At 44.6% G+C, this 405,170-nt stretch overlaps 3 protein-coding genes, 1 long non-coding RNA gene, 1 other non-coding gene and 1 pseudogene across 13 annotated transcripts; 4 read left to right on the top strand and 2 right to left on the bottom strand.

The window, feature by feature from the left end:
* The first annotated feature begins 32,842 nt into the window (after window positions 1-32,842).
* smim7 (small integral membrane protein 7) lies at window positions 32,843-74,355 on the top strand. The gene is made up of 5 exons (XM_070860062.1): window positions 32,843-32,953; window positions 43,293-43,334; window positions 49,004-49,056; window positions 66,673-66,763; window positions 69,647-74,355. The coding sequence occupies exons 1-5, from the start codon at window positions 32,928-32,930 to the stop codon at window positions 69,660-69,662; spliced, it is 228 nt and encodes a 75-aa protein (XP_070716163.1). The 5' UTR covers window positions 32,843-32,927; the 3' UTR covers window positions 69,663-74,355.
* A 40,409-nt stretch (window positions 74,356-114,764) lies between these two features.
* Window positions 114,765-269,727, top strand: crsp7 (cofactor required for Sp1 transcriptional activation, subunit 7). Of its 6 annotated transcripts, none has more exons than XM_070860060.1 (3): window positions 114,765-114,808; window positions 241,384-241,458; window positions 266,653-269,727. In XM_070860060.1, exons 2-3 carry the CDS (start codon window positions 241,393-241,395, stop codon window positions 268,462-268,464), a joined length of 1,878 nt encoding a protein of 625 aa, XP_070716161.1. In that variant the 5' UTR covers window positions 114,765-114,808; window positions 241,384-241,392; the 3' UTR covers window positions 268,465-269,727. The 6 variants fall into 6 exon arrangements, with proteins under 6 accessions (XP_070716161.1, XP_070716160.1, XP_070716155.1 ...); XM_070860059.1 differs by having other exon boundaries at window positions 114,803-114,813; XM_070860054.1 differs by lacking the exon at window positions 114,765-114,808 and adding an exon at window positions 114,838-115,224.
* On the bottom strand, window positions 147,433-147,631 carry LOC139229507 (U2 spliceosomal RNA). The gene has a single exon (XR_011587727.1). It is a non-coding gene; the product is annotated as a U2 spliceosomal RNA (small nuclear RNA).
* Window positions 190,295-297,504, bottom strand: LOC139228745 (uncharacterized). Of its 3 annotated transcripts, none has more exons than XR_011587612.1 (5): window positions 297,440-297,504; window positions 296,949-296,994; window positions 296,780-296,854; window positions 194,615-194,704; window positions 190,295-190,873 (listed from the first exon to the last, which is right to left on the bottom strand). It is a non-coding gene; the product is annotated as an uncharacterized lncRNA (long non-coding RNA). The 3 variants fall into 3 exon arrangements; XR_011587610.1 differs by having other exon boundaries at window positions 194,576-194,704; XR_011587611.1 differs by lacking the exon at window positions 194,615-194,704.
* Window positions 191,868-192,046, top strand: LOC139229404 (U2 spliceosomal RNA; annotated as a pseudogene).
* A 6,099-nt stretch (window positions 297,505-303,603) lies between the features above and the next one.
* slc35e1 (solute carrier family 35 member E1) lies at window positions 303,604-384,382 on the top strand. Of its 2 annotated transcripts, XR_011587613.1 has the most exons (7): window positions 303,604-303,946; window positions 357,905-357,975; window positions 359,193-359,330; window positions 368,984-369,109; window positions 377,868-378,113; window positions 378,655-379,059; window positions 383,271-384,382. XR_011587613.1 is itself a non-coding variant. In XM_070860063.1 (6 exons), the coding sequence occupies exons 1-6, from the start codon at window positions 303,616-303,618 to the stop codon at window positions 378,898-378,900; spliced, it is 1,158 nt and encodes a 385-aa protein (XP_070716164.1). In that variant the 5' UTR covers window positions 303,604-303,615; the 3' UTR covers window positions 378,901-384,382. The 2 variants fall into 2 exon arrangements, 1 of the variants encoding a protein (XP_070716164.1); XM_070860063.1 differs by having other exon boundaries at window positions 378,655-384,382.
* Window positions 384,383-405,170: the final 20,788 nt, after the last annotated feature.

A 405,170-nucleotide genomic window follows, 5' to 3' on the forward strand; every position in this document is an offset into this window, starting at 1 on the left:
TTCAATCCCATCAATTTCCCCAACACAATTTACCGACTAATAAAGATTTCCCTCAGTTCCTCCTCCTTACTAGACCCTCTGACCCCTTTTATATCCGGAAGGTTGTTTGTGTCCTCCTTAGTGAATACTGAACCAAAGTACTTGTTCAATTGGTCTGCCATTTCTTTGTTCCCCGTTATAACTTCCCCTGATTCTGACTGCAGGGGACCTACGTTTGTCTTTACTAACCTTTTTCTCTTTACATACCTATCGATACTTTTGCAATCCGCCTTAATGTTCCCTGCAAGCTTCTTCTCGTACTCCATTTTCCCTGCCCTAATCAAACCCTTTGTCCTCTTCTGCTGAGTTCTAAATTTCTCCCAGTCCCCAGGTTCGCTGCTATTTCTGGCCAATTTGTATGCCATTTCCTTGGCTTTAATACTATCCCTGATTTCCCTAGATAGCCACGGTTGAGCCACCTTCCCTTTTTTATTTTTACGCCAGACAGGAATGTACAATTGTTGTAATTCATCCATGCGGTCTCTAAATGTCTGCCATTGCCAATCCACAGTCAACCCCTTAAGTATCATTCGCCAATCTATCTTAGCCAATTCACGCCTCATACCTTCAAAGTTACACTTCTTTAAGTTCTGGACCATGGTCTCTGAATTAACTGTTTCATTCTCCATCCTAATGCAGAATTCCACCATATTATGGTCACTCTTCCCCAAGGGGCCTCGCACAATGAGATTGCTAATTAATCCTCTCTCATTACACAATACCCAGTCTAAGATGACCTCCCCCCTAGTTGGTTCCTCGACATATTGGTCTAGAAAACCATCCCTTATGCACTCCAGGAAATCCTCCTCCACCGTATTGCTTCCAGTTTGGCTAGCCCAATCTATGTGCATATTAAAGTCACCCATTATAACTGCTGCACCTTTATTGCATGCACTCCTAATTTCCTGTTTGATGCCCTCCCCAACATCACTACTACTGTTTGGAGGTCTGTACACAACTCCCACTAACGTTTTTTGCCCTTTGGTGTTCTGCAGCTCTACCCATATAGATTCCACATCATCCAAGCTAATGTCTTTCCTAACTATTGCATTAATCTCCTCTTTAACCAGCAATGCTACCCACCTCCTTTTCCTTTTATTCTATCCTTCCTGAATGTTGAATACCCCTGGATGTTGAGTTCCCAGCCCTGATCATCCTGGAGCCACGTCTCCGTAATTCCAATCACATCATATTTGTTAACATCTATTTGCACAGTTAATTCATCCACCTTATTGCGGATACTCCTTGCATTAAGACACAAAGCCTTCAGGCTTGTTTTTTTAACACCCTTTATCCTTTTAGAATTTTGCTGTACAGTGGCCCTTTTTGTTCTTTGCCTTGGGTTTCTCTGCCCTCCACTTTTCCTCATCTCCTTTCTGTCTTTTGCTTTTGCCTCCTTTTTGTCTCCCTCTGTCTCCCTGCATAGGTTCCCATCCCCCTGCAATATTAGTTTAACTCCTCCCCAACAGCACTAGCAAACACTCCCCCTAGGACATTGGTTCCGGTCCTGCCCAGGTGCAGACCGTCCGGTTTGTACTGGTCCCACCTCCCCCAGAACCGGTTCCAATGCCCCAGGAATTTGAATCCCTCCCTGGTGCACCACTGCTCAAGCCACGTATTCATCTGCGCTATCCTGCGATTCCTACTCTGACTAGCACGTGGCACTGGTAGCAATCCCGAGATTACTACTTTTGAGGTCCTACTTTTTAATTTAGCTCCTAGCTCCTTAAATTCTTTTCGTAGGACCTCATCCCTTTTTTTACCTATGTCGTTGGTACCAATGTGCACCACGACAACTGGCTGTTCTCCCTCCCATTTCAGAATGTCCTGCACCCGCTCCGAGACATCCTTGACCCTTGCACCAGGGAGGCAACATACCATCCTGGAGTCTCGGTTGCGGCTGCAGAAACGCCTATCTATTCCCCTCACCATCGAATCCCCTATCACTATCGCGCTCCCAATCTTTTTCCTGCCCTCCTGTGCAGCAGAGCCAGCCACGGTGCCATGAGCTTGGTTCCATATATGATGCGGGAGAAAGTCGAGATCGAACTGGACACACTTCAACGAGAGGGAATTATATCGCCAGTCGAGTTCAACGAGTGGGCCAGTCCAATTGTTCCGGTGCTGAAAAGCAATGGCACAGTAAGAATCTGCGGAGACTACAAAGTGATCAACCGGGTTACAGGACCAGTACCCACTACCCAAAGCGGAGGACCTGTTCGTAGCGTTAGCAGGGGGAAGTCGTTCACCAAGCTGGATCTTTCCTCTGCTTACCTGACACAGGAGCTGGCTGAATCTTTGAAAAGATTGACAAAGGATTGTTCATTTACCATAGATACCCTTTTGGGATTCGTTCGGCTGCTGCCATCATCCAGAGGAACATGGAGAGTCTGCTGAAATCGGTTCTGCGCACCGTTGTGTTCCAAGACGACATCCTGATCACTGGTCGTGACACCACCGAACACTTGCACAACCTGGAAGAGGTTCTAAAGCGACTGGACAGAGTGGGACTCAGGCTGAAATGCTCCAAGTGTGCTTTCCTGGTGCCAGTGGTTGAATTTTTTGGGAGAAAGATTGCGGCAGATGGCATCAGACCCACGGACTCTAAGACAGAGGCCATCAAGAATGCACCCAGACCACAGGATGTGACGGAGCTGCGTTTGTTCCTGAGACTCCTCAACTATTTTAGTAACTTTCTATCCGGGTTGAGCACTTTGCTGGAACCTTTGCATTTATTGCTACGTAAGGGTGACGACTGGGTTTGGGGTAAATCTCAAGGGACAGCCTTCGATAAGGCCCGAAACATGCTGTGTTCTAACAAGTTACTTGTATTGTATGACCCGTGTAAATGTTTAGTACGAGCTTGTGATGCAGCTTCATACGGGGTCGGTTGTATGTTACAACAAGCCAATGTGTCAGGCAAACTGCAACCGGTTGCATATGCGTCCAGAAGTCTATCTAAGGCTGAAAGAGCCTACAGTATGGTTGAGAAAGAAGCATTAGCATGCGTATACGGGGTTAAGAAAATGCACCAATACCTATTTGGACTCCAGTTTGAGCTCGAAACCGACCACAAACCGCTCACTTCGCTGTTTTCAGAAAACAAAGGTATTAACACCAATGCTTCGTCCCACATCCAAAAATGGGCACTAACATTATCTGCGTATGACTATGTAATCTGCCACAGACCAGGCACTGAGAACTGTGCTGATGCCCTCAGTCGGCTACCATTGCCCACCACCGGGGTGGAAATGGCGCAACCCGCAGACTTGCTTCTTGTAATGGATGCTTTTGAGAGCGAGGGGTCACCTGTCACAGCTCGCCAGATCAGGACCTGGATTAGCCAGGACCCTGTAGTATTACTAGTAAAAAACTGCGTCCTTAATGGGAGCTGGTCGGCTGTTCCCGGGGAAATGCAAGACGAAATTAAGCCGTTTTACCGATGCAAGGATGAAATGTCCATCCAATCGGATTGTCTCCTATGGGAGAATTGCGTGGTTTTGCCAAAAAAAGACAGGGAAACGTTTATACGCGACCTACACAGTACCCACCCAGGCATAGTCATAATGAAGGCTATCGCCAGGTTTGGTGGTCCGGCATTGACTCAGAATTGGAGTCATGCGTACACCAATGTAACACTTGCTCACAGTTGACCAATGCACCAAGGGAAGCCCCACTGAGTCTGTGGTCATGGCCCTCCAAACCGTGGTCCAGGGTCCACGTAGATTTCGCTAGCCCCCTTCTAGGAAAGATGTTCCTAGTAGCAGTGGACGCTTACTCTAAATGGATTGAATGTGTAATAATGTCTTCATGTACATCCACTACCACCATTGAAAGCCTCTGGGCAATGTTCGCCACCCATGGTTTGCCCGACATCCTTGTTAGTGACAATGGACCATGTTTCACCAGCTCGGAATTCAACGAGTTCATGACCCGCAATGGCATCAAACATGTCAGGTCTGCCCCGTTTAAGCTCGCATCCAATGGTCAAGCGAAACGGACAATCCAAACTATCAAGGAGAGCTTGAAACGCTTGACAGACGGTTCCCTGCAGGCCTGGTTATCTCGGGTTCTGCTCAGCTACCGGACACGATCCCACTCGCTTACCGGGGTTCCCCCGGCAGAATTGTTAATGAAGAGAGCACTCAAAACCAGACTCTCCTTAGTCCACCCAGATCTCAGTGATCATGTAGAAATCCGGCGTCACCGGCGTAAAGGTGCAGCAGTTATAATGGGTGACTTTAATATGCACATAGATTGGGCGAGCCAAACTGGAAGCAATACGGTGGAGGAGGATTTCCTGGAGTGCATAAGGGATGGTTTTCTAGACCAATATGTTGAGGAACCAACTAAGGGGGAGGCCTTCTTAGACTGGGTGTTGTGTAATGAGAGAGGATTAATTAGCAATCTCATTGTGCGAGGCCCCTTGGGGAAGAGTGACCATAATATGGTGGAATTCTGCATTAGGATGGAGAATGAAACAGGTAATTCAGAGACCATGGTCCAGAACTTAAAGAAAGGTAACTTTGAAGGTATGAGGCGTGAATTGGCTAGGATAGATTGGCGAATGATACTTAAGGGGTTGAATGTGGATGGGCAATGGCAGACATTTAGAGACCGCATGGATGAATTACAACAATTGTACATTCCTGTCTGGCGTAAAAATAAAAAAGGGAAGGTGGCTCAACCGTGGCTATCAAGGGAAATCAGGGATAGTATTAAAGCCAAGGAAGTGGCATACAAATTGGCCAGAAATAGCAGTGAACCCGGGGACTGGGAGAAATTTAGAACTCAGCAGAGGAGGACAAAGGGTTTGATTAGGGCAGGGAAAATGGAATACGAGAAGAAGCTTGCAGGGAACATTAAGGCGGATTGCGGATCTATAGGTATGTAAAGAGAAAAAGGTTAGTAAAGACAAACGTAGGTCCCCTGCAGTCATAATCAGGGGAAGTCATAACTGGGAACAAAGAAATGGCAGACCAATTGAACAAGTACTTTGGTTCGGTATTCACTAAGGAGGACACCAACAACCTTCCGGATATAAAAGGGGTCAGAGGGTCTAGTAAGGAGGAGGAACTGAGGGAAATCTTTATTAGTCGGGAAATTGTGTTGGGGAAATTGATGGGATTGAAGGCCGATAAATCCCCAGGGCCTGATGGACTGCATCCCAGAGTACTTAAGGAGGTGGCCTTGGAAATAGCAGATGCATTGACAGTCATTTTCCAACATTCCATTGACTCTGGATCAGTTCCTATCGAGTGGAGGGTAGCCAATGTAACCCCACTTTTTAAAAAAGGAGGGAGAGAGAAAGCAGGGAATTATAGACCGGTCAGCCTGACCTCAGTAGTGGGTAAAATGATGGAATCAATTATTAAGGATGTCATAGCAGTGCATTTGGAAAATGGTGACATGATAGGTCCAAGTCAGCATGGATTTGTGAAAGAGAAATCATGCTTGACAAACCTTCTGGAATTTTTTGAGGATGTTTCCAGGAAAGTGGACAAGGGAGAACCAGTTGATGTGGTATATTTGGACTTTCAGAAGGCTTTCGACAAGGTCCCACACAGGAGATTAATGTGCAAAGTTAAAGCACATGGGATTGGGGGTAGTGTGCTGACGTGGATTGAGAACTGGTTGTCAGACAGGAAGCAAAGAGTAGGAGTAAATGGGTACTTTTCAGAATGGCAGGCAGTGACTAGTGGGGTACCGCAAGGTTCTGTGCTGGGGCCCCAGCTGTTTACATTGTACATTAATGATTTAGACGAGGGGATTAAATGTAGTATCTCCAAATTTGTGGATGACACTAAGTTGGGTGGCAGTGTGAGCTGCGCGGAGGATGCTATGAGGCTGCAGAGTGACTTGGATAGGTTAGGTGAGTGGGCAAATGCATGGCAGATGAAGTATAATGTGGATAAATGTGAGGTTATCCACTTTGGTGGTAAAAACAGAGAGACAGACTATTATCTGAATGGTGACAGATTAGGAAAAGGGGAGGTGCAACGAGACCTGGGTGTCATGGTACATCAGTCATTGAAGGTTGGCATGCAGGTACAGCAGGCGGTTAAGAAAGCAAATGGCATGTTGGCCTTCATAGCGAGGGGATTTGAGTACAGGGGCAGGAAGGTGTTGCTACAGTTGTACAGGGCCTTGGTGAGGCCACACCTGGAGTATTGTGTACAGTTTTGGTCTCCTAACTTGAGGAAGGACATTCTTGCTATTGAGGGAGTGCAGCGAAGATTCACCAGACTGATTCCCGGGATGGTGGGACTGACCTATCAAGAAAGACTGGATCAACTGGGCTTGTATTCACTGGAGTTCAGAAGAATGAGAGGGGACCTCATAGAAATGTTTAAAATTCTGACGGGTTTAGACAGGTTAGATGCAGGAAGAATGTTCCCAATGTTGGGGAAGTCCAGAACCAGGGGTCACAGTCTAAGGATAAGGGGTAAGCCATTTAGGACCGAGATGAGGAGAGGCTTCTTCACCCAGAGAGTGGTGAACCTGTGGAATTCTCTACCACAGAAAGTAGGTGAGGCCAATTCATTAAATATATTCAAAAGGGAGTTAGATGAAGTCCTTACTACTCGGGGGATCAAGGGGTATGGCGAGAAAGCAGGAAGGGGGTACTGAAGTGCATGTTCAGCCATGAACTCATTGAATGGCGGTGCAGGCTAGAGGGGCTGAATGACCTACTCCTGCACCTATTTTCTATGTTTCTATGTTTCTATAACATGTACCACGATCACGCGGCTGTACCATGTAACATTGAGGTTAATGAACCTGTGTTTGTTCTTAATTATGGTCATGGTCCCAAATGAGTTGCTGCCACTGTTTTAGCCAAGAAGGTGAATAGTGTTTGTTGTCAAACTTCTGAATGGACAAACGCGCAGAAAGCATTTGGATCAGACCAAACTGCGATTCACTGACAACCACGAATAGTTTGAAGAGGACATTACCATCATTGATCCACCAACACACACCCAAGCAGCAATCGACCCCGCTGTCAATCACGAGGATGAACCCACCATGTCCGACAGTCCGATCAGACCAGCCGCGCTGCAGTGCAGCAATGATCCGACCGACTCATCCAGGCCAGGACTTCAACTCAGGCAATCACCCGGGAACGTAGAGCCCCTGATCGCCTCAACTTGTAAATAACTTGTATTTAAGACTTTGGGGCGGGGGGGGGGGGGCGTGGGGGTGTGGGGGGGCGGGGGCGGCGGGGGGGGGAGGTGCAGTGATGTTATGTATGTAAACTTTGTATTAGTGTAAGACTTGCCACCTGTTGGAGACCCAAGGGTCACCTGCACATCTCATGCAAACACGTATAAAAGGTTGTCTGCCATGCTGCTGTTGCACTCTGGAATTTGATTAAAGAGACTGAGGTCACATCAGTTTGAGCTTACAACATACAGTCTTGTTGAGTTATTCTGAACATAACATTCTCTATCTACCCTATCCACTCTTTTAAACACCTCAGTTAGATCACCCCTTAATCATCTATACTCAAGGGAATACAAGCCCAGCCTCATAATTTAACCCTTTTAGTCCTGGCATCCTTCTGGTAAATCTGCGCTGCACCCCCTCCAAGGCCAATATATGCTTCCTGAAGCCCAGTGCCCAGAACTGAATGTAGTTACTCTAAATGGGGTCTAACCAGAGCTTTATATAACTGTAACATAACTTCCGCCCCTTTCTATTCCAACCCCCTTGAATTAACCTTTCATTCAAACATTCCATTAACCTTTTTAATTTTTTGTACCTGTCCGCTAGCTTTTACTGATTTCTGTACTTGTACAGAATGTGATCTTTTACATCCACCTGAGAGGGCAAACAAGGCCTCGTATAATGTCTCATCCAAAAGACAGCATCTCTGACAGTGCAATACTGCCTCATTATTGCCCAAAGTGTCAGTCTATATGTTCAAGTCTCGAGAGGGGCTTCAACCCATCATCTTCTGATTCAGAAGCAAGAGTGCTACCACTGAGCCACTTATACATCTGTACGTACTTCTTGTCTACAAAATGTTACTTCCAGTTGTATGTTTTTGAGTCAATTTTTTCTCTGTACACTTTATATAATGGAAAGTGCCTATGTAAAGCTGACACAATGTAATTAGATCCTCCCGCCATCCATGGGCATTGTAGCACCTCAGTTTTGCACTTCCCAGTTCCTCAGGGCCATGGGATCTTTTACGTCCACAGTGCTGCACTTCCTCAATACTACGCTGAAATGTCAGCCTACATAGTTATGCTCAAGTCTCTGGAGTGAAACTTGAATCCACAACCTTCTGACTCCAAGGCAAACAAGCACTGAGCCATGGCTTACATTCAAAGTCATGTTTGATAAACTGAGTAAAGTTTTTTTTGAAGAAGTGACCACTTTGGTAGATAAAGGGAATGCAGTTGATATTGCATATATGGATTTTCAGGAGACATTCAATAAATTGTTTCACAGGAAGTTTGTTTGAAAAATTCAAGCATATGGTATGAGAGGAAATGCAGCAGTATCAATAGAAAGTTGGTTGAACATAGGAACAGAAGTAGACCATTTAGCCCTCGAGCCTGTTCCACCATTCACGACATCATGGCTGAACTGTGACCTAACTCCCGCCTTTTCCCCATATCCCTTAATACCTTTGGTTAACGAAAATCTATCAATCTCAGATTTAAAATAAACAATTGATTCCAGCATCAATTGCCAATTGAGGAAGAGAGTTCCAAACTCCTACAACCCTTTGCATGTTGAAGTGTTTCCCAATTTCACTCCTGAAAAGGTCTGGCTTTAATTTTTAGACTATGCCCCCTAGTTTTAGACTCCCCAACCAGTGGGAATAGTTTCTCTCTATCTACCCAATTAGTTCCGCTTAATATTTTAAAAACTTCAATCAACTCTTAACCTTCTAAATTCCAGGGAATACAACCCTAGTTTGTGTAATCTCTCCTCGTAATTTATCCCTTAGAGTCCAGGTATCAAAGGTAGTAATCTCCGGATTACTCCCAGTGCCACGAGCTAGTGAATACAGAAATAGGAGGATAGAGCAGATGAATACGTGGCTGGAGAAATGATGCAGGCGGGAGGGCTTTAGTTTCCTGAGGCATTGGGACCGCTTCTGGGGGAGGTAGGACCTGTACAAGCCGGACGTGTTGCACCTCAACAGAGCCGGGACCAATATCCTCCCAGGGGGCTTTGCTAGTGCTGTTGGGGAGGGTTTAAACTAGCTTGGCAGGGGGATGGGAACCTGAAAATAGATTCAGTAGGGAGGGGAGTAAAGCTGGAATTAGCAAGCAAAAATAAAGAAAGTGAGTTTGAAGGAGAGAGGAAGCAAGCAGGAAAAAAAGGTAAAAAAAAACAAACTGAAAGGCACTTTGTCTAAATGCACCTAGCATTTGTAACAAAATAGATGAGTTGACAGCACAAATTGAGACAAACGGGTATGATCTAATAGCCATTACAGAGACGTGGTTGCAAAGTGACCAGGACTGGGAATTAAATATTCAGAGGTACTTGACAATCCAGAAGGACAGACAGAAAGGAAAAGGAGGTGGGGTAGCTCTATTGATAAAAGATTGGAATCACTGCAATAGTAAGAAACGATATTGGCTCAAATGACAAGGGTGTTGAAACAGTTTGGGTGGAGATAAGGAACAATAAGGGGGGAAAAAATCACTGGTGGGTGTAGTCTATAGGCCCCCTAACAGTAGCAACTCTGTTGGTCGGAGCATAAACCAGGAAATAGTGGGGGCTTGTAAAAAGGGCACAGCAATAATCAAGGGTGATTTTAACCTCTATATTGATTGGACAAATCAAATTGGTCGGGGTAGCCTTGAGGAGAAGTTCATAGAGTACATAAGGGATGGGTTCCTTGAGCAGTCTGTAACGGAACCAATCAGAGAGCAGGCTATCTTAGATCTGGTCCTGTGTAATGAGACAGGATTAATAAACAATCTCCTGGTAAAGGATCCCTTCGGATTGAGTGATCATAGCATGATTGAATTTCAAATTCAGATGGAGGATGAGAAAGTTGGATCTCTAACCAGCGTACTAAGCTTAAATAAAGGAGACTATGAAGGTATATGGGCAGAGTTGGGTAAATAAAATCGTCAAATAAAAAGAGTCAATAAAATCGTCCCAATCATCACCAACACAGTACCTCTCATCTGTGCTGCTAGTGGCCATGCTCACGTGGTTTAAATCCCAGTTTCTCGTCACCAATAATATGTCCTTACTATACAGTACAAATGCACACGAGGCCCATACTAGAGAGAAGGTCACTCTGTGACCAGTAACCTTTATTAGCCAGCACTGAAGTGATGAACGTGGGTGGAGCTTCCCCTTTTATACCTGAAAGTCCAGGTTAGGAGTGTTTCCCACAAGTTCACCACCTAGTGGTCAGTGTTCTCACGGTGCACAACTTAGGTCAGTTTATACATGGATTACAATGGCAGTTGAATACATGACAACAACACTCTCCCCCAAAGTCAATAGTGTAACTATTTACAATGTGAGTTGATCTGGGGCCTTCCTTTCCCTGGTTGATCGTCTCGATGCCAATGCTGGTGTTGGTGAGTCGTTTGTTGGGCCTTCGCTGGGCTGCTAGGGGTGGTGGGTTCTGCTTTGTGGTCAGCCGCTGGGTCGGTAGCCATTTGTGTGTGTGTTGGGGGGGTCGAAAAAGGTAGAGTCTGTTGTGGGTTGTTCTGGATAGTCCGTAAATCTGAGTTTGGTTTGGTCCAAGTGTTTTCTGCAGGTGAGTCCATTTGCGAGTTTGACCACAAACACCCTACTCCCCTCTTTGGCCACAACAGTGCCAGCAATCCACTTGGGACCTTGTCCATAGTTCAACACAAATATAGGATCATTTACTTCAATTTCGCATGACACATTTGCGAGATCATGATATGAATTCTGTTGAAGCCGTCTGCTCTCTAGCTGTTCGTGTAGATCAGGGTGGACTAACAAGAGCCTTGTCTTAAGTGCCCTTTTCATGAGCAGTTCAGCGGGAGGGGTCTTGTGCGGTAACTAAGCAGGACTCGGGATAAGTGAGTCTGCACTGAGCCTTCAGTTATCCTTTTCAAGCTCTGCTTGATTGTTTGAACTGCTCATTCTGCCTGACCGTCAGACACTAGCTTAACCGGGACAGATGTGACATATTTGACCTCACTGCGGGTCATGAACGCCTTGAATTTGGCACTGGTAAAGCACGGCCCATTGTCACTTACAAGGACATCTGACAGGCCGTGCGTGGCAAACATGGCCCGTAGGCTTTCAATGGTGGCAGCGGACGTGCTTGCTGACATTATCACACATTCAATCTATTTGGAGTACAATCACTAAAGACATTTTTCCAAAGAATGGGCCTGCATAGTCGACATGAACCCTAGACCACAGTTTGGAGGGCCAGGATCATAAACTTAGTGGCGCCTCCCTGGGTGCATTGCTTAACTGGGAACATGTATTACATTTGTGCACACAGGACTCTTAAGTCTGCATCAATATCGGGCCACCACACGTGGGATCTGGCTATTGCTTTCATCATTACAATGCCTGGGTGGGTACTGTGGAGAGGAGGACGCTCGCGGTTGACAGTGTCAAAGGCCTTTGTAAGGTCGAAGAAGGCCATGTATAAGGGCTGGCGCTGTTCCCTGCACTTTTCTCCAGCTGTCGCACTGCAAAAATCAAGTCTGTTGTGCCCCGGAGGGGATGAAATCCGCATTGTGACTCCGGGAGGAGCTCCTCGGCCACGGGGAGAAGTTGGTTGAGGAGAACTCTTGCAACGGCTTTCCCAGTGGTTGATAGCAGGGAGATTCCTCTGTAGATGCCGCAGTCGGACTTGTCCCCTTTTTTAAAGATGGTCACGATCACTGCATCTCTAAGATCTCCCGGCATGCTCTCCTCCCTCCAGATGAGTGAGATGAGGTTGTGTATTCGTGTCAGTAGTGCCTCTCCGCCATACTTCAGTGCCTCAGCAGCGATTCCATCCGTTCCCATAGCCTTGTTGTTTTTGAGCTGTCTTATGGCCTTTTCTAGCAACCTCTGTCGTCAAGCTAAAGTAAGCGGATGACGCCTGCGTCTGTGCACACAGAAAGGCTGAACTCCAGGACATAGTCGATATATTTACCGAGGCGTATGAAAGCATGGGTCTTACGCTAAACATTAGTAAGACAAAGGTCCTCCATCAGCCTGTCCTCGCCGCACAGCACTGCCCCCCCAGACATCAAGATCCATGGCGTGGCCCGAGATTCCGTGGACCACTTCCCCTATCTCGGGAGCCTCCTATCAACAAGAGCAGGCATTGACGACGACATCCAACACCGCCTCCAATGCGCCAGTGCAGCCTTCGGCCGCCTGAGGAAAAGAGTGTTTGAAGACCAGTCCCTCATAACTGTCACCAAGCTCATGGTCGACACGGCGGTAGTAATACCCGCCCTCCTGTATGGCTCAGAGACATGGATCATGTACAGCAGATACCTCAAGTCGCTGGAGAAATATCACCAGCAATGTCTCCGCAAGATCCTGTCTATCCCCTGGGAGGACAGATGCACAAACATTAGCGTCCTCGTCCAGGCCAACATCCCCAGCATTGAAGCACTGACCACACTTGATCAGCTCCGCTGGGCAGGCCACATTGTTCGCATGCCAGACACGAGACTCCCAAAGCAACGCTCTACTCTGAACTCGTCCATGGCAAACGAGCCAAAGGTGGGCAGAGGAAACGTTACAAGGACACCCTCAAAGCCTCACTGATAAAGTGCGACATCCCCACTGACATCGGGGAGTCCCTGGCCATAGACCGCCCTAAGTGGAGGAAGTGCATCCGGGAGGGCGCTGAGCTCCTTGAGTATCGTCGCCAAGAGCGTACAGAAATCAAGCGCAGGCAGCGCTAGGAGCATGCGGCAAACCAGGCTCCCTGCCCACCCTTTCCTTCAACGGCTATCTGTCTCACCTGTGACAGAGACTGTGGTTCTCGTATTGGACTGTACAGCTACCTAAGAACTCATGCTAGGAATGGAAGCAAGCCTTCCTCGATTCCGAGGGACTGCCTATGATGATGATGACTGTGGAGATCACTAATGAAAGTGCCCCTGCCCTTTTTTGGCACAGCTACCCGATTACCCCATAGGAGGCAGTCTGCCTGTATAGACATTTCATCTTTGCGACGCTGGTACGGCTTTATTTCTTCCTGCATCTCCAACGGGACACTAGACCAACTCCCGTGGAGCACACAGTTTTTTACTAAGGACAGTAAGGGGTCCTGGCTCATCCAGGTTCTAATCTGTCGGGCGGTAACAGGTGATTGCTCACTCTCGAATGCTTCCATTACCATAACTAAGCCTGCAGGCTGTGCCATCTCCACCCCGGTGGTGAGCAATGGCAGCCTACTGAGAGCATCGGCAGTTTACTGTGCCTGGCCTGTGGCGGATGGCGTAGTTGTATGTGGACAACGTGAGTGCCCATCTCTGGATGCGGGCCAATGCATTCGTATTTATCCCCTTATTTTCAGAAAAGAGGGATATAAGCGGCTTATGGTCGGTTTCCAATTCAAATTTGAGCCCGAACAGATATTGATGCATTTTCTTTACCCCGTAAGCACACGCTAACGCTTCTTTTTCGATCATACTGTAAGTCCTCTTGGTCTTAGACAGACTTCTGGATGCATAAGCAACCGGTTGCAATTTCCCAAATTCATTAGCTTGTTGCAATACACACCCGACCCTGTACAACGACGCTTCACATGCTAGTATCAAACGTTTACATGGATCATACAACATAAGCAATTTGTTTGAACATAACAGCTTCCTAGCTTTCTCAAAGGCATTTTCTTGGCTTTTACTCCATACCCATTCATCTCCTTTATGCAGTAAAGAGTGCAGGGGTTCTAACAGTGTGCTAAGACCCGGTAAGAAGTTACCAAAATAGTTCAGGAGTCCTAGAAACGACTGCAACTCTGTCACGTTCTGTGGTCTCGGTGTGTTCTTGATTGCCTCCGTCTTCGAATCGGTGGGCCTGATGCCGTCCGCCGTGAATCTTCTCCCCAGGAACACCACTTCAGGCGCCAGAAAATGCACTTTGAGCATTTTAGCCTGAGCCCCTCACGATTAAGCCGGCTGAGAACCTCCTCCAGGTTCTGCAGGTGCTCGACGGTGTCCCGACCTGTAACCAAGATGTCACCCTGGAAGACCACGGTGCGCGGGACCGACTTCAGCAAGCTTCCCATGTCCCTCTGGAATATCGCCGTGGCCGATCGAATCCCAAACGGGCATCTGTTGGAAACGAAGAAGCATTTGTGCATGTTGATGCAGGTGTGGCCTTTCGAAGATTCCTCCAGCTCCTGCGTCATGTAGGCCGAGGTCAAGTCCAGCTTCGTGAACTTTTTCCCTCCCGCCAGCATCGCAAATAGGTCGTTTGCCTTTGGTAGTGGGTATTGATCCTGCAGTGAGAAACGATTGATAGTTACTTTGTTATCACCACAAATTCTGATGGTGCCGTCTTCCTCGAGGAATTTGATTGGCAAAATGATGCCCTCTCGTTGCAGCCTGTCCAGCTCGATCTCCACCCTCTCATCATGTAAGGTATCGCTCTCGCCTTGTGATGGATGCGTCGCGCCCCCGGAATCAAATGGATCTGCACTTTTGCTCCTTGGAACTTCCCGATGCCTGTTTCAAACAGCGAGGGGAACTTGCTTAGGACCTGGGCACATGAAGTGTCGTCGACAGACGAAAGCGCTCGGACGTCGTCCCAGTTCGAGCCTATCTTTCCCAGCCAGCTCCTGCCGAACAGTGTGGGGCCATCGCCCGATACCACTCAGAGTGGTAACTCATGCACCGTTCCATCGTAGGAAACCTTTACGGTAGCACTGCCAATTACGGGAATCAATTCCTTTGTGTATGTTCTAAGTTTGGTACGAATGGGAGTCAGGACTGGCCTTGAAGCCTTGTTGCACCACAACTTATCGAAAGTCTTTTTGCTCATTATGGACTGGCTTACGCCCGTGTCCAACTCCATGGACATGGGAAATCCATTTAATTCAACCTTCAGCATTATCGGGGGACACTTTGTGGTAAATGTGTGCACCCCATATACCTCTGCCTCCTCGGTCTGAGGCTGTGACTCCAGGTGCTGATGCAACTTGGCATGATATAATGTGAAACAACCGATCTGCCTCCAAGGAAGGGTAAGAAGGATTAACCATATTCTGAATGGTGTCCATGACATTCCTCACATCCTTTCCATCATGCTCCCTTCTTGTCTTGTCCAAGACAACGCAAGATCTTGTTGACATTTTATGACCAGCCATCTCTTGACATTCTCTGCTTATAGCAGCCCTCTCATGCTGTGACAAGGTCCATCTTTGTACAGCTCCCTTGCTGAGAGTAAATCCTGTCAAACCTCCCTTTGTCTTGGAATTGCGGTTTGCTGTCTGTTCTATAACTTGATCACATGCATTCTGAGAGAAGCCATATTCCTGTTGTCTCTGGACAACAAACTGTCCTGCTTGTAGCTCTGCATTGATATCGGGATGACTCTCTTTCAAGCTGCATATCTTGTGCAAATAATCTACCTGGAATAGTTGACCCAGTCATATGGGAAGAAGCATGGCATCATGGAGCGAATACTTGACAGATGAAGATCCCAGCTGGCTACTCTGGTTGCTCTGATAAATAGCAGCAATTTTTCAATCATACTGATGTAACTGCTCCAGAACTGAAATGTTAGGTTGTTTTTGTTGTTACTAACAAAGTTCTTGAAGCTACTGATGAGTGTCTGGAATCTCTCAGAGTTGAGAATGTCATCGAAATAATCATTGGGGAAAGCAGTCTGAAGATCAACTGCAAGATTGTAAGCAAGGTCTTGTTCCTCTTCTGGTAGAGTGTCTGTGTAAGCCTGCCATCTCAATCTCTGTAGAGCTTCACACACTATCTTGTGAGATCTCACACCCCTGTTGTAATGATTGCCGCTTCATCATGGGCGGTCCCTCGACCGAGGATGACTTGCTTCCACATGAGTTCATAGATGTCTCAATGAAGGACCCGATGTTCCAATCGAGGGGGTGGAAGATGCCTGTGCGTGGATTTTCTTAATGTGTGGTGACCGTTGCACATCAGCCACCACACGGGCTTGACAGAGCTAGGCCTTTATCCAGTGGCAAGGGTTAACCAGGATGACTGAAGACCTGCTCTGCTGCACGGACCTAGTGCGCACACATATCGCAGTGTGGGCTGGCCCGTGCTGCCCCTGGGCCCTTGGCTTTTCTGGGCTCCGTACCCTCATTTGCCGCACCTCCGCCATGATCTCTCACCGCTCCTCCGCCACAAAACACTCGCCACACCTCCGCACCAAACATTCGCCGAACCTCCGCCACGATCATCCACCGAATCTCAGCCACGATCCCTCATTGTTCCTCTGACTCGATCAATCGCCGCACCTCCGCCACGACCTTCCCGCTCCTCTGCTGTACTTGGGCCCTGCCGATGTCCCTGCCCACGCTCCAAACAGCGACTTGGGTCCTGATGATGTCACCCAGTCGCCCACCTCGAAGCCGTAACAGACTTGGAGTAGCTCACGCTGGAAGTTGTAGTGGCACGCTCCAGCTCTCTTTATAGCCGCTTACAACACTGTTATGTATAAATAAAGAGTCTGACTGGATACTGTGAGCTCAAAGTAAAGTGTGACCTTAGTCGTTTATTGCAGGTCTCCAGAGTGCCTCTCCAGCCTGTGAGGCCTCCTTAAGTATAGGTGCTCCCAAGGGATTGTGGGATCCCTTGGGACTCCAGTGGCTGAGCCCTCTGGTAGCTACACAAGGTATTTACAGGTTTATATATATAACAACACTCCTCCCCAAAATCAATGGTGTAACTATTTACAAGGTGAGTCGATCTGGGGTCTTTCTTTCCCTGGTTGATCGTCTCGGTGCAAATGCTGGTTTTGGTGAGTCATTTGTTGGGCCCTCGCTGGGCTGCTGTGCAGCTGGCCTTGCTGGGCTGCCTGATGTGATGAGTCCTGCTGGGCTGCTGCGGGTGATGGGTTCTGCTTTGTGGTCAACCGCTGTATCGGTTGCCACTGGTGTGTGTGTTGGGGGGTCAAAAAAGGTAGGGTCCAATGTGGGTTGCTCTGGATAGTCCGTGAATCTGAGTTTGATTTGGTCCAAATGTTTCCGGTGGATGAGTCCATTTGAAATTTGACCCGAAACACCCCTTTTTGGCCACAATAGTGCCGGGAAGCCACTTGGGATCTTGTCCATAGTTCAACACAAATAGAGGATCATTGATTTCAATTTCGTGTGACACATTTGCGCTATCATGATATGTATTTTGTTCAAGCCGCCTGCTCTCTACCTGTTCATGTAGATCAGGGTGGACTAACGAGAGCCTTGTCTTAAGTGCCCTTTTCATGAGCAGTTCAGCGGGTGGAATCCCCATGAGCAAATGGGGTCTTGTGCGGTAACTAAGCAGGACTCGGGATAGGTGAGTCTGCAGTGAGCCTTCAGTTACCCTCTTCAAGTTCTGCTTGATAGTTTGCACTGCTCTCTCTGCCTGACCATTGGATGCTGGTTTGAACGGGGCAGATGTAACATGTTTGATCCCATTACGGGTCATGAACTCTTTGAACTCGGCACAGGTGAAGCATGGTCCGTTGTCGCTCACAAGGACATCGGGCAGTCCGTGCATGGAAAACATGGCCCTCAGGTTTTCAGTGGTGGCAGCGGATGTGCTTGCCGACATTATCTCACATTCAATCCATTTGGAGTACGCATCTACAACCACTAGGAACATTATACCCCAAAATGGGCCTGCATATTCGACATGGACCCTGGACCATAGTTTGGAGGGCCAAGACCATAAACTTAGTGGCGCCTCCCTGGGTGCATTGCTTAACTGTGAACATGTATTACATTTGTGCGCGCAGGATTCTAAGTCTGCATCGATACCGGGCCACCACACGTGGGATCTGGCTATCGCTTTCATCATTACAATGCCTGGGTGAGTACTGTGGAGATCACCGATGAAAGTGTCCCTGCCCTTCTTGGGGACCATTACCCAATTGCCCCACAAAAGGCAGTCTGCCTGTATAGACATTTAATCTTTGCACCGCTGGTATGGCTTTATCTCTTCCTCCATTTCCAATATGACACTGGACCAGCTCCCATGAAGCACACAATTTTTTACTCGGGACAGTAAAGGGTCCTGGCTCGTCCAGGTTCTAATCTGTCGGGCTGTGACAGGTGATTGCTCACTCTCGAATGCTTCCATTACCATGACTAAATCTGCGGGCTGTGTCATTTCCACCCCCATGGAGGGCAATGGCAGCCTACTGAGAGCATTGGCACAATTTTCTGTGCCTGGCCTGTGGCGGATGGCGTAGTTGTATGCGGACAATGTGAGCGCCCATCTCAGGATGCGGGCCGATGCATTCGTATTTATCCCCTTACTTTCAGAAAAGAGGGATATCAGTGACTTATGGTCAGTTTCTAATTCAAATTTGAGCCCAAACAAATATTGATGCATTTTCTTTACGCCATAAACACATGCTAACGCTTCTTTTTCAATCATGCTGTAGACTCTCTCAGCCTCAGCCTTCTGGATGTTTAGGCACCCGGTTGCAATTTCCCAGATTCATTAACTTGTTACAATACACACCCGACCCCATATGACGACGCATCACATGCTAGTACCAAACGCTTACATGGATCATACAACACAAGCAATTTGTTTGAGCATAACAATTTTCTAGTTTTTACAAAGGCATTTTCTTGGCTTTTACCCCATACCCATTTGCCTCCTTTACGCAGTAAGATGTGCAGTGGTTCTAGCAGTGTGCTGAGACCCGGTAAGAAGTTGCCAAAGTAGTTCAGGAGTCCTAGAAACGACCGCAGCTCCGTCACGTTCTGTGGCCTTGGTGCGTTCTCGATTGCCTCCATCTTCGAATCGGTGGGCCTGATGCCATCCAGCGCGATTCTTCTCCCCAGGAACTCCAATTCAGACGCCAGGAAAACGCACTTCGAACATTTGAACCTGAGCCCCACGTGGTTGAGTCGACTAAGAACCTCCTCCAGGTTCTGCAGATGCTCGACTGTGTCTCGACCTGTAACCAAGATGTCGTCCTGGAAGATCACCGTGCGCGAGACCGACTTCAGTAAGCTTTCCATGTTTCTCTGGAATATCGCCGCGGCAGATCGAATCCCAAACGGGCATCTGTTGTAAATGAAGAGACCTTTGTGCGTGTTGATGCAGGTGAGGCCCTTCGATGATTTCTCCAGCTCCTGCGTCATGTAGGTTGAGGACAAGTCCAGCTTCATGAACGTCTTTCCTCCCGCCAGCCTCGCAAAAAGGTGGTAGTGGGTATTGATCCTACAGGGAGAAACAATTGATAGTTACTTTGTAATCACCACAGATTCTGACGGTACCGTCTCCCTTGAGGACTGGAACAATTGGACTAGCCCACTCGTTGAATTCGATCGGCGAAATGCTGCCCTCTCGTTGCAGCCGGTCCAGCTCGATCTCCACCTCTCTCTCATCATGTACGGTACTGTTCTCACCTTATGATGGATGGGTCGCATCCCTGGAATTGTGGATCTACACTTTTGCTCCTTGGAACTTCCCGATGCCTGGTTCGAACGGCGAGGGTAACTTGTTTAAGACCTGGGCACACGAAGTGTCGTCAACGGACGAGAGCGCTCGGACGTCATCCCAGTTCCAGCGTATCTTTGCCAGTCAGCTCGTGGGACCATCGGCCGGTACCACCCAGAGTGGTAGCTTGTGCACCGCTCCATCGTAGGAGACCTTTATGGTAGCACTGCCGATTACGGGAATCAATTTCTTTGTGTACGTTCTCAGTTTGGTGCGAATGGGAGTCAGGACTCGCCTTCAGGCCTTGCTGCACCATAATTTAGCAAAAGTCTTTTTACTCATAATGGACTGGCTCGCGCCCCTGTCCAGCTCCATGGACACCAGGAGTCCATTTAATTCAACCTTCAGCATTATCGGGGGACACTTTGTGGTAAATGTGTGCACCCCATATACCTCTGCCTCCTCGGTCTGAGGCTCTGGTTCGTCGTGATCCGCCGTGGATCTGTCCTCCTCTGTAACATGGTGGTTTGCAGGAATAGCAGGGTTTGCAGCTCACTTGCACATATGTTGGCAGTGTCCCACTGTTCCACAGCCCTTGCAAACTCTTTGAAGTGGCATGAATGGAAACGATGATCACCCCCGCAGCGCCAACAAGGTGTTAATGGCCTTGCATTCATCACCCTTGATGGTGGACTCTGAGACATCTGCGGATGTGCAGCTGCAGGCATGTGGGGCCTGCCTGTAGATTGCAATTTGAAAACAACATCACTTTGTTCGCAGTACTTGTAGCAGCACTCGTGTGCTGAGATTTGCTTGGTATTGTCACTGGTGGCAATGAACGTCTGGGCTATCGCTATGGCTTTACTCAAGGTTGGTCTCTACAGTCAAAAGTTTGCGAAGTATCACTTCATGGCCAATGCCAAGTACAAAGAAGTCCCTGAGCATGTGCTCCAAATGTCCTTCAAATTCGCAATGTCCTGCAAGGCGTCTTAGCTCGGTGACATAGCTCGCCACTTACTGGCCTTCAGACCTTTTGTAGGTGTAGAACCGGTACCACGCCATCAGAACACTTTCCTTCGGGTGCAGATGCTCCCGGACCAGTGTGCACAGATCATCGTATGATTTCTCTGTGGGTTTCGCTGGAGCGAGCAGATTTTTCATGAGGCCATGCGTTGGTGCCCCGCAAACGGTGAGGATAAATCGCCCTTCATTTGGCAGCATTCGCTTCTCCTTTCAGCTCGTTGGCCACGAAGTCAAGTCGCTCCATGAAGGTTTCCCAATCATCTCCCTCCGAAAATTTCTCCAGGATGCCCACTGTTCTCTGCATCGTTGGGTTCGTCATCTATATGTCATCGCCAGTTGTTACGTATAAATAAAGAATCTGACTCGATACTTTGAGCTCAAAGTAAAGTGTGACCTTCATCTTTTATTGCAGGTCTCCAGAGTGCCTCTCCAGCCTGTGAGGCCTCCTTAAGTACAGGTGCTCCCAAGGGATTGTGGGATCCTTAGGACTCCAGAGGCTGAGCCCTCTGGTGGCTACACCAGGTATTTACAGATTTACATATATAACAACCACCATTGACAGAACCATTCCACAACTAGTTCAGATTCATAAGAGAACATAAGAAATAGGAACAGAAGTAGGCCATACGGACCCTCGGGCCTGCTCCGCCATTCAATAAGATCATGGCTGATCTGATCATGGACTCAGCTCCACTTCCCCGCCCGTTTCCCATAACCCCTTATTCCCTTATCGTTTAAGATTCGATGACAATGTTTTGAAGACCGGCATCAGCGAATTTTTTCCCAATGCAAGCTATGAATGCCATTGCAATATGAAACTTCCCCATGCGAAGAATAAGTCTCTGCATGAAGAGGGCATTCGTCCAATGAATCTCCTGGACTTTTGCGAAAATTGCCTGGTCCATTACCACGACAATCTTATCCAGACCAAGCTTGTCTGCAATATCAACACTTTGTTGCAAGATTGTGTACACTGTACTAAGCTCATTAAGGCTGGCGTCGATGACTGGAAGGTAGCCAATGTTTGACTTGGATGGGATTGAAGTTTTCTGTAGCAGGGTATTGAAATCCTGGCAAGACATCATCGTTCATCTCTGGCAACTTGCTGAGGAAGTACGCACTATCCAAGCTGCGTGCATCTTCTAGGATATGCATGTGATTTTCAAGCTCCAATCGTACTCCCTCACTGAACAACTGTGGGCCTATCCTTTGACCTCCGCTATACAGATTGTATCATGGGGCCTGGTTGTAGGGATCTTTTTATCATTTTCTTCATGACAGGTAGTTCTGGTTGTTGCGTTGCAGTTGACTCATCCCGCTGAATTAGTGCGTCATTTGTATTGTGAGTTGTGCCTTTTCCTGACAATGTCTCCTCTCCGAAATCGTTGTTGTCCCAAACCAGTGTTCTATGTACGCTGGGGGTGATATTGGGTGGGATTTACTGCTCACCTCATTGAATCTGAAGCTCAGCCAGTGCCGTGTCATGTTCTAGTATTGAGAATTTGAAGAGCCGTGCCCAAGACCATTCAGAAGGCCGATCCACTGCTGAGCCAGTCATGTGTCTGACAGGCATGGCCAACGCGGAGTGTTTTGGCATGAGCCTCCTCCCTTTCAATCCTAGATTCATGCTGTCTGGACAAACAGAAATAATCTTGCGGCTGTCTTGTGAGTGGTCTACCGGAAGCTCATTGGTGATTCCCGTTGTCCATGCCAGGAAATTAAAAAGCTCATCTGGTACCAAATTCTTTGCCGCATCCAGAGTTAATTCCTTGATGGTTGGTGGCCAGCTCAGCGGAGGGACGACACCAGACTTCTCTCTCATTAATGCTCCAGTGCCAGAGCAGCACGGTGCAAGGGTCTGCAATCAGGTCTTAAATCCAATCCTCTGACAGGAACTTTGGCTCCAGGATCAATGCTGGTTTAAATGTCTGTATCGGTCTCACTTGTGCTTGTCTCTGAAAGCAAATCTCTGACTGCCTCCTCAACAACTTCTTCTACAAATACAACATCACTCTCATTACTGTGTGATGATCTGACAAATTTCAGGAAAGGATAAGATTTCTGCATTCTACGTTTAAGATTATATGTTTTATAAGAAGAAGCGTCAATACTCTCTTTCTCAAAAATGCATTTCTTAAACAAACTGTTCAGCTTTGTCATTTTAACAACGTCACGGTTCTGCCCTCTATCACTGTATCACAGAAGTGCCTGTATCCTGTCTGGTAGAGGTTGCCTTCTGGAATGTCTTCCTGCTCCTTTCTAGTCAGAAATCTGGTGCAGCTCTGGTAGCAGCTAAGATGATACCTTGCTACAAGGGCAACAAGATCTTGTCCACGGATATGCAACAGGATTGCCTCATCCTTGCGGGTTTCTGATGCACAGAGCAGCTTACTTACAGTTTTAGTCTCACATTGTACCAGCCTCTCTTTTTGTCTCTTTTGGCTGTGTCTCTCCACAATGTTCTTGTCTTTCTTGCAGAAAAGATGCTGCACTGGAAGAAGATGGGAAGCCCTTGCGCGTACCCTGGGGTCTGTCATCTTTGAGCGAATCAGTCGAATCTCGGTGGTGGCTTCACTCCTCTCCTCTTTCTGTACTGGTTCTTCAATGGCTGCGAATGAATGATAAAATGGATATTCTAATCAGCCCCACTGACAATGACCCTTGGTCAAAAAAAATGTTTTTTGCAGTGTTTGTGCGTGTTATGCCCAGAGTGACAAGTTAAGAGGCAGTCAGTCTGGACAGAAATAAGTATATGGGGCTGAAGCAGGCCCACGAAATGGAATGTTCAAACGGCATAACCATTGAACTAAGGAACGAAAGTTGGATATAAACATTTGTAGACTGACACAGTTTCATAGGAAATATTGTAAAAGCATGTGTACTCACGTTCATAGTTCTGATTTTCCTTTTCTTGTTTCTTCTTGGTTCTTGGAATTTGGATTTATCAGTGAAATGCATGTATCACTGCCGATGATATTCAATTGAATGTGGGATTGTTGCGAGTCTTTCTGGTGCATTAGCCAGCTCCAGATCTAAACTTTCGATAGCATTCTCTGCAATTTTAGCTTCTCTAGTTCCAGTAAATTTCCACTGATGAACACTCGTGAAAAATTTTATCCAGCTAGAGTCCGAAAAAGAAATTATGTTGCCTTTGGCTCCTGCAACTACGTGCATGCAGCACATCAAGTGGTTCCTGTAGTGTATGGAGAAAGAGTCAAACTGAACACTGTGAGCTCAAAGTAAATTGTGACCTTAGTCTTTTATTGCAGGTCTCCAGAGTGCCTCTCCAACCTGTGAAACCTCCTTAAATACCTGTGCTCCCAAGGGATTATGGGATCCCTTGGAACTCCGGGGAATGAGCCCTCTGGTGGCTGTACAGAGTATATACAAGTCCAGATACATAACAACATTCCCCCCTAAAGTCAATAGTGTAACTATTTACAATGTGAGTCGATCTGGGGCCCTTCTTGCCCTGGTTGATCGTCTCGGTGTGAAGGCTGGTGCTGTTGAGTCATTTGTTGGGCCCTCGCTGGGCTGCTGAGCTTTACTGGGTTGCCTGGTGTGTTGGGCCCTGCAGGGCTGCTGTGGATGATGGGTTCTGCTTCGTGGTCAACCATGGTGTCGGTTGCCACTGGTGTGTGTGTTGGGGGATCAAAAAAGGTAGGGTCTAAGGTGGGTTGCTCAGGGTAGTCCGTGAATCTGAGTTTGATTTGGTCCAAGTGTTTCCGGTGAATGAGTCCATTTGAAAGTTTGACCCGAAACACCCTGCTGCCCTCTTTGGCCATGGCAGTGCCAGGAAGCCACTTGGGACCTTGTCCATAATTTAATACAAATATAGGATCATTGATTTCAATCTCGCGTGACACATTTGCGCTTTCATGGTATGCACTTTGTTGAAGCCACCTGCTCTCTACCTGTTCATGTAGATCAGGATGAACTAACGAGAGCCTTGTCTTAAGTGCTCTTTTCATGAGTAGTTCAGCAGGTGGGATCTCAGTGAGTGAGTGTGGTCTCGTACGGTAGCTAAGCAGGACTCGGGATAGGCGAGTCTGCAGTGAGCCTTCAGTTACCCTCTTCAAGCCTTGCTTGATGGTTTGCACTGCTCTTTCTGCCTGACCATTGGATGCTGGTTTAAACAGGGCAGATGTGACATGTTTGATCCCGTTACGGGTCATAAATTCTTTGAACTCAGCACTGGTAAAACATGGCCCGTTATTGCTCACCAGGACATCGGGTAAGCCATGTGTGGTAAACATGGCCCGCAGACTTTCAGTGGTGGCAGCAGACATGCTAACCGACATTATCTCACATTCAATCCACTTGGAGTACGCGTCTACAACCACAAGGAACATTTTACAAGAACGGGCCTGCATAGTCGATGTGTACCCGAGGCCACGGTTTGAAGGGCCAAGACCATAAACTTAGCGGTGCCTCCCTGAGTACATTGCTTAACTGCGAGCATGTATTACATCTGTGAACGCAGGACTATAAGTCCACATCGATGCCGGGCCACCACATATGGGATCTGGCTATCGCTTTCATCATTACAATGCCTAGGTGGGTACTGTGGAGGTCACTGATGAAGGTGTCTCTGCCTTCTTGGGGATCACTACTCGATTGCCCCTCAGAAGGCCGTCTGCCTGTATAGACATTTCATCTTTGCGCCACTGGAACGGCTTTATCTCTTCCTGCATTTCCACTGGGTCACTGGACCAGCTCCCGTGAAGCACACAGCTTTTGATTAGAGATAATAAGGGGTCCTGGCTTGTCCAGGTTTTGATCTGCTGGGCAGTGACGGGTGATTGCTCACTCTCAAATGCTTCCATAACCATGGCTAGATCTGCGGGTTGCGCCATTTCCACCCCCGTAGTGGGCAATGGCAGCCTACTGAGAGCATCGGCGCAGTTTTCTGTGCCTGGCCTGTGGCGGATGGCGTAGTTGTAGAGGGACAACGTGAGCGCCCATCTCCGGATACGGACTGATGCGTTGGTATTTATCCCTTTGCTCTCGGAATACAGGGTTATAAGTGGCTTATGGTTAGTTTCCAATTCAAATTTTAACACAAACAGGTATTGATGCATTTTCTTTACCCCATAGACACACGCTAACACTTCTTTTTCAATCTTGCTATAGGCTCTCTCGGCCTTAGACAGACTCCTGGATGCATAAGCAACCGGTTGCAGTTTCCCGAAATCATTGGCTTGTTGCAATGCACACCCGACGCAATATGGCGACGCATCACATGCTAGTACCAAACGCTTACATGGATCATACAACACAAGCAATTTGTTTGAGCACAACAATTTTGTTGCTTTTACAAAGGCTTTTTCTTGGCTTTTGCCCCAGACCCATTCGCCCCCTTTTCATAGTAAGACATGTAGTGGTTCTAGCAGGGTGCTGAGACCCAGTAAGAAGTTACCAAAGTAGTTCAAGAGTCCCAGGAACGACCGCAGTTCCGTCACGTTCTGTGGCCTCGGTGCATTCTTGATTGCCTCCGTCTTCGCGTTGGTGGACCTGATGCCGACCGCCGCAATCCTCCTTCCCAAGAACTCCACTTCAGGCGCCAGGAAAACACACTTCGAGCGTTTTAACCTGAGCCCCACGCGGTTGAGCCGACTAAGAACCTCCTCCGGGTTCTGCAGATGCTCGACTGTGTTCCAACCTGTGACCATGATGTCGTCCTGGAAGACCACGGTGTGCGGGACTGACTTCAGTAAACTTTCCATGTTTCTCTGGAATATCGCCGCCGCTGATCGGATTCCAAACAGGCATCTGTTATAAACAAAAAGACCTGTGTGCGTGTTGATGCAGGTGAGGGCCTTCGATGATTCCTCCAGTTCCTGCGTCATGTAGGCTGAAGTCAGATCCAGCTTCGTGAACGTCTTATCTCCCGCCAGCGTTGCAAAGAGGTCGTCGGCTTTTGGAAGTGGGTATTGGTCCTGCAGGGAGAAATGATTGATAGTTACTTTGTAATCGCCACAGATTCTGACGGTGCCGTCTCCCTTGAGGACTGGGACAATACGACTGGCCCACTCGCTGAACTCGATCGGTGAGTTGATGCCCCCTCTTTGTAGCTGGTCGAGCTCAACTTCTACCCTTTCTCTCATCATGTACGGTACTGCCCTCGCCTTGTGATGGATGGGTTGCACCCCCGGAATTAGGTGGATCTGCACTTTTGCTCCTTGGAATTTCCCGATGCCTGGTTCGAACAGCGAAGGAAATTTGTTTAAGACAAGTGCACACAAAGTGTCGTCAGTGGGCGATAGCGCTCGGATGACGTCCATTTCCAGCGTATCTTTCCCAGCCAGCTCCTGCCGAGCAGCGTGGGACCATCGCCCGGTACCACCTATGCACCGCTCCATCATAGGAGACCTTTACTGTCGATTACAGGAATCAGTTCTTTCGTGTAAGTTCTTAGTTTCGTGCGAATTGGAGTTAAGACTGGCCTTAAGGCCTTGTTGCACCGCAACCTTTCGAAAGTCTTTTTGTCCATGATGGACTGGCTCACGCCCGTGTCCAGCTCCATTGACACCAGGAGTCCATTTAGTTCAACATTCAACATTATCGGGGGACAATTCATGGTGAATGTGTGCACCCCATGTACCTCTGCCTCCTTTATCAGAGGTTCTGTTTCGTCATGATCCCCCGTGGATCTGTCCTCCTCTGCAACGTGGTGGTTTGCAGGTTTAGCAGGCCTAGCAGCTCGCCTGCACACTCATTGGAGGTGTTCCATTGTCCCACAGCCCTTGCAAATGTATCTTTTGAATCGGCATGAATGGAAACGATGATCACGCCAGCAACGCCAACAAGGTGTTAATGGTCTTGCATTCATCACCCTTGATGGTGGACTCGGAGACATCTGCAGACGTGTAGCTGCAGGTATGTGTGACCTGCCCTGTCCATTACGATTCGAAAACAACATCACTTTGTTCACAGTACTTGTAGAAGCACTTGTGTGCTGAGAGATTTGCTTAGTATTGTCACTGGTGGCAATGAACGCCTCAAGGTTGGGGTCTCTACAGTCAAAAGTTTGCGAAGTATGGTTTTGTGGTCAATGCCAAGTATGAAAAAGTCTCTGAGCATGTGCTCCAAATTTGCAATGTCCTGCAAGGCGTCTTAGCTCGGCGACATAACTCGCCACTTCCTGGCCTTCAGATCTTTTGTAGGTACAGAACCAGTACCTCGCCATCAGAACGCTTTCCTTTGGGTTCAAATGGTCTCGGACCAGTGTGCACAAATCATCGTACGATTTCTCCATGGGCTTCGCTGGAGTGAGCAGATTCTTCATGAGGCCATACGTTGATGCCCCACAGATGTGAGGATCGTTCTATGTTTGGCAGCGCTCTCTTCCCCATCTAGCTCGTTGGCAACAAAGTATTGGTTGAGTCGCTCCACAATCATTTCCCAATCATCTCCCTCTGAGAATTTCTCCAGGATGCCCACTGTTTTCACCATCTTTGGGTTCGCTATCTGTATCTCGTCGCCAGTTGTAGTGTATGGAGAAAGAGTCAGACTGAACACTGTGAGCTCAAAGTAACGTGTAACCTTAGTCTTTTATTGCAGATCTCCAGAGTGCCTCTCCAACCTGTGAAGCACTCTTAAATACCTGTGCTCCCAAGGGATTATGAGATCCCTTGGGACTCCAGGGAATGAGCCCTCTGGTGGCTGTACAGAGTATATACAAGTCCAGATACATAACAGTTCCTAAACTAATTTTGGTGTGAATATGAAGTACTTCCACAGAGGGGACTACGGAAAAGCAGTTTTTTGAGACTCAGCCCACAGTCTAAATTATTCAACGTGTCCACCATTTCCTTATTATCATTGATAATATCACTGATATCAGTTTTTAAGGGGCCAATCTTGCTCCTGTCTACCTTCTCTTTCCTAATATAATTATATAATTGATATCCTTTGCAAGTTTCCTTTCATAATCTCTTTTTGTAGTCTTACTGTCTGCTTTGTGACCCTTTGCTGTTCTTTATATCTTTCCCATTCGCCAGGATCTGTGCTATTTTTTGCATTTTTGAATGCTTTTTCTTTTGGTTTTATACTGTCCCTTACCTCTTTTATTTGGCAAGCAGAGCTCTTGGCCCTCAGGGGTATAAACTGGTGCTGTACCACATTAAATCCTTTTTTGAACACCTCCCACTGATCTATTGTTATCCATTAGCATATTTGCCCAGTTTACTGTGTAGAGTCTCTGTCTTATCGCTTTGAAGTCAGCCTTACCCAAATCTTAGCTGTTTCGTGTTTCTCCCTTTCAAACACTACGTTAATTTATAAAACCAAAAGAAAAAGCATTCAAAAATGCAAAAACTAGCACAGGTCCTGGCGAATGGGAAAGATACAAAGAACAGCAAAGGAATACCAAGGGGCACAAAACGCTAATGGGAGTTGTGTACAGACCACCAAACAGTAGTAGTAAGGTTGGGGACAGCATCAAACAAGAAATTAGGGATGCATGCAATAAAGGTACAGCAGTTATCATGGGTGACTTTAATCTACATATTGATTGGGCTAACCAAACTGGTAGCAATGTGGTGGAGGAGAATTTCTTGGAGTGTATTAGGGATGGTTTTCTAGACCAATATGTCGCGGAACCAACTAGGGAGCTGGCCATCCTAGACTGGGTGATGTGTAATGAGAAATGACTAATTAGCAATATTGTTGTGCGAGGCCCCTTGGGGAAGAGTGACCATAACATGGTAGAATTCTTTATTAAGATGGAGAGTGACACAGTTAATTCAGGAACTAGGGTCCTGAACTTAAGGAAAGGTAACTTCGATGGCTTGAGGCGTGAATTGGCTAGAATAGACTGGCAAATAATACTTAAAGAGTTGATGGTAGATAGGCAATGGCAAACAATGGCAATTGTACATCCCTGACTGGAGTAAAAATAAAACGGGGAAGGTGGCTCAACCGTGGCTAACAAGGGAAATTAAGGATAGTGTCAAATCCAAGGAAGAGGCATATAAATTGGCCAGAAAAAGCAACAAACCTGAGGAATGGGAGAAATTTAGAATTCAGCAGAGGAGGACAAAGGTTTTAATTAAGAGGGGGAAATAGAGTACGAGAAGAAGCTTGCCGGGAACATAAAAACTTACTGCAAAAGCTTCTATAGATATGTGAAGAGAAAAAGATTAGTGAAGACAAACGTAGGTCCCTTGCAGTCGAATTCAGGTGAATTTATAATGGGGAACAAAGAAATGGCAGACCAATTGAACAAATACTTTGGTTCTGTCTTCACGAAAGAAGACACAAATAACCTTCTGGAAGTACTAGGGGACCGAGTGTCTAGTGAGAAGGAGGAACTGAAGGATATCCTTATTAGGCGGGAAATTGTGTTAGGAAAATTTATGGGATTGAAGGCCGATAAATCCCCGGGGCCTGATAGTCTGCATCCCAGAGTACTTAAGGAAGTGGCCCTAGAAATAGTGAATGCATTGGTGATCATTTTCCAACTGTCTATCGACTCTGGATCAGTTCCTATGGACTGGAGGGTAGCTAATGTAACACCACTTTTTAAAAAGGGAGTGAGAGAGAAAGCGGGCAATTATAGACCGGTTAGCCTGACATCAGTAGTTGGGGGAAAATGTTGGAATCAATTATTAAGGATGAAATAGCAGCGCATTTGGAAAGCAGTTACAGGATCGGTCCAAGTCAGCATGGATTTATGAAGGGGAAATCATGCTAGACAAATCTTCTGGAATTTTTTGAGGATGTAACTAGTAGAGTGGACAAGGGAGAACCAGTGGATGTTGTGTATTTGGACTTTCAAAAGGCTTTTGACAAGGTCCCACACAAGAGATTGGTGTGCAAAATCAAAGCACATGGTATTGGGGGTAATATACTGACGTGGACAGAGAACTGGTTGGCAGACAGGAAGCAGAGAGTTGGGATAAACGGGTCCTTTTCAAAATGGCAGGCAGTGACTAGTGGAGTGCCGCAGGGCTCAGTGTTGGGACCCCAGCTCTTTACAATATACATCAATGATTTGGATGAAGAAATTGAGTGTAACATCTCCAAGTTTGCAGATGACACTAAACTGGGTGGCGGTGTGAGCTGTGAGGGGGACGCTAGGAGGCTGCAGGGTGACTTGGACAGGTTAGGTGAGTGGGCAAATGCATGGCAGATGCAGTATAATGTGGATAAATGTGAGATTATCCACTTTGGGGCAAAAACGCGAAGACAGAATATTATCTGAATGGTGGCAGATTCGGAAAAGGGGAGGTGCAACGAGACCTGGGTTCATCGGTCATTGAAAGTTGGCACACAGGTACAGAAGGCGGTGAAGAAGGCAAATAGTATGTTGGCCTTCATAGCTAGGGGATTTGAGTATAGGAGCAGGGAAGTCTTACTGCAGTTGTACAGGGCCTTGGTGAGGCCTCACCTGGAATATTGTGTTCAGTTTTGGTCTCCTAATCTGAGGAAGGACGTTCTTGCTATTGAGGAAGTGCAGCGAAGGTTCACCAGACTGATTCCCAGGATGGCAGGACTGTCATATGAGGAGAGACTGGATCAACTGGGCCTTTATATATTGGAGTTTAGAAGGATGAGAGGGGATCTCATAGAAACATATAAGATCCATGACGGGACGGGACAGGTTAGACGTGGGTAGAATGTTCCCGATGTTGGAGAAGTTCAGAACCAGGGGTCACAAGCTAAGGATAAGGGGTAGGCCATTTAGGACTGAGATGAGGAGAAACTTCTTCACTCAGAGAGTTGTTAACCTGTGGAATTCCCTGCCGCAGAAAGTTGTTGATGCCAGTTCATTGGATATATTCAAGAGGGAGTTAGATGTAGCTCTTACGGCTAAAGGGATCAAGGGGTATGGAGAGAAAGCGGGAAAGGGGTACTGAGGGAATGATCAGCCATGATCTTCTTGAATGGTGGTGCAGGCTCGAAGGGCTGAATGGCCTACTCCTGCACCTATTTTCTATGTTTCTATATAACTCGATCATGTTATGATCGTTATTGGATAAATGTTCACGCACTGTTAGGTTGTTAACTAAATCTGGCTCATTACTCATAACTAAATTTAATATGGCTTGCCCCCTTGTTACCTCTAGGACATTTTGCTGTCGAAAACTATTCCGGACACACTCAAGAAATTCACTACCTTTCTGACAGGTGCTGGTCTGCTTATCCCAAACTATATGAAAATTAAAATCCCCCATTAAAACCACTCTGCCTTTACTACACGCTTGTCTAATTTCTGCATTTATACAATCTAGCACTTCACAGCTGCTACCAGGAGGCCGATACATAATTCCCACTAGTCTTAGATCTTTTCCTATTTCTTAATCCTACCCATAAACTCTCCACTGCCTGCTTACCTCTCGTTATATCATTGAAGTGATTTCATCGTTAATCACTGAGGGTACTCCCCCCTCTGCCATTTTCCCCATCTTTCCTGTAAACTTTATAACCTGGTAGATTTAGTTCTCAGCCCTGACCATCTTGCAGCCATGTCTCAGACCCATCATCATCGTCACAGGCATGGCTACCATGTCATACCCTCCAATTTGAATTTGCGCCCAAAGTTCATTCAATTTATTCCTTATACTCTGTGAGTTTGTATAAAGAATTTTATTTGAGACTCACACCCCAGCTTGTCCTTTGGCTCTAATGCTTTCTCCTTTTTTCCCCAGTGCCCCCTATAAAAGGGAAGGGGACACTAAAAACACCGGCAATTAAAACAAATTAAACTTTAAAACGTAAAATCAAATTAAAATTTGGTTGCCGGGCGTGATGATGCACTCCAGTCCCTCCGGTGCCCACCTCTCGCGGAAGGCCGCGAGCGTACCGGTGGACACCACGTGCTCCATCTCCAGGGACACCCTGGCGCGGATGTAACCGCGGAAGAGAGGCAGGCAGTCAGGCTGAACGACCCCCTCGACCGCCCGCTGCCTGGACCGGCTGATGGCACCCTTGGCCGTGCCCAGGAGCAGTCCTACGAGGAGGCCCTCGGACCTCTAATGCTTTCTCACTTGTTTAATAGTTGTCTCACCTGATTTAATCGTTTTACATCTTTACACGCACCCCCAGGAAACCCCGCCCCCAGGACACTGAGACCCGGACCACGCCCCTCCCCCGGGCGGTGCGTTTTGATTGGAGGTCCGTGCGAATCTGACGTCACAATGCCCAGCCTGCCGGCCAACCGCCCATGCTGTTTAGAGCCCCGCTTCCTGCCGCTCCATTAGCAGTGTCGCACGGAGCTCGCGCTGTGATCTGTGATTGGCTGGCGGCCGGTGTCAGGTTGCGTTGCGCCGAGTGGTGAGCTGGAGCCCGGTGACGATGATCGGAGACTTGCTGCTGTTCGGGTAATGGCGGCAGGGCAGGGCAGGGGAGAGAGCCCGGGGACGAGGGCCCTGGGAATAGGGAACTGCGGCCCGGGGGAGAGGGCCCGGGGAATCGGGTAACTTGCTGCTGTTCGGGTAATGGCGGGGCGGGGCAGGGGAGAGGGCCCTGGGAATAGGGGACTGGGGGGCAGGGGGAGAGGGCCTGGAGGGTGCAAGGGGAGGGGGGAATGGGCCCTGAGAATAGGAGGCCTGGGGGGCTGAGATAGGAACTGGGCCCGGGAAATGGGGGAGCAGAGCCCGGGGAATAGGGGAACTTGCTGTTCGGGTAATGGCTGCGGGCCTGGGATGGGGACTGGGAATAACTTCCGTCACGGTGCTCCCTGCCCGCTACTCGGGGACCGTGTGACGGGCATCAGGTTCCAAGTAACCCGGCCTCGACAGCGTTATTCGGTTGGAGAGTTAGTTGTGGGTGGGTGTAATAGTGGTTTGCTGTTGAACTTGTGGTCATAGGTTTGTGCCAGTGACTTGAGTCTTGTGTTGAGGAAGAATAATCTTGCCACCTTTACACACACAACATGAAGTTTGAGGTGGTAACTGTTGTAAGATTGCACAGTGCATTGTAGATCATAGTATCATAGAAATTTACAGCACGGAAGGAGGTCATTTTGGCCCATCGTGTCCGCACTGGCCGACCAAGCGCTATCCAGCCTAATCCCACTTTCCAGCTCTTGGTCCGTAGCCCTGTAGGTTATGGCACTTTAAGTGCACATCCAAGCACTTTTTAAATGTGGTGAGGATTTCTGCCTCTACCTCCCTTTCAGGCAGTGTGTTCCAGACTCCCACATATCACCTCTAAACCTCCCCCCCCAATTACTTTAAATCTATGGCCCCTGGTTGTTGATCCCTCTGTGAAGGGAAATAGGTCAGTCCTATCTACTCTACTATGCCTCTTATAAATTTTATACACCTCAATAAGGTTCCCCCTCAGCCTCCTCTGTTCCAAAGAAAACCAACTCACTTATCCAATCTTTATAGCTAAATAGCTTTATAGCCACATAGCTAAAGTGTTCCAGTCCAGGCAATAGCCTTGTGAATCTCCTCTGTACCCTCTCTAGTGCAATCATGTCTTTCCTGTAATGTGATCAGAACTGAATGCAGTACTCTAGCTGTGGCTTAACTAGAGTTTTATACAGTTTGAGCAAACCTCCCTACTCTTGTATTCTATTACTCATCTAATAAAGGCAAGTATTCCATATGCCTCCTTAATCACCTTATCTACTTGGCCTACTACCTTCAGGGATCTGTGGACATGCACTCCAAGATCCCTTTGTTTCTCTACACTTCAGTGTCCTACCATTTAATGTGTATATTCCCTTGCCTTGTTAGCCCTCCCCAAATGCAGTACATCACACTTCTCTGGATTGAATTCAGTTTGCCACTGTTCTGCCACCTGACCAGTTCATTGATATCTTCCTGCAGTCTACAGCTTTCTTCATTATCAATCACACAGCCAATTTGAGTTTAATCTGCAAACTTCTTAATCATATCCCCTACATTCAAGTCTAAAACAAAAAGCAAAGTACCCAGTACTGAGCCCTGCAGGACGCAGGACTGAGCCCTGCAGAACCCCACTGGAAACAGCCTTCCAGTATCAAACACTCATCAACCATTACTTTTTGTAATTTTATTACCGATATATCTTCACTGCTTTCCTCCCTCAGCCTCTGCACTGAACAACTTCTAATCCTCGGTGATTTCAACCTCCATTTCAATTCATCATGCTCTCTCAACTCTTTGAGTTCACTAGCCTCCTATCCTCCCTTAATCTCCATGTAAACTCCCCAACCCATATTTACAGCCACCCCCTCGACCTTGCCATCTCTCTTGGCCTCGCTGCACCCATCATGTCAATCGCAGATAAGGCCACCTCTGACCACTTCCTCGCATTGCTCTTCACCCACATCCCACTTCCACCACCACCTCCCCTGTCCCCAACCCTACCTCCTGTGTCCACCCCTGGAAAAAAAACTCTCCCGCTCTCTTACAACTGCACGTATGAACTCCCAACTGTCCAGCCTTTGGCCCTCAATCCTCCATGACATTTCTGCAGCTACCAATCTGCTCAACCACACCCTCACCACCACTTATGATGCCCTAGTCCCTGTTAAAACAATTACTCTCACCTTGGCCATTCTCCCTGGTGCAGCCCTCGTCTTTGCTCCCTTAAGTCCAAGGGACGCAGACTTGAACGGATATGTCGGGACGACTGGTTTAGCCATTCACCAGCAGATCTGGCTGGACCGCATAAAGCATTATCAGTTCCTGCTCTTGTCTGCCAAAATTGCTCACTATTCCTGCTGTCGTCTGCCAAATCATTCTGGAATGTAAGGATAAACCCCAGCTTCTATTCTCCACTGCTAACCGTCTTCTTAAACCCATCTCTCCAATCTCCACCCTCACCTCCTAAGTGTGAGGAGTTCATGAACTTTGTCTCTAAGATTGAGACTTTCTGCTCAGCTGCCTCTTCCCTTCCTTCCCCTAGCCCACTGGGCCAAACATCCTCGAAGGATTCCCCCCTTGCCCTAGACCTAGCCCTGACCTTGCATCTTTCTCCAGTTTCTCTCTGATCTCCCCTCATGATCTCTCAGCTTATCTTGTCCATGAGAACATAAAATAGGAGTAGGTCATATGGCCCCTCGAGTCTGCTCCACCATTCAATAAGATCATGGCTGATCATCGACTTCAACTGCACTTTCCTGCCCAATCTCCATATCTTTTGATTCCCCTAGACTTCAAAGTTTTATCTATCTCAGCCTTCAATATATTCAGAGACTCAGCATCCACAGAACTCTGGGGCAGAGAATTCCAAAGATTCACAACCCTCTGAGTGAAGAAATTCCTCCTCATCTCTGTCTTAAATGACCTACCCAATATCTTGAGACTGTGCCTCCTAGTTCTCGACACTCCAGTCAGGGGAAACAACCTCTTGGCATTTACCCTGTCAATCCCCTTCAGAATTTTGTATGTTTCAATGAGATCACCTCTAATTCCTCTAAACTTCAGAGAATATAGGCCCATTCTACACAATCTCTCCTCATAAGATGCCCTCTCATCCTAGGAATCAATCTAGTGAACTTTGATTGCACTACCTCCAAGGCAAGTATATCCTTCCTTAGATAAGGAGACCAAAACTGTGCATGGTACTCCAGATATGGCCTCGCCAAAGCCCTGCACAATTGTAGCAAGACTTCCTTACTCTTATACTCCAACCCCCTTACAATAAAGGACAGCATGCCATTTGCCTTATTGTTTGCTGTACCTGCATGCTAGCTTTCTGTGCGTCTTGCACAAGGACACCCAAATCTCTCTGAACACCAACATTTGAAAGTTTCTCACCATTTTAAAAAGATATTCTGTTTTTCTATTCTTCTTACCAAAGTGAATAACCTCACATTTCCCTACATTTTACTCCATCTGCCACCTTACTTAGTCTATCTATATCCCTTTGCAGATGCTTTGTGAACGCCTCACAGGTTACTGTCCAACCGAGCTTTGTATCGTCAGCAAACTTGGATTTGGTCCCTTCATCTAGGCCATTAATATAGATTGTAAATAGCTGAGGCCCCAGCACTGATCCTTGTGGCATCCCACTTGTTACAGCCTGCCAACCTGCAAAAGACCCGTTTATCCCTACTCTCTGTTTTCTGTTTGTTAAACAATCCTCTATCCATGCTTGTACATTACTTCCAATGCCATGAGCCCATTTCTTGTGTAACAACCTTTTATATAGAAACATAGAAAATGGGTGCAGGAGTAGGCCATTCGGTCCTTCGAGCCTGTACCACCATTCAATGAGATCATGGCTGATCATTCCTTCAGTACCCCTTTCCTGCTTTCTCTCCATACCCCTTGATCCCTTTAGCTGTAAGGGCCATATCTAAACTCCCTCTTGAATATATCCAATGAACTGGCATCAACAACTCTCTGCGGCAGGGAATTCCACAGGTTAACAATTCTCTGAGTGAAGTTTCTCCTCATCTCAATCCGAAATGGCCTGCCCCTTATCCTAAGACTGTCTCTCCTGGTTCTGGACTTCCCCAACATCGGGAACATTCTTCCCGATCTAACCTGTCCAGCCCCGTCAGAACTGTATGTTTCTATGAGATCCCCACTCATCCTTCTAAACTCCAGTGTATAAAGGCCCAGTTGATCCAGTCTCTCCTCATATGTCAGTCCAGCCATCCCTGGAATCAGTCTGGTGAACCTTTGCTGCACACCCTCAATAGCAAGAATGTCCTTCCTCAGATTAGGAGACCAAAACGGAACACAATATTCCAGGTGAGACCTCACCAAGGCCCTGTACAACTGCAGTAAGACTTCCCTGCTCCTATACTCAAATCCCCTAGCTATGAAAGCCAACATACCATTTGCCGCCTTCGCCTGCTGTACCTGCATGCCAACTTTTAAGGACTGATGAACCATGACACCCAGGTCTCACTGCACCTCCCCTTTTCCTAATCTGCCGCCATTCAGATAATATTCTGCCTTTGTTGTTTTTGCCCCCAAAGTGGATAACCTCACATTTATCCACATTATACTGCATCTGCCATGTATTTGCCCACTCGCCTAACCTGTCCAAGTCACCCTGCAGCCTCTTAGCGTCCTCCTCACCGCTCACACCGCCACCCAGTTTAGTGTCATCTGCAAACTGCTTTGTGTGCTGTTGAGGGGGATGACTCATCAGGGGAGAGCAGCAGCACCGTGGCTGGCTCTGCTGCACAGGAGGACAGGAAAAAAAGTGGGAGAGTGATAGGGGAATAGATAGGCAGTTCTGCGGCCACAACCGAGACTCCAGGATGGTATGTTGCCTCCCTGGTGCAAGGGTCAAGGATGTCTCCGAGCGGGTGCAGGACATTCTGAAAAGGGAGGGTGAACAGCCAGTTGTCGTGGTGCATAAAGGTACCAATGATATAGGTAAAAAAACGGGATGAAGTCGTACGAGATGAATTTGGGGAGCTAGGAGTTCAACTAAAAAGTAGGACCTCAAAAGTAGTAATCTATGGATTGCTACCAGTGCCACGTGCTAGTCAGCGTAGGAATCGCAGGATAGCTCAGATGAATATGTGGCTTGAGCAGTGATGCAGAAGGGAGGGTTTCAAATTCCTGGGACATTGGAACCGGTTCTGGGGGAGGTGGGACCAGTACAAACCGGATGGTCTACACCCGGGCAGGACCGGAACCAATGTCCTAGGGGGAGTGTTTGCTAGTGCTGTTGGGAGGAGTTAAACTAATATGGCAGGGAGACAGAGGGAAATAAAATGGAGTCAGAAGCAAAAGATAGAAAGGAGAATAGTAAAAGTGGAGGGCAGAGAAACCCAAGGCAAAAAACAAAAAGGGCCACATTACAGCAAAATTCTAAAGGGGCAGTGTGTTAGAAAGATAAGCCTGAAGGCTCTGTGCCTCAATGTGAGGAGTATTCGGAATAAGGTGGACGAATTATCTGCGCAGATAGCATATGATTGGCATCACGAAGACATGGCTCCAGTGTGACCAAGGCTGGGAACTCAACATCCAAGGGTATTCAGCATTTAGGAAGGATAGACAGAAAGGAGGCGGGGTGGCGTTGCTGGTTAAAGAGGAAATTAACGCAATAGTAAGGAAGGACATTAGCTTGGATGATGTGGAATCTGTATAGGTGGAGCTACGGAATACCAAAGGGCAGAAAACGCTAGTGAGAGTTGTGTACAGGCCACCAAATAGTGAGGTTGGGGACAGCATCAAACAAGAAATAAGGGATGTGTGCAATAAAGGTACGGCAGTAATTGTGGGCGACTTTAATCTACATATTGATTGGGCTAACCTAACTGGTAGCAATGCGGTGGAGGAAGATTTCGTGGAGTGTATTAGGGATGGTTTTCTCGACCAATATGTCGAGGAACCAACCGGAGAGCTGGCCATCCTAGACTGAGTGATATGCAATGCGAAGGGACTAATTAGCAATCTTGTTGTGCGAGGCTCCTTGGGGAAGAGTGACCATAATATGGTAGAATTCTTTATTAAGATGGAGAGTGACACAGTTAATTCAGAAACTAGGGTCCTGAACTTAAGGAAAAGTAACTTTGACGGTATGAGGCGCGAATTGGCTAGATTAGACTGGCAAATGATACTTAAAGGGTTGATGGTGGATAGGCAATAGCATTTTATCGAATGTCTTTTGGAAATCCAAATATACTACATCCATTGAGCCCACTTCCTGCTTCCTTGACCCTATTTCCACCAAACTGCTGACCACCAACTTCCTTTTCTGGCTGCCATGTTAGCTGACATTGTTAACGGTTCTCTCTCCTCCGGTACTGTCTCCTACTCCCTCAAATCTGCCGCCATCTCCCCTCTCCTCAAAAAAAAAACAACCCTTGACCCCTCTGTCCTTGCAAACTACCGCCCCATCTCCAACCTCCCTTTCCTTTCAAGTCCTTGAACTTGTTGTCGCCTCCCAAATCCATGCCCATCTTTCTCACAACTCCATGTTTGAATCCCTTCAATTTGGTTTCTGCGCCTGCCACAGTACTGAAATGGCTCATCAGTCACAAATGACATCCTTTGTAACTGTAACAAAGGCAAACTATCCCTTCTCGTCCTTCTTGACTTGTCTGCAGCCGTTGACACAGTTGAGCACTCCAGTTTTCTCCAACGCCTCTCCACTGTCATCCAGCTGGGTGGGACTGCACTCACCTGGTTCCATTCTTATCTATCTAATCGTAGCCAGAGAATCACCTGCAATGGCTTCTCTTCCCACTCCCGCATCGTTACCTCTGGTGTCCCCCAAGAATCTATCCTTGGTCCCCTCCTATTTCTCATCTACATGTTGCCCCCTGATGATATCATCTGAAAACACAGCATCCATTTCCACATGTATGCAGGTGACACCCAGCTCTACCTCACTACCACTTCTCTCAACCTCTCCATGATCTCTAAATTGCCAGACATCTTGTCCGACATCCAGTTAAGGATGGCCAAAAATTTTCTCCAATTAAATAGTGGGAAGACCGAAGCCATTGTTTTCGGTCCCTGCCACAAACTCCGGGTTTCCTAGCCACTGACTCCATCCCTCTCCCCAACCTGTGTCTGAGGCTGAACCACACTGTTTGCAACTTTGGTGTCATATTTGACCCTCATGAGCTTTCAATCACATATCTAACTAAGACCGCCTATTTCCACCTCCATAAACATCGCCCGTCTCCACCCTTGTCTCAGCTCATCTGCTGCTAAAACCCTCATCCATGCCTTTGTTACCTCTAGACTCGATCATTACAATGCACTCCTGGCTGGCCCCCCACATTCTACCCTATGTAAACTTGAGGTGATCCAAAACTTGGCTGCCCATGTCCTAACTCGCACTAAGTCTTGCTCACCTGTCATCCCTGTGCTCTCTCTAATCTCCTTCAGCCCCACAATCCCCTGAGATATCTCTGCTCCTCTAATTCTGCCCTCTTGAGCATCCCTGATTATAATCGCTCAACCATTGGTGGCCGTGCCTTCTGTTGTCTAGGCCTTAAGCTCTGGAATTCCCTGCCTAAACCTCTCTACCTCTCCTCCTTGAAGACTCTTTAAAACATATCTCTTTGACCAAGCTTTTGATCACTGGCCTTAATTTCTCCGTGTGGCTCGATGTCAAATTTTTTGTCTCGTAATACTCCTGTGAAGCGCCTTGGGACATTTTACTATGTTAAAGGTGCTATATAAATACAAGTTGTTAATGGAGCTTACTTCATGTCTGTTAACTTGGCTTGCTGACCGCTTAGGCCATCCAATAACATTTGCCACCGCTGCCATGAGCATATATCTTCAACTAACGATGGAAAAGTTGGGTCACAATCTCTGTTGCCAATATGACTTTTCCATTATGGCATGGACAATATTACAGTTGCTTTAAAGTCACATTCATGAATTGTGAGCAGCTGCACTTGTATAAGAGAGTAAGAGCAGAACTGACATGGACCGATCCTTATTTAACATCTGGTCCTTAAACAGAAACCTGAATACGCTGTGCCTTTAAAATGTGTACAACAGTCGGAGGGTTTTGTGAGTTCCATTTGTTGCTGAAAGTACCCCTCGATTAATTTACAGCTTCCTTTTTGGTTTTCTGAAGCAGAATTTTTGTGTGGAATTTGATCGCCATGTATATAAAACACACTAGTTTAGATCTGATAGAATCAGATGCTAATCAAACTTGCTTTATTACTTCAAAGTCTGGACCAGTTTGGAACGCCTAGTCTGAGTTTATCAATAACCTCCCAAGCAAAGAATAAGCTTTTTCAACGTCAAAACAACCATTTTAAAAATGCATCTGCAGAAGTTTCTCTGTACCTTTCAAGGCATTCATAAAAGTTGTTTCATTTTATAAACTTCCTTTTTTTAAAAAAAAATAAAGTTTGCTTTCGTCATGCCAGAACTGTCCTCCAATTACACAGGAGGCCAAAGGGCAGGAAATGTTCCAATCAGTGATTTAAAAAAAAAATGTACTTTTTAAATAAAAAAACAACATACATTGCATAATTGCAGTGATCTGCACTTGTATGACTGCCTTTTGCTCCCAGATCAGTTAGCCTTGCCTTGTGTTGTCCAACCTCAATACATGACCTGATGCTATGAAGGCTGTTTTCTTTTTCCTCCCTTCCACCTTGCCCAAAATGCCAGTAAATGCACAATTCTCTACAAAGTTTCTTTTCACTTTTTTAGCAGAAATTTACGGCACAGTCGGAGGCCATTTTAACAAAATTCCAAAAATTTAATTTTGAAAGAAGGGTAAGCACGAGATTGTCGGACATTTTGCCATGGATGATTCCAGGTGTCTGATGGATGTGGTTGGTTGATTGATCTGTTCAGTCTGTAGGTAAAAAGGAACGTGCCTTTATCCTACGTTAGTGTTCGTGAGTCCAGGAATTGCAGACAAACACACAATGTCGGATTAACCATGAAGACATTTATTTGTATATCCAAAGTTAAATCTCTCTGAGGCAATGATTATACTCAGCACAACATAAACAAAGTAAATAGCTAAGGGTTCTCTTTTTATGCTACCCAGACTCAAGTGCTGGTCAGGCCTACCTTGTCTTGGGTAACCCCACCTTCGTGACTAACCAAGGGCTCCTTGACTGCAGTAACAGTTCTTGCCCTCATGTATCCTAAATTACTGTGGCTGCAACCAAATGGTCTAATCTCGCTTGATCAGTGGCCCCTCGACCGAGACGACTGCTTGTTTGTGTTACAGAACTCTCAAGGCATTAATCTTCCTCTTTTCCCCACCCCCCCCCCACAGCAGTTGTCAGGGGTGTTGTGGCCTTGCATCAAAGCTCTTATCTTTTGCTTTTCTAAGCACTTTTTGTTATAGCAGCCATCTTGCAGTCCATCGTTAATGCAGCTTTTGCCACAAGAATCATTGCCCCAAGTGTTAGTTGTGGCTCTGAGTAGCACTCTTGCCTCTGAGTCACAAGGTTGTGGGTTTAAGTCCCACTCCAGAGTCTTGATCACATAATCTAGGCTGACGCTCCAGTGTGGTACTTGGGGAGGGCTGCACTGTTGGAGGTGCCGCCTTTTGGATGAGACATTAAACTGTGACCCCCTCTTTCCCCTCGAGTGGATGTAAAAGATCCCATGACATTATTTCGAAGAAGAGCAGGGGAATTATCCCCGGTGTCCTGACCAATATTTATCCCTCGACCAACACCACTAAAAATAGATGACCTGATCATTGTCACATGTGGGAGCTTGCTGTGTGCAATTGGCTGCAGTGTTTCTTACATGTCAACAGTGACTACACTTAAAGTGCTTCACTGGCTGTAAAATGCTTTGTGCATTCTGAGGTCGTCAAAGGCGCTATAGAAATGCAAGTCTTTCAAGAAACCATGCATATGAGAGATTTAAATTTTCATTGATTATTTTTCATGAAAAATGATACCTCATTGAATTTTTTATATTTAAGTAATTTTTAGCCTGAATGAATTACGTCAAAACAAATCCTTGAGCTGTGTGCCAGCAAAGCCTTCCATGTCATTCCCTGCTGCTCACGGATTGCAATCTCCGTGGGGACCAAACCAAAGAAATGTATTTGGGGTGAGGGAGTTTTTTTATATTTAACTGCAACATAAAATTTCCTAAACTAACCGCTCACTGCTTCTCTGGAGATGTGGCTCAGTTTTCAGTCAGAAGAAACTCACTGTGAAAGTAGACGGTTGGGTAGAAAGGAGCGCAGAAATGTGTCCCCAACAAATAAACTGCAATACAAAAGGAAACCAGCAAGGGTGGGGCATTACAACATTAAAATATTTCTTGTGTGTTCACTTTGTTTAATCTCTTGCAGCACCTTGCTGATGAATGCAGGAGCTGTGCTGAACTTCAAACTGTGAGTATGCAAACCTCTGGACACTGATGGGACCAGGCATCTGTTGGCTGTAAAATGTGTACTTGTCTTATTCACAGCAACAAGTATTTTATATAGCGCCTTTAATGTGAAACGTCCCAAGGCGCTTCACAGGAGTATTATGCGATTTAAAAAATTCGATATCGAGCCACATAAGTAGAAATTAACGCAGGTGACCAAAAGCTTGGTCAAAGAGGTAAGTTTTAAGGAGCATCTTGAAGGAGGAAAGAGAGGTAACGAGGCGGAGAGGTTTAGGCAGCGAGTTCGAGCTTGGGGCTTAGGCAACAGAAGGCACGGCCACCAATGGTTGAACAATTATAATCAGGGATGCTCAAGAAGGCAGAATTAGAGGAGCGCAGACATCCGGAGGGATTTGAAAATAGGGATGAGAATTTTGACATACCGGCGGAGTTCTTCCTGAATCTGTCCGATTTGGGCAATTGTTAGAGAATTTTACCACCTGATTTTTGTGGTGGTGGTGAGAAAAGCCTTTTGTTTTGCATAGAAAATTTGAATATAGGATTGAAAGTCCATCTGGTGTGGTGTCTAATTGAGGATCTGGTTCTGTTGAGCCAGAAGGTTGAGGGTTGAAGCCCTGCTCTGAGTGTGAGCATGTCATCCAGGTGACATTTTAATGTAGTACTGAGCAAGTGCTGCATTGTCAGAGGTCCCATCCCTTGGATCAGATGTTAAGGCACTGTTCGAAGAAGAGCACGGTAGTTCTTCTGGCATCCTGTCCAGCATTCCTTTATCAAACGACACAGCCAAGAAACAGATTATCTGATCATTTGTTTGTTTGATGCTAGTGAAATATAACTCTACACAAATTGGCCTTTAGTGTGACTGCATTGCAACGGTAATCCAATGATTGTATAAGGCCTCTACGGTAGATTTGATAGAAGTGTTCAAAATCTTGGGTCTGAACAGAGTAGATGGAGAGAGACTGTCCCCATTGGTGGAAGGGTCGAGAACCAGAGGACACAAATTTATGATTGGCAAAAGAACCAAAGACGACATAAGAAAAAACTTTTTTTTACACAGCGAGTGGTTAGGATCTGGAATGCATTGCCTGAAAGGCAGACTCGATCGCTGCTTTCAAAAGAGAGTTGGATAAGTACCTGAAAGAAAAACATTTACAGGGCTATGGGGAAAGGGTGGGGGAGTGGGACTAGTTGAAGCACTCCTGCAGAGAGCTGGCACGGGCTCAACAGGCCAAATGGCTCCCTTCTGTGCTGTAACCATTCTATGATTCTACGGAAAGAGCACGGGAGTGGAATTCATTGGATAGCTCTACCAAAGAGCGGCACAAGCACGATGGGCCGAATGGCCTCCTGTGCTTTATCATTCCATGATATTCTATCTCTACAAATGTAGAGTCCTGCATTTAGCGCATGTCCATCCACTTCAAGCATTGCACAGTGGCCTAGAAATTGCGGTCGGAGGCATACCTCCGGAGTACACCTCTGAGCTGTGAAACAATTCCGAAAGTATCTCCCGGCGCCCAGGCTGCGAAAAGTTGTGGTCTCGTGCCTCGAGGCGGAAAGCAGCTTAATGACCCACGGATCCCAGGGACGCAGGAGAATTCCATTTCACTCATTTACGAAGGGAATCCCCAAATTTGCTGGAGTTCTTTGAAGATATAACGAACAGGGTGGATAAAGGGGAGCCAGTGGATGTGGTGTATTTGGACTTCCAGAAGGCATTTGACAAAAGGTTATTGCACAAGATAAAAGTTCATGGGGTTGGGGGTAATATATTACCATGGATAGAGGATTAGCTAACTAACAGAGTTGGGATAAATGGTTCATTCTCTTGTTGGCAACCAGTAACTAGTAGGGTGTCGCAGTGCTGGGACCCCAACTATTTACAATCTATATTAACACCTTGGAAGAAGGGACTGAGTGTAACGTAGCCAAGTTTGCTGACTATACAAAGATAGGAGGAAAAGCAATGTGTGAGGAGGACACACAAAATCTGCAAAAGGACATACAGGCTAAGTGAGTGGGTAAAAATTTTGCAGATGGAGTATAATGTTGGAAAGTGTGAGTTCATGCACTTTGGCAAAAAAAAAATCAAAGAACAAGTTATTATTTAAATGGAGAAAGATTGCAAAGTGCTGCAGTACAGTGGGACCTGGGGGTATTTGTGCATGAAACACAAGGTTAGTATGCAGGTACAGCAAGTGATCAGGAAGGCCAATGGTATCTTGGCCTTTATTGCAAGGGGGATGGAGTATAAAAGCAGGGTAGTCTTGCTACAGCTATACAAGGTATTAGTGAGGCCACACCTGGAATACTGCATGCAGTTTTGGTTTTCATATTTACGAAAGGATATACTTGCTTTGGAGGCAAGTTCCTGATGTTGGGGAAGTCCAGAACCAGGGGACATAGTCGAAGGATAAAAGGTGAGCCATGTAGGACTGATGAGGAGAAACTTCTTCACTTAGTTGTTAACCTGTGGAATTCCCTACTGCAGAGAGTTGTTGATGCCAGTTCATTGGATATATTCAAGAGGGAGTTAGATATGACCCTTACGGCTAAAAGGAACAAGGGGTATGGAGAGAAAGCAGGAAAGGGATACTGAGGTGAATGATCAGCCATGATCTTATTGAATGGTGGTGCAGGCTTGAAGGGCCAGTTAGCCTAACATCTGTGGTTGGGAAAATGTTGGAGTCCATTATTAAAGAAGCAGTCGTAGGACATTTGGAAAAACATAATTCAGTCAGGCAGAGTCAGCATGGATTTATGAAGAGGAAGTAATGTTTGACAAATTTGCTGTAATTCTTTGAGGATGTAACAAACGGGGTGGATAAAGGGGAACCAGTGGATGTGGTGTATTTGGACTTCTGGAAGGCATTTGACAAGCTGCCACATAAACGGTTACTGCACAAGATAAAAGTTCACGGGGTTGGGGGTAATATATTAGCATGGATGGAGGATTGGCTAACAGCAAACAAAGAGTCGGGATAAATGGTTCATTCTCGGGTTGGCAATCAGTAACTAATGGGGTGCCGCAGGGATCAGTGCTGGGACCCCAACTATTTACAATCTATATTAACGACTTGGATAAAGGGACTGAATTTGCTGACTACACAAAGATGGGAGGAAAAGCAATACGTGAGGAGGACATGCAAAACCTGCAAAAGGACATACAGGCTAAGTGAATGGACAAAAATTTGGGAGATGGAGTATAATGTTGGAAAGTGTGAGGTGATGCACTTTTGGCAGAAAAAAATCGAACAGCAAGTTATTATTTAAATGGAGAAAAATTGCAAAGTGCTGCAATACAGCGGGATCGGGGGGTCCTGGTGCATGAAACACAAAAGGCTAGTATGCAGGTACAACAAGAGATCAGGAAGACCAATGGAATCTTGGCCTTTATTGCAAAGGGGATGGAGTATAAAAACAGGGAAATCTTGATAGTTATACAGGGTATTGGTGAGGCCACACTTGGAATACTGCATACAGTTTTCGTTTCCATATTTAAGAAAGGATATACTTTGGAGGCGGTTCAGAGAAGGTTCACTAGGTTGATTCTGGAGATGAGAGGGTTGACTTATGAGGAAAGGTTGAGTAGGTTGGGTCTCTATTCATTGGAATTCAGAAGAATGAGAGGTGATTGAAACACAAGATTATGAGGGGGCTTGACGTGGTGGATGCAGAGAGGATGTTTACATTGATCGGGGAGACTAGAACTAGGGGGCATAATCTTAGAATAAGGGGTCGCCCATTTAAAACTGAGATGAGGAGGAATTTCTTCTTGGAAGGTTGTAAATCTGTGGAATTCGCTGCCTCCCAGAGCTGTGGAAGCTGGGACATTGAATAATTTTAAGACCGAGATAGACAGTTTCTCAGGAAGTGGACCTGAGTCCATGATCGGATCAGCCATGATCGTATTAAATGGCGGAGCAGGCTCGAGGGGCCGTATGGCCGCCTCCTCCTATTATGTTCCTATGACCCCTCCAAAACATCCTCTCTCTCCAGCATTGCAACATTCTCCTTAACCGATACTGCCACCTCACCTCCTTTATTTCCTTCCCTGTCTTTCCTGAAGCCGTATATCCAGGAATATTTATTACTTAATCCTGCCCTTTGAGCCAGGTGTCCCATTATTGCCACATCATATTCCCATGTGGCTGTTTGCACCTGCAGCTCACCAACCTTGTTTACTATGCTTCGTGCGTTCACGTACATACACTGTAAACCTACCTTAGACCATCCTGTGTTCTCTGTCTGACCCCACTTTGTATCTTACTTTTTATTATTTTAGTGCTATCCATCTCCCAGTCCTTTGTGCCCTTTATTTCTCCTTTCTAATGTTACATCCTGGTGCCCATCCCCCTGCCAACTTAGTTTAAACCCTCTCCAACAGCACTAGCAAACCTCCCTGCGAGGATATTGGTTCCGGCTCTGTTGAAGTGCAACCCGTCCGGCCTGTACATGTCCCACCTCTCAGAACTGGCCCCAAAGCCCCAGGAATCTGAGACCCTCCCTCCTGCACCATTTCTCCAACCACGCATTCATCTGCTCTATTCTCCTATTTCTATACTCGCTCGCGCAGGGCGCTGCCAGTAATCCAGAGATTACTACCTTTTGAGGTACTGCTTTTTAATCTCTTAGTTCCCTAAAATCTGCCTGCAGGACCTCATTCCTCTTTCTTCCTATGTCGTCGGTACCGATATGGACAATGACCTCTGGCTGTTCACACTCCCCCCTCAATGTTCTGCAGCGCTCAGTGACATCCTTGGAATCACGTCTATGGCCACAGAAACGCCTGTCGCTTCCCCTAATTATCAAATCCCCTACCACTATTGCCTTCTCTATCCCTTTCTCCTCCCCCAAACAACCACGAGCCACCTGTGGTACTGTGGGCTTTGGTTTGGCTGTACTCCCCAGAGGAACCATTGCCCTGGTTGGAGAGCGAGCGAGATGCACTCAGGGGATTCTTGCAATACCTGCCTGGTCCTTCTTGTCTGTCTGGCAGTCACCCATTCCCTCTCCCTGCGCACTCTTTAGCTGCAGGGTGAACACCTCCTGAAACTTGCTATCCACATTGCTCTCAGCCTCACTGATGCACTGCAGTGATGCCAGCTGCTGCTCAAGCTCCAAAACCCAGAGCTTGAGCTCCTCCAGCCGACGCCACTTCCTGCACATACGGTTGTCCAGGATATGGGCAGCGTCCTGGATTGCCCACATGGCACAGGATGTGCATTCCGTGGGACTGAGCTGCCCTGCCATGCCTCTATTTAATAGACTATTAACTAACTTACAAAAATAAACTTAAGACTAAGGGTCGTAAAAGTCGGGCTTTATCTCCAGCCGCTTTACTCGCTCTCAAAGTCTTGATTCACACAATTATTTATAAGTTATATTAATTAGTTTATCTAGTTACGTTCAAGAGAATAAAACGCTAAAACTCACCCACCAATCACCTACCTGCAGTCTTGTGACTCTTTGTGGTGGCCTGATTTGGATCAGAGGGGCCATGTGTGGGGGAATCTACAGCACATGTTGTGCACAGCATGTTGTGCACACCTCTGGTGCCACTGCCTACCCTCCAAGGTTTTCTTTAAAGATGATATATTTTAGATGGGTTTATTGACACTGATCTCGCTTGACTGTAGCTGATTGGTTTTCCTCTTTGTATTTCAGGAAGAGAAAAGAACTGCAAGGTTTTGGAGACGATGGCCGTGAGCTGACTACTGGTAATTAAAAAAAGTTTAAAATTCTGTCAAGACCTCCGAGTTCAGAGTTTCCTTGTGCAATCTGGTTCTCCCAGAATGTGTCACGGGCTAATACCTGGTTACTCTAATTGTAGCCTGTACTTTTCCCATTTGCATTTGTATGTGCACTTTGGCTGCCGCTCCGGACTTGAGCCACTCAATACTTGTCCACTTTTTAACCCCTTTCCTTTTCTCTCAGAATCATAGAAATTTACAGCACGGAAGGAGGCCATTTCGGCCCATTGTGTCCGTGCCGGCCAACAAAAGAGCTATCCAGCCGAATCCCATTTTCCAGACTTGGTCGGTAACCCTGTAGGTTACGGCACTTCAAGTGCACATCCAAGTACTTTTTAAATGTGGTGAGGGTTTCTGCCTCTACCACCCTTTTAGGCAATGAGTTCCAGACCTCCTCCACCCTTTGGGTGAAGAAATTTCCCTTCAAATCTCCTCTAAACCTTCTACCAATTACTTTAAATCTATGCCCCCTGGTTTTTGCCCCCTCTGCTAAGGGAAATAGGCACTTTCTATCCACTATATCTAGGCCCCTCATAATTTTATACACCTCAATGAGGTCTCCCCTCAACCTCCTCTGTTCCAAACCCCCCCCCCGCCCCCCTGCTCTTATATTCTATGTCTTGGCTAATAAAGGCAAGCATTTGGTATGCTGCCTTAACCACATTATCTAGCTGGCCTGTTACCTTCAGGGATCTGTGGACCTGCACTCCAAGGTCCCTTTGTTCCTCTACACTTCTGAGTCCTACCATTTAATGTGTATTCTCTTTCCTTGTTGGCCCTCCCCAAATGCATTACCTCACACTTTTCCAGATTGAATTCCATTTGCCACTGTTCTGCCCATCTGACCAGTTTATTGATATCTTCCTGCAGTCTACAGCTTTTTTCTTCTTTATCAACCACGCAGCCGATTTTAGTATTATCTGCATACTTTTTAACCCCCTATATTCAAGTCTAAATCATTGATGTACACCACAAAAAGCAAGGGACCTAGTATGAGCCCTGCAGAACCCCACTGGAAACAGCCTTCCAGTCACAAAAACACCCATCAACTTTACCCTCTGCTTTCTGCCTCTGAGCCAATTTTGGATCCAATTTGCCACTTTGCCCTGGATCCACGGGCTTTTACTTTCGTGACCAGTCTGCCATGTGGAACCTTATCAAAAGCCTTGCTAAAATCCATATACACTCCATCAAACACACTATCCCCATCTATCCTCCTTGTTACCACCTCAAAAAAATCAATCAAATTTGTTAGACACGACCTTCCCTTAACAAATCCGTGCTGACTATCCTTGATTAATCCGTGTCTTTCCAAATGAAGATTTATTCTGTCCCTCGGAATTCTTTCCAATAATTTTCCCACCACTGAGGTTAGGCTGACTGGCCTGTAATTACTCGGTCTTTCTCCCTTTTTAAACAAAGGTACCACATTAGCAGTCCTCCGGCACCACACCTGAAGCCAGAGAGGATTAGAAAATGATGGTCAGAGCCTCTACTATTTCCTCTTGCTTCTCATCAGCCTGGGATACATTTCATCCGGGCCTGGGGATTTACCCACTTTCAAAGCTGATAAGCACATTAACGATTTAGATGAAGGAATTGAGTGTAACATCTCCAAGTTTGCAGATGACACTAAACTAGGTGGTGGTGTGAGCAGTGAGGAGGACGCTAAGAGGCTGCAGGGTGACTTGGACAGGTTAGGTGAGTGGGCAAATGCATGGCAGATGCAGTATAATGTGAGGTTATCCATTTTGGGGGCAAAAACACGAAGGCAGAATATTATCTGGATGGTGGCAGATTAGGAAAAGGGGAGGTGCAACGAGACCTGGGTGTCATGGTTTATCAGTCATTGAAAGTTGACATACAGGTACAGCAGGTGGTGAAGAAGGCAAATGGTATGTTGGCCTTCATAGCTAGGGGATTTGAGTATAGGAGCAGGGAGGTCTTACTGCAGTTGTACAGGGCCTTGGTGAGGCCTCACCTGGAATATTGTGTTCCTAATCTGAGGAAGGACATTCTTGCTATTGAGGGAGTGCAGCGAAGGTTCACCAGACTGATTCCAGGGATGGCTGGGCTGTCATATGAGGAGAGACTGGATCAACTGGGCCTTTATTCACTGGAGTTTAGAAGGATGAGAGGGGATCTCATAGAAACGTATAAGATTCTGACTGGACTGGACAGGTTAGATGCAGGAAGAATGTTCCTGATGTTGGGGAAGTCCAGAACCAGGGGACATAGCCTTAGGATAAGGGGTAGGTCATTTAGGACTGATGAGGAGAAACTTCTTCACTGAGTTGTTAACCTATGGAATTCCCTGCCGCAGAGAATTGTTGATGCCAGTTCATTGGATATATTCAAGAAGGAGTTAGATATGACCCTTATGGCTAAGGGGATCAAGGAAAGGGGTACTGAGGGAATGATCAGCCACGATCTTATTGAATGGCGGTGCAGGCTCGAAGGGCCGAATGGCCTACTCCTGCATCTATTTTCTATGTTTCTAATACTTTCTGTTTATTTCATCTAATATTTCACACTCCTACCTGATAGCTATGTCTGCTTCGCCCCTCTCCTTTGTGAAAACAGATGCAACATATTCATTAAGAACCCTACTGACACCTCCTGCCTCCATGCACAGATTACTCTCGATCTCTACCCTTTCTTTAGTTATCCTGTTACTCTTAATGTATTTATAAAACATCTTTGGATTTTTCTTGATTTTACTTGCCAAAAATTTTTCATGCTCTCTTTGATTTCCTAACATCCTTTTTAATTGCACCTCTGCACTTCCTATACTCAAGATTCTGCAGTATTTAGCCGTCGGTATCTGTCATAAGCTTCCCTTTTTTTCTTTATCCTACTCTGTATGTCCCTAGACATCCAGGGGGCTCTAGATTTGTTAGTCCCTCCCTGACCGTTCTCTCCTGTCATTATGCCTCCTTTCATCACTCCTCTATGCTGCTTAAAACCTACCTCTTTGACCAAGCTTTTGGTTACCTGTCCTAATTTCTCCTTATGTGGCTCGGTGTCAAATTTTTTGGCTCTTAATACTCCTGTGAAGCAACTTGGGACGTTTCACTACGTTAAAAGGTGCTATATAAATACAAATTGTTGTATATTGGATTCCATGTGAGGGAGGGTTTTCACTGGTAGAATCCCTTCACTGCGCTCATGTCATCTCCGGTTACCTGTTCCCTTCTTGCACTCACTTACCCCCCACGTGCTGCTTGTGAGGTGGGGGGAGGGGGTTGATAGTGCTGTTGGGGAGGGTTTAAACTAGCTTGGCAGGGGGATGAACCTGAAAATAGATTCAGTAGGGCGCAGAGTAAAACTGGAATTAGAAAGCAAAAATAAAGAAACTGAATTTGAAGGAGAGGAAACCAGCAGGAAAAAAAGGGTAAAAAAAAAAACACATTTAAAGGCACTTTGTCTAAATGCATGTAGCATTCGTAACAAAATAGATGAGTTCATGGCATAAATAGATACAAATGGGTATGATCTGATAGCCATTACAGAGACGTGGTTGCAAGGTGACCAGGACTGGGAATTAAATATTATGGGGTATTTGACAATCCAGAAAGACACAGACAGAAAGGAAAAGGTGGGGTAGCTCTATTGATAAAGGATGGAATCACTGCAATCGTAAGAAATTATATTGGCTCAAATGATTAGGGTGTTGAAACAGTTTGGGTGGAGACAAAGAATAAGGGGAAAAAGTCATGGGTGGGAGTCGTCTCTCGGCCCCCTGTTGGACAGAGTATAAACCAGGAAATAGTGGGGGCTTATAAAATAATCATGGGTGATTTTAACCTCCATATTGATTGGACAAATCAAATTGGTCAGGGTAGCCCTGAGGAAGAGTTCATAGAGTACATAAGGGATGGGTTCCTTGAGCAGTATGTAACAGAACCAATCAGGGGGCAGGCTACCTTGGATCTGGTCCTGTGTAATGAGACAGGATTAATGAACAAACTCCTCGTAAAGGATCCCCTCGGAATGAGTGATCATGGCATGGTTGAATTTCAAATTCAGATGGAGGGTGAGAAAGTTGGATCTCAACCCAGCGTACTATGAAGATATGAGGGCAGAGTTGGCTAAAGTAGACTGGGAAAATAGATTACAGTGTAGGACGGTTGATGAACAGTGGCGTACATTTTAAGGAGATATTTCACAACTCAAGAAAAATATATTCCAGCGAGGAGGAAAGGGTGTAAAAGAATAGATAGCCATCCGTGGCTAACTAAAGAAATAAAGGACGATATCCAATTTAAAGTGCATTCAAAGTGGCCAAAACTAGTGGGAGGACAGAAGATTGGGAAGCTTTTAAAAGCCAGCAAAGAATGATTAAGAAAGGAAAGATAGACTATGAAAATAAACTAGCATAAAACATAAAAACAGATAGCAAGAGTTTCTATAGGTATATAAAAAGGAAAAGAGTGGCTAAAGTAAATGTTGGTCCCTTAGAGGACGAGACTGGGGAATTAGTAATGGGGAACATGGAGATGGCAAATTCTGAACAAATATTTTGTATCAGGCTTTACGGTAGAGGACACAAACACAATTTCAACAGTGGATAGTCAAGGGGTAGTGGGGGCGGGGGGAGGGGGGAAGGAACTTAACACAATCACAATCACTTAGGAGGTGGTACTCAGTAAGATAATGGGACTAAAGGCAGATAAATCCCCTGGACCTGCATCCTAGGGTCTTAAGAGAAGTAGCGGCAGGGATAATGGATGAATTGGTTGTAATTTAGCAAAATTCCCTGGATTTTGGGGAGGTCCCAGCAGATTGGCAAACTGCAAATGTAATGCCCCTATTTTTAAAAAAGAGACAGCCAAAAAGCAGGAAACGATAGACCAGTTAGCCTAACATTTGTGGTTGGGAAAATGTTGGAGTCCATTATTAAAGAGAAACAGTAGCAGGATATTTGGAAAAGCATAATTTGGTCAGGCAGAGTCAGCATGGATTTATGAAGGAGAAGTCATGTTTGACAAATTTGCTGTAATTCTTTGAGGATGTAACGAACAGGGTGGATAAAGAGGAACCAGAGGATGCGGTGTATTTGGACTTCCAGAAGACATTTGACATGGTGCCATGTAAAAGGTTACTGCACAAGATAAAAGTTCAAGGGGTTGGGGGTAATATATTAGCATGGATAGAGGATTGGCTAGCTAACAGATAAGAGAGTCGGGGTAAATGGAAACCAATAATTAGTGGGGTGCCGCAGGGATCAGTGCTGGGACCCCAACTATTTACAATCTATATTAACATCTTGGGAGAAGGGACTGAGTGTAACAGCCAAGTTTACTGACAATACAAAGATGGGAGGAAAAGCAATGTGTGAGGAGGACACAAAATCTGCTAAAGGAAATAGACAGGCTAAGTGGGCAAAAATTTGGCAGAAGGAGTGCAATGTTGGAAAGTGTGAGGTCATGCACTTTGGCAGAAAAAAAATCAAAGAGCAAGTTATTATTTAAATGGAGAAAAATTGCAAAGTGCTGCAGTACAGCAGGACCTGGGGGTACTTGTGTATGAAACACAAAAGGTTAGTATGCAGGTACAGCAAGTGATCAGGAAGGCAAATGGAATCTTGGCCTTTATTGCAAAGGGGATGGAGTATAAAAGCAGGGAAGTCTTGCTACAGTTATACAGGGTATTGGTGAGGCCACACCTGGAATACTGCGTGCAGTTTTGGCTTCCATATTTACGAAAGGATATACTTGTTTTGGAGGCAGTTCAGAGAAAGTTCACTCGGTTGATTCCGGAGATGAGGTGGTTAACTTATGAGGAAAGGCTGAGTAGGTTGGGCCTCTAGTCATTGGAATTCAGAAGAATGAGAGGTGATCTTATCAAAGTATAAGATTATGAGGGAGCTTGACGCGGTGGATGCAAAGGGGATATTTCCACTGATAGGGGAGACTAGAACTAGGAGGCATAATCTTAGAATAAGGGGCCACCTATTTAAAACTGATGAGGAGGAATTTCTTCTGAGGGTTGTAAATCTGTGGAATTTGCTGCCTCAGAGCTGTGGAATCTGGGTCATTGAATAAATTTAAGACCGAGATAGTTTCTTAACTGATAAAGGATTAAGGAGTTATGGGGAGTGGGCAGGGAAGTGGAGCTGAGTCAATGATCGTATTAAATGGCGGAGCAGGCTCGAGGGGCCGTATGGCCTACACCTCCTATTATGTTGTATCTGTGTCGCACAGGTTTGCAGAATTGCTGTCTTTCTGGTTTGGGCAGTTCTGAACTCCTGAGCACTGTTTCAGATGTATGTTGTGCAGTTTGCTTTGGAATAAGGCTTTCAGCAGAATCACTGCTGAATTTTCTACTTTTTTTGAGGAAAACCTTTTCAATGGGAAGTCAAAAATGTACAACGCAGAGCTCTTTATCGGAGAGCAAAATTAGTGGATCATTTTAAAAATGGGAAATTCAATGGTTGGAAATTCACAATTATGTAAAGCAGGAACTATTATCTCAAAACAAGAATAGTAAATGCTTTGAGTACAGGCAAATATTTGATGAGGGGAATAAATAGAGATGTAAATTCTTTCTGAAACCTTCAGTGTTAGAAATGTTAGAATGGAGTGGCATCAAGTACAGAGCGAATGGTGCACATCCAGTACCAAGCCACCAGGTGGCAGGTCTGGCTGTGTTTCAGAAGCTCTTGCTGCCCCCATTCCTCGTTACTGCACAGCCAAGCTTCCCATCAGAGGCCAAAATCCAAGTGGCTTTGTCCAAGCTCCCTGATTGGAGCTCTCTGGTCGAAACCTCAGAATTCACACTGACCCAATTTACTGTGATGCTGCATTATCGGATTAAAAGTTTTTTTTTTAAAAGCATAACATGAGAATGTGTAATTTGAGGGGGCAGGAAAGTCTAGGTGGAGTACTTTTCATTCAAAGCACACTCTGTTCTTCTTGAACAAAATGATAGTCTTGCTAAGTGTGTGTGTTTATTTTTAAAGAATGCCCATTTGTTCCTGACACGGAGATCCTTTGAAGAGGTCCCAGTTTACAGGGTTCCTAGTTTGATGTGCCAGGGTTTAATGGTTGTGCGGGGTGTCTCGGGTGGATTTAAAGTTACGTTTCTGCATTTTGTAGTGAATCCACTTTGGAGTACATGGGGCTAATTCCAGTGGCCCGAACGCTATGGCAGTGAGGGTGGACTTGGTCACCAGTCTCTGGGACAGTGGGAACACTGATGTTTGCTTTTAAAATTTACAAATATCTGGTTTATTTCTTCTATAGAAAAAAGGTATAGTTTGAGCAATAAACATACTCCCTAGAAGCAGAGCTGCACTGTCGGAGATTCCCTCTTTCAGATGAGACGTTAAACCGAGGCCCTGTCTGCTCCCTCAGGTGAACTCAAAGCATCCCATGGCACTATTTCAAGGAAGAGCAGGGGAGTTATCCCTGGTGTCCTGTGGCCAATATTCATCCCTCAACCAACACCTAAAATAGATCTGGTTATTATCACATTTGTGGGATCTTGCTGTGCACAAATGGTCAGCAGCGCTTCCCTACATTATAACATTGACTGAACTTCAAAAGTACTTTATTGGCTGCAGAGCTTTGGGATGTCCTGAGGTTGTGAAATTCGCTGTCGAAATGAAAGGTTCTTCTCCTTTTGCTCGTTCCATTCTCTCTCTCTCGTCTTTCTTTCTCCCTCATGCACACCCTCGCATGTCCTCCCTTGTCTGCCCCCTCTCCCCTAATTTGGTGGCACCGGCAAATATTAAATGGGGTAGAATAAGAGGGGTACAGATACATAAATAACAAAGTAGTGATGCAGAGTTAATAAGGCCAGAGAGTAGGGGTAAATGGTAGCTATTCACAGTGGCAGAGCTGGGAAGTGTTCCACAAAAATCAGTGCTGGGACCACTGTTGTTCACAATTTACATTAACAATTTAGACTTTGGAATCAAAAATGCAATTTTTAAATTTGCATATGGCACCAAATTGGTGATAGCCAATACTGAGGAGGACTGCAACAAATTACAGGAAGATATTAATAAACTTGCAGAATAGGTGTATAATTGGCAAACCTTGTTCAACACAGATAAATGTGAGGTATTACATTTTGGAAGGAAGAATTGTAGGGTGAGTCTCTAGGTGGGGTAGAGGAGCAAAGGGATTTCTGAATATGAATACACAAATCACTAAAAACAAGGCCATAAGAAAGCCAACTAAGCAATAGGGTTTATTTCTACAGGGATATAACTGAAAAGTAGTGAAGTTATGATAAACTTATATGGAACACTTGGAGTACTGCGTACAATTCTGGTCGCCATATTACAAAAAAGGGATCGAGGCACTAGAGAGGGTGCAGAGAAGATTTACAAGGATGATACAAGAAATGCGAGGGTATACCCATTAGGAAAGGATGAACAGGCAGGCTGAGGGGTGACCTAATAGAGGTCTTTAAAATGATGATAGGTTTTGATAGAATAGATACAGAGAGAGTATTTCCACTTGTGGGGAAGAGCATAACTGGAGGCCATCAATATAAGATCGTCACCAAGAAATCAAATGGAATTCGGAAGGAACTTTTTTACCCAGAGAGTGATGAGAATGTGGAACTTGCTACCACGGAGTAGTTGAAGCGAATATTATAGATGCATTTAAGGGGAGGCTTGACAAGCATATGAGGAAGAAGGGAATAGAGGGGTATGCTGATGGTTAGATGAGGAAAGACAGGAGGCAGCTCGAGTGGAACATAAATGCCGGCATGGACTGGTTAGGCCGAATGGCCTGTTTCCGTGCCGTATATCCTATGTTTAAAAAAAAAAGCAAACCGCACTGGGGTTCATTGCTAGAGAGATAAGAACATAAGAAATAGGAGCAGGAGTAGGCCACCTGGCCCCTCGAGCCTGCTCCGCCATTTAATAAGATCATGGCTTATCTGATCATTGACTCTGCTCCACTTCCCTGCCCGCTCCCCATAACCCTTTATTCCCTTATCGCTCAAAAATCTGTATCTCCGCCTTAAATATATTCAATGATCCAGCTCTCTGGGGCAGAGAATTCCATAGATTTACAATCCTCCGAGGGAATTCCTCCTAATCTCAGTTTTAAATGGGCGGTCCCCTTATTCTGTCCTCTGGTTTTAGTTTCCCTTGTAAGTGGATATATCCTCTCTGCATCCACCTTATCGAGCCCCTGCATTATCTTGTATGTTTCAATAAGATCACCTCTCATTCTTCTGAACTCCAATGTGTATAGGCCCAACCTATCTTCATAAGTCAACCCCCTCATCTCTGGAATCAACCGAGTGAACCTTCTCTGCAAATATATCCTTCCTTGGATATGGAGACCAAAACTGTACGCAGTACTCGAGGTGTGGCCTTACCAATACCCTGTACAGTTGTAGCAGGACCTCTCTGCTTTTATACTCTATCCCCCTTGCAATAAAGGCCAACATTCCATTTGCCTTCCTGATTACTTGCTGTACCTGCATACTAACTTTTTGTGTTTCATGCACAAGGACCCCAGGTCCCTCTGTACTGCAGCACTTTGCAATTTTTCTCCATTTAAATTATAATTTGCTTTTCTATTAATTCTGCCAAAGTGGATAACCCCACATTTTCCCACATTACACTCCATCTGCCAAATTTTTGCCCAATCACTTAGCCTGTCTGAAAAGCCGAGAAGTTATGTTAAGCTCGTATAGAATCTTGGTTAGACCACATGGAGTACTGTGGACAGTTCTGGTCTCCATAATGTAAAAAGGATATAGAGACACTGGAGAAGGTGCAGAAAAAACATTTACTACAATGATATCAGAACTGAGAGATTATACCCATCAAGGAAGATTGAACAGACTAGGATCTTTTCTCTGGAAAGTAGAAAACTGAGGGATGACATGATGGAGGTCTTTCAGATTATGAAAGGGTAGACGTGGAGAAGATGTTTCCACTTGTGGTGGGGGGGGCAATAAATATAAGATTGTCACTAATAAATCCACTAGGGAATTCAGGAGAAACTTCTTTACCCAGAGAGGTTAGAATGTGGAACTTGCTACCACAGGGAGTGGTTGAGGTGACTAGCATAGATGCATTTAAGCGGAAGTTAGATAGCCATATGAGAGAGAAAGGAATAGAAGGATATGTTGATTGGGTTAGATTAATTAGGATAGGAGAAGGCTCTTGGTGAGCATAAACACCAGCACGGTCCTTTAGGCTGAATGGCCTGTTTCTCTACTGTAAATACTATGAAATACACCACAACCTTGGCTGATGGATTTGCATTGCTGAATAATTGTGCAAACGTTATGATACTTAATGTTCGCCTTAAAACGTGTGTGTGTGTGGCATCTTGGTTTGTAACTGTCAGCAGGTGTATCCTGTTCATGCTTCATTCCTATATTAATTTGCCTGTCTCTCCATCTCTCAATGTATGCTCCATTAATCACAGATCGAAGTGGTTGTATCAATGGTTGGGAACTGCCAATTGTTCAGTGCTGTTTTCTCTGCTCTCCCCTGACTGCTCTGATACCTTGAGAAAAATCCCTTCCCTGTGGCATTCCTGAACAGAGACCCAGGTCCATCCTGGTCGTCACGTAATACAACAATAACGGAGTTGCTTACTCCTAGCAATCTATTTCTCAGTCTACAACAGACCCAGACACAAGGCGAGGAAAACCCCCAGTGGTGTAGAGCTTTGGAAACCACAGGTCCAAAGTCCCCTGTTCCTCCCAAGCTTGCTACACTTGCCTCGCATCATGTCTCAAATTGCTCATGTAAAGTGAAGAAATTTGTCGCCCCAGTCCAGACTGAAGCAGAAGCCCAAGGGATGGGATTTTTCACGGCTGGTGTGGTCGATCTCTCTGAATCCATGCATTTTATCCGAACACTAGATTTCAGCTTTATTCTCTTTAATTTCTTTTTAACACAGTTTAAAAATAAGCTTACTTCCTAGTAGCTGCCCCCTTTCTTTCTCCCTTATTTTATATTTCTATAAATCTTTCTTTCTCTCTCCTGCTTCTTTCCTTCTCCTGCATCTCCTGAGACCTGCGGGAGAGTCTGTGCTCCAGCTGCTACCTTGGTTGCACATTGAACAGGAGGGGATGGGGAAGAGGGAATAATTTACCTGAAATCTGATTCTCTGGTGGCTGCTTCACATCAACAAGGGGAGCATTTTCAGGCTGTCTGATGTCTCCATTTGGATTTTGTTGTTTTGTCTTTAGCCATGTGATCAATGATGCAGCTTCCTTAACTTGTGTTAGTGAAATTGAGTAGCTCTTCTGTTCCTGCTCTTTATTGGCATAGCACCTTGCATGAACCTTTAGTTATCTGATCAGTGCTTCTCGACTAAATCGCTCTGTCTCTAATCTATCTCCCTCAGAAACCCACCAAGAACCTGCGCTTGCCCCCCCCCTCCCCAACATCTCGCCCTGCCTCGCTATGCATTATAAACATTCATTCATTGTTGGATTCCTTTTCTTCCTGTTACTTCTTAACTATATACACTTCCTGGTTTAACATCCCCATATATTGTCTGATAGAGGTTTACTTCCTTGTTCTAGTTCACTTCAAAGTTCTGAGTTCCTGTGTGTGCTTTCAACATTCCCCACGGGACACTGGACAGGAGGAACAGCACTGTCCTGGCAGTTGCTGAGTTTTGATGTGTGGATGTCCCCTGATTGGCCTGCAGGATTAGCCCAGGTGCACATCCAATGTCCATGGAAACTGTTTGGGCAGTCCTCTTTGCCAGGCTGACATGGGAGATCTGGAGTGAGCAAACCCAGAAATATATGTTTCATGTACAGTGTGTACTTTCTGTACATTTCACACTTAAAAGAAACAAAGACTTTCACGGCCTTGGGAGTAATTTTTTGTAGTGTAGCCATTGTTGTAACGGCAGCCAATTTGTGCACCAGATCCCACAAACAGCAACGTGATGATGACCAGATAATCTGTTTGATGTTGGTTGAGGGATAAATATTGGTCAGAACACTGGGGAGAACTCCCCTGCTCCACTTTGAAATAGTGCCATGGGGATCTGTTATATCCACCTGAGAGGGGAGATGGGCCCTCTGTTTAACGTCTCACTAGGAAGACGGCAGCTATCCCTCAGTACTGCACTGGAGAGTCAGAGAATGGAATCGTGGAAACATAGAATAGTTACAGCACAGAAGGAGGCCATTCGGCCCGTCGAGCCGGTGCCTCCCTAGATTATGTGCTCAAATCCCTGGACTGGGACTTTGACCCATGACCTTCTGACTCAGACGACAGTGCTACCGTTGAGCTACAGGCTGCATACATTCATTCACATACATGCAGCAGCTGGAGGGAGAATTAAACATAAGTGCCTGACAATGGAGGCAGCTTGAGCCTGGAGCTATTACAGATCCTGTCAAGGACAATGAGAAATAAAAAGTAACAATGATGACATCACAAGGATGTAGAACAGTGGTTCTTCCAGATCAATTGAATCACTGGATAGGGAATGAATCTTAAAGGCAACTAATAACTGATTTAATTTCCTTCAATTGCTGATTTTCTCATTTTAACAATTTATAATTATGGTATATATTTTTTAATTTTGTTTAATTATAATTAATCTTGTACTGATTTTACTATTGTACACTCCTTTTTGTATTATTTACAATGTAATTTGAATATTTTTTAATAGTTTTTTCGCCTGTGTCTATCTGCGTGCACATTTTGGCTGCCGTTCGGACCCGAGTCTTTAACCTCTTTTTACACGTCCTTCTCACGCTTTTTCTCTCTCTCCTTCAATGGTCAATATCTAACGTGGTGTAAAATTGTTGTGAAGCTCCTTGGGATGTTTTACTATGTTAAAGACACTATATAAATTTGTTGTTATTATTCTTGGACAACAACAACAACTTGCATTTATATAGCGCTATTAATGTAGTAAAATGGCCCAAAGAACTTCACCGAAGTGATTATCAAACATAACTTGACACTGAGCCGCATAAGGAGATATTTGGACAGGTGACCAAAAGCTTACGAAACATGAAAAATTACGGAAGGGTAAAGACCATCTGGTCCATCGAGCCTGTCCCACACAATTGCGATACCTTGTGTATCACAACATATACACTCCACCCCACCCCAAACCATATGATCTCCTGGGAGAGGAAAAAAACAGATTTAAAAGCCCAGTCCAATTTGGGGGGGGGGGGGGGGGGGGGGGAAATCTGAGAAATAACTCTCCGACCCATCTAGGTGATCAAAACTAGTCCAAAAGATCACTCTGGCCATTAAATTCCCTGCAGTACCTCCCTTCTGTAAGAGGTCATCTCTGCTGCAGCTAGAAATAAATACAGCTTTTGCTTGAAGGAATTCAGTGAGTCTACATCCATCACATGAAACGGCAGCTTGTTCCAGAGGTCTACTATTCTCTGGGAAAAGAAACCACCTCCTGACATCTAGCCTTATACATCTTAAAGGGGAGGATCTCAATGTCCCTGACTGACAGAATTATAAACTTATAGCACAGCAGGTGGCCATTCAGCCTGTCATGCCAGTGCTCCCTTCCTGCAAGTGCAGTCGTGCTTGGTCCCACATCCCTGGATTTTGTCCGTAACCCTGTTAAATTCCTCACCCTCGAGCACCTGTCCAACTCCCTTTTTATAATTATTTATGGAATCGGCTTCTACCACCTTTTCAGGTAGAACGTTCCGGATCCTGATAACTGAGTGAAACATTTCCTCCACATCTCCCCTCTAGATCTTTTGAAAATTATTTTTTAATCTATGGCCTCTAGTTATTGACCATATTTACTCTTGTCAAAACCTCTCATCATCATAAATCTCTATATGGTCACCTCTTGACCTTCTCTGTTCCAAGGAGAACAGTACTCTCCTCATAACTGAAGTACAGGTGTCTCATCCCTGAAAAGCCACCTCTGTACCCTTTCTAAGGCGTTGACAGCTTTCCTGAAATGTGGTGCCCAGAATTGTCCATCATGCTCCAGCTGTGGCCTAACCAGTGATTTATAAAGTTCTAGCATGATCTCTTCACTTTTATATTCTATGTCTATATAAGTAACCCATATGCTTTTCAAACCACCTTATCAACTTGCCCTGCTACCTTTGAGGATTTGTGTATATGCACACCAAGGTATCTCTGCTCATCTACACTTTTCAAAATTGTGCCATTTATAGTATACAGTCTTTCCATATTAGCCCTCCCAAAGTGCATCACCTCACTTCTTCACATTGAACTCCATCTGCCATGCTTCTGCCCATTTGTTTCTGAGAGGGGATCTCATAGAAACATATAAAATTCTGATGGGATTGGACAGGTTAGATGCAGGAAGAATGTTCCTGATGTTGGGGAAGTCCAGAACCAGAGGCCACAGTCTAAGGATAAGGGGTAAGCCATTTAGGACTGCGATGAGGAGAAACTTCTTCACTCAGAATTGTGAACCTGTGGAATTCTCTACCACAGAAAGTTGTTGAGGCCAGTTCGTTAGATATATTCAAAAGAAAGTTAGATGTGGCCCTTTACAGCTAAAGGGGTATGGAGAGAAAGCAGCAATGGGGGTACTAAAGTTGCATGATCAGCCATGATATTGAATGGTGGTGCAGGCTCGAAGGGCCGAACGGCCTACTCCTGCACCTATTTTCTATGTTTCACCATCCTGTCTGTCATCCTGAGCCTGTAACTATCCTCCTCACAATCCTCTACTTTGCCATGTTTTGTGTCCTCTGCAAACTTTATAATGCCCCCTGCACCTGAGTCTAGGTCGTATATAAAAATTACAAATGGATCCAAAACTGACCCTTGGGGAACACTGCTGCAAACCTCCTCCCAGTCTGAAACAAACATCCATCCACCATCACCCTTTACTACCTGTCATTGAGCCAATTTTACATCTATACCGTCACTTTCCCCTTAAATTCCATTGGCTTCCATCTTAAGCCTGTGTGATACTTTGTCAAATGACTTCCGAAAGTCCATACGTACAACATCTACTGCCCTACCTTGATCAATCTTCTCTCTCACCTCATCAAAGAATTCAATCAAGTTCGTCAGACACAATTTACCTTTAACAAATCCATGCTAGCTCTTCTTGATTAACCCATTCCTTTCCGAATGAAAGTTTATTTTGTCCCTGATGATGGTTTCCAATAACTTCCCCACCACTGATGTTGGGCTGACTGGCCTGTATTTTCCTGGTTTATCCCTCTCCCCTTGAACAGTGGTATAACATTTGCAACCCTCCAGTCCTCTGGCACAGCTCCTGGATCCAATGAGGATCGAAAGATTGGGACCAATGCTTCTGCTATTTCTACATTTGCTTCTTTCAGCAACCTGGGATGCATTCCATCTGGACCAGGTGACTTACCAACTTTTAGTAATGCTCATCTTTATAGTACTACTTCTCTATTATAATCCTGTCCATAACTTCCCCCATCTCTTTTAGTGTAACCTTCACAACATCCACTTCCTTTGTGAAGACAGATACAAAGTAGACATTTAATACTCTAACCATGTCCTCTGCCTCTACAGGAAGATTTCCCTTTGGGTCCTTAATTGGCCCAACATTTTCCCTAGCAAACTTCTTACAATTTATTTGTTTATAAAATGTTTTAGGGTTCAATTTAATGTTGCTTGCTGATCTTTTCTTGTAACCTCTTTGCCTCGTATTAACTTTTTCAATACCCTCCTGTACTTCCCATAATCTTCCTGGTTTTTAACAGAATCTTGCTTCTGACATTTTTCATAAGCCTCCTTTTTCTATTTTATTTGAACTTTTATTGCATTTTTCATCCAGGGTGCTTTTGCTTTGGATACTCTATCTTTTCCCTTCAAAAGAATATGTCTAGTTTGCACCTGAACTATCTCTTCCCTGAATGCCCTCCATTACTCTTATTGCTTTATCCTGCAATCGCCTTTTCCAATCTACCTGTGCTAGGTTCCTTCTTAATCACTGAAATTAGCCCGTACGCAGTTGAGCATTTTTATCTTTGATATTCTCTGGTTTCTTTCCATAATTACTTTAAACTAAATTATGTTGTGGTCACTGTTATCAAGATGATCTACTGTAACACACTCCACTTGCTCTTTGTTTATCCAGTCATTGTTGTGACTATGATTCTTTTCTCCTCCTTTTGTACTTTTTAACGATTTTGAATTTTCTTCTCATTTTCATTACCATTTGTCAAGTTCCAAGTTCCATCGTGAAGATGATCACATCCTGTATTGTTTTTGTATTGCGCTGTCGGTACTGCCAGTACGCACTACACACCCTCAACCCTTGAGGCTGGAAACTCTTGCAGCATCATTATCTCTCCCTCCAACATTCCAGGGCAGACTGTTGCAATGGATGATGTGACAACCAAACAAACCAAAAGCTAACAATTGATTCTAATCTGACTGGGATGGTATATTTAGACATCATGTTATGCAGCTGTGCTTTGAAAGCTGTGCAGACTCTTCACTTTGTATCCTGTAGTTTTCCTGCCTAGCACTTGGTGCATGTCCTTCAAGAGGTGTTATTTATATATTTTTCAGTAGTTCTAATTAAGTTGATATACTGTCCAGGGGATCCAGAGTTAAGCACGTTGTCGTTTCATCTCCAGGACCTAGGTTGAAAGACAGATGCAAGAAATAAAAAAAATTGCATTTGTATAGTGCCATTCATGACTGTGGAATGTCCCAAAGTGCTTTACAGCCAATAAGTATTTTTGAAGTGTAGTCACTGTTGTAATATAGGAAACGCAGCAGCCAATGTCTGTACAGCAAGATCCCACAACAATGACTGGATAAACTTTTTAGTGATGCTGGCTGAGGGATGAATATTGACCAGGAAACTGGGGAGAACACTCTCTTCTTTCTCCATTAGTGCCATGGGATATTTTACATCCACCTGAGAGGGAAGACAGGATGTCTTGTCCGAGAGGTGGCACCTCTGACAGTACAGCACTCCCTCAGTACTGCACTGGAGTATCAGCCTAGATTATGTGCTCAGGTTTCTGGGTTGGGACTTAAACCTACAGCCTTCTGACGCAGAGGCGAGAGGGCTACCAACTGAGCCACGGCTCATACCTCTGTAAAGGTTCCCCCTAGGTGTTCAACGGCAGTAGGAAACAAATCGCTGGCTTCACTCACAGAGCACCAGCATGGCTGTTGTGGAAAATAAAAAAAATCACATTGGCCCAACAGCAGCATCCTTCTGAAGTAGGAGTAATGGAGCCTTCCACAACATCCACCCTATGTTATATGTAACGGTGGGTACATGCAGACACTGAGTGCAAGATGTGGACCAAAGCAGATTGATTGCCTTCCCCAGTGATCAGGTAACCTATTTGATGTTCAACCTTGAAAGTGAAGTTAAGATTGCTTGAGGCAAGTGGGGACATGTTTTGTTTCCAGCGCTGCTATCCTCATTTAAGTCGGCGTGAAAAGACCCAGGCTGAATAATTCTTGAGGGACAATGTATTGGAATTGTTCCCAAATCCCAGTGTTGAGACAAGTCTTTCTGTTGCTTAGGAGTTGGGGAGGGGAGGGGAGGGGAAGGGCGGGGCTATGGCAGCAGCGGGGAGGCGGACTATACAATCGAACCACTGAGGCAATGGTGGCCTCACCATTATTGGTTTGTTTCTCAGGTGATAACGTCAGAGAGTTCCTGCTGAGTCTGCGATACTTCCGCATCTTCATCGCACTGTGGAATATCTTCATGATGTTCTGTATGATTGTGTAAGTCCAGAAACTGTGCCATCTCTCTGTGAAATGTTTGTTTAAAAAAAAATCAAAACAGAAAATGCTGGAAATACTCAGCAGGTCAGGCAGCATCTGAGAGCAAGAGTTAACATTTCAGGTCTGACAAAAGGTCATTGACCTGAAATGAAGAGCAGATTTCCGGCATGTTCTGTTTTTATTTCAGATTTACATTATCCGCAGTATTTTGCTTTTATGTTTGTTTAAAAAAGCTGTTTTAGGCTGAAATATTTAAACAGCGTTATAGGATTCTGCTTCAAGCCTCTCTGCAATGGATTAGCAGTAAACTAATAAAACAACCTGCACCATGTCAACTGACCCTGAATCTTGTTTGGCTTTCACTTATTAAAAGTTGTGTTAAATTATCTTCAAATCCAACAGAGCAGCGTGTGCTATACTGCTGGGTGTCTGTTGTAGAAAGTTACTGATCTCGGTCTTACTGCTGTATCTGATGGGATAGCCGGGTCCCATGTTCCTACAGCTGGGAGGGAGACTCGTAGTGTCTTCTTCCATTGGCGGCCGTGCCTTCAGCTGTCTAGGCCTTGAGCTCTGGAATTCCTTCCCTAAACCTCTCCGCCTCTCTACTTCTCTCTCCTCCTTTTAAGATGTTCCTTAAAACCTACCTCTTTGACCAACCTCTTTGGTTACCTGTTCTAATATCATCTTATGTGGCTCAGTGTTAAATTTTGTTAATGCGCCTATTAGGTTTTATGTGAGGGGGGCCTTGGGGCATTTTACTACATTAAAGGTGGTGTATAAATGTAAGTTGTTGTGGTTCTGAGATAATCCCACAGCCCGAGTCGGTACCCACTATCCTCCGCGTGCCCAGTCCCTAATCCCAACTACGATGAGGCGCAGAGCAGAGAACGCGTCTTCCAGCGTCTGATTCAGAGTACTGTTAGCAGAAGCTCAGCCAAGGGATCAAGTCTGCTGCGGAGAGACCCGAGGAGAGATGGGGGGATGGGGGGGGGGGGGTGAATACCTGGGGCCGCATTTCACCCACAACCTGCAAAAGATAGTTGGAATTCTACCAAATACAAATATTTATCAGTTCAGTCCAAGCTGAGCCCAAATAACACAGGCTGTGGGTTAAAGACTTACAGATTATTTGACTTGGGTTATAGAGTGGGAGTGTTCATTGTGACCTTGTGTGTCCAACCACTGAGTGAGATGTGTGACATTCTGCCCTGACTCACTGTCCAGTTCCTACCTTGTCCTATGGATGTTCAAAATAAGGCTCCGCTTAAAAATCGGTGGTTTGCGACATGCCATGACCAATGGTCTTTAGATGCCTTATCAATCAAAGATCCCTGTCGCTTTTCGGTGCTTCCCCTGCTAATCGGGCCTGTCCTGCACATCCAGTACTTGGCTCTTTTTGCTTAGCTTTTTAATGCCCCAAATAATTTCACAGTGCAAATATCCAGATTGTTATCTGACAACATGGATGCAGACTGGCTGCTTGGGTGTGGAGCAGGGAGAGGTGTAAAGTTGCTGCTGTTTGTTGCAGAAAAGGAACAGTTCATAACCCCTGCCTCCTCCCATCAAACTTAAGTTTGGTATTGACTGCAATAATTGTACTGCGGTGAATTAATGCTGCTTTCAAATGGAACCCTTTCCTTACATCCATCACTTGTGGAGAATTACTTTCAGTATAATCTGTGGGTTAGGCATCACCAGAGAGGAGATAGTTAGTGTTGCTTTCTAACTTTCCACTTCCTCTTCCCATAATTGTGCAGTGTTTTGCTGCAGGTTTTTAAAATTCATTCTCCGGATGTGGGCGCGCTGACGAGGCTGGCATTTATTGCCCTGAGAAGGTGGTGGTGGGCTGGTAGAGCTTTGATGCAACTGTAGCAGCGACTTGGCACATAGCAAGATCCCACAATTGACAATGACGCTAATGACCAGATCATCTGGGGCTTACCAGGCCACTTCACAGGGCAGTTAAGAATCAACATAGTTGTGGGACTAGAATCACATCAAGGCCATACCAGGTAAGGACAGCAGGTTTCTTTTCCTAAAGGCTTCCTGGCCTCTCCCTCTAGCCAGCCATAAGGGGGTGGATGGGAGCTGACTGTCCTGCAGACGTGGCTGTCACCATGACCTCCATTCAACCCTGATTCTATGGGTCGATTGTAACCTTGTCATTTGGAGCTCCATGGGTGTGCACTGTTACTCTGCTACTTATATTGGAGGTGTCTGCCTTGGATCAGGAATAGCACTCTTACCTGAGTCAGATTGTCTCCACTTGAGACTTGAGCCCACAATGCAGGCTGACATTTCCGTGCAGCCCCGAGGGAGTGCTGTCTTTTGGATGAGACATTAATCCGAGCTTCAGTCTGCCCCCTCAAGTGGACATAAAAGATCCTATGGTACTATTTGAAGTAGAGTATGGGAATTCTCCCAGTATCCTGGAATGAGGAATGGGGTACTGAAGTTTCATGTTCAGCCATGAACTCATTGAATGGCGGTGCAGGCTCGAAGGACCGAATGGCCTACTCCTGCACCTATTTTCTATTTCTATGTTTCTAACACTTCCTCAACCAACATTATCTGGTCATTTGTCATTTCTGGTTGTGGGATATTGCTGTGTGCCAATTGCCTGCTATGTTTGGCAGCATTATGGTAGTGTCTACACTTCAAAACAAGCCATCTAGGCTGTGAAGTGTTTTGAGACATCCTGAGGTCATGAAAGGTGCTTATGAATGCAAGTTCTTTTTTTCTCTGCCTTGCAGAGAAAGGTATGTGAGCCCACATATCACCAGGGCGCCTTGAGTTATGTAAGATTGTTCTCGTCAAGCCAAGTTGTTTAAAAGTGGTCAACTTTGTCAAAAAATGGCTGATCAATTTTTTTTTTGTTTCCAGGCTATTTGGATCATGAGACCTATCGATGCTGTGGAAATTTGGGACCACCCTTGGACTTGGATTCTTAGCAGACTCTTTCCCTTCTTCATTATAATTTCTACATTTATTCAGCTATGAGGGTCAGGCATGTGTTTTTCCATACTTACAATTGCACATGTCCAAAGTCTTCTGGTTCTGTAACAGCAGCTACAGAGGAGCTAGCAGCCGTCCAGTCTAACTATCCCAGAATTTACCCCACACTCCTTGGACAGATCATGTGTTCAGGAAGTTTTCCACACACCTTAGCACTGCACAGTTGGAAGCGCTGGGTCGCTAGTACTTATCCACATAGTTCTACTTTACTTCACTCCAGGTAAAAACTGATCCTGATCTAAAACTTCTGGCTCTTTGACATGTTGCAGCAATCCCCCAGTATAAAAACACTTTTCGAATATTAAAATTATGTTGAATACATGACCAGGTTGCTGCTATCTTAACAAATTTATTCTGCATTTGGAGAATTCTTAAACAGGACAATTGTGTTTGATATTGTGTTTTTGTACAGCTAGCTGGTACTGACCGCTCAAACTGCTATCCCAGGAGACCTCCCGGTCACAAGAGCTGTACGAAACATAAAAATCTAAGTTTGGAAAGCACTGGTCCTGGCTAGCATAGAAATAACAGCTAATTAACCCACGGCATTTGGTAGACTCCAGAGATGGTGAGGTTCTTCTGTGCCGAAGTCTATGCTGATCAGTAACTTGCACTCTCTTTTAATGTAGATTTTTTTTTTAAGGTAACAATGTGACATTGTATGCCATGAGAGTGGGAGAGAAAACACAGTAAAAGTGATTGATGAAACTGCAACACACAAAATTGATCCTGTTGAATTCTCGCGAATAGAAATTTGTTTAAATTTAGTCTAATGGCCTGTCTGTAACCATTAATCTGCCGCACGCACACATACTAATCATGGTCGACCGCCCTTTGTACATATTCTATCGGGAGGTATATAGACAAAGTGGGACAGTACCCCAAGGGTCAATTCTGATTAGACTGAAACTTGCTACCAGTACTTGTCCTCTAACCTGGAGCTTTTTTAACCAGATTTAGCCGACATGAGTTAGTGAAATGAACACTTCAGTCACATTGAAACTATAGCCCACCGAAGTGTTTATCACTCACTCAATACTGTTCCCTACAATAAAACAATGAGAACAGTGAAAAGATTCACGACCTATGCCTGTGTATTTTTGTTTGTTCTATACCCAGCCCCTGTTCAGCTGCTACATTCAGGATTAGTGTCTATCCATTGCCTGTTTGGATTCTCATTAGTGATGAAAGTTTTCCATTTTTAAGTACATTTAAGCTACAATACTATCCTCTGGTTGACCAGTGATCTGTGCAGCAGTGGTGTTCACAGGCCTTTGCTGGAAATAGTGCCTATTTGGGCACTCGTAATCCTCGGCAATAGTCTACATCCAGTGAATATTTATAGAGTAATGAGTAATATTACCATTTGTCGAAAGGATAATGGCTACACTATGATGGTATCTGAATATGAAGTATTGGGTGCACCTTGCTCTACAGTTAGGGGAATGGTAAAATAAGTTAGAGACGCAGCCTCTCTCAGGTGCTCAGAGTGGGCACCATCATGCCTTTAGTACAGGAATCAGTAAGTTGCTCACCTGCCCTCTTATCCGGGCCAGGGTGTGAATGGAGAGAAAGTGAAATATTATAAATTGGAGATGGGTGCAACAAGCTATAAATATGGCTTTGTCACCGTGACATTTGCAGCATTCTCCATAAATGTGTTGCCATTTATGCCACTAAACTGTGTCCCAATGAAACTCAACTTGAAGCTGTAAACTTCTATAGTGAATACAAATTGCAATACAACAAACCTATCAACTTGATTTTAAAATCTCTAGTTCCAAGAAAGCTGCTGAAATCAGTGAGTATAATCTTGCTATCTATTTGTCTGCAGGTTGGTTCTGATTTCTTTTGTGTGTAACTCCACTAATAATGAGATGGTGAAGACTGGGCATGTGGCTCGTGGAGCACAGTGCATCCGATACTTCATGTCCAGACACCAACGCAGTGCACCATAGTTGTATCACACAAACTAAACCTAAAGCAAAAGTGGTTTCTCAGTGAAATGTTTTTTTTTAAACTGCACTTGTATGTTGTGTCTCGATGCAAATGTTAACACTATTTGTATTTAAACTACTTGTAACTTGCCTCCATTTTTGAATTCTTGCGTATGTTGATGAATTGTTTGCCATCTGTATTAACTTTTAGACATCACAATTTTTTGTGGAATGGGGGAGAGAAGTAAAATTGGGAAATTGAAATACATTGGTTTGCACGCTTGAATGGAGCATAAATGTCCAGGCCCTATTTAGAGACTGAGCTTGCAGTACAAAAGACCACAGCAGCATCCCTGTATTTCTTGTGCCAGTGGTTTCATTTGTACTGTGATGCCTGTTTTTTTTTCTCATTGGATATTTTTTCTGCATCTCTTGCCTCTCTACATGGACTCCCTCATTTCTGTCAAACCTCTGTGCTGTTTAGCAATGGCCAGAGGGAAAGCTGCAGCCAATCCAGTCTCTGGACAGCCGTCTGGGCCAACCAGGATTGCAGTTTTAGCATTTGGTGGTTTGACTATAAATCTCGGTGTGGATAATTGGGATTCAGTTCTGTTCAATGTGTGAAGTGGCAGTTACTGTTTCCTTCAACGTAGACATGCTTGCACGGCATTCCTTCCTAATATCTGCTGAAGTATTGCAAGTAGAATGTGGCAACTTTGAATGCTTGGATTTGAACTGTATAATGTGAGACTATGGAGGAGCCCTGGATTGTACTTGACCCATGTTACACTTGGTCTAATAATGCTTACTGGAACAACTGGCTGTGTAAAGTGTAATTGGAATGAATTGGGTTTCTATACCAGAATAGTGGGCAGAGGGAGAGATGATATCCATGTGTTTCAAGCTGTTCAAAAATCCTTATTTCAACATAGAAATCACTTGCATATTTATTATCATTGCCATTAACAGGTACTTTTACACTACAGGGGTGCAACTGACTGCAAATATGCAGTTCTTTCATCATCAGCTGCATCCCATATTTAAATGATCTGATGTTTGGGGAAGCATGACAGTGAGTGTTATTGGCTTGGGGCTAATAGGTTTTGTTAAAATAAATGCAGGGAGATGGTCCACAGCCAGACTGCTGGGTAGATCGATTCCTCCTACAGCTGCAAGGCTCCAATGTAAAGTGAATTTCAGCTGTTTCCTAACCTGCACTGTACCAGTCCTGGGAGTGCTTAATGTTAACACTGTCCAAAGTAGAAAGATATTTCATAAATTAAACACAACTGTTTCACTTTAATGTAGCAAATAATAGTTAGAATCTTCAATAGTGTGTGTGTGTAAGGAATGTGGCAGTTCAGTGCTGATTAATGCCTGCTTGTTACTCCGGGTAGTTTGATTATGCAGTGTAAACACCAGAAACTAAGTTGTTTCATTTACCTTTTGCTTAGTGACAAGTAAATCATTCACACATCCAATTTATACCAAACTCTTCACACTAACTCCTCATCCATTTTTTTTCTTTAAAGATATCTTTTTTGGGTTCTGTTTATGATGGGAAGTTTAACTGGATAGTTGGCTGTTTTTATTGTGCTACCTCCATGCTATCTGCAGCCATTCCCTGCATGAAGCTTCTCTTCCCTCCCTCCCCCCCCCCCCCCCCCAAATGAGTATACAGTGTGTTGGGGCTGACTATTGGCAAGGGGTGAGATTTTGGCAGCTGCCTGGTAGCTATGGCCTTCAGTTGCCTATGTAAATGGTAGATACCTTTGTGATCATTAGTGTGTGTCAGTATGGGCAAGGTACTGCCTAAAACCACTGCTGCATAAATTCTCGTAATGCTGTTTGTCTCAATCTACATAGCCAAATGTCATACTGTAAGTAGGGTGCGTGAAGCAGATTGAGCTTTTGTTGTTTTTACTTTCTAAAAATCAATGGCCTAAACTAGAAACATGATGTTCGAATAATTGTTCGACCAGACCTTTCATCTGAAAATGCATTGTTTCATTTTTGTGTGTGCATAAAGCAAAATTAGGCACTGAGCTTTTGTGTGGAATGACCTGAGGAACTAGATGTAATCTGGTTGATTGTGCTATCTGCTGTGGCTCAGTGGGTCGTATTCTCTCCTCTGAGTCAGAAGTTTGTGGTTTCAAGTCCCACTCCAGAGACTTAAGCCCAAAAATCTAGGCTGATACTCCAGTGCACTCAGAGGTGCCATCTTTTGGATGAGACATTAAACCTGCCTCTTTAAGGTGCACGTAAAAGATCCCATGGCACTATTTAGACGAGCAGCAAGGGAGTTATCCCCAGTATATTGGCCAATATTTATATCTCAATCAACATCACAGATTCTCTGGTTATTATCACATTGTTGTTTGTGGGTGCTTGCTGTGCGCAAATTGGCTGCAAAGAGCTTTGGGATGTCCTGAGGTTGTGAAAGGCGTTATATAAATGCAAGTCTTTCTTTAAACCAGCTGTACCTCTCAGTTACAGGTTTATGTTGAGATCTGCTATGCAGTAATTTTTCTATACTTTTCAAAATTGTATTGTTATTTGGCTGAAACAGACCTGTGGAACAGTCAACTGTAAAACTGGATCAGTTCAATTCAAAACTAACCATTAAATATTATAAACAAATTGTTGCAATAGTGAGTACGAGTGAGTACTAGTGGTTTTAAGGACCCCAGTGTATTGCAGAATTAATATGACTTGTTGGGGTGTGGGTTTGTACTTGTGATTTGGGAGACAGTGTTTCTGGTCATTGCCATGCACCATCGGGTAGTACTACATGAAGACAAGAAACTGGGTTCCTCCTGAATAATCCCACCTTTTTAAATGGGAGCACTCGGTCGGCAAAAACTGCAAGGAGATCCAGAGGGATAATGTATAAATTGCATGGAAGTATTGGGGGTGGGGGGGGAAATTATATAACTAATGCCCATGGTGGTGAGTATGAGGGCTAACTTCACTTGGTGAAATATTTGGGTAACCATTAATTGCTGAACTGGGAACGAAGGTTTATTGTTGTCGCTTGTATAATTTATGTATCAAATATTTTATAAATGGTTATAACAAGAACAAAAGTATCTTTCGTCTAATTGAGAAATGGTGCTCATATTGCTTACCAGTGACTACTTCGTGGTTGACCATTGAACTCTGGCAGCGCATCTAATTTTTATCTAAGGAATGGATAATGCGCACACGTAAAATATCAGTGGATCTCCTGTGGTGTTTCCCAGGCCAAGTCAGAGGATACTTTGCTTTATAAGGACGAGTGCATTTTTCCATGTAGTATTCTGCTGCTTTGGTGTAGATCTGGCCCCTCCCTTTAAGGATCTAATTACTGGGGTCAGTTGGAAGCCAGATGTTCTTGGGCACCTCCTGAGGTCAGCTGAAGGCTGTTTTTCTTCCTGCAGCAGCAAGAATGAGTGACTGGTTTTCTTGTTTTTTTTTATTAAAAAAAAGTGAAAGATTGTTTTTTTTGTCAAAGTGTGACACTTTGAAGTGTGACAGATCTTTATATACTAGACCTGTGAAATTTCTCATGGTGAGTTGGAGGTTACTGTTGCAAGGAGCTGATGGGTCTTTGATGCATGTAACTCCTGCCAGTTACCGCTAATAAAGGCCATGCTTGTTTTGACATTTCATAAACAAAAAAAGGTCTGTTGCCTTCACTGCAACTCATGGTTTCCCTGGCTGGTGCTGTCAGTCCTGCAGAAGGGGAGGAGCAATGCTTACAAACAGCAATTTCTGTGAATTATGTCTTAAAAAAAATAAACTGTTCCTGGTGTGTTGTGGACCCAGGGGCGGATTAACTGCGGGGCGGATGGGGCTGCAGTCCCAGGCCCACCGAAGAACATAAGCCCACCAAATAAATGTAGGATAAAAAAAATAGGCCGAATAGAATTCACATGTTGAGAGAAATTTGCATATATGTATAGAAATCTAGTATTGCAATGTTACCAGAACCAGAATATATATCTTTTCTTTCATTGTTGAATATACTGGTCTATGCTTTCAGAATCAGAATCGTATATGTAATGTCATGAACATGAACAAACGTATGTCATCGCTGTGCATTTGGAAAGAGGTAATATGATAGGTCCAAGTCAGCATGGATTTGTGAAAGGGAAATCATGCTTGACAAATCTTCTGGAATTTTTTGAGGATGTTTCCAGTAGAGTGGACAAGGGAGAACCAGTTGATGTGGTATATTTGGACTTTCAGAAGGCTTTCGACAAAGTCCCACACAAGAGATTAATGTGCAAAGTTAAAGCACATGGGATTGGGGGTAGTGTGCTGACATGGATTGAGAACTGGTTGTCAGACAGGAAGCAAAGAGTAGGAGTAAATGGGGACTTTTCAGAATGGCAGGCAGTGACTAGTGGGGTACCGCAAGGTTCTGTGCTGGGGCCCCAGCTGTTTACACTGTACATTAATGATTTAGACGAGGGGATTAAATGTAGTATCTCCAAATTTGCGGATGACACTAAGTTGGGTGGCAGTGTGAGCTACAAGGAGGATTCTATGAGGCTGCAGAGCGACTTGGATAGGTTAGGTGAGTGGGCAAATGCATGGCAGATGAAGTATAATGTGGATAAATGTGAGGTTATCCACTTTGGTGGTTAAAAACAGAGAGACAGACTATTATCTGAATGGTGACAGATTAGGAAAAGGGCAGGTGCAAAGAGACCTGGGTGTCATGGTACATCAGTCATTGAAGGTTGGCATGCAGGTACAGCAGGCAGTTAAGAAAGCAAATGGCATGTTGGCCTTCATAGCGAGGGGATTTGAGTACAAGGGCAGGGAGGTGTTGCTACAATTGTACAGGGCCTTGGTGAGGCCACACCTGGAGTATTGTGTACAGTTTTGGTCTCCTAACCTGAGGAAGGACATTCTTGCTATTGAGGGAGTGCAGCGAAGGTTCACCAGACTGATTCCCGGGATGGCGGGACTGACCTATCAAGAAAGACTGGATCAACTGGGCTTGTATTCACTGGAGTTCAGAAGAATGAGGGGACCTCATAGAAACGTTTAAAATTCTGACGGGGTTAGACAGGTTAGATGCAGGAAGAATATTCCCAATGTTGGGGAAGTCCAGAACCAGGGGACACAGTCTAAGGATAAGGGGGAAGCCATTTAGGACCGAGATGAGGAGGAATTTCTTCACCCGAGAGTGATGAACCTGTGGAATTCTCTACCACAGAAAGTTGTTGAGGCCAATTCACTAAATATATTCAAAAAGGAGTTAGATGAAGTCCTTACTACTAGGGGAATCAAGGGGTATGGTGAGAAAGCAGGAATGGGGTACTGAAGTTTCATGTTCAGCCATGAACTCATTGAATGGCGGTGCAGGCTAGAAGGGCTGAATGGCCTACTCCTGCACCTATTTTCTATGTTTCTATGTTTCTAAACATAACTATAGGCCCATTTGGATCAGTTTGCCCCAGGCCCATCAGATCCTTAATCCAGCCCTGCGTGGACCCTATTCTTGGCCTCAAAGTGGAGATCGCTTGACTTGGACGAGAAGATGGTCTTAAGCTGCATGGGGATTTGCCTTGATTGACCGAGCTCGCTGCTAATTTGGAGGAACCAAGGCGGCAGCAGATAAACAAAGCCCAACTCAATAATTAAAGTTCCAGGCAAGTGCTCTAAATTCTGACACCGAAGTAGCCTTCCTGCAAGTAAGCAATTTGCAGCGCTGTAACAGCCAGTTCTGAGTAAAATAAGTGTTTTACTCTGAATTGTTAAACTTGTGTTAAATGTTACTCATGGGTATATTTACAGGAAGCTGAAAAATCAGGATGGTGGCTCAACTCTTTATTTTGAGTGATTTGATTTTTTGCTATTTCAGCATTGACAGCTTTCAAGAGAGAAAACACCAAATTGACTCCAGTTTTCACCAGTACTTAGTGACTAGATCAAACTTCTTTTTGATTCATTTGAGTTTAGTCATTCGGATATTTGGCTGAAATGAACACTTGTTAAAATACCACTCATTTTTCACCTATGCCCCCATGAGCATACTTTCAGGTATGACATCTTTGAAAGGTACAATACGATGGATGTGTATTACAAAAACATTTCGATAGGTAGTATTCCATAGCACAAATACATAGGTAGTCTTCTTAGGCAGGCCCGCGGAGCGGGAGATAACTGGAGCAGCCCAATCAGCATCAACTGACCTGGGAGGGTAAGAAGTAAAAAGAATAAATGTGTGATATCACAGGAAAGCAGGGAAGTGATTGGTCAGTATTTCTCTCTTTCTTGGACATTGGTTTAAATTAAGAGCCGGGATTAAAAAATAAACATTCGTAACTTAAAAACTTAACTCTAATACATTAGAGATGGCAGGGGAGGCAATGTGTTACTGCTGCTGCATGTGGGAGCTGGTGGACACCATTGAGGTCCACAGCGACCACATCTGCAGTGTGCCAGTGCAGCCTTTGTTCACCTGAGGAAAAGAGTGTTTGTTTGAAGACCAGGACCTCAAACCTGGCAGCAAGCTCATGGGCTACAGAGCAGTAGTGATACCCGTCCTCCAATATGCTTCAGAGACATGGACTATGTACAGCTGGCCCCTCAGCACTGGAGAAGTACCACCAACACTGCCTCCGCAAGATCCTGTAAATCCATTGGCAGGATAGGTCCACCAACGTCAGCATTCTTGCTCCGGCCAGCATTGAAGCACTGACCACGCTCGCTGTTGGGCGGGCCACACCTCGAGTCTCTACGCCAGGAGCAAGTTGAAGCCAAGCGGAAGGAGCGCACGGCAACCCAAGCACCCCACCTACCCATTCCTTTAATCGCCATCTGCCCCACCTGTGAGTCTGTAGATCCTGCATCTGTGAACTAATTTTTAGTCAACTCCGAGGGAGTGCCTAAGAAGTGGTGTCCGCTGCTCAAGGAACTTCAGCTCCATGTTGATGTGTGTAGTTTCAAACACTGCAAAAGATCAGGGAGGGGGAGGGTTAACTGGATCCTGTGTTCCAGCAGAGAGTCACACCCCTTAAGTTAAATAATTCAAATTTGGTCAGGGACCGGAGTGTGGGGCAGGTATGGGGACCCGGAATGTTGTGATGGAGGCACCTCAACGCTTGCTCTTGTCCAACAGGTACGAGATTCTTGCTCAGTGTGGACTGCAAGGAGGATGAGCAAACTGACCACAGCTCCGTGGTACCGGGGGGCCATTGGAGTGGAAGTGGGGTTGGGGGGGGGGGGGGGGGGAGTAAAAAGAAATATTGCCATGGTAGGGGACAGTATAGTTAAGGGGATAGATACTGTTCTCTAGCCAAGAGCGTGAGTCCCGAAGGCTGTGTTCCCTGCCCAGTGCCAGGGTTAAGGACATCTCCTCTGGGTTGGAGAGGAACTTGGAGTGGGAGGGGGAAAGATCCATATAGGTACCAACGACATAGGTAGGACAAACAGAGGTTCTGCTGAGGGAGTATGAGCAGCTAGGAACTAAATTAAAAAGCAGAACCACAAAGGTAATAAATCTCTGGATTACTACCTGAGCCATAAGCAAATTTACATAAGGTAAATAAGATCACAGCGATGAACACGTGGCTCAAAGATTGGTGTGGGAGGAATGGGTTTCAATTCATGGGGCACTGGCATCAGTACTGGGCTTGGAGGGAGCAGTTCCGTCAGGAAGGACTTCACTTGAACCAGGCTGGGGCCAATGTCCTGGTGAATCGAATAACTAGGGCTGTAGATAAGGCTTTAAATGAAATAGTGGGGTGGGGGGAGGGATCCAGTGAGCGGAAATTAAAGTCAAAGCGAAAGAAGGCAAAAGTACAAGGTAGCGATGGGGGAAATGATAACCAGAGTGTGACAGGAAAGGACAAAGTGTAGACACACAAGACAAAATTAAAAGCTCTATATCTGAACGCACAAAGCATTCGTAACAAGATAGATGAGTTGATGGCACAAATGGGTATGATCTGATTGCCACTCCAGAGAAGTGGTTGCAAGGTGACCAAGGCTGGGAACTAAATATTCAGGGGTATTTGCCATTTGTAAGGATAGGCAGAAAGGAAAAGGAGGTGGGGTAGCTCTGTTAATAAAGGATGAGGTCAGTGCAGTAATGAGATGATATTGGCTCAGAAGATCAAGATGTAGAATCAGTTTGGATGGAGATGAGAAATAATAAGGGAAAGAAGTCTGATGGGAGTGGTCTGCAGGTCCCCCAAACAGTAGCCACACTAGCAGAGAGTATAAATCAAGAAATAATGGAGGCTTGTAAGAAAGGTACAGCAATAATCATGGGCAATTTTAATCATCATATTGATTGGACAAATCAAATTGGCAAAGGTAGCTTTGAGGAAGAGTTCATAGAGCAGATGCAGAATGGTTTCTTGGAACAATATATTGTGGAACCAACCAGGAAGCAGACTATTTTAGATCTGGTAATGTGTAACGAGTCTGGATTAATGAATGATCTTGTAGCGAAGGATCCTTTTGGGAAGAGTGATCATAGCATGGTAGAATTTCAAATTCAATTTGAGGGTGAGAAAGCTGGGTCTCAAACTAGTGTCCTGAACTTAAATAAACGTAATTACAAAGGTATGAAGGCAGAGTTGGTTAAAGTGGACTGAGAAAATATATTAAAAGGTAAGACTAGAAAAGCAGTGGCAAATATTTAAGGAGATATTTCAAAACTCTCAGCAAAGATTTATTCCAGTGAGAAAGAAAGACTGAGAAGGATGAATCATCTGTGGGCTAACTAAGGAAGGAAAGGATGGTATCAAATAGGAAAAAAAAAGGTATACAATGTTGCAAAGAACAGTGGAAGGTTAGAGGATTTGGGAAATTTTTAGAAACCATCAAAGGATGACTAAAAAAATGTTAGAGAAGATAGCATAGAGTAAACTAGCAAGAAATATAAAAACAGACAGTAAGAGCTTCTACAGGTATATAAAAAGGAAGAGAATAGCTAAGGCAAACGTTCATCCCTTCAAGGATGAGACTGGGGAAGTAAGGGGGAACAGGGAAATGGCAGAGACTTTGAACAAATATTTTGTATCAGTCTTCACGGTAGAAAGCACTAAAAACATCCCAATAATTGATAATCAAGGAGCTATTGATGCAGGGGGAGGTGGGGGCAGGGGGTGAACTTAAAACAATCACTAGAGATAAAGTACTAGGCAGACTAAAGGACAAATCCCCTGGACCTAATGGCCTGCATCCTAGGGTCTTAAAAGAAGTGGCTGCAGGGATAGTGGATGCATTGAATGTAATCTACCAAAACTACCTGAATTCCGAAACATAGAAAATAAGTGCAGGAGTAGGCCATTCGGCCCTTTGAGCCTGCACCACCATTCAATATGATCATGGCTGATCATGCAACTTCAGTACCCCATTCCTGCTTTCTCTCCATACCCCTTGATCTCTTTAGCTATAAGGGCCACATCTAACTCCCTTTTGAACATATCTAACGAACTGGCCTCAACAACTTTCTGTGGTAGAGAATTCCACAGGTTCACAATTCTGAGTGAAGTTTCTCCTCATCTTGGTCTTAAATGGCTTACCCCTTATCCTTAGATTGTGACCCCTGGTTCTGGACTTCCCCACCATCGGGAACATTCTTCCTGCATCTAACCTGTCCAATCCTATCAGAATTTTACATGTTTTTATGAGATCCCCTCTCATCTAAATTCCAGTGAATATAAGCCTAGTCGATCCAGTCTTTCTTCATGTCAGTCCTGCCATCCCGGGAGTCAGTCTGGTGAACCTTTGCTGCACTCCCTCAATAGCAAGTATGTCCTTCCTCAGATTAGGAGATCAGATCTGTACACAATATTCAAGGTGTGGTCTCACCAAGCCCCTGTAAAACTGCAGTAAGACCTCCCTGCTCCTGTACTCAAATCCTCTCGCTATGAAGGCCAACATGCCATTTGCCACCTTCACCGCCTGCTGTACCTGCATGCCAACTTTAAATGACTGATGTACCATGACACCCAGGTCTCATTGCACCTCCCCTTTTCCTAATTTGTCACCATTCAGATAATATTTTGCCTTCCTGTTTTTGCCACCAAAGTTATCTACATTATACTGCATCTGCCATGCATTTGCCCACTCACCTAACCTGTCCAAGTCACCCTGCAGCCTCTTAGCATCCTCCTCAAGCTCACACTGCCACCCAGCTTAGTGTCATCTGCAAACGGAGATATTACATTCAATTCCTTCGTCCAAATCATTGATATATATTGTAAATAGCTGGGGTCCCAGCACTGAACCTTGCAGTACCCCACTAGTCACTGCCTGCCATTCTGAAAAGGACCCATTTATTCCTACTCTTTGCTTCCTATCTGCTAACCAGTTCTCTATCCATGTCAATAATTACCCCCAATACCATGTGCTTTAATTTTGCACACTAATCTCTTGTGTGGGACCTTGTCAAAAGCCTTTTGAAAGTCCAAATACACCACATCCACTGGTTCTCCCTTGTCCACTCTACTAGTTACATCCTCAAAAAATTCTAGAAGATTTGTCGAGCATGATTTCCCTTTCATAAATCCATGCTGACTTGGACTGATCCTGTCACTGCTTTCCAAATGCGCTGCTATTACATCTTTAATAATTGATTGCAACATTTTCCCCACTACTGATGTCAGGCTAACCGGTCTATAATTCCCTGTTTTCTCTCCCTCCTTTTTTAAAAAAGTGGGGTTACATTAGCTACCCTCCAATCCTTAGGAACTGATCCAGAGTCTATAGAATGTTGGAAAATGACTACCAATGCATCCACTATATCCTTAAGTACTCTGGGATGCAGACGATCAGGCCCTGGGGATTTATCAGCCTTCAATCCCATCAATTTCCCTAACAATTTCATGACTAATAAGGATTTCCTTCAGTTCCTCCTCCTCGCTAGATCCTTGATCTCTTAGTATTTCCGGAAGGTTATTTGTGTCTTCCTTAGTGAAAACCGAACCAAAGTATTTGTTCAATTGATCTGCCATTTCTTTGTTCCCCATTATAAATTCACCTGATTCTGACTGCAAGGGAGCTACATTTGTCTTTACTAATCTTTTTCTCTTCACATATCTATAGAAGCTTTTGCAGTCAGTTTTTTTTTGTTCCCTGCAAGCTTCCTCTCATACTCTATTTCCCCCCTCCTAATTAAACCCTTTGTCCCCCCCTGCTGAATTCTAAATTTCTCCCAGTCCTCCGGTTTGCTGCTTTTTCTGGCCAATTTATATGCCTCTTCCTTGGTTTTAACACTATCCCTAATTTCCCTTGTTAGCCACGGTTGAGCCACCTTCCCCGTTTTATTTTTACACCAAACAGGGATGTACAATTGTTGAAGTTCATCCATGTGATCTTTAAATGTCTGCCATTGCCTATCCACCGTCAACCCTTTAAGTATAATTTGGCAGTCTATCCTAGCCAATTCATGTCTCATACCATCGAAATTACCTTTCTTTAAGTTCAGGACCCTAATTGCAGAGGTCCGAGCGGACTGAAAAACCACAAATGTAAAACCCCTATTTAAGGAAGGAGGGAGACAGAAAGCTGGAAACTATAGACCAGTTAGCTTAACATTTGTCATTGGGAAAATGCTGTATTCCATCATTAAGGTTAGTAGTAGCAGGATATTTAGAAAATCATAATGCAGTCAAGCAGAGTCAGCATGGTTTTATGAAAGGGAAATCATGTTGAATTTGCTGGAGTTCTGAGGATGTAACGAGCAGAGTGGATAAAGGGGAATCTGTAGATGTGTATTTGGATTTCCAGAAAGCATTCGATAAGGTGCCACATAAAAGGTTACTGCACAAGATAAGAGCTCACGGGATTGGGGGTAATATATTAGCGTGGATAGAGGATTAGCTAACAGAAAACAGAGTCGGGATAAATGTATCATTTTCAGGTCATTGGCAGATGGAGTATAACATGGGAAAATGTGAGGTTATCCACTTTGGTAGGAAAAATAAGAAAGCAAATTATTAAATGGGGAGTGATTACAAAATGCTGCAGTACAGAGTGATCTGGGGGTTCTTGTACATGAAACACGAAAAGTTAGCATGCAGGTACAGCAAGTAATCAGGAAGGCAAATGGAATGTAATAAGAACATAAATAGCAGCAGGAGTAGGCCATTTGGCCCCTCGAGCCTGCTCCACCATTCAATAAGATCATGGCTGATCTGATCATGGACTCAGCTCCACTTCCCTGCCCACTGCCCATAACCCTTTAGTCCCTTATCTCTCAAAAATCTGTCTATCTCATCCTTAAATATATTCAATGACCCAGCCTCAACAGCTCTCTGGGGCAGAGAATTCCACAGATTTACAACCCTCATCTCAGTTTTAAATGGGCAGCCCCTTATTCTGAGACTGTCCCCTAGTTTTAGTTTCCCTTATGAGTGGAAATATCCCCTCTGCATCCACCTTGTCGAGCTTCCTCATTATCTTATATGTTTCATTAAGATCACCTCTCATTCTTCTGAACTCCAATGTGTATAGGCCCAACCTACACAACCGATCTTCATAAGTCAAATCCCTCATCTCCGGAATCAACTTAGTGAACCTTCTCTGCACAGCCTCCAATGCAAGTATATCCTTCCTTTAAATACGGAGACTAAAACTGCACGCAGTACTCCAGATGTGGCCTTACCAATACCCTTTACAGTTGTAGCAGGACTTCTCTGCTTTTAGACTCTCTTCCCCCTTACAATAAAGGCCAACATTCCATTTGCCTTCCTGATTACTTGCTGTATCAGCATACTAACTTTTTGTATTTCATGCACAAGGACCCCCAGGTCCCTCTGTAATGTAGCACTTTGCAATTTTTCTCCATTTAAATTATTTGCTTTTCTATTATTTCTGCCAAAGTGGATAACCTCACAGTTTCCCAAATTATACTCCCATCTGCTAAATTTTTGCCCACTCATTTAGCCTGTTTATATCCCTTTGCAGATTTTTTTGTGTCCTCAATTTGCTTTCCCACCCATCTTTGTATCATCAGCAAACTTGGCTACATTACACTTGGTCCCTTCATCCAAGTCATTAATATAGATTGAAAATAGTTGAGGGCCCAGCACCGATCCTGCAAAACCCCACTAGTCACTGTTTGTCAACTGGAAAATTACCCATTTATCCCAACTCTCTGTTTTCTGTTAGTTAACCAATCCTCTATCCATGTTAATATATTACCCCCAATCCAGTGAGCTTTTATCTTGTGCAGTAACCTCTTGTGGCACCTTATCTAATTTCTTCTGGAAATCTAAATGCACCACATCCATTGGTTTCCCCCTTATCTACCCTGCTCGTTACATTCTCAAAGAACTCCAGCAAAGCATGTTGGCCTTTATTGCAAGGGGGATGGAGTATAAAAATAGGGAAGTCCTACATGGTGTTGGTAAGACCACAACTGGAGTACTGTGTACAGTTTTGGTCTCATTTAAGGAAGGATATACTTGCATTGGAAGCAGTTCAGAGAAGGTTCACGAGGTTGATTGCTGATATGATAGGGTTGTCTTATGAAGAAAGGTTGAGCCTGTACTCATTAGAGTTTAGAAGAATGAGAGGTGATCTTATTGAAAAATATAAGCTTCTGAGGGGGCTTGACAGGGTATATGCAGAGAGGATGTTTCCCCTTGTGGGGGAATCTAGAACTAAAGGCCACAGTTTCAGAATAAGGGGTTGCCCATTTAAAACAAATGAGGAATTTCTTCTGAGGGTCGTGAATCTTTGGAATTCTCTACCCCAAAGAGCTGTGGAGGCTGGGTCTTTGAATATATTTAAGGTGGAGATAGACAGATTTTTGAATGATAAGGGAGTCGAGAGTTATGGGGAGTGGGCGGGGAAGTGGAGTTGAGGCCAGGATCAGATTAGCCATGATCTTATTGAACGGTGGAGCAGGCTTGAAGGGCCAAATGGCTGACTCCTGCTCCTATTTCTTCTTTTCATATGTTCCACAGGTGACTGAATTCTCGGGTGACTCATGGTGCACTTTTTCAAGGAGGCTTTGACTGTGTCCTTGAAGCATTTCCTCTACCCACCTGGGACTCGCTTGCGACTCTGCTGTACAGATATAGCTCATTGTACCTTTACCATTCTAAATGATGTGGTTAATTTCTAACCTGACAACACATTGTCACAAAAGCAAAATACTGCAGATGCTGGAAATCTGAAATAAAAACAGTGTTGGAAATACTTAGCAGATCAGGCAGTATCTGTGGAGAGAGAAACAGTTAACGTTTCAGGTTGATGCCCTTTCATCAGAACTCAAAAAAGTTAGAGATGTTACAGATTTTCTGAAATGTTGAATTCAGTGTTGAGCCCAGAAGGCTGTAAGGTGCCTAACTAAAAGATAAGACACTGTTCCTCGAGCTTGAATTGAGCTTCATTGGAACTGTTGGGATGATCCACTGCAGCTGTGTACAGCATGTGGCTTGTCGATTGCTGCTGAATCATAAACTCAATGCTTGAACTAAACTGCAATATACCAACGATGGAGCATGTTTCCTTAATCTCATGAGAATGTGTGCTGATAGTATTCATGAAACTTTAAATTTAAACACTGAATAATTTGTTTCTGCAGTGCAATGCTTATATTTTATTCTGGAATGAATGCATGTACTGTCTTGTCCTTTTTGAAATGCCGAGCTCCAATCCCAAAATATAATCTATTGTTTAGGGATTGGGATTAATCACAGGTGACCATGACTAATTTTACAATGTGAATCGCAATACTCCTTTCCTAATTGTTCAAGGTCCACAAGGAAGTGCCCATAAGAAACTAACCACTTGTATGTATATAGCACCTTTTAATGTAGTAAAGCTTCCCAATGGACATAAGAACATAAGAATTAGGAACAGGAGTAGGCCATCAAGCCCCTTGAGCCTGCTCCGCCATTCAATAAGATCATGGCTGATCTGGTGGTGGACTCAGCTCCACTTACCCGCCCTCTCCCCGTAACCCTTAATTCCCTTATTGGTTATAAATCTATCTGAATGTTTTCAAGTCAAAGATAATGAGCTAGCCTCAACTGCTTCCTTGGGCAGAGAATTCCACAGATTCACAACCCTCTGGGAGAAGAAATTCTTTCTCAACTCGGTTTAAAATTGGCTCCTCCCTATTGTGAGGCTGTGCCCCCTTGTTCTAGACTCCCCTACCAGTGGAAACAACCTCTCTGCCTCTATCTTGTCTATCCCTTTCATGATGTTAAATGTTTCTATAAGATCACCCCTCATCCTTCTGAACTCCAACGAGTAAAGACCGAGTCTACTCAATCTATCATCATAAGGTAACCCCCTCATTTCTGGAATCAGCCTAGTGAATCGTCTCTGTACCCCTTCCAAAGCTAGTATATCCTTCCTTAAGTAAGGTGACCAAAACTGCACGCAGTACTCCAGGTGCGGCCTCACCAATACCCTGTACAGTTGCAGCAACACCTCCCTGCTTTTGTACTTCATCCCTCTCGCCATGAAGGCCAACATTCCATTTGCCTTCCTGATTACCTGCTGTACCTGCAAACTAACCTTTTGGGATTCATGCATAAGGACCCCCAGGTCCCTCTGCACCACAGCATATTGTAATTTCTCCCCATTCAAATAATATTCCCTTTTACTGTTTTTTTTCCCCCAAGGTGGATGACCTCACACTTTCCGACATTGTATTCCATCTGCCAAACCTTAGTCCATTTGCTTAACCTATCCAAATCTCCTTGCAGCCTCTGAGTCCTCTACACAACCCGCTTTCCCACTAATCTTAGTGTCATCTGCAAATTTTGTTGCACTACACTCTGTCCCCTCTTCTAGGTCATCTATGTATATTGTAAACAGTTGTGGTCCCAGCACTGATCCCTGTGGCACACCACTAATTACTGATTTCCAACCGGAAAAGGACCCATTTATCCCGACTCTCTGCTTTCTGTTCGCCAGCCAATTCTCTATCCATGCTAATACATTTCCTCTGACTCCGCGTACCTTTATCTTCTGCAGTAACCTTTTGTGTGGAACCTTATCGAATGCCTTTTGGAAATCTAAATACACCACATCCATCGGTATACCTCTATCCACCATGCTCGTTATATCCTCAAAGAATTCCAGTAAGTTAGTTAAACATGATTTCCCTTTCATGAATCCATGCTGCGTCTGCTTGATTGCACTATTCCTATCTAGATGCCCTGCTATTTCTTCCTTAATGATAGTTTCAAGCATTTTCCCCACTACAGATGTTAAACTAACCGGCCTATAGTTACCTGCCTTTTGCCTACCCCTTTTTTAAACAGAGGCGTTACATTAGCTGCTTTCCAATCCGCTGGTACCTCCCCAGAGTCCAGAGAATTTTGGTAGATTATAACGAATGCATCTGCTATAACTTCCGCCATCTCTCTTAATACCCTGGGATGCATTTCATCAGGACCAGGGGACTTGTCTACCTTCAGTCCCATTAGCCTGTCCAGCACTACCCTCCTAGTGATAGTGATTGTCTCAAGGTCCTCCCTTCCCACATTCCTGTGGCCTGCAAATTTTGGCATGGTTTTTGTGTCTTCCACTGTGAAGACTGAAGCAAAATAATTGTTTAAGGTCTCAGCCATTTCCACATTTCCCATTATTAAATCCCCCTTTTCATCTTCTAAGGGACCAACATTTACTTTAGTCACACTTTTCTGTTTTATATATCTGTAAAAGCTTTTACTATCTGTTTTTATGTTTTGCGCAAGTTTACCTTCGTAATCTATCTTTCCTTTCTTTATTGCTTTTTTAGTCATTCTTTGCTGTTGCTTAAAATTTTCCCAATCCTCTAGTTTCCCACTAACCTTGGCCACCTTATATGCATTGGTCTTTGATTTGATACTTTCCTTTATTTCCTTGGTTATCCACGGCTGGTTATCCCTTCTCTTGCCGCCCTTTTTCATTGGAATATATTTTTGTTGCGCACTATGAAAGAGCTCCTTAAAAATCCTCCACTGTTCCTCAATTGTGCCACTGTTTTTAGTCTTTGTTTCCAGTCTACTTTAGCCAACTCTGCCCTCATCCCACTGTAGTCCCCTTTGTTTAAGCATAGTACGCTTGTTTGTGACACAACTTCCTCATCCTCAATCTGTATTACAAATTCAACTATACTGTGATCACTCATTCCGAGGACCTTTTACTAGGAGATCGTTTATTTTTCCTGTCTCATTACACAGGACCAGATCTAAGATGGCTTGCTCCCTTGTAGGTTCTGTTACATACTGTTCTAAGAAACAATCCCGTATGCATTCTATGAATTCCTCTTCCAGGCTATCCCGTGCGATTTGATTTGACCAATCGATATGTAGGTTAAAATCCCCCATGACTACTGCCGTTCCTTTTTCACATGCCTCCATTATTCCCTTGATTATTGCCCGCCCCACTGTGAAGTTATTATTTGGGGGCCTATAAACTATGCTGACCAGTGACTTTTTCCCCTTACTATCTCTAATCTCCACCCACAATGATTCAACATTTTGTTCATTAGAGCCAATATCATCCCTCAATTAGTCAGTATATCAACAAAGTGTACCATGAAGTAAACTACCATGTTGGTGTAGCAATAGAAACATAGAGCCTGCACCGCCATTCATGAGTTCATGGCTGAACATGCAACTTCAGTACCCCATTCCTGCTTTCTCGCCATACCCCTTGATCCCCCGAGTAGTAAGGACTACATCTAACTCCTTTTTGAATATATTTAGTGAATTGGCCTCAACACTTTCTGTGGTAGAGAATTCCACAGGTTCACCACACTCTGGGTGAAGAAGTTTCTTCTCATCTCGGTCCTAAATGGCTTACCCCTTATCCTTAGACTGTGACCCCTGGTTCTGGACTTCCCCAATATTGGGAACATTCTTCCTGCATTTAACCTGTCTAAACCTGTCAGAATTTTAAACGTTTCTGAGATCCCCTCTCATTCTTCTGAACTCCAGTGAATACAAGCCCAGTTGATCCAGTCTTTCTTGATATGTCAGTCCCGCCATCCCGGGAATCAGTCTGGTGAACCTTCGTTATACGTACTCAATAGCAAGAATGTCCTTCCTCAAGTTAGGAGACCAAAACTGTACACAATACTCCAGGTGTGGCCTCACCAAGGCCCGAAGAAATAGTGGTATTTCTGAGTTTGCTCCTGCTATTCTATTGCCACAAGTTAATTAAGTCAATTGATCCATCAGATGCCCCAAGGAAGAGAGTCATGTGACAAGCTAATTCAGCTTGCTCTCAATCAATTTCCAGTCGACAATTCTAGCAGAGGTGGGGGAATAGGCCACCGCATATCACTAAGCAACAGAAAATTATAAACACTTGGCTCCTGTAAGTCAGACTTACAGTTTGAGACTTGGTGTTTGTCATGCAGTGACTATTGTGTAAGCCTCCAAACCAAGTAATTCAGTGTACATGAGCACTTGGAGAAATATGAGAGATGTGATAAAGTGCTAGGCTTTGTTTTTAAACCCTTTGAATAGATGAGGATAGAAGCAATTTAGAGTAGTAATGAAGAGGATCAGTGTCCATGTAAACACTAATCAATACAGTACACAGACTCTAGTGCCATTGAGGAAAAGGTGAAAGGTTTTTCTTGAAATTGAACACATTTGATATAACAACCCTACTGGACATTTTATAAACAGTCTTTCTGAACTAATTTATATAATTGTCTGCATTACATGCATTAATATTACAAGCTCATTTTTTCCTTCCATATAAAATGGACTTCCTAGCCTGGTGTTGTATTACAACCCAATTCGACAAGAGATCCCAGGTTAGATTTTGCTGTATCAGTTTCTCAGCAGTTGAGTAGTTACAGTTCATCTTGCAGCTGATGAGTGGGTTAAATCAGCACTGGTTCCTATTTCTGATTGTTATCTGCTACTGAAGAATAAGTGGTTAAGAACATAACATAAAAATAGGAGTCGTCGGCCATTCAGCCCCTCAAGCCTGCTCCATGATTCAATAAGATCATGGCTGATCTTTTACCTCAACTCCACTTTCCTGCACTATCCTCATATCTGTTGATTCCCTTAATATCCAAAAATTAGGTTACGTGAGAATAGTATCAAGATCATTGCCAAATAGCCTGATGCTCACTGTTCATGCCTACATTTGAGGAATGGCCACCTGCGTGAATAACTAAAGAGCCGTTGGAACCCAACAAGGATCTGCACCTTCAGGAGAAGAATGAGGGTAAGATACTTGGTGGCTGGTTTTCTGCCAGGCTGATTTATAAAACAGACCAGTAAGGGTCTGTTTGATGTGCTTTGTTTGTGTTGAGTTGGCCATTTAAACCTAGGAAGTGGTAGGGCATCACCAATGACTTCAGCCTCCTTCAACCAAGGGGAAAGAAAAAAGCTGCCAATCCAACTCCTGATCATTATCCAGTGATTGCTGTTGGAGAATGAGTGTGTGTATCTCTGTGTACCTCAGATGGTACAGCGGACTATATTATTGAGTGATGCCGGCTAAACCATTTAAAATTTGTTTTTTTGTTGCCTATTCCTCCCAAGTCAAAATGGATATTGAACATGTAGTAGCTCAAGCGGTAGAACACATTTGTTTGGTGAGATGTTTATCAGCTGACATCCCATGACTGCTAGTCAAATTACTGAATTGGGTACAGTAACAGTTATGTTACTGGACTAGTAATCCAGAGGTCTGGACTAATAATCTGGTGATGTGACTTTGTGAATTTTAATTCAGTTAATGAATCAGTAATGGTGACCATGAAGCCATCAGAATGTCGTTAAACCCCAACTGGTTCATTAATGTCCTTTAGGGCAGGAAACCTGCCTCCTTACCTGGTCTAGCCTATATGTGACTCCAGAACTACAGCAATGTGGTTGACTCAAGTCCCCTCTGAAATAGCCTAGCAAGCCACTCCGATATATCAAATTGTTGCAAAAAAGTACAAGAAGATTAAAACTGGTCGGACCACTCATCGACCTAGGCATTGAATTCTGACACGTCATAGGCACACCAACCCAGACAACCCTGAAAAATCCTCCTCATTATCAGCCAAATGTCCCAGACTCCTCCATCACCATCCCTGGGTATGTCCTGTCCCACCGGCAGGACAGACCTAGCAGAGGTGGCAGCACAGTGGTACACAATCAGGAGGGAGTGGCCCTGGGCATCCTCGACATTGACTCCGGACCCCATGCAGTCTCATGGCATCAGTTACAACATGGGCACGGCAACCATCTGTTGATTACCACCTACTGCTCTCCCTCAGCTGATGAATTAGTACTTCTCCATGTTGAACACCACTTGGAAGAAGCACTGAAGGTAGCAAGGGCACAGAACATACTCTCGGTGGGGGACTTCAATGTCCATCACCAAGAGTGGCTGACTACTGACTGAGCTGGCTGAGTCCTGAAGGACATAGCTGCCAGACTGGGCTTGCAGCAGGTGGTTAGAGAACCAGCATAAGGGAGAAAAGTACTTGACCTTCTCTTCACCAATCTACCTGTCACAGATAAATCTGTTCATGACAGTATTGGTAGGATTGACCACTGATCAGTCCCTGTGGAGGTGAAGTCTCAACTTCACACTGAGAACACCCTCCACTGCCCTAAATAGGATAGATTCAAAACCGATTTAGCAGCTCAAAATTGGAAATCCATGAGGCCCTGTGAGCCATCAGAAATGCATTCCATCACAATCTGTAATCTCATGTTTGGGTTCCGCCAGGATCACTTGACTCCAGACCTTGGTCAAAACATGGACAAAAGACCTGAATTCCAGAGGCAAGGTGAGGATGACTGCCCTTGACCTTGACATCAGTGGAGTGTGACATCAAGGAGCCCTAGTAAAACTGAAGTCGATGGAAATCGGGGGTGAGGGGGAGGGAGAACGGGACTCTCCAGGCCGGAGTCAATCCTAGCACAAAGGTGGTTATTGTTGTTGGAAGCCAATCTTCTCAGGCCAGTGTCCTAGGCTCAACCATCTTCAACTGCTTCATCAATGATCTTCCCTCCATCATAAGGTCAGAAGTGGGGATCTTTGCTGATGATTCAGTGTTCAGTTCCATTTGCAATTCCTCAGATAATGAAGCAGTCCACCCCTGGATGCAGCAAGAGCGGGACAACATCCAGGTTTGGGCTGATAAGTGGCAAGTAACATTTGTGCCAGGCAAGACCATCTCCGAGAAAGTCTAACCACTTCCCCATGACATTCAATGGCATTATGAATCCTGAGGATGACTTTGACCAGAAACTTAACTGAACCAGTCACATAAATAGTGTGGCTACAGATTAGGTTAGACGCTGGTATTCCATGTCGAGTGACTTAACTCCTGATTCCTAAAACATTTCCTCCATCTACAAGGTACAAGTCAGGAGTGTGATGGAATACTCTTCACTTGCCTGGATGAGTGTAGCTTCAACAACACTCAAGAAGCTCAAATCAATCCAGGACAAAGCACCCCATCCACCTTAAACAGTCACTCCCTCCTACACCAGTGCAACATGGCTGCAGTGTGTACCATCTACACGTTGCCCTGCAACAACCTGACAAGGCTTCTTCGACAGCACCTCCCAAACCCACGACTTTTGCCACCTAGAAGGACAAGAGTAGCAGGCCTCCTCCAAGTCACACACCATCGTCACTTGGAAGTATATCGCCATTCCTTAATTGTCGCTGTGTCAAAAGTCTGGAACGCCCTATCTAACAGCACTGTGGGAGTATCTTCACCACATGGACTGCAATAGTTCAAGAAGGTGGCTCACCACCATTTTCTCGAGGCCAATTAGGGATGGGCAATAAATCCTGGGCTCGCTTTCGACATCCCGTAAATGAATAAATAGATAAATCAGGCCTATGCTGGTAACAAAGCAGCATTAACGTGGCTGTAGTGAGCTGTGTAATAATGGTGGTTGACCTTCTTCAGCCCCTTTCCCCCTCAAAAAAGGAGTGATGTATTGGAACATGAACATTTTTAAAATTTCTATTTTAGTCCCTTCCCTTCTCTGATGCCAGTGTCGTACCTCATCCAAAGGGACAGTGTTTGATGCGTGAGCCCAAGTTGTAAATGACTAACGAACACTCAACTGTGAGTTGTGTCATAGCCAAACCTCATTCGCTTCCAGGAGTTACTGAATAGCGTGCGTATCGCTGGCTGATGTGTTTCTTCATTTTTCCGAATTCAAAGTCAGATCATCTGTAGACCTCTTCTTTCCCAGCCCACTAGCTCAGACCAGTTAACTCAACACAGAGCAGTGATCAATCCATGCCAACTTCTTAATAAATAGCTATTCCAGAAACTTTTCATGAACTGTCACGAGTCAGCAGAGGAAGTACAGAGATTGAGTGAGCTGGAATGTAACATTGTGCGTCCTTTAAGTGTATGAGTTTGCAACATTCCAAAATTCGCCACCATTTTGTTAGTTAATCAATTTAAACTCCACCATTGCTTAGAATACCTTAGCACCATGTGCCACTGAAGGATATTTTACTGGAGTGATGTGTTGCAATTAAAATGTTTCCTTCTTGAAGTTGAAGCTAAGGCACATCGTAGGGCATAATTTACTCCAAATCATACCTGCCCTGGGATTGTTTCATGTTGACACTGGGGACCTGATACTGGCATCCCTAACCTCCAGGAGCACGAAAAGAATACTTGAATATCGTGAAACTAAGCAATGAAATAGCAATGGAGAGTATCTACATCAGTGGCTTTACTCTATTACTGGTCTTTTTGGCAGGAGGTGAATGTGAGTGCCAAAATAATTGGCATTTTGAGTCACAGTACTGTCCCAATTAGCATTACAAAGTCCAATCAATGGGAAATGTCAAACAGTTAAAATAATATTTGGAGACCTGTTGCTCAGTGGAGCTCGCACTCTTGTGGCTCAAAGGTCTGCAGTCCAGCATTAATGCCATTGAAGGACTGTTAATGAATCCCTGAGGTGCAGTTTCTGTTGCAAACAGAAGGGAAACTGTCAGGACCTGAGTAACTGAACCTTTTAATATAAGCTTTTGTGTTGACCTCAAGACACTTTTTTTTCCTTGGGGAAGAATTTGCTTGCGAACAATATTTAACATGAGATTCTTGTTGATTTTCAGCACTGACTTTTTAGCAGGGAACATTTAGTGCATTTATGTTGCAGAACCGCTTCCTGAAGAGATTCTGCAAGACTGGGTCTGGGTCTTGGCTCTTGGATGCTGCAGAAATTATCCATTTGCATTGCAGGGTGCTTTTTAAACCTGAATTTACATTTCAGATTCCAGGAACCTGGTGTACATGAGCCAGTTCCCTAGGTAGTCCCTCGAAATAAGGATGACTTGCTTCCACACCGAAAAGGGATGAGTTCACAGGTGTTTAAATGAAGGACCTAATATTCCAGATCCAGAACTACAGGTTATACTGTGCCACCGGATAGCAATCATGCTTGGGAATCACTGAGATTTTATACTTCCTAGCCGAGTGATGCTGAGGCTAACTGTAGCAACCCCATTACCGAACGGACTGAAATCAGCACAGGCTGCAATTTGAACCTTGGCCTTTCCAGCTGTACCACACCACATGGGGCACTGACTGAATGAGGCAGCAGGGGAGCTTGAGATTTTTTTCTCCTCTTTTGAAGGCATTAACTTATTGCTGAGGTCCAGTTTAAAGGGCACTGGTCACATTTTGGTGGACATTCTGAGCCTTGACAATGACTGTTAGCAAGCTTCTGCCCTCCCTCAATGTTGATACATGTGTTCTTCCAGTAGAGGCTTTTGGTTATACTAATACTAGGGACATATCAAAAAAGTTTACAGGACTGGAAACATGTGTTGAAGGAAAATTGTGATGTAGGTTAAATCAAGAGATTGACTCATTGATTAAAATACCTGTGTATAGAACCTACAGAAGGGATAAATACAACAAAGCAGATGTTACCACAACTGGGGCGAGGGCCCGGGGCAGCCCTGCGATATGTGTATGTACTAGGTCCGTGCAGCAGAGCTGGTCTCCAATCGTCATGGTTAATCCTTGCCACTGGATCAAGACCTAGCTCTGTCAAGACCGTGTGGTGGCTGGTGTGCAACGGCCACCACATGTTAATAAAAATCCACGCACGGGCATCTTCCACCCTTCAAGATTGCGTTTGGGACTTGGAATATTAGGTCTTTCATTGAACACCTGTGAACTTTTTGGCGTGGAAGCAAGTCACCCTCGATTCGAGGGATTACCTATGATGACCACAACTATCTTCCTTTGTGCTAGGTATGACTCTAGCCAGTGGAGAGTTTCCCCCCGATTCCCATTCACTTCAATTTTATTAGGGCTATGCCTCTGTTCTTGGTATGTGTATAAAACATAATGATTTGGACTTGCACATAGGGAGCACAATATTAAAATTTGCTTATAAGAAAATTTGGGGTGGGGGGGGGGAATTTGGAAAATAGTGAATTAGACTGTACTATATTTCAAAAAGAAAGACAGTTTGGCAAAATGGGCACACAGGTGGCATATCAATTTAATTTGGAGGAGTGTGAAAACAAGGAATGAGAAGATACACAATCGAAGGACCCTAAAGGATGTGGATGAACATAGAGACCCTAGAATTCAAATCCGTAATTCTCGGAGTACAGGTAGATAAAGACAAAGACCAATAGGATTTGGGGTTTTATAAATAGGACCACAAGAACATGAGCAACAAAGCAATGCTAAATTTGTACAGGGCCGTAGCTGGAATACCGTGTGCAAATTAGGGCACCCCATTTTCGAAAGGACATTGAAACCCATTGGCCAGGGTGATGATCTGGACTAGTTTTGATCGCCTGGATGGGTCGGAGAGGAATTTTCCCAGATTTTTTTTCCCCAATTGGCTTGGGTTTTTCTTTTTGTGCCTCTCCCAGGCGATCGCATGGCTCTGGTTGGGGTGGAGTGTCGAATATTGTGGTGCAGGGGATTAGGTGTCGCAATTGTGTGAGGCGGACTGATTGGGCCGGATGCTCTTTACCTTTCCGCCATTATTCATTGTTCATAGGTTTATATGTAACCTTCAGGGCTGCTGACCAAGGGCCGTGTGGCTCTTTGTCAGCTGACGCGGACACAATGGGCCAAAGTGGCCTCCTTTGCGCTGTAGATTTCTATGTTTCTAGTATAGGAGCAGGGAGGGCTTGCTGCAGTTGTATAGAGGCTTGGTGAGACCACACCTTGGGTATTGTGTGCAGTTTTGGTCGCCTAATCTGAGGAAGGACATTTTTGCTATTGAGGGAGTGCAGTGAAGGTTTACCAGACTGATTCCTGGGATGACAGGACTGACATATGAAAGACTGGATCGACTAGGCTTATAGTCACTGGAATTTAAAAGAATGAGAGGGAATCTCAGAAACATATAAAATTCTGATGGGATTGGACAAGTTAGATGCAGGAAGAATGTTCCCGATGTTGGGGAAGTCCAGAACCAGGGGTCACATGCTTAAGGATAAGGAGTAAGCCATATAGGACCGAGATGAAGAGAAACTTTTTCATCCAGAAAATTGTGAACCTGTGGAATTCTCTACCACAGAAAGTTGTTGAGTCCAGTTCGTTGGATATATTCAAAAAGGGAGTTAGATGTGGCCCTCACGGCTAAAGGGATCAGGGGGTATGGGGAGAAGGCAGGAGTGGGGTACTGAAGTTGCATGATCAGCCATGATCATATTGAATGGTGGTGCAGGCTCGAAGGGCCGAATGGCCTGCTCCTGCACCGATTTTCTATGTTTCTATGTATACAGTGTAGGTTCATCAGAATAGTATCAAGAAAGGCAAGCTGTAGTTATGAGGAGACTTGAGATATTGTGACTATTTCCATTGGAGCAGAGAAAGCTGGAGAGATTTAATAAAGGTTTTCAAAGTTCTGAAGGGGTTTGAGAGGGTGAAAAAGTAAAGATTATTCTATCTAGAATGAAGTGATAAATTATAATTGTCACCTAAAGAGAGAAGTTAGAAGAATTTATTTTTAGTATTGAGTTGTAGAAGCGTGGAATGATACAATCTATTTACTATTTACAATCTATATTAACGACTTGGGACTGAGTGTAACGTAGCCAAGTTTGCTAATGATACATAAGAACATAAGAATTTCCTAATTGTTCAAGGTCCACAAGGAAGTGCCCATAAGAAACTAACCACTTGTATGTATATAGCACCTTTTAATGTAGTAAAGCTTCCCAATGGACATAAGAACATAAGAATTAGGAACAGGAGTAGGCCATCTAGCCCCTTGAGCCTGCTCCGCCATTCAATAAGATCATGGCTGATCTGGTCGTGGACTCAGCTCCACTTACCCGCCCTCTCCCCGTAACCCTTAATTCCCTTATTGGTTATAAATCTATCTATCTTTGACTTGAAAACATTCAATGAGCTAGCCTCAACTGCTTCCTTGGGCAGAGAATTCCACATATTCACAACCCTCTGGGAGAAGAAATTCTTTCTCAACTCGGTTTTAAATTGGCTCCTCATTTTTGAGGCTGTGCCCCCTAGTTCTAGTTTCCCTTACCAGTGGAAACAACCTCTCTGCCTCTATCTTGTCTATCCCTTTCATGATTTTAAATATAAGATCACCCCTCATCCTTCTGAACTCCGAGTAAAGACCCAGTCTACTCAACCTATCATCATAAGGTAACCCCCTCATTTCTGGAATCAGCCTAGTGAAACGTCTCTGTACCCCTTCCAAAGCTAGTATATCTTTCCTTAAGTAAGGTGACCAAAACTGCACGCAGTACTCCAGGTGCGGCCTTACCAATACCTTATACAGTTGCAGCAACACCTCCCTGCTTTTGTACTCCATCCCTCTCGCAATGAAGGCCAACATTCCATTCGCCTTCCTGATTACCTGCTGTACCTGCAAACTAACCTTTTGGGATTCATGCACAAGTTCAGCCATGAACTCATTGAATGGCGGTGCAGGCTAGAAGGGCCGAATGGCCTACTCCTGCACCTATTTTCTATGTTTCTATGACCCCCAGGTCCCTCTGCACCACAGCATGTTGTAATTTCTCCCCATTCAAATAATAATCCCTTTTACTGTTTTTTTTTTCCCCCCAAGGTGAATGACCTCACACTTTCCGACATTGTATTCCACCTGCCAAACCTTAGCCCATTCGCTTAACCTATCCAAATCTCTGAGTCCTCTACACAACCCGCTTTCCCACTAATCTTAGTGTCATCTGCAAATTTTGTTGCACTACACTCTGTCCCCTCTTCTCGGTCATCTATGTATATTGTAAACAGTTGTGGTCCCAGCACTGATCCCTGTGGCACATCACTAACTACTGATTTCCAACCGGAAAAGGACCCATTTATCCCGACTTTCTGCTTTCTGTTCGCCAGCCAATTTTCTATCCATGCTAATACATTTCCACTGACTCCGTGTACCTTTACCTTCTGCAGTAACCTTTTGTGTGGCACCTTATCGAATGCCTTTTGGAAATCTAAATACACCACATCCATCGGTACACCTCTATCCACCATGATCGTTATATCCTCAAAGAATTCCAGTAAGTTAGTTAAACATGATTTCCCTTTCATGAATCCATGCTGCGTCTGCTTGATTGCACTATTCCTATCTAGATGTCCCGCTATTTCTTCCTTAATAGTTTCAAGCATTTTCCCCACTACAGATGTTAAACGAACCGGCCTATAGTTACCTGCCTTTTGCCTGCCCCCTTTTTTAAACAGAGGCGTTACATTAGCTGCTTTCCAATCCGCTGGTATCTCCCAAAGAGTCCAGAGAATTTTGGTAGATTATAACGAATGCATCTGCTATAACTTCCGCCATCTCTCTTAATACCCTGGGATGCATTTCATCAGGACCAGGGGACTTGTCTACCTTCAGTCCCATTAGCCTGTCCAGCACTACCCCCCTAGGTGATAGTGATTGTCTCAAGGTCCTCCCTTCCCACATTCCTGTGGCCTGCAAATTTTGGCATGGTTTTTGTGTCTTCCACTGTGAAGACGGAAGCAAAATAATTGTTTAAGGTCTCAGCCATTTCCACATTTCCCATTATTAAATCCCCCTTTTCATCTTCTAAGGGACCAACATTTACTTTAGTCACACTTTTCTGTTTTATATATCTGTAAAAGCTTTTACTATCTGTTTTTATGTTTTGCGCAAGTTTACCTTTGTAATCTATCTTTCCTTTCTTTATTGCTTTTTTAGTCATTCTTTGCTGTTGCTTAAAATTTTCCCAATCCTCTAGTTTCCCACCAACCTTGGCCACCTTATATGCATTGGTCTTTGATTTGATACTTTCCTTTATTTCCTTGGTTATCCACGGCTGGTTATCCCTTCTCTTGCCGCCCTTCTTTTTCACTGGAATATATTTTTGTTGCGCACTATGAAAGAGCTCTTTAAAAGTCCTCCACTGTTCCTCAATTGTGCCACCGTTTAGTCCTTGTTTCCAGTCTACTTTAGCCAACTCTGCCCTCATCCCACTGTAGTCCCCTTTGTTTAAGCATAGTACGCTCGTTTCTGACACAACTTCCTCATCCTCAATCTGTATTACAAATTCAACCATATTGTGATCACTCATTCCGAGAGGATCTTTTACTAGGAGATCGTTTATTTTTCCTGTCTCATTACACAGGACCAGATCTAAGATGGCTTGCTCCCTTGTAGGTTCTGTTACATACTGTTCTAAGAAACAATCCCGTATGCATTCTATGAATTCCTCCTCCAGGCTATCCCGTGCGATTTGATTTGACCAATCGATATGTAGGTTAAAATCCCCCATGACTACTGCCGTTCCTTTTTCACATGCCTCCATTATTCCCTTGATTATTGCCCGCCCCACCGTGAAGTTATTATTTGGGGGCCTATAAACTACGCCCACCAGTGACTTTTTCCCCTTACTATCTCTAATCTCCACCCACAATGATTCAACATTTTGTTCATTAGAGCCAATATCATCCCTCACAACTGCCCTGATATCATCTTTTATTAAGAGCTACCACACCTCCTTTCCCTTCTTGCCTATCTTTCTGAATCGTCAGATACCCCTGTATGTTTAATTCCGAGTCTTGGCCACCTTGCAACCATGTTTCTGTAATGGCCACCAAATCATACCCATTTGTAATGATTTGTGCCGTCAACTCATTTACTTTATTTCGAATGCTGCGTGCATTTAGGTAGTGTTTTCATCCTAGTTTTTAAACCATGATTTTTAGTTTTGACCCCTCCTGCAGCCCTTTTATATTCAGTGGCCCTTTTTGTTTCTTGCCTTTGGCTTCTCTGCTCTCCACTTTTACTCATCTCTTTTCTGTCTTTTGTTTTTGTCTCCTTTTTGTTTCCCTCTGTCTCCCTGTATTGGTTCCCATCCTCCTGCCATATTAGTTTAACTCCTCCCCAACAGCACTAGCAAACACTCCCCCTAGGACATTGGTTCCAGTCCTGCCCAAGTGCAGACCGTCCAGTTTGTACTGGTCCCACCTCCCCCAGAACCTGTTCCAATGCCCCACGAATTTGAAGCCTCCCTGCTGCACCACTGCTCAAGCCACGTATTCATCTGTGCTATCCTGCGATTCCTACTCTGACTAGCACGTGGCACTGGTAGCAATCCTGAGATTACTACTTTTGAGGTTCTACTTTTTAATTTAGCTCCTAGCTCCTTAAATTCGTCTCATAGGACCTCATCCCTTTTTTTTTTTTACCTATGTCGTTGGTACCAATGTGTACCACGACAACTGTCTGTTCTCCCTCCCTTTTTAGAATGTCCTGCACTCGCTCGGAGACATCCTTGACCCTTGCACCAGGGAGGCAACATACCATCCTGGAGTCTCGGTTGCGGCCGCAGAAACGCCTATCTATTCCCCTTATGATTGAATCCCCTATCACCATCACTCTCCCACTCTTTTTCATGCCCTCCTGTACATCAGAGCCAGCCACGGTGCCATGAACTTGGCTGCTGCTGCTCTCCCCTGATGAGTCATCTCCCTCAACAGCACTCAAAGCAGTGTATCTGTTTTGCAGGGGGATGACCAGATGGGACCCCTGCACTACCTTCTTTGTACTACTCTTCCTGTTGGTCTTCCATTCCCTAGCTGGCTGTGGATCCTTCTCATGCGGTAAGACCAACTCACTACACGTGCCACTTATGTCATTCTCAGCATCGTGGATGCTCCAGAGTGAATGCACCCTCAGCTCCAAGTCCGCAATGCGGTCCGTCAGGAGATGGAGGCGGATACACTTCTCACACACGACGTCGTCAGGGACACCAGAAGTGTTCCTGAGTTCCCACATGGTACAGGAGGAGCATAACACGTGACCAAGCTTTCCTGCCATGCCTTAACCCTTAGATACCCTTAAATTGGTAACAGCAATGTTACAGTTTACTTACTGATATAAAAAAGAAAAAGAAAAGCTACTCGCCAATCACTTACCCCCTTGGCTGTGATGTCACCTTTTGATTCCTTTCTACTTCTTTTTTGCCTTCTCTCCCTGGATCCCACCGGTAAGGCCCAAATATACCCTTGTGGAAACCAGTACACTTCCATTCACTCAACATATCACATAATTGCTACTCCCAGTCCCACTGGAGCTGAGGAGTAGGACGTTCCAGTTTATGGACTGCCTGCTCCTGACTCCACTCCTTGCTTGTCATTTGCCTTATTAAGGGCAGATGAAAATTTACCCCCTACCCCACAAGCCATTACAGAAACTCCCAGAAACTTGGAGAAACTGAAACTGGGTCTCTATGTTCCTAACTGGGTCTCCGCTGTTTTCATGGGGTTTTGCCGGTGTGGAGTTGAGTTTTTTGGGCGCCCATTATAGAAAGGACATTAAAGCCATAGCGAGCTTATAGGCTTATGAGAGAAATGGGAAACTTGATGAGAGAGAGAAGCCACTCACATGTTTTACATGGATGTAAGGATGTGTATATTGCCTACAATGTAAAAGAACTGCAGATAAATCTGAAATTTACCCAAATAGTGAAATAAAAGCAGAATCTTGATTGTGTCAGTCTTCTGATAGGACCAGAGGAATTTCTGAGCCTATATTTTCATATTAGATTATATCCAGTAAGCAGACTGCAAATGGGGTAATTGTTAGTCCTCATGAAGTATAGGAAAGGGTTCAGCTTCTCAATAGTTGTGGACTAAGGTCTGTTTATGGGAACAGCTATTGGACCATTGGAAGACAAGATGTACTAACACCTCCAAAAGTGTAACGAGGAGATGCACAAGATAAGCCTGAGCAAAAATTGGTAAAAATTATTGTATTTTCATCAACAAAGTTAAAATGAGGCCTATATTTTTAATAAGGAACAGGACAAGATGAGACTAAAACTAAAGTTCCTCCGAGAAATTAAACCGTAACCATCCCAATAATTCACAGACTTTGAGCAAATGTCAGAAATAAAAAGAGAAAGCCTAACTATCATTTAAGCACCAGTTTATTATTTCTCAACATTTCCTGTAGCTTGGTGAGTTGGGTAAAACATTCTCAAAGATTAGAATAAAAATATGGAAAGCAAAAATGAAATCTATGGCTAAATTTTATTCCAAGTCTAAAATTAGAATAAAATGTGGAAACAAAAGTCTAAACGTTGCTGTTTTGGAGTCAAAATACTTTGTCATCCTCCTTCCCCTCTGCAGGGGTAGAAAAGTCTTCAGCCATCACAGCATTGCACTTGGGTATTCTCTACCAAAATCCCTCTGCTGTATCTCCGCTCTCCCCACTTTTAAATGCCTTCTTGAAACCTATCTTTCGAACGTGCTTTTGGTAACCTTCTGAAACTGCTCCCAATTTCTGCTTAGTGTCAGATCAGTCCCTCTGTGAAGCACCTTGGGAGTTCTGCTACATAAAAGGTGCTATTAGTGGAATCCATGGCTCAGTGGTAGTCTCTTGTCTCTGAGGCAGCAGGTTGTAGGTTTAAATCCGACCCCAGAAACTTGAGCACATAATCTAGGCTGACACTCCAGTGCAGTACTGAGGACGTGTTGCATTGTAGGAGGTTCTGTCTTTCAGATGAGATGTTAAACTGGTCGTAAACAATCCCATGGCACTATTTCAAAGAAAAACAGCGAAGTTCTCCCCAGAGTCCAGGTTGATATTTATCCCTCAACCAACATCACTTTTATTAAAAAAAACAGATTATTTATCATCAATCACATTGCTGTTTCTGGGAGCTTGCTGTGTGCAAAATGGCTGCCCCGTTTTTTACATTACAACAGTGACTACATTTCAAAAGTACTTCACTGGCTGTAAAGTGCTTTGGGATATCCTGAGGTCGTGAAAGTTGCTTTATCAATGCAAGTTATTTCTTTACAATTGTATGTGGCTGTTGCTGTGAAAGTAATATAAAACTGAAATTTGAAATAGAAGAAAACGGAATTATTGCTGAGACTAAACAAACGCCAGTGGTGAAGCATGAATATGAATAGCTTACCACAGAAATATGGCTGAAGTTGAAAAATCAGGGGAGCGGGGGGAGGTTGAATCTGCCGCCACTCCCGTAACACCTTCTAATAAAAGAATTTCTATTTATATATTGCGCCCTTCGCATCCTCAGGATGTCCAAAGCGCTTTAGAGCCAATTAATTACTTTTGAAGTATAATTGTTGTTGTTTTGTAGGCAAACCGAGCAAGGTCCCACATAAAAGCAATGAGATAAATGATTGTTATGTCTAGTGTGTTACTTTCATGGGTTGTAAAAGGTATTTCATTAAATTATGCACTGTGTCACTCGAGGACACTGAGCTCTATTTAAAGCTTTGTATGTGACCTGCCTAAGAAGTAGGGTTTGCATCAGTTTGTAATCGTGCCAATTTAGAAAAGAAACCAATGTTTGCAGATCTGCGTTGGATCTCTTAATTATAAAATAATTAAAGAAACACTACAAAATAGTGACAAGTTGAGAGTTAAAACCACAAATACCATCCATAAGCAACAGAGCTACTGTTAATTCATTGAGAATGAATTTTTAATTTCATCCTGAGAATTGACAGAATTCGTAAAGTGCAATGGATTATGTCACATCTTAGTTTCCGCTTATCAGCACAGTTCGAATGGAGAGGCAAAAGTTTTTTTAGAATTTCCTAACCAGCAATAAAAACAATGAAATCAGTCAGGAATCCTGACTCACAAGCTGCCCTCTGTTCTATAATCAGACTGTACTACACCACACAGCACTACTAAGTATACACCGGTTGAATTATTGATGTGCAGATGGCTGCATACCCAGTTAGATACAATGAATATCTTAGTAGTAATATTCAAAGACGGGCAATGATTCCAGAGAAAACAACATATTCTCTGGATATTGGAGACCCAAGTTTTGGATCATGATTACTGGAATAAGTTTGAACGCTGGGATCCTGGTGTAATAATTTAAAGTATTTAGAATCATAGAATGGTTATAGCATGGAAGGCAATTCAGCCCGTTGAGCCCGTGTCGGCTCTCTGCAACAGCACCTCAGCTATTCCCACTTCCCCCATTCTTTTCCCGTAGCCCTGCAATTTTTTTTCTTTTTTTACCGGATCTTATCAGCTCAAAGTTGGGGACTTAATTTGGAAAAGACATGCTGGTCAGATTCTGGATCGATCAAGAACATTTCCCAGGAATACTGCCTTATTATCCATCAAGGTGGGCCACTTCAGAATCATCGGGAAAGCCAATCAGTACCAGTCCATGTCTTGGATAATTCAGTAGACATAGGAACAGGAGGAGGCCATTGAGCCCCTCGAGCCTGCTCTGCCATTCAATGAAATCATGGATGATCTCGACCTAGCTCCATATCCCTATGCCCCATATCCCTGTATACCTTTGGTTAACAAAAATCTATCAATCTCAGATTTAAAATTATCAATTAACCAGAAGAGAGTTCCAAACATCTACAACCCTTTGTGTGTAGAAGTGTTTCCTAACTTCACTCCTGAAAGGTCTGGCTCTAATTTTTAGACTATGCCTCCTAGTCCTAGAATCCGTAACCAGCGGAAATAATTTCTCTCCATCTACCCTATCTGTTCCCCTTAACATCTTGAAAACTTCGATCAAATCACCCCATAGCCTTCTAAATTTTAGGGAATACAAACCTAAATTTGTGTAAACTTGCCTTGTAACTTAACCCTTGCTGTCCGGGTATCATTCTAGTAAACCGACACTGCACTCCCTCAAAGGCCAATATATGCTTGCTAAGGTGGGGTACCCAGAACTGCTCACACTACTCCAGAGCTTTGTATAGCTGTAGCATAACTTCTACCCCCTTTTTTTCTAGTCCTCTAGATATTCCATCAGCTTTCTTGATTATTTTCTGTACCAGTTCATGACATTTTAATGATCTATGTACCTGGATGGATCCCCCCCCCCCCCCCCCCCCCCCAAGTCTCTTTGGACCTCAACTGTTTTTAGCTTTTTACCATTTAGAAAGTTACCTGTTCTTTCCTTTTTAGGTCCAAAGTGGATAACCTCACATTTGCCGACATTGAAATCCATTTGCCACAATTTTGTCCGTTCACCTATCGACATCTCTTTGTAATTTTATGCTTTCATCTACAATGCCGCCTATCTTTGTGTCATCAGCAAATTTGGATATGTGGCTTTCTATGCCATCATCTAAGTCGTAATAAATATGGTGAATAGCTGAGGCCTCAACAGAGAACACTGCTGGACACCACTTGTCACATCCTGCCAATTAGAGTACCTGTCCATTGTCCCTACTCTCTGTCACCTGCCGCTCAGCCAATTTCCTAACCAGGTCAATAATTTGCCTTCAATTCCATGGGCTTCTACCTTAGTTAACAGTCTCTTATGTGGGACTTTATCAAATGCCTTCAGGAAGTCCACATAAATAACATCCATAGACATTCCCCTGTCCACGACTTTAGTCACCTCCTCACAAAATTCAATCAGGTTGGTCAGGCATAACCAACCTTTCACAAATCCATACTGGCTCTCTCTGATCAGCTGAAAATTTTCGAGGTGTTCAGTGACCCTATCCTTAATTATAGACTCCAGTAATTTCCCAACAACAGATGTTAGGCTAACTGGTCTATTATTCTCTGGTTTCCCTCTCACGCCATTCTTAAATAGCGGAGTGACACATGCAATTTTCCAATCAAAAGTAACAGTTCCTGAATCGAGAGAACTTTGGAAGATTATAGTTCAGGCTTCTGCAATGTGCTCACCTACTTCCTTTAAACCCTGGGATGGAATCTATCTGGTCCTGGGGATGGGTCACTCTTTAGTGCCATTAGTTTCTTCATTATGTTATTTTACTTATGTTCATTTTATTAAGTCCCTGATCCAATATTCGTTTCCTTGGGATTTCCAGCACCGCAAATACTGATGCAAAGTAATTATTCAACATGTCCACCATGTCCTTATTATCATTGACATTATCACCAATATCAGTTTTCAAGAGGCCAACATTGCTCCCTTCTAACCTCATTTTTCTAATATAATTGTAAAAATTCTTTGTGTTGGTTTTGATATCCCTTGCAAGTTTTTTTTAATACTCCCTTTTTCCAGCTCTTACTGTCTACTTTGTGACCCTTTGCTGTTCTTTGTATCTTTCCCAGTCACCAGGATCTGTGCTATTTTTTGTACTTTTGTATGATTTTTCTTTTGGTTTTATGCTGTCCTTTACCTCTTTAGTTGTCCGTGGCTATTCTTTTAGCAAGTAGAGCTCTCGCCCCTCAGGGATATAAACTGGTTTTGTATCACCTTAAATTATTTTTTTAACATCTCCTATTGATCTTCCGTCATTTTACCCTTTAACAGATTTGCCCAATTTACTGTGAACGGTCTCTGTCTCATCCCGTTGAAGTCGGCCATACCAAAATCTAGAATGTTTAGCGTTTCTCCCTTTCCAACACTACGTTAAAATCGATCATGTTATAATCACTATTAGATAAATGTTCATGCGCTGTTAGGCTGTTAACTAAATCTAAATCTGGATAGAAAAAGGACAAGGCCACCACTGAAGAAAGTCTGATGAATTATCAAAACCAATTGTAGAATCAGTGTAAATTGTGGTGATACTCAGAGTTCTAGCTAAGCTCCATAAATGTAGCTACCTCCTGGGGATTCCTTTGACTGGTGTGACATTATGACCATGTCATCTGCTGCAAAAAACAATGTAGGTGCCTTTGAAAAGTTTTAAATGATTTCAAACTTTATCCCCAGGGACAACCCAATGAGATTTGTTTTTTAAATTTAACTTTTATTTTTCTTGGCCTTAGTGAACATTACCCTTTGGTCCCAAAATGTAGAAATTTACTCTGAACCCACCAGGTGCTGGGTTAAGCAGTTGGGGCCAGAGATGTATTCAATCTGCCACTGATCATGTTTACCCATCATTTTTAGTACTGCTGTGAAGTGGATACAAAAAAAAGCTCCTCATTCTGCTCGACTAATCTGCAGCCTTTGACACGGTTGGCCACAGCATAGACATAGATACATAGAAAATAGGTGCAGGAGTAGGCCATTCGGCCCTTCGAGCCTACACCACCATTCAATGAGATCATGACTGATCATTCACCTCAGTACCCCTTTCCTGCTATCTCTCCATACCCCTTGATCCCTTTAGTCGTAAGGGCCATATCTAACTCCCTCTTGATGCCAGTTCATTGGATATATTCAACAACTCTCTGGTAGGTAATTCCACAGGTTAACAACTCTGAGTGAAGAAGTTTCTCCTCATCTCAGTCCTCAATAGCTTACCCCTTATCCTTAGACTTTGTCCCCTGGTTCTGGACTTCCCCAACATCGGGAACATTCTTCCTGCATCTAACCTGTCCAGTCTCGTCAGAATTTTATATGTTTCTATGAGATCCCCTCCAGTGAATACAGGCCCAGTCGAACAAGTCTCTCCTCATATGTCAATCCTGTCATCCCAGGAATCAAGACTGGTGAACCTTTGCTGCACTCCCTCAATAGGAAGAACGTCGTTCCTCAGATTAGGAGACCAAACTGAACACAATATTCCAGGTGAGGCCTCACCAAGGCCTTGTACAACGGCAGTAAGACCTCCCTGCTCCTATACTCAAAACCCCAAGCTATGAAGGCCAACATACCATTTGCCTCCTTCACCACCTGTTGTACCTGCATGCCAACTTTCAATGACATGACACCCAGGTCTTGTTGCACCTCCCCTTTTCCTAATCTGCCGCCATTCAGATAATATTCTGCCTTTGTGTTTTTGCCCCCAAAGTGGATAACCTCACGTTTATCCACATTATACTGCATCTGCCATGCATTTACCCACTCACCTAACCTGTCCAAGTCACCCTGCTGCCTCTTAGTGTCCTCCTCACAGCTCTTTACAATATACATTAACGATTTGGATGAAGGAATAGAGTGTAATATTTCCAAATTTGCAGATGACACTAAACTGGGTGGCGGTGTGAGCTGTGAGGAGGACGCTAAGAGGCTGCAGGATGACTTGGACAGGTTAGATGAGTGGGCAAATGCATGGCAGATGCAGTATAATGTGGATAAATGTGAGGTTATCCATTTTGGGGGCAAAAACACGAAGGCAGAATATTATCTGAATGGCGGCAGACTCGGAAAAGGGGAGGTGCAATGAGACCTGGGTGTCATGGTTCATCAGTCACTGAAAGTGGGCACGCAGGTACAGCAGGCGGTAAAGAAGGCAAATGGTATGTTGGCCTTCATAGCTAGAGGATTTGAATATAGAAGCAGGGAGGTCTTACTGCCGTTGTACAGAGCCTTAGTGAGGCCTCACTGAGAATATTGTGTTCAGTTTTGGTCTCCTAATGTGAGGAAGGATGTTCTTGCTATTGAGGGAGTGCAGCGAAGGTTCACCAGACTAATTCCAGGGATGGCTGGGCTGTCATATGAGAGACTGGATCAACTGGGCCTTTATACACTGGAGTTTAGAAGGATGAGAGGGGATCTCATAGAAACATGTAAGATTCTGACAGGACTGGACAGGTTAGATGCGGGAAGTATGTTCCCGATGTTGGGGAAGTCCAGAACCAGGGGACATAGTCTTAGGATAAGGGATAGGCCATTTAGGACTGAGATGAGGAGAAACTTCTTCACTCAGAGTTGTTAACCTGTGGAATTCCCTGCCGCAGAGAGTTGTTGATGCCAGTTCACTGGATATATTCAAGAGGGAGTTAGATATGGCTCTTACAGTTAAGGAGATCAAGGGGTATAGAGAGAAAGCAGGAAAGGGGTACTGAAGGAATGATCAGCCATGATCTTATTGAATGGCGGTGCAGACTCAAAGGGCCGAACGGCCTACTCCTGCACCTATTTTTCTATGTTTCTCACAGCTCACACCGCCACCCAGTTTAGTGTCATCTGCAAACTTGGAGATATTACACTCAATTCCTGCATCTAAATCATTAATGTATATTGTAAATAGCTGGGGTCCCAGCACTGAGCCCTGCGGCATCCCACTCGTCACTGCCTGCCATTCTGAAAAGGACCCGTTTATCCCGACTCTCTGCTTCCTGTCTGCCAATCAGTTCTCGATCCACGTCAATACATTACCCCCAATACGACGTGCTTTAATTTTGCATACCAATCTCTTGTGTGGGACCTTGTCAAAAGCCTTTTGAAAGTCCAAATACACCACATCCACTGGTTCACCCTTTTCCACTCTACTAGTTACATCCTCAAAAAATTCCAGAAGATTTGTCAAGCATGATTTCCCTTTCATAAATCCATGCTGACTTGGACTGATCCTGTCACTGCTTTCCAAATGTGCTGCTATTTCATCTTTAATAATTGATTCCAACATTTTCCCCAACACTGATGTCAGGCTAACCGGTCTATAATTACCCGTTTTCTCTCTCCCTCCTTTTTTAAAAAGTGGTGTTACATTATCGACCCTCCAGTCCATAGGAACTGATCCAGAGTCGATAGACCGTTAGAAAATGATCACCAATGCATCCGCTATTTGTAGGGCCTCTTCCTTAAGTACGCTGGGATGCAGACTATCTGGCCCCGGGGATTTATCGGCCTTCAATCCCATCAATTTCCCTAACACAATTTCTCGCCTAATGAGGATTTCCTTCAGTTCCTCCTTCTCACTCGACCCTCAGTCCCCTAATATTTCCGGAAGGTTATTTGTGTCTTCCTTCATGAAGACAGAACCAAAGTATTTGTTCAACTGGTCTACCATTTTTTTGTTCCCCATTATAAATTCACCTGAATCTGACTGCTTGGGACCTACGTTTGTCTTCACTAATCTTTTTCTCTTCACATATCTCTCGAAGCTTTTGCAGTCAGTTTTTATGTTCCCAGCAAGCTTCCTCTCATACTCTATTTTCCCCCTCCTAATTAAACCCTTTGTACTCCTCTGCTGAATTCTAAATTTTGCCCCGTCCTCAGGTTTGCTGCTTTTTCTGGCCAATTTATATGCCTCTTCCTTGGATTTAACACTATCCTTAATTTCCCTTGTTAACCATGGTTGAGCCACCTTCCCCGTTTTATTTTTACTCCAGACGGGGATGTATAATTGTTGAAGTTCATCCATGTGACCTTTAAATGTTTTCCATTGCCTATCCACAGTCAACCCTTTAAGCATCCTCCTCCAAAGCCTCTCTTTCGTTGTCCACCTGAGTGAGACTGCCCACGCCTGGCTCCATTCTTATCTATCCAGTCATAGCTCACTGGCCTACATTGGCTCCCTATCCACCAATACCTCAAATTTAAAATCTTCATCCTTGTGTTCAACCCCTTCTTAACCTCACCCTTCCCTACTCTAACCTCCTTCAGCCCTATAACCCTCCGAGAACTCTGTGGTCCTCCAATTCTAGCCTCTTGTGCACCCCAGACTTACATTGCCCCCCTCACCCCCCATTGGTTGCTGTGCCTTCAGCTATCTAGGCCTTAAGCTCTGGAATTCCCTCCATAAACCTCTACCACTCTCACCTCCTTTTAAGATGCTTTTTAAAACCTATCTCTGAAACTAAGCTGTTGGTCATCTGACCTAATGTCCCCTCTAGCTTGGTGTAAATTTTTGTCTGATTACACTCCAGTGAAGCGCCTTGGGACATTTTACTGTTAAAGGCGCATTATGAATGCAAGTTCTTGTTTCAAAGCCAGTGTGAAAATGAACCATTCGGGACAAGTTTTGTGCCTTTGGAGTGGGAGATGGATGGAGTGTAGTCACTGTTGTATTGCTGAAGTCTGGAAAATAAACTGCTATTTGGAGAGCTTGTTGTTTTGGTTGACTTCTCACTAAAATCTAAAAGTATTATATAAAGATAAGGAAAGAATGTACAATTCTAAATTGGGGAACAAATTATTTATGCACACCCTGGTCCAATTATCTTCTAAATCTGCCTCACCTAAAGAGTACATTTGGTTTTGCCCTGTTTGTAATGCCAGAGGAGATCAACTAGTAATAATGCAAAAATCTTACATCTCTGCTCACTTCCTGATTACAAAACATTACTCTGATTATCACATTTTTATCACTATTTTTCCATTATGAGGTATTATTTTTATGCAGCAAGTTGTTATGATCTGGACTGCACTGCTTAAAAGGGAGGTGGATGCAAATTCAATAATAACTTTCAATGGGAATTGGATAAATAATTGAAGGGGGGAAATTTGCAGGGCTATAAAGAGACTTACATTTATATAGCATTCTTCACGACCACTGGACATCTCACAGCGCTTTATAAGAACATAAGAATTAGGAACAGGAGTAGGCCATCTAGCCCCTCGAGCCTGCTCCGCCATTCAACAAGATCATGGCTGATCTGGCCGTGGACTCAGCTCCACTTACCCGCCCGCTCCCCATAACCCTTAATTCCCTTATTGGTTAAAAATCTATCTATCTGTGACTTGAATACATTCAATGAGCTAGCCTCAACTGCTTCCTTGGGCAGAGAATTCCACAGATTCACAACCCTCTGGGAGAAGAAATTCTTTCTCAACTCTGTTTTAAATTGGCTCCCCCGTATTTTGAGGCTGTGCCCCCTAGTTCTAGTCTCCCCGACCAGCGGAAACAACCTCTCTGCCTCTATCTTGTCTATCCCTTTCATGATTTTAAATGTTTCGATAAGATCACCCCTCATCCTTCTGAACTCCAACGAGTAAAGACCCAGTCTACTCAATCTATCATAAGGTAACCCCCTCATCTCCGGAATCAGCCTAGTGAATCGTCTCTGTACCCCCTCCGAAGCTAGTATATCCTTCTTTAAGTAAGGTGACCAAAACTGCACGCAGTACTCCAGGTGCGGCCTCACCAATACCCTGTACCTCCCTGCTTTTGTACTCCATCCCTCTCGCAATGAAGGCCAACATTCCATTCGCCTTCCTGATTACCTGCTGCACTTGCAAACTAACTTTCATGCACAAGGACCCCCAGGTCCCTATGCACCGCAGCATGTTGTAATTTCTCCCCATTCAAATAATATTCCCTTTTACTGTTCCACCCCCCCCCCCCCCCCCCCCAAGGTGGATGACCTCACATGTTCCGACATTGTATTCCATCTGCCAAACCTTAGCTCATTCGTTGAATCTATCTAAATCTCTTTGCAGCCTCTCTGTGTCCTCTTAAAAAAAAAACCCACTTTCCCGCTAATCTTTGTGTCATCTGCAAATTTTATTACACTACACTCTGTCCCCTCTTCCAGGTCATCTATGTATATTGTAAACTGTTGTGGTCCCAGCACCGATCCCTGTGGCACACCACTAACCACCGATTTCCAACCCGAAAAGGACCCATTTATCCCGACTCTCTGCTTTCTGTTAGCCAGCCAATTCTCGATCCATGCTAATACATTTCCACTGACTCCGCGTACCTTTATCTTCTGCAGTAACCTTTTGTGTGGCACCTTATCGAATGCCTTTTGAAAATCTAAATACACCACATCCATCGGTACACCTCTATCCACCATGCTCGTTATATCCTCAAAGAATTCCAGTAAATTAGTTAAACATGATTTCCCCTTCATGAATCCATGCTGTGTCTGCTTGATTGCACTATACAGCCAATTAAGTACTTTTGGAGTGCAGTCACTGTTGTAATGTGGAAAATGTGGCAGCCAATTTGCACATAGCAACTCCCACAAATAGCAATGTGATAATGACCAGATAAACTGTTTTTGTTATGTTGGTTGAGGGATAAATATTGGCCAGCCTGTGGGGAAAGAGCTGGGGAATGGGACTAATTGGTTAGCTCTTTCATGGGCGGAATGGCTATCTGAAGTGCTGCATTATTCAATGATTATAACACATGGAACCTGCCTATGTAAACTTGTTACTGTAATGGCACCATCCGACCGGTGATGGCGCTGCAGTGTCACGGCTCCTAGGCCTACACTCATAAATTCTAACCAACTCTACTTTACACATTGCCGTTAAGCTTTGCTGTTGGACTATAAATAATAAAATCCAAGTATTATAAACAAATAAGAAAAGAATATGTGAGCTTAAAATGGTTTCTGAATTATATTTATGCGCCCTCTCACCCTGTTTCCACTTGGTCTTGACGCCCCGCGGGCAATCGTCCGGCCTGTACTACAGGGAGAGCGGAATTGATGATTGCGGAATCGCTGTTATCAAAAGAAATATCACCTCATAAACCTTTGGCAGCTCTTCTCTTTTCTCGCTCCCCAGCTCCAGACTCGGCGCGGCGCAGTCCTGGGGAACAGTTTTAATATCAATCTCCCCCAAGCAGTTGGTTACCATGGTAACCGGCAGGCCGATGGCGCGCATGCGGCATTCAGCCTCTGTCTCTCTCCGCGTGCCGCTCAGCTCAGGGATATAAACCGGTTCAGTGTCGCATTAAATTATTAAAAAAAAAAATATCTGCCACTGATCATCTGCCATTTTACCCATGAACAGATTTTCCCAGTTTACTTCGGCCAGTCTCGGTCTCATGCCGTCGAAGTCTGCTTTACCTAAATCTAGAACCTTCGTCGCTTCAGAGCCGCATCTGAGCGACGTTGTGACGTCGGTACGCACAAGCGCGCGGACGCGATCTCGACGATCGGGATGCGTGCGCGTGCTTGGGGGGTGTATTTTTTTTGAAAGTGCGCGGACCGGTGCACGCCGTTATTTTTGTTTGTACGCGCACGCAAGCCGGCGTGCTCCCCCGGGTGCTGGTGACGCGCTCGCGCGTAGATTGTGATGCGCGAGGAGCCGGAGCGCCGGATTCCCAGGGTGCAGCGCGCGGCACGGCTCGGCTCTCCAGTCAGGCTCGGTTGAGTTGAGTTGAGTTGAGTGTTAGCTTGGCTTGGGTCTGGGCTGTTCGGGCCGGCCTGGGGCGTGCGGTGCGGTGCAGTGCGGCTTCGGCTTCGGCTTCAGGCGGCAGTGACAGACAGACAGACAGCTGGCCGGCCGGCCGGAGAGAGCAAGGCGCACCACCGGACACACGGAGCCACCCGACAGCGCTGCGGCGGAATATGACGGTTCCGACCGGCCCTGCTGCAGCCGCCGCTCTTCGCAGCCACTTCCTCAGACTCTGCGCCTCTTGTTAGCGGGGCCTTCCCTCTCCCTCCCCCTCCCCTAGCTCCCCGTCCCTTTCCTCACCCCCCCCCCCCCCTTCCCCACCCTCCCCACCGCCGCCAAATGACACCCACCCCGCAGCAGATCAAGGACCAGCTGCTCCAGGCCATAGACAAGGATGCCAATGTAAGAACCAGGCCGTGTGCCTGCACGCAGGCCCCGGGCTCGGGCCCTTGGTGGCCCGGGGTCTGTCTGTGTGAGAGAGAGCGTGTGTATGTGTGTGTGTGTGTGTGTGTGTGAGAGAGAGATAGAGAGAGAGTGCGCGGCCTAGCGGGACAGGCTTTGACCCCAGACCCACGATGAGTGAGTGTTCCGAGGAATGGAGTGAGGCTGCTCGGATGGGAATAACCCGAGATCTATTGCGCTTTTTGCAGGACTCGGGGTGAATCTCCCAGCGTGGAGCAGCAGCAGGATTCCTCTAAACCATAGCAGCTCCCAGCTTTACCAGGGCTTCACAGCACACTCTGCTTGTTTTTAAACTTATCACAAATCACACGCACAATAATTCGTCCCAAAAATATATAAAGTTTTAAACAACTATTAATGTTTCTGGATTTCTAAATCGTTGGGCAGTTTCTTCTATTAAAATGGTGACCAACTGTTGTACTCCTTACTGCCATCTTTTTTAAGTTAACTGTACACAGTCCTTATGAGATGGCAGTGAACATATTTACCTGAAGCGTGAAGTTGATTTGTGATATTTAGTACATCAATCTGGTAAACCACATAGTACACATTTCGTTAAAATTGGAAGATGAAAAGAGAAGGTGCAAAATGAATATTTTCTCTCTGCAAATCCCCCTCCTAAAATGAAAGTGGGAGTTGCAGTGAATCCGTGTTGTGATTAATGTTAGTCCTGGGGATTGAATTTCACGTTTTGGTGTTGAAGTAATTGTTTTAGGGTTAGTTAAGCACATACGGGAGAGCAAATAAACCTGACAAACAGGAAGTGGCTACTGGAATGATGGGTAACTTGAGGCACCCGAGTAACATTAAGAACAGGAATAAATCTGATATGGAAACACTGAATTTGAGGATAATTCTATAAACTTATGAGAATAACTAACAATTTTTACAAATGAATCTTGCTGGGTTGCATAAATCTTGATTTCTGGTATTTTAGATGGTGAAGTTGTAGCTGCATTATGAAGTAGAGGAATTCTGCTGCTTTATATTTGGTGAATGTTTTATATGGTTGGTTTCAATGTGTTTCCAAGTTGTTACTGCATAAAAATACAATGCTGTATTCCTAGCTAACCTATGTAGGCTAGTGCTAACAACTAAATGATAATGTTCACCCAGAGAACTTGTTCAGAAAATATGTACTAGCATCTTAATTCTTTTGAAAATAAATTGTTGAATTTCAGAGTAACAGCAATTGCAAAGTGTTCAGTTACACGCTCAAATTTCATACTATTCTTTGCATAAAGGAAAGTAAAACTTAAATAATAGTGCTAATTTTTTTATGGATAGACACTATTTGCAGTTTATCTCAAATTCAAATTTGCTGAGGAAGATTTTTAATGTAACTTGCTTTGTCTAGTATGGTGAAAGGGATCTGTGTCTGGTAGTTCCCCTCCAGTTCTTCTACAGCTTGCATCTTCTACATACAGCTTGAGTGATCTAGCACCGGAGGATGTTCTGGCAAAATTATGCAAGGGTGACCTCCTTTCAAGACGTCTTGATGTCCGTATCCCTGTTGGCTGAATACATCCCTGTGCCACCTTCGAGTGTTTGTTTTTACCAATGCAAGAAAATTATTGCCTGTCCACAAGTATTTCATTGGTTTTAACTCTTAATGTTGTGGTATGGGACTCTTCAAATAAGTAATCTTTTCCTATTTACATATATATATATATATATTTGAATTTATCAAATTTCTTTAGATGTTCCTTTTTTTAAAAAAAAGTTTGAAGTTTAAAAAAAAATCTTCAATCTTTTATTCTGGCCATCGTTCATCTCTAAGCTTCAACACGGCTTTGTGTTCTTTTTCCTTTATTAAATCCATTGAAATCCTGAAATATGTCCTGATCACTTTTTTACTCCATACCAAATGATGGCTAAAAATTCAAATCCAGTAGTAAATAGCTACATCCAGGAACCATCTGACATCATTATTGTAATGTTGGAACTTTCAGCCCCAGGTATACTGGGTCAAACCTGACACTAAATCCACAAAAAGACAGTCAGCTGCCAACACTCTGAAAACTACTGACCAGGCCCGTGACTGCATCCACAAGGGACAAGATGGGCTTCAAGAATTAAGCCCAATGGTGTTTGAAGAAGTAGTACCCATCAAGAACATGGCACCAACAAAAACTACATTTGCCACCATTGTCTGGTCTTCCGATATGGATTGAAGCTAATTTCACCAGCATGATAGATCTCTGTATACGTCGTACTCTCCCCTGACTGACAACAATGGCCAGATTTGATGCCACATGCTGTCCTTTTTGTTTTGACTGCAGCATTGAGAGCCACCCAGTACCTAACATTTAAAGAAAAGTCCTCTTTTGGTACCGAGGGATTATTGTTGCTGATTTGTGCTGAGGGGGTGGCTCCTCCAAAAGTCAATGATGTATGTTTGTCAATCCTCCTTCACTCTAGCATAGCTTGTTGTCATCAACTTCAGACAGTATGGATATTGTTTTGGGATACTAGAAGCCATTGGTATATTACAGTGCAAAGCATCAGACATATATTTGGGTGCCATTTATTTAGAGGATGTGCTCTGTATTGTATTGGCAAATATAAACCAACAAGTAACCATTGCATGTAGCTATTTTGCATCTGTCTTGGTGTACGCTGTAATTCCTGGGCATTGTCATAATTTTTGGGGTTATCTACTGTTGAGGAATGTGCAAGGACAGCTACCTTCTCTGTGTGGTAAGAAGTTGTCACTTTGACACCGTCATGTCTTCCATCCAGGGTCTCATTGGCAGAGCCAGTAGTTGCAAACTAAGCAATCGGGGCTCTCCTCCCCAACCTTGCTGGTTGTGGCTGCAGAAGTGGTCATGTGAACCATTCCACTTCCTGTAGGTGACATTAAGTTAGGATCTGGATGAGAGGAAGAGTGGGAGAATTAGAATGCTGTCTTTTGCTGAGCCAGCACCTCTGAATGGCACATTGAGGTTGTTTTACTCCACGGTGGTGCACAGTCTGAATGTATCAGCTCTGGAATTCTTGTCCAGGGATTGAACCATTAACCCCCATATTTAGATTTTGGAGGAGGTTTGTCCTGCCTATCTCTCCGAATCACGATCTAGAGATTCTACAGATGTGCAGAAGTGGCCCCTGGTTATGAATGTAACTTAGTGGTCTAACCTCCTTTGCTACATGCCCAGCCAAATTCAGATTCCATGGCTGTGTTTCAGCTGATGAGCATCTGAAGATAAAAGCCCAACTGGGGCTCAGACCTTGTTACTGTTGATGAAGAGTCCAAGGCTATAAGCAGCAACTGCACGTTGGCTGCACTGGCACCCACTGTGGAATCAACTGTCCACAGATCTCGGCAGTGACTACGGGAGCTGTCCTATATTTTTGGCCAGAGTTCCTGAATAGCCTGCCATGGAACTTGTTTTCCTTGTTTAAGGCCAGGACTGTGGTTCTTGATATTCTATTACTCCAGGATAATATTCCTCACCTAGAGCAGCTGATGCTTAACTAGTAGAGTGGACAAGGGAGAACCAGCGGATGTGGTGCATTTGGACTTTCAAAAGGCCTTTGATAAGGTCCCTCGTGAGAGATTGGTGTGCAAAATCAAAGCACATGGTATTGGGGGTAATGTACTGGCATGGATAGAGAATTGGTTGGCAGACAGGAAGCAGAGAGTCGGGATAAACGGGTCCTTTTTGGAATGGGAGGCAATGACTAGTGGAATGCCGCAGGGCTCAGTGCTGGGACCCCAGCTCTTTACAATATACGTTAATGAATTGGATGAAGGAATTGAATGTAATATCTCCAAGTTTGCAGATGACACTAAACTGGGTGGCGGTGTGAGCTGTGAGGAGGATGCCAAGAGGCTGCAGGGTGATTTGGACACGTTAGGTGAGTGGGCAAATGCATGGCAGATGCAGTATAATGTGGATAAATGTGAGGTTATCCACTTTGGTGGCAAAAACACGAAGGCAGAATATTATCTGAATGGCGGCAGATTAGGAAAAGGGGAGGTGCAACGAGACCTGGATGTCATCAGTCATTGAAAGTTACATGCAGGTACAGCAGGCGGTGAAGAAGGCAAATGGCATGTTGGCCTTCATAGCTAGGGGATTTGAGTATAGGAGCAGGGAGGTCTTACTGCAGTTGTACAGGGCCTTGGTGAGGCCTCACCTGGAATATTGTGTTCAGTTTTGGTCTCTTAATCTGAGGAAGGACATTCTTGCTATTGAGGGAGTACAGCGAAGGTTCACCAGACTGATTTCAGGGATGGCTAGACTGACATATGAGGAGAGACTGGATCAACTGGGCCTTTATACACTGGAGTTTAGAAGGATGAGAGGGGATCTCATAGAAACGTATAAGATTCTGACGGGACTGGACAGGTTAGATGGGGGAAGAATGTTCCTGATATTGGGGAAGTCCAGAACCAGGGGACACAGTCTTAGGATAAGTGGTAGGCCATTTAGGACTGAGATGAGAAACTTCTTCAGTCAGAGAGTTGTTAACCTGTGGAATTCCCTGCCGCAGAGAGTTGTTGATGCCAGTTCATTGGATATATTCAAGAGGGAGTTAGCTTGGATGATGTGGAATCGGTATGGAGCTACGGAATACCAAAGGGCAGAAAACGCTAGTGGGAGTTGTGTACAGGCCACCAAATAGTAGTAGTGAGGTTGGGGACAGCATCAAACAAGGAATAAGGGATGTGTGCAATAAAGGTACAGCAGTAATCATGGGAGACTTTAATCTACATATTGATTGAGCTAACCTAACTGGTAGCAATGCGGTAGAGGAGGATTTTCTAGACCAATATATCGAGGAACCAACCAGAGAGCTGGCCATCCTAGACTGGGTGATATGTAACGAGAAGGGACTAATTAGCAATCTTGTTGTGCAAGGCCCCTTGGGGAAGAGTGACCATAATATGGTAGAATTCTTTATTAAGGTGGAGAGTGACGAGGTTAATTCAGAAACTAGGGTCCTGAACTTAAGGAAAGATAACTTTGATGGTATGAGGCGCGAATTGGCTAGATTAGACTGGCAAATGATAGGCAATGGCAAATCTTTAAAGATCATATGGACGAACTTCAACAATTGTACATCCCTGTCTGGAGTAAAAATAAAACGGGGAAGGTGGCTCAACCGTGGCAAACAAGGGAAATTAAGGATAGTGTTAAATCCAAGGAAGAGGCATACAAATTCGCCAGAAAAAGCAGCAAACTGGAGGATTGGGAGAAATTTAGAATTCAGCAGAGGAGGACAAAGGGTTTAATTAAGAAGGGGAAAATAGAGTACGAGAGGAAGCTTGTCAAACATAAAAACTGACTGCAAAAGCTTCTATAGATATGTGAATAGAAAAAGATTAGTGAAGACAAACGTAGATTCCTTGCAGTCGGATTCGGGTGAATTTATAATGGGGAACAAAGAAATGGCAGACCAATTGAACGAGTACTTTGGTTCTGTCTTCACAAAGGAAGAGATAAATAACCTTCCGGATGTACTAGGGGACCGAGGGTCTAGTGAGAAGGAGGAACTGAAGGATATCCTTAGGCGGAAAATGGTGTTGGGGAAATTGACGGGATTGAAGGCCGATAAATCCCCAGGGCCTGATAGTCTACATCCCAGAGTACTTAAGGAAATGGCCCTAGAAATAGTGGATGCATTGGTGATAATTTTCCAGCAGTCTATCGACTCTGAATCAGTTCCTATGGACTGGAGGGTTGCTAATGGAACACCACTTTTTAAAAAAAAAAGGCAGGAGAGAAAAAACGGGTAATTATAGACCGGTTAGCCTGACATCAGTAGTGGGGAATATGTTGGAATCAATCATTAAGGATGAAATAGCAGCGCATTTGGAAAGCAGTGATAGGATTGGTCCAAGTCAGCATGGATTTATGAAAGGGAAATCATGCTTGACAAATCTTCTGGAACTTTTTGAGGATGTAACTAGTAGAGTGGACAAGGGAGAACCAGAGAATATGGTGTATTTGGACTTTCAAAAGGCTTTTGACAAGGTCCCACACGAGATTGGTGTGCAAAATCAAAGCACATGGTATTGGGGGTGATGTACTGATGTGGATAGAGAACTGGCTGGCAGACAGGATGCAGAGAGTCGGGATAAACTGGTCCTTTTCAGAATGGCAAGCAGTGACTAGTGGAGTGCCGCAGGGCTCGGTCCTGGGACCCCAGCTCTTTACAATATATATTAATGATTTAGATGAAGGAATTGAATGTAATATCTCCAAGTTTGCAGATGACACTAAACTGGGTGGCAGTGTGAGCTGTGAGGAGGATGCTAAGAGGCTGCAGGGTGACCTGGACAGGTTAGGCGATAGGGCAAATACATGGCAGATGCAGTATAGTGTGGATAAATGTGAGATTATCCACTTTGGGGGCAAAAACACGAAGGCAGAATATTATCTGAATGGCGGCAGATTAGGAAAAGGGGAGGTGCAACGAGACCTGGGTGTCATGTGGTTCATCAGTCCTTGAAAGTTGGCATGCAGGTACAGCAGGCGGTGAAGAAGGCAAATGGTATGTTGGCCTTCATAGCAAGGGGATTTGAGTATAGGAGCAGGGAAATCTCACTGCAGTTGTACAGGGCCTTGGTGAGGCCCCACCTGTATTATTGTGTTCAGTTTTGGTCTCCTAATCTGAGGAAGGATGTTCTTGTTATTGAGGGAGTGCAGCGAAGGTTCAGCAGACTGATTCCAGGGATGGCTGGACTGACATATGAGGAGAGACTGGATCAACTGGGCCTTTATACACTGGAGTTCAGAAGAATGAGAGGGGATCTCATAGAAACACATAAGATTCTGACGGGACTGGACAGGTTAGATGCGGGAAGAATGTTCCCGATATTGGGAAAGTCCAGAACCAGGGGATAAGGGGTAGGCCATTTAGGACTGAGATGAGGAGAAACTTCTTCACTGAGTTGTTAACCTGTGTAATTCCCTGCCGCAGGGAGTTGTTGATGCCAGTTCATTGGATATATTCAAGAGGGAGTTAGATATGGCCCTTATGGCTAAAGGGATCAAGGGGTATGGAGAGAAAGCAGGAAAGGGGTACTGAAGGAATGATCAGCCATGATCTTATGGAATGGTGGTGCAGGCTCGAAGGGCCGAATGGCCTACTCCTGCACCTATTTTCTATGTTTCTATCACTCCCGCTCCATGCAGCCAGCATTGACTCTATTTTACTCTATTTTCAAACTGTGATTTTATGGTCAGATCATTCTTTTGAGGGATCTTCACTAGGTGGTCTTCTATCATCTGCAACAATTGAACAAATTCATGTAGATTTCAAAAAGATTGTTTTTTATTCATAATATTTTGTGCCCCTCAACTATCCCAATCTTGGACAGATTCCAGCTCGAGCAAAAGCTCGGAGGGTAAACTTGTCCCAGATCATTGAATAAGAATCTCCACACAGGAAACTGCCATTCAGCTATGTCGTCAGTAGTATCTCATTCAACTTTTGAGTCACAGCTGCTCATACACAGTGCTCCCATTTGCACAAAATGTTTATCTATTCCTGTTAGCACTGCTCAATGTGGTTCTTGCAACTTTATCCATACTTTGATGGACTGGCTTGTGAGAGTGCAATGACCAAGCTTTTGGTCATCTGCCGTAATTTCTTCTTGTATGGCTCGGTGTCAAATTTATTTGTTTTGTCTTATAACGCCTTGGGACGTTTTACTATGTTAAAGGTGCTATATAAATAAAAGTTGTACCTTGTGGAGAAATTGCTTCAACAGCTGTTCTGTAGGTACTACCATGTAGTCCAGGAACTCAGCTTATTTGTCTCATCTGACAAAAAAAACAAGAAATAGAAGCTTGTATGTGGCTTATTTCCATCGCCTTGGGCAGTGTTTTCTTGCCTCCTGGCCAGTCTGTAGTCTAGTGAGAGATCAAAAATGAATGAATAGTACATGTTTATTCCTTGGTGGCATTCATTTTTGTTCCAAATGGAATCTGTGGTCTTCCTGAAAATCACCATTATATTAGCTAGTAGATTTTGACTAAAGTTTGACTCTGGGTCTGAAGTGGTGGCCTCTGGAGCACCAGGTTCTTGGCTTCAGTCAACACCCTTCAGCTGATGCTGATGGCTCCACAGTGATGCACAGTCTGAATATATCGGCTCTGGAATTCTTGTCCAGGGATTGAACCATTAACCCCCATATTTTGATTTTTGAGGAGGCAGTCAACATCCTGCAGCTGATGCTGTTCCCTTAATCTCCCTCTCCATGTAAACTCCCCAACCCATATTCATGGCCACCCCCTCGTGGCCTCGCTACTCCCATCGTGTCAATCGCATATAAGGCCATCTCTGACCACTTCCTCGTATCATTCTCCACCCACATCCCCCTTCCACCCCTCCCCCAACCCTACCTCCTTCTGTGTCTGTCCCTGGTTAAATTCTCCCAACTCTCTAACAACTGCACTTATTAACTCCCAACTGTCCAGCCTTTGGTCCTCCATTCATTTCTCCATGACATTTCTGTAGCTACCGATCTGCTCAATCACGCCCTCGCCTTTGATGCCCCAGTCCCTATCAAAAAAATTGTTCTCTCTGACCCCTTGTACATCCATGATCTTCGCTCCCTTAAGTCCAAGGGACGCTGACTTGAACGGATAGGGCGGACAACTGGTTTAGTCATTCACCGGCCGATCTGGCTGGACCACATGAAACCATTATTTTAGGTCCCCACCGTTCCTTAGACACTGACTGTGTCCCTCTCCCCAACATCTGTCTGAGGCTGAACCAGACTGTTCGCAACCTTGGTGTCATATTTGACCCTGAAATTAGGTTTTGGTCACATATCCGCAGCATAACTAAGACTGCCTATTTCCACCTCCGTAACATCGTTTGTCTCTGCCCTTGCCTCAGCTCATCCGCTGCTGAAGCCTTTGTTATCTCTAGACTTGACTACTCCTGACTGGCCTCCCACATTCTACCCTACGTAAACTAGAGGTGAGCCAAAACTCCTCTGCTCGTGTCCTAACTCTCATCAAGGCCCGCCCGTCCATCACCCCTGTGCTCACTGGCCTACATTGGCTCCCGGTTAAGCTACGCCTTGATTTCAAAATTCTCACCCATGTTTTCAAATCCCAACATGGCCTCGCCCTTCCCTATCTCTCATTTCCTCCAGCCCCCCGCCCCCCTGCCCCGAGATGTCTGCGCTCCTCTAATTCTGCCCTCTTGAGCATCCCTGATTATAATCACTCAACCATTGGTGCCCGTGCCTTCTGTTGCCTAGGCCCTAAGGTCTGGATTTCCCTGCCTAAACCCCTCTACCTCTCTTTCCTCCTTCAAGACGCTCCTTAAAACCTACTCTTTGACCAAGCCCTGTCCTAATTTCTCCTTGGATGGCTGTGTTCAATTTTTTAAATCTCATACTATTCTTGTGAAGCGCCTTGGGACGTTTCATTATGTTAAAGGCGCTATATAAATACAAGTTGTTGTTGATGGCTCCCTTCTCTGGGAGGAGGTGGGTACATTACTTTTGTGATAGTTGGGCCCACAGGTGAACTGCAGATGAGTCTGCTTGGGAATATAACAAACAGTATGTCTAGTTCTTGATCTTTTCAGACTGGTGAAGGGTGCCGGTGCATCTGTGGACATGTTAATTATCCACAAACAAGGTAGGACCTGCACTTACCTTTTTATCAAGGGCAGGGTGTGGGACGAGTGAACTGCTCTTGCAGAGAGATGACACAGGCTTGATTGGCCAAATGGCCGTAACCATTCAAAGATGTGATGAGCCTTACTTGAGCTGCATAAACCACAGTGAATCAGTTGGCTGTTATGACAGTGATGTCTTAAGTTGCATGGCAGACCATCTGTGAGTGGAAGATCTGCATTGAAGTAGTGCAAACCGTGCTCTGAACCTGACATTACCTATTGATAGATCTCCTTGGTACTGGGCAGTTGCCATTTCTTGACCTGCTCAAAAGCCAAGGACTTGTGAACCTGGAGGGAGCATTTTTTTAAATATCAGAAACACATTTTTGTACTTCTTGGCTCAATTTGCCTCATCCTAGGGATATTAGAGAAGATCAAAGCAGTGGAAGAGAATTTTTTCCTGATAACCTTATTAGCCTCACAACTACTGTTCTTGGAAATCCTGATGTTGAACAGTACTTGGTCTTGCTGTGCCACAAGAGAATCTCTCGACTGTTAGGCTCGGTTCAGCATCCGAGCCCAGCATTCTTACTGTTTGTATAAGAGAAAAATTATCAGACCAAGCTGGGTAGAATTTTCTTTCTGAAAATCATTTACTGAGTGGAGTTATTTTTTAATGTAAGCACCTTTTAACATAATTATTCATCTATTGTGTTGTAATATCTATTCTTCTAAATCATCTTGATCTAGGGCAGAAATCATGTCCATCGTGTTGGTGACTGCCATCTCCGTTTTTGATTCTTTTGCTCTGGTTTCATTTAGAGAATGTTCTCTGATGATGTCTGAGTTTGCAAGGTTTGTCTGGAATTTGAATTCACATCTGGTACAAAACTCTTCAAATCTCTGTCTCTTAGCACTGCTGATTTGAAATATCTTTCCTGGAAAACTGGCATTATTGGTGCTGGTTTCTGCACCTCATATGAGGTCCAGTTGATGGACATCGATTAGTCTTGCCTGATTTGTTCATACAGTGGGTTACCAGAGGCTCTTGCCAAAGTTTGCATCACCTTTTGGATCAAGAAATATCACTGATTTTTATCCTCATAAATCAGAGGTTTAATCACTAAAATAAGGCTTGGCTGATAGTTTGGCAGAAAGTGCAAAGCCTCTGTGAAATATATATAAAGCCACTACCTGGAATAACCACATGCCTTCACTAAATGTTTGGAAACTGCAGATGCTTTTCTTGGCCAGCTTGTACTAATGGCTGGATTTTCATCCATAAGGACCTGCCTTATCGTTGTTCTGAGGTTAATGGCTAGTGGTATTTGAAGAAAGACTGTATATTGGAGGATTTTGTTCTTTTGAGGAGCATCCTCCATATTCTAGAATTCCACCTGACTGTAGCCTCAGGTCTTGCAGGAAGTGGAATAGTTTGGGGGCAAAAATAAATTGATGCTCCAGGAGAGGCCTTGTACACTGTACTGTGGCACTGTTGGTCACCTAAGAGCACCTCTGCCGTCACAAAATACCTTTAAGGAAGATTGTCCCCTGATGCGATTTCCCCCAGAAAAACATGTTGTGGTGCTAGATCAATTTCAGCAGTTTGTCCAGGATGCTGCTTAGAAAAATGAAGACTTTGCAAGGTAGGTAATCTTACTTACTCAATACTTTTAAGCTCCTGCTCTGTGCCTTTACTGCAACATTTTCATCATTGTATTATGCTTGTATAGTTTCTTCAATTTATTGACTCTGATTTATAGTGATTTAGGATGCCTATCTATAACATTTCCCATTGATGTTGAGTTTAAGTATAGGAATGTATGTGAATTTATTTTTTATTTTTATGAATATGATTAGGACTAATATTGTGTTGACCTCTGGGTGATCTGTAATGCTCTTAAACATTGAGAGTTGATACAACATGGAAATAGTTCTGTGTGTAAACAAATAGTGGAATAATTGCATCTTTCTATTGTGACACTCTTTGCGGGGTGGTGGGGGATAGAAATACCAAACTATTACTTAACTGATCTAATGGTTTGATTGCCCACACACACCCAAATTTGTTCTTGATTGGATCCTAATAGCTACAATCAAAAACAACTTTTGTCTGTGGACATTTAATGTGTTTTGTTGAGGAATCTGGGTTGCAATACTGGTTTCTTCTGTTATGTGGAAGCAGCCAGGGAGTGGAGAGAGGGTGCTGCTGTTGTTAGACCTTGTCTGTTTTTGCACCAATAGAATATAGTTATGAAACCCGCCGTGAGAAGGAGTGGGTTAGTGAGACTTAATGAAGTTTCATCGTAATTATGCAGGTTTAAAAACATAACACACAATTCTGTGTAGCTAGTGATTTTAAAATTGTAATTTCTGGCAGTGTAGTGTGACACTGCTGGGAGAGATGTATGGACTGAGGGATTTAAATGTGTATCTGGTTGTGTAGGTTGGGAGTACAGAATCCCTCGCTCATTTCTTCTCCGTGTCTAATTACATTTGAGGAATATAGCTGACTGGGCTGGCTGTGAGAAGTGGAATATTTCTCATCCTGTTGTTTACAAGTGATGCTGAAGTCAGGTGATCTGGTAAATAGATAAGTGATAGAGGACAAACAGTCCGGTTCATGTTTTTTTATCTCCTGGGCAATATTTATGTTAAAAGCTTGATCACCAAGCTCTTAATGGTTTATTCCAACAGTCTTTTGCTGCAAAATTTTGAAATCTTATTTTAATAATTTTGTTTGTGAAGGTACTTTTTTTGGTAAAAGACTTGCGTTTATATAGCGCCTTTCATGACCACCGGATGTCTCAAAGCGCTTTACAGCCAGTGAAGTACTTTTGGAGTGTCGTCACTTGTAATGTGGGAAACGCAGCAGCCAACTTGTGCACAGCAAACTCCCACAAACAGCAATGTGATAATGACCAGATAATGTTTTTTTGTTATGTTGATAGTATTCCTATTGTGCCAAAAATAAGGAAAGAGGCATATCCTCAGACTGGCAGTGTAAGGACTCAATGAAATGTCTTTCTCACCTAAAAGCTTTTCATCACAGACACAAATGTTCCAAGTTACAAAAGTTACTGCAGAGAACTGCAAGACTTAATTGTTATGGAACAGTTTTAAAGGACGGGTGAGAAATACCTAATTGATTCTACTGACCCAGTAATAGTTTTTAGCCTTAGTTGTATGACCTCCTGGTTTTAGAGTGATCAGGAGTTACTTGCCAAGAGAAAAAGTATTCTGACTGCCCTGGGCAGATTACATGCTAGATACTTTTCCAAACAGGTCATAGTTGTCATCCAAGGGAGCACAGGCTGACTTTTATTTGAGTGTGCGTAGAATGCATCAAGATGAAGCTCAGTTCATCATTATCACGCAAGTCACCTATTGGAAGTAATGCCGTGTTTATTTATTGGGAGATGCCAAGTTATTACTCAGTTTATTAGACTACTCTGCTGGTAATATTTGTCTCAAAGCCTATTTTAAAGCTTTAGACCTTTTTAAAAACGCCTTTTTTTTAACGTGACCTGCTGCATTATCGCAAAACATGGAACAATGTTCAATGAAACTATCAAAAACTTTATTCATCTTTGATATTTGGAGATTAAATGCTGGAATAACTGAATCAGGAATCCATTCGATTGCATTAACCTGTAGTATCAGATGCAGCATCTGTCCAAATATATGGAAATGAGCTCCATTAAGGGTTTGTATCAGTCTATTAATTAGCTGTTTTTGCAGGATGATCAGGGCAGAAGTGAAATCCAGTGTTTGTTTTTTCCCCCTCTGTGAAGTAGGACAAACTAATATTTGTTGTTGGACATTTAGTGTGCCAAATTTGCTTCTTCTCGCCCCTCTCTTTCCCCCCACCCAAAAAAAATAACTATGGTCACCATGGTATTTAATTTTGGTGTTTTATTGTGCATTACCTAGCAAGTGTGGAATTCTAAAGGAAGGGAAATTAAATGTGTAGTGATGAGATTGGGCCTAAATTGCAGGCGATTACCGTTGAGAGTTATGCAAGTTTATTATTTTCCATGTATGTTCGATCATTTGTAGAAGTAGATTATTACTGTAATTCCCGTATTGGACTGTTCAGTCACCTAGGAACTGACTTTGAGTGGAAGCCAGTTCCTCAATTTCGAGGGACTGCACTGCCTGTGATGATGATGGTTATCAATGCTCTCTGGAGCCTGAAGTCACTCCGTGTTAGTGCTTTCATTTGCACCAAGGATTGTGAGTAGGGATAAAAGGTAGCAGAAAGGCACGAACAAGTAATGCCGGGAAGAGATGTTTGATTTAGAATGTGACCAATTTCTGCCCCACTATTGATGGGAATGGTGTTCAATTTTGTCACTTTAAAATCAAGATTGTGGCAGAAAATTGAGGTATGCTTGGGGTGTAGGGAAACATAGTGTGGTGTGGTCCAGTTCGGAGCAACTTTAGCAGTGTGTGGCGTCGTAACAGCCTAACCTGGCTTGAGAGGCATTGTGGGCTTCCCCATCCTTGACCGTTACTTGACTGGTGTGTTCCAAAAGAGCAAATTTAGACTTTGCAATTGTCCCCAAATGTTATAAGGTAATGAAAGTTTTATATTTACAGCTGAGCATCCTTCATTCTCAGTGCTAATTTCCTTGGAATTTTTCCCTTTTTTATTTAAAACTTTCAGACTAAAGACAAAGGAGGAATGAATAATCTAAATGAAAATCAGGAAGGGGTGAGTTCAGTACTGCAACAAAAGAATGCTCTGTAGTAACACGTACATTTTGAAAAGGTACCTCCTGAAATTTAGGTGCATGTTTTCTTGTGGTTTATAATGTGAAATAGTTATACTGGGCAAAAGAAATGGCCAGAAAATGCAGCTGTCAGTAGCTTTCGGGCTCCCTTCCCTAATGTTCTTGTGAAGATTTGCCATCGCTTATCTGTATGGAGGTTCCCAGTCACTAGAGAACTTGGAATGAAAAATATTTGTTTGATTCATTTCTATTGGCAGATTATGTGTGTTTTTATGCTGTGTGCCAGTAACTCCTGTTAGGATGTGATTCTGAAACCTTAATCATCAATTTTGTGAGATGCTTTCCAACACCTGCAGCATCCCATAAAACAGGCAGTTTAACTGCAGTAGGACTCAACATTTTTCTGTACGCTTTGACTACTTTTTACTGTGTACCAGTTACCAACCCATTAGCCTTAATACTGTTTAACCACTGGTGTGTTGTGGACAATTTAATTTGTCCAAACGCGAAGGCTCTGAGCTACGATGACATTTACTAGTCTTGGGCCACCTTTCCTCTTGTGAAACATGTTTCTTGCTGGATGTTGATTTGGTTGCATCCCTGCAAACATGCCAAGCTTAAGTGCTTTGAATTTTTGATTGACCGGAGGAAAAAAATCAAAACTTGTTCAAACTAACCAAGCTACAGAAATTGAATTGGAGAGCAGTACAATTGCAGTTCCACCTAATAAAGTTGCTTACACATTTCCTGACATAATTGAATTAGTTTCCCATATTACTACTTCATCAAGTTGACAAATTTATACAACTTTATGTGGGATATATGGTAGTGAGTTGTCAATTTGGCGTTTTAAAAAAAAAAATGCTATGGTAGTGATTCAGGTGAGTGTGACATCATTCTTTTTTGGTTACAGTATAACCCAATTTGTCTATGGCTGTACACTTGGTGCAATTCTTTTAGTTCTGTGCTGTTTAAAACCTAGCAAAGCTTATTTCTACATTTTCAGTCAGAAGATGTAGAGGGTTCTGTAGTTAATTGTAAAGGCAGAAGGAAGAGACCATACAGGATGGGTATTAAATATTTAACCCATATGTCCTCTTTTACACTTGAACATCCGAAGACTAATTTTAAAAGGGAATTAGATGCTTGAAAAAGAGGAATATTAGAGTATGGGAAGCAAGCAGGTGAATACATAGCCTACAGCACAGAAACGGGTCATTCGGCCCAACTGGTCAATGCTGGAATTTATGCTCCACATGACCCAAGGGGAGTGGAGAATGCTGGATTAGACACGGAGAAAATCACAGGCACATACTTGATGGGCTGAATGGCCTGTTTCTGTGTTGTACTGATGAATTGATTTCACTGAGCTACAAAACTGCTTTGTGTGTGTTTAGCACAATCAGATGCAAAGCAAGGTCCATGGCTGGAGATATAACCAAATTAATGGGTATATTCCTATTATAGCTGCGGTACATTTTCGCAAAACATTGTCCAGTTTCACTTGCTTATTACAATCTGGAGACCTTTCGGGTTACCAGAGTTTGAGCTGTCCTGACTAGATCTCTCGCAGGATCCAGGGGAAGAGGTTGCAGTACAGTAAAATAGCTAAAATTGAAGGATTAAGGCATTTATAAATAGCTGCTTGGGCTTCATGGGCTGCATTTGGCTGTAGTTTAGACATGCCAAATCCAGTAGTTAAGTAGCTTCCTTTAATAAAAAATGTATCTGGATTCTTTCTGCATATTAGTTGGTCTTGTGTTCTACGCGGAGTTAAAATCAAGTGTAATCTTTAGCTGAAGTTGAGTTAGAGGATAATTAGATTAGAGTGTGCAGTTGTAATTTAGTTCCTGTTTTAAAGCGATGCAATCTGTCCTTATATTTATATTTCAGTTAGAAATGTGGATGGAGGAATTCACAGTAGGAAAACTTGACAGCCCATGCAGATGCAAAATTTTTAATATAGATTACTTTATGGTATTTGTATTATAGCTACTGTTTCCACCTTGGTACGATAGTGGAAATGTTTAGGAAAGAAAGGTTTATAAATTGCCATGAGGTAATGAGGATGCAAATAATGTTGCAACTCTACTGAAATTCTGATCCCAGTCTTGCTGCTATGGCGGGCCAGGCGGGGAATTGGCGGGCGTATTACCTTTAGGCCACTGTTGTGCCATTCCTTGCATCAGTGGAGTAGGTGGAAGCTTTGGTTCATGTGTCTTAGTTACATGTGTGGACTCGAGAACAGAAGTTTGGAGAGAGGCAGAGATGGAAGAAAAGAAAATTGGACGGTAATATACCTTTTGAAAATAGAAAGCTGATTTTATAGTTACTTGAATTGATAGTATGTGCTTATTTTAACCTAGTCAAAACTTCAGTTTTCATTTTTATTTTCATTTTTTGTCTCTTTTCATTCTGCTGTTCTTGGACCTTGATCCCAGTTTTTTGTTCTGATTGTCCTGCACTTGACACCATGGAATAAAACTGATTTTAGCTCATTGGGTACAATGCTTTCTGTTGAGACATTCTCCCCCTTTTTAATTCCCCTGTGTTCTTTTTTTGTGCTTGAGTCACACTGAACTACATATAACTAGCCTTCAATTCTTCCACTTTTTTCACTACAATATTGCAATCGAAAGTATCAGACATCGGCCTCTTACTGGGTCGGCATAGTTGATCTTTGCATACACACATGCAAAACGGTCAGTATTTGAAGGGGGACTGGATGGTTAGGTTGCCTTGATCCTTGGGACTCTGGTTAAAATCCAGCTCTGGCAGATGAAATTAAAGTTCCTATGTTCACTGGCAGGGTTCTAAAGATCCTATGTGAAATGAGTTTGGCTGTCTAAATCCATTTACTAGTGTGTATGAACCTCCTAATTTGGAACTAATCAGCATTAAATTGGTAATCTTGGGAACGGAGAAATTGGGAAAAAATGCTACAGTTGTGCAATTTGAAGAGCGTAGAGTGAGATTTACCCGCAATCTCACCTGTTATACCTGACCTGGGAGTGTTTGATGCTTTCTGAAATGGAAAGTGTTCTATTCTCCAGCAGTAACATATTTCCCATTCACAATAATTTACACGTTAAATTTTAATGAAAAAAAGTATTCATAGCATTTTATTCAATATAAAATCTTTAGTGCAGAACTAGCTAATTTATTACTCAACAGCTACGTGGGACAGTAGGCAGTTGTTAAGCAAGAAGTTAACGACTTAAACCTCCGCAAACCATTTCTTCTAGATGCTGAGGCAATATTTTTTTTAAAATAAACTTTCGCCCCCTTCCAGTCTCTCTTTTTCATTTCATCTCACCTGAAAGTGGTGACATATTGAGCAGGGTTCCACCGTAGCTGCCAGCCTCCTGCACTTTACTGAATGACTGCACATGAATGAGTTTGTACAGTGAATGTTGGCAGGCTCCTCAATGTTGGGGGCAACACAGCCAAGCTCAATTCTAATCTCCCCTAAATCCCTATACTTGCATACTTCACAGAATAGATCTTTGAATGTTTTTCTCTCTCGCCCAGGTGAGCAGTGACCCACTGTAATGATTCCAGGAACCTAGGAACAGGAGTAGCACGCTTGGCCCCTCGTGCCTGTTCCGCCATTCAATAAGATAATGGCTGATCTGTATCTCGACTCCAGTCACCCGCTGTTGATACTCCATATCCCTTGATACCCTTGCCTAACAAAAATCGCAATTTAAACCACTTAGCTTAAAACTCGGTATCAACTGAGTCCTAAACGTTTTTTTAAAACAAGAGTAGGATTTTGGTGCGTTGGTGTAATGTGCACTTTTTAAGACTCCCATCTGTTTCTTCATCCTTCCAAGCACTGACTGGCTGAGATGGTTGATGGCTCTTCCAGTTCATTGCTGTTGCGTTGGGATACCCCGGAGATGAGTGTCTTCTATTTGGTGCATCTTTACAATGAGGTGGTTGAGATTGAAAATTTGGCAAAGTAAAGGATCATATTTGCTCCCAGCTGTTTTGTGGTGCAGCATAGAGTTTTCAGGAATTTAAGTTGTTTAGTTGAACTCAGTCATTAATCATTAAAAGTTGTATTTTACATTAAGCAATTGTGTGTCTTGCACATCAATCCTGATTAAGTTTTCCCTATAAATCCAGCACTTTGCCTTCTACTTGCAGCATATTGCACCTTGTATGCTCTGAGAAGTTTAGGCACAGAGTCGGGGAAGAGCAAAGTTTACAAACCTCTCAATATTTTTTTTAGGTCGCCTGCTAAATATGTAACTGCATAATGAGTATGCACCCCACAGCAAAGAGTGTAATAGAAGATATCATTGGTAACTTCCAAAACTGCCACTGCTTATCTATCTGCATAGTTAAGCAAGATCATCAATATGATTGAGCAGTGTGGTTGAGGAAATGCTTTAAGTATATTGCATTGAGCAAGTGTAGCTCATCATCATCATAATAGGCAGTCCCTCGAAACGAAGATGACTTGCTTCCACGCCAAAAAAGGATGAGTTCACAGGTGTTTCAATGAAGGACCTAATATTCCAGGTCCCGGACTACATCCTGAAGGGTGGAAGATGCCTGTGCGTGGATTTTTTTAACGTGTGGTGGCCATTGCACACCAGCCACCACACAGGCTTGACAGAGCTAGGTCTTGATCCAGTGGCGAGGATTACCCAAGACAACTGGAGACCTGCTCTGCTGCACGGACCTAGTGCGCGCACACATCGCAGTGTGGGCTGGCCCGTGCTGCCCCTGGGTCCCTGGCCCCATATGGGCACTGGTGGATGTATTTTGTTCTAACATGGGGTATTTTTCAATAATCTGTGCAGGCATTTCGTGTTGTTTTGTATGCTTTTGAGGATCCTTCTATGGGAGGGTGAGGCTCAGTAACTACTGCAATGAGTTGTTATGAGCAAACTTCTGTGGGCATTGGCCTGAATTTATGGCGATGGTATTGCCCCTTACTACCCAATGATCAAGTAGAAAAACCGAGATTGGATGTAAACAAATTCAAGATCTGTATAAGGAGGGGAGGAGCAACAGACTTGATTAAAATTATTTGAGGAGTTGATTGGTGGAAATAAAGATATTGGTAGCTGGCATGCAGAATGATGGATAAGTGCTCTGAGAAGTTTACTGTGACTCGATAGGTATAACATTTTGGATGGTTCGCAATTTCCTTTCATGTGTATGCAAAAACTTGCTCCTTTCCCCAAAACAATTGAAATATTTGCTTGTAATGAGCACAGAACCCATATTAAATATGCACACTGCTGAAAAAGCATATTTGTTTGGGTCCCTGACTTGCACTCAAAACTTGCGCATGACTGAGATTGGTTTTGCTGATTTGAATCTTGCATTCATGGATTTGCTTATGGTCCTCAGCACTAGTGAAATGTCTATAACTACATACAGAAATTTTATGAGAACCGATGCATTACAGCACTGCCTACCCAACACACTATCACTGTGGTATCTCCTCTGGTGAGTCTATCCTGCGGAGGGAGGAGGGGCGCAGGACATATCGATGGCATATAACTGAATGCGACTATATCAGATTGTTGCTTGACTGTTCTGTAGGGCAGCTGTGCCAGCTTGAACATCATTTCCCAAATGTTGATGAGCACTTTGCAGGATCAGCGGAGTTGCAACTCCCCAAGTCTTATTTTGATTACATACTTTGGTTGTCATCCACAAGTCGGTCCAATATTTATCCTTATTCTGTTTTTAAGTGATTTATTTATAACCGAGTGGTTTGCTGTAGGCAGGATGAGGTAGGAATGGCATTAGTGAGCCAGCTGGATTCTTAAGACAACCCTGCTGCTAGTCCATAAATCACCAGATTTATTGAACTAATTTTCACAACCTGCCATGGCAGGATTTGAAGTCACAATCTCTGGATTTCTAGTCTAGTACTATAAACACTACCGTTGCCATTGGGTTAAAATCTTTCAATTGCATTTTTTTCTTCCAGAATAATCTTTGGAGTTCTTCTCCATTTTCTTGCGCTCACTCCTAAATTTTAATTTTTCAATTATATATGCTGCTGTTTCTCTAAGGCTGAACATAAGGTCATTGTCCTTGTGTGTGATGTGTTAACCTGGAAAGGAATATTTGTGTGCACAACCATCCTAACTTTGCAATGTAGATGTTATTTTTAACCTAGCTCTGTGGGGTCTGAACTATATTTTCAAACTAACCTTCCAATTTCCCCAAACTTCTGAAATGGTGCTTCTCTTCATTAAATACTGGATATATGTAACTCAAACAGTAGTTCACTTCTAACTTTCTGTTTGATCAGTCGGATATATTACCAAGGTGGGAGGAACCTTAGTTTATCTACAAGTTAAAATACCCCATTACCATCACAGCAAACCTTTGGCTTTATCAAAGGTTTAGTTTGCATGGAATTGTTAATTTGGGAGTAATCATATTGAAATTAAAAACTTAAACAGTTAAACATGATTTGGATGTTTATTGTTTGAACTGTCTGTCTTTAGTGGTAACTTTGTAGGCGTAATTTACTTGTTCAGAACAGTTGCTATTTAGCCTGTGTTAAAGGATCTCAACATAAATTGTCACTGGCCCATATCAAGTTGTTTCACCAGTGGATTGTACAGGTTCAATTCCATTTAGTGGATTGAATAAAGGTGTGGTATTCTTGCATAAACTTGTCCCTATGTGCCACTAAAGTGTGCCACAAATTTGTTTTTTAGAACTTGGCAATTCATAATATTTACCAGTAATCTTTTTCCCCATTTCTCCTGAAGTTTGTGATTCATGCTCGATTTCCAATAATTTCCCCAAATGGCCACTCTTCATATGCAAGCCAAGACTGAGGGTGTCACAACCATGTATGACCCTTTTGTCTCCTAACACCCATAAACTTGGGAGTTTCTGGTAGAGGTCACTGGATAGTGATCTGGAGCAGGGTTCCTGGTTTTGTCCCTATCGCCCTGGGATGTTGAGACCAATTGCTGTGTTCCCATCACTATCTTGGTTGAGATTAGTTATCATTATAGGCAGTCCCTTGAAATCAAGGAAGACATGCTTCCACACAAAGTGAGTCCAATGCAGGAATTACAGTCTCTAACAGGTGGGGACAGTAGTTGAAGGAAAGGGTGGGTGGAGAGCCTGGTTTGCCGCACGCTCCTTCTGCTTTCTGCTCTTGGTTTCTGCATGCTCTCGGCGACGAGACTCGAGGTGTTCAGTACCCTCCCGGATGCTCTTCCTCCACTTTGGGCGGACTTGGGCCAGGGATTCCCAGGTGCCGGTGGGGATGTGACACTTTATCAAGGAGGCTTTGAGGGTGTCCTTGAAGCGTTTCCTCTGCGCACTTGGGGCTCGCTTGCCACGTAGGCGTTCCGAGTAGAACACTTGCTTAGGGAGTCTCATGTCGGGCATGCAGACGATGTGGCCTGTCCAATGGAGCTGGTTCAAGTGTGGTCAGTGCTCCGATGCTGGGGATGTTGGCTTAAGCAAGAATACTGACGTTGGTGCATCTATCCTCCCAGTGGATTTGCAGGATCTTGCAGAGACAGTGCTGGTGGTACTTCTCCACGCTTTGAGGTGTCTGCTGTATATAGTCCACATCTCTGAGCCATATAGGAGGGCAGGTATCATTACTGTGAGATCAGTTAACCCAGTTGGTCTTGGCATCAAACGTTAAACTTTTTTTTGTCTTTGTAATTAAGTCGATTTGTTTGCCCATTCAGACATTAGGGGAAGCCAAAAATTACCTTTCAGACATAAGTTTAGGGTTTTTTTATGTTAAGAGCAGGAAATGGGCATTCCTATAAAAGTTTCTTTTATGTATATATTCTACCATTAGGATTAAGAGATTAGATGCTGTTGCTTATGATTTTCTTGAAATTATTGTTTCTTGCTGGGAAGCTATTTTGCTGAGGGAAAGATACAGGTATTTCATCTGAGGTGAAATATTGGATTACATTATACAAAGATTTGAAAGCAGATGGAATATCTCTTTTAACATAACGTGTAAGACATGAGGTTGTATGCAGAGTTCAAAATTATTGCTTAATGGAATAGTGAGATTGGAGAGACAAAAGGAGAGAATTGCATTTATATCACATCTTTCAAATGTAATGAAGTGCTTCACATAGTGAATTACTTTCAATTGCAGTGGCTTATGTAGGCGCACATGGCAGTGAGTTTGTGGGACAGCAATATCCTACAAACCGACCGAACCTAGTGACTCAATTAATGCAGACTGATGACAAACTGTCCAATGTACAGCATGTCCAATTTACTTGTTGAAAAAGCAGTGGTTTATACTGCGGAAGATAAATTTTTATCAATTACTGGTTGGATTCTGCAGCTTAAAACTCAAATGCGTGAGCATTAACACTTTGCATTCTGACCTACAGAGTATTTAAAACTTCTGTACTATCAAAATAATTAAGTGACTTTTCTTTCAAATTAGTTTTAGGACACACAATGTCCTCTTGTTCCATATTTAATTTGTATAATTTTCATTTGCATTTCTAAAGAAAATAGAGATCATTATAAAAAGCAGTTAAAGTTGCTTAAATAGTATAAGCAAGGATTGGATAAGAGGACAGTGGAAGATAGGAATAGTGGTGACATTTTTAGTTGTCCGGAGACAACAAGCAATGCAAAGACAAATGAGAAATAAAAGTAAGAAACTAGTTAATGAATTAAACTGGTATTTTGTATTTGTTTTCATTTCCAGAGGCAATGGATCAATCATAGATTTACAGGGTAGTTGCTGAAACTAATACAGGTAGTAACATCAGACATTGATTTATTGGCATTACAGTTAATGGATGTAAGGTTGATAGTGTTGCAGGACCCAATTCAGTTTATTCCAGAGTGGAAGATCATGTGTGAGGTGCTGGTTGGTATTCAGCTCTTTACAGCCAAGGATGGTTCCTGATGATTAGCAGATAGCTCATGGTCTAGTTAGTGTTTTTTAAAATTGGACTGTGGAAATTTTAGGTTGTGAGCTTAATTTCTGTCGTGGGAAGATATTGGAAAATATTATGTGAAAGAAAGCAGAAAACTTAGAGTACAGCAGTTAGTGGAAACTCAACATAACCTGCATAACATTCACTGCATTTCAAAATACTACCTTGTCTGCAAAGTATTTTGAGATATGATGAGATGCTTATCATGGCTCTGCTACATTTTTTTTACTGTCTATACTTCTGTTAACTATTTTGAGAAGGGCATAAACAAATACTCAATTTGCAGATTAGATAAAAATGTTTACAAGGGTTGGCAGTAAGGAGGATATAAATAGGTTGAAAGCTGATTTAGGTAAACTAAGCGGGCTTGTAAATGGCAGATATAATTTAATATGAAGACTTGCTGTGTTCTCCACATGGGATCAGACAACTCATCGCCTATCTAGTCCATGCAGGGTGCCCAATAAAAGAACGAAAAGGAACTTGGGGGAGGGGATGCCAATTACCAGTCACTAAATGTTCAATCAATTTGAATAGCTTTAGGAAAAGCCTTTCTAGCAAGTTAGCCGATAAAACCAATAACATTATACTTGGGTTATTAAATGCTTTGGTATGTCTTCACTTATTGTCTTTATTGCTGGAGATATGCATATTGAGGCTCGAGTGCGTGCTGAGGAGGGCAACTTGGATGAACCTTTAGTTAAAAGGATAGGCTCAGAGATTTAAAATGTATTTACTGTAAAAATGGGGAAATATTAATTAGGTTTATTATGACAATATTGGATGTAGTGAGGTTGAATAAGATATCAAAATATAAAGAATTACAAGGTGCGGATGTAAAAAATATGTAGTTAGAATCTGGAATAGGCTACTAAAGGATGTGATAAGTATGGATACCTTCCGGTCCTCGTCAGGGGACTTGACAAATTATTGCATGAGGAGGAGATTGTAGCTTTTAGGGAGTATGCAGATTAATAGGTTTACCTGAAGATGTATTGTGGCTAACCATTGTTTCCTGGAACTTACTTGATTGCCTTAGAGTCAGTGAGAAACTTCCTGATTTTCCTTGAAATTAATGGTGAGCGTCTTTTTTTCTCTTCGCCACACCCAATCGTTAGTGTTGGGGGCATATTGGGTTACATTGTCCAGTGAATGGGTAGGCACTAATGACCTAGGCAGTCTTTTTGCTTGTCACCCTTTTCACAGGTAAGCATAGGAAATGGGGCTTAAGATTGTGATCTAAACTTCTAAACTATTTAAGCAGCCTGTATGCTTGAACTTTTGGGAGGATAATGGCCTACACATCTGCGAAATCTTAGAACGTATTTTCGTCATGTTACTGTGACATGTCCTGAGTCTCATTCACATAATGGCTCCCTCAGTGCATATTTACTAGAGTCTCGTCTTGCACAATCACTGTGGTCTTGCACCAATATGATGCCATCAGTGCCTGTTGAAGGCCCCTGACTTGCATAAGAGCCGATTTCAGGGAGATTGAGCAGCTGGGACCAGAGAGGAGGAAAGTCTAGTTATATTTCAGTCTTTGATGTAATAATACTCTTGCTGTTATGCTTGATATCTAAACTAACCTATGTTGGCATTGAGAGAACCCATTCTAATAGGATGTTTTGCTTTTAAAATAACCTCTAAACACACAAGAAAAAAGAGAAGCAAGATTATAACCTTCTGTAACAGTAAGGGCATTTATTCTTGTCGACAAAATGATCCACCTTTTGAATCTATGGAGTGTGACACACATGTAAGAGAAATAACACAGAAGCAGAGAGATGCATTACTAAATTGAATAAAGATGGGAGGTGATGACCGGTCAGCAGGGAGAGAACAAAGCAAGAAAATGGAAACAATTACTGGGAGATGAGCAAAGACAATTACAGGAAGATGGGCATTTAAACATTTCATTGAGCGTTGCCACAGGAGGTCAGCGTGTTGTACTTTTTTTCTATGCACTGTCCGCCTCCAGCAACCTTCACAATGAATGGGAGGGGCGATGCTCCCTCTACAGTGGTGAGTGATTGGGCTGTGCTGCTGATTGAAGTTGTTGCCTTCGATTTTGTAAAATTTCTGAGTTGTGTTTGATATCATTAGGTTACAGTTATCCCAATAAGTCTGAGTTGGGAGATGTTTCCATTGGTATTTTAGTCAATAGCTTCTTCAGTAATTTTCAGGCCTGACTTGAATCTGAAAAGTAAACTGTACTTTCAGTAAGTGGAGTAACAAGGAAAAGTTCAGAGGCTGATGAGTTGAAATTTCGATCTATTTTGATTGAGAAATGTCTATTTAAAAATCTTTTAGTTGGAATTCTGCCAAGTCTTATTTTTATACAAAGGTGTGAATTAATACATTGTTGTAAGAAGACGCTAGTTCAGTGTGTGTGGAAGGAGACATGGTCATTCAGTGAGAGTCTGGATGTGCCTATGTTTAAAAAAAAATGTTGCTTCCATCTGTCCCTGGAGCTCTTTACAGCAGTAATGTGCAAATATTTTGAACATGCATTTATAGAACGCTTTTCAGGATGTCTCAGTACTTCACAGCCAATGAAGTACTTTTGTAATGTAGGAAATGTGGCAGCCAATTTGTGCACAGCAAGCTCCCACAAACAGCAATGTGATAAATGACCCAATATTCTGCTTTAGTGATACTAGTTAGTTGAGGGATAAGTATTGGCTGGAACTCCCCAGCTGGCACTCCAAATAATGCTGTGGGATCTATTCTGTCCACCTGCGTGAGTAGACAGGGCCTTGGTTTACTGTCTCATCCGAAAGATGTGTAGCACTGGAGTGTCAGTCTAGATTTTTGCTCAAGTCTCTGGAGTAGGACGTGAACCCACAATCTTCAAACTCAATGAATTTCTTTAGAAAAATATATTGTCTTGACATTTTTCACTGCATATCTCATTATCTGAACAGTGTGAAGGTTAGTCAACAGACCCTGATTTTACCATTCATTTACCTCCCTTGATGAAATTCAGCTACTTTTGCTGGGGTGGAGTTACATGGAGATCAGAAGGGACCAATCAGTTTGAAAGCTGCTACAGAACAGCAAGGATACAAAGTAAAATACTGCAGATGCTGGAAATCTGAAACAAAAATGGGATGCTGGAAATACAGATCAAGTCCGTCAGCATCTGTTGAGGAACTGAAAAGTTAACCTGTACAGTTTCTGTACTCGTAGATTTTGAGCTCTACATTTGTTGTCCACATAATTTGTTGGAAATTAATACTGCTGCACCATTATCATTTGCCCTTGTAACCAGTTAATAAGTGGATTTGTTTTCAGTTCTGCCTTTTGTGCCTGCAATACACAGGCATGCTCTGTGAAGGTTTTATAATATTATTTGTTGTACACTACTGTTATCAAACCGATTACTGTAAAGAGATTCTTTTTTCCTGCAGTACAGCAGTGACTACGCTTCAGAAGTACTTCACTGGCTGTGAAAAGCTTTTGGATCTCTTGAGGCCCTGAAAGACGCTGTATAAAATGCTAGTTCTTTACACCATGACTTTTTGTACAGAAGCAGTTCTTTTTGACTCGGTTGCTCTTGCTGTGGATGTATGCCATTTGCAATGCAGAAACAAATTTATGAAAGGTAAATCATGTTTGACAAATCTAGTAGAATAGATAAGGGGGAATCAGTGGATGTGGTGCATTTGGATTTCCAGAAGGCATTTGATAAGGTGCCACACAAGAGGTTATTAAACAAAATTAGGACTTATGGAATTGGGGGTAATGGATTGAGGATTGGTTAACGGACAGAAAACAGAATAGGAATAAGCGGGTCATTTTTGGGTTGGCTGGCTGTAACTAGTGGGGTGCCACAAGGATCTGCACTTTCTATCCAGGCTCGTACCTGAACATTGTCCATTTGAGCAACATGGAATCATACCCTGCGTGAGGCACTATCTTAATAAAATGCTTCAGTCTGAGTTACTGTGACAGAACATTATTTGAAACTACAACTTGTAAGATTGTGATATCACCACCCAGCAATTATGTAGAGCTATTATTTAACAAAGTTACAGTGTTTGTGAAATATTTTGGCCACATTTTCAAGAATCTTGCCCCTTCAAAAAATAGGTAATTATTTTTTAGTCATCTCTCACTTTCTTCAATGATTTTGAGCAAAAAATGAAGTTCTTATTTTAAGAGGCAATAATCATATTGCAGATCAGTGATCCTTTGGCCATATTGCTTTTTTAGTGGTCTTAAACACACCTGATTAAAGTGAGTTACAATTGTTATGCAGTTATGGACTGGAGGGTAGCTAATGTAAGCCCACTTTTTAAAAAAGGAGGGAGAGTGCAAACAGGGAATTATAGACCGGTCAGCCTGACATCGGTGGTGGGGAAAATGTTGGAACCAATTATTAAAGATGTAATAGCAGCGCATTTGGAAAGCAGTGACCGGATCGGTCCAAGTCAGCATGGATTTATGAAGGGGAAATCATGCTTGACAAATCTTCTAGAATTTTTTGAGGATGTAACTAGTAGAGTGGACAAGGGAGAGCCAGTGGATGTGGTGAATTTAGACTTTCAAAAGGCTTTTGACAAAACAAAAGGCTTTTTAGTGTGCAAAATTACTTTAGTACATGATATTGGGGGTAATGTACTCACATGGAGAGAGCACTGGTTGGCAGACAGGAAGCAAAGAGTAGGAATAAACGGGTCCTTTTCAGAATGGCAGGCTAGTGGGGTACCACAAGGTTCAGTGCTGGAACCCCAGCTATTTACAATATACATGAATGATTTAGACGAAGGAATTGAATGTAATATCTCCAAGTTTGCAGATGACACTAAGCTGGGTGGCAGTGTGAGCTGTGAGGAGGATGCTAAGAGGCTGCAGGGTGACTTGGACAGGTTAGGTGAGTGGGAAAATACATGGCAGATGCAGTATAATTTAGATAAATGTGAGGTTATCCACTTTAGTGGTAAAAACAGGAAGGCAGATTATCTGAATGGTGACAGATTAGGAAAAGGGGAGGTGCAACGAGACCTGGGTGTCATGGTTCATCAGTCATTGAAAGTTGGCATACTGGTACAACAGGCAGTGAAGAAAGCAAATGGCATGTTGGTCTTCATAGCGAGAGGATTTGAGTATAGAAATGTAGAAAATAGGTGCAGGAGTAGGCCATTCGAGCCTTCGAGTATAGGAGCAGTGGGAGGTCTTAATGCAGTTGTACAGGGCCTTGATAACGCCACACCTTGAATATTGTGTACAGTTTTGGTCTCTTAATCTGAGGAAGGACATTCTTGTTATTGAGAGAGTGCAGCGAAGATTCACCAGACTGATGCTCGGGATGGCAGGACTGACGTGAAGAAAGACTGAATTGACTAGGCTTATATTCAATGGAATTTAGAAGAATGAGAGGGGATCTCAGAGAAACATATAACATTCTGATGGGACTGGAGAGGTTAGATGCAGGAAGAATATTCCTGATGTTGGGAAAATCCAGAACCAGGAGTCACAGTCTAAGGATAAGGGGTAAGCCATTTAGGACTGAGATGAGGAGAAATTTCTTCACTCAGAGAATTGTGAGCATGTGGAATTCTCTATCATAGAAAGTTATTGAGGCCAGTTCGTTCGATATATTCAAAAGGAATCAAGGGTTATGGAGAGAAAGCAGGAATGGGGTACTGAAATGCATGATCAGCCATCACATTGGATGGTAGTGCAGGCTCCGAGGGCCGAATGGCCTGTTCCTGCACCTATTGTCTAATGTTTCTAAACACCATTTCAGATTTATTGTGGATTTTTGAGTATTGGATGTTCATTATGACGAATGATCACTAATTTTTGTTCATGCTTGGGCCCTTTAATTGGCTGCGCGGCCCATTCAAACTTTTGCACACGTGCGGTTATTCTCATTGAAAAGCCAGTGAGCAGCCTGCGTGAGACCTCCAGACCGCTGCGCAGTTTATCAGGAACTTTGATTGTGACTAACATCCCTCCTGTGAACTCTTATCTAGTTTATTGTCTCAGATCCCACTTCGTATTTATATAGCGCCTTTAACACAGTAAAACGTCCCAAGACACTTCACAGGAATTTGACACTGAGCTACATGAGATATTCGAATGGGTGACCAAAAGCTTCGTCAAAAAGGTAGGTTTTAAGAAGGGTAGAGAAATGGAGAGGTTTAGGGAGGGAATGCCAGAGCTTGGGGCCTAGGCAGCTGGAGGCGTAGTTGCCAATAGTGGAGCGAAGAAAATTGCGATTGCGCAAGAAGTCAGAATTGAAGGAACGCAGAGATCTCAAAGGATTGTAGGGTTGGTGGAGGTTAGAGATAGGGAGGGACGAGGCCACGGAGGTATTTGAAAACAAGGTTGAGAATTTTAAAATAGAAGCATTGTCTGGGAGCCAATGTAGGCCAGTGTGTACAGGTGAAGTGAATGGGACTTGTTGCGAGTTAGGATATGAGCAACAGAGTTTTGGCTGAGCTCAAGTTTACGGGGGTGGGGGGGGGGTGGGGTGGGGTGTGGCCGGCTAAGAGAACATTGGAATAGTTGAGTCTAGGAAGTAAAATCCTGGTGATTTTTACTTGCTCCATTTGAAGAAAGAGCTTGCATTTATATAGGGGCTTTCATGGCCTTCAGCTGTCCCAAAGCGCTTTATAGCCAATGAAGCACTTCTGAAATGTAGTCATTGTTGTACTGTAGAAAATGCGGCAGCCAATTTGCGCGCAGCAGGTTTCCCAAATAGCAATGAGGTAATGACCAGATCATCAATTTGTGATGTTCGTTGAAGGATAACTTTTGACCAGGACACTAGGGAGAACTCCCCTGCTCTTCCTCTGACAAGTGCTGTAAGATTTTTTGCATCCACCTAAGAGGGAAGACGTCTGATCCGAAAGGAATCACCTCTGACAGTGCAACACTCCCTCAGTACTGAACTCTGGAGTACCAGCCTAGATTATGCATTCAAATCTCTGGAGTGGGTCTTGGACCCACAACCTTCTGGCATAGAGTCAAGAGTGCTACCACTGAGCCACGGCTGGCTGACTATGGAGATAGGTTAACTGCTAGTTCCTTACTACTTTCGTCTGATCACCATGCTTCTTTAAGAAATTTTTATATTATGAAAATGCAGCCGACAGCTTGAATGCTGTTCACCTATTGGCCACTCTGCAAGGTACAAAAGCAATGTCCTGTCTTATTGCCTCCGTGTTGGACAACAGCGTTGCTTCTACTCTGCGTCTGATAGAAAATGCTGCTGAGTGGGAATGTAAAAGAAGGGAACGTGGTGCCAGGAGGTTGAACTAGTATTTGTCCTGAAATCAGAACTGTAAAATATTTGCTCCTTTTGTTAGCTTCTTGAGCTTCCAGTACTTCTGTTTTCCTAATAAAAGTTATGAATTATTCTGTGTAAATTCTGCTCCAGTTACTTTTACTCAATTAGAATGCCATACAGTACACCATTCAATAGCATTGATTCAAAATGTGAATGGGAAGTAAGGAGTTTAATGCTATAAAAGGTATGAAGGGCAAATTAATTGCACCTAATGGTTATCTGCTCAGAAGATAAATAAATAAACTGCAAATTCTCTGCACTTGTTAGAGCAATTGTGGGTTGAGAGATTTGGTTCCTTCAGATATCTTCAAATTAAATAATATATTTGACGGAATCTCTTAACCTAATATGTTTAACACATTAGGCAGTATTCATTTTGACTGGAGTAGCATGAAAAAAGCAGCTTACATGAAGGGAAACAGCTTTTAATATTACCATCTTAAGCTTCATATTGCTGCCTCTGGAAGTGTCAGGGATTTACCCTATTCAGATGGTTCTTGGCACCTCTCGAGGCAGTAGCATGACTTAATTAACTTTTACAGCACTACTGACAGGTTGGATGTAAATGGAGCAAAGTGTCAAATTGTCTTGGTTGGTAGCACTTGTCTGAGCCAGAAGATTATAGGACTTGAGCCCATGGTGCAGGCTGACACTTCAGTACCATACACATAATCATTGCATGTGGTGTCTTTCAGATAAGAAATTAAACTGAAGTCCTGTTTGCTTATTCAGGTGATGGTAGAAGATCCTATGGTGCTATTCGAAGCAGAGCATTCTGGTATACTGGCTAGCATTTCCCTCAAAACCAACACTACCAAAAACAGATGAACTATTCATCCGGCTCATTTGTTGTTGATGGGACTGTGCTGTGTGCAAATTGGCCAGCACATTTGCCTACTTAACCGTTATGGTCCTTCAGAAGCAATTTATTAGTTATGAACGCCTTTGGAATGTCCAGAAGACACAATGAGACAGTACATGACTGCTTTTCTTTTTATCTTAGCTGGTGTTAAGTGATTTCAATTAACCTGAGGTGGTGATGGAAACCTTTGATGGAAAAAGAATCTTTGTGGATATGGTAATTGAGTTGGCCTGTGATGCTCCCAATGGTTGAATAGCTTGCCAGCACTTGGTTTTAAGTTCAAACATGAAGAATGGGGATTTGCTCAAAGTACCTGGCTGCTGGCAAAAGTGGGACCGTACCCCAACATAAGTTGTTGCCTTTGAGTGGAAGGAAGCTGAAGGGAAAACAATTGAAAAATAAATGCTGCTTTTTCACCTTGGTGGTGCTTGAGTTCAAAACCAACTCAGATTGGGAAGAAAGGCTTTCGTTTACTTTTTATGGACCTTAATTCAAATACCCGATGGTCTGGAAGTTGTTAATTTTTTTTTAAAAAATTTCGTAGCCAATCTTTCCAATTCTTTGTCAGATCACAAACGCCAGAGGTCACCTTGCACACATCAAGGATCACTCTGCGCCAATGCTCTTAGCCAAAAGGCCGAGAGCCACTGCACCGTTCCTGGAAGTACTGCAATACCAGGTACGTGCCATGGAGGTGGATGGGTCAGGCCCCCCCACACACCTCCGTGGAGGTGGATGGGTCAGGCCCCCCCACACACCTCCGTGGAGGTGGATGGGTCAAGCCACCCCACCCACCTCCTATTTCCAAAAAAGCAAGCATATACCTTCCTGATCCAGGGAGAACCACCTTGGGGTTATGGTGGTTACTCCCCTGTCAGGTCAGCTACGCATGATCTTAGCCAAAAGGCCGAGAAGCGAGTTGTTAATTTTTTTTTTTTTTTGAAATTCGTAGCCAATCGTTCCAATTCTTTGTCAAATCACAAACGCCAGAGGTCACCTTGCACACGCCAAGGATCACTCTGCGCCAATGCTCTTAGCCAAAAGGCCTAGAGCCACTGCACCGTTCCTGGAAGTACTGCAATACCAGGTTCGTGCCATGGAGGTGGATGGGTCAGGTCCCCCACACACCTCCATGGAGGTGGATGGGTCAAGCCACCCCACCCACCTCCTGTTTCCAAAAAAGCAAGCATATACCTTCCTGATCCAGGGAGAACCACCCGGAGGTCATGGTGGCTACTCCCCTGTCATAGAAACATAGAAAATAGGTGCAGGAGTAGGCCATTCGGCCCTTCTAGCCTGCACCGCCATTCAATGAGTTCATGGCTGAACATTCAACTTCAGTACCCCATTCCTGCTTTCTCGCCATACCCCTTGATCCCCCTAGCAGTAAGGACCTCATCTAACTCCTTTTTGAATATATTTAGTGAATTGGCCTCAACAACTTTCTGTGGTAGAGAATTCCACAGGTTCACCACTCTCTGGGTGAAGAAGTTCCTCCGCATCTCGGTCCTAAATGGCTTACCCCTTATCCTTAGACTGTGACCCCTGGTTCTGGACTTCCCCAACATTGGGAACATTCTTCCTGCATCTAACCTGTCTAACCCCGTCAGAATTTTATATGTTTCTATGAGGTCCCCTCTCATTCTTCTGAACTCCAGTGAATACAAGCCCAGTTGATCCAGTCTTTCTTGATAGGTCAGTCCCGCCATCCCGGGAATCAGTCTGGTGAACCTTCGCTGCACTCCCTCAATAGCAAGAATGTCCTTCCTCAGGTTAGGAGACCAAAACTGTACACAATACTCCAGGTGTGGCCTCACCAATGCCCTGTACAACTGTAGCAACACCTCCCTGCCCCTGTACTCAAATCCCCTTGCTATGAAGGCCAACATGCCATTTGCTTTCTTAACCGCCTGCTGCACCTGCATGCCAACCTTCAATGACTGATGTACCATGACACCCAGGTCTCTTTGCACCTCCCCTTTTCCTAATCTGTCACCATTCAGATAATAGTCTGTCTCTCTGTTTTTACCACCAAAGTGGATAACCTCACATTTATCCACATTATACTTCATCTGTCAGTTACGCATAATTTGACACTAAATTGGTAGCTTTCCTGACACTGGGATGTCATGATCACAGAACACTACTTGACTGTCAACGGTTAGCTTGAACACACCACTGGAAAACAAATCCTAGAACTTCAATTAAACTACGACTAATATAATGCACAGCCAAGTAGGTGACACTTTTATAAGCATATAAAAATTAAAAGAATAATTGGAAATGGTAGAACTGCTTGGGAGTAAAGGAGGATGTCTCATTTTGAAGGATGAAGGTATTAAATATTTACATCAGCTTTTGCAAATGATAATGGAACTAGAGGAGGATGTGGAACAATTATTAGAGATAGCTATAGAAAAGGAATAGGATCTTTTTAAGAAAAAATAAACAGAAGAACTCAATACCTGATCCTAGGTTGCATCCTAGGCTTTTACAAGAAGTCGAGAGAGGGAATAGAGGCTCTAGCCACAATTCTCAAATATGTAAATTTTGATGGGGACTGGAGAGTAGCCATTGCTACCACCTTTGTTCAAGGAGGAGAGAATGATAAACGATAATTATAGACCAGTTAGTCCAATATCCGTTGTGGCCAAACTCTTAGAATCCATCATTATAGATAAAATTTAGTGGGTATCTGTATTTGTATTTGGAAATGCATTGGTTAATCAAGGAAATGCTAGCATGCATTTGTTAAAAGCAGGTTGTATTTGACAAAAGTAATAGAATTTTTTGAAGAAATGGTTGGGAACATTCAAACATATAATGGACTGAAAAGGAGCAGTTGGTTTACTGAGCCTGTTCTGTTCCAGCATGCTACAATTTCCACACACCATTCCTCTTCTCCCCAACGCAGTCGTATAATCTCTAGGGACACAGAAAAAGAGAAATAAAACCATGGATCAATTTAGAAAACACTGAGAATTATTCTCTGACCCCTAAAATTGCTCAAGCAAATTCCAGGATATCACAGTGATTGGGTGACACTACGCCCAAATAATCCACCCATCTTCCATTTGCATCTTGGAGAAACTTGTCCAGCTCCCTTTTTGAATGCTCGCAGGAAATCTGCACTCTGTGCAGCACATGATGGCAGCTTATTTGACAGGTTGACGACTCTGCAAAATGAAGCATTGCTTCAAATCTAGTTCTATGATTTTGTAAATTATACCGGTATCCTTTAGTCATTCCCTAACTAACCATCTCAAACAGTCTATCCACTTGGACTGAGTTTAGTCCTTCATTATTTTAAGGACCTCAATTATATCTCTGCAAAGTCTACAATTTTCCAAAATAAAATGCCCAGCTCACTGAGCCTGTCTTGGTAATTAAAGGGCCATGAATTGGGTATCAATCCAGTGGCCCTCCTGTGAACCTTTTCCAGAACCTCAATATGCCTCACCATGTGAGGGTACCAAAACTGGGCACAGTATTCTAGATGTGGCCTGATTAAGGCCTTCTACAAAGATAGAATGCTGTTTCTTGTTTCATATTTAATTGTTTTGGCAATGTATCCTAACATTCTATTCATTTTCACAATAGTTTTGCGGCACTGGTCGTGGACCTTCTGTGAATCGTGCACTCTAATGCCAGCCCCTTAACAGCCTTGAGCACAAAACCCTGCATGCTTGTGTGTGTGTGAGACGGGCTTTAATAGAACAAATAGGGAAAGACCATTTCCTCTGAAATGTGATAAATATTTGAAGCTGAGGAAGATACAGGTACACACGATAGGCCTAGTGATGTTGTCCTGAGTGGGTGTGTATAACATTAGCAGTTGGTATATTCTAGGCACGTTTTTTTGGAGACTTGCTATGCAAGTGTTTTTTTAAAAACTCGTTACTAAGTGTTTCAATTGAGTTTGATCAATTTGCTGACCACTTGCACTGTCACACATTGGATTGGCACCAATTGCACTGTAAAATCAACTTTAGGTTGTGCATTAAAACAATCCGATACCTGTCAACTATATTAATCATTTCAAAGTTGTAAAATATTTATTTATAGCAACATCCCATTAAACACATTCTGCCGTGAGCTTTTATCTATCAAAAAGTTGAAAGTATACCAGTGATGTATAAGGCACTTTATAGCCTTCTCTTGAGTTCAACAATTTCAGACCATAACCTCTACCCCCATTTTTTCGGACAGCAGTTGCTGATGATTCTCGTATTCCCATTTACACCTCTAGACCTATCTTTTGTTTCTGTACTTGTCCCATTACCATCTTCTTCTGCCCCTTTTGCCATTTAATCTCTCCTGCCTTCCACCCTATCACAGATCTTCCCTTTTGTTCTTTCCTCTCCTCCCCCTTTCCCTGCCTCTGCTTGCTTAAAACCTGTTGCATCCCTAACCGTTTGCAGTTCTGATGAAAGATCATCAACCTGAAATGTTAACTCTGTTTCTCACTCCACCAATGTTGCCTGACCTGCTGAGTATTTTCAGCATTTTCTGTTATTTAAGTAGCAAGTTGGATCCAAAATTGGCTCAGAGGCAGGAAGCAAAGGGTAATGGTTGATGACTGGAAGGATGTTCCAGTGGGGTTCCGCAGGGTTCAGTACTAGGCCCCTTGCCTTTTCTGATATACATCAATGATCTAGACTTGAATATAGGGGGTATGATTAAGAAGTTTGTAGATGTTACTAAAATTGGCTGTGTGGTTGATAATGAAGAAAGCTGCGGACTGCAGGAAGATATCAATCAATTGGTCAGGTGGGCAGAACAGTGGTAAATGGAATTTAATCCAGAGAAATGTGAGGTAATGCATTTGGGGATGGCTAACAGGGAAAGGGAATACACATTAAATGGTGGGATACTGAGAAGTGTAGAGGAACAAAAAGGGACCTGGGAGTGCATATCCACAGATCCTGGAAAGTAACAGGCTGTGTAAATAAGGTCGTTAAGAAGGCATACGGAATGCTTGCCTTTATTAGCCGAGGCATAGAATACAAGAGCAGGGGGGTTATGCTTGAACTGTAAAATACTGGTGTTCTGGTCACCGCATTACAGGAAGAATGTGATTGCACTGGAAACGGTACACAGGAGATTTATGAGGATGTTGCCGGGAGTAGAGAATTGTAGCTATGAGGACAGATTGGATAAGCTGGGTTTGTTTTCCTGGGAACTGAGGTGGTTGAGGGGAGACCTCATTGACACTCAACACATTTAAAAAGCATTTGGATGGGCACTTGAAGTGCCGTAACCTGCAGGGTTACGGATCTAGAGCTGGAAAGTGGGATTAGGCTGGATAGCCTCTTGTTGGCCGGCATGAACACACTGGTCCGAAGTAGTTGGTGTGAGAAATGGAAAAATGTCCACTGCTGCAGTAGATGTGGTGTTGGGGCAGGGGGACTCCACATCTGGATCACTGGTGTGGTAATGCTGGGTACAATCAGTGGATCTTCAGGGTGTAAGGGCTGCTCCAATCTTGAGCACTGACCATCCTTAACAAACATAAATTTAAAAAAAAATCTACATTTCTAAATGATGGCCTAGTCTGAGACAAAGCTCAAAAACTGACAAGGTTTTACAGGCACATATATAAAGTTATATCTCTTTAAACTTGCAATTTGGGCTGTTGGCAGTCAAATTCTCTTGAAGTGAACACATTTTCTATTGTGTTCAATAAATACAAATTAAAATAGGTCTGCAGCGGTTGAACCTCCCTTATCCAGAACTCCCTTATCTAGAACCATCCCTCGTCCAGATCCACTGGCCACCAGGTGACACATGCACAGAACTCCGACATGAACAAATTGAAGTCCTTCCTCGCCTCTGACTCCCACAATCGCTGAGCTAACCCCGCGATCCACCCATGATCTTCTGCTGCACTCCCAGCCCCAAGCCACCCAGTCCTGATATCCCCTTGCTTAGTACCTATTCCCATCCAATTTAACGTGACCACCCCTCATCTGGAAAAATCCCGTATCCAGAATAGGCCAGGTCCCGAGGGTTCTGGATAAGGGAGGTTCAACCTGTATTAACATGCAGTGGTTTGAATTGCAGCAAATGTTATTTTCTGACACTTATCAATAGTTCTTATGATTTGTATCGGTGAATATATTTTACCAAAATACTTTTTACAAAACTGGTCTGTTGGTATTGCTTTAGTTAAGTTCTTGGTTAATTAAGTTAAAATGCATTCTTTTCCATTTTATTATCTAGTTGAATTGTATGACCTCCCCCCACTCTCCTCCCGGCTCAATCCGTGCCTGGGCCTTGCACAGATAAGTGAGATTCAAAGACCGGTGATTTTTATTTTTGGCATTGAAATGCTGGAATGGTCCTCCCTGTACATTTAATATCTCCAATCTCCTGTGTGTACATTACAAAGTTGTTCTCTCCTCTCTTTCCCCCCCCCCCCCACCCCCCGGCTCTAAATGCACAACTCTTGCTGGGTTACTCTTTGGTACCTCATCTGTTCTTCACATGTGAACCTTTGATTATCTATGCTTCCATTCTGGGGCAGTGTATGGTACAATCCTCAACTGGCACATCAGTTTTATGTGCACTGATTGAAAGGTATCCGTTTGTAGTTTTTATTAGGTCTGCGCAGATCCTGATTTCACCATCTCATGGGGCATGCAGGACCTAAAACTCATGTTGATTTTGTCTATTTTAGCAATGTTTGTGGCCTTCTGTAGAACAAGGATTCAACTCCACAGATTCCTACCTAAGGTACTAATTGCGTTGGCTGTATTTCTTGAGGCCATCATCTATCGGCTCCAAAAGGATTAAAGTTCCAACCTGTAGTCATTTTAATCAGTTTGTCTTTAATGGAGAGACCAGAGCTGTATTAGCCAATTGCAATAATTTTCTTCTATCTGTAAATATGAACTGGATTATCATTGAATAAACACTGCATGATAGCAACAAATTCTTAAAGATGTGAGCGTATCTTTCACAGAGATTTTTTTCCTGGAGAAAAGAAATTGATATGAAATAAAAATACCAACTATTGGAAAATCACAGCAAGTCGATCAGCATCTGTGAAGAGAAATGACAGCTTATATTTTGGATATGTACCTTTTATCATTGTGCTTTGGTCTCATTCATTGTGTGGAGACATAGCTTAGAAACATTGAAAATAGATGCAGGAGTAGGCCATTCGGCCCTTCGAGCCTGCACCACCATTCAATATGATCATGGCTGATCATGCAACTTTAGTACCCCATTGCTGCTTTCTCTCCATACCCCTTGATCCCTTTAGCCGTAAGAGCCACATCTAACTCCCTTTTGAATATATCTAATGAACTGGCCTCAACAACTTTCTGTGGTAGAGAATTCCACAGGTTCACAATTCTCTGAGTGAAGAAGTTTCTCCTTATCTCGGTCCTAAATGGCTTACCCCTTATCCTTAGACTGTGACCCCTGTTTCTGGACTTCCCCAACATCGGGAACATTCTACCTGCATCTAACCTGTCCAATCCCGACAGAATTTTATATGTTTCTATGAGATCCCCCCTCATTCTTCTAAATTCTAATGAGTATAAGCCTAATCGATCCAGTCTTTCTTCATATGTCAGTCCTGCCATCCTGGGGATCAGTCTGGTGAACCTTTGCTGCATTCCCTCAATAGCAAGAATGTCCTTCCTCAGATTAGGAGACCAAAACTGCACACAATATTCAAGGTGTGGCCTCACCTGTACAACTGCAGTAAGACCTCCCTGCTCCTATACTCAAATCCTCTTGCTATGAAGGCCAACATGTCATTTGCCGCCTTCACCGCCTGCTGTACCTGTATGCCAACTTTCAATGACTGATGTACCATGTCACCCAGGTCTCGTTGCACCTCCCCTTTTCCTAATCTGTCACCATTCAGATAATCTGCCTTCCTGTTTTTGCCATCAAAGTGGGTAACCTCACATTTATCTACATTATACTGCATCTGCCATGCATTTTCCCACTCGCCTAACCTGTCCAAGTCACCCTGCAGCCTCTTAGCATCCTCCTCACCGCTCACAACGCCACCCAGCTTAGTGTCATCTGCAAACTTGGAGATATTACATTCAATTCCTTCGTCTAAATCATTCATGTATATTGTAAATAGTTGGGGTCCCAGCACTGAACATTGCGGTACCCCACTAGTCAGTGCCTGTCATTCTGAAAAGAACCCGTTTATTCCTACTCTTTGCTTCTTGTCTGCCAACCAGTTCTCTATCCACTTGGTACATCACTAAACAATAGTTGTTTTATATTGGAATCATTTAAAGATGCTTCACAATGTCTGAAATGGCTTGATATTTGGGAAAACTCAGGTACTTCTGATTTCTGAAGATTAAGTGAAGGCCAGAAGTTCTGTGTGTGTGTGTATGCGAATAAGTTAAATAACATTTACAGGTAAAAATAGTTTTCAGTATTCAAAACAGTTTAACTAGCTGTTTTAAAATGCCCTTATAGCATGCAGGCAATTCAAAATGCAAAAGAATGCATCCACTAACAAAAACAATATAAAGCTGAGATGTCCTTGCTCTGCAGTTATGATGTGGAGGTACTTTTAGTGAAATGAACTGCTGGCTTCAGCAGTCAACATGCTACGGTGCACAACCTCATTTACTGTGTGCTTCTATGTGGAGAAAGCCAGCGTGCGTGCTTTGGGTTACAGTCCTTCGTCAAAGATAACCACTCCGTGGCTCAACGTAATGCCTGAAGGGTCATAAGCAGAGGGCACAGATTTAAGGTGATTGGTAAAAGGACCAGAGGCGATGAGAGGAAATGCTTTCTTATGCAACAAGTGGTTATGATTTGGAATGCAATGTCTGATGGATGGTGGAAAAAGATTCAATAGTAGCTTTTAAAATGGAATTGGATAAGTCCTTGAAGGTGAAAAAATTGCAGGGATATTGGGAAAGAGCCGGGTTGTGGCAATAACTCTTACTCTTTTGAAAGAGCTAGCACAGACTTGATGGGCTGAATGGCCTCTTTCTGTGCTGCACCATTCTATTCTACAAAATCGACTGGGAAGATTCCAAAAAATGTATGTCACTACAGCTTTAAATGTCAGTTGAGTTAGACTAGCCTTATTTTTCTATCTCTATGATCAGCATCTTTGATATAAGGAGATATGGGCTAGGAGAATTTTTGTATGTACCTATATAAAAGTAGGGAAGGAAATGATGCAACTGAGCACATACTGAATTGTTCCGTGTGAATATCAAAGTGCAAATGAAGTAGAGGTAGAACATCCGAAATCCGGAGTTCTAAAAACCGGAATTGTCCGAAAACCGGACATTGTGCAGATTGCAAGAGTCGTTTTCCGGAAATATTTCCCGAAAACCGGATTTTTAAGCTGCACATACCTTTTTTCCAAACACTAATCCAAAAAAATATGCAAACCGGCGTGACCCGGCCCAGCCTCAAGGTTTCCGGATTCGGGCCATTGGATGTAATGCTCCGAAATCCGGAAATTCGCGAAACTTGTCCCAAGGGTTTCCGGATGCGGGACGTCGGATTGTCTCTGAAATCTGGAAATACCCGAAAAGCGTCCACGAGGTTTCTGGATTCGGAATGTCTGATTTCTTCTCCAAAATCCAAAAATTCCTGAAACTTGGAATGATTTTGGTCCCAAGATTTCCAGTTTTGGGACGTTCTACCTGTATAAGCTGGTTAGGGGTGAAGTGCATGAATTTGTTTGCTGTGTAAGCAGAGGACGTAATTATGCCATAGTATTGACTTTTTTAAACATTTACATGATGCATTTAGTGGTTTAAAGTTCCAGTCCCTATTGTCTTTAAATGTAATTTGCATACTGTTCGCATCCACAGTAGAGTGTGTGGTTTGACATCTGCCATGGAATGGTTGGCTGTGGATTTCTGCTGCTCCCCCACAGTTGAGCAATACAGTAAGGTTTGTTTATGCTGCCGTTTTAAAGTCGCAAAGCCTGAGTTGCAGAATAAGTCGAGTTGAGGCTTGACCTGACATTGGAGAGAAGTGGTGTGAGATCCCCGGACCCTCGAGACATTATTAAAGCTACCTCTAACTAAAACATTTGTAGGACACACTTACCATTGCTCTCTAAACATTTAAGTTTTAATTGCTGAGCGGGGAGCTCTGCACGTGTGAGAGAGCTGGCATGCACAGAGTTCTCTCGTGGGCAGAAAAACTGCAGTTGGAGTCGGGTACTATAAACATGGTACTGCCTGACTGAAAGTGATACTGCAGCCACTGTTCTCAATGAATGTACCATTAATGCTTGGTCTCAACTGCTAGGGAGATACTTTCCCGAAGAAGTGAGATGTGACGACAAGGAGTGATGGTGGATAAGTTGTTGGAGGGAGGTCAAGATGTCAGAAGAGACAAAAATAGGGTGGCGGAAATTGGAATATCGGAGCTCTTGTACTGCAAGATCTACAGTTATGATACGGTCACTGCAGGATTATTGAAGAAATATGCATATGAATATTGTGAAATTTTGCAAACTGTATTAACATTTTAATACAACGGTGCAGTTTTTGTAATCTTGCAGGTCACTAGCTCCATAACCTGGCCATTGTGTTTGTGTTCCTTGTGTCTGGTTCACCAAAGCTGTGTACAAGCATTCTGACAATTGCAAGCTAATATTTGCACTCAGACTTGTTCACAAAGTGACCCTTCCTTCTTGAAAATGATGTGTGAAATATTGTCTCCCCCAGCTATTCATGGACTATTCTTTACTATATTTTCAGTTTCTAGATGTTTTTCTATTACGTTTTTGAGTAAAGATTCCATTTATTTTTCCTACCACAGCCACTAAGCTAACTGATCTATAGTTCCCTGGACTTGTTCCATCTCCCTTTTTAAATATAGGAACCACATTAGCTCTCTGCCAGTCCTCTGGTACTATTCCCTTTCCGGTTGATTTTTATATGTATTAGTGCCTCTGCTATCTCTTACCTAGCTTTTTTTTAAATGTGTGGATGCAATCCATCTGGACCATGGTTTTATCCGCTCTAAGTTTGGTTAGTTTATCAATTCTCTCCGCACTTTCTATCTTGTGTCATTGACTCTTAACTATGTCAGCAATAGTACCTGCCTTGAAGTCACCTCTTGCCTCTGTTAATTTAGCTTTAAACACCTTTAGCTATGTGTTGGTTTTATTCTATCTAAATATCCATTCATATATAGAGATGGATTTTCCTTTGGGATGACTAAATTTGATAATGAGAAATGTTATATTACCAGTTTTCTCTCTCAGGATGCCATTGATTTATTTTTAGATGTATTAATACAAGGGTGAGGTGTAAATGAATTCGTGAGGAATACTATAAAATACCAGCAGTACAAGGGAAACTAAAAATAAATCGAAGGCAGGAAGTTTATAAAAAGTAGTGGAGAAAATAATGGGACTTAAGGTTGCTTAATCTCCAGGACTAGCTTAACCTGACATTAAAATAAAGAAATAAGGGAATTACGGAGGCGTTCAGTCATAATTTTCCAAAGCTCTTGATTCTGGAATTTCTACTGTTGACTTGCAAAATTGCAGCTGTTACTCCATTATTTAAAGAGGGAGGGAGCCAGAAACTAGGTAACTACAGACCTGCAAGTCGAAAGTCAGTTGTGGGAAATTTACTAGAATCTCATCAAGGGCAGAGTGACTGAGCATTTCAATAAGTAAGAGCTGATCAGAGAATCAGCATGGCAAGTCAAGACTAATCTAGTTGATTTTTTTTGAAGAGGTCGCGAATATGGTGGATAAAGGAATGTCTATGGATGTTATCTATATGGACTTCCAGACGTTTGGAATAATTTTTTTTTAAATGCCCAGTCACTGTCCCAGATTCCATTAACTTAAAATTAAAAGCTAGCTCCTCCTTGAATAACGGAGTAACATTTGCAAGCCAACAGCATAATTCCTGAATCAAGAACATTTGGCTAAGGTTCAGTATAAGAGGTTATCAGCAAAAGTGAAAGCGCATGGAATTGAAGGCAACTTTGTGACATGGGTTGGCAATTAGTTGGGAGGTAGGAGATAGAGTAAGGAAAATGGGAACATACTCTGGTTGGAGGAAGTGAGAAGATGTGTTCCCCAGGGATCTATGCTGAGGCCTCAGTTTTTCACCATGTTTATCAATGACTTGGATGAAGGAATTGAGTTGTAAATCTAAATGTACAGATAACACTAAGTTAGGAGATGTCAAGTAATGTGTGCAGATGGAACCAGGAAGTTACAAAGACAGACATAGACCGATTAAGTGGGCAAAATTGTAACAAACAGAGTTCAATGTGTGGAAGTGTGAGGTCATCCACTTTGGATCCAAGAAAGACAAATCAGAAGTAGTTTCTCACCATTCAGAAAACATCAACTATGAGGATCAGAGGTTTTGGTGTCCATTTACACAAATCACTAAACGCTAGTGGACAGGTACAAAAAATAATTACAGGCGAATGGAATGTTGGCCTTTATTTCAAAGGGGCTGGAATACAAAGTGGAGGAAGTGATGCTTCAGTTGTACAGCACCTTAGCCAGACCCCCAACTCGAGTACTGTGTTCCGCTCTTGCCACCACAGCTCAGGAAGGATGTATCGGCCTTGAAAGGGGTACAGTGCCGATTCACCAGAATGATACGGCTAAGAGGGTTAGTTTAAGGACAGGCTGCATTAGCTTGGCTTGTATTCCCCTGAATTTAGATGGTTGAGGGGTAATCTAATTGAGGTGTTAAAATGATGAAAAGATTTGGTAGGGAAGATATTATGGACTCAAAATTGGCTCACCCGTTTTTTTTTGGCACACTCATCAGAGATCTGCCGACTTTGTAGGCTGAAAACGGTGCCGAAAAGATGTCTCTGGATTCTGGCCATTCTGTGACCTCTCCCATGGCTTGGTGCGGCGTGGTCTGTCGATTTAGGGGGCGGAGCTAGGGCCCTGCGTGAAAAACAGTGGCAGCAGCTCAACGCCTGCGCACTGGAGGTTTCGCAAATGCGCAGTAGCTCCTGCCCCCAGCCGTGCTGCAATGTGGGACCCGATGCGCCACGCCCCATCCCAGGCCGAGTGGCTTCACGACGTGCTGGAATAGTCAGAGAGAGTCAGATCGATGGAATAGTCAGAGAGTCAGATTGCTCGAACAGTCGGTCAGAGAGAGCGAGCGAGAGTGTCGGTCTGAGAGAGAGCGAGCGAGAGTGTCGGTCTGAGAGAGAGCGAGCGAGAGTGTCGTTCTGAGAGAGAGCGAGCGAGAGTGTCGTTCTGAGAGAGAGCGAGCGAGAGTGTCGTTCTGAGAGAGAGCGAGCGAGAGTGTCGTTCTGAGAGAGAGCGAGCGAGAGTGTCGTTCTGAGAGAGAGCGAGCGAGAGTGTCGTTCTGAGAGAGAGCGAGCGAGAGTGTCGTTCTGAGAGAGAGCGAGCGAGAGTGTCGTTCTGAGAGAGAGCGAGCGAGAGTGTCGTTCTGAGAGAGAGCGAGCGAGAGTGTCGTTCTGAGAGAGAGCGAGCGAGAGTGTCGGTCTGAGAGAGAGCGAGCGAGAGTGTCGGTCAGAGAGAGCGAGCGAGAGTGTCGGTCTGAGAGAGAGCGAGCGAGAGTGTCGGTCTGAGAGAGAGCGAGCGAGAGTGTCGGTCTGAGAGAGAGCGAGCGAGAATGTCGGTCGGACCGAGAGGGGGAGCGAGAGTGTCGGTCGGACCGAGAGGGGGAGCGAGAGTGTCGGTCGGACCGAGAGGGGGAGCGAGAGTGTCGGTCGGACCGAGAGGGGGAGCGAGAGTGTCGGTCGGACCGAGGGGGGGAGCGAGAGTGTCGGTCGGACCGAGGGGGGGAGCGAGAGTGTCGGTCGGACCGAGAGGGGGAGCGAGAGTGTCGGTCGGACCGAGAGGGTGAGCGAGAGTGTCGGTCGGACCGAGAGGGGGAGCGAGAGTGTCGGTCGGACCGAGAGGGGGAGCGAGAGTGTCGGTCGGACCGAGAGGGGGAGCGAGAGTGTCGGTCGGACCGAGAGGGGGAGCGAGAGTGTCGGTCGGACCGAGAGGGGGAGCGAGAGTGTCGGTCGGACCGAGAGGGGGAGCGAGAGTGTCGGTCGGACCGAGAGGGGGAGCGAGAGTGTCGGTCGGACCGAGAGGGGGAGCGAGAGTGTCGGTCGGACCGAGAGGGGGAGCGAGAGTGTCGGTCGGACCGAGAGGGGGAGCGAGAGTGTCGGTCGGACCGAGAGGGGGAGCGAGAGTGTCGGTCGGACCGAGAGGGGGAGCGAGAGTGTCGGTCGGACCGAGAGGGGGAGCGAGAGTGTCGGTCGGACCGAGAGGGGGAGCGAGAGTGTCGGTCGGACCGAGAGGGGGAGCGAGAGTGTCGGTCGGACCGAGAGGGGGAGCGAGAGTGTCGGTCGGACCGAGAGGGGGAGCGAGAGTGTCGGTCAAATACCCAGGAAGTAGAGGTTTCATGTCTCCGTTGGCAGTTTATCTTAGTCATTTACTGCTTGGATGTCGGCGGCCTGTGCTCTGCCCGTCGTCCCGCACCTAATCCCGCCCCAGTGGCCTCCTACACCGGCTGGCCCGCTGACTTCTCGGGCCGAGTTTTGATCGGAAGATAGGGCTTAGTTTTATCTTTTATTCTTGAATGTTTTTATGCTTCTTGAATGTTGTTGTGCTTTGTTTAGGGTGGGGGCGGGGGGAGAAAGAGTCGGGTCGGGTCCAGTCCGGGGGATCGGGTTGGGTCGGGTCGCGTCCGGGGGGTGGGGTGGGGGAGTAGTCGGGTCGGTGTCTGGTCCGGTCGGGAGGAAGCAGGAGCTGGTCGTGGGAGGAGCCTTATTCACGCAGCCCCAGTGAGGCCATTCGGCCAGGGATAGGGGCTGCGTGCTTCGGCCCCTCCCACACAGTTTTGGGCGCCTGAAGCTACTGCACATGCGCGCCCACTGTAGCGCGCATGTGCAGAGGTCCCGGCACTGTTTTCAGCGCAGGGACCTGGCTCCGCCCCCTACAGCTCGTGCTGCGCTGCGCCGCGCCGAGCTGCAAACGACCTGCAGGGAGCTGGAGAATCTGGAAGTTTTATTTAGGCGCACTTTGTGGCGCGAAAAACGGGCGTCCAGGTCGGGACTGCGCCGTTCTAGACGCAGCTTGAAACTTGGGCCCAATGAGTGGGCAAAAATCTGGCAGATGGAGTATAATGTGGGAAAATGTGAGGTTATCCACTTTGGCAGAGAAAATAAAAAAGCAAATTATAATTTAAATAGAAAAAAAAATTGCAAAGTGCTGCAGTACAGAGGGACCTGGGGGTCCTTGTGCATGAACCACAAAAAGTTAATATGCAGGTACAGCAAGTAATCAGGAAGGCAAATGGAATGTTGGCCTTTATTGCAGGGGGGTGGAGTATAAAAGCAGAGGTCCTGCTACAACAGCAGGACCTCTGCTTTTATACTCCACCCCCCTGCAATAAAGGCCAACATTCCATTTGCCTTCCTGATTACTTGCTGTACCTGCATACTGTGCAGGGTATTGGTGAGGCCACACCTGGAGTACTGCATACAGTTTTAGTCTCCGTATTTAAGGAAGGATATACTTGCATTGGAGGCTGTTCAGAAAAGGTTCACTAGGTTGATTCCGGAGATGAGGGTGTTGACTTATGAAGATAGGTTGAGTAGGTTGAGCATATACACATTGGAGTTCAGAAGAATGAAAGGTGATCTTATTGAAACATATAAGATAATGAGGGGGGTCGACATGGTGGACGCAGAGAGGATATTTCCTCATAGAGGAAACTAAAACTTGGGAGCATAGTTTCAGAATAAGGGGCCACCCATTTAAAACTGAGATGAGGAGCAATTTCTTCTCTCTGGTTGTAAATCTGTGGAATTCTCTGCCCCAGAGAGCTGTGGAGGCTGGGTCATTGAATATGCTTAAGGTGGCGATGGACAGATTTTTGAGCGATAAGGGAATAAAGAGTAATGGGGAGTGGAGCTGTCCATGATCAGATCAGCCATGATATTAAATGGCGGAGCAGGCTCGAGGGGTCAAATGACCTACTCCTGCTCCTAGTTCTTATGTTGGTAGATACCTATACTTTACTGCCATTACTCCAGATATTTTGGTGACTGTATTTAAGACTACTCTTGTTGGTTGGTCTTCTGCTCTGCCTCAAAATGATCTTCACTGTTCCTTGTATGTAGGTTAAATTTTTAAGGTGTGCCCAGGTTAACGAACGTAATCTTTCTTCAGATTTCTTTGATGCCTCCGCAGAATTCTTGCATCTTCAAAAGCAACAGAGAAATATTAACATTATTTTACTATTTAACTGCCAATCAAATGTTATTGAATAGTAGATGAATAAGCAAGTAAATAACAGTAAAATATGTATATTTACAATAGCTGTTAGACTATGCTAACTTGAAAAAAGGAAAATAAATGTTCGTGATTTCTATATTAAGCTAATAATTTTTTCATTAACTTTTATATATGTGTAGTTCTTATAGTACTAACTACCTATCTAGTCTGACTAATTTGTCTCTTTGAAGTGCTAGACTAATTGTCCCTGATTTGAACAGTCTAAGCTAATTAAAACCTCCCTTTATGATAAACTCTGGACTGCTAAAAAGCTCATGGATTGCCCTCCAGCAGGCCATGCTCCTCCGTAAGTATTGGGATGCTTGTTGTGTCTGTAATGCTGCTGGATTTTAATCTGTGCTGTTTCCTCATTGGATCACAGCAAGTTCAAGTGGAGTGAGATATACCATGAGTCGAAGGCTTTCTTTAAATCTGCAATTCAAGTAGAGGCCAGTTTGTCACAGTGAGGCCTTACTGAATTGAGTACTATGAGGAATGGTTAAAGAAATTGTTTTAAACAAAAAGTGGATGCTGAAAATTCTCAGGTCAGTCAACATCTATGGAGAGAACAAACAAGTTAACGTTTCAAATGTGTACTCTGTAGGAACTGGAGGAAGGTCAGAGGGATCCACATCTGAAACGCTAACCTGTCTGTTCTCGCTACGATGCTGACTGACATGAATGTTTCCAACATTTGCTGTGTTGCTTAAGTAAACCGTTTGGACTCCTTGAAAAATGCGATTTCAGTTAGATGCGATAGTAGTGCATGAAATTCTCATCCTATGTTCAGTTGCAAACACTATGCCTTTCCAAATTTGGTTTGTCTGCAGAGAACATTTTGAGCTATGTAACACTGGATAAAGTACTAGCAGTTGTAGGTATGTTATTGTTGGTTGTAACTTGAGTTAAGAAACATATTGGTTGAAATGTGGTTTTTTGGCATTTTATTTTTATAGGCGAGATAGTGGGAGGGGAGGGGAGAGCAAGAATGCACCAAATGGTTTAGGGGGATTCCAGAGTTGCTTGCTTCTGCTGATGGTTGATGTTTTTGTTAAGCTTTTTTGTTGTCTTACATTGTAAACAAAATGGGACTCTTCATTTCTATGGGGTTGAAATTATTTAGTGCTTCTCTCAACAAATCAGTTTCTGATGGGACAATAATAAAGTTAAGGTCAAGATTCTCCTACAATTGGGAAATGTCTGTTATAAGACATATCCCTCCTCACAGCTGGGTCTGTTTTGTGCCAATATTGATGTGGAATTTTGCTCATAGTGGGAAATGGGAGAGTTGCTTCTTTCTCCTACCTTGCCTGAATAAATCTGCTCATTGACTATAAATATAGCATAGGGTGATTTCTTGACCATTTAATATATTAACTCACTTTGCCTCGAATTGAAAATGTGAAGGTTGAAACACTGAGCTAGGAAGAATTGAAGGGAATTAAAAGTTTTAAAGGCACTTATTCAGTAAAATATTCCATCGGCAGTAGGCGTGTGGTATATCCAAGAAACAAAAGGATACAAACTTCATGGCTGATGGTGTTCAGGTGCCAACTTTGCCTGGGTTTGAAGAGCATTCATTGAAGGTATCACAAACTGTGGGACCCTCCAACAAGCACAATTATGCGCTGGTGAAGTAAAAACGGGAGAGCAACACTTGCAGCTCATGGGTTAGCACTTGAGTGCTGCTCTTCTGACAGCCCAGTGTTAACCGAAAAGTACATTGAGACTTGACTTTTTGATCTTCGACCCGAAAAAGGGATTCCCAAATTAACGTTCAACCCGATTTTGACCCACCACCCTATCGTCTTTCTGCAGTTCTGACGTGATGCATACAAATGTGTTCCCTTTTTGGCAGGGAGAGCATTTCATCACTCTACCGATAGGCAGCAACCACATAAAGTACATTTCAGTTGCCTGCATAATGAACAAATGTCAAACCGAGTTCTATGGGACAAGATATCTGCAAGGTGCAGCTAATGGCCCACATTAGTTCCTTTTAACATAGCTTAAGCTGAAGTATTTCGTTTCTTAAAGGATACTTAAAGGGTTGATGGTGGATAAGCAATGGCAAACATTTAAAGATCACATGGATGAACTTTAGCAATTGTACATCCCTGTCTGGAGTAAAAATAAAACTGGGAAGGTGGCTCAATCGTGGCTAACAAGGGAAATTAAGGATAGTGTTAAAACCAAGGAAGAGGCATATACATTGGCTAGAAAAAGCAACAAACCTGAGGACTGGGAGAAATTTAGAATTCAACAGAGGAGGACTAAGGGTTTAATTAAGAGGGGGAGAAAGAGTACGCGAGGAAGCTTGCAGGGAACATAAAAACTGACTGAAAAAGCTTCTATAAATATGTGAAGAGAAAAAGATTAGTGAAGACAAATGTAGGTCCCTTGCAGTCGGATTCAGGTGAATTTATAATGGGGAACAAAGAAATGGCAGACCAATTGAACAAATACTTCGGTTCTGTCTTCACAAAGGAAGACACAAATAACAAATGTAACAATTGGGGGAAATAAAATCAGTAAAAGGGAATATTATTTGAATGGGGAGAAATTACAACATGCTGCGGTGCAGAGGGATCTGGGGGTCCTTGTGCATGAAACTTGAATGGGGAGAAATTACAACATGCTGCGGTGCAGAGGGATCTGGGGGTCCTTGTGCATGAATCCCAAAAAGTTAGTTTGCAGGTGCAGCAAGTAATCAGGAAGGCGAATGCAATGTTGGCCTTCATTGCGAGAGGGATGGAGTACAAAAGCAGGGAGGTCTGCTGCAACTGTACAGGGTATTGGTGAGGCCGCACCTGGAGTACTGCGTGTAATTTTGGTCACCTTACTTAAGGAAGGATATACTAGCTTTGGAGGAGGTACAGAGACGATTCACTAGGCTGATTCCGGAGATGAGGGGGTTACCTTATGATGATAGATTGATTAGACTGGGTCTTTACTCGTTGGAGTTCAGAAGGATGAGGGGTGATCTTTTAGAAACATTTAAAATAATGAAAGGGATAGACAAGATAGAGGCAGAAAGATTGTTTCCACTGGTCGGGGAGACTAGAACTAGGGGGCACAGCCTCAAAATACGAGGGAGCCAATTTAAAACCAAGTTGAGAAGGAATTTCTTCTCCCAAAGGGTTGTGAATCTGTGGAATTCTCTGCCCAGGGAAGCAGTTGAGGCTAACTCATTGAATGTATTCAAATCACAGATAGATTTTTAACCAATAAGGGAATTAAGGGTTATGGGGAGCGGGCGGGTAAGTGGAGCTGAGTCCACGGCCAGATCAGCCATGATCTTGTTGAGTGGCGGAGCAGGCGCGAGGGGCTAGATGGCCTACTCCTGTTCCTAATTCTTATGTTCTTATGTTCTAACCTTCCGAATGTACTAGGGGGCAGTGGGTCTAGTGAGAAGGAGGAACTGAAGGATATCCTTATTAGGCGGGAAATTGTGTTCGGGAAATTGATGGGATTGAAGGCCGATAAATCCCTGGGGCCTGATAGTCTGCATCCCAGAGTACTTAAGGAAGTGGCCCTAGAAATAGTGGATGCATTGGTGATCATTTACCAACAGTCTATCGATTCTGGATCAGTTCCTTTGGACTGGAGGGTAGCTAATGTAAAACCACTTTAAAAAAAAAAAAGAGGGAGAGACACAACAGGTAATTATAGACCGGTTAGCTTGACATCAATGGGGAAAATGTTGGAATCAATCATTAAAGATGAAATAGCAGCGCATTTGGAAAGCAGTGATAGGATCGGTCCAAGTCAGCATGGATTTATGAAAGGGAAATCATGCTTGACGAATCTTCTGGAATTTTTTGAGGATGTAACTAGCAGAGTGGACAAGGGAGAACCAGTGGATGTGGTGTATTTGGACTTTCAAAAGGCTTTTGACAAGGTCCCACACGAGATTGGTGTGCAATATCAAAGCGCATGGTATTGGGGGTAATGTACTGATGTGGATAGAGAACTGGTTGGCAGACAGGAAGCAGAGTCGGGATAAACGGGTCCTTTTCAGAATGGCATGCAGTGACTAGTGGTGCACCGCAGGGCTCAGTGCTGAGACCCCAGCTCTTTACAGTATACATTAATGATTTTGGTGAAGGAATTGAGTGTAATATCTCCAAGTTTGCAGATGACACTAAACTGGGTGGCGGTGTGAGCTGTGAGGAGGACGCTAAGAGGCTGCAGGGTGACTAGGACAGGTTAGGTGAGTGGACAAGTGCATGGCAGATGCAGTATAATGTGGATAAATGTGAGGTTATCCATTTTGGGGACAAAAACATGAAGGCACAATATTATCTGAATGGCGGCAGATTAGGAAAAGGGGAGGTGCAACGAGACCTGGGTGTCATGGTTCATCGGTCCTTGAAAGTTGGCATGCAGGTACAGCAGGTGGTGAAGAAGGCAAATGGTATGTTGGCCTTCATAGCTAGGGGATTTGAGTATAGGAGCAGGGAGGTCTTACTGCAGTTGTACAGGGCCTTAGTGAGGCCTCATCTGGAATATTGTGTTCAGTTTTGGTCTCCTAATCTGAGGAAGGACATTCTTGCTATTGAGGGAGTGCAGCGAAGGTTCACCAGACTGATTCCAGGGCTGGCATGGATATGAGGAGAGACTGGATCAACTGGGCCTTTATTCACTGGAGTTTGGAAGGATCTCATAGAAACGTATAAGATTCTGATGGGACTGGACAGGTTAGATGCGGGAAGAATGTTCCCGATGTTGGGGAAGTCCAGAACCAGGGGACATAGTCTTAGGATAAGGGGTAGGCCATTTAGGACTGAGATGAGGAGAAACTTCTCCACTCAGAGTTGTTAACCTGTGGAATTCCCTGCCACACAGAGTTCTTGATGCCAGTTCATTGGATATATTCAAGAGAGAGTTAGGTATGGCCCTTACGGCTAAGGGGATCAAGGGGTATGGAGAAAAAGCAGGAAAGGGGTACTGAGGGAATGATCAGCCATGATCTTATTGAATGGTGGTGCAGGCTTGAAGGGCCGAATGGCCTACTCCTGCACCTATTTTCTATGTTTCTTTCAAAATTATTTTGCTGAGTAAGTCTGAGGTTTTGTTTAATTATAAATTCTTATTTTTGACCTGCAAAAACCATTTAATTATAACTGATTTCACAACCTTTTTTTAACCAGAATTCGTATCAAATCCAGAAATCACCAAGTCTATTTAACATGTACCCAGTTATGCAGTGTATAATGTCCCTTTTTGAAGTTACAATGAAGTAGGCTTCAGTATATTACTTTTTGACATCAAGCAATTCAGTTTCTTACAAGCTTTTCATTTACGTAAACAATTTACATATACATGTAAATCGATTTTTATCACTTAAAAGCTGCACAGACTTGGATCTCACTTTAAACTCAATCTTCAACATTCTTATGTTGGTCATTCCCCAAGTTCCTGATGGTGACAAGAGAGTTAATGAAGATTAGACACAGCCTCACAAAGGGGTGGTTGGATCTGAGAAATTGGCTTTCAGAATAAATGGGAGGTCTGATTTATTTAGAAGTGATTTTTCACTTTATAGTGAATGTAGCTGTAATTACTGTTGCATGCCTAGTATCTGTTATACATAGTGGTACCTGCAGAGAATATTGAGCTCCCATTCGGTCTGTGCCTTGTGACTCATTCCTGCTCATGGTGCTGCATAGAATCTCCCTAGAGCATGCTTTAGTTTTCCATTTTGGAACATCTAACTGTGTGGGCACCCTGTGTGCCATTGAAATTTTGACAGGAAAGTCCCGTGGCATTCCTTATTCAAAGAAAAGAAGCAGATTATTCAATAAATCTGATTTTAGTTAGAAACTACATTGCAAAAGACCTGAACAGTACTAAAGCTGTTTGCCATTTGTTGTGTTCAACTTCTACGTGAGTGCTGTGAGGTGTTTCAGATGTTCTTTGCGTGTGAGATACTGTATGAAATCAACTGGGAAATATGTTGGTTGTGTCCCAAGTTTTCCAACTGGAAAAATTGCAGAAATGCATTTGTTAATTCAGCCACTTAGGACTTGCATTGTGCCCCTCCTCCCCAGGCACGCATTACTAGAACTGAAATTGACTACTGTTCAACCACAGCACTTGCGCAATAAATTAATCTCAAAGTTAATCAATTTATTAGAGCTACACTTTTGTTCTACAGTGTATTTAATGCATAAATGAAGTTTGAATATTTGAAGGAAATAGACATAGTGAGAGAGATACTGAGCTTTTCATTCTCATTTTACAGAATGCTTTTCTGAATTATCATTTATTTTGAAAATACGCTGTTTTCTTGCAAGTTCCAGTACCCAATGATTTAGATGAAGGAATTGAGTGTAATATCTCCAAGTTTGCAAATTACACTAAGCTGGGTGGAGGTTTGAGCTATGAGGAGGATGCTAAGAGGCTGCAGGGTGACTTGGACAGGTTAGGTGAGTGGGCAAATGCAAGGCAGATGCAGTATATTGTGGATAAATGTGAGGTTATCCACTTTGGTGGCAAAAACACGAAGGCAGTGTATTATCTGAATGGCGGCAGATTAGGAAAAGGGGAGGTGCAACGAGACCTGGTGTCATGGTACATCAGTCATTAAAAGTTGGCATGCTGGTACAGCAGGGCAGTAAAGAAGGCAAATGGCATGTTGGCCTTCATAGCTAGGGGATTTGAGTATAGGAGCAGGGAGGTCTTACTGCAGTTGTACAAGGCCTGAGTGAGGCCTCACCTGGAATATTGTGTTCAGTTTTGGTCTCCTAATCTGAGGAAGGACATTCTTGCTATTGAGAGAGTGCAGCGAAGGTTCACCAGACTGATTCCCGGATGGCAGGATTGACGTATGAGGAAACACTGGATCAAGTGGATCATTATACATTGGAGTTTCGAAGGATGAGAGGGGATCTCTAGAAACATATAAAATTCTGACAGGACTAGACAGGTTAGATGCAGGAAGAAAATTCCTAATGTTGGGGAAGTCCAGAACCAGGGATCACAGTCTAAGGATAAGGGGTAAGCCATTTAGGACCGAGATGAGGAGAAACTTCTTTACTCAGAGTTGTTAACCTGTGGAATTCTCTGCCTCAGAAAGTTGTTGAGTCCAGTTCGTTGGACATATTCAAAAGGGAGTTAAATGTGGCCCTTACGGCTAAAGGGATCAGGGGGTATGGTGAGAAGGCTGGGGTGGGATACGGAGGTTGAATGATCAGCCATGATCATATTGAATGGCGGTGCAGGCTCGAAGGGCCGAATGGCCTGCTCCTGCACCTATTTTCTATGTTTCTATGTTTCTATCCGAAACTCTGGTGTTTGTAGATGTAGAATTGTAATTTATAATGCAGTGTTAACTGGAGCTGAAGTTGGAAATTAGGTGGGTAAATAATTGTAAACCAAAATCTAAACTAGGTAGTATGGTTTTAATTATAAGAGAAAGTCAATCCATGATTGATTTGTAATATTGAAGTTACACCATTAATTCTGCAGTTAGCAGGAATATAACTGCAGTTTAAATAGGGCAGAGCTGTGTTTCGGTGGAGTTCACTGACAACGGTCTGAGAGCTTGAAGTCGACATTTTAACATGGAAATGCCTCTGCCACTTTTAATAACGTTCTCACTTTTTCCTTGTAGTGGACAGTTATGTCTCCTGCTATCAACAGCATTGACCAATGAAAAGGATGTAAAATCTGGAATTCCAATGGATTGTGACCCCAGATTTTCCTGTTGTTAGATGTGGGATTAAGCGCCTCCTGTCTTTTGTCGCTAAAACGAGTCCCGATGTGAAGCAAATGCAATGTGCAGTATTAGATTTCTGGGAAATCCCTTACCCGAGTAGCTCAGATGAGGGCAGGGGTCTATTTTTGTGGGGAATTAGTAGTTAACAGTACTCTGAGCTGCTACAGCATCTTTGGGTGTTAGACTTCAATACAGATCTGAGTGAGGAGACCATTGGATCCATGACCCCGTACCTGCCTATTACTGTTTGTATCAATGAATGAGAGCAAGAGTTGATTTGGGTTGACCTTGTATGTGCTGCAGTTAACATCAATGTAATCTCCATACCAAATCTTAGAATCTCAGTATTGACTGTGCATCAAATCTGATGACCATGGTTGTTCCCATTCTGCAGCCAAATCATCCTGTTGGGCTTCGGCCATTCTGCAAAACAAGTACAAATTCCTTTGCACCACCACAAACAAGTTCACTTCCAATATCAAATGTGAAAAGCTCATGGACTTTTGTTTCCAACGTTTTTGGGTATTTGTTCAGTGATATCTGCCTCCTCACCCACTCCTCCCCCTGGCGCCTCGCCTGCTGCTGCCCCGCCCCCCAGGACGTCTCGCCCACTGCCCCCGGATGCCTTGCCCGCTGCTTCCCCACCCGACACCTCGTCCACTCCCAACGCCATTATATATTACTGGTGATTTTTAGCTACTGAGGGAAAATTTGGGCTATTGTGTCCTTCTCATTGAAGCGCTTTCTAGAATTTGTTTACCACAGAAGCGTTTTTTTTTTAGCTGACAGAATTGCATGTGCTATTGTTAAGCATAACTACTAACCTGAAATCCCGCCTTGTTACACTTGTAATTCTCTGAGGTTAACTCTAGCTAATCTGTATGTGTATGGCAGTTTTACTTTGAGCTGTATGAAACATTTCTTGTCACCTTGTGAAAGAGGAATAGAAAGAAAATAGCCTCATTTTATATAAATGAATATGTTTCTTTTTGTCACATTGACTAAAGGGAAATCATTTGCATTGTGTGAAACTGAAGAATGAGATGTGGCAAACAACTATTTGCACGTGTGGACCAACACATCTGGCCACTTAATGGAGTTTAAAATGGAATATACTGAAAGATGATTTTGTCAGTATTAAAAATTCCACTTGTTCAGTTTAAGCAGCTAGCTTGTCATACAAGTGGAGTTTAATCTCTTCAGACATTGCAACCCTTTCACTGATTAAACCATTTTTGTTCATAAACTACATAATTGGTTAGTAAGGAATAGTGCCAAAATTCTCCTTTGGAATTGAGTATAAATTTGTTACCTGTGTACCAGAATTCACTTGCTGCAATTTGTGGCCCAGCAAAGACTCCAAGAGGCCAAATTACAGTTACATAGTGAATTATTGCCGTAGCAAGTGAGAACGAGTATGAAAGTGCAGACAAGTGGAACATCTAGATTTATAGCATTAGACATTTCTTTACTGTTGTATTTGGTATGCAACACGGTTACAAAAGCTTATAGTATTCTAAAGTTATTTAATCTGCAGTCACATGATGCGATCCACGTACTTTGAGGTCCTAGGTCACAATCTGCATTATTGCCCTTTCAGCTACATTGTCACATCAACCACTCCGCAGTTCTCTGTATAATTCAGTGAAAAACTTGTAACATAGATCACAAATAACTGAGGTTAAAACTGGATTTCACTTTTTGGGGAGTTTCTAGACGTGTTTAAATACAGTGACTCTGTTGACTTCCTTTGTATGTGTTTGATGTAGATCATAACTGTCACAGAATTATAAGTCTTTCCATCTGTTAAGTGCATTGGAAGTTATAAAGGGTTAAGTGCATCAGCAAGCTCCTGTATAGTGAGGTTTGGCTGGTTGGCAGCTGGCAAAGAAGTTGTGTTGACTTGATTTTGAATAGTTCACCTAAATTTACAACATGTGCCAAACAATAATAAGCCAAGAACCCTGACCTATTCCCAATAAAATGGGAGCCACTTGCAGTGCACATTTTTTGTAGAACATAAGGATCAATTATGGACATCACTTGAGAAAGTATGTCTAATGGACACTTGCTGCTCTGAGTTCGCTAATACTGGTTTTCAGTAACTGTAAAGCTTGGGTTTTCCAACTGTAGGGCACAAGAGGATTCCAGCAAATTTGAGAGGTCATCAGGCTTCTGTCAGTGATACCAGATTTGTGCATTCTTTTGTGTGTGAGCATGTGTGTTGCTGTATGCTAATCATAGAACATGGAAAATTACATCACAGAAGGAGGCCATTTGGCCCATTGTGTCCGTGCTGGTATTTTTTGTAATGCTACTGTTTTTCTTTGTATAACTGGTTGTCTTTGAGATGTAAGGATGGGAGGTCAATGGGAGTGTGTACTTATAAGGCACTCCCACACATGAAATAAACTACTGATGTCAAGGAGATAAGTAGTCTGCTCATATAGATCAGTATCCCATTTGCATGGCAGCTCCAAATTGGGTTTGTATTGAAATAGTAATTAGCAGTACAGTGGTAGCCCCATCAAAATGAAATAGTAGGAAACTAAGTATGCTCTGGTGATTAACTAGAGATCCTGAACTTAGTTATATTAATCTGTGGAGGCCAGGCATTTGGAATGAGGCTTAAAACCTTTTAGTTCTGGGACTAGTATGGCCATAAGGAGAGGAGGATAAAAATGCATATAAAAATGGCATTGAAGTATTGGCTAGTGTTCAAAGTTGATGCTGTTTTTAAATTGTTGCCTACTCTGCAGTAACTTTACCACCTGAGTACCTGTTTGTTATAGAGGGTTGGTTGTTAGGCCATGGAGTTCCCTACCAGAAACAGTGGTGGAAGTAGAATCCATAATAGTTTTTAAGAAGGGAATTGGATAAATATTTGAAAAATAAAGTGTTAAGTGGTTATATGGCAGTAGCAGAGTAATGGGACTAAGTGGTTAGCTTTTCCAGAGAGTCAATGGAGGTATGATGCACTCCAGAACAAAATGGGTTGATGCTTTCTGCTAGTGTACCATTGTTTACCCTACTCCTCCATCCCTGTTCCTAGCAAAACATCTTGGATTTACATCGTGCCTTTAACGTAGTAAACGTTCCAAGGCACTTCAGAGGAGTGTAAGGAGATATTAGGGCAGATACCAAAAGCTTGGTCAAAGAGAGAGGTTTTAAGGGGCGTCTTAAATGCAGATAGAGAGACGGAGAGTTTTAGGGAAGGAATTCCAGAGCTTTGGGCCATGGCAGCTGAAAGCATAGCCACCAGTGGTAGTGTGCTTAAAATTGGGGATGGCCAAGAGGCCTGAATTGGAGGAGCGCAGATATCTTGGCGGGTTGGTTGTAGGGCTGGAGGAGATTAGAGATAAGAGGTTCAGTTTTGGCCAGGAGTTGCTCCGTAATTTTTTTTGGAGTAACTTGGTTTTTCTGGCGTAACTTAAAAATTCCCATTTTCCACGATCAGTTTGCACCAGTGTAAGTGAGTTAGTTACGATTTTTTAAAGGTTTTTTTTCTCTCAAAAGGGGGCATTACCAGCCACCTACGCCAGTTCTGCCCATTTAGGCAAATTTAGCCAGCTAATAGTTACTCCAAATCTACTTAGGCCAGCGTATGTGGCAACTTCAGAAAACCCTTGCGGAGAGTTAAGAAATTGGCGCAGGTAGGTACATCAGAGGCCATTTGGCCTGGGATAGGGGTGGGAAGGGAAGCGGAGAGGACCTGCACCTAAAGCGCCAAGACTTACAAAGCATTAAACCTTGGAAACAAAAAGTAATAAGCATTCAATAACAAGTAAAAAATTGAAGTACGTCCTACCTTCATCTTAAAACTTGGGCCGGCCGGTACGGGAGGTCACTCGGCCTAGGCTAAGGGTGGGCAGGAGAACTGATAGTGCTCCTGCCTGGATGATTTCTATCAGTTCTCCTATCCGTCCGCCCGCCCCTAGCCCTGGCCGAGTGGCCTCTTGGTGGGATTTCTAAGAGATTAATGTGCAAAGTTAAAGCACATGGGATTGGGGGTAGTGTGCTGACATGGATTGAGAACTGGTTGTCAGACAGGAAGCAAAGAGTAGGAGTAAATGGGTACTTTTCAGAATGACAGGCAGTGACTAGTAGGGTACCGCAAGGTTCTGTGCTGGGGCCCCAGCTGTTTACATTGCACGTTAATGATTTAGACGGGGGGATTAAATGTAGTATCTACAAATTTGAGGATTACACTAAGTTGGGTGACAGTGTGAGCTGCGAGGAGGATGCTATGAGGCTGCAGAGTGACTTGGTTAGGTGAGTGGGCAAATGCATGGCAGATGAAGTATAATGTGGATAAAAACAGAGAGACAGACTATTATCTGAATGGTGACAGATTAGGAAAAGGGGAGGTGCAACGAGACCTGGGTGTCATGGTACATCAGTCATTGAAGGTTGGCATGTAGGTACAGCAGGCGGTTAAGAAAGCAAATGGCATGTTGGCCTTCATAGCGAGGGGATTTGAGTACGGGGCAGGGAGGTGTTACTACAGTTGTACAGGGCCTTGGTGAGGCCACACCTGGAGTATTGTGTACAGTTTTGGTCTCCTAACTTGAGGAAGGACATTCTTGCTATTGAGGGAGTGCAGCGAAGGTTCACCAGACTGATTCCCGGGATGGCGGGACTGACATATCAAGAAAGATTGGATCAACTGGGCTTGTATTCACTGGAGTTCAGAAGAATAAGAGGGGATCTCATAGAAACGTTTAAAATTCTGACAGGTTTAGACAGGTTAGATACAGGAAGAATGTTCCCAATGTTGGGGAAGTCCAGAACCAGGGGTCACAGTCTAAGGATAAGGGGTAAACCATTTAGAACCGAGATGAGGAGAAATTTCTTCACCCAGATAGTGGTGAACCTGTGGAATTCTCTACCACAGAAAGTTGTTGAGGCCAATTCACTAAATATATTCAAAAAGGAGTTAGATGTAGTCCTTACTACTAGGGGGATCAAGGGGTATGGCGAGAAAGCAGGAATGGGGTACTGAAGTTGCATGTTCAGCCATGAACTCATTGAATGGCGGTGCAGGCTCGAAGGGCTGAATGGCTCACTCCTGCAACTATTTTCTATGTTTCTTTCAATCGGACCGGGAGGCCACTCGGCCAAGGGCAGGCGGGCAGGAGAACTTAGAAATCATCCAGGCAGGAACACTATGTTCTCCTGCCTGCCTGCCTGTAGCCCTGGCCGAGTGGCCTCCCAGTGCGATTTCTGAGATTAAAGTGATTAAGCTTCAAATCAAATGGAACTAAGCAGTCCGTGCAATTGCCACTCCATACCCCTACTCAACATTTGGCCGGCATCGGGTTCCACACACCGGCTGCAGCAAGACACGGAGAGGCTGGGGGCGAGGAGCTACTGCGCATGCGCGGTCACTCCACTCCGCATGTGCAGATGTCTTGACACTGTTTTCGGCGCAGTACGCTGGCTCCACCCACGACTCGACTGGCCACGCTGTGCGACCACAGGGAGGAGGCCGGACAGCGGCCAAAGTGGGAAGGAAATTTTTTGATGCATTTCTGAACGGAGAAAACCGGCGTGTATCCGGTAAGTGTGCCGAAAAACGGGCTGGGCCAAAATTGAGCCCAAGGAGTGGTGAGGCCATGGAGGGATTTGCAAACGAGGATGAGAATTTTAAAATCGAGGCGTTGCTTATCCGGGAGCCAGTGTCGGTCAGCAAGCACAGGGGTGATGGGTGAATGGGACTTGGTGTGAGTTAAGATACGAGTAGCAGAATTTTGGATGATCTCAAGTTTACATAGGATAGCATGTGGGAGGCCAGCCAGGAGTAGTCAAGTCTAGAGGTAACACAGACATGGATGTGGGTTTCAGCCGCAGATGAGCTGAGGCAAGGGTGGAGTCGGGCGATGTTAGAGGTGGAAAATAAGTGATTTAATAGTTTAATGTAATGTATTTTGAGGTGACGATGTTCCATCTCTTGGTTTACGCAGTGTGGCCCAAGCAGGCAGTTAACTGATGATTTCTAGCCACGAAGTGCATTGTTGCTCACAGCAGAAGAATTAGTTTTGCATCAAATGTCTGTAAATGATCTATGATGTAAGCGGGGCCGAGATTTTACTTTATTTTGTGACCAGTTTATTTTCGGTTTATTTCACCCTGATACCGCCTGAATAAGGATTCCTTCAGTTTTTGAGAGTACACTTAGCTTCTCTTTGCCTCCTGTTGAAGGTGCTACAGGTCTCACCACACAGTTGATGGACTTGGCATTAGCAGCAAAGCTGGCATTTAGGGCAACCAAATATCAAATTAATCAACTAGTTAAACAAAATTTTCAGAAGGAACTCTGAGGTGTCTCACAGGCGGTTTGTCCCCTGGGAGGACAGACGCACCAACATTAGCGTCCTCGACCAGGCCAACATCCCCAGCATTGATACACTGACCACACACGATCAGCTCCGCTGGGCAGGCCACATAGTTCGCATGCCAGATACGAGACTCCCAAAGCAAGCGCTCTGCTCGGAACTCCTTCACGGCAAACGAGCCAAAAGTGGACAGAGGAAACGTTACAAGGACACCTTCCAAGCCTCCCTGACAAAGTGCAACATCCCCACTGACACCTGGGAGTCCCTGGCCAAAGACTGCCCTAAGTGAAGGAAGTGCATCCGGGAGGGCGCTGAGCACCTCGAGTCTCATCGCCGAGAGCATGCAGAAATCACACGCAGGCAGCGGAAAGAGCATGCGGCAAATCTGTTCCACCCACCCTTTTCCTCAACGACTATCTTTCCCACCCGTGACGGACTGTGGCTCTCGTCTTGGAATGTTGAGCCACTTAAGGACTCATTTTAAGAGTGGAAGCAAGTTTTTCTCGATTCCGAGGGACTGCCTATGATGATGATGTTACAAGAGTTCAGGTATATGGTATGAGGAAATATAGTTGCATGGTTAGAGAGTAGGTTGATAAGAAACAGAGTTCAGGTAAATACTTGTTGCTCAGATTAGAGGAGGGTTGGAAGTGATATACCCCAGGGGTCAGTGCTGGGCCACTTTTGTTGTCGGTATATGCAGCTGATTTGGACACTGGTATGGAGAGCAGGATATTAAAATGTGTTGGTGACACAAAAGTAGGTTGTTTGGCAAACAGCAAGGTGGGTTGTGCAAAGCTTAGAGTGTACAGTTAAATTAGTAGAATGAGCAGACGCAATTTACTATGGAGAAATGTAAGAGAATAGGTTTTGGGAGAAAAAATGTGGAATGGGAGTATCCATTCAATAAAAAAGCATTGAAGCGTGTGGATGAGTGACCCAAGAGATCAAATAAATAATTCCCTGAGAGTAGAGCCATGACACACACAAATTGAGGTGCAAAGTAAAGAAGCAATACATTTGAACAAGGTGATAGTTAGGTCACAGGTAGAGTTGTGTGTGCAGTTCTGGATACTCCATTATGGAAAAGACATTGAAATTGTAGAGTATGTACAGTGTAGTTTCACCAGGATGATACCCGTGGTGGGGAACTTTAGTTATGATCCCTGTATAGTGGCCATTTCTGACCCCTGACAATATTTTGAGTTAAATATTGATAAATGCATAATTAGTTAAATTTTACATTGCTATGAAATTCATGAAACTGCATATAAGACATTAATTTGTAAAATTGGAAACTACTTTCATGCCCTCATTTTGAAATACAGGTACAATAATTTGGTCCAAATTGTGGAAGTATAAATGAGTTATTTCAGCAGGAGGACGTAATCCATCTTAGTTTTATTGCGCTCTTGTGTGTCTTTTTAAAATGTTGCCAATTTTAAAAAAATCTGTTGAAGTGCAAAAAAATAACCAAGCATTGAGTGATGTCACAAACCATTTAAACATACTAACAGTAGAAATATTACATTTTAATTGTCAGCCCACAAGTGATAATTGGTATTTCTTCGCCATTTAATTCTGTCGTTGAGCCTGAATTAAATTATGATACTGTTCTATAAAAATAGGAACAAGATGTCACTGTGCAGTCTTGAAAATGCAACAGACTAGTATTCTGACATGAACATTAGGCAACAGATGGATTGTACTTGGAAAAAATAAAAAGATAAAACTACGAATGTGGAATATCATAAAAACAGAAAATACACCTGAAGAGAGAGAAAATTTACGAGCAGTGACTGTTCCTAGGTAGGATCTCCTTGGGTTGAAATGGCTCCAAGATGATGTGTCTGGCCATACAAGATTGGAAGCAAGCCAGCACTAATGCCTGAGGCAGGCAGGTCTGCATTGCCACAAAGAACTATATATTGACAGCCATGCCTGGCTCATTCATGGGCATGGAGGGGTGGACTTGATTTTTACAGTGCCATATGATGCATCTCAAATGTACCAAAGTGCTTTACATACAATGATGCAATGAATTGCAGTCACAAGATAAAATGTGACAACCATTTTGTGCACAGCAAGAACCCACAAATAGCAATGAACTGTGACTGACTGGTTAAACTGTTTTGGAGGTAATGGTTGAGAGAAGGACAACTAGAAGTATCAAACTAGTTTGAGGGCTCAAATTGTAGAGTGGGGCTTGAGCCAACAACCTTCTCACTCGAAGGTGAGTGTACTACTGAGTCAAGCTGGCACTTGTGGATGGTATGAGGGGAGGGTACTAGAGGGGGTAAGCTTTGATGGGCTGAATAATCTTTTTGCATCCTTGACTTTTTCTAGTGTGACCACATTTTGGTGTGGGCTGTTTTTCAGGACCCAAAAGTGGGAGAGCCCCTTTACAAAGCTGAAACAAGTGGGGTGAGGGGGAAGAGAGTTATCATCATGTGGGGTGAGGGGGAAGAGAGTAACAGGTGATGGATATGCTGATTCCTAACCGAACAAAGCAGTTATTGAGCTTGGTGGCCTGTGAACGACTGTTTTTTAAATGGCAACGTTTGCAAAATGCAACATTCATGACAACTTGGGCAGTAAAGAGCCATTGAAAAGATAGAGGGTAAAGACATTTCTGCAATGGAAGGGAATTGTGAAAGGTGGAAGGGAAAAGCTGAAGTGACAGCCAACTGTCTGCAGTTGGTTGATCGTTAGAGGGTGCAACGGCTTCAGTTTCTGCTGGGTTGCTTGGAACAGTGTGAGAGGTTCAAGATAGAAATTTTGGTGTGAGAATGTGACCGGGAGCTAAAGGGTCAAACCATAGGGAGATCAGGGTTATACCTGTGCTTTGAGATTTGAACAGAGAAATTTGACACGACTTTCATTCCTTTTGCCTATTAACTCTTCTGTGGTGGGTTTGCTATACCTGTCTTTTGATTTTTACATATTCTTGTCATTTTTTTCAGCTCCATATAAAAGGAGCTTTGCTCCTATTTTCAAAATTGTGATAAGTCTAACATCTGATTATATGAATCCATCTTTTTTCTTTCTTTCTATTTCCAGCATTTATTGTTTGGAATTATGAAAATCTTGGTGGGTGTGGAATTTACATGGATCACAATAATTGAATTGCATCTGATCTATATTGGGACTATTAGAAGCTATGCAGTATTTTAAAATAAAGACTAAATTGAATACAGCTATAAAAGTGTCCTGCAGTTGGCCCTTACTTGGAAGGCCCTGGGAAGGAAGGGGTTAGTCCATTACAGAGTTGAGGCTTGTGCGCTGTTTCATCCCTAAGGGCCGTCAAAGAAAAAGGCAGCAATCAGCGGTGCCATCAATATCATCATATACTCAGTGGTAATTCAGTAAATACCTGATGAGTGATTAGCCTGCTAATTGAATGATAGAAACTTTTCAGATTCCACCCATTTTACAGAGATGTAGTTCCTATTTCACAAAGGTTTCAGTTACACCTTAAATGGTTATTTTCTCAGTGCTCAACAATGTTGCCACTAGACTTCTTTTAGCATACTGGTGCCAATACATAATTAAAAAAATGCACTGAAACCATTAAATTTTCAGTATGATGCTTTTAATTCATCACCATCGATTTTGCATCTAAGTATTGTATAGCTCAAAATGCTGTATCAACACACTCCACACTTGGAAGGACAAAATGTGTAATTGGCTGCTATGTACACAGTTCAAGTGGACATGGTATGAACATTTTACACACCCATAATTGAGCTTTACTGACATCCCAGTAGCAGCACTGCACCGTTGCTGCATTTGGTTAGTTATGCACAAATAGACTGTGTATTGTGCCCTATGTGGATACTGCTATAAATTTATTTTCTCACTAAAATGCTGCAAATGAATCAATCCTGTGTTCTATGCTTTGTATGTATAGCATCCTGGACTTAAGTGAACATTCAAAAGAACAACATTACAGTTTTACATGGGAAATAAACTGTATATTTAGTTTAATTTCATCACTTGGCTGTTTATGCCCACAAGAATATGGATTAAAATTGTTTTGCTGATAAATGTTTTAAAGCTCTGGAGTTTTGCCAGACCCCTGTCAACGTTTAATGATTTCTGTCCAGAAATAAACATGACTAATTCTCCAGCCATTTGACCAGCCCCTTTCACTGTGTGCACTTATATTTAACCAACTGCAACTAGTTCTGGTCAAGTCTAGAACAAACCACACCATACTGGGCATAATGTGACAACCTTTGGTATCGGGCATTGGGGCACCATTTAGGGTTAGGTGCTACGAAGCAAGTGTGATGCAGATCCGTTGGCAGCAATATTAGTTACTACTGTGGAGCAGATGTGAGGATCTGCTTGCTTTGTGTCAATCCTTGCCTACTTTAGTGTTGCAGTAAATGTATGTGTACGGGACTCTGAAGGAACAGCAAAAGATCAATTTTCTATCTTTTTTTAATATAAATTTAAAGGAAATAGTGCAAGGAAGTGAGCTGTTCATTGCCACTGCTGTGGAATTTCCTCCCCAAAACTAGAAGGGATTCCGCAGCCTCTTACCCACATAAAGATTGATAACCATTTCAGCCAGCTTGGCTCTGAGCTGCAAGCTTGTGGGATGAAGCCCACTCCAGGACCCAATCTTGACTCACACTGAAGTGCAATACTGGTGGAGGTGCTGCATTGTTGGAAGTGCCACCCTCAGGCTGAGATGCAAGGCCCTTCTGTTCTAGTAGAACAGAATCGTGACACTATTTGAAGAAATGTAGGAAGCTGTCTGGTTTCTTGGCCAACGTTGGTTTCTTAAACAACTGTTCGTGGAATCTTGCTACACATTTGCATACGAAACAGTCGTTGCATTTAAAAGTAATTTGTTGTATGTGAAGTGCTTTGAGATCTTTGACGGATCAGAAATAGGACTGTATAATGTCAACCTGCTATTTCGATCTGGCAAAATGACATGATTACGAGCAAGACTGATATCCATTGAATATCAAACACGTGTTGCAGCTCCAATCTAATATGCTCCCCTGCTGTTTTCTGTTGGCTATGCTATGTCTGGCTGCAGTCTCATGATCTCATTGCTGTTGTAATTTTGGTGATTGCTGATTTTGATGGCTGCACTGTCATGTGGAATCTGACTGAATGTAATGGGATGGATTCCAAAGCATTTTTAGAGAACTGTGACCACCTCCTGTTGTATAGAAGGGGTTAAGAATGTGTGACTGCAAAGAGAAAAAATATATTTTGCTAAAATCTTTTAACATTTTGAAGAGTATAGCATTAATATAAGGAATGAGCTGTTGGGTTTGGAGTGTTTTCGTATCACGTCCGTGCGTTGTGTTTTACATTTCACTGTGAACCTTTGTCCACAACTGCAGTATGCTAAAGCTAAAGTATGTCAACGTATTTACTGAGGCGTACGAAAGCATGGGCTTTACGCTAAACATCCTTCACCAGCCTGTCCTCGCTGCACAGCACTGCCCCCTAGTCTTTATCAGTAAGTAACATTTAGCATTGTTGCCAATTTAAGTTAATCTAGGGGTTAAGTCATGGCAGGAGAGCTCGGACACGTGTTATGCTCCTCCTGTACTATGTGGGAAGTCAGGGACGCTTCCGGTATCCCTGACGACTACGTGTGCGGGAAGTGTATCCGCCTGCAGCTCCTGACTGACCGCATTGCGGCACTGGAGCTGCGGGTGGATTCACTCGAGCATCCACGATGCTGCGAATGACGTGAATAGCACGTTTAACGAGTTGGTCTTACTGCAGGTAAAAGGTACACAGCCAGATAGGGGATGGGTGACCAACAGGAAGAGCAGTACAGGGGTCCCTTGCGGTCATCCCCCTGCAAAACAGATACACCGCTTTGGGTACTGTTGAGGGGGATGACTCATAAGGGGAGAGCAGCAGCAGCCAAGTTCATGGCACCGTGGGTGGCTCTGCTGCACAGGAGGGCAGGAAAAAGAGTGGGAGAGCTATAGTGATAGGGGATTCGATTGTAAGGGGAATAGATAGGCATTTCTGTGGTCGCAACAGAGACTCCAGGATGGTATGTTGCCTCCCTGGTGCAAGGATCAAGGATGTCTCGGAGCGGGTGCAGGACATTCTGAAAAGGGAGGGTGAACAGCCAGTTGTCGTGATGCATATAGGTACCAACGATATAGGTAAAAAACGGGATGAGGTCCTACGAGACGAATTTAGGCAGCTAGGAGCTAAATTTAAAAAATAGGACCTCAAAGTAATAATCTCAAGATTGCTACCAGTGCCACATGCTAGTCAGAGTAGGAATCGCAGGATAGCTCAGAGGAATACGTGGCCTGAGGAGTGGTGCAGCAGGGAGGGATTCAAATTCCTGGAACATTGGAACCGGTTCTGGGGGAGGTGGGACCAGTACAAACCGGACGGTCTGCACCTGGGCAGGACCGGAACCAATGTCCTAGGGGGAGTGTTTGCTAGTGCAGTTGGGGAGGAGTTAAACTAACATGGCAGGGGAATGGGAACCTATGCAGGGAGACAGAGGGAAATAAAATGGAGGCAGAAGCAAAAGATAGAAGAATAGTAAAAGTGGAGGGCAGAGAAATCCAAGGCAAAAAACAAAAAGGGCCATATTACAGCAAAATACTAAAGGAGCAAAGTGTTTAAAAACACAAGCCTGAAGGCTTTGTGCCTCAATGCGAGGTGTATTTGGAATAAGGTGGATGAATTAACTGCGCAGATAGCAAACGTAGGTCCCTTGCAGTCGGATTCAGGTGAATTTATAATGGTGAGCAAAGAAATGGCAGACCAATTGAACAAATACTTCGGTTCTGTCTTCACGAAGGAAGACAGAAATAACCTTCCGGATGTACTAGGGGACAGTGGGTCTCGTGAGGAGGAGGAACTGAAGGATATCCTTATTAGGTGGGAAATTGTGTTGGGGAAATTGATGGGATTGAAGGCCAATAAATCCCTGGGGCCTGATAGTCTGCATCCCAGAATACTTAAAGAAGCGGCCAGAGAAATAGTGGATGCATTGGTGATCATTTTCCAACAGTCTATCGACTCTGGATCAGTTCCTATGGACTGGAGGGTAGCTAATATAACACCACTTTTTAAAAAAAGGAGGGAGAGACAAAACAGGTAATTATAGACCGGTTAGCCTGACGTCAGTAGTGGTGAAAATGTTGGAATCAATTATTAAGGATGAAATAGCAGCGTATTTTGAAAGCAGTGACAGGATCGGTCCAAGTCAGCATGGATTTATGAAAGGGAAATCGTGCTTGACGAATCTTCTGGATTTTTTTGAGGATGTAACTAGCAGTGTGGACAAGGGAGAACCAGTGAATTAGACTTTCAAAAGGCTTTTGACAAAGTCCCGCACAAGAGATTGGTGTGCAAAATCAAAGCACATGGTATTGGGGATAATGTACTGACATGGATAGAGAACTGGTTGGCAGACAGAAAGCAGAGAGTAGGGATAAACGGATCCTTTTCAGAATGGCAGGCAGTGACTCGTGGAGTGCCGCAGGGCTCAGTGCTGGGACCCCAGCTCTTTACAATATACATTAACGATTTAGATGAAGGAATTGAGTGTAATATCTCCAAGTTTGCAGACGACACTAAACTGGGTGGCGGTGTGAGGAGGACGCTAAGAGGCTGTAGGGTGACTTGGACGGTTAGGTGAGTGGGCAAATGCATGGCAGATGCAGTATGATGTGGATAAACGTGAGGTTATCCATTTTGGGGGCAAAAACACGAAGGCGGAATATTATCTGAATGGCGGCAGATTAGGAAAAGGGGAGGTGCAAGGGGAGGGGAGGTTCATCAGTCATCAGTCATTGAAAGTTGGCATGCAGGTACAGCAGGCGGTGAAGAAGGCAAAATGATTTGTTGGCCTTCATAGCTAGGGGATTTGAGTATAGGAGCAGGGAGGTCTTACTGCAGTTGTACAGGGCCTTGGTGAGGCCTCACCTGGAATATTGTATTCAGTTTTGATCTGCCAATCTGAGGAAGGACATTCTTGCTATTGAGGGAGTGCAGCGAAAGTTCAGCAGACTGATTCCAGGGATGGCTGAACTGACATATGAGGAGAGACTGGATCAACTGGGCCTTTATTCATTGGAGTTTAGAAGGATGAGAGGGGATCTCATAGAAACGTATAAGATTCTGACGGGACTGGACAGGTTAGATGCGGGAAGAATGTTCCCGATGTTGGGGAAGTCCAGAACCAGGGGACATAGTCTTAGGATAAGGGGTAGGCCATTTAGGACTGAGATGAGGAGAAACTTCTCCACTCAGAGTTGTTAACCTGTGGAATTCCCTGCCACACACAGTTGTTGATGCCAGTTCATTGGATATATTCAAGAGGGAGTTAGATATGGCCCTTACGGCTAAAGAGATGAAGGGATATGGAGAGAAAGTAGGAAAGGGGTACTGAGGGAATGATCAGCCATGATCCTGTTGAAGGCTCAAAAGGCGGAATGGCCTACTCCTGCACCTATTTTCTATGTTTTTATGTTTCATCAAGATCAATGGCACGGCCCTGGAGAAGTGGACCATTTCACATACCTCGGGAGCCTCATCGAGAGCAGACATTGGCGACGAGATTCAACACCGCCTCCAGTGCGCCAGTGCAATCTTCGGCCGCCTGAGGAAAAGTGTGTTTGAAGACCAGGCCCTCAAATCTACCACCAAGCTCATGGTCTATAGGGCTGTAGTAATACCCGCCCTCCTATATGGCTCAGAGACATGGACCATGTACAGTAGACACCTCAAGTCAATGAAGAAATACCACCAACGATGGTCTCCACAAGATCTTACAAATCCCCTGTGAGGACAGACCCACCAACGTTAGCGTCCTCGACCAGGCCAACATGCCCAGCATTGAAGCACTGACCACATTTCATTAGCTCCGCTGGGCAGGCCACATTGTTCGCATGCCAGACACGAGACTCCTAAAGCAAGTGTTCCACTTGGAACTCCTACACGGCAAACGAGCCAAAGGTGGGCAGAGGAAACGTTACAAGGACACCCTCAAAGCCTCCCTGATAAAGTGCAACATCCCCACTGACACCTCGGAGTCCCTGGCCAAAGACCGCCCTAAGTGGAGGAAGTGCATCCGGAAGGGCGCTGAGCACCTCGAGTCTCGTCGCTGAGAGCATGCAGAAATCAAGCACAGGCAGCGGAAGGAGCGTCCGGCAAACCAGTCCCATCCACCCTTTCCCCCAACGACTATCTGTCCTACCTGTGACAGGGACTGTGGTTCTTGTATTGGACTGTTTAGCCACCTAAGGACTCATTTTTAGAGTGGAAGCAAGTCTTCCTCGATTCCGAGGGACTGGCAGTGATGATTATGATGCTAAAGTTGATTGTGGCAATCATGCGTTTATCAGGAAACCTGGTATAAACTTTTGACCGCCTTGACTCTAGTTGTATTTGTGCATATCTTGCATATGAAACTCAGGTTAGGAACATTTTTAAATAAATAGTTTGTATTTCAGGAACAAATTGTGGTGAAAAAGCACTGGCAATGTGAACAGAAGGACATCCTTGGGTGGTAACAGCTGCACTTATAGCCCAGGCAAAATGTGTCCAGCTTACTTGTGCTTTTCTTGTGCCACCACAGCACTGTTTAGGAGTAAGTGACACTGTGCCAGCTTTCTGTGTGTTTTCAGAGAGTTCTTGCCCTTTACATTGATATTTTGAGCAGTGTAGTGAGATGCCAAATGTAACAAATATTGGCTGTATTGCTGGAGTATGTGCTTTTGGGTTATGGTGTAAATGTACAACGTACTGTCATTTTTCTTTCTGGATTTAGTTTCTAAGCATGAAACTAGCGTTTATTTGTTATTTATGTACACAGGTCTGGTGACTGTTTGTGTGTGTGTGTATATATGTGTTTTGGTGGTGCTGGGGAATGTTCTAGAATATTCTTCAATAGGAGATCCAAATTTTGTGTCTTTGTGAGCCGCTCTGGTGTATACCACGGAGCCTTGAGAGCTACCTATATGGTTTTACAAAAGCAAAATACTGTGGATGCTGGAATCTGAAATAAAAACAGAAAATACTGGAAATCTCAGCGGGTCAGGCAGCATCAGTGGAGAGAAAAGCAGTTAACATTTCGGGTCAACGACCCACAGATGCTGCCTGACCCGCTGAGATTTCCAGCATTTCTGTTTTTATGTGGTTTTACATCCATGTTATCATTAGTCTGCATCTGTCTCTAACAGATCTTGGTGTTTAGAATTTATCCACCAGTCAACATCATTAAAAACAGCCTTCCCAAATTTCCAGGCCCATAAAATTCAAGCGTTGAAAACTAACCATTAAGCAGCTCAAGTACAAATAAGAACTGAGTTGCTCAGGTTGAGTGGTTATGGCTGGAACTCTCAGTCCACAATATGGACATTCCTGTTCTACAACCCACAGAATGTTCTCAAATTACTTGTGGCAAACCATACTGCAATTTCACATTACACACCTACAGTTGCTGTGTTCCCCCTTGCTAATTTTATATTCCAATATGGCATCATCATCATAAGAAGGAGATCCGGAAGGCTCAGGCCAAACATGTGTCCTTAAAGAAAAAGGTTGGGAAAAAATAATTCTAGAGCCCCCTGGAGGTCTAGGGACTTACAGGGGAGGATTAAGAAAAAAAGGGACACTTATGTCATATATCAACGGCTAAATACTATAGAATCTTTAGAGGAATATAGAAAGTTAAGAGGCAAAATTAAAAAGTATATTAGGAACGCTAAGAGAAAGCATGAGAAAGTCTTGGCCAGTAAAATTAAGGAAAACTCGAAGATGTTCTTTAAATATATTAAGAGTAAGAGGGTAACTAAAGAAAGGGTAGGGCCTATTAGAGACCATGAGGGTAATCTTTGTTGGGAGGGTTCTTAACGAATACTTTGCATCTGTTTTCACAAAGGAAAGGGGCAATGCAGATACTGCTATCGAGGAAGAGTGTGATATTCTGGATGCAATAAATATAATAGAGGAACTATTCAGGGGTTTAGCAGCTTTGAAAGTAGATAAGTCCCTGGGCCCGAATGAAATGTATCCCAGGTTGTTGATTGAAGTAAAAGAGGAAATAGAAGAGGCCTTGACCATCATTTTCCAGTCCTCTTTGGATCTGGGCATGGTGCCGGAGGATTGGAGGACTGTTAATGTAATACTCTTGTTTAAGAAGGGAGAAAGGGATAGGCTGAGTAATTACAGGCCTGTCAGCCAAACCTCAATGGTGGGAAAATTATTGGAAAAAGTCCTGAAAGACATGATAAATCTGCAATTGGAAAGGCAGGGATTAATTTTTCAGTCAGCACGGGTTTGTTAAGGGAAGATCGTGTCTGACTAACCTGATTGAATTTTTCGAGGGGGTAACCAAGAGGGTCGATGAGGGTAGTGCGTACGATGTAGTATATATGGACTTTAGCAAAGCTTTTAATAAGGTCCTACATGGTAGACTGGTCATGAAGGTTAAAGCCCATGGCATACAGGGCAAAATGTCAAGTTGGATCCAAAATTGGCTTGGAGTTAGGAAGCAAAGGGTAATGATTGATGTTTTTGTAACTGGAAAGATGTTAGTGAGGTTCCGTAGGGCTCAGTACTGGGTCCATTGCTTTTTGTGGTATATATCAACGATTTAGATTTGAATATAGGGAGCACGATTAAGAAGTTTGCAGACGACACTAATATTGGCTGTGTGGTTAATAATGAAGAGGAAAGTCATGAGCTGCAGGAGGATATCAACCTACTGGTCAGGTGGGCAGAGCAGTGGCAAATGGAATTTAATTCAGAGGTGTGAGGGCTAATAAGGAAAGGGTAAACACATTAAGCGGTAGGCCACTTAATAGTGTAGAGGAACAAAGGAACCTTGAAGTGCTTGTCCACAGATCCCTGAAAGTAGCAGGCCAGGTGGACTAGGTGGTTAAGAAGGCATACGGAATGCTTGCTTTTATTAGCAGGGGCATAGAATATAAGAGCAAGGAGGTTATGCTTAAATTGTATAATACTTTGGTTAGGCCACAGCTAGAATATTGCATGCAGTTCTGGTCGTCGTATTATAGGAAGGACGTGATTGCACTGGAGAGGGTGCAGAGGAGATTTACTCGGATGCTGCCTGGAATGGAGAATCTTAGTTATGAGGACAGATTGGATAGGCTGGCTTTGTTCTCATTGGAACAGAGGAGGTTGAGAGGAGACTTCATTGAGGTGTACAAAATATTGAGGGGCCTGGACATAGTGGATAGTAAGGGTCTATTTCCATTGGTGGAGGGGTTTACTATGAGGGGGCTAGTTTTGATCGCCTGGATGGGTCGGAGAGGAATTTTCCCAGATTTTTCTCTCTAAATTGGCCTGGGTTTTTAAATCTGGTTTTTGCCTCTCCCAGGAGATCACATGGCTCCGGTTGGGGTGGAGTGTAGAATGTTTTAGTATAAGGGGTGTCGCAGTTGTGGTGAGGCGGACTGGTTGGGCTGGGTGCTCTTTGCCTTTCCGTCATTGTTCATAGGTTTATATGTAACCTTTAGGGCTGCTGACCAAGGGCCATGCGGCTCTTTGTTGGCCGGCGTGGACACGATGGGCCGGAATGGCCTCCTCCTGCGCTGTAAATTTCTATGTTTCTATGATTCATCGTAGGCGGTCCCTCGGAATCGAGGAAGACTTGCTTCCACTCCTGAAGTGAGTTATTTGGTGGCTGAACAATCCAATACCAGAGCCACAGACTCTGTCACAGGTGGGACAGATGGTTGTTGAGCGAAGGGATGGTTGGGACTGGTTTGCCGCACTCTCATTCCGCTGCATGCGCTTGATTTCTGCATGCTCTCGGTGTTGAGACTCGAGGTGCTCAGCGCTCTCTCAGAAGCACTTCCTCCACTTCGGGCAGTTTTGGGTCAGGTGTCAATGGGATGTCACACTTTATCAGGGGGCCTTTGAGGGTGCCTTGCAGCATTTCTGCTGCCCACCTTTGGTTCATTTGCCATGAAGGAGCTCCGCACAAAGCACTTGCTTTGGGAGTCTCGTGTCTGGCATGCGAACTATGTGGCCTGCCCAGCGGAGCTGATCAAGTGTGGTCAGTGCTTCAATGCTGGGATGTTAGCCTGGACGAGGACGCTGATGTTGGTGCGCCTGTTCTCCCAGGAGATTTGTAGGATCTTGTGGCATCACTCTCCTATTGAAGCCTTTTCCTGGGACAGAGGCCTATTATCTGTGGAGAACACTGGTGTCAATGTATGGTTGTAGACTACAATAGATTCTGCTTAGCTGTAGGCAAAAATAAGTGAAGGAGACCGAACCATGATTCAAACTTTTAATAATGCAAACACTGCAATGTGACAGTTTAAATTTGTGTTTTAGCCAGAGTTGCTAATTGATGAGATTAAGCTGTTTGTTTAATGTTAGAAATAAATGAGCTTTGCCAGTTCTGTGCATCTGAGTCCTGTGCCATGATGCAAACACGCAGAGGCACAGAACTAACTGCATGTTTAGCAGACCTGAAGAGTAGTTGGCTAATGTAGTCGCAGATCATAATACCTACAGAATCTGGGGTTACAGTGTTGTTGAAACGCAAGGTTTCTTCCTTGATATTTGAGAATGTAGTTGATGGCATTCATTCAAGGTAAAAGTGCCTTTAACATAAAACTGATCTGATCAACTTGGTCCTTCCAGCCTCATTATTGCAGTGTGGCTGTTGTCTTAAGGACATTTGAGTCTGTAGAAGTAGAACCATCGTCTGAACTCCCCTTCAATGCTGCTTTGCGTATGCATCAGCAAGAGATTGGGGGCTTTCTCCATTTTGCTGCAATTCTCGGCTGGTGAGGTTTACGGCTCAATGATTTTTCATTTTGCATCAGTCAGTCTTGCTTTGAAAGTTTTCTGGTGGACAAGAATAAAAAGCAAATGACAGTTATGCCACAGTCCGTGACTAAAAAAAAACCTAGTTCAAGCTCCCTCTGAAAACCCTCTGCATGTCATTATTACTGTGTGGGAAGGGCGACACAGAACCAGAGCTGGTCAGCAGTGGTTGTGAAATTGTGGATTTGCTACTTGGTCTTTATTTCCAAGTCGCTGCTCTCAGTAGATTTCCAAAAGTAATTCATTCTGTGAATCAGTTTCAGACATTTTAGTTAAGTGATGAGGCATTATATAATGCATTTCATTTTAAGTTTTGCTTTTATGGTTTTTCTGTAAAAATTCTGGTGAAATAAACCATCTTCAACTGTCATTGGAGGGCTTGTCTGATGTCACCGGGCCCCTTGTCATTCTGCCCTATGATTAAAAATTGTAGTGGAAATTTCCACATGTTCCGTTTTAAAAATCGAGCATACAGTTGTTGTTACGGGGCTTTCCCTCAAAATTTACCAGTCTGTTAAAATCTACATTTGTCAGTATCAGTTCAGATGTACAGTTAGTGAAGTAACATGTGAAAGTGTTGATGTCTCTTCAATTTTGGACTCTGTTCATTCAAATTTCATTTTAACTGCCGACCGATCTCCCCCTCCACCTTCTCAAACCACATCACTTCAACCAACCAATGCTCGCATTTCCTAACCCTTCTGCAAAAGCTCAGCAGCCACTCCTTTTCTCATCTGAAGCACATTGGAACGTGGCTTTACGTTACAGGCTCTGTATAAATTCAGTTTGAGAGTTTTAACTGCTCGATGACCCTTGCCCTCGTTCAAGTTTGACAAGTTTGCTGTGGTGGTCTTCACTACCCCAAGGTACAAAGGGATTTGAATAAATTCCTACTTGCTTCAAGCCTCAGTTTAGAGGGGGATGGGGGAGGGGCAGTTAGTTATTCTATTTCCTTTTAAGCTTTTGTAGTCCGAAGGTTGTGGTTTCTCGGCCTTTTGGCTAAGATCAAGTGTAGTTCGCTTCTCGGCCTTTTGGCTAAGATCAAATGTAGTATCTGTTCTTATCAGTTTAATATCCCCTATGGGGACATGATATTGAATTGATTTTTGGACAGGGAGCTGGATCAGGGGCATGCCCCGTCCACTCCATGCACCGACCTGGTATTGCAATATTTCCAGGAACGGTGCAACTTCGCCTCTCGGCCTTTTGGCCTAAGATCAAACACATTGGCGCAAAGTGATCTTTGGCGTTAGAGTTGATCTGGAACGAAATTGGATTAAAAAAAAAATTTCCTTTTAAGCTCAAAGCAATTTGACACTTCATAGACAATTAATTGAATTAGAACTGCATTAGGAAAAAGCTTCAAACTTACAGCGGCGCTAGTATAAGCTGTGGTTTTGGTAAATTTAGTGTTCAAAGCCAAAGAATGGAGCACTGTCATTTCAGACATCCAGTAGCAGAATGAAGCATTCCCTGGACAGGTATTGCATAGTCCAGTGCAGAGTCACATTCCCTTGACATTGCCCAATATGCCAAGTTCAGAAGAGCACATCCTAAGTGCACCACGATGGAATTTCCAAATTGTATGTGGTTTACTGGTTAGAATAATTTGTAAAATAGAGCATGTAGTTTGTAAAGTGATGTTTTTTAGGCCTTGAATTGCAAACTGATTGATGGGTGCTAAGCCTGGCTCTTGAGTTCCTGCAATGTGGTGATCACCATTGAAAGTTGGGGCAAAGTAGACTTGGGCTTACAATTTAGGCTGACAGTACTGAGGGAATGCTGCACTTTTGGAGGTGCTGTCTTTCGGATGAGTCGTTAAACCAAGGTCCTATCTGCCCCCTCAGGTGGCACTATGCGAAGAAAAAAAGAAAGACGTGCATTTATATAACATCTTTCATGGTGTCCAGACATCCCAAAGTGCACTTTTGAAGTGTAGTCACTGTTGCAATGTAGGAAATGAGGCAGTCAATTTGTGTATAGCAAGCTCCCACAAACAGATAATCTCTTTGTTAGTGATGTTTATTAAGGAATAAATATTGGCCAGGGCACTGGGTGAACTTGCCTGATCTTTGAATAGTGCCATGGGATCTTTTGCATTCACTTGAGAGGGTAGGTGGGGCCTCAGTTTAATGTCTCATCTGAAATATTGCACCCTCCAACTCAGTACTGCACTGAGGTATCAGCTTGGATTATGTGGTCAAGTTTCTGGAGTGCGACTCGAAACCACAACCTTCTGATTCAGATGTGTGTGTGCTATCACTGAGCCATGGCTGACACCTATAGATAACCTGGCCAATATTCATCTCTCACCCAACACCACCAAAGGCAGATTATCTCTCATTACTGTTTATGAAAGTTTGCTGTGTAACTTGGCTGCTGCATTTACAACAGTGACTACAGAACTGTGGAACACTTTGGGCATTGAGGTGGTGAAATGTAAGTTCATTTGTTAATTCACAAAATGGACAGGTAAAGATTATTGAGTATGTCCTCGCTGCCATGCTCCACCTCACAGTCGACAAGCTTCCCGCTGGAGTGGAACTAAATTACAGAACTAGTGGGAACCTGTTTAACCTTCGCCGTCTCCAGGCCAGGTCCAAGACCACCCCAACCTCTGTCGTCAAGCTACAGTACATGGGCGACGCCTGCGTCTGCTCGCACAGAGGCTGAACTCCAGGACATAGTCAACATATTTACTGAGGCGTACGAAAGCATGGGGCTTACACTAAATATCAGTAAGACAAAGGTCCTCCACCAGCCTGTCCTTGTCGCACAGCACTACCCCTCAGTCATCAAGATCCACGGCACGACCCTGGACAACGTGGGCCACTTCCCTTATCTCGGGAGCCTCCTATCAACAAGAGCAGGCATTGACGACGAGACCCAACGCTGCCAGTGCAGCCTTCGGCCACCTGAGGAAAAGAGTGTTTAAAGACCAGCCCCTCAAAACTGTCACCAAGCTCATGGTCTACAGGGCTGTAGTAATACCCGTCCTCCTGTATGGCTCAGAAACATGGATCATGTACAGTAGACATCAAGTCGCTGGAGAAATAGCACTAACAATGTCTCCGTAAGATCCTACAAATCCCCTGGGAGGACAGACGCACCAACATTAGCGTCCTCGACCAGGCCAACATCCCCAACATTGAAGCACTGACCACACTTGATCAGCTCTGCTGGGCAGGCCACATAGTTCACATGCCAGACACGACACTCCCAAAGCAAGCGCTCTACTCAGAACTCCGTCACGGTAAACGAGCCAAAGGTGGGCAGCGGAAACATTACGAGGACATCTCTCAAAGCCTCCCTGATAAAATGCAATATCCCCACTGACACCTGGGAGTCCCTGGCCAAAGACCGCCCTAAGTGGCGGAAGTGCATCTGGGAGGGCGCTGAACACCACGAGTCTCGTCACCAAGAGCGTGCAGAAATCAAGCGCAGGCTGTGGAAAGAGCGTGCGGCAAACCAGTCCCACCCACCCCTTCCCTCAACGACTGTCTGTCCCACCTGTGACAGGGACTGTGGCTCTCGTATTGGACTGTTCAGTCACCTAAAAACTCATGTTAAGGGTGGAAGCAAGTCTTCCAAAATTCCGAGGGACTGACTATGATGATTAAGGCATGGTGTAACTACTGTACTTCATCCCCATCTGCACTCTCTTGTAGGCCAAAAGTGTAAGCCAATTTAGGGAAAAAAATTGGAATATTCCAACACATCTACCTTATATATGCAGTTATGTGGTCATCTTCAGGAACTCACCCAGCCCCCTCTTGAATGCTTACAGCGAATTCACTCCACATGCTCGGAACTTGTTCCAGAAGTAAACCACTCTCTACGAAAACAGGTTTTCTATTATTTAAAAAAAAGGAAGACTTGCATTTATACAGCACCTTTCATGACCTCAGGACGTGCCAAAGCGCTTTGCAGCCAAATAAGTACCGTTTTTGAAGTGTAATCACTAATGTAAGAAATTCGGCAGCCAATTGTACTCAGCAAGTTCCCACAAACAGTAATGTGATGTTTTTAGTGATATTGATTGAGGTATAAATATTGACCAGGGCACTGGGGATAGCTCCCTCGATCATCTTAGAAATTGTGCCCTGGGATCCTATACATTGGTTTAATGTCTCATTCGAAAGACTGCACCTCCGACAGTGCAGCAGTCCAGTCGCTCAGTACTGCCCTGGAGTATCAGCCTAGGTTTTTGTACTCCAGTCTCTGAAGTGGGATTTCAACCCACAATCTTTTGACTCAGCTGAGAGCGCTACCAACTGAGCCATGTTTGACACTAGATACATTCTAACATGTCTCTTCTTGGGCAGTCCTTCGAAGTGAGGATGACTTGCTTCCAAGTAACCTAGTACTTGCTTACATAACTTCTACTTTGCCCCTATGTCCTCTCGAACAAGTCTAGTTTGAATAGCCTATCCACATGGTCCTTTCATTATTTTAAATTTAGCTGTCCAAGAGGGAGAAAGTAGCTATTGCACCTGGATAGATGGTTTGGCTCTACAATTCCTGATTTGTGCATTTCTCTCTATGGATTCAGCATAGTTACACCCGAGTTAAGAAAACTTCTGTCAATGGTATAATTTTCCTACTGTCTGTGTGTCATGGATTAAATCAATCCACCTAGACAGCTAATAAATGTACTTTGTTGGATTATTGACCAGCCGGCTAAGAAGTTGAAATCCTGACCTGGCATTTGATGGTGCCTGTGTGCCTTCACCAGAGCACATTCTACTTGCTGCAAGATGGTAGCACTACATAATGAGGGATGTGGTATTTGCCTGTCTGTCAATTAGACCTTTGACAACTACCAGACTTTTAATGTGTAATAAACTTCGCATTAAACACGAGATGTTGATGGGCATTATTACTTCCACATTTGGGACTGCACAGTAATGCAAATGCTAGCAATACACAGCAAGTTGCTCAATTTCTGAAAGCAACAGGTTAACCTTTTGTTAGAATGAGGTACTTTTGCTAGTTACTGACATTGCAATGAGGAATATTTAGAACAACAACTTGCATTTATATTTAATCGTCTTTAAATTAGAAAAACATGCCACGACACTTCAAGCTATAGCATTTCTGCTCAAATCAAAACATTTGTCTTTTTTTGTTGACTTTTTTCCAAACAATATGTTTGGCGAAGGCTTTAATTCATTACTGTGCTTAAGATTATTTTTTTCTTGCATAATAGATTTTCAAGCTGCAGTCCTGGAACCCTGTGGATCCACGATATCAGATCGTGATCAGTCTATCTGAGTTCTGCAATTCTGTTACAAAAGCAAAATACTGCGGATGCAAAAATCTCAGCAGGTCAGGCAGCATCTGTGGAGAGAAAACAGAGTTAACGTTTCGGGTCGATGACACTTCGTCAGAACTGGAGAGTGTTCGGAAAAAACAGATTCTTAAAGGGGGAGGGGAAGAAAGAACAAAAGGGAAGGTCTGTGATAGGTTGGAAGACGGGAGAGATTAGAGAGACCTCCCTCTGAACTAGTAGCACTCCGCTCGCTCAGATCCAACCTCAACCTTGTCATCGAACCTATTGATAAGGATGGCACTGTTTGGCGTACCGACCTCTACCTTGCAGAGGCTGATCGCCAACTCTCTGATACCTCCTCCTACCTCCCCCTGGACCACGACCCCATTACTGAACATCAAACCATCATTTCCTGACCTCATCTCATCTCTGGAGATCTTCCCTCCACAGCCACCAACCTCATAGTTCCCCAACCCCACACAGCCCGCTTCTACCTTCTTCCCAAGATCCACAAACAGGATTGCCCCGGTAGACCTATCGTTTCAGCCTGTTCTTGCCCCACAGAACTTATTTCTTCCTGTCTCGACTTTTTTTTTCTCCCATTGTCCAGAGTCTTCCCATCTACATACGCGACTCCTCCGACGCCCTCCGTCACTAACAGTTTCCAGTTTCCCGGCCCCAACCGTCTCCTTTTCACTGGACGTCCAATCCCTCTACACTTCCATCCCCCACCAGGATGGCCTGAGGGCACTCCGCTTCTTCCTCGAGCAGAGGCCCAACCAGTCCCCATCTACCACCCTCCGCCTGGCTAAACTTGTTCTCACATTGAACAACTTCTCCATTAACTCCACTCACTTCCTCCAAATTAAAGGTGTTGCTATGGGAACCCGCATGGGTCCTAGCTATACCTGCCTTTTTGTGGGATATGTGGAACATTCTTTGTTTCAGTCCTCTCCCTCACCTCTTTTTCCGGTACCTTGATGACTGTATCGGTGCTGTTTCCTGCTCTCGCCCTGAACTTGAAAATTTCATTCACTTTGCATTCAATTTCCACCCTTCCCTCACCTTCACGTGGTCCATCTCCAACTCTTCCCTTCCTCGACTTCTCCGTCTCCATCTCTGGGGATAGGCTTTCGACCAATATCCACTCATCATCATAGGCAGTCCCTCAAAATCGAGGAAGACTTGCTTCCACTCTATTTTAAAAAAAAAATAGAGTTCTCAGGTGACTGTATATCTAGTACAGGAATTACAGTCTCTGTCACAGGTGGGGCAGACAGTGGTTGAAGGAAGGGATGGGTGGATAGTCTGATTTTCCGCACGCTCCTTCCGTTGTCTGCGTTTGGTTTCTGCATGCTCTCGGTGACTAGACTCGAGGTGCTCAGCGCCCTCCCGGGTGCTCTTCCTCCACTTAGGGCGGTCTTGGGCCAGGAATTCCCAGGTGCCGGTTGGGATGTTGCACTTTATCAAGGAGGCTTTGAGGCCTTGAAACATTTCCTCTGCCCACTTGGGGATCGCTTGCTGTGTCGGAGTTCAGAGTAGAGCGCTTGCTTTGGGAGTCTCGTGTCGGGCATGCGGACGACGTGGCCCGCCCAACGGAGCCCACAGCTACCTGGACTACACTTCCTCCCACTCCACATCCTGTAAGGACTCTCTTCTATCCCAGTTTCTCCGTCTCCGTCGCATCTGCTCTGACGACGCCACCTTTCACACTCGTGCCTTTGACATGACTTCCTTTTTCCTCAATAGAGGATTTCCCTCCGCCATGGTTAACATGGCCCTCGACCGTGTCCGTTTTATTTCCCGCACCTCTGCTCTTGCCTCTTCCCCTCCCTCTCCGAACCATGACATGGTTCCCCTTGTCCTCACCTTTCACCCCACCAGCCCCCACGTTCAACGGAGCATCCTCTGCCATGTCTGCCACCTCCAGCATGATTCCATCACCAATCACATCTCCCCCTCCCTCTGTGACAACCTTGTCCATTCCGCCGTCACCCCCAGCTGCCCTCCCCTTTCCATGGCACCTTTCTGTGCAAACGCAGGAGATGCCACACCTGCCCTTTTACCCTCCTCCCTTCCCACTATCCAGGGCCGCAAATACTCCTTCCAGGTGAGACAGCGATTTACTTTTGTACTACTTTTAATTATAGTATACTGTATTCACTGCTCAGAATGTGATCGCCGACATTGGGGAGATCAAGCGCAGATTGGTGACCCGCTTTACAGAGCACCTCCGTTCAGTCCGCAAACGTGACCCTGAACTTCCGGTCACCTGTCACTTTAATTCTCCACTCCATTCCCATCTGACCTCTCCGTTCTCGGTTTCCTACACTGTTCCAACGAAGCTCTCAACGCAAGCTCGAGGAACAGCACCTCATCTTTCATTTAGGCACTTTACAGCCTTCTGGACTCAACATCGAGTTCAAAAATTTTAGAGAGTAACCGCTCCCAATTTTTGACTCCCTTTCCCCCCCGCCCCCCTCCCCATCCCCCTCAGAGCCTGTTTCTTTTTCTCCTTGTCTCTAATAGCAGTTGGTCATTATCCCACCATTTACATGAATATTTTTCTAACTCCTGGCATTATATGAAATTGGGCTATCATCCCTTTTGTCTCTATTCTCTCCTGTCTTCCAACCTATCTTCCCTTTTGTTTTTCCCCTCCCCCTTTCAGTGCTTGTTAATCTGTTCTTTCCGAACACATTCCAGTTCTGACGAAGGGCATCGACCCAAAATGTCTTTTCACGCAGTGAGAGATTTGTTTGTTAACTTTATTTGTAACCTAGTCAATTTCCATGCTTTCTTCTCTCCCTGCCTGGAAGTCCCTACCCTCCAAATCAATGCAGCACATTGAAATGATGGACTCAAGCCCCACATCCTAACTCTGTGTTCTGGCACCAATTTGTTCTATCAGCCTGTTCCTATTTTAGTGTTGAGTTGCTAGGCGCCTTACATATAGTATATTGCATTTAGTTGTAATCTTAACACAAAATTTGAATAGCTTTGAGCGACAAAGGTCAAGAATTATTGACATTGCACTGAATAAGATGGGAGTACTTTGCCTGTTCGTGACACCTTTAATCTTTTAATTTTGACTAGAGCTAATAAATGTATTTCACTTCAATGACTTTCTGAAATATTGAAAACAACTTTCATAGCTCTTATTTCAGTGACTGTGAAGTGCTTTGGGGCATTCTGGGGGCATGAAAAGCACTATATATAAATGCAAGTTGGTTCTATTAAATGAGTCAAACAACTGAGTTGAACTGGGCTCCTGATGTTCTGAACTGTGTGTATTGGCTGTGCTGACAGGGCAGTCAAGCAGCTGCTCGCTACTTGCATTCCATTGGCTGAAGAGCACTTGAATGCAACAGTTCCTTGTAAGGCATTAGCAAAAGCAGTAGCTGCAAACACTGCCTCTGATATCAGGCCGGGAGAGTGTTCTGATACAGATCATGTAACTGGCAATGCCCTGGTCCGATATCTTCCATCATGTAACAGCATAAATAACTGATTAAAATCAAATTGGTGATAGCACAGTGCATTGCTTTCACTGATCTATTCTCTCCCCCACCCCCCTCCGTCACATTTTTACTCCATATATCCTCCTTACTCTGATCCTTTTTAATTGTATTTAATTTTGACCTTACTGTTTGCCATAGTAGTGGATGTAGTTAATGTGAAATAAGGTTGACCATGTGTTCGCTTCCCTCTCCTTCACAATAATGCTGACAATATCTCTGCCAAATATGGCTGCTGATGGATTGGAATGTTAGGCTGCTGCACCTATGAGATGTGAGGCAAGGGTAGCAACTTAGAATTGCTGTGGTTTACTGAGGGACGTGAAGGGTGATGATGCAAGCCTCGGGGTTGGTAATGACCTGGTTCTCCATGAACTGTGTTTTACTAGGGCGAGTGGATCAATTCTGACCCACATGAGGAAGACTGACACCATGGCTGATTATATAAGTTGAAGCATATGTAAACTCCAGATTCGAAGGTAGAAAAGTATTTTCTTTTGAGGTGGTGGCATTTTCTCCTATCGGTGCTGAAAATGTGTAGAAATGTGAGACTGCTCCCAATGAACAGATTATCAGTTTGGTAGTTCCCAATTGAGGAACGTTGTGACTGGCTTTAAGAACAGGAGCAGGCCATTTGGCCCCTCGAACCTGCTCTACCATTCAATAAGATCATGGCTGAACTTCTACACCAACTCCATTTTGCCGACCTTCCCATATCCCTTGATTTCCTTAGTACCCAAAAATCTATTGATCTCAGTCGTGATTATGCCCATCAACTAAGCATCCACAGCCTTCTCGGGTAGAGAATTCTAAAGTTTCACAACACTCCTGAGGATGAAATTTCACCTCATCTCTGTTCTAAATGACCGACCCCTTATGCTGAGACTGACCCCCTTGTTCTGGACACCCCAGACAAGGCAAACATCCTCTCAGCATCTACCCTGTCAGGCCCTCTAAGAATTTTATAAGTTTCAATGAGATCACCTAAACTCCACAGAATATAGGCCCATTCTCGTCTTTCCTCAGGACAGCCCTCTCATCCCAGGAATCAATCTAGCAAACCTTTGGTGTACCCTTTAAGGCAAGTATATCCTTTCTTTTGATATGGAGACCAAAACTGTACATAGTACTCCAGGTACGATCAAAGGCCTGTACAATTCTCCAACCCTCTTGCAATATAATTTGCCTTCCTAATTTCTTGTACTACCTGCATGTTGAGTTAACTTCCTGTGATTCGTGTACAAGGACTGCCAAATCCTATTTACTAGTCTCGTCATTTAAAAAACATTCTGCTTTTCCATTCTTCCTTCCAATGTGGATAATTTCACATCATATTCCATCTGCCATCTTCTTGCCCAATCACTTAATCAGTCTATATACCTTTGCAGTCTCTTTACATCCTCCTCATAGCTTACTTTCCCTCCTAGCTTTGTATTGTCAGCATACTTGGAGACATTACACTCAGTTCCCTCATCTCAGTCATTGATATAGATTGTAAATAGCTGAGGCCCAAGCACCGATCCTTGTGGCACTCCACTATTCAGATCCTGCCATCCCAAAAATGACCTGTTCATTCCTACTGTTTTCTGTCAATCAATCCTCAAGGTGTGTGTATTCATTGTCTAGCACACATTTATCCTGCGTAATACTACGACTCATGGAAATGCTTGTCATGGTATACTTGATTGGCTGAAATTTAGTATTTATTTTTAAAAAACCTGACAAATCGTAACCGAACAGCCATGTAGTGTAATAAACGTGTAGCGAGTGATACTGAAAACTGTTGATCAGCAATTTTAAACTTTTCAATGAGAAATTGACAGTCAAAATTAGCTATCAATAGTGAGGAGCTGAAAATTAGCTAATGATACAACTACAAAAACGTTTTGAAAATCTTCCAGCTGTCATCTCAGTATCTCTGCTGAACAGGATTTACTGCTGCAAATACACTGCGACTGGATCAACAAAGCATGTGAACAGGGCAGATTAAAAAAACTGCAAATCTGAAACCCAAACAAAATGCAGTCAGCATCTACAAGTATAGACCAGAAATAGCCACATTTGACTTGTTGATGTCCAACTGAACATTGCAACTGGAACCCTCAAGTCGGTCCAACACTCTGGCTGCGCTGTTGCACTTCGCTCCCCCGTCCATTTGTCGCGATGCTACAACCCTCCGGGAAGTCTAACGAATTGTGAAAAACAAATGTCTCCCCATCCATCATAGGTAGTCCCTCGAAATCGAGGAAGACTTGTTTCCACTCAAAAAGTGAGTTCTTGGGACTGAACAATCCAATACGGGAATTAGTCTCTGTCACAGGTGGAACAGACAGTCATTGAAGGAAAGGGTGGGTGGGACGAGCACGCTCTTTCCGCTGCTTGCGCTTGGTTTCTGCATGCTCTCGGTGCCGAGACTCGGTGATCTGTACCCTCCCGGATGCACTTCCTCCAATTAGAGTGGTCTTTGGCCAGGGACTCCCAGGTGTTGGTGGGGATGTTGCATTTTATCAAGAAGGCTTTGAGGGTGTCCTTGAAACATTTCCTCTGCCCACCTTGGGCTCGCTTGCCGTGTAGGAGTTCAGAGTAGAGTACTTGCTTTGGGAGTCTTGTGCCAGGCATGTGAACAATGTGGCCCGTCCAGCGGAGCTGGTCAAGTGTGGTCAGTGCTTTGATGCTGGAGATGTTGGTCTGATCGAGGACGCTAACGTTGGTGCATCTGTCCTCCCAGGGGATTTGCAGGATCTTGCGGAGACATCGTTGGTGGTATTTCTCCAGCGATTTGAGGTGTCTACTGTATATGGTCCATGTCTCTGAGCCATACAGGAGGGTGGGTATCACTACAGCCCTGTAGAGACCATGAGATTGGTGGCAGATTTGAGGGCCTGATCTTGAACACTTTTTTTCTTCAGCCGGCCGAAGGCTGCGCTGGCGCTCTGGAGGCGGTGTTGAATCTCGTCGTCTATGTCTGCCCTTGCTGATAATAGGCTCCCGAGATATGGAAAATGGTCCATGTTGTCCAGGGTCTCCCCATCCACCAGGATCTCAACAACATTCTTCACCAGCGCTTGAAGTCGCGCAAGCCCTTTTGGTCCCACGCGCTTAACCTTAGACAATGCGACTTCAACCCTGATGGAAAGCCGAATGGAGTTCACAAGTAGCCACAAAGAAATACCTCATGGAAGACCAGACATGGAAGATCCCTGGCTTTGATCTTCCGCAAAGCTTATGGGAAACCCTAAACCGCATGCGCACAAACCATGACCGGTGCAGATGCTTGATGCACAAATGGAGAATTAAAAACTCTCCAGTGTGCGACTATGGTCACCCAGAACAGACCGTGGCACAGGTAACTACTCAATTCACAACCCGATTTACAAATACAAAGGAGGCATCACGGCAATACTCCCTGCTACTCCTGATGCAATTATCTGGCTTAACCACCCAAATGTAAAATTATAGTTGTTGCTCTGCATCAGCCATATGAAGCAGTATAGGGAGACCAGACAGGTTAAAGTCGCACATGAAGCCCTTCATCAAAAACTGCGAATGAAACGGGACAAGCATTTTATTAGAAAGGAATGGGGAAGAGGGAGTTAAAAGTACAGGAGGACTTAATGGTGGAATGACCTTCAACCTACTTGAAAGAAAAAAAAGAAGCTTGTTAAATGATATTAGAAAGAAGCATTAAAAAAATTGAAGACATTAGGGAAACAACATGTGACTAGCTAAAACTGTGGCAGGTAACCCAAGGAAGAGACAGCAAACTGGATTGAAACTTTGTAGCTGGTTCTGAAATTAAAATGGGAGCTACTGTCAAAATAGCGTAAAGGTCCGCTGGCTGTGGAAGGGGAAGAAACAGGCCAGTACCAAGATCACAGATTCCTCCGCCAATTGCCCTTCAGAACACAGTACTGGGATAGAGGCCTGTGCCGTTTCACTATTATGTTGCTTTTGTTTTAGTGAATAGAGTTTGGGCTAGCCCATGCTTGAAAATGCACAGTATCTGCTTGTAGTATACATCCTCCCACGTGCAGAAAACAGTTTGTGCAAGCTTCTTGCAGATGATCCAGTGTATGCGCACCTGTGTCTATTTTTAGTTCTGAGAAGAGTAGTGGTTTTTACTTCAAATTATGACTTGCTGATGTTGGAGCTATTGCCCCAATCTGCCCTTTTTATATTGTAAAGAAAAATGCACGCCAAATATCAATTGTAATATTTCTCATCTTCCCTCTGCAAGCTATCAAAGTTGAATTTTCTATATTTTTGTGTAAACATTAATGCTAATATCATTGCTGGAAGGACCGAATAGAAGAAATGACTGCGGCAACAGTTTGAGAAGAAACTGACCTGTGTAAATGGGTATTCTTGGTGGAGGAGTGTTAGAAGTGGGATCCCACAGGACTTGGGGCCCAAATTTCCCATGCGTTGCACCGTTTTTTTTGGTGTGACTTGATTTTTCTGGTCTATCTTTTTAGTTGCAAATATGGCCATTTAATTTGTGCCCGTGTAAGTGAATTAGTTAGGTTTTTTTTTGTTGGGTCAGTTTTTTTTTTTCAAAAGGGGGCGTTCCCAGCCACTTATACCATTTATGCCAATTTGACCAGAAAAAAAGTTGTACTAAACTAACTTAGGGCAGCGTATGTGTCCACTTTTGTCTGCACAGAAAGACCTTACTTGTAGTTAAGAAATTGGCGCAAGTAACTACATTTAAAGCATCACCAAGCACCAAACAAAGCACAAAAAGTAATAAGCAATTAATTAACAAATAAAATAGAAGGAATCCTGCCCCTAAAGCACCAAAACCAAAGTAATAAGCAATCAATAAATAACACACAAAAAAATAGAAGGAACCCTGCACCTAAAGCACCAAAATCAATCAGTAAATAACAAATAAAAAATAGAAGTCCTACCTTAGGGAATGCAGCGGGCCGCCAATGAGGGAGCCCATTTGGCCAGGGCTAGGGACGGTATGCTTCGGCCCCTCCCACACAGCCTGCAGCACGGCCTGCCAGGAGCTTCTGCGCGCATGTGCAGAGGTCACGGCACTGTGTTCAGCGGCGGGACCTGGCTCTGCCCCCTATCCATTGGGCCACGCTGCGCCATGACGGAGGAGAGGCTGGGGAGCGGCCAAAGTAATGAGGTCTTTTTTTCGGCGGGCAAAAGCTGCGCAGCTTGAGTGAGGACGTTAGAAAACAAGCTTCGGGAAATTTGGGCCCATTGTGTTGGGACTGGTACTTCTCAACATCAGAAATAATCAGGAGGAGCGTCAGTAAGTTGATCACAAAGTTTATGGACAACACCTAAATAGCAGTGGTGATTAATATGGTGAAATATAACAGGGAATGGTGGGCGGACATTTGACAGATGCAGTTTAAACAAGTGTTGTAGTACACATGTAGGGATGCATAATAAGCAGAGATTTTGCAGGATTAATGGGAAAACCTTAATAATCCGTAAATTAATCAAAAATCATCAGATCGATCCCTCAGCATCTCATCCAGTTGTCCAGCCTCTGGCAAGAAAGCAATTAGGTGTTGGGTTGTCTTAAAAGAGAAACATAGTGCAGATCGAAGAGGGTTATTGTAACAATATAGAGTGCTGGTCAGATCACACCTGGTGTATAAGAACATAAGAATTAGGAGCAGGATTAGGCCATTTGGCCCCTCAAGCCTGCTCCGCCATTCAATAAGATCATGGCTGATCTTCTATCTCAACTCCACTTTCCTTCACTAGCCCCCATATCCCTTGATTCCCTTAATAATGTGTGCAGTTCCTAAACCCTCACTACAGGAAGGAGGTAGCTACGCTGGAAAATTGTCCAGAGATGAGCTTACTGGAATGACTAAATAAAATGTATGAAAACACTTTTTTGATGTAGAGTACAAGGCTGGGGGAATATGATTGAGGTAATCAAATTAATATTGCTTGGGATTTAGAGGATCAGCAGATGCTTGATTTGGTACAGAATAGCAGAACAAGAGGAGATAACTATAAATTGAAATGGACAGGTTCAGATGGATGCAAGAAAGACTTTACTTAGTTATTGGAGCAGTTTAACCAAGGAGATAGTTTAGAGCTCAAAGGTCATTGATCAAACATCCTGACAATGAATGTTTTTGTTCTGCTTCTATGTCATTAACCCAAGGTGCTTGAATTTCAATTTTGGCGATTACATCAGCTCTTTTACACTTGCCTCATCAGCCCCAACTTTAGCTGTAAGGTAAAATGAGGCATTGCTGCTCCCTCTGGGGCCACAAAGATCACCTTATGGGATGTTTTTCCACAACTGCTTATGAAGTCATTGGTGCAACAGGAGCAGCTTAAAATTGCCACCAGCAGTTACAGCTGCCAATTGCATTTGTGCCTGTGGGCAGACTGGGTACTGAGAGCCCTACCTGTGCAAGCGAGCAATGTTGTTACCTGATCATTGCCCACCAATGGACCTTCCTGAGCTTTGGAGAATATCTGATGGCTATAAAATTGTCACAAATCACTGGATTCAAACTGAATGCCTAAGAGGAGATTCTGTAATATAAACACAGCCTGGCTAACTTTCAAATCTTGGTTATTAGTAGCGATTGTTTAATCAAATTTTCTTTTCTCTATGTGATGGGTTAAATTAGCCTGGACACATTGTTCTTCCTCATGTAGTAAAGTCAGAGAGAATCTGTGTCGTGATTACAGATTTAATTAAATGTTCACCAAGGCGTATCACTTCATACACCAGAAGCACTATGAATTCACCCAACCCTCTCAACTCTGCTCTTTCCTGGCTGTGCCAGTCAGCTTAAGGATTTTATACTTTTATTTTGGATTGGCTTTTGGCCAATAATTAACAAGCTTTGTGGTTTTTTAAGAGGTAATCCAAAACTCGGCTGCCCGTGTCCTAACTCTCACCAAGTCCCGCTTACCCATCACCCCTGTGCTCGCTGACCTACATTGGCTTCCGGTTAAGCAACGCATCGATTTCAAAATTCTCATCCTCATTTTGAAATCCCTCCACGGCCTTGCCCCTCCCTAACTCTGTAATTGCCTCCAGCCCCACAACTTCCAGAGATGTCTGCGCTCCTCTAATTCTGCCCTCTTGAGCATCCCTGATTATAATTGCTCAACCATCGGTGGCCGTGCCTTCTGTTGCCTCGGCCCAAAGCTCTTTAACTCCCTACCTAAACCTCCCAGCCTCTCTACCCCTCTTTCCTCCTTCAAGACGCTCCTTAAAACATACCTCTGTGACCAATTTGGTCACCTGTGCTAATTTCTATTTTTGCGGCTCGGTGTCAATTTTATATCGCATAATACGCCTTGGGACATTTCACTACATTAAGGTGCTATATAAATACAAGTTGTTTTGTTTGGTTTTGGATGCGTTCAAATGACAACAACTGTATATTTTTCAACGCCCTGCTGGAGTGACTCCTTGATTCCTTCCTGCTTTGTATGAGGCTCCACCAACTTGGAAATACACTGTAACCCCCAAAACAGTGATTACAATAAACCTGATGGGATTTTGAGGCCGCGGAGCTTGTGGGGTGCACGGATTGATATTTGGACTGGAGACCCCAAGTGAGAACACACTCTGTGGGTGGGGTATGGGGGGAGGGTCCATTCCCTTGGTGTTTGACAGCTTCAGCTTCAAACCTGACTTTCTTCCCACTGCTTTGCCTATTCAGGCTTGTTTCTTTTCGGACTTCTAATGTTTCTTCTTCTGATTGTAAAAAATCATCTCGGCCATCTAACCGTCTCCTGTTCTTTAAGTGGGTTGCAGTTGCAGGTCATTCCTCTTGTTGCTCCCCCTGCCCTTTGTTCTGGCTCTATTTAAAATCTCGTTCATTTTCTATTTCTTCAGTTCTGATGTATCTGTACCCAGACGTTAACGTGCTGGTTCTTTCCACAGATACTAATTGACCTTTTTTTGCAGAATTTTCTGTTTGGTTTAAATCATTTGCAGTATGTTGCTTTTTGTTTATCACAGTGAAATGATCAGTAACCTTTTTGTGCAGAAAGTCTCCAAATGCTAACTTTCATACTGTAAGTCTGTAGTACCTGGTGATCAGGCAAGTGTTGAATACAAATGGAGCTGAATATGTGCGCTGGGTGCTTTGCACATCTAGTGTTATGTAAACAGTCAAAGTCAAAAGTACTGTACTTCCTTTTGTCGGGGATGTGATGATATACAAACGGGCAATGAGAGGAGCAATGTGATGTTAAATCAATCTCTAGCCTGTCCAGACCTTAGTAGAAAAAGGCAGTTTACTTGCCATATAATTGCACTTGTATCTTGTGTACTGAGTTTTGATTCACATTTCTGCCAATGAGAGAGAGATCTGCCATTTGTTCTAGGTGTGTGCACCTGTTAAAACTTGGCTCTCTGTGCCAAACTCAGGATCTGCTTTTGGAGCTCTGTGCTGGATGCGGTGTTCAGTAATTCTCCAGTGATGTCATTTTCAAAGCATGTTGGCGAGGACAATGAACTTTATAATGTAATGCTGAAATATGGAAGGCATTGATGTCTCTGAGCTCTCGTGGTGCCATATTAAAGAGCTTATAGAAAGGCATATTTATATGATTTAGGAAGGAAGCCTTGAGCAGAATGTTGCATTAGATGTTGTGGTATATTTGGGTATCTAGACTTGACTATTCCAATGCTCTCTTGGCTGGTCTCCCATCTTTCTCCATAAACTTGAGCTCATCAAACTCTGCTGCCTGTATCCTCATTCACACCAAATCCCATTCATCCATCACTCCTGTGCTCGCTGACCTACATTGGCTTTTTCTCTGGCAATGCCTCGAGTTAAACATTCTCATCCTTATTTTCAAATTCCTCTGTGGCCATGTCCCTATCTCTGTAACCTCCACCAGCCCTATTACCAATGTTCCCCCTATGTTGCCCGGGCATGCCGCTGCTCACCAGCTGTTCCGCTGGAAAAGATACCGCACATGCGTGGCCACAAATTAAAGGGGCAGCGCACCAAATATAAAAGTTATGGGAAACATTGCCTGCAACCCTCCAAGATCTCTGTGCCCCTCCAATTCTGGGCTCTTGCACACCCCCGATTTTAATAGGTCCATCATTGGCGGCAGCCGTGCCTTCAGCTGCCTAGCCCCTAAGCTCTGGACTTCTCTTTCTAAACCTCTCTGCCTCTCTAAATCTTTCTTCCCCTTTAAGACGCTCCATAAAACCTACCTCTTTGACCAAGCTTTTGATCATCTGTCCTAATATCTCCTTATGTTGGATCATTGTCAATTTTTTTTTATAACGCTCCTGCATTTTTACTACATTAAAGGCACTGTATAAATTCAAGTTGTTGTGACGGGCTGGTGCATTCAAAATCCTTATCATTTTCTAACTGAAGTAAAACATTGCTACTTTTTTTATTTGGTTCAGTTTATTTTGTAGAATCATAGAAATTTGCAGCACAGAAGGAGGCTATTCGGCCCATCGTGTCCGCACCAGCCGGCAAAAAGCTTTCCAGCCTAATCCCACTTTCCAGCTCTTGGTCCGTAGCCTTGTAGGTTACGACACTTCAAGTGCATATCCAGGTACTTTTAAAATATGGTAAGGGTTTCTGCCTCAACCACCCTTTCAGGCAGAGAGTCCCAGACCCCCACCAGCCTCTGGGCGAAAAATAATTCTCAAATCCCCTCGACCTCCTACCAATTACTTTAAATCCATGCCCCTGGTCTAATGACCCCTCAGGGAAATTGTTTTTCCTATCCAGTCTATCATAATTTTATACACATCAATAAGGTCTCCCCTCAGCCTTGTTTGTCCCAAAGAAAACAAACCCAGTCTATCCAATCTTTCCTCCTAGCTAAAATTCTCCAGTCCAGGCAACATCCACCCTCTCCAGTGCAATCACATCTTTCCTGTAATGTGGTGACCAGAGCTGCACGCAGTACTCTAGCTGTGGCCTAACTAGTGTTTTATACAGTTCAAGCATAACCTCCCTGCTCTTATATTCTATACCTCAGCTAATAGACGTATCCCATATGCTGCCTTAACCACCTTATCTACTTGTTCTACCTTCAGGGATCTGTGGACATGCACTCCAAGGTCCCTCTGTTCCTCGACACTTCTCAGTGTCCTACCATTTATTGTGTATTCCCTTGCCTTGTTAGCCCTCCCCAAATGCATTACCTCACACTTCTCCGGATTGAATTCCATTTGCCACTATCCTGCCCATCTGACCAGTCCTGCAGTCTACAGCTTTCTTCTTCATTATCAACCACACAGCCAATTTTTGTATCATCTGCAAACTTCTTAATCATACCCCCTACATTCAAGTCTAAATCATTGATATATACCACAAAAAGCAAGGGACCTAGAACTGAGCCCTTTGGAATCTCACCCGAAACAGCCTTCCAGTCACAAAAACACCCATCAACCATTATCCTTTGCTTCCTGCCTCTGAGCCAATTTTGATCCAACTTGCCACTTTGCCTTGGATCCCACGGGCTTTTACTTTCGTGACCAGTCTACCATGTGGGACCTTATCAAAAATCCTTGCTAAAATCCATATACAACACATTAAATGCAATACCCTCATTGACCCTCCTTGTTACCTCCTTATTGTAAAATATTTTGTATATTCTAAAATTTTAATTGAAATGTCAAGTCACATTTATATTGATTTTAGCCATTGGGGAATGAAAAAGTTGCTCTCTTGTTTTATTTTGGTCCAGAAAAGAAAGACTGACTTGCATTTATATAGCGCCTTTCATGACCACCGGATGTCTCAAAGTGCTTTACAGCCAATGAAGTACTTTTGTAGTGTAGTCACTGTTGTAATGTGAGAAACACGACAGCCAATTTGCGCACAGCAACTCACACAGCAATGTGACAATGACCAGATAAACTGTTTTTGTTATGTTGATTGATGGATAAATATTGGCCAGGACAGCGGGGATAACTCCCCTGCTCTTCTTCGAAATAGTGCCATGAGATCTTTTATGGGATCTTTTATGTCCACCTGAGAGGGCAGATGGGACCTTAGTTTAAATTCTCATTCGAAAGACGGCACCTCCCACAGTGCAGCACTCCCGCAGCCTAGGTTTGTGTGCTCAAGTCCCTGGAGTGGGATTTGAACCCACAACCATCTGACTCAGAGGCGAGTGTGATGTGGTCCCTCGTATCAAAGATGACTTGCTTCCATACCAAAAAGGGATGAGTTCGCAGGTGTTTCAATGAAGGACCTGATATTCCGGATCCCGAACCACATGTTGAAGGGTGGAAGATGCCTGTGTATGTATTTTTTTATCGTGTGGTGACCGTTGCACACCAGCCACCACACGGGCTTGACAGAGCTAGGTCTTGTTCCAGTGGCAAGGATTTGGCAAGGATTAACCAAGGCGACTGGAGACCAACTCTGCTGCATGGACCTAGTGCGCGCGCACATCAGTGTGGTCTGGGCCCTCGCCTCTTGGCCCCGAACTCGCGCCTTTTCTGGGCACTGATCACATTGCTGTACAATCTCTCGCTGCTCCTTCGCCCTGACCTTTGTGCTCCTCTGCTGCTTGTTGCCTCTCCCTGCTGTACCTGCTCACACTCCAATCAGCGATCTGGATCTTGGTGACGACCAATCCAGTTGCCCTCCTCCAAGTCATCGCCCTCCTGAACCGCCTCGTGCGCTGTGCCTTGTAGTGGTATGCCTCCGCACCTCTGCTTTTTATGGCCCTGACCTGCCACAGATAGCTCCTTGCAGGTCGGGGCCTCGCTGTGGGCCGGGTCTCCACAACTCTGCTCCTTTTATGGCCCCGACCTGTCGCAGATGATTCCTGGCAGGTCGGGGCATCGAGTGTGCCACCCACTGAGCCACAGCGGACACTCTATCCTCACAAAAGAGGCTGTGTGCATGCTGGCTTTAAAAGTTTATATTGGAGTATCCCAGGAATCTGACACTGATCTTTTTCCAAAAGAGAACTAATCATTACAACTGCAGCCTTGCAAATGATGCCAATGACACTTGCTTCCAATCAACCTTAAACAACATAGAGAATCAGAAAGTTATTTTGGACATGCTGCTCAATAGCACTCCTGGCCCCACTGAGGCATCGGTTAGACAGATCTTTACCAAACTGCAGCCATCAGAATGGAAGTGTCCATCAAGAGGACCATGTGCTCACTGGGCTAGTCAGCAACACAAGGTCATCAGATACATTGAGGAGACCTGATTAACATCACACACAACTGAAATGCAGGATGTCCTGTTCCTAATGTCAGTGTGGCTGTATCAAGTCATGGAGAATTGTTTGAATTGCCTCCCGAGTGACATTTACAACCGTGAAACTGGGGAGGGTTGGAAAAAGCTCAGAGGTGAAAAGAGAGGAAGATTCAGCAGTACACTAACAGTCAAGAGAATTAGTGTGGCTGACTATTTTTGTTCATGCATTTATGTTTCATGATCTACTGGCGGGGGAATGCCACAAAGCAGTGAGATATCCTTGTGCTGTTTGTCCTCTGCTATATGCAGTGAAATCCTGTGACTTGCACATGTGCAGTGGCAGCAGAAATTTGGAGTGGAATTTTGCACAGTAATACTGAGAAAACAAGATTCCAGTCTATCCAACTCTGTTGATGTACATGTTTGAGTGAGTTGTCGCTGTTTGCTGCCACTACACTTTCAGCACCGCAGATGGGCAAAGGGAAGATTTTTAATTTATAAGTGAAAGCAAAAAGCTGATAGATGTACAGAAAGCTAGTGTCACGGGCAATTTTGAGGTATTCTTGGCATTTGAATGTTCTGAACCAATACTACTGAGGACAAGATGTGTATTTTTACTATTTAAATTTTTTTTAATGTTTGATATTTTACAAAGAAAATCCTTTAACATTTACAGTTATTAAAATAATTTTATCCCTCTGTGCAAAGAGAGAGGCACTTAACCCAATTGTGAAATTCGGTGACTTTTGGTGACTTCTTTTCCTGGATAGAAGGATGACTTTCTTTTCCAGTCCCTTAAGTTCTCCTTATTCCCCTCCAAAAAAAATTGACACTTTCAGCTAATGTACTGGTATTGGGAGCTTGACTAACAAACATGGGGAAGGAAGAGAGAGCCAACACTGGGCACCATGGCATATGGAATTTTGCTTCAGTCCCAGGATGAGGAGTACTTTGTTTCTCACTTGATTCTTCGTCTCTTCAGTGGGTTTAGTGATGTAGTTTCTGATGAGTTTAAGCTTGAATCAAGTCTTTTACTTCTGGAGAAGCAGAGAATCGTAGTGCCAGGCTCCACGTGGGACTGGCACTAGGTAGTACGAATATACCAATCTTTTGCATATTCGGGATGTGCCAAATTTCCAAATTAGGAACTGGGATAGCCCATTCAGCCCTTTGAGCCTGTTCTGCTATTCAGTTATATCATGGCTCATCTATACCTCAAATTCATTTACCCACCTTTGATTCCATATCCATGGATACCCTTTCCTAATAAAAATCTGTCAATTATTGCACATAGGTAGATTAAAAATAACTAAACACAATGTCCATATGGTATAAAGCAGTTGAGTGATAAACTGACTTCATGCAGGAAGGAAGCAGATTACAGGAATCTTTTGTTTTATTCATTTTAGTCACAAATATAGTCTACTCATACACTTAAAATGTAACACCAGACACACTTACAACATGTCATAAAGTAAAATTTAGCATCAAAGCTTTATTTTTTAATTGTTTAGGAAGAAAATGTTTAATTTTTCATTGAACTTGACCCCAAAATTTCATTGTAGCTTTTTTTGGGTCAGTGGATGTCTGACACAATTGGAAACCCATTGCCATATTTGATTCTAATTGAAGCTACTGAAAAATCTACACCCACCTGTAGAGTTTTTGTTTGCCCAGTAGGGAATGCACACATTTTCCTAGTATGGACACACCTCGCTTAAGTAGGAAGAATAGAAAAACAATATTTTTTAAATGGTGAAAAACTATTAAATGTTGGTGCTCAGAGAGATTTGGGTGTCCTTGTACATGAAAGACAAAGTTAGCATGCAGGTACGGCAAGCAATTGGGAAGGCAAATCATATATTGGCCTTTATTGCAAGAGGGTTGGAGTACAAGAGTAAGGAAGTCTTGCTGCAATTGTACAGGGTTTTAGTGAGACCACACCTGGAGTACTGTGTACAGTTTAGGTCTCCTTACCCAAGGAAGGATATACTTGCCTTAAAGGGAATGAAACAAAGACTCAGTAGATTGATTCCTGGGATGAGAGGGTTGTCCTGAGGAGAGATTGAGAAGAATAGGCCTATATTCTCTGGAGTTTAAAAGAACGAGAGGTGATCTCAGGGTAGATGCTGAGAAGCTGTTTGTCTTGGCTGGAGAGGCTAGAACTAGGGGGCTTAGTTTCAGGATAAGGACTGAGATGAGCGATTCCTTCATTCGGTTGTGAATCTTTGGAACACTCTACCCCACAGGGCTGTGGATGCTGTCGTTAAGTCTATTCAAGGCTGAGATTGTTAGATTTTTGGACTCTTCAGGGAATTAATGGATATGGGGATCGTGCGGGAAAGTAAAGTTGAGGTCGATGATCAGCCATGATAATTGAATGGCGGAGCAGTCTCATGAGGACGTATGGCCTACTATTTCTTATGTTCCTATCTTGTGTGCAGAGGTGTGCAGTTTAGTGGAACTATGTTTTTGGGATCCACAAGTGTGCACATGGATAATGTCAAAGTTGAAGCTAAAACTGCGTGATTTACCGGAGCAGAACTCTGGGAAGCTTCCTGCTCTTGTCTGGCTAGGGCCACCCTACCCATTAGTGCTTTGGGAAGCAATGTTATCTGGGGCCAAGTGGGAAAAATCCTACCCTTTGTTACTGCTGTACCCCTTCAGCTTCTAACAATAAGTCAGGTCAGCTGGTAGGTCAACAGTGTCCTGGAATACTGTGGATCTGCCTGGCTTGGAGATTGGATTACCAAGTCTGTCATAGACACTTCACTTGGCTCCAACTTCCATCACCAGGAATGTTATCTTTGATTCATCTTGAACTAAAGGTACCCCGCCTATCTTGCTCTGCACTTAAGGAAGAGGAAGGTACAAACCAGGTTGTTGATAGCTAGCTAACGAGCACGGATTTGAGTCCTTGCTAGGTCCAGTGCAGTTACTAGGTGCTTGAGCAGCACCCCTTGCCTTAAATTGTAGGCGGGGTGTTCAAATTTATATCTAAACATCAGTCTCTGTGGACCAAGGTAGGTTTAAAATTTGTCATTAATTTGGGACCTTGTTTTAACCAAACAGTGCCCACTGGTGTAGGTTGTCCAGGGTGGCTGAATTTATCTTGGCATCCACATGATCAGACAAGTTATGATGCACCTGTAACAAAATGTGTCACATTGCGTTTATCTCAATATTAAAAGAATGTCTAATCTCGTTGCTTTTTTTTGGAGGTATATTCCATTTAGTTTTGCTGGCAATATAGGATGCAGACTGTATTTTGAAAATCAGTATGTACTGCATGTGGATCCCAAAACCAATCTCATAAAGCCTGTCCCTCCAGGAAGAGAGGCAGCTTTAATTAGCTATCTGCAAATTAAAGTTAATCTGGTGACAAATAAGGAACCTCTTTGTCTGAATAGTTTTTCTTCTTTCAACGGGGTTAAAAACCATATTTTCTCATGAAAATATTTTTGACACATAACCAGACAGGGCAGTACAACTGTACAGGGCATTGGTGAGGCCACACCTGGAGAAAGGAGGGATATACTTGCATCAGAGGCAGTTCAGCGAAGGTTCACTAGGTTGATTCCTGAGATGAAGAAGCTTGTCTTATGAAGAAAGGTTGAGCCGGTTGGGCCTATACTCATTGGGGTTTAGAAGAATGAGAGGTGATCTTATTGAAATGTAAAAGATTCTGAGGGGGCTGGACAGGGTAGATGCAGAGAAGATGTTTCCCCTCGTGGAGGAATCTAGAACTAGGGGGCATAATATCAGAATAAGGGGTCGCACATTTAAAACGGAGATGAGGTTTGTGAATCTTTGGCATTCTCGACCCAGAGAGCTGTTGAGGCTGGGTCATTGAATATATTTAAGGTAGAGATAGGCAGATTTTTGAACGATAGGTAAGTCAAGGGTTACCGGGAGAGGGCAGGAAAGTAGATTTGAGGCCATGATATTGAATGGTGGAGCAGGCTCGAGGGGACAAATGGCCGCCTCCTACTCCTATTCTTATCCTCGTCTACATCAGATACCTGAGGGGATGGGAGAAAACAAGCCATTCAATTAGGATATAAACATCCTGATGGTTTTGTTCAAGAATATTTAGCAGCTCTTTTTGATTTTTAAGAACCTGTCAATTTTGGGGTATTTGGCTAAATATTTTCTCTGGTTCAGCATCACCAGTCGCTCCCATAATTCAGAGAGAACTGTATATTGTCCCATATCTAGTTACGAGGTTGTAACTGGAATCTCTTGCTGCATATATCAGCTACTGATGTATTGCTTGGGCCACCACATCGATACTGAGCCTCGGGCTGAAGATGCGCTTTCCTGAATGTGATGGTGCAGATTACAGGGCGGTATCTAGGATCCCTCGTCCCTCCAAAAGAATAGTTTTATAATTTAGTCTTTGTGAATAATTTTACTGTAAACCATTAAAGGATAATTGTGGCAACAAACTTTTCTCATTAGCAGTGCTCTCTGTATTGAAAGTCTATATTTTGCTGGAGCACATTTTAAAATTGTTACAGTGCTGGTGCCATACTTGCAAAAGACTATTTTTAAATATTTACAAGATTTTTTTTTAAACAGAAATTGATTATGTTTCCGTATAGTACTAAGAACTGCAGAATAATGAACCGGACTGGCTTTGTTGCTGTAAGGGTCACTTTGAAATCCACTTGTATGGGTGGGCAAAAATTACATGCGAGTTCTACGGTTTGGCTGACTACCTGATTGGAGCAAGCAGAAATTGGGTTGTGAGGCATTAAGAATTCAGATAGTGATGATCTACTTACTACACATTGGAGAGTCCAGTGGAACTGCTTATATGCACCAGGGCAGCATGTTGTCATTTTCTTTGCGTACTTCCTTAAAGCTGTGTGGTTATGGGTTCATTTGTGTTAACACAGTTTGTTGTTGCCTTTCCTACTCAATCAGCACAGAGTTCCAAAGTGATGCAAAGTGAACTGGGTCCTTTCGGGCCACTTCAGAACAAGGCACAAAAACAATTTGTATAAGGCATTTGAAAGCGAGAATAAGAAATGGCTTGAATATTTTCCAATTGTCGTGTACTGTCTATCACAAAGGACTGTGCCAGAATGTACCAGTCCTCCTCCATACACATTTAATAGTTTGTAATCAAAATGAAAACAAGGCTCCTTTTGTGATGGGAATTAGAGCTGGAGCACTCTTGATAGGCAGGTGCATTTCCAAATCAATCATAGAAATGGTCCTGGGATGATGAGTAAACTCATTGTAAGTATAGTTACTTAAAGTACTGTATTATGGGAAAGGGGTTATCTAATCAGTATTCGCAATTAAATCGTTTTCCAAAATGTCTCACGTATTTCAAAAGTGTTTATAATACAGTAATTTTAAATGGAATGCAGTTGCAATTATAGATGGTAGCATTGGTATCTACCAAAATCCAAGAGGCTTGGTGCCCCTATATCTGGCTATCGCTGGCATTTTGTTGTTTCTGCAAACTGCCAACTCTTGATGTGGTATGGTTCCACTGAGCCGCCAGCTTTCTGATATTTCATCAAAAGGATCATGTGTGAGGCACAGATTAGGAGGCAAGCTATTCACCAATGGACTGTATTGCAGTTGCGTCTTGCCCTGCTCTTACCTGATGCTCTCGCTTGTAAGTTCCTCCAGGGTCACTGGGTAGTGGAGATCCTGGCTGATTTGTTTGGTCTTGATGCTTAGCCTGGGGTAGGGAGAACTGCAGTACCTAACTCTTCACAGACTGGGAGTCAAACCTGGAACTTTCTGGTCTGTATAATGCTGTCTTTCTCCACAGGAGAGTTTGAGCTGTTCTGGCTCCCTGTTAGCTGACATTGTTAATGGTTCTTTCTCCTCAGATACTGTTCCCCTCCTCTCTAAATCAGCCACCATCGCCCCTCTCAACAAAAAAAACCCCTCCATCTCCAACCTCCCTTTTCTCTCCAAAGTCCCAAATACGTGCCCATCTTTCCCCTGAAGTCCATGTTTGAATCCCTCCAAACAGGTTTCCGCCTCTGCCACAGTACCGAAACGGCTCTTAGCAATGTCACAAATGACATCCTATATGACTCTTATATTGGGCACTATCCCTCCTCATCCTCCTCGACATGTCTGCAGCCTTTGACATGGTTGACCACTCTCCTCCACCGTCGTCCAGTTGGGTTGGATTGCACTTGCTTGGTTACAATCCTATCTATCTAATCGTATCTAGAGAATCACCTGCAATGGCTTCTCTTCCCGCTCCCAAACCGTTACCTCTGGTGTCCCTCCAAGGATCTATCCATGGCGCTCTCCTATTTCTCATGTAGATGCTGCCCCTCGGTGACATCATCCAAAAACAGTGTTAGTTGACACTTGTATGCTCAGGACACCCAGCTCTACCTCACCACCACTTCTCTTGACCTCTCCTCTCTCTAAATTGTCCGGCATCCAGTACTGGATGAGCAGACCGACGTCCAGTACTGATGAGCAGAAATGTCCTCCAACTAAATATTGTGAAACCAAAGCCATTGTCTTCGTTCCCTCTCTCTAACATCTATCTGAGGCGGAACCAGACTGTTTGCAACCTTGGTGTCATATTTGACCCTGAAATGAGCTTCCGACCACATATCCGCGGCATAACTAAGACTGCCTATTTCCACCTCCCATAATATCGCCCGACTCCACCCCTGCCTCAGCTCATCTGCTGAAATCCTCATCCATACCTTTGTTACGTCTAGACTTGACTATTCATGACCAGCCTTCTACATTCAACATTCCGTAAGCTTGAGGTCATCCAAAACTCTGCTGCCCGTGTCCTAACTTTCACTAAGTCCAGTTCACCCATAACCCCTGTGCTTGCTAACCTACCTTGGTTCCCAGTTAAGCAACTCCTCAATTTTAAAGTTCTCATCCTTGTTTTTAAAACCCTTCATGGCCCCGCCTCCTTCCTATATTTCCAGGCCCACAACCACCTCCACCCCCCCCCCCCCCCACCCCTAGCCACCACCACCGAGATATCTGCGCTCCTCTAAATCTGGCCTCTTGAGCATCCCTGATGTCGAAATCTCGACCTGATAAACGACTCAGACACCTTCAGCTCCGGCAGAAGTTTCTTTATTTTACTTGCTAGCAAGGGAAAGATCACACTCAGTCAATGGCTAAGTGAAATGGTACAATTTCACGAGATATTTATACAGTAAAACCCAAGTTATGGCCTCTCCCTGTGTATTGGCTCTGTCTCGCAGTCAGTGAATACAGATAAAGAGTTAATTACTACATCCTTGTCCTCACATGGTTTCCAGATATTTCCTTTTGTCAGGGTTATTAGTTGGCCAGCCGGCCATCACTCGATGAGTGTGGTAATGAGCTATTGCCTGCATTGCATTGTCAGGATTGTCCAGTTTCCTGGTCAGTTATCTTTTTGCATCAAATGGATGAGGTCTGTACAAGAGATAGTGGCTGGTGGTTTGAGTACTTCGAAAAGGGTGGGGTGGAGTGGAATTGGTGTCGTATAGACAATAGGAGAGCACCATGGGGGGGGTACTTGTCTCAGCAGGACTTGCCTCCTAGCTGTCTGGTGGCTATCAGCCATTTCAAGCCAGGTTTAGCTGTTTATGCCAGCCGACTGCTTGTTGCAGAAATTCCTGGAAGGACCAGGACTCCATTTTGTTTTATATTAAAAAGGGCACAAAAATACCGTGTGGTACAGCTTAGATAAAAATACATTTCCACACTGATTTTAATCGCTCAACCATTGGTGGCCGTGCCTTCTGTTGCCTATGCCCTAAGCTTTGGAATTCCCTCCCTAAACCTCTCCACCCCTCTATCTCTCTTTCCTCCTTTAAGACGCTTCTTAAAACCTACCTCTTTGACCAAGCTTTTGGTCATCTGCCCTAATTTCTCGTGTGGCTTGGTGTCAAATTTTGTTTTAGAACACTCCCGTGAAGCGCCTTGGGACATTTTCCCACATTAATAGTCATATAAATACTTGTTGCCTTCATTGTCCACTCACTTTTATATAAAATGGCCTGTAGAATTTTGTTTTGTCACATTATGGTAAGCTTAAATTCAGTTTACAAGGGGTTAACTCCCAGGTTATATTTTGACACTGAACATTTAAAGACATTAGAAATTAAATTTCACGTGTTATTGTAGCTTCTTAACAATGGGAAGCACCACACGGTCAATTAGCTAAAATGTTTGTATTCTTGAAAACAATTTTACCTATCAACATAGATGATCATAGAATGATACAGCACAGGGGAAGGCTATTTGCCCCATTGTGCATGTACTGGTGCTCTTTGGTGGAGCTATCCAATTAATCTCATTTTTGTTGGTTAATGTCAGTGGAAGACCCAGTTTGTTGAGAGATACACACTAGCGCGCATGTGCAGAGGTCCCGGCACTGTTTTCAGCGCTGGGACCTGGCTCCACCCCTGAATCCAGGTGCCACGCTATGCCACCATCGTGGAGAGACTGGGGAGCGAAGATTTTTGGTGCCCTTGAAGTTCTACAAAAGCGGCGCACATCTGCTGCGCGCGCCAGAAATCTGTACTGGCAAAATTTGGGCCCATTAATACAAAACAAAATTAATTGGCACTTGGAAAAGTATGGGCTAATAAATGAATGAAGCACGGATTTGTTAAAGGCAAATTATGTTTGACTAACTTGATCGAAGTAACAGAGGGTTGATGAGGGTAGTGCGGTTGATGTGTATATGGGGTTTCAAAAGCATTTGACAAAGTTGGCTAAATGACAGAAAACAGAGAGTATGGTGAACGATTGTTTTTCAGACTTTTTATTGCAGATAAGCACCATGGTAACAGTTTCATAGATGTATCTATAAGCCCCAGTTCTTTTTGATCTATTTAACACACTCATTTTGTTTTTTTTACTCTACATTGAACCACACCTGCCACCTACTAGGTCAGTTACTTAAACAATCCATATTTTTACTTGCATTGCATCCTTTCTTGGTATTTGCAAGCTTGGAGATTTAAAGTATTGCAGCCCGAGATAGATATAGGTGTGTATATATTCGCAGAATTACCTAAGTCAACTGCAGCATCACCTTTTTCCTGTTCATACGGTTGTTATTTACACTTTCCCGTATTGCCGTTGCGCTTATCTAGGGAAATATTTTATCCCTATTCTATGACTCTTTACTGCAGCCATTAATTCTCTATATGCAGCCTTGTCAAAAGATTTCTGAAAATCCAAGTATATTATGACAGCTGCATTTTTATTCTCCATTGTGTTAATAATAACTTTATTTCGTTGACCTTCCCTGCTGATTATCCTTTAACAAGTTCTGCTTTTCCAAAGGTTCGCCCACTATAGATCCCTTAATGTAATTTGAAAGATTTTCCCCTATAATTATAGCCCCAGTCTGGTAGAGCTGGATATCAATCATCATTTAAGAAACTGACGCAGCTATTTTCTAAAGTTACTTGTCCAGGATCAGTTTGAAACATATTTAAGTTGTCTATACAAGCAAATGAAGAATCCCCTCTCTTTCCCCCCCCTCCCCCCCCATCCCAACACCACTTTAAATCTACTCTTACCCCAGGGGCCTGATAATTTGATTTGCAGAGGTCTGTTCTCTGCTGTATCTCTAATATATTTAATTAAAGTTGCTGAGACCAACACACGCATCTATTTTCGGCCCTGTTCTGATAGACGTCTGCTATTGATGCCATTCAAGGCTACCAGACAACAGTGGGAGTTGCATCCACTGCACCAAAGCTTGTATTCACAAAGTTAGTTACATTGGTATTGAGTTTTAGTCGTGTCTGCTATTCTGAGGCCGAGACTGTGATTGCCTTACTGCAATTACTGAGTCTGACAATACATTGTTTTTACAGGAGCTCCCAAGAGTGCTAAATCTGTCACAAAGTGCAACTTTGCTCTTAGCAAATTGCAGACCTGCATACGGCTTGAAGTTGATGCAGAGCTATTCATCGTTCAACTAACCTCGCCAAAGAGCTGGGAGTAGGGAGAAAATTGGACAGATTCCAAGTTGAAGGAAGGAATACTTCAAAGTAGATTTCTTTCTTTTATAACATATGTTAGCAAATTGTATTTTTTTCTGAATAGTCGTCCAAGGTTTTTTAGTGCAGGATGTAGTCACGGTCATATTTCAGGTTTTGGTATTAAAGTCGGCAAAGATTGCTTGCAGCCTTTGTCTTTGTATAATGGATGAAATTGTGTTAATTTTTTTCTTACAAAACTACTCCCAAGTACATAAAGTTCAAAATTCCCCAAGCATTTTTTTTAAAGCTAATGTCTAACTTCATACATTCTTAGCTATCTAATCGCAACCAGAGCATCTCCTACAATTCTGTTCTTCCTGCCATTGGACCTTTACCTCAAGCGTCTATTATTGGCCAACCTACTCTTCCTTATCTATGTTTCCCCTTGGCAATGTCATCTACAGACACTGGCTCAGCTTCCATATGTGCGCTGATGACACCCAGCTCTATCTCCATGCACCTCTCTCAACCTCTCCACCTGTTATGCTGCTTATCTGAAATCCAGTCTTTGATAAGCTGCAATTTTGCACCAACTAAGTATTTGTAAGACCAGTGCCATTGTGTTACAAATTCAATACTCTTGCTATTGACTCTCTTCTTCCTTCGGCACTGTCTTTGGCCGAACCAGACTGTTTGCAACCTCTGCGTCCTATTGGGCACCGAGCTAAGCTTCTACCTCCAAGTCCTTTCAATCACAAAGACTATCTAGTTCCATCTCTGTAACAATGCCTGCCTCTTCTCCTCCCACAGCTCAGCTGCCTCTGAAACCTTCATCCATTTCTTTTCCAACTCCAGACTTGACTGTTCCAATATTCTCTTTGGTTCACCTCCCTTTCTCCACCAGTCTCTCCAAAGCTCGGCTGCTATCCTATCCTGCACCGAGGCCTACTAATCTATCACCCCCGTCCTCGCTGACTACATGGGCTCCCATTCCCCTAATGCCTCGCATTTAAAATTCTCACCCTTCTGTTTAAATTCCTCCAGGACACTTGCCCCTCCATTTCTTTAACAGCAACAACTTGCATTTATATAGCATTTTTAACACCGTGAAACATCCCAAGGCAGTTCACAGGATTGTTGTGAAACAAAATTTGACACCAAGCCATATAAGGAGATACTAGGACAGATGGTAGGTTTTAAGGAGCGTCTTGAAGGAGGAGAACGACAGGCGGAAGAGGTTTAGGGAGGGATTTCTTGAGCTCAGGGACTAAACAGCTGAAGGCAATAATCTTCCAGCCGTATGTCTGTCTGAGCCGTCTTAAGCTTCTTGTCATGTTTTCTAACATCCTTGGGCTTGGTGTTCATTTTTTTATTAACTGTCCCTCTATTAAATGCTTTGGGATGCATAAATGTTACAGGTGTTATATAAATGCAAGTGCTGTATATAGTGTCCATGGATCATTTATCGCCCCCTCCGATTTTACTTAATGTACTCTCTACTGACCATTGATGACCAATGAGTAATTCTTTTATTGTGGAAAAGGCTTTTTATAAGCAATTGAAGACCCCATTTTGGTAAAAAAAAAAGAGACTTTCACGAGCACTGTGCGCCCCAAAGCTTTTTACAGCCAATGAAGTACTTTTTGAAGCGTAGTCACGATTGTAATGACTATATTTTAGCTATTAGATGTCACATAAAGCTTAACAATATTTCTATAGTGAACAATAGTTGCTTTCATGATGTGGAAAACATTCAGTTTAAAACTTTTTCTTTGTAGATAAAATAATGGAGCAAGGAGCTAACTTTTGATTCTCAAAGTATGGAACGGGCAGTGGTGGGCACTGTGATTGACCTCGAGTAACCCTATTTTATACAGTTTACACACATTTTCCCCATCAAGATCCCAGATTGGAACTTTAAAAAAAATCAGGCCAAGGTTCTGCTCGGCTCGTGATTGATATCCATTGGCCGCCCCCCCCCCCCCACCATTGTAAAGTGTGCAGATATTGATATTGGATAAGGACAGGGCTTGCAGTTGGTTGTGATGTTTCCTATGGGCGTAAACACTTTTTGTCTAGCTTGTATTTCAAGAATGACCAATGAAGCTGGCAAGGCAGTGGAAGACTGTGGAACTGAGTGTGTGTTTTTCTTCAGGAGAGGGCGGAGCAGGTGGGAGGTAGGAGGAGTTGTATTAAATACTTTAACTGATATAAAAGTGATCAGGACACAAACTGGTAGAACTATCTCTGGTCCTTGCTGAAGGTGCAAACTTTAGTTCTGCAGTGATGACTTTCCTGTAATCGCTGTGTTGGGTAAAAATAACATTTTTGGCCAAGTGCTTTGTAGTGTATTCTGCACAGCTGCAGCCAAACAATCACTTGCAGAATTTAAAGAGAAGTTTCCCAGAAAACCTTCAGGTGTGGCCGTGACTTTAAACACAGCTAGAAAATGCTGACCGAGTTTCTGACACTCTTTCCCACGGGAACACTGAAATTAGTGTACATTTACAACAACAGAGCTGTCCTAATATAACCTAATTGTGTTGTAGATGTTTACCGGATAAGTTTAATGGGTATAGTGTATATGATCTGTTTTTTTTTAAAACCTCTAGTGCATGTATGACAGTACAGTGCTCTTTTATATACGGGAAACAATAAATTAAAATTAGACGGAGCAATATCTTTTACCATCTGCAGGCATACAGTATACAGCATTATCCTGTGCAGCAATGCGGTGATCCGCTATTTCCTGGAACACTAGTGTACACTATACTATCCTGCACAGGAACAACTTGTATAGCACCTTTAGCGCAGCGAAACCTCATGATTTAGGCTCTTGCTGAAACTTTTTCTATATCCAGTGCAAAAAGCCAATTCCGTAAGTCTGATTTATGGCCTGCACAAAGGTAATGTGTGCTCGGAATGAACAGTCAGTGCTTATAGACACGTAGTGCTCTCCTGATCTCTCCAACGAACAAACAACACTCTATCTATATCTATCTATCTATATATCTATCTATCTTTGAATAGTCTATTTTCTCACCAACGTTGTAATCCTATTTCAAAATAATAAACATTTCAAAAATGTAATAATCCCCATAACTTGGGACATGGATGTGTGAGGAAAAGCTTGTATGTGAAATTCAACATTGTTTTTCCAACAGTGCCAGCTTATTAAATTGCCTGGCAAAGCTGAGGTTCACAAAACAATATCTTACATAATTTCAAAAACTCTCTGCAGTATCGTAAGCAACTTTTGTCCTTGACAAGGGATAAACTGTTTGCCTCAACCCAAGAAGCAGTATGGTGGGAAAAGGAAGTAGTAACCTGGCAAAGTGTGGCACTTGCATCCAAACTCGGCCGCTTATATGATTCTGTCGACCAAAGAAAGACCTTCAAAGACCCTTGGATGATACCCTCAGAAGCTTGTTTCCAGCCAGTGGTTTATTTCCAGAACCCGAGTTGTGTGTCTGGGAGCCAGGCCACATTATTGAGTCAGCCATAACTGCTTTTGGCTCTAAAGGCTTGGAACAATAGGACATGAAATAGACTAAAATTAGAAAGACCAGCGCTCCAATGATCCATATTAATTATTTCTATCACCTGGATAAACATTGTCTCTAATATTCACTGAGCTAAGGTGAAAATACCTATGACTGAAGTGTTGTGCTCTTCAACCAAGACGCATGTTTCCTCAGTTTCCCCAGCGCAGAAAAACAGATGTAAAGACAACATTTAAACTTGTTACCAACCTGTTAATCAACAAATATAAAGAAATATTAATTATTGTCTCTTCTGATACAGAACAAAAGAATAAGGAGCAGACGTAGGCCATTCGACCCCTAGAGCCTGCCTCGCCATTCAATGAGATCATGGCTGATCTACCTCAACTCCACTTTCCTGCGCTATCCCCATATCCCTTGATTCCCTTAATATCCAAAAATCTGTTGATCTGTCTTGAATACACAACAACTGAGCCTCTGGGGTAGAGAATTCCAAAGATTCGCCACCCTCTGAGTGAAGAAGTTTCTCCTCATCTCAGTCCTAAATGGCTGATCCCTTAATCTGAGACTGTGACCCCTGGTTCTAGACTTATCTATCAATCTGCAATATTCAGACACTTTACAGAGTTGAAACCGGGCATCGAACACGGAATTTGGATGGGGTTTTAGAGAAAGTGAACAAAAGTGCAGACGATAAGGTAGGTTTCAAGAGAGATGCATCAAAGTGGGGCAGAAGGTAGAGTTATGCGGTGTGAATGATGAAGGCTTTGCCTCTGAACGTGTGACACGAGGAGGGATTCACAGAAGATCAGTGTCGAGAGTGATGCGTGCGACTTGGGAATTGGGGCTGTAGAATGGTGCAGAAGCAGGAGGTGGGAAAAGCATTTATGGATGACAATTTGGAAATCAAGGTACTGTAGGATGAGGCGTTGAGAGGCAAGTGAAAACAGGTGAACAGCGAGTGGAATAGGATGTAGATGGTGAGTTCTGGATGAATTGAAGTTTGGGAGACTAGTAAGGAGAGAGTTACAGAAATTGAATCTGTTGATGATGGTGTGGATGAGGATTTTTGTGGCATTTGGTATGAGGTTAGTGATTATTGCCCATCGTTCCATAGTTACATGAGTGATGCTCCTTTATTTACAAGGCACATGAATACTGAACTATCCTGTTTACTATTGTTTAACATGATAATCCTGCATCAACAATAGCATTAATGTATCCTGTACTTGTGCAACGTCAGATTTCAGTATATATAGGATGCAGTTTTATTTTTACAGATTTTCCGCATAAAGGGCCCCCATTAAAATCATTCCCAATTATATTTGCTGATTATTGCCCAAAAATTAACAATTGTTGACTCTCAATTTCCCCAAATCTCAGGACTTTGAATACTGAAATTTCTCTGCTTCTCTTCAGCACACAGTAGGAGTGTTTAATTTGGTTTGCAATGTTTGCTTTCCTTTCCTTCTCCTGTACATCGAAAAAGAATAAATGTTGTGAAACTAATTTTTTTTAACATTTGGCAAAAGTGTAGCTGTTGAAATAGGAAAAGGTTTTTATAACACCAAAAATTAGAATGTCAAGAATCCTGAGCACATGGAAGTCCTGTTTATACAGAAAGTGTATTGTTAACCTATGATAATGAAAATCAAATCTAGTATGATGTGGGAATCTTGTGGGAAGCTCAGGAAGCTATTTTGGCCCATTGTGTCTTATTTCATTGCTCGCAACTTTCTGCTCTTTCCCGCCACCTTTATTTTTTCCCTCTTAAACATTGATCGAATTAGCTTCAATAGTTACTATTATGTCTGTAATGTACTTATGAATGACTCCACAAGGCAATGTAGTGACCTTGGTCCTTCATTCCTAACTCGAGAGTGAGGCAGCCGCATGGTGGCTCCTCTTTTATGCAGCCCCTGCCACCAGGGCAGGAAACCTCGGTCTCCGTCAGTTGCACCCTCTAGTGGTGCAAGCATGTATATACACAGTGCAAACCTTATTGACAGTACATCAGGTAAACAAGTCTCCATCTTATGCAACTATACAGTGACTACACAGAGTATATCTATAGTCTGCATATATAACAGTTACTTTGTGATATTTTTGCATATTCAAATAATTCTTTGCATGAAGAGTTCTTCCAACTTTTCCCTCCTCGCTAATAGTACTAATCCTAAATTTATTCTCTCTTGTTACTGATTAATGGAAATAATCTTTCACTGTCTGTCTACTTAAACATTTTTCATAATTTTGGACACTTTTATAAGATCTCCTCTTAATCTTCCCTGTTCCAGTGAATACCATCCCAATATTTCAAGCTTTTCATCATAGTGATATCTTTTCACCGCTGCTGCCATCTTTTTCCATGGCTGCAGTTCCCTCCCTAAGTGTTGTCTTGTATGTTCATTTTGCCACATTCAACCATACTGTGATATTGATGAGATTGGACAAGCACTTTGTTTCAAAATGTATACACTTCATAAAATAAATTAATGTGGTTTTCTTCAATTCTGACTGAATAAAATGATAGAAATTTGGCATTTTAAACATGTGTTCAGTAGGTATCTGCTGGACAGCTATATTATTCCACATGCTGGCTACAATTCCCTTCTGTAAGCTCGGGCAGGAGGAAGGATTGACTATTTTCCAAGCTAAATGAAACCTCAAATCCTTGACGACAACATATTCCCTATAATAGAAATGCTGAAAGTCAAACCTATTTTTGAAGTGGGTATACAATTTATATCTTGATCACTACATAGGACTAAAAGGCTGAGCAGTTCTTGAGATGTTAGCTGAAACGCAGGAATCTTTGATGCAAGCTACTGTGTCGCTTGATTGCTTGGATTTAAGGCTGTGGGTGGTTAGAGCATTTAGACAGTATAATAAACCAGATTACACACACTGCACTGTATGCTTGCCACAGAATTGGCATGCTTGTGTAATAAATGTTACCGTGAACCTGTTGCAGACTGATTGAGCCTCTCCTTTCACTGCTGACTATAGATTCCGAATAGTGTTCCCCACGCACCCAGTACATGTGACATTGCAGCACTCCCTCGGTACTGCACTAAAATGTCATCACTCACTGTTTGTTTCCTCATATTGCTCTACTTCTCTTTGCTTCACTTGAATATTTCTTGCCTCTGGTGATCTTTTTCTGTGATTTTGGTTTGATCCTGTGGCTGATTTCTCGCTCACTTCTGATAGTTGGTTTTTCTCCCTTGTGTGTGCTCAATCACAGAGGTCAAAGGAAACCGGAGCCCACATGAACCAAAACTCACTCTAGGGTCTTTGTTGTGTGCTTTCCTTGTTGCAGTGTTGTGTGTTTATATGCAAGATGTTCCCGGTCAGTCTGGGAATTGAAATTTATAAGTGCTGAATTTCTGAGAGCTGGTCTGATTGCCACACTGTCCATTCTGTAACTGAAAAGCAATCCCAGAGTCCTTGCATATTGACACCAATAAAAGCACCACTTCTCCATAGGAGGACTCACATTTCTAGTCAGCATCACCATTGAATTATGTGCAGCCCCAAACACTGCTTCATTTGTTACCGTCAATTAAATTGTCACTCCAACCACTCTAGGAGACCAAATGAAGTGCCGTGCAACTTGTATCCATTCTTATACAGTGTATGCCTGCCTGTGTCCATGAGGTACAGCAGTACTTTTAAGTCGGGAGCTGCTCAGCTAATATCCCGGGGGCCACTCAGTTTTTCCTGCTCACGATCAAATTAGGTAGGGGACTAGGCACCCCTGCAGTATGACTATACTTGGGATTAAGATGCAATGCTGGAACAGTGTAGATAGAGCATCTAATCTGTGCTGTACCTGACCTAGGAGTACTTAATGTTGAGTTTAGGGAGCAAGAATGAAGTATGTTCCAAGCTCTCTCTCGATTAGTGCACAAATTCACCCCCAAAAATTAAACCTTTTGCTCTGATGATTGGTGTAAATGACAACTTTAAAAAAAAATGTTGCAGTTCTATTGCTAATTTGAATGTAATAGATTTTACGCGAGTGTGTTTTCTTCTCCTTTCCTGAGGGCATTGACTTAATGTAGTGTACGGTTCCATGGGCACCACCAGCCATCCGCTACCTTACCCACGTAGTATTTTAGGTTATGCCTCTGCAACGCCATGGGACATCTTTCTACATTAAAGGCACTATGAATGTAAGTTCATGTGAGTCTAGATAGTGAGAATCTAGGCTATTTAACTGTGGAGGACATCACACGGATGTTCCCGAACAGCAGTCAGGAGTGGGAATGTTGGCTGATTTATCTCTCTTTTTCCCCCCCCTCCCCCCCCCCCGCCCGCCCAACACACAAATCTCCAAAAGCCTAGGACACTGAGGCCAATTGTAGAACGTCAATTGTCTCAGACCGGCTTACTCAATAAAGATTAGGAATTGAATTTAAGACTACCTGGTCAGCATAGCTTAGTGCTACATCAATGTGATTAATGTTAGGGAAGGTGTACACTTTCTGCACCCTAGGTTTTCAAGCTGTGGTGTACAGACTCTAGGTAGTCCATTAGTCACCAGATTTCTACTCTGGGCTTGGACGAACTGAGCATCACGAGCATTATCTGAGGAATTCTTCATTGCAGATTTTTTTGGTATTGATGACCTATTCTGCTTCTGAACACTGTTTTCTGCAATGATGGTGCTATTGTACTTTGGGTGATTAGCAAATAGCCTTCATAAAGGTCCAAGGATCTCTGGGATGCAGTCAGTTCTGAAGAGTTGATGGGATCATGTGGGTCCGGTCCTCCTATCAGAAAGGAGGATTCCTCATCTGCTTATGGGGATTCCATTTACGAACGGAATCCCCAAAAGCATATTGGGCATCCCCAAATAACCAAGTAATTTATACAACTGGAATAAAAAGAAATGTTCCCATTTTCAAATTTAATTAAAAGCCCCTTTAATGAAGCATTTACAATAAAATACATTTTTTGAAATAATTTTAAACATTTTAATCCGGGCCAAAATTTACATAAACTAATGTTTGTGAATAATTTTTTAAAATAATTTTAATTTAACATTTATATTAACCCTTACGCTGGTGAAAGCAGGTCCTACGCTTGCTTTTACCAGGTGTAAGGGTGTGTGGCCATTTGCTGGGCAGCAGTTGGGCAAATAGCCCAACACTGCACCAGCGAAAGTGATTTTTGGATCGGTGTGGATGATCTGTCAAGGCGAACCTTGACAGATCGCAAGTTCCGCTTTGACGCTTGCAGAAACCTGGAACTTGCGGGGCCTTTTACAAGGCATCCGACGGCGTACGCGCTGTATACGCGTCATGGGGAACGGAAAATCCAGACCATGATTTTGATTTTTAAAAACTGCACTGAAATGATCCCTGACTTAACGAAAGGTGCAGGATGGAGAGAATCACTGTGATGGTTCGGAGGGTGCTTTTTCACAGGGGGTAAATTTTGCTGCCTCCAGTAACATCTCTTCAGTAACTTATTTCTCATTTGTATCTGTCCAGTATTTTAGAATTAATCGTGATTGCCCTTTTTTAAATATTTAAGGGTATTTCCACTGGTTGCTGGCAAATGTGGATTTTTTTTTTTTAAGTGTTAACAGCAAAGGTGCGGGAAGATTTTGTCTATCAAACAACCGCATCTAATTTTACTGCCCGTTGAATTTCTCTGCTCAAGCTCCAACATTTATCTTATAAATTTTAAACTAAAATATATAATTTCTCTCTCTGACTGGTCTCTGAATGCACTGGCAAACCCTGACATGAAATTGGAATAATTCACGACAGTTAATACAACACAAGAAATAAGATGACCTCAAATGAAGTTATATTTCAGTTGAGAGCTTCAGGTGTGCTGTGAACTAGGTGTGTGTCTGCCTGCCTGTGCGTCTAAACCGCTCAGCTGGTTTTATCTTTTAACTATTCCTGTGTATTCTTTATTCTATATTAATCTTGTAATTAATGTAGCCTTGTTTTGATAGGTAATGGCTACAAAGTGCTGCATGCTCAACTTTTAACAGGTATATTATTTTCTTTAAGTAATACAAATGCATCTCCTGGAGTATTGCTTGCAGGCTGAGGATGAGACTAGACTGGGCTGAGTTTGTGGCAGTCAGGCGTGGGAGAAACTGGTCTGGGTCAAAGTGCACGTGCAGGCTGTGGCTGAGAGTTAGATGAGTGTGGGACAACAAACCTTGTGTAGGGAAGAGAACAAGCTGTGGGATTGGCGATAGGGTAAATTCACAAAGTCTGCAGGCTCGGCCTGGGTTCAGGGTGAGGTAGGAGTGTGGGGAAGCAATGGGGTTGAGTGAAAGCTGGAGAGGAGGTGGAAATGGAGGCTGCTGGCGTGTGGACACAGGAAGTTGATCTGGGTGATGGAGGCTGGGGAATAGGTAAGATTCTCAATCAGGGTTTTGGATGAAGTATTAACTGCTGTTAGGACTGCTCTACATCAGGATTGGCTGTATGGTAGGTGCTGGTGTGTGGGGATCTAGGTGGAAGATTAACATAAAGAGGCAGAGATTGGGCTTGAAAGCTGTATTTTATAAAATTCAACATAGTTCATTTCTCTTGGTATTGCTTGCAGGGTTGTCCTTCTCCAGTTGGTCCAGTGATTGGGGTTAATTTGTTTGGGTTGTAAAGCTTGAATGAGATGCCCAAGGATAAATTGGAGAAGTTTACAGCACACAGTAAGTCCATTCACTTCTCTCGACCCCTCCACTGCCTCTGATTTGTCATACTGCTTGTCCAACATCCAGTATTGAATGAGCAGAAATTTCCTCCAATTAAATATTGGGAAGACCTACGCCATTGTCTTCGGTCCCCACCACAAAATCAGTTCCCTAGCCTCCGACTCCATCCCTCTCCATGGTCACTGTCTGAGGATGAACCAGGCCATTCGTAACCGTGGCTCCCTATTTGACCCTGACCTGAGTTTCCAACCCCATATCCTCCTTCACCAAGACCATCTACTTCCACCTCCATAATATGGCCCCCCCTCCACCTATGCCTCAGCTCACCTGTTGAAACCCTCATCCATGCTAATCGACTATCCGATGCTCATGGCCAGCCTTCCATCTTGGATAAATTTGAGCTCATCCAAAACTCTGCTCGTATCCTAACTTGCACCAAGTCCAGTTCACCCATCACCCCTGTCTTTGTTGACCTACACTGGCAACCCCTTGATTTTAAAATACTCATCCTAGTTCTCAAATCCCTCCGTGGCCTCTCCCTCTCCCTAGCTCTGTATCCTCCTCCAGCCCTACAATCCTCCACGATCTCTGTGCATCCTCAATTCTCTTCGCTTCACCATTGGTGGCCATGTCTTCAGTGCCTAGTCCCTAAGCTCTGGAATTCCCTCCCTAAAATTCTCCACCCCTCTACCATTCTCTCCTCCTTCAAGATGCTCCTTAAAACCTGCCTATTTGCCCGAATATCATCTTGTGTGGCTCGGTGTCAAATTTTGTTTGATACTCATGTGAAGCGCCGTGGGACATTTTACTACATTAAAGGCACTATATAAATGCAAGTTGTTGTGAGGCCCATCTTGCCTGTGTTGACTCTTTGGAGTAATCCATAACTAATCCCACCACTTCGCTGTCCCCATAGCCCTGTATCTCAGTTTCAAATATTTATCCATTTTCCCTTTCAAATACACACCAATCTCAGCCTCAACAATTCCATGTGGCAAAACATTTTGAGGTTTCTCCTAATCTCTCTCCCATTCACTTAGTGAGAATTTTAAATTGATTTCCCCCTCGTCACTGACTCACCATTGAGAGGAAACCATATTTCTTTTATTCTCTCTTACTCTATCAAACTCCTTTAATATTTTTAAAATCTCTAATAAACTTCCTCTTCGCCTTCTCTGGTCCAGGATAAATAGTCACGTGTATCTTGTGTCTCTACTTACAGCTATACTTTCCCATTCCTAGAATCAAGCTATGTGCTCCTTATGGCTTTAATATCCTTCCATCATGGGGTGTCTGCAACTGCATGCAGTACTCTGTTTGCACAAATACTACTACAATGCTCCTCTTCTCTCTGCCCATTTGTAAAATTCAAAATGCTGTTCAGCTTTATCTACCAGCAATGGCACATTCAGGAGATTATATATTTGAACCCCTAGGTGTGTCTCTTCATCAATACCACCCTTCAGTGTCGTTCTTGAGTGTTTACTCCCATTTGTTATTTTTCTTCGTCACACTCCTTCAATTGCGTTTGTGCCTCTGTCCATTCCACTAAACTGTTTTCCTGAAGTGGTTTTTAATCCATCTCGCTGTTTGCCAACTCCCACTTTTGTGTTTGAGAGCGACACAAGAAATAGTGTTTGTCTGTGATTTACCCAGAAGATAACTCTTTCTGGTTGAGCTTTCCTGAATTTCTGGAAGCTGCAAGTTGCCTCTACCAGGCAGTGTGTGGTGAAAGTCATCCGTATACTTGGTGACAATCTCAATATCTACTTCAAATTAGATGTTAGTAATAGGGGCGGGCTTTTAAATGCATTTTTATTGTGTTTGTGTCATTGAAACTGATAACTGTGGCCATTAGTGTTCAAAACTGATGGATGAGAAGCTAGTTTGTCTGCTAATCTCGTGTTTGTGGTGAAATTAATGTGTCTCGGTATGGTTATTTTCTGATTTTGCTCGTTGTGTTAAAATGCTGCTGCCGTGGAAATGGTTAGAATATCACTTTTTGTTCATTATTTCAGTTTTATAAGAACAGATTCCTATATGACAGTACAGAAACTGCCGATTGGTCCAACAGATGATCTGCAATTTGGTTGGTCCGTTAGGTGATATGGGCCAATCTCCTCATGGTGACCGTGGGAACTCTGTCTTTGTCATTTGGGTTGATTATGAATATGGTAAAGATGAGATTGGAAGCAGAAAGGTTACATATTGCTATAATGGCTGGACTAAACCGTGGTCAGATTACTCTGGACACGAGGGAATTCCATGTGAAATAATGAACAAATCAATTAAATGATTGACCTATGGTCTGCCTTTTATGAAAAAACTGTTAGCAATTGGAAAATTAAAAATGAGAAATTCATGTTCTATTATCAGCTTGTCTGTGAGCTGCTTTGATTATTAAGGTTGAGTTGCTGTTGCTAGGACAGGAGTAAATTTGCAATGATGCCTTTTGGTTTGACCGGCCAGTTGTCCATGAAACTGACTTCAGGCTCAAGCAAAACCTTTTTTTCTTTTCACATTTAACACAATTATTAATGTATGAACTTTTTCAAAAACCTGCATATCTTTAAAGTAGCAAGTACCCTTTAGGAATGAAAACACAAAATGCTGGAAATACTCAGCAGGTCTGGCAACATCTGTGGAGAAACAGTGTTGAGATTTCAGGTCTGATCTGATTGAGACCTGTCGTCAGATCTGGAAAAGTTGGGTAAAACAAGTTTTAAGCAAGTACAGAGACGGGAAGGGGAGGAAAGAATAAAATCTCATTGATCTCATTGAAACAGACAAAATTCTTACAGGGCTTGACAGGGTAGATGCAGGGAGGATGTTTCCTTTGGCTGAGGAGTCTGGAACCAGGGGTCACAGTCTCCGAATAAGGGGTTGGCCATTTAAGACTGAGATGAGGAGAAACTTCTTCATTCAAAGGGTGGTGAATCTTTGGAATTCTCTACCCCAGAGGGTTGTGGAGGCTCAGGACATTCAAGACAGATCGATAGATTTTTGGCTATTAAGGGAATCGAGGGATATGGGGACAGTGCAGGAGAGTGGAGTTGAGGAAGATGATCAGCCATGATCTCATTGAATGGCAGAGCAGGGCCGAGGGACTGAATGGCCTACTGTGATGCTAATTCTTATGTTCTTACAGACCTGTGATTGATGGAAGGTGGTAGAGATTAAATGACAAAAGGAATGATGCAAGGCAGAAGGAGATGGTAATGGGTCTAGGGGAGGTGTAAATGGAAAATAGCAGGAGCATCAGCAACAGCTGCCGTCCGAAAAAAATAGGAGCAGTGGTTATGATGTGAAATTGTTGAACTCCGTGTTGAGTCCCGAAGGCTGTAATGTCCCTAATTGAAAGATGAGGTGCCTTCCTCAAGCTGAAGTTGAGCTTCACTGGAACAGTGTAGGAGCCCGGAGTGAGGCAGAGAATTAAAATGACAGGTGAGCAAAAGCTCGGTCATTTTGCTTCAGGTATGCTTTAGGTTTGTTCCAGATTTTGCCCAGCTCCACAGTGATGGAGACCTGTTTTACACCAGGTAGTAATGTTGCTGACATCTGCCCGTGATGATATCCAAGCTGCAGAAGCAATGCCAGCCAGTAACACCTGGACCTGAGCTGGAGGCTGAACAGCAGCCAGCAGTTTGAGGGATTTTTTTTGCTCTTTCAATTTTAATGCTAAAACTGGGATGAAAATTGATTAGATATTACATAAGAATTAGGAACAGGATTGGGCCATCTAGCCCCTCGAGCCTGCTCCGCCATTCAACAAGATCATGGCTGATCTGGCCGTGGACTCAGCTCCACTTACCCGCCCGCTCCCCGTAACCCTTAATTCCCTTATTGATTAAAAATCTATCTATCTGTGATTTGAATAAATTCAATGAGCTAGCCTCAACTGCTTCCTTGGGCAGAGAATTCCACAGATTCACAACCCTCTGGGAGAAGAAATTCCTTCTCAACTTTGTTTTAAATTGGCTCCCCCGTATTTTGAGACTGTGCCCCCAAGTTCTAGTCTCCTGACCAATGGAAACCTCTCTGCCTCTTATCTTGTCTATCCCTTTCATTATTTTAAATGTTTCTATAAGATCATCCCTCATCCTTCTGAACTCCAACGAGTAAAGACCCAGTCTACTTAATCTATCATCACAAGGTAACCCTCTCATCTCCGGAATAAGTCTAGTGAATCATCTCTGTACCCCCTCCAAAGCTAGTATATCCTTCCTTAAGTAAGGTGACCAAAACTGCACGCAGTACTCCAGGTGCGGCCTCACTAATATCCTATACAGTTGCAGCAGGACCGCCCTGCTTTTGTACTCCATCCCTCTCGTAATGAAGGCCAACATTCCATTCGCCTTCCTGATTACCTGCAAACTAACTTTTTGGGATTCATGCACAAGGACCCCCAGGTCCCTCTGCACCGCAGCATGTTGTAATTTCTCCCCATTCAAATAATAATCCCTTTTACTGTTTTTTTTTTTTTCCCAATGTGGATGACCTCACATTTTCCAACATTGTATTCCATCTGCCAAACCTTAGCCCATTTGCTTAATCTATCTAAATCTCTTTGCAGCCTCTCTGTGTCCTCTACACAACCCGCTTTCCCACTAATCTTTGTGTCATCTGCAAATTTTGTTACATTACACTCTGTCCCCTCTTCCAGGTCATCTATGTATATTGTAAACAGTTGTGGTGCCAGCACCGATCCCTGTGGCACATCACTAACCACCGATTTCCAACCCAAAAAGGGCCCATTTATCCCGACTCTCTGCTTTCTGTTAGCCAGCCAATTCTCGATCCATGCTAATACATTTCCTCTGACTCCGCGTACCTTTATCTTCTGCAGTAACCTTTTGTGTGGCACCTTGTCGAATGCCTTTTGGAAATCTAAATACACCACATCCATCGGTACACCTCTTTCCACCATGCTCATTATATCCTCAAAGCATTCCAGTAAATTAGTTAAACATAATTTCCCCTTCATGATTTATGTAAATAAGGAAAGTATAACCCGTTGACCTTGACACTCTGGCAGTGCAGTCAAACGTAATCTTCAGCCAGCACTCCCTTTTACTTGTACCTCCCTAGTTTATAGTACATATATGCAAGATGGTGTTCATTTTGGTGGTGGGAGAAGGGGGGTAGGAGAAAGGGAATTAGCCTAAAGTTAAAACCAGGAACTTTTAGGAGTTTTGAGTTTTTTTTCCCCAATGCTTGTGAAGTAAACATCCTTACTCCCAGGGTGGTACTCTGGTAAGATGCAATTTGGGCAGAATTTTCCACAGTTGATAGGCAGCACAGTGTAGACATGAGCCCTTTAGTTATTTATAGCATGTTTTTGTGTGTGTGACACACCATGCTGAGATATGCACCTGGAGATTTCCCACAACAGCTTCGGTAAACATTGAATTTGAACACACCCCCACCACCTATAACTTGTTCAGGAGAGCAACCTGGGAATGAATTGAGAACTCTATATGGACACACTGCTGTTTCATTCCCAAGTTTGCTTTTCTATAAAGGTCCACTGGGAGGATTTAAGAGTTATTGTTGTGCTTGACCTGTCTGTTCCTTGTTCATGGATGGAGCCCAGGCTTGTTCTCCTACCTGTCCAGCTCTTCAAGTTACAGTTTTTGTCCTATTGCAGAGTTTTCAATTATCCAAAACCACCAAATCCCACTCAAATGGAATGTTGTAATTTTGGTGATGGAGACTTTTATTATGTGACTACCTTTAAACTGATACTTGAAGGGGAATATGTTCTGAATTAACAATCAAATATAAAGGAAGGGACTGGTTTCAGTTGCCATATTTAACACTTTTAAAAAGTGGTTAGAAGCAGCCAGGGACACATTTGCATTGATATTGTGGAGTAGCTGTGACACCTGTAAGTGTGAAGGCATCCCTTCTGATCGCATCTCGAGAGTGGAAAATAATGAACACTTTCCTGCTAAGTGCAGGAGCAGATTTTGAAACTAATTGGAAACCTGCACCTATTTCATATTTCTTTAACTGGAATAAGTAGTAATATTTTCAGGAACTAAAATCCTATTATGGAGCACCTTTAAAAACAAGGATATACTAAGTATTATAGGAGGGGATCATCTTTCTAAGCCTGCGCAGTACTCCATCAGCTGCTCTGCAACCATTGCTGATACGGTACTAGGAAATCCCCAATTATCAGCACTTTAGCCTTTACTAAAATTTCCAAGTAACGTTGACAATAATGACTGTTCTTGGTATTTTGGGGATTTAAAAAAAAACTTGATGCAGCATTGATTTGAAGTGCTCAGACAGAATTGATTTATGTAGAGATGCACAGATTGTAAGCTCCAGTGTAAATATTGCCACATTTAATACTCCCTAAAGAGTCTGGAATCTACCCCTTGATAAGAACTTTCCAGCTTCCAGAGATGGTTAGGGTAGGGATTTAATTTTTTTAAACCACTGTTGCATTTTAGAGTAACGGCTCATTTTGTTGAAAGGAAACTGGAGGTGGAGAATACAATATATAAAATTATAAAAATTTCCTTCTACTCCACTCTTTCTTCCCCCCCCCCCCCCTCCCCCGAAGAGGGGTGAAAGATTGCTCACTTATTCTCTAACCTGTTTGAATATTCTCCTCCCTTGCTGGCACAGGATGGGTCTCCAAATTGTGTGTTTCAGTCTCAGCAAGCATTGGAGATCAGCATCCTTCCCGGTTCAGGGTGTTGATACCCAAGAGCATTCAGTCATCTGTGAACTGCCATGAAGGCACAAGCTTGGATACTCCTGCTCTAACACCATCCAAAGGATAACACATCTATAAGGAATCTATGGCCAGGGGTGGGGTGGGGTGTGGTTAAAGCTTCATGGTTTTATCTTGAGCCACTAGCCCCCCCCCCCCCACCCCTCCCAAAGCTGTTGCAGAAATGCACCTGACCTTGCGGGTGTGAGGCATTCAGACGAAGAATCCCAGTTCAATCTCTGCTGTTCTCTGACCTCAGCCAGCCCAGCATTTGGCCTCAGTCTCCAAAGCTAGGGAGGACGAAAGAAACTATATCAACCAGGGTCCCTGCTCCTGATTGCCATTGCATGCCATCTATCAAAGTATGACTATGTGGGGAGGACAGGCTCTGTCCTCTGACACTTGCTGTCCAGGCTCATGTGAAGCATGGCCTTTTCGGCAAGGTTACTGGAAGGCTGTGTTGGCAGTTAACGCACTTTCAGGAAAATAGGGAACTATGTTAGGAGTGGGGAGGAGAGAACCCTCACAGTTTGATACTGGCAATCTGAGATTTATCTCTCAGGTTTTCGCCAGTGTCTTTCTCTCTCCCACCCCACCTGTTTTTAGAAAGTTATTTTCTTGTCTTGTATGGCAGCATCTGACATTGATATTTTACCATAATGTCTGTTGCGTCGCCTGATACTGCTTCATTATCCTTGATACTGAATGTTCATCAGTATTGTCACCAGCAGGCTGCTGAGGCAACTCTTACAGAGTGTTGACATAGGCGGGGAGCTGGTTTCTACTGATCGTCTGCTGAGTAGCTTAGTGTGGGGTTTCAGAATTGGATTTTGCTGTTTCTGTAGCTTCTTTAGATCGGTTTGTGGATACTGCTGCCGTTGTAGCATCCGTAGATTAATTTTAGGTTTTTTAAATGTTTAGTATATTTAGGTGATTGTTGAATAGGTGCAAATGAATTATGAGGTTTGCACCATAAAATATGTTCATTTTTAGAAACTCCCCAAAAAATTTCTAAAATATGAGACAACTTCAGTATATCAGTGCATCTGAGCAATCAACACAAAACAGGCTTCAGTCTCGCGTAATCTCTGTTAAACTAGTACTCTTGTGCTCACTATTTTGGGAGAATTTCCTTCTCGTTAAAATGAGATGTTGGTGCAGGAAAATGGGATCAATTCATTTATTGCAAGTGGTGTGGGCATCAAAGACTTCTGCATCAGATGTAGCATGGGCCCCAAGTGCAGCAAAGCCCTATCTGCATTGTCATAACATGCCCAACCTGAGTGCAGAACAACACCTATCTGAGTGCTTATTGCAGGGGCTGCATTGAAACCCAGGTCCCACAGGAGAAGGAAACATCAGTATTTTTGCACCATTCATTGGCTGTGATGGCATACTAGCCAGTTGCTCCTGAGCCTCTGAAACCTCACTGAGGAAGCGTGTGGGAGTGAGTCTGACATGATCTCTCTTTCTCTGCATCACTGAGATCAGGAAGGAGAGTGTGTAGGAGTTGCAGAATAAACTTGCTGGATTGTACTGTGATGACCAGATTTTTAGATTGATTTTTCTATTTTTAAACTGACAAGTTTGTTTTTGATTTCATCAAAGACTGCACGCACATTCCCAATTATTGGCCGATGGGTCACTAAGTAAAACTTGCCTCTATATAGCACCTTATGTCCTTCAGACACCCCAAAGTGCTTCAAATCCAGAGAATTACTGCTTGAAGGGTCATCATTTTTATGTAGGCGGTAGTGCAAAAATGTGTAGAGTCTCTTAATTCAAAGTTGCCTAATTTGAATTCAAATTGTGCAAAAATAAAAGCACCTATGCTGTTTTATTTAAATTGCTTAATTCGAATTACTGAATAATTGAAAAAAAATTTGAGCAAACAAATTGATTTGAATTAACAGGAGTACTGCAGTATACTGAACTAGCATAAAAACATCTAGATTGCTACAGATCCTAAGAACTAAGCTGTAGATGTTAAACGCCTGCCTGTCCTGTCTGAACTGCCTGGCTACCAGGACCAACTTGTGTCTCTGTCACTCAATTGTCATTGTTTGAATAAAAATAGCCTCCCATAAGTAGTGACTTGTGTATCTATGCTTTATGATGGTCTGTTATCTGCAATACAAAGGCTCCCAGTACATTCCTGGAGAGTCTGGTAACCGAGCAAATAGCAGGGCTAAATAATAGGATAACTCTCCTGTGAAGCGCCTTGGGATGTTTTAATATGTTAAAAGGCACTATATAAATGCAAGTTGTTTTAAAACATTGGGTTTGAAATCTTGCAAGCAGAGCTCTTGCTCATGATTTGAATGCTAATTTGGAAGTCAAAAATACTGTACTTTTCTTAAAAAAAAACACAAAATGCTGGAAATCTCAGCGGGTCAAACAGCACCTGTGGAGAGAGAAACAGAGTTAACGTTTCAGGTCGAAGACCCTTCGTCAGAACTGGAGTTAACTCTGTTTGTCTCTCCACAGATGCTGCCTGACCTGAGATTTCCAGCATTTTCTGTTTTTATTTCAGATTCCAGCATCCGCAGTATTTTGCTTTTGTACTGTGCTTTTCTGTTATGTTTACATTTCCTCCGCACCCTTTTTTAACCTTGGGGCGTTCTTCTGTAAAACATGACTGTCAACTGCTGTTCACCAATGTGAGTGGTACAATCGCTAATGTTTCTAATGTTTTTTGTTTCTGTCTTCCAGATCCGTAACATGGTGGCGGTGCTGGAGGTGATCTCCAGCTTGGAGAAGTATCCCATTACCAAAGAGGCCCTTGAGGTAAATAGTTCATGAACACTGCTAGGCTATTGTGCTACTGCATGTAAGTAAAGTTTAACAGGACACTAACAATATTCCGACAGTGGATAGTCAAGGGGCTATGGGGGGGATGAACTTAACACAATCACTAAGGAGGTGGTACTCAGTAAGATAATGGGACTAAAGGCAGATAAAACCCCTGGACCTGATGGCTTGCATCCTAGGGTTTTAAGAGAAGTAGCGGCAGGGATTGTGGATGCATTGGTTGTAATTTACCAAAATTCCCTGGATTCTGGGGAGGTCCCAGCAGATTGGAAAACTGCAAATGTAATGCCCCTATTTTAAAAAAAGGAGGCAGACAAAAAGCAGGAAACTATAGATCAGTTAGCCTAACATCTGTGGTTGGGAAAATGTTGGAGTCCATTATTAAAGAAGCAGTAGCAGGACATTTGGAAAAGCAAAATTCGGTCAGGCAGAGTCAGCATGGATTTATGAAGGGGAAGTTATGTTTGACAAATTTGCTGGAGTTTTTTGAGGATGTAACGAATAGGGTGGATAAAGGGGAACCAGTGGATGTGGTGTATTTGGACTTCCAGACGGCATTTGACAAGGTGCCACATAAAAGGTTACTGCACAAGATAAAAGTTCACGGGGTTGGGGGTAATATATTCGCATGGATATTAGCATGACTAATAGAGAGTCAGGATAAATGGTTCATTCTCTGGTTGGCAACCAGTAACTAGTGGGGTGCCGCAGGGAGCAGTGCTGGAACCCCAACTATTTACAATCTATATTAATGACTTGGAAGAAGGGACTGAGTGTAACATAGCCAAGTTTGCTGACGATACAAAGATGGGAGGAAAAGCAATGTGTGAGGAGGACACAAAAAGTCTGCAAAAGGACATAGGCTAAGTGAGTGGGCAAAAATTTGGCAGATGGAGTACAATGTTGGAAAGTGTGAGGTCATGCACTTTGGCAGAAAAAAATCGAAGAGCAAGTTATTATTTAAATGGAGAAAGATTGCAAAATGCCGCAGTACAGTGGGACCTGGGGGTTCTGGTGCATGAAACACAAAAAGATAGTATGCAGGTACAGCAAGTGATCAGGAAGGCTAATGGTATCTTGGCCTTTATTGCAAAGGGGATGGAGTATAAAAGCAGGGCAGTTTTGCTACAGCTATATAAGGTATTGGTGAGGCTACACCTGGAATACTGCGTACAGTTTTGGTTTCCATATTTACGAAAGGATATACTTGTTTAGGAGGCAGTTCAGAGAAGGTTCACGAGGTTGATTCCGGGCACGAGGGGGTTGACTTAGGAGGAAAGGTTGAGTAGGTTGGGCCTCTACTCATTGGAATTCAGAAGAATGAGGGGTAATCTTATCGAAACGTATAAGATTATGAGGGGGCTTGACAAGGTGGATGCAGAGAGGATGTTTCCACTGATGGGGGAGACTAACACTAGAGGGCATTATCTTAGAATAAGGGGCCGCCCATTCAAAACAGAGATGAGGAAAAATTTCTTAGGGTTGTAAATGTGTGGAATTCGCTGCCTCCGAGAGCTGTGGAAGCTGGGACATTGAATAAATTTAAGACAGAAATAGACAGTTTCTTAAACGATAAGGGGTTATGGGAAGCGGGCAGGGAAGTGGAGCTGAGTCCATGATCAGATCAGTCATGATTGTATTACGTGGCGGAGCAGGCTCGAGGGGCCGTATGGCCTACTCCTGTTCCTATTTATGTTCTTGAGTCTATTGTAGTTAATTGGTTTTACAATTGCAGTGTCATAAATTACTTGTCAAACACCACCAAATTGATAAAATAAGAAGTGGGTAGGGATTTTTCCTCAAGTACTGTCTTTCACATCTCCATATAAGCCAGTTTTCAATTTGTATAAACCTTTACACTTGTATTTATTGGCAGCCTTGACTCCAAGCTGGTTACGAAGTGGAGAGCAGCTTTGTACCCAATGTTCATGATGTAATGAGTTGCTGCTCTTGTCATTGTTTATATTATGGGGTGTATTCAACAATGATAACTGCATGAGTGTAAGATGCACAGGTCCTCCAAGTCATTGTGAGTTTGAAATAATTGCAAATGCATTAAGCTGTGCAGTTAGTACTGCCGTGTCTATTCTTGGGAGATCTGTGGGGACCACTAATGTTAAAAGTGCAATGATGTCCTGTACAGATTGGTTCAGAATTCGATCTGTTTGTAACTAGATCTTAAGTGGTAGAGCTAATCCAAGTGCTGAAGCAGCTATTTACATTTGCCACCATTGGCACCCAGCAGTCAGAAACACTGGGAAAATCCCCTCCAGAGCTGTGTCTTGGTGGCTTCAATGGCACTGGGGTTGTTTTGTTTAAATGCTCGCCTCCGGTGCTCTTGTTGTCTGAGGCAGTTGTATAATTTAATGAGGTTTAAGAGATCAGTATTAGCAGAACCTGGAGTGTATGTTGCCTGCCATCTTGGCCTGATTATGGTGAGAGTCCAAGGGAACCTTAAAACCAGCTGGGAGGAAGAATGAAGTCCACCTGTTTATATTGCAGCATAAGACTTGTCACTTATTTGTTAGATGGCAATTCCAACAGTAGTAATGAGCTCTGGGGACGGAGTGAAAATCAGCACTGGATTTTCCGCTTCATTCCTCTTCGTTGGCGAAACTGCTCTGGCAGCAGTTGTGTGGAGCTCTACAGCTAGGAATATTCTTCTCCAGCTGCAGGGAGTGGTGTCAATGTGGGAGAGATGGGAACAGATCGTGGGAGGGGCAAAAATGGGGACAACAAAATAAATGGACTCTTTTAAAGGGGGACGTTGGTCAATTTTGCCATGGTTCAACAACAACAGCTTTTTATATAGCGCCTTTAACGTCCCAAGGCGCTTCCCAGGAATGTTATAAGACAAAACAAATAAATTTGGCACCGAGCCACATAAGAAGAAATTAGGGCAGGTCAAAGAGGTAGGTTTTAAGGAGCGTCTTGGAGGGTAAAGAGGCGGAGAGATTTAGGGAAGGAGGGAGTTCCAGAGCTTGGAGCCCAGGCAGCTGAAGGCACGACCACCAATGGTTGAGCAGTTATAATCAGGGATGTGCAAGAGGACAGAATTTGAGGAGCGCAGATATCTCGGGGGTTGTGAGACTGAAGGAGAGTAGAGAGATAGGGAGGGGCGAGGCCATGGAGAGATGTGTAAATAAGGATGAGAATTTTGAAATCGAGGCGTTGCTTAACCTGGAGCCAGTGTAGGTCAGCGAATACGGGTGATGGGTGAGTAGGACTTGGTACGAGTTAGGACACTGACGACCTCAAGTTTACGTGGCAGGCCAGCCAGGTGTGCGTTGGAGTAGTCAAGTCTAGAGGTAATAAAGGTATGGATGAGGGTTTCAGCAGCGGATGAGGGTTTCAGCAGCAGATGAGCTGAAGCGGAGGTGGGCAATGTTATGGAGGTGGAAATAAGCGATTTTAGTTATGCTGCGGATATGTGGCCGGAAGCTCATTTCAGGGTCAAATATGACACCTAGGTTGCGAACAGTCTGGTTCAGCCTCCAGTAGATGCTAGGGAGAGGGAAGGAGTAAGTGGCTAGGAAACGCAGTTTGTGGCGGGGACCAAAGACAGTGGCTTCGATCTTCCCATATTTAATTGAAGAAAATTTCTGCTCATCCAGTACTGGATGTCTGACAAGCAGTTTGACAATTTAGAGACCGTGGAGGGATCGAGACATGTGGTGGTGAGGTCGTGCTGGGTGTCGTCAGCATACATGTGGAAACTGACGCCGTATTTTCGGATGATGTTGCCAAGGGGCAGCATAAAGATGAGAAATAAGAGGGGGCCAAGGGCTAGATCCTTGGGGGACAGCAGAGGTAACGATGTGGGAGTGGTCCCCTAAATTCCCCTATAAAGGCCTTTAATATGTCCGGATCTGCCATTTTCGGTTGCCAGAAGCTGATTTTGGAGGTTTTTTTTTTGTAGATTCTCTTTCCTTTGTGCAAGGTATGACTCCAGCCAGTGCAGAGTATTTCCCTGATTCCCATTGACTTCAGTTTTACAAGGGCTCCTTGATGCCACATTTGGTCAAATGCTGCCTTGATGTCGAGGGCAGTCATTCTCGCCTTGCCTCTGGAATTCAGCTCTTTTGTCCATGTTTGGACTAAGGCTGTAATGAGGCCTGGAGCCAAGTGGTTCTGGCGGAACCCAAGCATCGGTGAGCTGGTTATTGATGATAGCACTTTCAACAACACCTTCCGGCTGAGAGTAGACAGATGCTTTCCCACTATCTGAAGACTAGGAGAATGTAGAGAATAAACACCATGGTATTGTAAAGTATAAACTGCAAATTGGTATCATTAAATGTTAAATAGCATCAGTTAATACAGCAGTTTTTCTTACTACAACAACAACATACATTTATATAGCGCTTTTAACATAGTAAAACATCCCAAGGCGCTTCGCAGGAGTGTTAGCAAACAAAATTTTGCACCGAGCCACATATTAGGGCAGATGAAAGATTTTAAGGAGTGTCTTAAATGAGGAAAGAGCGGTTTAGGGAGGAAATTCCAGAACTTGGGGGCTAGGCAGCTGATGGCACAGCAGTCAATGGTGGAGCGATGAAAATTGGGGATGCGCAAGAGGCCAGAATTGGAGGAGCACAGATAACTTGGAGGATTGTACGGCTTGAGGAGATTACAGAGGTAGGATGGGGTGACGCCATGAGATTTGAAAACAAGGATGAGAACTTTAAAATTGAGGCTAATGTAGGCCAGCGAGCAAGGGTGATGGGTGAGTGGGATTTGGTGCGAGTTAGGATACGGGCAGCAGAGTTTTGGAAAAGCGCAAGTTTATGGAGGGTGGAAGATGGGAAGCCGGCCAGAATGCGTTGGAATAGTCAAGTCTCGGTAACAAAGGCATGGATGAGAGTTTCAGCAGCAGATGAGCTGAACTGAGGCGGGACGGAGTCGGGCAATGTTACAGGGGTGGAAGTAGGTAGTTTTAGTGATGGCGCGGATGTGTGGTTGGAAACTCATCGTCTCGGGATCAAATACGACACCAAGGTGGCGAAACAGTCTGGTTCAACCTCAGCCATTTGCCAGAGAGAGGGATGGAGTCGGTGGCTAGGGAACGGAGTTGTGGTGGGGAGAGAGGACAATGGCTTGGGTCTTCCCAATATTTGTTACAGATTTTCTCACTGCTGCTTCCTCCAAGACAAAATAACAAACAATACTCTGATAGATTAAAAATATATAGCCCTTATGATATGAATTGTGACAGAACTATTTATCAGTGTTCAGAAGAATCCAAAAATCAACGGGACTTTTGAATGAAAGTTGGGTTTCCTTTTTAGCAAACTTTCAATATGAGAGGTATACGGACGATGTAAATTCGAATTCAATCCACTTGAGTTTGGATGGCCTTGCTTGAATAAAAACTTAGCAACTAGAACTATGATTTATGCTACGTGACTGTTTTCATGTTCAACATTTATTTTCAACACGCTAGAGTTTAGCAGAGCTTGAACTTTGAGGTGAAATATTGCAGTCTGGATACATTTCCCTAGCTAGAGTTTCATGCCTATAATATATTCCCCTCACAGCTCAATATTTTGTGCAGTCCAATGTGCATTGAAACAACTAAGAAACCCATTTGGGGCAGGAATTTCTCATTGAACACAATGACAAGCTCTGATTGCATGCAGCTAGTTAAGTGTGTTGTTTGACCTTTGGATAAACTGTCCAGATAAAATATCCAGGTCTGCCCAATGTTGTCACATTGAGCTTTGCAGATGCAATGGTGTACTTGGGATAAAATTCTCTTGAGACTCTGCTTGCACTGCATTTGGAGCTGCCTCTACGTTGGTCTCGTGCGGGGTCAGCATGCTTGCCTCACACACCCCAGGCTCCCTTGGACAACCATATATACTGAGTGCCTGTCTGCAGTTGATGCACTTAGTCTCCTGGGTCCCTTGCCTGGGGCAGTCAGGCCTGTTTCAGGTTGGTGAAGGCCTGCTTCTGCACAAGTGAATCATCTACTGGTTGACCAAGTGTAGACATGCACCTTCCCACCTCTTCTCTGCTGCTCTGCATCTATGAGGCTGCACAATGCCACCTGTGTCCATTGCAGCTGACTGCCTTGATTTTTGTAATGGGTTGGTTTTTTCTTGCCATAGCCTGGCCTTCAACTACACAGGCAACAGAAGCATTAACATGTACATAATTTCCCCACTGCATCATGCAGTTTACTTTCTCACCCATCCACAGTAGACACTCTTTGCCATACTTTAGCCATGGATGCATCTTTCTTCCCCAAAATACCTGTCTCCCTCGAAGCTGATCGTCACACAACAAATGCACGCCCATCAGAGTTGGATCACATCCTGTATTACATAAGCCTGCTGCTAGCTAGTTATTTGCAATGATCGGGTGTAAATACTATGTTGAACTCTGCGAGCTCAGCGTTGGTGTTGCCACACAGGTGTTCCAACAATCTTGTGTCGTCTTGACTGAACCCTGTAATTCCTCTTGGACCAACAATTGCCTCCTTTTACTCAAGGTCCCTCCTATCTCCCCCTCTATGATCTAGGCTGTGCAGTCTTCAGTTTATGGAGTGTCAGCTGATCACCTGATTTGGCCCTCTGTATAGGCCCCCTAACAGTAGCCACACTGTAGGAAAAGTATAAATCAAGAAATAATGGGGGCTTGCAATAAGCGTGGGCGACTTTAATCTTATAGATTGGTCAAATCAAATTGGCAAAGGTAGCCTTGAGGACGAGTTCATAGAGTGTATTAGGGACAGTTTCTTAGCACAATACGTTGTGGAACCAACCAGTGAACAGGCAATACTGTAGGAAAATGCGAGGTTGTACACTTTGGCAGGAGAATAGATAAGCAAAATATTATTTAACTGGAGAGAGACTACAGAATGCTGCAGTAAAGAGGCATCTGGGTGTCCTCGTACATGAAATGCCAAAAGTTAGCATGTAGGTACAGCAAGTAATTAGAAATTCAAATGGAATGTTGGTCTTCATTGCAAGGGGGATGGAGTATAAAAAGTAGTAAAGTCTTGCTACAACTGTACAGGGCATTGGTGAGACTCAGATGAGGAGAAACTTCTTCACTTAGAGTTGTTAACCTGTGGAATTCTCTACCGCAGAAAGTTGTTGATGCCAGCTCATTGGATATATTCAAGAGATAGTTAGATATGGCCCTTAAAGCTAAAGGGATCAAGGGGTATGGAGAGAAAGCAGGAAAGGGGTACTGAAGTGAATGATCAGCCATGATCTTCGTGAATGGTGGTACAGGCTGGAAGGGCCAAATGGCCTACTCCTGCACCTATTTTCTATGTTTCTATGTCTATGTTTTACCACACCTAGAGTACTACATACAGTTTTGGCCTCCTTATTTAAGGAGGGATATACTTGCATTGGAGGCAGTTCAGAGAGGGTTGATTTCTGGGATGAAAGAGTTGTCTTATGAGGAAAGGTTGAGCAGGTTGGGCCTGTACTCATTGAAGTTTAGAAGAATGAGAAGTGATATTATTGAAGCATATAAGATTCTGAGTGGGCTTGTCAGGGTAGATGCTATGAGTATGTTTCCCCTTGTATGGGACTCTCGAACTAGGGGGCATAGTTTCAGAATAAGGGGTCGCCCATTTAAGATGGAGATGAGGAAGAATTTCTTAGGGTCATGAATCTTTGGAATTCTCTACCCCAGAGAGCTGTGGAGGCGGAGTCATTGAATATATTTAAGGCTGAGATAGACAGATTCTTGACCTATAGGGGAGTCGAGGGTTATGGGGGAGCAGGCAGTAAATTGGAGTTGAGGTCAAGATCAGATAAGCCGTGATCTTATTGAATGGCGGAGCAGGCTCGAGGGACTGTATGGCCTACTCCTGCTCCTATTTCTTAGGTTCTTGTGTTCTTATGTTGGTGAATTGTGTACTGGTCGATCTGTGTAGACATTCACCCTCCCACCTGCCTGTCTGCTCCTGTGTACTTGTGAGGCTGCGAAGTGCTTGCCTCGTTTGCCATCTGATTTAGGGCCTTGGGTCTCTTTGTCAAATTAACGTATCCGTAAATTGTCAGACAACTTCCAGAAAATTATCTTTTTACATCGACTCTCATCAGAGTTTCCATACATCTATTTTTGCCACCAATTCTCCAACTACATTTGAGCATGAGATAAAAATTAAAGTTTTACATAATCATCCACACATCACACATCGTTTTCACGAAAATGTAGTAAACTGTACAAAGAACTGACTAACTGGGAGCACACTGCCTTACCACTAAGCTACTCTACCAAACTTTCTGGCCACACTTCTCCCCCCCCCCCCCCCCCAGCCCCCATCTATGATGGCTTGCTACGAGTCAGTCTATTGTCCCTTATTAACGGTGTAATGTTTCCCACATTAGTATAATATTAGGCAGTCCTTCATGTCGAGGATGACCTGCATCCACACCAAAAAGGGATGAGTTCACAGGTGTTTCAATGAGGGACATGACATTCTAGGTCCCAAACTACATCCTGAAGGGTGGAAGATGTCTGTGCGTGGATTTTTTTAACGTGGAGTGGCAGTTGCACACCAACCACCAACTGGCTTGACAGAGCAAGATCTTAGGACAGTGGCAAGGGTTAACCAAGACGACTGGTTCCCACATTACAACAGTGACTACACACCAAAAGTATTTCATTGGCTATAAAGTGCTTTGAGACGTCCGGTGGTCGTGAAATGCGCTATATAAATCCAAGTCTTTTTACCTTGCAATTTGGACGGCTAGGTTTAATGGTTATTTTACAGTCATTAAGTCAATTCAAGGGTGCACCAGTGCTGTTTCATTCTCTCCGAAAGACAGAAAATAACATGCTGTGAGACCAGCATGTACTGGCTAAAACAACTTGGTCAGATTTATTTGTAGGTTCAATAATGCACGCAAGCCAAAAGACTCAGCAAGATACACCATACACTTTATATTTAACATAAATATCAGTCCACAAGGGATTCATGTACCCTTTTTAAAATGGCAAATATAATGAACTGGACTTCTGGCTCCTAGTGGACCTTTTAAGGTTACGTGGAGATTGTCAATTCCATTTCACCTTTGCCAGAAGTAAAGCTTGGCCATAAAAGCTGTGATTTACACCGTGGGATTTTTTTCATGTTGGAGCCATTACATCAAGTCAACTAGAGTTTAACAGATCTTGTATTTTGTGAGGTGATGTATTAATATCTGAATATTTCTGTTTTCTGTACATATTTCCTCTTTAATGGAACCTCCTAATAGCTCAGTATTTTGCCTAGTCCTATAAGCATTGAAACAACAAAGAAAACCCTTTGATGTTTTCTGTTGAATTTAGTTAATAGTTCTGATTGCATGTTGCACATATTGGTCGCTGAAAACTTTGGCACAGAATAGGATCTTCCCCCTCAGACTCAACTGACTGAAGTAATTTTTTTAAATTAAGCTTGCCTTAACTATCTGATACTGCATAACAAACAGATCTGCCTATTTGTCACAAGCTCATCATAATAAGTAGCATCACTGAAATCTAGTTTACAGTGTAGTTGAGTTTACTCATGCAAGTCCCTATGGCCACTTCATTGATCATCCACACGTGGTTCAGTGCTGCATTCTGATTCTGTGGCAGCTGACAGTGCAACTTTAGCATGCTGCTAAAGTTAGATGACTAGGTTATAACCCAGTCTGAGGGAATTGTGCTCTCAAATGGTCGATGGTGAAACTTTTCCATGTGCGGTGAACCCTTGGAGGTTCCTGTGCAGATATTTCCCCATCACCTTTGTTTTGGTGGACAATTATTTTTAAATTATTTGGATGCTATGGGAAAAGTTTGGAGAGGAGAGTTTTGGGTTTTTAAAAGAAAGACTTGCATTTACAAAGTGTTTTCCACGACCACCAGATGCCCAAAGCGCTTTACAGCCAAAGAAGTACTTTTTAAAAAAAAAAAGTGCAGTCACTGTTGTAATGTAATTCCCTTGTGGCTCTTTTTCTTAAATCTGTGTCCTCTGGTTGCCAACCCCGCTACCTGTGGAAACATTTTCTCTCTTTATAGGTGCAACATCCCAAATCCGGAACTCCGAAAACCAGAATCGTCCAAATTCCGGACATTTTGCGCATAGCTGAAAGTCGTCCGGAATTATTATCCGAAAACCGGACATTTTTGAGGCAAAACCCAAAACCTGGCACAGATTCGGTTGAGGATCCAGATTTCAGACAAGAAAATCAAGTCTAGAATCTGGAATCCTCGATTGAATCCGTGCCAGGTTTTGTCGGATTTCAGACCTTGCCGCTCAAAACCTCAGATTTGGTCGAGGATTCCGGATTTCAGACTATTGGTTTTCTTGTCTGAAATCTGGAAAAACCCAAAAACCAGAATGGACTCGGTCCCGAGGATTCCGGATTTCGGACGTTGTACCTGTACTCGATCAAAACCCAACAAGCACAGTTTCATTCGTCTTTCCACTTAACTGAAGTCCCTCGTCCCTGTTACTATTCTAGTAAATCTCTTCTGCACCCTCACCAAGTCCTTAACATCCTTCCTAAAGTGTGATGCCCAGAATTGGCCACAATACTGCAGCTGAGACCTAACCAATAAAATGATTTATAAAGGTTTAAGTCAGTCAGCATCAGACCAGAAAAAAATACAGGTTAATGTTTGGTGTGTGCACCAATCTCCAGGACTGACGACTGAAAGGTAACGAGTTATTTTAATACGATTGGAAGAAATGGAGTAAAACGGGGAAAGGGAAGGGAATCACCAAATGCAGGGAATAATAGGCTAAATGATCTGCAAGCAGCTTAATAGCTATAAAAGTTCAGTGGTGGGGAAACCTTTAGAGACAATGATCCGTTGCATAATTAATTGGCATTTGGAAAAGCCGGCATGGACTGATTGGGCCGAATGGCCTGTTTCTGTGCCATATATCCTATGTGGTAATAAATGAGTGAGCTCAGATTTGTTAAAGGTAAATCGTGTTTGGCAAACTTGATTGCGTTCTTTTGATGTAATGGATAGGGTTAATGAGGGTAGAGCGGTTGATTTGTGTATGGACTTTCAAAAGGTGTTTGACAAAGTACCACATAATAGACTTGATAGCAAAATTAAATCCCACTGGATTGAAGGGATGTTAGCAGTGTGGATCCGACATTGGCTAAGAGACAGAAAGCAGGGAGTAGTGGTGTGCGGTTGTTTCTCAGACTGGAGGGAAATATGCAGTGGTGATCCCCAGGGGTCGGTAGTAGGACCACTGCTGTTTTTGATATATATCAAAATAAAATATATATATATATATATCAAAATAATATATAGATATATATATATATATAGAAATCTATATATATCAAAATAATATATATATAGATATATAAATATACATTCTAGACTTTGGTATAATTTCAACGTTTGCAGGTGGCAAACTCAAATGTAGTGAACAATGAGGAGGATAGTAACATACTTCAGGAGGACGTCGATTGGTGAAATGGGCGGACAGGGCAGATGAAATTTAAAGCGGAGAAATATGAAGTGATGCATTTTGTTAGGAAGAATGATGAGAGGCAATATAAACTAAATTATACTTTTTTAAAGGGGGTGCAGGAACAGAGAGACCTGGGGGGTGTATGTACACAAATCTGTGAAGGTGACAGGATGTTGAAAAGGCTATTAAAGCATAAGGGATCCTTGGCCTTATTAAAGAGGCATCGAGTACAAAAGCCAGGAAGTTATGTTAAACCTTTATAAAACACTGATTAGGCCTCACTTGGAATATTGTGTTCAATTCTGGACACTACACTTTAGGAAGGATGACCAACCTTAGAGAGGGTGCAGAAGAGATTTACTGGCATAGTACCAGGGATAAGGCTTTTTATGTGGAGAAGCTGGAGTCATTCTCAGAGCAGAGACGGTTAAGAGGAGACTTAATAGAGATGTTCAAAATCATGAACCGTTTGATAGAGTAAATAAGGGGAAACTGTTTCCAATGACCGAAGGGTTGGTAACTAGAAGAGAAGGATTTAAGGTGATTGGCAAAAGAACCAGAGGAGACATGTGGAAGCAATTTTTTACACAGCAGTTTATGGATGATCTGGAATGCACTGCCTGAAAGGATGGAGGAATCAAATTCAGAAGTAATTTTCAAATAGGAATTGGATAAATACTTGAAAACATTTGCATGTCTTTGGGGAAAGAGCAGGGTAATGGTTAAGATAGCTCTACCAAAGAGCTGGCACGATAGGCCGAGTGGCCGCCTTCTGTGCTGTAGCATTCTATAATCACCAGTGAGGCACTGGAAAGATACATAAAAAGTATTGTGTTCCTAACACACATGAGGCTGCACACAGGGAGGTTAAAGTAACAGTGACCTCAGTCTTTAATAAGACACTCCAGAGTGAGGAACAGGCCTTAGGGGCTGGCTTATATACAGTGCTCCCAAGGGATGCTGGGATCCCTTGGGACTTCAGGGGATGAGCTCCCTGGTGGCGGAACATGGGAGTGCATGCTTTACAGATGCACAACAAAAAGAATCAAAGAATGTGCCAATAGTGGGGGCTGAAAAGACGCATACAAGGTTCATTAAGAATGAGAAAATTGAGAAAAATAAAGTTTTTTTTCAAAAGCTGTAAATGCAGTGCCTCTGAAATTAAGCCAGAAAATGTTACGGTTGGTGCACTAGTTGCAAGTGTGCTCGGAACTCCCACCAGCACTGTGCTCTGACAAAGGGTCTGCATCCTAAATGTCAGCTTATCTTTCCTCCAATACCAACAGACCTGCCCAACATCTCAAGCACAGAAAATGGAAAGCATAGTTAACATCTGAAGTCACATCATTTTTAAGAACAGAGGGCTGCAGATTGCCCAGCAGAAAGAGGAGATCCTATTCCTGAAATTTGCGTTATACTTCAATAGAACAGTGTAGGAGACGAAAGATCGAGATTCACCGAGAGTGGGAGTTAGTGGTGAGGCCAGGGTCACACTGGGTATGATAGCATAGTGCTAATGTTACAGCACAAGTATTCCAGGGGCCTGGACTAACAATTCTGAGAATGAGAGTTCAAATCCCACCATTCAGGTATCAGTAAAAGTGACCATAAAGCTGTTGGATAGTCATAAAAGCCCAACTGGTTCACTAATGTCCTTTTTAAGGAAGGAAACCTGCCATCCTTACCCGGTCTGCCCTGTGATTCCAGTCCCACACCAATATGGTTGTCCCCTAACTGCCCTCTGAACTGGATTCCGTTTGTATCAAACCACTTCAAAAAGGCCTAGCACCATCTTCTCAGGGCAACTAATGATCAGCCTTGCCAGCAATGCCCACATCTCGAACGATTGGGAAAAAAATGCTTGTGGACAGAACAGAGATGAAGCTTGTCGCCAACTCTGTGTTTGGTCTCCTGCAAAGGGAGTATATAAATGAAGGAATGATAGCGGTGTTGGAGGAGATAAATGAACAGGTGTTGCCTGTCCTGTGGTTGCAAGGAAATATGCCAGGAAGGAAGAACAGCTAGAAGTAGGTGATGGGGAAATGTGCTTGGCAGTGGGATTGCATTGTAGGTGGGTGATCTGCTGAATGCAGAGGTTAGTTGGATGAAAGGTGAAGATAAGCAGGTAAAATATGTCACCATGGGAACCTGCACAGATCCCGGCTTTGCTTGACTTACTGTAGGACTCTAAATCCTATTCATGCCCTTCCCCAGACCTCTTACTCCTTTGCCTTGATGTCTGTGTTGGTGCTGTGCCCTGTTCTTGTTCCAATCTGGAGAATTAAGGAGCTGAGACCTGGGAAATAGGGTAGAGATGGTCAAGAGTCTTGCTAACCACTGTGGCATTTCGACTGAGAGATAAGGATGATATTTTGGAAGCTCTAGTGTGAAAAGTGTGATGGAGACAACAAAACTGAGAAAAAGTGCTGGTGTCTGGATGGGAAGAAGCATCATCAACAGGGCTTGTGGGAGTGAATGGGCTTCTAATGGATATCTGTGGAAAACCATCTCCAGAGATTGACATGTAATGGTGAGGGATGGTGGAAATTAGATGCATACTTAATGACATTCTCCAAATTGGAGCCAGAGTAGGAAGCAGTGGCAACACAATAGTCATTTAACAGAGGAATGGTAGGGGCCCTGAGTAGAATTCAATCAGTGTTCCACATATCCTACAATAATACAGACATAGCTGGGACCTGTGAAGGTTCCCATAGTGACGCATTTTACCTGGAGGAAGTGAGTGGGGTTTAAGAACAGGTTCAGCCAGGTGGAGGAGGGTGGCAGTGGACAGGGACTGGTTGGGCTGTTCAGGGTAAACACAAGAGAGTCTGGTAACTATGCCGGTGAAGGATGGAGGTATAGAGGAACTGGACATTCATGGTGAAGAGACAATAGAGATGTAAAAATCTGAAATTATTAAAGCAACAGAGGCAAGCGCAGGACTCGGGGGAATTCCGCCCTTTACGAACTTAAAAACCCTGAGTGGAATTCTTGCCATCTGGAGCTAATGTCTAAGTCCCTTTGAGGCCTTAACTAGACTAAGATAATTGATCCCAGAGGGGATTGATTACCTTGTGTCTTGAGGCAAAATGGTTCCTTTAAAGCTGAATACTGCTATGGTGACTATTTATCCTCGATCTAGAGGTACCTCGAGCAGAGCAGCTGTATGCCTCAACAGAGCTGAATTGCGGGGTGGGAGGGATGCACGGGGGTGCCGCTGGCATGCCTTTGCAGCCTGCCCCAACCCAGAAACTGATCCTGCCTCTGTCATTTAAGCTGGGGTCAGTAGCCAAACATATGGGTGGACAGGGTCCTGCCCTGCCGTGTTTCTGCCACTGGATTGACCCCAATGGAATTTCTGTCCCCTATTGTTTAGATTGGACAGTGAACATTTATACTCTCTGGTCACACTGGTATTCCTAGTCACCTTTTCACATATTGCTGTCCCAATGGATTTCTTGCCATACTTTTTAGTTTCCTGTCCATGGTTTTGTATTGGTAGCTACACTATTGCACGGCAAATTTATTTTTAACTGCATCAGATGTGCCACATACTTTGTTCTGAAACTTGTCCACAACAACGTTTGAGTATCTCAGCAGTGAGTAGTAACCAAGAACAGTCACCTCATGCTTGACAATTGATCTCCAGGAATGGAGAATTGATGAGCCAGCAAAGGCTGATCCAGAGATACAGCCGAGGCGAATCATGGCCTCGGTGATTAGTAGTGCACACCAACGGACACAGTATAGCAGCGGAGGGAACGGCGCAGTACATCCCAGCGTGCAGTCACCGTGGAGTTGCTCAAGGCAAAAAAGATATTGTTTCTCTGCTTGTCTCCAATTCTTTATGTCACCTTTGTTTTCCCACACTGCTATCTTATTTCTTCACATGGCGCTCACACTCTCTCTCACTCTCATCTCTATTGCTGGCTAGCAGTTTTTCTTGTTCACCCCCCCCCCCCCCCCTTTTTTCTGGACATTTGTAATGAGCAAATAAGTCATGGGAGGGAATTGGTGAGCTGACCACCGTTCACTAATGGTCCAGAAACACTGTCAGATACTCCTAGCTATTTAGTTATTGGGCCAGTCATGAGAGATTTAATGGTCATGTGGTCCTGAAGAATCATACAGATCTCTCCCCTTCTCTCTTCCCTTCCCCCCCCCCCCTTTTCTCTGCAAAAACAACAAAGTCTGAACAAATAATTCACCACTTTTCCACTCATTTCAACTTTATAACTGGTCTTGCCTTGTATCCCTGGCTCCTGTATTTGTTCATAATTTAATGTAACTCTACTGTTTAATTTTTCTGGGTTTTTACATTGTACTTTGCAATGCAAATGTTTGACAGTGCCTGCACACTGGGTTGTACTGCTGATCTGCCAGCACATGCACTGTTCTCTCTTCATTTCCTCTGCTGCTATACTATGTTGGTGTGCACTAATAATCACCGAGGCCACAACTCGCCTCCGCTGAATCTCTGGATCAACCTTTGCTAGTTCGTCAATTCTCCATTCCTCCTTGACTCTCTCTCTCTTCCAAGGGACTACCTCTAGTATTGTGGTTGAAACAGCTCCCAGACACCTGTCTCTGACCCCAAACATTAGTTTATCGGTGCTCCAAGCTGTCGTCCCTCTATCTGCATATCAACTTCATCCTACCACAGGACCTCAGACTTAACTTTGGAATCGCTCTTATTGTTTTCTCCCTATTCTACATTTACAACCAGGACACATCCATCCAAATCTTTGCATACCTGTGTAACCTGTGCCGCTCTGGACCCAAGCACAATACTTCTATCTCTTTTCTCTCCTGTTTCCTCCCTCCCTCGCATACTTTGCCCCTACCCCAACTCTTCACTATTCCTCCACCTTCCTACTATCCTGACGTCATCCCAGTCTTGATAACTTCTTCGATAAACCCACAGCTTTCTTCTGTGCCCTGACATCCTTTCTAATGTGTGGTGCCCAGAATTGAATACGATACTCTCGTTGAGGTCTAACCAGTGATTTATAAAGATTTGGCATATCTTCCTTGCTTTTGTACTCTATGCCTCTATTTATAAAACCAAAGATCCACATGCCTTTTTAAGAGCTTTATCAACTTTTCCTGCCATCTTCAAAAACTTGTGTATGTGAACCACCAGGTCTCTCTGTTCCGGCACCCTCTTTAAAACTGTACCCTTTAGTTTATATTGCCTCATCATTTTTCCTTCCAAAATACATCACTTCACTCTATTAAGTTCCATCTGCCATGTGTCTGCCCATTTCACCAGTCTGTCTATGCCCTCTGAAGTCTGTTACTATCCTCCTCGCTCTTATCTACATTTCCAAGCTCACTCCCTCAGAGAACCCATCTTTGACCTGTCTGAAAACCTCCTTTTCTATGAAGTCTTTGAAAGTGTTGTTGCCTCCCAAATACATATTCATCTTTTAGCAATTCTATGTTTGAACCTCTCCAATCCGGTTTCCGTCCCTGCCACAGTACTGAAACGGCCTTAAAATCAAAGTCACAAATAACATCCACCTCTGTAATATCACCCATCTCTGCTCCTGCCTCAGCTCATGTGCTGCTGAAGCCTTCATCAATGCTTTTACCTCCAGACTCGTCTATTCCAATGCTTTCCTGATTGGCCTGCCATCTTCCACCCTCTATAAACTAGAGCTCATCCAAATCTCTGCTGCCCGTATCCTAACTCGCACCAAGTCTGTTCGCCCTGTGTTCACTGACCTACATTGGCTCCCAGTCTAGCAACAGCTCAATTTTAAAATTCTGATTCTTGTGTACAAATCCTTCTATGGCCTCGCCCCTCCCTATCTCTAACACTACAATCCAGGAACTCTGCATTCATCCAACTCTGGCCACTTGTGCATCCCCATTCTCTTGGCCTCACAATTGGTGACCGTGCCTTCAGCTATCTAGGCCCTAAGAACTTGAGTTCTCTCCCGAATCCTCTTCACCTCTCTTCTTATAACCTAGCTCTTTGATCAAGCTTTTGGTCACCTGTCCTAACATCGCCGCCTTTGGTTTGGTGTCAATTTTTACAAAATTGAGCTATGAAGTGCTGTGGAAAGTTTTCCTACATTAAAGGCACTATGACCTATGAGGAGAGACTGGATCAACTGGGACTTTATACACTGGAGTTTAGAAGGATGAGAGGGGATCTCATAGAAACATACAAGATTTTGACAGGACGGGACAGGTTAGATGCGGGAAGAATGTTCCCGATGTTGGGGAAACATAGAAAATAGGTGCAGGAGCCATGAACAATGAGTTCATGGCTCAACATGCAACTTCAGTACCCCATTCCTACTTTCTCGCCATACCCCTTGATCCCCCTAGTAGTAAGGACTATATCTAACTCCTTTTTGAATATATTTAGTGAATTGGCCTCAACAACTTTCTGTGGTAGAGAATTCCACAGGTTCACCACTCTCTGGGTGAAGAAGTTTCTCGTCATCTCGGTCCTAAATGGCTTACCCCTTATCCTTAGACTGTGACCCCTGGTTCTGGACTTCCCCAACATTCATAAGAACATAAGAATTAGGAACAGAAGTAGGCCATCCAGCCCCTCGAGCCTGCTCCGCCACCCAACATGACCATGGCTGATCTGGCCGTGGACTCAGCTCCACTTACCCGCCCGCTCCCCGTAACCCTTAATTCCCTTATTGGTTAAAAATCTATCTATCTGTGATTTGAGTATATTCAATGAGCTAGCCTCAACTGCTTCCTTGGGCAGAGAATTCCACAGATTCACCACCCTCTGGGAGAAGAAATTCCTTCTCAACTTGGTTTTAAATTGGCTACCCCGTATTTTGAACTGTGCCCCCTAGTTCTAGTCTCCCTGACCAGTGGAAACAACCTCTCCCTCTATCCTATCTATCCCCTTCATTATTTTAAATGTTTCTATAAGATCACCCCTCATCCTTCTGAACTCCAACGAGTAAAGACCCAGTCTACTCAATCTATCATCATAAGATAAACCCCCTCATCTCCGGAATCAGCCTAGTGCATCGTCTCTGTACCCCTTCCAAAGCTAGTATATCCTTCCTTAAGTAAGGTGACCAAAACTGCACGCAGTACTCCAGGTGCGGCCTCACCAATACCCTGTACAGTTGCAGCAGGATCTCCCTGCTTTTGTACTCCATCCCTCTCGCAATGAAGGCCAACATTCCATTCGCCTTCCTGATTACCTGCTGCACCTGCAAACTAACTTTTTGGGAGGTGTGTGGGGGACCTGACCCATCCACCTCCATGGCACGAACCTGGTATTGCAGTACTTCCAGGAACGGTGCAGTGGCTCTAGGCCTTTTGGCTAAGAGCATTGGCGCAGAGTGATCCTTGAATGGGCCCAAGGTGACCTCTGGCGTTTGTGATTTGACAAAGAATTGGAACGATTGGCTACGAATTTCAAAAAAAAATAAATAAAATCTTCATGCACAAGGACCCTCAGGTCCCTCTGCACCTCAGCATTTTGTAATTTCTCCCCATTCAAATAATATTCCCTTTTACTGTTTTATTTTCAAGGTGGATGACCTCACATTTTCCGACATTGTATTCCATCTGCCAAACCTTCGCCCATTCGCTTAACCTATCTAAATCTCTTTGAACAGTTGTGGTCCCAGCACTGATCCCTGTGGCACACCACTAACCACCGATTTCCAACCCGAAAAGGACCCATTTATCCTGACTCTCTGCTTTCTGTTAGCCAGCCAATTCTCTCTCCATGTTTAATACATTTCCTCTGACTCCGTGTACCTCTATCTTCTGCAGTAACCTTTTATGTGGCACCTTATCGAATGCCTTTTGGAAATCTAAATACACCACATCCATCGGTACACCTCTATCCACCATGCTCGTTATATCCTCAAAGAATTCCAGTAAATTAGTTGCACATGATTTCCCCTTCATAAATCCATGTTGCGTCTGCTTGATTGCACTATTCCTATCTAGATGTCCCGCTATTTCTTCCTTAATGATGGCTTCAAGCATTTTCCCCACTACAGATGTTAAACTAACCGGCCTATAGTTACCTGCCTTTTGTCTGCCCCCTTTTTTAAACAGAGGTGTTACATTAGCTGCTTTCCAATCCGCTGGCACCTCCCCAGAGTCCAGAGAATTTTGGTAGATTATAACGAATGCATCTGCTATAACTTCAGCCATCTCTTTTAATATCCTGGGATGCATTTCATCAGGACCAGGGGACTTGTCTACCTTGAGTCCCATTAGCCTGTCCAGCACTACCCCTCTAGTGATAGTGATTGTCTCAAGGTCCTCCCTTCCCACATTCCCGTGACCAGCAATTTTTGGCATGGTTTTTGTGTCTTCCACTGTGAAGACCGAAGCAAAATAATTGTTTACGGTCTCGGCCATTTCCACATTTACCATTATTAAATCCCCTTTCTCATCTTCTAAGGGACCAACATTTACTTTAGTCACTCTTTTCCGTTTTATATATCGGTAAAAGCTTTTACTATCTGTTATGTTTTGCGCAAGTTTATTTTCGTAATCTATCTACCCTTTCTTTATTGCTTTCTTACTCATTCTTGCTGTCGTTTAAAATTTTCCCAATCTTCTAGTTTCCCACTAATCTTGGCCACCTTATACGCATTGGTTTTTAATTTGATACTTTCCTTTATTTCCTTGGTTATCCACGGCTGGTTATCCCTTCTGTTACCTTTTTCACTGGAATATATTTTTGTTGAGCACTATGAAAGAGCTCCTTAAAAGTCCTCCACTGTTCCTCAATTGTGCCACCGTTTAGTCTGTGTTCCCAGTCTACTTCTGGGAAGTCCAGAACCAGGGGACACAGTATTAGGATACAGGGTAGGCCATTTAGGACTGAGATGAGGAGAAACTTCTTCACTCGGAGAGTTGTTAACCTGTGGAATTCCCTGTCGCAGAGAGTTGTTGATGCCAGTTCATTGGATATATTCAAGAGGGAGTTAGATATGGCCCTTATGGCTAAAGGGATCAAGGGTATGGAGAGAAAGCGGGAAAGCGGTACTGAGGTGAATGATCAGCCATGATCTTGTTGAATGGTGGTGCAGGCTCGAAGGGCCGAATGACCTACTCCACCATTTTTCTATGTTGATGCGAAGGGTTGTTTTGCTCCTGTTACACTGATTGCTACTATAAAGCGTAGCAGCACCACCTATTGATAAAACTGTGCAACTATGTCAGCAGCAAATCTGTTGTATCAAAAACAGAAGAGCTGAAAAGACTCAGCAAATCAAGCTTTTTTTTATTGAAGGCAAGAACAGGACGCAGCATTGACAGAGTCATCTATGTAGTGGAAGAAGAGACCAGGGAGCGGACATGAGTACTGCTGGAATCTGTTGTCATTTTGAGCAATGGAAATTTGCAGCACAGAAAGAGGCCAAGTCTCAAGCAGCTATCCATTTAACCTCGGTTATGCTTCAAAAAATGTCTTTGTCAAATAGTTATGAACTTTTCCTTTAAAAAGGCGTTTGCTGATTCTAGCTCCATGACTTTTTTCTGCCCGGGGATTCCATATCCTAAGCCCACTAGTCGCTTTTCAGCGCAGGTATTGTTATCATTGAATTTTGTTTTATTTTTAACATTGGCACGGCAGTATTTATTGCCCATCCCTAGTAAGGAACTCCAGGATGTTAACCCAGTAATTACGAAAGATTGATGATCTATGTTCAGGTTCAGCTGGTGTATGATTAGGAGGAAAACTTGAAGGTGATCATCATCCCTTCATCTTGTGCCATTGTCCTCCCGAGATGGTAGAAGTCACGGGGCTGCGAGGTTCTTTGAGGTAAATTTGGCAAGTAGCTGTACATCCTGCAGCCAAAGTGCACTCATGGTATGATGGGTGGATATATTTGGGGCACAGATCAAGCAGACTGCTCTGTCCTGGCCGGTGTCGAGCTTCCTGTGTTGTGATCGCACCCATCCAGGCAAATGGTGAGTATTCCATTACACTATTGACTGGAGCTGTGTTGATGGAGAGACTTTGAAGGGTCAGGAAGTGAGTCAGTCACCACGGAGTACCTAACTAATGATGAGGCTGATCCACTGCAGCTTCTGCTCAACAATGATGCCCCAGAATGTTGATGGTGGGGGGCCTGGTGCTGGTGCTGTTGAGGTCATTGGGTGTTTTTCTTGTTTGAGATGGCCATTGCCTGGCACTTGTGGCACAAATGACTTGCCACTTGGATGTTGTCCAGGTCCTGCTGTAGGCGGTTTCATTATTTCAGAAATTGTGAATGGAGCTGAACACAGTAAAATTGTCCACAAACAGCCCCAGTCCTAATTTTATGACTGGGGGAGAGTCATTGATGAAGCAGCTGAAGATGGTTGGGCCAAGGACACTGCCCTGAGGAATTCGGGCAATAACGTCCTGGGGCTGCAACGATTGGCTTCCTGCAACGATTGGCTTCCAACAACTGTGACCATTTCCTGTACCACTCCAGCAACTGGAGGATTTTCCCCTTGACTCCCATTTTTGCCACGGGCCCTTGCTGCTGCAATCATGATATCAAGGGCAGCTGCTCTCACTTGGGCATTTTTTTCTCCCTAAATTGGCCTGGGCTTTTATCTGGTTTTTGCCTCTCCCAGGAGATCACATGGCTCTGGTTGGGGTGGAGTGTAGATGTTTTCAATACAAGGGGTGTCGCAGTTATATGAGGCGGACTGGTTGGGCTGGGTGTTCTTTGCCTTTCCGTCATTGTTTGTAGGTTTATATCTAACCTTTAAGGCTGCTGATCAAGGGCCGTGCGGCTTTTTGTCGGCCGGCGCGGACACGATGATCAGCCATGATCTTATTGAATGGCGGTGCAGGCCCGAATGGCCTGCTCCTGCACCTAATTTCTATGTTTCTAAATGGCCTCCTTCTGCCCTGTAAATTTCTATGTTTCTATTTAGCTCTTGCATCCATATTTGGGTCAAGGGTGCCAAAATTCAGAGCCAACTGCTGTTCTGTCTTTATAAAACAACACACCCTCTAACTCGGCGATTCTTTCCCAGATTGTGGACTGCTGTAACATGCTATAACAAGCGTATTTTCTCCATTGGTAATGCTGCAACAATCCCCTCCGCTCAGGCAGATTCCTGACTCTTCTCGCAAACTCAAGTCTGCAATTTAAATGTTTCACTCCCTGAACCAAAGAAGTTGTACCTCTGTTGTATAAATTTATTTTTGTAAGTCCTCATGTGCCCTGAAATCCTACTGCCATAGAGAAATAACCTTGAGTTCTGTAGCTGAGAAGTGTCTGTTTCTGCATCAAGTACCTCATGAGCCCTTTGCCCCCCCCCCCCCCGATGTTTAGAGGAAATAGATAAGCAGACTTTTTAAAAACACTCTCTGCCTCAAAAATACTTTTATTCTCCCTGTTCTGCATCTTTCTGCAAAGTTTATTTTGCCCTGCTTGAATTTGGTGTTGCTGCATGCTCGGTGTCATCTTAAATGGAGAAGTAAATTAATAATTGCATCTGCAGCCATGGATCCTCAATGTTTACCTGATTTTAAAAAAAACAATTTATCTCCTCCAATGATTCATCACTCCCTGTTCTACCCCCTACTCTTCTCCCTCTCTCTCCGCCCCCCCCCACAAAGCTACCTAACTACAGACCCGCTGTAGAGGATTGTACATCCTGCATTGGGAGTGTTCCCCAATCTGGGGAGCAGGGAGGGGCTCGCAGTTTTCCTTTCAGTAGAATTGTCGTACTGACTGGGATATTCCTCGGATGCTCCGGCTTCGCTGCCGTTACTTCAGTGGAAGTCCCGTTTCCACACATTACTGAAGTTTCTGCCACATTTCCAGCGAAGCGGGAGCAGCTCCCAGGGATTCCCCAACCCATGAGTTCAAATGATATGATTGGACTTCACCTTAAACCCCATAAGTATAAAGGAGCAAAATTAAAACTGACGAACTGACCAAACTGCTGAAGTATTCTGGGTTATCAAAGATATCGACACTAACATTAATTATGCAAAAATACTGGTTCATGGAGCGGGGCGCACATGGGACATTAATCTCTGAGGGGGGACTCGTAAAATGTTTGGGAACCTGTGCCCAAACTTATGAGCAACTTTAGAAAGTATAAAGAATTGAGCAGTTATTTGCAACGTACAGAGAGCATCCCCAACAACTGAAAGCACGAGTCACCATGTCACAAGCTTCTTAACTGACTTGGCTATAAACTCAGTCAGTGTTTACTTAATATCAATGAATTTGTGGCACACACTTCCACTCGCGCAGCAGAGCAACGCATTGTATTTTGCTTGGTATAATGTTCCTGTTCTAATAAAACTAAACTTGAGCAGTACCACAGGTAATTCTTCAGTACAGTCCCCGCCACTTGTGTGTCCCATATTTCTGGCTGGCAACTGTCTGTACTGGGCAGTTCATAATAACCATTTTCCATCGCATAGAAAGGTACCGCTTACAGCATATGATACGGATCAGCTATTTCAGACAATACACAGCTCTATGACTGCATTAAAGTGCAAATACCTTTTTTTTTACCTAATATTTAATTGCTCTGATCGTTAAATTTAGACAGTGAAAGGAATAAATTAACTGTGAAGCCTGGTTTCCTCCTCATTTGAAATGTACTAATTTTACGGTGGGGGGGGCCCTCGGACCTCGAGGTTGGGGGGGCGGCTGGTGATCGTGGGGTGAGGGGTCGGGGACGCAGGACGAGAGGCCATGTTGGTTGCTGCCTACGAACTGTGAGACGGTCAGTTTCCTGAACTGGAACTGCTGCTGCCTGCCTTTGTAAACATCTTTCAAAAATTAACACAAGTTTCAAGTACTATTTAATAAGATGGTGAGGCAATATGTACAGACAGTTACTCCTGAATAATAGTTGCTTGCATTGGGGTGAGGGACACAACACTTGTAGTGTGTCTGGGCCATGATGGTTTACCTGTCCAGCGTTTTTAGCGGATGAATCGCATTAGCCTCGTGCCCACCATGAGCAGTGCAGACTGCAGTGTGTTTAGTTCACATTTCCTGTCCATCACACTCCTCTATTGTATTTGAAGCTGAGTGCCTGAATATCTGCACTCTTAATTAACCTCTATGAATTCACCTGATAACCAATTCGACTTTACAGCATTAAAGTCTCACACTTCTATATTTAAGCAAAATATGCAAAACAGTGCATCATCTAACTGAGTATCGTCATCGAAGATTTGCTTATTTTTAAAAACAAAGCATTATTGGGTTCCCAAAGAACATTTACTTTTATCTATAGATCCAGACACAGGGCAACAAAACAATGCAAGAATTATGACCAGTGGTTAATGAAGTTAAATCTCTTAATAGAAAAAGATTACAGGAAAATGCAATTCAACGAGAATAAAAGTAGTTATGGAGGAATATAGAGAGATATTATACAAATTCAGGAGTGAGAGGACATTATAAATTTAAGAAACTGCAAGTTAAACTAAAGGGCTGCTGACTAGTGTACTAGGCTAGACTTGCATCTGTATAAAGCACCTTCGGACATTTTTCTCCGGTAAAGATGCTGTATAACTGCAAGTTGCTGTGAGTCCTTGTGCTACAACAGTTGCTAACTGAGATGTGATATTCAAAAATATGTCCATTCTTGATTCAGCATGAGGGGAAGGCTGGGTAGAGGGAACAAATGATTGAGAGAAGGGGTCTATGCTGAAGGTTGGATGAGTTGAATCGTCTCAATGTCTGCAGGGTTATTCAAGCCAGAATTTTTTACTGACATTTAGTTCTTTGCCTTTCCAGGAAACGAGGCTGGGGAAGCTCATCAATGATGTACGGAAGAAAACCAAGAATGAGGAGCTTGCGAAGCGTGCCAAGAAACTGCTGCGGAGCTGGCAAAAGTTGCTGGTCGAGCCAGTCGGCCAGATTGAGTCTGTGCCCAGAGCGCTTCCCAACTCTCCCGGCTCAGCCAATGGTGGAGCTCATGCCTACAAGCATGAGTTGCCATCTCTGGCCACCAGCACTGCAACAGGGGGAGCCAAGCCAGTCCCAGATCTGAAAAGTAAGAATGACGTGCACAACTCCTACTCTCTGCTTCCTGACAAGCAGGGCAGTCGGAAGCGGAAAGGGGAACACCGGGATGGCATGAAGGGGCCACCGTCCAAAGTCCCAAAGGCCAATAATGAACAGCTGCAGAACTCTACACCACCACCTTCCAATGGAATACGCGGCAGTCCTGAAAATTTCCCAAGTCCTCCAGATATGGCATCTACAAACACCCACACTATCCCAGGCAAAAGCAGACCAGAGCACCAGGCACCGTATGAAAATGACAAGCATAGCAAGATACCAGTCAATGCTGTGAAACCCCATACCAGTTCTCCAGGACTTGTAAGAAACCCAAGCACTTCCTCGTTACTAAAGACTGCTATTCTGCAGCAGCATGGAAAAACGGATGATTGTGGGGGGCGTTATCGACCCAGTAGCCCCCGCTGTCAATCATTTAGCCCTAGGACTCTTAAGCAGGAGATGTTGGGGAAACCCTCCTCAACATATGCACCCAAGGGCTCTGTATCTAGCCCGTCCCAGAGCTTTACAGGAACGTCTGCTCACACAGGTCCTGATTCCGATAGGACAACGTCCCACGTACCCAAGAACAATATTCAGGTGCCATCCCCCGTGCCTGTATTGCAGCTAGCCACGACACCACCTCTGCCACCCCAGGCAAAAGGCTTGCACCCACCAGAGACGGAAAGCTCCATTGATCGGCTCGGACATACACCTGGTTTAGAAACCCTTGGTGAAAACCAACTGCAGCACCATTCTGTGTCAACACTACAGCTGCAGGACTCTCCATACCCCTCGCACAGCCCCAATTCATCAACTTCACATCACAGGGAATCCTTGCACAGTCATGAGTCGGATGCAGCGATGGGAGAGTTGTCCTCAAATGAGTGTGCCTCTTTTGGTTATGATAGCAAAAAGTCATCCAAGAAAAAATACAGGCCTAGAGACTATCAGGTGAACTTAGACGGACAAGTAATCGATGAAAGTGTAAAACCTGTACGGTTGAAAGAGCGTAGAATTACCTTCGATCCTGCTACGGGGCAGATCAAACCTTTAACCCACAAGGATTCATCTCAGGCTGAAAGCCCGGTTCCACCTGAGCCCCATCGAACCATCGAAATTGTACAGGAACAGAGGGTAAACTTGCAAAGTACTTTAGATCAAACAAACTGGAAGGAGTTATCCAAAAATGAAATTATTCAGTCATACTTATCGAGACAGAGCTGCCTTCTTTCATCCTCAGGAGTGCAGCCCCCAGGAGGTCACATTGTTGAGTTTCTACAGCACGAAAGCCACAGGTATAGCCCTAGCACAGAGGCCCGCGAGGTCCACGTATTAGTACCTACCGACTCTCCCTCAGAACTTCCTGGAGTCAGTAGGGAGATCAAAGACTCGGACGTTCACCGAATACACCAACAACACTGGGCAGGTGTGAACGGTTGCTTGGACAACCAGGGCAAATGGTATGATTGGACGCAGGGCATATCTTTGGACCCTCATGGTGATCAGGGACAATTGCACATACTGCCGTACGTCTGTCTAGACTGAGCGCTACTGCCCATTTGATGTGCTTTGAGGTATAAGGTCAGCTGGCGGCAAGCAAGTGGCTCCCACTTACTGGAAACGAGCAAAAGCCTCCGGGATGCAGGTTAAGGTTTTGAAGGTTCTGTTTCTCAGCCCATCTGTGTAAGTCCCTCCCCCCCACCCTTAACCCCCGTTCCCCCCCTCTCTTCTGCAGTTTGCTGCTATCAGTGTTTTAACCAAAATTGCGAAGGAGGGAAAGGAGCACAGGAGAAGGTTGTGAAGGAAAAAAGGAGGGGTGGTTGGTTCTGTTGTATAAACAACTTCCCACTCTGATTAGGGCCGGTCTTAACCAGGGGTCGAGGAGCCCAGTGCGGAGCAGTTTGTCTGTAGGAGAGAATAGAGGCTTTAAAGGTTCCAGCGCTTTACAATAGGCTGGAATACGGTCTTGGGCAGGTACAGGAGCTTTATGTGGCATCAAAACTAAATGAATAATGTTACCTTAAGAAGTATGCATCTATTTATTTGATTTAATTTCTCTTTTTTTTTAAAACCCTTTAATTTGGCAGTGAGATATCTGTGAGACAAATGTGCAAAAACTGTAGATCTCTTATTTACATCACGCATCCTCTTTTTTTCTTTTTTTTTGGGACACTTTTTTTAAAGTGAAAAATCATGTCAGGCTGTGAACGTTTGCACAGTACAGCGTCATCCCGAACATTCCATAGGTCTTCACATGCCGCGAGTTGCTGTCGTCTTCTGTTTAAACGGGGGATAAAATCCTTGGGTCTTCATGATCTAGGTTTAAAAATGTTTTAAAAAAAATCTATTTTAGGAAGTCAAAGATTTGGTTTGTGCTTTTTTTATTCTCCCGCCACCAGCCAAAATTCAAACGTTGACTTTATAATTTTGTTCTCTGCTTTGCTCTCCTCTTGCTTGATCTCCACAAACGTTCTCACTTCTCCAAATCCCAAAGTGGGAAAAAAAAGAGGGTGCTACTAGTTTGCAACTTTGTACTGAGAAGTTGATTTTAAAAAAATTCAAAAAAAAAATTTCAAAAGGAATCTGTTTGTATGCTGGAGATATACTTGTTACCATTCCTTTAGATATTGTTTGCCTTATGGAATCCATCATACCACAACCGCAAAAACAAGAAGCCTTAGTGAATGTACAGAAATTAGACTTCTGTGTTCCTCAATGCAGAAGGATTGACTTTGCTATTTGGTCCTTTTAAGTGGACACGTTGTGATATAAATGTGGAAACAATAAAAAAAAAATTTGCACAAAAAACCTGTCCCCTTTTATTCAGAAAAGGCTTCTGTGGTGAATCTGTGCTTGCTAACAGTAGAGAAGCAGATCACTGTGCACTTTTAAACATCTGACTAATCACACAGGATAGAAGTTAATACAAACTCCGATGTGTTTCGCCTCCCAAGCTGTAAACTGATTATCAATTTTGTCTTTAATTCTGAAGTGGATTCTTCCACTGGTTTCTGTTTCACATGTGATGTGAGCACAGTAAGTTTACTTTGATATGGTGTGAAATGTTTTGGTTAAATTGGAGCTGCACTGCTCTTGTTCTAGTTTCAAACGCTGATAAAACGCCATATCCCTCCTTGATGGCTCCATAGATCTGCGTTCCGAGGTATGGGTGATGCTGAACGCTCGGCTGGAAAAATCCTGCTTTTCATCCATAATCTGCACTTGGAGCAATGATATGGCCCCATGGTCTCCGTGCCCCTGAGCCAGGTGGGGTTACATTGAGGGTTCCTGTTAGCCAATTACTCCTACTGGAAAATGTGTGCATGTGTAGGTGACTGGATGTGGCTTGCCTTCCCAATTCTGACCAGGCTTGCTGATGGAGGAAATCCAGGTGAGGCACCAGATACCAGCTAATGTGAATCGCTGCCTTTAGTCTTAATGGGAAAAAATTAGGTAAATATCACTGGATATATGCATCACTTGTTTAACTCTCTGCTTGTCTCCCATTGATTTCTTCCAACTCCCTTTCTTTGTCTGCCATGCTTTATTTTCTTCTTTCTCTCTCTCTTTTCCCCCCCCCCCCCCCCCCAATTACTCTCTGTTCTCTGTACTTTTGGAGATTGTTTAACTTTCCTTTGAGACTATTTTCACAACTATATTGATTTCTTCCACTGAGATGTGGGATATGTAATGAATTTAACAGAGAACAGAGAGCTCTTCCAAAGGCTCAGCAGTGAGTAGCTGAGCTACAGAGAGTAACAAGGTTCCTGCTTGGATCGCCACCTGATCTCGACCAGGGTAGTAAGAAGGTTGCTACAGTTCACTCCATTGTGCTGGGTTAGGGAGGGGGAAATTGGCCTGGATTCTTGTTTTTGCTTATATCTAGCAATGCCTTATAGTAGTGTGGCATTGGGCAAGCCCAGGATCAAACTCAACTGTGATGCCTCTTGTGGTTCAATAGGCTGACGGCGCCAAGGTTCCAGCATGAAAAATTACCATTTGGGTGAGGTACAGAAGTCCTGCTAGTTTCTGCAATTACTCTATGGTATGTCATAATTCAGAGGAAGTCACTTGGTGCTGTCGATGGTCATTGTATGTAGATTACTTCTATTTAACTCTGTTCTGCTTGCTGAGCAAACAATGCAGCTGCATTGGGATTATTTTAGCTGCGGAGATCCATTGGCCCGCTCATGTCACTGGTGATAATGAATCCCATTCCAGCTCAATCATGGCCACCTGGGTTTGGATTTTGTCAAGAAAGGTCCCGTTGGTGAATGTGGCCCCGTGCATCTGTGAGGAAACAAATTGATACAGGGCAGCCTTGGAAACACACACATCTTTCTTTAAAATGTCCCTTTTGAATTGAATGTGAAAAAGTAGTGTGAATTGTATTTTTCCATTTAAAGCTTGAATCTCTCAAAACCTTTTTCCCAAAAGAAATAATGACATCGATTATAAACTCGTAATATTCTCTTGTGTGGTTTCTCCCTTTCCCCTGACGGTCAACAGTGCTGTACTGTTTTCACTTGAAGTTGGTGACTGCTGGTTCGCTGATTGCTAGTTTGCCCAACTGGCGGTTCTTCATGTGGAGGTGAAGCCCGTGAATTTCAAAAGACCTTCCAGCCACAGAGGTAGGAGAGAAGAAATGAGTAATTGTACAAAAATTATTTTCTTTCATGGGTGAGTATTGATGCCATTAGGAAATACTGGCTTGAAAGAGTAGCTGAGCCGAAGTAGGATGAATTAACACGAAAAGGAGCCTTGTGCCCTTTCCAGTTTTTGAAAGATCGATTTAATTAGTCCCATTCCCCTGCTCTTTCCCCATAGCCCTGCAGATTTTTCATTTTCAGGTATTGCTTTTCAGGCTACTATTGGATCTGCTTCCACCTCCCTTTCAGGCAGTGCGTTCCAAATCGTTACAACTTGCTGTGTTTAAGAATTTCTCCTCATCTCCCCCTCTGGTCCTTTTACCAATTCAGCGAATCATAAAAATTTACAGCATGGAAGGAGGCCATTTCGGCGCATCGTGTCCGCGCCGGCCCACCAAGAGCTAGCCAGCCGAATCCCACTTTCCAGCTCTTGATCCATAGCCCTGTAGGTTACGGCACTTTAAGTGCACATCCAAGTATTTTTTAAATGTGGTGAGGGTTTCTGCCTCTACTACCCTTTCAGGCAGTGAGTTCCAAACCCCCACCACCCTCTGGGTAAAGAAATTTCCCCTCGTATCTCCTCTATACCTCCCTTTAAATCTATGACCCCAGTTGTTGACCCTTCTGCCAAGGGAAACAGGTCCTTCCTATCCAGGCCCCTCATAATTTTATACACCTCAATAAGGTCACCCCTCAGCATCCTCTGTTCCAAAGAAAACAAACCCAGCATCGATCTTTTCTCATTGCCAAAATTCTCCAGTCCAGACAACATTCTTGTAAATCTCCTCTGCACCCTTTCCAGTGCAATCACATATTTCCTGTATTGTGGTGATCAGAACTGCACACAGTACTCCAGCTGTGGCCTAACCAGTGTCTTCTATAGTTCAAGCATAACGTCCTTGCTCTTGTATTCCATGCCTCGGCTAATGAAGGCAAGTATTCTATATGCCACCTTAACCACCTTATCTACCTGGCCTGCTACCTTCGGGGATCTGTGGACCTGCCCTCCAAAGTCCCTCTGTTCCTCTACACTTTTCAGTGTCATATTATTTAATGTGTATTCCCTTGTCTTGTTAGACCTCCCCAAAGGCATTACTCACACTTCTCCGGATTGAATTCCATTTGCCATTGTTCTGCCCACCTGACCAGTACATTTATATTTTCCTGCAGTCCGCAGCTTTCTTCTTCATTATCAACCACACGGCCTATTTTAGTGTCATCTGCAAACTTCTTAATCATACCCCCAACATTCAAGTCCAAGTCATTGAAATATACCACAAAAAGCAAAGGACCCAGCACTGCGGGACCCCACTAGATACAGCCTTCCAGTCACAAAAACATCCATCAACCATTACCATTTGTTTCCTGCCTCTGAGCCAATTTTGGATCCAACTTGCTACTTTGCCCTGGATCCCATGGCTTTTACTTTCGTGACCAGTCTGCCAATTGTGACCTTATCAAAAGCTTTGCTACAATCCATATACACACTACATCATACCCACTGCCCTCATCGACTCTCAATCAAAATTCAATCAAGTTAGTCAGACATGATCTTCCCTTAACAAATCCATGCTGACTGTCCTTGGTGATCCATGTCTTTCAAATGAAGATTTATCCTGTCCAAGATTTTTTTCCAATAATTTTACCCACCACTGAGGTTAGGCTGACTGGCCTGTAATTACTTGGTCTATCCCTTTCTTCCTTTTTAAACAAAGGTACAACATTAGCAGTCCTCTGGCACCACACCTGTAGCCAGAGACGATTGGAAAATGATGGTCAGAGCCTCAACTATTTCCTCTTTTGCTTCTCTTATCAGCCTGGGATTCATTTCATCCGGGCCGGGGGATTTATCCACTTTCAAAGCTGCTAAGCCTCTTAACACTTCCTCTCTCACTATGTTTATCTCGTCTTAATATTTCACACTCCTCCTCCCTCATTGCAAAGTCTGCATCGCCCCTCTCTTTTGTGAAAACAGATGCAAAATATTCATTAAGAATCATACCCACGTCTTCTGCCTCCAGACACAGATTTCCTTTTGGTCTATAATAGGCCCACTCTTTCTCTAGTTATCCTCTTGCTCTTAATATATTTATAAAACATTTCCTTGGGTTTTCCCTGATTGTACTCAACATTTTTTCATGATCTCTTTGCTTTCCTGATAACTTTTTTTTTATTGCACTTCTGCAATTTTTATACTGCTAGAGTTTCTTCAGTGTTGAGTTCCCGGTATCTGTCATAAGCTTCCCTTTTTTTTTTCTTTATCTTACCCTGTATGTCCCTTAACATCCAGGGGGCTCTAGATTTGTTAACCCCACCCTTTTTAAGGGGCTCTGTACCCTCAGGATCTCCTTTGAATGCCTCCCACTGCTCTGACACTGATTTACTATCAAGTAGCTGTTTCCAGTCCACTTTTGCCAAATCCCATCCCATCTCAGCTCAGCAAAAGATGACACTCTTTCGAATTTTGCCTCTGTTGAGTTACTCCAGCTCTCGCTCTGCTCTTACTCAGACCTTGCCCAGGTCCACTGCCTCCTCTGGCCTCGGGCCTGCACTCCGCACTCCTTTTATTGCCGCTCTCGCTCTGCCCTCACTCAGACCTTGCCCAGGTCTGCTGCCTCTTCCGGTTTTAATTATCTTAAACCTGTGTCCTCTGGTTAATGACCCTCCTGCTAGTGGCAATAGTTTCTCCCTATCAAAAAAACACCATCATTTTGAACACCTATTAAATCTCCCCTTCACCTTCTATACTCTAAAGAGAACACTCTCAGCTTCTCTAGTCTCGCCACATAACTGAAGTCCCTCGTGCTTGCTACCATTCCAGTAAATCTCCTCTGCACCCTCTCCAAGGCCTTGAAATCCCAAATAGTTTTTGCGGAGAGGAATTTCAGAGTCATCTTTCAGCTATTTTACAAAGTCAGAATTAATAATTCCAGCCAATACTTGATTGTCAACAAAACTCTGTGAATATTTTGATTTAAGATCGTCCTGACACACACTTTCAGTTACCTTTAACAAATTTTATTTTTATTTTAGGAAATAACCATCAAGTCTTTAACGCAGGCTTTTCAAATGAAATTGGCCTGAATGTGTTCATGTCACCTGGCAGAGTTATAGGTTCTGAAACCCCACACAGCAAAACACCTGATCCTTCCCTCGCACTCTTGGGAGTCACCAAGTGGAGGTCAGTGTGTTGCCCAGAAAGGAAAAGTTGCCCCTCTGCAATTCCTAGAGTCAAGATGAAGAGTAGCATTCCTTTGAACTGTCCTGATAAGCGACAGAGAGATGTAAAGAAGGAAAATAGATTCATAGTCATTTCATTAAGAGTTTGGAGGAAAAAAAGCATGTATCCAAAAATGAAAAATAATAGTATTGAAATGAAACCTGACTGGCAAAATTGGCAAGTTGGTGCCTATGTGAACTAGTAGGTGTGCTGCTATTTTTTGATGAGATTTTCTATGTTAAAGCTATTTGAGTTTCCTGTGCTACGCATCATTCCTAGGTTAACAAGTGATTCACACCCAGGTGCAATATTACAACAACAATGTAGACGTACTGGAGAAAGAGTCAAAAAAAGTTACAATGATAGGTACAACCTCTCGGTTCTGATACCATCAAGAAGAACTGAACTGGCTGGGGCTCTTTTCTCTTGAACAAAGGCGGCTGGGGGATGACCTTAAATTATGAAGGGTTTTGATAGAGTAAATGTCGAGAAAATGTTTCCACTTGGGGCAGAGGTTAGAGACCAGAACTAGGGGCCATAATTATAAGATAGTCACTAATAAATTCAATAAGGAATTCAGGAGAAACTTTTTTTAAAACCTAATGAGTGGTGAGAATGTATGACTTGCTACCACATGACGTGGTTGAGGTGACGAGCAGAGATGTATTTAAGGAGAAGCCAGATAAGTGCCTGATGGAGAAAGGAATCGACGCGTATGCTGATAGGGTTAGATGCAGTAGGATGGAAGGAGGCGTGTGGAACATAAACACCAGTGTAGACCAGCTGGGTTGAATGGCCTGTTTCTGTGCTGTAAATTCTATGTATATACTCTGAAGCTGGCCACGAATAGGCACGAGCAACATTGCACAATTCTTTGATCCCACCCCCCCAAAAAAAAACAATAGGACAAGGTGGGTACCTGTTCAGTACTTCCTCACACTGATGGATCGAATTGGGAACTTGCTTGTAGGTTCTTGCCCCCCCCCCATCTCAATGGAGCTGAAGTTGATGTTATGTGACATGCAGTAGTGCCTGTTCCTCATCTACAGCTAATCGCTGATGGTTTTTACTAAACGTTCCTGTTGTAGTTCAACAGTGGTCTCCTTTAGGAAAATCTATTAATGTTATTTTCAGAAGCGTTTCCCGTACATTGATGACTATTGGTGCCGTTTCTTGTTCTCGCCCCGAACTGGAAAATTTCATTTCTTTACTTCCCATTTCCACCCTTCCCTCACCTTCACATGGTCCATCTCCAACTCCTCTCCCTGTCCTCAGTCTCCATTTCTGGGGATAGGCTATCAACCCATATTCAGTATAAGCTCACTGATGCCCACAGCTACATTGACTGACTATACTTCTTCCCACCCCGCTCCCTGTAAGGATTCTATTTCATTCTCCGTTGCATCTGTTATGATAATGCCACCTTCCATACTAGTGTTTCCGATATGTTTTCCTTTTTCTTCAACCAAGGAGTCCCCTCCACCGCGGTTGACAGGGCCCTTAACTGTGTCCTTTTCATTTCCCGCACTTCAGCTCTTGTCTTCTTCTCCTTTCCAAGAACCACAATAAGGTTCCCCTTGTCCTCACCTTTCACCCCACCAGCCTGCACATTAAACGGATCATCCTTCGCCATTTCCACCACCTCCAGCGTGATCCCACCACCAAACGCATCCTTCCCTCCACTCTTTCAGCATTAGGAAGGGAATGTCGCCTCTGCAACACCCTGGTCTACTCCACAATTAGTCCCTTTCCCACGGCACCTTTCCATGCAAGCGCAGGAGATGCAACACCTGCCCTTTACCGCCTCCCTTTCTACCATACAGGGTCCCAAACACGCCAGGTGAAGCAGCGATTTACTTGTACATATTTCAATTCAGTATACTGTGTTCGCTGCTCACAATGCAGTCTCCTGTACATTGGGGAGACCAAATGCAGATTGGGTGTCCGTTTGCGGAATATCTCCGTTCAGTCCACAAAAGTGACCCCGAGTTGGCTGTCATAGAACATAAGAACATAAGAATTAGGAACAGGAGTAGGCCATCTAGCCCCTCGAGCCTGCTCTGCCATTCAACAAGATCATGGCTGATCTGGCCGTGGACTCAGCTCCACTTACCCGCCCGCTCCCCGTAACCCTTAATTCCCTTTATTGGTCGATTTTAATTCTCCGCTCCAGTGCCACTCTGACCTCTCCGTCCTCGGCTTCCTACATTGTTCAAATGAAGTTCAACGTAGGCTCGAGGAACAGCACCTCGTCTTTTGATTCGGCACTTTACAGATTTCCGGACTCAACACTGACTTTAGCAATTTCAAATTATAACCTTTGCCCCCATTCTTTCGGATGGCAGCTGTTGATGATTCTGCTACTCACATTTACTCCTCTCCTAGACCATCTTTTGTTTCTTTACTTGTCCCCACCCTGCTTTCCCTACCTCTACTTAAAACCTGTAGCTTCTCTTAACTTTCCAGTTCTGGCAAAAGGTCATGATCCTGAAATGTTAACTCTGCACAGATGCCACCTGACCTACTGAGTGTTTCCAGCATTTTCTGTTTTTATTTGATTTCTAGCATCTGCAGTATTTTGTTTTTGTATCACTTTTGTTTTGTATATTTATGTCAATATACAATCCAATTGTGTAATACATATTGCAAAGTACAGGTTCACCAGATAACATTTATGTACTGACAGCAGCATTAAATGATTTAGGGCTCTTACCCCTGTGTGAAACAGTGTCACTAATCCATGAAGTGGAACTCTTCCACTTTTACACTTGTAAATAAACCTTGGTTCCAAAAGCACCCTAGTTACTAAATCAATAGCAGGACGTGGCCTGTCTAAGCTACAGTTGTCGTCAATGCCAAAGGTTGTTTAAATAGCAGAATAACCGGTCAGCAACAGGATGTGTACAACTCCGCCCAAACTTCAAAGGCACCACTCACAATATAAGAACATAAGAAATAGGAGCAGGAGTCCAAGTGATAGCCATAATGTTACTAAATAATTGGTCTCATGATTTCCAAGTGAGTAACTTAGCGATAAAGATCAGGACGAACTAGAAATCTTTGCTGCTATTAAATGGACAATTATGAATGGTTTGGTTTGTGGCCCATCTCCAGCTATTGGCTGTAAAGCGCTTTGAGACGTCCGGTGGTCGTGAAAGGCATGCTATAAATCCAAGTTTTCCTTTATTGCTCGAACTTGGCCTGAATAGCCCACAGCTAGAGTACTGCGTGCAGTTCTGGTCATCACATTACAGGAAAGATGTGATTGCACTCGAGAGGGTACAGAGGAGATTTATGAGGCTGTTGCCAGAACTGGAGAATTTCAGCTGTGAGGAAAGATTGAATAGGCTGGGGTTGTTTGCTTTGGAATAGAGGAAGCTGCGCGAATAAGAACATAAGAATTAGAAGTATAAGTTGGCCAATCGAGCCTATTCTGCCATTCAATAAGATCATGGCTGATCTTCTACCTCAACTCCACTTAACTGCATTATCCCCATACCCCTTGATTTCCTTAATATCCAAAAATCTATCAATGTCTTGAATACACTCAAAGACTGAGCCTCCGCAGCTCTCTGGGGTAGAGAATTCTAAAGATTCACCACCCTCTGAGTGAAGAAGTTTCTCCTCATCTCAGTCTTAAATGACTGACCCCTTATTCTGAGACTGACCCCCTGGTTCCCGACTCCTCAGCCAGGGGAAACATCCTCCCTGCATCTACCCTGTTAATCCCTGTAAGAATTTTGTATGTTTCAATGAGATCGCCTCTCATTCTTCTAAACTCTAGAGAATATAGGCCTAATCTACTCACTCGCTCCTCATAGAACAATCTTCCCCCCCCCCCCCCCATTCCAGGAATCAGTCTGATGAACCTTCGTTGCACTCCCTCAATGGCAAGTATATCCTTCCTTAGGTAAGGAGACCAAAACTGCACAATACTCGTGTTGCGATCTCACCAGGGCCCGATATAATTGCAGTAAGACGTCTTTACTCTTATACTAAAATCCTCTTGTAATAAAGGCCAATGTACAATTTGCTTTCTTAATTGCTTGCTGTACCTGCATGTTAACTTTCAGTGATTTGTGTACATGGACACCCAGGTCCGTCTGAACACCAACATTTCCCAATCTCTCTCCATTTAAAAAAATACTGTTGCTTTTCTATTTTTCCAATCAAAGTGGTTAACTACACATTATATTCCACTTGCTATATTCTTGCCAAATTACTTAGTCTGTCTATATCCCCTTGAAGTATCTTTGCATCCTCCTCACAACTTATATTCCCACCTAGCTTTGTATCATCAGCAAACTTGGATATATTACATTTGGTCCCCTCATCCGAATCATTGAGATAGATTATGAATAGCTGAGGCCCAAGCACCGATCCTTGCGGCACCCCACTAGTTACAGCCTGCCAACCCGAAAATGACCCGTTTATTCCTACTGTTTTCTGCCAGTTAACCAATCCTCAATCCACGCTAGTATATTACCCCCAATTCCATGAGCCCTAATTTTGTTCAATAACCTCGTGTGGCATCTTATCGAATGTCTCCTGAAAATCTGATACTTGATTGAGGTCTATACGATTATGAACGGCCTAGATAGAGTGGATAGGAAGGACCTATTTCCCTTAGCAGAGGAGTCAACAACCAGGGGACATAGATTTAATGTAATTGTTAGAAGGTGTTGGGGTAAAAGGAAGACTCCTCTTCCTCGAGGTGGACTCCCTGATAAGGAATCGACACCCGCCCTTTGGTATACCGAGCACAGAATCACTCGGACGAAAATTTTGGTTCAACCTGTTTTATTCGAGCATGCTAGGGAAGGTTCTGAAGAACACTTCCCAGAACAACAGTTTGTAATGACGGTTATACATTTTCTGAGGTGTGTGACCCTCCTACAAAACCACCGATTGGCCGCCTGCTATCAGCGAAGTTACATTGATTTGTTGACTCTTATCAGACTAGCTGTGAGTGGTTCTTCCCCACCTGTCCATCTCCCATCACATGTTGCCCTCCCGGAATGTGTTATTCAATGGTGTCAACTTTGCCTCAGTTTCTCATGACGTGTTGATTAACTTTGTTTTCCAGGTGGTACCTCCTTATCCCTCTCCCAAGAACTTTTGTCAAAACTACCAGTTAATACCATCCTGTTCCCATGCTGCTATAGTCTATGTTCCCAAACATTTGTGTCCTTGTTCTGAACTGAATATGTACGCTTCCATGAGTCTGTACTAAGGTTAATCCAATGGATAGTTCATTAACTATCAGGCATTGCTGCTGCCCCCTTCTTAACCCAATGTAAGCGAGTGTATAAGTGTGCTTTACATACATAAGTGAGTTTTACATATTATCGGTCAATCACAATCCCTACCGGAATACAGAGGAACTCCTTATTCCTCAATCTCCTAATACTGATAAGCCCTTTTAATCTGGACCATTTTACGTGTCAGATCAATTCACTACCTTCAGTATCCCCATTCGTGGCCATCGGTCTGTCTCCACTCTAGTGACTGTTTTTTATCCCCTTACAGAAGAGGGGAGTTGAGAACTTTTTTCAGAGGGTGGCGAGGGTCTGGAGCTCATTGCCTGAAAAGCTGGTAGAGGCAGAACCGCTTCTCACATTTAAAAAAAATACTTGAATATGCACTTGATGTGCTATAACCTACAGTGCTACGGACCAAGAGCTGGAAAGTGGGATTAGGCTGAATAGCTTTGTCAGATGGCACAGACACGGTGGGTCAAATGGCCTCCTGTGCCGAAAATTTCTATGATAATGGTTTGAGTATGTCTGATCCTTGACCACTGAGTCAAATGGATGTAGGTTCAAGCCACACTCCACAGCTTTGAGTACATAATCCAGGCTGACATTTCATTGCAGTATTCAGGAGTGGCATATTGTCAGAGGGATCGCATTTCCAATGAAACATTAAACCAAAGTCCTGCCTGTTCGGGTTGAAATAAAAGATCCTGAGGTACCATTTGACAAAGAACGGAGTTCTCTCAATCTCCTGACCCATATTGGTGTCTCAACCAATACCACCAGAAACACCGATTAAACCAGTCACCTCATTACTGTTTGTGGCTCTTATTATGTACCTGTAACAGTGACAGCACTTCAAAGTAATTAATTGGCTGTGGGGCACTTTGAGATGTCCTGAGAATATGATCAGTGTTTTTCTCCTTATGAGCCACCTGATCTAATCCTAAACTTGAATTTTATGAAAGATGGGAGGCCAAAAAGCAGACGTTGACTTAGTTGAGTTAGGAAGTGAGAAAGGCTTAGCTACGCATTTCTGTGGTGATGGGGCGTTAGTAGGGGAAAGAGGTGGGTAGTGTGCAGAGCAGAAAATAAGCGGTATGGGTAATGGATAAGTGTGTGGGGTTGAAAGCTTACCTCCGGGTGCTGCAGGACATAGTGAATGGTCTGGTTCAGCCTTTGTGTGGCCAGGAAGAGGGATGGAGTCAGTGGCGGGACTCGCAGATAATGGCTTTGGTCTTCCCAATGTTGATGGTTTTGAAGGGGAGATGGGTGGCAACAGGAAAAAGAACTATTGCCAATGCCAGCTAGCATAGATGGGGCAGGAAAGGGAGGTGGTCAGGGATTGAGTGGGAAGAGAATCTGGGGAGCAGGAGGTTAGCTCTCATGGATAAGATCAGCCTAGAGAGGGAAGGGGGCGGATGAGCAAGTAACTGGGAAAATAAATAAATTGTGGGGTGGGGGACGGTGTGTGAGAAAGTGAGGCAGCTGCATGAATGGTCTCGATCGTGAAGACAAAATCCAAGAGCTCCTCAAATCTGATCTTTGAAGTGAGGGTGGAAGAGCAGCCTTGCCTGAATGTGATGATTCTGAAGTAAGGTGGTTTTAGCTGAGGAGAGTGAAGCACAGTTACACTTGATGTGATAAAGCATTGAGTGCTAGGCACATCAAATTTGTGCCCCTTTGACTTGAGAGAGTTAGGATGAGGGCTATATCAGGAGGAGTAATTGGGCACTGGATTGTTTTGCTGAGAATAAGGACGTTTAAGGCAGAGACGAGGGAGCGATTAAGCAAGTCGGCAGTGCCAGAGTGGTTGTGATGGGTATGGGGTCATAGGTAAGGTGCTTGGACATTTGTGAGGGAGCTGGGGGAACAGTTATTTTCCATGAGCAGATGATAAAGTGGGATTGGAGGATAGGGGAACGTGCAGGGTGAAGGAGGCAAGGAAGTTGTCAGACATTGTCTTGTCAGTGACCGAGACCTCAAGTGAAGAGAGGCCACGGTAGATAATATCAAGGAATAGCTAAGCATGTGGGTGGAGGAGTTTATATAAAAGGTGAGTGTAAGGGATGCCTGAAACCGCATTAATAAGGGGGAAGTGAAATTGAAGTTACGATTGAAATCAGCAAAGAGGAAGAGTCATTTTGTACAGCGGCTGAGGAAAGAGATGGGAGGATATTTCACTAAGGAAGTCACCAGGAGAGTGGAGGCAGTAAATGATCACAGAGTTATTTGGAATGTATAGCACAGAAACAGGCCATTCCGCCCAATATATCGGTGTTTATACCTCATGAGCCTCCTCCCACTCCATGTAACCCTATCCGGATAACCTTTTTTTCTCTTCTCCCTCATGTTTATCTAGCTTCCCCTTAAATGTATCATTGCTATTCACCTCAACTACTCCATGTGGCAGCGAATTCCACATTCTAATCACTCTGGGTTAAAGAGGTTTCTCGTGAATTCCCTATTAGATTTATTCGTGACTATCTTACATTTATGGCCACTAGTTCTGGACTCGCCCTCAAATGGAAAAATCTTCTCTACATCTACCCTATCAAACCCTTTCATAATCTTAAAGACCTCTAATCAGGTCACCCCTAAGTTTCTCTTTTCTAGAATAAAGAGCCCCAGCCTGTTGGCCTTTCCTGATAAGTATAACCTCTCAGTTCTGGCATCATCCTTGTGAATATTTTCTACACCTTCTCAAGTGACTCTATATCCTTTTTATAATATGATGAGGATTTTTATATTTAAATAGAAAATAGGTGTAGGAGTAGGAGGCCATTCGGCCCTTCGAGCCTGTACCACCATTCAATAAGATAATAGCTGATCATTCACCTCAGTACCCCTTTCCTGCTTTCTCTCCATACCCCTTGATCCTTTTAGCCGTAAGGGCCATATCTAACTCCCTCTTGATTATATCTGACAAACTGGCATCAACAAATCTCTGCGGTAGAGAATTCCACAGGTTAACAACTGAGTGAAGAAGTTTCTCCTCATCTCGGTCCTAAATGGCTTACCCCTTATCCTTAGACTGTGACCCCCAGTTCTGGACTTCCCCAACGTCAGGAACATTCTTCCTACATCTAACCTGTCCAGTCCCGTCAGAATTTTATGTGTTTCTATGAGATCCCATCTCATTCTTCTAAACTCCAATGAATACAGGCCCAGTCGATCCAGTCTCTCCTCATATGTCAGTCCTGCCATCCCGGGAATCAGTCTGGTGAACTCCCTCAATAGCAAGAACGTGCTTGCTCAGATTAGGAGACAAAATTAAAGACAGTATTCCAGATGAAGCCTCACCAAGGCCCTGTACAACTGCAGTAAGACCTTACTATACTCAAATCCCCTAGCTATGAAGGCCAACATGCCATTTGCCGCCTGCTATACCTGCATGCCAACTTTCAATGACTGATGTACGATGACACCCAGGTCTCATTACACCTCCCCTTTTCCTAATCTGCCATTCAGATAATATTCTGCCTTCATGTTTTGCCACCAAAGTGGATAACCTCACATTTATCCACATTATATTGCATCTGCCATGCATTTGCCCAATCACCTAACCTGTCCAAGTCATCCTGCAGCCTCTTAGCATCCTCCTCACAGCTCACACCGCCACCCAGCTTAGTGTTATCTGCAAACTTGGAGATATTACACTCAATTCCTTCATCTAAATCATTGATGTATATTGTAAATAGCTGGGGTTCCAGCACTGAGCCCTGCGGCACCCCACTAGTTACTGCCTGTCATTCTGAAAAGGACCCGTTTATCCCGACTCTCTGCTTCCTGTCTGCCAACCAGTTCTCTCCACGTCAATAGATTACCCCCAATACCATGTGCTTTAATTTTGCACACTAATCCCTTGTGTGGGACCTTGTCAAAAGCCTTTTGAAAGTCCAAATACACCACATCCACCGGTTCTCCCTTGTCCACTCTACTAATTACATTCTCAAAAAATTCCAGAAGATTTGTCAAGCATGATTTCACTTTCATAAATCCATGCTGACTTGGACCGATCCTGTCACTGCTTTCTAAATGTGCTGCTATTTCATCTTTAATAATTGATTCCAACATTTTCCTCTACTGATGTCAGGCTAACTGGTCTATAATTCCCTGTTTTCTCTCTCCCTCCTTTTTTAAAAAGAGTTTAGGATGGAAGAGGACAAGGTGCTCAAAAGAGAAGGTGAGACTTGACTGCGAGGGCTGGTGGTGGAAAGTGGAGAAGCTTTTGGAAGATGGAATGAGTTCCTGCCTGGGAGGCATATTTCTATCACTATCAACTGAAGTGAATGTGATGACGTTGTGAATGGCAAGATCCTTTCTTACAGGATTGCAAAATACATGGAAGGATAGTGAGGTTGAGGGGGCAGTAGTGGAAGAGGTGAGTGGGATGGGAAGGAGGCCGGAGGGATTAATTCCTGAAGAGCAAAGGATGGGGCAATTTGAGGTGCTGTTCTGGGACAGCCAAGAGAAGGTGCAGAGAGAAGCAGTGGGCCAGCTTGCGAGGGATTTGAGTCTGAGATTATTGTAAGAAAGAAAAGAGGCTGCAGAGTAGCGTAGGATCAAGAGAGCCATAGTCCTGTGGAAGGGGTGATGAAAGGGGGCACAGCTAGGTTGGAGGAAGAGGAGAGAGCTCAGTTCCGGAATAACAAAAGTTACGAATAACACAAACACACAAGAAATCTTGAGTTACATAAACATGACCCAAGTTCGAAGTGAAGCAGGGAAGGGGTTTACAGTGAGGTCAGAGAGAGTAGCCTTTAATATTTCTCTTTCAAGCAATTATCTTAATTATCCTTTAAAAGAATGTATGGGCTCTGCAATGGTTTAAATGCAAGTTATTTGGTTGCCAGCATCTGCCCTCGCTGCAATACCAGGCTCTCATTTAAGATTTCTTCCCTATTAAACTATTTAACATTTGAGTGAGCGCATTGATGTACTTTTAATTTTGATTGAACCCCAATTTTGAAGAGTTCTGTATCAATAAAGGTGCATAATAATTATGATCTGAGAAAGCATGAAGAGAAATGACAAGACTTCTCCTTGTCTCAAATACAGCAAGTCTCCTGTCTAAACCTGACCAGACCATCTCTGGTTGTGTGTCATTCAAAAAAGTACATTAGATCCTGGCTCCAAAAACACTGGCCACCAAGTCAGGGTGAAACAGGCAGTCACATGCTGCTGACGATCGTACGGTTCTTGTAGCAGTTACTGTAATGGAAAGCCGTTAGCGAGCCATTCTGTGACCAAAGCCGAGAAGTCTGTGCTGCTGATATTTTCATAGGAACAGGAGTAAGCCATTTAGCCCCTCAAACTTGTTCCGCCATTCAATGAGCTCATGACTGATCTGTATCTTAACTCTATCCACCTACCTTGGCTCTGTATCCTTTGACCCTTGGATCACAAAAATCTATTGATCTCTGATTTGAAATTATTCATTGAGCTAGCATCAGCTGATTTTTATGGGTGAGAGTTCCACACTTCTATCACCCTTTGCATGAAGAAGTGTTTCTTAACTTTTCTCCTGAATGGCCTGGCTCTGATTTTAAGATTATGTCTCCTTATCCTAGACTCCCGCACCAGCAGGAAAACTTACTCAATATCTACCCGATCAATTTCTTTCAAACTCCTATAAATGGGATTGGGGGTAATATACTAGCATGGATTGAGAATTGGTTAATGAACAGAAAACAGAGTAGGAATAAACGGGTCATTTTCGGGTTGGCAGGCTGTAACTAGTGGGGTACCGCAAGGATTGGTGCAGCTATTCACAATCTATACCAATGATTTGGATGAGGGGACCAAATGTAATATATTCAAGTTTGCTGATGATAGAAAGCTAGGTGGGAATGTAAATTGAGGGGAGGATGCAAAGAAGCTCCAAAGAGTTATAGGCTGGTTACGTGAGTGGGCAAGAATATGGCAAATGAAATATAATGTGGAGAAATGGGAAGTTATCCACTTTGGTAGGAAAAATTGAAAAAGAGTATTTTTTAAATGGTGAGTGATTGGGAAATGTTGGTGTTCAAGAGGGACCTGTGTGTCCTTGTACGCTGAAATTTAACATGCAGGTACAGCAAGCAATTAAGAAAGCAAATGGTATGTTGGACTTTAATCTTATACTCAAATCCTCTTGTAATAAAGACGTTTTATTGCAATTATATAGAGCCCTGGTGAGACCGCACCTGGAGTATTGTGTATAGTTTTGGTCTCCCTACCTAAGGAAGGATATTCTTGCCATTGAGGGAGTGCAACAAAGGTTCACCTGACTGATTCCTGGGTGGGGTGGGGGGTGATTGTCCTATGAGGAGAGATTGAGTAGATTCGGCTTATAGAAGAATGAGAGGTGATCTCATTGAAACATACAAAATTCTTACAGGGATTGACAGGAGAGGATGGTTCCCTAGGCTGGGGAGTCTAGACCCAGGGGTCACAGTCTCCGAATAAGAGGTCAGCCATTTAGGACTGAGATTAGGAAAAAGCTCTTCACTCAGAGGGTGGTGAATCTTTGGAGGCTCAGTCTTTGAGTATATTCAAGGCAGAGATTGATAGATTTTTGGATATTAAGGGAATCAAGGGATATGAGAATAGTGCAGGAGAGTGGAGTTGAGGTAGAAGATCAGCCATGATCTTGAATGGCGGAGCAGGCTCGAGGGGCCGAATGACCTACTCCTGCTCCTATTTCTTATAAATCGCAATCAAATCACCCCATAATGTTCTATATTCCAGGAATACAAGCCTAGTTTATGTAATCTTTCCTCATAATCTAACCCTTGGAGCCCTGGTAATGTATTGGCGAATCTGCACTGCACTCCTTCCAAGGCCAATATATTCTTTCTGAGGTGCGGTGCCCAGAACTGTACCCCATCCTCCATGTGTGATCTAATCAGCGTTTTCTATAGCTATAGCCAAACTTCCTCCCCTTTATATTATAGCCATCTAGTTGTAAAGGATAGCATTTCATTAGCCTTTTTAATTATTGTACCTGACCACTACATTTTAGTGATCTGTGTACATAAGCCCTAAATCTCTTTGGACCTCCACTGTTGCTAGCTTTTGCACCATTTAAATAATACTCTGATCTATCCTTTTTTGGTGCAAAATGGATGACTTGTACTGGCGTTGAAATTTATCTGCGACAGTTTTGCCCGCTCACTTAATAAATCAATGTCTCTTTGTAATGTTATGCTCCCGTTTGCACTACTTATTATACCACCAATCTTGTGTTGTTGGCAAACTTGGATCTATGGCTCTCTATTGTGTTATCTAAGTCATTAATAAGTGTAGTGAGTACTTGAGGCCCCAGCACAGATCCTTGTGGGACACCACTCGCCACTTCGTTGCAATTCGAGTACATACCCATTATTCCTACTCACTGTCTTCTAACCAGGTCAATAATTTGCCTTCAATTACATGAGCTTTAATTTTAGAAAACATTCTCTTATCGAATGTCTGTTGAAAGTTCTTATAAACTACATCCATAGACATTCCCCTATCTACCACTTTAACTAGTAGATTCAATTCAAATGATCGACCCTTTACAAATCTATGTTGGTTCTCTAATCAGTTCAAATTTCTCAAAGTGCTCAGTCACATTGTCCTTAATTATTGATTCCAACCTTAGGCAGTCCCTTGGAGTTTGAGGATGACTTGCTTCCACACTAATGAGTTCTCAGGTGACTGATGAGACCAATGTAGGACCTACAGTCTCTCACAGGTGGGGCAGACGGTGGTTGAAGGGACAGGTGGGTGGGGTGCTTGGGTTGTCATCTGCTCCATCCGCTGTTTGTGCTTGGTTTCCACTTGCTCCCAGCGAAGAATCTTCCCAGATGCTTCTCCACTTTGAGCAGTCTTGGCCAGGGATTCCCAGATGTTGGTGAGGATGTTGCACTTTTTCAAAGAGGCTTTGAGGGTGTCCTTGAAGCATTTCCTCTGCCCACCTGGGACTCGCTTGCCGTGTCCGAGTAGAGTGCTTGTTTTGGGAGACGAGTATCGGGCATGCGGACGATGTGGCCCATCCATTGGAGCTGATCTAATAACTTCCCCAAAACAGATGTTGGACCAACAGGTCTATCATGTCTTGGTTTCTCTTTCCCACCTTTCTTAAAAAATTGAGTTATATTTGTAATTTTCCAATCTAAAAGGACAATTCCTGAATGGAGAGTGCTTTGGAAGATTATGGCTAAAGCATCTGCCATTTCCTCACCTACTTTCCTTTAGTTTTATTATCTCTCGCCTCCTGTGCCAAGCATAGCTGTTTTATTTGCTAAGTAGAGCTCTTGCTCCTTAGGTGTATATGCTGGTTCTGTATTAAGCTAATTTCTTCAACATCTCCCACTGTTCATCTGTAGTTTGACCCATTACCAGTTTTGACCAGTTTACCGTCGTTGTCTCTGTCTCATCCCGATAAAGTTAGTCTCACCAAAATCTAGAATCTTAGTAACCGTGTTAAGTTTCTCCTTTATAAGCCTAACTTTGAATTCGATAATATTATGATCACTGTTAGTTAATAATCGGACAGTAAAATAATTTTGATCTAAGTCTTGCTCATTACTCATTAGTAAATGTAGTTGGTTCTAGAGCACATTATTCCAGAAAACTATCTTGACGCACTCAAGAAATTCACAACCTTTCTGACTCGAGATACTCTGCTCTTCCCAATCTGTATGAAAATTTAAAATCCCATTAAACAACTCTGCTTTTGCTACAAGCTTCTCTAATCTCTGAATTAATACATTCAGCCACTTCACTGCTGCTATCCTATTACAGGTTTAAGCCTACTTTAACATAGAAACATAGAAATTTACAGCGCAGAAAGAGGCCATTCCAGCCCATCGTGTCCGAGCTGGCCAACAAAGAGTCACACGGCCCTCGGTCAGCAGCCCTAAAGGTTACATATAAACCTATGAACAATGACAGAAAGGCAAAGAGCACCCAGCCCAACCAATCCGCCTCACCACAACTGCGACACCCCTTATACTAAAACATTCTACACTCCACCCCAACCAGAGCCATGTGATCTCCTGGGAGAGGCAAAAACCAGATTAAAAACCCAGGCCAATTTAGGGAGGAAAAAATCTGGGAAAATTCCTCTCTGACCCATCCAAGCGATCAAAAATAATCTAGGCGATCAGCCTGGCCGTATTCTATTCCCTGCAGTACTTACCATTATATCTGCTCCGTCCAACAAAAGGTCATCCAGTCTAATCCCAATTACCAGCTCTAGGTCCGTAACCCTGCAGGCTGCTGCACTTTAGTGCCCATCCAACCATCTCTTAAAAGTGGTGAGGGTTTCTGTATCCACCACTCTTCCAGGCAGTGAGTTCCAGATCCCCACAACCCTCTGTGTAAAGAAGCCCAACCCCCCCGCCCCCCCCAAATCTCCTCTAAACCTTCCACCAACCATCTTAAAACTATGCCCCCTTGTAATAGACCCCTTCCACCAATGGAAATAGACCCTTACTATCCACTCTGTCCAGGCCCCTCAATATTTTGTACACCTCAATGAGGTCTCCTCTCAACCTCCTCTGTTACAATGAGAACAAACCCAGCCTATCCAATCTGTCCTCATAGCTAAGATTCGCCATTCCAGGCAGCATCCTAGTAAATCTCCTCTGTACCCTCTCTCGTGCAATCATGTCCTTCCTATATTACGGCGACCAGAACTGCACGCAATACTCCAGCTGTGTCCTGCTCTTATATTCTATGTCTCGGCCAATAAAGGCAAGCATTCCGTATGCCGCCTTAACCCCCTTATCCACCTGCCCTGCTACTTTCAGGGATCTGTGGACAAGCAATCCAAGGTTCCTTTGTTCATCTGCACTATTAAGTGGCCTACCGCTTAATGTATATACCCTTTCCTTATTAGCCCTCCCAAACCTTACACTTCTCTGAATTAAATTCCATTTACCACTGCTCTGCCCATCTGACCAGTAAATTGATATCCTCCTGCAGCCCATGACTTTCCTCTTCATTATTAACCACACAGCCAATTTTAGTGTCGTCTGCAAACTTCTTAATCATACTCCCTATATTCAAATCTAAATCATTGATATATATCACAAAAAACAAGGGTCCCAGTACTGAGCCCTGTGGAACCCCACTGGAAACATCCAGTCACAAAAACACCCATCAATCATTACCCTTTGCTTTCTACCTCCAAGCCAATTTTGAATCCAACTTGACACTTTGTCCTGTATTCCATGGGCTTTAACCTTCATGACTAGTCTACCATGTGGGACCTTATCAAAAGCTTTGCTGAAGTCCATATATACTACATCGACCCTCTTGGTTACCTCCTCAAAAAATTCAATCAGATTAGTCAGACACTATCTTCCCTTAACAAATCCGTGCTGACTACCTAATTAATCCTTGCCTTTCCAAATGCAGATTTATCCTATCTTTCAGGATTTTTCCAATAATTTTCCCACCACTGAGGTTAGGCTGACAGGTCTGTAATTACTCGGCCTATCCCTTTCTCCCTTCTTAAACAAGGGTACCACATTAGCAGTCCTCCAATCCTCTGGCACCATGCCCAGATCCAAAGAGGACTGGAAAATGATGGTCAAGGCCTCTTCTATTTCCTCTTTTATTTCGCTCAACAGCCTGGGATGCATTTCATCCGGGCCTGGGGACTTATCTACTTTCAAAGCTGCTAAACCCCTTAATACTTCCTCTCTCATATTTATTTCATCCAGAATATCTCACTCCTCCTCGATAGCAGTATCTGCATTATCCCTTTCCTTTGTGAAAACAGATGCAAAGTATTCATTAAGAACCCTTCCAACATCTTTCACCTCCACACAAAGATTACACTCATGGTCTCTAATAGGCCCTACCCTTTCTTTAGTTACCCTCTTACTCTTAATATATTTAAAGAACATCTTAGGGTTTTCCTTAATTTTACTGGCCAAGAATTTCTCATGCTCTCTTAGTGTTCCTGATATCCTTTTTAATTTTGCCTCTTAACTTTCTATATTCCTCTCAAGATTCTATAGTATTTAGCCATTGATATATGACATAAGCATCACTTTGTTTCTTAATCCTCCCCTATAAGTCCCGAGACATCCTAGGGGCTCTCAAATTATTTTTCCCAGCCTTTTTCTTTAAGGGCACATGTTTGGCCTGAGCTTTACGGATCTCCTCCTTGAATGCCTTCCACTGTTCCGACACTGATTTTACCCATAAGTAGCTGTTTCCAGTCCACCATGGCCAAATCACTCCTTAACTTAGCAAAATGAGCTTTTCCCTAATTTGGAACTTTTATTCCAGGCCTATTCTTGTCCTTATCCATAACTAACTTGAATCTGACTGAATTATGGTCACTGACACCCAAGTGCTCTCCCACTAATACCCCTTCAACCTGCCCAGCTTCATTCCCCAAAACTAAATCCAAGACCGCCCCCTCTCGTGTTGGGTTTGCTACATACTGACTAAAAAAGTTCTCTTGAATGCATTTCAAGAATTCTATACCCTCTATATCCTTCACACTAAATTTGTCCCAATCAATATTTGGATAGTTAAAATCCCCTACTATTACTCCCCTATGGTTTTTGGACTTCACGGCAATTTGCCAAGATATTTGCTCCTCTATCTCCCTCCCACTGTTTGGGGGTCTATAATACACACCCAGCAATGTGATCGCCCCTTTTTTATTTTTCAATTCGACCCATATGGCCTCATTTGATGATCCCTCTAACATATCACCCTCCTCACCGCTGTAATAGTTCCTTTAATCGTACTGCAACCCCCTCCCTTTTTAGCCCCCTCTCTATCTTGTCTCAAAATCCTGTAGCCAGGAATATTGATCTGCCAAACCTGACCTTTCAGCCATGTTTCTGTAATGGCTATAATGTCATACTCCCAAGTGTCTACCTGTGCTCTTAGCTCATCCGCCTTATTCACTATACTCCTTGCATTAAAGTATATACCATTCAGCATAGGAAGACCTCCTTGCTTACTACATACTAAACCTGTTTCCTCTGTCTTACAGATTCGCTTTCTAGATTCTTGCTATCCAATTTCAGCTTTACTTCCTTCCCTTTTGAATTTGTTCTCGGGTTCCCATTCCCCTGCCAAGCTAGTTTAAGCTCTCCCCAACAGCACTAGCAAAACTCCCCATGAGGATATTGGTCCCAGCGCTGTTAAAACATAGAAAATAGGTGCAGGAGTAGGCCATTCGGCTCTTCGAGCCTGCACCGCCATTCAGTGAGTTCATGGCTGAACGTGCAACTTCAGTACCCCATTCCTGCTTTCTCGCAATACCCCTTGATCCCCCTAGTAGTAAGGACTACATCTGAATCCTTTTTGAATATAATTAGTGAATTGGCCTCAACAATTTTCTATGGTAGAGAATTCCACAGGTTCACCACTCTCTGGGTGAAGAAGTTTCTCCTCATCTCGGTCCTAAATGGCTTACCTCTTATCCTTAGACTGTGACCCCTGGTTCTGGACTTCCCCAACATTGGGAACATTCTTCCTGCATCTAACCTGTCCAAACCCATCAGAATTTTAAACGTTTCTATGAGATCCCCTCTCATTCTTCTGAACTCCAGTGAATACAAGCCCAGTTGATCCAGTCTTTCTTGATAGGTCAGTCCCGCCATCCCGGGAATCAGTCTGGTGAACCTTCGCTGCACTCCCTCAATGGCAAGAATGTCCTTCCTCAAGTTACGAGACCAAAACTGTGCACAATACTCCAGGTGTGGCCTCACCAAGGCCCTGAACAACTGTAGTAACACCTCCCTGCCCCTGTACTCAAATCCTCTCGCTATGAAGGCCAACGTGCCATTTGCTTTCTTAACCGCCTGCTGCACCTGCATGCCAACCTTCAATGACTGATGTACCATAAGAACATAAGAATTAGGAACAGGAGTAGGCCATCTAGCCCCTCGAGCCTGCTCCGCCATTCAATTAGATCATGGCTGATCTGGTCGTGGACTCAGCTCCACTTACCCGCCCTCTCCCCGTAACCCTTAATTCCCTTATTGCTTAAAAATCTACCTATCTGTGACTTGAATACATTCAATGAGCTAGCCTCAACTGCTTCCTTGGGCAGAGAATTCCACAGATTCACAACCCTCTGGGAGAAGAAATTCATTCTCAACTCGGTTTTAAATTGGCTCCTCCGTATTTTAAGGCCGTGCCCCCTAGTTCTAGTCTCCCCCACCAATGGAAACAACCTCTCTGCCTCTATCTTGTCTATCCCTTTCATGATTTTAAATGTTTCTATAAGATCACCCCTCATCCTTCTGAACTCCAAGGAGTAAAGACCCAGTCTACTCAATCTATCATCATAAGGTAACCCCCTCATTTCTGGAATCAGCCTAGTGAATCGTCTCTGTACCCCTTCTAAAGCTAGTATATCCTTCCTTAAGTAAGGTGACCAAAACTGCACGCAGTACTCCAGGTGCGGTCTTACCAATACCTTATACAGTTGCAGCAACACCTCCCTGCTTTTGTACTCCATCCCTTTCGCAATGAAGGCCAACATTCCATTTGCCTTCCTGATTACCTGCTGCACCTGCAAACTAACCTTTTGGGATTCATGCACAAGGACCCCCAGGTCCCTCTGCACCACAGCATGTTGTAATTTCTCCCCATTCAAATTAAATTCCCTTTTACTGTTTTTTTTTCCCCAAGGTGGATGACCTCACACTTTCCGACATTGTATTCCATCTGCCAAACCTTAGCCCATTCGCTTAACCGATCCAAATCTCCTTGCAGCCTCTGAGTCCTCTACATAACCCGCTTTCCCACTAATCTTAGTGTCATCTGCAAATTTTGTTGCACTACACTCTGTCCCCTCTTCTAGGTCATCTATGTATATTGTAAATAGTTGTGGTCCCAGTACTGATCCCTGTGGCACACCACTAACCACTGATTTCCAACCGGAAAAGGACCCATTTATCCCGACTCTCTGCTTTCTGTTCGCCAGCCAATTCTCTATCCATGCTAATACGTTTCCTCTGACTCCGCGTACCTTTATCTTCTGCAGTAACCTTTTGTGTGGCACCTTATCGAATGCCTTTTGGAAATCTAAATACACCACATCCATCGGTACACCTCTATCCACCATGCTCGTTATATCCTCAAAGAATTCCAGTAAGTTAGTTCAACATGATTTCCCTTTCATGAATCCATACTGCGTCTGCTTGATTGCACTATTCCTATCCAGATGTCCCGCTATTTCTTCCTTAATGATAGTTTCAAGCATTTTCCCCACTACAGATGTTAAACTAACCGGCCTATAGTTACTGGCCTTTTGCCTGCCCCCTTTTTTAAACAGAGGCGTTACATTAGCTGCTCTCCAATCCGCTGGTACCTCCCCAGAGTCCAGAGAATTTTGGTAGATTATAACAAATGCATCTGCTATAACTTCCGCCATCTCTTTTAATACCCTGGGATGCATTTCATCAGGACCAGGGGACTTGTCTACCTTCAGTCCCATTAGTCTCTCCAGCACTACCTCCCTCGTGATCGTGATCATCTCAAGGTCCTCCCTTCCCACATTCCTATGACCAGCAATTTTTGGCATGGTTTTTGTGTCTTCCACTGTGAAGACGGAAGCAAAATAATTGTTTAAGGTCTCAGCCATTTCCACATTTCCCATTATTAAATCCCCCTTTTCATTCTTTAAGGGACCAACATTTACTTTAGTCACTCTTTTCCGTTTTATATACCTGTAAAAGCTTTTACTATCTGTTTTTATGTTTTGCGCAAGTTTACCTTCGTAATCTATCTTCCCTTTCTTTATTGCTTTTTTAGTCATTCTTTGCTGTTGCTTAAAATTTTTCCCAATCCTCTAGTTTCCCACTAACCTTGGTCTCGTTGCACCTCCCCTTTTCCTAATCTGTCACCATTTAGATAATAGTCTGTCTCTCTGTTTTTACCATCAAAGTGGATAACCTCATGTTTATCCACATTATACTTCATCTGCCATGCACTTGCCCACTCACCTAACCTATCCAAGTCACTCTGCAGCCTCATAGCATTCTCCTCGCAGCTCTCACTGCCACCCAACTTAGTGTCATCCGCAAATTTGGAGATACTACATTTAATCCTCTCGTCTAAATCATTAATGTACAATGTAAACAGCTGGGGCCCCAGCACAGAACCTCACTGCCTACCATTCTGAAAAGTACCCATTTACTCCTACTCTTTGCTTCCTGTCTGCCAACCAGTTCTCAATCCCATGTGCTTTAACTTTGCACATTAATCTCTTGTGTGGGACCTTGTTGAAAGCTTTCTGAAAGTCCAAATACACTACATCAACTGGTTCTCCCTTGTCCACTCTACTGGAAACATCCTCAAAAAATTCCAGAAGATTTGTCAAGCATGATTTTCCTTTCACAAATCCATGCTGACTTGGACCTATCATGTCACCTCTTTCCAAATGCGCTTCTATGACATCCTTAATAATTGATTCCATCATTTTACCCACTACCGATGTCAGGCTGACTGGTCTATAATTCCCTGTTTTCTCTCTCCCTCCATTTTTTAAAAAGTGGGGTTACATCGGCTACCTGCACTCCATAGGAACTGATCCAGAGTCTATGGAATGTTGGAAAATGACTGTCAATGCATCCGCTATTTCCAAGGTCACCTCCTTAAGTACTCTGGGATGCAGTCCATCAGGCCCTGGAGATTTATCGGCCTTCAATCCCATCAATTTCCCCAACACAATTTCCTGACTAATAAGGATTTCCCTCAGTTGTTCCTCCTTACTATACCCTCTGACCCCTTTTATATCCGGAAGGTTGTTTGTGTTCTCCATAGTGAATACCGAACCAAAGTACTTCAGTTTGTACAGGTCCCATCTCCCCCAGAAGTGGTCCCAATGCCTCAAGAATTTAAAGCCCTCCCTCCTACACTGACTTTCCAGCTACGTGTTCATCCTCTCTATCCTTCTATTCTTATACTCATTAGCACATGGCACCGGTAGTAACCCGGAGATTACTACCTTTGAGGTCCTACCCTTTAATTTTCTTCCTAGCTCTCTGAATTCTTCCTATAGGACCTCATCCCTTATTTTACCTATGTCGTGGTCCCGATATGGACCACGACCTCTAGCTGTTTACCCCCCCACCCCCCTCCCCCACAGGATGCCCCGCGTCCGCTCTGTGACCCTGGCACCAGGGAGGCACAAAACCATTCGAGAGTCACGTCTACGGCCGCAGAAACGCCTGTCTGTTGCCCTAACGGTAGAATCTCCTATCACTAGGGCTCTTTTGATCTTCGTCCCTCCCCACTGTGCAGCTGAGCCACCCGTGGTGCCTTGGAATTGGCTCTGGCTGCACTCCCCAGAGGCACCATCGTCCTTACCGATACTCGGAAGTGAATATTGGTTTCAAGGCGAGACGGACTCACTGGGGGGACTCCTGCGCTACCTGCCTAGCACACTTACTACGTCTGGTGGTCACCCACTTCCTCTCTGCCTGCACGCCTTTGGGATGACCATTTCCTGAAACGTGCTATCCGCATAGCTCTCAGCCTCGCGGATGCACCTTATTGACTCCACCCGCTGCTCCAACTCCGAAAGACGGAGCTCGAACAGTTGAAGCTGGAGACACCTCCTGCACACGTAGTTGTCTAGGCTGCGTGAAGCGTCTAGGACTTCCCACATGCTGCAGGATATGCACTCCACGGGACTGAGCTGCACTGCCATCCCTCTGGTTAGTGCTATGTAGTTTGAAATCTACTTAAAAAGAAATGGAGAAGAGAGCGCTACTTACCAACTCACCTCATAGACCTCTGTGGCATCCCGAACTCACCGACCTCTCTGGCCTCTCGGCCTCCGAACTCTCAATCTATTTGAAAAGAAAAGTTTCTGTTGTTTGGTTTCCCTTGCCAATATCCTCACTTACTAATGTGGTAATAGTATCTTTAATCGATAAGGCCTACCTCTCTCCTCTTCCAGTTTCCTTCTCCTTTCGAACGACCTTATAACCTGGAATATTTAACACCCAATCAGCTTGTAGCCATGTCTCTGCAATGGCCAGAATGTCACACCCTCTAAACTATGTTTGAGCCTCTAATTCCCTCATAGGGGTGGAAATTCAGTCGCGCCTCTGTTGCAGTGTTAATCCAGGCGGAGCGGTAACTTTTGCGCTGGGAAATGGTTTGTGCCTCCAGCCGCAAAATTCACCAGCTGGGCCCTGAGTGTGGGGTGGGGCGGAGCGCTAAGGGAGGTGTTTCGCACCTCTCTTCGGGCGCTAGGCCGGCTGAGCAACTGAAAATCCCGAGCTAAACAGCCGGCCTCAGAGCGCCCTAAGAGAGGCTTCCCTGGGGAAAAACAAAATCTGTTTTTAAAAAAAAACACCAATAATATTCCCAATACATTACTGACTCCACATCAACATTAATCGCAAAAATAAAAAAACAATCACACTCACCTCAGGTCGACATTCCTTCCCTCACTGCGGCAGGTACAGCTTGGACCACCAGTTTTCACAGGCAGTCCCACTAGGGCGCGATACGGGGCACTACGGATTGGGCGCGAACCAAATATCGAGCCAGTGTTGCAACTAGGGGCGATTCATACAGGCTCACCTCTCCCGGGCAGTACTGCTCCGTGCCCCGCAAACCCGGAAAAATGTCCCAGCGGGGCGCTGGAAGCTTCTCCGCCGCCATTAAACAGAGGCGGCAACAAACCGAAAATCCAGTCCAATGTATTTCTTGTACTCCATGCATTAGTATATAAAATCCTTATTTGAGCCGTCTGCCCTGATGGTGTCTATCTCGCACTATTTAACTTAACACGTTTCTTATTTTTCACTTCTGTTGTAGCCAGTTCAGTTATTTTTGTAGTTCCTTCACCCGGTCTATCTTTACCACTGTTTGTGACCTGAACTCTGCTCAATCCTTCTTTCATCTTTCAACAATCACTTTTACTATTGTTTCTGATTCAGTCCTCTGCCTCTCCCCCACCTCCATTTACTAGTTTAAAGTCCTTTTATCACCCTATTTATCCTTTCCGCTAGGACCTTGCTCTCAGCCCGGTTCAGGTGCAGCCAGTCCCAATGGTACAGCTCCCTCCTGTCCCAGTACTGGTGCCAGTGTCCTATAAAATGGAATGCCGCCATCTCAACCCACTCCTTTTAGCCACGAGTTCACCTTCCTGATCGGTGTGTCCCTATCCCAATTAGCAGGTGGCTCGGGTAATAATCCTGAGATTACCATCCTTGATGTTCCTAACTTCTGTTGCTCCTTCAGCAGGACCTCCTCCCCGTTCTTTCCCATGTCATTGGTCCTGACGACTGGATCTTTCTCTCCCTTTTCCAAATTCCTTTCCAGCTGCTTTGAGGTATCCCTTACCCTGGCACCAGGTAGGCAACACACCTTCGAGACTCGATCGTGGCTTGAGGATACCATCTATCCCCCTAATTATTGAATCTTCGAAAACTACTGTTTCTATTCTGCTCCTCCCCACCCCTCACCCACCTTTGGACTGACCTCTGCCCCCTGGTGCCCAGGTCAGCATTATGGCTGTCATCTCTGCAGTCTTCCTCCTTATGCTCAGGGGTATCAGTATATTGTATTTAAATCAGAAAATGCTGAAAATCTCAGCGGGTCAGGCAGCATCTGTGGAGAGAAAAACAGAGTTAACGTTTCGGGTTGATGACCCTTTGTCAGAACTGGCGAATGTTTGAAATGAACAGATTCTTGAGCACTGAAAGGGGGAGGGCAAGCAGGGTGGAAGACAGGAGAGATTAGAGAGACAAAAGGGATGATGGGCTGACTTGAAATGGTAATGGCAGAATTAGAAAAAGGTTAGTCTGGATCGGGTGTGAATGGCAGAATAATTAACAGCTGCCATAGGCGACAGAAAAAAATAACATAAGATCGGGCCGGGGGGATGGGCAATGGTTATGGTCTGAAATTGTTGAACTCTATGTTGAGTCCAGAAGGCTGTAAAGTGCCTAAACGAAAGATGAGGTGCTGTTCGTCGAGCTTCATTGGAACATTGTAGAAACGTAGATAGAAACATAGAAAATAGGTGCAGGAGTAGGCCATTCGGCCCTTCGAGCCTGCCCCACCATTCAATAGGATCATGGTTGATCATTCCTTCAGTACCCCTTTCCTGCTTTCCATACCCTTTGATCCCTTTAGCCGTAAGGGCCATATCTAACTCCCTCTTGAATATATCCAATGAACTGGCATCAACAACTCTCTGCGGCAGAGAATTCCACAGGTTAACAACTCTGAGTGAAGAAGTTTCTTCTCATCTCAGTCCTAAATGGCCTGCCCCTTAACCTAAGACTGTGTCCCCTGGTTCTGGACTTCCCCAACATCAGGAACATTCTTCCTGCATCTAACCTGTCCAGTCCCGTCAGAATTTTATGTTTCTATCAGATCCCCTCTCACCCTTCTAAACTCCAGTGTATAAAGGCCCAGTTGATCCAGCCATCCCTGGAATCAGTCTGGTGAACCTTTGCTGCACTCCCTCAATAGCAAGAACATCCTTCCTCAGATTAGGAAACCAAAACTGAACACAATATTCCAGGTGGGGCCTCACCAAGGCCCTGTACAACTGCAGTAAGACTTTCCTGTTCCTTTACTCCAATCCCCTAGCTATGAAAGCCAACATACCATTTGCCGCCTTCACCGCCTGCTGTACCTGCATGCCAACTTTCAATGACTGATGAACCATGACACCCAGGCCTCGCTGCACCTCCCCTTTTCCTAATCTGCCATTCAGATAATCTGCCTTCGTGTTTTTGCCCCCAAAGTGGATAATCTCACATTTATCCACGTTATACTGCATCTGCCATGCATTTGCCCACTCGCCTAACCGTCCAAGTCACCCTGCAGCCTCTTAGCGTCCCCCTCACAGCTCACGCCGCCACCCAGTTTAGTGTCATTTGAAAACTTGGAGATATTCCTCATCTAAATCGTTAATATATATAAAGAGCTGGGGTCCCAGCACTGAGCCCTGCGGCACTCCACTAGTCACTGCCTGCCATTCTGAAAAGGATCCGTTTATCCCGACTCTCTGCTTCCTGTCTGCCAACCAGTTCTCTATCCACGTCAGTACATTACCCCCAATACAATGTGCTTTGATTTTGTACACCAATCTCTTGTGGGGGACCTTGTCAAAAGCCTTTTGAAAGTCCAAATACACCACATCCACTGATTCTCCCTTGTCCACTCTACTAATTACATCCTCAAAAAATTCCAGAAGATTTGTCAAGCATGATTTCACTTTCATAAATCCATGCTGACTTGGACCGATCCTGTCACTGCTTTCTAAATGTGCTGCTATTTCATCTTTAATAATTGATTCCAACATTTTCCTCTACTGATGTCAGGCTAACTGGTCTATAATTCCCTGTTTTCTCTCTCCCTCCTTTTTTAAAAAGAGTTTAGGATGGAAGAGGACAAGGTGCTCAAAAGAGAAGGTGAGACTTGACTGCGAGGGCTGGTGGTGGAAAGTGGAGAAGCTTTTGGAAGATGGAATGAGTTCCTGCCTGGGAGGCATATTTCTATCACTATCAACTGAAGTGAATGTGATGACGTTGTGAATGGCAAGATCCTTTCTTACAGGATTGCAAAATACATGGAAGGATAGTGAGGTTGAGGGGGCAGTAGTGGAAGAGGTAAGTGGGATGGGAAGGAGGCCAAATGCGCTTCTATTTCATCCTTAATGATTGATTCCAACATTTCCCCCACTACTGATGTCAGGCGAACTGGTCTATAATTACCTGTTTTTTCCCTCCTTTTTAAAAAGTGGTGTTGCATTAGCTACCCTCCAGTCCATAGGAACTGATCCAGAGTCGATAGACAGTTGGAAAATGATCACCAATGCATTCACTATTTCTAGGGCCACTTCCTTAAGTACTCTGGGATGCAGACTATCAGGCCCCGGGGATTTATCGGCCTTCAATCCCATAAATTTTCCTAACACAATTTCCCGCCTAATAAGGATATCCTTCAGTTCCTCCTTCTCACTAGACACTCGGTCCCCTAGTACTTCCAGAAGGTTATTTGTGTCTTCCTTTGTGAAGACAGAACCAAAGTACTTGTTCAATTGGTCTGCCATCTCTTTCGTCCCCATTATAAATTCACCCGAATCCGACTGCAAGGGACCTACGTTTGTCTTCACTAATCTTTTTCTGTTCACATATCTATAGAAGCTTTTGCAGTCAGTTTTTATGTTTCCGGCAAGCTTCCTTGCGTACTCTATTTTCCCCCTCTTAATTAAACCCTTTATGCTCCTCTGCTGAATTCTAAATTTCTCCCAGTCCTCCGTTTTGCTGCGTTTTCTAAATGTATGCCTCTTCCTTGGATTTAACACTATCCTGGATTTCCCTTGTTAGCCACGGTTGAGCCACCTTCCCCGTTTTATTTTCACTCCAGACAGGGATGTACAATTGTTGAAATTCGTCCATATGATCTTTAAAGGTTTGCTATTGCCTATCCACCGTCAACCCTTTAAGTATCATTTGCCAGTCTAATCTAGCCAATTCGCACCTCATACCATCAAAGTTATCTTTCCTTAAGTTCAGGACCCTAGTTTCTGAATTAACTTTGTCACTCTCCATCTTAATAAAGAATTCTACCATATTATGGTCACTCTTCCCCCAAGGGGCCTCGCACAACAAGATTGCTAATTAGTCCTTTCTCATTACATATCACCAAGTCGAGGATGGCCAGCTCTCTGGTTGGTTCCTCGACATATTGGTCTAGAAAACCATCCCTAATATACTCCAGGAAATCCTCCTCCACCGCATTGCTACCAGTTAGGTTGGTCCAATCAATATGTCGATTAAAGTCGCCCATGATTACTGCTGTACCTTTATTGCACACAACCCTTATTTCTTGTTTGATGCTGTCCCCAACCTCACTACTACTATTTGGTGGCCTGTACACAACTCCCACTAGCGTTTTCTGCCCTTTGTTATTCCGTAGCTCTACCCATACTGATTCCACATCATCCAAGCTAATGTCCTTCCTTACAATTGCATTAATTTCCTCTTTAACCAGCAACTCCACCCCGCCTCCTTTTCCTCTCTGTCTATCCTTTCTAAATGTTGAAATACCCCTGGATGTTGAGTTCCCAGCCTTGGTCACCCTGGAGCCATGTCTCCGTGATGCCAATCACATCGTATCCGTCAACTGCTGTCTGCGCAGTTAATTTGTCCACCTTATTCCGAATACTCCTCGCTTGGGGCACAGAGCCTTCAGGCTTGTCTTTTTAACACACTTTGACCCTTTAGAATTTTGCTGTAAAGTGGCCCTTTTTGTTTTTTGCCTTGGGTTTCTCTGCCCTCCACTTTTACTATTCTCCTTTCTATCTTTTGCTTCTATCTTAATTTTATTTCACTCTGTCTCCCTGCATAGGTTCCCATCCCCCTGCCATATTAGTTTAACTCCTCGCAAACACTCCCTCTAGGACATTGGTTCCGGTCCTGCCCCGGTGCAGACTGTCCAGTTTGTACTAGTCCCACCTCCCCCAGAACCGGTTTCAATGCCCCAGGAATTTGAATCCCTCCCTGCTGCACCACTGCTCAAGCCATGTATTCATCTGAGCTATCCTGTGATTCCTACTCTGACTAACACGTGGCATTGGTAGCAATCCTGTAGGAGGCCGAGGACGGAGATGTCGGAATCGGAATGGAATGGGGGATTAAAGTGACAGGCGACTGGAAGCTCAGGGTCATGCTAATGGACTGATATTGTGTCTGTTTAATGGAGTCAATCTCTGCGGGACGACCTCCTCTAACCCCACTCAGTTCCGTCCTTGTTGCGTGACAGTCATATGCTCCACTTCCCACATTTTTCTCTCAGGTGTGATTGGAGAAAACTATCCAGAAATTCCTGCCCCTCCCTACTGTGTTTCCAGAGTGTCTCCTCATTCACACTTCTGCTCAAGGACTCTGAACCAGAGTGTCTCAAGGTAGATGTGGCAATCTGGGATAGTCTTAACGTCCACAAACACCCACATTATAGTCCCGCCACGTAGCCTGCATTCCTATTTCTCGTATTTATTAAAAGGATGTGGCTCTGTTGTTATTAATAAGTGCCTGGGGTGAATTATGGAAGTTATTCAGGTGTGCGTGTGTGTCTTGTTGTGGCAATTAGTTGGAGGCAAGTCTTTAATGATCATGAGGCCTGTGGTTCAAGGGGCAGCACACTCCACTTGCCTCTGAGTCAGAAGGTTGTGGGTTCAAGTTCCGCTGCCGTACAGAGGGAGCGCCGCACTGTCGGAGATGACTTCTTTTGGATGAGACGCTGACCGCTGCAAAAGATCACATGGCTCTATTTCAAAGGCCAATATAACAAAAAAAGCAGATTTTTATCATCGCATCGCTGTCTGTGGGAGTTTGCTGTGCGCAAATTGCCTGCTGCATTTCCAACATTACAATAGTGACTACATTCCAGAAGTACTTCAGTGACTGTAAAGCGCTTTGAAACGTTTGGTGGTCGTGAAAGGCGCTATAAAAATGCAAGTTATTCTTTTGCAGGGGCTGCTCGGGACATGTATATTAATGAGGGGGCGGTGATGTGATGACGCAGTGACGGCGGGGCGACGTGGTGGCGCGGTGCTGACGGGGCGGCGCGAGGTAAAATGGCGGAGCGGCGGCAGTCGGTGGTGCGGGACGGGTTGCGGGTGTTCACCCTCTGCCTCTGCTGGTACACCGTCAGCTCAGGCGGCAACGTCATCAACAAGGTGATCCTCAACAACTTCCCGTACCCGGTCACCGTGTCGCTCTTCCACATCCTCTCCATCTGTGCCTTCCTGCCGCCGCTCATCCGCGCCTGGAACATCCCCGCGGCCGGGGAGTTGCCGCCGCGCTACTTCAGCCGCCTCCTCCTGCCGCTCGCCTTCGGCAAATATTTCGCCTCGGTCACGGCCCACATCAGCATCTGGAAGGTGCCCGTGTCCTACGCGCACACAGGTAGGGAGCAGGCCGTGTCCGTCATGGTAAATGTCTGTCAGTGTGTCTGTCGCTGGCTGTCCGTGTGTGTGTGTGTGTGTCAGGGTGGGTGTGTGTCAGGGTGGGGGGGGGGGTGTGTGTGTGTGTGTGTCAGGGTGGGGGGGGGGTGTGTGTGTGTGTGTCAGGGTGGGGGGTGTGTTGTGTGTGTGTGTGTGTGTCAGGGTGGGGGGGGTGTGTGTGTGTGTGTCAGGGTGGGGGTGTGTGTGTGTGTGTGTCAGGGTGGGGGGGTGTATGTGTGTCAGGGTGGGGGGGGGTGTGTGTGTGTGTGTGTCAGGGTGGGGGGGGTGTGTGTGTGTGTGTGTGTCAGGGTGGGGGGGGGTGTGTGTGTGTGTGTCAGGGTGGGGGGGGTGTGTGTGTGTGTCAGGGTGGGGGGGTGTATGTGTGTGTGTGTGTGTCAGGGTGGGGGTGTGTGTGTGTGTGTGTCAGGGTGGGGGGGTGTATGTGTGTGTGTCAGGGTGGGGGGGGGTGTGTGTGTGTGTGTGTCAGGGTGGGGGGGGTGTGTGTGTGTGTGTGTGTCAGGGTGGGGGGGGGTGTGTGTGTGTGTGTCAGGGTGGGGGGGGTGTGTGTGTGTGTCAGGGTGGGGGGGTGTATGTGTGTGTGTGTGTGTCAGGGTGGGGGGGGTGTGTGTGTGTGTGTCAGGGTGGGGGGGTGTATGTGTGTGTGTGTGTGTCAGGGTGGGGGGTGTGTGTGTGTGTGTGTGTCAGGGTGGGGGGGGTGTGTGTGTGTGTGTGTCAGGGTGGGGGGGGTGTGTGTGTGTCAGGGTGGGGGGGGTGTGTGTGTGTCAGGGTGGGGGTGTGTGTGTGTGTGTGTGTCAGGGTGGGGGGGGGTGTGTGTGTGTGTGTGTCAGGGTGGGGGGGGGTGTGTGTGTGTGTGTCAGGGTGGGGGGGGGGTGTGTGTGTGTGTGTCAGGGTGGGGGGGGGGTGTGTGTGTGTGTGTCAGGGTGGGGGGGGGGTGTGTGTGTGTGTGTCAGGGTGGGGGGGGGGTGTGTGTGTGTGTCAGGGTGGGGGGTGTGTGTGTGTGTGTCAGGGTGGGGGTGTGTGTGTGTGTGTGTGTGTCGGGGTGGGGGGGTGTGTGTGTGTGTCAGGGTGGGGGGGTGTGTGTGTGTGTGTCAGGGTGGGGGGGTGTGTGTGTGTGTGTCAGGGTGGGGGGGTGTGTGTGTGTGTGTCAGGGTGGGGGGGGTGTGTGTGTGTGTGTGTGTCAGGGTGGGGGGGGTGTGTGTGTGTGTGTCAGGGTGGGGGGGGTGTGTGTGTGTGTGTGTGTCAGGGTGGGGGGGGTGTGTGTGTGTGTGTGTGTCAGGGTGGGGGTGGTGTGTGTGTGTGTGTCAGGGTGGGTGGGGGGGTGTGTGTGTGTGTCAGGGTGGGGGGGTGTGTGTGTGTGTGTCAGGGTGGGGGGGTGTGTGTGTGTGTGTCAGGGTGGGGCGGTGTGTGTGTCAGGGTGGGGGGTGTGTGTGTGTCAGGGTGGGGGGGGTGTATGTGTGTGTGTGTGTCAGGGTGGGGGTGTGTGTGTGTCAGGGTGGGGGTGTGTGTGTGTGTGTGTCAGGGTGGGGGGGGTGTGTGTGTGTGTGTGTGTCAGGGTGGGGGGGGTGTGTGTGTGTGTGTCAGGGTGGGGGGGGTGTGTGTGTGTGTCAGGGTGGGGGTGTGTGTGTGTGTGTGGCAGGGTGGGGCGGTGTGTGTGTCAGGGTGGGGGGTGTGTGTGTGTCAGGGTGGGGGGGGTGTATGTGTGTGTGTGTGTCAGGGTGGGGGTGTGTGTGTGTCAGGGTGGGGGTGTGTGTGTGTGTGTGTCAGGATGGGGGTGTGTGTGTGTCAGGATGGGGGTGTGTGTGTGTGTGTGTGTCAGGATGGGGGTGGGGGTGTGTGTGTGTGTCAGGGTGGGGGTGTGTGTGTGTGTCAGGGTGGGGGTGTGTATGTGTGTGTGTGTCAGGGTGGGGGTGTGTATGTGTGTGTGTGTCAGGGTGGGTGTGTGTGTGTGTGTCAGGGTGGGTGTGTGTGTGTGTGTGTCAGGGTGGGTGTGTGTGTGTGTGTGTCAGGGTGGGGGTGTGTGTGTGTCAGGGTGGGGGTGTGTGTGTGTGTCAGGGTGGGGGTGTGTGTGTGTGTCAGGGTGGGGGTGTGTGTGTGTGTCAGGGTGGGGGTGTGTGTGTGTGTCAGGGTGGGGGTGTGTGTGTGTGTCAGGGTGGGGGTGTGTGTGTGTGTCAGGGTGGGGGTGTGTGTGTGTGTCAGGGTGGGTGTGTGTGTGTGTGTCAGGGTGGGTGTGTGTGTGTCAGGGTGGGGGGGTGTGTGTCAGGGTGGGGTGTGTGTGTGTGTGTGTCAGGGTGGGGGGGGTGTATGTGTGTGTGTCAGGGTGGGGGGGGTGTATGTGTGTGTGTGTCAGGGTGGGGGTGTGTGTGTGTGTCAGGGTGGGGGTGTGTGTGTGTGTCAGGGTGGGTGTGTGTGTGTGTGTGTGTCAGGGTGGGGGTGTGTGTGTGTGTGTGTCAGGGTGGGGGTGTGTGTGTGTGTGTCAGGGTGGGGGTGTGTGTGTGTGTGTCAGGGTGGGGGTGTGTGTGTGTGTCAGGGTGGGGGTGTGTGTGTGTGTCAGGGTGGGGGTGTGTGTGTGTGTCAGGGTGGGGGTGTGTGTGTGTGTCAGGGTGTGTGTGTGTGTGTGTGTGTGTGTCAGGGTGGGGCGGTGTGTGTGTCAGGGTGGGGGGTGTGTGTGTGTCAGGGTGGGGGGGGTGTATGTGTGTGTGTGTGTCAGGGTGGGGGTGTGTGTGTGTCAGGGTGGGGGTGTGTGTGTGTGTGTGTCAGGGTGGGGGGGGTGTGTGTGTGTGTGTGTGTCAGGGTGGGGGGGGTGTGTGTGTGTGTGTCAGGGTGGGGGGGGTGTGTGTGTGTGTCAGGGTGGGGGGGTGTGTGTGTGTGTGGCAGGGTGGGGCGGTGTGTGTGTCAGGGTGGGGGGTGTGTGTGTGTCAGGGTGGGGGGGGTGTATGTGTGTGTGTGTGTCAGGGTGGGGGTGTGTGTGTGTCAGGGTGGGGGTGTGTGTGTGTGTGTGTCAGGATGGGGGTGTGTGTGTGTGTGTGTGTCAGGATGGGGGTGTGTGTGTGTGTGTGTGTCAGGATGGGGGTGGGGGTGTGTGTGTGTGTCAGGGTGGGGGTGTGTGTGTGTGTCAGGGTGGGGGTGTGTATGTGTGTGTGTGTCAGGGTGGGGGTGTGTATGTGTGTGTGTGTCAGGGTGGGTGTGTGTGTGTGTGTCAGGGTGTGTGTGTGTGTGTGTCAGGGTGGGTGTGTGTGTGTGTGTGTCAGGGTGGGGGTGTGTGTGTGTGTCAGGGTGGGGGTGTGTGTGTGTGTCAGGGTGGGGGTGTGTGTGTGTGTCAGGGTGGGGGTGTGTGTGTGTGTCAGGGTGGGGGTGTGTGTGTGTGTCAGGGTGGGGGTGTGTGTGTGTGTCAGGGTGGGGGTGTGTGTGTGTGTCAGGGTGGGGGTGTGTGTGTGTGTCAGGGTGGGGGTGTGTGTGTGTGTCAGGGTGGGTGGGTGTGTGTGTGTCAGGGTGGGTGTGTGTGTGTCAGGGTGGGGGGGTGTGTGTCAGGGTGGGGTGTGTGTGTGTGTGTGTCAGGGTGGGGGGGGTGTATGTGTGTGTGTCAGGGTGGGGGGGGTGTATGTGTGTGTGTGTCAGGGTGGGGGTGTGTGTGTGTGTCAGGGTGGGGGTGTGTGTGTGTGTGTGTCAGGGTGGGGGTGTGTGTGTGTGTGTGTCAGGGTGGGGGTGTGTGTGTGTGTGTCAGGGTGGGGGTGTGTGTGTGTGTGTCAGGGTGGGGGTGTGTGTGTGTGTCAGGGTGGGGGTGTGTGTGTGTGTCAGGGTGGGGGTGTGTGTGTGTGTCAGGGTGGGGGTGTGTGTGTGTGTCAGGGTGGGGGTGTGTGTGTGTGTCAGGGTGTGTGTGTGTGTGTGTCAGGGTGGGTGTGTGTGTGTCAGGGTGGGTGGGTGTGTGTCAGGGTGGGTGGGTGTGTGTCAGGGTGGGGGGGTGTGTGTGTGTGTGTGTCAGGGTGGGGGGGGTGTATGTGTGTTTGTGTCAGGGTGGGGGGGGGTGTATGTGTGTTTGTGTCAGGGTGGGGGTGTGTGTGTGTGTGTGTCAGGGTGGGTGTGTGTGTGTGTGTGTGTCAGGGTGGGGGTGTGTGTGTGTCAGGGTGGGGGTGTGTGTGTGTGTGTCAGGATGGGGGTGTGTGTGTGTGTCAGGGTGGGGGTGTGTGTGTGTGTCAGGGTGGGGGTGTGTGTGTGTGTCAGGGTGGGGGTGTGTGTGTGTGTCAGGGTGGGGGTGTGTATGTGTGTGTGTGTCAGGGTGGGGGTGTGTGTGTGTGTCAGGGTGGGTGTGTGTGTGTGTGTCAGGGTGGGTGTGTGTGTGTGTGTCAGGGTGGGTGTGTGTGTGTCAGGATGGGGGGGGTGTGTGTGTGTGTGTCAGGATGGGGGGGGTGTGTGTGTGTGTCAGGGTGGGGGTCGGTGTGTGTGTCAGGGTGGGGGTCGGTGTGTGTCAGGGTGGGGGGGGGGCGGGTGTGTGTGTGTCAGGGTGCGTGCGTGCGTCTGTGGGTGTGTGTGGATGTCTCAGTGTCAGGGTGTGTGTGTCAGTGTCAGGGTGTGGGTGTGTGTGTGTCAGGGTGTGGGTGTGTGTGTGTCAGGGTGTGGGTGTGTGTGTGTCAGGGTGTGTGTGTGTCAGGGTGTGGGTGTGTGTGTGTGTCAGGGTGGGGGGGGCGTGTGTGTGTGTGTGTCAGGGTGTGTGCGTGTCAGGGTGGGGGGGTGCGTGTGTGCGTGTCAGGGTGGGGGGGTGCGTGTGTGCGTGTCAGGGTGGGGGGGTGCCTGTGTGCGTGTCAGGGTGGGGGGGTGCGTGTGTGCGTGTCAGGGTAGGGGGGTGCGTGTGTGCGTGTCAGGATGGGGGGGGGGCGTGTGTGCGTGTCAGGATGGGGGGTGGGGGTGTGTGCGTGTCAGGATGGGGGTGGGGCGTGTGTGCGTGCCAGGGTGGGGGGGGGCGTGGGCGTGTGTGCGTGTCAGGGTGGGGGTGTGTGTGTGTCAGGGTGGGGGTGTGTGTGTGTCAGGGTGGGGGTGTGTGTGTGTCAGGGTGGGGGTGTGTGTGTGTCAGGGTGGGGGTGTGTGTGTGTCAGGGTGGGGGTGTGTGTGTGTCAGGGTGGGGGTGTGTGTGTGTCAGGGTGGGGGTGTGTGTGTGTCAGGGTGGGGTGTGTGTGTGTCAGGGTGGGGTGTGTGTGTGTCAGGGTGGGGTGTGTGTGTGTCAGGGTGGGGTGTGTGTGTGTCAGGGTGTGAGTGCGTGTGTCAGTGTGTCAGGGTGTGAGTGCGTGTGTCAGTGTGTCAGGGTGGGGTGTGTGCGTGTGTCAGGGTGGGGTGTGTGCGTGTGTCAGGGTGGGGTGTGTACGTGTGTCAGGGTGGGGGGTGTGTCAGGGTGTGGGTGTTGGTGTGTGTGTCAGGGTGTGGGTGTTGGTGTGTGTCTCGGTGTGTGTGTGGGTGTGTCAGGGAGAGGGTGTGTGTGGGTGTGTCAGGGTGTGTGTGTCAGGGTGTGGGTGTTGGTGTGTGTGTCAGGGTGAGGGTGTTGGTGTGTGTGTCAGGGTGAGTGTTGGTGTGTGTGTCAGGGTGAGTGTTGGTGTGTGTGTCAGGGTGAGTGTTGGTGTGTGTGTCAGGGTGCGGGTGTGTGTGTGTCAGGGTGGGGGGGGGCGTGTGTGTGTGTGTGTCAGGGTGGGGGGGTGGGCGTGTGTGTGTCAGGGTGGTTGGGGGGGGCGTGTGTGTGTCAGGGTGGGGGTGTGTGTGTGTGTGTCAGGGTGGGGGAGTGTGTGTGTGTGTGTCAGGGTGGGGGAGTGTGTGTGTGTGTGTCAGGGTGGGGGAGTGTGTGTGTGTGTGTCAGGGTAGGGGGTGTGTGTGTATGTGTCAGGGTGGGGTGTGTGCGTGTGTCAGGGTGGGGTGTGTGCGTGTGTCAGGGTGGGGTGTGTGCGTGTGTCAGGGTGGGGTGTGTGCGTGTGTCAGGGTGGGGTGTGTGCGTGTGTCAGGGTGGGGTGTGTGCGTGTGTCAGGGTGGGGTGTGTGCGTGTGTCAGGGTGGGGTGTGTGCGTGTGTCAGGGTGGGGTGTGCGTGTGTCAGGGTGGGGGGTGTGTCAGGGTGTGGGTGTTGGTGTGTGTGTCTCGGTGTGTGTGTGGGTGTGTCAGGGAGAGGGTGTGTGTGTGGGTGTGGGTGTTGGTGTGTGTGTCAGGGTGAGGGTGTTGGTGTGTGTGTCAGGGTGAGGGTGTTGGTGTGTGTGTCAGGGTGAGGGTGTTGGTGTGTGTGTCAGGGTGAGTGTTGGTGTGTGTGTCAGGGTGAGTGTTGGTGTGTGTGTGTCAGGGTGCGGGTGTGTGTGTGTGTGTCAGGGTGGGGGCGTGTGTGTGTGTGTGTCAGGGTGGGGGGGTGGGCGTGTGTGTGTCAGGGTGGGGGGGTGGGCGTGTGTGTGTCAGGGTGGGGGGGGGCGTGTGTGTGTCAGGGTGTGTGTGTGTGTCAGGGTGGGGGTGTGTGTGTGTGTGTCAGGGTGGGGGTGTGTGTGTGTGTGTCAGGGTGGGGGAGTGTGTGTGTGTGTGTCAGGGTGGGGGAGTGTGTGTGTGTGTGTCAGGGTGGGGGAGTGTGTGTGTGTGTGTCAGGGTGGGGGAGTGTGTGTGTGTGTGTGTCAGGGTGGGGGAGTGTGTGTGTGTGTGTCAGGGTGGGGGAGTGTGTGTGTGTGTGTCAGGGTGGGGGAGTGTGTGTGTGTGTGTCAGGGTGGGGGAGTGTGTGTGTGTGTGTCAGGGTGGGGGAGTGTGTGTGTGTGTGTCAGGGTGGGGGAGTGTGTGTGTGTGTGTCAGGGTGGGGGAGTGTGTGTGTGTGTCAGGGTAGGGTGTGTGTGTGTGTCAGGGTAGGGTGTGTGTGTGTGTGTCAGGGTAGGGTGTGTGTGTGTGTCAGGGTGGGGGTGGGTGTGTGTCAGGGTGGGGGGCGTGTGTGTCAGGGTGTGTGTGTGTGTCAGGGTGGGGTGTGTGTGTGTGTGGTGGGGTGTGTGTGTGTGTGGTGGGGTGTGTGTGTGTGTCAGGGTGGGGGGGTGTGTGTGTGTGTGTCAGGGTGGGGGTGTGTGTGTGTGTGTGTGTGTATGTCAGGGTGGGGGGGTGTGTGTGTGTGTATGTCAGGGTGGGGGGGTGTGTGTGTATGTCAGGGTGGGGGGGTGTGTGTGTGTCAGGGTGGGGGTGTGTGTGTGTGTCAGGGTGGGGGGGTGTGTGTGTCAGGGTGGGGGGGTGTGCGTGTGTCAGGGTGGGGTGTGTGCGTGTGTCAGGGTGGGGGGTGTGTCAGGGTGTGGGTGTTGGTGTGTGTGTCTCGGTGTGTGTGTGGGTGTGTCAGGGAGAGGGTGTGTGTGGGTGTGGGTGTTGGTGTGTGTGTCAGGGTGAGGGTGTTGGTGTGTGTGTCAGGGTGAGGGTGTTGGTGTGTGTGTCAGGGTGAGTGTTGGTGTGTGTGTCAGGGTGAGTGTTGGTGTGTGTGTCAGGGTGAGTGTTGGTGTGTGTGTGTCAGGGTGCGGGTGTGTGTGTGTGTGTCAGGGTGGGGGCGTGTGTGTGTGTGTGTGTGTGTCAGGGTGGGGGGGTGGGCGTGTGTGTGTCAGGGTGGGGGGGTGGGCGTGTGTGTGTCAGGGTGGGGGGGGGGCGTGTGTGTGTCAGGGTGGGGGTGTGTGTCAGGGTGGGGGTGTGTGTGTGTGTGTCAGGGTGGGGGAGTGTGTGTGTGTGTGTCAGGGTGGGGGAGTGTGTGTGTGTGTGTCAGGGTGGGGGAGTGTGTGTGTGTGTCAGGGTGGGGGAGTGTGTGTGTGTGTCAGGGTGGGGGAGTGTGTGTGTGTGTGTGTCAGGGTGGGGGAGTGTGTGTGTGTGTGTCAGGGTGGGGGAGTGTGTGTGTGTGTGTCAGGGTGGGGGAGTGTGTGTGTGTGTCAGGGTGGGGGAGTGTGTGTGTGTGTGTCAGGGTGGGGGAGTGTGTGTGTGTGTGTCAGGGTGGGGGAGTGTGTGTGTGTGTCAGGGTAGGGTGTGTGTCAGGGTGGGGGGGGGGTGTGTCAGGGTAGGGGGTGTGTGTGTGTCAGGGTGGGGTGTGTGCGTGTGTCAGGGTGGGGTGTGTGCGTGTGTCAGGGTGGGGTGTGCGTGTGTCAGGGTGGGGGGTGTGTCAGGGTGTGGGTGTTGGTGTGTGTGTCTCGGTGTGTGTGTGGGTGTGTCAGGGAGAGGGTGTGTGTGTGGGTGTGGGTGTTGGTGTGTGTGTCAGGGTGAGGGTGTTGGTGTGTGTGTCAGGGTGAGGGTGTTGGTGTGTGTGTCAGGGTGAGGGTGTTGGTGTGTGTGTCAGGGTGAGTGTTGGTGTGTGTGTCAGGGTGAGTGTTGGTGTGTGTGTGTCAGGGTGCGGGTGTGTGTGTGTGTGTCAGGGTGGGGGCGTGTGTGTGTGTGTGTCAGGGTGGGGGGGTGGGCGTGTGTGTGTCAGGGTGGGGGGGTGGGCGTGTGTGTGTCAGGGTGGGGGGGGGCGTGTGTGTGTCAGGGTGTGTGTGTGTGTCAGGGTGGGGGTGTGTGTGTGTGTGTCAGGGTGGGGGTGTGTGTGTGTGTGTCAGGGTGGGGGAGTGTGTGTGTGTGTGTCAGGGTGGGGGAGTGTGTGTGTGTGTGTCAGGGTGGGGGAGTGTGTGTGTGTGTGTCAGGGTGGGGGAGTGTGTGTGTGTGTGTGTCAGGGTGGGGGAGTGTGTGTGTGTGTGTCAGGGTGGGGGAGTGTGTGTGTGTGTGTCAGGGTGGGGGAGTGTGTGTGTGTGTGTCAGGGTGGGGGAGTGTGTGTGTGTGTGTCAGGGTGGGGGAGTGTGTGTGTGTGTGTCAGGGTGGGGGAGTGTGTGTGTGTGTGTCAGGGTGGGGGAGTGTGTGTGTGTGTCAGGGTAGGGTGTGTGTGTGTGTCAGGGTAGGGTGTGTGTGTGTGTGTCAGGGTAGGGTGTGTGTGTGTGTCAGGGTGGGGGTGGGTGTGTGTCAGGGTGGGGGGCGTGTGTGTCAGGGTGTGTGTGTGTGTCAGGGTGGGGTGTGTGTGTGTGTGGTGGGGTGTGTGTGTGTGTGGTGGGGTGTGTGTGTGTGTCAGGGTGGGGGGGTGTGTGTGTGTGTGTCAGGGTGGGGGTGTGTGTGTGTGTGTGTGTGTATGTCAGGGTGGGGGGGTGTGTGTGTGTGTATGTCAGGGTGGGGGGGTGTGTGTGTATGTCAGGGTGGGGGGGTGTGTGTGTGTCAGGGTGGGGGTGTGTGTGTGTGTCAGGGTGGGGGGGTGTGTGTGTCAGGGTGGGGGGGTGTGCGTGTGTCAGGGTGGGGTGTGTGCGTGTGTCAGGGTGGGGGGTGTGTCAGGGTGTGGGTGTTGGTGTGTGTGTCTCGGTGTGTGTGTGGGTGTGTCAGGGAGAGGGTGTGTGTGGGTGTGGGTGTTGGTGTGTGTGTCAGGGTGAGGGTGTTGGTGTGTGTGTCAGGGTGAGGGTGTTGGTGTGTGTGTCAGGGTGAGTGTTGGTGTGTGTGTCAGGGTGAGTGTTGGTGTGTGTGTCAGGGTGAGTGTTGGTGTGTGTGTGTCAGGGTGCGGGTGTGTGTGTGTGTGTCAGGGTGGGGGCGTGTGTGTGTGTGTGTGTGTGTCAGGGTGGGGGGGTGGGCGTGTGTGTGTCAGGGTGGGGGGGTGGGCGTGTGTGTGTCAGGGTGGGGGGGGGGCGTGTGTGTGTCAGGGTGGGGGTGTGTGTCAGGGTGGGGGTGTGTGTGTGTGTGTCAGGGTGGGGGAGTGTGTGTGTGTGTGTCAGGGTGGGGGAGTGTGTGTGTGTGTGTCAGGGTGGGGGAGTGTGTGTGTGTGTCAGGGTGGGGGAGTGTGTGTGTGTGTCAGGGTGGGGGAGTGTGTGTGTGTGTGTGTCAGGGTGGGGGAGTGTGTGTGTGTGTGTCAGGGTGGGGGAGTGTGTGTGTGTGTGTCAGGGTGGGGGAGTGTGTGTGTGTGTCAGGGTGGGGGAGTGTGTGTGTGTGTGTCAGGGTGGGGGAGTGTGTGTGTGTGTGTCAGGGTGGGGGAGTGTGTGTGTGTGTCAGGGTAGGGTGTGTGTCAGGGTGGGGGGGGGGTGTGTCAGGGTAGGGGGTGTGTGTGTGTCAGGGTGGGGGGGGTGTGTGTCAGGGTGTGTGTGTGTGTCAGGGTGGGGGTGTGTGTGTGTGGTGGGGTGTGTGTGTGTGTCAGGGTGGGGGAGTGTGTGTGTGTGTGTCAGGGTGGGGGAGTGTGTGTGTGTGTGTCAGGGTGGGGGAGTGTGTGTGTGTGTGTCAGGGTGGGGGAGTGTGTGTGTGTGTGTCAGGGTGGGGGAGTGTGTGTGTGTGTGTCAGGGTGGGGGAGTGTGTGTGTGTGTGTCAGGGTGGGGGAGTGTGTGTGTGTGTGTCAGGGTGGGGGAGTGTGTGTGTGTGTGTCAGGGTGGGGGAGTGTGTGTGTGTGTGTCAGGGTGGGGGAGTGTGTGTGTGTGTCAGGGTAGGGTGTGTGTGTGTGTCAGGGTAGGGTGTGTGTGTGTGTCAGGGTGGGGGGGGGTGTGTCAGGGTAGGGGGTGTGTGTGTGTCAGGGTGGGGGGGGTGTGTGTCAGGGTGTGTGTGTGTGTCAGGGTGGGGGTGTGTGTGTGTGGTGGGGTGTGTGTGTGTGTCAGGGTGGGGGGGTGTGTGTGTGTGTGTCAGGGTGGGGGTGTGTGTGTGTGTGTGTGTGTATGTCAGGGTGGGGGGGTGTGTGTGTGTGTATGTCAGGGTGGGGGGGTGTGTGTGTGTGTCTATGTCAGGGTGGGGGGGTGTGTATGTCAGGGTGGGGGGGTGTGTGTGTGTGTGTGTGTCAGGGTGGGGGTGTGTGTGTGTGTCAGGGTGGGGGGGTGTGTGTGTCAGGGTGGGGGGGTGTGTGTGTCAGGGTGGGGGGGTGTGTGTGTGTCAGGATGGGGTTGTGTGTGTGTGTGTCAGGGTGGAGGTGTGTGTGTGTCAGGGTGTCGGGGGTGGGTGGGGGGTGTGTGTGTGTGCGCGTGTCGGGGTGTGGGTGGTTGTGTGTGTTAGTGATTGTCGATGTGAGTATCATTGACAGTGCCTGTCGGTGAGGACCATTCTATCTTTCTGATCATGTACATCTATGTCTGTATGTGTATTGCTCCAATGTTTACTAGATGTTTAATGTATTAGAATGATTGTTGTGAATGTAGGTGAGAGAGCGAGTGTTAATGTCAGTTGCATCAGGCAGTCTGTTTTGGTTCCATGGGGAAACGCATGTGTGGTTTAATGGGTCTCTGTGTGTAACAGAATTTAGATGCCCGGTTTTGGTCTGACAACTCAACCAATGTATTAAAGTTGGGTGTCCCATTCTGAATCCAGATTCCTGAAGGTATTGTGCGGAGTCGTGAGGTGTGTTTTTGCAGTGGCCCAGAATGCCTCCACCTCCTGTGCCTATGGATGAGGAGTGTTAGGTTGGGTGTTCTGTTTGCAGTGTGTTGGGGGCACTGGTGGCGTGGTAGTGAAAAGCACTACAGTATGGCTGTATGGCAGCTCTCTAATCTTTATCGTCAGACATTGTGGGCAGTTTGAGAGAGTGACCTGCTTGCTTCAGCCTTCTGTGGGGGGCTGCTGGAGGTTTGTAAGGGGGCCTGGTTTTGGATTCTCCAGGTTTTCTCTCTCATCCATCTCTAGCTCAGTGCCTGACCTCTGTTCTGTGCCTACTTACGTCAACGCAGCAAACAGAGAACTGGGGGGCGGAGGGGAGGCTGAGAGGGGCTTGCTGTCTGCCATGCTGAACAACTTCACTATCTCCATCTCCCTTAACCCCCTTGTATCACTCTTCTCCTGGAGGTACTGACTCTCGCTAGGGCATGTCAGCAGATTCACTTGCAGGGCCCATTCTTCCATGAGCCTAGACAGGGAGTATCAATGGGCTCTTTAGCCTTGAGGGGCAGCGCAGATAATCTCTTCTCGCTTGACTTGTACTTTCCAGCAGCAGTAGTTGGATCGCAGTCAGGAGTGACGGCCCCTGCTGAGGGCACTGAGGCCAATTGTACCAATTACTGCCCTGGCTAACAGCAATTTTTTTTTTATTCGTTCGTAGGATGTGGGGATTGCTGGCAAAGCCAGCATTTATTGCCCATCCCTAATTGTCCTTGAGAAGGTGGTGGTGAGCCGCCGCCTTGAAACTGCTGCATTCCTTGTGGTGAGGTACTCCCACAGTGCTGTTAGGGAAGCAGTTCCAGGATTTTGACCCAGCGACGATGAAGGAATGGCCGATATATTTCCAAGTCAGGATGGTGTGTGACTTGGAGGGGAACGTGGAGGTGGTAGTGTTCCCATGCGCCTGTTGCCTTTGTCCTTCTAAGCGATAAAGGTCGCGAGTCCAGGAGGTGCTGCTGAACAAGCCGTAACGAGTTGCTGCAGTGTACCTGGTAGATGATGCACACTGCAGCAGTCATGGTTCGTCGGTGGTGGAGGGAGCGAATATTGATGGTGGTGGATGGGGTACCGATCAAGCGGGCTGCTTTGTCCTGGATGGTGTCTAGCTTCTTGTGTTGTTGGAGCTGCACTCATCCAGGCAAAGTGGAGATTATTCCATCACACACCTGACTTGTGCTTCATTATCTGAGGAGTTGCGAATGGAACTGAACACTGTGCAGTCATCAGCGAACATCCCCACTTCTGACCTTATGATGGAGGGAAGGTCATTGATGAAGCAGCTGAAGATGGTTGGGCCTAGGACACTGCCCTGAGGAACTCCTGCAGCGATATCCTGGGGCTGGGATGATTGACCTCCAACAATCACAACCATCTTCCTTTGTGCTAGGTATGACTCCAACCAAGTGACTTTGCATGGACCTAGTCCTTTTGGCCTGTTAGGCTAAGTGCTACTCTCGGGTGATGCCTTTACCCACTAGGCCAGCAGATAATACCAGCTTTACTGTTAGTTTTAAAATGGATGTTAAAGGTTTCTTTTTAAACCTATTCTTTCGATATAGATCCACTTAAGTGCTACACTGTCAGTGGTTCTGTCTTTTAGATGAAATGTTAAACTGAGGCCCTGTCTACCTGCTCGGGTGAATGCAAAAGATGCCACACACTATTTCAGCAAGAACAGAGTGTTCTCCCAATGCCTTGGCCAACAGCAGAAAGAGCAGTGGAATTGGTTAGCTCTTTCAAAGAGCCAGCACAAGTATAATGGGCCAAATGGCCCCTTCTGCCCTTTTAGGTTCATAGAATCATAGAATGGTTACAGCACGGAAGAAGGCTATTCCGCCTGTCGAGTCCGTGCCGGCTCTCTGCAAGAGCATTTCAGCTAGTCCCACTCCCCTGCCCTTTCCCCATAGCCCTGCACATTTTTTTCCTTCAGGTACTTATCCAACTCCCTTTTCAAAGCAGTGATTGAGTCTGTCTCCACCACCCTTTCAGGCCGTGCAATCCAGATCCTAACCACTTGTTGCGTAAAAAGGTTTTATTTTCTGTCGCCTTTGGTTCTTTTACCTAACACCTTAAATCTGTGTCCTCTGGTTCTCGACCCTTCTGCCAAAGGGAACAGTTTCTCTCTATCTACGCTGTCCAAACCCCTCACTCTCCTTTGGTCCAAGGAGAACAACCCCAGCTTCTCCAGTCTATCCACATAACTGAAGTACCTCATCCTTGGAATCATTCTCATAAATCTTTTCTGCACCATCTAAGGCCTTCACATCCTTCCTAAAGTGCGGTGCCCAGAATTGGACACAATACTCCAGTTGAGGCCGAACCAGTGTTTTATTACAGGTTCATCATCATTTCCACACTTTTGTACTCTATACTTCTATTCACAAAGCCCAGGATCCCGTAAGCTTTGTTTACTGCTTTCTCAACCTGTCCTGCCACCTTCAGCGATTTGTGCACATATATCTCTTGGTCTCTCTGTTCATGCACTCCTTTCAGGATTATATCCGTTGGTTTATATTGTCTCTCCTCATTCTTTCTGCCAAAATGTATCACTTTGTACTTTTCTGCATTAAATTTCATCTGCCACGTGTCCGCCCATTCCACCAGCCTGTCTATGTCCTTTCCTCACTGTCCACTGTACTTCCAAGTTATGTCATCTGCAAATTTTGAAATTCTGCCCTGTACATGCGAGTCATTAATATATATGAAGAAAGCAGTGGTCCTCGAATCAACCCTGGGGAACGCCACTGTATACCTTGCTCCAGTCCAAAAAACAACCATTCACCACTACTCTCACTTTCCTGTCACTGAGCCAATTTCATATCCATGCTGCCACTGTCCCTTTTATTCCATGGGCTTCATTTTTGTTGGCAACCTATTATGTGGCACTTTGTCGAACGCCTTTTAAAAATCCATGTACACCACATCAACCGCATTACCCTCATCAACCCTCTCTGTTACCTCATGCAAAAACTCGATCACGTTGGTTGAACACAATTTGCCTTTAACAAATCCGTGCTGGCTTTCCTTAATTAATCCACACTTGTTCAAGTGACTATTTGTCTCTAATTACTGTTTCTAAAGGTTCTATGATATTCATCCCTCAACCAACACCACCAAAACATATTTGTCATTGGTGTTTGTGGGATCTTGCTGTGTGCAATTTGGCTATGGTGTTTTCTTACAAAATAGTAGTGACTATGATTCAAAGATACTTAATTGGCTATGAAATGTTTTGCGACATGCTGAGATGTGACAGGTGCTATTTCAATGGCAATTCTATTTTTTTAATGGTAATTAATTTCCTGAGTAAATAACTCGAATAAAAGTTAGTTTGCTAACTGGCCTGTAACTCTGTTACTCTCAGCATTTCTCCCAGGTTTTCCCTGTAACCAAGTCCTGGTCCCTTCCACGCTATAAGAATTAGGAGCAGGAGTAGGCCATTCGGCCCCTCAAGCCTGCTCCACCATTCACTGAGATCATGGCTGATCTTCTATCTCAACTCCACTTTCCTGCACTGTTCCCATATCCCTTGATTCCTTTTAATAGCCAAAAATTTATCAATCCCTGCCTTGAATACACTCAAAGACTGAGCCCACACAGCCCTCTGGGGTAGAAAATTCCCAAGATTCACAACCTGCTGAGTGAAGAAGTTTCTCCTCATCTCAGTCATAAATGGCCGACCCCTTATTCTGAGACTGTGGGGCTCCAGACTCCCCAGCCAGAGGAAACATCCTGCCTGCCATACACACCCCGTCAAGCCCTGTAAGAATTTTGTATGTTTCAATGAGATCACCCCTCATTCTTCTAAACTCTCGAATATAGGCTTAGTCTACTCAATCTCTCCTCAAATAACAATCCCCCCATCCCAGGAATCAGTCTGGTGAACCTTTGTTGCACTACCTCAATGGCAAGTATATCCTTCCTTAGGTAAGGAGACCAAAACTGTACTCAGTACTCCAGGTGCGGGCTCCCCAGGACCCTATATAATTGCAGTAAGACATCTTTACTCTTATACTCAAATTCTCTTTTAATAAAGGTCACCAACATACCAATTGCTTTCTTAATTGCTTGCTGTACCTGCATGTGACCAGATCTTTCTATCCAGTCTGTTCGCTAAACCCTTGTAGCTGTGTTGATTACTCAAATGCTACAGGTTAGAGGTGTGCCCTGGGGTTGCTTTCTCATGACCCCATGAATGGGGCATGCTGCCAACATCCCAGTGCCGCCTCATTAATGATACTGGAGTGGAATTTCATGGAATCACAGACTGGAAGTTCCATACAAAATACCCTGAGGCTGTTTCTACCAGATGTGGGGTGTAACAAGAGACAAGCGATGATGCGCAGTGTTCTGTAGCCATTCATTGCAGGTTTCTGTCTACCGCAGTGCGGAGGTATGAGCATTGCTTCGCAAGATTAATACATCTCTTTTCATCCCACTCCGAAAGAAGGTTATTTTGTGATTGAGGCCGCAAGTCTTATTTTCAGTATTTGTGCAGTCTGCCCTCATTCTGCCAGAGGACTTTCATGTAATAAGTGGTGTCCCCAAAAAGGATCATCCCCTGATATCAGATATTATTAACATTGAGTGATAAGAACATAAGAAATAGGAGCAGGAGTAGGCCATTTGGCCCCTCGAGCTTGCTCCGCCATTCAATAAGATCATGGCTGATCTAATCCCGGCCTCAACTCCACTTTTCTGCCTGCTCCCCATAAGCCTACACTCTCCTATCTTGCAAAAATCTGTTCATTTCTACCTTAAATATATTCAATGACCCAGCCTCCACAGAGCTCTGGGGTAGAGAATTCCATAGATTCATGACCCTCTGAGAGAAGAAATTCCTCCCCATTTCCGTTTTAAATGGGCAACCTCTTATTCTGAAACTATGGCCCCTAGATCTTGGTTCCCCCATGAGGGGAAACATCTTTTCTGCGTGTACCCTATCCAGCCCCCTCAGAATCTTATACGTTTCAATAAGATCACCTCTCGTTCTTCTAAACTCCAGTGAAGTGAGTATAGGCCCAACATACTCAACATTTCTTCATAAGAAAACCCCTTCATCTCAGGAATCAACCTCGTGAACCATCTTTGAACTGCCTCCAATGCAAATATATCCCTCTTTAAATAAGGAGACCAAAACTGTACGCAGTACTCCAGGTGTGGTCTCACCAATACCATGTACAGTTGTAGCAGGACTTCCCTGCTTTTATACTCTCTGCCCCTTGCAATAAAGGCCAACATTCCATTTGCCTTCCTGATTACTTGCTGTACCTGCATACTAACTTTTTGTGTTTCATGCACAAGGACCCCCCCAGATCCCTCTGTACTGCAGCATTTTGTAGTCTACCACCACCATGGAGAGAATGACACTGCAGATGAGCATAGCATTCAAATCCTCAACGGCTCTTCAATTCCTAGCAACCTGTGACCTGACACATACGATTTGGCAGTTTCTCGAAATCTTGTTGAAATATGACTTGTTCTCAGCCCCAACTGAGCCACACAGAGCAGCGAGTCCAACTTGGATTCCTGGTTAGCTGCTCACTGGCGGGTTGGCTTTAGTAATGCGCCAGCACCCCTAATCAGGATTCGCTCCTGATCCAGTAACTCCTGCATTAATGTATTACAGGACAGCACAGGATTGGGCTTGAATGGGATGCCTTTCCCTCTCAAGTCCAGTAGCTGGTCAACGCTCGCTTCCAAACTTGCATGAATGGAGACTTGGCTGAGACAGTGTAGGGTCAGCCCTTGTAAAATCATCAGTGTCACTGACTACCTTCAGGAGAGGAGAAAATGTGAAGGAATCATATAATGTGCCATATACAGTGTAGTCCGCTAAACAATGGAACTATCCATTAGTTTCAATGGGCTCAAATTAGGCCCACCCCTTTTTTCGACGCACTCACCAAAGATGGGCTGAAAACGGCGCCTAAAAAATCTGCCCCGAATCTCGCCACTGTGATGCCTCTCCCAGGGCTTGGCACGGCGTCGCCAGTCGATTGGGGGGGCGGAGCTAGGGCCCTGCGCCAGAAACAGTGCCGGCAGCTCTGCCCATGTGCGTTGGAGTGTGCGCATATGCGCAGTAGCTCCTGCCCCCAGCCTCTGTGTGCGTGCTGCAGCGTGGGACCCGATGCGTCCCATCTCTATCCCGGGCCAAGTGGCCTGCCGCACAGTAACGAGACTTTGATAGAGAAGCCTGCCTTCTTCTAAAGCACTTGGTTCTTTTGTTGACTGCCTGCATTATTGCCACTATGTCAATATTCTACACACAACTTGAAGACCTGAGGACATTTCCATACAAAGGTTCAGGTAGAATTGTCTATTTTGAAATCCATCTCAAAAGTTTGATGGGCGGGGGTGGGGTGGTAGGGGGAGTTTGTGATAACTGTGTAGCCAGTAATTTTAATGAGCTTACTCAAGACTTTCCTTAACCCTACATAAGAACATAAGAATTGCGAGCAGGAGGTACTTCTATTTTTTAATTTGGATATTTTGAAAAAATTATGTAAATATGTTTTGTCTCATTTTTGTAGTTTAAGCTTCCATGAATGCTTCTGTTGTATAGTAAATTAACTTTTTGCGAAGTTTGTCATATGATGTCCTGTATAGCTGTTTGATCCTATTCACATTCTTTAGTCAAGTCATTAGTACCTACCTGCGCTGATTTCTTAACTCTCCAAGGGTTTTCTGTGCGGCCACAAGTGGCCACATACGCTGGCCTAAGTTAGTTTGGAGCAACTGCTGGCTGTTCAAAGTGACTTGAATGGCCAAAATGGGCGTAGATGGCTGGTAACACTCCCTTTTGGGAAAAAAAAACTTTAAAAAATCCTAACTAACTCGCTTACACTGGCGCAAATTGGAATGTGCAAAGTAGGGATTTTTAAGATACTCCAGAAAAATCAAGTTGTTCCAAAAAAAATGGAGGAACGCCTGGGCAATTTTGAGCCCATTCAAACATTGTGAATACCAAGAATTTAGTGCAGTATTTATTTCTTACAAGTTTTCCTCTTTACACCTTTCTGGTGTAAATGGCGAAAGCAGGCAGGCAACATGCTCACAGGACCCTAGTCCTGCTGCTTTACCATTTTACCATTAACAACATAATAAAGGCAGAGTTAAGAAAAGCCATTTGGCCCATACGAGCCTAAACCTCTGATACCCTAACTCTCCCATCAAAACCCCTCTCTTTACCCCCTCCTGATAACCTAACTTCCTTGTCTGAGCCTAATTCTCTTTCTCCCCCCCCCCCCCCCCCAATACCCCAACTCTCCCCATTTGTCCCTACTGCCTTAACTGGCAGATTATTCCTCACATTTGTCACAGTAACAAAGTTTACCCTTGCGTGTTTCAATTCAAAAGGTTTTATTACTGTCCTCTGACCATTACTTTCCTGGTTTACTTTGGAGTAATATTCTGAGTTTATGGCGCTCCGTCCTATTGGTTGTTGCTGGATTCCAATCCCTCTATACAGCACAGTGTTTAAACAGCTGCTCTATCTCAAACTGTTCAAGCAAGCTGTTGACTTAGAGTGTTTAAAGTAGGGGAACGTGCTTCCCATTTTCAATCAAGATTGTAAAAAGTGCTTGGTTTGGAAGATTGTTGTCTAGTAGGATTCAACTGTGATTGACATTTTTACCTTGCAATGACTTTGTCGACGACAATATTGTTGGAGGAACATTTTTCTGAGTGTGTCGGGAATGTGTAATATAATTGAAGTTCATCTTAAATTATGTCGGAAGAAAGAACTTGCCTTTTCATCGCGCCTTTCACAACCGTGAGACACTCCGGCGCGACTCATAGCCAATGAAGTACTTTTGAAGTGCAGTCACTATTGATAGAACTTGTCCTCTGCCAGTACATAATTCCTGTACAGCATTTGTGCTATTTTCTCACCATCTCTGCCCTGTAGTCTCTCTGTGATGTCAATCGGCCCCAGCTGCACCTTCATTTTTGATTTCCCCTCTTCTCTTCCTGCCCCGCCACGCAGACCAAGAAACAAAGCAGGCATTGGAGACAGCCATGTTGCTGCACTTGTCATTATTCTGTGTGCATTTACTAGTCGTCATAAGCCTGTCCGATTTTGGTGACCACCCTAATGATATATTTCTAACGGTTTTGTCCTTTTGAGGTTCCATCTCGGGAGGGGGAAATCGGCAAGGCTCCTCCTCCAAATCGTGACCCCTGGTGCGTGTTCTGGAGACTGGGTGATAACTGGGTTTGGCTCTCATGCTCTCCATGGTCCAGTTCAGCACTAATGACCACTTGACTGAGGTTACTGGACTGTATGAGTCGCCACCTTCAGGTGGGGAAGGATGGGATAAAAAGAGGAAATAGAGGAAGCCTCCCTGAGAGATTGTATGAAGCTCCTGTGATTCTGAAGGTGTATAAGAGGAGAAACGGTATGTCGAACCCTGCCATAGAGTGGTAAGATGAGGATTAATGCCTCGATTTTTGCCTTTGTGCTTGGTTGATATAATCAGGGGGTAATTTGGGCTCCAGTACCTTGCTGACCATTCACAATTCAGCAATTTAATGCAGCAATTTAGTGCAGCATATTCACTGACCCCATGAGATCAGTCCTTCTCAGCTGCTGCTCTGAATGTACTGATCCTGTTCTAATGACCCAGTCATTTTAAATCAATGCTCTTGGTTTTAAATCCTCTGGTACTGCTGTTCAGCAACCCTCCCTGCTGGACAGGTTCTAGTTAAGTGCTGTACTTATGCCCATCCCAGATGGCAAATTATGTCCACTCCTTTATAGAGTGAAGTCATCCTTCAGGGCACTCTTTACTTCTTGCTAATGTCTTGTATTTAGTGAAAACTCCCAATCTCCAGGAATGTTTTCATGAACTCCAGTGAACATTAAATCCTATCGAGCTGCCGTTACTAAAGGCAGCTGTGGACTGGAACTTGATTAAATCAACGTGCAGAGTAAACGGGGCCTGGCTCAGAGGACTATTGTATTTCTCCCCCCTCCCGCCCCGTGGTTCATAGGCTGCTCTGTAGCATATCAGGAGTATGACAAAGAGAAGTGGAGTGAGATAAAGTAAGTGACCGTTGCAATGGTTATGACTCAAGATGATAAATTTATTGGAAACTGTGGAAATGTTAGTTTTATCTGATGAGTTTCTCTGTGTATCATCCATGCAATGCTGGGCAGGATCTGTATCAGCCGTGGCTCAGTGGGCAGCACCCTCGCCTTTGAGTCAGAATGTTGTGGGTTCAAGTCCCACTCTGGACACTCGAGTACATAATCTAGGCTGACACCCCACTGAGGGGAGTGCTGCGCTGTCGGAGGTCGCGTTTTTCAGAGGAGATGTTAAACCGAGGCCCTGTCTGCCCTCAAGCAGATGTAAAAGTTCCCATGGTACTATTCAAAGAAGAGTAGGGGAGTTGTCCCGCTGTCAACCAACACCACTTTAAAAAAAAAAAAAAAAAATTATCTGGTCATTTTCTCATTGCTGTTTGTGGGAACTTGATGTGTGCAAATTAGCTGCTGCGTTTCCTACACAACACTTCTGAGTTACTTCATTGGCTGTAAAGTGCTTTGGGATGTCCTGAGATTCTGACAGCCAGTATACACATTGAATCATTGAATCATAGAATGATACAGCACAGGAGGCAGCCACTCGGCCCATTGTGCCTGTAGAGCTATCCATTTAATCCCACTCCCCTGCTCCTTCCCCATGTAATTTTCTTTCCCTTCAAGCATTGATCCAATTCTCTTTTAAATGTTACTATTGCATCTGTAACCATTACACTTTCAGGGAGTGCATTCCAGATTATCACAGCTTGCTGTGTTAAAAAATTTGCCAATCACCTTAAATTTGTCCTCTGGTTACCGACCCTTCAGCCACTGAAAACTTTATTTTATCAAAACCATTCATGATTTTGAACACCTCTATCACATCTCCTCTTGACCGTCTCTACTCTAAGAACAACTCCAGCTTCTCTAGTCTTTCCACATAATGGAAGTCCCTCATCTCTGGTACCATTATAGTAAATCTTTTCTGCACCCTCTCCAAGGCCTTGACGTCCTTCCTAAAATGTGGTGCCCGAATTTAACAAACTCCTCCAGCTGCTGGGGCCTAACCAGTGATTTATAAAGATTTAGCATAACTTCCTTGCTTTTGTACTCTATTCTCTTGAAAAAGCCATAGATCCCGTATGCTTTTTTTAAGTCTTCTCAACTTGTCCCCCACCTTCAAAGACTTGTGTACATGCTCCCCAGGTCTCTCTCTTCCTTTAAACTTGTACCATTTAGTTCATATTGCCTCTCCTCATTCTTCCTACTAAAATGTATCACTTCACACTTCTGTCTGTTAAATTTCATTTCGCATGTGTCAGCCCATTTCACCAGACTGTCTGTTCTCCTGAAGTCTGTTGCTATCCTCCTCAGTGTTTACCACATTACCAAGTTCGTATCATCTGTAAACTTTGAAATTATACCCAAATCCAGGTCGTTAATGTACATCAAAAACAGCAGTGGTCCGAATACGACCAATGGGGAACACTACTGTATACTTGCATAATAAGAACCTAAGAAATAGGAGCAGGAGTAGGCCATATGGCCCCTCGAGCCTGTTGCACCATTTAATACGATCATGGCTGATCTGATCATGGACTCAGGTCCACTTCCCTGCCCACTTCTCATAACCCCTTATTCCCTTAAGAAACTGTCGATCTCTGTCTTAAATTTATTCAATGACTCAGCTTCCACAGCTTTCTGAGGCAGCGAATTCCACAGTCCACTTCCCTCCAGTCTGAAAAACAACCATTCACCATTACTACTCTCTGCTTTCTGAAGCTTAGAAAATTTGTAATCATGACGCCAATGTCCCTTTAATCCCATGGGCTTCAATTTTGTTAGCAAGTACTTTGTCAAACATCTTTTGAAAGTCCATATAGACAACATCAGCTGTACCATCCTCATCAACCCTCTCCATTACTTCAAAGAACTAGTCAAACATGATTTGTCTTGAACAAATCCGTGGTGGCTTTCATTTTTAGCCCATACTTTTCCAAATAGCTATTAATTTTGTCCTAGATTATTGTCTCAAAGTTTCCTCGCCACTGATGTTGCTGACTGGCCAGGTTTATCCCTCGCCCCCTTTTTTAAATGCAAGCTCTTCCTCTCCTTTCTTTCACCCACCAGAATGTGGAGTGCCACGGTAACATTATACCTCTTGGGAGGGAGTGCAGTCTATTCCAAATGAGCTGTTTTGTTTCATTTGTTATTGTGCAGCAGCGCATACGATTATTACCAGTTAGTGCAGGCTGACTGGTGTTTGAGTGGGTGCTGTCTCGGCCACGGTTTGGGAGTGTAACAAGTTGCAGTGGTTGGAAACAGGGACACTTTCCAGCTTGTGACTGATCATCAGCACTCTGATGGCCGGCACTTTAGAACTCACAAATTGATGGGACTAAATCTCATCACAAATCTTCCACTCTGCATTTAAACATCCGCACCGAAGGGAAGTGATGTGTAAGCGGGAAGGGATCACACGTGTCTTGGAATCATCCAGCATACATCTACTTTACTTTGCAATCCGATCTCTGCGCAAGCTGGCACTGGCCTATATTTCCTGATCAGAGATTCATCTTCTTGATGTCAGAGCCAATTGGCTGCTGAAATAACTCGCTCAGTTCCCCAGTCATTTGCTGCTGAGCATATTGAGAGGGGCGAGAAATGGAGAACAGAGGCCCATAAGGCAGCTTGTTGAGGGGTGGTGGAGAGCTGGGCTCTCCGACCTCATGAGCCAGTGTGAATATTGACAAATTAGGAGCTCGTAATGATCCATTCACTAAGTTCCTGATTTTAATTCACCCTCTCCGGAACAGCAGCAGCCCATTAAACTGTGCAGCAATGATACCAGAACATAAGAAATAGGAGCAGGCGTAGGCCATTTGGCCACTTGAGCCTGCTCCACCATTTAATAAGATCATGGCTGATACTCTTGGAATGATGCTCTGGATAAATAGTTAAATAACTTGTATTACGAATCTCATTTGTTATTCTTTGGTCCAAAAATGTAGTTTGGTTCTATTGTTTTCTCTTCCTATTCCTAGTTAAAGAAAAACATTAACGTGTATCTAGCTTAATTCACATTGATGTGTGGAAGTGCAGGTCAGATGCTTCCCCAAAGGGGGGGAAGAGTTACTCCAGGATGCTGTATCCAGCATTAATAGTGTTGGGAGGGAGATTTCCTGCTCAGCTTGCTGTCTGTGTTACGTTTGTTATTGGAGGGTGGGGCAACTGTGAGAAGAGAAAGTAAGTTGAAAAGGATTCTTCCCATTGGAGAATTCCTGAAGTACGGTGAATGGTGGCTATGGATTTTCACTGTGGATTATTTCCCTGTAGCATCACCAGTTCTTCTTGCAGCACGTCTCAATGCACCTCATTGAAATGGGGTTTAAAAAATTCCATTGTCTCTGCTTTCCATCATTCCATCCCATCACTGTTCCGGAGAGGGGAAGGGCGGAGGCGGGGGGGCGGGGCGGGGCGGGGCGGGGGGGGGGGGGGGTTAATCCACCAGGAGAACAACCATATGGTATATGGCCAGCACATTCTGGACCAGATAAAGATCCTACTCTTGACTGCTGTGCATTGACCTACATGGTGGGTATCGACTGAATCAGACTCCCCTGTGATGCCCTCAATGGTTAAATAGTCGGCCAAGGATGAAACATGCATACTTGAGCATCCCTTGGGAGCAGGGAACATTTGAAGGCCTTCCCCCCGGCCCTGGATGGGTCCACCTGACTGCATTCCATTCCCCAGTTCAGGGAGCAATGGGGGAGACGAGTTCAGTGAGAATTCAGCTGCCTTTGGTTTGACCTGTGGGAGCTGAGCTTGAGCTCACTGGATTGACTAACTTTTTTTGGCTAGGCCCTGTTTTCTTTTTCCGTGTGTCGGTACAATCTGAGCATATCCTGTCATTGCATCACAGCACAGTGAGAGACTAAATACCATGATACCTCAGATTTTTATGCATCCGTCCTTCCTTCAGGCGAGGACTATTTGTGTGTGGGCTAAACTAAAGAAAGAAAAACTTGCATTTATATAGCGCCTTTCACGGTTACAGAATGTCCCAAAGTGCTTTGCAGCCAATCGAGTACTTTTGAAGTGTAGTTACTATTATAATGTAAGAAACATGGCAACCAGTTTGCACACAGCAAGGTCCCACAAACAGCAATGTGATAATCACCAGATAATCTATTTTAGTAATGTTAGTTCAGGAACAGATATTGGCCAGGACACTGGGGAGAACACTTCTGTTCTTCGAATTGTGCCGTAAGATCTTTTATGTCCACCTGAGAGGACAGGCAGGGCCTCAGTTTAACATCTTATTCGAAAAACGGTACCTACAACAGTGCTCCCTCAGTAATGCCCCTCCGACAGTGCAGCGCTCCCTCAGTACTGCCCCTCTGACAATGCGGCACTCCCTCAGCCTGTTCAATAGATCCAGAATAGTTGGTGGCTTGGTGGACGGCTCACCCTTGGTCTGAGAGTTTGATACCCGGCAGTATCTGTGACTGCCATGAACTCACTACCACAAGAAGTAGTTGAGATGAATGGTAGTGGTGCATTTAAGGGGAAGCTAGATAGACACATGAATAGAAGTATATGCTGAAAGGGTTAGATGAAGAGGGTGGGAGGAGTCTCGTGTGGAACATAAACACTGGCATGAACAGGTTTCTGTGCCGTACATTCTATGTAATTCTATATATGCCCTCCTTGTAGCGAACCAATGGTATTTTTCTACAGTGCCAGTATTTTAAACCCTTTAGTGGGTAATGTGCACAGAATCTCATTTTCTTCTATTACTGCAGAAACAAAGCAACATACCCTAACACCGCATTTAATTAATGCCCATCATGTACCGCGCCAAACCAACTTTGTTCTTGCTGTTTGTGTCATTTTAAAATAAACTGTAGAATTTGTGTAAATAAAACTTAATGGAACTGAAATTGGTCGAACAGATGGTCTGCCCGTTTTTCGGCAGTCCGCAGGTGGTGCATCGTTTTTTAACCGCCCAGTACCGCTGGGGCGGAGTGTGTGGGATTTTGATCAATTTTTTCTTGGCGGTAAGGCGGGCGGGGGCGGAATGCGGCGGTGAGACCTTTTCACTCGGGAATCTTCGGCTCCAGAGTTGTGTGCGCGGCTCTCGAGCTCCGCCCCCCTGAGAGGCATCGCCAAGCGTCCAGAGACTGCCGGCCTGAGAGCGCTGTGGGGCGGCCTGAGCGCACTATGGAGGTACCATAAATTGTAAATATTACATTATGTATTTGTAGAGTAGAACAACTGTATTTAATGAAAACAATGTGCATATTCAAATGTGTTTATTCATTCTCATGGGTGTTTGGTACTGCCAACTAAAATGTACAGTATTCCCTAGTACAAAATAGCACTTATTTATTTTGATAGTAAACTGTATCTTGGAGGTTTTATTTATTTACAATGAGCATGCTTGCATGTGCTGTACTTTTAAATGAGGTTTAGTCTTGTTTCTTGAGATGTTTTTGCAATATAGCAGGGAACTTAATGGTGTTTAAAACTGTTCACTTTTTAAACAAAGTTGTTGTGAGGTGTACAGTGGTTGAAGTTAAATTACATGGTGAATGTCAGTGTTTCCTGTAATTACAGATGTATCTCTTTCTGCCGTAACATTAACATCTGGATCACATGTACAGCTTCTGATTGTTGTGGGCCAGCTTCAGATCGCTGTGTGGGGGGAGAGTCGCCGTGTGTGTGTGGGGGGGGGGGGTGGGGAGAGGGGAGAGAGAGATTGGGGAGGGGAGGGGAGAGATTGGGGAGGGGAGGGGAGAGATTGATTGGGGGGGGGGGAGGGGAGAGAGAGAGAATGGGGGGGAGAGACAATTTTTATTACAGTTAAAGATGCATACCATCGACTTAAAACCAACTTTTCCAGGGTATGCCCGGTGGTATGTCGGAGGTCTGCATGGGCGGGCGGTATATCAACTGGTGAATTTTCCGCCTGGCGGTATGTCGGTGTTTTTTGATGAATTTTGTGATTTTGGGCGGTATGTCGGCGGTACACGGGGCGGTATGTCAACCAATTTCAGGCCCAATGGCTTGTAAACTACAGATGTCACGATGTGCAGTATAGCTGCAACAGTGAGTTTAAGGCAATAGTTTTAATTTCATGCATTATGACACTTGATAGCCTGATTGGGTTGGTGTTGATCAGAAACCTATAATTCTGAATATATTTTAGCATATATTATTTTTTTGAGGTCACATATATGGGCTGAAAAATATTTTCATCTTTTAAATCCTCCAACCCCAGATCTGCATCATGCTTTTCCTTTTGAGTTGCCGCTATCACCGTGACACAACCCCATGCCTGAAAGAAACTGACCCGTGAGAGGGCCTTCATTCAGCGCAAGCAGCAAGGGCCAGGCAGCCGCCTCCTGTACCAGAAACCTTTATGTTTCTAACTTTGGCTGAATACAGAAAGATTAATGTCCTAAGCAGTCTGGCCTATATGTGACCAGGCCTGTACCAACATGGTTGACTCTGAACTGCCCTCTGAGGTGGCCTAGCAAACTACGCAGTTGTACCGAACCACCACCACTTTCTCCAGGTAACTAGGGCTGGACAATCGTTGTTGATCTTGCCGACGAGGCCCATATCCAGAGAATGAATTTTTTAAAACCTTTGAGTTCTGATAATGTTCATAAGCACCTTACAGTACTCTCGATTAATATCAGCAGTATGCCTATGCAGTCCTTAAAGTATTCGATCATCTAAATGCTGGTAAGAACTAACTGCTGTCTTGCCAAAGCAGTGCCAGTGGAGTGTGTATCGGGGCCTTGACAGCTACTCTGTTTAATGTGAACATATCAAAAAGGACAGGAAGAAACCAACTGTCCCATTCAGACATGCAGTGAACAGGCTCCAAGCCTGTAATCTCCTGGGACAGACAACAAAAGCAAAATCACCAAGGTCATTTTACGGGAGCGAAAAACTTGAGGAAATTACTCGAAGCTGACCAAGCAAGCTGTGGTAATTGATGCCAATAATTACTGCTACCCTCGCCTACCTTCTATAACTAAGATGTCCTCCACTCTTCGGAACTTGTCCAGTTCCCTTTTGCAGGCGGGGAGTGAATCCATACTCATCTCGCGTTCTGGCATCTGTTCCAGAGTGTGATGTTTCTCTGCGAAAGGAAATACATTTTGGCATCTAACTTAATCCAACGCACGGGAACTGAGCATTGTGAGGGCAGGGAAGTAGTCTTTCTGGAAGGCCCCCCCTCCGAAATCAAATGTACGGTGTCTGTGTCCCCATGATGATTGTTTAACTGAGCTGGATGGAAGGTGTTGATTTGTCCTTGTGCCAGATTTCCCCCACATGTTCTGCTATATCTGCACTTGGTGAAATACATTTCAAATTAAAAATAGATCTGTGAACGATAAGCTCAAACGCTGAGCAGGGCTGGATAATTTAAAATATATTCTCCATTTATTCGGCACTTTATTTCGCAGAACCAACGATCCCATGGACCTGTTTTATATGGGGTGATGCATCATATTAATTATTGAAAGGTCTATTCAAACGGTAAATTAAATGTAGGTAAAGTGGAACTGACCAAACCCTTTTACGAGTGGCAATTGGAATTATCAGCAGCAGTTTACTGTGTGGCAAAATGTAAATTGGAACCCTGGTTTTTGACTACAACAACAACTTGCAATGTAGTAAAACGGCCCCGAAGTACTTCATAGCATTATTAAACAAAATTTTACACCGAGCCACATAAAGAAATATTAGGACGGGTGATCAAAAGCTTGACCAACGAGGTAGTTCTTAAGGAACGTCGTAAAGGAGGAGAGACAAAGAAGTTTAGAAGGAGAAGTCCAGAACTTAGAGCCTAGGCAGCTGAAGGCACAGCTGTCAGTGTTGGAGTGATGGAAATCAGGAATGCACGAGAGGCCAGAATTGGAAGAGTGCAGAGATCTCGGAGGGTTGTAGGGCTGGAGGAGGTTACAGAGACAAGCAAGGGCATTTGCTACCTTATAATCCACTAGGACCATTCTAGAATCTAGGGAATTTTGGAAGATCACAACAAATGCATCCACTATCTCTGCAGCCACATCTTTTAGAACCCTAGGATGTAGACCATCAGATCCAGGGGATTTGTCGACTTTTAGTCCCATTAATTATTCCAGCACTATTTCTTTACTAATATTAACAAGTTTCTCACTCTCAATAGACTCTTGGTTCCCCACTATTCCGTCAATCATGATCATGATCATGGCTGATCTGAATCTTAACTTCATTTACCCACCTTGGTTGCGCAGACTCGATGGGCCTGAATGGCCTCCTTCTGTGCTGTACTATTCTATGATTCTATCGCTGTTTTGGACTCCCCCACCAGTGGAAATAGTTCCTCTCTATCTCCCCTATCCTAATCCTTTAATCATAAACACCTCAATTAGATCACCCTTGATCTCCTAGTCTACGCAATCTGTCCTCATAATTTAACCTTTTATCTTCGGTATCATTCTGCTGAATCTGGCTGGTATGGGTACCCAGGATATAGTGATGCAGGAGCCTCAGCCCTTGCAATTGTCCAACAGCTACAAAGTTCTTGCTCCCTGTGTGGACGAGAGCAGGGGTTGCAGGGAGGATGAGCAAACTGACCACAGCACCGTGGTACAGGGGGTCATTTAAGTTGGGGGTGTAAAAAGAAATGTGGTAATGGTAGGGGACAGTATAGTTAGGGGGATAGATACTGTTCTCTGCAGCTGAGAGCGCGAGTCCCGAAGGCTGTGTTGCCTGCCCGGTCGGTGCCAAGGTTAAGGACATCTCCTCTGGGCTAGAGAGGAAATTGGAGTGGGAGGCGAAAGATCCAGTTGTTGTGGTCCACGTAGGTACCAATGACATAGCTAGGACAAAGAAAGAGGTTCTGCTGAGGGAGTATGAGCAGCTAGGGGCTAAATTAAAAAGCAGAACCACAAATGTAATAATCTCTGGATTACTACCTGAGTCACAAGCAAATTTGCATAGGGTAAATAGGATCAGGGAGATGAACACGTGGCTCAAAGATTGGTGTGGGAGGAATGAGTTTCAATTCATGGGGCACTGGCACCAGTACTGAGATAGGAGGGAGCTGTTCCGTCGGGAAGGACTTCAATTGAACCAGGCTGGGGCCATTGTCCTGGCGAATTGAATAACTCTGGCTGCAGATAGGGCTTTAAACTAAATAGTGGTGGGGGGATCCCAGTGAGCGGAAATGTAAAAAGTCAAAGGAGAAGGCAAAAGTGCAGGGTAGCGATAGGGATAATGATAATTAGAGTGTGACAGGAAGGGACAGAGCGTAAACACAAGACAAAATTAAAAGTTCTATCTAAACGCATGCAGCATGCGAACAAGATAGATGAGTTGACGGCACTAATAGAAATAAATGGGTATGATCTAATTGCCATTACAGAGACATGGTTGCAAGGTGACCAAGGATGGGAACTGAATATTCAGGGGTATTTGCCATTTTATAAGGATAGGCAAAAAGGAAAAGAGGGCGGGGTAGCTCTGTTAATAAGGAATGAGATCAGTGCAGTAGTGAGAAATGATATTGGCTCAGAAGATCATGATGTGGAATCAATTTGGGTGGAGATAAGAAATGTGATAAATGTTAGGTTATCCACTTTGGGGGCAAAACCAAAAAGGCAGAATATTATCTGAATGTCGGCAGATTAGGAAAAGGGGAGGTGCAACGGGACCTGGGTGTCATGGTTCATCAGTCATTGAAAGTTGGCATGCAGGTACAGCAGGCGGTGAAGAAGGCAAATGGTATGTTGGCCTTCATAGTTAGGGGATTTGAGCATATAGAAACATAGAAAATAGGTGCAGGAGTAGGCCCTTCTAGCCTGCACCGCCATTCAATGAGTTCATGGCTGAACATGCAACTTCAGTACCCCATTCCTGCTTTCTCGCCATACCCCTTGATCCCCCTAGTAGTAAGCATAGGAGCAGGGAGATCTTACTGCAGTTGTACAGGGCCTTGGTGAGACCTCACCTGGAATATTGTGTTCAGTTTTTGGTCTCCTAATCTGAGGATGGACGTTCTTGCTATTGAGGGAGTGCTGCGAAGGTTTACCAGACTGATTCCGGGGGTGGCTGGACTGACCTATGGGGAGAGACTGGGTCGACTGGGCCTTTATACATTGGAGGATGAAAGGGCATCTCATAGAAACATATAAGATTCTGACAGGACTGGACAGGTTGGATGCGGGAAGAATGTTCCCGATGTTGGGGAATTCCCGAACCAGGGGGACATAGTCTTAGGATAAGGGGTAGGCCATTTAGAACTGAGATGAGGAGAAACTTCTTCACTCAGAGAGTTGTTAACCTGTGGAATTCCCTGCCGCAGAGAGTTGTTGATGTCAGTTCATTGGATATATTCAAGAGGGAGTTAGATATGGCCCTTATGGCTAAAAGGATCATGGGGTATGGAGAGAAAGCAGGAAAGGGGTACTGAGGTGATTGGTCAGCCATGATCTTATTGAATGGTGGTGCAGGCTCGAAGGGCCGAATGGCCTACTCCTGCACCTATTTCTATGTTTCTATAATAAGGGAAAGAAGTCAGTGGTGGGAGTGGTCTACAGTAGCCACACTGTAGGATAGAGAAATATCAAGAAATAATGGAGGCTTGTAAGAAAGGTATGGCAATAATCATGGGTGATTTTAATCTTCATATTGATTGGACAAATGTGGAACCATCCAGGGAGCAGACTATTTTAGATCTGATAATGTGTAACGAGTCTGGATTAATTAATGATCTCGTAGTGAGGGATCCTCTTAGGAAGAGTGATCATAGCGTGGTACAATTTCAAATAGAAAGCTCGATCTCAAACTAGTGTCCTGAACTTAAATAAAGGTAATTACAAAGATATGAAGGCAGAGTTGGTTAAAGTGGACTGGGAAAATATATTAAAGGGTAATACTGTAGAAAAGCAGTGGCAAGCATTTAAGGAGATATTTTAGAAACCAGTAAGATAATGGGACTAAAGGCAGATAAATCCCCTGGACCTGATGGCTTGCATCCTAGGGTCTTAAGAGAAGTAGCGACTGGGATTGTGGATGCATTGATTGTAATTTACCAAAATTCCCTGGATTCTGGGGAGGTCCCAGCAGATTGGAAAATCGCAAATGTAACACCGCTATTTAAAAAAAGGAGGCAGACAAAAAGCAGGAAACTATAGACCAGTTAGCCTAACATCTGTGGCTGGGAAAATGTTGGAGCCCATTATTAAAGAAGCAGTAGCAGGACATTTGGAAAAGCAAAATTCAGTCAGGGGAAGTCATGTTTGACAAACTTGCTGGAATTCTTTGAGGATGTAATGAACAGGGTGGATAAAGGAGAATGAGTAGATGTGGTGTATTTGGACTTCCAGAAGGCATTTGACAAGGTGCCACATAAAAGGTTACTGCACAAGATAAAAGTTCATGGGGTTGGGGATAATCTATTAGCTTGGATAGAGGATTGGCTAACTAACAGAGAACAGAGAGTCAGGATAAATGGTTCATTCTCTGGTTGGCAATCAGTAACTAGTGGGGTGCCACAGGGATCAGTGCTGGGACCCCAACTATTTACAATCTATATTAACGACTTGGAAGAAGGGACCGGGTGTAATGTAGCCAAGTTTGCTGATGATACAAAGATGGGAGGAAAAGCAATGTGAGGAGGGCACAAAAAATCTGCAAAAGGACATAGGCTAAGTGCGTGGGCAAAAATTTGGCAGATGGAGCATAATGTCGGAAAGTGTGAGGTCATGCACTTTGGCAGAAAAAAAATCAAAGAGCAAGTTATTATTTAAATGGAGAAACATTGCAGAGTGCTGCAATACAGCGGGGCCTGGGGGTACTTGTGCATGAAGCACAAAAGGTTAGTATGCAGGTACAGCAAGTGATCAGGAAGGCCAATGGTATCTTGGGCTTTATTGCAAAGGAGATGGAGTATAAAAGCAGGGAAGTCTTGCTACAGTTATACAGGGTATTGGCGAGGCCACACCTGGAATACTGCGTACAGTTTTGGTTTCCATATTAACAAAAGGATATACTTGCTTTGGAGGCAGTTCAGAGAAGGTTCACTGGGTTGATTCCGGAGATGAGGGGGTTGACTTCTGAGGAAAGGTTGAGTAGGTTGGGCCTCGACTCATTCGAATTCAGAAGAATGAGAGATGATCTTATCAAAACATATAAGATTATGAGGGAGCTTGACAAGTTGGATATTTCCATTGATGGGGGAGACTAGAACTAGAGGGCATAATCTTAGAATAAGGGGCCGTCCATTTAAAACTGAGATGAGGAGAAATTTCTTCTGAGGGTTGTAACTTTGCGGAATTCGCTGCCTCGGAGAGCTGTGGAAGCTGGAACATTGAATAAATTTAAGACAGAACTAGACAGTTTCTTAAACGATAAGGGGTTATGGGGAGCGGGCAGGGAAATGGACCTGAGTCCATGATCGGATCAGCCATGTTCGTATTAAATGGCAGAGCAGATTCGAGTGGCTGTATGACCTACTCCTGCTTCGATTTCTTATTTTTTTAGTCGTCTTTTAAGAACATAAGTGTGAGAAGATAGCTTATGAGAGTAAACTAGCAAGAAATATGAAAACAAACAGCAAGAGCTTTTCAGGTATATAAAAAGGAAGCGAGTATTAAGGTAAATGTTGGTCCCTTAGAGGATGAGTTTGGGGAATTAATAATGGGAAACTAGAAAATGACGGAGACTTTGAACAAATATTTTGTATCGGTCTTCACAGTAGAAGACACTAAAAGCATCCCAATAATTGATGATCAAGGGGCTATTGGGGAGGAGGGGAACTTAAAACAATCACTAGAGAAAAAGTGCTAGGCAAACTAATGGAACTAAAGGTGGACAAGCCTCCTGGACCTGATGGCATGCATCATCCTAAGGTCTTAAAAGAGGTGGCTGCAGAGATAGTGGATGCATTGGTTGTATTCGACCAACATTCCCTGGATTCTGGAGAGGTCCCAGTGGACTGGAAAACCTCAACTGTAACGGCCCTATTTAAGACAGGAGGGAAACAGAAAGCTGGAAACTATAGACCAGTTAGCCTAACATCTGTCATTGGGAAAATGTTGGAGTCCATCATTAAGGAAGTAGTAGCAGGACATTTAAAAGATCATGATGCAGTCAAGCAGAGTCAATATGGTTTTGTGAAAGGAAAATCATGTTTGACAAATTTGCTGGAGTTCTTTGAGGATGTAACAAGCAGGGTGGATAAAGGGGGACCAGCAAATGTGTATTTGGATTTCCACAAAGCATCTGATAAGGTGCCACATAAAAGGTTACTGCTTATTGAAGGGCCTGGACATAGTGGATAGTAAGGGCCTATTTCCATTGGTGGAGGAGTCTATAACGAGGGGGCATAGTTTTAAGGTGGTTGGTGGAAGGATTTGAGGGGGAGGCTTTACGCAGAGGGTTGTGGGGATCTGGAATTCGTTGCCTGGAAGAGTGGTGGATGCAGAAATCCTCACCACTTTTAAGAGATGGTTGGATGGGCACTTAAAGTGCAGCAGCCTGCAGGGTTACGGACCTAGAGCTGATAATTGGGATTAGACTGGATCACCTTTTGTTGGACGGCGCACATAAGAACATGGAACAGGCCATCTAGCCCCTCGAGCCTGCTCCGCCTTTCAATAAGATCGTGGCTGATCTGGTCGTGGACTCAGCTCCACTTACCCGCCCTCTACCCGTAACCCTTAATTCCTTTATTGGTTAAAAATCTATCTATCATTGACTTGAAAACATTCAATGAGCTAGCCTCAACTGCTTCCTTGGGCAGAGAATTCCACATATTCACAACCCTCTGGGAGAAGAAATTCTTTCTCAACTCGGTTTTAAATTGGCTCCTCCGTATTTTGAGGCTGTGCCTCCTAGTTCTAGTCTCCTCTACCAATGGAAACAACCTCTCTGCCTCTATCTTGTCTATCCCTTTCATGATTTTAAATGTTTCTATAAGATCACCCCTCATCCTTCTGAACTCGAGGAGTAAAGACCCAGTCTACTCAATCTATCATCATAAGGTAACCCCCTCATTTCTGGAATCAGCCTAGTGAAACGTCTCTGTACCCCTTCCAAAGCTTAAGTAAGGTGACCAAAACTGCACGCAGTACTCCAGGTGCGGCCTTACCAATACCTTATACAGTTGCAGCAAGACCTCCCTGCTTTTGTACTCCATCCCTCTCGCAATGAAGGCCAACATTCCATTTGCCTTCCTGATTACCTGCTGCACCTGCAAACTAACCTTTTGGGATTCATGCACAAGGACCCCCAGGTCCCTCTGCACCACAGCATGTTGTAATTTCTCCCCATTCAAATAATATTCCCTTTTACTGTTTTTTTTTCCCAAGGTGGATGACCTCACACTTTCCGACATTGTATTCCATCTGCCAAACCTTAGCCCATTCGCTTAACCGATCCAAATCTCTTTTCAACCTCTCTGTGTCCTCTACACAACCCGCTTTCCCACTAATCTTAGTGTCATCTGCAAATTTTGTTGCACTACACTCTGTCCCCTCTTCTAGGTCATCTATGTATATTGTAAACAGTTGTGGTCCCAGCACTGATCCCTGTGGCACACCACTAACCACTGATTTCCAACTGGAAAAGGACCCATTTATCCCGACTCTCTGCTTTCTGTTCGCCAGCCAATTCTCTATCCATGCTAATACATTTCCTCTGACTCCGCGTACCTTTATCTTCTGCAGTAACCTTTTGTGTGGAACCTTATCGAATGCCTTTTGGAAATCTAAATACACCACATCCATCGGTACACCTCTATCCACCATGCTCGTTATATCAAAGAATTCCAGTAAGTTAGTTAAACATGATTTCCCTTTCATGAATCCATGCTGCGTCTGCTTGATTGCACTATCCCTATCTAGATGTCCCGCTATTTCTTAATGATAGTTTCAAGCATTTTCCCCACTACAGATGTTAAACTAACCGGCCTATAGTTACTGGCCTTTTGCCTGCCCCCTTTTTTAAACAGAGGCGTTACATTAGCTGTTTTCCAATCCGCTGGTACCTCCCCAGAGTCCAGAGAATTTTGGTAGATTATAACGAATGCATCTGCTATAACTTCCGCCATCTCTTTTAATACCCAGGGATGCATTTCATCAGGACCAGGGGACTTGTCTACCTTCAGTCCCATTAGCCTGTCCAGCACTACCCCCCCTAGTGATAGTGATTGTCTTAAGGTCCTCCCTTCCCACATTCCTGTGGCCTGCAAATTTTGGCATGGTTTTTGTGTCTTCCACTGTGAAGACGGAAGCAAAATAATTGTTTAAGGTCTCAGCCATTTCCACATTTCCCATTATTAAATCCCCCTTCTCATCTTCTAAGGGACCAACGTTTACTTTAGTCACTCTTTTCCGTTTTATATATCTGTAAAAGCTTTTACCATCTGTTTTTATGTTTTGCGCAAGTTTACCTTCGTAATCTATCTTCCCTTTCTTTATTGCTTTCTTAGTCATTCTTTGTTGCTTAAAATTTTCCCAATCCTCTAGTTTCCCACTAACCTTGGCCACCTTATACGCATTGGTCTTTGATTTGATACTTTCCTTTATTTCCTTGGTTATCCACGGCTGGTTATCCCTTCTCTTGCCGCCCTTTTTCACTGGAATATATTTTTGTTGCGCACTATGAAAGAGCTCCTTAAAAGTCCTCCACTGTTCCTCAATTGTGCCACCGTTTAGTCCTTGTTTCCAGTCTACTTTAGCCAACTCTGCCCTCATCCCACTGTAGTCCCCTTTGTTTAAGCATAGTACGCTCGTTTGTGACACAACTTCCTCATCCTCAATCTGTATTACAAATGCAACCATATTGTGATCACTCATTCCGAGAGGATCTTTTACGAGGAGATCGGTTATTTTTCCTGTCTCATTAGACAGGAACAGATCTAAGATGGCTTGCTCCCTTGTAGGTTCTGTTACATACTGTTCTAAGAAACAATCCCGTATGCATTCTATGAATTCCTCCTCCAGGCTACCCCGTGCGATTTGATTTGACCAATCGATATGTAGGTTAAAATCCCCCATGACTACTGCTGTTCCTTTTTCACGTGCCTCCATTATTCCCTTGATTATTGCCCGCCCCACCGTGAAGATATTATTTGGGGGCCTATAAACTACGCCCACCAGTGACTTTTTCCCCTTACTATCTCTAACCTCCACCCACAATGATTCAACATTTTGTTCATTGGAGCCAATATCATCCCTCACAACTGCCCTGATATCATCTTTGATTATCAGAGCTACCCCACCTCCTTTCGCTTCTTGCCTATCTTTCTGAATCGTCAGATATTTCTGTATGTTTAATTCCCAGTCTTGGCCACCTTGCAACCATGTTTCTGTAATGGCCACCAAATCATACCCATTTGTAATGATTTGTGCCGTCAACTCATTTACTTTATTTCGAATGCTGCGTGCATTTAGGTAGAGTGTTTTCATCCTAGTTTTTAAACCATGATTTTTAATTTTGACCCCTCCTGCAGCCCTTTTATATTCAGTGGCCCTTTTTGTTTCTTGCCTTTGGTTTTTCTGCCCTCCATTTTTACATCTCTTTTCTGTCTTTTGTTTTTGTCTCCTTTTTGTTTCCCTCTGTCTCCCTGTATTGGTTCCCATCCCCCTGCCATATTAGTTTAACTCCTCACCAACAGCACTAGCAAACACTCCCCCTAGGACATTGGTTCCGGTCCTGCCCAAGTGCAGACCGTCCAGTTTGTACTGGTCCCACCTCCCCCAGAACCTGTTCCAATGCCCCACGAATTTGAATCCCTCCCTGCTGCACCACCGCTCAAGCCACGTATTCATCTGTGCTATCCTGCGATTCCTACTCTGACTAGCACGTGGCACTGGTAGCAATCCCGAGATTACTACTTTTGAGGTCCTACTTTTTAATTTAGCTCCTTAAATTTGTCTCGTAGGACCTCTTCCCTTTTTTTAAGCTATGTCGTTGGTACCAATGTGCGCCACGACAACTGGCTGTTCTCCCTCCTTTTTTAGAATGTCCTGCACTCGCTCGGAGACATCCTTGACCCTTGCACCAGGGAGGCAACGTACCATCCTGGAGTCTCGATTGCGGCTGCAGAAACGCCTATCTATTCCCCTTATGATTGAATTCCCTATCACTATCACTCTCCCACTCTTTTTCATGCCCTCCTGTACAACAGAGCCAGCCACGGTGCCATGAACTTGGCGGCTGCTGCTGCTCTCCCCTGATGAGTCATCTCCCTCAACAGCATGCAAAGCAGTGTATCTATTTTGCAGGGGGATGACCAGATGGGACCCCTGCACTACCTTCTTTGTACTACTCTTCCTGCTGGTCTTCCATTCCCTAGCTGGCTGTGGATCCTTCTCATGCGGTAAGACCAACTCACTACACGTGCCACTTATGTCATTCTCAGCATCGTGGATGCTCCAGAGTGAATCCACCCTCAGCTCCAATTCCGCAACGCGGTCCGTCAGGAGATGGAGGTGGATACACTTCTCACACACGTAGTCGTCAGGGACACCGGAAGTGTCCCTGAGTTCCCACATGGTACAGGAGGAGCATATCACGTGACCGAGCTCTCCTGCCGTGCCTTAACCCTTAGATATCCTTAAATTGGTAACAACAATGTTACAGTTTACTTACTGATATAAAAAATAAAAATATAATTTAAAGATATAATGGTAAGTACTGCAGGGAATAGAATACGGCCAGGGTGATGATCTGACTAGTTTCGATCGCCTGGATGGGTCGGAGAGGAATTTTCCCAGCTTTTTTTCTTCCTAAATTGGCCTGGGTTTTTATCCTGTTTTTGCCTCTCGGGAGATCACATGGCTCCGGTTGGAGTGCAGCGTAGAATGTTTTAGTATAAGGGGTGTCGCAGTTGTATGAGTCGGACTGGTTGGGCTGGGTGCTCTTTGCCTTTCTGTCATTGTTCATAGGTTTTATATAACCTTTTGGGCTGAAGACGAAGTGCTGTGCGTCGGCCGACGGGGACACGATGGATCGAAATGGCCGCCTCTGCGCTGTAAATTTCTATGTTTCTAGGTAGGCTAAGTGAGTGGGCAAAAATATGTCAGATGGTGTATAATGAGGGAAAATGTGAGATTATCCACTTTGGTAGGAAAAATAAAAAAGCAAATTATCATTTAAATGGGGAGTGATTACAAAATGCTGAGATACAGAGGGATCTGGAGGTCCTAGTACATGAAACACAAAGTTAACATGTAGATGTTTCTATGTTTCTAGTTACAGCAAGGAATTAGGCAGGCAAATGGAATGTTGGCCTTTATTGCAAGGGGGATGGAGTATAAAAGTAGGGAAGTCCTGCTACAACTGTACAGGGCGTTGGTAAGATCGCACCTGGAGTATTGAGTACAGTTTTGGTCTCCTTATTTAAGGAAGGATATACTTCCATTGGAGGCAGTTGAGAGAAGGTTCATGAGGTTGATTCCTGAGATGAAGGAGTTGTCATATGAAGAAAGGTTGAGCAGGTTAAGCCTATAATCATTGGAGTTTAGAAGACTGAGAGGTGATCTTATTGAAACATATAAAATTCTGAGGGGGCTTGACAGGATAGATACAGAGAGGATGTTTCCCCTCGTGGGGGAATCTAGAACTAGGGGGCACAGTTTCAGAATAAGGGGTCGCCCATTTAAAACAGAAATAAGGAGGAATTTTTCTCGGAGGGTCGTGAATCTGTGGAATTCTCTACCACAGAGAGCTGTGGAGGTTGGGTCATTGAATATATTTAAGGTGGAGATGACAGATTTTTGAACAATAAGGGGTTAAATGGCCTACTCCTGCTCCTATTTCTTATGTTCTTATGTTCTTATGTGCTTATCCTTCCCACGGTGCAGTTTGCAGAACTGAACACAACACTCTAAATGGGGTCGAACTAGAGCTTTATATAACTAACATAACTTCCATCGCTTTGAATTCCATTCCCCTCGAGTTAAAGGCCAGCGTACCATTAGCCTTTTAAATTATTTTTTGTAACTCTCCACAAACTTTGATTTCTGTACACGAACTCTTAAATCTGCCGGCTCCTTCACAGTTCCTAGCTCCTCACCATTTAGAAAATACTCTGATCTATCTTGTGTCCAAAGTGGATGACATCACACATCCCCGCATTAAACTCTTTATCTGACAAACTTTTGGCCTATCAATATCCCTTTGCAACTTTTTGCTTCCATCTACATTGACGACATTGTTAGTTGGCACAGTAAACAATGTCGACCACTGCCTGCTTGGTGGGAATCTGAACGAAACCTCTCAAGGTTGTTAATAAAAATGAGAGCACATGGAATTGGAGGGTAACCTATTTGAGATTGGTAGGGAGTTGTCAGAAAACTTAGCTCTCTCTTCCTACATCCAAATTATTTACAAATACCTGTATAGTGAAAAGCTGAAGTCCCAGTACAGATTCCTAGGAGACACCTTTAGTCACATCCTGCCCATTTTAACTGCATACTCATTGTCCTGACTCTCTGACTCCTCCCTCCTACCCATGTAAATAGGTTACCTCTAATTCCATGTTGACAACCTTGAGAGTTGGTTCAGATTCCAGCCGAGCGGGTATTTGCCTCCATTGACCTGCTAACACCAGAATGTATAGGTCCTTTGTCCGAATTTCAGCTCTGAACATTCAAGTGTTAACCCACTGTTTTATGGACTGTGTATAGTGCAGCTTTTCTACACTTGCCAATCACCAACCCCCAAAAATAAAAGTTTTCTCCAATCACTTTGCAGCAAGAACAATCTTTCCATGATGATTGCAATAACTGTTCATCACTCTACACATATATAAAACAATGTGTCAGTTTAATCTATTTTTATAAACAGCCTCCACCTCGCATCCGATTGCTCCAAAGTTGAAATTCTTTTTTCCAACATGCGCATTCGGACTCTATCCAAATACTCCCTGTCCTGTAGTTTTTTTTTTTTAAGTGTTAAAATTAATTTTGGTTGACAAACCTGTTTCCTCTCACCTTGCCGTACAGTTCTCCCTCCCCCCCCCCCCAGCCCCCCCAAGCTCTAACCCCAGTTTCCCTCTGATTCATGCTTGTTGCAGGGATGCCTTCTCCACTGTCTTCATATTCCAAGATTGGATAATACTGACTTTCCCCAAAGCCAATCTCCACATTTAGCAAGAAAAGGTTTTTACAACTATAATTGGCAGGTCATGTTGGCGCTGAGATCAGGAGATACTGCCCAGGATGTTGATGAGTGATCTCCTGTCTATAGTTTGACAAGTATTTCCATGATAGTTTGACTCTTCCAAAGGGATGTTCAGGATTACACTGATCCCTGAGAAGAGACGTGGCAAAAGTGAGATCGTTCCTGCATCTGTCAGAGTCTGAGCCTCAAGCCTGCCTCCAGATCTTTCTTAGCTGTCGGAGGAGAAGAAGTAAGGCAGGAGAACAAGTGTGTGAGCGGCATGTAGAGCAGGCGGCGAGAAAGAAAGAAAGGCACGCGGAGAATGCAAAACACAAGTGAGAGGAGAAGAGGGAAAAAGATAGAAATGGAGAAAAATAAGTCAAAGAAAGAAAGACTTGGTCACCGGGCATCTCAAAGCACTTTACAGCCAATAGAGTACTTTTGGAATGTCGTCACTGATGTAATGCAGGAAACACTGCAACCAATTTGCGCACAAACAAGCTCCCACAAACAGCAATATGATTATGACTGGATAATCTATTTTTCTTGTGTTGATTGAGGGATAAATATTGGCCAGGACACCGGGGATAACTCCCCTGTTCCTCTTCAAAATAATGCCATGGGATCTTTTACGTTCACCTGAGAGAGCAGACGGGGCCTCAGTTTAATGTCTTTTCCGAAAGACGGAACCTCCAACAGGTCAGCATTCCCTCAGCACTGCACTGGAGAAGCAACCTAGAGGTTTTTTTTGTGCTCAAGTCCCTGGAGTGGGACTTACACTATATGAAAGCCAGACAGCGATGAAAAGAATTGGTATGAGAGAGTGGAACACAAGCAGTGAAAGAGAGCCTAATTTAATTTTCTTGTCACTGTCTCATGCCATTTATTTATATTACTCCTAATGACAGATGTGACGTGCTGTGCGCAAATCCAATCTCCTTAAATTGAATGCAGCTATTCCGCCTGGCACAGAAATGAAGGTTATCCAACAAGAATGAGGGAAGTAAATCATCCACTGAGAATGAGGAAGTAATGAAATGTTCACAGCCTCTGAAAGGATTGCTCACTTTGCCTTGTTTCAGTGTATTAAAGCGAACGGGTCTGCAATTTTTCCACCTGAACAGGCTATTGTAATGTATACACCTGTGAGTATGCCCACAGGTTTGTAGATCTGTTGAGTTGGGAGTGGCTTACTTCCCAGCATTGAAGCACTGACCACACTTGATCAGCTCCGCTGGGCAGGCCACATTGTCCGCATGCCAAACATGAGACTCCCAAAGTAAGCGCTCTACTCTGAACTCCTTCACGGCAAACGAGCCAAAGGTGGGCAGAGGAAACGTTACAAGGACCCCCTCAAAGCCTCCCTGATGAAGTACAACATCCCCACCGACACCTGGGAGTCCCTGGCCAAAGACCCCCCCCCCCTAAGTAGAGGAAGTGCATCCGGGAGCATGCAGAAATCAAGTGCAGGCAGCGGAAAGAGCATGCGGCAAATCTGTCCCACCCTGCCTTACCCTCAACGACTATCTGGCCCACCTGTGACGGGGATTGTGGCTCTCGTATTGGACTGTTCAGCCACCTAAGGACTCATTTTAAGAGTGGAAGCAAGTCTTCCTCGATTCCGAAGGACTGCCTATGATTAGCTGGTCACGTAATGTTTACAAGGCTCAATAAAACCCCAGCCAGTTGGGTTCAGGGGATCCACGATGAGGCAGGTGGTTGTGAGCCTGGTGGATAAACTGGCAATGTGTAGTGTGATTGTTAAACCTTTGCTAATAAACCAACTAGTTCTTAATAGCAATGTGTTGCTATGAATTCTTCAGCAAAGAACCCATGAAGCAAATAGATTATATCTGTCTTGTCCAAAACAGGCCATAGTATGCACTCGAGCCCTGGTTATGGGGGGCTCAAATCCATAACCCATGACCTCCAGAAGAGAGTACGACCAACTGACCCAAGTTGACAATAGTCCCTCGGGCTGAGAGGTGTCCGGTCAGGTCTTCCCATGAGATAATGGCTAAGATGGGACACTTGCCACGTTGTCAAGCCTCTGCTCTGCTCTTCGGCGCTGCCCTTCGATTTTGACCATTTGCTTCAACACTGTGGTGAACTGAGTCCTTTGGAATTGTCACCAAGCCCATGTGATCATGCTGTACATTGAAGGAAAGGATTTACATGGCAAAGCGAGTTTCTTGAGCTCTATGTAGTCATTAGAAGTGGCACACGGTGGTAGTTTGGAGCATGTGATTTGTTCACAAGAAGCCAGCCCTGTTCAATTGTTTTAATAAAACTGCTTGTGGGAGACTTGTTTTCCTACGTTAGGAACTGGAGACCATATCCCACTTTACAGGGCAGTATAAATGGTGCACACTCCATTGGGAGCAGGCTCATTGGACTGAATGTTCCCTACCTTGTTCTTACCCATGAAATCTAGCTAAAGCTTGCATGCTGCATGCGACTTGCATGGCTTCAGATTAACCTGAAACTATACCGGTATAATCAGCTGAACTCCGTTTCCTCTATCTTGGTGTGTTCTAATTCCTGATGTATTAATAATTTGTTAAAAGCTACAAGAATCTGATGCAGATTCCTGTGCATGTTTTTGTCCCTCGATGTCCGTTGTAATCTCAAAATTCTCCCTACATTTACAGCAAAGCTGAATTTGTTCTGCATCCTAGACTCGACTAATCTGAGCTGGGACCAGCACTGCTTGAAAAGCCGCCTCTTACTCCATGCTCTCCAGCTGAGAATTGGATGAAACTGAAGCTCCACTTTGGCACCAACTTGCACAAAAGTGTTGCTATTTCCCTTTCGAACACTCTGAACCGTTGTGTGTGTGCATCCAGAAAGTGAAGTGTAATCGGATATCTGCCAGAATGTCACCCCCTGGAATGCCCGAGCTCCGTTCATGTCTTGTATTACAGAACATGCACATGGTAACAACCCAAAGTGAATTAGTCAGCAATCCTTTCTTATTAGCTCTTGTTTTGCTTCTCTCCCAAAACCATTTTGTGCTCACAAAGCATTTATAGTGGTTCTGTCAATTCTCTATCTGTGGACATGAACTTGCCATCTTAAAGATGCTTTAATATAAATATGATGCAGTAATGCAGTGTATTCTAGCTGTGACACATTTTGCTCTGCGGCTATAGTACACTTAATTCTCGCATACATTTTTCTATAAGAAAAAACATTCTAAACTAGAAGTTTACAATGTATTATTGTAGACATGCCTGAACTGGGAGCTTTAGGTAATGCAACCTCACCTGCAAGGCAAATGTCAACTTGGCTCAGTTGCTAAGTCAGAAGGTTGTGGGTTCAAGTCCCATTCCAGACACTTGAGCATGTAATCTAGCCTGACACTTCATGCAGTACTGAGGGAATGCTGCATTGTCAGAAGTGCCATATTTCAGATGAAATGTTAAACTAAGGCCTCGTCTGCCCTCTCATGTGACATAAAAAGATCCATGGCAATATTCAAAGAACAGAGGGAGGAGAAACAACAGATTTCCCAGTCACACAGGGAGTTCTAAGAATAAGAAACAGGAGTAGGCCATTCGGCCCCTCGAGCCTGTCCCACCATTCAATAAGATCATGGCTGATCTTCTACCTCAACTCCACTTTCCTGCACTATCCTGATATCCCTTGATTACCTTAATATCCAAAATTCTATCAATCTCTGTCTAGATTATCCTGAACAACTGAGTCTCCACAGCTCTCTAGGGTAGAGAATTCCAAAGATTCACCACCCTCTGAGTGACGAAATATCTCCTCATCTCAGTCCTAAATGGCCGACCTCTTGTTCTGAGACTGTGACCCTTGATTCTAGACTCCTCCTTTCCCTGCATCTACCCTGTGAAGCCCTATAAGAATTTTGTATGTTTCAATGAGATCACCTCTCATTCTTCTACACTCTCGAGAACATAGGCTTAGTCTACTCAATCTCTCCTCATAGCACAATTCCCTCATCCCAGAAATCAGTCTGGTGAACCTTCGTTGCACTCCCTCTATGGCAAGTATATCTTTCCTTAGGTAAGGAGACCAAAACTGTGCACAATACTCCAGGTGCGGTCTCATCAGGGCCCTCTATAATTGCAGTCAGACACCTTCACTCTTATACTAAAATCCTTGTAATGAAGGCCAACATATCATTTGCTCTCTTAATTGCTTGTTGTACTCACTAAGGAGGACACAAACAACCTTCTGGATATAAAAGGGGTCAGAGGGTCTAGTAAGAAGGAGGAACTGAGGGAAATCCTTATTAGTCGGGAAATTGTGTTGGGGAAATTGATGGGATTGAAGGCCGATAAATCCCCAGGGCCTGATGGACTGCATCCCAGAGTACTTAAGGAGGTGGCCTTGGAAATAGCGGATGCATTGACAGTCATTTTCCAACATTCCATAGACTCTGGATCAGTTCCTATCGAGTGGAGGGTAGCCAATGTAACTCCACTTTTTAAAAAAGGAGGGAGAGAGAAAACAGGAAATTATAGACCGGTCAACCTGACGTCGGTAGTGGGTAAAATGATGGAATCAATTATTAAGGATGTCATAGCAGCGCATTTGGAAAGAGGTGACGTGATAGGTCCAAGTCAGTATGGATTTGTGAAAGGGAAATCATGCTTGACAAATCTTCTGGAATTTTTTGAAGATGTTTCCAGTAGAGTGAACAAGGGAGAACCAGTTGATGTGGTGTATTTGGACTTTCAGAAGGCTTTCGACGAGGTCCCACCCAAGAGATTAATGTGCAAAGTTAAAGCACATGGGATTGGGGGTAGTGTGCTGACGTGGATTGGGAACTGGTTGTCAGACAGGAAGCAAAGAGTAGGAGTAAATGGGTACTTTTCAGAATGGCAGGCAGTGACTAGTGGGGTACCGCAAGGTTCTGTGCTGGGACCCCAGCTGTTTACATTGTACATTAATGATTTGGACAAGGGGATTAAATGTAGTATCTCCAAATTTGCGGATGACACTAAGTTGGGTGGCAGTCTGAGCTGCGAGGAGGATGCTATGAGGCTGCAGAGTGACTTGGAAAGGTTAGGTGAGTGGGCAAATGCATGGCAGATGAAGTATAATGTGGATAAATGTGAGGTTATCCACTTTAGTGGTAAAAACAGAGAGACAGACTATTATCTGAATGGTGACAGATTAGGAAAAGGGGAGGTGCAACGAGACCTGGGTGTCATGGTACATCAGTCATTGAAGGTTGGCATGCAGGTACAGCAGGTGGTTAAGAAAGCAAATGGCATGTTGGCCTTCGTAGCGAGGGGATTTGAGTACGGGGCAGGGAAGTGTTACTACAGTTGTACAGGGCTTGGTGAGGCCGCACCTGGAGTATTGTGTACAGTTTTGGTCTCCTAACTTGAGGAAGGACATTCTTGCTATTGAGGGAGTGCAGCGAAGGTTCACCAGACTGATTCCCGGGATGGCGGGACTGACGTATCAAGAAAGACTGGATCGACTGGGCTTGTATTCACTGGAGTTCAGAAGAATGAGAGGGGATCTCATAGAAACGTTTAAAATTCTGACAGGTTAGATGCAGGAAGAATGTTCCCAATGTTGGGGAAGTCCAGAACCAGGAGTCACAGTCTAAGGATAAGGGGTAAGCCATTTAGGACCGAGATGAGGAGAAACCTCTTCACCCAGAGAGTGGTGAACCTGTGGAATTCTCTACCACAGAAAGTTGTTGAGGCCAATTCACTGAATATATTCAAAAAGGAGTTAGATGTAGTCCTTACTACTAGGGGGATCAAGGGGTATGGCGAGAAAGCAGGAATGGGGTACTGAGGTTGCATGTTCAGCCATGAACTCATTGAATGGCGGTGCAGGCTCAAAGGGCCGAATGGCCTACTCCTGCACCTATTTTCTATGTTTCTATGTACCTGTATGTTAACATTCAATGATTTGTATACAAGGACACCCAGATCCCTCTGAACACCAACATTTCCCAAAAAATACTCTGCTTTTCTATTTTTCCCACCAAAGTGGATAACTTCACATTTCTCCACATTATATTCCAATTGCCATATTCTTGCCCACTCACCTACTAGTCTGTCTATATCCTTGAAATCTCTGCATCCTCCTCACAACTTACATTTCCACCGAGCCTTGTATCATCAGCAAACTTGGATATATTACATTTGGTCCCTTCATCCAAATCATTGAGATAGATTATGAATAGCTAGGGCCCAAGCACCGATCCTTGTGGTACCCCACTAGTTATAGCTTACCAACCCAAAAATGACCTGTTTATTCCTACTCTCTGTTTTCTGTCCTTTCACCAACCCCCAATCCCATGAGCCCTATTTTCTTTAATAACCTCTTTTGTGTGGTACCTTATCGAATACTTTCTCAAAATCCAAATACACCACATCCACTGGTGTTCCCCCTTATCTTCTCTGCTAGTTACAACCTCAAAAAAACTCTTACAGATTTGTCAAACATGATTTCCCTTTCATAAATCTGTGTTGACTCTGCCCAATTCTATATTATTTTCTAAGTGCTCTGTTACCACGTCCTTAATAATAGATTCTAGCATTTTCCATAATACTGATGTCAGGCTAACTGGTCTGTAGTTCTCCGTTTTCTCTCTCCCTCCTTTCTTAAATAGCCGATTAGTTAATGGATTAATGACTCTCAAAATGCTTAACTGTTTGAAAACTCTTTGATATAATTTTTTTATTTATTCATTCGCAGGATGTGGACGTTGCTGGCAAGGCCAGCATTAATTGCCCTTGAGAAGGTGGTGGTGAGTCTTGAACTGCTGCAGTCCATGTGGTGAAGGTACTCCCATAGTGGTGGTAGGGAAGGAGTTCCAGGATTTTGAACAGCAACAATGAAGTAACGGCGATATAGTTCCAAGTCAGGATAGTCTGTGACTTGGAGGGTACTTCATGGAATCTCCTCCTCCCATTACAATTTCCCCACCACAATTCACAACAGGATGTGGCAGAACTGCAGAGCTTTGATCTCATTTTTTGGTTATGGGATTGCTTAAGTCTGTCTAAAGCATGCTGCTTCCAGTGTTTAGCATGCATGTAGTCCTGTGTGGTAGCTCAGCAGGTTGACGTCTCATTTTCAGGTACGCCTGGTGCTATTCCTGACATGCTGCTCTTCTCTCATTGGTCTTCTGGCTTGATGGTAATGGTAGAGTGAGGGATATGCCGGGCCATGAGGTTACAGATTGTGCGGGACTACAATTCCGCTGCTGATGGCCCACAGCGCCTCATGGATGCCCAGTTGCTAGATCTGTTCTGAATCTATCCCATTTAGCACGGTGTTAGTGCCACACAACATGGTAGAGGGTGTCCTCAATGTGAAGATGGAACTTTGTCTCCATAAGCTCTATGCGGTTGGTCACTGCAACCAATGCTATCATGGACAGATGCATCTGCAACAGGTAGATTAGTGAGGACGAGGTCAAGTAGGTTTATCTCTAGTGTTGGTTCTCTCACCACCTGCCACAAGACCAGTCTGACAACTGTTTCATAGGAAATAGGAGCAGGAGTAGGCCATACAGACCCTCAAGTCTGCGCCACCATACAATAAGATCATGTCCTTCAGGATTCGGCCAGCTCAGGCAGTAGTGGTGCTACCGAGCCACTCTTGGTGATGGACATTGAAGTCCTTCACCCAGAGTGCATTTTGTTCCCTTGCTCCCCTCAGTGCTTCGAAGAAGAGCAGTGTCCTGGCCAATATTTATCCCTCAATCAACATGACAAAAAACAGATTATCTGGTCATTATCACATTGCTGTTTGTGGGAGCTTGTTTGTGTGCAATTGGCTGCCATGTTTCCCACATTACAGCAGTGACTACACTCCAAAAGCACTTGAGCAAAATACTACGGATGCTGGAATCTGAAATACAAACAGAACATGCGGGTCAAGCAGCATCTGTGGAGAGAGAAACAGCGTTAACGTTTCAGGTCACTGACCTTTCAGAATGGATTTCTCTGACGACAGGTCATCGATCTGAAACATTAAGGGCAAGATTTTCGGCTTTTGTGATTTCGGGGCGGAATGGTGATGGGGCGGTCCTGATACCGCCTGTAAAAAGTTTGCGCCCACATCTGCAAAATTCGGCAAAAAATGAGGTTCGGTGATCGGGGGTGTAAAATCAGGCGTTACACAAGGAAGTTTTTGCGCCCCAGCCGAAAATCGCAGTGTTAAAAAAGGTTGACATTTCACACATGCGCCGACGCGTTTCAACTTTGTGCTCTGCAACATACGTATGGTTTTCTTTTGGTGGGGGGAGTTTTTGTTACTTTGTTGCAATAAAATTTATGATTCATCCTTTGCCATTGGTGTCTTGTTTATCATTCCAATGTTCACCGGAGATGTGCCTTTATGGGGGCACATAGCGTGTCCAGTATTAGCTCCATCCCTCAGTTTCCTCCACTTGTGGGAACCGGTCCATTATGTGCTGGCAACGTGCAACTCTTAAGAACATAAGAAATAGGAACAGGAGTAGGCCATACGGCCCCTCGAGCCTACTCCGCCATTCAATAAGATCATGGCTGATCTGATCATGGATTCAGGTCCACTTCCCCGCCCGTTCCCCATAACCCCTTATCCCCTTATCGTTTAAGAAACTGTCTATTTCTGACTTAAATTTATTCAATGTCCCAGCTTCCACAACACTCTGAGGCAGCGAATTCCACAGATTTACAACCCTCTGGGAGAAGAAATCTCTTCACATCTCTGTTTTAAATGGGTGGCCCCTTATTCTAAGATCATGCCCTCTAATTCTAGTCTTCCCCCATCAGTGGAAACATCCTCTCTGCATCCACCTCATAATCTTATACATTTTGATGAGATCACCCCTCATTCTTCTGAATTCCAATGAGTAGAGGCCCAACCTACTCAACCTTTCCTCATAAGTCAACCCCCTCATCTCCGGAATCAACTTGGTGAACCTTCTCTGAACTGCCTCCAAAGCAAGTATATCCTTTCGTAAATATGGAAACCAAAACTGCACACAGTATTCCAGGTGTGGCCTCACCAAGACCCTGCATAACTGTAGCAAGACTTCCCTGCTTTTATACTCCATCCCCTTTGCAATAAAGCCCAAGATTCCATTGGCCTCCCTGATCACTTGCTGTACCTGCATACTATCCTTTTGTGTTTCATGCACAAATACCCCCAGGTTCCACTGTACTGCAGACTCTTGGTCCTGCAGCATCTCCATGCTGCCTCCCCCATGGATGGTGTGGCTATCCAATGGGGACCTCGCCAGGCTCCTCTTCGTCATCCTCCTCCTCCTGAAATGGGCCTGCAATCCCCACTGGCAATGCCTGGCCCCTCATGGTGGCCAAGCTGTGCAACATGCAGCACACCACAATGAATTAGGAAACCTGTTCAGGAGAGTATTGAAGGCTGCCTCCAGAGCAGTGCAAGCATCGGTCTGCCTGAAGGAGATTGCATTTCTCTCTCTTTCCTTTCGGAAGCGCAGCCTTCTCACACACCGCTCTTCAGAAACCTAAAGGTTTCAGTGTTGGTGCCTGTAAACCCATGGGGTGTAAGCCCTCCTCCCCAGATATCTTTGCATCTCCTCATCCGTGAGGCCAAGAGCCCTTGTTGTATCCTAACGCCGCCAGCTAATAGCATGGAGGATGAAACGCTGGTGAATTAGTAATGTCCCCTTTAAATTTTTTCAGTGAAGATGTAAGGACACTGTAATGGCAAATAAAAGTGCCACATTTCAAGACAGATTCACGTGTGGCCTGCAATGTAGGAGCCTCCTCCCTCAAATTACATATGCCGCACTTGGAATACTGTATCCAGTTTTGGTCTCCTCACAGGGTGGGTGATATTGAGGCTCTGGAAAGGGTACAGAAGAGGGCCACTAGACTAATTCCAAGTCTAAAACATCTTTAGTTATCAAGATAGGTTAAAAGATTTGGTTTGGTACTCTTTACATTAGAGCAGCGAAGACTTAAGGGGAATATGATTGAGGTTTATAAGATAATGAAGGGAATAGACAGTGTTCTAGCTGACTGTTTATTTCAATTAAATGGGTTAGGTGGGACCAGGGGGCACACATTTAATTTGTATAAGGCTAGATCTGGGTTAGATGTCAGGAGGTGATTCTTTTTCACAGAACAGTAGACCTCAGGAACAAGCTGCCCTCTCATGTGGTGGATGCAGACTCACTGAATTTCTTCAAGCAGAAGCTGTATTTATTTCTAGCTGCAGCGGAGATGAACTCGTACAGAAGGTAGGTACTGCAGGGAATTTAATGGCCAGAATGATGATCTGGACTAGTTTCGATCACCTAGATGGTTCGGAGAGGAATTTTCCAGATTTCTTTTCCTAAATTGGTCTGGGTTTTTTACTTTTTTTGCCTCTCCCAGGAGATTACATGGTTTCGGGTGGGCTGGAGTGTATATGTTGTGATACACAAGATATCCAATTGTGTGGGACAGGCTCGTTGGATCAAATGGTCTTTACCCGTCCGTCATTTTTCGTATGTATGTAAATGCCGCCTATTGGACCTTGGGAACGCCTGGTTTTTCAGGCGTTTCCTGGGGCGGGTGTATAATGGGACGTTGGGGCATCATTTTGCATCCGGGGTGCTAGCGGAGCGTTGCACAACGATTGATTTCACGCTCTGTGAAACTAGAGGGCAGGGCAGTAAGCTTTTGCGCCACCGCAAACCCTGAGCCGAATTTGCCAACTGGGCGGTAAAAGCTGGCTGCCCATCGTTACGCCTAAAAACACCCTTTGCCGCCCCTCCTGGATGCTACCAGAGGCGCAAGGGAGCAGAAAATCCAGCTCCAACCTGTTGAGTATTTACAGCATTTTCTGTTTTTATATTAGTTACATTTTAAATGGGTTCGTCGAGTATACATAGTAGCATCGAGCAAATGGAACTATTGTCTGAGCTGTGTAACAACTCCAAACAATTCTGCAAACTTACGAATACAATTTCCTGAGTATTTGTCTTCCGATTTTTTTTCATAGCTGTTTTCTTTTCCTTTTTAAGTGAGGATTTGAGAGTTGTGTAGATAACCATACAGTATATCTGCCAACATTTGTATTCCATAAACAATGGTGTTTGGGATTGACGTGTGTTGATATGATTTATTCAGGAGCTATCACCCTGATCACTTGTCTGTGATTCATGCAGAGCCAGCGTGAATGCAGTCATTGACCCATTTTCTGTTCCATTTGTTCATCTTGGGTTTACAGGATACTCACAATATCTTGCTGCACAGCAACTCGAAAACTTTCTAATTGTAAAGGGAGCATTTTCCAAAATGGGAACTCTTCCAGCTTTGTTCCTGCTTTCAACTTGCTTTCAATGCCTTGCTCAATCTGGCCTATAAAGCTGCAAGGTGAGATGTGGAGACTGACTGAACAGGAATAAAGTGGATTTATTTTCTTGGTCAGTTCTCTCTCCCTCCCCAAGATTCTGGGCTTTTTGGACCCGTGCCCACCAAGAGCAGGGTCAAGAAGCAAAACACTGCAGATGCTGGAAATCTGAAACTAGAGCAGAAAACACTGGAGACATTCAGCGGGCCAGGCACAATCTGTCGACAAGCCATGAGTCCGTTTTCAGGACAGATGCTTCCTGAACTGGTGTGTCTCCAGTGTTTCCTGTTTTAAGAACAAGATTAAGATTGCCTGAACTCATTTCATGTCAGACTGTTGTACATTGCAATGAGAAGTTATTCAGTCAGTCTGGGCCTGGTTTTCAACTCTCATCCCCAATGTGATTTCTAACCCACTACTGCGCCCAGTGTGTGTAGCAGACTAGAAAACCAGGCAGCAACTGGAAGGGAGGGAGTCTTGTAACGGCATAAGGCAGAGGGTGATCCAAAAGGACATCTTCAACATAAACTGTCCCCCAACCAGCTCAGCGAGTGCTGTGCTGCACTCTTAGCCTCTTTAAAAGAAAGAACTTGCATTTATATAGTGCCTTTCACATACTTTTGAAGCGGGGTAGTCGCTGTTGTAATGTAGGAAACGCGGCAGCCAATTTGTGCACAGCAAGCTTCCACAAACATCAATGAAATAAATGATCAGATCATCTATTTTAGTGATGTTGGTTGGGGGATAAATGTTGGCCAGGGCACCACCTTTAATAGTCATGGGATCTTTTACATCCACCTGAGAGAACAGACATGGCCTCAGTTTAATGCCTCATCTGAAAGGCAACACTCCCTCAGTACTGCACTGCAGTATCAGCTTGGATTTTGTGCTCACGTCTCTAGAGTGGGACTTGAACTCACATCATCATCATAGGCAGTCCTTTGAAATCGGGGAAGACTTGCTTCTACTCTAAAAGTGAGTTCTTAGATAACTGAACAGTCCAATACGGGAATTACAGTCTGTGTCACAGGTGGGACAGACAGTCGTTGAAGGAAAGGGTGGGCGGGACTGGTTTGCCGCACACTCCTTCCGCTGCCTGCGCTTGCTTTCTGCATGCTCTCGGCGATGAGACTCGAGGTGCTGAGCGCCCTCCTGGATACTCTTCCTCCACTTAGGGCGGTCTTTGGCCAGGGACTCCCAGGTGTCGGTGGGGATGTTGTATTTTATCAAGGAGGCTTTGAGGGTGTCCTTGAAACGTTTCCTCTTCCCACCTGGGGCTTGCTTGCCGTGTAGGAGTTCTGAGTTGAACTCTCAACCTTCTGACCCAGAGGCAAGAGTGCTACCCACTGAGCCATGGCTACTATTCTCAATCTCTCTTGCTGTAATGTAAGCACCTGTGAGTATGCTCACAGGTTTGGAAAGCTGTTGAGTTGGGAGTTGCTTAGCCAGTCACGTGATGTTCACAAGACTCTCAAACCCCAGCCAGTTGGGTTTGGGGGATTGACGATGAGGCAGATGATTGTGAGCCTGGTGGATGAACTGGTAATGTGTGATTGCGAAAGCTTTTGCTAATCAACCAGCTGGTTCTTAATAGCAATGTGTTGCTATGAATTCTTAAGCAAAGAACCCATGAAGCAGATACATTACAGTTGCCAATGCCATTTCACGTGCAGATATTGCGAAACGTGTTTGTCAGCTCAGCCAGTCATTGACTTTTTGTTTCGTCCACTTATGCAAACCCCTCTTCCCCCTTTAGAGCTGAGATGCTTCAGTTTGTGTAGAATGTATTCACTTGCTGTCTCGTGTGTGTGTGTGTGTGTGTGTGTGGGCACAGTGAGTGACTGGCACCGGGTAAGCCCAAGATGTGGATATTTCTCACCAGTAGTTAGATTGCTGGGCTGTTGTACTGTGACGTTAGTAATGGTTGCCTTAAAGTGCCTGACCTCCATACAGTGGATCAGCTGAACAGTAGGATTGCATTGCGTTGATTCTAACTCCCCTTCCTGTGTTTCTCTCCCTAGTCAAGGCCACTATGCCTATTTGGGTGGTCCTTTTGTCCCGTATCATCATGAAGGAGAAGCAAACTATGAAGGTATGTGGGTCTGAAATTCATAGGGACGGATGAGGGTTTGTTTTGTAACAAACTAGATTCTAGAAATGTATTTTTTTCCAGCTCATTCCCAAGCAGCTTCCATATCATCCAAGGCAAGCTGAGGGCTAAAAGTTGGGATAAAATAAGTTGGATGTCCTGCTTTCAATTGTAAACTATATTCTAAATAAAAAATGACTAATCTGGATGAGTGTGTTAAATTATATTTCTTCTTAAAACTCCTTTTATGGTAATTTTGTGGGTGCGCTTTGCCCACAAGCTCTTGTCGTCTCTCCACTTACAAAATCTGTGCTGCTCTGTGAGAAGAGCAATTGGGCGCTCCATCTCTGGTGACTGGTTCAAGTGTGTGTCAGTGTTAGAGGAAGAGAGGTGTCCTGTGCCAGAATATACTGGAGCGCCCAAGGTCAGTCCCAATGATTGCCGCCGTATCCTCTCCATATTCAGAATAAGGGGTCGCCCATTTAAAACTGAAATGAGGAGGAATGTCTCTGAGGGTCGTGAATTTTTGGAATTCTCTACCCCAGAGAGCTGTGGAGGCTGGGTCATTGAATATATTTAAGGTGGCGATAGACAGATTTTTGAACGATACAGGAGTCAAGGGTATGGGGAGCGGGCAGGGAAGTGGAGATGAGGCCAAGATCAGATCAGCCACGATCTTATTGAATGGCGAAGCAAGTTCGAGGGGCCAAATGGCCTCCTCCTGCTCCTATTATGTTCTTATGTTCTCTCCCAATGTTGTCGAGGTCTGCAGCCAACACAAAGAAACCCTTTACAGCTCCCAGAGGACGGTAGTCGGCACAAGTAACTGGGGAAACGGGCATCGCTTCAATAAATGAATGGTATCGCAAGAAGCACAGCTTGTCATCCGCTCTCAACACTTCAAACCTAGTCATTTTGATAATTGGAGTCAACTTGCTCATTATAACCATTCTTTATGGATTCAAGATTTTAAAGGGAAGTAGGGAAAAATAGGAAACAATGTCTTCGATTATGTTGCAGAAGAATGGGTTGTAAGCAGAGGGAGAATAAGACGCCTTGTGTCTGCACTGCACTTTCAGTATTTGAATGAAACCAAAGAATAGTTGTCCCAAATCTCAATGGAGATGAATTAATTAATAAAGACTGACTTTCATCAGGATCTGGTGTATTTCGACGGTACTTTCCATCGTGTCCTAACTGTTGAATTTGTTTCCTGTCAGGTCTACATGTCACTGATACCTATAATATCTGGAGTCTTCTTGGCGACGGTGACTGAACTCTCCTTCGATGTTTGGGGACTCGTCAGTGCACTTGCTGCCACCCTCTGCTTCTCCCTTCAGAACATCTTCTCCAAGAAGGTAAAGAACTTGCTCTGAAATTCTAGACTTGGCATCTGCCCAGATAAAATGATTGGAGACACTTTGGGAGTTGCATTGGCCTAAATTATTTTTTGAGGACAAGCTTCCCACTTTTTGCAATTACATTTTCTTCATTCATGATCCATGACCAAGGGTGAAAGGACTGAGCTGCTGCCTGGTCTCTACAGTGTTGCTCTGAGCAGGGAGGTAGACGTGAAACTGTGCGGAGTCCATTCAGTTTTCTTACCAGCAAGTGCATGGCTTCACTTTACTGGCTTCCACCTTAAAAAAAGACTTGCATTTCTATAGCGCCTTTCACGACCTCAGGACGTCCCAAAGCACTTCATACCCACCAATGAAGTAACTTTTAAAGTAGGAAACGCTGCTTTAACATTTTGCGCACAGCAAGGTCCCACAAACAGCAGTTAATTTTTTTTTTGTGATGTTGGATGATGGATGAATGTTGGCCAGGACACCGAGGAGAACTCCAAGGGATCTTTTATGCTCACCTGAGAGGTCAGAAGGGGCCTTGGTTTAACATGTCATCCAGAAGACGACATCTCCAACAGTGCAGCACTCCATCCGTACTGCCGTGTCAGCCTAGATTTTGTGCTCAACTCTCTGGAGTGGGACTTGAACCGACAACCTACTGACTCAGATGTGAGTGTGCTACCCACTGACACACCCCCATAGCAGCACAGCTAAGATTATTAAAGTGCTTGGTTTGGGGGTGGGGGGGATGAGGCAACAGACTGTTGCACACTGGAGCTTTGGTTGCTATACTGCCTGGAATGATTGCTGTGGGACCTGTGATTCTAGGAGGTTTTGCAACTACAACACAGGACACTCTTATAGAAGAATGTGTGTCAGTTGTTGGGTGGGATATTTACTGAAATGGGAACTGAGCCCCCAACGGTCATTGGCCTCAGCAGTTAACAATGAATCGGATTGTGTGGAAGCAAGGAGCAGAATGAAGCAAACTCTCCTGTAAGCAAGCTGCGCAGTTAAATAGACTGCTCCCTCAAACCAGCAGACTCACTGCATAGCTAGAATATTCGACAGTTGCCCTCCTATTGATGAGCTCTGTCCTCTTATATCAACAAACACAGATGGTCGAGCATTCTTCCAAATATCAAAATGTGCAGCTTTTTTATTGAGAATATAGAAGGCCACCAGGGGTGAATAAAGACGGGGAGAATACAAAATAGTGATTCAGTGACACATAGCTCAAAGGCTTGAAGAGGGAAGTACGGTGAGGATTTGGGGAAAGAATGAGCTACAGTCTGAGACAGAGGCCTATAAATTCGATGGCACAGCGCCTGTTTTTTGGCGGCTAAGTGTCCAATATGGAAGGTAGGATGCGCTGCCTGCCATATTGGTGAGGGCAGAATAAGAGATGTCCAGGACCTGTGCCTGAAATGATCGTTCGGGACTTTACATTTGCAATATCGGGCTGTCATGAATACAGCCAGCGCCGGGCAGGCTGTGATCAGAAAAACGTGGTCAGCCTAATGAGCAGTCCTTAAATTAAGTGGTTCTCCTGTGGCAGTCCCAAAGCCAGTTTCCAGGCCCTACTCGGCGCTCCCTCTCCCAGTCTTCATCCCTTCTCCTGATACCTACCCCCATCCTGACGACCGCTGCCGCGGCCTGCCTGGGGAGGTTCAGCTGCTGGCAGCAACTCTCCGCCCCATGTAAATGAGGCATGAGGACCAAAATCCGGTAAGCCCTGCTCAAGCCAGCAAACCGGCGGCAAACAATTTCTAGGCCAAAGTCTATATTTTAATGCAGTGAAGATGTAGAGGTGGGAAAGAAGCAATGAGGATCTATCCTTGACCCCCTCCTAATTCTCATCAACATGCTGTCCCTCGGAGACAACATCCGAAAACGCATCAGGTTCCACATGTACGCTGACAATACCCAGCTCTACCTCACCTCCACCTCCCTCGACCCCTCCACTGTCTCTGATTTGTCACACTGCTTGTCCGACATTCAGTACTAGATGAGCAGAAATTTCCTCCAACTAACTAGTGGGAAGACTTTGTCTTCGGTCCCCGCTACAAACTCCGTTCCCTAGACAGAGACTCCATCCCTCTCCCTGGCACTTGTCTGAGGCTGAACTAGACCGTTTACAATATCGGTGTTGTATTTAACCTCGAGATGAGCTTCCAACCACAATTCCACATCGTTGCCAAGAACATCTACTTCCATCTCCGTAACATCGCCCGACTACTTCCCTGCCTCAGCTCACTTGCTGCGGAAACCCTCATCCATGCCTTTGTTACCTCTAGACTTGACTATTCCAATGCTTTCCTGGCCGGTCTCCCATCTTCTACCCGACATAAACTTCAACTCATCCAAACTCTGCTGCCAGTATCCTAATTTGCACCAAGTCCCATTTACACATCATCCCTGTGCTCGCTGATCTACATTTTCTCGCTGACCTATATTGGCTCCTGGCCCAACAGCTCCTCAAATTTAAAATTGCTATCTTTGTTTTCAAATCCCTCCCCATGGCTTACCCCTCCCTGTCTCGTAACCTCCTACAACCCTCAGATCTCTGTGCTCCTCCAATTCTGGCCTCTTGCGCTCCACCATTGGCAGCTGACCCTAAACTCTGGAATTCCCTCCCTCAGCCTCTCCTCCTCTCTATCTCTCTCTCCTCCTTTAAAATGCTCCTTAAAACCTACCTTTTTGAACAAGCTTCTTGGTCATCTGTCCTAATATCTCCTTATGTAGCTCAATCTCAAACTTTTTTGGTAACGCACTTATGAAGTGCTTTAAGATGTCTTGCTACCTTAAAGGTACTATATAAAGGCAAGTTGTTGTTGTATAAGAAGAGTGTGAATGATCTGTGTCTGAAACAGAGAAGGATAAGAACATAAGAATTAGGAACAGGAGTAGGCCATCTAGCCCCTCGAGCCTGCTCCGCCATTCAACAAGATCATGGCTGATCTGGCCGTGGACTCAGCTCCACTTACCTGCCCGCTCCCCGTAACCCTTAATTTCCGTATTGGTTAAAAATCTATCTATCTGTGACTTGAATACATTCAATGAGCTAGCCTCAACTGCTTCCTTGGGCAGAGAATTCCACAGATTCACAACCCTCTGGGAGAAGAAATTCCTTCTCAACTCGGTTTTAAATTGGCTCCCCCATATTTTGAGGCTGTGCGCCCTAGTTCTAGTGCGGCCTCACCAATACCATATAAAGTTGCAGCAGGACCTCCCTGCTTTTGTACTCCATCCCTCTCGCAATGAAGGCCAACATTCCATTCGCCTTCCTGATTACCTGCTGCACCTGCAAACTAACTTTTTGGGATTCATGCACAAGGACCCCCAGGTCCCTCTGCACTGTAGCATGTTGTAATTTCTCCCCATTCAAATAATATTCCCTTTTACCGTTTTTTTTCCAAGATGGATGACCTCACATTTTCCGACATTGTATTCCATCTGCCAAACCTTAGCCCATTCGCTTAACCTATCTAAATCTCTTTGCAGCCTCTCTGTGTCCTCTACACAACCCGCTTTCCCACTAATCTTTGTGTCATCTGCAAATTTTGTCACACTACACTCTGTCCCCTCTTCCAGGTCATCTATGTATATTGTAAACAGTTATGGCCCCAGCACCGATCCCTGTGGCACACCACTAACCACTGATTTCCAACAAGAAAAGGACCCATTTATCCCGACTCTCTGCTTTCTGTTCGCTAGCCAATTCTCTATCCATGCTAATATATTTCCTCTGATTCTGCGTACCTTTATCTTCTGCAGTAACCTTTTGTGTTGCACCTTATCGAATGCCTTTTGGAAATCTAAATACACCACATCCATCGGTACACCTCTATCCACCATGCTCGTTATATCCTCAAAGAATTCCAGTAAATTAGTTACACATGATTTCCCATTCATGAATCCATGTTGCGTCTGCTTGATTACACTATTCCTATCTAGATGTCCCGCTATTTCTTCCTTAATGATAGCTTCAAGCATTTTCCCCACTACAGATGTTAAACTAACCGGCCTATAGTTACCTGCCTTTTGTCTGGCCTCTTTTTTTTAAACAGAGGCGTTACATTAGCTGCTTTCCAATCCGCTGGTACCTCCCCAGAGTCCAGAGAATTTTGGTAGATTATAACGAATGCATCTGCTATAACTTCTACCATCTCTTTTAATACCCTGGGATGCATTTCATCAGGACCAGGGGACTTGTCTACCTTGAGTCTCATTAGCCTGTCCAGCACTACCCCCCTAGTGATAGTGATTATCTCAAGGTCCTCCCTTCCCACATTCCCATGACCAGCAATTTTTGGCATGGCTTTTGTGTCTTCCACTGTGAAGACGGAAGCAAAATAATTGTTCAAGGTCTCAGCCATTTCCACATTTCCCATTATTAAATCCCCCTTCTCATCTTCTAAGGGACCAACATTTACTTTAGTCACTCTTTTCCGTTTTATATATCGGTAAAAGCTTTTACTATCTGTTTTTATGTTTTGCGCAAGTTTACATTTGTAATCTGTCTTCCCTTTTTTTATTGCTTTCTTACTCATTCTTTGCTGTCGTTTAAAATTTTCCCAATCTTCTAGTTTCCCACGAACCTTGGCCACCTTACACGCATTGGTTTTTAATTTGATACTCTCCTTTATTTCCTTGGTTATCCACGGCTGTTTATCCCTTCTCTTACCACCCTTTTTCACTGGAATATATTTTTGTTGAGCACTATGAAAGAGCTCCTTAAAAGTCCTCCACTGTTCCTCAATTGTGCCACCGTTTAGTCTGTGTTTTCAGTCTACTTTAGCCAACTCAGCCCTCATCCCACTGTAGTCCCCTTTGTTTAAGCATAGTACGCTCGTTTGTGACACAACTTCCTCATCCTCAATCTGTATTACAAATTCAACCATATTGTGATCACTCATTCCGAGAGGATCTTTTACGAGGAGATCGTTTATTTTTCCTGTCTCATTACACAGGACCAGATCTAAGATGGCTTGCTCCCTTGTAGGTTCTGTAACATACTGTTCTAAGAAACAATCCCGTATGCATTCTATGAATTCCTCCTCGAGGCTACCCCGTGCGATTTGATTTGACCAATCGATATGTAGGTTAAAATCCCCCATGATTACTGCCGTTCCTTTTTCACATGCCTCCATTATTCCCTTGATTATTGCCCGCCCCACCGTGAAGTTATTACTTGGGGGCCTATAAACTACGCCCACCAGTGACTTTTTCCCTTTACTATCTCTAATCTCCACCCACAATGATTCAACATTTTGTTCATTAGAGCCAATATCACCTCTCACAACTGCCCTGATATCATCCTTTATTAACAGAGCTATCCCACCTCCTTTCCCTTCTTGTCTATCTTTCCGAATTGTCAGATACCCCTGTATGTTTAATTCCCAGTCTTGGCCACCCTGTAACCACGTTTCTGTAATGGCCACCAAATCATACCCATTTGTAATGATTTGTGCCGTCAACTCATTTACTTTATTTTGAATGTTGCGTGCGTTTAGGTAGAGTGTTTTAATACTAGTTTTTAAACCATGATTTTTAGTTTTGACCTCTCCTGTAGCCCCTTTATATTCATACATATTGTCCCTTCCTATCACCTTGTGGTTTACACTTACCCCAGTGCTACTCTGCTCTGTTGCCTCCTGCCTTTTGCATTCTTTCTTGGGGTCCTGTTCATCTGAGCTCTCACCCACTCTAACGAGCTCGGAGCCCTCTCCTGGGTTCCGAATACTCCTTGCACTGAGGCACCGAGCTTTCATGCTTGCCTTTTTATTACACTTTGACCCTTTAGAATTTTGCTGTACAGTGGCCCTTTTTGTTTTTTGCCTTGGGTTTCTCTGCCCTCCACTTTTACTCATCTCCTTTCTGTCTTTTGCTTTTGTCTCCATTTTGTTTCCCTCTGTCCCCTTGCATTGGTTCCCATCCCCCTGCCATATTAGTTTAACTCCTCCCCAACAGCATTAGCAAACACTCCCCCTAGGACATTGGTTCCCATCCCCCTGCCATATTAGTTTAACTCCTCCCCAACAGCATTAGCAAACACTCCCCCTAGGACATTGGTTCCGGTCCTGCCCAGGTGCAGACCGTCCGGTTTGCACTGGTCCCACCTCCCCCAGAACCAGTTTACCAGTTATAACTGAATCATCGAGATGGAGGCAAGAAGGCAGTCCCCTCCCTCATTGTTCACATGTTCATGCCGACTGGTCGGCATTGACAGAAACCACAGAGGTGTTTGCAGTCTGTATTGTTCAGTCTCCTAAGAACAGCACAGCTGAAATCCTGAAATGTTTTACATTGTATACAATCAAGCAAATGTAAGAATTGTTGTGCTTAGCTTATATGTGCATGTGCACAGCTGCCTTCTGGTTAAAATGTCTCTATAATCCAAGCCAGCAGTCAACCCTCCTTAGAGGAGAACTAAAAATTCTGATGTTGATTGATTTTTTTGGTTTTTGGAAGCTGTCTCTAAATTAATTGCAATGAAATATACCCTCTAATCTTATTATACAATTTGTTTAGTTGTAAATAATGTTTTGCAAGGTAGTTGGTTTCATTTAGGAATACCTGTAGTATATTCTTTTCATGCACTGCGCATGAAGTTGTGATGCTGCTTGTTAGTGGTCTCGTGTGTTAGGAAATTAAGATACAATTCATTCATGCTCAGGTAGTTTACCAATATTATGAGTCTTTGGCACAAAGAAGCAAAATGGTTTACAGTATTTGAAAATCAGAAAAAACATCGACTACCATTATGTTTTGTAAGTAATAGTTCTATAGAAAATGGAATTGATACTCCAATCCAAACATTTTGGTATAAGTCAGCTAATTGGTTCAGATTTTAACCAATAAGGGAATTAAGGGTTATGGGGAGCGGGCGGGTAAGTGGAGCTGAGTCCACGGCCAGATCAGCCATGATCTTGTTGAATGGCGGAGCAGGCTCGAGGGGCTCGATGGCCTACTCCTGTTCCTAATTCTTATGTTCTTATGTTCAATGCCCCAGGAATTTGAATCCCTCCCTGCTGCACCACTGCTCAAGCCACATATTCATCTGAGCTATCCTGCGATTCCTACTCTGACTAGCACGTGGCATTGGTAGCAATCCTGAGATTACTACTTTTGAGGTCCTACGTTTTAATTTAGCTCCTAGCTCCTTAAATTCGTCTCGTAGGACCTCATCCCTTTTTTTAACCTATATCGTTGGTTCCATTGTGCACCACGACAACTGACTGTTCACCCTCCCTTTTCAGAATGTCCTGCACCTGCTCCGAGACATCCTTGACCCTTGCACCAGGGAGACAACATACCATCCTGGAGTCTCGGTTGCGGCCGCAGAAATGCCTATCTATTCCCCTTACAATTGAATCCCCTATCACTCGCTCTCCCACTCTTTTTCCTGCCCTCCTGTGCAGCAGAGCCAGCACGGTGCCATGAACTTGGCTGCTGCTGCCCTCCCCTGATGAGTCATCCCCCTCAACAGTACTCAAAGCGGTGTATCTGTTTTGCAGGGGGATGACCGCAGGGGACCTCTGCACTACCTTGCTTACACTGCTCTTCCTACTGGTCTTCCATTCCCTAATTGGCTGTGGACCCTTCACCTGCGGTAAGACCAACTCGCTACACGTGCTATTCACGTCATTCTCAGCATCGTGGATGCTCCAGAGTAAATCCACTCTCAGCTCCAATTCCGCAACGCGGACCGTCGGGAGCTGGAGGCGGATACACTTCCCGCACACTTAGTCATCAGGGACACCGGAAGCATCCCTGATTTCCCACATAGTACAGGAGGAGCATAACACTTGTCCGAGCTTGCCTGCCATGACTTAACCCTTAGATTAACTTAAATTGGTAACAACAGTGCTAAAAGTTACTCACTGATATGGAAGAGAAAAAAGAAAAACTACTTGCCAATCACCAGCCAATCACTTACACCCTTCAAGGATCAAGGGAGGAAAGCTCAGAAGGTACTGACTACAGTATTAAGATAAACACAGATCAGAAAGATTCAATGGAGAGCCAATTGTGTATCGGATAACATTTATGTATCGTGTTCGAAGAGCACTATTAGACGGATTTAAAAATTCTAAAAGCTCAGAGGCAAAGTTTTGTCCCTCTGGCGATGTTCAACGTTTTCTGGGATTGGATAGCACAGAGTCTCATAAAAGCTGCACCCATTGTAGAATTATGCCTTTGTCTGTTTATTTCCCCCCTCCCCCTACACACTGCTCCCTAACATTGAGCACGTGGCACTGCCCCCCAACAACTTCCATTTATATAATGCCTTTAAAACATCCCATGGCGCTACACAGGAGCATTATCAAACAAAATTTGATACCAAGCAATGCAAGGACATTATTACTAGGATATTAGGACAGATGACCAAAAAGCTTGGTCAAAGAGGTATGTTTTAAGGAGCGTCTTAAAGGGGGAAAGAGTGAAGTAGAGAGGTTTAGGGATGTAATTCCAGAGCTTAGGGCCTTGGCAACTCGAGGCACAGCCATCATTGGTGGAGTGATTAAAATGGGGGATGCACAAGAGGCCAGAATTGGAGGAATGCAGAGATATCGGAGGGTTGTAGGGCTAGGGGAGGTTACAGAGGTAAAGAGGGGCGAGGCCATGGAGGGATTTGAAAACCAGGATGAGAATTTTAAAATAGACATTGCTGAACCGGGAGCCAGGGGTGATGCGTGAACAGGACATGGTGCGAGTTATGATGTGGGCAGCAGAATTTTGGGTTAGCTCAAGTTTACGGAGGGTGCCAGGTGGGAGTAAATTGTGTGCATGACACAGTTAGAAAGGTCCTCCTGCTTAATATACGAATCATCTAGACCAATTCTTGATCTTTGATAGAAAGTGGCATCTTGGTGAAGATGCATCAATATAAAATTATGATCTGGTCCAACCCACGTGATTGCAATACAAAGGAATTTTACTCTGAGTTTTAATATTCATTGTCTTGGAAATTTGGAAGGTGTGCCACAGCTGTCCATGGTTGAAAGTTGCCCCTTCCCTAAGGGAAACCCTGCAGTCTCTACCCAGATCTCCCTGTTGGGGAATCATAGACACTTCATGCCACGGTGTATTGGTGTTCCAGCACACTGCACCATGTTGTTCCACAGTTATAATCTGATCAACATGTTACAATGTGTGATCGCTGTGAAGTTTCTGTCTCCTCAGCAGCACCATAAATGGAATTACCAAGGTCTGAGGTCGGCCTACCAATGGAAAGTTTTTGGCATCGCCACATGCTACAGTTCACTGTTTATGTTCATCCCTATCAATTTAACCAGTGTCTCTAGGTACACCTCCTGAAAACACCTGTAAATGGTATCATTGTGCCAGCTATCTGAGTCCCTTATCATTGGTGGGTTCAGTATTGGAGCAGAATCTCTTCGAGAAACTCAGTAAAATTAGACCGGTGCACATTCAGGACACAGCACATCAAAACAGGTAAATTTGGTACAAACATGTATATTCTTGATTTTAATATGAGAATAGAGTATATGGTGTGGAAAACACCTGTGTGTTCAATGTATGAATATGGGTTGTGGTAATGTCTATTTTCCAAACCGATATCTCCACCTCCTAATCCATATAATACACAAGTTCGTAGTGGCTGCTCATGTCTTTGTCCTTTGCTCTGCTTGCAGGTGCTGAGGGACACACGGATGCATCACCTCCGACTCCTTTATATCCTTGGATGTTATGCTGTCATCTTTATGGTTCCGACTTGGGTCCTTGTCGATGTCTCTGCGTTTTTTGTAAACAGCTCAGTAGTGAGTGGCATCTTTACACAAAGCAAATATTGATACGTTTCTGCGTGTTTTTGCAACTTTTTTATTTCCAATTCATGTAAACATTCAACATCGGTCTAAGCAGTTATAGAGTAAGGAGTCCCAGCGGTCTGTGCTGGGACCCTTCCTGCTCCTGCAGTACATCAGTAACCCAGATTCGCTGTCTGAAAGCAATGTAGATATATTTGTAGATGGTGGGAGGTGCGGGGAGACTGATTTAAAGGAGGCGGCCAGGTTTTACAGGGAATGCTCAGCAGGGTTTGCATTTAGCTGATCAGCGGCAAATGCAGTTAAGTACAGACAAATGTGAGCTACTGCTTAGGAGACATGTCCACTTCGCAGGTTGCCTGGTGGGTTGTTAGTTGACTCGTCACTCATTATTTGGAAAGTTTGAGCTGGCAATAAACAAAATCAAATAGGATGCAAATCAGTTGGGTTCAAGTTCCCATAGGTTATGCTGAAGGACTGGGTCAGATCACAGTGGGAGGATGAGCACGAGGTTGTTGCAACATAATGGGACCATCCAGGCCGTAGTGGCACTCTACAGGAAAGCAACCGGTCTGGTACCCAATGTCAAGGGTAAGGGCTATGAGGGAAGACTTGTTAAATAGGGGCTCCAGCCTCAAAAAAGAGCCATCCCTGACCGGACCTTGCAGAGGAGCAGTCGATACTTAACTGATTTGCATCCTGTTTATTGCCAGCTCAAACTTTCCAAATAGTGAGTGATGATCAACTAACAACCCACCAGGCAACCTGTGAAGTGGACATGTTTCCTAAGCAGTAGCTCACATTTGTCTGTACTTAATTGCAATTATTAAAGATGTAATAGCAGCGCATTTGGAAAGCAGTGACAGGCTCGGTCCAAGTCAGCATGGATTTATGAAAGGGAAATCATGCTTGACAAATCTTCTAGAATTTTTTGAGGATGTAGCTAGTAGAGTGGATAAGGGAGAACCAGTGGATGTGGTGTATTTGGACTTTCAAAAGGCTTTTGACAAGGTCCCACACAAGAGATTAGTGTGCAAAATTAAGGCACATGGTATTGGGGGTAATGTATTGACGTGGATAGAGAACCGGTTGGCAGACAGGAAGCAAAGAGTGAGAATAAACGGGTCCTTTTCAGAATGGCAGGCAGTGACTAGTGGGGTACCGCAAGGTTCAGTGCTGGGACCCCAGCTATTTACAATATATATTAATGATTTAGACGAAGGAATTGAATGTAATATCTACAAGTTTGCTGATGACACTAAGCTGGGTGGCGATGCGAGCTGTGAGGAGGATGCTAAGAGGCTGCAGGGTGACTTGGATAGGTTAGGTGAGTGGGCAAATGCATGTCAGATGCAGTACAATGTGGATAAATGTGAGGTTATCCACTTTGGTGGCAAAAACAGGAAGGCAGATTATTATCTGAATGGTGACAGATTAGTAAAAGGGGAGGTACAACGAGACCTGGGTATCATGGTACATCAGTCATTGAAAGTAGGCGTACAGATACAGCAGGAAGTTAAGAAAGCAAATGGCATGTTGGCCTTCATAGCAAGAGGATTTGAGTATAAGAACAGGGAGATTTTGCTGCAGTTGTACAAGGCCTTGGTGAGACCACCTTGAGTATTGTGTGCAGTTTTGGTCTCCTAATCTGAGGAAGGACATTCTTGCTATTGAGGGAGTGCAGCGAAAGTTCACCAGACTGATTCCCAGGATGGCAGGACTGACAAATGAAGAAAGACTGGATCGACTAGGCTTATATTCACTGGAATTTAGAAGAATGAGAGGGGATCTCATAGAAACATATAAAATTCTGACGGGATTGGACAGGTTAGATGCAAGAAGACTGTTCCTGATGTTGGGGAAGTCCAGAACCAGGAGTCACAGTCTAAGGATAAGGGGTAAGCCATTTAGGACCGAGATGAGGAGAAACTTTTTCACCGAGAATTGTGAACCTATGGAATTCTCTGCCACAGAAAGTTGTTCAGTCCAGTTCATTAGATATATTCAAAAGGGAGTTAGATGTGGCCCTTACGGCTAAAGGGATCAGGGGGTATGGAGAGAAAGCAGGAATGGGGTACTGAAGGTGCATGATCATATTGAATGGTGGTGCAGGCTCGAAGGCCCGAATGGTCTGCTCCTGCACCTATTTTCTATGTTTCTATAAGAAATAGGAGCAGGAGTAGGCCGTACGGCCCTCGAGCCTGCTCTGCCATTTAATATGATCATGGCTGATCCAATCATGGACTCGGGTCCACTTCCCTTCCTGCTTCTCATAACCCCTTATTCCCTTCTCGGTTAAGAAACTGTCTATCTCCATCTTAAATTTATTCAATGTCCCAGCTTTCACAGCTCTCTGAGGCAGCGAATTCCACAAGATTTACAATCCTCTGAGAAGAAATTTCTCCTCATCTCAGTTTTAAGTGGGCAGCCCCTTATTCTAAGATTATGCCCCCTAGTTTTAGTCTCCCCTATCAGTGGAAACATCCTCTCTCCATCCACCTTGTCAAACCCCTTCATAATCTTATACGTTTTGATAAGATCACCTCTCGGATACTCCAGGGGTAAGACGGCAAGTTTAGGGCCAATTTTACAATGTATTTCTTTACACAGACTGAAAAGGGTTGATTGGAAGTCTGATTGATGCCAACACATTGGACTGGTTAAAGGAAACACAGCATAAAGCTCAGTGTGATTGCATGTTCATGCATCACTGATCCAAGCAAAGGATCCCTTGTACCTTATAAGAACATAATAGTAGAAGCAGGAGTAGGCCATATGGCCTCTCGATCCTGCTCTGCCATTCAATAAGATCATGGCTGATCTTCTACATCACTTTCCTGCCCGATCCCCATATCCCTTGATTCCCTTAATGCCCCAATAAATCTATCAATCTCAATCTTGAATATACTCATTGACTGAGAATCCACAGCCCTCTGGGGTAGAAAATTCCAAAGATTCACAACCCTCTGAGTGAAGAAATTTCTCCTCATCTCAGTCCTAAATGGCCCGACCCCTTAGACTGTAGCCCTCTAGTTCTAGACTATCCAGCCAGGGGAAGCAGCCTCTCAGCATCTACCCTGTCAAGCTCTTTGAGTTTTATACATTTCAATGAGATCACCTCTCATTCTTCTAAACTACAGAGAATATAGGCCCAATCTACTCAATATCTCCTCAAAGGACAGCCCCCTCATCCCTGGAATCAATCTAGTGAACCTTCCTTGCACCTCCTCTAAGACAAGTATAATCCTTCCTTAGATAAGGGGACCAAAACTGTACACAGTATCTCCTGTACACTGTACAAACTAATGAGAAGAATGCTTTTAAAATGGGCATAGATGGTGTGAGGGCTGTTCTGTATTAATACTCTGCTGTCTTGAGAAGTGAAAAACTTACTTCAGTAGTGTAATGTACAGATTATATATGTACACACACATCAACATCACACTGACGGGGAGCCTCTTGCTCGGTGTTCACTCTCCATTTTTACCAGTGATCGATGTGCTTCACTGGAAAGGTCACCCACTGGATCTTCTCCTCTCTGCCCCCTGCACGGGTGTTTGAGTGTTCGACCAGCAGCCTGGCCGCACGCTGGTGAATCCCACCCACTGATACAAGCCAGATCTCTCACTGGAATACCCTCTGGGTGAGGATCTAGTCTTGAACTACTGCAGTGACAGCATCATCAAGCTATAACGTCATAACATATGGTGGCTTTATACTTGTTACTGAATATAAGCAATTGCTGAACTAGCAAAGCCATCCTCAGTTATATATCCTACTGTGTGAATCTCCTCCAGATTGAGCTTTCGATCTTTAATGGGGGTGGAGTGCAGGTAGAAGAGGCCACAAAAAAGTCAAATGGGATTTTGGGTCTAATATAGAAGGACAATGAGTATAAAAGTAAGGAAATAAAGTTGAATTTGTACAATACATTATTTGAGTATTGTGTGCAGTTCTAGGCACCCCATTATAGGAAAGGTATTAGAACCTTGGAAAGAGGTCTACAAAGATTTGTTAGAATGAAGATCTAATTATGAAGCGAGGTTTGAAAAATTGAGGCTCTTTTCAGTGGAGCAGAGAAAGTTAAACGTTGAGGGTGGGGTGGTGGTGATTAAAAGAAGTTTACAAAATTGTGAAAGGTTTTGAGAGGGTGGATAGTGAAAGATTATTCCCACACGCTGGTGTATCAACATCGGAGACACAGATTGAGGATTATCTCTAGAAGAATGAAGGGAAAAATCAGAAGAATTTATTTTCACATTGAGGTTATTAGAACATGGAATGTTTTACCACAAGGGGCTACTGCGGCAGAGACTGTAACTGTGTTTAAAGAGGAATTGGATAAGTATTTGAAAACTGATACAATGAAAGGGAAGACAAGTGAGATTAGAGTATATACCTCCAGGCTGACTGACCTCTAATCTGTGATTTGTGACACTCGACACTGGCTGTGCAATGCTCCTCTGACAGCTGCTGAGAGTACCAAAACACCTAAACCTTTACAGTTTGCAGTCTTACAAGTACCCTGGAATCATTACAAAGCACAACCCTGATCTTGGGTTCAGGTGATGATTAAATACTGCACAAGCTTTGCTTTTGCACGTTATAGACTACTCTTGTGTCTTGATTGGACTGCAGCCTGTAATACCCAGGCAGCTGTCTAATCCAACATTAAAATTAAGAGCTGTAAAAAGAATGAGTTGACACACTGGTCTAACATCCAGGCATGTCGACACGCACCTTGCTTGGATTGTGAAGATTGTCTTCAATCCCTGCGATGTTTCTGTGCTACACGAGGAAAGATTGATAGGCTGAGTTTGTTTTCTTTGGAACAGAGGAGGCCGAGGGGAGACCTTATTGAGGTGTATAAAATTATGAGGGGCCCTGATAGAGTGGATAAGAAGGACCTATTTCCCTTAGCAGAGGGTCAACAACCAGGGGTAATAGATTTCTAGTCATTGGTAGGAGGTTTAGAGGGGATTTGTCGAGCAATTTCTTCATCCAGAGGGTGGTGAGGGTCTGATAGGGTGATAGAGGCAGAAACCCCCACCACTTTCAAAAAGTACTTGGATGTGCACTTGAAGTGCCATAACCTACAGGGCTACGGACCAAGAGCAGGAAAGTGGGATTAGGCTGGATTGTTGGTTGGCGCGGACACAATGGGCCGAAATGGCGGCCTCCCGTGCTGTAAATTTCTGTTTCTGCGAGTGGAGCTGGGGCAGTGTGTAAACATGTCCCTTCTTTAGAGTTTCTCCAGAGACCACAAAATCTTCTGATTGCTGTTCAGCTTCATCTATTTTCGATCCTACTCCCTCCCCCTCACATCACGTCACACTCCAACAGGGAGGGTGGTCTGTAAGCAGGGTCCTGGTCAACAGGGAGGGTGGTCTCTAAGCAGGGTCCCGGTCCCTAACTATGTCGCAAGGAGGAGTCAACACTGCTTTTTAAGTTTCCCACTTTCTCACTTTTTTGCCTCTGTCAGAATCTGTCTGTAGAGAATCGTGGAATTTCCCACGAATTACTCTCACCGTGTCAGGACAGGGGTTTTCACTGCACTTGCAGCAGATTGGCCTGAAATTTCCTCCAATGGGGTTTTTTATTTTGAAAAGAAATGAAGTGCCGTGGAATGTTTTCTATCTTTAAGGCACTATGTAAGTAATACTGAAAATGCTGGAATTCTCAGCGGGTCAGGCAGCATCTGTGGAGAGAGAAACTAGAGTTAACGTTTCAGGTCGATGACCCTTCGTCAGAACTTGCTTATGTCAATAATAATGTTGGATGAGAGTCCACAGCATCTATTTAGAAATAAATCAATAATCCACTAGATAGCTAGCTTCTAACAGCTGCAGCTTTACAAGAGCTGAACCTGGGGAGACTGGGCTATGATGGTGAAGGACTCCACAATGAGAATTGGGGAGAGGCTTTTAGTATTTGTCCATTGTACCATCTGCTGGAGGAGACTGGAAATGACATACATGGTTTAAAATGATCAATCCTCAGGCCAGTATTACATAGCATTTACAGCGCAAAAACAGACAATTCAGTCCAACAGGTCCTTGTGGGTGGTTTATGCACCTCCCACCTTCTTCATCTGATCCCATCAACATATCATTCTATTCCTTTCTCCCTCATGTGTTTATCCAACTTCCCTTATGCTATTCACCTCAACCACTCCCTGCGGTAGCGAGTTCCACATTCTAACACTCTCTGGGTAAAGAAGTTTCTCCTGATTTCCCTATTGGATTTATTAGTGACTATCTTATATTGATGGCCCCCTAGTGCTGGCCTCACCCACAAGTGGAAACATCTTCTCTACATCTATCCTATCAAACCCTTTCATAATCTTAAAGCCCTCTATCACCCCTCAACCTTCTCTTTTCTAGAGAAAAGAGCCCCAGCCTGTTCAATCTTTCCTGATAGGTATAAACTTTCAGTTCTGGTATCATCCTAGTAAATCTTTCTCCAGTGCCTCTATATCCTTTTTATGTTTAGTGTAAGGCCCATGCTTTCATACGCCTCGGTGAAGATGTTGACGAAGGCTTGGAGTTCAGCCTCTGAATGTGCGCAGACGCAAGCGTCGTCCGCGTGCTGTAGTTCGATGACAGAGGATGAGGCGGTCTTGGATCTGGCCTGGAGGTGACGAAGGTTGAACAGGTTCCCACTGGTTCTATAGTTTAGTTCCTCGATTATGATGATACTTTTTATAATATGGAGACCAATCCAGTACTCCAAGTGTTCTAACCAAGGTTCTCTACAAGATTAACATAACTTCTCTACTTTTCAATTCTATCCCTCCAGAAATTAACCTGTGTTTGCTTTTTTTCATAGCCTTTATTAACCTGCGTCGCTACTTTTAGTGAGCGTATTCTTCCTAACAATATGTACCATCTCTCACTTATCTATATTGGTTTATTTGCCAATTACACACCCATTCTTCAAGTTTATTATTGTCTGTATTTTGTCACAGTACTCCTCTGTATTAGCTAAAACTTGATCTCCCCAAATTTTAAAATTGTACTTCCGATTCCCGAGTCCAAATCGTTTAAGTAAATGGTGAACAACAGTGGTCCTGGCACTGATCCTTGTGGAATACCTTTTGCCAGTCTGAGTAACTATCTTTAATCCCCTACTCTCTGTTTTCTGTTTTGTAGCCAGCTAGCTATCCATTCTGCTACATGTCCCCTGACTCCACATGTTCTGACCTTGGTCACAAGTCTATTATGCAGTACCTTATCGAATGCCTTTTAAAATTCAAATATATTGCGTCCAGTGTTCCCTGTAAGCTGCGGGGTGCGCAGCTGTGCAGCAATCTGTGCCATTGAAGGTACCGCGTATCTATATATTTAGAGGAAGCATTGATTACCTCTACTGCATTATCCTTGTCTACCCTTTCTCTTACTTCTTCCAAGAATTCAATAAGGTTAGTCAAGCATAACCTTCCCTTTTGAAATTCATGCTGACTATATTTTCAGTTTCTAGGTATTTTTTTGTTCCAACTTTGAGTAAAGATTCCCTTACCTTTCCTACCACCGTTAAGTTAATTGGTCTATAGACCCCTGGACTTGTTCTATCTCCCTTTTTAAATATAGGAATCACGTTAGCTGTCCACCAATCCTCTGGCACTATTCCCTTTTCTAATTAATTTTTATATATATGTAATAGTGCCTCTGCTATCTCTTCCCTAACTTTTAATATCCGTGGATGCAATCCATCCGGACCAGGGATTAGTTTATCATTTAACTCACCCCTTTCTAGAATGTCGGTGTATCTTTTTTGTTGTCATCTTCTAATGACATGTCCACCATGTTTAGTCTTCCTGGTAAACCGGGGCAAAGCAACTAATCAATATTTCTGCCGTTTTGCTGTCATTGCCTGCGAGTTTATCGTGTGTATCCCCGAGTGGCCCTGTCCCTATCCGGATTTTTCTTTAGTTATTTATGTATCTGTAGAATGCTTTACTATTTCTTCTTGTATTCCTTGATAAATTAATTTTGTACTTTTTGCCTTCCTAATTGTTTTTTTATACTCTCCTAACCTTTTCATATTCCCTTTTGTCATCCTCCCCTTTTTGTCGATGTATTTAGTGACTGCCTTTTTCTTTAGTTTCAATTTTGCTTATTAATTCAGTCATGGTGTGTCATTACTTGCTAGCTTGTTCTTGCTTTTTAGTGGGTTATATTTCGCATGGACTCTATTGATCATTGTTTTAAATGTTTCTCATTGCTGTTCTATTTCTTTGTCGGTCAATGTTTCCAATTTATTTTCCTGAGTTCCATTCCAATCCCCTTAAAATCGGCTTTTTTCCATGGCTGATCTGGACCTTAACTCTCTTTACCTGCCTTTTCTCCATATCCGTTGACACACTTCAGAAAAATCTATCAATCTCAGTCTTGTCCCTCAGCATCCACAGACATTTGTGTGCGAGAGTGTGCGAGAGATCCAGTTTCCACTGCCCTTTGTGTGGAAAAAGTGTTTCCTGATTTCCCTCCTGAATAGCCAAGATTGTGCCCCCTTGTTCTGGATTTCTCCCAGAGGTGCTCAGTGGAGACAGACCTTTCCCCACATTCTGGGCTGCTCTTGTGCACTGTTTAGCAACTGGTTTTCATGTAATAGCAGGGAAAGGGGCAAAGATAAGTTTTAAAGTTAAAGCTGGGCGGTGGGAGAGAGAAGAACGAGCTTGCTGTTGTGCGACTCGCAGTGACAGCTGCACAGAGATGGACCATGTCATCAAGCTGTTGCTTGTCTCTTCCAGGCAGCTGCCTCCCACTGGCACTGGACTCTCGTGTTGCTGCTCATCAGTGGCTTCTGCAACTTTGCTCAGAACATGGTTGCCTTCAGTATCCTGAACCTCATCAGCCCGCTCAGCTACTCTGTGGCCAATGCCACCAAGCGGATTATGGTGATTACAGTGTCGCTCATCATGCTACAGAATCCAGTTTCTTCCACCAACATCATGGGAATGATGACTGCCATTGTCGGGGTGTTCGCCTATAACAAGGTCAGTCTGTCTACTGCCTTCCTTTTCCTAAGTGAGAGACTGTTTTAATGTACGGTTGCCTCCTGCTGATGACTTGTACTGAGGCGCAGTTCCAAGGGATCAGCTGACCTGGGGCCCGCCGCTGTGGTATGTGGCCATGCGACACCTGCAAGCCCGGACAGTGAGTATCTGGGCTATTCGACTACATGAGGATAGGGGGCGATTGATGGTCGTAGCCACTCCTGTTCTTGTCGTCATCTGTCTTTTACACACGTGGGGTGGGAAATGCAGTGTGTGGATCGAGGAACTGGATGGGGCAGGAAATCCTGTGTGTGGATCGAGGCAGTCGATGGGGCAGGGAATGCCATGTGTGGATCGAGGGACTGGATGGGGTCTGACTTTCTGTAATCCTGTAGCTACGGTGTTGAGGGAAGTTCTGTTTTATGGCGCACGCTGTACCTGCTTTGAGAGCGCTCAATATCGTTCAGCGCTCCCAGCCATTTAAAATGAGAACTAATCTTTTAAATGCTACCTACTCATTTCCTTTCACTTTCTGCAACAGGCTAAATATGATGCCAACCAAGAGGCCAAGAAGAAGTTGCTCCCAGTCACTTCGGGGGATCTCGTGTCTCTCGATCGGCATCAAGAACTGTCTGCTGAGCAGAAGGGGAAGCTGAATGGGACTGCACTGTACCCCCAGCACATGGAGTACCAGTATGGGCGGACTGGCCTCCTGGCCGAGCAGTTACAGTACAACCGGCAAAGTGCCACTGGAACATCCTACTTGTCCAACCGATTCGACATCTAGAACTGCGACCAGAAGCGTCCGACCTTACCCTTAACTTATTCTGCGCACTATCGGAAACTCCTGGTTAGCCGATAGATTTTAGCAAGAGGTCTCGGTCTGAGGCCCGATATTTTTTTTTAATTTCCTGGTAATGGAGAGAACACAAACTCAGAGTTGAAGGTGCGTTTTGCATCTTGTGTGTGCTGTTTTGTGTGTGTGTGTGACATTCTACCCAGATATTGTGGGGGGAGAGGGCGTGGGATGGTAGAGCAGTATGAGGTGATTATTTCATAGAGTGAGCGAGGTTGAGGTTGTGGTTGGGTTGTCGAGTACCTGCACACGAAGCCAACTTCTTAAAAATTGGGCGGGTGCATGAAAGATCCCGGGATCGATAACCCAAACCTTCTAGCCCAATATTAAATATAACCCCTCCTTGTCTCTGCGTGTGACCACGCGTGACAGAATATTTTCAGAGGATCTGTGGCATCGTTGCCTAATGGTGCAATTCCTCCATTTTTGGGGGGTCGACCTATATGTCAATGATACTCTTTTTAAGCGGATAATTGTTTGACTGTCTATCAGTGATGAATTGAGGAGTATTGATCAAATGATTCCAATAATTGCCATAATGTAATGTAAATATGATGCGCCACGAGTTTTCCATTGTGTTGGGAGGAGAGGAGTTTGGTCAGTCTGATGAGATATGCCTATGCAGCCTGCATGCCCATTCGATATCCCAGCTTGAATCTGTTAACCATACATTCCCTGGTTACTTCAGATTTGTTGGATTTAAATATCGGTACAGTATAGGTGGACTGCATTTTGATGACTCGAGGTCTAAATAATCCACTATAGCATCCATTAACAGTCTGACATGGTGACCAAACTGCTGATCACCTTCTGTCTGTGCCATGTCCCCATATGGTCCTGTTTAATTGAATCAAACTATACCAAGTCAGGCTGGCTCAGTGGTAGCACTCTTGCCTCTGAGTCAGAAGGTTGTGGGTTCAAGCTTCACTCCAGAGATTTGAGCACAGAATCTGAGCTGGCATTTTGGTACAATGCTGAGAGAGCTCTATTGTGAAAGGTACTATTTTTTTCAAATGAGACATTCAACCAAGGCCATGTAATTTTGTTTGCGAGATGTAAAAGATCCCATGGCACTATTCAAAGAAGAGCAGGGGAGTTCTCCCCGGTGTCCTGGCCAATATTTATTCCCCAACCAACGTCACCGAAAACAGATTATCAGGTCATCTGTGACATTGTGAGAGCTTGCTGTGTGAAAATTGGTTGTTGCATTTGCTACATTACAACAGTGACTACACTTCACAAATAATTAATTGGCTGCAAATGCTTTGGGAGTATGTGAAAAGCTCTAGATAAATGTAGGGTCTTTATTCAGTCAGTCCAGTAGTATTGCAATGTTTAACATTGTAAACAAGTGTTGGAAAGTGTTTACCTGAGTGGTAGTGGGGCAGATAGTGGGATATCGGCCAGCTAAAACTCTACTGTGCGTTAATAAGTGGGGTGATGTGTGAGCTCCAGGATGGGAACAAATGTCAGTGCTCAATCCTTTCCGAATACCCACAAAGAGTAAAAAAAATACAACTTTGAAATGCTGGAAACTGAAATAAAAGCAGAAATTGGTGGAAAGACACGGCAAGTCAGTCAGCAACTGTGAAGAAGAAAGATACACTTGCTGTTTTGGTTTTGTACCTTCCCATGAAGGGTGCGCATACTGAACATGATCCCATCATTTATCTTCATAAATGCCGACCGACCTGCTGCGTATTTCCAGCATTTCCTGCTTTTATTTTAAGGCGGTTCTGTGCTGTTCACGTACTCCCAACAGTCAGTCCATTCTGCATTGCCTGTACGCCTGGCTGTTTTATAAAGCCAGTATCTGTTGGGAGAATCATTACAAAGTTGACAGCTAGAGGGAATTGCTTCTCGAAAGGAGCGTGCAGCCTGAAAATTCCATAATGACCAAATACTTGTGTCCCCTTGTGTCCCCATTGGCAAAGTTGCTGACCTTGAGATGATTTATTATCCAGCACCCGCCATGTTAGAAGTGGGCACTCATCAAAAAGAGACATCAGTATCATTAATGATTGTACCAGTGCAACTGGTATTTTCTGTACTCATCATACAGTCCTGTTTCACTTCTTTCATTGCCTTTATCTATTTGTTTTATGTTGAAAATAGCTATCTTTCTCACTGTCTCACTCGCCATCTCACTGGCACTCTCCCTCTCGCTCACGCTCCCTCTCGCTCACGCTCCCTCTCGCTCACGCTCCCTCTCGCTCTCGCTCCCTCTCGCTCACGCTCCCTTTCTCACTCTCTCAGCCCCCTCTCTTTCTCACTGCCACTCTCACTATTTTTCTCTCTTTCTCTCACTCACTTTCTCTCTCTCTCTTTCTCTCACTCACTTTCTCTCTCTTTCTTTCTCTCACTCACTTTCTCTCTCTTTCTTTCTCTCACTCACTTTCTCTCTCTTTCTTTCTCTCACTCACTTTCTCACTGTCACTCAGCCTTTCACTCTTACTTTTTTACTGTCTTTCTCTCTCACTTTCTTACTGTCTCACTCTCACTGTCCCACTCTCTCTGCCTCTCACTCCCTCAGTCTCTCTCACTTTCTCTCTTTCTCACTTTCTCATTCTGTCTTTCTCTCACTGTCTATCACTTTTTTTCTGACTGTTACTGCCTTTCTCACTGAGGTCATGTAAAGCGCGATATAAATGCAAGTCTATCTTTTCAATAAATAAGTCCACACATTGTACGGACTCACCCTCGCATTTCTCTAGGATCCATCGCAGCTGCGGAATGTCACTCAGCTGGGAGCTGCTTTCCATCGTGACCATATACTTGGTTTTGACGAGAAGCGGTGTGCACATTATGTAAGCCTGCAATGAATGCTGGAGAAGTGTCTGTTTGATCCAGTGACATGACTACTGCTCACAGTTTTAAAATGAGCGTGCCGGGGTATTGACACGGAGGATCACGGATCATCCCTTTAAAAAGGTTGGAGGGTTATAATTGCACAGTATTATCAGTCAGCTGCTGAGACTTTCTGCTCGGCACCCAACCCTACTATTGAAGGCCGCACTGGAGTGTTGGACCATCCGCAGTGTTCATGTCCTGACTGAGGTGTAACTTGGGCAATCTCTCTTCAATGTTTTCTACCTCCTCAACGCATAGAAAACAGTTTGATCTGACTATGAAATAGCATTTATTTAATGTGTTTTTGTATAATGTTTCTTGTGTAAATACTGTAGAAATTTGGGGTTAAATCTACCTCGGAGGGTTTCATTTGGGAAGTGCAGTGCTTATATGCAGTTGCCCGTGAATGATATTCCTTACTGATGTATCCCTGTCAGCTGTGGCTCGGGGCAACGCTCTCGCCTCTGAGTCAGAAGGTTGTGGGTTCATGTCCCACTCCAGGGACTTGAGCACAAAAAATCTAGGCTGACACTCTAGTGCAGTACTGAGGGAGCACTGCACTGTCGGAGGGGCCATCTTTCGGATGAGACGTTAAGCCGAGGCCCCGTCTGTGTTCTCAAGTGGACGTAAAAGATCCCATGGCACTATTTCGAAGAAGACCAGGGGAGTTATCCCCGGTGTCCTGGCCAATATTTATCCCTCAATCAACATAACAAAAAAACATATCTGGTCATTATCACATTACTGTTTGTAGGAGCTTGCTTGTGTGCAAATTGGCTGCCATGTTTCCTACATTACAACAGTGACTACACTTTGAGACGTCCGGTGGTCATGAAAGGCGCTATAATAATCCAAGACTTTCTTTCTTACCCGAACTCCAGTTTGATGCTCGAGAGTTGAGTGCTGCTGTAAGATGGGCAGTTCTGTAACAAAACCTTGTGCACAGATATAGGAAATCAGGGTTTACTTCTCCAATTCAACTCAAAAGTAATTGCGTGTTGTACAGTTTAATGTAGTCAATAGAGGGCAAGGGCACCCAGTGGGCAGACATTCTCAGGAGTTTCTGATAATGTTAGGGTACAGGGAGCTTGTTAATCCAGAGAGGATAGGATACATGGCGGGAGCTTAGTAACTCGGGGTGGTTAGGGTACATGTGGTGGCAAATTAATGGTTACAGGGTGCTTGGTAATTCTGAGCTTAGGAGGTACAGGAAGCTTCGTGTACATGGGTGAAAGTTAGGTGGTACAGGGAGCTTGGTAACCCAGAGAGAATAGAGTACAAAGGAGAAGGTTCGGAGTTACAGGAAGCTCGACAGTTTAGGAAGGTTATGAACTAGATGAGGTGCCATTTCCTAACGTTCTCGCGCCCACCTAAACATTCCCATTTTATCATAACATTAACAGAAAATGTAATGTCCATTCTACAAGTCTAATAGCAATTTTTTTTTTTAGATTGAAACCTTCGTCTTTTGCACTTTTTAAGGAGGAAGCGTTGCTGTGCAATTCATCACTGCTCAAAGTTTCACTTGTTTTTGTCCATTGATATGAACTTCACAATAAGTGTGATCATGTCTCTCCTTTATGTTGCAGTGAAAATTGTGCTTGATGACCTAAAGTGAATTAAGGAAATAAGTAAATTCAGTCTTGGACCTGGTTTAGGCTCAAAGTATTGGACTGATTTCTAATGATGTGGAAATGTAATTGCGGGGGTTTGAGGGGGAGACCAGTGATACCTGGCAGCAGTGTGGTTTTTACATCAAGATTTACCCAGAGCAACAGCATTCCCTCCTGATAGAAAATCAATACTACAGGAATAAAATGACTAATCACTGCTTAAGAGAACCAGAGATTCCTGACCTGAAATAGATTTCTCTTGAGGAGTGTGCCCTGTCTCGGTGCTTTACTTTGTAAACCATTGTTGCGCACCAAAGTGTTAAACACTTCACCCCCAACACTATAAATGTTTCTGATTTATTTGAGGGTATTTTTTTTTTTTTTTAAAAGAGAGATTAAAAAGTATCTGGTCTCTGTAAGTGGGTTGTTCTGGTGTAAGAATTTCTGTTTCCTGCCCATCTAACAGCGGGTGAAAGGGGAAATGCCCTGGGTTTAAATGAAATACTCATTCCGATTTAAGTTCTTTCCTCTCCTCTGCTGCTACCTGATTATTTAGGATAGCTTCTGACCATTGTATGCTCTGATCTCAGACAGGCAGTGGGACCTGTTTAAAACTAGAATTAGAAATGAAAACTCTCTAAGATTATTCCCTTTATAAAGTTGTGCTTGCCTTTTGATGATCTTGCAGTTTGGAGTGCGACAGATGTAGTTTGTATCAGTTTTTTATGTGTGTATAATATAGACCTTTCCAGATCCATGTATTACTGCAGGTTTCTCCATCCAATGGTATTGTTTATCGAGCTCAGCGGTTGGAAGCCCTGGAGGTGAATGTGTGTGGGTGTGCCAATGCTCACTGGTGTATCATGTCTGTCTACAGAACATTTTTAACTTCAAAAATAAGTGTTAATGGGAAAAAAAATGACACTTGAGTTAATAAAGGGAAAGGAGAAGCCAACGCTACAATGGATCTTTTATTTGACAGTCAGAATCCAGCATGGCAGAGCAAGCAGCAGGCAGTGGTGTGGGTACGTGGGAGTGCTCCAGCTCATGGCCACAATACTCCACTTGCTGAGCTCCTGCCCACAACGATCTGAATGAGCTCTCGGAAGTTTCAAACCAATCTTTGGTTTCTCTCTCTCAGCAGTTTCAAACTCTCAGATTTTCAAATCAATTCCTAGATTCAAACAGAACAACTCTTATGTTTACATATTTATATTTCTGGTATTTACAGGAATGATATCAGAACTAAGGTGATAATCAGCAAAAACTGAGCAGACTGGAGCTCTTCTCTAGAAAAGAAAAAGCTGAGGGGTGACCTGATAGAGGTTTAAAATTATGAAGTGGTTTGATAGGTAGATGTAGAGAAGATGTTTCCATTTGTGGGGGGAGTCCAAAACTAGGGGTCACAAATTAAAATAGTTAATAAATCCAATAAGAATTTAGGAGAAACGTCTTTACCCAGAGGGTGGTGAGAATGTGGAACTCTCCACCACAGGGAGTAGTTGAGGCGAATAGCATTTAAGAGGAAGCTAAATAAATACATGGAGAAAGGCTATGTTGATGTTAGATGAAGTAAGAGGCCTGTGTGAAGCACAAACACTGGCATAGAACAGTTGGGCCAGATGGCCATTGCTGTGCTGTAATTTCTATTCATTCTATGTTATTGGGACTACAAACTGACCACTCACTCATATATTTTAAAAGAAACTACGGGCCATCTGCAAACAAGCCAATTATACAGCTCTGTTTATGTTTGAATTACTCCTCTAGCCTGTAGCTGACAAAAAATGGAACATTGTATTGAGAAAAGCTTGGCACAGGGATTCAATTAGATTTACCAGAAGATCTGCCAAATCAACACCAAACAGAAGTACTTTATTTTTGTTACAGTGATGACTATAAAGATAATGATTGGCAGTATTGGTAGAAAAAGGATATATTTGCTTTGGAGGCAGTTCAAAGAAGGTTCACAAGGTTGATTCCGGAGATGATGGGGTTGACTAATGAGGAAAGGTTGAGTAGGTTGGGCCTCTACTCATTGAAATTCAGAAGAATGAGAGGTGATCTTATCGAAACGTATAAGATTATGAGGGGGCTTGACAAGGTGGATGCAGAGAGGATATTTCCACTGATTGGGGGAGACTAGAACTAGAGGGCATGATCTTAGAATAAGGGGCTGCCCATTTAAAACGGAGATGAGGAGAAATTTCTTCTGAGGGTTGTAAATCTGTAGGATTCTCTGCCCCAGAGAGCTGTGCAGACTGGGTCATTGAATATATTTAAGGCGGAAAAAGACAGATTTTTTGAGAGGAGGGAATAAAGGGTTATGGGGAGCGGGCAGGGAAGTGGAGCTGAGTCCATGATATCAGCCATGATCTTATAAGATCCTCTCTTGACTACCTGCTTCCAGTATCATTATTCTGCAATTTCTCTGCCATTTGTACCTTTCCCCCTTCAAGCTCATCTCTTTAATGAGAAATACCTTCTGCTCCCTCAATTCCTTCCAAACTCCCAACCGCTCAACTGCCCCTCCTGGCCCCATACTTGCTGATTTTGTTCACTTTGCTCAGGCCATGTCCCTCCCTTTCAAATTAACATCACTTCTCAAAAATTCCACCCTCTCCAACTAACACGCCATCTCTAACCTCCCTTTTCCTCCCCAATGTCCTTGAACATGTCGACTCTTGACTGCGTGCTAAACTCTCCCAAAATTCCCTTCAATCTGCCTTTGCTCTGCTCACAATACCATGACCACTCTTAGTTAAAGTCACGAATTACATCTGTGACCACGATGCATTATACCTCCATGTAGTGTTTGGTGCTGTTAATTTGCCATCCTCCATCAGTTCTACTGCCATTTCCCAGCACTATAGAACTGCTGTCAGATAGATCCACTCTTATCTGTCTGAATGCAGCAGTGGCTTCTCTTGCCGTCTCTGCACAGTCACCTCTAGAGCCCCCCAGGGATCCATCTTTGGCTTACCTTTCTCTTATTTACATGCTGCTCTTTGCGACACCATCCCCAGGCATTGAGATCACCTTCCATATGTAAGCTGATGACACCTAGTATCAGTACTTCTGACCATGAAGCTGTCGGATTGTCGTGAAAACCCAACTGGTCCTTTAGGGAAGGAAACCTGCTGCCCTTACCTGGTCTGGTATAGGTGATTGCAGACCCATATGTGAGTCATTCTTAACTGCCCTCTGAAATGGCTGAGCAAGCCTATCAGTTGTCCTGTCCCACTGGCAGGACATATTCATTAGAGGTGGTGGCACAGTGGTATAGAATCAGGAGTCCTCAACATTGATTCCGGACGCCATGAAGTCTTATGGCATCAAGCCAAACTAGGGCAAGGAAGGAGGAATTTCAATCTCCATCAACAAGATTGGCTCAGTAACACCATTACTGACTCAGCTGGCCAAGTCCTGAAGAACATACCTGCCAGTTTGGGCTTGTGGTAGGTGAAGAGAGAATTAACACGAGGGAAAAACCTACTTGACCTCATTCTCACCAATCTACCTGTCACAGATGTATTGGTACGTGACCACCGCACAATCTTAGTGGAGATGAAGTTAGATCCTCACACTGAGGACTACCACTGTGCTAAAAATAGATTCAGAACAGATCGAGCAGCTCAAAACTGGGCATCCATGAAACAATGTGGGCCATCAGCAGCAACAGAATTGTATTCCACCACAATCTGTAAGCATCAAGCTATGCAACCCTGGTTCAATGATTGAGGAGTGTTGAAGAGAATGCCAGGAATAACACTAGTTGTACCTGAAAAAGAGGTACCAACCTGATGAAACTACAACACAGGACTACATACATGCTAAACAGTAGAAGCAGCATGATGAAGCCAAGCAATCCCACAACCAACAGATCAGGTCTTTCCACATTGTGAATGGTGGTGGACAATTAAATAACTAACGGGAGGAGGAGGCGCCATGAATATCCCATTCTCAACGATGGCAAAGCCCAGCACGTGAGTGCAAAAGCCAAGGCTGAAGCGTTTGCAACCATCTTTAGCCAGAAGTGCGGAGTAGATGATCCATATCGGCCTCCTCCGGAGGTCCCCACCATCACAGAGGCCAGTCTTCAGCCAATTCGATTCATCTGTGTAATATCAAGAAGCCGCTGAGCACAATGGAGACATCAAAGGCTATGGGCCCTGACAACAACCTGATTATAGTGCCGAAGACATGCTCCAGATTAGCCAAGCTGTATCAGTACAGCTACAACACTGGCACCTGCCCAGGTATGTCCTGTCCACAAAAAGCAGGACAAATCCAATTGGTCCAATGATCTCCCCATCAGTCTACTCTCAATCATCAGCAAAGCAATGGAAGATGTCGTCAACAGTGCTTATCAAGCAGCACTTACCAATAACCTGCTCGCCGATGACCAGTTTGGATTCCGCCAGAACCACTCGATTCCAGACCTCATTACAGCCTTGGTCCAAATATAGACAAAAGAGCTGAATTCCAGAGATGAGAGTGACTGCCTTTGACATTAAGGCAGCATTTGACCGAGTATGGCACCAAGGAACCTTAGTAAAATTGAAGTCAATGGGGATCAGGCGGGAAACTTTCCACTGGCTGGGGTCATACTAAGCACAAAGTGGTGGTTGGAGGCCAATCATTTCAGCCCCAGGACATCACTGCAGGGGTTCCTCAGGCCACTGTCTAGGCCTAGCCATCTTCAGCTGCTCCATCAAAGATGGGGATGATATAGGTCAGCAAGAACCAGAGTGATGGGTGAGGGGAGTTTAAGTGCAAAAGAGGATATGAATGGTTGAGTTTTGAACAAGTTGAACAGCACAGGAGGAGGCCAGAAAATCGTCTACCTCTGTGCCTAATTCACCCCACTGCCCCTAAAATCCTGGTTGTATGATTTTGTTAGCTTCAGACGCGATAGAGTAGAATCTCTGCATGTCACCTTATTCCTGCATAAACCTGTCTCCACCAGATTTCATCCCCTTGCAAGCTGCCATGGGAAATCCCAACATAGGAGGACCTCCCGAGCTGCTTCAACACAGCCACTTTTAGTTACTAATGAATTCGCATCTTTGATTTGTTTGTAGATGAGCAACTGATTTAATTACCTCTTTCGGATGAGACGTTAAACCAAGGCTCTGTCCGTCCTTCTGTTGGATGTAAAAGATCCCACGGCACTATTTTGTGGAGGAGATGGGGCGTTCTCTTTGTCCTGGCCAATATTTATCCCTCAACCAACACCTAAAACAGATTATCTGGTTATTTTCACATTGCTGTTTATGGGATCTTGCTGTGTGCATTTCATACATTCCAACAGTGACTATACTTCAAAAGTACTTAATTGGCCGAGAAACGCTTGGGAATTCAAGTTGTGAGAGCGCTATAGAAATGCAAGTCTCAATATGTGATGGAACACAGGCCATCATCTTAGCGCTGGGAAAGGGAATGTGTTGCTAGACTTTATGCCCTCTGCCAACATTAAGCATTGTGAAGCCACTCATCATGGCATGTTTTGGGTGGAGAGTGGGACTAACTGAAGTGCTCTTGCAGAGAGCTGGCACGGGATGAAAAGCCTCCTTCTGTGCTGTAACCATTCTATGAATCTATGTTGTAGATGCCCAGTGAGGCAGCGCTGGTACCTCACTGAGCATCAACATGCTGGAGCCCCAACCCATGAAGAGTGACTAATATTCCTTCGCTGTGATGTTTACACATCCTGCGATTTTCATATTCCTCCATAATTCGTCACTAAGTAGCATCCAACTGCAGGGCTGATGTTCCTCATTGGAATGGCCCATTTGCACATGAAGTAGTTTCTCACTGGTGGGAGAGAGGAGAATGGGAAGAAGCCGCCAGAAGGCCTGGAAATGAGATGAGGCTCGAAACTTCCAAACAGTGGTCCCACAGGCAGCAGGAAGGGTCCGGCAGTGACATTGAGGACAACAGACAGATCTGCACCAGACCAGCAAGTGACGAGCAAATAAAGTAAATGAGGTCCAGCCAGCCAATGGGTATTTACAGGTAAGGTGTGAGCTTTGTGTTTTGGGAGGGAGAGGATGGGATGTTTGGGCATGGGGCAATTCCCCATCTCGCTGGAAATCCTGCCAGATATGCCAGCGATGTGTAATTAGACCCCAAGTCTACAAACCAGAGTTAGTTGCCCAATATCTAGGCAAATGAGGCAAGGCCCAGGGATTAATCAGAACTCTTGCCCTTCCACTGTGCTTTACCAGACACATCATGTTGACTTCAGAAGACAGGGGAGTATACACTCTCAGACTGGGGCTTGGGCTACACAGCAGCCTATTTATTTAACATCATCATAGGCAGTCCATCGAAGCAAGGATGACTTGCTTCCACGCCAAAAAGGGATGAGTTCACAGGTGTTTCAATGAAGGACCTAATATTCCAGATCCCAAACTGCATCTTGAAGGGTGGAAGATGCCTGTGCGTGGATTTTTTTAACGTGTGGTGGCCGTTGCACATAAGTCACCACACGGGCTTGGCAGAGCTAGGTCTTGGTCCAGTGGCAAGGATTACCCAAGATGACTGGAGATCAGCTCTGCTGCACGGACCTAGCGCGCACACGTACCGCAGTGTGGGCTGGCCCATGCTGCCCCTGGGCCCTCTCCTCTTCTGGGCCCCAAACTCACGCCTCTCCTAGGCCCCAGTCACTTCCCTTTACAAACTCTTGCCACTCTTTCGCCCCTCCTGCTGTGCCTGCAATGCACTGCAATCAGCGACCTGGCTTTGCAGCCCTCCTGCAGCAGCACGCGCTGCTCCCTGCAGTGGTATGCCGCTGCACGCTGCTCCCTCCAATGGCCCCGGCTGATGGTCATGCAGGCCGGGACCGTTCTGATTTATTTAGCAATGAACAGGTAAATCAACAGTACTCAGTACCGTGTAGGTGCAGTGATTAAAAGCTTAATTACCCTCCCTGAATGTCAAAAATAACTTCTGCACTTCTTAACAGATCCTTGAAACATGGTCATTAATTTCTTAAATGACAAAAAGCTAGCCACGAATTTCTGATTAAAACCTCGTGCCTGGAGGCCTCGACGGGTGAGCTGGGTGAAGTTGCCATAAGATAGACCCATAGGGCTGTCTGGCAAAGAATCACAGCCCTATCCCCTTTAGAGCTGTCAATCAAACCTATTACTTTAAAAAGAATTCAAAGGATGACAATGACTGGATATTTGTACCAACCACTTTCTGAGATTACTGGAATTTAACACTTTGTGCAGTCAGCTGTGGAGGACACTCTTGGTAGTCTGCCGTATTCAACAAAGACGTTGTTGTGCTAATCATCAATGGCATGTGTCTTCAAGTGGCTGTATAGGCCAATTCTGGATACGCATAGTCTCTTGCACGTCGGACAAGGGAAGTTCGATGTGCCTGATGCTGACAGTACTGCCACTTGATGTTGTCTATCTCTAGTGTCCCGCAGGCGTTGACATCGGTTTTCTTTGAAGGTCTGGCAGGCAGTTCTCGTGAGAGTTCACCACTGGATTTTATTAGCTGCTGTATTCTCGAGGTCCTTTGGTCGGATGCCACAGTACTGGAGGTTAGCCTTGATGCAATTTCTGTAGCGCTTGCGGGGGGCCCCCCTGGTATCTTCGACCATCACAGAGCTCGCCGTGAAGAAGCTGACGAGGGATCCTTGACTCATCCATGCGGATGACGTGTTCAGCCCACCGGAACTGGGCTCGCATGATCATCACCTCGATGCTAGTTGATTGTGCTCTCTCCAGAACCTCAAAGTTTGACACCCAGTCTTGCCAGCATATGTGAAGTATAGATCTGAGACTGTGCATATGGAAAGCTTCCAACTTTTTGATCTGACGCCTGTAGGGTGTCCAGGTCTCGCATCCATAAAGCAGAGATGAGAGAACGACTGCTCTATACACCAACAGTTTAGTTGACAGTCGGATGTGGTGGTGACTCAACACCTTAGTGCGCAAGTGACCAAGTGCCTGGCTGGCTTTACATATCCTTGCATCAATCCCCTTGTCCAAGGACCCATCACTTGATATGGTGCTGCCAAGGTACTTGAAGCTGTCCACTGACTTTAGTTGTATACTGGCAATGAAGACTGTGGGAGCAGGTGCTGTGGTGCCAGGGGCAGGCTGATAGAAAACCTCGGTTTTACTAAGGCTGATGGTAGCATGAACGAAATAAAGAAAGCCATCAACCAGATGAGTACAGGAAAGGATGGAATCCCTGCCGACATCTACAAGGCAGTAGACCCAGCAACTCTCGAGGCCTTTCATGACATAATAACTAGCTTCTGGGAAGATGAAGACATGCCACAGGACTTCTGTGATGCTATGATAGTTTCCCTCTACAAGAACAAGGGCAACAAAACAGACTGTGGCAACTACAGGGGAATATCGCTTCTGTCCATTGCTGGGAAGATCATCGCCCGCATAGTATTGAACCGACTCATAGCTAATGTCTCAGAAGTAAATCTTCCAGAAACACAATGTGGCTTTCGACCTGGTCGGAGCACAGCGGACATGATCTTTGCACTCAGACAAGTGCAGGAGAATTGCATTGAGCAGAACATGGACCTGTACGCTGTATTTATTGACCTCACCAAGGCCTTTGATACTGTCAACAGAGCAGCGCTGTGGTCAATCTTGACGAAACTTGGGTGCCCAAGGAAGTTTGTCCACATCATCGAGCTGTTTCATGACAATATGACAGGTGAAGTGCTCTCAGACGGCACAACCACGGCCCCATTTGCCATCTCAAATGGAGTGAAACAAGGTTGTGTACTCGCTCCAGTTCTGTTCAACCTATTCTTTACCTGCGTCTTGAACTATGCCATAAAAGACTTGGCGTTTGGGGTCTACCTGAAATATCGATTAGATGGTTCGCTGTTCGACCTCTGCCGCCTTGCTGCAAAGACCAAAGTACGGAAAAGACTCATCCTAGAGGCACTCTTTGCTGACGACTGCACCCTTATGGCACACACTGAGAGTGACTTACAATTCATACTCAGCAAATTTGCTGAGGCAACAGAACTGTTTGGCCTAACCATCAGCCTTCGTAAAACCGAGGTTCTCTATCAGCCTGCCCCTGGCACCACAGCACCTGCTCCCACAGTCTTCGTCGGGGGACACTAATGACTCCATATTCAACAGACATTAGTCTATTAAACCCTCTTGTTCAACGGGAACAAGCTACAGATTCATATTAATGCCTATTGGCATAATGTATATTTTCTGCAGATTGAAGAAAAATCATCTGGCAGTAATCAATTTTAACCCAGTATGCCACAAGATGTTTGTTTTACAAAGTTTTTCTTTCTATGATTTCACCTCTGGGCATAACCTCATCTGATTTGGCTGGAAACCTGACTCCAAAGGAATAAGCGGATCAGAGCTAGCACAGGCACGGTGGGCCAAATGGCTCCCTTTTATGCTATAAGATTCTATGAATCTATGAACTGGAGTTTTGCATAATTCCTTCAGTTGATCTCTGAATAATGAGAAGGGTCAGAAGGGAGTGGCATTATATAGGCTATGATTCCTTTGCCAATCAACACCCAATATTGAAAGTGGACCAAGAGGCTAAAAACAGGCAGCATATGCCAATCCTGAGATTGTACCTGCTACTAATTTTCTTCTTCAAATGGATAATTAACTCGCCATTAATTCTTCATCATTATTCTGATGTTAACCTATTGTATCATTTAATAGTTCCTTAGTTTTTTTGTGTGCTCTCCTTCGAGCTGAGAAGGTTAAGGGATAGATTTAATAGAGATGTTCAAAATTATGAAGGGCTTTGATCGAGTAAAAAGTGATAGACTGTTTCCAGTAGCAGGAGGGTCAGTAACCAGAGGGGACAGATTTAAGATAATTGCCAAAAGAACCAGGGGGCTGTAGCGAATTTTAAATGCCCTTATTTACTTAGATTTTACTGCAGTTGTACAGGGCCTTGGTGAGGCCTCACCTGGAATATTGTGTTCAGTTTTGGTCTCCTAATCTGAGTGAGGACGTTCTTGCTATTTAGGGAGTGCAGCGAAGGTTCACCAGACTGATTCCCGGGATGACAGGACTGACATATGAGGAGAGACTGGATTGACTGGGCCTTTATTCACTGGAGTTTAGAAGGATGAGAGGGGATTTCATAGAAACATATAAAATTCTGACTGGACTGGACAGGTTAGATGCAGGAAGAATGTTCCTGATGTTGGGGAAGTCCAGAACCAGGGGTCACAGTCTAAGGATAAGGGGTAAGCCATTTAGGACCGAGATGAGGAGAAACTTCTTCACTCAGAGAATTGTGAACCTGTGGAATTCTCTACCACAGAAAGTTATTGATGCCAGTTTGTTAGATATATTCAAGAGGGAGTTAGATATGGCCCTTATGGCTAAAGGGATCAAGGAGTATGGAGAGAAAGCAGGAAAGGGTACTGAGGTGAATGATCAGCCATGATCTTATTGAATGGTGGTGCAGGCTCGAAGGGCTGAATGGCCTACTCCTGTACCTATTTTCTATGTTTCCATGCTACAAACAGAATGTAAATACATGACAATATCCCCTGCCCCTCCCCCCCCCCCCCCCCCCCCCGAGATCTTATCACAGTCTTTCACAGGTTGAGATGGTCCGGTGCTTTGCGCTCCCGGGTTGACCGTCTCAGTTTGATTCCAGCCTTGGGTGGGGGCCGGATGACTGACTTGTTGGGGGTGGCAATGGCCATGTCAGGAATTGAAAGTCCATTTTTATTGAACAAGTCCATGATGGAAATTCCGGGTTCACTGATGACCCTTGAGTCCTCTGAAGACTGCTGGTAGATTGGTTGGTCATCGATGGTTTCTTCGTCTGACTGTTCTGGCTTGTCTGTGTGCCTCAGCTTTGTCTGATCCATGTGTTTCCTGCAAGTTTGCCCATTCTTGAGCTTAATAATGAATACTCTGTTGACCTCCTTGGCCATGACCGTATTAGTGATCCATTTGGGATCCTGACCATCGTTCAACACATATACAGGATCATTAACAGAAAACTCGCGTGACACAGTTGCGCGATCATGGTACCCTTGTTGACTTTGTCTTCTGTATTCAACATGATTATTTAAATCCGGGTGTACCAGAGATAGCTTGGTCTTAAGACCCCTTTTCATTATGAGTTCAGCAGGCAAGGCCCCTGAGAGTGTGTAAGGTCTTGTCCTGTAACTCAGCAGTGCGCAGGACAAGCGGGTCTGCAGTGACCCTTGGGTTACTCTCATGCTTTGCTTGATCATTTGTACTGCATGTTCAGCTTGCCCATTGGATGCAGGCTTGAACGGTGCTGACCTTACATGTTTTATGCCATTAAGCTTCACAAACTCCTGAAACCCCTGACTGGTGAAGCACGACCCATTGTCGCTCACCACTATGTCAGGCAGATCATGTGTTGCTATCATGACATTGAGATTCTCTGACGTGCTGGATGACATGATTATGCATTCTATCCACTTCGAATAAGCGTCCACCACCACTAAATATCTAGCCCAGGAAGGGACCTGCAAAATCTACATGGATCTTGGACCAAGGTTTGGATGGCCATGACCACAGACTCGGCGGTGATTCCGCTGGTGCTTTGCTGAACTGCATGCAAGTGTTGCACTGATGCACCCATGCTTCCAGCTCACAATCAATTCCTGGCCACCATACATGGGACCTGGCAATGGCCTTCATCATCACTATACCAGGATGTGTGCTGTGTAACCCACGCACAAACTTCTCTCTCCCTTGAGCGTTACAACGCGATTGCCCCACAATATGCAATCTGCTTGAACAGACAGTTCGTCCTTGCGACGAATGTACAGTTTGGCCTCCTCGCACATTTGCTTAGGTATGGCAAACTAATCCCTTTTGAGGATGCAACCCTTTACCACCGCTAAAATTGGGTCCTGGCTGATCCAGGTCTTAATTTGTTGAGCTGTGACAGGTGTTCCTTCACACTCAAAAGCATCCATGATTAACATTAGATCCGTTGGTTGTGGCATTTCTACCTCCGGTGTGGGCAATGGCAACTGGCTCAAAGCATCGGCACAATTCTCTGTGCCAGATCTGTGGCGAATGACATAATCATAGGCAGATAATGTCAGCACCCACCTTTGGATGAGGGATAAAGCGTTGGTATTGATACCTTTGCTCTCAGAAAACAATGAAATGAGCAGCTTGTGATCAGTCTCTAATTCGAACCTCAGACCGAACAGGTATTGATGTATCATTTTAACACCGCACACACACGCTAAAGCTTCCTTTTCTACCATGCTGTAGGCTATTTCTGCTTTAGACAAATTTTTGGATGCTTACATGACAGGTTGAAGTTTCCCCGACTTATGGGCATGTTGGAGTACGCAACCAATTCCATATGACGATGCATCACAGGCCAAAGCTAAACGTTTACATGGGTCATAATGTACCAGCAGCTTGTTCGAGCAAAGCAGATTGGTGGCTTTCTTGAAAGCTCTGTCTTGCGATGCGCCCCACGCCCAGTTGTCACCTTTTCTCAATAGCATGTGCAGTGGTTCTAGTAAGGTGCTCAATTTAAGTAGTAAGTTACCAAAGTAGTTGAGTAGACCCCGGAACGAACGCAGCTCTCACATTCTGTGGCTTGGGTGCATTCTTGATGGCCTTGGTTTTCATGTCAGTAGATCTGATGCCATCAGCGGCAATTTTCCTCCCGAGGAATTCGACCTCCGGTGCCATGAAGACACACTTCGAGCTTTTCAGTTTGAGTCCCACTCTGTCCAAACGCAGTAGAACCTCTTCCAGGTTGTTCAGATGTTCCTTGGAGTCACGACCGGTGATCAAGATGTCATCTTGGAACATGACGATTCTGGGAATGGACTTCAGTAGACTTTCCATATTCCTCTAGAATATTGCTGCAGCTGAACGAATTCCAAAAGGGCACCTGTGGTAAATAAACAGTCCTTTGTGCATGTTAATGCATGTAAGTCTCTTCGACGTCTTGACCAACTCCTTTGTCATATAGGCCGACGTCAAGTCCAGTTTTGTGAATGACTTCCCCCCCCCCCCCCCGGCTAGCGTTGCAAACAAGTCATCAGCCTTCGGTAACGGGTACTGATCTTGTTTTGAAACCTTGTTGATCGTAGCCTTGTAGTCTCCACAGATTCTGATTGTGCCATCACTTTTCAGCACAGGAACAATGGGGCTGGCCCATTCATTAAATTCGACCGGTGATATGATCCCTTCACGCTGGCGTCTGTCCAGTTCAATTTCGACCTTCTCCCTCATCACATACAGCACTGCCCGAGCTTTATGATGGACGGGTCTTGCATCTGAGTCCACGTGGACCTGCACCTTGGCTCCCGTGAAGTTGCCGATACCAGTTTCGAACAGCGAGGGAAACTTGTTCAATACTTGGGCACATGTATCTTCCTCCGATAACAACGCCTTTTTGTCGTTCCAGTCGCATCTGATTTTCTCCAACCAGCTCCTGTCGAGCAGCATTGGGCCATTGCCTGGAACAATCCACAGCGGTAACTCGTGAACCGCACCGTTATATGACACATTAATTTGTGCACTGCCAATCACTTTTATCAGTTCTTTGGTGTACGTGCGCAGCTTGGCGTTAACAGGGCTCAGCCTGGGTCTCACAGTCTTAGTATCCCACAGCTTATTAAATGCCCACTCGTTCATCATCGATTGACTCGCCCCCATGTCCCGTTCCATCGATACCGGTATCCCGTTAAACTTCACATTAATCAAAATTGGTTTACTCTTGATTATGACGGAGTACAGTCCATACACTTCCTCCTCTGGCATCTCGGATTGCGTATCCGGATCCGCGCTAATCTGACTCTCATCCTCCACATGGTGTGTCGCAGCTCATTTGCTCATCTTGCGCTGGAGATGCCCCACTCGCAGACGGCCTTTGCAACTATATTGCTTAAATCGGCACTGCTGGTGCCGATGATTTCCCGCACAACGCCAACGCAGAGAAGTCAGATACATTCCCACTGGCGGATATTGGGCAGCCACAGGTTTTGCGAACGCAGCCGGATAGGCGCTGCCATATGCCGCTCTGTCGAACACCGAATCAATTGTATTTACAGTACTTGCCGAGGTTCGGTTCTTCACCGCTATTTGCTTTAGACTCCTGTCTGTTGTCATACATGATTGATCGATCTGGCTGTCTCTTTTTAAATCCAACTCCTCCACCGCCAGAAGTTTGCTAGTGCTGTTGGGGAGGAGTTAAACTAACATGGCAGGGGGATGGGAACCTATGCAGGGAGACAGAGGGAAACAAAAAGGAGACAAAAGCAAAAGACAGAAAGGAGATGAGTAAAAGTGGAGGGCAGAGAAACCCAAGGCAAAAAACAAAAAGGGCCACTGAATGTTAAGGGGCTGCAGGAGGGGTCAAAACTAAAAATCATGGTTTAAAAACTAGTATTAAAACACTCTACCGAAATGCACGCAGCATTTGAAATAAAGTAAATGAGTTGACGGCACAAATCATTACAAATGAGTCTGATTTGGTGGCCATTACAGAAACGTGGTTGCAGGGGGTCCAAGACTGGGAATTAAACATACAGGGGTATCTGACGATTCGGAAAGATAGACAAGAAGGGAAAAGAGGTGGGGTAGCTCTGTTAATAAAGGATGATATCAGGGCAGTTGTGAGAGACGATATTGGCTCTAATGAACAAAATGTTGAATCATTGTGGGTGGAGATTAGAGATAGTAAGGGGAAAAAGTCACTGGTAGGCGTAGTTTATAGGCCCCCAAATAATAACTTCACGGTGGGGCGGGCAATAATCAAGGGAATAATGGAGGCATGTGAAAAAGGAACGGCAGTAATCATGGGGGATTTTAACCTACATATCGATTGGTCAAATCAAATCGCACGGGGTAGCCTGGAGGAGGAATTCATAGAATGCATACGGGATTGTTTCTTAGAACAGTATGTAACAGAACCTACAAGGGAGCAAGCTATCTTAGATCTGGTCCTGTGTAATGAGACAGGAATAATAAACGATCTCCTTGTAAAAGATCCTCTCGGAATGAGTGATCACAGTATGGTTGAATTTGTAATACAGATTGAGGGTGAGGAAGTAGTGTCTCAAACGAGTGTACTATGCTTAAACAAAGGGGACTACAGTGGGATGAGGGCAGAGTTGGCTAAAGTAGACTGGAAACACAGACTAAACGGTGGCACAATTGAGGAATAGTGGAGGACTTTTAAGGAGCTCTTTCATAGTGCTCAACAAAAATATATTCCAGTGAAAAAGAAGGGCGGTAAGAGAAGGGATAACCAGCCGTGGATAACCAAGGAAATAAAGGAGAGTATCAAATTAAAAACCAATGCGTATAAGGTGGCCAAGGTTAGTGGGAAAATAGAAGATTGGGAAAATTTTAAACGACAGCAAAGAATGACTAAGAAAGCAATAAAGAAAGGGAAGATAGATTACGAAGGTAAACTTGCGCAAAACATAAAAACGGATAGTAAAAGCTTTTACAGATATATAAAACGGAAAAGAGTGACGAAAGTAAATGTTGGTCCCTTCGAAGATAAGAAGGGGGATTTAATAATGGGAAATGTGGAAATGGCTGAGACCTTAAACAATTATTTTGCTTCGGTCTTCATAGTGGAAGACACAAAAACCATGCCAGAAATTGCTGGTCACAGGAATGTGGGAAGGGAGGACCTTGAGACAATCACTCTCACTAGGGGGGTAGTGCTGGACAGGCTAAAGGGACTCAAGGTAGACAAGTCCCCTGATCCTGATGAAATGCATCCCAGGGTATTAAAAGAGATGGCTGAAGTTATAGCAGATGCATTCGTTATAATCTACCAAAATTCTCTGGACTCTGGGGAGGTACCAGCGGATTGGAAAGCAGCTAATGTAACGCTTCTGTTTAAAAAAAAAGGGGGCAGTCAAAAGGCAGGTAACTATAGGTCGGTTAGTTTAACATCCGTAGTGGGGAAAATGCTTGAAACTATCATTAAGGAAGAAATAGCAGGACATCTCGATAGGAATAGTGCAATCAAGCAGACGCAGCATGGATTCATGAAGGGGAAATCATGTTTAACTAATTTACTAGAATTCTTTGAGGATATAACGAGCATGGTGGATAGAGGTGTACCGATGGATGTGGTGTATTTAGATTTTCAAAAGGCATTCGATAAGATGCCACACAAAAGGTTATTGCAGAAGATAAAGGTTCGCGGAGTCAGTGGAAATGTATTAGCATGGCTAGAGAATTGGCTGGCTAACAGAAAGCAGAGAGTCGGGATAAATGGGTCCTTTTCCAGTTGGAAATCGGTGGTTAGTGGTGTGCAACAGGAATCGGTGTTGGGACCACAACTGTTTACAATATACATAGATGACCTGGAAGAGGGGACAGAGTGTAGTGTAACAAAATTTGCAGATGACACAAAGATTAGTGGGAAAGCGGGTTGTGTAGAGGACACAGAGAGGCTGAAAAGAGATTTAGATAGGTTAAGCGAATGGGCTAAGGTTTGGCAGATGGAATACAATGTCGGAAAGTGTGAGGTCATCCACCTTGGGGAAAAAAAAACAGTAAAAGGGAATATTATTTGAATGGGGAGAAATTACAACATGCTGCGGTGCAGAGGGACCTGTGGGTCCTTGTGCATGAAACTCTTTTGAGTTAACCTGCAAAACATAAAACATGTATCCGTGCCACCCGACCTGGATGACACACACAAGATATTTACAAGGCCCTTTTTGTTTTTTTTTTGGGTTTTTTTTGTGTTTTTTTTTTGGGGCACTAAAATCAAATTTTTCCTTTTTCCAGTGCCCCCTATAAAAGGAGAGGGGGACACTAAAAGCACCGGCAATTAAAACAAATTAAACTTTAAAACGTAAAATCAAATTAAAATTTGGTTGCCGGGCGTGATGATGCACTCCAGTCCCTCCGGTGCCCACCTCTCGCGGAAGGCCGCGAGCGTACCGGTGGACACCGCGTGTCCTTGTGCATGAATCCCAAAAAGTTAGTTTGCAGGTGCAACAGGTAATCAGGAAGGCGAATGGAATGTTGGCCTTCATTGCGAGAGGGATGGAGTACAAAAGCAGGGAGGTCCTGCTGCAACTGTATAGGGTATTGGTGAGGCCGCACCTGGAGTACTGCGTGCAGTTTTGGTCACCTTACTTAAGGAAGGATATACTAGCTTTGGAGGGGGTACAGAGACGATTCACTCGGCTGATTCCGGAGATGAGGGGGTTACCTTATGATGATAGATTGAGTAGACTCGGTCTTTACTCGTTGGAGTTCAGAAGGATGAGGGGTGATCTTATAGAAACATTTAAAATAATGAAAGGGATAGACAAGATAGAGGCAGAGAGGTTGTTTCCACTGGTCGGGGAGACTAGAACTAGGGGGCACAGACTCAAAATAAGGGGGAGCCAATTTAAAACCGAGTTGAGAAGGAATTTCTTCTCCCAGAGGGTTGTGAATCTGTGAAATTCTCTGCCCAAGGAAGCAGTTGAGGCTAGCTCATTGAATGTATTCAAGTCACAGATAGATAGATTTTTAACCAATAAGGGAATTAAGGGTTATGGGGAGCGGGCGGGTAAGTGGAGCTGAGTCCAAGGCCAGATCAGCCATGATCTTGTTGAATGGCGGAGCAGGCTCGAGGGGCTAGATGGCCTACTCCTGTTCCTAATTCTTATGTTCTTATGTGAGGCCTTTTTGAGACGCCTGTGAGCATTTCCCTTTTTACGACGCCATCTTGTGGCTCCCACGAGGCTTCCATTGGGCGCCGCTATCTTAGGTGTTCAGCTGGCCTAGAAAGAAGAAGAAACACGCAAGGAGGGAAAGGGAAACACAGGAGGTGGGGAGACGGAATTTTGGGGAGAGGTTTCAGGCATTTGTCCGCGATCCTCTTCCTCTGGTGCTGCTGGACATACTGGATGCTGGCGCTCTCAAACTCGGCGTGGCGTTTTGTTTCAGAGTGAGGAACAACAACCATCAGCGGCAGCGCCGCTTTGCTTGCTGCCGCAACCGCCATGGCCGCAGCCTCCGCTCCCGCCGTGGCGGCTCTCCTGCTGCCTCCTTGGCCGCCACCATCGCGGCCGCTGCCGCCGCCCGGCTGTTCGGCTGCGTGGGTCCCCCGGCCACCGATGGACCGCAGCGCCCCGCTGGCCCGCACCCCAGCAATGGTCTCGCACCTGTAGCCTTGAGTGGAGGCTGAGGCTGCAGGATTGCTTAAGGCCAGGAGTTCTGGGCTGCTGCTGCAGCTCCAGCTCGGTCAGCGCTGCTCTTTGGAAACCCGGCGAGCAGCAGTTTGTGGAGGAGTGAAGTCTTCCCAGCTCCCACGGACCTTTCCCATCCATCTTCTGCCGAGGAGCGTCGGCCCATCACCTGCAATGACCCATAAAGGTAAACCGTGCGTCTCGCCCCCCTGAGATACCTGCACATCCGCTCTGCCGAGAACAGGTATCAGTTCCTTGGTGTAAGTACGCAGCTTTGCTGTGACCGGGACCAGCTCGGGTCGTGCAGCCGGGTTACCCCACAGTTTATCAAAAGTTCTCCGACTCATCAACGACGGACCCGATCCCGTATCCACTGCCATACTCACTGGGACTCCGTCAATTTTTACTTCCATTATCACTGGGGGCGAATCGTCTGTGCACATATACAGTCCCAACCCCTCATCTTCTTCTGCCTGCTTCTCATTGAACAGTGGATCATCCCCCATCTCCTCAGCCACACGGTGAGTCCGATTTCTTTTATACATGCACGGAAGGTGGCCTTTAATGTGGCAGGTATTGCACGTGTACTCCGCATACCTGCACCGGTGAGCCCCATGGCTTCCTCCGCAGATCCAGCATGGTGCTGCTTGATTGTCCCCCCCTCAGCGGACTCTCAGTTCCAGGACCCCGGGTGCCAGCAAATTCCTGACGAGACAGTAAACCTCATCGCCACAACTGGAAAGCAATATCACCTTGCGCTTCTCTCTCAGTGCGTTCTTGTCCTCCGTCAGATTGTTTGCTGTGAAGTAGTACTCGAGCCTTTCCGTAAAGACCTGCCAATCATTGCCCAAGGTCAAATCCTTTAGCGAGCCCAGAGTAGCCATGGTTGCTTGGAATTCGTCCGATTCCTCGTCGCCAATGTGATGTATGTAGCACACAACTCACTGACTCCACACGGTCTGGCGTTGATCTAACTGCTGTGACCATAGTCCTTTATTGAACAGCTTCAGGGTGCTCCACAGGTGTGTTGGGCAGCCTTTTATACTGCCTCGTGCAAGGTACTTTCAGGTCTCCCACCACAGCGCCCTCTGTGGTGCACCATTGTACTTATCATACATTTAATGTACTAGAGCAATACACAACATAAGCCATTTCAGACCGAGATGAGGAGAAACTTCTTCACTCAGAGAGTGTTTAATCTGTGGAATTCTCTACCGCAGAAAGTTGTTGAGGCCAGTTCGTTAGATATATTCAAAAGGGAGTTAGATATCGCCCTTACGGCCAAAGGGATCAAGGGGTATGAAGAGAAAGCAGGAAAGGGGTACTAAGGTTGAATGATCAGCCATGATCTTATTGAATGGCGGTGCAGGCCGAATGGCCTGCTCCTGCACCTAATTTCTATGTTTCTATGTCAGAGGGCTGGTCCAGCACATTGCTGTGGGTCTGAAGTCATGTATAGGCCAGACTGGGTAAGGACGGCAGATCTCCTTCCTTAAAGGACATTAGTGAACCAGGTGGATTTTTACGACAATCCGATAGTTTCATGGTCACTGATATTAGCTTTTTATTCCAGATTTAATTTAATTCAACTTCCCCAGCTGCCGACTCTCGTCCCCGGATTATTAGTCCAGTAACATTACCACTGCGCTACCGTTTGGTGGTGGGCACATGCTGGCGGTGGTGGGAATGGCAGAGGATGATCTGTTCAATGTGGAGGCTGGTGGGGTGAAAGGTAAGGACAAGGAGAACTCTATCATGTTCTGGGAGGGTGGGGAAGGGATGAGAGCTGAAGTGCGGGAGAGGGAATGGACACGGTTGAGGGCCGAGTCAACCATGTTAGAGGGGAAATCATCGGTTGAGGAAAAAGGAAGACACATCGGAAGCACCAATATGGAAGGTGGCATCGTCAGAACAGATGCGATGGAGAAACTGGGAGAATGGAATCGAGTCCTTACAGGAAGTGGGGTGGGAGGAAGTGTAGTTCAGATAACTGTGGGAGTCAGTGGGCTGAAGTGTGGCCTAAGCAAGGTTCTGTATGAGCTTAACATAATTGCTCTCCTTTTCAATTATATCCTTCTAGAAATGAACCCAGCACTATGTTTGCTTTTTTTTTAATGGCCTTATTATCCTGCGTCGCTACTTTCAGTAATTTGTGTGTCTGTTCCTCCAGATCCCTTTGGTCCTCTACCCCATTTAGACTCTTTATTTTCCAAGGAGTATGTGGCCTCCTTATTCTTCCCATCAAGCACCACCTTATTTCACTGGAGCAGAGAAGGTTAAGAGGAAATTTAATTGAGCTTTTCTCAATTATCAACGATTTTGATAGTAAATAGGAAAATACCCAGCACCAAGCTCATGGTCTCCAGAGCCGTGGTGATACTCGCCCTCATATATGGCTCAGAGACATGGACTATGTACAGACAGGCATCTCAAAACACTGAAGAAGCACCCCCAACGCTGCCGCCACAAGATCCTGCTAATCCACTGGCAGGGTAGGTGCACCAACGTCAGTGTTCTCGCTCAGGCCAACATCCCCAGCATTGACCACGCTCGATCAGCTCCGCTGGATGAGCCACAACGCCACATGCCTGACTCGAGACTCCCACAAGCGCTCAACTCAACGGGCGGGGGGGAGGAAAGAGAGAGCAGGGGGGGGGGGGGGGGAGAGGAGAGAGAGCGGGGGGGGGGGGGGGGAGAGAGGAGAGAGAGCGGGGGGGGGGGGGGGGAGAGGAGAGAGAGCGGGGGGGGGGGGGAGAGGAGAGAGAGCAGCGGGGGGGGGGAGAGGAGAGAGAGCAGCGGGGGGGGGGGGGGAGGGGAGAGAGCAGCGGGGGGGGGGAAGGGGAGGGGAGAGAGCAGCGGGGGGGGAAGGGGAGGGGAGAGAGCAGCGGGGGGGGGAAAGAGAGAGAGAGCGGGGGGGGGGGGGGAAGAGAGAGCGGGGGGGGGGGGAAGAGAGAGCGGGGGGGGGGGGGAAGAGAGAGCGGGGGGGGGGGGAAGAGAGAGCGGGGGGGGGGGGAGAAGAGAGAGCGGGGGGGGGGGGAAAGAGAGAGCGGGGGGGGGAAGAGAGAGCGGGGGGGGGGGGGAAAGAGAGAGCAGGGGGGGGAAGAGAGAGCGGGGGGGGGAAGGAAGAGAGAGCAGGAGGGGGGAAGAGAGAGCGGGGGGGGGAAGGAAGAGAGAGCAGGGGGGGGGAAGAGAGAGCAGCGGGGGGGGGGGGGAGGGAGAGCAGCGGGGGGGAGAGAGAGCAGCGGGGGGAGGGAGAGCAGCGGGGGGGGAGGGAGAGCAGCGGGGGGGGAGGGAGAGCAGCGGGGGGGGGGGAGGGAGAGCAGCGGGGGGGGGGGAGGGAGAGCAGCGGGGGGGGGGGGAGGGAGAGCAGCGGGGGGGGGGGGAGGGAGAGCAGCGGGGGGGGGGGGGGGGGGGAGGGAGAGCAGCGGGGGGGGGGAGGGAGATCTATGAGCTGGGGGGGGAGGGAGAGAGCGGGGGGGGAGGGAGAGAGCGGGGGGGGGGAGGGAGAGAGCGGGGGGGGAGGGAGAGAGCGGGGGGGGAGGGAGAGAGCGGGGGGGGGGAGG

Source organism: Pristiophorus japonicus, chromosome 18 (assembly GCF_044704955.1).
Source record: "Pristiophorus japonicus isolate sPriJap1 chromosome 18, sPriJap1.hap1, whole genome shotgun sequence".
Taxonomy (NCBI): Eukaryota; Metazoa; Chordata; class Chondrichthyes; family Pristiophoridae; genus Pristiophorus; species Pristiophorus japonicus.

Excerpts from the sequence above, each read along its gene's own strand:
- smim7 (XM_070860062.1), top strand. The coding sequence starts at position 32,928 with ATGATCGGAGACTTGCTGCTGTTCGG. Across the intron at positions 43,335-49,003 it reads GCTGTGCTGAACTTCAAACT|GAAGAGAAAAGAACTGCAAG; the intron begins GTGAGTATGCAA and ends TTTGTATTTCAG. Across the intron at positions 49,057-66,672 it reads TGGCCGTGAGCTGACTACTG|GTGATAACGTCAGAGAGTTC; the intron begins GTAATTAAAAAA and ends TTTGTTTCTCAG.
- crsp7 (XM_070860054.1), top strand. The coding sequence starts at position 115,162 with ATGACACCCACCCCGCAGCAGATCAAGGACCAGCTGCTCCAGGCCATA. Across the intron at positions 115,225-241,383 it reads CCATAGACAAGGATGCCAAT|ATCCGTAACATGGTGGCGGT; the intron begins GTAAGAACCAGG and ends TCTGTCTTCCAG. Across the intron at positions 241,459-266,652 it reads TTACCAAAGAGGCCCTTGAG|GAAACGAGGCTGGGGAAGCT; the intron begins GTAAATAGTTCA and ends TTGCCTTTCCAG.
- slc35e1 (XM_070860063.1), top strand. The coding sequence starts at position 303,616 with ATGGCGGAGCGGCGGCAGTCGGTGGTGCGGGACGGGTTGCGGGTGTTC. Across the intron at positions 303,947-357,904 it reads CGTGTCCTACGCGCACACAG|TCAAGGCCACTATGCCTATT; the intron begins GTAGGGAGCAGG and ends TTCTCTCCCTAG. Across the intron at positions 359,331-368,983 it reads AGAACATCTTCTCCAAGAAG|GTGCTGAGGGACACACGGAT; the intron begins GTAAAGAACTTG and ends CTCTGCTTGCAG.